Below are 576,716 nucleotides of genomic sequence, written 5' to 3'. Positions count from 1 at the left end.
ACCTCCTTTGTTGATGGACTACATTTTCTAAGGACTCTCCCAATGAATCTCAACCTGGCACCCGCCTTACCAACAATTAATTTTATATGATCATTCCACTTCAAACCGTTCCGCACGCATACTCCCAGATATTTTACATAAGTAACTGCTACCAGTGTTTGTTCCGCTATCATATAATCATACAATACAGGATCCTTATTTCTAAGTATTCGCAACACATTACATTTGTCTATGTTAAGGGTCAGTTGCCACTCCCTGCACCAAGTGCCTATCCGCTGCAGATGTTACTGCATTTCGCTGCAATTTTCTAATGCTGCAACTTCTCTGTATACTACAGCATCATCCGCGAAAAGCCACATGGAACTTCCGACACTGCCTACTAGGTCATTTATATATACGAGTGTGAAAAGCAATGGTCGCATAACACTCCCCGTGGCACGCCAGAGGTTACTTTAACGTCTGTAGACGTCTCTCCATTGACAGCAATATGCTGTGTTCTGTTTGCTAAAAACTCTTCAATCCAGCCACACAGCTGGTCTGATATTCCGTAGGCTCTTACTTTCTTCATCAGGCGACAGTGCGGAACTGTATCGAACGCCTTCCGGAAGTCAAGGAAAATGGCATCTACCTGGGAGCCTGTATCTAATATTTTCTGGGTCTCATGAACAAATAAAGTGAGTTGGGTCTCACACGATCGCTGTTTCCGGAATCCATGTTGATTCCTACAGAGTAGATTCTGGGTTCCCAGAAATGACATGCAACCCTCCACGTAACTAGAGTTGACAAGAGCCGACCGATTGTCGGTGGAACAACATACGACATGCGTGAGGGCACACATGGATGATGGAGCTAAGGAGGGTAGCGGCACCCGCTTCGGCATCGTGTAAGAATGACATTTTCCGTTTCCCCATATGCATTACCTCTGTTTTGAACAGATTATTTGTTTGTTTACTTAGTGCACAATGCGGCGCCAGTTGCACATATGTTAGGTGTGGTATAAAAGAAACACAAATTTTTAAAAAAATTGTATCAGCAGCAGCAGGAACTACGGGAGTAGGATTCGTTATGAATAGGAAGGTAGGACATAGAATAAGTTACAGTGAACAGTTAAGTGATAGAGTTGTTCTCATTAGAATCGACAGCAAACCAACGACGTCAACAATAGTTCACGTCGAAGATGACGTGGCCGTAATAATCGAGTGGTCTAGGGCGGAAACAGTAAAATCCGAAACGACAGACCGAGAGTAATCCAGAAAGTGAAAGCCATGGATCGAGGATCGTCAGCGGCATACAAACGAGGCCACAAGAGCAAACTGAGAGAAGAACTTCGAGAAGGCGAGTAAATAAGCGAAAATAGTGTCAGTGATCAGAAGGCTTCGGAAACGTCAGCGGACGAAGAAGGCGCGCACGCTTTCCTGCTAGCTTACGCAGCGAGAGGGTCTTGCCGACAGACACAAAGTCCACGCAGTCCGCGGTACGGACGCGAACACAAAAAACTGCAAATGGACAACGCTGGTGCGTCCATTTCGATGATCGAGTGCGGCGCGTGTACTAAAAGTGTCACTTCGCTACATGGGAAATGGTATGCTGCCCTAAGCTTTTTGGAATGCATGCTCTTGGAATTTCAGCAGTAAGCTTCTCCGTGAGACACACTGTCTCTCTTAGAGGGTCCTGTACCTCACTCATCTCCTATCCCACCGCCTCAACATCCAGAAGGCCGACATTTTTGCCTCCCTCGACCTGGAGAAAGCCTGTGATCGTGTACGGCATTCAGGTGTACTATTCAAACTCTAGTCCTATGTACTTCCAATTAACAATGTCCGCCTTGTTACATGCTTCTTACCTAAGTGCCCATCCTTTGTTACTATTAACAATTCCGATTCCCTTATCTTCCATTCCGTGCGCAGAGGCTCTGACCACTCTCTTATCATCTAAACTACCGATATGCCCCAACCACCTCCGCAAGGCCACCTCTTTTAGTATGCCGATATCACCGCTTTCCTCGCCGTCTATCCTACACTCCTGAAATGCCGACAATCCTTTCAAATCCAAGTCAATCAGTTTACGTCCTCTACATCTATATCTACGTAATACTTCGCAAGCCATCTAACCGTGTATTTCGGACCGTTCTTCTGATGCTACTAACTGGTTTATCCCTTTCCTGTTCCACTTGCTATGGTACGTGGGCACCCTGATTGTCGGTAAGCCATTTTGTATTATATTTTCTCGAATTTTCACGTCGTGGTCATTTCGCGAGATGTTTGTCGGAGGACGTAATATGTCGTTCGACTCGTCCCGAAAAGAGCCCTCTCGAAATTTCAGTAGCAAACCTCACCGTCATTCACAACAGCTCTCTTGTAGCGTCTGGGCACTGTTTGTTGACCACCACTATAACTATCTCGCGCGGACAAAGCGATCCCTTAGTGAAACGCGCCGTTTCTCTTTGGATGTTCTCTATCTTTTCTAGCAGTCCTACCTCGTAAGGATCCCAGAAGAACGATATTCAAGAATCGGTCGAACAAGCGCCTTGTAAGCCACTTCCTTCTTGGATGGATTACATTTCCTTAAAATTCTTCCTATGAATCTCAGTCGGGGATTGCTTTTCCTACTATTTTCCTATGAATAGTGTAGTTTTACAGTAGTAGATTTATTTGCCTATGTACGCGCAATATGTTAAATTCATTTGCGTTCAGAATCAGCTGCCAGAGCCTGCACTATTCGTTAATCGTCTGCAGGTCATTCTGCAAATTCATACTGTCTTCTGGTGTTGGTAGACAACCGTATAATTTGCAAATGGCCCTAATGAACTTCCGAAGCTTTCTATTAGATCGTTTACATATACTGTAAGCAGTAACGGGTCTAATACACTTTCTTCGGATACTCCGAAATTGCCTTTACATCTGTGGATTTTGTTTCATTAAGAGCAACGTGTTGAGTTTTACATATAGGGAAGTCTTGCATCCAGTCACAAACCTAACCAGTACTCGGTAAGCTCGTATTTTTTTCGCTGAACGGCAGTGCGAGACGGTGCTAAACGCCTTCCTGAAGTCAAGGAACACGGCACCAACCGTTGTGTACGGCGCTATCAATCTCATGGAGGAACAGAGCGTGCTGAATTTCGCAAGATTTGTGTTTGCGGAATCCATGTTAATTTTTATAGAGAAGATTTTCTTTCTCTAAAGCCGTCATGATGCGTTACCTCCTGGAGTAACCAATGACGCTTCGAGATCTACCCTTAGAAATGCCAACATAATCATAGGACGAACCAGCCGCAGCTTCTGCCTCCATAACTTCTACCTCACGGTCTAGAACCGTCCTATCCAATTAACTAACACACAAAATCCCATCTAATAATCATCCAACAGAAAACTCAAAATAGACCAAAACTACTGACTGGCCAAATTTGGGGATTACACCCCTTCACTTTCTTCCACACCTACAAGACTTTGGTCCGACTTATCCTCCCCTATGGAAATGTGGCATGGATATATGTCCCTGTTAAATTCTATCAGTTACTCCAAATCCTTTCTTTCCGCATCTATTTATCTTCCCCATGTGGATCCGCTAGCACTTCATCAAACTCCCATCCCTCTCACCCATCTTGAACACTCCCACGCATCCTACACTATCCGCAATCTAGATTCCAATAGTGTCATTCTTTCCCCTCTGATCACCAACCCTGGTATGCTGCCGCACCCTTACAAACATATCTCTCTGTGCCTACATCTACATATTCTCCGTACCCAATCCCAACGATATCCAGCCGACTTCCTCTCGCAGACAATCAAGTCCACTCCGATATCTATCCATCTTGCCATCTATAATTCTCCATCTATTCCACTTCACTCCTGTACGAGTGCAAACTGTAGACACCTGACTGACGACATACGGAAGTTTGGGTCTGGCTGTGACACGTACTCGGATAGCCTTACGATAACGCGACAGCGCGCGTTCGAGTCCTGGTTCAGCACAAATTGTCATTGTAGTCATTCCGTTACACATCCGCAACTGGGAATACGTTTCGAAAAGTATGTCTCCTAGCCGCATACAGATTCCTAACCCCATATAGATAAATTGTTAAGGTTTTCGTGGCAACTTATTCACAAATTACCTGTTGGCTTCTGTTCGGGTTCTTCGGCTGATGTTTGATTCATGATTTTCCTACTCGTCATCAATCAAACGTCGGCCGGAGAATCAGAAACAGAAGCCAATGTCGATAAAGATAGGCCTGAAAATCTGTAATTGTGAATTTTTAACAGCTATGACAATACCTGTAGAATTCAAAAATGCGTGAGACACATGAAACATAATATTAGTGAGGTCAACTGTTTATGCATCGTTTATGTATTGCATGAACTCCATTGTTTTCGTTTTAAATTTGGCAAGTATTTTCATAGTCATTAAAAATTCACGAGCACAAATTTTCAGAGCTATCTTTATGGGGCTACAAATCTTTATGGGGCCAGGAGAAATTCCTGTATACTTTTTAATACGTTTTAAAAACATATTATATCGAAAAGTTTATTATTTAAATAATTAATTTCTGATTTTTAGTCTTGTGTGTGTCAGATTTTCAATCTATATCAAACATTTTGATGAGATTACAACAGAGACATGTGGTAAATACCAGGGTTATTTCAGTTTCTCTTTACCTGAGACCCCCATGAACCGTGGACTTTGCCGTTGGTGGGGAGGCTTGGTGCCTCAACCTTTTCAGTAGTTGCAGGAGCAAGCGTCTGGATGATTGACTGATCTGACCTTGGTACATCAATTAAAATGGCCTTGCTGTGATGGTACTCCGAACGGCAGAAATCGAGGGGAAACTACAGCTGTAATTTTTCCCGAGGGCGTGCAGTTCTACTATATGGTTAAAAGATGATGGAATCCTCTTGGGTAAGATATTCCAGAGGATCTCCTGGCGGGGACTACCTAGGAGGCTGTCGTTATCAGAAGAAACAAAACTGGCGTTCTACGTATCGGAGCGTGGAATGTCAGGTCCCTTAATAGGGCAAGTAGGTTGGAAAATTTAAAAAGAGAAGTGGATAGGTTAAAGTTAGATATAGTGGGAATTAGTGAAGTTCGGAGGACGGAGGATCAGGACTTCTGGTAGGTGAATACAGAATTATAAATACAAAATCTGCTGAATCCCGTCCTCGTCGCCAAATGTTGAATCCTGCCTAGTCGTCGATTATGGGGTGTCTAGGAAACCTGCTTTCTCGGATCGCTAGACAACATTCAAACAAATCGTATTAACGAGTTTTATTACAAAAAAGTAAATGACAATACTTATCTTTGAATATTACACAGTTGTGTGGCAAGCAAAGGGCTACATGCAAAATAAGCAAGGTTCTCCAGTATAAACAATCGTAATACAAGCGAGTAATAGATTTGACTCTTCTATTCAGGTCGCTAGTCTAGTAGCTTCTGTAGATCTGGGCCTTTTTTTTAATTAAGCACTGTGTAGTGTGGGCTGAAGAGATCATCGTTGATGACTTATTCTTCTAGGATGGGATGTAAGGATAAAAGGAAAACACTTTATTTATTACACATTCAGTTAGGCTTGGTCACGCAATGGGTTCTTTAGCCTGCTGTCTTTTGTGATGTCTATCTCCTGTGGAGGGTGAGATGTGTCTAGGCTGTTATGTGTGACTGCTTCCTCGTGTTATGACAGATCGCCTATGGTGGGTGAAACGTTATTGACTTCGGTACTCGATACTTGTGCCATCTTGCAGGGTTTGCCGTTCCTACCGATTCTAATTGCCGAACTTCGTCCCTAAGGGCATCGATTTTGTCAAAAACTCGTAGAGTCTTGTCATGGACGTCTCTTATATATGGTCTCGTGGAGTGCGGTGCGGATGTCGACGTTTCTTGTACACCATGGAGCTCCTGTGATCCATCGATAGCAAATGTTTCGCAGCGTTTGGAGTTTGTTGGAGACGCACGTAGTTCCCCACGAGGTGGAGCCATATAATATTGTGGGTTCCACCGTTGCCTTATACAAATGGAGTTTAGTCTTAGGGTTGAGATCCTGACTCTTCAGGAACGGAATCAATGACCTGGCCATCTTCTGGGCTGCCGTCTTCTTATCGTCAATATGCTGCGTAAAGTGTAATTTTTTGTCAAGGTAGACACCGAGGTACTTCACCCCAGCGACCATGGGATAAATTGATAAGCTATTTGAAGTCTGTCGTTCAGAACTGGTTTCCTCCGTGTGAACGTAACGGCTGCCGTCTTCGTCGGGTGATCGTTATCTTATTTTGCAGCGCCCAGCGTTCCATTATAGTAAGTTGCCGTTGCATCCTAGCGATTAGCTGGTCCAAGTGTCGTCCAGTTGTCAGAAAGGGCGTATCATCCGCATAAAAACTCGCCGTAACGAGGGGGACTGTTGGGATGTCATTTAAATATAAGTTGAAAAGCAGAGGCGAAAGGACAGAGCCCTGCGGAATTCCTGCGGAGATCAGTTTCATTTCGGAGTTTTTATCGTCGACTCGGACATATAGTTTCCTGTCCTGTAGAAAGCTGTCTACGTGTCTAATGTAACAATCCGCAATAGGGGTAGTGCGATGCAGTTTGACGATAAGGTTGGACCGTCACACCTTATCGTAAGCTTTTTCCATGTCAAGGAATACACCAATCGTGAAGTGCTGCTTGTTGTATCCTTCTTGTATCCGTTCGGTGATCCGTGGAAGTTGAACTTCGGCAGATAACTTGTCCTTGAAACCGGATTGTTCGTGTCGTATAACACACGCTGTAAGCGTGTCATGGAGCCTCTTCAACTGCACTCTCTCGAGCACATTGCCAAGGGTGGGCAAGAGGCTAATTGGCCGGTAACTGTTGGGTTCTGCTAGGTCTTTACCTGGCTTGGGTATTGGAACTACTCGAGCCGTCTTCCATGCCGTAGGTAAATATCCCTGCAGAAGACAGCTGTTGAAAATTCGGGTAAGGAGCACAGTTGGCTTCCTGGGCAGCTGTTTCAAATCGGTTTTGCTTATGGAGTCGTTGCCTGGCGCGTTATTCCGAGTCTTCCGGATAATTTTACGGATCTCTGCTGGTGTGGTGAGTTGTGGGCAGAACTGGGCTGCGGTCAGTCGGGCGCGGCGCTTGTGTTCTCTTCGCATAGAGGCCGATGTTGTCGCGTTGTCGTCCTGGAGAAGGGTCGGACATCGTACAATTGGCTGACATCCTTTCCACAGCCCTCTCTGCTCTCTCGTTCCCGACTGGTGTGCCGACGCTTGACTTTACGCCGCAACATCCCTCCCCCCCACCTCCCCAAAACGATGGACCATCGTAGTATAAGGAGCCTGATAACCGGAGGAGAGGCAGGAGCGTGGATGCTGCGAAGGACTGGAAGCTGTGGCTGCAGAGGACGATAGACCTCCAGTCGTACCCCGCCACCAGCCTTCGCTCTGGCGGAAACGTCCCCCGTCAAACGACCAGAAGGGTACGCGTCCACCTCCTGAGGCCCATAAGAAGATGTAGAAGGGTCGGCTGCTGCGGCGTGGGGCAGGTCCAGCCCCATTGCTAGGACGAGAGGAGGCGGAGGAGGCGAAGGGTCTGTCTCCATTGGGTCGTCCCGCGGTGTCGCGATGACACCCTCATGCGGCTGCTGTGTCCGCGCTGTACGCGGGATCCGTAAAAGGCCTTCCTTCAGCGCCGGATGCTAAGAAGGGTGGAGCAGGTGGAGCAGTGTCCGATCGCGGAGGCCGTGAAACAACTCTCCCGACGATGGTCCATCTCGTGCATGCGAACGATTGGAGGCGAGAAACAGTTGCAATGCTTGATCCCTGGTGTGTGCGGTCCGAAGTTTGGCCATCTGCTGCTTGAAGGTTCTGACAAAACGTTCCGCTTCGCCGTTTCTACATCTACATCTACATCCATACTCCGCAAGCCACCCGACTTTGTGTGGCGGAGGGTACCTTGAGTACCTCTATCGGTTCTCCCTTCTATTCCAGTCTCGTATTGTTCGTGGAAAGAAAGATTGTCGGTATGCCTCTGTGTGGGCTCTAATCTCTCTGATTTTATCCTCATGGTCTCTTCGCGAGATATGCGTAGGAGGGAGCAATATACTGCTTGACTCCTCGGTGAAGGTATGTTCTCGAAACTTCAACAAAAGCCCGTACCGAGCTACTGAGCGTCTCTCCTACAAAGTCCTCCACTGGAGTTTATCTGTCATCTCCGTAACGCTTTCGCGATTACTAAATGATCCTGTAACGAAGCGCGCTGCTCTCCTTTGGATCTTCTCTATCTCTTCTATCAACCCTATCTGGTACGGATCCCACATTGCTGAGCAATATTCAAGCAGTGGGCGAACAAGTATACTGTAACCTACTTCCATTGTTTTCGGATTGCATTTCCTTAGGATTCTTCCAATGAATCTCAGCCTGGCATCTGCTTTACCGACGATCAACTTTATATGATCATTCCATTTTGAACCACTCCTAATACCTACTCCCAGATAATTTATGGAATTAACTGCTTCCAGTTGCTGACCTGCTATATTATAGCTAAATGATAAAGGATTTTTCTTTCTATGTATTAGTAGCCCGTTACACTTGTCTACATTGAGATTCAATTGCCATTCCCTGCACCATGCGTCAATTCGTTGCAGATCCTCCTGCATTTCAGTACAATTTTCCATTGTTACAACCTATATACTACAGCACCATCCGCAAAAAGCCTCAGTGAACTTCCGATGTTATCCACAAGGTCATTTATGTATATTGTGAATAGCACCGGTCCTACGACACTCCCCTGCGGCACACCTGAAATCACTCTTACATCGGAAGACTTCTCTCCATTGAGAATGACATGCTGCGTTCTATTATCTAGGAACTCTTCAATCCAATCACACAATTGGTCTGATAGTCCATATGCTCTTACTTTGCTCATTAAACGACCAGAAGGGTATGTGTCCACCTCCTGTGGCCCATAAGAAAATGTAGAAGTGTCAGCTGCTGCGGCGTTGGCTGGTCCAGCCCCTTCCGTAGGACGAGAGGAGGCGGAGGAGACGGAGGAGGCGAAAGGTCTGTCTCCATGGGGTTGCCCCGAAGTGTCGCGATGACACCCTCTGGCGGCTGCTGTGGCCGCTCTGTCCTCGGGATCCATGAATGGCCTTCCTTCGGCGCCGGATGCTGAGGAGGGTGGAGCAGGTGCAACAGTGTCCGATCACGGAGGCCGTGAAACAACTCTCCCGGGGATGGTCCATCTCGTGCAAGCGAACGATTGGAGGCGAGAAACAATTGCAATGCTTGATCCCTGGTGTATGCGGTCCGAAGTTTGGCCATCTGGGTGCCTATTCTGTATCTTTCCGCCATTGTGTCAATCGTTTCGGTACTCAATAGCACCGAACGGTCTAGTACTCGAATTAGAGTCCCTGCGTTATTCAGTATGCATTTCGGTGGCGATACCGTTCGGAATAGAGAACCGAAGCGCTGTTGACGGTTCGTGTCACGCAAGCCAATCAAAAGCAAGCGGCCGCAGTCCACGCATGCACACTGCACAGCGCACAGCGCCACGAACAGAAAGCGGCTAGCAGACGACACAGGCGCGCTATTCTTCCAAGTACCGAAAATTGCGTTTACGTTGCCATAACGCATGACGCCGCATTCCATCGAGTTGACGTGCCCGTCTTCATCGCCCCTGCCTCCTCCTTAACAGTATCCCGGCGCAGTATATCCATTTCCATGATTCTCAACTGAAATGCATAAAAAATTTTACAGTTTCTCTGACCGCATGTTTCCATGCATGCATAATAGCGATAGCGTATTTGACTGTATTCTGCAGATTGTCGTAAATTCCGCATTATGTCATCTTATTCTCATTCACACTGACATCGTGTTTTGGATTTTACGTTTCGGAAAATGAGTTAGGAATAGTGTTTAGTACCACATTGTACTAATACATCTATAAAAACACCAGAAAAATTGATTATGAGAGTTTCAAATAATAAGAAGATAAACAGAATGTGGTTATAACACGCTCCTAGAGATCCAAATGATTAAGTAGTCCACTTCCCTATATGATGCGTCAACGATTTGGGTCTTAAAAACAAAATTGAAAAAAAAAAACGCATTTTCGAGAGCTCCTGCAGTTCGTAAAAATTTCGTAAAAGTTTATAACATGCTTCTCATGAATGTAAATGTTTCGTACATGGTGCTACAGTCTAAAAATATTACGGCATAGATCTTTCATCTCTGTCTACTGTGGTTGAGCGTTTGATCGCAGATAAATTCTTGTGACAAGCAAGACTATGAAGATGACTGGTGCTAGTTACGCTCCCAGTAATTTAAGTTGTGCTCTTAGATTCCTGTCTAACCACATACTCGGAAATCGCTACATATTCGGAAAAAATGGTGAATGATTTCTGATAAGAAAAAATATAAAGTTCACTGTCGATTATTTCACTCACAGTAATTTAATCTCTAACAATTTCATATTTCGTACTTTAAACACACAGAAATCACGAAATCATTACTGAGGAAGTGCGCTCTTTCATGTAAGTAATAACGAATATTGCAGAAGAATCTTAACTTACACAAATAACAATGTGTTAGAACGTGTTGCATGTGAAGAGTTAAAAAACATTTTTTGCATCCACCACCGTGCGAACCCCTGATCTATCGTATCACATCCCAGCGCGCTAACCACTTGGCCACGCCTAACAACAGACTCGAAATGCTCATTTGTTGTAGTATTGTGTAGAGGAACGTAGGCTGACTTCGTTGCCAAACGGTGCTGCGTAAGTCATAAATGCGTGATAGTTTGGAAGGTTTCCAATATCAGGCTTCACATAATTGCTTTCCATTGTTACTTGAAAGTTGTAAACATGTTTCGATAATTACTAACTAACCCATTTGTGGGAAAAAGTACACAAAGGCACTAGTAACGTCAGTTCACACTCATGTAATATACGTAAGCAGAGCCGATGTCTTGATATTTAATGATATTTAAACTCTTATTTGCATAAAAATAACACGTGTTTTGAGAGAATATTGACCGAAAACTTTTTTTTATGTAATCATTCACAGTAACAACCTAACCTAACCACATTTCTAACAAAGGAAAATAGTCTATTACGAACTCACTTTCCAACAGGATGCGTCCTCTGGTGATTCTTTAGAAACACAATAACTAAATCCAAAGCTAAAACCGCTATATATGTTTAAAATAATAAATTATAGGTGTACATAAAACACAGCTCACCGATCGACAGGGGCAGACCGAAATCCAAAACCTCTCGGTACAATTTTCGTAAAACCGGTGGGAGGACCGTTCGGTAACAAGTCTCAGAAGCTTACTGAATAGGATATTTCGATAAAGAACCGAAAATGACGTCACTACCGAGACTAACCTACTACACCCATCGGTATGAACGTTACAGGACAGGGCCCCTGTTGCTTGAAGATTCTGACAAAACGTTCCGCATCGCCATTTCACAGTGGATGGAACAGGGCACTAGTTAGATTCTGTATGACTTTGCGTTACAGAATGATTCAGGTTCATTTGACGTGACCTGAAGGCCGTTGTCCAACTCTATGACTTCAGGCAAACCTTCGAGGTCAAAAATAGAAGCAAACACCTGAATTGTGGTACGTGACGTTGTCGAGTTCATTGGCACAGCAAGAGTCTGCCACAATCAACCAACGAGTGTTCCAAAAGGGTCCCGCAAAGTCTATGTGCACACTTTGCCATGGTGATTGCCACTTAGGGCAAGCAGAGAATTTTTGTGGCGGAGCGGACGGATTTTCCGCACATACGTGACACTGACGTGAAGTTTTATTTGGATGCCCATACCGTGCCAAGTACAGTGTCGACGCGCTAACCGTTTCGTACGAACACTCCCCCCAAGTGTCCTTGCTGAAGAAACTACAACACTTCTTTTTGCAAAGCTTTAGGGATCCAAACTCGTGACTGTCCACTGTCATTTCGTATAAGAATCACACATCGCTGTATAGCGAGGCTATGCTGAACGTGCCGAGTATCGGCGCATTACAGAGTTCTTTATGTTATGCAATGAGCGAGACCAAGATGTGCGAATGTATTTTATCAGAATGTTCAGATCTGAATCAGCTTCAGTGGCCCGTGCATTTTCCCTGTAGTTCAGAGGGTTAGGATTGAAGGAATTCAGAATCGTGAGAATCTATGTGACAACAAGATGCAGCAGAAGCGTCAAAGTCTGTATCGGGGCCAATTGGAAGATGTGAAAGTGTGTCCGCATTACCATATTGAGCTGTCGGACGATACACAATCTCGTACTGTTATTGAGACAACAACAAATCCCATATTTGCAATTTTTTGACAGTTCGTACAGAAAATGGCTTCGTCGGATGAAACAAGGACTGCAATGACTTGTGATCCGTTATTAAGTAGAATTTGGTGACACACAATAGCCAATGCCTCTTTCTCTATTTGTGAGTAGTTACACTGAGCTTTGGAAAACACTTTTGATGCGAAAGCAATAGGCCTGTCTTTATCACCAAATCCCTGCGACAGCACTGCACCGATTCCGTAAGAGGAACTTACAATACACCTGGTTTTTCAGGATCAAAGTGAACCAAGCATCGATCGCCGAACAATGCATCTTTAAGTGAAACTTCCTGGCAGATTAAAACTGTGTGCCGAACCGCTGCAGAGTGAAAATCTCATTCTGGAATCATCCCCCAGGCTGTGGCTAAGCCATGTCTCCACAATATCCTTGCTTTCAGGAGTGCTAGTTCTGCTAGGTTCGCAGGATAGCTTCTGTAAAGTTTGGAAGGTAGGAGACGAGGTACTGGCAGAAGTAAAGCTGTGAGGACGGGGCGCTAGTCGTGCTTGGTTAGTTGATAGAGCACTCGCCCGCGGAAGGCAAAGGTCTCGAGTTCGTGTCTCGGTCCGGTACACAGTTTTAATCTGCCAGGAAGTTTCATATCAGCGCACACTCCGCTGTAGAGTGAAAATCTCATTCATTGAAAAGATTCTTGGCACTCATCTATCTAAACAAAGGGAACGTTCTTGCGACGCAAGCGATGTAGTGGAGCTTCGATTTGTGTAGCATTCGGTATGAACCGAATACAATATTTCATTTTCCCTAAGACTGACACCAATTCTGTGACATTACGAGGAACTGGCAGGTCACGTATGGCTAACAAATGTGACTGAAGAGGATGTACAGGTTGACTGTTTATGACATGACCAAGATACGCAGGCAAATTTGCAATGTGTTCTTCAGGTGTACGACCTGCTGCGACAATATCGTTCAAATACTTTGAACATTTTGGTACTTGAGCAGTCAGCTGTTCCAAATACCGTTGGAAAATGGCAGTTACGGAAGCACAGCGAAAAGGCAAACGCAAATATTTAAACAAGCCCAAATGAGTGTTCACAACACGCACGGTTTCAGATTCTTCGTCTAGTGGTACTTGAAGATACGCGCCGCGCAAATCAATTTTTGAAAAGTAACGACCAGCACCTAATTTGTCCACTAGATCTTCTGGGAGTGGCAATGAATAACCATTAATCACGGTTTGTGGGTTGGCTGTAGACGTAAAGTGAACACAGAGGTGAATGCGACCTGAAGGTTTGGGGAGCACAAATAGTGGTCTTTCCCATTGTCTAGCTTGTATGTCGCAATTCTTTAAGTTCAGCAGCGACTGTGTCCCGTAATGCAATGGGAACAGTTCTGGCCTGGCAAAATTTCGCCTGAACATTGTCGTCCATAGTAATATGCGCAACAAGATTGGTACCCTTGCCTGCAGCTTCAGAAAAGAGTTCAGGAAATTCTTTCAGCAAGCTAGCTACACTGTTTTTGGCATGGAATGCAGCCACTGACAATACACTGTCCTGAATTTGAAAGCCAAACAAATCAAACGAAGCAAGGCCAAATATGTTCTCACAATCGCGTGACTGTAGCACAGTGAAAGTCATAGGCCGGCCGGAGTGGCCGAGCGGTTCTAGGCGCTACAGTCTGGAACCGTGCGACCGCTACGGTCGCAGGTTCGAACCTGCCTCGGGCATGGGTGTGTGTGATGTCCTTAGGTTAGTTAGGTTTAAGTAGTTCTAAGTTCTATGGGACTGATGACCTTAGAAGTTAAGTCCCATAGTGCTCAGAGCCATTTGAACCATTTGAAAGTCATAGTTCACGTATGCGAGAGACACATGGCAGGCAAAGTACATTTTCCGAGAACGGGAATGTCAATTATAAGCCGTCATATGCGCGCTAGTATTAGACAGGCGTGGGGAGCCTAATAGTTCATAGCGATACGATTCAGCAATGTAACAGAGGCATCCAACTGAAGTTTCACACGTTTTCTACTAAGGTGCATATGATCAAAAAGTTTGTAGGACTGGCGTAGCACCGAAGAAACTGTTTTCTTGCTAGTTTTGCTAATGCCTACAGCAGGGTTAGAATACACTGCACTGATTGCATGGGCCTTGTGACTAGATTTTTGTGAGTGGGCGGAATTCTTATGTTTTTTGCGTTGTACGTCACCTTTCTTGCCACAAACGTAACACTGTGCTTGTCTGGACGGGCAATCTTGGTGTTTGTGCCGTGAATAGCACCGAGGACATCACTTAATTCTATTCACTGATGTAGCTGCCTGTTTAGTGAACTGTTTACACGGCTTGGGACGCGTGTGCTGTTGCTACCCACTGGGCTGCTCGTATGCAAGGGACGACTCAGTCCAACAAATTGGTGGCTGCTCAAATTTATCAACCACTACGGCACCTGAATCATAGTGATCTATAATTAGTACTATGTGATGAAATTATTTATCTGACCGTCTCAAAATCTGTTCTCTAAGTTTGACATCAGTTACATTGTACACTATCACATCACGCAACATAACATCTGAATCTAAAGCACCACAAGCATATTTGAATTTGCACTTCCTCGTCATACCCTGCAAGTCTGTTACCCACTCGCGATGACTTCGTTCTGACCTTTTCTCGCTACGAAAGAATTGATACCTAGCTGCCACCACATTCACTTGTTGGTCATAATACACTCATGCTCATAAATTAAGGATAATTTCAGAATGTGGTGCCACACAACTAATAGCATAGGCACATAGAGAAAACACACGACACAGATCTGCAAGTCCACGATATTGGTGATAAGTTGAGAAAACCGTTCCGAAACACATGTGCTACAAAACGCTACTGTTTCCTGGCATGTACCCTGACATCAATATGGGATATGATCACCATGCAGACGCACACAGGCCGCACAACGGGTTGGCGTACTCTGGATCAGGTGGTCGAGCAGCTGCTGGGGTAAGGCCTCCCGTTCTTGCACCAGTGCCTGTCGGAGCTCCTGAAGTGTCGTAGGGGTTTGAAGACGTGCGGCGATACGTCGACCGAGAGAATCGCAGAAGAGCTCGATGGGATTTAGGTCTGGAGAACAGGCAGGTCACTCCATTCGCCTGATATGTTTCAAGGTACTCCTCCACGATGGCAGCTCGGAGGGGCCGTGCGTTATCATACATCAGGAGAAAGGTGGGACCCACTGCACCCCTGAAAAGGCGGACATACTGGTGCAAAATGACGTCCCGTTACACCTGACCTGCTATAGTTCCTCTGTCAAAGACATGCAGGGGTGTACATGCACCAATCATAATCCCACCCCACACCATCAAACCACGACCTCCGTACAGGTACGTTTCAAGGACATTAAATGGTTGGTATCCGGTTCCCGGTTCACGCCAGATGAAAACCGGCGAGAATAACTGTTCAGACTATACCTGGACTCGTGCTCTTGATACCAGGCTTTACGGGCTCTCTTGTGACCAGTCGTCAGTGGAATGCACCTTGCAGGTCTCCGGGCGAATAAACTATGTCTGTTCAGTCGTCTGTAGACTGTGTGTCTGGAGACAACTGTTTCAGTGCCTGCGGTAAGGTCCCGAGCAGGCCTACCTGCAGCACTCCGTGGCCGTTAACGGGCACTGATGGTGAGATATTGGTCTTCTTGTAGTGTTGTACACTGTGGACGTCCCGTACTGTAGCGCCTGGATATGTTTCCTGTCTGCTGGAATCGTTGCCATAATCTTGAGATCACACTTTGTGGCATACGGATGGCCCGTGCTTCCACCTGCTCTGTTTGACCAGCCTCCAGTCGTCCTAGTATTCTACCCCTCATAACGTCATCAATAAGTGTTCTTTGAGCCATTTTCAACACACGGTGACCATTAGCACGTCTGAATACGTCTGCACGCTTACTCGCTGCATCGTACTCTGATATGCATAAACACACCTCTGCGTATGTGGACTGCTGCCAGCACCACCGTGCGACGACCGCAGGTCAAATGCACCGCATGGTCATACCCCGAGGTGATTTAAACCCGCAAACCGCCCACCAGAGCGTTGTTTCACCATGTATCAGCATCATCTTTAATTTATGAGCATGAGTGTAGTTAGATGGTTCAAATGGCTCTGAGCACTATGCGACTTAACTTCTGAGGTCATCAGTGGCCTAGAACTTAGAACTAATTAAACCTAACTAACCTAAGGAAATCACACACAGCCATGCCCGAGGCAGGATTCGAACCTGCGACCGTAGCGGTCGCTCGGTTCCAGACTGTAGCGTCTTGAACCACACGGCCACTCCAGCCGGCAGTGTAGTTAGAGAACCTACAACCTGATCATAGGAAAGTCCACTTGGTGTGGCGTGAGGGAACAATTCCTGAATGAGGCAAAAGACTGCACTTCCTCCTGCTGACAAAAAGTGATGTCGTTTCGCAGTACCTGATACTTTGTGAGCAATGATGCGGGCTTCGTACTGTTGCAACCAATCGAGCCTTTCCTCTTCTTTTTCGTTAAACTGTTGAAATAGCGGTACGGTACTTGAAGCTACAGTAGTTACATGTTTGTCGCGTGGTCGCGCTGCGTTTGTTGCTTGGTTGGCCAGTAACTGCTGTACCATGTTTAGAAGGGTAGCAATCAGCTGCGTCTGAAACTGAAACATCTGTATCAGCTGCGTTGTATCTATCGCTTGCCGCTGATGCACCTGAGCAGGGGGTGAGAGAGGTGATTTGCTCATTTAGGAATAGACAAGTGAAATACACAGACAATGCAAGCAACAAAAATAAGCACAGAAGCAAAGGAAATTTCTGCAGCGTCCACCTGAAAACTCTGAATAGAGAAAACGTTAGAAGGGACACTATTAAAGCTGGTAAACACAAAATGTTCAAATGTGTGTGCAATCTTATGGGACTTAACTGCTAAGGCCATTAGTCCCTAAGCTTACACACTACTTAACCTAAATTATCCTAAGGACAAACACACACACACACACACACACACCCATGCCCGAGGGAGGACTCGAACCTCCTCCGGGATCAGCCGCACAGTCCATGAGTGCAGCGCCCACGACCGCTCGGCTAACCCCGCGCGGCTGGTAAACACACCCCAGCGAAGAAAAGATAAGGTAGAATTAAGGCGCCAGAAAAACACAAAAGCCCAGGACAAAACAAAACAGAGACAACCTGTGGCAGCTGGCGGCTCTGGGTTCGAAATGTTAACAAGTTGTCGGTGTGTTATTGCTCCTATATCATTGGCACCATGTTCGGTTTTCCACATCCCGCTAGGTGACTACCGGGCTGGACCACACGTTCCGCCTGTTACACGCGTCGCAGACATTTGAAACACGTCCGCACTATTTCGCGATTTCCACTAGACGCCGACAGTTGGGGTACACTGATTCCGTCCTGGAGGGTACGGGGTGGTGGCAGGAAGGGCATCCGGCCATCCTTAACTCTAACCTTGCCAAATCCGTTGTAACCATGCCGACCCTGCGATCATTGCGGGACTATGGCGTAAGCGAAAGAAATATATACCATATTATTCCATCATCGTCTTCAAGTTGTTGTGTCTATAAATCCTGAATATTCGGTTCACTAGACAAACAATCCAACAACTCGTATTAATGAGTTTTATTACAACAAGACAAGTACAAATACTTAACTTTGATCTGAGAATTCTTGTAGTCCTTTATACATTATCATCCACAAGTGCAGTTACAGAGATGTGTCGCAAGTAATGGGTGACATACAAAATAGATAAACACAAGTCATACTTCTGGTCCTAGTGACCGCTACTAACAAAAGTCTGCCGGCCGGTGTGGCCGAGCGATTCTAGGCGCCTCAGTCTGAAACCGTGCATCCGCTACGGTTGCAGGTTCGAATCCTGCCTCGGGCATGGATGTGTGTGATGTCCTTAGGTTAGTTAGGTTTACGTAGTTCTGAGTTCTAGGGGACTGATGACCTCAGATGTTAAGTCCCATAGTGCTCAGAGCCATTTTTGAACAAAAGTCTGTCAACTGAACGACAGTGACTGATGATCTCTAACTGAGCTACGTGCAGGTTGCTAATGAAGAGGCTACGATGCGTCGGCTAACAAAGCGGCTAACGTTGAAGCTGCTATCGCAGTGAGCCGCCATCACTTGGGAGCGGCGTTTATGTCGTCTTCTCCTAGGGGCCACTGATGTCGTGTTGTCGTCCTGGAGGCAAGTCTGTCAGCGTGCGATTGGCTGACCTCTTCTCACAGCCTTCTTTTCTCTGTCGTTTCCCGACCTGGGTTCCGACGCTGACTTAACGCAGTAACAAGACGTAAATCGCTGACGTCAGTCCATTGTAAGATCATGGAACACGTTTTCTGTAAATGTATTATAGGGATAGGGGATCCAGTATTAGAATCGGAATTTAAAAGAGCTTTGGAGGACTTACGGTCAAATAAGGCAGAAGGGATATATAACATTACATCAGAATTTCTAAAATCATTGGGGGAAGTGGCAACAAAACGACTATTCACGTTGGTGTGTAGAATATATGAGTCTGGCGACATACCATCTGACTTTCGGAAAAGCATCATCCACACAATTCCGAAGACGGCAAGAGCTGACAAGTGCGAGAATTATCGCACAATCAGCTTAACAGCTCATGCATCGAAGCTGCTTACAAGATAATATACAGAAGAATGGAAAAGAAAATTGAGAATGCGCTAGGTGACGATCAGTTTGGCTTTAGGAAAAGTAAAGGGACGAGAGAGGCAATTCTGACGTTACCGCTAATAATGGAAGCAAGGCTAAAGAAAAATCAGGACACGTTCATAGTATTTGTCGACCTGGAAAAAGCGTTCGACAATATAAAATAGTGCAAGCTGTTCGAGATTCTGAAAAAAGTAGGGGTAAGCTATAGGGAGAGACGGGTCATATACAATATGTACAACAACCAAGAGGGAATAATAAGAGTGGACGATCAAGAACGAAGTGCTCGTATTAAGAAGGGTGTAAGACAAGGCTGTAGCCTTTCGCCCCTACTCTTCAATCTGTACACCGAGAAAGCAATAATGGAAATAAAAGAAAGGTTGTACTGCAGTCAGCCTCAAATGCTGGTTCTCAAAATTTCATCAGTAGCGATTCACGAAAAGCCTGCTTTCCTCCAGAGACTCCCACCCAAGTTCCTGAAGCATTTCCGTATCACTCGCGCGATGATCAGATCTACCAGTAACAAATGTAGCAGCCCGCCTCTGAATTGCTTCTATGTCCTCCCTCCATCCGACCTGATAGGGATACCAAACGCTCGAGCAGTACTCAAGAATAGGTCGTATTAGTGTTTTATAAGCGGTCTCCTTTACAGATGAACCACATCTTCCCAAAATTCTACCAACGAACCGAAGACGACTATCTGCCTTCCCCACAATTGCCATTACATGCTTGTCCCACTTCAAATCGCTCTGCAATGTTACGTCCAAATATTTAATCGACGTGACTGTGTCATGCGCTACACTACTAATGCAGTATTCAAACATTACGGTTTTCTTTTTCCTATTCATCTGCTTTAATTTATATTTATCTATATTTAGAATTAGCTGCCATTCTTTACACCAGTCACAAATCCTGTCCAAGTAATCTTGTATCCTCCTACAGTCACTCAACGACGACACCTTCCCGTACACCACAGCATCGTCAGCAAACAGCCGCACTTTGCTATCCACCCTATCCAAAAGATCATTTATGAAGATAGAATACAACAGCGGACCTACCACACTTCCCTGGGGCATTGCAGATGAAACCGTCACCTCCGATGAACACTCACCATCGAGGACAAGGTACCGGGTTATAATACTTAAGAAGTCTTCCAGCCACTCAGATATTTGGGAACCAATCCCATTTGCTCGTACCTTAGGAGTCTGCAGTGGGGCACCGAGTCAAACGCTTTCCGGAAGTCAACACTTCACATCTGCGCCTGCCAGCCGAGATCAAGTAATGCACTCTATGCAACATTCTGTGCATCCCGCGTCACTAGTCGAAGAATAGCAGCAGCCAAGCTAGGAAATTACCGTCCCACGCATAGGTAGCCGTTAACACCACAACACAAAAGACAGCGTATGAAGGGGTGCCGCTACCAGAACCCGTGCAGTACTGCTGAATGGCGCCGCATTGTGTTCAGCGATGAAGCGCGGTTCTGCAATACTCACTATGAACATCGTTTGCTAGTATGGTGGCAACCTGGGAAGAAGTCCCTTCTCCTAATGTTCTGTCGAGTCACAGCGGAGCTACTCATGACGTCGTGGCGTGAGGAGGTATCGAGTCCGACTTCAGATCATGGCTGGTAGTGATTGAAATAACTCTGTCACCACCATACGCCACGCCCATCCAGCGTCGTCAGGTGGTACCTGTCATGCGTTAACTCCGTCCCAGCGCCTGCGTACAGGATATCAAGGTCTAGTTATAACAGTTTTTGGCCAACTTAACGTTGTTGTTATAGTAGTAGTTGTTATTGTGGTCTTAAGTCCTGAGACTGGTTTGATGCAGCTCTCCATGCTACCCTATCCTGTGCAAGCTTCTTCATCTCCCAGTACTTACTGCAACCTACATCCTTCTGAATCTGCTTAGTGTACTCTTCTCTTGGTCTCTCTCTACGATTTTTACCCTCCACGCTGCCCTCCAATGCTAAATTTGTGATCCCTTCATGCCTCAGAAAATGTCCTACTATCCGGTCCCTTCTTTTTGTTAAGTTGTGCCACAAACTCCTCTTCTCCCCAATTCTATTCAATAATTCATCATTATTTATGTGATCTACCCATCTAATCTTTAGCATTCTTCTGTAGCACCACATTTCGAAAGCTTCTATCCACTTCTTGTTCAAACTATTTATCGTCCATGTTTGACTTCCATACATGGCTACACTCCATGCAAATACTTTCAGAAACGACTTCCTGACACTTAAATCTATACTTGATGTTAACAAATTCCTCTTCTTCAGAAACGCTTTCTTTGCCATTGCCAGTCTACATTTTATATTTTCTCTAGTTCGACCGTCATCAGTTATTTTGCTCCCCAAATAGCAAAACTCCTTTACTACTTTAAGTGTCTCATTTCATAGTCTAATTCCCTCAGCATCACCCGACTTAATTCGACTACATTTCATTATCCTCGTTTTGCTTTTGTTGATGTTCATCTTATATCCTCCTTTCAAGACACTGTCCATTCCATTCAACTGCTCTTCCAAGTCCTTTGCTGTCTCTGACAGAATTACAATGTCATCGGGGAACCTCAAAGTTTTCATTTCTTCTCCATTGATTTTAATACCTACTCCGAATTTTTCTTTTGTTTCCTTTACTGCTTGCTCAATATACAGATTGAATAACATCGGGGAGAGGCTACAACCCTGTCTCACTTCCTTCCCAACCACTGCTTCCCTTTCATGCCCCTCGACTCTTATAACTGCCATCTGGTTTCTGTACAAACTCTAAATATCCTTTCGCTCCCTGTATTTTACCCCTGCCACCTTCAGAATTTGAAAGAGAGTATTCCAGTCAACATTGTCAAAAGCTTTCTCTAAGTCTACAAATGCTAGAAACATAGGTTTGCCTTTCCTTAATCTTTCTTCTAAGATAAGTCGTAAGGTCAGTATTGCATCACGTGTTCCAATATTTCTACAGAATCCAAACTGATCTTCCCCGAGGTCGGCTTCTATCAGTTTTTCCATTCGTCTGTAAAGAATTCGCGTTAGTATTTTGCAGCTGTGACTTATTAAACCGATAGTTCGGTAATTTTCACATCTGTCAATACCTGCTTTCTTTGGTATTGGAATTATTATATTCTTCTTGAAGTCTGAGGGTATTTCTCCTGTCTCATACATCATGCTCACCAGATGGTAGAGTTTTGTCAGGACTGGCTCTCCCAAGGCCGTCAGTAGTTCTAATGGAATGTTGTCTAGTCCCGGGGCTTTGTTTCGACTCAGGTTTTTCAGTGCTCTGTAGAATTCTTCACGCAGTACCGTATCTCCCATTTCATCTTCATCTACATCCTCTTCCATTTCTATAATATTGGCCTCAAGTACATCGCCCTTGTATAGACCCTCTATATACTCCTTCCACCTTTCTGCTTTCCCTTCTTTGGTTAGAACTGGGTTTCCATCTGAGCTCTTGATATTCATACAAGTGGTTGTCTTTTCTCCAAAGGTCTCTTTAATTTTCCTGTAGGCAGTATCTATCTTACCCCTAGTGAGACAAGCCTCTACATCCTTACATTTGTCCTCTAGCCATCCCTGCTTAGCCATTTTGCACTTCCTGTCGATCTCATTTTTGAGACGTTTGTATTCCTTTTTGCCTGCTTCATTTACTGCATTTTTATATTTTCTCCTTTCATAAATTAAATTCAGTATTTCTTCTGTTACCCAAGGGTTTCTACTAGCCCTCGTCTTTTTACCTACTTGATCCTCTGCTGCCTTCACTACTTCATCCCTCAGAGCTACCCCCTTATTCTACTGTACTTCTTTCCTCATTCCTGTCAATTGTTCCCTTATGCTCTTCCTGAATCTCTGTAAAACCTCTGGTTCTTTCAGTTTATGCAGGTCCCAGCTCCTTAAATTCCCACCTTTTTGCAGTTTCTTCAGTTTTAATCTTCACTTCATAACCAATAGATTGTGGTCAGAGTTCACATCTGCCCCTGGAAATGTCTTACAATTAACGTAGGTGAGGATATACCGACCGTATGACACCCTTCTAAGCCGATTCAGTGCATTCATGCAGGCCAGAGATAAGCGGGCTCCTACTGCCAATTTCTTTGAAATTCCACTGGGTATTAGAATCACTGACACAACATCACACCTCCTCTGATTGTTTCCCTATTTTTGTCGAGCAGTATACATCTACTGAAGAACTTTGGCAGCTCCATAATAAGGCCGTTCAACAGCTGGTGCGGTTGTCTACCAGAATGAAACAGGCTGAGAAGACTAACGAATTACAGGATGACCAGTAGAGGACCGATGGGTATTGCAGGGACTGGCAGTTGATGCTACACGATAAATAAATGTAACGTAGTGCGACTAAGTAGGCGAAGAAATACGCTATGTTACCATTACACAAATCTCTGCAAAGAGTAATTGCCGTGAAATAGCTACCAGTAATCATCCGGCGTGCCCTAAAGTGGAATGACCACACAAAACAAACTGTAGAAATAATAGGTGCCATGCTGAGATTAATTGTAAGAATCTTACTGACATAGATTCATCCAGCAAAGAAGTGGACTACAGAACGTTTGTTCCACCTATTCTTGAGTATTGCTCGTGAGCCTGCAAGCCTTACCAGGTTGGATTGATAGTAGAGCTAGAAAAGATCTAACGAAAAGTACCGTGTTTATTCGACACGAAAGCATTACGTAGATGCGTAACAATCTCCAGTGGCAGTCGCTACAGGAGATGAATTATACATATGGGACATGTTTACTATTGACATTCGTAGAGATAATGTTCCGGGAAGAATCGGGCGAGATATTACTTCCTCCAAAACACGTCTCGCGAAACGGGAGAAAATTCGAGAAATTAGTGCTAACATGGAGATTTACCGACAATCATTCTTACCACACGCCATTCGCGAGTGGAACAAGGAAGTGTGGAATAGATAATAGTACCATAAGAACACTCCGCCACACACTATAAGGTGGCTTGCGGAGAATAGAAATGTGGATGTTCATGTACAGAGGGTGGACAGAAATAAGGAAAGATCAAAAGCCATAACACATTATTGTGCCTCATACGGTATAGGAAAACCGTTGGCATTCAAAACAGCTCCCAGTAGCCTCGGAATGGCTAAATACAGGTGCTGCATAGTTTTCAAAGGGATCTTATACCATTCTTCCTACAAAATAGTTGTTGTTTCTGGTAACTATGATGGAGGCCGACAACGATCACGCAGTCTTCTCTTCAGTTACTATTGTCACCAAGAATAACTATGAAAGTATGACAGGAGCTGAAAAGTTTGTAGGACAAATGTTAGCTGGGACAACGGGGGCCATAATATGTCGTTAGGTCAACTTCATTTTTTAAATGGGATGCTGTAGTTTGGTACTTATTTTCTGATAGCTGCTGTCGAGACGAATCCAATGATGTGTAACAGTAAGGTCTTTGAAGGTCAACGAACGTCCATTTACAGCAGGTGTTCGAAGTAATGACGATTGGTATCAATGCAGTGCTGAAATCTTATTATCATGGATTGAGTGGTATTCCTTATCACTTTGGCACTTATCGAAGCACATGCTTTGACAATTATCTTTCGTATCTCATGCAAATAGTAAACATTCGCCGAATACGGCGTATCCATATAACGTGCCATTGACATGTAAACATCATCGACGCTTTCACAATACAACACTAATAGGAACGGTAAGACTAGTATCGTCGAATCAAGCGAATGTGAATGATGTATTCCTTCGAATAACAGTTCTATATGCGTCTCATTTACTGAGAATGCCAACGAAATTCAGTGAGAGCTAGAGACTTATATGCTCCTGTACTATAACGAAGCAAGTTACGTCTTCAAATAGTAGACCCTTCACAATCAGGTCCTAGTGAAGTTAAATTAATATTGGCAGTACCTTCCTCATTCGTGGATCCTGTAACCTCTAGTCTTTTTTCCCTTTTTGTCGGGCGAAACATCGGAGGCTGTCACTATTTTTGTTCAGGATATGTTATCTGCAGCCAGCTTGTGCAACCGGTCTGAATAAACATCATTGCTGATGACCAAATTGAGTGTGTCTAGCGAGGTTAAGAAGTACATCATGTGCCATGAGGTTTTGAGTAAGGTGACCACATTTACGGAGTTGGCAAATGGTTTAAAGCAACGGTACAAAAAGAATAGTGCTCTTTTCTTTCGACAAAAATTAAGTAATTTGAGATAAATGCCCAATCAGACTCTAGATGCGTTTTCGGACAGATACACAAGTTGATGAACGTCCAACCTTACGAGCTGATTAACAAAGCGGACGCTGAGGCAGTTTTATTGAGAGAAGCTGAGCATAAGGTACTGGATGTAGTCCTAAGGGGGATTTATCTAGAATTTTCTCGCAGAGTGAGAGTGTAAAATCCAAAAAACATAGTAGCAACTCTGTGTGTAGCTACTTATCTACCAGAGATAGATAATAGTACTAAGTTTTGGAATGATCAGAAAACGCTGGTGTCGAAAAAATAACGTTAGCGCTGTGGAATTGTTAGTGGGTTGGTCATAGGACACAGGAGCGTAGATAAAAGAACAATGTAGCTGTAATAGGAAAAAGAAGTTAAACGACAACCGGAATCTTCCTTCCGTCTAGAGGCACTAATGAAATTATAATCAATATGATACAAGGATTTGTTCAATCCACAAGGAATGTTACCTGCTACACCGATCACACAGCATAGAATACCAACAGGCAGTCTAGGAATTGGAATGATCAGAAAATGTTGGTGTCATCTGCCAATATTTAGAAGACAGTATAGGTTACCTATGCATTTACAGCCTTTAGTAAAGCAATTTGTGGGTCAGCAGTTATCAGACGAGATTATAGAACAAAGTGATAGCCCGTGGTTAGTGGGCATAGCAATTTTACCAAAAAAGTCACCGGATGGAACAAAAAAATATTGCTTTTGTTGAACTGTAGATTATTAAATGAAAAAAAAAGAAACGGTAACAGATGCGTACCTGATCCCTCATATTACTAGCACATTAGATCCTTTAGGGCAGAGCATGTTCTTTTCAGCTATACGTTTAAGAAATAGATATCATCACACTAAGGTACACCCTGAGGATAGACGTAAAACATCATTTACCATGTCTTCTGGTCACTACCAATATTGTAGGATGCCTTTTGGGTTGGAAAACGCGCCAGCTACGATTCAGAGTTTATGAGATGGGAGTCCTTAGTGGTTTAAGACCAAACAAATGGATCGTCTATGGAGATGATGTATTGGTATTCTCAAAAAGTATTGAAGAGCATGTTCAGCATTTGGCGAGGGTATTTGATAGGTTGTAAAAGTCTCGACTTACACTTAGTACTAAAAAGTATCATTTTGCACAATCTCAAGTAAACTGTCTGGGGCATTTAAGTAGCCAAGACAGAGTAAAGGCGTATCCACACTTCAAAATTTAAAAGATATATTAACTTCAGATCCAGTTTTGATTTGTCCATGTTTCACAAAAGATTTCATGCAAGTAGTACAGCTTTAGGAGCAGTTCTGGGGAAAATCATTGACGGGAAAGAACACCCAATTATGTATGCATCTCGTTAGCTCAATAATGCCGAGCAAAATTATTTTTCCACTGAAAAGGTGATGTTGGCATCAATATATGCTATTTTCTTTTTTAGATGTCGTTTACACGGATGTAAATTCACAGTGGTTACTCATCATGCAGCTTTAAAATGGTTACTTGTACTAAAAGATCTTTCAAGTCATCTAGCATGATGGGCTTTAAAACTAAATGAATTTATATACGATGTAATCGACAAACTGTGTGTTAAGCACGCAAATACTGACACACTTAGAAGGAAGACTGGGATGTTTCAAGTTTCTGAGTGTGATCTCAAAGATATGAAGAAAGTGCAAGCAAGTGATAAAGAGTGTCAGATGCACTGCAAAGAGCCACTGTTTCCAGAATGAGATTTTCACTCTGCAGCGGAGTGTGCGCCGATATGAAACTTCCTGGCAGATTAAAACTGTGTGTCAGGCCGAGACTCGACATCGGGACCTTTGCCTTTCGCGGGCAAACGCTCTACCATCTGAGCTACCCAAGCACGACTCACGCCCTGTCCTCCAAGCTTTACTTCTGCCAAGTTTGGAAGGTAGGAGACGAGGTAATGGCAGAAGTAAAGCTGTGAGGAGGGGGCGTGAGTCGTGCTTGGGTAGCTCAGATGGTAGAGCGTTTGCCCGCGAAAGGCAAAGGTCCCGATGTCGAGTCTCGGCCTGACACACAGTTTTAATCTACCAGGTAGTTTCAGCCACTTTTTGTCATGCAAGATAGGTTATTGTGTAGATCAGTGTTTTTCAACCTTTTTTAATACGCGTCCCCTTTTCAAGTAAAAATATACAATAGAAGTATGTCAGCGATTTCAAAGGCAATGTATTTAATTTTCTTCTATTGATACTATACTGATCGAGAAATCAAGTGCAATGTGACAAAGATGTCGCAGTGTTCTGCGGGCAGAGGTATAATCATATTCTTTGCCACGGTAGAGGCATGGAGCTAAGAAGGGGTCTGCGAGGGCATAGTCGCTCCTTTTCGGTCACTACAATCAGTTATCCGAGTACGGCCGCAAGTTTGGACGTGATTATTGTCTTCACTCTTCGTTCTGAGTGAGCATAAAATGGACAAGTTTCTTAAAAGATTTGTGCAGCCCTCCACGTCTGGTAAAAGTGGCAGTGGCGGGAGCGAATCAAAGTCGAAAAAGAATAGACTTTATGACGACAGTTATCTGAAGTATGGTTTTACTGTCATAAACAATCAACTTCAATGTGTAAATTGCGGCGAAGTATTGTCATGTGAGAGTATGAAACTATCTGCGTCCCCCCCCCCCCCCCAACTAAACATTCCAAGGAAGCTGATAAACCGTTGGATTTGTTCGAAAGGAAACTGAAAACACTTAACCAGCAGCAAATTACTGTGATTCAGGTATCAAAATTCATCGACAAGCCCTGGCAGCCTCGATTTTAATTTCTGATTTAAATGATTTGCTTAAAAAGGTGATCAGAGTTATAAACTCTATTAATGGTAAAAGCAGTGGAAACTCGACTGTTTAGGATCATTTGTGAAGACATGGGTTCGATTCATCAAAATCTCCTTTATCACACAGAGGTCAGGTAGCTTTCCAAAGGAAAGATATTGACATGTTACTTCATTCACACGAGTCCTGGAACCAATAATTGTAACATGAATCTTGCGTGCAACAATATCACAGAGAATTTGGCAACATCGTTGAGGAGACCCGAGCGGAGGTTCCCTGTAACCGATTTTGTGGGAATCCTGATGTTGGTTCGAAGCTTGTTGCTGAAATGCATTCTAGTAACCGTGGTGCCAAATCTTGCACGTGAGCTGTGTGGGTGTTGTTGCAGTCATTTTGCCGCGCGGGATTAGCCGGGCGGTCTCAGGCGCTGCAGTCATGGACTGTGCGGCTGGTCCCAGCGGAGGTTCGAGTCCTCCCTCGGGCATGGGTGTGTGTATTTGTCCTTAGGATAATTTAGGTTAAGCAGGGTGTAAACTTAGGGACTGATGACCTTAGCATAAGATTTCACACACATTTGATCATTTTGCAGCCACCTTGTATCACATTTAAACGTGAGCATCTTTTAAATCCGCTTTGATAAACTGTTCTCGTTCCGTGTGATATTTTTATCACAGCAGATGATTGCCACGTAACCTAAGTTGTCAGTCCACAAGACTCTGCCACTGCACCGCTCTTTCACCCCGGAAGTTAATGTGGTCCTTTCCCTCTCCCTGCAAACCTCTCAGTGGTAAATACTATATGTACAAGACTTAGTGACTCTCGCCGCCCTAGTTCCACTCCACAAAAGTGGGAAGAGATCATAGATATTGTATTGCTTCTCACTGCTGCAAGTGTTTGCGTGTTTGAACTCTTCAACATGTTTAAATTAAGTTCGTATTCATTATTATAAATAAGTACCAGATCTGAACGTGAGCGATGCAAGGTGCTTTCACAAAACCTTGTCACTTCCGTGTGACATTTATACCATAGCAGATGATCGTCCATGAAACATACGTTACCAGCCATGCTGCAGACCGCTACCACCTGAGCAAGGCTTTGCGAGCCCCCCCCCCCCCCCCCCTCCCCCGAGGGGCTCGCGCGCCACAGGTTGAAAAACACTGGTGTAGATCAACCAAGTGTAGACCAAAAGTTTTAATTCCAGCAGCTTTGTGGACAGAAGTATTACAGCAAGCACGTGATCGTATGTTACGCGATCAGGGGGGGGGGGGGTAAGAGAACAATGGATAGAAGAGTAGCACAGAGGTTCTACTGGAGCACAAGACGTGCTGATGTTCAACAGTATGTGAAGAGCTGTATTCTGTGTGTACAACATGCTCATTTATGCCATTTTAAATGATAGGGGCCAATGTTTTGGGACTATTTCAAAGGAGTCAACGGGGAACAAGTATGTATTAACAATTATCGACCACTTCTCAAGGTATTTTGCAATGGTAGCTATGTCGGATCAGGAAGTGAGCTCAGTAGCTCAAGCTGTGGTAAAGCATTCGATACTTAAATCTGGGGAACCGCAATAGATTATTACGGACCAAGGGCCAAAGTTCATGTGTGATCCCGTTTCCAGTAACATTCACGATGTGCTTTGAGTGCTGGCACCCTCTACTTCAAGATGACAGAGTGTGTTTTTACATGGTTGATGATATAGCGACTCTCCTGTCTTATGTGTTAATTTTGCCATAAAAATGTCACATGTTCTCCAGAGCCTGACAGATAACAGATTGACAAAGCCCTTTTATACCTGGTGTGCACACACGGTACTACCGCCATCTGTATTTGTGGATAGACTTTGTCACCTCAGTGTACGCAGGAAGTTTAACTTGAGACAAATAAATATCTCGAGTATGATGCATTGTGCGAAAAAAATATTCTAGGTAAAAAGTCAATATTAGTGAAGGAGACTTCTGTCTGTGCTACAACTGGCCACTTCTAACCACCCCTAGTGTGTAGGTAGGGTAAATTTATTCTACACCACAAAATACGAATGGTTTAGAGCATTGTTTCTCATTTGTGGTGGATGGCGCCGTAATCGACAAATATCAAGTGTATTTGTTTTTGCAATTAGAAACCATCGCATTTGTTTCTACATTTCGTTTACTATGTAAATGTAAATCCTTGCGATCTAACGTTTGATATTTGTGTTCGAAATTTACTTTACTGTTGCAAACTTGATTGTACACTACGGTTAGCCGTACCTGTGTGCGGTTAAAAACTACATTTAGTGTGATCCAGTGTGGTGAGTCTGTTTGGCTCTCACCATTGGGAAGCTTGATTACGTTGAGTATCCATGGCCGGTGCCCCTGTCTCTATCACTTCATGGACATTTCACCTAATTACGAGGGCTATTCGGAAAGTAAGGAACCATAGGTCGCGAAATGGAAACTACAGTGAAAATCAAAACTTGTTTTATTTGCAACAGCTAGCAACAACTTCCTGCTACTTATCTCCATAGTCGCAGATCCCACTTAGACGTTTGTCGTAGCGTTGTACCAACTTTACAATACCATCGTTATAGAAGGCAGCCGCCAGTGCTTTCCGCCAATTCTCTTCGCTGGCTTACAGTTCGTTGTCTGTGCCAAAATGTTGTCTTCTTAGCCAGCGGTTCATGTGAGTAGAGATGAAACTCAGAGGGAGACAATTACGGGCTGTATTGTGAGTAATCAAACATTTCCAACTGAAAACGATGCAGAGGCATCTTTATTGCCCCTGCAGAATGCGGCTGAGAATTGTCTTGAAGAAGAAAACGCATGACAGTTATGTAATGTTGGCTGCATAGCTTCAGGCCTCGTACTTGGCGGGAGACACTATTGTTCTAGGTATCTTTATGTGCTCCCTGTGTGCTCAGAATTAAAAAGAACGGCGTAATGCGGTCGACGGGCATACTAGACACACTGCCCAAAACACCAGTGTAAAACTTCATCGGAGTTTCACTGTGGTTTCCATTTCGCGACGGATCGTTCCTTACTTTCCGAATAACCCTCGTACAATGGCTGTGGTGCCGCGTGCTCACTGGAAGAGTTGCGGCGGTTGGATGAGAACACAGACCGAAATAAGTCATCTTGATGGAGAGGTTCGAGGGCGACTACCGAAATCAAGTATTCCGATAGTTTAAGATTTCATCACAATCAACACTGAAGGGAACAGAAAACTACGTTAGCATACAAGTAGCTCACTTGCCAGAAATGTCAGTGTCTGACCATATTATTTGTACTGTATAAATACAGCTGAAACACTCAAGTACCGTTTAAAGATCAATATGAGCCGTTTGAACACAAAAGATTACATTTACATCGTAAATGAAATGTAGAGTCAAATGCCTTGGTTCTTAATTCCAAAACCCAGCGCACTTGATATTTATCGGTTACAATACCATCTACAACGAATGAAGAACAATGGTTTGGGTAAACTGTACGAATTTTTTTTGGTGAAGAATCCGAATATGCAGCAATAACAGGGGGTTCCTATTTGAAGATATGAAGTAGACCCCGCCAAATCAAGAAGGGTGGTTGACCAGCTGGAGCACAGACAGATTACTAATATTAACTTTTCACCAAGAACATTTTTTCGTACGATGCCTCGTTTTCGAGGTATTTAGTTCTTTCTGGTCAAAACAAACACACTGTATATCGTGGAAGTGAAATTAGTCTTGGCAGTAGGAGGAAGAAAGGTATCAGAAACCGTGGTATAAGCGAAGATCGTCAGCTGGAAGAAACTGAAGATGCAAATATCAAATATCCATAAAGAAATGAAGTTTCTGGAGTTATACGTCTGAAGATTAACAGTTTTCGAAACTGCATGTAGACTACGGTTAAGCCAGACAGGAAAAATCCTGGATGCATTAGTAACGTGGTTTAAAACGAACTAATATATTAAACTGCTTGAGAAATGCAGTTTCCAGCAACATTCACGACGAGCGTTGAGGGCTTGCAGCCTCTACTTCAAGAGTACAGATTTTGTGTCTATACGGCTGATGACATGGTTCTTCCGTTCGATACAGAAAATCGCCTGCATTACATGTTAATTTTGCAATAAAATGCCACATATTATCCAGAGCATAACAGATAAAAAAGAGTGAAAAACCTGCAAGATATTCCAGAAAGTCGTCCGCTGTTGTCATCGACCACACACATTAGCAGACGTCGAAATCAAACTTGTAAGAAGATAGAAAACTATGACCTAGCGATACAAAGAGTAATATCAGCATCGCAAAAAATTAGCATTGACAACGTCAATACGTGCAATCAGTGACGTGATTTGTGAGACTGCTCATGTGTTCGTTTGAGAGGCACCCACATGCCTTGCTCATACTGTGGCATCAAGCAGTCAGGCCTGCAAGATGAGTGGTCCGCCAAGCGAGTGGATTTATTCTTATTTCTTGCAAAACATCAATGACTGATTATGACCTCTAGTACCCACAATTGAGCTACAAATTATTCTCCTGTTTGAATATCACGCAACGGAAACGGATAACGCACATTAGAAATTTACACACGCTCTGGCAATACCACCTTTTCTTTCTTACTCAACGGCTTTGGTCAATACGTGGCCATCGCACTGAATATGAATGGCGCACACATTATAAATTCTGGATATCATGACTACGCACTATTCGAAAAACAAGGCCATCACCTTTTTCTTTTCACTATCTTTTTTATTTCGATAAATTCTATTATGATTCAGAGATAAACTAAACACACCATTACATTTTATACAACAGTTACACATGAGAAACTCCGTCCAGTGGGCATGGCTTTACATTGGTGATTCTCTATCTTATGGTCTCGTAATTATCTAACGCTACAGTGCACTTTATGGATAGGATGGTGGATCTTTTGCTATATCTCACACTTCGACTCCCACACCCATCATCACGAAAATTTACTCCAGACCGAGCGGTGCAAAAAGGAACATGCACAAGCCACTGCCTCTGAACCTATCTTGCTACTCTCCCATGCAAACCACTCATACTTAAATTACATGAAAAACATCACACTGGCAACATACGTCACAAAGAATTGTCACAACGTTAGAATCACTTCACTTTCAGCTTTCCCACTTCAATTAGTATTCATCCCAGTTTCACACGACACTGCCCCACTTCGTAACTTTTCTTTTCTACTACGAACTCTGGAGGATGTATGCACGTCTTCCTGTGCAATGCAAGCCAAGTGGCGTTGCTGGATAGACGGCTGACTCACCTTGCTTCTCTCTCAGAGTATTAGAGTTTGAATCCAGCGTCACACGGAAACATAACACGCAAAGTAATATTAAGAACATAGTCGTCACACACGCGAGTCCTCAACTGATACCATGGACGAGTACTTCTCTTTATCCTTTGTCTCATACACAGATTGAGACTCACGCAGTACTCACCACGTGGAAGTACTCCTCTCTAATTTCAAGTCCTGCACACGCCATTTCTTAAATATTTCCAACTTATAGTACACACGCCAGTAATTCAGCTCAACTTTAGCACTCGGAAGTATTTCAACTTAGTACTAGCACTCGCAAGTATTCCAACTTAGTACTAGCACTCGCAAGTATTTAAACTTATTGCTACACGTGGTTTCACTGTGACCGTTGGTCACTTCCGAAGATTACTACGATTCCCTTAATATTGCCTGCCTGCCATTTAATTCTCCCCCCCCCCCCCCAAAAGTTCCTGAAATAGAGAAATAATTATTCTAAACTACTCTTAAGTATTTCACATGCATACCATTTTCTCCACTCTTTTGTCTTTACGGAGCACACCTAAGATAGGTCTTACCAACACAAGATCCAGCGCTAGAGTGCTGAAACATGGCCGTTCTTCAGGTCATGTCGCACCTCCCACAAGGTGGGGAGCACCATGCTACCGTATTGGTCAGCCACATTTCAGGCGCTCAAAGCTCAGGTAAATTTCATCTCTTTGGTTCCACCAAAGGTGACCAAAGGACCGTCTCAAAGATGATCATATATTGCACATTCACTATCTGCGGTTAGCAGACGACCATACATTCATTCATTTCCCAGATCTCACCAAATTGGATGTAGGGATTTATTTTGTGGGAGTGCACATGTACCAATTAAACAAATAAATTGTCATTCTTTCCTACACTGGTATCCGGCTTCGGTGTATTAAGTGAAATTGAGTTATTATTACAAAAAATATGTTGTTATGACAAGAATAACGAAGAATGTTGTACCTATTTTCAATGTCGGGCGGTACTGTACCCTTTCACGTTATACTGCACTGCGAAGCTTCACTACGTGCAGCAAAGGATAACAGGTGAGGAAACACACAGTCACCAACATGCTGTCAACTTTCATCCCCATAGTATAGCAGCTATAAAAACGGGATTGAAAACACTACAACTACCCAAAAGCGTTGATTCCATACCCCTTATCTGTAGCGTAGCTCCGATAATCGGTACCAGGATGGGATGTTTTACAGTTTCAATTAAAGAATGATGGCCGTTAACAGCGTCCGACATATTGTTTTGTGACAACTCGAATCAGAATTGTAAACATATTCTCACCGGCTGGTTCTCAGGGATATTCTGAAACCGAAACCACTAATTATGAGTGGTAACAACTAAGGTATATACACTGAAGAGCCAAAGAAACTGGTACACCTGTCTAATATCGTTTAGGGCCCGCGCACTCCGTCTTCAGGCCACGAGTGGCCTACCAGGACCATCCCACCGCCGCGTCATCCTCGGAGGAGGATGCAGATAGGAGGAGCGTGGGGTCAGCACACAGCTCTCCCGTTCGTAAGATGGCATTCTTGACCGAAGCCGCTACTATTCGGTCGAGTAGCTCCTCAACTGGCATCACTAGGCTGAGTGCGCCCCGAAAAATGGCAACAGCGCATGGCGGCCTGGATGGTCACCCATCCAAGTGCCTACCTAGCCCGACAGCGCTTAACATCGGTGAATTCACGGGAACCGGTGTAACCACTGCGGCAAGGCCGTTGCCTTTAGGGCCCCCGCGAGCACGCAGAAGTGTCGCAACAAGATGTGACATGGACTCGACTACCGCCTGAGGTAGTGCTGGAGGGAACTGACACCATGAATCCTGCAGGGTTGTCGATAAATCCGTAAGAGTACGAGGGGCTGGACATCTCTTCAGAACAGCACGTTGCAAGGCATCGCAGATATTCTGAATCATGTTCATGTCTGGGGAGTTTGGTGGCCAGTGGAAACGTTTAAACTCATAAGAGCCACTCTGTAGCATTATGGAGGTTGGGGTGTTCGAATTGTCTTGCTGGAATTGCCCAAGTGCACACTGGACATAAATGGATGCAGGTGAGCAGACTGGATGCTTACTGGATGACCTGTCAGTCATGTCTAGACGTATCGAGCGTCCCATATCACTCCAATTGCACACGCCCCACACCATTACAGAGCCTCCACCTGCTTAAACAGTCCCCTGCTGACACACAGGGTCCACGGATTCGTGAGGTTGTCTCCATACCTGTATATGTCCATCTGCTCGATACAATATGAAACGAGACTGGTGCGACGAGGCAACATGTTTCCAGTCATCAACTGTCCAATGTCGGTGTTGATGGGAACAGACGAGGCGTAAAGCTCTGTATCGTGCAGCCATCAAGGCTACACAAGTGGGCCTTCGCCTCCGAAAGCCCGTATCGATGATGTTTCGTTGAATGGTCCCGCACGCTGAGATTTGTTGATGGTCCAGCATTGAAATCAGCAGCAGTTAGCGGAAGAGTTGCACTTTTGTCACGTTGAACGATTCTCTTCAGTCGTCGTTGGTCCCGTTCTTGCAGGATCTTTTTCCAGCAGCAGCGATGTCGGAAATTCGATGTTTTACCGGATTCCTGACATTCGCGGTACGCTCATGAAATGGTCGTACTGGAAAATCCCCACTTCATCGATGTCTCGGAGATGCTGTGTCCCATCGCTCGGGCACCGACTGTAACACCACGTACACACTTAAATCTTGATAGCCTGCCAGTGTAGCATCCGTAACCGATCTAACAGCTGCACCACACTCTTGTAGTCATATACAGGCGTTGCCGACCGCAGAGCCGTGTTCTGCCTGTTTACACATCTCTGTATTTGAATGCCTGTAGCAGTTTCATTGGTACTTCAGTATAAATTTTCTAATCGCCTATGTTGCATCCGTGTGTTGTAATAGAAAATGGCCAATCTTTCAAAGTTTGCACGATTTCTTCTTTTAAAGAAACAAAAGGTGAGTGACCAACTGGACTGAACTTAAGAGTTATCACAAGTGAATTTCAAGCAAAAACTGTGACCCGTGCGCGGCTCGTGTTCGTGCTGTTATTGCTTCACATCTTGTCTTGGCGTATTCTTATTCGATTTGCTGGCGTCACTTAGTTGCTCGTTTGCCTGCCCTTAAGTGGCAGCAGCAGCGCTTATCGATAAGAGCACTGTCGTGCCATCTTTGGAGCGACCGTTATTACACTACTGGCCACTAAAATTTCTACACCACAAAGATGACGTGCTACAGACACGAAATTTAACCGACAGGAATAGGAAGCTGCGATATGCAAATTATTAGCTTTTCAGGGGATTCACACAGGGTTGGCGCCGGTAGTGACACCTACAACGTGCTGACATGAGGAAAGTTTCCAACCGATGTCTCATACACAAACAGCAGTTGACCGGCGTTGCCTGGTGAAACGTTGTTGTCATGCCTCGTGTAAGGAGGAGAAATGCGTACCATCACGTTTCCGACTTTTATAAAGCTCGGATTGTAGCCTATCGCGATTGCGGTTTATCGTATGGCGACATTGCTGCTCGCGCTGGTCGAGATCCAATGACTGTTAGCAGAATATGGAATCGGTGGGTTCAGGAGGGTAATACGGAACTCTGTGCTGGATCCCAACGGCCTCGTATCACTAGCAGTCGAGATGACAGGCATCTGGCTGTAACGGATCGTGCAGCCACGTCTCGGTCCCTTAGTCAACAGATGGGGACGTTTGCAAGACAACAACCATCTGCACGAACAGTTCGATGACATTTGCAGCAGCATGGACTATCAGCTCGGAGACCATGTCTGCGGTTACCCTTGACGCTGCATCACAGACAGGAGCGCCTGAGATGGTATACTCAACGACGAACGTGGGTGCATGAAGGGCAAAACGTCATTTTTTCGGATGAATCGAGGTTCTGTTTACAGCACCATGATGGTCGCATCCGTGTTTGGCGACATCGCGGTGAACGCACATTGGAAGCGTGTATTCGTCATCGCCATATTGGCGTATAACACGGCGTGATGGTATGGGGTGCCATTGGTTACCGGTCTCGGTCACCTCTTGTTGACATTGACGGCACTTTGAACAGTGGACTGTTTACGGCCCCATCCACAATCATAACCTTATCCTGTGCGCTCTCTGAGTACATACCAACCTGGTTCCAAACTGTACAAAAAAGATCCAGTTTCTTCTACTATAAATCAAGGATGGAAAATAGTTATCTACGGCAGCGGAAGACATTTCGATGGGCCGATCAGAGGGCCTCCCCGATTCGTCTGACAAATAGTTTTCGGGCACTGTCTGTGGCTGACGAAGTCCACGGCCAGGTGAAGTCGCTCTACCTGTTCCAGAGGAAGCCTCCCGGCCCGCATGGCCTGGCCATTCACGAAAGATGGTATTTGGGAGCTCCAGAGTTGGGCGCGTATTGGGGACCCTTAGGGATATAGCTGCCAAAGCGTTGAAGGAATCCAGTGTGCACACTGTGTTCATACCGGGAGGAGCCATTCCAGATGTGGAACGGGTACTTTCAGATCCCACGATAAACACAGGGTGCAGCAAACTGCAGTTGATAGGCCCGCCAGCCGGAGTGGCCGAGCGGTTCTAGGCGCTACTGTCTGGAACCGCGCGATGCTACGGTCGCAGCTTCGAATCCTGCCTCGGGCATGGATGTGTGTGACGTCCTTAAGTTAGTTAGGTTTAAGTAGTTCTAAGTTCTAGGGGACTGATGACCTCAGAAGTTAAGTCCCATAGTGCTCAGAGCCATTTGAACCATTTGTGATGGGCCGCGCGGTCTCCGGCGTTCTGTCATGGACTGCGCTGCCCCTCTCGCCGGAGGTTCGAGTCCTCCCTTGGGCATGGGTGTGTGTGTTTGTAGTCTTAGCGTAAGTTAGTGTAAGTCACTTTAAGTAGTGTGTAGGTCTAGGGACCGATGACCCCAGCAGTTTGGTCCGTTAGGAATTCACACATATTTGAACATTTTTGCACGTGATTGCTCATGTTTTATTACTAACGATGTGTGTCGCTTTGGATTGGAAGACTGCCAATCTTGCTTTTGAGATGAAGGCGGATCTCACCATCTGTAGAATCGTCGACAGAACCAACTATGATCCTTTCATAAACAGCCGAGTGGATGGTCTGAATCAGAGGCTCAGGTGATTCTGCGACCGTGTAGGTTGTAGATTCCTGTAACTGCGCCATAGGAGGGTCGGTTTCCAGGTTCCGCTAAATAGGTGAGTCCACTACACACAGAAAGCCGGTACTTGGGTAGTGGGGGCTGTGTGGAATGGACTGGGCGTTTTTTTGTTTTTAGGTTAGAGGAGCTCTGGAAAGTGCAGAAAGTGCTTCAGATTCAAAGGGTGCAGGTAGAATACAGGAAGAAGGTAGACTTAGCACCAATAAATGTTGTAGCTGTGCCGGCCGAAGTGGCTGTGCGGTTAAAGGCGCTGCAGTCTGGAACCGCAAGACCGCTACGGTCGCAGGTTCGAATTCTGCCTCGGGCATGGATGTTTGTGATGTCCTTAGGTTAGGTAGGTTTAACTAGTTCTAAGTTCTAGGGGACTAATGACCTCAGCAGTTGAGTCCCATAGTGCTCAGAGCCATTTTTTTTGTTGTAGCTGTAAACTGTGGTAGCGGTGTTGGTAAAGAGCCAGTGTTCCAAATGCTCATAGAAAGCACTGAATGTCTAACCGTTATAGGTACAAAAAGTTGGCTAATGCAGGAAATACGTTCAGCCGAAATTTTTACAAAGGACATAATCGTGTTCAGAAAAGATGATTAAATACAGTTTGTGGTGTACAGTTCATTGCTATCGGAAGTAGTTTACCTTGTAGTGAAATTGAAGTAGATAATTCCTATGAGTTTTTGCAGGTAGAAGTTATACTTGATAACAGTAAGAAATTATTAATTGGTTCCTTTTACCGACTCCCCTACTCAGATGATGCATTTGCTCAGCAGTTCAAAGAAAACTTGAGTCTCATCTCACTTAGATACCTCACTCATACAATTATATTCGGTGTTGACTTCAAGTTACTCGTGATAATTTGGGGAAAATACATGTTTAAAGTCAGTGGTAGGTATAAAACGTCGTCCAAAATAGTACTGAATACCTTCTCAGATAATTATTGTGAACAATCAGTTCAGGGGCCCACTCGAAGTGTAAATTGGCTGCGAAAACATTCTTGACCTCTTAGCCACAAATAATCCTGGCCAAATAGAAAGCTTTATGACAGATACAGGGATTAGTGAGCAGAAGGTTGTTGTAGCTAGAACGAATACCGAAACATCCAAACCCACCAAAAATAAACCTTCCTGAGAGACAGTCTCCACTCCTTCCAATCTGACTATATAAGGGCAGACCAGATGCGATTTGAATTGACTCAGAACACTGTTGAAAAAGTAACGAAAAATGGATGTCAAATTTAAAATAACCCAAAATCCCCAAGAATGGTGAAGTTTTACAGAAGCTCGAATTTTATAACGTACGCTATTGGCAAGACGCAATCAATTCCTTCACTGCACGAAAACAGTGGTGACGTTACTGACGACAGTGCCGTTAAAACAGAGATACTAAACACGGTTTCCGAAGTTTCTTTACAACAGACGACGAAGTAAATATGCCAGAATTAGAATCGAGAACAACTGCCAACATGACTAGCTTGGACGTAGATATCCTCCGTGTAGCGGAGCAGCTTAAAACATTTAAGAAAGGCAGAGTCTCTCGTCCAGACTGTATTACAGTCTGGTTCTATTCAGAATATGCTGATACAATAGCTCCACACTTAGCAATCATATACAACCGGCAATGAGTGTTACCGACAGTTGATCTCAAATTGATTCCATGTTTCTAGATTTCGAAAAGGCTATTGACAGCGTTGCTTTTGACAGCGTTGCTCGCAAGCCACTTCTATTCAGATTGCGTGTCTGTAGAATACCGTCTCAGTTTGTGACTGGATACAGGATTTCCTGTCAGATATGGTACAGTTCGTAGAAACTGTCAGGAAGTCATCGATTAAAGCGGAAGTGATATTCGGCTTCCAAAAGGAAGAGTTATAGACCCTCTGTCGTTCCTAATCTATGTAAAAGATTTGGAAGAGTTTTGAGCAGCCCTCTTAGACTGTCTGGAGGTGAGTGTGTGTGTGAAATCTTATGGGACTTAACGGCTGAGGTCATGAGTCCCTTGTCTTGAGGTGATGCTGTCTGATGTAGAAAAGAGCCAAACTTACACAAGATCCAGTTTTTATTTAATTGATGACTAGTTTCGGGCTACCTGTACCCATTTTTAAATCAACCAAAGAGATAAAATCTTATATTCCGTAATAGCATGCAATCTATGTTAAGATCGTACATACACTAATATTAAAGTCAAATTTTTCAATGATTGACTAGACTAACATGTTTGTCCTGCCAATGTTCATTGAGAAAGACGTTTGTCCCGCCTATGTTCATTCAGTTAAATACTCAGTGATAACAGTAACGGACAACTTAAATTAGAACGATGACATAGATAATGTTGTGAGGAAAGCGAACCAAATGCTGCGTTTTTTGGCAGAACACGTAGCAGATGCAATAAATCCACTAAAGAAACTGCCTTCTTTACGCTTGACCTTCCTCTGCTGGAGTATTACTGTCTGGTATGGGATCCTTACCACGTAGGATTGATGGAGAAAATGGAAAAAGTCCAATGAGGGGCACCTCGTTTTGTACTATCGCGAAGTAGGGGAAAGAGTGTCACCGAAATAATATGTGAGTTGGGGTGGCAGTTTTAGTAAACATTGTATTTCACGACATTCAACATCATATTACATACCAGAATATCAGCTTAAACTCGGTGAGTTAATTTTCTATGAAACTTTAACCTTTCTTTTTCTTAAAAATGAGAGAACTGATGTTCATTCTTTCATCTTTTAGCTTCGCTGCTAAAAGATTGTATCATTCTGGATCTTGAATTATGTTTTGAAATAATAATAGCATTTAAATAGTTTACATATTTATTTTGGTGGCAGATCGCATAAGCTTGTAGTCATGTATCAATCGATTCATTTGCAATTTTTTGGCCTTTTGAATCAGTTGTAAGTAGTCCGTTTGGTGATGCTGCGATCACGCGCCATAAGCGCGCTATCTTTTTTTAACGTTTCAACATTTATAAATCGAATCTGCAGTCCAACGAAGTTCTATTATGATTATGATTGTTATTATTGCTAGGCAAATCATTTCTTTGCACCGATAATTATCAATAATACGCTTTTCTGTCACCAATTGCCGGCCCGGGTGGCCGAGCGGTTTTAGGCGCTACAGTCTGGAACCGCGCGACCGCTAGGGTCGCAGGTTCGAATCCTGCCTCGGGCATGGATGTGTGTGATGTCCTTAGGTTACTTAGTTAGGTTTAAGTAGTTCTAAGTTCTAGATGTCTGATTACCTCAGAAGTTAAGTCCCATAGTGCTCAGAGCCATTTGAACCATTTTTTGTCACCAATTTCGCTGCTTGACATCGACGAGTTCTCGGTCTGAAGCTATCACATATGTGAGGAAGAAAATTAACTTATGCGAGTAAAAATCATTTTATGCGATCAGAAAGAACTTAAAGAATAAATACCATCACACCAGTTTTACGATTACATGTTTTGTTTTCTTGCTAGCGTTACGACGTGTCCTTTTTTTGCTAACATTTTACTCTCATGGATGAATTTAAAATTCTGACCATACTGAAGAAATCATGACACATTATACACTTATTAAAACCAAGACATTTCTCGAAGGAGAGATGTCTTTTCACAAAATTGCATACTTTAACTTTCCCCTCCGGATGCGAAACTATTTTGTTGAGTATCATCTACATCAAGAGAAATAAGTAACAGAAACAAAAATGGACGGCATAGAAACTGTGTGAAAAGTTCCAGATTCTTATATGTATATTGTAGGGTTTTCATGTAGATGTAGATGTATGTCACAAAACAAGGCCTCTATCCTAGGAGGTAGAATCAGCACATCAACATCACTGCTGCAGGTGGAAGGCAAGGAGAGTCTGGTCCTCGCGAACCAATTCTGCCACAAAATTTTCCGTATTGGCTTAATCCTACCAAAGCTCACACGACGTACTAAGGCAGAACTTACAGTTTCCACCCAGCGATGTACAATGAGGAGACAAAAGCCATGGGATACCTCCTAATTCGTGTCGGAGCTCCTCTTTCCCTGTGTAGTACACGAATGCTACGTGCCATGCACTCAACAAGTCGTTAGAATTCCCCTGCAGGAATATTGAACTATGCTGCCTCTATAGCCAACCATAATTTAAAAATGTTCCTGGTGCAGGATTTCGTGCGCGAACTGACCTCTCGATTACGTCCCTTAAATATTCGATGGGATACATGTCGGGCAATCTGGGCGGCCAAGTAATTCGCTCGAAATGTCCTTGATGTTATCCAAACCAATCGTGAATAATTGTGGTATGGTGGCACGGTGCATAGCCATCCACAAAAATTCCGTTGCTGGTTGGGAACATGGCTGCAAGTAACCGAACAAAACCATTTCAACCGGCCGGTGTGGCCGAGCAGTTCTAGGCGCTCCAGTCTGGAACCCCGTGACTGATCCGGTCGCAGGTTCGAATCCCGCCTCGGGCATGGGTGTGTGTGATGTCCTGAGGTTAGTTAGGTATAAGTAGTTCTAGGGGACTGATGACCTCAGAAGTTAAGTCCCATAGTGCTCAGAGCCATTTGAACCATTTGAAAACCATTTCAGTGAGTGATCGGTTCAGTTGGACCAGAGGACCCAGTCCATTCCATGTAAACACAGCCCACACCATTATGGAGCCACCACCAGCTTTCACAGTGCCTTGTTTACATCTTAGGTCCATAGCTTGTGGGGTCTGCACCACACTCGAATTCTGCCATAAATTGTTACGAAAGGAAATCGGGACTCATCTCACCAGGTCACGGTTTTCCAGTCGTCTAGGGTCTAACCGGTATGATCACAAGTCCAGGACAGGCGCTGCAGGCCATGTCGTGCTCTTGCCACAGCACATTAACGCCAAATTTCGCTGCAGTGCCCAACGTTCGTAGTAGGTCCTAAAGTTATTTCTGCGGTCATTTCACACATTGTTGCTTGTCTGTTAGCACTGACAACTTACGCGAACGTCGCTGCTCTCGGTCGTTAAGTGAAGGCTCTCTGCCACTGCGTTGTCCGTGGTGAGAGGTAATGCGTGAAATTTGTTATTCTCGGCACGCTCTTGACACTGTTGATCTCCGCATATTGATTTCCCTAACTATTTCCGAAATGGAATGTCCGTCCCATGCATCTAGCTCCAACCACCATTCTGCGGTCAGAGTCTGTTAATTCCCGTTGTGCGGCCATAATCACGTCGGAATCCTTCTCACATGGGCTACTTGAGTACAAACGACAGCTCCGCCGATGCACTACCACTTTATACCATATGTACACGATTCTACCACCGTCGGTACACTCGCATGTCGCTATCCCCACGACTTTTGTCTCCTCAGTGCACCACCCAGCAGACGGATAAGTGACTCCACCTTCTTTGAGACACGCAACTGCCTATGGATGCGCGCACGAATAAGCGGAGTGAAGGGTGTCCACTAGTATACGCCTTTCAATGTGAAATCAAGTAAAAAAATAGTCAAAACTCAGAATTGCTAATTACCTAATGGTGAAAACAGAGAAAAAATCTATTTGTAGCACAGCCAAGTCTATGGATCGCCCCGGGTTCGATTCTCGGCGGGGTCAGGGATTTCCAACTGCCTCGAGATGACTGGGTGTTTGTGTTGACCTCATCATTTCATCATCATCCAGGAAAGTGGTGATTTGGGACCTCTTACGTCATTCATAGGTTGCACAAGTTCGGTGTTACAGAAAAGCCTTTAGCTACTTCATCCAACAATTCTGACATCAGTAACAGAGGGAAGAAAATAAAAGGCAAAAAATAAGTTTTATTCAGAGACATTTACCAATCAACTAGCAGACGTAGTAGCGTATTTAAGCACTGTAGTCGCCGTCATTATTCTCAGACGTGGGTGTGACAGCCGAGTGGAGATCCGCGTCATCAAGCTCTACAGGATGACACTCTGTTTACAGTATAAGCAAGATAATCAGAAGAATTCGCCATGAAACGAAAACCAGCAGATGTTATCGAGTAAAGATAGAGATACAGACCATTGTCTGACGAACGATAACGATAGCGAGCTATGATCCTCCCCCCCCCCCTCTCCCCCATTCTCTGCCCCTCACCGTACTTCCTTCTACATCACATTACATAAATCTTACTACTCAGACAGGATGATGCTTACTGAAAAGTATCTTTTCAAGATGTAACATCGAATGATCCTTCAATGTCTGTGATATTTCAAAAGGAGTGATACAGCGTAGGAGGAGAGTGACGTACGGTCATCTGGTTGAGTGTCAAGGCACATCAGGATCTGGCACGTCAAACCCCAAATGTACGACCTTAGATGATCCGATAGCGACTTCTGGTAGTGTTCAGCTCGCCTACGTGTTACGATGTGACACTTCATAAATCAAAGGCGCGTGATAAATCTGTTATTCGCTTGAGTTGGCGCACGGTTAAAAGTTTCATTTCCTGCCGTCACTACTTCACGGAGATCTTTAAATGTTCTGCTATTATATTTGCTAAATACAGAAATGAATAATTTTACACAACTTTAAGCAAAATATAAAACGTCACATCACTTGAATTCCCAGGGGACAATCGTGGACAGATTAGACTTTTGAACTTACGAGGAGACCACAAGGTATCGAGTTTTTGCAATTTCTTATACACTGCTGGCCACCGTAAATGCAACACCCTGAACGAAGCATCCGAATCAAGTGAAATTTACACCATGGGTTTGCAGCGATGAGATATGCAACTGATTAGAATTTCAGCGCAGACGCACATCACGCGCGCCTGTGGCGCCACCTCATAGCGCCATTTAAGGCTTGGCCATTTCGACGAGTGTACGTTCGGCACGTGTGTTTACCTTGTGGTTGTTTCACAAGACGATCAGTTATGCCTCGTAGACAACAGCGAACATCGTTTGATCAAGTATCCGAGTTCGACAGAGGAAGGATAATGGCTTACCGAGAGTGTGGATTATCATACAGTGAAATCGCTAGTCGTGTTGGACGAAACCAAACAACTGTAATGCGGATATGTGACCGTTGGATGCAGGAGGTTACGACGGACCGACGTGGTCGATCGCATTCACCTCGGTGCACCACTGCACGTGCTGATAGGCAAATTGTGCGCATGGCAGTGACGGATCGCTCAGTGACATCCCGAACCATAGCACAGCACATTGCGTCTGTAACGCATCATCCAGTGTCTGCGCGTACCATTCGACGCCGTTTACAGCAGAGTGGTCTGTCCGCAAGACGTCCATTGCTTCGTCTACCATTGACGCAGAACCACAGACGTCTCCGTCGCCAATGGTCTGATGACAGACGGATGTGGACGGCAGAATGGAATGACGTTGTCTTTACTGACGAGGCACGCTTCTGTCTGCAGCACCACGATGGTCGGATTCGAGTGTGGAGACACCGTGGAGAGAGAATGCTGGACAGCTGCATTATGCACCGCCACACTGGTCTTGCACCGGGTATTATGGTATGGGGCGGTATTGGATATTACTCTCGCACGCCTCTAGTACGCATTGCCGATACTTTAAATAGCCGGCGCTACATATCCGAGGTGCTGGAGCCAGTTGTCCTTCCTTACCTTCAGGGCTCGGCCACAGCCATATTTCAACAGGATAATGCGCGACCACACGTGGCACGCATTGTCCAAAGGTTCTTCGTCAATAACCAGATTGAATTGCTTCCCTGGCCGGCTCGCTCTCCGGATCTTTCGCCGATAGAAAACATGTTGTCCATGGTTGCTCAACGAGTGACCCAGATTACATCTCCAGCTGCCACACCAGATGATCTTTGGCAATGTGTGGAAGCTGCTTGGGCTGCTGTACCCCAGGAACACATCCAACGTCTCTTTGACTCAATGCCGAGACGTGTGGCAGCGGTGATCTCCAACAATGGCGGCTACTCTGGCTACTGATTCTGGCAGGAACCACATGTAACAGACGTCTGTAAACGTAATCATTTGATACTTGGTCAACATGTTATCTACAAAATAAATTTTGTTGTGCTACCTCTTGTCTTTCTTGGTGTTGCATTTACGGTGGCCAGCAGTGTATTTACGGTACGTGAAGTCCAGAACTCAATCAGTCCTCCACAGCAGTTCGATGCAACTCTCAAAAATTGTTGAGAAATCGAATTTGAAGTTTTCCGAGCATTTTTAATTCTTTAAAGTAAGTTCGATTTTATTTTTCCAGTGATAGGGTGGTCTGTGGTAGAATGCTCACCTATGGCGTAGGGGTCTTGGATTCGATTCCTGGATGACGCAGATTTTTAAATAAAGGTTTATGTTTTACGAGCATTTTCATGAGAAAATTAGTAGCGCTTGAGATTAGTATCCTTTGGATCGCTGGTTCGATTCTGATTTCAATCAGAATTTGTTTTCATCTTTTTTCCATTTAATTCGAATACCTACATCATTAAAATATAAAATTCACCAAATATATGTCAGTTAACATATATATATATATATATATATATATATATATATATATATATATATATATATATGATTGTAATTTGTATGAAAAATGCCCGTCTTCTTATTTCTAATGACATACAGCACACAAAAATCCAGTTTTCATTGCAAATATGAATTCTTCATTACCGATCTTTTATAAAAGATTGTTAATTAATATTGTTTGTACTTAAAAATTACAAATCGATGGTTTTTTCATCCATATGTATTTCATGCTTCACAGAAGCGCTCATGAAACATGCATCTTCATTTAAAAATATATTACAGCTGGTAGTCGAACACAGGACATCCGTATTCGCCGGCCGCGGTGGTCTAGCGGTTCTAGGCGCGCAGTCTGGAACCGCGCGACTGCTACGGTCGCAGGTTCGAATCCTGCCTCGGGCATGGATGTGTGTGATGTCCTTAGGTTAGTTAGGTTTAAGTAGTTCTAAGTTCTAGGGGACTGATGACCACAGATGTTAAGTCCCATAGTGCTCAGAACCATTTGATTTGAACATCCGTATTCTACGCGAGCATTCAGCCAGGCCACGTAGTCTGCCGAGCAGATGGCCTTGTTTTATGGTATTAAAGACTCCCGGTAAGCTTCAAAGTCGATTTTCTAAAGAATTTTTGCGAGTTGCCTGAACCGCTTCGAGCGACTGATATTTGAGTTGTGAACTTCATGTACCATGAACATCAAAAAATACAAAAATCCTATCTTCATGTGCTCACCTTGTTAATCATATAATGGAGACACATCCAAATTATCATGGAGGGACCGACGGTATTGATTATAGGAGACCGTTCGGTAATTAGTAAGAAATTGAGCATCGTTGTGTAGAAATTGTTGTATTATTTATAAATATGCGTTTTCCTCATCTGCTTCGTTTATATCGACCTACTTGTAATGCTCTACGCTGGAGGTACATCAACCATAGTAATGTTTGTGCTACGCATATATACTGTTGGTAAATGATATAGCAGTTCTCTGTGTAGGTCAGATTGCCGGCCGGAGTGGCCGAGCGGTTCTAGGAGCTACAGTCTGGAACCGCGCGACGCTGCGGTCGCAGGTGCGAATCCTGCCTCGGGCATGGCTGTGTGTGATGTCCTTAGGTTAGTTAGGTTTAAGTAGTTCTAAGTTCTAGGGGACTGCTGACCTCAGAATTTAAGTCCCATAGTGCTCAGAGCCATTTGAACCATGTTTTGTAGGTCAGACTGTTAGGTAAGATTAGAATTCAAAGATGCATGGCTCGTGTGTGGGTATTGTGTAGGATTTTCTGCAGTAGTTTGATGACATGTTGGCTGTACCCTGCAAATGGCAAAGAAGCGATTGCATAAATGCTACGTCTACGAGTAAAAGGCTGTATTAGATACTTCAGGAAGTGAATAGTGAAATGTGGTGCCAACTTTTGTGATGACTGACTGCTTTTCGTTTTCCTAATTACCTATCACTTCACGTTGTGTTGATTAGAGGTGTTATAATAAGCTACTGAATGTTCTGTTCAGCAAATTTTCGATTATTGTAGAATTTTCTTCGTGCTAGAGCCGTTGTAAGGCCTGTTTTAAGACTGGTAACAATTAACTTGTGGATCTTTAGGATTAATCGATCTGAACACTGTGGATACTTTTCCTGTGAGTAAAGACGGAACATCGTGACGTATGAGACACAGCTTAATATCTCAATATTACCTTGAAGGGCCTGTTTGTACGTGACATCTAGAGATGGTGGTGACGGCTCTCGTCAACACATTAGTCAAACATTTTTCAAGAATATTCCCGCTGAACTTGTTCAAAACACGCACGTTAACGGATTACCTGATTTCGAAGACGTTCCTTGGCGTAAGCAACATGCCTTAGTCGGAGAAAGACCTAACATAAAGATAAAATTTCCAGGAGACGAGGATCTGCTTGTACAGGTAGCGTTGTGGAGTCTGGATTTCAGACAAATACCTGAAAAGAAGAAGCCTGAGCCATGTTCTGCCGTATTTTTTTTAAAAAAAGTGTATTTGCATGTTGACTGTGGTTCTATCTTCAGATTTTAAAACTTCTCACTAAAATAAATCTTGTCAAACATCTAAGCAATGCTCCCTCATTTTTTATTAGAAGGCTGTTGGGGATGGAAACCTAACATTGTTAAATTCTGAGAGGAATTGTCGCCGGCCGCAGTGGCCGTGCGGTTAAAGGCGCTGCAGTCTGGAACCGCAAGACCGCTACGGTCGCAGGTTCGAATCCTGCCTCGGGCATGGACGTTTGTGATGTCCTTAGGTTAGTTAGGTTTAACTAGTTCTAAGTTCTAGAGGACTAATAACCTCAGCAGTTGAGTCCCATAGTGCTCAGAGCCATTTGAACCATTTTTTTTTTTTTTTTTTTTTGAGGAATTGTCGTCTACGTTGATGGCACTTTGGTCAGGCGAAGATTAACTGTTTAATGTTCCCGACCTTTGAAATGTTGCCGTGACATGTGTCAGAATTTCGAAGTTGTAGACAAAACAAATGCAAAGGAAAATTGCTGTTATTAAATGTCATCCTCGTGATGTAGAGAGAGCTTTGCGGTGTACAGACATTTTGCATAAGTGCAATAAGCTGGGTACGTGCCTTATACCCAACTATAATATTTTCCTCTATTTACAGATGTTTTCTATTTCTCTTCCCACAGGGATCTGGCAGCCGTTTTGATTTGATTTAATAAGACGGTAAAAGGTAACATGACATCTATGAAAGTTCCGTTTGAGGTAATCAAGAACTTTACAGAGAATGATAAAGTGATGTTTAAAATTTATAAAGCTAAATAAATGGAGACCAGTCTTTCGAACACAGGGATGTTGGTGTTCTAGGACTTTGAAATTCACAATGCGTTTTATCAGCTGCAATATTTAGCTGGAGAGTTTCTAATTAACAATAACTTTTATTTACTATTAAGACAGTGTATTATCGTGTTCCACAGGAGAGACAGTAGCAAGATATGTCGTTTTCATACTAGTCGAAAATGTGCAAGTGAACAGTAAATAATTAGGCGATACTGCTCGTCGGAATCATGTATTTGTGACATTACCGGGTCGGCTCACAGCTTTAACTTGTTACATTCCATCGAGGTAGTAAGTACTCCACAAAGAGGAAACAACTGTGCATAAGACAATATTATTCTGTTAACTTGCAGGAGACAAAGTCTTCCGAGGAAACATGAGCCGACCGCTGTAGCCGAGCGGTTCTAGGCGCTTCAGTCCGGAACCGCCCTGCTACTACGGTCACAGGTTCGAATCCTGCCTCGGATATGCATGTGTGTGATGTCCTTAGGTTATTTAGGATTAAGTAGTTCTGAGTCTAGGGGACTGATGACCTTAGATGTTAAGTCCCATAGTGCTAGCCATTTGAACCACATAATGTCAACATGGAACTGATAGATAGGTCATAGAGTCTGTACGCCATCTCCTCTAACCTCTGAGATCATATTTATATGCGTCAGCTGCTATACGTAAAATTCTATATTTGGACGGTTATTATGGAAGGTCAGAATGCACAAAAGGTATACAATTGTAAAATGTATAAATAAATGGATAAACATTGATGTTGATTCTCACGAATAACGCATTTTTCTGGTTGATTTTAATGCATAATCTCTTTCTTTCGTATAATTCGTTGGTCAATTCGGACTAAGGTCCACTGGTGATCCAACACATTATGTCAGATTATATCGTTTTTCGAGCAGGATATAGAGAGATTCCCTGTCCTAACGGACGACCTCATTATACGAAGGAGACAGACATTGTATTAAGGCGAACTTGATAAATATATATGTGATGCCCGTTCTTTCGGAATGTCCAAAACAACAGACAGCATATTGTCCTGCAGCCACTATGAATCAAAACGCAAAGGAGTTAGTGACATTAGCTGCCGGCGAGCATTGATTTAAATCAATGGGGAAAGTTGAGAATTTGCGGTGGACTGGGTTTCGAACCCAGGTATCCAGTTTACTAGGTAGATGCGATGACCACTGCGCCATCCGGACACAGCGGTCTTCGCAACTGCTCGGACTACCTTAGCACGCCTCCCGTCGGACCCAAATTCGTATCTCATAGGGAGTCCCATTATCTTCATTACTCGAGTCATTTCGCCGATTCCAGCAAGGGTTCGAGCTTGGTGTGCATTCGCGTTGAAGTGAGCATTGGCCGTCCTCGCCGTCATTATACGAATGTGTGGTGTCTGTTCTTTCAGACATGTCCTTGATTTAAATCAATGCCTATTGGCAGCTAATGCAATTAATTCCTCTGTGTCTTACTAAATATGTTCATGGCATTCAACAACAATTTATATCTATTTACGAATATAGTTTACAAATTAATACCTTCTGTATAGTATGCCGATACATAATAATTGTCCAAAGATAGTATTTTACATATATGAGTAGATACGTGTAAATATGATCTCAGAAGTAACGAAAGACGCGGAGTACAGACTGTGGTCTATCTGTCAGTTCCATGTTGATTCTGTGTAACAGTTATGTCAAACGTGACAAAGAAAAGTTGCTGCCTAAGATGTGCCAGTTGTAAGATACACGGCAACCTGAGTACTGCTTTATGGATAAATATCACAAAGAATTTATCCAGAATGAGATTTTCACTCTGCAGCGGAGAGTGCGCTGATACGAAACTTCCTGGCAGATTAAAACTGTGTGCCGGACCGAGACTAGAACTCGGGACCTTTGCCTTTTGCGGGCAAGTGCTCTACCATATTTTCTTTTTGTATTGTTCATTGTGTTTTGGTCTGGGCGGACGTCACGAGACATCCGTTTAATCGCTAATTCCTTTACTCAGCTTTTTTTTAATTTATTTATTTTTTATTACAGGCCGGGCGGGATTAGCCGAGCGGCCTAAGACGCTGCAGTCATGGACTGTGTAGCTGGTCCCGGTGGAGGTTCGAGTCCTCCCTCGGGCATGGGTGTGTGTGTTTGTCCTTAGGATAATTTAGGTTAAGTAGTGTGTAAGCTTAGGGACTGATGACCTTAGAAGTTAAGTCCCATAGGATTTCACACACATTTGAACCTTTTTTTTTTTATTACAGAGGGCGAGCAGCCGTCACCATCTGAGCACGACTCACGTCCCGTCCTCACAGCTTTACTTCCGCCAGTAGGAGACGAGGTACTGGCGGATGTACAGCTGTGAGGACGGGGCGTGAGTCGTTCTTGGGTAGTTCAGATGGTAGAGCACTTGCCCGCGAAAGGCAAAGTTCCCGAGTTCGAGTCTCGGTCCGGCACACAGTTTTAATCTGCCAGGAAATTTCATCACAAAGAATTTATACCTGACAGGCATGAGACTGGTTTAGGGATACACTAGATACCCGGCCCGACTTCGTACGGGCAGGATTGTTTCTTTCGCCAGATGATTTGTGTGGCATACCGTATTTTATTTGCGGGACTCCGTGTAGAGTTACGAATAAATTTGAGAACAGAGTTAGGAAAAGAATATAATCTCTTTCACATAACTTTCACGATGCAAGCATCAAACAACCGAGCGAGGTGGTGCAGTGGTTAGCACACTGCACTCGCATTCGGGAGGACGACGGTTCAATCCCGTCTCCAGCCATCCTGATTTAGGTTTTCCGTGATTTCCCTAAATCGTTTCAGGCAAATGCCGGGATGGTTCCTTTGAAAGGGCACTGCCGATTTCCTTCCCATTCCTTCCCTAACCCAAGCTTGCGCTCCGTCTCTAATGACCTCGTTGTCGACGGGACGTTAAACACTAACCACCACCACCAAGCATCACACAGCATGAAAGTTGTTGGTGGCGTGAACGTTATGTGTACAATATTGAATTTGCGTTTGGAGTGACATCTCATAGCGCTGATCTGAGCACATCGTGATGTAAGTAATAATATCTTCACTACCCTTATAAATATTGTATGCTTATCATGGGTGTATGCATGGGTGAGTGATTCAGCATATATCGAAGGATGGCTGAGGCGGCGCAAGTAAAAGAAGAAATGAGAAGAAACTCGCATGATGTACATGTTTAGCTCGCGTTACAGCACTCCTCTTGTGAAACTAAGTACGCACTGTGATGCATTGCTGAGAGTCACTGCCGCAATTCTTTATGGCAGACTTGGATGATGAGCTCAGTGTTTTCATTAAAGGTGCTCTTGGCGAATATCCAAACTGTGCTGCTCCGTTTTTCTTTGCTTTGTCCTTGGGTGCTATGAGCAGATCCTCTTAAGGTATAGCTGTGGGCGCCAGCTTCGTAAAAGAAGAAATAAAGAAAGAGGAAATAAAGCGTTAGCGGCGAGAACGTAAAAAAATCCCACACGATCGATTGACTGAACGTAACTGCGAGACGAGGCCAGTCGTGTTGGCGTAACTACCAAGTTAAGCGCTTTGTTAGTAAACGACACTTGTGACATCCTCTGTTCGCGGTGTAGGCTGTATGGCTCGCGGTCTGCAAAAGTGGCTCTGCGCGATCAGTAAATTTCGAAGCAAACGGGTTGAACGTTTTCTTTGTCCTAACGCCATAAATATACGGAATAAAGACTGAACGAGATAAAAGGCTGTGATGAGTTCAATCGAAATTCTTTCACCCCTCTCTGTCCATCACCCGTCCACTTGGTAGAGCAACGACCTGCACTTTCATATATTCTACCTTTAATACGGTACTTATTTTACATTTTACAGGGTTGTTATTGATATTTCTGATAAAAGAAGAAAAAATATATTTACCGGAAATAAATTTTTCTTTATTTAAAATGTTTTCATGAGTTTTTCAGAGTAAATAGTTTATATGTATCACGTCAACGCCCAATCGCAGCATGGCTTTTAACGTAATGTGTACCGCCTTACCAGTACGTATACTGAACTGAAATGGGGGAGGGGGGAGGGGGCTGTGTTCGTGTGTGTGTAAGAAAGAAAACAACAGAAAGAGAAATTTAAGAGAGCCGGGCATGGTGACGGTGCAGAGAAACATGCTGATAGTCTTTTACTTCTGCCAGTCCAGGGCTAGGCCAAGGGCCTGTGATCGCATCTCAGTCATCCCACTCTATTCTTGTTCCTTGGTTTGTAATCTACTGCTAGTTTAGGAAGTCTTCGTGGCGTCATACGGAGTACATTTTGTCTCCATTTTTCTTTAGACTGGATTGCCTTTTGGGTTATTGGCTGGATCCCTAATTCGTCCCTTATTACTTCTTTTCTGATTTTGTCCTCCCTAGTGCACCCTTTCACAGATCTTACAAATTTCATTTGTGATGCTTCTAACTGTCGTAAATCTTTATTCGTAAGCGTCCAGCTTTCTTGCCCCATATGGTAGAGTAGGAATTGCCATAACTGTATAAAAATTCAGCTGTGTCTTTTACTTGTTTTGCTCTTAAGTGTTCTCCCCATTGCGCCATATATGTGCCAGCAAGTATTCGTTTTTTTCTATATATCCACAGCTTGATCGAATTTTATGTCACATCCTAAATACTTGAAATGAGCTTTCAGTTCTACTGGTTTATTATAGAGAACTATTTTTGTTCCTACTATCTGAGTACCTAAAAGGGCAAACATAGTTTTAGTTTTATTTAAAAATTTAGTCAGATTGTAACTTGCACTTACCTCATTTAGTTTATGTAATGCCATTTGCAATTTATCTTCGCTGTCATGTATGATAACTTGATCATCCCCAAGTTACACTGTGTTATCAGTTTTATTGCTCCAAATATTTGTTCAAAAATGGCTCTGAGCACTATGCGACTTAACTTCTGAGGTCATCAGTCGCCTAGAACTTAGAACTAATTAAAGCTAACTAACCTAAGGACATCACACACATCCATGCCCGAGGCAGGATTCGAACCTGCGACCGTACTGGTCGCTCGGCTCCAGACTGTAGCGCCCAGAACCTGCACGGCCACTCCGGCCGGCCACAATATTTGTGCTTCGTAGTCTATTCTTTTCCACTGCCTGATGATGTCATCTATATTCATACTGAATACTTTTCGTGACGAGCTACACCCTTGTCCTACTCCTCGATTTGTTTGTATTGCACGTGTTACCTACCTCCTTACCCATGTGAATTCTAATTCTGGTGTCCATGTTTAGGCTTTTTGGGAGCTATTCAGAGATTCCTCTTTTTTACATTATTGCTCATGGGCTCTCTTTGTGAATTCTGTCAAATGCTTTTTTATAATTCACAAATGCTAAGTGAGTTTCCTTCGAATTATCTGTTTCAGCGCAAAAACATCGTCTGTGATGATTTTCCCTTTCAGAAACTTGCTTGTTCCTCCATTAAAATTACAGCCGAGATATTTCGCGCTCTTTCATTTGTTATTTTGCTGTAGATATGGCAAGCAGTATTCAGAATACCTGTGCCCCTGTAGGCACACGTATTACTTCTTTCTCCTTTCTTGTATACTGAAATGACCTTTGCTATTTTCCATTCTTCCGGTATCTCATATTTTACCCAGCACATGTTATCGAGATTTAGCATTCTTGATTCTAAGAGAATTGCTCAGTTGACTATGTATTCCACCTAGTCCTGGTTATTTTCGATTTTTCATTTTTTTAAAAACTGTCTTCAATTCAGGCAGTTCAGTATAGTCTATTCCTTGTAGTTGTTCTTTTTTATCTCCGTCTTTTATTTCTGCAATGTACCACAGTTCTGTATGATGTGTAATCCTGTCAATTGGTTGTATTACATTTTGATTTACGGTATATCTTTCTTCTTTGTTCAGGTGTCTCATTAATTTCTGTGCCATTTCTTGCCTCGCATGGATATCATGCTGAACTCTGTTTACAAACCCGTCCCACGATGTAATACATGCTGATATTAGTGTCTCTTTTGCTTGATTTCTTTTCCGATGGTATTGCTCTTTAGCTTCTAACTATTTCTTCTGTAAGTATTCGTTATAAGCTTTCTGTTCACTGTTTATGGCTTTTTGTATCTCTTCGTTCCATATTTTTAAACCATTTTTTATTGGTCCTACGTTTTTCACGTAGCACTTCATTTGCTATCTGCCTTATAGCGTTTTTAGTATGACAGTACTGTTGACAAGTCAGCTCCCAAATCCCAAGGCATCTTCCGTACCATGCTGAAAGAAGTTTCCTCTAAGTTTTACTACATTTCTTGGTTGTCGTCTCCTGGAAAGGTTACAGACGTTTTCGAGACTGATGTCTTGTTCTTGACGATTCACTGTGCATTCAGCGAAAGAACGTTTATTCGATTTATGTGATTAGCATTCCTCTTCTTAAGTACTAAAAGCATAGGCAATGTACATTTAAACCTAGGTTACAACTGCTGCACTGTTTCTGGCTGTTGATAAGTTATCTAACAAAATGTGTGTATCTGCTGACGACTGGAAGATTGATGTACAGCCGGCCAAAGTGGCCGTGCGGTTAAAGGCGCTGCAGTCTGGAACCGCAAGACCGCTACGGTCGCAGGTTCGAATCCTGCCTCGGGCATGGATGTTCGTGATGTCCTTAGGTTAGTTAGGTTTAACTAGTTCTAAGTTCTAGGGGACTAATGACCTCAGAAGTTGAGTCCCATAGTGCTCAGAGCCATTTGAACCATTTTTGATTGATGTACTGTCTTGATATCTGCAAAATTACTATTTTTTGAATAATAATACCGCTGCAGACTGTGATCGAAATTTTTTTGTGTATATTACGATAACATTGTCAGCTTTACAGAACGTAAGTGCTCATTCCAGTGTCCCCGAAAAAAATCATTCCTGTTAAGGTTTGACAGTTCGTGTTACCAATGTCCAGAAATGTTTAAACAGATATTGCAAGACAGATGTATGCGACTCATACGTTAAGATGTATGTCATTCATATGTTAGTATACAACAAAGATATAATAAATGTTTCTTTGAAAGGGACTTTACATTCGTTAATTTTAATTCTCATGTCGAAAAGAAATATGACAGCAGTAATTAATTCTAATTTTGTCTGCACAACAACAATTCATTGTTGTCTAGTCTCACCTGAACATAAAATATCGACGTGTAATATGGAATGTACTGAATGACTTTCTGTTGAATAACTAGCTACAAGGCCGTAAGTACTGAAAAAAAAAAGTCAGTGCATTCACAGACATGCATCAGCATTCTGTAGTAGAGCAACCATATAGTTCGTTATCTGCAAATGAATAACGTTGCCTGTAGTTCGACGACTAAATAAATCTACAATTTAATGGAATGCTAGAAAAATATTTAAAAAGTGATGGTTTTTTGTTTAAATAGATGCTCAGCCAACTTGCATTACAAAAGCGTGTATTTTGCGATACATGGGAAACTGAATAATAAAAGGTTGGATAAACAATGGCTGGTGATAGGAACGTCAAGATTACGATTAATAGTAGCTAGTGATAATTAGGGTCACGCAGCCACTTACATTCGATCATATCAGGACATAAACAATTTACCTTCACGACTAATAAAAGATGGAACGTATTAGTGATGCGAACTTCGTTACGAATTGAATGCTCCGGAAATGAATATGGATGTTCTTAGCGTGCTCACGTGTGTACCTGCGCACACAAGGGCTTTTCTATGTTTTAATTATATGTTGTTAGCGTTGTTGTTGTTGTGGTCTTCAGTCCGAAGACTGGTTTGATGCAGCTCTCCATGCTACTCTATCTTGTGCAAACTTCATCTCCGAGTAACCACTGCAACCTGCATCCTTCTGAATCTGTTTAGTGTATTCCAAGCCAAGAGTTTTGCCCCCCCCCCCCCCCGGCCGACATTTACCTCCAATACTAAACTAGCGAGCACTTGATGTCTCAGACTCAGAATGTGTCCGATCAGCCGAATCATTCTTTTAGTCAGGTTGTGCCAACAAATTTCTTGTTTCCCCAATTCTGTTCAGTACCTCCTCATTAGTTACGTGATCGTTCCATCTAATCTTTAGCACTAATCTGTAGCACCACATTTCGAAAGCTTCTATTCTGCTTTTGTCTACACTGTTTATCGTCCATGTTTCACTTCCATACACTTAACACTTTAATATATATTCGATGTTAACAAATTTCTCTTCTTCAGAAATACTTTTCTTGCCATTGCCAGTCTACGTTTTATGTCGTCTCTACTTCTGTCATCATCAACTATTTTGTTGCACAAAGAAAAAAAAACTCATCTACTACTTAGGTGTCTCCTCTAACCTAATTCCCTTAGCATCACCTGATTTGCTTCGACTGCTTCATCCTATAGGCAAGACGAAAAACGGAAAATTCTGTTCTACCACTACTTTCTGATTCATTTGCAGTTTCGTACTGCAGTTAGTACACGACACAGCAAAATTTGAATGCTGTGTCCTGTAACAAGCTGAGAGGTGAATTTTAGTACTTTATCCTTGAACGATACTAAGCAGAGCGTTTCATGATCTTTATGGTACGTAATAATGAATTATCGTATTTCAAGAACAAACGTTTTCATAGTATCATTCTTTCTGTGCACAATTCTGCAACATGTTCCAAATTACCTTGCAAAAAGAGTAGGTCAACGTGAGTAGGATATTTTCTCTGTGCTAAAGAAAAGTAGTGTCGCAGACTAATTCATTCCGACGACTATGATCCGTTGCCGGCAATTTTTATAGTGTGAACGACACTTCATTAAAATATTCCTAAACTTTTTCGTTGCCCGTTTGATCTTTAGTTGCAAAACAAACACCGTCCGTAGAGGCATGAAGGCCCAACAGTGCCGACTAACCGCCGTGTCATAGATAGTCCATAGGCGTCATTGGATCCTGATATGGAGGAGCAAACCAGTCTCCCAGCCCTTTCCAGTTTTCGTGACTGGACTGAAGTTTAGTTAGACGTTTAGCAATTCGTAGGTTGTCGTCTGGCTACTGGGTGTGACTTTGCGCAGCTCCGCCGCAGCCGCCACCTCTTCCCACGCCGCTGTCGAGACCACTTCTGTTGCCAGGAGACCATTTGGGAAAACCCAGCCGCTAGCACACCTGCTCTCTTTCCTCGTAACATTACATACCCAGCCATTTGCTTCTGGACACATGAATGGCTGTTGTCAAATTACCTTTCTGGGCACTGGCCATATCCAACACATCTGAATAGAGTTGGTTAAAGGACACGACCAGCTGTGGCTCTGGCGAAATTAACACACCAGATCATCTACTATTGCAGTGTCGCCAAGCTGAAGATACGTCAAGGACTGCTAGGCACGCTGTAAGAGATAAAGATGTTTACAACGTAATGAGAGTAAACAGGACTATGATGTCTTAAATCTCCTAGCTGAGGCTATCTTGGAAAAAGGTGTAACTACAGCCGCCGGACACCACAGAAGAGACGAGTAAGGTTTATAGAGGAGCCTAGGGAACTAGAACGAAGCCCGCCAGATTTACAATCGCTTTGTCTTGTAACGGAAATGTGAAGAGAGGCGGTAACAAGCATACCTAAGGAGAACGAGAAGAATCAGTGAAAGATCAGTGATACGCTATGACCTGTCGCCTTACTGTCTGGAAGAAGCAATGTGTTGCTGGTCCCGACGCCGTGGCCGATTTGATACGGAACGTGCAGAGAAACTAGATATGAAACTTCTGCAAGGTTCGCAGGAGAGCTTCTGTTAAGTTTGGAATGTAGGAGACGAGGTACTGGCAGAAGTAAAGCTGTGAGGACGGGGCGTGAGTTGTGCTTGGGTATCTCAGTTGGTAGAGCACTTGCCTGCGAAAGGCAAAGGTCCCGAGTTCGAGTCTCGGTCCGGCACAAAGTTTTAATCTGCCAGGAAGTTTCATATCAGCGCACACTCCGCTGCAGAGTGAAAATTTCATTCTAGAAACTAGATACATTACGATCATAGCAAATTGTGTGTGTGTGTGTGTGCCCATCTCAGACTAAAGAAAAGAGAAAGATTGAAGCTATACAAAAGTATTCTACTTAACTATTCTCTGGAAGTCAGAGACCGTAACATAAATAACCATAACAGAAGTATTAGTATGAAGTTTACTGTTATTAACATATGTACAGTAGTTACTGTACAACAATCAAGGTGTTGGTAGTAGTAATACGTTCTTTCTATACTTGTAATAATCGCATAGTTTATTACCATAGTAGTAGTATACTGTATACTGTTGTAATAGTAGGGGATAGTTTAGTAACTTGGAACACATTTAGACTTTCGCCTCTAGGCAGCGAGGTAATATATTTTATTGTTCCATTTTGAAATGACTCCAGTCACTTTATTTTTGCTGCAGTTTTTTTTCTAAAATTACAAATATTATTCTGAAAACGTGAAGTTTTGCCAAAGATGAAGTTGTTCCAAGGTACAACATGATTATGCCCCTAGCAACAAATTTCCTTTTCGAATTTAAAAGTGTTGCGGTTCAGAATATCTTGTGAATACTGTATTTAATGGTCTATGTGTTACTTCATTAATCTGCTGTGGACCAATAATCAGTAAGTGCAATCAAATTAAGAAAAAATTATTATCAAAAACAAATTGCAAGTTTTAAAAAAAATTTGAAATAGAAGGTACAGGCAACTAAAAACGCCATTTTCAAGATAAGCAAAATTAGTAAGACATTAAATACACTCAGCTCATTGCAAAATATCACTCGTTCTGTGGTAGAAGACCTTCCATTCCCGACTGTGCATGTAGACGAAATTTGGCTTAAACATCCATAGGTTGCATAACTATTTTTAAAAATATACTGAATTTTACTAAGCATAAAACTCTGTAGCTGAAGAACTAACAATATCCCCCATGTAGCTTTACTGTGTTATACAGAACATCAATATGTAGAACTCTTAATATCAACAAGCACTGAACAAAACACAACCGCATACCTCACAACAATAAAAGCAGCAAAACATACCGAAACGCATTCGTTCATGTGATTCGAAAATCAGCCACTACACTGAAAAACGGACCAGGAAACATCAGGAGTTCCTGGGTACACTGTCCTCCATGTACAGCACTGTACCCTACTAACAGCAGTGCATGATAAAGATAACCATACAATTAGTGCAAATGGTTTCACAATGGTTCAAATGGCTCTGAGCACCATGGGACTTAAAATCTGAGGCCATCAGTCCCCTAGACTTAGAACTATTCAAACCTTACTAACGTAAAGACATCACACACATCCATGTTCGAGGCAGGATTCGAACCTGCGATCATAGCAGCCGCGTGGGTCTGGACTGAAGCGCCTAGAACCGCTCGGCCACCGCGGTCGGCGCAAGTGGTTTAAGGCAGTGAAAACCATTGGCTCTTTTTCTGTCACAGTAGAGAAACACCCTAGAAAGTGGAAAAAGAAGGCATAGGAAAATTATACATAGAATAGCAAGCCATCTGAATGTTGTAGCGACAGTAGAAGAAACAAATAAAGCTAACAAAACTTGTATGATAAACGCAGTAAACTGAAACTTCCTGGCAGATGAAATCTGTGTGCCAGTCCGGGACTCGAACCCGATTCCTTCGTCTTTCACACCAAGTGCTCTACCAACTGAGCTAGCAAAACACGACTCACGAACCCTCCTCGCAACTATACGTCCGTAATTAGCTCATCTCCTGCCTTCCAAACTTCATGTCAGGCACACAATTTGAATCTACCAGGAAGATACACATCAGCGCACACTGCGCTGCTGAGTGGAAATTTCATTTTGGAAACATTCCCCAGCCCGTGGCTAAGCCATGCCCCCTCAATATCCTGCCTTCCAAAAGTGCTGATCCTGCAAGTTTCGCGGGAGAACTTTTGTGAAAGTTGGAAGGTAGGACGTGAGATACTGCCGGAAGAAAAGCTATGGGTCGGACAGTGAGTCGTGATTGGGTAGTTCAGTTAGTGGAGCATTTGTCCTGGCCCGGCACACAGTTTCAATTTGCGAGGAGGGTTCAGATTGGCGCACATTCCGCTTCTAAGAGAAAATTTCATACCGTAAACGGAGTTCAGCATTCAGAAAAAATAGATTATTATAAAGATTTACTAAAATCGTTCCAGTTCTCTTCTCAAGAATGTGGACTGCAATAAATAAACGAATAAAATTGAGATACATAAATTTTATTCAACGTTTCGTTAGCCATCTCCTTCAGTAAGACAGAAGCAGGCAATCACTCGTGCTCTTCTAATATTTGGCCAAAGCCGACTCAGAAATAGAGAAACTATCCTCAGTGGATGCACGAGAATTTCATCCCCATAAACTCACAGTGCTACAAGAAAGAGAACGGACCCAGTAGTATCTGCTCACAAGATTAGTGATGAATATCGAGCGCGTCATGTCGTATAACAATCAGTGGCAGTACTAAGGAGCATTATGAAATGGGACGATCTCGGAAAAACAGTATTAGGGAAGGCGTATGAAAAACTTAGATTTGTTGAAACGATTCTGCCAAAATGCAATGTTGCTCTAAATGAAATCGCATATGCGACGATGGTGCGACCAGTTCTAGAGTCCTTCTCAAGTAAGCACGCCAAGAGAAATCGAATAAATCCAGAGGCGCACTGCTTGAATCTTAACAGTTCGGCAAATCCTGTGGGAAAGTATGACAGAAGTGCTTGGAAATCCTCCAAACAAAAACGGTGCAAATCTCGCGAAATACTGTTGTGTAAATTTAGAATACTTCTAACAGTTTCCACAATGAACCTCTGTCTCGAAATGTGGCAGAAAATCCAAAGAGATTCTGCATTCAGAAATTTGGTGATTGAAATTTCGTAAAAAGATCGTGTAGCAACGAAAAACGCCTTTGTTTTAATTATTGCCACCCCGACTAGTGTAACATATTCGTGACACTCTCTCCCCTATTTCGCGACAATACAAAACGAACTGCCCTTGTCTGGACTATTGGTCTTATCCGGTAAGGATCCCGTATAGCACAATAACATGCTAGCAGAGGAGGGACAAGCGTAGTGTAGACATCCTCTTTAGGAGACCTACGTTCCTCCAATAAATCTCAGGCTTTAGTTAGCTTTTCCCACGGCATTATGTATCTGATCGTTCCACTTTAAGTTATTCGTGCAGTCGCTAAGTATTTGGCTGAATTCGCAGCTTTTAGATTTGTGTGATTTATCGTATAACCGTTTAGTCCTGATTGGATGACTTCACATTTTATTAGAGTCAAATGTTATATATGTCATTTTGCAGTTGTTTTTGACCAACGGATGACTCTGTCAGACGGTAAATGACGGTAGTACGTGCAAATAATCTAAGAGCTCAGCTCAGATTGTTTCTCAAGTCGTTTATATAGAGTAGGAACAGCAAAGGGCCTATAACACTTCCTTGGAGAACGTCATTATCACTTCTGTAATTACCACGAACTGTCGCATAACTGAAACTATACGCCGTAGGTACGGAAGGTGATTAGAAGATGCTTGTCAGGAACGGCGTCGAAAGCCCACTACAAATATGGAGTCAATTTCAGAACCGCTGTCGATACAATTAGTTAATTCGAGTGAATAAAGAACTAGTTGTGTTTCACAAGAACGATATCTTCAGAACCCGAGTTGACCATGTGTCAATAAATTGTTTTCTTCGACGTAATTCATGATGTTCGAACAAAGTATATGTTTCAGAACCCTACTGCAGATCGACATTAGTGATATGGGTCTGTAATTCAGCGGATTACCTTTATTTTCTTTCTTTAATATTGGTGTAATCTGTGAAATTTTCCAGTCTTGGGGGACGTCTGTTTCGTTGAGCGAGAATTTGTATGTGATTGCTAAATATGGAGTTATTGATCAGCATAATTTGAAAGGAACCTAATTGGTAGACAATCTGGAGGGAACTACTTACCAAGTGATTTAAACTGCTTCCCTGTGCCTATGCTGGTACCAGCGGCAAAACATGATCAGTACCTTCGCTGCGCGATATCGATGGTAGTGTTACCGATGACATTGGTACTAAACTCTATTTTCCGAAGTTCTTTCATCAACGAAGACGAAGTAGATGTTCCAGAATTCGAATAAAGAATTGCTGCCAGAATGAGAAACTTAGTAGATATTTTCGGCATAGGGTACGAGTACACATGCAAATATTTTTATATATTGTACATTTGCATGTAAACACATCAGTATTTCCACAATAAAAACAAGGTCCACGAAGGGTGTATTTTTTTTTTATCCATGCGACTGGTCAGTTTCGAACTTTGTCGTTTTCAAGCCCGTATCTTTAACTTCCAGCTTCACTATACATTTTGCACTTACATTATGATGTAAGCTGAAGCTGGAGCTTATGATACGTTCTTCAAAATGCCTAAAGGTCGACATTAGCCAGTTGAATTCGTATGTTGTTGTTATGGTCTTCAGTCCAAGGACTGGTTTGATGCAGTTCCTCATGCTACTCTGTCCTGTATCCTGTATCATATCCGAGTAACTACTTCAACCTACGTCCCCCTGATTTAATTCAACAACATTCCATTATCCTCGTTTTGCTTTTGTTGATATTAATTTTATACTCTCCTTCCAAGATACGGTCCGTTCTGTTCAATTGCTCTTCGAAGTCCTTTGCTGTCTCTGACAGAATTACAATGTCATCGGCAACCCTCGCAGTTTTTATTTCTTCTGCCTGGACTTTAATTCCTACTCCAAATTTTTCTTTTGTTTCCTTTACTACTTGCTCAATAAACAGATTTATTAACATCGGGTGTAGGTTACAACACTGTCTCAGTCCCTTCGCTTTCGTGCCCCTCGACTCTTACAGCTGCCATCTGATTTCTGTGCAAATTGTAAATACCCTTTCGCTCCCAGCATTTTAGCCCTGCCACCTTTAGAATTTGAAATAAATTATCCCAGTCAGCATTGTCAAAAGCTTTCTCTAAACCTACAATTGCTATAAACGTAGATTTGTCTTCTCTTAACCTATCTTCTACGAGAAGTTGTAGGGTCAGTATTGCCTCGCGTGTTCCTACACTTCTCCCGAATCCAAACTGACCTTCCCGAGGTCCGCTTCTAACAGTTGAATACGTAAAAAAAAGACCAATGACACAGCCCACCTGAACAATGTTTTAATTCTCGAAATATGTTGAGGCTGTGAACCCTCACAAAAATAAAAGTTTAACACATCAGTGTGACGATTGTTTTTCATCTGCGTCGAATAGTCGTTCCACAAGCACGTCACAACTTTACGACCTTATGTTTCCCGCATGGTCGTAATTGCACCACTAAGTGAACTACAGCTGTCGGTATAGACTAACTGTTTTGTATTCACGCTCCCGCACTTCAACACCTGAACTGTTGCCCGGCTGAAAGTTAGTATTAATGGCTTGCTCTTGCCACACATATTTGGAGGTACTGACCTTCCCGAGGTCCGCTTCTAACAGTTGAATACGTAAAAAAAAGACCAATGACACAGCCCACCTGAACAATGTTTTAATTCTCGAAATATGTTGAGGCTGTGAACCCTCACAAAAATAAAAGTTTAACACATCAGTGTGACGATTGTTTTTTATCTGCGTCGAATAGTCGTTCCACAAGCACGTCACAACTTTACGACCTTATGTTTCCCGCATGGTCGTAATTGCACCACTAAGTGAACTACAGCTGTCGGTATAGACTAACTGTTTTGTATTCACGCTCCCGCACTTCAACACCTGAACTGTTGCCCGGCTGAAAGTTAGTATTAATGGCTTGCTCTTGCCACACATATTTGGAGGTACTGACGAACCAAAAACATTGGGAGAAATTTGTTCGTCGCTAGGATGACTATGTTGAGGAACAGGTATGTAGATATGAAGAATAAAGATGTAAAATGCGAAAAATATTTTTTGTATAAAAAGCTTTTTGAGTTTTCGAGGAAAAAGATCGGAGGCACTACTTTTCACCACGCTTTCATAAGTAAGCGCAAAAGAAACTGGTATAGGTGTATGTATTCAAACACAGAGATATATAAACAGAATACGGCGCTGCGGTCGGCAACGCCTATGTAAGACAACGAGTGTCTGGCGCAGTTGTTAGATCGGTTACTGCTGCTGCAATGGCAGGCTATCAAGTTTTAAGTGAGTTTGAACGTGGTGGTATAGTCGGCCCACGAGTGATGGGACACAGTGTCTCCGAGGTAGCGATGAAGTGAGAATTTTCCCGTACCTCCATTTCACGAGTGTACCGTGAATATTAGGAATCCGGTAAAACATCAAATCTCCGACGTCGCTGAGGCCGGAAAAACATCCTGCAAGAACGGGACCAACAACGAATCGTTCAATATGATAGAAGTGCATCCCTTCCACAGATTGCTGTAGATTTGAATGCTGGGCGTGCGAACCATTCAACGAAACATCATCGATATATGCTTTCGGAACCGAAAGCCCACTGGTGTACGCTTGATGACTGCACGACACAATGTTTTACGCCTCGACTGAGCCCGTCAACACCGACACTGCAATTTTGATGACTGGAAACGTGTTGTCTGGTCGGACGAGTCTCGTTTCAAATTGTATCGAGCGGATGGACGTGCACGAGTATGGAGACATCCTTATGAATCCATGAACCCTGCATGTCAGCAGGGGACTGTTCAAACTGGTGGAGACTCTGTAAGGTGTGGTGCCTGTGCAGTTGGAGTGATTTGGGACACCTGACACGTCTAGATACGAATCTGACAGGTGACACGTACGTAAGAATCCCGTCTTATCAGCTACATCCATTCATATCCATTGTGCATTCCGACGGACGTGGGCAATTCCAGCAGGGCAATGCGACACCCCACACGTGCAGAATTTCTACACAGTGGCTCCGGGAACACTCTTCTGAGTTTGAACACTTCCGCTGGGCACCAAACTCCTCAGACACGAACATTATTGAGCGTATCTGGGGTGTCTTGCAATGTGCTGTTCAGAAGAGATTTCCACTCCCTCGTACTCTTACGGATTTATGGACAGCCGTGCAGGATTCATGGTGTCAATTTCATCCACCACTATTTCAAACTTTAGTCGAGTCCATGCCACGTCGTGTTGCGGCACTCCTGCATGCTCATAGGGGCCCTACACTATATTAGGCAGGTGTACAGTTTCTTTGCCTCTTCAGTGTGTATCAACACATGTAACATTTTATCTGTAGAACGTATTTACCAGTGTGTAAGTAGGCTGTTTAGGTTTTTTTATTGGTAACGCCACGTAGCGCTCTATATAAAATCACTGACTGTGCTGTGTGCAGTCTGAGGCTGGTCGGCATTGTTGCAATAGTCGCTATTGTAGTGTTGGGCAGCTGGTTGTTAACAGCGCGTAGCGTTGCGCAGTTGGAGGTGAGCCGCCAGCAGTGGTGGATGTGGGGAAGTGAGATGGCGGATTTTTGAGACCGGATGATCTAGACGTGTGTCCATCAGAAACAGTACATTTGTAAGAATGGATGTCATGAACTGCTATATATATTATGACTTTTGAACACTATTAAGGTAAATAAATTGTTTGTTCACTATCAAAATCTTTCATTTGCTAACTATGCCTATCAGTAGTTAGTGCCTTCAGTAGTTTGAATCTTTTATTTAGCTGGCAGTAGTGGCGCTCGCTGTATTGCAGTAGTTCGAGTAACGAAGATTTTTGTGAGGTAAGTAATTTGTGAAAGGTATAGGTTAATTTTAGTCAGGGGCATTCTTTTGTAGGGATCTTTGAAAGTCAGATTGCGTTGCGCTAAAAAAATATTGTGTGTCAGTTTAGTGTTGATCAGAATAGGTAAAGAGCGAAATGTCTGAGTACGTGCAGTTTTTCTCAGCTGTTTGAAAATAAAATAATGTAAGAGATTTATCAGCACAGTAATTCAATAATTTTTCAAAGGGAACATTTCTAGTGCAGTTGAGAAAAAGCAGTATAGGTATTTGTCTGTAATCATCTTAACATGGAACTGACCACTAACTTCGTAGGACTTGGGTTATGGTTGAAATCGAATAACTGTAGTGCAATCATTCTCTATCAGACGTGAAAAACTAACTATTATAAACTATCTTCCACTCTGATGGATATGCCCTGTTACTCAACTTACATCTTAGGATTATCAGATCAACATAGGGGCAAGTAAATTAGTTGAACTTCACTGTCAGTATTACGATGTCTTCCTAGGTGATGCTCTGACGTCCGAAGTAAAGGAATTGCCATGAAGCTACATTTAATTCTGGTGATTCAGTAACTTTCATTCTTCTACGAATTTCAATTGGAAGCGCGTTTTGTGCGGTTAGGAACTCGAATCCAGCTCGCTGTTTCACATAGTTACGTTGCACTCCGCCACGTTACCCGCTATAATTCGGAGCCCTCTGGCGGCAGAGGATTGCAAGTTGTGTCAGCGAAGCACGAAATTTAACCGAGTAACATGCATGAGATGTAATACCTCAGCCGATATTGAGAACGGAATAAAAATTTGGAATTACTTTTCAACACGACATCTTACTTTGAAATATCTTGTGTGCGTAGTATACAAGAAATTTGTTATTTATGTTGTAGATACACACACTAGATTGAGAAGGTAACACATTAAATGAGTGAATGCATATACCACTTCTACAGCTATACAAGCTGTACGGAAGTCGCTTGCTGGAAAAGAGGCCTCGTTAATAAGTGATTCAAGGCCAAAGACGGCAGCTTCCTGGTATGAGAATGTCAAGAAAGACCTTGTGCAAATGACAAAACGACCAGGAGAGGGGCTCGGAAAGCCTCCTTCAAAACAGCCATTGTGTTTCTTGCAACTTTCCAAAATGAGCGACTGTTAACTGGTGCGAAGTGGATGAAGCAGGCTATAGACGGTGCTAGCAGATGCAGAGTCTTGGTTAAAAAAAAAAAAAAAAAAAAAAAAAAAAAAAAAAAAAAAAAAAAAAAAAAAAAAAAGAAGAAATGGGCAAGCATTAGAATTGTGAATAACCTGTATCATGTGATGTATCAAAGCAATTCGCAAAATACATGACATATGGCGAGAGCTCGTTCATGTTACCAACTGTGGAGTCTCATTGAAAATCTCGTATTGCTATCTTAATTAAGATATTACTGGAGACGGTTACTACTTTTTTCGTCACTGCAAAGTACAGCGGAGATATGTTAATTACGTTAGAATGTATAGATTAATACTGAAATGCAGGTGAGGGAGACGGTATTATAAAAACTGACAACATATACACTACTGGCCATTAAAATTGCTACACCACGAAGATGACGCGAAATTTAACCGACAGGAAGAAGATGCTTTGATATGCAAATGATTAGCTTCTCGGAGCATTCACACAAGGTTGGCGCCGGTGGCGACACCTACAACGTGCTGACATGAGGAAAGTTTCCAACCGATTTCTCATACACAAACAGCAGTTGACCGGCGTTGCCTGGTGAAACGTTGTTGTGATGCCTCGTGTAAGGTGGAGAAATGCGTACCATCACGTTTCCGACTTCGATAAAGATCGGATTGTAGCCTATCGCGGTAGCGGTTTATCGTATCGCAACATCGCTGCTCGCGTTGGTCGAGATCCAATGACTGTTAGCAGAATATGGAATCGGTGGGCTCAGGAGGGTAATACGGAACGCCGTGCTGGATCCCAACGGCCTCGTATCACTAGCAGTCGGGATGGCAGTCATCTTATCCGCACGGCTGTTACGAATCGTGCAGCCACGTCTCGATCCCTGAGTCAACAGATGGGGACGTTTGCAAGACAACAACCATCTGCACGAACAGTTCGACTACGTTTGGAGCAACATGGACTATCAGCTCGGAGACCATGGTTGCAGTTACACGTGACGGTGCATCACAGACAGGAGCGCCTGCGATGGTGTACTCGACGACGAACCTGGGTGCACGAATGGCCAAACGTCATTCTTTCGGATGAATCCAAGTTCTGCTTACAGCATCATGATGGTCGCATCCATGTTTGGTGACATCGCGGTGAACACACGTTGGAAGCATGTATTCGTCATCGCCATACTGGCGTATCACCCGCCGTGATGCTATTGCGTGCCATTTGTCACGCGTCCCGGTCATCTCTTGTTCGCATTGACGGCACTTTGAACAGTGGACGTTACATTTCAGATGTGTTACGACCCGTGGCTCCACCCTTCATTCGATCCCTGCGAAAACTTACATTTCAGCAGTATAATGCGCGACCGCATGTTGCAGGTCCTGTACGGGCCTTTCTGGATACAGAAAATGTTCGACTGCTGCCCTGGCCAGCACATTCTCCACATCACTCACCAATTGAAAACGTCTGGTCAATGGTGGCCGAGCAACTGGCTCGTCACAATACGCCAGTCACTACTCTTGATGAACTGTGGTATCGTGTTGAAGCTGCATGGTCAGCTGTACCTGTAGACGCCATCCAAGCTCTGTTTGAGTCAATGCCCAGGCGTATGAAGGCCGTTATTACGGCCAGAGGTGGTTGTTCTGGGTGCTGATTTCTCAGGATTTATGGACCCAAATTGCGTGAAATAGTAATCACATGTGAGTTATAGTATAATATATTTGTCCAATGAATACCCGTTTGTCATCTGCATTTCTTCTTGGTGTAGCAATTTTAATGGCCAGTAGTGTAGTGCCAGAAAAAAAACGAGTTTTATAAAACCATCTATTAGACAAAATGTTGTAATTCTTAAACTATAACTGACAATTTAATAAATTCCTTGTACAACTTGAGTTAATGTCATTCAGTGTTTTTACAATATCGCAACTTCCTCCGTATTGCGAGTCCCGGGTAACGCGCACCGAAATCGAAGCATAAAAACACAGGCCGTTCACGTCCACGTCCCCTCAAAATGTTCACTTTCCTTTTCCTTCCATATAACAGACGCTTCTCCTCGTGGAATTCGTGTATGATTCATGTACTAATATGATGTAGTCAGTCACCCGGTACTTATTCATTCTTGAAACAGATTCGCAAGGCAATCACTAAATTACAGAATCTACTTTTAATGTATTCTAGAGGGACAGAGAATTCAGGTCATTCCTTAAAAATGCAGACTGTATCTTATCTGCAAGTGCTTGTAATAACGTAAATATTTCGAAGAGTGAGTAATTTGGATGTTCTTATTACTGATAGTTGCACACGGACGCTAGCATAAGAAGTGCACGATAGCTGACGTGAAAAAAATTACGAGCTCGCTTTATAAGCATTGCGGCTGATGAAAGGTTTGCATGAATTTCAAACGTGTCACAGCATGATGAAATATCAAAACTGAGAAAAAAATCGTAAATGGTTCTTATTTATGACCATGTTCATAACATCCCACCAGTTTAACTCTCAAAATGTGACTTCAAGTAATTTTTCGTATGAACATCTGACTTCAACATATGTAAACAGGAAGATGCAACTGCCAACAGTTTTCGAGAGAATGGAGTTTAAAAATTTTAGGCGTGAGTAAACACTTCGTATGATGGCTCGTATTCAAGGAGTCTACAGCCGAGCGAATAAGTGCTTAGTTTATTAAGCAAGAGATCTGTGGATCGGATCACGCTAACTGTGGCCTTCTCTTCCCCTTCATTTTTCCTATTTTTAGGTATATAGATTATGAAAATAATAAATAAATCATTAAATATTGATAATTTGTTTAGTCATAATAAATCTGTTGTTAGAATTACATGGAAATCAGTTAAAGCGATAAGAATAAGAGATTCTTTCCAAAGACCTTCGCTTCTTAAAGTAATCGCTTGCTCGTTCGACTGCGTACTCATTCAGTACTAGCGTCCACGCAACGTATATAAGCACGCGGAAAGTTTTCAAACTCGATTTTCTTGAAGACGGTTGAGAATTGATTCTTCTTTTTTATATATGTTGAAGTGCTAGTCATGCCCTACACATCCTTGTCAATATGAATCAAATCGGTGAGAGGAAGTTCGTGCGTCCCCTTGCGAGATCCTAACCGCCTTACAGGAAAGACCTGGGGGTTGCCGATGCATTCAGGCGCAAAATGTAGGTGAGAAAAGCCTTGTGTTAGCCTTACGTTCCGGTTAGCAATAGATTACTGTACTTCCTAAAGGGTTAATTACTTAGATTGTTCGATGTTATCGTGATTGATGCAGGATACTGTACCTGGACGACAGTTATTTCTTAAATGAAAATATTACCGAAAACTTTCCTATAGTTTCACAGCTTCATCTAACAGGCACAACTACGTCACGTGAAAGAGGCGCCAGGCTTTAAGATTTTAAGTGCTTAGTTAGTAGCATGTCTGTGGACTGATAACCAATGCGTCGGTAGTGGCACTTTAAGTTATCACTCCAGGATGTAAATTTTTGTGTACTAGTTTTTGTAAACTACTGTTGTAAGTAGGCTGTTTAGGTTTTTTTATTGGTAACGCCACCTCAGTATGAAAATCACTGGCTGTGCCGTGTGCAGTCTGTGGCTGCTTTGCATTGTTGTAATACTCGCCATTGTAGTGTTAGGCAGCTGGCTGCGAACAGCGCGTAGCGTTGCGCAGTTGGAGGTGAGCCGCCAGCAGTGGTGGATGTGGGGAGAGAGATGGCGGAGTTTTGAAATTTGTCATGAACTGCTATATTTATATATGATGATATCAAGGTAAATACATTGTTTGTTCTCTATTAATATCTTTCATTTGCTAACTATCCCTATCAGTAGTTAGTGCCTTCCATAGTTTGAATCTTTTATTTAACTGGCAGTAGTGGTGCTCGGTGTATTGCAGTAGTGGGAGTAACCAAGATTTTTGTGAGGTAAGTGATTTGTGAAAAGTACAGGTTAATGTTAGTCAGGGCCATTCTTTTGTAGGGATTTTTTTGAAAGTCAGATCGCGTTGCGCTACAAATATTGTGTGTCAGGTTAAGCACAGTAGTGTACTATTATTGAAAGGGGACGTTTCATATGTCGACCCTTAGCCGAGGATACCTCACTGGAATCTTCTGATTTTTTTCTTGTAGTTTGTGTAATTAGTGTAGCTTTTGTTTATTGCCAGCGCGTAATTATAGAGAGAATTTCCTTTGTAGTTGCAGTCTTTCATTGTTGTACAGTAAAACAGTTGTGGCATGCATGTAGATTTGCACCAAGTATTTCGCAGCTGCAATTAACTAGATATTATTTTCAGTTTTATGTTAATGTGTTCTCTTATTTTTGCTCTTCAAATTGTGCTTTTCTGTGTTATCGTGAAATATTGTGACAATAATGGCGTGTGAAAAACGTAATACTAGGCTCCAAACTAAATTGAGAAATGACAGTGAAGACGAAAGCAGTGTGTTAGCGCCGCAGAGTAATGAATTAACTAATGTTCAAAGTAGTAATTTGGTAATTGCGCATAGGGAAATGGAGCGGGCGGCAAACAATGGTGTAGACAGTGAAACAATTAGAGAACAGGGAAGCATTATCGATCGATCGGTCGGCAACAGCTCGCCTCAGGAATCTGAAATGACAGGAAACAATCTCGCAAATATTGTAGACTCAGGTTTTGGGTCCTCACCGTTTTCTCAAATGAGTCAAGACACATTTTCTGCTTGTCAAAATGTGAATGTTGCCGGTGCAACTTCACTGCCGAATAGCACTGAGGAACATGTTTCAGACACCAGTGCACTGTTATTACAATTAATGCAACAAATGGGACAAAAGCTTCAAAAGTTAGACATAATGGAACAAAATCTTCAAAAGTTAGACACACTGGAACAAAATTTTAAGAAGTTAGACACAACGCTTGAACAAAATCAGAAACAAATGGAACAAAATCAGAGTCAAACACAGCAAAAGCTACAAAAGTTAGACACAATGGAACAACACCAGAGACAAACACAGCAACAGTTAGACGCAATGGAACAAAAGCTTCAAAAGTTAGACTCAGTGGAAAATAAGCTTGAACAAACACGTGAAGACTTAACTACCGAGTTACATAATATTGAATCGAAATGTCAAAAAGTCTGTAATGATGTAAAAACACAAATTTGTGAGCATTTTCAACCTATTTTTTCGCGGCATGAAAATGCATTACAGAATCACGAAGCAGCCATAAAAGAACTGCAATCCATTGTTCATGAAAATCATGAGACCTTGTCGGCTAAAATTGACTCAGTTGCATCTACCGATTCGGTTACGCAACTTGCAAAAACTCAAGAAAACTTAAAGGACACAGTAGATACTCTGAAACTTGGTTCAGAAAAATACACTGAGGAAATAAGTACACTATCGGAGAAAGTAGCCGAACTTTCGGATCAGTTCACTAATTTATCTACGAAGGTAGATGATAATCTGAACGACACAAAACCGGTAGTCTTTAATGACAGAGAAGAGTGCGAACAAATTAGGAAACTGAAACAAAATCTGAATCAACACCAAAGAGAAATCCGGGAAGTACAAGATCAGCTGACACAGGTAATACAAGAATTACGTATTTCAGAGGACACTCGCGCTCCAACACGGGAAGAGGGAAATAGAAATACGGAACAACCACAAAATAATAACACAGGGCACTTCGGAAATTATGAAAGAAATTGGCAATGTGCACCGAATTTTGAGATGGAACCGCCGACACGACGTAACAATGACCGATATGCTACTCGCCGACACGATGATTTTGACTATAAGCTGTTCATTACTACACGTAAATTCAAAACGTTTAAGAATTCTGCCAACGACATTCATCCACAAGCGTGGCTTCATCAATTCTCTCATTGTTTTCCTCCCAACTGGTCGTTAGAACACAGATTAGAATTTATGTGTGGCTATTTAGAGAATGAACCAGCTGTAAGAATGCGTTCGGTCATTCACGATTGTCATAGTGAAGGAGAATTTTACCATGCCTTCCTCTCAGCATATTGGTCTCAAGCCACACAAGACAGAGTAAAACATGGCATCATAATGATGAAACATTTCGAACAATCTGAATTCTCCAGTCTTGTGAAATATTTTGAAGACATGTTGCACAAGAATCAGTACCTGTCAAACCCATACAGCCCCTCAGAACTCATCCGCATTTGCTTAATCAAACTGCCTGAACATTTACGACATATTATTTTGGCAGGACGTTGCAAAGACGACATTGAAGCATTTCAAGGACTCTTACAACAACTGGAAATTGACACTGACAATCGCGGAACGCACGAGCACAACAATTACAGATCACATCCGTCGCAATTCCGCGATGAAAGAAATAATAACTGGACGCGACAAGGCTATTCTCACAACACAAATCGTGACCGAAACAGACACCACCCGTATAACAACCGTTGGCAGAGTAGTAATAATTACAGGGAAAGATCACCTCTCCGCGGTAATGACTATCACAGAGACAATCAGAGAAACAGGCAATATGGGAACCAAAACAATTATTATTACGAGAGACAGAATAACTTTAGACGCAACGGTCTAGCGCGCAGTTACGATTCAGGGAGAAATTCTCCACCACTTAACCGACAAGAAAGAAACTACAGGAACTACCAACATGACGACAGACGATGTGATCGTAACGACAGACCTGAATTGCATCAGAACTGGCGGGATTTAAACAGGGCAGGGCCCTCTCGTCACGGTGAATTTGTAGAAGTTAGGTCTCCTAATCCCAATAACGACGCGCGCCAACAAAGGGACAGACAATGACGCGCTCCGCAGGCAGCTGCGTGCGCCAGCTGGCTCAGAGAAAAATAACATAGACGCTAACCTTGAGAAAAATTCCAGTATTCTTTACCGACGTATACCGCATGATAATTGCATTCAAGTTCAAACTCTGCGTACTAGGAAGAGCAGAGGGTTACACCATATTTCACATGTAAAACCATTTATTGAAAGATAATCCGCTTTTTTTTTAATGCAACATTTTGGTTTACTTGCAAATACATTATGGATTCAAGGTGCTTTCTGAGAGATACCAGGTGACACAGTGGTTAGTTTATTTGACAGCTACACGATTTTATCACGACGCTACTAATGAGTGACAGTTTACAATGTTGCTTTTTCAGTGTTTCTGTTTTATATCTGCACAGTTTTTCTGAATTCTTCTGGAAGGTAAAACAGGTTTTAGTAGTAACTTTTGTTGTATAGCTACAATGAGACAGCCTTTTCCGTGGCACAACAATACGTCACAGCACAGTACTTTCTTCATCACAACAATAAGCGTAATAACTAAGATATCTATACGCAAAGCATTTTACTTTTGTTTATCATGAGGTAAGTACATTGACTTTTGCAGAACTTAGCTTTTGGAGGACGATAACTACGAGACTTACACAGAGACTATCTTACGAGGGCAGTTCAATAAGTAATGCAACACATTTTTTTTCTGAAACAGGGGTTGTTTTATTCAGCATTGAAATACACCAGGTTATTCCCCAATCTTTTAGCTACACAACACTATTTTTCAATGTGATCTCCATTCAATGCTACGGCCTTACGCCACCTTGAAATGAGGGCCTGTATGCCTGCACGGTACCATTCCACTGGTCGATGTCGGAGCCAACGTCGTACTGCATCAATAACTTCTTCATCATCCGTGTAGTGCCTCCCATGGATTGCGTCCTTCATTGGGCCAAACATATGGAAATCCGACGGTGCGAGATCGGGGCTCTAGGGTGCATGAGGAAGAACAGTCCACTGAAGTTTTGTGAGCTCCTCTCGGGTGCGAAGACTTGTGTGAGGTCTTGCGTTGTCTTGAAGAAGGAGAAGTTCGTTCAGATTTTTGTGCCTACGAACACGCTGAAGTCGTTTCTTCAATTTCTGAAGAGTAGTACAATACACTTCAGAGTTGATCGTTTGACTATGGGGAAGGACATCGAACAGAATAACCCCTTCAGCGTCCCAGAAGACTGTAACCATGACTTTACCGGCTGAGGGTATGGCTTTAAACTTTTTCTTGGTAGGGGAGTGGGTGTGGCGCCACTCCATTGATTGCCGTTTTGTTTCAGGTTCGAAGTGATGAACCCATGTTTCATCGCCTGTAACAATCTTTGACAAGAAATTGTCACCCTCAGCCACATGACGAGCAAGCAATTCCGCACAGATGGTTCTCCTTTGCTCTTTATGGTGTTCGGTTAGACAACGAGGGACCCAGCGGGAACAAACCTTTGAATATCCCAACAGGTGAACAATTGTGACAGCACTACCAACAGAGATGTCAAGTTGAGCACTGAGTTGTTTGATGGTGATCCGTCGATCATCTCGAACGTGTGTGTTCGCACGCTCCGCCATTGCAGGAGTCACAGCTGTGCACGGCCGGCCCGCACGCAGGAGATCAGACAGTCTTGCTTGACCTTGCGGCGATGATGACACACGCTTTGCCCAACGACTCACCGTGCTTTTGTCCACTGCCAGATCACCATAGACATTCTGCAAGCGCCTATGAATATCTGAGATGCCCTGGTTTTCCGCCAAAAGAAACTCGATCACTGCCCGTTGTTTGCAACGCACATCCGCTACAGACGCCATTTTAACAGCTCCGTACAGCGCTGCCACCTGTCGGAAGTCAATGAAACTATACGAAACGAAGCGGGAATGTTTGAAAATATTCCACAAGAAATTTCCGGTTTTTTCAACCAAAATTGGCCGAGAAAAAAAATGTGTTGCATTACTTATTGAACTGCCCTCGTACAACATGACGCACAGTTTAGCGCTACAGGACACGTATTTGACTGATTAATTTTGTACTTAAAACATTTATTTTTAAAGATTTTTATATTGCAAAGAAAGTTTTCCGTGATACATTTCATTCCATTGCTGTAATCTGTAACACCTGAGGGTATAATTACATTGATCCTCAGGGGGGTACACGCTTACTTTGTGTACCATGTGTTTGGCACGCACAAGGAGCCCTAGCTAATATGGTATTTGCTTACACAACTTTACACATCGGTACCATATTTCTCTAACACATAATTACACAGCTATCTGATTATTTGACAGAGATAAACATTTTTTTTACTACATCAGTGACACATGTTTACGCAATTACACAGTTGGGTAACTTCACACTTATGAAATTGTATTTTGTCTGTACTTTGTGAACTGTTCATATTTTTGCGGACCCATTGTGATATTATGAGAGCTTTGAATGATATATTTGGTATGTTGTTGTTGTGGTCTTCAGTCCTGAGACTGGTTTGATGCAGCTCTCCATGCTACTCTATCCTGTGCAAGCTTCTTCATCTCCCAGTACCTACTGTAACCTACATCCTTCTGAATCTGCTTAGTGTATGCATCTCTTGGTCTCCCCCTACGATTTTTACCCTCCACGCTGCCCTCCAATACTAAATTGGTGATCCCTTGATGCCTCAGAACATGTCCTACCTACCGATCCCTTCTTCTGGTCAAGTTGTGCCACAAACTCCTCTTCTCCCCAATCCTGTTCAGTACCTCCTCATTAGTTATGTGATCTACCCATCTAATCTTCAGCATTCTTCTGTAGCACCACATTTCGAAAGCTTCTATTCTCTTCTTGTCAAAACTATTTATCGTCCATGTTTCACTTCCATACATGGCTACACTCCATACAAATACTTTCAGAAAAGACTTCCTGACACTTAAATCTATACTCGATGTTAACAAATTTCTCTTCTTCGGAAACGCTTTCCTTGCCATTGCCAGTCTACATTCTATATCCTCTCTACTTCGACCATCATCAGTTATTTTGCTCCCCAAATAGCAAAACTCCTTTACTACTTTAAGTGTCTCATTTCCTAAACTAATACCCTCAACATCACCCGACTTAATTCGACTACATTCCATTATCCTCGTTTTGCTTTTGTTGATGTTCATCTTATATCCTCCCTTCAAGACACCATCCATTCCATTCAACTGCTCTTCCAAGTCCTTTGCTGTCTCTGACAGAATTACAATGTCATCGGCGAACCTCAAAGTTTTTATTTCTTCTCCATGGATTTTAATACCTACTCCGAATTTTTCTTTTGTTTCCTTTACTGCTTGCTCAATATACAGATTGAATAACATCGGGGAGAGGCTACAACCCTGTCTCACTCCTTTCCCAACCACTGCTTCCCTTTCATGCCCCTCGACTCTTATAACTGCCATCTGGTTTCTGTACAAATTGTAAATAGCCTTTCGCTCCCTGTATTTTACCCCTGCCACCTTTAAAATTTGAAAGAGAGTATTCCAGTCAACATTGTCAAAAGCTTTCTCTAAGTCTACAAATGCTAGAAACGTAGGTTTGCCTTTTCTTAATCTTTCTTCTAAGATAAGTCGTAAGGTTAGTATTGCCTCACGTGTCCCAGTATTTCTACGGAATCCAAACTGATCTTCCCCGAGGTCGGCTTCTACTAGTTTTTCCATTCGTCTGTAAAGAATTCGTGTTAGTATTTTGCAGCTGTGGCTTATTAAACTGATTGTTCGGTAATTTTCACATCTGTCAACGCCTGCTTTCTTTGGGATTGGAATTATTATATTCTTCTTGAAGTCTGAGGGTATTTCGCCTGTTTCATACATCTTGCTCACCAGATGGTAGAGTTTTGTCAGGACTGGCTCTCCCAAGGCCGTCAGTAGTTCCAATGGAATGTTGTCTACTCCGGGGGCCTTGTTTCGACTCAGGTCTTTCAGTGCTCTGTCAAACTCTTCACGCAGTATCGTATCTCCCATTTCATCTTCATCTACATCCTCTTCCATTTCCATAATATTGTCCTCAAGTACATCGCCCTTGTATAGACCCTCTATATACTCCTTCCACCTTTCTGCTTTCCCTTCTTTGCTTAGAACTGGGTTTCCATCTGAGCTCTTGATGTTCATACAAGTGGTTCTCTTATCTCCAAAGGTCTCTTTAATTTTCCTGTAGGCAGTATCTATCTTACCCCTAGTAAGATAAGCCTCTACATCCTTAAATTTGTCCTCTAGCCATCCCTGCTTAGCCATTTTGCACTTCCTGTCGATCTCATTTTTGAGACGTTTGTATTCCTTTTTGCCTGCTTCATTTACTGCATTTTTATATTTTCTCCTTTCATCAATTAAATTCAATATTTCTTCTGTTACCCAAGGATTTCTACTAGCCCTCGTCTTTTTACCTACTTGATACTCTGCTGCCTTCACTACTTCATCCCTCAAAGCTACCCATTCTTCTTCCACTGTATTTCTTTCCCCCATTCCTGTCAATTGTTCCCTTATGCTCTCCCTGAAACTCTGTACAACCTCTGGTTCTTTCAGTTTATCCAGGTCCCATCTCCTTAAATTCCCACCTTTTTGCAGTTTCTTCAGTTTTAATCTACAGGTCATAACCAATAGATTGTGGTCAGAGTCCACATCTGCCCCTGGAAATGTCTTACAATTTAAAACCTGGTTCCTAAATCTCTGTCTTACCATTATATAATCAATCTGATACCTTTTAGTATCTCCAGGGTTCTTCCATGTATACAACCTTCTATCATGATTCTTAAACCAAGTGTTAGCTATGATTAAATTGTGCTCTGTGCAAAATTCTACCAGGCGGCTTCCTCTTTCATTTCTTAGCCCCAATCCATATTCACCTACTATGTTTCCTTCTCTCCCTTTTCCTACACTGGAATTCCAGTCACCCATAACTATTAAATTTTCGTCTCCCTTCACAATCTGAATAATTTCTTTTATTTCATCATACATTTCTTCAATTTCTTCGTCATCTGCAGAGCTAGTTGGCATATAAACTTGTACTACTGTAGTAGGTGTGGGCTTCGTATCTATCTTGGCCACAATAATGCGTTCACTAAGCTGTTTGTAGTAGCTTACCCGCGTTCCTATTTTCCTATTCATTATTAAACCTACTCCTGCATTACCCCTATTTGACTTTGTGTTTATAACCCTGTAGTCACCTGACCAGAAGTCTTGTTCCTCCTGCCACCGAACTTCACTAATTCCCACTATATCTAACTTTAACCTATCCATTTCCCTTTTCAAATTTTCTAACCTACCTGCCCGATTAAGGGACCTGACATTCCACGCTCCGATCCGTAGAATGCCAGTTTTCTTTCTCCTGATAACGACATCCTCTTGAGTAGTCCCCGCCCGGAGATCCGAATGGGGGACTATTTTACCTCCGGAATATTTTACCCAAGAGGACGCCATCATCATTTAATCATACAGTAAAGCTGCATGCCCTCGGGAAAAATTACGGCCGTAGTTTCCCCTTGCTTTCAGCCATTCGCAGTACCAGCACAGCAAGGCCGTTTTGGTTATTGTTACAAGGCCAGATCAGTCAATCATCCAGACTGTTGCCCTTGCAGCTACTGAAAAGGCTGCTGCCCCTCTTCAGGAACCACACGTTTGTCTGGCCTCTCAACAGATACACCTCCGTTGTGGTTGTACCTACGGTACGGCTATCTGTATCGATGAGGCACGCAAGCCTCCCCACCAACGGCAAGGTCCATGGTTCATGGGGGGGGATATTTGGTATGGGATCATAATTTTTTTTTTTTTTTAAAGTACGTTTGAGGTAGATAACACTTGGTATGGGATCATAATTTTTAAAGTACGTTTGAGGTAGATAACACTTTTGACATGAGCAGAGAATTTTTTTTAAGTTTTGATATTATTGGAGGAAGCTACGACGATTTTGAGAGTTGACTGAGGTGTTATGATGTTATTTTTACGACGACGATGTGTATTATGCTGTTGAGATATGTTTATGATCAATAAGCTGATGCTATATAAGGAATGTGATTACGTGTTTATATGTATATGAATAATCAATAAAAGTTAGGGACTCTGGTTGGAAACCGAGAATCGTACTTTAAGAGTTATGAAATGTGTGTAAATGCGTGAATGTATCACAATGCCACTGAAAATTTTTTGGACGCTGTTATATTTATAGGATTTTGTTTCTAAAGATTTGTAACCCAAATTCTTGACCTGTGAAATATTTTTATATGAGACTGTCACTGTAGCGGAAACTGGTGTCGTAAATATTTCGGTAAGAAAGTTCAGTGACCACCTGCACGTAATCCGTCGTGGGCACCCAGGTGAACGGCCAGGTGTGTCAGACGCCTGGAGAAAAAGCCATTATTGCGAGCAGCGGCACAGGTAGAAAAAAAAAAGGGAGGCCATTATCCTCGCTATTGACATTCCTTTGTAGAAAGCATCGTAAATACGACACGCTAATAATAACTTGGAAACATTTTTACATCTGCACATCTGATTCTGACAAGCGTCTTTCTACAAGAGTTGTGAGAATTTCTACTAACTTATGAAATGTCACATGACTATTGAATGATATTTTATGCTTTGCCTTTCATAGTTGCTTATTTCATTTGATATCTAGTTTCCAGCGGTGTTGCAGCATGGGTTTTATAAAAAAAAATCATTTGCTAATGTGAACACTTTCTGTCAACAGATCTATTAAATAATTATTTTATGACCCACATTCTTCGAAAAAGGAGCTCTTGGAATGGAAAGAACAATAAGAAGGGACTAATAACAAGAACTGCATGCATAATTTTCTTTTCAACTACTTGGTAATTTTTTTTCATAGAATAAGTTTTTGTGATGCATCACTGTAGTGTTAAGATGTGTCGTAAGTTTTAAACATGGCCATTTTTACTGTAATATTTTTTCTGCTTGAGCTATGTCATGTTTAGGTATAAGTTGCTGCTGTTTGCCAGGCATAGTGTTATTGAATTTGACTTTGTATTATTCTGTCAAGCCAGTTTTACTAATGATTTATTTTTATTGTTTGCTGCACATTGCCTTAGATTAGTTGTAGTATTACAATTGCTTTGCTAATTTCTTAATGCTGCTTGCTTCGCAAATCTGCGTTTTTTTTCATTGCTGTTTATATTAACTGTTTTATGTGATGCTGCATTGCCTCGTCCCTTGGTATATATATCTGAGCTCAGTAGATTTAAGTTAGCTTAAGAGGGGGTAGACTATATAAGAAACTAACTATGATGAATTGGAAGAAATGCATTGAGAAGATATAAGAAACAGATATAGCAAAAATGAGTATTGTACAATGAGCCATATTTATTTTTGAAGGAAATATGGTTAGAATACAGAAAAGAGGTACAGATAGGACTTTTTGGGAATAATGATGAACTACCAGAGATCTCGTTTCAACAGTTCATAGGAAGAAAGGAAATAAAAAGAGCTATAGTAGAATTGGAACGTGGAACGTGCGCACCTTACTGCAGATGGGGAAGCTCGAAAACCTTAAGCAAGAAATGAAGAAAATGAAGTTGGATATACTAGGAGTGTCTGAAATGAGATGGCCTAACTGCGGAGATTTCTGGAGTGATGAGTACAGGATAATTCACACAGGAACGATAGAAGATAGACCTGGAGCAGGTGGGGTTGGAGTAGTTTTGAGTCGAAAATTGGGACAGAGAGTGAAGGGATATATACAATATGGAGGAAGGATAATACTTGTCAGTCTGGATACCAAACCTACAGAGACGGTTGTGATGCAGGTCTATATGCCTACCACAAACCAGGAGGATGAGGAAGTTGAAGCTGTATATGAAGAGTTAAATGGAGCCTTGAGAGGAATCAAAGGAGAAACAAATTTAATAATCATGGGAGACTGGAACACAATAGTAGGAGATAAAGAGGTACAGCCAGCTGTTGGACGCTACGGCCTTGGTAAGAGGAATGATAGAGGAGACCGACTTATAGAATTTTGTAACAGGAATCAACTGATAATATCGAACACGTGGTTTCAACATCACCCCCGTAGAAGATACACCTGGAAGTCACCAGGGGATAGAGAACGATACCAAATTGATTACATTCTAGTCAAAAATAGATTTAGAAATCAACTAAAAGACTCTAGAGCATACGCAAGCCCAGATATTGTGAGTGATCACAACATGGTTGTTGCGGAATGCCGACTCAAGTTCAAATGCATAAGGAAGAAAATAGGAAATGGAAAACTGGATATAGGGAAGCTTGGAAACCGTGAGACGCAGAAGGAGTTCCAAGAAAGGGCTAAGGATCTAATTCAACAGCATCCTATAGAGAATGTAGAACAACATTGGGAAAATATGAGAGATGGCCTAATAAAAGCAGCTGAAGAGATAATTGGAAAACAAAAACCTGAAAAGAGGAAGGAGTGGATAACTGATGAAATAATACTTATGTTTGAGGAAAGAAGGAAGCTCAAAAATAATGAAACGGAAGAAGGGAAAACGGCATACCGAGTGCTTAGGAACAAAATCAACAGGAAGTTGAAGCAAGTAAAAGAAAGATTCCTTGAAGACAGATGCAAAGAAGTTGAAGACCTTCTGAAGAAAGGGAACCTTGAATTAGCATACAAAACAGTGAAACGCTTCTTCTCAGGAGGACAAAGGATTAGATGTAATGCCCTAATAAGAGAGGATAATAAGATGGTGTATAATCATGAAGATATAGCACTTACGTGGAAGGAATACCTAGAGAAATTATATGGAGGCAACGTACAAGATGACATGATTGAAAGTGAGGACGAAGTAGATAAAGATGAACTAGGAGACAGCATACTAAGGTCTGAATTTGATCAGGCAATACAGGCACTTAAGCACGGAAAAGCACCAGGAATTGACTCATTGCCTGCAGAAATCATCAAAGCAGCTGGAACAGAAATAAATTATAAATTGTATAAATTAATCTGCCAAATATATGATACTGGAGAGCTGCCTGAGGACTTCAAAAAGTGTATTATTGTTCCATTACCAAAGAAAATGCCAGCAAAATCGTGTGCACAATACAGAACCCTCAGCCTAACATCACATGCATCAAAAATTTTGACGACCATCCTCCTCAGAAGAATTGAAGGGAATGTGGAATGCATGCTCACAGAAGACCAGTTTGGCTTTAGAAGAGGGAGAGGTACGCGAGAAGCCATTATGGCCCTAAGGCTCATAATAGAAAAAAGAATGGAAAAAGGAAAGGACACCTACATAGCATTTGTTGACCTCGAAAAGGCCTTTGATAAGGTTGAATGGAAAAAACTATTCCAGATATTGAGGGAAACTGGAGCTAAGTACAAGGACAGGAGAACGATATGGAACTTATACAAAGAAGAGGTGGCAATAGTGAGATGTGGGGAACATCAACAACAAGCAAAAATTAAACAGGGTGTCAGACAGGGATGTGCACTCTCCCCTGTCCTCTTTAATATGTACATACAGAAAGCAATGGACGAGGTCAGAGAAAAGTTAGGACAAGCTAATGGAATCAGGATCCAGGGAAAAATAGTTGATATGCTGCGTTTTGCGGATGACATTGCTGTCCTAGCGGAAAATGAGGAAGAATTACAAGTAGTGTTGGAGGAAATGGAAAACATTCTTGCTACACGGTACAACATGAAAATTAATAAGTCAAAAACAAAAATCTTAGTTGCAAGCAAACAAAATAATCAAGCAATTACGAATATAAGGCTGAATGGAGAGAAGCTGAAAGAAATACAAGACTTTGTCTACTTGGGAAGCAGAATAACATCAGATGGTCGTAGTAGGAAAGATGTAATAAGTAGAATAAATCAGGCAAAGACTGCATTCTATAAAAGGAAAGGACTCCTCACATCAAATATGATAAGTCTGGCGTTAAGGAAGCGGTTAATAAAGACCTTTGTTGGGAGTGTGCTTCTCTACGGCAGCGAAACCTGGACACTTGGAGAGGACGAAAGAAGAAGGATTGAAGGATTCGAAATGTGGTGTCTGCGAAGGATGTTAAAAATTCCATGGACGGCCAGGATGACAAATGAAGAAGTCCTGCAGAGAGCGGAGGAAGTTCCAGTTCTTTGGAAGACGGTCAAGAAGAGGAGAGATATATGGATGGGACACATTCTGAGACATGAAAGTCTTCTCCACACTATAATGGAAGGCCTTGTGGAGGGCAAAAGGGCAAGAGGCAGACCTAGAAGAAAGTACATAAGCCAGATAATGCAGGACCTAGGATGCGGAAGTTTCACGGAATTGAAGAGGCTGGCCGACAATCGCACTGAATGGAGAGCTGCTGCAAATCAATCTTAGGATTGGCAACTTAAGAAGAAGAGAAGAGATGAACGAAGGGAGATCTCCAAGAATAAAAAAGGTTTTGTTCGCAAAATACTGCAGTACCAAAAGTTACACTGAAAACGAACCCTGTCCTTTCCATTGTGTTATCCCCCTATGTGTTTGTGTACCCTTGTGTATTTGTTTTCTTCCTGTCTCTGTGTAGTTTCATAGAATTTTTTTTCTAATACTATTCACTGTGATGAGGAATACCGTTATCCTCAAATATAATTGGTATAAATAATATGTTATTTAACTTGTAAATATGCTTAGATATTATTTATTCTGTTTTGTTTTAATGCTCATGTGTGAAGTTGATGTTTCAATAATTATTCTGATCTTTTATGTATTTACTTACGTCATAATTCCTGTAACATTGATGTATATGTTTATTTCTATTGTGTTGTAAAACCTGTACTACAAATGTTATCTGTATTGTTATGTTCTTTAATGATGTATTTTGTACCTTTGTAATTGTACTCTCATGTTATAAAATTGTAATTGACAGCAGTTCATCAAATTAAGTAACTTGTAAGTTCCATTTCACTGCACACGTTTCTGTTGGTCATACTATATGGACAATATGTGACAAGTAGGGACTGTTAGTGTTTGCACATGTGTTAATAATTCAGCAAGGGACTGGATAACAGCATTGCTGGTTCTAAGGACAATTCCAAAACCTTTGTGAGTGGACAAGTGGTGGTTTATGGACTTGCTATATTAGCCGCAAGACTCTTCAATGGTGATTGTGCACCTGCACAGTCACAACAGATGGCTGCTGGCCATCTCTACAAGGACTACAGTGGGTCTGCATCCTTGATGACCCACCAGTAGCATTATCTCTACAAGGACTACAGTGGGTCTACCTCTTTGATGATCCATCAGTACCATTATTTCTACAAGGACTGCAGTGGGTCTGCACCTCTGGTGGCCCAACAATACCGTAATCTCTACCAGGACTGCAGTGGGTCTGCTCTGTGATGACCTACCAAACGATATTCTTCAAAACTTCGATTGACTCTGCGGTGGGTTTGCTCTGTTGTGGCCCATTACCTGTCAGCATGTCAAGAGTCAGCACTGTCTTTCCGTTGGAAGGACAACGCTACTTCTTCAAGACTGCATGGAAATCCACTACTTCGGTGTGCATTTTCTTTTACTGCTCAGACTTTGAGAAAAACACTGCTATTTTACCGTCATGAACGATCAGGACTGTCTTTACGGACTGTGAGAAAATTTGAGCTTTTGACCAACATTGTATCAATAAGTGTGTGCTTTTGATTTCTTTGTTATTGTAATTGTGAAAAAAAATTTTAACAAATATGTATTGGCCAGTGCCCAAAAAAATTTTGTAAAATTTTTTGTGGGTAGCATGGGGGCTATGTAAGTAGGCTGTTTAGGTTTTTTTATTGGTAACGCCACCTCAGTATGAAAATCACTGGCTGTGCCGTGTGCAGTCTGTGGCTGCTTTGCATTGTTGTAATACTCGCCATTGTAGTGTTAGGCAGCTGGCTGCGAACAGTGCGTAGCGTTGCGCAGTTGGAGGTGAGCTGCCAGCAGTGGTGGATGTGGGGAGAGAGATGGCGGAGTTTTGAAATTTGTCATGAACTGCTATATTTATATATGATGATATCAAGGTAAATACATTGTTTGTTCTCTATTAATATCTTTCATTTGCTAACTATCCCTATCAGTAGTTAGTGCCTTCCATAGTTTGAATCTTTTATTTAGCTGGCAGTAGTGGTGCTCGGTGTATTGCAGTAGTGGGAGTAACCAAGATTTTTGTGAGGTAAGTGATTTGTGAAAAGTACAGGTTAATGTTAGTCAGGGCCATTCTTTTGTAGGGATTTTTTTGAAAGTCAGATCGCGTTGCGCTAAAAATATTGTGTGTCAGGTTAAGCACAGTAGTGTACTATTATTGAAAGGGGACGTTTCACTGTGTAAACTACTGTGTACTAGTTTGTGTAAAAGTTTAGGCCAAGGTAAAGTGATTGTGTTCAACGCTAATCTAAACGATCTCTCCAGTTTTATACATATTTCTAAGTTTTTAAAGTGTCTTCTCTTAGTTCCACTCTCGTGCATTTTAATTACTTATAAAACAAACTTGAATATCGATATGTATAATGAAAAACCTTATTCGATATTGTTCTGTTCGTATTACTCACCTCACCTTTCTCTCGAATTTGCGTAGTAGTAATCAAAATACGATTTCATCGTAAAGATTGAGTTACTGATGCTGTTATACGAAGTTTACGTTTAGATTTTCACCATTTTTATGGCAAAAATGTTTGAGTTCATCCATAGCAGTTTTATTTACAGGGCCAAAATAGTAATTTACACTTCATTCAGTAACTCCTTCGTGACACTAAGCTCTGAAAGTCGAGCACTTCAGTTTTACATTGCACAGTCCCGCTGTATTTAGCTGCGATGTGGCTGAATTTGTACACCTGTGTCTGGTTTTCATTTTCATCATTGTTTACTGCAGTACATTCATCAAAAACCGTTGTTTATTCTAAAAACACTCACATAAGATTTTTCAACAAATTTTGTACGTACTTCCACCAGATTTGTTATGTGTAAACTGGTTAGCTAAAGCTCTACAGAATTATTGTCAAAGTAACTTTCTTGCGACGACCATTTACTGGTTGGTATAGTAAGTCCACGTAAGTAAAGAAAGTGGCATTGCGAGTCGTAATTTTATTGATAATTATATCGTTCTGTAGTTGGTCCCTTTAAATGCGAGGAATGCTTGCATAAATTTATGAAAAACTAAAATGTTAGAGTGAAGCCACATGCATAGAACTCAAAATGAATAGCACCTCTTCAATAAAATAATGATTTTAAATTGAAAGGGTCTTTATTTCATATTTTACGAAATATACCACACCGCCTTTAGTATAAATGTTAGACAGTGTCAATGAGACAATCCTTATGGAATTTCTTTGTTAGGAATTAATCCTGCGCCAAAAATCGATTTTGTTGCTCGTGTACAATGATGGACAATAAATTTCTTGGCATGTACAGTTTTTCTAGGCTCCAAGCTTATTCCGTTCATTTTCGAGATAATATGGTATGGAAATCCAAGCCCAGCGAAACATCTTTTCTGGAGATACGTCAAAGATCTGAGACTATATGTTCTCACCTATTAACAGCTTTTTTAAAATAACAATGATATTCTGCTGTCTCGTTCAAAGATTGCGATATGTTTCGTGTGTGTAGCTGGTAAGTGTGGCTTCACTGACTTTCCTTTCGAAAAGGGGATCCGTTCAGACGCAGAGCAAACCAGTACGTCTGAACATTAAGTTCAGAGATGACGATGGTGACAGTGATCTTGAAGAACGAAACACAGATGATCCTTTACAGTACACGCTTATTCAGTGAATTCCATGGAGTGAGGCCTCTGGGATGTGGGAAGAGGTCAAAAAATGTATATTTTGTTTTAAGTGTAATACAATGAATTGACTTACCATTACTAAATATTATTGCAATACAGTGCTCATGTTAACTATAAGGTAATGTAAAACATAAATTTTACGAGTTTCTATGAAGACACTCTCCAATAATGTAGAAATGGTTTTCGAACGAGAAGTTCTTTAATTCACTCTTACTCTCCAACATGTTACTACCAAGGCATTTAATAGGCTTTAGCAAGTTGTTGGATGTACGTATACCATGCGTTCTGCATTAATTTTAACCATCTGAAGTCTTTGTGGAGTTTTTTTATAACCTAATGTTGTATTCATGCTTTTCACTACTTTCATATTTTGAGAAAAAAGATATATTGATGTGTGTGCATGTGTGTGTGTATTGTCGCTCACGTCCTCTGTCATAAATATGTATCTTTTTTCGAAAAATGGTGGAAAACATGGAAAATTGAACTAGGATGAAGAAAACTCCACAAAGACTACAAAGAGGTTAAAATTACCGAAAAAAGGCGTTATATATATTCAGGGTGATCAGAAACAGCCTAGAATGCTTGTAAGAATGTTGCGGGTGGGTTGGCTGAGAAAAAACTGTTAAGAAATAAATTCGAGACGTTGCGCGGTTTCCGAGTTAATTAGCATTGAAGTTACCAGAATGAGATTTTCACCCTTGTAGTGGAGTGTGCGCTGATATCAAACTTCCTGACAGATTAAAACTGTCTCATGTCTCCGCAATATCCTTTCTTCCAGGAGTGCTAGTTCTGCAAAGCTCGCAGGAGAGCTCCTGTGAAGTTTGGAAGGTAGGAGACGAGATACTGGCAGAAGTAAAGCTGTGAGGACTGGGCGTGAGTCGTGCTTGGGTAGCTCAGATGGTAGAGCACTTGCCCGAGTAAGGTAAAGCTCTCGAGTTCGAGTCTCGGCCCGGCACACAGCTTTAATCTGCCAGGAAGTTTCAGCATTGAAGTTAGCCATTCAGGCCGTTGCGTACACACATATTCAGGCGGACCGCCAGATACAATTAATGTCAGTTGTCCGTCCCCATAGCATAGATGACACCGCACGAGACTGCTCGATCTTTGTCTCAGGTTCGATCGTTACTACTGCCCCATATCCAATTTCTGAGTACGCTGTCTATACGTATAAACTGTATGTGGTCGTATTCTCTATCGCAGAATTCGGGGTCCATCACAAGATTCGCCTACACGAGAGAGGAAACCGTCTAAGAACTACGTTCCAACTAGCCGGCACAGCATTCCGCGCTTGTTTGTCCTGAATGCTAATTCTTTGAGTGTCTCTGTCTCATTGACTTCAGATTATTCCAATAACAAGAAAAAAATGCATGTGCTGACAAATCTATTTCTGAACTATCAGTTTTGTAAGTGATGGTTCCAAAATACTAACAGGAATTATTTACAGAAGAACTGATAGAGTCCAACCTCAGCGAAAATCATTTTGAGTTCTAGGGAAATGTGGTAAGACATGAGAATAACTACGTCTTAGGAGATTGGATAAACAAAGGCAGAGGGTCATGGGCGTTACGCTACCAGCTGGCATTGAACTTGGTGAAGACAAACCTCCGAATGTGCCTGTAGTGGAGGAGGAACGCCACAATGTTCAATCTGGGGATGTCCGCTGGATGCTGATGTTGCTGATACTGATCAACAGTAGCTAATTCGGCGCGGAAGACTCGATTCAGAAAGATACTACGTCGTCCCTTGCAACCAGAGAGTGGGGAGACAAGAGAATAGTCATATTCCAGTACAATGTCCCCTGCAACACAAAGAATCATGTCGGTTGGCCGCGCGGTATTAGCCGAGCGGTCTCAGGCGCTGCAGTCATGGACTGTGCGGCTGGTCCCGGCGAAGGTTCGAGTCCTCCCTCGAGCATGGATGTGTGTGTTTGTCCCTTAGGTTAATTTAGGTTAAGTAGTGTGTAAGATTAGGGACTGATGACCTTAGCAGTTAAGTCCCACAAGATTTCACACTCATTTGAACACATTTGAACATGCCGGGTGTTCCTACGGAGCGGGTAGCGATGGACTGTGTCACGGAAAACTTTTGTTATTTCTATTCATAACCTACTTCCTCTCCAGTGTAGAAATAGTGTAACATCAGATAAGTGCGAAGCTCTGTTCGTCACGAAATAATGTAAATTACGTGAAATATTACCAATGTTAACATCCTTCACATAAATTGCTGCAAATCAATTTGTTAACACACTGCTTACGTGTAAAAAGTGTATTACAACATTGATTTTTAGCGATTTATGTGAAGGATGTCAACGCTGGTATCATTTCACTTAATTCGCATCATTTCAAGATGTACAGAACTTCGTACTTGTCTCATGTTACTGTATTTCTACAGTGAAAAGGTTTGCTTTTTACGATGACATTTATACACGTAAGACGATTTTAAAGTCTAACATGTACTAAAGCAAAATCTTTAGCAGTATCGTTGAAAATGACACACAGGGCGAAAATGCAATTGTGAAATAAGCAACCTCTACAGTTGAAGGTGAAAATAGTGTCCTTCAAAACAAAACATTTATATGTCTGTCCTCTTCTCAGTAAACCCCTCAATTACCTCTACAACTCTTTTCTTCGCGATTCTTGTGAGCCACGTCTCGCTGCTACTCGCTAGCGTAACATGATCTGTGATTCCACGAGAAGAGGCAACGCCGCCCTCACGTGGGCAGGGCAGCTACAGTGTGTGGACAAACAGAGCCGAGCTGGCAGAGCAGGAGGAAACCGCGCGTGGTCAGGTTTCTGCAAGGGCGACCACTCCCTCCGTGGGCGGCCGGGAAGTCGCCCAGCCACCGTCCTTGCTCTGGAGCCCCGCCGCCTCACTTTCAGATTACGTGACGGCAAGCGCTCCAGCAGCTCGGTCCGATAAACGTCCCTACTGTCCTTGTGCCTCCAGCGTGTTGCCGGATTAACCCAGACAAGTGCCCAGTGTAGGAGGTTCTGCGCCTTTCTACATCTGCATCTACCTACACCCTCAGTAAGGCAAGAGTGCATGGGTGAGGATACTTTGCACCACTGCTGCGTGTTCCCTTTGCTGTCACACTAGCACACCCAACGAAAGAAGAATGGTTACCAGGACGTCGTCTTAGTTATTTTCAGTTGTCAATCTTCTGACTGATTTGATGCTACCCACCAACTTATCCTACCTTGTACAAATCCTTCCATCTCTATTACACCCATCATTTTCTATAACGTGTTTGGCTTATTCTAGTCTTCGTTCAGCCCTGCTATGTTCCCTCTACTGCTCCTTTCAGCACCACGTTGACTATTCCTGGACGCCATAGCATTCACCCCATTAGCTGGCCAGCTGGTTAAGGCTTCTATAGCAATCAGTCTGTACCTAGAATGAAATCTTCACTCTACAGCGGAGTGTGCGCTGATATGTAACTTCCTGGCAGATTAAAACTGTGTGCCGGACCGAGACTGGAACTCGGGACCTTTGCCTTTCGCGGGCAACTGCTCTTCCAACTCAGCTACCCAAGCACGACTCACGCCCCGTCCTCACAGCTTTAATTCCGCCAGTACCTCGTCTCCTACCTTCCAAACTTCACAGAAGCTCTCCTGCGAACCTTGCAGAACTAGCACTCCTGGAAGAAAGGATGTTGCGGAGACATGACTTAGTCACAGCTTTGGGGATGTTTCTAGAATGAAATTTTCACTCTACAGCGCGGTGTGCGCTGATACGAAACTTCCTGGCAGATTAAAACTGTGTGCCGGACCGAGACTCGAACTCGGGACGGGGTGTGAGTCGTGCTTTGGTAGCTCAGTTGGTAGAGCATTTGCCCGCGAAAGGCAAAGGTCCCGAGTTCGAGTGTCGGTCCGGCACACAGTTTTAATCTGCCAGGAAGTTTCAGTCTGTATCTATTCGCTTTAGTATAAAGGACAGTCAAATGAAAGTGAGAAATTATTATTTTGGCTGGAGCCACAGTGGTAGTAAATTTTTTGAATGATGTTACCACCATTTGACTGTAATAATTTGTATTTTATCGTTATACAATGCAGATTTCGGGTTTAGGCCATTTTCAAGAACAAAAACTTATTTATATGCCAAAAGACATCAGACTCGTATGAGATACAAATCCTTGTCAGAAAAGCGTATCGCGTCATATAGTCCAGATATATCATTAGCAAAGGGTGGAACATCTCTAAAATGTCTAAATATATTGCAGACCTCCATTTCTGAACCCTATAGCCCAAATTTTATATGAAACTTTTAACCAACAAACAACTGGAATGATCTTATTTGTTGCTCAGTCACAATATTGTGGCGCATACCTGTTTATTGGTTAGCAGTTTCATGTAACAGCCATGCTATGTGGCCCAGAAATGAAAGCTTGTATTTAGACGTTTTAGACATACTCTTACTTTTGCTAATGGCAAATCTGGATATATGAGTAGGTATGATTTTCTGACAGAGACTTGTAAGTCATACCAGTCTGATGTCCTTTGGCATATAGAAAACTTTTTGTTCTTGTAAACAGCCTAAGGGCGAAATCTGAATCACATAACAATAAAATAATTATTATTATTGTCAAATGATGGCAGTATCACTCAGGAAATGTGGCAGATGAAAAGAGTAATGAGACGCCCTGTTAAACCCGCAGGACAGGACAGGTAGGTCAAATTGTGGAAAGGCATTGGCCCACCCTTAGCCTTGATCATACACTCCTGGAAATTGAAATAAGAACACCGTGAATTCATTGTCCCAGGAAGGGGAAACTTTATTGACACATTCCTGGGGTCAGATACATCACATGATCACACTGACAGAACCACAGGCACATAGACACAGGCAACAGAGCATGCACAATGTCGGCACTAGTACAGTGTATATCCACCTTTCGCAGCAATGCAGGCTGCTATTCTCCCATGGAGACGATCGTAGAGATGCTGGATGTAGTCCTGTGGAACGGCTTGCCATGCCATTTCCACCTGGCTCCTCAGTTGGACCAGCGTTCGTGCTGGACGTGCAGACCGCGTGAGACGACGCTTCATCCAGTCCCAAACATGCTCAATGGGGACCAGATCCGGAGATCTTGCTGGCCAGGGTAGTTGACTTACACCTTCTAGAGCACGTTGGGTGGCACGGGATACATGCGGACGTGCATTGTCCTGTTGGAACAGCAAGTTCCCTTGCCGGTCTAGGAATGGTAGAACGATGGGTTCGATGACGGTTTGGATGTACCGTGCACTATTCAGTGTCCCCTCGACGATCACCAGTGGTGTACGGCCAGTGTAGGAGATCGCTCCCCACACCATGATGCCGGGTGTTGGCCCTGTGTGCCTCGGTCGTATGCAGTCCTGATTGTGGCGCTCACCTGCACGGCGCCAAACACGCATACGACCATCATTGGCACCAAGGCAGAAGCGACTCTCATCGCTGAAGACGACACGTCTCCATTCGTCCCTCCATTCACGCCTGTCGCGACACCACTGGAGGCGGGCTGCACGATGTTGGGGCGTGAGCGGAAGACGGCCTAACGGTGTGCGGGACCGTAGCCCAGCTTCATGGAGACGGTTGCGAATGGTCCTCGCCGATACCCCAGGAGCAACAGTGTCCCTAATTTGCTGGGAAGTGGCGGTGCGGTCCCCTACGGCACTGCGTAGGATCCTACGGTCTTGGCGTGCATCCGTGCGTCGCTGCGGTCCGGTCCCAGGTCGACGGGCACGTGCACCTTCCGCCGACCACTGGCGACAACATCGATGTACTGTGGAGACCTCACGCCCCACGTGTTGGGCAATTCGGCGGTACGTCCACCCGGCCTCCCGCATGCCCACTATACGCCCTCGCTCAAAGTCCGTCAACTGCACATACGGTTCACGTCCACGCTGTCGCGGCATGCTACCAGTGTTAAAGACTGCGATGGAGCTCCGTATGCCACGGCAAACTGGCTGACACTGACGGTGGCGGTGCACAAATGCTGCGCAGCTAGCTCCATTCGACGGCCAACACCGCGGGTCCTGGTGTGTCCGCTGTGCCGTGCGTGTGATCATTGCTTGTACAGCCCTCTCGCAGTGTCCAGAGCAAGTATGGTGGGTCTGACACACCGGTGTCGATGTGTTCTTTTTTCCATTTCCGGGAGAGTAGCTTCCACTCTCGCAGGCATACGTTTAATCAGGTGCTGGAAGATTTCTTGGGGAATGACAGCCCATTGTTCACCGAGTGCTGCACTGAGGAGAGGTATCGATGTCGGTCGGTGAGGTCTGACACGAAGTCGGAGTTCCAGAACATCCCAAAGGTGTTCGACAGGATTCAGGTCAGGACTCTGTGCAGGTCAGTCCATTACAGGGATGTTATTGTCGAGTAACCACTCCGCCACAGGCCGTGCATTATAAACAGGTGGTCGATCGTGTTGAAAGATGCAATCGCCATCCCCGAATTGTTCTTCAATAGTGAGAAGCAAGAAGGTGCTTAAAACATCAATGTAGACCTGTGCTGTGATAGTGCCACTCAAAACAATGAAAAACACGACCACACCATAACGCCATGGCCTCCGAATTTTCCTGTACCTTCACGTTTCCACTTCACTATCATAATGGAAGCACTGGACATTGGGATGTTTAGGAGTGTTGAAATTTCACGTACAGACGTATGACACAAGTGACACACTATCACCTGACCACGTTCGAAGTCTATAGAGTTCTGCGGAGTCGCCCAACATGCGCAGTCTTTGTTCTTATCAGCAGCTGCAGCTTCACATTTACTGGTGAAGTTGTTTCAGTTACTTGGTGCAGGCAATGGCGTAGTGTTAGAAACTTCTGTCTTTCCCTTCGGAATACACAGACTTGACGACATTTCCCACTAGCCTACGCTAGTTGCCACTTGTTTCGTTTCCCACTCGTTTCATCACCTCCACCTGCTTCTCTGTTTGCTTAATATTCCTTACTAGACGTTTCTCCACACTTCTCTCATCGTTCTTGCAAACTTCCGCACCGTCTCTCCTTTCCTGCCTCCTTTCTGGCTAAACATGTCGAATGCTAATGGTATCTTTTTTCCGTACACCTCCTTGAATGGTGACAACCCTGTGCTATTGTCTACTTTGGAGTTGTTTGCACAAACTAAAAAGGACAAATACGTGTCCCATGTCCCATCCTAATGCTGTGCAATCACGTAATAACTAAGCATCTCTCCACTTTCTGCTGGATGAATTCAGCTATCTTTCCGTTAGGTTATGGATGAAGTGAAAGAGGGTTTTTTTTTTTTCAGCTGACCCTTGGTCCGTTATTATTGCTTTTGGCACCCCGAACTTCAATATCGGCCTGCTAGCCAATGCTTTCACTAATGTGATTACCTGCTTGTCTGGCATTGGCACCATCTCTAAGTAACAAGTAAACTGGTCTATTATCGTCAACACAAAAAGATCACCTGCTAATGTTTCGTTGAATGGGCCCAACACGTCAATCTCAATAAAACTGAATGGTTCTGTTTCTTGTGGCAGTCTCTGAACCAGTACCTGCTTTCAGTTTAAATCTGTCTGCTGCGCACAATCCACACAATTTCTGACGTACTGATCAACATTCTTCCTTCCGTCCTATCAATTTTTCGTGACATTTCCCGATTCGTCACCCTGCTTCCACTTGGCTGGCACCACAACTGGGGTCCTAATTTCGTCTCTCTACAGGTGGTGTATATCTGTTTATTGGTTAGCTGTGCTATAGAGTGCAGGAATGAAAGTCTGCTGTATATTGAAGCCTGTTAGAGAAGTTCTCACTTTTCCTAATGACACATCTAGTCTATATGATTAGAATGATTTTTCAACAATAACATGTGAATTGGGTAAGCATCTGTTATATCTTTACTATTCAAGTGGTAGTAATTGGAATAAAAGTAATACTTCTGTCAGTCGTCCATAGACTTTTGGGCACAATCACAATTAATGCCCTCCAGGAGCTGATGCTCTCTTCTTTAATCTCATCACTGAATTGTTGGCCTACAAAGTCCTCCAAACTGATTGCAGCGATCGTGGTTATTCTGTACAGCCTTTGATGCACCAGAGCTTCACTGCTTGATAGAATCCTGTCTTGTGTTACTGGTGTAGAGACATATGCACTTCTGATACCACTTTCAAGAGGGCAGGATGAGTGGTGGAGCCAACGTCCCCAATGGAAACTCTGTTGGGTTGAGAATGACTTTTATTGACTTCGGCACATGACACGGTAGGGGCACCGCGCGTCTCTATGTTGTCACCGGCCGGCGCTGACGAATAGGCTGCGGCTCCGACCCTGGCTACTGAACTGGCGCCCTGCGATGCTGAAGACAGGCCAGAGGAAGGCGCGCAACCTTTATAGGCTTCAGCGGCGTGCTACTTCCCCCTGTGTCGTGGAGTCCGTACGGCCTCTCGCTTCCCCGAGACAGTATGCAAAGACGGCTGTACCTGGAGTGTGACTTACTGCCCTCAGGCAGGAGATGGATGGCAGTTGGCATTGTCGCACCAACTAGGAACTCAGTGTAGCAGGCAGCAGCAGGATCAGATGGCAGGTTGATGGGCTGTGGCTGTGGCACCCAGTCCAGTGAAGGACTTAGTGCTGGCGGCAGGCGTAGTCCTTTCTTGAACACATAGCTGCGGCCTCTCGACTCTGGTGGCCAGTCGTCTCACTGTCTGCCGTAGCTCTAGTGTCATGGTGGTGCTACTGGTCTTCGGCGGCGAGAAGTGACCCTTGGTTCAAAATCCAAACTTATTTATATGCCTCTACTGCGCACTTGTTTCACTAAAACCCAGCACCTAGTCATGTCACCCACAATGAGAGACCTGCCCTGGCGAGGTGACATCTACATCTACATCTACATCCATACTCCACAAGCCACCTGACGGTATGTGGCGGAGGGTACCTTGAGTACCTCTATCGGTTCTCTCTTCTATTCCAGTCTCGTATTGTTCGTGGAAAGAAGCATTGTTGGTGTGCCTCTGTGTGGGCTCTAATCTCTCTGATTTTATCCTCATGGTCTCTTCTACATCTACATCTACATCCATACTCCGCAAGCCACCTGACGGTGTGTGGCGGAGGGTACCTTGAGTAACTCTATCGGTTCTCCCTTCATTTCCAGTCTCGTATTGTTCGTGGAAAGAAAGATTGTCGGTGTGCCTCTGTGTGGGCTCTAATCTCTCTGATTTTATCCTCATGGTCTCTTCGTGAGATATACGTAGGAGGGAGTAACATATTGCTCGACTCCTCGGTGAAGCTATGTTCTTGAAACTTCAACAAAAGCCCGTACCGAGCTACTGAGCGTCTGTCTTGCAGAGTCTTCCACTGGAGTTTATCTATCATCTCCGTTACGCTTTCGCGATTACTAAATGATCCTGTAACGAAGCCCGCTGCTCTCCGTTGGATCGTCTCTATCTCTTCTATCAACCCTATCTGGTACGGATCCCACCCTGCTGAGCAGTATTCAAGCAGTGGGCGAACAAGCGTACTGTAACCTACTTCCTTTGTTTTCAGATTGCATTTCCTTAGGATTCTTCCAATGAATCTGAGTCTGGCATCTGCCTTACCGACGATCAACTTTATATGATCATTCCATTTTAAATCACTCCTAATGCGTACTCCCAGATAATTTATGGAATTAACTGCTTCCAGTTGCTGACCTGCTATATTGTAGCTAAATGATAAGTGATCTTTCTTTCTATGTATTCGCAGCACATTACACTTGTCTACATTGAGATTCAATTGCATCGCCTCGCTGCCTTCACGGTTATCGCCGTGCTGTGCAGTTTACTGTTGTACTCGACTGTCCTGGCTACACAACCCTCTTGCGTGTCTATTATTGTGACCCACACTGTTGGCAACTAGCTCATGGTCGTTAATGAAATGTTCTGCGGCGGCTTTCATAATACTTCTCAATACTTCTGATAAAGACAAATAATTTTTACTCGGAAACTAAGTAGTGACACTAGACCATAAAAGGTCATTTACCTATGCAAAAACAATCTTTGTACAGCTCTAAACTGTCTGTATACAAACTGCCAATTGGCTTCTGTCTCGGGTTCTTCGGCCGACGTTCATCTAATGATTTTTCTGACGTTTCGCCAGCACGAGTGGCTGGCATTGTCAAAGCTTCACCCTCCATTGCCGGTGGTGAACTGGAGCCGAGCTCGCGGGCGCAGACTATATGTACCTGGCGCGCCAACGTCCGAGGGCTTCTCCGCGGTCATTTCCGGTGCGGTTCTCATCTTGCTACCTGCGACGGTCGTTCGCTGCAGTACGGGAAGCCAGGATCCGTTGACCTTAAGGCTTTCCTCTTTCTTGTTCAAACTGTTCGCGTGTTTTTGTATTTCTACAGCTTCTCTGAACAAGCGCGTGTGATAATGCTTCTCTATAGCCAGAACTTCCGTGTCGGCGAATTTTATTACGTGGTCGGTCTCATGCAGTGCGTGCTCTGCCACGGCCGATTTCTCCACGTGCCCCAACCTGCAATGTCGCTTATGCTCTTTGATCCTGGTGTTGATGGATCGTCCAGTCATTCCGACATAAACTTTTCCGCATGTGCATGGTATACGGTATATTCCCGACATTGCAAGTGGGTCTCTTTTCTCATTCGCCGATCTAAGACACTCTTTCATCTTCCTTGTCGGTTTCAAAATCGTCTTTACGCCATGTTTGCGCAATATACGGCCGATTCTGTCCGTCACTCTGGGAATGTATGGCAGAAAGGCCGTACCCGACATTTATTTTTCTGGTTCCTTACTTCGACGAGTGTTTCGCTCTGTTACACTTCTAATATATTTGTGGAGTACCCATTGCTCCTCAGGACAGTTTCCAGGTGTTGCATTTCTCGTTTGAGGTGTTACGGCTCACATATTCGTCCTGCTCTCGTTACGAGCGTACTAATCATGCCTCTTTTCTGGCTCGGGTGGTGGTTTGACAGTTTGTGCAGGTATCGGTCCGTGTGTGTCGGTTTTCGATACACGCTGTGCCCCAGGGTATCGCCGTCCCTTGTGACCAGCACATCTAGAAATGGCAGTTTCTTGTCCTTTTCTACTTCCATGGTAAATGTTATGTTGGCATGGAGGCTGTTTAAGTGCCTTAGGAAGTCACCGAGCTGTTCTTCACCATGGCTCCACACCACGAAAGTATCATAGACGTACCTGTACCACACCTTAGGTTTGCAAGTCGCCGAGTCCAGTGCGTGTGCTTCGAATTGTTCCATGAAGAAGTTGGCCACCACTGGACTGAGAGGACTACCCATGGCGACGCCTTCCAGCTGTTCGTAGAAATCGCCATTCCACGTGAAATAGCTCGTGGTGAGACATGCATGGAAGAGCTTTCTGATGTCCTGCGGGAAAACGGAACCGATGTGCTCCAGAGCGTCACTGAGTGGCACTTTCGTAAATAACGAAACAACATCAAAGCTGACCAAGATGTCGTTTGATGCAAGTTTCAGTTTCTTCAGCTTCTCAATGAAATGTCCCGAGTTCTTAATGTATGTGTCGGTCTTCCCCACGTGTGGCTGGAGCAGAGAGGCCAAGTGTTTTGCCAGTTTATATGTTGGTGATCCAGGAGCGCTAACGATCGGTCTCAGTGGAACGTTGTTCTTATGGATCTTGGGTAATCCATACAGCCGAGGTGGTAGGGCTTCTCTGTTGCATAGGTTTCTCTGTATGTCCGCCGGCAGAGAAGACGCCTTGATTAATCGATTCGTATTCCGTGTGATACGCTGCGTCGGATCTGCGCTTAGTTTTCGGTACGTCGTCGGATCTAATAGGTCTCGGATCTTTTGCTCATACTCTCCGGTCTTCATTACGACGGTCGCATTCCCCTTATCGGCAGGCAGTACCAATATACTCTTGTCGGCGTTGAGATTCTTAATGGCTTGTACCTCTCCTTTCTTTAGGTTGCAAGCTGGTGGTTTTGCTCGGCGCAGTATCCTGGCTGTTTCCGTGCGTATTTCCTCTGCCCTTTCACAAGGAAGGGTCCGAATGGCTGCTTCGGTGTTGGCAATGATATCCTCCATAGGTATAGTTCTCGGGGTGATAGCGAAATTCCCTCCTTTTTGAAGAACAGACACTTCCTCTTCGGTCAATTGTCGTTCAGTGAGGTTGACCACTGTGTGTGACATGTCGGGAATCGCCTTGTCTGTCTGCTTCCGGCATCTCTCAAACTTTTTCTTCTGTCGCTCGGTGCAGCGCTCGAGTTCGTTCTGCACGCTCCTGTGAGTGATGCTGTCGATCGTGTCCCAGTCGTCTCGATGCATTCTGCTACTTAGTTGATAGAAAATGTCCAGAAGCTCCTGATCCGTTCTTGCCAAGTCTCTCCGTGTTGTATGTATTCGCTCACGAAGAAAAGCTCGTTCCATGCTGTCGTAGATACGATGTGCTTGGGCGGTGGTGAATAGGCGCTTACATGTCAAGAACTTCGGTGTAGCACATTCATCTCGGCACCGTGACAGAAAGGCGAGAGAGGACATTAGTCGCGCTTTCTTCTTCCGTCGTTGGTCAAGGCGTCGGTACAATCTGCAAATCTCCTCCCCGTAGAGGCGTAATACAAAATTGTTAAGGCTTTCGTGGCCACTTGTTGACAAACTGCCAATTGGCTTCTGTCTCGGGTTCTTCGGCCGACGTTCATCTAATGATTTTTCTGACGTTTCGCCAGCACGAGTGGCTGGCATTGTCAAAGCTTCACCCTCCATTGCCGGTGGTGAACTGGAGCCGAGCTCGCGGGCGCAGACTGTATGTACCTGGCGCGCCAACGTCCGAGGGCTTCTCCGCGGTCATTTCCGGTGCGGTTCTCATCTTGCTACCTGCGACGGTCGTTCGCTGCAGTACGGGAAGCCGGGATCCGTCGGCCTTAAGGCTTTCCTCTTTCTTGTTCAAACTGTTCGCGTGTTTTTGTATTTCTACAGCTTCTTTGAACAAGCGCGTGTGATAATGCTTCTCTCCAGCTAGAACTTCCGTGTCGGCGAATTTTATTATGTAGTCGGTCTCATTCAGTGCGTGCTCTGCCACGGCCGATTTCTCCACCTGCCCCAACCTGCAATGTCGCTTATGCTCTTTGATCCTGGTGTTGACGGATCGTCCAGTCATTCCGACATAAACTTTTCCGCATGTGCATGGTATACGGTATATTCCCGACATTGCAAGTGGGTCTCTTTCCAAAATTGCAGGAGTCACAGTTATATGCAACCCCGCTGGCACACTCGAGGTGGACGCTTGTTGCGACGATGACAGATGGCTCGCCCAACGACTCACCGTGCTTTTGTTCAGTGCCAGATCTCCATAGATATTCTGCAAGAGCCTAAGTATATTTACGATGCTCTGGTTTTCCACCATAAGAAATTCAGTGACAGCTCTCTCCTTACAATGAACCTCTGTTACAGACGCCATTTTGAAGGATATGTATAGCGCCACAACTTACCGGAACTACATGAAACTATAGACGCTGTAACTCGAATATTCTACGATATCGCACAATAAATTTCGCATGTCCTCAACTGAAACTGTCCGAGAAAAAATGTTGCATTACTTATTGAACGTCCTTGTAAATTACTGAATGTGCCTGCTCAATTATATCATTATATGAAGCGCTTATTTCAATAGTGGTACAAGGTTCCGCCGCAACGAAAATCGCCTTTGCTTTAATGATGCGCACACCAAATCCTGTATCATGTCAGTGACACTCTATTTCGCGATAATAAACTACTGGCCATTAAAATTGCTACACCACAAAGATGACATGCTACAGACGCGAAATTTAACCGACGGGAAGTAGATGCTGTGATATGTAAATGATTAGCTTTTCAGAGCATTCACACAAGGTTGGCGCCGGTGGCGACACCTACAACGTGCTGACATGAGGAAACTTTCCAACCGATTTCTCATACACAAACAGCAGTTGACCGGCGTTGCCTGGTGAAACGTTGTTGTGATGCCTCGTGTAAGGAGGAGAAATACGTACCATCACGTTTCCGACTTTGATAAAGGTTGAATTGTAGCCTACCGCAATTGCGGTTTATCGTATCGCGACATTGCTGCTCGCGTTGGTCGAGATCCAATGACTGTTAGCAGAATATGGAATCGGTGGGTTCAGGTGGGTAATACGGAACGACGTGCTGGATCCCAACGGCCTCGTATCACTAGCAGTCGAGATAACAGGTATCCTATCCGCATGGCTGTAACGGATCGTGCAGCCACGTCTCCATCCCTGAGTCAACAGATGGGGACGTTTGCAAGACAACAACCATCTGCATGAACAGTTCGACGACGTTTGCAGCAGCATGGACTATCAGCTCGGAGACCGTGGCTGCAGTTACCCTTGACGCTGCATCACAGACAGGAGCGCCTGCGATGGTGTACTCGACGACGAACCTGGGTGTACGAATGGCAAAACGTCATTTTTTCGGATGAATCCAGATTCTGTTTACAGCATCATGATGGTCGCATCCGTGTTTGGCGACATCGCGGTGAACGCACATTGGAAACGTGTATTCGTCATCGCCATACTTGCGTATCACCTGGTGTGATGGTATGGCGTGTCATTGGTTACATGTCTCGGTCACCTCTTGTTCGCATTGACGGCACTTTGAACAGTGGACGTTACATTTCAGATGTATTACCACCCGTGGCTCTACCCTTCATTCGATCCCTGCGAAACCCTACATTTTAGCAGGATGATGCACGACCGCATGTTGCAGGTCCTGTACGGGCCTTTCTGGATACAGAAAATGTTCGACTGCTGCCATGGCCAGCACAATCTCCAGATCTCTCGTCAATTGAAAACGTCTGGTCAATGGTGGCCGAGCAACTGGCCTGTCACAATACGCCAGTCACTATTCTTGATGAACTGTGGTGTCGTGTTGAAGCTGCATGGTCAGCTGTACCTGTACACGCCATCCAAGCTCTGTTTGACTCAATGCCCAGGCGTATGAAGGCCGTTATTACGGCCAGCGTTGGTTGTTCTGGGTACAGATTTCTCAGGATCTATGCACCCAAATTGCGTGAAAATGTAATCACACATCAGTTCTAGTATAATGTGTTTGTCCAATGAATACCCGTTTATCATCTGCATTTCTTCTTGGTGTAGCATTTTTAATGGCCAGTAGTGTACATAACCTGCTGCTATTCATTCAACTTTCCGTTAATTCTACCTCGTAAGGATCCCAGATCGCGCAACAGTATTCCTAAAGAGGACGAACAAAGGTAGTGTAGGCAGTCTCTTTAGTAGATTTGTTACATTTTCTAAGTTTTCTTTTGCCTTCGCCACATTTTCTATATGTTACTTCTAACTTAAATTGTTCGTAATTGTAATTTATAGGTATTTAGTTTGCGGCCTTTAGTTTTGACTTACTTACCGTGTAACCGAATTCTAACGGATTGCTTTTAGCACTCACATGGATGACCTCACACTTTTCATTATTTAGGGCCAACTGCCAATTTTCGCATCATATATCTTTTCTAAATCGTTTTGCAAGTTGTTTTGATCTTCTGATGACTTTACTAGAGGATAAACGACAGCGTCATCTGCAAACAACCTAAGACGGCCAGTCAGATTGTCTCCCAAATCATTTATATAGATAAGGAACAGCAGAGGGCCTGTAACACTACCTTGGGGAACGCCAGAAATCACTTCTGTTTTACTCGATGACTTTCCGTCAGTTACTACGAATTATGACCTCTCTGACAGGAAATCACAAATCCAGTCACATAGCTGATACGATATTCCGTAAGCACTATATTTCACTACAAGCCACTTGTGTAGTACAGCGAGAAATGACTTCTGGAAATCTAGAAATACAGAATCAATTTGAAATCTCTTGTAAATAGCACTGAACATTTCTTGTGAGTAAATAGTTAGTTGTGTTTCATAAGAATCATATTTTCTAAATACGTGTTGACTGTCTGTCAATAGACCGATCTATTCGACGCAGTTCATAATGTTGGAACACAACATGTGTCCCAAAAATCCTACTGCATACCGACGTTAGTGATACGAGCCTGTAATTCAGTGGATTGCTCCTACTACCTTTCTTGAATACTGGTGTGACCTGTGCATATTTATTATCAGATTTTTTTTTGAATAGGTATATTTTTTGTTTATTTTTGGAGGATTTGGGGGTTACAATATTCATTATCGCTATGACAGCTTTGTGTTTCACTAATCTATGTATCCGTTTTGATGCTCGTTATTACCTCAGGATTATACGTTGCCAAGATGTCAAGTGTGTTTTCACAACCATTTACTATTTGCGTGGGCTTGCGAAGTAACTGCTGAAATAATTTTCAGAGAATGCGTTTAGCAGAACTACGGATGATGTTTTATGCATACCTCCAAATTTAAGCATGTATTTTCGCCAACATATCGAGGGTAAATTAAAGTCACTACCAACTATGGCTATAGGAGTCGGGTACGTGTTTGAAGTGAAACTGAACTTTTCTTTGAACCTTTCAGCATTTGTACCATCTGAGCTGGGTTTACTTGCCCGATGAACCGCCATACGATCCAGATGTACAGCAGACATCGCTCTATAACTGCATCTCTGCTCATCATATATTGCAAGAGCGCACAAATACTGCCACTGGATGCTCGGAATATGGAGAAGGATTTGCAACGTAGCGGACAACTTACAGATCTGTGGTAAGCCATGGGCACCTGTAAGACTGGTGTTGCATTAATGTACGTAGTTGGCTGAGATAAAATGTTAGCTCTATTACCTGTCGACGATGCGATGACGATGACGATGCGATGGCTTACCTGGCACCGGCGGAAGATTATAGCGTCGGTTGCATCTCGTAACAATTAAAGCTAGATAAAGGAAACGGTAAATTGGTGGGGCAGTGTTCAAGAAGTCCACTTACTTTGTACAACTGCATTTATTCGATACCACTGGAGAGATGTTCCCTAAAACTAAAATTAGAAGGTTCTTTGGTTTCTTAAGTATGGTATCCTACGGTACCAGGAAAAAGACTCACCTTACTGAAAAGGGAGGTTTGTTGGAAAAGATATTTGTACTGACAACATTATAAGTCTATAATATGTTGTTTTGAAGACGACCAATGCCCGAAACGTGTCAGTAAATTAATAAAATATTAGTTGTCCAGACTAACATACAATTAAATTGTATACTGCCCAGGAGTCTTAAACGTATTTCCTGTTGACTGCCCACGACAGCAATTTGTCGACCTTTCGATTTCTTATGAATGTACACTATAGAAAACTTGCGCCTCAGGAACATGCTGTTGCCAATTACAGAGTGAGTCGGAATTCCTCAGACAAACTTTCGGAGGTCATTCAGGCATTTTCCTTTAAGGGTCCCGTGGTCAAAGGCGGCTCGTTACGGAGTAATAACATAATTATCATTTACTTGATCTGCTACCCCAGTTACCTACCCGTTTGTGAAAATACTTCCGCAGGCGTGAAAAAGCTTGCAGTACGCAATCACCAGAATATACAACATAACAATGATAACGTAACAGCTTCCAGAAGAAACACGTATACTTTTATCACAGTGTGTTCAGTCTACTCTAACAGTGCATGTTACAGCATTCAACAATGCTGAAATCTTCAAAATGATGGAGAACACCAATCAGTCGTCGCCTTCTTTCAGATTTTATTGAAGCAAATCTAAATTTTGGCTTGTAATTAGCCGTGATCAATGCAGTGTTTCAAAGGTTTAATACATGCCCTAGTACGTCAGTCCCTTGTCGTTGAGCCGGCCAGGGTGGCCTAGCGGTTCTAGGCGCTACAGTCCGGAACCGCGCGACCACTACGGTCGCAGGTTCGAATCCTGCCTCAGGCATGGATGTGTGTGATGTCCTTAGGTTAGTTAGGTTTAAGTAGTTCTAAGTTCTAGGGGACTGATGACCTCAGAAGTTAAGTCCGATAGTGCTCAGAGCCATTTGAACCTCGTCGTTGCGGTCTTTGAAAGAACTGTGACAGGAACACGAACAACAGGGGACTAACGAAGTAGGGTATCTATTAAAACTCTGATATACTGCATTGATAATGGCTAGTTACAAGCCGAAACCTAAATGAGCTTCAATAAAACTTGAAAGGAAAGGGCGACTGATTACTGCTCTCCACCATTTCGAAAGTAATGCCTCATTCGAGTGCATTCCACATTCCTAATGGAAAGTAACCTGATGAAATGCTGAAATGTTGGCTTAGTAGGATGTGTTCAAAATGTCGGTCACCGTGATCGTGGCAGAATGTACAGCGACGCCCCTTCGACTGTCTTACACGCTCAATAATCCCATAAATTTTACGTATTACTTCTGTGGATGCAACAACACTAGCAACTGGGTTCACGTGAATATCGGCTGCCTCCAGAAGAAAAGGTCCATTGGTGTCTTGTCTGTTGACTGAGCTGGCCAGGCAACAGAAATACCACGACCAATCTATTGCTGTCCAAACTTTACATCAATGTGACCCTATCTTCGAATTGTGCTGGCGCCCCGTCATATTGAAACCACGGAAGTGGACGAGTTCTCAGCGGCATAGATCTAGGAACGGTGAGAGGACATGTTGAAGGAACGTTTTGTACGCTAGTTTGTTGAGTTTAGCGGAAAGTACCTCTGATCCAGTCACATAATTTTTGACATTATAACCCCATGCACGAAAATTGTAGTTTCCTGTTCACTGATGCAGGCTTCAGTATGCGAATTTGTGAACTCGATTTCGAAAGACCACTGTATGCAATGACTGCACCTTGTTTGGATGATATGAGTATTCTGGAAACAGCTGTTTTGAGTTGTATTTGGAACAGAACACTGATGACACGATTGTCACTAAAAGCTTGTAAAGCTCTGGCAATGTGACGTAGCGCTGGTGCTGAAACACATTCTTGTCCTGACCACTGGGAGATTCCATCCTGTTGTTCCGAAGGGGTGGCCACGTCAGTGGTTGTCGTCTTCCAACCTGGCGCACTTCGAGCGTCGAGTTGCTGTTTTTTCACTGTTTAGTATGCACCAGAATCTTCATATACCATAGATTCAACGAAAGTCCTTCGTAATCAGATATGTGATATTAAATGGAACACTACTAAAGTTTCTGTCAGAGGAGTCGAACGAGGAAGCAAAAGTATCATTAAAAACTGTTCATGAGAGGGATGCAGAAACCGCTATTACAGAAAATAAAGAACAGGAGGAAAAAATAGATACTACCTTATAAGAAGAAAATTTTATTTTTGGGTAACATTTTTCATTAAGTTGTCAAAGATCTGATACATAACTTTCGTGTGACATATGTTCTTTATTTTACACTGCCAGTATTGAAGAAAGCAACGTTCTCCGATATGCTACGTTTTTATCTCTTTTTCTTTTTGAGATTTGCTTCTGACAGTGCATGATGCCTTGGTTGGTCTTTCCCTTACATAACTACTTATTTTTCGGTACTTTCGTGAGAAACTATTGACTTCAAACATCTATAATTGTCGAATTGTTGGTAATACTAACAAAACTTGTTAATACAATCGTTTTCAGTCTTTTTTTGCTGTAACTTACTAATTATGGTAAATATACGCTTTCACAACACATCTGTAACCGCAGAGCTATCTCTACAATCATGAGGATGAGTTTTAACTACAGAAGTTTTCCTTCTCATTTATTTGGCCTACTAATTGTGACACCTGTGACTGCTACAACTCAACAACTCTGATGGGGGGAGGGAGGGGGAGGGGGTGAGCGCCTTAATCATGTAATCTTCACTTGCCTAAAGCACGATCAACACAGAGAGCAATTCGTCTCAGAACTTACCAGTCTTATGATTCCATTCCGGAGAAGCATTATTAGTCTTCTAACAAGGAATGACAAGTCGCGATAGGCACAACAAAAAGATTCACACAATGTAGCTTTCGGCCATTAAGGCCTTTGTCAGCAATAGACAAACACACACACACACACACACTCACGCAAACGCAACTTGCACACACGTCTGCAGTCTCAGACAACTGAAACCACATTACCTGTGTGTTTGTGTACCTATTGCTGACAAAGGCCTTAATGGCCGAAAGCTACATTGTGTGAATCTTTATGTTGTGCCTATGGCGATCCTTCTCTAATATTGTTACATTCCATCCTGGGTTTTCCATTGTTTGAAGGAATGACAAGATTTATTTTAGTGAACAATTTCAAAATCTGACCATAGAACTAAAGAAAAGGTGCAATCACCATTTACTTAAGAAATCGTGTATATATCAAAGAGAAGGGGCTTTTCAAACTATTTATTTTTACTTCAGTGCATCAGGGCATAGAAATTAAGCTTGCCTTTCTTCACTCAGTAGTGCAGAAACAATGTTTAGTTATGATACTGAAATACGTTCCAATTTTGACTGCCACTGGCTAAATAGTGTCCTCATGCTGAAGGCCATACAAATAAACAAAATACGCTTAAGCTGAGTTTAGCGTCGCTGAGGCGCTCTTGTATTACACTGAGTGAACCCATTTACATGCATTGACGAGCCAAGCATTGTGACCACCTGCTTAATAGCTTGTTGGGCAATCTTCGTTACGCAATATATCACAGACTCTGCGTGTCATCGATTCTACAGTTCGTTGGTTGATTTTAGGAGCTATGTGGCACCAGGTGTATACGCACAAGTCGTGGCCACTGATTTGTCGTACGCGGTAATGGTATTCGATAGCAACCAAGATGGGAACCATCGGCTTCACATTAGGCGAATTTTGCGGCCGAGACTTCACTTTCATGGTACTCGAACCCTGTAGCACGATTTTGACTATGGAGAGTTATACTACTGAAAGATGACGCCGTCGTCAGGGAAAACATCAAGACGAAGAGATGCAGGTGGTCCATAGCGGACAGGTCCCATGCAAGCGCAGAACGTCTATCATAGCGTAGTACTACCCCCAGCAGCCTGCGTCTGGGGTGCGGTGCACGTTTCAAGCAGCTGTTCACCTCAATGACTATCCGCCGCCGGTAGCTGAGTGGTCAGCGCGAGAGAATGTCAATCCTAAGGGCCCGGGTTCGATTCCCGGCTGGGCCGGAGATTGTCTCCGCTCATTACTGGATGTTTTGTTGTCCTAATCATCATCATTTCATCCTCGTCGACGCTCAAGTCACCGAAGTGGCGTCAAATCGAAAGACTTGCTCCCGGCGAACGGTCTACCCAACGGGAGGCCCTAGTCACACGACATTTCTACATCTACATCCATACTCCGCATGCCACCTGGCGGTGTGTGGCGGAGGGGACCTTGAGTACCTCTATCGGTTGTCCCTTTTATTCCAGTCTCGTATTGTTCGTGGAAAGAAAGCTTGTCGGTATGTCTCTGTGTGGGCTCTAATCTCTCTGATTTTATCCTCATGGTCTCTTCGCGAGATATACGTAGGAGGGAGCAATATACTGCTTGACTCCACAGTGAAGGTATGTTCTCGAAACTTCGACAAAAGCCCGTACCGAGCTACTGAGCGTCTCTCTTGCAGTCTTCCACTGGAGTTTATCCATCATCTCCGTAACGCTTTCGCGATTACTAAATGACCCTGTAACGAAGCGCGCTGCTCTCCGTTGGATCTTCTCTATCTCTTCTATCAACCCTATCTAGTACGGATCCCACACCTCAACGACGGCGTTTGTAGAGACGACCATCGACCTTGCGTAGCAAAACGTGATTCACCCGACGAGCCGACATGTTTCCAGTGATACACCGTCCAATCTCGATGATCTCGAGCCCACTACAATCAAACCGACGAGGTCGTTGGGCCAATAATTGAACACGCAGGGGTCGTTTGCTGTGGAGCCCCTTGTTCAACAATGTGCGCTGAAGGGTGTGCTCCGAAACACATGTGCATCCATCGGCAGTGTGCTGTTTCGCCAGAGGTGCCATAGATTGCCATCTATCCTACTTTACAGAGCAGACAAGCCTCCAAACCCCACGTTCTGTGAAGAGCCGTGGACGCCCAACCACTTAGCGCCTAGTAGTGGTTGCACTGCCCTTCTAACTCTCTGTAGATGCTCGCTACAGCAGCAAGTGGACATTCCACCAGCTTCGTCGTTTTCGACATTCTCAGAAATTGTTCAAATGGCTCTGAGCACTATGGGACTTAACATCTGAGGTCATCAGCCCCCTAGCGTTAGAACTACTTAAACCTAACTGACCTAAGGACATTACACACATCCATGCCCGAGGCAGGATTCGAACCTGCGACCGTAGCAGCAGCGCGGTTCCGCACTGAAGCGCCTACAACCATTCGCCCACAACGGCCGACCTCGACATACTCGTTCACAGGTTCTGTGTAATAAATAATCTTCCCTTTGGCAAAGTCGCTCATCGCGTTGGATTTCTCCATTTGCAGCGCATATCTTCGCTAGAGCAGTCCCCCATCCGTCTCTGATAGGCTTACATACTTTTCTCATGCGTCACTTTCCCACAACGCCACGAGGAGGCATCCAACTCTGCAGTGGGCAGTGGTCATAATGCTCTAGGATATTAGTGTATCAGCCAGTTCCTTATCGGTTAACCTATCTACACTTCAGTACATTTCTGTTATCCTACTGCTGGAAGAACAAACCTGAGACAGCACCGAGTAGTATTGAATACAAGCTTAAGGGCGAAGAGTAAAGTGGAAATTACTACTTGCAAGATCCCCTCGCTTCTAAACTGATACTGTTATTACTCAGCCGCGAGTCCGTAGAGGGTGGTATATGTGACGTACAGTATGACTGGTCAGCAGGAATTTGCGAGTGTAAGTCGGACCTTCCTCGATCCGCCTTGGTGGGTCGTGTCGTCGGATTTCCTCCTACCTGTGTGCGATGCAGCTCTCGTAAATGTCGTCCCGTGCAGATTCTTCATTGGCGCATTGGATGTCTCTGTCGGTGGAAGCTAATTATCTGAAACTGCTGTCGATCAACTTTGGGGTATCTATTTATTCGAAATTAACATTCAGAATGCCGTAATATCACTTTTATTCCTATTAGATCAATAATGAAACAGTCATGTCACGAACTACTCGTAACCGAGAGCATGGCTACCATCGAACAAGACAGGAAGAGCTCTTAAGGCCGACTGACGACTTTGGCGCGCAGTCCGTATCTCTTACTAGTTTCGTCACAGTTCGTGGATTTCCGATCAAGTTCGTACTTACTAAGATATGCATTTGTTAATGAATGGGTGTGAATTTTAACGGGGCAAAATTATGATAAATAGTTTTAAACATTCAGAGGCTCTTCCTAGTATTCATGTTGTCATAAATGACTTTAATTATTAAATATAAATAACCAAATTCGGTGACTTTGGCACCAAGATGGCGGTACTTCCCGTCGTGTATATTTCCCAGGCTGAAGTTTGTTGCTACGGTCCTGCGCCGAGCCCCTCCCCACTACGCGCGACATATGGTCGCTTCGTCACCTAGCCAGCCAGCATGGGAAATGCTCTCCGATTCATGGCTGGCTACGGACTACAGCACTTCCTAACTATCGTGAATGCATCAATGAGAGACAATAATTTATTAAAACTGGTAAAAATGTCTTCCTCACGTAAGAGGCACCTTACATGCTGTCAGCGGCAAGTACTATGAGTGAATGGAACAAATCTATTCCCAAACAAGACACATGACGTATGCGTTTGTATTGTTTGGCTGTTATTTCCAGGGCAGTTCAGATACGAAGACAAATTAGGATAAGAAATCAAACTAAATGTAATCAGTGTGTAACGAATCACTGTAGACCACAAGTTCTCTATACCAAAATACTCGGAAAATGTCCCTGAACATTCTTCGAAATTTTTTCGATGGAGTTGGGTTCATGTTTTATTTTGGAATCTAAAGCCGTTTTGTTATAACACAATAAATTAAAACGAAGCTATGGTTGACTAATGTTAGGCATAGTAAAGAAGTGTCAGCGATGTGAATGACACTTCTAATTACACAGCTATGAAAGTTACACATTATAAGGAAACATGCTCAGTTCGTGGAAGAGTTAGCTGAGGAAGGTATGTTTCTCCACAGCTAGGCGTACGCGAACCTTGAAACAAGCACCAGCGACTGTGAATGTTCTCTGTCAATTATGTCACTTTTGCTAAGAAAATACAGTAAATTGTAACAAATCTTTTTATTCATATCAAATTTGTACAGGCTCGAGTGTTACAGTTCACAACTGTACTATTCGCACTGCAATATTTAATATAAATTACTTGCTACCATCGTGTAAGATATAAATAAAAAAGTGTCTAATCTACTCTAGCCTAAAATGTTCAACGTGAAACAGTGTGATAAGGAATAAACTACGTCAAAGCAGACAAACATAACAGTTACGTTATGAAAATGGTTAACATTGCGTTGCTGTCTTCATCTTCCAACACGACACATCGAACACCGACGTAATTCGCTAGCAGCCGGTTTGGACGTCGTCTTAAAAGTTATTAGGTGGGAGTATAGCTGCTTGTAGTCACTGCTGTGACATCACTATCCTCGTTAGTGACATCCAAATAGGGAAATAGCATGTAAGAAGGACTTTATATACAAATATGATCACTTTTGAGAATGGATGAACAGATGCTGGGGTGTGGGAAGTTGTAGGTATACTAAGTGGATCGTTTCGTTTTTTATTTTTTTATGTTCCTTGCAAGTAGTTATGTAGTCTTCTGCAGTAATGCAAGGGGAAGGTACTTAAATGTAGAAAATGTCCTGTATAAGACTGGAGGTTGGGTAGGAAAATATGTAACAAAAAACGGTGTGCAAGTTTAAAAGCTTGTTATTAAATGTAAGGACGTGAAAATGTGGGATGTGAAAATTTTAGAAATTGCTGATAACATATCTCAGTTCCTGATAAGGTAAATCGTACAATACACCGAAGTATAATCAAACAATGACAATGCCTGTATTGTAATTATTAAATAACAAATTGCGGTAGTTATAGAAAAGGACCACATAAAAATGTCATTCCTACTGTTTCAGAAGGAACAGAATATATAAAGACGAGATACGAGTAGGTAAACGGAAGAGTACTTCCCTTACGGTTAATGCTATCAACTTTACATTCCGAGACATTGAGACGCCTATGGTTTGAAACAGATTTATAATCTTTTATGGAATTTGTGAGTCTTTGAAAAGAAGTGAACAGTCGTTAAAGTTAGCGCTATCACATTTCGCTAAGAGGCGTGGAAAGTCTTGTAATTATGGATACTGAGAGTGCTGCTCCATTACGCAATGTTTATGTGTCACTGGAGATGAAACTGCGTTTTCATATTTAGCACATCCCTCGCCTCTTTCTTCGAACAGCTTCACTGTATGGAGACTTGACAAGCTAATCATTGTACTGCTCTTTTCAAGAACTGTCGAATATTTCGGAAGAAGTGTATAGTTCCATTAAAAATATATCGATGAATCATCATCTCCATTCATAAAAATGTTATTAACCACATAGAAAATTCTTTCCCTTTTGCATCTTACCACAGTGTGTTAACGTGTTTCGGTACTTCCAACTGTTTATAAATTATTACTTGAAAATATATGTATGGGTATGGGTCGATGCTGCCTTAAATGAATTAGGGTGTCAGTAAATGCCTTGTAAATACAGAAAAATGTACTCGTTTTTATGTTAGAAAGAGTGTCGTATTAATTAGATGGTTTTCCGCGTTAATGGTGGGGGTCTGAAGGTGCGTAAGAACGAAGGGAAGGGACGGCAGCACGTTTACTCGGACAGAGCTTCGACCTCGAGGCGGAAACTCTGGAGTAGACGGGCACCGCCCGGCGACCACTCACGGGCTGTGCGACGGACAACGCGTGGGTGTTGCTCCACTCGTGCGAACCTCGCTCTGTTTGCTACGGGGACGGTGAGATGATTCCGCGGCTGCAGCGCATCCAAAGCTCCAGTCCTATTAGTGCCTGGAAATATGGCCCTGCTTCTCGTCGATCAGAATTACTATATCCGCGAGTGAAAAAAAAAATTGCTGTGGCGCCTGTATATTAAGTGCACAAAGGGTTATGACTGCCATAAAAGCTGGCACAGATGTTCCCATTTATTTCTAGAATTTGTATTCCAAGGACCAGTGATCTGAAGTTCTACATGATAATTTTTGAGCGATGAATTTGCAAGTTGTATTGTCATAATGCAGAGATACCAACGGCCTTTTGGCGAAAAGCAGAGAATTGACAGGCTACGTTGCATACAAATTTGAGTTAATAACAGAGATAGAAGGAAATATATAAAAAACCATAGAACAGAGAATAGTGAATATGGTAACTACATATTCCGAGAAAATGCAGTAATAGAGTGAATCATGCTGCCAAGGAAACAAAATTAGAGCTGGTGGCTGAAGCACGTAACAAATCAGAAGCAGATTATGGCCAGAAAACGAAACTCTCTTCCAAATATTTACTATTAAAAACAGTCTTGATCACAATTTATTTATCAAGGTGACCGGTTTCGAACACTACTGTGGTCATCTTCAGACCATTGAGTAGGAACCTCTTTCTGTTGGAGAATCACTACTAGTCTTCAGACCATTGAGTAGGAACCTCTTTCTGTTCCTACTCAATGGTCTGAAGATGACCACAGTAGTGGTCGAAACCGGTCACCTCGATAAATAAATCGTGATCAAGACTGTTTTTAATAGTAAATATTTGTAAGACATTGATCACTGCCTTTCCCGTAATGTATTCAAAAAGAAACTCTCTTCAGTCAAAGAGAGAGTATGCCGTGAAATATTGTCACAGAAAAGACGATGATGTTTCTGAAACTGTACATGTCTGTGTGCATGGAACAATGTTAAAAATCAAGTAGGCATATAGATTGAGAAAATAAGAGGTAGAAAAAAGGATAATCTAGGTTAGAAGTCTACAAGACAGTTACCAAAGTGAAGGACAGGTTAGGGATTATTTGTGGGGCATCCAAGACAGCTAACGTGACGACGTACTAAAATTCTTGAAGAATATAAAAATCGAAATGTGAAATATTTAATACATATTCTGGTGGATGTAGCTTGTAGCAAGATTTTAGAGATGCATGGAGCTATCCAAGATAAAAGGAGCTGGACGGCGTGGAACCTTTCAAAACACTGACTTGAAAAAAGGAAAAGATTTGCATTTATTTCGTTATATACGAAGAGAAACGCGAAACCGGGAACAGATTCTCTTGTTAGTTTTTTTGCACACCATGATTCTCATATCGGGCATCTGCAAGTGTCGTTATCAGTTCTATTAATGACAGTTCCAGTAGCACCAAAAGTGCACAATTACGTTGCGGCCTTAGGCTATTAATAAGTGCTCAGCAACAACAGGAGTTGTGTTGTGACGGAACTCTTGATAAAAGGTCTAGGACTTAAAGCGGTCGTGTGAATATATATTCTTTTTAAAGCTCTTGTTGTCATTTAATAAAACTGATTCTCCTGTGTTATGGTATAGCACTGCCAAAAGCTAAGTGAACTCTGAGAAAGTAGTTTACATATTCCAAGTTTGCGTTTTCATCAGTACACCATTATCATCTCGATTAAAATAATCGAAGATTTGTACTGCACTATATCCGCCTCAGGTGTAAACCCAGTGAAAATTTGAAGGCCACATGAAAATAAATAAATAAATCTGTAGCAGAGGGCATTGTCAGAGACCGCGGTATCTTCTATCATGGGAGCACCTCAAATACTTGCGAATGAGCAGAAGGAGGCAACGTACAAAATATGTTCTCGGAAACTCTCGAATACTAACGTAACAACTTTGGGCGTTTTGCCTTTGCGAGAGCGGGTATAAGAGCAGTAATAAAGAACAAGTGTCCGACAGACGAGGGCCATATTTCCAGGAGAGCTACTACTGGGGGCGGCGACGCCCTCAGAAGCGGGGGTCGTAGGGCGTCGCGTCGAAGCCGACGTATCGATTGTTCTTGCGGTGGACGAATCCGGTGTCTGGGGCCGTGTTGTAGTAGATGACGCGCCGGATGCCGAACGGGTCGATGTAGCCGAAGCTGCCCGCGCGGCGGTCCTGCGACAGCGTCTCCTCCTCCTGGTACTGACGCGGCAGGTAGTACCTGAAACACGACCAGAACACACGTAACACGTCTGGAGACACTTGTGTTTCTGCATAGGCTGCTGTGCGACAAACAGTTAGCGACTTAAAAGTGTCTACCTTTTCATTTAGTGTGCCATTCCTTCGTTCATCTTGTTACGTAGATCCCATCAAGAAGCAGAACTTTCAAAGATATGAAACGGGTCAAGATCTTTAACATGGGGAAAGAACATCACAGAAATTTAATCTTTATGTTGAAAGTCTCTTCGGGTTTGCTGCCGGACCCTAAAATCAACTCGATTCGATATTTCGGCGATCCAACTGGTCGCCATCTTCAGGAGAAAGCTGCTTCTGCTGAAGAGTCCCGCTGAGAACTGACTTTTTTTTCTTCTTTTCTTTCCTCTTTTCCTTTATTGTAATTTTGATACCTGTACAAACAACAGGTAGGCAGGCAGCAGCAGTCTACGCTGCTCTTCAGCCTTAGAGTAGACAATGAGAAAACAGAAAGAATACTCATAATTGACATAATGGCGGGTAAAAAACAGTAGACATAGAACACAGAACACGGAGCCGTTCACACTCGACGATAATCCACACTACAAACTGTTGACACGGCGCACAAACACTGATGATTTCGATGGCACATGTGAACGATGGAGCGAGACGGCGAACACTAAACACAAAACAAGACGGCACACACGAGAAACGGATGGTGATGATCTCCGGCGCGCGAATGTCCACGTAACGTGTGCGAGTTTGGGGACCAGCCAACAGGGGAAGAAGGGTGAGGGGGAGGGAGAGGGGAGAGCAAAGATGCCAATGGCAGAGGAGACGGGAGGAGGAGTGGAGGGACAGGGGTAGGGGAAGCCCGTGGGAGGAGTGGGGAGAAAGGGAAGAGGGAGGGAAGGGGGAGAGAAGGAAGAGAGGGTGCCCAAAGGAACAAACACAGGAAGAGGGAGGGAGGATCAAAGTTGGTAGGAGAGGTGGACGGAGGGGAGGAGGGCATCATCAGGGAGGGGGAGCTGGCGGAAGCCACCTTGGGATAGGGTGTGGAGAGAGGAGAGATGGAGAGCAGGATGGACATGGAAGGACAGGCTCGGCAGCAGACGGGGGCGGGAGAGGATGGGAGAGACCAGCGGGTGAGGAGAATCGAGTTTGCAGGAGGTGTAGAGGATCTGTATCCGTTCGAGCAAAAGGAGGATGTGGGGGAAGGGAATTAGGTCGTACAGGATCCGCGTGGGGGAGGGGGGATGGATGCGATAGGCGAGGGGAAGAGCATGGCGTTCTAGGATCTGAAGGGATTTGTAAAAGGTTGGGGGAGCGGAGATCCAGGCAGGGTGGGCGTAGCAAAGGATAGGGCGAATGAGGGATTTATAGGTATGGAGGATGGTGGAGGGGTCCAGACCCCAAGTTCGGCCGGAAATGAGTTTGAGGAGACAGAGGCAGGAGCGTGCCTTGGCTTGGATTGTCCGGAGGTGGGGGGTCCAGGAGAGGCGACGGTCGAGGGTGACACCAAGGTACTTAAGGGTGGGGGTGAGGGAGATACGACGGCCATAGATAGGGATGTAGAAATCGAGGAGGCGGAAGGAAGGGGTGGTTTTGCCTACTATGATCGCCTGGAGAACTGACGCCAGGCCGTCAATCGACATCCCATCACAGTTGCTGCCCTCCATGACTGGGCATATGGCGCCGCCCTTAATAGAACACTGCCGGCAACGATAAATCGCACGATATTCGAATACTCGGGCTGGCCGCACCAAAGAACGTTCTGTTTTGATGCAGGATAATACAGGATTCCACGTCCTGCTCAGAGGAAACCCACTGTCTCTGTTAATTAAATTAGCCGCCAACCTTATTTCAATTGCTTCTTTGTAGACGCTGTTCCAAAAATCGGAAGTGTTGGCAACTCTCACAGTTTCGTCAAATTTCATACCGTGTCCCTAATTTCAGCAGTGTCCTGCTACTGCCGATTTTTCCGGCTATTGTAGCCTCGTATGACGGCGATGACACACCTGTCATGAACTGTGCGAATCGAACGGCCGATGTAAGCCTTCCCACATTGGCACGTAATTTTGTATACACCGGGTTTCCTAAGCCCCAAATCATCTTTCGCAGGGCCGAGTAGTGCCCTAATCTTAGAAGGTGTACGGAACACACTCTTAATGTTAAAATTCCTTAGAATTCTTCCTATCTTAAACGATATGCCCCCGCCATAAGGGATAAAGGCCACTGATTTATGTTCCTCTTCATGCACCTCCAGTGGTGGTCCAAACGCCAAGCCCGACGAATCTGCTTCTCAGAGTAACCATTTTCCTTAAAAACAGCTCTCAAATGTGCAAGTTCTTGTGTTAAGCTGTCCACGTTGGAAATGGCATAAGCTCTGCGTACCAAAGTCCTAAAGACACAACTGCGTTGGTGTGATGAATGACAACTCTTAGAATGCAGATACCGATCCGTGTGCGTCGGCTTTCGGTGAACACTATGTCCCAAAGTCCCATCTGGGTTTTTATAAGATTGGTTCAAATGGCTCTGAGCACTATGGGACTTAACATTTATGGTCATCAGTCCCCTAGAACTTAGAACTACTTAAACCTAACTAACCTAAGGACATCACACAACACCCAGTCATCACGAGCACAGAAAATCCCTGACCCCGCTGGGAATCGAACCAGGGAACCCGGGCGCGGGAAGCGAGTACGCTACCGCACGACCATGAGCTGCGGACTTTTTATGACATAACATCTAAAAATGGAAGCACCCCATCACTTTCAACCTCCACGGTAAATTAAATGTGGGGATGAAGACAGCTGAAGTGGTCCAAAAATCTATTGCGAGCATCGCGTCCATGTGGCCAGTCGAAAAAAGTATCATCCACATATCTACAGAAGTACGTTGGTTGCAAAGCCAAAGTGCTCTGTAACATATGCTAAAAAGTCCTCCATAAATAAATTGGCGACTATGGGTGATAAAGGACTACGCATAGTCACTCCGTCATTCTACTCAAAAATGCTGTCATTAAATAAGAAATACGTGGATGTCAGCACATGAGGAGAAAGCTTCACCAACTCTTCATCCAGTTTTTCACTTATCAAACTAAGGGACTCTTCCAGAGGGACTCGTGTAAACACAGATACCACATTAAAAAAAAAAAAATGGCTCTGAGCACTATGGGACTCAACTGCTGTGGTCATCAGTCTCCTAGAACTTAGAACTACTTAATCCTAACTAACCTAAGGACATCACACACATCCATGCCCGAGGCAGGATTCGAACCTGCGACCGTAGCAGCAGCGCGGCTCCGGACTGGAGTGCCTAGAACCGCACGGCCACCGCGGCCGGCTACCACATTAAAATTTGGGGCTTAGGAAACCCGGTGTATACAAAATTACGTGCCAGTTTGAGAAGATTTACATCGGCCGTTCGGTTCGCACAGTTCACAACAGGTGTGTGGAACATCGCCGTCATACGAGACTACAACAGCCGGAAAAATCGGCAGTAGCAGGACACTGCTTAAATGAGGGACACGGTATGAAATTTGACGAAACTATGATAGTTGCCAACACTTCCGGTTTATGGAACAGTGTCTACAAAGAAGCAATTGAAATTAGGTTGGCGGATAATTTAATTGACAGAGACAGTGGGTTTCCTCTTAGCAGGACTTGGAATCCTATATTATCCCGCATCAAAACAGAACGTTCTTCGGTGCGGCCAGCCCGAGTATTCGAATATCGTCTCTGAATGCGATTTATCGTTGCCGCCAGTGTTCTAAGGGCAGCGTCACCTGCACAGTAATGAAGGGCAGCAACTATGATGGGCGGGGCATGCGCCGTGTACGGTACGGTCGCCAATATAGGATGTCGATTGGCAGCCTGACGCCAGTTCTCAGCGAGACTCATCAGCAGAAGCAGCTTTCTCCTGAATATGGCGACCAGTTGGATCGCCGAAATATCGAATCGAGTTGATTTTAGGATCCGGCAGCAAACCCGAAGAGACTTTCAAGACCTATTACGCCGGGAAAGCCTACGATGTCACATTAATCTTTATCTGTCTACTGACTATCAATATACTGCTTAAAGCTCTTCACGCTTGTGTTATCTAAATTTAATCGACTAATTCGTAAGGAAGCTAATACTTTTAAGGAAGTTGCTCTCTCCTCAGTTTTACTACGCTCGTCCGCAAAACATAAGGACGAGATAGATAAAGTAAGATAACATACACTGAAGCGCCAAAGAAACTGGTATAGGCATGGGTATTCAAATACCGAGATATGTAAACAGGCAGAGTACGACGCTGCCGTTCGTAACACCTGTATAAGACAACAAGTGTCTGGCGCAGTTGGTAGATCGGTTACTCGTGCCACAATGGTAGGTTATTAAGATTTATATGACTATGAACTTGGTGCTAAAATCGGCGCACGAGCGATGGAACACAGCATGTCCGAGGTAGCAATGAAGTGGGGATTTTGCCGTACGATTGTACCGTGACAATCAGGAATCCGAAGAAACATCTAATCTCCGACGGAAGGAAAAAGCGCCTGCGGGATCAACGACGAGTAGAGAGAATCATTCAACGTGACGTAACTGCAGCCCCATCCGCAAATTGCTGCCGACTTCAAGGTTGGACCATCAACAAATGTCAACGTGCAAATCATTAAACGAAACATCATTGATATGGGCTTCCGGAACCGGATATGGGCTTCCGGAACCGAAGGCCCACTTGTGTACCCTTGATGACTGCATGACACAAAGCTTTACGCCTCCAGCTTTACGCCTGGCCTGGGACCGTCAACGCCGACATTGGACTATTGATGACTGGAAACATGTTGCCTGGTCGGACGAGTCTCGATAGAAATTGTATCGAGCGGATGGATGAGTATGGGTACGGAAACAACCTCATGAGAACATGTACCCTGCATGTCCGTGGGGGACTGTTCAAGTTGGTGGAGGATCTATAATGGTGTGGGGCGTGTGCAGTTGGTGTGATATAGGACCCCTGATAACGTCTAGATACGACTCTGACAGGTGACACGTACGAAAGCATCCAGCGTGATCACCTGCATCCATTCATGTCCATTTTGCATTCCAACGGAGTTGGGGAATTCCAGCAGGACAATGCGACACCACACACATTCAGAATTGCTGCAGAGTGGCTCCAGGAGCGCTCTTCCGAGTTTAAACACTTCCGCTGGCCACCAGACTCCCCATACATGTACATTACTGAGCGTATCTGGGAAGCCTTGTAACGTGTTGTTCAGAAGAGGTCTCCACCCCTTCGTACTCCTACGGATTTATGGACAGCCCTGCGGTATTTATGTACTACTTCAGACATTAGTCGAGTCCATGCCATGTCGTGGTGCGGCGCTTCTGCCTGCTCCCGGAAGCCCTACGCAATATTTGGCAGGTGTAACAGTTTCTTTGGCTCTTCAGTGTAAATATCATAACACGAACGTCCCTTTCTGAAGCCTTACTGTTCTGAGAATATTGCATCAGCGATAGTTCGTAATCTTTGATTAAGAATTTTCCCACAGATTTTATATTCTGCATTTAGAAGACCTATTCCACCACAATTTCGTGTATACAGGGTGGTCCATTGATAGACACCGGGCCAAATATCTCATGAAATATGCATCAAACGAAAAACTACAAAGAACGAAACTTCTCTAGCTTGAAGGGGGAAACCAGGTGGCGCTATGGTTGGCCCGCTAGATGGCGCTGCCATAGGTCAAACGGGTAGCAACTGCGTTTCTCAAAATAGAAACCACCATTTTTATTACATATTCGTGTAGTACATAAAGAAATATGAACGTTTCAGTTGGACCACTTTTTTCACGTTGTGATAGATGGCGCTGCAATAGTCACAAACATATAAGTACGTGGTATCACGTAACATTCCGCCAGTGCGGACGGTATTTGCTTCGTGATACATTACCCATGTTAGAATGGACCGTTTACCAATTGCAGGAAAGGTCGATATCGTGTTGATGTATGGCTATTGTGATCACAACGCCCAACGGGCGTGTGCTATGTATGCTGCTCGGTATCCTGGAAGACATCTTCCAAGTGTCCGGACCGTTCGCCGTATAGTTACGTTACTTAAGGAAACAGGAAGTGTTCAGCCACATGTGAAACGTCAATCACGACCTGCAACAAATGATGATGCCAAAGGAGGTGTTTTAGCAGCTGTCGCGGCTAGTCCGTACATCAGTAGCAGACAAATTGCGCGAGAATGGGGAATCTCAAAAACGTCGGTGCTGAGAATGCTACATCAACATCGATTGCACCCGTACCATATTTCTATGCACCAGGAACTGCATGGCGACGACTTTGAACGTCGTGTGCAGTTCTGGCTCTGGGCACAAGAGAAATTACGGGAAGATGACAGATTTTTTGCACGCATTCTATTTAGCGTCATTCACCAGCAACGGTAACGTAAACCAGCATAATATGCACTACTGGCCAATGGAAAATCCACGATGGCTGCGACAAGTGGAACATCAGCGACCTTAGCGGGTTAACGTATGGTGTGACATTATGGGAGGAAGAATAATTGACCCCCATTTTATCGATGGCAATCTAAATGTTGCAATGTATGCTGATTTCCTACGTAATGTTCTACCGATGTTACTACGAGATGTTTCACTGCATGACAGAATGGCGATGTACTTCCAACATGATGGATGTCCGGCACATAGCTCGCGTGCTGTTGAAGTGGTATTGAATAGCATATTTCACGACAGGTGGATTGGTCGTCGAAGCACCATACCATGACCCGCACGTTCACTGAATCTGACGTCCCCGGATTTGTTTCTGTGGTGAAAGTTGAAGGATATTTGCTGTCGTGATCCACCGACAATAACTGACAACATGCGTCAGCGCATTGTCAATGCATGTGCGAACATTACGGAAGGCGAACTACTCGCTGTTGAGAGGAATGTCGTTACACGTATTGCCAAATGCATTGAGGTTGACGGGCACCATTTTGAGCATTTATTGCATTAATATGGTATTTACAGGTAATCACTCTGTAACAGCATGCGCTCTCAGAAATGATAAGTTCACAAAGGTACATGTACCACATTGGAACAACTGAAATAAAATGTTCAAACGTACCTACATTTTGTATTTTAATTTAAAAAACCTACCTGTTACCAACTGTTCGTCCAAAATTGTGAGCCATGTGCATGTGACTATTACAGCGCCATCTATCACAAAGCGAAAAAGGTAGTCCAACTAAAACATTCATATTTCTTTACGTACTACACGAATATGTAATAGAAATGGGGGTTCCTATTTTTAAAAAAACGGAGTTGATAGCCTTTTGACCTATGGCAGCGCCTTCTAGCGGACCAATCATAGCGCCATCTGATTTCCCCCTTGAAGCTAGACGAGTTTCGTTCTTTGTAGTTTTTTCGTTTGACGCTTATTTCGTGAGATATTTAGCCCGGTCACGATCATTGGACCCCCCTGCAGACACAGTATTATAAACAAGGAAAAATGTCCTTTGGAAAGACGATGAGAAGTGTTTGATGTTCTTTGCGAGCATGAGAGAAATGGCGATCAGTGCAGAGTCGGTAAGCAGTGGAGTGATAAGAGTGGAACGCGCTGTTACCTGAAGCCGTTCTGCGTGGTGGCGATGCCGTCGTAGAGCGGGAACTGCGTGTGCGCCTGCGCGGGCGGCTGCACAGTGTTCTGGTAGTAGCCGGCCGCCGCGTTGTCGTAGCGGTCCGCCGCCGGCGGCGACGCCGTCTGGTACTGCGGGAAAAGTGTGCCTCAGTTCAGTTCAGTTCAGTTCGTGGCCCACATTCGCTGCGATGTCGAACGTGTCAGTGATTTTACAAGTACGACGATTTTTCTCTGAAAACATGGCTACATGCTGCCCATTAACACAAACGAATTAAAAAAAAAATTATGTTTTAACTAAAGTTCAGTCTTGATCACAACACTTATGTCTCAATAACATAGGTGACCAGTTTCGGTTATATTTATATAACTGTTGTGTGCATAGTTCCGCGTATGCCAGTCCTGCCTGGATATCCGCCCTCCCAAATTCTATAAGTCCCTCCAGATCCTTGAGCGTCATGCACTCCGCCTCGCCTTCCGTATACGCCTCCCGTCCCCCACGCGGATCCTCTATGATCTCATTCCTTTCCCCCATCTGCTCCTCTTCCTCGAACATATCCGCATCCTCTACACCTCCCGCCGTCTTGAACCCCCTCACCCCCTGGTTGCTCCTCTCCTCTCCGATCCCCGCCCCCTGCCACGTCTTCACCGTTGTGTCCCCCCTACCCTCCATCTCTACACCCTACATCTCCTTTCCCAAGGTGGCTTCCATCAACTCCCCCTCCCGGAAGATGCCCTCTCTCCCCCCATTTATCCCTCCTATCAACTCTGATCCTCACTCCCCCTCCTTTCCTCTGTTCTTTTCCCGGGCTCCCTCTCCCCCCCCCCTTCCATCCTCTTTCTTTCCCACCTCCCCTCTCTTTGCCCCCTTCTCACCCCCGCGTCCTTTTACATTTCCCTCCTCTCATTCCCTCTTGCGTCTGCCCTTCTCCCCCTTTATTAGTCCTCTCCCTCCTTGGTTCCCCCCCCCCTTTCGTTTTTTTTCCTCTCCTCCTTCCTTGTTTTTCCCCCTCCTGCAGGTCCCCCCCCCCCCCCCCCCATCTGCCTTTGGCTCGGGAGTGTCATCTTTGTGCTGCCACTTTCGTGCAGTGTTCTCCAGTGAGTGTTCTACAGTGCATGTTTTACAGTGAGTGTTGTGTTTTTTGGGCCTTCTTGCGAATGGCCATCATACTGTCGCTGGGTATGCCTTTTATCTCTTGTGAACAGAAACCAGACTGTCGCCGTGTTTTTTAATTGTGTGTCTACTATGTTACTTGTCTGATTCCTGTGTATTTTATCTACATTGCCAACCCCTTTTGCTTTCTGTTTTAACTTTCCGCATTTTTACGCCATTTTACACTTTACATCACCATTTTATTGCCTGTTTTACCTTGTTTCTTTCTTCTTCCTTTATTTAAAAAGTCTGTAGGCTGTAGAGCAGCGTAGTAAGCTGCTGCCAGCCCGCCCCCTTCGGGGGGAATTGAAAATCAATAAAGAAAAAAAAAAATTCCGCGTAGTCAGCGCGTACACAACTTTCCCAATAGAGCGCGCCCCGCTAAGCAGAACAGCGCAGGCGCAGCTTTGGTCCGTCTCCGCACTACGAGATGTCGCTGTCTTAGAGACGGACCAAATTCTGCTTCCGCCGATCCGCGTATTAATATGTAACGCAGCCAATGAGACTGCTGCTAACGTAGCACTTTTTCTCCTCGCGGATCACACTCGCGCAGTGATACCTGAACGCTCAAGGTATTATAAAGAGTGTACAGACCTCCGATTAGTCAATCTGCATCAGTCTGCATCAGTCTATAGTAAAGTTTCAGTCTGCGCCTAATAAGATTATCATATTCCTGTACATAGCCATGAAGAGAAATGTATAGACACTTTGTCAAGTATCAGTGATATGTGAGAATATGATTAACGTACCAAGGCTAAAGGAACTTCAGATTGTCAATTGTAAACAGCATCCAGAATCAAGTTACGTACTATCTATGCTTTTTATTATTTTAATAAATGTGTGTGAAAATTAATCAAGTTCTGTTTAAAGTTTGTCACCGTCAATCTGCTACTCTAAGCGTGCAAATGGCATTTCTATCGTCTGACCTAACGGCAGAAGATAAACACGCCACAAAAAAATGGTTCAAATGGCTCTGAGCACTATGGGACTTAACATCTGAGGTCATCAGTCCCCTAGAACTTAGAACTATTTAAACCTAACTAACCTAAGGACATCACACACATCCATGCCCGAGGCAGGATTCGAACCTGCGACCGTAGCGGTCGCTCGGTTCCAGACTGAAGCGCCTAGAACCGCACGGCCACACCAGCCGGCAAAAACACGCCACAATAAGACCATGAGACATATTGCTGACACTCGCCTACTTCGTTAGAGCAACAAGTCAAATAATCTGATGGTGTGTGTACCGAAGGTCTTACAGTACGCACACCACAATAACCATCTTCAGACCCATGGCTTCTTTGAAGGATGGTAGGCGGAGCTCTCCTCAGTTGACTTCGTAGCAGCTGGATGGTAGGCAGAGCTCTCCTCAGCTGCTACGAAGTCAACTGAGGAGAGCTCCGCCTACCATCCTTCAAGGAAGCCATGGGTCTGAAGATGGTTATATAAATATAACCAAAACCCGTCACCTATGTTATTGAGACATAATTGTTGTGATCAACGTGCGGTTAAAGGCGCTGCAGTCTGGAACCGCAAGACCGCTACGGTCGCAGGTTCGAATCCTGCCTCGGGCATGGATGTTTGTGATGTCCTTAGGTTAGTTAGGTTTAACTAGTTCTAAGTTCTAGGGGACTAATGACCTCAGCAGTTGAGTCCCATAGTGCTCAGAGCCATTTGAACCATTTTGTTGTGATCAAGACTGAACTTTATTAAAATATAATAATCTATTGATCACTGTATTCCAGAAATGTTTACCAAAAATGTTTAAAAAAAATCTTAATCTATGACAAAATTTGATACATGTCACCAAAATGCATACACACTATCTACCAGCGGAAAAATGGTACTATCGGAGAGCAGGGATGCGAATATGTTCCTGTTTATTTAGATGACTAACTAAAAGTGGGGTACGACTACCTCGTTCTGTCTTCCTCAGCACCTTTAAAAATTTCCCAAAAATGTTGGCATGCAAACATATTCGACGCTTTTTTAGAATGGAGCTCACGTCAAACTTCCACAAGCCACCCTGTTACACGCTCACTCCCACTAGTCCATCGCTTATACCCACCCGAGCCCAGTTGCTCTGTCTCACTCATTCAGCCCAACTCATTGTCACTATCTCTTTGTATCTCTACATCTACATCTACGTGATTACTCTGCTATTCACAATAAAGTGCCTGGCAGAGGGTTCAATGAACCACCTTCATGGTGTCTCTCTACCGTTCCACTCTCGAACGGCACGCGGGAAAAACGAGCACTTAAATTTTTCCGTGCGAGCCCTGATTTCTCTTATTTTATCGTGATGATCATTTCTCCCTATGTAGGTGGGTGCCAACATAATGGTTTCGTAATCGGAGAAGAAAACTGGTGATTGAAATTTCATGAGAAGATCCCGTCGCAAAGAAAAACGCCTTTGTTTTAATGATTGCCACTCTAATTCACGTATCGTGTCTGTGACACTATATCCCCTATTTCGCGATAATACAAAACGAGCTGCCCTTCTTTGTACTTTTTCGATGTCATCCGTCACTCAAACCTGATGCGGATCCCACACCGCACAGCAATACTCCAGAATAGGGCGGACAAGCGTAGTGTCAGCAGTCTCTTTGGTAGACCTGTTGCACCTTCTAAGTGTTCTGCCAATGAATAGCAGTCTTTGGTTTGCTCTACCCACAATATTATCTATGTGATCGTTCCAATTTCGGTTATATGCAATAGTAACCCCTAAGTAATTTGTTGAATTTACAGCCTTCAGATTTGTGTGACTTATCGCGTAATCGAAATTTAGCTGATTTCTTTTAGTACTCTTGTGAATAACTTCGCACTTTGCTTTATTCCGGGCCAGTTGCCACTTTTCGCACCATACAGATATCTTATCTAAATCATTTTGCAAGTCGTTTTGATCATTTGATGACTTTACAAGACGGTAAATGACAGCATCATCTGCAAACAATCTAAGACGGATACTCAGATGGTCTCCTATGTCGTTAATATAGATCAGAAACAATAGAGGGCCTATAACACTTCCTTGTGGAACGCCGGATATTACTTCTGTTTTACTCGATGACTTTCCGTCTGTTACTACGAACTGTGACCTTTCTGACAGGAAATAACGAATCCTGTCGCACAACTGAGGCGATACTCCGTAGGCACGCAGTTTGGTTGGAAGACGGTTGTGAGGAACGGTGTCGAAAGCCTTCTGGAAATCTAAAAGTATGGAATCAATTTGACATCCCCTGTCGATAGCACTTATTACTTCATGAGTATAAAGAGTTAGTTGTGTTTCACAAGAACGATATTTTATGAATCCGGGCTGACTATATGTCAATCAATCGTTTTCTTCGGCGTACTTCATAATTTTCGAATACAGTAAATGTTATAAAACCCTACTGCAAATCGACGTTAGTAATATAGACCTGTAATTCAGCGGATTACTCCTACTTTCCTTTTTGGGTATTGGCGTGACTTGAGCAATTTTCCAGTCTTTAGGTACGGATCTTTCTGTGAGCGAATGGTTGTATATAATTGCTAAATATAAGGCTATTTTATCAGCATACTCTGAGAGGAACCTGACTGGTATACAATCTGTCACTGTCTCCTGCATCACAGCCACAGTCTCCTTCGTTCTTTCCTACAACTTCAGTCCCTTTTCTCCGTAATCGTCTCCCTCTTACCCTTTTTTACCCATAATATCTTATTCCTTTTGTCTTCCTTACTGCTGCTGCTGTCTCTTCTGTCTGTCACTATTTCACTTGCCGTCATTGTCCAGTACTGTGTCTCTCATTATCACTGGTCCTTACCTCTTCGTCTTTCTATTTATTTCTCCTCCCTCCCCATGGCACTGTCTCTTTCACTCATTCCTAGCACTGTCTACTATGTTCCACTGCACTGTATACCTCTCTTTCTCTCACACTGCCATTATCTCCTTCGCTCCTTCTAGAACACAACCACTGTCTACTCTCTTCCAGCATTTATTACTTTTCCAGCTCTTTGCCACTGCCACGAAAGCACGAATACGTTCAAATGGTTCAAATGGCTCTGAGCACTATGGGACTCAACTGCTGAGGTCATTAGTCCCCTAGAACTTAGAACTAGTTAAACCTAACTAACCTAAGGACATCACAAACATCCATGCCCGAGGCAGGAGTCGAACCTGCGACCGTAGCGGTCTTGCGGTTCCAGACTGCAGCGCCTTTAACCGCACGGCCACTTCGGCCGGCTACGAATACGTTCCCATGCCAAAACTTTTGGGAAGTTTTTAAACGGGCATCTTATGCCTCTCGTTTCAGTCAAAATTTTTTAGATAAACAAGTTTATATGCGCATTTTTTGTGCTCCCAGAAGAGCATTTTTCCACTGATTCCCTTCTTTTTCCTGCTGCAACAGAGTATTTAACTCACATGAAAAGAAATGTATTGGTCACTAGATTTAGATATTTTACTTATGTGAAATTGAAATAATTCAAAACTAGCTTCACACTTCAGACCGTACTTTACGTGCAAAAATGTTTTTCAAGTGCTCCAGTACGACAACATGGGGTTTCCAGATGATAACGGAGACACTTTACAGCATATCAGCATATTTCTGTGAGTTACGTCACTTTATTAAGCAGATTTTCGCCTCACACCGGATTTTACATGCGTGTTTTTGGTGTACAAGTAGGCTTTGAACCTCTGCATCTCGAAAACAGATGAAGATATGAAGAATATTTTCCACCTTGTTCGAGACCGGGCTCTTACAAATATATCGAAAAACTTTCGGTCATTTTCTGCAAATAGCCGTCTTGGAATCCGAAGCTGGGTTTTGCTTCACTGGTGAAGGCGCAAATGTAGTAAAAAACCTTTTTGTGGGATTTCTCGAGGGCCCGCCCATGAGCTGGTTGGGCTTCCATAAGGACCATCAGGCCCACCGTAAACCACATCAAATGGAAAAAGAACCAACCGATTTGCTTCATTTTCCTAAGCAGTAAGATTATTACTCTGACCCTGTGCTATGGGATAGTGATACTAAGGCTCTTCTTCAGTTCCGTCTACAAATGGTCCCTAGCCTAAGGGCTATCCAAAACACTTGACGCTGCCTTTTTATCACCAACAGAACCCGTGGTATCAGCAACAGAAAATTCCGTTTTTATGCACGGCGTTTTGGAACGTATTACGAACGCATGTAGTTGCAAGCATATTGATTCAGGAATATAGCGCAACTAACATATAAGGTGGTCTAAGCAGATGATTTTCGTTATCTTAGAACCATGTGAAACAAGCAATGTTCCTATTCTTCACACATAGAACAATTTCGCTCCATAATGGGATTTTGGTAGATGTTGTTACGGTCCTGATCCGAAGATAGTTATGCAGCTCTCCAAGCTAATGCATTCAGTACAAATTCTTCTATTTGTGTGTAACTGTTGCAACCTATTTTCACTTGTATGTGCTTAATGTAGTCGTGCCTTGGTCGGCCTCTGCAGGTTTTACGCCCACACATTTTCCTCCATTACCAATAACGTCTCTAGATGTGTCCTATTAACCAATCTCTTGTTTTGGGCAGGTTGTGCGGTAAAATTCTTTTGTTTGGATCAAATGACAGTACCAGTTTGACTTTTAATTTGATTTTTGATTACCAAGACTGGCTTTGGCCACCAAGCTCCTTTCCCACTAGTTATATGTGTATCATCGTAGGAGTACAAACACTCAACCTTCCATGACTCCTCTGTTATATGTCTATCGTCGTGTACACACACAGACTTGAACTCACTCGACGACAGCCATACGATCACTGGAAGATCCCCTTGGTGGCCAAATCGTGGAAATCAAAAATAAAAATAAAAGCGCAGCTGATCCCGTCATTTGCTGCTAAGTAATACTACGAGTATATCTGCGGAAATTGTACCACTGTGAGCCCTATGCGGGACAAGAAATTAGGTTCCTTTTCTCCCAGGATCTCCTCGTTAGTTACTTCTCCTGTTGCACCGTTCTCCTTTTGTCTGTACAACTTATCCTCCTTTTTTTACTTCCGTACGGGGCTAAATTCGACACAAATATTTCCACGAAAAGACTTCACGATGCATATTTTTATTTGTTTTATTTTGTGACATCAATCTTGTCACGGGTTTGATGCGGCTGGCCTCGACTTGCTTTCTCGTACCTCAAAAAAGCACTCCCACTCAACGACCTCATTTATTTGTTTAAATATATTCCGATCACTGCCTTCCTCCACATTTTTACCCTCTACAGTTACCTCAAGTACCACAGAAATTCTTTCTTGATGCCTTAACACGCGTCCTCTCATCGTCTTTCTCTTGTTGTCGATTCTGCAGAGTACCTCCTCATTTCTCACCATATCAGTCCACCTAACTTTCAACATCATTCTATAGCACAACATGCATAAAGCTTCGATTCTATTCTTTTTTTTACAGTTTTGCCTGATCCAGCTTCATATAATGCTTTTGCAAACGTACAACCCCAGAAATTTTTTCTTCAAATTACGGCCGATGTTCGACACTAACAGTCTTCATTTGGACAGGAATGCCCCCCTTACTGATGCCAGTCTGCATTTTGTGTCCTTGTTTCGTTCGTCATGTGTTAGTTTGCTTGCAAGACAGCAGAATTCAGCCACTCTGTCTAGTTTGTGGTCGCTAATTTTGAAGTTAAGTTTATTGCTAATCTCATTTCTGTCACTTCTCATTACTTTAGTATCACATGCTCTGATTTATTTTTTTCACATAAGTTTTTCTAGCTGTTGATAGCTTAATTTTATAATTTCTTTACTCATGCCAAATTCACTGTTCCGTTTCAATACCTAATCCCCTTATTATTGTCTGATTTAACTGTATTACACTGCATAATCTTTTTGTCCGTGTTCACTTTCAAGACATCATCCATTCCTTTCAATTGATCTTTGAAGTCCACTGCCGTTTCGGTCAAAATTATAATGTCATCAGGAAGCCTCAAACGTTTTAATTCTTCTCCCTGAAATTTAATTCCTTTTACAAATTTCTCTTTGGTTTCTTTCACTGCTTTCTGAATGCAAACATTAAATAACGTGAAGGATAGGCTATGTGCACGTCACATATTCTTCTCAGTTACCGCCTCCCTTTCATGTCTGACTAATGTTACTGCTCTCTGGTTTCTGAACACATCGTAAATACGATTTCAGTCGGTGTATTCGATCCCTGCTACATTCAGAGGTTATTCATTTGTAGTGATTGCTTACTTTTTGTATTTCCATTTTTCTCTTAGCCCAGTTACGCATAACACTGATCAGCCAGAACATTATGATCACCGACCCACTATCGATATAAACACGTACAGGCGATAGCAGCGTCACCTGGTAAGGAATGAGTGGTAGTCAGACACACGCAACGTGCATATAGTACCATTAAGCGTGCTGTCCATGAGTAGAATGGGCAAGGCGTGCGATCTGAATTTGACCGAGGGCAGATTTTTATTGCCGGAAGGCTCGGCACGAGCATTTCCGAAACTGCACGACTCGCCGGGTAATCGAGGAATGCTCTGGTGATGCCTTCAACACTTGGCGCTATCAAGGTGAAACCACGTCCAGACGTTGTGGGGTTGGGGGGGGGGGGGGGGGGCAACACTCATTACAGATGTCGGACGTCATAGGCTGAGCAAACTGGTAAAATAGGACAGACGGCGAACTGTGGCGGAACTACGGCAATCTTTAATGCTGGGCAAAGTGTCTCTGAACACATAGTGCACCAAACACTCCTACTAATGGGCCTCTGCAGCCGACTACCCGTGCATGTGCCAATGTTAACACCACGATATCGGCAAGTACGACTGATTGGGCACGTGACTATTGGCACTGCACGTTGGAGCAGTGGCAGAGTGTTGCACGGTCTGATGAATCCCGACAACTTCATCGTCATGCCGACGGGAGGGCGCGAATCCGTCGCCTTCCAGAGGAACAGCTCGTTGACACCTGTACCGTGGGACAGAAACAAGCTCCATTACGCTGTGGGAAACATTCACGCGGGCATCCATAGGTCCTGAACACGATCGAACACATCTGGAATGTGACTGAACGTGTCTTCAGAGCTCATCACCCCCCCCCCCCTTTTCCCAGAATTTACGGCGGCAATTAAGTGAGTTGTGTGTGCAGATGTGGCACCAACTCCCTCCAAGCGCTCTACCAAGGCGTCAGGGCTACCACGCTACGACGTGTCGTCGCTGTTATCCGTGCGAAATGTGGACATACCAGCTATTAGGTAGGTGGTCGTAATGTTCTGGCTGATCAGTGTATTCTATAGTGTACATTTCAGAACTAGGCAACGGCCTTGCCGCAGTGGATACACCGGTTCCCGTGAGATCACCGTAGTTAAGCGCTGTCGGGCGTGGTCGGCACTTGGATGGGTGAGCATCCAGGCCGCCATGCGCTGTTGCCATTTTTCGGGGTGCACTCAGCCTCGTGATTCCAATTGAGGAGCTACTCGACCGAACAGTAGCGGATTCGGTCAAGAATACCGCGAGAGCAGTGTGCTGACCCCACGCCCCTCCTATCCGCATCCTCCACTGAGGATAACACGCCGGTCGGATGGTCCCGGTAGGCCACTCGACGGAGTGCTTAATAATAACTGCTTAACATCACAAAACTACTGCGGCTTATAGAGCACAGATGTCATATTGCTGCGATGCTATAATGTAAACTGGTGTAATACAAACAATGGTCTACAAGGGGTTACTTGAGCCCTTTTACCTGGTAGTTGCTCGGCAGACCAGAGTACTGCGGCTGGATGGCGTTGGACGAGATGGGCTGGTAGCCGGGGTAGATGACCGACGCCGGCGGACTGAAGCTGAAGGCGGGAGCTGAGTAGCCCAGGGCGGGCCGCCTGAAAAAGGTTAGGAGAAAGGACTCAGCACCAGCAGACCGGGCAAGGCCAAATTATGTACGCGACTGGGATTTTACTACATGCTGTCTCCAGCTTTGAACTGACGCCCTAGTCAAACATCGGCTGATGATTCAAAATGGAAGATGTAGGGTTACCAGTGCCAATGATTTGGTCCTGTTGAAATTAATGAGCAGAATAAAAAAAAAAATGGGACGTGCTCACAAGCATCAAAATAATAAGGCAGCGTCTACGCCAAATCACTGATGACTGTCTTCTGAGACTGTCTTCCCGAGAATACTCCAGAAGGTACTTAAATATTGTGACCTCTCAGGTTTTCTCGGTGCGATTCATTACTGATGTGTTTCCGGGTATACAGCTGAGTTGTGTTGTTTCCATATTTGCGAGTCGTGCTGTTATGTGTACATAACTTGCAGTACCTGAAGAAGACGGCTGGATAGGTCGTCGAAATATTGTCCGCAACCACTCTGCTGCATATCTGCAAGTGCATCATTACGTTTTATTGCTTGGTTGCACCCACATATTGTGACCACTAGAGTGGAGAACGGCATCCACACCTTCTTTGAGTAGCCAATCTAATGTGAGAATAGTGATGAGTTGCTATAGCATCCACTCAGTGCATAGCCACACTGCCTCCCATTGATGAGAACGTATTTTTCTTAGTTCCACTGTTTTGATATGTAAATAAATTTGTAGCTATTAGCATTAAAATATTGATGTGACGAAAAGGATACTCTGTATCAGCTACTGTAATTTTCACCTGGGAGAGAGTTATACTGTGCAACACAAATGTTAAAATGGACATAGTTAATGTTCGAGTGTGCGAGTAGGACAGCAATTGCTCGCCCAATCACAGTGGAGTAGTAGCTGTCGTTGAAGGAAAAAACGGCAGCCAGCCACAATTCTTGATGTATGTTTTATTTCATCATATCTAGTTTAGGACCTGAACCGGTCATCACAAGGCAGCGATGATTTATTGTAGAAATTTCATATCGTTTTGGTCCTATAATATAACAGAATATTCAGAATTTTTTTGTTTACCTTTCCATTTCTTATCTTAGCAGTCCACTTAATTATTTGAACCCTTCTTTAATACTACATCTCAAATGCTTTGAGTGTCTTCTTTCTGACAAAAGATAGCTAACGTCAGTGTTTCGCATGTACTACTTCATAGGGTAATATATTACCTGCAATATATCATTACTTGGGTGAACCTGTGGACTAGTGCTGGTAGCTACTGTGCAAACCATAGCTGATTTTCCTGTTGCTAGGAACAGGGATTATTCTGCAGCCTGAAGATAATGGAATGCTTTTACCTAAATGTGGCTACGTGCTGGTGGTCTAGCTTGACCCTGGTGTTTTTAAGGGCAGGGGGTTTCTGTAGAAAGCCTATTTTTTCTGACTCCTTTTAGAAAAGAGACTTCTCATAGGCTTGGCAGGATGCAGCACATCACAGCAAATACTATGAGCATTAGTAAGAGAGGGCCAATTGAAATGTGTATGTTCTGCTCTAGAGCTAATTGGCCGATATGTCTGCACGTTAAGTTTTGATAGCCCACAAAATGAGGACTCTGCTACCATTCAGTTTAGGAGTTGGACGGGAGTCATGATCCATATGTGGTGACCCTGTGATTTAAAAATTGTTACATGTATGAAATCAGAAGGAGGTTGATCTTATTTGAACAGTAAAGTTATTCTTTTGTTATGGAAAGAAAATAATTGGTAAATGCATTTCCCATTCATGGGTGGCAAGGGCTGTGCCAATTTCCATTTTTCTGTGAGAAATGGTGTAGTGAAGAAGCACTTGCTAGGCAGACAGAGACCTCATGTCAGCCCATAGAGAGATCAGCTTGCTGGATGTAGTGTTTGATAGTGATGAAAGAGGCTTGGTGGGGTCTTAAAGAAGGCAATAAATTTCATTTGTTCCAGTGGAAACTTGCAGCATTTGTGTGTGAGTATCTTTCTCCTTTTTCAACTTTAGACTGTTTTTCCATAGAGGAGATTCTAGAAAAAAGCTGGTAACTGAAGCTACTATTTGCTGTGCTCATTTACGAATTCAGCGGTCAGGTCCTAGAGCTTTTTTTTAAAAAAGTGGGTAGACTGCTATAGAGCTTAGTTATGTTGAAGAAGGGTTGTTTCAACCCTGATTTGTGGGCCGAAGTCAGGCTAGCAGCAGTTATTTAGACTGGGTGTGTATTTGCAAAAGCGCAGACGATTAATCAGGGTCTATCACCAAACATTTTGGAGGTAGTCTACGGAACAATAAGTCGTGTAATTTGTCTAGTGCATGACACAGCAGAAAGAGTGGAGTGGTTCTTCGTCCAACACTATGGCGCAGTCGGCAAGGAAGGTTTCATGCCTGTTACGTTTGACTTGAAGTCTGACCCTCCGCTGCTGGTTGAGGAACACGAGCTTTCGTCGCGCTCGGAGCCCTTCATGAGAGCAGCGCTGCGTGCACTCACCTGACTGGCTCCTGCTGCGGCGTGGAGAGGGGCAGCGGCGCCGGGGTGGGGGGCGCGGTGGCGATGGGCGCGCGGTAGCTGGTGCCGCCCTGCGAGGGCGCAGACTTGCTCTTGGCCAGCGCGCTGCCGATCGGCTCATCGCGTCCCACGTACACCGACTTGGTGCGCACCACGCGGTACCTGCAAAAGTGGGTTTAAAGTCTGAGTGTGCGTCTGGGACAGCGTGAAAACTACACATTGCTTTACTCAACAAGAAACTGTACTTAAGCTGGTGGACTGTAATGTCGCCGCAAAAGGAAACTAATTTGGTTCTCAATAAGATTTGTTAAGGCTACATTTCACGTAATTGAAGCTAAATAAGGCTACATTCTCACGTAACTGTACTTGAATATTTCATCTTCCGACCGTGTGTAACACAAGGGAAGTACAGGTACTGATACAATTCTAGCCATGCCATCTCAAGCAGCTTTGATAAGAGACCCTCGTTGGCTGTATTAATACTTAATGACATTTCTGGCAATGCCAGTGATAATTTGTTTCTTGAAAACTATGGAACACATAACCATGTATTTACGACATATATTTACGACAAGATCGCAATAAATGGCAATTCATATTTACGAAAAAAGGAAAGCTCGGCTTACAAGTTCGAAAAAAAGTTAAATAATTAACTTTTTGGTTGTTTACAGGTATATGTCTACAGTCAAGATAAACATTTAAATCTCTACACCATGGTAATGTAGCACGTCGGCAGAGAAGCCAGATGGTGCAATCCGTCTTTACTTTGTCAATGATCTGCGCAATTTTGCTATGGATCTTCTAGTAGTGTGTCGCAGTACTTTGCCGCAGGCATTTCAGCTTGTAGCAGGACTGTAAACAAACAAAAATTAATTACACGGCATTTTTGATTTGAAGTGATAATTAAAACTTAATGGCCACACAACGTAACTGGATGTTATTTAAGATATCCTACACGCATTTTCAAAGCAATGTGACACTTGGTTTGGCTTGCTCCTGTGGACAGGACGTAAAAATCAGTGTCAACATATACACTCCTGGAAATTGAAATAAGAACACCGTGAATTCATTGTCCCAGGAAGGGGAAACTTTATTGACACATTCCTGGGGTCAGATACATCACATGATCACACTGACAGAACCACAGGCACATAGACACAGGCAACAGAGCATGCACAATGTCGGCACTAGTACAGTGTATATCCACCTTTCGCAGCAATGCAGGCTGCTATTCTCCCATGGAGACGATCGTAGAGATGCTGGATGTAGTCCTGTGGAACGGCTTGCCATGCCATTTCCACCTGGCGCCTCAGTTGGACCAGCGTTCGTGCTGGACGTGCAGACCGCGTGAGACGACGCTTCATCCAGTCCCAAACATGCTCAATGGGGGACAGATCCGGAGATCTTGCTGGCCAGGGTAGTTGACTTACACCTTCTAGAGCACGTTGGGTGGCACGGGATACATGCGGACGTGCATTGTCCTGTTGGAACAGCAAGTTCCCTTGCCGGTCTAGGAATGGTAGAACGATGGGTTCGATGACGGTTTGGATGTACCGTGCACTATTCAGTGTCCCCTCGACGATCACCAGTGGTGTACGGCCAGTGTAGGAGATCGCTCCCCACACCATGATGCCGGGTGTTGGCCCCGTGTGCCTCGGTCGTATGCAGTCCTGATTGTGGCGCTCACCTGCACGGCGCCAAATACGCATACGACCATCATTGGCACCAAGGCAGAAGCGACTCTCATCGCTGAAGACGACACGTCTCCATTCGTCCCTCCATTCACGCCTGTCGCGACACCACTGGGGGCGGGCTGCACGATGTTGGGGCGTGAGCGGAAGACGGCCTAACGGTGTGCGGGACCGTAGCCCAGCTTCATGGAGACGGTTGCGAATGGTCCTCGCCGATACCCCAGGAGCAACAGTGTCCCTAATTTGCTGGGAAGTGGCGGTGCGGTCCCCTACGGCACTGCGTAGGATCCTACGGTCTTGGCGTGCATCCGTGCGTCGCTGCGGTCCGGTCCCAGGTCGACGGGCACGTGCACCTTCCGCCGACCACTGGCGACAACATCGATGTACTGTGGAGACCTCACGCCTCACGTGTTGAGCAATTCGGCGGTACGTCCACCCGGCCTCCCGCATGCCCACTATACGCCCTCGCTCAAAGTCCGTCAACTGCACATACGGTTCACGTCCACGCTGTCGCGGCATGCTACCAGTGTTAAAGACTGCGATGGAGCTCCGTATGCCACGGCAAACTGGCTGACACTGACGGCGGCGGTGCACAAATGCTGCGCAGCTAGCGCCATTCGACGGCCAACACCGCGGTTCCTGGTGTGTCCGCTGTGCCGTGCGTGTGATCATTGCTTGTACAGCCCTCTCGCAGTGTCCGGAGCAAGTATGGTGGGTCTGACAAACCGGTGTCAATGTGTTCTTTTTTCCATTTCCAGGAGTGTAGTACGTATTCAAGTAATAACACTAGTTTTTGATGCTAGGTACTAAGTATGTCAGAATTTCTAGAGATAAGGAACAGGAGAAAAGGAAAAGCAAAGGGATACTATAGACAAATTCTCAGGGAGGCATAGAGCACTGCTATCGAAGCAACTGTCTTCGTGATAAGCTTGGTCCCTGAGATGTCTCCAATGCGTGGATTTTCGAGACATACAGCACTGGACAGGCAGTCCTTCCATCAGCGCACCACTTGTTAATGGAACAGACTGATAATTGTACTTCTTTATTCTCTCCGTTTTGTGCATGACATAATACTCCCTCTAAAAGTGACGTAGTACTCGTTCTGCATACCTGTTAACCATGTACCAGTTCTCCAAAATCCAACTGTTTTATATGCATTCCTTCACTTACAAGGACACCGTCATGTCAGAGTGAGCGCCACACTAGACTGAACTAAAACAAAGATGCGCGTATGATAATAAAATACGTTAAGCTTCTTATTATTTTAAATGTAAAATCTGTGCAATGTACTCATGCTCATCTCAGCTCTGCAACGGCTGCCTCTTCTTGCTGTAATATTACCTGTTAACTGAAGCACAGGTACACGAGAAAGAAAGGTTACACAAGAAAAGTAAGAAATACTGCCTACATGATTTGAAGAAGAAATTATCATTTCTTTTTTCAAAAATATGCCGTGCAACATGGCCACGACAGAATAGCGGTGAAAGTACGTTAATCAGACACACACGTATTCAGCATCGTGAGTTCACCTGTAGGCTTACACAACCAGCCCTTCAGTTATGTAAGCAAATACCAAATGTGATAGAATATCGCCAAACTAATGATCAGATTACACAAAGCCTTACCATGGCATGAGTTTGTAGCCAAGTTTATGGGAACAAGTCGTTACACACGAAACACCGCCATAGCCTGAGCATACTTACGAAGATGTTAACAATTCAATCGGAACAAAGACCGTGAATTGGAACAGTCACGAAACTCGTGCTTGAGTACAGACGACAAGTTTAGATAAAATCTTACTGCTGTAGTTTACTGTATCGCTGGGAACAGTACGTCAGAGAAACGAACGCATTTACCATGAAGTGGCGTGAACTTTAAATGCCGGCCAGGGTGGCCGAGCGGTTCTATGCGCTACAGTCTGGAACCGCGTGACGCTACGGTCGCAGGTTCGAATCCTGCCTCGGGCATGGATGTGTGTGATGTCCTTACGTTGGTTAGGTTTAAGTAGTTCTAAGTTCTAGGGGACTGATGACCTCAGAAGTTAAGTCCCATAGTGCTCAGAGCCATTTAAACCATTTTTGAACTTAAAAACAAAATGGTTCAAAAAATGGCTCTGAGCACTATGGGACTTGACATCTATGGTCATCAGTCCCCTAGAACTTAGAATTACTTAAACCTAACTAACCTAAGGACATCACACAACACCCAGTCATCACGAGGTAGAGAAAATCCCTGACCCCGCCGGGAATCGAACCCGGGAACCCGGGCGTGGGAAGCGAGAACGCTACCGCACGACCACGAGCTGCGGACAAAATGGTTCAAATGGCTCTGAGCACTATGGGACTTAACTTCTAAGGTCATCAGTCCCCTAGAACTTAGAACTACGTAAACCTAATTAACCTAAGGACATCACACGCATCCATGCTCGAGGCAGGATTCGAACCTCCGACCGTAGCGGTCGCGCGGTTGCAGACTGTAGTGCCTAGAACCGCTCGGCCACCCTGGCCAGCTGAACTTTAAATAAGCAAATCACGATCAGATTAACTATGACTCAGCTAAGATGGACTGTTTCAAATGTGATGGATGTGAGGCAACTTCAGAGGTTTAAATACTGAGGTATCCCTACACCACGTCAAGTGTGTGATCTTTTATTTCATCTGTAAATGTATCATATGGCACCATATCCTGATCATCGCAAAATGGGAATACCTGCGCACGTTTGTCGTGCAGCATCCTTTGAGACTGGTAACATCAAGTGTCGAGGGCTCAGGCGTTCTGCTCGTTGGATATCTTGAGGTGACGTCACGTAACATCTGACCATAACAGAGTGTGGAATGGAACACAGAAGCGAGCCACTATCGAGAGGACGGGATGTGAGGACGCATCACGCAGTTAGCTCGACGAAGTGGTCCGTTTTGTTAATCGACATCAGTCGCTCTTAATTGAAATACATAGGTCTAGACTTTTTTTTTAAAAAAAAAGAAATCTTGTTTTCTCATATGTAACTGAGAATATTTTAAAGAACTATACTTTAATATGAATTTCCTTTTAAATACTTTGTATATTTATGTGTGCTTCAATCGACCAGTAGGATCGTTTTGCATATAACTGGTCGAAGCATGCATGGCGGTTCCAACTGGCGTTATTTTTAGATGTTACGATTTCTTGCAGAACAGCAGAATGAAATGTTTTTATTAGAACTTTGTTTTTAATTCCTTAATGTACTGGATAGTAATGTACTTTCTTTTATTTTTATTGTAGTCTGACGATGGCTAACGGTAATTCTATTCAAAAAGCTACACCATCAAGAGAATTAAATAAGAATTATGTATGTCGTGATCACTTTACAGATCGTCGTATTATACCAAATTATGTTCTGTGACTCATGAGTTCTCAAGTGTTACCAGCAGTCCAGGTAGCACAATGAATGTTCGTAGGGCGATAAAAAATGGGTACACAACATACAATGGTCGAGCAGCTCCTCGTAAGTCACAGATTCTTCAGTCAGTTCTAAGTGGCGCTTCAGGTGATGTAAAGAATGATGTCACTGGAAATGACTGGAAACTAGTGATTTATAGCGACGAATCACGCTAACTACGTGCAGAACGTTACCCCTACTGCCATGTACATTGCCAACACTGGAGTACAGAGGAGGTGGTGGTGTCCTGTGGGGTGTTTGTTTCTTGGTTAAATTGTGGTCTCCTTATTGCGCTTAAGAATGCGCTAAATGTGAAATAAAGTGAACAAATTTTACAACACCACGTACTGAATACAGTCGAGGTGCAGTTCGGAGACAGTGATTGTTTATATCAGCATGACAATGCAGCCTGTTACAAAGCGGTACCTGTGAGTCAATGGTTTGTCGACAATGACATTTCTGAAATGGGCGGGGATAACCAGAGTCCCAACGTGAACTCAGTAGAACACTGACTTCCCTCCAGAAGGTAGCGTCCAGCATCCCTGCGTTGCCTTATTTCGGCCCTTGGAGAGAAGAGCCTGCTGATCCTCTAGAGATATTCAGAAACCTGACTGGAAGTGGTTCCAGCAGATTGTAAGCTCATACAACGGTGAAGGGTGGGCACTGTGCTGGCCCTAAGCTATCGCCAGCACACCGGTGGCAAAGATGAAGTGCGAAGATCGATTAGCAGGCACTGGACCAAGCGCGCCTATCACGAGAGGCGCCAGAGACACACCCACAAGCAATACGCTGCCAACGCCCTCTCGGCAGCATGTACCGGGTGATCAAAAAGTCAGTATAAATTTGAAAACTGAATAAATCACGGAATAATGTAGACAGAGAGGTACAAATTGACACACATGCTTGGAATGTCGTGGGGTTTTATTAGAACGCCAAAAATACAAAAGTTCAAAAAATGTCCGACAGATGGCGCTTCATCTGATCAAAATAGCAATAATTAGCATATCAAAGTAAGAAAAAGCAAAGATGATGTTCTTTACAGGAAATGCTCAATATGTCCACCATCATTCCTCAATAATAAATGTAGTCGAGGAATAATGTTGTGAAGAGCACTGTAAAGCATGTCCGGAGTTATGGTGAGGCATTGGCGTCGGATGTTGTCTTTCAGCATCCCTAGAGATGTCGGTCGATCACGATACACTTGCGACTTCTGGTAAACCCAAAGCCAATAATCGCACGGACTGAGGTCTGGGGACCAGGGAGGCCAAGCATGACGAAAGTGGCGACTGAGAACACCATCATCACCAAACGACGCGCGCAAGAGATCTTTCACGGGTCTAGCAATACGGGGTGGAGCGCCATCCTGCATATACATCGTACGTTCCAGCAGGTGTTTATCAGCCAGGCTCGGGATGATGCGATTCTGTAACATATCGGCGTACCTCTCATCCATCACGGTAGCAGTTTTGCTGTCCAGCGCCATCTGTCGGATATTTTGTGAACTTTGTTTTATTTTTTTTTTGTTCTAATAAACCCCCATGTCACTCGAAGCATGTGTGTCAATTTTTACCTCTCTATCTACATTATTCCGTGGTTTATTAAGTTTTCAAATTTATACAGACTTTTTCATCACGCGGTATTTAGGCCGCCGACGCTGACCGGAGGGACTGACTCACTTACTCATGCAGTTTGGCATCTGTCAGTTTACTCGTAGAGCCGGTATAGTTCATCACAGGCTACGACAGTACATACTGGCCAGATTAGTGACTACAGTAACACTACTTTTATTGACGTTACATCAGTCTGCAAGAGGACTGCTACAAAACATGGACTCTATTCAAGTTGAGTAACAGCTTCCTGTTCATGTCAATAAACGTGTGCTTTTGTGTTGTAGAATGATACCTGCCACTCATAACAAATCCTCTCCCTTGCTTCCTTCCAGTACAAGACTTCACAGGCACAACTCACATTAATGTTCCCTAATAGACGTCGAGATACTATCGATCAGACAGTGTATTTCAGGACCTTTTGGACAGTGTCTGGTATTAAAGATTACTCGCTGAAATCAGTGTTACTAGAGCAGCGCTCGGAAGCGTCCCCGGGGTGGCTCACCCCGAGTTGTCGGCGACGTAGTCCCGGAGGCGGAGCACGCCGTCGGCGCCGATCCAGCCGTAGGAGCCGACCACGGAGCCGTCCTGCAGGCGCTTCTCCTTGCGGTACTGGCCGCTCTGCGTCTGGTAGCGGAAGTAGCGCTCGGGGCCCTCGTCCGTCTGGATGTGGAACTGGCCTGCGTCCGCCGCCGGCACCGGAGCGGGCGCTGGAGCTGGAGCTGGAACGGCGCTGTTCCAGGAGGCGGGGCTGCCACTGGCGCTGCTGATGCTGCGGCCGCTCACCGCGCTGCTGCGACCGCCAGCCTCCGGCCGGCCGGCGCTGAAACCTGCCCAAGGAGAGAGCAGCAGCTAGTCACCTTAAGCTAATATACACCACTGGCCATTAAAATGGCTACACCAAGAAGAAATGCAGATGATAAACGGGTATTCATTGACAGATATATTATACTAGAAGTGACATGTGACTACATTGTCACGCAATTTGGGTGCATAGATCCTGAGAAATCAGTACCCAGAACAACCACCTCTGGCCGTACTAACGGCCTTGATACGCCTGGGCATTGAGTCAAACAGAGCTTGGATGGCGTGTACAGGTACAGCCGCCCATGCAGCTTCAACACGATACCACAGTTCATCAAGAGTGCTGACTGGCATATTGTGACCAGCCAGTTCCTCGGCCACCATTGACCAGACGTTTTCAATTGGTGAGAGATGTGGAGAATGTGCTTGCCAGAGTAGCAGTCAAACATTTTCTGTATCCAGCAAGGCCTGTACAGGACCTGCAATATGTGGTCGTGCATTATCCTGCTGAAATATAGGGTTTAGCAGGGATCGAACGAAGGGTAGAGCCACGGGTCGTAACACATCTGAAATGTAATGTCCACTGTTCAAAGTGACGTCAATGCGAACAAGAGGTGACCGAGACGTGTAACCAATGGCACCCCATACCATCACGGCGGGTGACACGCCAGTATGGCGCTGACGAATACACACTTCCAATGTGCGTTCACTGCGATGTCGCCAAACACGGATACGACCATCATGATGCTGTAAACAGAACCTGGATTCATCCGAAAAAATGACGTTTTGCCATTCGTGCAACCAGGTTCGTCATTGAGTACACCATCGCAGGCGCTCCCGTTTGTGATGCAGCGTCATAGTCCGTGCTGCTCCAAACGTCATCGAACTGTTCGTGCAGATAATTGTTGTCGTGCAAACGTCCCCACCTGTTGACTCAAGGATCGAGACGTGGCTGCACGATCCGTTACAGCCATGCGGATAAGCTGCCTGTCATTTCGACTGCTAGTGATACGAGACCGTTGGGATCCAGCACGGCGTTCCGTCTTACCCTCCTGAGCCCACCCATTCCAATTCTGCTAACACTCATTGGATCTCGACCAACGCGAGCAGCAATGTCGCGATACGATAAACCGCAATCGCGATAGGCTACAATCCGACCTTTATCAAAGCCGGAAACGTGATGGTACGCATTTCTCCTGCTTACACGAGGCATCACAACAACGTTTCTGCAGGCAACGCTGGTCGACTGCTGCTTGTGTATGAGAAATCGGTTGGAAACTTTCCTCATGTCAGCACGTTGTAGGAATCGCCACCGGCGCCAACCTTGTGTGAATGCTCCTGAAAGCTAATCATTTGCATATCTCAGCATCTTCTTTCTGCCGGTTAAATTTCGCGTCTGTAGCACGTCATCTTCGTGGTGTAGCAATTTTAATGGCCAGTAGTGTAGATTGCTAAGCGGCTAAACGACGCACGGACCCAGTTGCAGGTAACCTATTTTCACGGCTCCCAAGGGCAACATAAAATTTGATTTTCAGTATTTCAAATAATGAACCCAGATTTCCCGCATTACGCGAGTGGTCGCCTTGACCGCTTTGGCTATCCGTTCACGACCCATGGCCAGACGCAAATTTCAGTGTGTTGTCAACTACGTGTCTACAACCTGTAGAGCCAAAGAAATTGGTACATCTCCCTAATATCGTGTGGGGCCCCCGCGAGCACACAGAAAGACTCGACTAACGTCTGAAAGTGGTTCTAGAGGGAATTGACACCATGAATCCTGTAGGGCTGCCCATAAATCCATAAGAGTACGAGAGTGTGGGATCCGTACCAGGTCGGTTTGACAGAGGAGATAGAGAAGATCCAAAGAAGAGCGGCGCGTTTCGTCACAGGGTTATTTGGTAAGCGTGATAGCGTTACGGAGATGTTTATCAAACTCAGGTGGCAGACTCTGCAAGAGAAGCGCTCTGGTTCGCGGTGTAGCTTGCTGTCCAGGTTCGAGAGGATGCGTTTCTGGATGAGGTATCGAATATATTGCTTCCTCCTATTTATACCTCCCGAGGAGATCACGAATGTAAAATTAAAGAGATTCGAGCGCGCACGGAGGCTTTCCGGCAGTCGTTCTTCCCGCGAACCATGAACCATACTCGACTGGAACAGGAAAGGGAGGTAATGACAGTGGCACGTAAAGTGCCCTCCGCCACACATCGTTGGGTGGCTTGCGGAGTATAAATGTAGATGTAGATGTAGATGAGTGTAGAGATCTCTTCTGAACACCACGTTGCAATGCATTCCAGATATGCTCAATAATGTTCATACCTGGGGAGTTTAGGGGCCAGCGGAAGTGTTTAAATTCAGAAGTGTGTTCTTGGAGCCCCTATGCAACAATTCTGGACATGTGAGGTGTCCCATTGTCCTGCTGGAATTGCCCAAGTCTGTCGGAAATCATAATGGACATGAATGGATGCAGGTGATCAGACAGGATGCTTAAGTATGTGTCACCTGTCAGAGTCGTATCTAGAAGTATCAGGAGTCCCATGCCACTCCAACTGCACACGCCCTACACCATTTCACAACCTCCACCAGTTTGAACAGTCCTCTGCTGACATGCAGGGTCAATGGACTTACGAGATTGTCTCCATACCCGTAAACATTCATCTGCTCGGTACAATTTGAAACGAGAGTCGTTCGAACAGGCAACATGTTTCCAGTCATCAGAATTCCAATGTCAGTGTTGACGGACCCAGGCGAGGAGAAAAGCTTTGTGTTGTGCAGTCAAGTATAAGGGTGGGCCTTCTGCTCCGAAAGCCCATATCGGTGATGTTTCGTTGAATGGTTCGCACGCTCACACTTGTTGATGGCCCAGCATCGAAATCTGCAGGAATTTGCGGAAGGGTTGCACTTCTGTCTCGTGGAGCGATTCTCTTCAGTCGTCGTTGATTCAATTCTTGCAGGGCTTTTATCCGCCCGTAGCGATGTCGGAGAATTGATGTTTTACCGGATTCCTGATATGCATGGTACACTTGTGAAATGGTCGTACGGGAAAATCCCCACTTATCGTTACCTCGGGGATATTGTGTCCCGTCGCTCGTGCGCCAACTATAACATTACTTTCAAACTCACTTAAATCTTGATAACCCGCCACTGTAGCAACTGTAACCGATCTAACAGTTGTGCTAGACGCTTTTTGTCTTATATAGGTGTTGCTAACCGCAGCGCCGTATTCTGCCTGTTTACATATATTTGAGTACGCATGCCTATACCAGTTTCTTTGGGGCTTGAGTGCATCTTATGTATACAGGGTGGTCCATTGATAGTGACCGGGCCAAATATCTCACGAAATAAGCATCAAACGAAAAAACTACAAAGAACGAAACTCTTCTAGCTTGAAGGGGGAAACCAGATGGCGCCGATATTAATATGCGTTTATTACGCAAACATAGGGGAGTTAGCAGTTCGCAAAGTCTACAATTTTTTTAAATTACTATTATTGTAGCCGACAGAGCAAGGAGTCGGACTAGAGCAGGTATCGGCTGCACGCCGTGCGGGCGGCGAGTGTGGGCGACTTACGAGCATCGGCGAGACTGGCGGCGCCTTCCCTGGCGCTCCCGCTGCTGATGACGTCATTGGGCACGGCGACGCTGGAAGTGTCGGACCCCGCGGCGGCGCTGTCGGCGGCCGGAGGCGGCGGGCCCACCGTGCTGGAGCTGGAGCCGGGAGCCGCGTCCGCCTGGGCTGGAGCCTCCGTGCTGGCCGGCGCGGCGGCCGGGCCGCTCTTGTCGCCGTCGCCTTCGCTGCTATCCGTGGCGGCCGCCGCGGCGGCGGCGAGCGCCAGCACCTGCAAACGCGAGCAGAACGCTTCGTCACTTCACAGCCCTCCAGAAGCACGTTTATATCAAGTAGCACTGTTGCTACAATCGTTCTTTGACTCTGCAGCGGAGAGTGTGCTGATTTAAGACGTGTTGGCAAATAAAAACCCCACTGATCAGCCAGAACATTATGTCCACCGGTCTACTATCGATATAAACACGTACTGGCCAAAGCAGCGTCAACTGTTGAGGAATGACTGCTGGTCAGACACACGCACGGTGCATGTAGCATCAGTGAGCATGCTATACGTGTGTACGAAGGGGAAGGCGGGCGACATGTCTAACAGCTAGCAGACTGTAGTGACCCGGAGGCTCGACTCGAGTTTGCAATTGGAACAACTAGCAGTTTCTGTACCTCTCTCAAGCACCGTTTTTAATGACATTCTGATTCCTCATTTTCTTTTCCGGACAACATTTAATGACGCTGTATATGGGATGGTTCAGCTTCCCCTACCGCTACTTTGTCTACTTTTATGCAACCTACAACGCTTTCAAATACCATGTGCAACATTTCACATTCTCTCGCTCAGTACACCAAATTATTAGTCCCACAGAAAAAATAAAAAGGACATTTTTGTAGGAAATTCAGTGTACACTACTAGCCATTAAAATTGCTACTCCAAGAAGAAATGCAGATGATAAACGGGTATTCATTGAGCAAATATGTTATACTAGAACTGACATGTGATTACATTTTCACGCAAGTTGGGTACATAGATCCTGAGAAATCAGTACCCAGAACAATCACCTCTGGCCGTAATAAAGGCATTGATACGCCTGGGCATTGGGTCAAACAGATGGCGTGTACAGGCACATCTCCCCATGCAGCTTCAACACGATACTACAGTTCATCAAGTGTAGTGACTGGCGTATTGTGACGAGCCAGTTGCTTGGCCACCATTGACCAGACGTTTTCAATTGGTGAGAAAACAGGAGAATGTGCTGACCAGGGCAGCAGTCGAACATTTTCTGTATCCAGAAAGGCCCGTACAGGAGCTGCAACATGCGGTCGTGCATTATACTGCTGAAGTGTAGGGTTCGCAGGGATCGAATGAAGGGTAGAGCCACGGGTAATAACACATCTGAAATGTAACATCCACTGTTCAAAGTGACGTCAATGCAACAAGAGGTGACCGAGACGTGTAACCAATGGCACCCCATACCATCACGCCTGGTGATACGCCAGTATGGCGATGACGACTACACGCTTCCAATGTGCGTTCACCGCGATGTCGCCAAACACGGATGCGACCATCATGCTGCTGTAAACAGAACCTGGATTCATCCGAAAAATGACGTTTTGCCATTCGTGCACCCAGGTTCGTCGTCGAGTAGACCATCGCAGGCGCTCCTGTCTGTGATGCAGCGTCAAGGGTAACCGCAGCCATGGTCTCCCAGTTGATAGTCCATGCTGCTGCAAACGTCGTCGAACTGTTCATGCAGTTGGTTGTTGTCTCGCAAACATCCCGATCTGTTGACTCAGGGATCGAGACGTGGCTGCACGATCCGTTACAGCCATGCGGATAAGATGCCTATCATCTCGACTGCTAGTGATACAACGCCGTTGGATCCAGCACGGCGTTCCGTATTACCTTCCTGAACCCACAGATTCCATATTCTGCTAACAGTCATTGGAACTCGACCAACGCGAGCAGCAATGTCGCGATACGATAAACCGCAATCGCGATAGGCTACAATCCGACCTCTATCGAAGTCGGAAACGTGATGGTACGCATTTCTCCTCCTTACACGAGGCACCACAACAACGTTTCACCAGGCAACGCCGGTCAACTGCTGTTTGTGTATGAGAAATCGGATGGAAACTTTCCTCATGTCAACAAGTTGTAAGTGTTGCCACCGGCTCCAACCTTGTGTGAATGCTCTGAAAAGCTAATCATTTGCATATCGCAGCATCTTCTTCGCCTAAAGCACATTCGAAAACTGTGGCCTCCAGCGAAAACGTATTCTAGTATAAAATTTAACTACTTTAAAATTACTACAAAAAGGTTCTGTTCACTTTTTTTCTAGGAATAAATGTTAGTGCATAATGAGTGAGAGAATATGGAAATCTCGCTTTTGGCTTGAGAGGGTGTTGTGGGCTGCATAATACCGATCGCCAGGGCCAGTTGAATCATTATGTACGATTACACATGTGTGATTATGAACAACTGCCCCTGCACCTTCTGTGCGCGAAGACTGCAACGCCCGGCTATGTAGTAAAGAGATAGCAACCAGATTGAACGTATTGCTTAGGTCGTAAAGTGGCTGTCAACTGAGGCAGCGCTTTTCGGAACAAAGGGATGCAAGTCGGCCCAACGCTCAAGAAGAGAATGCGTCTCTACACACGAGACAAGTTGTTTCTCGCGAGCTATGCTGGCAGAGTTGAAGTGCTGAGAGCAGGCACTCAGTCGTGCCTGTGTAGAGCGTAGCCTGTGGTAGAAACTTTGCTGTTCCAGTCTAGTAAGAGCGCGCCTACGTAACTGTGGTCGACGTGGCCGACTGCCGTGTGGAGCACCTGAGATCAATTTCTGTTACTGCCAGGGAGGACTGAATCGGGAATGCACTCAGGCTCGTGATACCAGTGTTGAGGAGCTGCTTGAAGAGGAAGTAGCCGCTCGACCGTCTGCGAAGTCTGCCATGGTCGAGAGAGTTGTGTGCTGAAGACAAGAACCTCCAAAACTGATTCACATGATACCACTGGCCGAAGGTGATAAGGTAGTCGGTCGGTCTCGATTGGCCAGTCTGAGGCCAGAACGGCAGAGCATTATTATCAGCAGCGCGGGATTAGCCGAGCGGTCTGTGGCGCTGCAGTCATGGACTGCGCGGCTGGTCCCGGCGGAGATTCGAGTCTTCCCTCGGGCATGGGTGTGTGTGTTTGTCCTTAGGATAATTTAGGTTAAGTAGTGTGTAAGCTTAGGGACTGGTGACCTTAGCAGTTAAGTCCCATAAGATTTCACACACATTTGAACATTATCATCATATTATACTGCAGTAAGAGTGAGATGAAACAAATGCAGAAGCGAAATGCTATATTCGTAACAGATCAGTGTAGCCCATTTGAAAGTTTATGATACACGTTTAGGAAAAAATGGAATGTTCGAAAAAAAGGGCGGCGTTACTACTACAGAAGCCTGATGGGTAAGTATAGAACAGGGGTTCCCAAAATTTTTGTCTGAAGGAACACTTCGATGATCCTGGTACTTTGATGAAACCCGTTGTTTTATAGTTTAATAATTTAAAAAATTACAAAAAGTTGTTTATGCTTTTGAATTTTCTCATTCTGGGAATATCGAAGGAGCGATCTGTTTTTCTTGCTAAATACATTCAGCATCCTAGATAGCATAAATATTCCTTTGTTAAAGACAACCGGTTTCAAAAGATTTTGCTGTTGTCTTCAGGTCTTAAACAACTTTTTGTATTGAAATGTGTTCATTTTACGTTGGACCTTACGCCACATTGTCATGTGGATAAAAATCAGCACATTATAAAAGTTCTTTTGTAATTAAAATGTTAAAAAAAATAAAGCACCTTGTGCAAATGGGCATATCCATCTATATATCGCTTACAGATGCTTGTTACATCACAAAAACACAGTACACTGTAGCACATCTGTTTACATAAGGTGGACATTTTCTAAACAGTGGAAATCAACATTAAACGGCAGTTGTATCTTATACGCCGTTTAACGTGGATTTTCGCTGCTTAGAATAAGTCCAGCTTATGTAGACAGATCTGCTACTGTGTACTGAGTTTTGTGATATAACAAGCATCTGTCAGGGTTATATAGATGGACATGCCTATTTCCAAAAGATACTTTACATTTTTAAATATTTTGATTATGACAGGCCTTTTATAATTCGCAAAATGGTTCAATTGGCTCTGAGCACTATGGGACTTAACATCTGAGGTCATCAGTCCCCTAGAACTTAGAACTAACTAACTAACTAACCCATAGACATCCACACATCCATGCCCGAGGCAGGATTCGAACCTGCGACCATAGCGGTCGCGCGGTTCCAGACTGTAGCGCCTAGAACCGCTCGGCCACCCCGGTCGGCTATAATTTCCAGATTTTTATCCATATAACAACTTGGCGTGAGGTCCAGCGTAAAATTAACGCGTTTCACTACAAAAAAGATTTTTAAGACCTAAAATGACAGCAAAGTGTGTCGAAACTGAGCTGTGGCGCCATTAAGTTAGTAGACTGTTCTGTCTGGCGCCACTGGTTCAAATGGCTCTGAGGACTTTGGGACTTAACATCTGAGGTCATCACAGCCCTAGAACTTAGAACTGCTTAAGATGAGCTAATCTAAGGACATCACACACATCCATGCCCGAGGCAGGATTCGAACCTGCAACCGCTGCATCCACGTGGTTCCGGACTGGAGGGCCTAGAACGGCTCGGCCACAGCGACCGGCGGCGCCACTGGCTCAAGGATAGTATCGACTGACCCTCTTGCGGCCGCGTTGCCAATATCTGTGTGGGTTGTGTCCTCAGATGGTCTTTGTTTGTCGATATATATACGGGTTCGCTGGCCCGGGAAGGGAAGCACCAAGTTTGGGGATTGGCGGTAGCGTCGCGCAGGAGGCGGTCACGAGGTCCGAGCGGCCGAAGCCACGAGCTACGCAAGGAGGGCCTGTGCAGAACGAAGATAAGGGAGTACTTCACCGGGGTCAGGGTCTACTACAAGCAGCAGGCCGACATCCCCTCCGTTGGTTGACAACATTCGGGTTGGACGACTGACTACTCTTGGCCTGGCTGCCCCCTTCTACCTGGCTGTCATCAGCACCCTTCAGCAACCGCCGCGATGCACCGTGAACCCATGGAGATGCTTGCTGCTAAAGGGGAGTAACATTCTGTAATCCTCGTGGTAATTGGTGTAATTGTCTACCCGACCTCCTAATTATTTTCTGGTTTGTATCAGACCGTCAGAGTCTTACTCGGCCGGCACTTTGGTCGTAAGTACGAGGGGCGTTCAGAAAGTAAGCTCCGATCGGTCGCGAAATGGAAACGACTATGAAAATCCGATAAAGCTTTGCACAGATGTGTTGGGTAGTGTCTCTAGTATAACCCCAGTTAGCATCACGTCGCTCTTCTCATTTCTGAGCTGGCAGTGAGTGCGTAAAGATGTCTAGAAAATAGTGTCTGCCGCCAAGTACGAGGGCCTGGTGAGAAATTTCGCCTGAAGCTATGCAGCTAACATTACATAATTGTCGTGCTGTTTCTTCTTCAAGACAATTCTCAGCCGCATTCTGCAGGGGCAATGAAGATGCTCCTTCATCGTTTTCAAATGGAAATGTTAGATTACCCACAATACAGTCCGCAATTGTCTCCCCCTGAGTTTCATCTCTGGTCACATGAACCGCTGTCTTTGAAGACAACATTTTGACACAGACAACGAGGTGTAGGCCAGCGTGGAGAATTGGCGGAAAGCACTGGCGTCTGCCTTCTATGATGAGGCTATTGAAAAGTTGGTACAACGCTATAACAAAAGTCTAAGTCAGAACGGCGACTACGTAGAGAAGTAGCTGAGAGGTGTAGCTAATTGTTACAAGTAAAACATTTCTGATGTTCACTGTGGTTTCAATTTGGCAATCAATCGGAGCTTACTTTCTGAACAGGCCTCGTATAGACCGTAGTATTGTCATTTGAAAACTTGTTCTGATATTATATTGCCCTTCCTTTCTAGTTCATCATACCAGATCATAAATGTTTTAATGAATCGTCTCCTGATCGGAAATACAGTCGGAACAGTTGTACCAAAGCACAGTTTGCCATTAAACAAACAGGGGTAAGATTTAGAAGTTTATTTATTTATTTACAGGTGAAGTTCAGTAGGACCAAATTGTGGAGCAAATCTACAAGGTCATGGAACATGTCAGTACATGAAATTACAACATAAAAGTAATAACACATGAGTTTGAGATAATCTGAACTACCTTTTGTACTACGCTGTGCGTTCATGTCTTTGAAGGACCGGTTCATTGTTGGTGTATTTTTAACTGGATCTTGTAGTTCCGCCGAGTGAGTTCTCTTGTAATAAGTGCTCATACATAATCTATTAAAACGTTCCTTCAGAGCAGCCTTCATAACTGAGAAGCAATTTAACTTTTGACATATTAACAGCCTACTGTCACCAGGGCTTTATTTAGTCAGAATAAGTTATCAAAAGGGACGGGCTGGGATCCAATCGCACCGTGTTGCTGATTGAAGTGAAAAGGTTGCTCGCTTTGAAGAAAGCCTTCTCATTGTCATAACTGTTTCCAAATTTGTTTAACATTTAAGCGTAGATGCCCATCGTAACCCGAAACCTTTCGACATACAGTTTCGAAATAAAAAGAAATTTACATCATTTGTTTGAGTAATTGAAACACTATTGTCATCAATATTACTTTTTTTTCATGTGTTGCAGAAGGGCATTTAATAAGAGAAACTGTGTCCAGCGCGGTAGTAAACACCGCTGTTTCACCCGATAACTGGCGTTCTGCAGGTCCGGGTCCTTGTAGTTATTGTCACGTTGTTCTTGTCTTGATTTCTCTTATTCATTTCACAAATTTGTTAATTTGTACAGAAAACAAATTTATTATTATATATTGTTAAAACAGCAGGCAGTGTTAAAAGAAAGTTGCATTGGTGGGTCCTCCCTTCCACTTTTCCTTAATACCAATAAATACCACGTATCAGAAGCCGGTTGTCTTATATAAAGGAATATTTATGCGATCTAGGCTGTTGAATTTTTTATATTGAGTATTCGGTGATAACTTCAATTTTTGATCATAACTAAAACTAAACTCCGTCCGAACAGGCCTTGGAAGGCCCAACGATACCGACCGGCCGCCGTGTCATCCTCAACAACAGCCGTCACGGGATGCGGATATGGAGGGGTATGTGGTCAGCACACCGCTCTCCCGGCTGTTCGTCATTTTACGAGACCAGAGCCACTACTTCTCAATCAAGTAGCTTTTGCCTCACAAGGGCTGAGTGCATCCCGCTTGCCAACAGCGCTTGACAGACCATCCAAGTGCTAACCCAGCCCGACAGCGCTTAACTTCGATGATCTGACGGGAACCGGTGTTACCACTGCGGCAAGGCTGTTGGCTAAACAAAGAAATCATAATAAATTTTTTTAAAAAATAATGATTTCGTCAAAATATCGAAAAAAGTCGTGTTATTAACACTATTCCGCGGAGAACTTACTCACACCAGTGTTCCATGGAATGTAGTTTGGAAAACCCTTCACACCTATGTGAAGGAAGACTGTGTAACATATCTCCGTTGTGTCTCTACACAAGTAATTGATGAGACTATAAAGGGTACTGTTTCACAGTCTGATGATCGGGAATATTCTGCCACGACCTCTCCTTCTACTTTCAGCCAAATCCTATCAAATAAAAAAAATAAAAAATAAAAAATAATTCCAGTACCGGATTTCGAAATGGCTACCTTCATTTTCTGCGCCGCACCATTATCATGCGTTATTTATCTCCACTACAGAAGCGTAACGCATGCAGGCAGAGAAATAGGAAATTCATTTATTTGCGGTTTTGGCCAGATTTGAATTATATGTTAGCATTGGATGAGCACTAGATTTCGACTACATTTTTCATGCCCCTGATCGCGTTGAAAATGTGTCAATAGCAATTTCGCAACTGACACAGGTACTGTCTTGCACAATGGTGGTGGCGCATAGTGCGTGGCGCATAGGGTAGGACATGGCTTCAAATGGCTCTGAGCACTATGCGACTTAACCTCTGAGGTCATCAGTCCCCTAGAACTTAGAACTACTTAAACCTAACTAACCTAAGGACATCACACACATCCATGCCAGAGGCAGGATTCGAACCTCCGACCGTAGCGGTAGCTCGGCTCCAGACTGTAGCGCCTAGAACCGCACGGCCACTCCGGCCGGCCAGGGTAGGACATGATTCTACAGCTAGTGAATAGCGGCAAAGAACTTGGCGTGGAGAGTACCGCTCTGGTTCCATGCAGGTAACGGAACTACGAGCGAGCAGCAAAAACCGCCGGACCACGTTCGCGGACGCCAAGGTCGTGGCCGACGACTCGACAGAGCAGCCCGGCTGCTTTGTGTGGGCCATGGAAGGGGAGGAGCGGCGGCCCGCCTGCTTTCACACACTGCCCCTCATTCCTTTTCCTTTTGTTAGCACTTCAGTAGGCCACTTGCAGCGGCTTGCTGCGCAAAAAAGCCCTAGGAGAGTGCTAAATCACTCCTGTTTCGAACGTCGTTTCTTGTAGTCCCATTCCGCCAGACATTCACACTGATAGCTTTTACCTTGATCCAGTGTTGCGCGGAGCTGTAGTGTAGTTTGTAAAGCAAGAATCCGCCTGAGCCGTAATGAGAATTTGTTTATTTATTGCATGACTGGATTCAAAGCATTACAGCTTCGTCCTCAAGTTCGAACAATTAACTAGAAACAATCAGACATACAGATACACCTACATAGTTCGTTTGTTGGCCTCCGTGTTGTGCTTCGCTGGCTGTTCGTAGCTCCCTTGCGCATGGGAGGACGAGAACCTGACTTTCCAAACAGACAGGTCCGACCGATATGCATGTTTGCATCCAATTAATTGTCAGAGGCTGAGAATGGAGCTTTAGCGGTCTGAAACCATTCACGCAATTAATAAATAAATTCTCATTACAATTGAAGCCGATTCTTACTTTACCTATATGTTATCAGTTGCGTATATCTTACACATCGAGTCCCTTGTAGTATTATGCTTATCCATTACGGATATTTTAGAACCGTGACTGTATATTAATGTAAATAAATTATACACAACTGCAACCAGTCACTTTTTTCATTAACAATACTTTATTACATTAACCGGTTTTCGAACCCTTTCAGGTTCATCTTCAGATGATTTCGGGAGAATCCGGGAAGCTACATCATTATTGGTAGTAGCATAATGCTGGGTGCTGGTTCTATGGCAGAAAGATGGGTCACACTTTAATGTATCGCCATGACTATAGATTATCTGTCGATATGGGTGTGAATTTAGTTTTTACTTACTGCGACAGCATAGGCGGCTTTTTTCGTATCTGTCTGCATCCATTTTGAAGTCCAGAACACTTTCACACAAACTATATTAGTTCACACTTTAACAGTGACACTTCACCAGCATCCAGCATGCGCTTTACAACTGTTGCTTATAACAAAGATCTTGACACAGAGATATGGCATAGGCCTACTTTGTACAGAGATGAAATTTGTTGTTCTTTACATGTGTTAAGGTTGATATAAGGGCAAGTTTTTTCATCAGAATGGTGATAACATGAGAGCACTAGAGAAATTAATAATAAATTACTACAAGAATAAATTTCGGTGATCTGTTATGTTATTTCTATTTGTATGTTACAGGCAGTTTTTTTTTATTTATATATATAACATGGACAAAATTCTTTAGCTGTTGACTAATTTTATTCTAATATTAGAGTGATCTGGGATATTGGTAAAGGCAGCTTATGTTTGTTCCAGCTAGAATTAATATGTATAAAGTACTGATTTATGTTAGCAATGGAGGGCTTTAACATTTAGAGATATGGTACATGTCTTATTCTGTGGTAGTATATTACATTGACACCAGTGTGGTTAGGATGTAAGGAGGGGCGGGGGGGGGGGGGTCATTGGGAGGGGGGGGTTGGGGAGCTGGTGTATGTTTTATTGGGTGGTTACTTGTTTTGAACTAGTAGATCTTCAAAGTTCTGAAGGAAAAATTTGTTTCTCAGTTCAGTTTGATCATTAAGTAGGCAGTCAGGTGCTGTATTTGTGTAGACAAATATTTCAATTTCTTCAAGAAGGTCAAGTATTGTGCCTTTGTTGGCAAAATGTAGGATTCGGAGATTCTGTTCTATGTTGTTTGCAGAATGATTGTGTTGGGCAAGATGTGAGGCAAAGCTGGACTTGTTCAGGTTGTTAAGACGGAGTGCATCCATGTGTTCTTTATATCTTGTTGTGAAGCTTCTACCAGTTTGTCCAATGTAGAAGCTTGGACATGAGTTGCAAGTGAGCTTGTACACACCTGACTTTTGATATTTTTGTATAGTGGTTTTGGTGGTGTGTATGATTTGATTTTGTACTTTGTTGGTGGTGAAGAAACTTATTTTTATGTTGTATGTCTTGAAGAGGTTGGCAATTTGGTGAGAAATCTTCCCTAGGAAAGGCAGGCTAACAAATGTGGTTTTCTTGTTTGTGGGTGGTTGTTCAGCAGTTGGTTGATTTAGTTTTGCTGTATGGATTAGTTTATCTACTATTGCAGGGTTGTACCCATTGGTGGAGGCAATTGATTTAATAATTTCTGTTTCTTTTTGTCTTTCATTTGTGTCCATTGGGATTTTCAGCATGCGATTAACCATTGTTCTGAAGAATGCTTTTTTATGTTGGTCTGGATGGCAAGAGGATTTGTGTATGGTAACATTGGTGGTTGTTGGCTTTCTGAAAATTTGAAATTTATGCTTCTGATTTTTATTTGAGATTGTTAGATCAAGATAGTTAATGCCTTCTGGTGTTTCATGTTCTACTGTGAATTGGATTTTATTGTGTATTTTATTAAGTTCTTTGGCTAGATTATTTATTTCTTCTGTTGCTCCATTGAACAGAATGAGTGTGTCATCAACATAGCGTTTGTAATAAAGCAGCTTATCTTTTAGTTGTGTATGGGACCTGAAAAAGTTATTTTCAAGGTTATTGATATATATGTCTGCTAGCAAGCCTGCAAGACTACTACCCATTGCCAGTCCGTCTTCCTGAATGTAAAACTTGTTGTTGAACAGGAAGTAGTTGTGTGACAATATGAGTTCTATGAACTCATAGAGATCCTGGAACTCATATTGTCACACAACTACCTCCTGTTCAACAACAAGTTTTACATTCAGGAAGACGGACTGGCAATGGGTAGTAGTCTTGCAGGCTTGCTAGCAGACATATATATCAATAACCTTGAAAATAACTTTTTCAGGTCCCATACACAACTAAAAGATAAGCTGCTTTATTACAAACGCTATGTTGATGACACACTCATTCTGTTCAATGGAGCAACAGAAGAAATAAATAATCTAGCCAAAGAACTTAATAAAATACACAATAAAATCCAATTCACAGTAGAACATGAAACACCAGAAGGCATTAACTATCTTGATCTAACAATCTCAAATAAAAATCAGAAGCATAAATTTCAAATTTTCAGAAAGCCAACAACCACCAATGTTACCATACACAAATCCTCTTGCCATCCAGACCAACATAAAAAAGCATTCTTCAGAACAATGGTTAATCGCATGCTGAAAATCCCAATGGACACAAATGAAAGACAAAAAGAAACAGAAATTATTAAATCAATTGCCTCCACCAATGGGTACAACCCTGCAATAGTAGATAAACTAATCCATACAGCAAAACTAAATCAACCAACTGCTGAACAACCACCCACAAACAAGAAAACCACATTTGTTAGCCTGCCTTTCCTAGGGAAGATTTCTCACCAAATTGCCAACCTCTTCAAGACATACAACATAAAAATAAGTTTCTTCACCACCAACAAAGTACAAAATCAAATCATACACACCACCAAAACCACTATACAAAAATATCAAAAGTCAGGTGTGTACAAGCTCACTTGCAACTCATGTCCAAGCTTCTACATTGGACAAACTGGTAGAAGCTTCACAACAAGATATAAAGAACACATGGATGCACTCCGTCTTAACAACCTGAACAAGTCCAGCTTTGCCTCACATCTTGCCCAACACAATCATTCTGCAAACAACATAGAACAGAATCTCCGAATCCTACATTTTGCCAACAAAGGCACAATACTTGACCTTCTCGAAGAAATTGAAATATTTGTCTACACAAATACAGCACCTGACTGCCTACTTAATGATCAAACTGAACTGAGAAACAAATTTTTCCTTCAGAACTTTGAAGATCTACTAGTTCAAAACAAGTAACCACCCAATAAAACATACACCAGCTCCCCAACCCCCCCCTCCCAATGACCCCCCCCCCCGCCTCTCCTTACATCCTAACCACACTGGTGTCAATGTAATATACTACCACAGAATAAGACATGTACCATATCTCTAAATGTTAAAGCCCTCCATTGCTAACATAAATCAGTACTTTATACATATTAATTCTAGCTGGAACAAACATAAGCTGCCTTTACCAATATCCCAGATCACTCTAATATTAGAATAAAATTAGTCAACAGCTAAAGAATTTTGTCCATGTTATATATATAAATAAAAAAAAACTGCCTGTAACATACAAATAGAAATAACATAACAGATCACCGAAATTTATTCTTGTAGTAATTTATTATTAATTTCTCTAGTGCTCTCATGTTATCACCATTCTGATGAAAAAACTTGCCCTTATATCAACCTTAACACATGTAAAGAACAACAAATTTCATCTCTGTACAAAGTAGGCCTATGCCATATCTCTGTGTCAAGATCTTTGTTATAAGCAACAGTTGTAAAGCGCATGCTGGATGCTGGTGAAGTGTCACTGTTAAAGTGTGAACTAATATAGTTTGTGTGAAAGTGTTCTGGACTTCAAAATGGATGCAGACAGATACGAAAAAAGCCGCCTATGCTGTCGCAGTAAGTAAAAACTAAATTCACACCCATATCGACAGATAATCTATAGTCATGGCGATACATTAAAGTGTGACCCATCTTTCTGCCATAGAACCAGCACCCAGCATTATGCTACTACCAATAATGATGTAGCTTCCCGGATTCTCCCGAAATCATCTGAAGATGAACCTGAAAGGGTTCGAAAACCGGTTAATGTAATAAAGTATTATTAATGAAAAAAGTGACTGGTTGCAGTTGTGTATAATTTATTTACCTTGTAGTATTGTTTTTTAAATTATTTGATACTGAATATGATTCTCCATTTGCTCTCAGAGTACATAATAAGAAAAAAAGATTTCATTTCGCTTCAATTAGTACTGGTATGGGACACAGCGTTCGTGTAGAATGTGCCGCAGCAAATGAGAACACAGCCAACGGCCTTCTCGCAGTTGTAACAGCCGGTTCCTGTCAGATCACCTGGCAAGCGGGGTGCACTCAGCCCTTATGAGGCAAACTGAGGAGCTATACTACTGGCCATTAAAATTGCTGCACCACGTAGATGACGTGCTACAGACGCGAAATTTAACCGACAGGAAGAAGATGCTGTGATATGCAAATGATTAGCTTTTCAGAGCATTCACACAAGGTTGGCGCCGTTGGCGACACCTACAACGTGCTGACATGAGGAAAGTTTCCAACCCACTTCTCATACACAAACAGCAGTTGCCCGGCGTTGCCTGGTGAAACGTTGTTGTGATGCCTCGTGTAAGGAGGAGAAATGCGTACCATCACCTTTCCGACTTTGATAATAGTCGTATTGTAGCCTATCGCGATAGCGGTTTATCGTATCGCGACATTGCTGCTCGCGTTGGTCGAGATCCAATGACTGTTAGCAGAATATGGAATCGGTGGGTTCAGGAGGGTAATACGCAACGCCGTGCTGGATCCCAACGGTCTCGTATCACTAGCAGTCGAGATGACAGGCAGCTTATCCGCATGGCTGTAACGGATCGTGCAACCACGTCTCGATCCCTGAGTCAACAGATGGGGAAGTTTGCAAGACAACAACCATCTGCACGAACAGTTCCGCCGACGTTTGCAACAGCATGGACTATCAGCTCGGAGACCATGGCTGTGGTTACCCTTGACGCTGCATCACAGACAGGAGCGACTGCGATGGTGTACTAAACGACGAACCTGGTTGCACGAATGGCAAAACGTCATTTTTTTTTGGATGAATCCAGCTTCTGTTTATAGCATCATGATGGTTGCATCCGTGTTTGGCGACATCGCGGTTAACGCACATTGGAAGCGTGTATTGGTCTTCACCACACTGGCGTATCACCTGGCGTGATGGTATGGGGTGCCATTGGTTACACGTCTCGGTCACCTCTTGTTCGCATTGACGTCACTTTGAATAGTGGACATTTCAGATGTGTTACGACCCGCGGCTCTACCCTTCATTCGATCCCTGCGAAACCCTACATTGCAGCAAGATAATGCACGACCGCATGTTGCAGGTCCTGTACGGGCCTTTCTGGATACAGAAAATGTTCGACTGCTGCCCCGGCCAGCACATTCTCCAGCTCTCACCAATTGAAAACGTCTGGTCAATGGTGGCCGAGGAACTGGCTCGTCACAATACGGCAGTCACTGCTCCTGGTGAACTGTGGTATCGTGTTGAAGCTGCATGGGCAGCTGTACCTATTCGCCATCCATGCTCTTTGTGACTCAATGCCCAGGCGTATCAAGGTCGTTATTACGGCCAGAGGTAGTTGTTCTGTGTTCTCAGGATCTGTGCACCCAAATTGCGTGAAAATGTAATCATGTGTTAGTTATAGTATAATATATTTGTCCAATAAATACCCGTTTATCATCTGCATTTCTTCTTAGTGTAGCAATTTTAATGGCCAGTAGTGTACTTGACTGAGAAGTAGCTGCTCTGATCTCGTGAATTGACATACGGCCGGGACAGCGGTGTACTGATCACATGCCCCCCCCCCCCCCCCCCCACATCCCCATCCACTACGCCTTTGGGCTGAGGACGATACGGCGGCCGGTCGTTGCTGTTGGACTTTCATGGTCTGTTTGGGGGGGGGGGGGGTTGAATTTTAGATGAGAACACGTGCCGCTGATGTCTAATGCAGGGGTTGGACAATTATATGGAAACGCCAAAAACACATTACCAGCCCCAATTACGATGTAGGAAAATCGTTGGCCATCGAAATAGCTCCCAGTTGTCTCGGTATGGATAAATACAGGTCCTGCATGGTATACAAGGGAATCTTACACCATTTTTCAAGCAAAATAGTGGTACGTCCAGGTAACGATGATTGAGTCATTGAGATGGATAGCGATCACGCACCTTTCTCTCCAAATTAGACTACAAAGGCTCAATAATATTGAGATCCGGTGACAATGGTGTCCAGGCGAGATGCGAAAATACATCCACGTGTGTGGTACTTGAGATTAGCACCCCGCAGTAGTGCCTTCAATTTTGATTCGGCGATCTTGGTTCAAGTTTCCTGTGGCTTCTCTGGAAGGAAATTAGACAAATATTTCTATCAATAAACTACAGGCGCAACATCCAATCCTTTCCGCGATGAGCTATCACTTCGTCCATTACGATATAGTCGCTGTCGAGATATCGAAATTCAATCTCCGTTCCATCCTTCCTGAAAGTCTGCAAGCTTGCCTGCTTCTCACCTAGAACAGCTGACATGTTAGACAGCCTCCAATACGCAGTGAAACTCTGTGATGTGCACTGCGTGTCGGATCCCACGCGCGACATGGCGTAGGTTTCGGTGAAACGGACACCGCCTCTCAATAAGGACAGGCGTTGCGGTCCTGCTGCCCAAATCCAGAGAACTGGTCCGGACTGGACAGCGAGCCCAGATAATGACGTCACACTTCAGCCGCTCGCTGCAAAAGGAGCCAACTGCACCCTCGCGGGAAGAAAACACCCACTACATTGGACTAGTCATGCCTGTTACAAAGTAACTCATCAAAGTATCTTGACGAGTTACTACTCAAAGTATTCAGATGGCCTGATGACGCTTTCTAAGTCGAACCCGTGAACGATAGCTATTTTTCTGATTCAGAAAATATTTTTCTTATGAAACTCAAGTCTTTATTCACATCAAGTAACGTGTGCTATCGACCGTGGAGAAAAGTAGATTCCATAGTTCTAGATTTCCAGATCCCTTTAACACCGTTCCTCACAAGTGTCTTCCAATCGAAATATGTGTGTATGGAGAATCGTCTCAGTTGTGCCACTGGGTTCGTGATTTACTGTCAGAAAAATCACAGTTCATAGTAACTGACATAAGGTCATACTAAAACAGAAGTGATACTTGGGTTTCCCCAAAGGAGTGTTATTGGTCCTCTGCTGTTCATAATTTATATAAACGATGCAGGAGTTGATATAAGCAGTCCTCTTAGATTGTTCACAGGTGATTCTGTCGTTTATCGTCTACCAAACCCATCAGAAGAACAATATGAATTACAAAACGATCTACACAAGATATATCTGTGATGTGAAAAGTGTAAATTGCCGTTAACAATGAAAAGTGCGACGTTCTCCATATAAGGAATACATGATAAATAATACACGTCGAAATGTTACCGTTTCAAATAAATACCTAGGATTACGGTTATGAAAAACAACCACACAGAAAATGTTTTGGGGAAGGCGACCCAAAGACTATGTTTTCTTGCCAGAACAATTAAGAAGATGCAACTGATCTACTGAAGACACCATCTACGTTCTGCTTTTCCGTCCTCTTCTAGAGCTATGTTGCATGGCATGAGATTCTTAGCACATAATATTGACAAACGACATCGAAGAAGCTAAAGGAAATACAGCTCGTTTCGTAATATCGCGAAACAGGACTGTCACAGATATGGTAAGCGACCTGGGGTAGCAATCACTAAAACATTTTTAGTTGTGGTCAGATCTTAACTCGAAATTTTAATCACCAACTGTGTCCTCCTCTCACGTACATAGGGAGAAACAACCATCGTGATAAAAAAGAAGAGGAACAAAGGTCGCACGGAAGGATTTAGTTTCGGGACTGGAGCGGTTCCAAAATAGTGTGAAAGTGGTTCTATGAACCAAGCACGTAAGTGTGAATTTTAGAGCAGTCATGGAGTTGTAGCTGTAGACATGAGGATGAAATAATAAGAAGGAAAAAAAAAGGATTTACAATACGGTCTCCTCAGGCACCATGGCTAGTTTCCGTAATATCGAGTCACCTTTTTTTAAGGTATTTTTTCCAATTTTTGCGGTTTTAGTAATCAGAATAATACATTCGATTCTAAAGCATATTTATATCATGAAATGCACGCAGAAGACGCAAACTATACTATCAATAAAATATTTAGTGATATATCAGTAGGGGATGTGAAATGGAATGAACACGTGAAATGAATGGTAGGAAAATGTAAGATCTGTCGTGGGGTTCGAGGGAAGTGCAGTGTATCTATAAATACATCGTATACAAGACGCTAATGCAACCAGTTCTCGAGTAGTATTCAGACGAATGGAGCGCTTAGTAAGTAGACAGACCGCGGTGAGGTATGTGCCGCTAGAATTACAACAGGCGGGCACAGCCCGTAGGAAAGTGTGGCAAAGATCCTAATGGAACTTCTTTGTAAGAAAGCGGATGTTGTTTTCGCGAATGCTGAGATTTAGGGAAACGTGAATTTAGGGAAACGTCAGCTGACGAATATTTTGCGACAGTTGTTTCTTCGCATACCATTCATAGGAAGAAAGACCAGGCCGCGTTAACGATGCCTGCTGCTGACGCGAATTGGGTAAGACAGACAGTTCGTAATATTGGTACGAAACGTAGCACTCGGCAATGGTGTGCCCTAAACACGATGTAATCAAAAGTTTGAGGACGCCTCTATATAACTGACAACTAAACGTGAATATAGTTGAATCGGCCTAAGCTGATCCTTAACAGTTGTAATCGGCTGGAGGCGGCAGCTTCACGGGCGTACAACTAACCAGTAACGTCACGCGATTTTCAAATGTTTCAATGGCAACGCCACAGAGTTGTCACAGCTCTGTCGACGCCTATTGTTTTCGCCTGCAGCCGTTAGCACTTCGCAGTTGAAAGCTGCCAACAGCATTGCGATCTGTCAGAGATCTTCTTACGCCGTCTCGACTACAGAACCCGCTAGTGAAAAGAGGAAGCTGGGAGTATTGCGTTGTCAGTACAGTTCAGTTCTTCTTGAGCCGCCCAAGTAGACTGTTGTGAATTTGAAGCAGAAACGAGAAGAAGCAAGAACATCTAAATCAAGACCAGGCAGACCTGTACACTGACAGACAAGGACCGTCTAGTATTGTGGAGGATGGTTGTGAGAAAATCACATGAAATCAGCAGTAGGAATCGCTCGTAAGTTCCAATGTGGTGCCAGCAGTTCGGGTAGGACAGTGACTGTGGATAGGGAGTTAAAAAGGGAATGGGATATAACAGCGGAGCAGCTCCTTATACAAGCAAGGGGTAGCGTAAAGAGTAACAGCACTACACGGTGGATGACTGGAAACGAGATCTCTGGAGTGATAAATCACGGTACACCTTGTGTCAGCCCCAAGGAGGACTCTCGGTTCGATGAATGTGTGGAGAACCTTACCTGCGATAACGTTTAATATATACAGCGAACTACACTACTGGCCATTAAAATTGCTGCACCAAGAAGAAATGCAAATGATAAACGGGTATTCATTGTACAAATATATTATACTAGAACTGACATGTGATTACATTTTCACTCAATTTGGGTGCATAGATCCTGAGAAATCAGTACCCAGAACAACCACACCTGGCCGTAATAACGGCCTTGATACGCCTGGGCATTGAGTCAAACAGAGCTTGGATGGAGTGTACAGGTACAGCTGTCCGTGCAGCTTCAACACGATATCACAGTTCATCAAGAGTAGTGACTGGCGTATTGTGACGAGCCAGTTGCTCGGCCACCATTGACCAGACGTTTTCAGTTGGTGAGAGATATGGAGAATGTGCTGCCCAGGGCAGCAGTCGAACATTTTCTGTATCCAGAAAGGCCCGCACAGGACCTGCAACATGCGGTCGTGCATTATCTTGCTGCAATGTAGGGCTTCGCAGGGATCGAATGAAGGGTAGAGCCACGGGTCGTAACACATCTGAAATGTAACGTCCACTGTTCAAAGTGACGTCAATGCGAACAAGAGGTGACCGAGACGTGTAACCAATGGCACCCCATACCATCACGCCGGGTGATACGCCAGTATGGCGATGACGAATACACGCTTCCAATATGCGTTCACCGCGATGTCGCCAAACACGGATGCGACCATCATGATGCTGTAAACAGAACCTGGATTCATCCGAAAAAATGTCGTTTTTGCCATTCGTGCACCTAGGTTCGTCGTTGAGTACACCATCGCAGGCGCTCCTGTCTGTGATGCAGCGTCAAGGTTAACCGCAGCAACGGTCTCCGAGCTGATAGTCCATGCTGTTGCAAACGTCGTCGAACAGTTCGTGCAGGTGGTTGTTGTCTTGCAAACGTCCCCATCTGTTGACTCAGGGATCGAGACGTGGCTGCACGATCCGTTAGAGCCATGCGGATAAGATGCCTGTCATCTCGACTGCTAGTGATACGAGACCGTTGGGATCCAGCACGGCGTTCCGTATTACTCTCCTGACCCACCAATTCCATATTCTGGTAACAATCATTGGATCTCGACCAATGCGAGCAGCAATGTCGCGATACGATAAACCGCAATCGCGATAGGCTACAATCCGACCTTTATCCAAGTCGGAAACTTGATGGTACGCATTTCTCCTCCTTACACGAGGCATCATAACAACGTTGCACCAGGCAACGCCGGTCAACTGTTGTTTATATATGAGAAATCGGTTGGAAACTTTCCTCATGTCAGCTCGTTGTAGGTGTCGTCACCGGCGCCAACCTTGTGCGAATGCTCTGAAATGCTAATCATTTGCATATCACAGCATATTCTTCCTGCCGGTTCAATTTCGCGTCTGTAGCACGTCATCTTCGTGGTGTAGCAATTTTAGTGGCCAGTAGTGTATTGTGGTGTTACCTTTTTTATTATCTTCTTCTCATTATCTATTGAAACAACATCGCCTTGTAATGTAATTTTAATTTTTCACCAAAAGCACATTCAACACAGCGGGAAAATACACGTCTTTCGTATCAAGACAAGAGAGAGAGAGAGAGAGACATCCATTCCTTCTTAAAAAACAAAAAAGCTACGCAAAAGAAAAAAAAAGAACAAAATTATTTATAAAATCGGTCGCTGGCGCAGCGCTCTTCTGCGTGCGCGATCGTAAAATATAACTTTGTATTGGCGGAGGCGCGGAAGTCAAAGTACCATTACAGTATGCAGGAGATGATCTTACGTTATGTGACGTTTTTCGCTCAAGTGTGGTGCCGTTATTGTGTTTAAGAAAACGGTATACGCGAAATGATAAGAACGCATTTTATGGTACTGTGTTCTGCATACGGCAGAGGAACGTTAGGAGACGATGATCGTTTCTATCAACATAACAATCCATCTTATGATAAAGCAGCATATATGATGATGATGATGATGATGATGTTTGCTTTGTGGGCGCTCTACTGCTCGCACACATTCCCAATATATACACAGTCCAATCTAGCTACTTACATGAATGATGATGTGATGATGAGCACAACACAAACACCCAGTGCAGAGAAAATCCCCAACCTGGCCGGAAATCGAAGCCGGGACCCCGTGATCCAGAAGTAGTAACGCTACCCACTGGACCACGACTTACGGACAGCATATATGCGAGTATGGTTTGTGGACTGTTACGATCCAGAAGTGATCTGGCCTCCCCAGTGTCCCGACTTGAACCCAGCGGAACACTCCTGAGAGAGAAAGTCGATTTCACTTTAGATCCCAGCCTCCATCATCACTATCTTGTTTGGTTTAGATTTTTGAGGAAGAATGTGTTGCGATTCCTCCACAGGCACCGGAAACCTCGTTGAAAGTGTCCCCAGTCGTGTCAAAGCATCATAACGGTGGAGGGAGTACAGACATTATGTTAGTTGCCACTGGTACGTGTCTGGATAGCTTTGATCAGACAGTGTGTGTGTGTGTGTGTGTGTGTGTGTGTGTGTGTGTGTGTGTGTGTGTGTCTGTTAGAGATGGGAAAACTCGTTCATCCTTGGGACCTAGTTCACTGGTGATGATTGTTCCTTTTTGGGAACCGTTCATTTTTACTTGTACGCCGTTCATTTGTGCTTGGTATATGGTTCTTATGAAAAACTGAAAACTAGTAGTGTAGGTGACTGAAGGATGGAGGGCACCAAGAGGGGGCCCTTGCCTCCCCCCTGAAGTATAGAGTTTTTATTCATTACAGAATTCTCACACACTTTTAAAAGAAATTTCTGTGATTCTGCAGAACCTCTCGTTTAGCCAACTGTAGCCTTGTGTGACTGATTGCAAAGACATAATATAGGGTGGCGCACGGAAAACTGGCCTCGAGTACAGACTACTCGCCAATTACGGACAATGTGTTGCCCGTTACGAGCAGATACAACAAACCGACAAACATGTAATAATTAGGCAGTGAAGAAATAACAAGCTAATGCAAGCAACAACTGCGAAACAATCTATGACGATGTGTAGAGAGCTGGAGAAGAGAACATGAAAATCTCACGCGACGTGCATGGGATATAGCTCATGTAGTCTTGTAAACCTGTTGGTGGCTGTTTCCCAACTTAATAGACCACAAGTGTCTCGTGTAAAATTCTTCCTTTCGACTTCCACTACATATCTATGCTACGTTGTAAACAATAATTGTTTACACCCTATATATACTTCACGTTGTCTCGGAGTTCGTAGGCAAAGTAGACTTCATGGAAGCATAAAATAGAATGTGGTTTTCTTATACTTGCATCACACGCTTAGTAAAAATTAGGTTTTTATGCTGCATTATTAAAGTTAATGCAGCAATAATAATAATAATAATAATAAAGTTCGCAATAATAAAGTTTTTGGTTTGAAAGCTCCTTCTGAACAAATGTTTTTGAGATAATAAATAAATACGATTTTATGGCAATCTATGTCGTTTCAAATGAAGAGGCACCGCTTTTCCTACTGTGCCAAAATGACCCAAAACCCACTTTTTTTTCTTTTCTTTTTTTCCGAAGAAACCAAACTAGCAGGTAATGAAAAGTGGGAACAACCAAACTTAAAAATAATTAGAGCCTTCCTAAACGTAATGTTTTCTATATGAAAGATACACGAAAATCGTTTTATATGAATTTTCTTACACTGACAATTAAGCAAATTATTGAAAGTCAGCTGCTAAATCAAGTCGATGAAACCATAAAATATATGAATAACAAAAAAACTTGCCTTGTTATAAGTATGTCTTCTGCTGTTCATCGATATAATGAAGTGAGCTGATATGCCCTTTTGTTACCTGAAAAGACGTATCTATTGCATACAACGTAATTTTTATGTAATTTACGTAACTATAAAATACTTTTTGATTACCGGTCGTGGACGCTAAATAGCCAGAACCAAGTGCAAGAACAGTTTGAAACACAAGTAAAATAGGCGAGCGCAGTGAACGAAACGAACAACTGGATACTCAACTAACTAGGAGCAGTGGGCAGTGGAACTGAGACAGGTGGTCATGCGAAGAACGACGAGTGCGGCCGAGGGAGACCGAGACTGAGACGAGCACGCGATCGGGGCTGGAACGATAACTGCCGAAGTGACCGCCGCGACCGTAGTGAACTATGAACCGATCGTTCTTTGTTCCTGGGAACTATAAGTAGACCGCCGCGACCGAAGTGAACTATGAACCGATCGTTCCTCGTTCCCGGGAACTATAAGTACACCGCCGCGACCGAAGTGAACTATGAACCGATAGTTCCTTGGAATTCGTTCCTCGGTCCTTTCGTTCATCTTGGTGAACCGTTCCTTTGCACCCATTCGTTCGCGAACTACCCATCTCTAGTGTGTGTGTGTGTGTGTGTGTGTGTATGTGTGTATGTGTAGGTGTACACTTTACACAGTTTCCTCTCCAAACGGAGTATTCGTTATGTTCTGTTCAGGAGCAATGCAGGCTGACGAGGAAAGAAGATGAGGCGGCAACCTGGCCCCCATAGCGGCGCACATTGTGTGTTAATGCGGCGACCTTGGGCGGAACCAGCGAGAGGCCGCGAATTGGACGCGCCCGTCAGCCTCCCGGCCCGGTGTGGGCGCGCCGCTGCCCCCGTGTCGCGCTGCCGGTGAAGGGCCCAAGCAGCAGACACCTGTCACGCGGCGTTGCTCCGCGGGAGGGAGAGGGAAGAGGGAACGGGGGGAGAGGAGGGAGTAAAGTCATTTGCCAGCGTTCGCAGTGAGAGTCCGCGAGATGGTTTGTCGTTTCTACAAGAACCTACACTTTCTTCTCTAGTCATTTTATTAAACATTTTCTCATTGAAATAAGTCGCCTGGTGCGCAACAGAGTGTATTGTTTAAAGCCGCGCCTAGGAGAGTCTGCCAATACTGGCGATTCCTGGAATAGGGGCAGATGATTCATCATAACTACTAAAGTTGTAAAACCACCTTAGGCTACCGTAGACTATCGTTAGTGAGCGTAGACTATGGGAGTTTTCCACGTAGCATTGGTCAGTTAAGATAGCCACGTTACCTGTACGTTAAGCGTGTTGCGCACGTATCGGGCGTTACTTAAAAAAAAAAAGGTTCAAATGGCTCTGAGCACTATGGGACTTAACATCTCTGGTCACCAGTCCCTTAGAACTTAGAACTACTTAAACGTAACTAGCCTAAGGACATCACACACATCCATGCCCGAGGCAGGATTCGAACCTGCGACCGTAGCGGTCACGCGGTTCCAGACTGAAGCGCCTAGAACCGCACGGCCACACCAGCCGGCGCGTTACTTCATTTCGATCACTCTGTTTGCACATGCAATCAGTGTCTTACTGCATTCTTCTAGAAATTGGAAGCGGTGAACCGTCTAGAAACTGACTGAACGTATGTAAAGTATCACGTAACCTAAGGAACTTTTTTGTTGCTTTATGATGTTGTTGTTGTGGTCTTCAGTCTAGAAACGTGTTTGATGCAGCTCTCCATGCTAAAACTCCTGATAACAACATCCTCCTGAGTAGTCCCCGCCCGGAGATCCGTATGGGGGACTATTTTACCTCCGGAATATTTTACCCAAGAGGACGCCATCATCGCCGGCCAGGATGGCCGAGCGGTTCTAGGCGCTTCAGTCTGGAACCGCGCGACCGCTACGGTCGCAGGTTCGAATCCTGCCTCGGGCATGGATGTGTGTGATGTCCTTAGGTTAGTTAGGGTTAAGTAGTTCTATGTTCTAGGGGACTGATGACCTCAGCAGTTAAGTCCCATAGTGGTCAGAGTCAATTGAACCAAGGACGCCATCATCATTTAACCATAAAGTAAAGTTGCATACCCTCGGGAAAAACTACGGCTGTAGTTTCCCCTTGCTTTCAGCAGTTCGCAGTACCAGCACAGCAAGGCCGTTTTGATTAGTCTTACAAGGCCAGATCAGTCAATCATCCAGACTGTTGCCCCTGCAACTACTGAAAAGGCTGCTGCCCCTCTTCAGGAACCACACGTTTGTCCCAACAGATACCCCTCCGTTGTGGTTGCACCTGCGGTACGGCTATCTGTATCGCTGAGGCACGCAAGCTTCCCCACCAACGGCAAGGTCCATGGTTCATGGGGGGGGGCTTATAAATATAAAGTATTTATAGCAAGATTGAAACTGTCTATCAAACATTGCTTCAATACATCGTCGAGGTTATACAGAACATGTTTCTCTTATTCATAAACAACTTTCACACTTATCAATAAGAACGGTAGACTTTTGCCTTCAATCATGATGAAGAACGTTCTATTGAGTACAAAATAACAGAATAATTGTATAGATTTTTTATATTTATGCATGTAGATTGTAGTTGCATCAGAATCAATTGCTTTCGTTACATAAAAGCGTAGAAGTTATGCTATCATCTAATTTCCTTTACTTATAAAATGCAATTTGTATTTTGTTAAGACATAAAATACACGATGGACTAACAGAAAACGATGCGAGGCTCCAATTATGTAAAAAAAAGACAAACATAGAACAAAGTGAAATCGTCGGATCCCAGTTTCTCTCTCACACATTCAGTTATGTTCCTTTCCCTTCCAATGCTACCAATAAATCCAGTAATCCTACCATTTACTACACCATTTGTGTACTGTACCAAACCTATCGAACTGTAGTTTTGGTTGAGCACAACTCTAATAACAACGATTTCTCGCATGCGCTTAATTCATGGCGGATTCCCAACTCACCTACGTCGAATATGACTGAATCAATACCAGTATGTGATTTATACGGTGAGGGAGAAGTGAATCATCTACGGTTCTCGTGTAACAGATACAAGACACAATAAATATCCTTTATTGGTGCATTGCTTAACGCAGAGATTCCTCTTCCAAAGTCGGCTGCAGGGTTGTTATAAACCCGAAAGGGTGCTCTAATATTAGATATGATGTTGAAAAACGTAAAAATTTCTGACCTAACTATCTAGAGGCACTGTGTACATGATATGCGCAATTATGTATGACACGTTTTATTTTATTATTATTATTATTATTGTTGTTGTTGTTGCGGTTGGTTGTTTTGGGGAAGGAGACCAGACAGCGAGGTCATCGGTCTCATCGGTTTAGGGAAGAATGGGGAAGGAAGTCGGCCGTGCCCTTTCAAAGGAACCATCCCGGCATTTGCCTGGAGCGATTTAGGGAAATCACGGAAAACCTAAATCAGGATGGCCGAACGCGGGATTGAACCGTCGTCCTCCCGAATGCGTATTATTATTGTTATTATAATGGTATATATGCATTCGGCTCCAGTAATTCACTGCCTAGTTCATTCGCTTGAACAGTGACTCGTAATGATGTTCGCGATAAGCTGCCATCATTTTACGCGGTGCGAAAAACTGTTTCGAGGAGCGTAGTAGCAGCCTGCTGGATAATGCAATGGGTCTTCGTCGCCTTGTTTTATGAAAATATCGCAACAGCACCCCTTTGCTGCCTCGACCGGACTGTCGTGAGGCCAATGATCTCTCTGGATTAACTCGAAATCTTTCCGCCAGCAGTATCTGCAGTGTAAAGGCTGAGTGTAGCTTCTGTAGTAACGAGACATCGTCTACCGGTCTGTAAGCACTACTTGTTTAGCAATTTACAAACAATATTTGTTTCCTTTAAATGACAGTGTTTTGATTTTGGATGACAGCATGGAATTATTATCTGCAACAGTACCTTTGTTGAGGCTCTTTTCGGCGATGTGCAAATTCGTGGTTTCACTATACCATATGCGAATGTATAGTGCGCACAGAAACTATACTAGATAAATGGGACCTTATGATCCGATTATGATGACATGAAAGACTTTTCATCTCTGGCGCATGTAATGGGGTACCTGTGCACAGAGGATAGGGTGAAGTAGACATAAGGTTGTGTATGGTAGCCACGTAATTTGTCTTGCCGCAACCACCCTAACTTGCCATATGAAGCACTGATATGGTCATATCGATGGATGCTGCAGATGCATTCATACCCTGGGCGGCTGGTCCCGGCGGAGGTTCGAGTCCTCCCTTGGGCATGGGTGTGTGTGTTTGTCCTTAGGATAATTTAGGTTAAGCAGTGTGTAAGCTTAGGGACTGATGACCTTAGCAGTTAAGTCCCATAAGACTTCACACACATTTGAACATTTTTTTGCATTCATACCGTTTTGTGTTTCCACTAATTGTGCCATGTTGAATTACATCACAATAGTTTGGTAGAACGAATGCTTGAACGAGTTTACGTTTCACATCCTATGGAAATACGTATCGAAACTTTCATAAGGAAGAGAAGCAAGCGGGATTCTTATGATTTTGCAATAGTTTCTGTACCCAGTAGAGATGCACATCCAACGTTACATCCAAGTTCTCAACTGTTTTCTGATATGGTGTTTGAACATCGTCGTGCTGAATAGGAAACAGTTCGTCATGGAATTCTGAAATCATTAATTTCTGATTAGATACTAATAGTACTTGAGAGTTCGTTACATTTTATGTAAGCCCCAGGTTTTCAGTCCATGTTACTGCTAAAGACAGATCATCGTTCATCTGGGAAATCGCAGTATTTATATCTTCAGATCAGGCACTTAGCTAAAGCTGAAGGTCATCGGTATAGTACAGAACAGACGAAATGTGATTCACATACAAGGGAAACAAAATCGGGCCTAAGACTGATCCTGTTGCACTCCTCAGGAAACACATTTCCAGGACGATTTTGCATTCCCACAAACAACAAAACAACCCTGTACACCTTCTAAGCTGCTTAATCAATGTTTAAAATCCCTTACAAGTGGGGAAAAATTCGAACGTCTTCTACAGGCAAGACTGAGACCAGAAATCGTGATTAATTTTCTTGCAGATAAGGCACAAGTTGGAGCTAGTCTCCTCCCATCAATTAAACGGAGTGACTCTCTTCGAAGGAAAAAAGACTGTCAGTTGCAGACTCTGCTTCTTGCACAAGTATCAAGGTAAACGAAATATGTCATCGTTGTTCCTCGAGGAAACCAGAGATCACGTGATAATGTTATGTGGAATCTACGAGTTTAGGTTTCCATCCCTACCGTCCCTGGCGCACTCTGCTCGTACACGTAGTCCACCAACAACTCAGTACTGTTCAGCGGGTAGCGTGCCTTTCAGGGACAGCGACGCTGAGGTGCTAACGTCTTTAGATGCATGACGATCGTTGCATCAGTAACTGTTTCGTAGGGATTGAATTCTGCGTTTTCAGGACGCGTTATAGTCGTCATGCGCTATTAATATTATGGTTTCAACATGACTCTCAACCTCTGTGATTTTTTTTTCTACGTTTGGCTTTCCAGTTCAAATGGCTCTGAGCACTATGGGACTTAACTTCTGAGGTCATCATTCCCCTAGAACTTAGAACTAATTAAACCTAACTAACCTAAGGACAACACAGACATCCATGCCCGAGGCAGGATTCGAACCTGCGACCGTAGCGGTCGCGCGGTTTCACCCTGTAGTGCCTAGAACCGCTCGGCCACCCCGGCTGGCTTTCCGGCGTAATGTAAAGTTGTTCAAAAGAAAATGATCAATTAAGAACTACTGTAATGTTTCAAAGAAGGAAAGGAGTTCGTACAAGTCTTATGTATCCATAGTTAGTTAGTTAGTTACGTGTTCCATGGATAATTCGCACGATAAATCGTAATGATGTGGAACGAGTCATTTTACAATCACAGAATAAATTAATTTTTAAATTTAGCTACATGCTGACCATATAGAAGCGGTTTTTTAGTTATACAAAATGTAGTTTACCAACTCCTACCCACCACCTTTTAACATTACAATAATATCTTTTTTCTACTGAATGGCAGGATCTGTCAAGGAGAAATTCTTTCAGTTTGTTTTCAAATTGTACTTTGTTTTCTCTCAAACATTTTAATCGCTACGTATCTGTTCAAAATTTCTCGTGGCAACATTATGCACCTCTTTTTGTGCCAAAGACAACCTTAATGTAGAATAATTTACGTTATTTTTTCTTCTGGAATTGTAGTTGCGTACATAATTGTTATCTTTGAACTATAGTGGGTTACTGACAACAAATGTCACGAGGGAATGAACATAGTTGGAGCAGTAGTCAGGATCCCCAAATCTTTAAAAAGATGTCCTCAAGAAGATCGTGGGTGATCACGAGCTATTATTCTTAAAGCACGTTTTCGAGCAATGAAGAATTTCTTTTTGAAAGATGAGTTGCTCTAGAACATTATTCCTATGAAATTATTGAATGAAAATATGCGAAATATGTCAACTTACTCCCCAAGATTTGCAATGACTGCAAATGCAAATGTGGCAGAAAACAGTTGCTTCAGGATTTCCAAAATGTCCTTTTACCAGATTAGATTCTCAGCAATAAACGCCTTAAAATTTTTAAGTTTCTGTCCTATTTATTATTTCCTCACCAAATGTTACACTTTTCACTGGTTCATAAATAAATATGTTGAGTCTTTCTGAAATAAAGAGAAAACCAGTCAGAACTTTCAAGAACATTTTTTACTATTTATTCTGTTGCTGTATGTGTACTTGGATTGTTTACAATACTAGGGTCATCCACAAAAAGAACTAATTCTGCTTGTTGCTATTAGATGGAAGATCGTTTATATAAAAGGTACCTCAGATTGAGCTTTGAGGAACCCCACGGTTGATTTCTCTGATTCCTCCCGAGTCGGAAAAATCTCCCCTGATTGCATTTGTTGAATTACTAAGTATAACTTCCTGCTTTCTTTTGATTAAGTGTGATATTAACCATTCGTTGGCTATACCATTAATTCCATAAAATCTCACTTTATCTAGGAGAATATTGTGATTCACGCAATCTAGTAGAACGTGACTACCAGAATCTCTCATGGTTCACGGTAAGAAAGGCCTGAATGTAAAAATTATCGAGCACTAATTTGCTGCATCGCTCAGCTTCACTTTTATCGTTCCCAACTCGCCACCGCTTAACATTCGCATCGCATAGTCAAGTTACCAGCTCGATGCACATTGTGCGAGGCGCCATATTCGCGAAAGCCTCGCAACTAGAGCTCACGCACTCAGGTGAGTAGCAAGCATCTGTAATCAGATCGTAGCATTTACCGCTCGTAGGACGTTAATTGCCTTCTGTGATCCACTCGATTGCAAAAAAAACCGCCTGCCCCCAATTTACAGCTACCCGCGGAGATTCTGACGCAGACAAGTCAGCTACCACACCGGCATGCTCCATGTGTAGCTTCTTACCGATCAGATTTCTTTCTCCCGCTTAGCCGTATGGCGCCTTTCCAGTGTGATGGTACTTGAATTACGTAACCATTACGGCACCTCATTTCAACCTGTCGATACCAGCAATATTCTACTGTGTTTCTGTAAAATAGTTAACTTATTTATGTGACAACATTCAGATTTGATTTCATTAATGTAGAGGTACTTCGATTCATCGATATGTATATATTGCAGTGGTATTACTCTTATGTGTATTCTTTCTTTTGTCACTATGATCTTTGACGTACTTGTAACTCTGATTTTTGGGTGCGTAAGCGGTTATTAGAGAGTCAACTTTTGGTCGTCGTGTTAAAAAGACGCAAATTGTAGTCAGTTTATGAAATGTGAACTTTAACAGTGAGGAAGATATTTTCAAGAGTGTTTTATATTGTGAAGCGATGTTATGGAACGAGTTACGTGATATTGCAACAAAAGTAATAAAAAAGAAGTGTAACTTAAATTTGGAGTGCTGATTACTTTTTTACATCACCATTGTCCTAACTTGCAAAATTTTTAATCTTCAAGAATGGTTTATGAAACACATCTATAAAACTTTTGAATATCGCAGAATAACACCTAGGCCTCTTTGCATCCGAGCTTGGAATCATCACTACCTAGATTTTCGACGATTGAGCCATGAGTTCACAACGAGACCTGCGTGGGAAACACGAAAAGATGAGTGCCTAGTTTATCCATTATTTCAAGAAATGACTTTATTAACTGTGCTCTAATGACACTTGCCACATAATATAAGTTTGTTGTTGCCCGAAAATGCAATATTTAGCAGCGTGAGCAACACTACAATCATAATTAATTTTTGACCTTTGTTGTGGTAGGGTTGTTAGACCAGTTACCATAAAATATTCATTTTGAGACGTTTTTACCTTTTAAATTAATTTGTGTCAACCATACTAATACGAGGATGCTATATTTCTCTCTGATTTCAAAGCATATTTTTTTTTACTTAGTCACAAGTAAACTTTTTGCATAACACACTCCTATATTTGAGTCATATGTCAACTCTTCCCGCGGTTGTGACTGTGGTACGGTCCCTCCTCTTCCCCTACACCCTTGATTAGTCTGTTGATCACCTGATTGCTTGGCTCACGCCTATAAATAGATTGTATAGCTTGATTCTGAGACTACAGAGTATGCAATCTCTTTCCTTGTGTTCCCCTACTTGAACGAACCTGCGTTCAGGTTGTCTGCCACCACGAAATCATCTTCACTTTCCGCCATGTGGATGGCTCGTTTCGCTTTGTCTTTCTCTGATGGGAGAGCTAGATCGTTGTTGCTGTTACTGGAGTTTTGCCATTTAACGTGGAATACAAGATAGAGTGCGATGGGGTATTAATGATGTTCGTAAAGTATTTCTGGAGCTGACTTTACACACAAGAGGGAAAAATAATATGGTCACCCAGTGATGGAACTCATATGCCAAGGATCATTATTTTGATGCTTAACCAACCAAGACGATGAATATTACACGCATATAAGTGGTAAAAATACGCAGAATGAAAATAGTCCACTGAGCAGTGGCTGGGTGGGTCGTGAGTCGTGCGGGGGTAGCTCAGTCGGTAGAGCACTCTTCTGTGAAAAACAAACGTCCATGTTCGAGTCCCGGTCTGTTGTCGCTGCCAAAGGTGGTCCCTCCGTGTACTACAGTTCGAGACGTATATACGCCAAAAGCACCTACAAATTTAATAATGTATGCTTTGTGTGTTCTTAACTGTGTATGCACAACAAGTAACATTTCGTTACTTGCTGTCCTTATTGGTTTTGCAATTGTAATAGACAGTAATGTACATTAAGGTGCTATGTCTATACCGTTCACAGTAAACGATTCACATAGAATACAACTACTAGGTTAAATGAGAACCATCGCCGATGTCTAATTAGTGCCTGGTGCTAGAAAAGTTCTTTGAGAAAAAAAAGAAAACAATCACCCCATTTACGGGTCAAATACGTTATTACGAGGGGCATTCAATAAGCAATGCAGCATATTGTTCTATCGGCCAATTTTTGTTGAAAAATGCGGAATTTGTCGTGGGACATTGTGGCATGGCTTCTGTAACAGAGGTGCGTCCCAAACAGAGAGCTGCCGTTGAGTTTCCTTTGGGGGAAACCAGAGCATTACAGATACTCACAGGCGCTTGGAGAATATCTACGGAGACCTGGCAGTAAACAAAAGCACGGCGAGTCGTTGGGCAAGGGGTTTGTCATCATCGCAAGACGATCGCGGAAACGTGTCCGATTTTCCGCGTGCCGGCCACCCGCAATAGCTATGCCACCATCAGCAAGAATCGACTTCAGCCTGTTCGCCGCCAGAGAAACGCAAATCAAATTCTCCTTCTCTGAAGGTCTGACCCAAGTCTGCGCACCCGAGATGAGCTAAAAGAACTTCATTCGACTGTTCTTCCTCATTCACCCTACAGCCCAGATATCGAAACTTCCATCTGTCTGGACCAATGAATGATGCACTCCGCGGGAAGCTGTATGTGGATGATGGGGAGGTTACTAAAGGAGCAAGATATTGGCTCCGACGTTGGCTCCGATGTCGATCAGTAGAGTAGTGCCATGCAGGTGTGCCGTGTGCTCCTGCAATTTGATTGTTCCGGTGTATTGTGTTCGATTTTTTTTTTTTTTTGAATCGCTTTGCGGTGCACGGGTTGGTGCGCCCTCTTGGATTCCGTAGGGTAAGCCGAAAAGGCAGTCTCGTGCAGAGGGAGAGACGAGCGGGCCTGGGCGGAGCGACGCCGGAAGATCGCGGAAATCGCGTCGGCAAGTGGTGTGAGTGTGGCAGTTGCATTGGGGCCGGCCGAGTAGCGGAACTGGAGGTGCTGCAGTGACTCGCTGTCGTTCGTTCTGTTTACGAGTTCAACCTTCCTCACGCTGTGGCTACGGGCTGGTGTTATTCTGGCCATCACCTTATTAGCGCATTTGGATTAAAATTGTTACAGGTGAGCCGTTAGTTTGGTGCATCTTCATCTGGTGGAGTTACAGCGAGACTTGTTTCTGTCGTATTCTGGCTTGCGCTGCTGAGCAGTGAGTGTTACCACGTCGCGTGTCGAAATACTGACTTGTGCCCTGGTTGATTTACGTATGAACTGGAGTGCCTATGTGGGCGTGTTTGCTTAAATTGTTGATGAAGTGTTTCACAATACCCTTACTTGAGTGTCTTTAAATTGCATTTCTGTTTGTTACTGAACTTATGTCAGTTAAGGGACGCCCAAATTGTCACGCTAGTCAAGTAAAGTTTAGTGTACTGTGACACCACTGTTTACCTGTTGGATTAAAATTAATTCAATCTTAACCACAGCTAGGAATAATTCAAGGCTAATTGTAAGGGCCGTGTGTGTTTGTTTATTTGTCCTTTTCTCTTTCTCACTACTGTTGAGTGTTAAACTGTTTTGGAAACCCCACTGACGTCATTTCACGGTGTGGTTTTAGAAAGAGTTCTGTGGGTACTGTTGTGGGCAGATATTGCTATACGTCTGTGATATTATTTCCTGTAAGCCATTGTGCCCATTAGATTACGTAAGGCTTAAATACGGTGATCATTTTGGTAATTTTCTGTGTTTCGTAATAACATTTTACAAACATTAAAAATTTGGGAAAGGTTTGTTGTTGTTGTGGTCTTCAGTCCTGAGACTGGTTTGATGCAGCTCTCCATGCTACTCTATCCTGTGCAAGCTTCTTCATCTCCCAGTACCTACTGCAACCTACATCCTTCTGAATCTGCTTAGTGTATGCATCTCTTGGTGTCCCCCTACGATTTTTACCCTCCACGCTGCCCTCCAATACTAAATTGGTGATCCCTTGATGCCTCAGAACATGTCCTACCAACCGATCCCTTCTTCTTGTCAAGTTGTGCCACAAACTCCTCTTCTCCCCAATTCTGTTCAATACCTCCTTATTAGTTACGTGATCTACCCATCTAATCTTCAGCATTCTTCTATAGCACCACATTTCGAAAGCTTCTATTCTATTCGTGTCTAAACTATTTATCGTCCATGTTTCACCTCCATACATGGCTACACTCCATACAAATACTTTCAGAAAAGACTTCCTGACACTTAAATCTATACTCGATGTTAACAAATTTCTCTTCTTCAGAAACGCTTTCCTTGCCATTGCGGGTCTACATTTTATATCCTCTCTACTTCGACCATCATCAGTAATTTTACTCCCTAAATAGCAAAACTCCTTTACTACTTTAAGTGTCTCATTTCCTAATCTAATCCCCTCAGCATCACCCGATTTAATTTGACTACATTCCATTACCCTCGTTTTGCTTTTGTTGATGTTCATCTTATACCCTCCTTTCATAACACTGTCCATTCCATTCAACTGCTCTTCCAAGTCCTTTGCTGTCTCTGACAGAATTACAATGTCATTGGCGAACCTCAAAGTTTTTATTTCTTCTCCATGGATTTTAATACCTACTCCGAATTTTTCTTTTGTTTCCTTTACTGCTTGCTCAATATACAGATTGAATAACATCGGGGAGAGGCTACAACCCTGTCTTACTCCCTTCCCAACCACTGTTTCCCTTTCATGTCCCTCGACTCTTATAACTGCCATCTGGTTTCTGTACAAATTGTAAATAGCCTTTCGCTCCCTGTATTTTACCCCTGCCACCTTTAGAATTTGCCGGCCGCGGTGGCCGTGCGGTTCTGGCGCTGCAGTCCGGAACCGCGGGACTGCTACGGTCGCAGGTTCGAATCCTGCCTCGGGCATGGGTGTGTGTGATGTCCTTAGGTTAGTTAGGTTTAAGTAGTTTAAGTTCTAGGGGACTTATGATCTCAGATGTTGAGTCCCATAGTGCTCAGAGCCATTTTTGAACCTTTAGAATTTGATAGAGAGTATTCCAGTCAACATTGTCAAAAGCTTTCTCTAAGTCTACAAATGCTAGAAACGTAGGTTTGCCTTTCCTTAATCTTTCTTCTAAGATAAGTCGTAAGGTCAGTATTGCCTCACGTGTCCCAGTATTTCTACGGAATCCAAACTGATCTTCCCCGAGGTCGGCTTCTACTAGTTTTTCCATTCGTCTGTAAAGAATTCGTGTTAGTATTTTGCAGCTGTGACTTATTAAACTGATAGTTCGGTAATTCTCACATCTGTCAACACCTGCTTTCTTTGGGATTGGAATTATTATATTCTTCTTGAAGTCTGAGGGTATTTCGCCTGTTTCATACATCTTGCTCACCGGATGGTAGAGTTTTGTCAGGACTGGCTCTCCCAAGGCCGTCAGTAGTTCCAATGGAATGTTGTCTACTCCGGGGGCCTTGTTTCGACTCAGGTCTTTCAGTGCTCTGTCAAACTCTTCACGCAGTATCGTATCTCCCATTTTATCTTCATCTACATCCTCTTCCATTTCCATAATATTGTCCTCAAGTACATCGCCCTTGTATAGACCCTCTATATACTCCTTCCACCTTTCTGCTTTCCCTTCTTTGCTTAGAACTGGGTTTCCATCTGAGGTCTTGATGTTCCTACAAGTGGTTCTCTTATCTCCAAAGGTCTCTTTAATTTTCCTGTAGGCAGTATCTATCTTATTCTAGTAAGATAAGCCTCTACATCCTTACATTTGTCCTCTAGCCATCCCTGCTTAGCCATTTTGCACTTCCTGTCGATCTCATTTTTGAGACGTTTGTATTCCTTTTTGCCTGCTTCATTTACTGCATTTTTAATATTTTCTCCTTTCATCAATTAAATTCAATATTTCTTCTGTTACCCAAGGATTTCTACTAGCCCTCGTCTTTTTACCTACTTGATCCTCTGCTGCCTTCACTACTTCATCCCTCAAAGCTACCCATTCTTCTTCTACTGTATTTCTTTCCCCCATTCCTGTCAATTGTTCCCTTATGCTCTCCCTGAAACTCTGTACAACCTCTGGTTCTTTCAGTTTATCCAGGTCCCATCTCCTTAAATTCCCACCTTTTTGCAGTTTCTTCAGTTTTAATCTACAGGTCATAACCAATAGATTGTGGTCAGAGTCCACATCTGCCCCTGGAAATGTCTTACAATTTAAAACCTGGTTCCTAAATCTCTGTCTTACCATTATATAATCAATCTGATACCTTTTAGTATCTCCGGGGTTCTTCCATGTATACAACCTTCTATCATGATTCTTAAACCAAGTGTTAGCTATGATTAAATTGTGCTCTGTGCAAAATTCTACCAGGCGGCTTCCTCTTTCATTTCTTAGCCCCAATCCATATTCACCTACTACGTTTCCTTCTCTCCCTTTTCCTACACTCGAATTCTAGTCACCCATAACTATTAAATTTTCTTCTCCCTTCACAATCTGAATAATTTCTTTTATTTCATCATACATTTCTTCAATTTCTTCGTCATCTGCAGAGCTAGTTGGCATATAAACTTGTACTACTGTAGTTGGTGTGGGCTTCGTATCTATCTTGGCCACAATAATGCGTTCACTAAGCTGTTTGTAGCAGCTTACCCGCGTTCCTATTTTCCTATTCATTATTAAACCTACTCCTGCATTACCCCTATTTGACTTTGTGTTTATAACCCTGTAGTCACCTGACCAGAAGTCTTGTTCCTCCTGCCACCGAACTTCACTAATTCCCACTATATCTAACTTTAACCTATCCATTTCCCTTTTCAAATTTTCTAACCTACCTGCCCGATTAAGGGACCTGACATTCCACACTCCGATCCGTAGAACGCCAGTTTTCTTTCTCCTGATAACGACATCCTCTTGAGTAGTCCCCGCCCGGAGATCCGAATGGGGGACTATTTTACCTCCGGAATATTTTACCCAAGAGGACGCCATCATCATTTAATCATACAGTAAAGCTGCATGCCCTCGGGAAAAATTACGGCCGTAGTTTCCCCTTGCTTTCAGCCGTTCGCAGTACCAGCACAGCAAGGCCGTTTTGGTTATTGTTACAAGGCCAGATCAGTCAATCATCCAGACTGTTGCCCTTGCAACTACTGAAAAGGCTGCTGCCCCTCTTCAGGAACCACACGTTTGTCTGGCCTCTCAACAGATACCCCTCCGTTGTAGTTGTACCTACGGTACGGCTATCTGTATCGATGAGGCACGCAAGCCTCCCCACCAACGGCAAGGTCCATGGTTCATGGGGGGGGGGGGGGGGGGGGAAAGGTTTAAATCTCATATTTGCAAATTGTTTGATGTTAGATAACTTGTTGATGCTTCCTGTTAAATCAGCTGATGTATATTTAAATTGAACAAGTTATATGTCAATATATTGATACCAGTACCTTGCATGGATTTTCTTGCGTAATAAATTAAATTTTCTATTCTATCCTCAATTTGTTGCTCAGCCTTCCACTCCAGCAGCCCCTGTATCCTGCTGCCAACCATATCAGCAGGTATACACGCCCTTCCAGCAAGGTGGCGTAAGGTCGTCTCGTTCGATTGAGATAATGTTGAAGAACAGGGTTTTGTAGCCAAAATAATGGGGAATAATATGAGGTATTGGTACCCTGAAAAAATCAACCTGGTATCAGAAAAAAATGTGTTGGATTACTTACTGAACGCCCTCGTAAAATCAGATTACCTCTGTTGATTAACAACGTATCAAAAATGCTGTCGTAAGGACTTTTAACTTTCCTGCGCTCGTGCAGAGAAAAACAGCGTAACCTCCATAAATAGATGGTGTAGACATTAGACTTGCCTCGGCCTCATGAGAACGCTCCAAACGGCTGAAGGACGTGGAACAGCTGGCTCTGCCAGAAGAACGGTAATAACGGGTCGAAATCTCAGCCCATGTGAAGGCCACTCGGCATAACACGCAACGGTTGGAGCACGCGGTTACCTTAGAGTGCGTGGGGGAGAAGCGTCCACTGGGCGAACTGTCGTTGCTGTGTCGTTTCCTGATGCTCACAAGTAACTGACTTTCTTATGTCACCAGGGCAAAACCAAACACGGCATTCGAGGAAGTAGTATCTCCGAGGTACATAGAAATTAGTCCTTATGAACCAGAAATAGGGCAGCACGTCTTCTGGTGTTGAGAGTAAACGAAAGAAATTTACTATGTAATGGGCCGGTGTCCATGTATTCCTTACGTAATCACAAAATGTACGCATCTATGTAATTCGATAAGGCAAACCATTTGCGCTCATCCCATCTCAGATCCTGGCAGCGGAAGAAATAGTCGTCCTCAACATTTGGCAAGCAGCAAGTGGATTAAGCATAGTGGCAAGAAGTTCCTAGTCAACAGACTAACTTCATCGTCTTGGACTGGATTCCATACCTATCGGCGGTGTCTCCTGGAGAGATACCTGTGGCACTGTTTTTCAGCCGTCACCTGTCCCTGTCTGGGGTAGTTCTATTTTTGTACTCTGAGAACCACTGTAAGGTGCATGGTAGAGCGTACTTCCCATTGTACCTCTCATTAGGGCTTCGTATTATTCCATCTGCGTACTGTCCATAGGGTACATGATTAAATGCCTCTGTGCACGATTTAATTTCACTGTTCTTGTCTTCGCTTTCCCTACGGGACAGACACGTAGAAGGGTCGTGCTACATTTCTAGGTTCGTCTCTTAATGCTGGTTCTTGAAACTTTCTAAATAGGTTTTTCGCGGGATAATTTCCGACTATCTTCAGCACCTCCAAGACACTCTCCCATGAGTGAAACAAAACTTTGACCATCAGTGCTGTCCTTCTTTGCATACGTCCAATATCCTCTATTAGTCCTGTTTGGTTCGAGACCCACACATTTGACCAGTATTCTAGGATGGGTCCGTCCTGTCATGTACGTTAGCTTAGGCGATTCGGCAACCCCTCAGACATTAAAGCATCACGGAGTTGCATATGTACAAGGCGTTGATTCCCCGGACTGCGTCCATCAGAACAAGGGCGACAGATGACAGGACGAGCGCCAGGGACCTATTTGCTGCGCGGTGTCACGGATGCAGAACCGGAGCGGCAACGAATTGCTCCGCGCCTCGGCTATATAGGACGGTGCAAACCAACAAGTTGGCATTTCGCTCCACCGAAGCTCTGGGTCAATTCATGCGCCGGTTCTTAGTAGCCCATCAGTCAGAACCCGGTAGGAAGCGACCGCAGCGGAACCTACGACTTCCAGCGATGTTCCGAGACGTACCTGTCGAACAACTACACAGAAAGCTCAGCCTCCATCGTTAGGGATTATCAGTGATATAGTCTTCACGCCCCACCACGTTTACTCACTGTATGTTCCGGGCGTATGCCTGTTAGAGTCTGAGAAGTTTTATCATTTTTACTGAGAAGAGCTTTTCCTTTGTCATTAAATCTCTATACTGTGGTCGCAATAAACCCTTGTTTTTGTTTGCCTGTGTCTTATTATTGCTTATCAAGCACGTTAGTGCAATTCTCACAACAGAATAACGATAAGAAAGTGAAATACAAAGATAAGTTCGCTATATAAATATAAAAAACACAGAATTACGACCCCGGCGTTTCGAACTGGGCCGGTCCCAGAGGAGAATGACATCCACAGCAAATTACGACTGAAAGCTGGATAACGGCCTCGTTTACAAAGACAATTTCTTAATGCAAAGAAAAACCACAATATCAAACAGAAGCCCCAGTTTTCGAATCGGGCTGGTTCCATGGGAGGACAAGAGCCACACAACATATAGGTCATATCTGGATGCCGACGTTTTTTAAACAATTCACGAGCAAATATATACATATATATATATATATATATATATATATATATATATATATATATATATATATATATATGATGAAGTAAGGCAGTTTTACTTCTAGGGAGCGGTAGTCCCTCACAACCCATATTTTTTACGAGACTGCCTGTGCGGCAGAGTACTTGGTACACACCATTATGACGCGGTTCAGTTCCGCCACCGCCGTTCTGTCCTGAACAGACATTCAAAATCGATGATTCTGAGCCTGTATAGCCGGGATGGGTAATATCCATATCCCTACCTCATGCAGATGAGAGAGGTCACATGACGTCTACTGAGCTTCACCGAGGTGAAATGTGAGCGCGAAGAGACATTCGGATGTATGGTCGACAGGTGGCAATTGTGATTTGCTTCAGTTGCATGTCATCCACATACATATGATCCCATGAATACATCTCTTCTTCTTATAAGGTTTCTGAAATTTTATTTCCCTTTTAGTTCAAATGGTTCAAATGGCTCTGAGCACAATGGGACTTAACTTCTAAGGTCATCAGTCCCCTATAACTTAGAACTACTTAAACCTAACTAACCTAAGGACATCACACACATCAATGCCCGAGGCAGGATTCGAACCTGCGACCGTAGCGGTCACGCGGTTCCAGACTGTAGCTCCTAGAACCGCTCGGCCACCCCGGCCAGCATTTCCCTTTTAGTCTTTCTAATGGTGCGCCTCCGTTGATAAGTAGTCTGCATGTGTGGGTACTATGCTGAGGACTCGGATTCGGTTCCCGAATTTTCCTAGGTCGGAGGACTGGAACTGGATGTTGAGAACTGAAGAGATACTTGAGTGAGAAGTAGCGGGTACAAAGTGTGGGAGTGCGCTGCGCTAGGCACGCCCCTCATAGCACATCCGAATGACGACACTGGCAGAGGAGGACGCGGCGGTCGGCCGGTGTTACAAGGGGAGGCCACGACGCTTAGAACGCGGATTTACTGCAAACTTCGTACACTCGTAGTACTCCATGAGGACAACAAAATGTGTAAGCAATAGCGCGTACTTCTCAAGCGTTATTGATAAAATCGCAAAATAATTTCGGTCGTCGAATATATATATGTGCCCGGTCATTTTAACCATGAAGCGGCTGCGGCCGAGTGGTGCCGGCACGGTAGCTCAGCGTGTTCGGTCAGAGCGTTAGCTTCCCCTTATAACAAAAAAACTGAGCGAACAGATGAACGAACAGACTGCACGGGTGGCATCGGACGTCCGCCCTGAACAAATTCAACGAACAATACAGAACAAAATGTTTTTTTTTTAAGTGTTTGGCGTTCAAGCCACTGGATCGCTGGATCGAGTTCCGTTCGTTAGTTTTTTTTATTTTCAACACAGTAATTTTCTTTACTATTTATATTACAATTGATATAATGGGAAAATACGTGTAATCGGGTGAACTTTTATTAAATTTACAATGTTATTTGGCAGTCTACTATTTTTATTATCACAAATAATATAATATTCTTAACTATCGACTAGTAAACGACCAAACGCATAAAGTGTTACTGAAAATGTATGCTTGTCCGTGTCTTCAAAACTGTTCGTATTTAATGAAAGAGAACGAGAAATTGTTTCTCGGAAAACGCTATTAAAATACACTAGATACTGCATAACCAAGTATCAGCGCCGATTTTCAAGGAAATACTGCGTTATGCATGCTTTGCTTCCAAAATATCGTCTGAAAGAGAGGTTTTTGAAAATGTTAACGAAGTTTGTTTTTCCACGGAAAACGTCAAGGGACCTTACGTATGCGGAAACATAGCATTTATTCAATGCAATTGGTCCCGTTTAACTTTATGTTTGCCATGTTTTTACGAAAAATACCATCCTGCAAATTGAACTCTTAATGTCGAAAGCGCCGATTAATCGCACGTCTTTCGAAAGCCGTCTGTGCCGGTCAAAACTTGGAGGTAACAAGTGGTTTGAGGCTCCTTCCAGGTATAAGGGATTTCTCAAATCACGGACACGCATACATTTTCAGTATCACTTTATGCATTTGGTCGTTTACTAGTCGATAGTTATGAATATTACATTATTTATGATAATAAAAATTAGTAGACTGGCAAATAACAGTGTAAATTTAATAAAAGTTCATCCGATTACACGTATTTTCCCTATTACATCCATTGTAATATAAATAATAAAGAAAATGACTGTGTTGAAAATAAAAAGAAACTGATGAATGGAACTCGATCCAGCGATCCAGCGGCTGAACGCCAAACACATTTTTTAAAAAAATAACATTTTACTCTATATTGTTCGTTGAATTTGTTCAGGGGGACGTCCGATGATACTCGTGCAGTTTGTTCGTTCACCTGTTCGTTCAGTTCTTATATTATACAAGGTAGCCAACCCTCCGACCGAACAAGCTGAGCTACCAGGCCGCAGCCGCTTCATGGTTAAAATGGCCGCGCACAAATATATATTCGACGACCGAAATCATCTTGCGATTTTATCAATAACGCTTGAGAAGTACACATTTTGTTGTCCTCCTGGAGTACTACGAGTGTACGAAGTTTGCAGTAAATCCGCATGCCAAACGTCGTGGCCTCCCCTTGTTAGTGTTTCTAATGCCTCTATATTTAGTATTTTAGCTAACAACATCCTTCTGCAGGAAAGATATTCAAATGGTTCCACTTTTTTGATCTCTGGTTCGCCCAAAGTGGTAACAAATCGGCAATAACAAAGCTTCGATCGTTAAACGAGTTGAGCTCAGTTCTCCGTCTTGTTGCGGACCGTATCTGGTCTGCTGCCGGTCTTATCTCCATCTCCACTGGAGACCTTCGTACGGGGAACGGGAGAAACCGTGCAGGGCGAGTCCATTTTCTCCGCTCCGCTCGGCGCCGCACGCCGTCACGTTTCGCCGAGGCGCGGGCAGTGGCGGCGGCTGCAGATCTGACCGCTAACGAGGCGCCGCCTGGTGGCAGCCACTTTCATCAGTGACGTCACGGCGCCGGTCGTTTCTGCGGCTGCGGAGAAACTGAGTCAGGGCTGACACGGTCCACTGGCCACACGAAAAGGACGACCTCACGAAAAGTGGCGACCGCGGCCAATCGAGTACTTCGAAAGACCGTAAGCTAAGCTCACCGGACAAAGGAGGAAAGGAGGAAGGAACGGAGACTAGGGTTTAACGTCCCGTCGACAGAGAGGAGCAAAAGCACGGATTGTTTCAAGGATGAGGTAGGAAATCGATCGTGCACTTGCAAAGGAACCATCCCGGTATTTGCCTGGAGTGATTTAGGGAAATCACGGAAAACCTAAACCTGGATGGCTGCGCGTAGATTCGAACCGTCGTCCTCCTGAATACGAGTCCAGTGTGCTGACCACTGCGCCATCTTTTTCGGTACCAGACAAAGAGTAAAGAGTTTGTCGCCATTCTCCTGCAACGGTTAAACATCCCTCGATTACTGACCTATCCGGATTTGACTCCCACTGAGCTGTGGCACTGATTGTACAGATCTCTCCAATGGATAGTAGTCATGAAGGACAGCGTGGAGAAAGACGATGCGAACACGTTCCAGGCGATAATTTCACGACAGCTCACCTCTAAACCAACGTCCGCGTGCTTTTATAAGGACAAGTTCAAATGGCTCCGAGCATTATGGAACTTAACATCTGAGGTCATCAGTCCCCTCTCCGTCTTCAGGCCACGAGTGGCCTTCCGGGACCATCCGACCGCCGTGTCATCCTCAGTGCAGGATGCGGATAGGAGGGGCGTGGGGTCAGCACACAGCTCTCCCGGTCGTTATGATGGTATTTTTGACCGTAGCCGCTACTATTCGGTCGAGTAGCTCCTCAATTGGCATCACGAGGCTGAGTGCACCCCGAAAAATGGCAACAGCGCATGGCGGCCTCGATGGTCACCCATCCAAGTGCCGACCACGACCGACAGCGCTTAACTTCGGTGATCTCACGGGAACCGGAGTACCCACTGCGGCAAGGCCGTTGCCTTCATCAGCCCCCTAGAACTTTGAACTACTTAAACCTTACTAACCTAAGGACATCACACACATCCATGCCCGAGGCAGGATTCGAACCTGAGACCGTAGCAGTCGCGCAGTTACATACTGAAGCGCCTAGAACCGCTCGGCCACATCGGCCAGCTATAAGGACAAATAAGCCGTCTGACGATGAATGTATAAATTTAAAATGTGCAACAACGCTTTCCCATAAACTAAACAAATAAAACCTAATTCGGCTAGTTGGTACTATAAACTACCAACGTTCTAAGTTACAAGTTTGCTGCATATACATGCCTCCGTGATCAAGCCACAATTGCACCCACAGCCAGCCAAAATTACTTGTGTACGTTGGATGATAAAGATTTTTATGAATAAAACAATCGACATCGCTCACTGTATTATCTCATTTTTAACGACGTTTCTACTGGCATTATCAAATCTGTAATTATAAGGGGCAGTCAAAAAGTTTCCGTTTGAGGGCGTTTCTGCAGCTTATATGCAACGTAACACGACTCCGATGTGGGTATGTAAGCACCTACATGTCGGTAAACGATAAGTGTGACAATGATTTCTTTCCGTCGTGCGTGCGATAAATGCGGAAACGTGAACTACGGCGACGTTATTAACAAAAAGTCCAAAAAGGACCAACGTGTTGTGTTGTTATTCTTTTCTTGGTTTTCCTTGCACCAGAAGACATCCATTGGAGACTGAAGAGCGTATATGGGACAGCATGTCTCTCGGAAACCACCGTTGTGGAATGGTGCGAGCTGGTCGCGGTCCGACGCCGGTCTGTGAGACCGTACTCGTCGACGCCAACGTAGTGGGGGACACTCCAGCACCAGTCCTGTAGTCCTGCTCTCTCACCACGTGATTAGCAAGCCTGCGGCCTTGAAGGGTCGACGGTTCTTGTCGGACGATGATGTGCAGCAGGCAGTTTTGGACATCTTCACGCAGTTGGTGACGATGATGATGATGTTGGTTTGTGCGGCGCTCAACATCGCGGTCATCAGCGCAAGTACAGGTTCCAATCTTTTCATTTCCAGTCTCGCCAGTACCCGAATGATGATGAGATGATGATCAGATGATGAGGATGAAACAGGCACTCACTTCCAGGGCGGAGAAAATCCCTGACCCTCACGCAGCAATATACGGTGCTTTACCGAATGGGTACTTTAAGATGGAGCGTTGGTAAGATGATTGCCTCAATGCTCATGGAGATTTTATCTAAATGTCCAACATGATCTGTACTGTACGACCTTCGGACGGAAACTTTTTGATCGCCACTTATAGGATTAAGGTAATATAAGAACGAGAGTTCTTTGTTATACATTATCAGGTTAAAAAGGACGAAAAATTAAGAAAAAGGAAATAAAACATGTTCCTCCACCAGGACACAGAACTTGTGCCACAAATCTAACAAAATTAGATCAAACACAAATTAACTTAATGGTTCCATCTGAGTGGCTAGCCGACCGGGGTGGCCGAGCGGTTCTAGGCGCTATAGTCTGGAACCGCGCTACCGCTACGGTCGCAGGTTCGAATCCTGCCTCGGGCATGGATGTGTGTGATGTCCTTAGGTTAGTTAGGTTTAACTAGTTCTAAGTTATAGGGGACTGATGACCACAGCATTTAAGTCCCATAGTGCTCAGAGCCATTTGAGCCATTTTTTGAGTGGCTAATTTTGCGCATGTGTAAGTGAACTCACTTAAATGGTATTTAATAATTTGCCATCTGAAAAGCTAATTTAAATCATGTTTTATATTGTGGCTCTGGATAATGGTAATTGTAAAGAATGAATATCATTTTCTAAGAAAAAACAAAAAGTACCACATGTTGTCGCTAACGCTTGTATCTTTGTAAAGAATATTTGAGCCAAGTTGACAACTGACGCCGAGCGGTTCTACGCGCTACAGTCTAGAGCCGCGCGACCGCTACGGTCGCAGGTTCGAATCCTGCGTCGGGCATGGATGTGTGTGATGTCCTTAGGTTAGTTAGGTTTATGTAGTTCTAAGTTATAGGGGACTGATGACCTTAGATGTTAAGTCCCATAGTGCTGAGAGCCATTTGAACCATTTTAAGTATATGTAGTATTGATTGGTACTAAATTATGGTTTGGAAATTTTATATTTTTCTGAGTGAACATTTATAAATTTTTTAACTTGTAACTTTTCGTCCTCTCTACCTTGATAACGAATAACAAACAGCTCCGGTTATTATGTTCCTTTAACAGTAGTAATAAATAAAGCATTATACTAAGCGCTCTAGACGATTTTGTTCGGAAAATAGCCGCAACGATCGCAGAACCATTCAGGAAATCTATTTCCTTTATTATTCAAGCTGAATGAAGGTAAAATATTTTTTATTGTAAGGCGGCGATATATTCCTCTTCAGTTTCTTCTAGACGATCGACTTTTCGACCCCTGTGCGCGGATGTTTTTAATTATGTTGTTTCATTCATTATTAGCTGAACAATGTCAACGAGCGTCGCGTTGACTTGGAGTTTTCACGCGCTTATGCTGAAGAAACAGGATTATTGGGTAAAATTATTCACTCTACTATTGATGGACCATACTCAGTGGATAGCAAAAGAGGCAGAGCAAAACGGACGCACCTGATTACCTCGACACTGCGGATCTATGAAGTGGCGTGTGGCTGTGGCAGAAATGAGAGGGTTAAGAAGGTATTAAAGTGCACAAACGCTACTCGCGGTTAAAATTGTCTGTGAAATACGGGATGTGGTAGCGGAACATCAGGAGGATTGCGGCCATTACAGTGATTTCAACAACGTACGTATGCTGCCCAAGGAAGCGAATGTTTATAGAAGGGAAGCCCGAGAAGCGACTGAGATTTCCAAGAATGAATGTAACTTCAATGGAGAAGACGGCTACAGGTTTTCTGCTTCGTGGACGTACCCGCCTTCAAGCAAATAATTACGCAGCCATGGTACGCGAGGAATTCAAACATCACGACAATATTTTCTATAAACATTCCCCATCTCTTGCTGTGCCTCTTTCGCTTTCTATCCAAAGCCGTCACGATCGCCCTCCAGTGGTAGACGGAAGATTTTACCCAATAATTCCACTTCTTCAGCATAAGCGCGGACAAACTCCCTTTAATATGTGAACGCGACAGTGGTTTTTCAAAGCATTCAACTAATCGTGGACACGGAAAAATCCTTAGGAAGATGTGAGCAGTCGGTTCAAAACGTCGATCGTGCATAAGAAATTGAAGAGGATCACGATGCGGTCTAACAACCGAGAAGATTTTACTTTCAATGACGCAAAACCAAGCAGACTTCCAAATGGATGATGAAGTGTTGACCTAGTTTTTAGCTGAAGTGAGTCAGCTCTCCTGCATTGAACTAGCGCTGTGTTTTCTCAACTGTAGGTGAAAAGCAATTTAAAGAGGCACTTGCATATGCTTGTACGTGATTGTGCTTTGACGAGGCACTATCTTCATCGTACGGCCAGTGAGACGCGGTGACTGACGTACCGTCAGATGAGGTGCATTACATTTGCAGCGTAAACTCCTCCCTGAGTTACTCCACGCAGTGACGCAACGCCCTCTCACGCCCACGCCGCCGCATGCGTGGGACGGGTCTCCGTGCCGGCCCGTTACCTCAGCTGGCCGCGCGGCAGATCTTTAAGCCGCAGGCACGCGCCGGGAGAATACAGTGGCTGACGTCACGCCGAGGAAATTTGCGCGCCGGTTGCCCGCAAGGACGCCAGAGCCGACGTCGAGTTGCGCGCCGTGGGGACTCGCCGTTGCAAAAGTGCAGCCGGCGATCCGCGGTCGTGACTGCCCGCACCGCACCCAGCCACCGGCGTTAGTGTGCCACTGAATCATCCTACGCTGCAGCCAATAGCCAACAACGAACAGCGTACTTTGATATCTACATCTGCGCTATCTGCTCAGAAGTATCCAGACATCCCTTAGAAATTGGAAAGTGACCACTAGCTGTGACGAGAGGCGGACTAGGCAGTATAAAAACAGAATGAGATTTTCACTCTGCAGCGGAGTGTGCGCTTATATGAAACTTCCTGGCAGATTAAAACTGTGTGCCCGACCGAGACTCGAACTCGGGACCTTTGCCTTTCGCGGGCAACTGCTCTTCCAACTCAGCTACCCAAGCACGACTCACGCCCCGTCCTCACAGCTTTAATTCCGCCAGTACCTCGTCTCCTACCTTCCAAACTTCACAGAAGCTCTCCTGCGAACCTTACAGAACTAGCACTCCTGGAAGAAAGGATGTTGCGGAGACATGACTTAGTCACAGCTTTGGGGATGTTTCTAGAATGAGCTACCGAAGCACGATGGTAGAGCACTTGCCCGCGAAAGGCAAAGGTCCCGAGTTCGAGTCTCGGTCGGGCACACAGTTTTAATCTGCCAGACAGTTTCATATCAGCGCACACTCCGCTGCAGAGTGAAAATTTCATTCTGGAAACATCCCCCAGGCTGTGGCTAAGCCATGTCTCCGCAGTATCCTTTCTTTCAGGAGTGCTAGTCCTGCAAGGTTCGCAGGAGAGCTTCTGTAAAGTTTGGAAGGTAGGAGACGAGGTACAGGCAGAAGTAAGGCTGTGAGGACCGGGCGTGAGTCGTGCTTCGGTAGCTCTGATGGTAGAGCACTTGCTCGCGAAAGGCAAAGGTCCCGAGTTCGAGTCTCGGTCGGGCACACAGTTTTAATCTGCCAGGAAGTTTCAGTATAAAAACAGTCTGTTGTCAGTAGAGCACTAGCATCAGCAGAAGGGTGTGATGTACCTTTTGCATTTCCTGCTTTTATGTTTACGTTTTCTTCAAAGGCAGAAAGAAAAGGTGAAGCGGTAGCCGAGCGTAGAGCCTGCGCCTACCGTCATGTATTTTCGATTTTCAAATGTTAAAAAACATAAGAGTACTGAAAGACCTAAGTCGAAACAAGGCCCCTGGAGTAGACAACACTCCATCAGAACTACTGACAGGCTCGGGAGAGCCAGTCCTGACAAAACTCTACCATCTGGTGAGCAAAATGTATGATACAGGCGAAATACCCTCAGACTTCAAGAAGAATATAATAATTCCAATCCCAAAGAAAGCAGGCGTTGATAGATGTGAAAATTACCGAACTATCAGTTTAATAACTCACGGCTGCAAAATACTAACGCGAAATCTTTACAGACGAATGGAAAAGCTGGTAGAAGCCGACCTTGGGGAAGATCAGTTTGGAGTCCGTAGAAATATGGGAACACGTGAGGTAATACTGACCTAATGATTTGTTTTGAAGTTAGATTAAGGAAAGGCAAACCTACGTTTCTAGCATTTGTAGATTTAGAGAAAGCTTATGACAATATTGACTGGAATACTCTCTTTCAAATTCTGGAGGTGGCAGGGGTAAAATGCAGCGAGCGAAAGGCTATTTACAATTTGTACAGACACCAGATGGCAGTTATAAGAGTCGAGGGGCATGAAAGGGAAGCAGTGGTTGGGAAGGGAGTGAGACAGGGTTGTAGCCTCTCCCCGATGTTGTTCAATCTGTATATTGAGCAAGCAGTAAAGGAAACAAAAGAAAAATTCGGAGTAGGTATTAAAATCAATGGAGAAGAAATAAAAACTTTGAGGTTCGCCAATGACATTGTAATTCGGTGAGAGACAGCAAAGGACTTGGAAGAGCAGTTGAATGGAATGGACAGTGTCTTGAAAGGAGGGTATAAGATGAACATCAACAAAAGGAAAACGAGGATAATGGAATGTAGTCGAATTAAGTCGGGTGATGCTGAGGGAATTAGGTTAGAAAATGAGACACTTAAAGTAGTAAAGGACTTTTGCAATTTGGGGAGAAAAATAAGTGATGACGGTCGAAGTAGAGAGGGTATAAAATGTAGACTGGCAATGGCAAGGAAAGCGTTTCTGAAGAGAGATATTTGTTAACATCGAGTATTGATTTAAGTGTTCCCGGCGGGGTCAGGGATTTTCTCTGCCTCGTGATGGCTGGGTGTTGTGTGCTGTCCTTAGGTTAGTTAGGTTTAAGTAGTTCTAAGTTCTAGGGGACTTATGACCACAGCAGTTGAGTCCCATAGTGCTCAGAGCCATTTGAACCAGCCATTTAAGTGTCAGGAAGTCGTTTCTGAAAGTATTTGTATGGAGTGTAGCCATGTATGGAGGTGAAACATGGACGATAAATAGTTTAGACACGAATAGAATAGAAGCTTTCGAAATGTGGTGCTATAGAAGAATGCTGAAGATTAGATGGGTAGATCACATAACTAATGAGGAGGTACTGAATAGGATTGGGGAGAAGAGGAGTTTGTGGCACAACTTGACAAGAAGAAGGGATCGGTAGGTAGGACATGTTCTGAGGCATCAAGGGATCACCAATTTAGTGTTGGAGGGCAGCGTGGAGGGTAAAAATCGTAGAGGGAAACCAAGAGATGAATACACTAAGCAGATTCAGAGGGATGTAGGCTGCAGTACGTACTGGGAGATGAAGACGCTTGCACAGGATAGAGTAGCGTGGAGAGCTGCATCAAACCAGTCTCAGGACTGAAGACCACAACAACAACAACAAAAAAACATAAGATGTTTTTCCTGTTACTCGGTAAGAGGAAGGACTCGCTCTATGTTAATGAACGATGGTAGACGCACGTTATTTTAGAGCGTAATCGGCGGTACCCATTTTGGTTGTAAGAATAAGTAAAAAGTCTGTATTTCTGATGTGCGTAGAAGAAAGAATATAGTATTGTTTCACCAGTGAAAAATTATTTGACTCGTGATTCCAAGTAGTAATGCAGTATATAAAAACCCGAGAAGCCCACCTGTGTACTTCGGAGCTATCACGATGATCCGATTACAACAATATAAAGGACACGAATCAAGATTTTGTAGGTGGATACGGCGATCGGACGTAGTATTATTAACTGGTAAGCATAAATGTACACCAAGAGAAAGACTATTTCGTTTATGTGGAACTAATATGAAAAGATGTTTTACCCATCCACAGGCTTAGCTCAGTCTATTGAGCTTGTCCGACACGCTGGAATTTTTCACAGTGATCAAAATTCCAATTTCAGATCATGTCTTTATTATTTTCGTATCTCCCATTAATTAATTTCATTATTTCCGTATATTTAAACTTTATTTTTTTATTATATTACAATGGGCCCTTCAGGAGAGCACAGTGACCTCGAACACAGTCTCTACATGTCACTCAGTAAGAAATCCGTCAGTGACATTTCAGCCCTTTTACAGCTGTTCGAGTCGAATGTTGGTGATACGATTATGAAGTGGAAAAGCGAAGGAACAACCATAGCTAAACGAAGATGACGCAGACGTCATGCCATGGCGGACAGGGGCCGTCGAGAATTGCAGACGGTGTACGTAAATACTTGTACGAAATCATCGGAAAGAACCACTTGTGAGCTCCAAAGTGCTGCCAACAGTCGAGCTAGCACAACGGATGTTCGTAAAGAATTGAAAAGAATAAGGTACAATGGTCAAGAAGCTGCTCGTAAGTCATACTTTTCATTAATCGTTGCTAAGCGACGCATGAAGTGATATAAACAGCGACATCACCGGACGGTGGGTGGCTGGTAACGAGCGATCCAGAGTGATGAATCACGCTACACCATGTGGCAGTCTGGTGGAAAGGTTTGGTTTTGGGGAATGTCCGGAGAACATTACCTGCTATCTTATGGGTTTGTTTCAATAGTCGTACAGGTCCATTACCTCCACTTTTCTTCCTATAATGCTTCTGAAATTAATGATCCAAACAAACACAAAGAAAGGTTCATCTCTAGTAAGAAGCCGTATGCTTCAATATTTCTGGTATCTCAACTGCAGAGTTTTCAGCGCTCATTTAACTTTAGGACTCTGTATCTCAAAATGAACAAAAATGGACTTGTACCACTATTGAAAGCCGGCTGCTGGTGGCCGAGCGGTTCTGGCGCTATAGTCTGGAACCGCGCGACCGCTACGGTCGCAGGTTCGAATCCTGCCTTGGGCATGGATGTGTGTGTTGTCCTTAGGTTAGTTAGGTTTAAGTAGTTCTGAGTTCTAGGGGACTTATGACCTCAGCAGTTGAGTCCCATAGTGCTCAGAGCCATTTGAACCATTTTTGAACCACTATTGAAATAAGGCCTTCATATGTACTGCGAACGGTGAAGTACGGGATTATTTTTGTGTTTTGAATGTGGTCCTCTTAATGCTCTTACGAATTTATGAATGCGGAAGTACAGGATGATTATTATTAAAGTTAAACTTTCAAAACACTGTAGAAATAACAACCGCTGGTCAGAATGACGTCAAACTGCAACGGAATACTACCGGGGAAAATGTATGGCAGAAAAAAATAGTGTGCAAATTGATCAATATATGGCGCTGTATTTATCAGAATGCGTAAATGTAAACACCTGCCATGCGCGCGAACCATTGAAGTTGGTATAAACACGCCGGGTACACGGCTTTTCCTCCCTTCGCGTCTGCGACATTCACCATGACTGTCTCAATGCAGGATTGCACTCTGCTTGTAAAACTGTATTACGAGAATGATGACTGTGAACACGTCGCTCTGCAGATCTTCAGGAAACTGAAGGTTTTGAAAGAAGGCGTTGGGCCGATGACTGCCGTGGGTCTGGATAGAATAATTCGGAAATTCGAAAAGACTGGTTCGTTTTGTGTGCAACCTGGTAGAGGGAGGAAACGAATTGATTCGACGTCAGTGGAAGCAGTGGCCACAGCAATACAGACGAGTAGTGGTGTGCAAACGCGTAGTGCACAGAGAATTTCCCGAACATTGGACATAACAATGAGCACAGTGTGTAAGATCCTGCGAAACATCTTTCTTTGCTATCCATTCAAAATTATCCATGTGCACGAGTTGCTTCCAGTTGACATTGCCAGCAACAGAGACCTTTGCTTTAGAATTTCTTGCTCGCAGGGAAGTGAACAATGATTGGTCGTGGAAGATTTTGTGGACAGGCGAAGCCCAGTTCCATCTAACAGGATATGTCAATACGCAGAATTGTCCAATATGGGCAATGGAAAATCCACACGCAAATCAACCAGTACCACATCATCCTGAAGAGGTCACTGTGTGGTTTATGGTATCATTTATCATAGAGCCATATTTTTTCGAAGAGACGGGTGCTTCCTGTCCTGTTACCTGTACCGTCACTGGCAAGCGCTATGAGTGTCTTTTGCAAACCCCGTCATTCCAGCTCTCCAACAGTATGACTGTGTGGATGGGATCATTTTTATGAAAGATGGCACGCTTCCGCCCATTGAAAATCCAGCTAAGCAGTTGCTGAAGCGCCATTTCGGAAATTCTAGAATTATCAGCCGCCATTTCCCTACAGCCTGGCCGTCCCGATCACCTGGTCTTAATCCGTGTGACTTCTGACTGTGAGGCTATCTGAAAGATGATGTGTTTCATTGTTCCGATTGCAAACTTAGCTGCACTGAAGGCAACACATTCTGAACATGAATCCCGAAACACTTCGATCGGTTGTGGAATATGCTGTTTCTCAATTTCAACTTGTTGGAGAAAATGGTGGACAGCATATTGAACACGTTTTGCGTCAGTCACACGAAAATTAATAATTAGATTTCATTTTGATTGATGCTTTTTATGCGGTTTTTCACCTCAGGACAATTAGAAAACCGATGTTATTGGTGCTTTTTATGCGTTTTTGGCCTCAGGACAATTAAAAACCGATTTTTCCCGTCCAATGTGATATGACCTTGCCGTGGTGGATGGGCTTACTTAACTAACACTATCACATTCTACACCCACGCACACTGAGTAGTACAGTTTGTTTAGCGTCAAACGTACACCTTAGGCATTGATGTATGATTCATTTGCAGTCTACCACTATTAAATTATGAAGCTTACAGCGCCATCTATTGCTACATCTTGTTATTTTTTTTCTTCTGGCATACGTTTTTCCCCTTCTCCGATAATATTCCGTTGCAATTTGACGTCATTCCGACCAGTGGCGCTATTTCTACACCGGTTTGGAAGTTTAACTTTAATTATACTTTACTTTACTTTTTCGTGTCCGGAAACTACAATTTGTTTGCCCAATATTGGGCAATGTCCAATGCTTCTTCTTTAGCCAGCCATAGATCGTCGAGGGTGCATCTGTGCGGGCAGGCTGGGCATTGTAGATGTTCCATGTCCTGTCGAGTGCCGCAGTCGCATTTGTCGTCATTTTCGTCCAACAAACCCCATTTGATCAGATTAGATTTCACAGGAGCCACCCCAGTTCTGATGCGGTTAAGCATTCTCCAGGTTTTCCAATCACCAGAAACGCCGCTTGGTGGGTCCTCTCTTAGTGGATAGTAGATGGGGGGCTCATCTAAGGCGCAGCTTAGGAAACGGCGTCTGGATTTGAGTCTGCTGGGGCCACACTCTAGGCCAAATACTGAGTGACGAGCATCAAAGGTTTGTTTTAGCTTCTCGGTATGTTCGTGGTCTTTCCTACGTGAGTCATGGTTTGTGAAACCTGCGGCCCTGTAAAGATTTTCTGTGGGGGATAGGTTTCATGCAGCCTGTCACTATCCTGCATGTTTCATTCAGGCTAATATCTACCTTTTTTGCGTGGGCGGATCTGCACCATACCGGGCAGGCATATTCGGCAGTTGAGAAGCACAAAGCTTGGGCTGAAGTTCTGACCACGGTAGGTTTGGCACCCCATTTGCTGTTGGACAGCTTTCTTATTAGGGAATTTCGTGCTTCTACTTTTTTGCGTGTTTTTTCGCAATGATATTTGTATGTCAATGTTATGTCCAGCACGACGCCAAGGTAGGTGGAAGTATCTGTGTGTTCTAGTAATGTCCCATCCCAGGTAACATTGAGCCTGTACTTTGCCTGCCTCGAGTTCAGATGGAATGCACTCACTTGAGTTTTGGAAGGATTGGGTTTTAGAGAATTCTTTTTGTAGTAGGTTGACATTATAGAAAGGGCGGTTTCTAGTTTCTCCTCGATGGCTTTAAACCTGTTGCCTTGAACTGTTATTGCCAGGTCGTCTGCATATACAAAAGTTTTGGTTTTGTCTGGAGTTGGTTGGTCATTTGTATGTATGTTGAATAGGATTGGCGCCAACACGCTCCCTTGGGCGAGCCCATTTTTCTGATTCCGCCATCGACTCTTTTTCCCCTCAAGCATTACGAAGAACTGTCTATTTTGGAGCAGGGATTTGATTATCTTGACTAGGTGGTAGTCTTTCAGGGTCTCGTAGATTTTATGCAGTAGTGTCCGGTGATGTGCTGTATCATAGGCGGAACTTAGGTTGACTAGTGCCAGCCCGGTGATTAGTTTATTCTCAAACCCATCCTCGATATGTTCAGTCAATGCTAGAATTTGACTGGTACAGGACTTTCCAGGTCTAAAACCTGCTTGGTGTGGAATTAGCTTCGAGTCAACGATCTTCTCTATCCTGTTGAGGATCAATCTTTCATAGAGCTTAAACAGATGGCAGAGAAGGGTTATGGGTCGATAGCTCTTCGGAGACTCTGGGTCCTTCCCGGGTTTAAGGAGAGCCACCACTTTTGACTTCCTCCACAGTTTCACTTTAATTATAATCACCCTGTATATGAATATATTTAAGAGCGTTGTGTACGACGTACAGTAGAGGAACAATTCGTAAATGATTACTGAGTGAACATTACAACGCAACTTCTCAGAAAGCAGCATCTGTGAGGCAATCTTGCTGGCTGCACTAGCTGTTCCCACCTTCCACCGTATGAAGATACGTAGTCGAACATTGTGATCGTGCTGATGGTCCATGCGGAGGCGTAGTGTTGAATGGGCGAACTGATCTCCAAATATCTGAAAACAGTGCACACACCGGTCAATGTAATTCTTCCACCGAACTCATTCTCCATGCGCATCTTTCCACGAGTGCATTCGGCCCTGACTTCAGTTTTATATGGGACAATGGGCGACCACATCGAATTGCGCAGCCTGCGGAGCTCTTGCGACGAGAAGATATTTAGCGAATAGACTAGCCTGCCTGTTCCCCCCGACTTACACTATGTGATCATATCAGTGTGTATATTTCTTGAAAAACATTTGGTTGATCGTTAAACAAGTTGTTTTACCGTCCGTTATTGTCCTACGGTCCGCCCCTGGTAGCTGAGTGATCAGCGCGACGGAATGTCATACCTAACGGCCCGGATTCGATTCCCGGCTGGGTCGGAAATTTTCTCCGCTGAGGGACTGGAAGTGGCGTCAACTCGAAAGACTTGCAGCAGTCGAACGGTCTACTCGACGGGAGGCCTTAGCCACACGGCGTTTCATTGTCCTACGGCATCTTAACCATTGATTCCACATTTCATTTATTTTATTTAATATACATTTCGATAAAAAGTTTAATTTGCAAAGATTTGATGAATATTTGTTTGTTTTAAGATTTGGACTTAAAAATGATTGTGCACACCCGCACAATGGTGACTTCAAACGAGCGATGTAAAGGCTTAGGACGTGAATGTTGCTCGTTGTGAGAGGTATTACCACTGAAAGCTCCCAGCTGACGTAAAATGAGAAACTGGGTGCAACCTACCAGGTATCATCATCATTATGGTCAACCTGTTTGGTATTCAACTTCTTAGATCTATCGCTTCCTGGGTTGACCTTCATCCCTTACCCATTTGGGTATATATTGAAAAACTTCTTTAGGATATTTTCCTTATTGTATTTAATGTACATGTTGCTTCCATGTCTGCTTATGTGTGTCGATGTTCTCTGGGAATACTTTAAGCTCATTTGTAATATCTTAGTTTCTGATTCTGTCTCCTGGTTCATATCCTTTAACTGACGTGAGGCATTTCATTTCTGATGCCCCAACTTATGTGTTTCTTCTTTGGTAGCCAAGCATCATATCTGTAAAGTAGCACTGGAATAGCTAGTGTTTTATAGAATTTCAGCTTAGTTTTTTTTAGTTGTCTTCTTGTTTCCTGTTCTTTTTATTGTTTTACAGGCACCCTGGAATTTTGCTGTTTTATTCATTATACCTTTAACATGATAAAAAGAAATGCTGCAGCTAAGGTAGCTCAAATAATCTACTTGCTCGATCATTTTGTTTTCTATCGTTGTTTGTGTTGTTCTCCTCGGAATGCCATTACTTTTAGTTTTCGATGGATATTTTTAAGTTATAATTTTATACAGTTTGGTTTAATTTCAAAATATTTCTAGTAGTTCAACAGCATATCAAAAATATATCTCATTAGCCACTAGTGCAAATTATCTGATTAGGTAGATTTAGGAAGAGAAAACTGCTGTGTGCTATATGCCAAGTAGGAATGTTTATTGTAGAGCTGGACAGTAAATAGTAGGTATAAAAAACTGCCCTTTGCTGTACAGATTTATGTAAGCATTTTCTCAAAATAAATAAATAAATAAATAAATTCATAGTAAATCAACTAAATAAGAACTGCAACAAAACGCAAACAGCGGCTATTTAACGTAACTGAGGAAGGAACAGTTTTGTTTCAAGACTTATATTTCCTTTTGATTTACAATGCTAAATTTAATTGCGTAAGGACAAATAGCGCTAAGCAGTACGGCGACAGTTTATTGTTAACGTTTCAATTTCTGTAATTTTCTTGTCTTTTGTTCCACATAGTTGATGACTCTCCTTCTTGATGAGTTCCGCGGAACACTATCGATTAACGAATAAAGGACAATTTGGGATAATGTTTTTCGTTCTGTTTTTAAGACTCGTACTAACGCAATTGTATTCTGTAACTTATTCGCACTAGCTGTGAGCGTGACGTAACATTGGTCTGTAGCTATAATTTCCGCTGGCGATAATCTTCGAACTGTTCTCGTTCGATTTGAAGGCTTATCCACACACGCAAGGTTATGCAATGGGCATCTTACACTGTGAATGGCCAGGTTTCTCCCCGCAAATGACTCCCTATGTTAAGTATCCTGGTAAATCACGTAGCTGAGGAACTGCATCAGCTTTACTCGTGTCGAAGTGAATACTGAACATCAACGACTCCTGGAGTTCCAGTACCTGGGCATTGCCCCACTCTTGTCACGTCTGTACTTGGAGTGGCTAATTAAACGGAAATGGATTCTTTGTTTCATTGTAGCGATGCTGAGTGATTCTATTAGATCTCAGAAATTTTCTCCAGTGCATAAACAGAGATATATTGAAGGTAGGCTGTTTCGACAAGTGTTGAAAGTGCAATAGCCATTTACGTATGTACCTGTGACCTTTCTACGTTCTATGCTCATTTATTCTTTCCTCACAGACGACCCGGTAGCCTGTGTATAAAAATTTGATGATTCTACTGTGAACAATAAAATAAAGTTGTTACGATGAGGAATGCCACTGAAATGAACGAGTATTTTTAACGAACGGACTGAAAGAACGTAACCTGAGGCTGTTTGGCTATCCCAGAATCCGGTGTGATATCTGTTTCTGTGATCTCCGAAGGTGAATGGATTCGACAGCCTGTGACGATAGAGTCAGTGGCTAGGCATTTGGGAAATGTGTTTGTGAATATGTAGGTCGTGGTCACGATGTCTCAACCGTTCCAGCCAGAGACATTTGAGGAGCGTACCAGGCGTCGGATCGGCAGTAATTGTTTTCGCCGTGAGGAGGTGACGATAGCCGCTAACGATGGTTGCCACACAGCGCAGTAGTTTCCCAATGAGCGGCGCAATGGAGCATTTGTGGAACGGCTGAGGGGCCCTGTTACGCCCGGTTTCTTCATCATGTTTGGGTGCACCATTTGTAACGCTTAATGGCACGGAAAGAGTGATTGAGACTGCTAGCACGAGAAGTGAATTCATCGAATGTGGACAGGTACCGTTGCCGGCCGTTGTGGCCGTGCGGTTCTAGGCGCTTCAGTCTGGAACCGCGTGACTGCTACGGTCGCAGGTTCGAATCCTGCCTCGGGCATGGATGTGTGTGATGTCCTTAGGTTAGTTAGGTTTAAGTAGTTCTAAGTTCTAGGGGACTGATGACCACAGATGTTAAGTCCCCTAGTGCTCGGAGCCATTTGAACCATTTTTGAACAGGTACCGTTCCCACATGTAATCAGCTTTTTTTTTATTTCTCCTTAGATCTGCCAGATACATTTTACAAAGAACAGATAAGATTAATATAGATCACAATAAACGTTTGGAACTTACAATGTGGAAACAAATTATATCAGTTAATACATTACAATTATGTCGGGAAACTACGTTATCACATTAAAAGGAACAAAAATCACATAATCAGGGTCAAATTAAATGGTGAAACCAGCAAGTGCCATACCCTAAAAAATGGTCTTCCGCAAGGATCAGTCTTAGCTCCCTGGCTCTTCAACATCTATATAGCAGATTTGCCTGATCTGCACTCACGTAAATTTGCCTACGCAGATGATTTAAATTACAGCGCAAAGTAACTCGTCTGAAAACCTGGAATCAACACTAAATGAAGATCTAGTTACACTGAAAAAATACTATAACACATGGCATCTAAAAATCAATGTGACAAAAACAGTAAGCACAGTAATGCATCTAAACAACAAGGAAGCGAGAAGGGAACTGCGCCTGGTTATAAATGGTAAAGCTGTCAGCCACGAGAATTTTCCAAAATATCTTGGTATTAAGCTAGATCGCAGCATGACTTTCAGGCAACACTTAACTGATACTGCCCAAAAGCTAAAGACGAGAAATAACCTGCTCAACAGGCTGGCAGGCACCCCTTGAGGTTGTGATGCTGCCACTCTACGAACTGCTGCACTGGCAGTGGTGTATAGCGCTGCAGAAAACTGTGCTTCAGCCTGGAGCAGAAGCCCGCACGCCAAAAAAGTGGATGTACAACTAAATGCCACTCTGAGAACCGTCACCGCCACTCTCAGGCCAACCCCCGTTGAGTGGCTTCCGGTGCTGGAAAACATCGCTCCTGCTTTCATACATAGAGAGAAAGCAACCCAGGACATAGTAGAAAAAATTGAAGCAAACCCAAGGCTATCCATACATGCCGACATGGGAGGACCCACGAGACTCCAGTCCAGGAAACCTATCGTCTGGAGCAGACCGTTGGGCACAGAGGGTCTCGATGCTGAATAGAAGAATGCATGGCAGGGTCTGAGAAGAGGCGTCGTGGAAAACCATCACCTAATCCACGACCCAACCAAAAGGGTTGAAGGCTTCAATCTCAACAGGAAACACTGGTAGGCTATAAACAGGTTTCGCACGGTAGTTGGACGATGCAGACAGAAAACAACCAAATGGGGCTACACAGACGATTCGTGTTGTGACTGTGGCGAGGTACAAATAATGGACCATCTTCTGGTTTGTAACATTTATGGTTTCAGAGACGGCTCTCTGATGTCGCTCCACAAGTTAACGGACAGTGCCAGGAAATGGCTCCATAATCTTAATGTTACTGTGTAATTAATTGTCTTCATGTAATCAGCTAAATAATCATAAATGCTACCACTTAAAACTTCCGACCTATTAAGCGGTGGTCGATGTATAAAATTTTCTTCTAAGGTTTCCTCTCCGACTGCGGGAGACATCTTCAGAGGCAAATGGCGAATTACAACCAGAACTCTAGGACGCGCTGAATATATAGGCAATGTAGAAGGCATCAAAATCTGTCACGTGACGTCGGCTACGAGACTATCGCTAGTATTGCCAACGCTTTCTATTGAAAGTATTCGATCGTCATTCTTACGTTGCAATGTTGATATCCAAATTTTATCTAATTTAACACCTTCTTCTTTTCTGTTAGAATTGTTGTGGTGTTTATAAATATCAATAGCCTCTTTACACCTACGCGCATGATAAAGTGATGTTTTCGATATGATACTCGTCTCAGTGAATTTTATTTCATGATCATCCTCTTGGTAAAGATGTTTCGCTACGGTCGATTTATTCGTATGTTCTAGGCGGCAATTCCTCTTGTGTTCAACGAGACGGGTGTTAACACTTATTTTTGTGGTGCCAATATAAACCACTCCACAACTACAAGGAATTTATATATACCCGGTGTAGACAAAGAATGTCGTAACCTTCTGACGACCTCAAACATTCTTTTACCTTCCTAGTGTGTCTGAAGGTAGTTTCCACACCGTACTTGCTCAACACTTTCCCAATAAGATGGGCAAAAGACTTAAAGACATAAGATTCCTTGTGGGGTGTATACAGGGTGTTACAAAAAGGTACGGCCAAACTTTCAGGAAACATTCCTCACACACAAATAAAGAAAATATGTTATGTGGACATGTGTCCGGAAACGCTTACTTTCCATGTTAGAGCTCATTTTATTACTTCTCTTCAAATCACATTAATCATGGAATGGAAACACACAGCAACAGAACGTACCAGCGTGATTTCAAAATACTTTGTTACAGGAAATGTTCAAAATGTCCTCCGTTAGCGAGGATACATGCATCCACCCTCCGTCGCATGGAATCCCTGATGCGCTGATGCAGCCCTGGAGAATGGCGTATTGTATCACAGCCGTCCACAATACGAGCACGAAGAGTCTCTACATTTGGTACCGGGGTTGCATAGACAAGAGCTTTCAAATGCCCCCATAAATGAAAGTCAAAAGGGTTGAGGTCAGGAGAGCGTGGAGGCCATGGAATTAGTCAGCCTCTACCAATCCATCGGTCACCAAATCTTTTGTTGAGAAGCGTACAAACACTTCGACTGAAATGTGCAGGAGCTCCATCGTGCATGAACCACATGTTGTGTCGTACTTGTAAAGGCACATGTTCTAGCAGCACAGGTAGAGTATCCCGTATGAAATCATGGTAACGTGCTCCATTGAGCGTAGGTGGAAGAAACTAAAATGAGCTCTAACATGGAAATTAAGCGTTTCCGGACACATGTCCACATAACATCTTTTCTTTATTTGTGTGTGAGGAATGTTTCCTGAAAGTTTGGCCGTACGTTTTTGTAACACCCTGTATAAAATTTCCCCCGAAAATCTCGTAGCCAGCGCCACGTGATAGACTGTGGTGCCCTCTACACTGCCTACATATTCAGTACTTACTCGGGTTCTGGTAGCAGTTCCCCATTTTACCTCTGAAGATTTATCCCGCAATCGCAGAGGAAACGTTAGGAGAAACTTTTCTACATCGACCACGGCTTAATAGCCGGAAGTTTTAAGAGATATTATTTCCAACCGTGAAAGCTTACACTGTTCAATCATAAATGTTATTTTTTCTCCATTACACTATCTCTGTAAAAATACAGTTTCACGCATTATGCCTTGACATTAAGTTTCGTTGACTAAGGGAAACACTTCTGAAATATTCTTATACACTGAACTGCACCAAAATTACACTCGAGAATCTCAGGCATGTGGGAAACTTTGATTAATACGAGGGTGCATCAAAAAGTAATGACTGATGTAGCATAAAAAATTAATAGCCAACATACAGCGTAATTCATCTTACATCAATTCATGTATTAATTCTTATATGTAATTCTTATGCTTATTTTTCAGGACGATTTAGTTCAGTCCCTTCTATGATACTTGTCGTAGAAACCTTCGAAACAACACGAGCTTCATGGCAGGGCAGGTTTGTCACAGCGATATTATTTAGAGTGAATCTGACTCGGGGAAAAAACGTCCTTAACATTGATGAAGATTTCACGCGTTGACAATAATTTCGCGGCAAGCCAAGCGTAACGAATCACTTTACTGAAATCTGGCGCTTGCGACTGATTGTAAATCAAGATACACTACAGGAATTTCATCGAAACAATTTCAAGTAATTTTCTCATTCATTTACTGTTCTTTGTTTTTTGTTTCATTCACCGGGCGTATAATTAGCCGACGAATAAGGACGACGTTATTTCGACATACACTGCAAAACATTCATGTAGTAATCTTCTACGACGTTGGTAGATAAATGAGAAAGAAAATTAAAACTGACAATCAGGTTACGAACACAGGGCGTAATAGTGTTAAGCCGCGACGCAAGCTACTGTACCATTGCTTCGGTTGAACGATTTACTCGCTAAAAGGCCCATAAAGTGCCTCGAAAACTTTGTCGTTTTGTTTGAAACCGTCTAGAATCTATGGATAAGCTGAGAAACGTTTTCGCTTATTTTGACCCCTCTTCCACCTAGAAAAGTTTCTGGGAAATCGGATTATGGAACTTGCCGTGTCCTCATCGTTAGTTTTAGTATTAAAACGATAGGGATAATATTTCAACATTGGTGAAAGCGCGAACGATGTAATGGTACTTGAATTACGTAACCATTACGGCACCTAACCTAAACCTCTCGATAACAACAATATTCTACTATGTTTCTGTAAAAATAGTTAACATACGAGGTGTGGCTAGAAAAAAACCTGACTATTACTGGTGAAACAATAAAACGAATGCAATAAGGCTGAAAGTCGCGTGGCCTGTCACGTGACTCTCGCTCCGCCTACTGCTCGAGTTTCATCTGCTTCCTGCACTCAGTCTGCCCGTAGCGTCTGTTTTAAGTAGTGGACGTTTTGTCTGTGCGTCGGAAAATGTTTAGTGTACAGAAAGAACAGCGTGTTAACATCAAATTTTGTTTCAAACTAGGAAAATCTGCAAGTGAAACGTTTGTAATGTTACAACAAGTGTACGGCGATGATTGTTTATCGCGAACACGAGTGTTTGAGTGGTTTAAACGATTTAAAGATGACCGCGAAGACACCAGTGATGACACTCGCACTGGCAGACCACTGTCAGCAAAAACTGATGCAAACATTGAAAAAATCGGTAAACTTGTTCGACAAGATCGCCGTTTAACAATCAGAGCAGTGTCTGAGTTAACAGGAGTTGACAAGGAAAGTGTTAGGCAGATTCTTCATGAAAGTTTCAACACGAACAAAGTGTGTTCAAAAATGGTTCCAAAGTGTCTCACAATTGAACAGAAGGAACGCCGAAGAATGATTTGTTCTGACATCCTGGAAAACATTGAAAGTGATCCCACCTTCTTACAAAATGTTATTACTTGTGATGAATCGTGGTTTTTTACTTACGATCCCGAAACTAAACGCCAATCGATGCATTGGAAAACTCCTGGTTCTCCACGACAAAAAAAAGCACGAATGTGAAAATCGAAATTCAAGGCAATGATGATTGTTTTTTTTTGACATCAAAGGGATTGTGCACATTGATTGGGTACCAGAGGGACAAACAGTGAATCAGCATTACTACATTAGCGTCCTGGCTACCCTACGTGAGCGAGTACGAAGAAAACGGAACGATTTGTGAAGAAAAAAGTCATGGATCCTTCACCAAGACAATGCCCCAGCTCACAGTGCGTTGTCAGTGAAGACGTTTTTGGCAAAACACAACATTCCCATCTTAGATCATCCACCCTACTCACCTGATTTGGCCCCCTGTGACTTTTTTCTTTTCCCTAAAGTCAAGTCAGCTTTGAAAGGAACTAGATTTGAGACTGTTGAAGCAGTAAAAGAAAAAGCGACGGAAGTAATGTATGGACTTACCGAAAATGATCTGCAGCATTGCTATGGACAGTGGAAAATTCGTATGGAGCGGTGTAGAGACCGAGGAGGAGAGTACATTGAAGGAGATAACATGAAATTGTAAATAATTGTAAATAAATGTTTTTTCCAGCATCAGTCAGGTTTTTTTCTAGCCGCACCTCGTATTTCTGTGACAACATTCAGATTTGATTTCATTAATGTAGAGGTACTTAGATACATCAATATGTATATATAGCAAAGATATTATTCTTATGTGTATTCTTTCTTTTGTCACTATGCTCTTTGACGTACTTGTAACTCTGATTTTTGGGCGCGTAAGCGGTTATTAGAGAGTCAACTTTTGGTCGTCATGTTGAAAAGACGCAAATTGTAGTCAGTTTATGAAATATGAACTTTAACAGTGAGGAAGATATTTTCAAGCATGTTTTATATTGTGAAGTGATGTTTTGGAACGAGTTACGTGATACTGCAACAAAAGTAATAAAAAAGGAGTGTAACTTAAATTCGGAGTGCTGATTACTTTTTTACATCACCATTGTCCTAACTTTCAAAAGTTTAATCTTCAAGAATGGTTTATGAAACACATCTATAAAGCTTTTGAATATCGCAGAATAACACCTAGGCCTCTTTGCATCCGAGCTTGGAATCATCACTACCTAGATTTTCGACGATTGAGCCATGAGTTCACAACGAGACCAGCGTGGGAAACACGAAAAGATGAGTGCCCAGTTTATCCATTATTTCAAGAGATGACTTTATTCACTGTGCTCTAATGATACCGGGCACATTATATAACTTTGTTGTTGCCCGAAAATGCAATATTTAGCAGCGTGAGCAACACTACAATCGTTATTAATTTTTTACCTTTGTTGTGGTAGGGTTGTTAGAACGGCTAGGCATGTAGGAGGAGATAAAATTTACGATGTCAGGATCAGCTGAGTCCATGAACAGCCGAGTGGCAGGCTTTGAGCCGAAGGACGCTCAGGCCGTGCCGGATCTGCGCAGAGCGTGGGATAGGCCGCCGGGCCGCCGGTCACCTGTATATACAGCACACCACAGCACACTACGTGGGCCGCGTAGAGTCAGAGCCAGTAGAGGCCGCTGACGTCCGATCTAGAGCGAGTTCTGGCGGTGACAGCCGGTCTTGCTGACGACCTGCATTGTATTTGAAGCTCCCGACCTTTGTGCAAATTTTATTTCGAAAATTGGACGATGATTCAATAGGAGGGAAGATTATACACTACTGCCCATTAAAATCGCTACATCAAGAAGAAATGCAGATTATAAACTGGCATTCATTGGAGAAATATATTATACTACAAGTGACATGTGCTTGCATTACCACGCAGTTTGGGTGCATAGATCCTGAGAAATCAGTACCCGGAACAACCACCTCTGGCCGTAAGAACGGCCTTGATACGCTTGGGCATTGAGCCAAATAGAGCTTGGGTGGCGTGTACAGGTACAGCTGCCCATGCAGCTTCAACACGATACCACAGTTCATCAAGAGTAGTGACTGGCGTATTGTGACGAGCCAGTTGCTCGGCCACCATTGACCAGACGTTTTCAGTTGGTGAGAGATCTGGAGAATGTGTTGGCCAGGGCAGCAGTCGAACATTTTCTGTATCCAGAAACGCCCATGCAGGACCTGCAACATGCGGTCGTGTATTATCCTGCTGAAATATAGGGTTTCGCAGGGACCGAATGAGGGGTAGAGCCACGGGTCGTAACATACCTGAAATGTAACGTCCACTGTTCAAAGCGACATCAGTACAAACGAGAGGTAACCGAGACGTGTAACCAATGACACGCCATACCATCACACCGGGTGATACGCAAGTATGGCGATGACGAATACACACTTCCAATGTGCGTTCACCGCGATGTCGCCAAACACGGACGCGACCATCATGATGCTGTAAAGAGAATCTGGATTAATCCGAAAAAATGACGTTTTGCCATTCGTACACCCAGGTTCGTCGTCGAGTACACCATCGCAGGCGCTCCTGTCTGTGATGCAGCGTCAAGGGTAACTGCAGCCACGGTCACCGAGCTGATAGTCCATGCTGCTCCAAACGTCGTCGAACTGTTCGTGAAGATGGTTGTTGTCTTGCAAACGTCCCCATCTGTTGACTCAGGGATCGAGACGTGGCTGCACGATCCGTTACAGCCATGCGGATAGGATACCTGTTATCTCGACTGCTAGTGATACGAGGCCGTTGGGATCCAGCACGTCGTTCCGTATTACCCTACTGAACCCACCGATTCCATATTCTGCTAACAGTCATTGGATCTCGAACAACGCGAGCAGCAATGTCGCGATACGATAAACCGCAATTGCTGTAGGCTACAATTCAACCTTTATCAAAGTCGGAAACGTGATGGTACGTATTTCTCCTCCTTGCACGAGGCATCACAACAACGTTTCACCAGGCAACGCCGGTGAACTGCTGTTTATGTATGAGAAATCAGTTGGAAACTTTCCTCATGTCAGCACGTTTTAGGTGTCGCCACCGGCGCCAACCTTATGTGAATGCTCTGAAAAGCTAATCATTTGCATATCACAGCATCTTCTTCCTGTCGGTTAAGTTTCGCGTTTGTAGCACGCCATCTTTGTAGTGTAGCAATTTTAAAGGCCAGTAGTGTACCTTCGAAGGGTCTTTGATTGTTTCTCTTGGGGGGTGGCTATTTACTCTGACCAGGAATCTGCAACGAATTTCAGCGTCGAATCGAGCTGTCTTAGCATCTGTCCTCGCCCTATGTCTGTCACCGTGTGGTCGGAAACTGCCTCTCGGCATTCCAAGTGCGCAGTCAGGCTTTGAAAATCTCTGCTTGCATCAAATAGAGAGGCTATAGTAGCCATTATCTATTGATCTACAGGGGTGGACAAACGGAAAGACGGAACGCGTTACCGCGCCTGATACTGTATGAGAAAACAGTTGACTTTCGAAACAGCGTCCAGTCGTCTCAAATTGGTAACTACCGGCCCTGTACGGTTTTCAATCGAATCTTGTACCATTCTTCGTGCAAAGTAGTGGCAAGTTGGGGCAGCGATGATGGAGATGGATAGCGATCATCTAACCTTCTTTCCGAAGTAGAGTAATACTGAGATCTGGTGACAGTGATGCCAGGAAAGATGCTTCAGTTCATCTTGGTGCTCAAAACACCAGTCCTGGACGATGCGATACATTTCAGTTGGATCTTTGAAAGACTGTAAGCTACCAATAGCTCATTTACTCCGGCTGCGGTGACCGAGCGGTTCTAGGCGCTTCACTCGTATACCGCACGAGTGCTACGGTCGCAGGTTCGAATCCTGCCTCGGGAACGGGTGTGTGTGATGTCCTTAAACTAGTTAGGTTTAAGTAGTTCTAAGTTCTAGGGGACTGATGACCTCAGATGTTGAGTCCCATAGTGCTCAGAGCCATTTGAACCATTTTGAGCTCCTTTACTTCTCCTGGCCACGCACAGTGTATGTGAGATGCTTAAAGTTGAGGCACACCCTTAAAAATGCAGTTGCGTAATTTACGTTTTCCAATCGAGAGGTGAACATAAACACAGTAGCATAAAAATTTGGAACGCATACCCAGTGGTACTGCTTTCCTCGTAGCTATTCTTGTCATAATTTTATAAGCTTTACCACAAGATGGAAGTTCCCGATCGCCTTTCATTTACTTCTTCTCTACAGTGCATTTATTACACTTGTATATTTAGCATCCGGCCCCTGGTGGCCGAGCGGTTCTAGGCGCTTCAGTCTGGAACCGCGCGAGTGCTACGGTCGCAGGTTCGAATCGTGCCTCGAGCATGGATGTGTGTGATGTGCTTAGGTTCTACATCAACATCTACATTCATACTCCGCAAGCCACCTGACGGTGTGTGGCGGAGGGTACCCTGAGTACCTCTATCGGTTCTCCCTTCTATTCCAGTCTCGTATCGTTCGTGGAAAGAAGGATTGTCGGTATGCTTCTGTGTGGGCTCTAATCTCTCTGATTTTATCCTCATGGTCTCTTCGCGAGATATACGTAGGAGGGAGCAATATACTGCTTGACTCTTCGGTGAAGGTATGTTCTCGAAACTTTAACAAAAGCCCGTACCGAGCTACTGAGCGTCTCTCCCGCAGAGTCTTCCACTGGAGTTTATCTATCATCTCCGTAACGCTTTCGCGATTACTAAATGATCCTGTAACGAAGCGCGCTGCTCTCCGTTGGATCTTCTCTATCTCTTCTATCAACCCTATCTGGTACGGATCCCACACTGCTGAGCAGTATTCAAGCAGTGAGCGAACAAGCGCACTGTAACCTACTTCCTTTGTTTTCGGATTGCATTTCCTTAGGATTCTTCCAATGAATCTGTCTGGCATCTGCTTTAGCGACGATCAACTTTATATGATAATTCCATTTTAAATCACTCCTAATGCGTACTCCCAGATAATTTATGGAATTAACTGCTTCCAGTTGCTGACCTGCTATTTTGTAGCTAAATGGTAAGGGATCTATCTTTCTATGTATTCGCAGCACATTACACTTGTCTACATTGAGATTCAATTGCCATTCCCTGCACCATGCGTCAATTCGCTGCACATCCTCCTGCATTTCAGTACAATTTTCCATTGTTACATCCTCTCGATACACCACAGCATCATCTGCAAAAAGCCTCAGTTAACTTCCGATGTCATCCACAAGATCATTTATGTATATTGTGAATAGCAACGGTCCTATGACACTACCCTGCGGCACACCTGAAATCACTCTTACTTCGGAAGACTTCTCTCCATTGAGAATGACATGCTGCGTTCTGTTATCTAGGAACTCTTCAATCCAATCACACAATTGGTCTGATAGTCCATATGCTCTTACTTTGTTCATTAAACGACTTTGGGGAACTGTATCGAACGCCTTGCGGAAGTCAAGAAACACAGCATCTAGCTGTGAACCCGTGTCAATGGCCCTCTGAGTCTCGTGGACGAATAGCGCGAGCTGGGTTTCGCACGACCGCCTTTTTCGAAACCCATGCTGGTTCCTACAGAGTAGATTTTTAGTCCGCAGAAAAGTCATTATACTCGAACATAATACGTGTTCCAAAATTCTACAACTGATCGACGTTAGAGATATAGGTCTATAGTTCTGCACATCTGTTCGACGTCCCTTCTTGAAAACGGGGAGGACCTGTGCCCTTTTCCAATCCTTTGGAACGCTACGCTCTTCTAGAGTCCTACGGTACACCGCTGCAAGAAGGGGGGCAAGTTCCTTCTCGTACTCTGTGTAAAATCGAACTGGTATCCCATGAGGTCCAGCGGCCTTTCCTCTTTTGAGCGATTTTAATTTTTTCTCTATCCCTCTGTCGTCTATTTCGATATCTACCATTTTGTCATCTGTGCGACAATCTAGAGAAGGAACTACAGTGCAGTCTTCCTCTGTGAAACAGCTTTGGAAAAAGACATTTAGTATTTCGGCCTTTAGTCTGTCATCCTCTCTTTCAGTAAGATTTTGGTCACAGAGTGTCTGTACATTTTGTTTTGATCCACCTACCGCTTTGACATAAGACCAAAATTTCTTAGGATTTTCTGCCAAGTCAGTACATAGAACTTTACTTTCGAAGTCATTGAACGCCTCTCGCATAGCCCTCCTCACATTACATTTCGCTTCGCGTTATTTTTGTTTGTCTGCAAGGCTTAGGCTATGTTTATGTTTGCTGTGAAGTTCCCTTTGCTTCCGCAGCAGTTTTCTAACTCGGTTGTTGTACCACGGTGGCTCTTTTCCATCTCTTACGATCTTGCTTGGCACATACTCATCTAACGCATAGTGTACGATGGTTTTGAACTTTGTCCACTGATCCTCAACACTATCTATACTTGAGACAAAACTTTTGTGTTGAGCCGTCAGGTACTCTGTAATCTGCTTTTTGTCACTTTTGCTAAACAGAAAAATCTTCCTACCTTTTTTAATATTTCTATTTACGGCTGAAATCATCGATGCCGTAACCACTTTATGATCGCTGATTCCCTGTTCTGCGTTAACTATTTCAAATAGTTCGGGTCTGTTTGTCTCCAGAAGGTCTAATATGTTATCGCCACGAGTCGGTTCTCTGTTTAACTGCTCAAGGTAGTTTTCAGATAAAGCACTTTAAAAAATTTCACTGGATTCTTTGTCCCTGCCACCCGTTATGAACTTTTGAGCCTCCCAGTCGATATCCGGCAAATTAAAATCTCCACCCAGAACTATAACATGGTGCGGAAATCTACTCGAAATATTTTCCAATTATCCTTCAGGTGCTCAGCCACAACAGCTGCTCAGCCAGGGGGCCTATAGAGACATACAATTACCATGTCTGAGCCTGCTTTAACCGTGACCTTCACCCAAGTCATTTCACATTTCGGATCTCCGTCAATTTCCTTCGATACTATTGCACTTCTTATCGCTGTAAACACGCCTCCCCCTTCACTGTCCAGCCTGTCTCTGCGGTATACATTCCAATCTGAGTTTAGGATTTCATTACTGTTTACATATGGTTTCAGCCAACTTTCTGTCCCTAGTACTATATGGGCGTTGTGACCGTTTATTAATGAGAGCAGTTCTGGGACCTTTCTATAGACGCTCTTGCAGTTTACTATTAGCACATTAATATTGTTATTCCCTGTTGCATTTTGCCTACTCCTACCTTGCCGCGTCTCAGGAGGCGTCTTGTCGGGCCTAGGTAGGGAATTCTCTAACCTACAAAACCCCCATGTGCACTCCACACGTACTCCGCTACCCTTGTAGCCGCGTGTAGTGCACGCCTGACCTATTCAGGGGGACCATACATTTCTCCACCCGATAGCGGAGGTCGAGAAATTTGCACCCCAGAACTCCGCAGAATCGTCTGAGCCTCTGGTTTAAGCCTTCCACTCGGCTCCAAACCAGAGGACCGCGATCGGTTCTGGGAACGATACTACAAATAGTTAGCTCTGATTCCACCCCGCGAGCGAGGCTTTCCGCCTTCACCAATTCCTCCAACCGCCTGTACGAACTGAGGATGACCTCTGAACCCAGACGGCAGGAGTCATTGGTGCCGACATGAGCAACAATTTGCAGTCGGGTGCACCCAGTGCTCTCTATCGCCGCCGGTAGGGCCTCCTCCACATCTCGGATGAGACCACCCGGCAAGCAGACAGAGTGAACACTGGCCTTCTTCCCCGACCTTTCCCTAAGGGGCTCCATCACCCGCCTAACGTTGGAGCTCCCAATAACTAATAAACCCTGCTCGGACCTTGCTGAAGGAGCAGCCACATGTCCACTCACAGGCAGAGCGGGCAATGCCACACGGCCAGCCTCCACATTTACCCTCCGCCTCGTGCGCCGCGAACGCCGCTGAACGCGCCACTCCCCTTGGGGAGAGGGTGGCCCAACCGCGCCCGGTACCCGCGAAGATGTCTCGACAGCAGGGACAGTGGGTGAAGCATGTAACACCTGGGGTGTACCTTGCGACGCACCAGACTCCCCACTGCCGCTACACTCCGAGGCAGCAGCCTGAAGACGGCTGACCGCGGCCATCAACACGTTCAGCTGTTCGCGAACAGTGGCCAGCTCCTCCTGCGTCCGTACACAGCAGTCACACATCCTATCCATCCTAAGGAATCTATTTACTGAAGAGAGTTAATCAACTTTTAAGTAGACTGCTAATTCATTAAAGGCGGATGATTATTGACTAAACTGTGATTGCTAGCCACTTCTTGTAGAAAGCAATGAAAATAGCACTACCTGTCTCTGGACTGTATTGAAAACAAACACTAGCACTACTGGCACTATGGTTGACTAAAGGGACTCTGACTGCATTCAAAACAAACACGAAATCTATGGAACACTATTAATAGCACTCGACAATTAAAGCTTCCTAAAAGCAAAAACACACGGAATAAGAAGTAACAAGTAAGAAAAATACAGTTAATACTCAAATTAAGGTAGCTCGATGAACTGCAGACGTGAAGCAGACGGCGGTTAGTTAGGTTTAAGTAGTTAGGTTTAAGTAGTTCTAGGGGACTGATGACCTCAGATGTTGAGTCCCATAGTGCTCAGAGCCATTTGAACCATTTTGAGCTCTTTTACTTCTCCTGGCCACGCACAGTGTATGTGAGGTGCTTAAAGTTGAGGCACACCCTTAAAAATGCAGTTGCGTAATTTACGTTTTCCAATCGAGAGGTGAACATAAACACAGTAGCATAAAAATTTGGAACGCATACCCAGTGGTACTGCTTTCCTCGTAGCTATTCTTGTCATAATTTTATAAGCTTTACCACAAGATGGAAGTTCCTGATCGTCAGCTGCCTTTCATTTACTTCTTCTCTACAGTGCATTTATTACACTTGTATATTTAGCAGCCGGCCGCTGGTGGCCGAGCGGTTCTAGGCCCTTCAGTCTGGAACCGCGCGACCGCTGCGGTCGCAGGTTCGAATCCTGCCTCGGGCATGGATGTGTGTGAAGTACTTTGGTTAGTTAGGTTTAAGTAGTTCTAAGTTCTAGGGCACTGATGACCTCAGATGTTAAGTCCCATAGTGCTCAGAGCGATTTGAACCATATATTTAGCAATAAAAGAGGGGGATGTGATTTTGTACCATTTTATTGACACTGCAACTGCTTCCATTTAAGAAATCAGAAAAGCAATGTGCTGATTGTTATAAGCCCTTTGAGGACAGATGTTTTAGCCATTCTAGGACAACATTTTCAAATTTTTGCTTACAACAGGAAATAAAACAATTTCAGTAAGTGACGTTACTTAGTTGTGTAAAGAAATTGTATGTGTGCGCACTGAACTGTTACAACATTATGACAAGTCAGTTCATAAAGTTTTGTGCGGAAAACTGCCTTACTTTGTTGCGTCACGCATTCCACTAGTTGTCAGTACGTCGCCGGACGGAATTGTCTTCAGATATCCGCACACAGGCTACGAAATACCTGACTACCAGCAGTTAGCTTGTGAGCTCTCTATCAGCTCGACAAAATCACACACCCAAATGTGTTGTGTAGGGACCATATTTCGCGAATAATTGCTATGCTCCTGATATTTATAGTCGCATGCATGTGGTTCAACTAGAACATTTTTAACAAAAAAATTCTCAGTACCGCGAAGCAAGACTCGTAATGACACTACTGCACTGTAGGAATACAGGTATCTGAGATACGCTTTAACGTGATGTAGGAAAACAAACTGTTAAATGATTTGGCCAAGCAAATCCTCTCGAACGGTCGCTGGACTGCAGACAAATGCCGAGAAGGGCATGTCAAAGGAACCACCCCTTTTCCTTCTTTCCGTCTTTACAGGGACAGCACAGTCCAGAATGGAAACTCATAATATGCAAAGATCAGCACATTCCTCAAACTGGGGAACTATCAAGAATGGTGTTCCACAAGGGTCAGTCTTGGGTCCTTTGTTGTTCTTAATATATATTAATGACTTGCCATTCTATATTCATGAAGAGGCAAAGTTAGTTCTCTTTGCTGATGATACAAGTATAGTAATCACACCTGACAAACAAGAATTAACTGATGAAATTGTCAATACTGTCTTTCAGAAAATTACTAAGTGGTTCCTTGTAAACGGACTCTCACTGAATTTTGATAAGACACAGTACATACAGTTCCGTACAGTGAATGGTATGACGCCATTAATAAATATAGATCTTAATCAGAAGCATATAGCTAAGGTAGAATATTCCAAATTTTTAGGTGTGTCCATTGATGAGAGATTAAATTGGAAGAAACACAATGATGATCTGCTGAAACGTTTGAGTTCAGCTACTTATGCAATAAGGGTCATTGCAAATTTTGGTGATAAACATCTTAGTAAATTAGCTTACTATGCCTATTTTCACTCATTGCTTTCATATGGCATCATATTTTGGGGTAATTCATCACTGAGGAATAAAGTATTTATTGCACAAAGGCGTGTAATCAGAATAATAGCTGGAGTCCACCCAAGATCATCCTGCAGACATTTATTTAAGGATCTAGGGATATTCACAGCAGCTTCTCAGTATATATACTCTCTTATGAAATTTCTTATTAACAACCAAACCCAATTCAAAAGTAATAGCAGTGTGCATAACTACAATACTAGGAGAAAGGATGATCTTCACTATTCAAGATTAAATCTAACTTTGGCACAGAAAGGGGTGAATTATACTGCCACTAAAGTCTTTGGTCACTTACCAAATACGCTCCTGGAAATTGAAATAAGAACACCGTGAATTCATTGTCCCAGGAAGGGGAAACTTTATTGACACATTCCTGGGGTCAGATACATCACATGATCACACTGACAGAACCACAGGCACATAGACACAGGCAACAGAGCATGCACAATGTCGGCACTAGTACAGTGTATATCCACCTTTCGCAGCAATGCAGGCTGCTATTCTCCCATGGAGACGATCGTAGAGATGCTGGATGTAGTCCTGTGGAACGGCTTGCCATGCCATTTCCACCTGGCGCCTCAGTTGGACCAGCGTTCGTGCTGGACGTGCAGACCGCGTGAGACGACGCTTCATCCAGTCCCAAACATGCTCAATGGGGGACAGATCCGGAGATCTTGCTGGCCAGGGTAGTTGACTTACACCTTCTAGAGCACGTTGGGTGGCACGGGATACATGCGGACGTGCATTGTCCTGTTGGAACAGCAAGTTCCCTTGCCGGTCTAGGAATGGTAGAACGATGGGTTCGATGACGGTTTGGATGTACCGTGCACTATTCAGTGTCCCCTCGACGATCACCAGTGGTGTACGGCCAGTGTAGGAGATCGCTCCCCACACCATGATGCCGGGTGTTGGCCCTGTGTGCCTCGGTCGTATGCAGTCCTGATTGTGGCGCTCACCTGCACGGCGCCAAACACGCATACTGCCATCATTGGCACCAAGGCAGAAGCGACTCTCATCGCTGAAGACGAAACGTCTCCATTCGTCCCTCCATTCACGCCTGTCGCGACACCACTGGAGGCGGGCTGCACGATGTTGGGGCGTGAGCGGAAGACGGCCTAACGGTGTGTGGGACCGTAGCCCAGCTTCATGGAGACGGTTGCGAATGGTCCTCGCCGATACCCCAGGAGCAACAGTGTCCCTAATTTGCTGGGAAGTGGTGGTGCGGTCCCCTACGGCACTGCGTAGGATCCTACGGTCTTAGCGTGCATCCGTGCGTCGCTGCGGTCCGGTCCCAGGTCGACGGGCACGTGCACCTTCCGCCGACCACTGGCGACGACATCGATGTACTGTGGAGACCTCACGCCCACGTGTTGAGCAATTCGGCGGTACGTCCACCCGGTGTCCCGCATGCCCACTATACGCCCTCGCTCAAAGTCCGTCAACTGCACATACGGTTCACGTCCACGCTGTCGCGGCATGCTACCAGTGTTAAAGACTGCGATGGAGCTCCGTATGCCACGGCAAACTGGCTGACACTGACGGCGGCGGTGCACAAATGCTGCGCAGCTAGCGCCATTCTACGACCAACACCGCGGTTCCTGGTGTGTCCGCTGTGCCGTGCGTGTGATCATTGCTTGTACAGCCCTCTCGCAGTGTCCGGAGCAAGTATGGTGGGTCTGATACACCGGTGTCAATGTGTTCTTTTTTCCATTTCCAGGAGTGTAGTATCAAACGTCTGGCAGATAACCATCAAGTATTTAAGAAGAAATTAAAAGAACTTCTGAATGACAACTCCTTCTACTCCATAGAGGAATTTTTAGATATAAATTAAGAAAAAAGAAAAAAAAAAACAAAAAAATTATAAAAAAATAAAAAAAACACAAAAATAAAAAGTTGTTATATTAACTTAAGTATGTTGTTAAATTAACTTAATTATGTCATGTATTGGAAAATTTGACTCGTTCCACATCGTTACGAAATATCGTATTCATGATCTATGGAACTAGTATTAATCTAATCTAATCTAATCTAATCACCGCTGTTTGAGGTGATGAGAGAAATAGTCTCAAAGACATTAATGCGAGGGGTGCTCAATAAGTAATGCAACATTTTTTTTTCTGAAAGCAGGAAGGTTTTATTCAGTATTCCTATACACCGTATTATTCCCACTCTTTTGACTACAAAATCCTATTTTCCAACGTAGTCTCCATTCAACACGACGACCTTACGCCGCCTTACTGGGAGGCCAGTACGCCCGCATGGTAATAACCGACTCATCGTCCACCTACTGCCTCCCACAGAGTGCATCCTTCGTGCACCAAACAGGAAGAAGTCGGAAGGTGCGAGATTCTTCTGTAGGGTGGATGAGAAAGAACAGTACAATGAAGGTTTGTGAGTTCCTCTCGGGCGCACACTTTTGTGAAGCTACGAGTTGTCATGGAGAAGGAGAAGTTCGTTTGCATCCGTCGCCCAACGACTCATCGTGCTTTTGTTCACTGCCAGGTTTCCGTAAACACTCTGCAAGTGCCTGTGAATATCTACTATGCTCTGGTTTTCCGCCAAAAGAAGCTGAATAACAGATCCCTGCTTCGAACGCGGCTTCTTAACAGACCCAATTTTGAAGACTACTGTAACCCATCGGAATTCCATATAACGATAGTGGCTGAAGCGGGTATATTCCACGACGTCCCATAACAAATTCCGTATTGTTTGAACCGAAATTGGCCTTGGAAAAAATTGTGTTCCATTACTTATTGAACGCACCTCGTATCATCACCTATAGATGTTGGTATGGAATTGTGGCAACAGAGAATGATGAAATAACTGTAGCGATGCGTATAAGATACAGTGTACTGGTGCGAAAGCGATCCGGATACCCGACCGGCCACCAGAATGTACGTAGACAAACTTCCTGCAGACGGAACCACCGGCAGGGTCACGTATACTGCACAGTATTTACTCCATAATAAGTCTAGTTTGGTAACCATACATCGAAATTGGTTAATTATTTTGGTGAAAAATTGGTTCTGTTATAACAAATAAAGACTCCAAAGTCAAGAAACGATTTTGGGAGAATTCGGTTGTTTCCGCCACTTTAAATTGTAACAGCGATATGCGATGTAACGGGTGAACCCTAATTTATCACTGGAGTGCCCCTGTTGTATATGTGCTCCTACCACCACATTAGAGCACATGCAGTCATGGCATTTTGCTCAGTTTTATTATACACTACGACAGCAGGGCTCCAAGCGAACGTAAGCTACACCTTTGAATACGATATGGGAGCAGTGCAAATCGTATCGTTTATATTGATTTGTAACGTAATTTTTACAATAGGGAGTGTCTGTAGAGGAACAGAAATCTGCAATAATTAAAAAATTACGGCACAGTTGCCGTTTTTTATTTTCTCAATGGCCCAGGAAGATATTAAACAGTGCATTACAGGACAGTTTATTTACAGTTCTGTTGTAATGTAAAAAATGTCGTTATCCTTTAAGAGGAAAAAATGACTATTAAACAGCAGGAGATCTCACATATTGCAGAAAGGCTCCTATATCTACCCAACAATATGAAGTGCTGTTCGCAACACTTCCAACCAAATCAGTAATGTGGAACGTAGGAAACATGTATGAAATACAATACCTATATTACTCAACGTAACAAATAAGCCACTACATTTGCAGCGGGAGAGAAAACCATACAGACGGCATAATAAAACGCCAAAAAGAACAAAACTATTTCCAAAGATAGGAGAAATCAGTTCTGCAATCATTGCTACCTCTGGGCCACAAACGGCAAGAATCTTCAACAAAGTCGTAATTACACTTAGAGAAGCATTCGTGTATTAGAAAGAGTAGAGTAAGGTGTAGGAATCTGTGAATCATTAGAACCCACACAAAATTGTTACGTTTCAAGAAAAGTGCCTGTTATAGTTATAAGAGACAGCAACAGAAATATATGCTTCTCATGTGTTTATAATCTCTTCATTTCAAAAGAGTAAGCTGCAGTTATTCCATATTCTAAAGTATTTCTACATGAATAAGTCGTAGCTTATGCCACTGAATCAGAGAGATTCGGCGCTTTCACATTCATTTCACGATCATTCATGTCGATAATTTACTGATGCTTCAAACGCAAAAATATAATAGCTATTTCTTTAATGAAGTAGAAATAAAAAACAAACCTTAATATTATGGCAGGCTTTCTCGCCGATGGGGCCAGAGGTGAGACGACATTAGCTTTTGGTTCAAATGGCTCTGAGCACTATGGGACTCAACTGCTGAGGTCATTAGTCCCCTAGAACTTAGAACTAGTTAAACCTAACTAACCTAAGGACATCACACACATCCATGCCCGAGGCAGGATTCGAAACTGCGACCGCAGCAGCCGTATGGTTCCGGACTGAAGCGTCTACAACCGCTCGGCCACTGATCTGAGTATCACGATTGTTTATATTTAGGTTATGCTACAACCATGTTGGCTCCATTGTTTCCCTAACTCTTCCTACGAATATGTTCACTTAGTTTTCTTAGACGGAGACACAATCATTTCTCTTTTTTTGCTAAACTAAATAAACGTTTGTTCTACCGATGTGTATTAAATCTACGACTACATCTACATCCCGCAAGCCACTATACGGTGTACGATGAAAGACACTTAGTGTACCTCCAGTTCATTTACTTCATTCCACAGTCTTATATTATTCGACTGGCGAAACGTGCACTCAATATAAGCCCGAAGTTACTGTTATGGTCATTACGCGATATGCAAACTGTAGGAAACGTGTTCCGTCTCTCTTGTCTAAATATGCTTTCTAGAAATTTTGCGTTTCTTGCAAAGTATCACACCGCGCTTCTGAGCAATTCAATGAGGATCTGCAGTTTAAGGAAGAAATCAGTGACGAATCGAGTCTGTCTTGCTGTCTCTGTCTGTCTGTCTGTCTGTCTCTCTCTCGCGTATATGGATATCGCATTAAACTGCGTAAGGGTGTTAGTCAGTTGCCAGGCGATCATCTGCTAGCATTTATGTAGTTACCCATGACGCTAGTGCGATCATTTCTAGAGTGTTGGTGCAGCGGTTAGTGTCCTTATCAGGTATCATAACAACAGACACCAAACGAATACAGCGACGCGGTGGTTGTGTTATAACAATTCGGTATAGCCCATACCAAAGCATAATACTCGAATGGGAATGTTTGGAAAAAAGATGCCGTTCTCACGAAGCCCTGTTTGGTAAATTCCGCCATCCTATATGGTACATAGGGACCCATGAAGGTAAGATAAAGGAGATTAGGACACACGGAGAAGCATGTAGGTGCTCACTTCTCCTTCTCTCAATATAATAATAAATATGACAGAACATCGATGAAATTTGTATGAAGAACCCCGAGCCATGCACTGTACAGTAGATTTAGAGGAAAATTTTCGTACTGACACAGCCCGCCACCTCACAGCTAAGATGTCAGCCATCAGTCTTATGGACAAACGGTCGTCATCAGCCAGGTGATTTACACTGAGCAGCCAAAACATTATGACCACTACCCACGGCGACGTTGGATGCCAACTGGTGGCGTTTCGGGTACGTGGCGCGGTAACGAAAGCATGTAAGTGCGGCAGACACAGACGGCGGATGACCCTAGCTAAGGAATGCAAATGGGGAAAGATATTGAGATAAGCGACTTTCACGAAAGACATAATTATTAGGCAGACCTGTGAACGAGTATCTCGAAAACGGCGAAGTTGGTCGAATGTTCACATGCTACTGTCATGATCATCTATGGTAAGAGGTAGAACGACAGTGAAACTACCACTCGGCGCTAAATGGTTGGACGCCCATGACACTTCACAGAACGTGGGGTTCGGAGGCTTGTCTGGTCTGTAAAGTAGGATCTCTGCCGAAACAGCACAATGCTGCTGCACACACAAGGGTTTCGGAGCACACCGTTCATCGTACACTGTTGAACATGGAGCTCCGCAGGAGATTACACACACGTATTCACTTCCCGACCCAACGACATCGTCAGCTACGGCTGCAGTGGGCACGGGACCATCGGGACTCCACCGTTGATCAATGGAAACGTGTCGGCTCTTCGAGCGAATCACATTTTTGCTAAACTAGGTCGACGGTCGCCTCCACAAACACCGTCATCGTAGTGAAAAGCGGCTCGAAACGTGCAGCGCTGGTGGGAGCGGTATTACGCTATGGGAGACATTGTCCTACGCCTGCGTGAGTCCTGTGGTAGTAATTGAAGACACGCCCACAGTTGCGACCCACTTGTATCCCTTCGTGCTTGATGTCTTCCCCGACGGCGGTGTCACCTTTGAGCAGTATAATCGTCCATCTCTCGGAGCCAGAATCGCGCTACATTAGTTTGAGGAGAAGTATAGTGAAATCACGCCTGATGTAAATCCTATGGAACCCATCTTCGTCGCTATCTGGCGCCAACACCGCTTCCGCAAATCAACGGGCCGTTATTTAAGCGATTTACATGGGTCAAATGGTTCTGAGCACTATGGGACTTAACTTCTGAGGTCATCGGTCCCCTAGAACTTAGAACCACTTAAACCTAACTAACCTAAGGACATCACACACATCCATGCCCGAAGCAGGATTCGAACCTGCGACCGTAGCGGTCGCGCGGTTCCAGACTGTTGCGCCTAGCACCGCTCGGCCACTGCGGCCGGCTTACACGACGTGTGCGTAGACATCAAACGCCACAAACCACCACAAACCTACCAACAAACTGTCGGATCCCTGATACGCAGAGTCAGTAATGTATATCGTTCCAAAGTCAGACAAACAAGCTATTAAGCCGGTGTTCATGATGTTTCGGCTCACCAGTGTGTGTGTGTGTGTGTGTGTGTGTGTGTGTGTGTGTGTGTGTGTGTGTGTGTGTGTGTGTGTGTGTTTGTGTTAGTTCACCAGTTACGTACTATGTTCCGAGCAGTTTTGACAAGGAATGAAACGTCCAGGAATGTATGTGCGAATCGTTAAGCTATGCCGAATGATAACTTACCAAACATTGTGATTCATTTCTGTCTTCAGCAGATTGGCTACTGCGTGAAGTACACTACTGGCCATTAAAATTGCTACATCACGAAGATGACATGCTACAGACGCGAAATTTAGCCGACAGGAAGAAGACGCTGTGATATTCACATGATTAGCATTTCAGAGCATTCACACATGGTTGGCGCCGGTGGTGACACCTACAACGTGCTGACATGAGGAAAGTTTCCAACCGATTCCTCATACACAAACAGCAATTGACCGGCGTTGCCTGGTGACACGTTGTTGTGATGCCTCGTGTAAGGAGGAGAAATGCGTACCATCACGTTTCCGACTTTGAAAAACGTCGGATTGTAGCCTATCGCGATTGTGGTTTATCGTATCGCGACATTGCTGCTCGCGTTGTTCGAGATCCAATGACTGTTAGCAGAATATGGAATCGGTGGGTTCAGGAGGGTAATACGGAACGCCGTGCTGGATCCCAACGGCCTCGTATCACTAGCAGTCGAGATGACAGGCATCTTATCCACATGACTGTAACGTATCGTGCAGCCACGTTTCGATCCCTGAGTCAACAGATGGGGGGACGTTTGCAAGACAACAACCGTCTGCACGAACAGTTCGACGACGTTTGCAGCAGCATGGACTATCAGCTCGGAGACCGTGGCTGCGGTTACCCTTGACGCTGCATCACAGACAGGAGCGCCTGCGATGGTGTACTCAACGACGAACCTGGGTGCTCGAATGGCAAAACGTCATTTTTTCGGATGAATCCAAGTTCTATTTACAGCATCATGATGGTCGCGTCCGTGTTTGGCGACATCGCGGTGAACGCACATTGGAAGAGTGTATTCGTCATCGCCATACTGGCGTATCACCCGGCGTGATGGTATGGGGTGCCATTGGTTACACGTCTCGTTCACCTGTTGTTCGCATTAATGGCACTTTGAACAGTGGACGTTACATTTCAGATGTGTTACGACCCGTGACTCTACCCTTCATTCGATCCCTGCGAAACCCGACATTTCAGCAGGATAATGCACGATCGTATGTTGCAGGTCCTGTACGGGCCTTTCTGGATACAGAAAATGTTCGACTGCTGCCCTGGCGAGCACATTCTCCCGATCTCTCACCAATTGAAAACGTCTGGTCAATGGTGGCCGAGCAATTAGCTCGTCACAATACGCCAGTCACTGCTCTTGATGAACTGTGGTATCGTGTTGAAGCTGCATGCGCAGCTGTACCTGTACACGTCATCCAAGCTCTGTTTTACTCAATGCCCAGGCGAATCAAGGCCGTTATTACGGCCTGAGGTGGTTGTTCTGGGTACTGATTTCTCAGGATCTATGCACCCAAATTGCGTGAAAATCTAATCATATTTCAGTTCTAGTATAATATATTTGTCCAATAAATACCCGTTTATCATCTGCATTTCTCCTTGATGTAGCAATTGTAATGGCCAGTAGTGTAATAAATAAACGTAGGAGATTGACTGATTGTTTGGTTGCTCAAAGGTTAACTTTCTACGCAAAGAGTAACTAATACTGAGCAACAAGTAAGACTGAAGCCGCTTGTTTTATTACGTTTTAATGCAATAAACACAGGTAGGAGACTGACAGATTGTTTGGTTGCTTAAAGGTTAACTTTCTATGCAAGGAGCAACTAATACTGGGCAACAAGTGGGACTGATACCGCTTCTTTCATTACGTTTTATGGGAACAGTAAAGCTGCGTACATCCAGGTGGAACTGCTGATAAGTCACAGCTGATTTGTAATTTCCTTTCGGCGACAATGCAGACGCGCATAGCGCTCTGTGCGTACGGCAGGCGCGCACTTTCTCGCCGTTTGCTAAGACCGTTACGTCACAAGTCTTACAAAAGTCAAGGTACCGTCTTAGGAGAACCACTCGCCGTCATATGCATCTTCCGAGCTCGCGCTTCAGTCGTCCCGTACGGTCGCAGTTCCAAAAGAGCCCCGTTATTACGAAACACTGAAACAAAGAACGGCAGCGAATGCTTATAGCCAGTGCCTCGCGAATCACCTTATCAGCGTTACTGCTCCTAGTTGGGCATTGCAACAGCTGATCGAGAAAGCTACCGTGATGCACATCCGAAGTCCTGATCTCGCTGTGTGATTCTGACTCTATTACTGTTGCTGTTAATTTTAATTAAATGAACAGTGGTTATGTAACCCCCAGCAAATTCACAGTGACTCGGAATAGGGATAAATACTTCATATCCTGCTTCTTTCATGGTAGCCGTGGTATCTATTCTTAGCAATACTGAAACATGAAATGAATGGGAAGTTGAATAATAAAGTCCATGTATTTACTTTTTATCAAATAGCGTTTTTACTTCGCTTCAGTTAGACCAACTATTTCATGCTTAACAACTTGTTAATTTTCATATTAATAGACGATTATTATTTATTGTACAAAATATTTTTGTATTTATATTGCAAACAGTATGTTACTACGTCATTGACATCCATTTGCAGTAGAATTTTGGAACAAGTACTATGTTCGAACATTACGAAATACCTCGAATAAAACGATCTTTTGACTTATAACCTGCACGGATTCAGTAAATATCGTTCCTATGAAACACAATAGGCTCTTTATTCACATGAAGTAATGAATGCTATTGAGAGGCTACCTCAATCTGATTCCATATTTGTAGATTTGCAAACAGCTTTTGGCACAGTTCCTCACAAGCGCCTTCTAGCTAAGTTACGTGCCTGCGCAGTATCGTCTTAGATGTGCGACTGGATTCGTGATTTCCCTTCAGGGAGGTAGTGATTTACGGGAAGCCATCGAGTGAAACAGAAGTGGTGCTATCTGGGGTTCCCCGAAAAAGTGTTATTGGCCATCTGCTGATGTCAGTATGTACAAACGATTAGGAGGCGATCTAAGCTACCATCTTAGATTGCAGAATGATGCTGCCGTTTATTGTCTGGTAAAGTCGAGATTGCAGAATGATGCTGTCATTTGTCGTCTAGTAAAGTCGTCAAAACGTCAGTAGAAACTATAAAAAATGATTTACACAAGGTATAAGCAAGGCGGAAATTAAATGATCCATTTTCACAAAGGCTGCCATGTGCCCCCTCCCTCTTCATTGCAACAAGATGGTTGAACAAGTAACAGAATGGCAAAGAGGTCTTGGCCTCCCACTAACGAAAACTGTGGAGTCATCCGCATGAGTACGAAAAGAAATCCGTTAAGTTTCGCTTACTCGATGAATCACACAAATTTAAAAGCTGTCATTTCAGCTAAATACCTAGGAATTACAATTACGAAAACTTAAGTGGAAGGATCATATAGATAATGATGTGCGAAAGGCAAGTGAAAGACTGCATTTTATTGGCATTTACTTAGAAAATACGACAGGTCTCCTTAAGAGACTGTCTATACTACGGTTGTCCATCCTCTTCAGGAGTACTGTTGAGCCGTATGGGATCTTTATTAGATAGAATTGACGGTGACATCGGAAAAGTTCAAAGAAGGGCAGCTCGTTTTGTATTATCGCGAAATAGAGGAGAGAATGCCACGGATATGATACGTGAGGTGAGGTGACAATAATTAAAACAAGGGTGTTTTTCATTGCGTCGAGATCTTAAAAACGAAATTTCAGCCTGCAACGTTCTCCTTCGAATGCGAAAATATTTTGTTTGACACCCCACCTACATAGCGAGAAATTATCGTGTAATAAATGTCCATAGGATGCTCAACCGTAGTCTCACAGACGGTGTAATGGAATAGCTCTCTCAGGTCAGTACTGGTTGTCCAGCAGATGAAAGGCAATGCTGCCTTGGCATCAGTAGTGGTCGTTAGCGACTCTGGCGTTCATCAGGATATCAAAAGCAGTACCGTGAATGGGTAGCGACATCTACTGTCAGCTATGAGCACCGTATTAAGAAGGTAGATTGCGGTTTAAAGTCACAACGGAGACTTCAGTACTAAACGCTACAAGAGAGGCGATGTGTATCATGGAGAAGTTTACTATCTGAATTCCGAAAGCGCATGGTCGAAGAAGAGTCGAGTAACATATTATTTTCTCCCCATAAACGTCTCGTGAAATGAGCGCTACGAGAAAGTGTGAGAAATCAGAGAAGATGCAGAGGTTAGTCGACTGACGTCCTTTCCATTTACGACCGAAACAGTGAGGGTGGGGGAAGCGGGAGGAATATAGAAGTGTCTCGTGAAATACAAAGACAGATGCAGAAGAGAGTGTCATTAGAAACAGAGAAGGTTAGATGAGAATGAAAGAAGAAATTTATTTCGATGGAATGAGATGCGAAATGTGTTTGCAGATCCTCTAAGTTAGAATAACTGATAGAATGAATATTTATTAACGTGTTTCGTCTTTACGGCAAGATTTAGTCATTATGGGAAATGATCTAAAGAGCGCTGGCGCCTGCTGGTGAGTGAGCTTAGTACGCGGACCCTCCGTTCCGGCAGATCTGCCCGTTCTTGCGCCACGCAGTCTTCTTACGACAGTACTCCGCTCTGCCTCGTTGACTCGGCGTCTACATCCGCGTTCCACACGAGGACTTCGCACAGATTTTTTACACATGGCTTTTCTTATGTTCATAGGGAAGTTCATTCCTTCTCTGACTGTAGAATTGCACAGCAGCAAAGACAGTATTAAAAAAACTGGTAAGTTACCACAGAACATTTTCTCAGGTACGTCAGTGGAACCAGATATGCATGAGATGCAGACAAGCGGTTGACGAGGCACTAGTGAGACTATGGCTGCGATAAACAGAGGCAAGAAGATCCTAGAGTTAAATCCGCCTTAATGGAAGATAGGGAAAAGGGTAGACGTCGTGAGGATGTTAATGGGACAGATTTGGACAGATTAAGAGGATGTAGATGTTGCGGAGAAGTTGAGCTTCTGTGTTCATCAGTGGGCGGTGGTCATACGCCTGTTTTTTTGTGTTTATCTTTCAAGGGAAAAGATAAATATTCCAGAAATTGCTAAAAAATAAACATTTGTACAACTAAAGGTGGGTCCAGCCTTTAGCTCTTGCTTAATTACAGCAAACAGTTTGTGCATAAAAATGACATAATCACGCAAATAATTGATTGACGTGGCAATAATTTACCGAATCTCTATGTATAAAACGCAGTGTCCCCACTGACCCACTCACTCACTGCCTCATCATCGCCCAACTCAAACTACTAAGGACAGAAACATGAAATTTGCAGAGGATGTTGCTCTGTAATGAAGATATCCTTTACGGACAGAGTTTTTGATTATCCATCCCTAAGGGGGCGAAACAGAGGATGAAAGGCTTTGTGAAAATATGTCGCTATTAAGGAAATTTTCAAACAAGAACTACAAAAATTGGTATTTGGTTTATCGCTCAGAAATTAAAATAATACGTATTTAAGCATTTTTTAAAATTCGACTCTTAAGAGGTGAAACAAGTGGTGAGAGGCTTTTTGAAATAAATAATTGTTAAAGAGCTGCTCACTATTTTTGTATCGACATCTATGAAAACTTGTATTTGACTTTTCGGTCCCAAATAAAAAAATACGTGTTCTAGTATTGTTTTGCAAATGTTTTTGAAGCTCAATCTACGAAAATTTATATTTGGCTTCTCTGTTGGAAGAAAAAAAAATTACGCGTCTCAATGTTTTTGGAGATTCAACCCCCAAGGGGATGAAATAGGGGATGAAAATTTTTAAGAAATTATTTCGTTATGTTAAAAAATTTTTTAAAAATGTATGAAAATTGGTATGACATAATAAACTACAATTCAGACAGAGTGTACACGATAACAGTTTACAAGGTTCCACAATGGTGTAGATGAAGTCGAGACAAACAATTTGATATAGGACACTTGCGGTCTGTCGGGCCGGGAAAGAGCCTCAAATTGACCTACAGTAGCCACTAAGCCATGAGCGTGGCGCGAGATTTTGTCTTAAGTCGTCCATGGGTATCAAACGCACCTTATTCTTGCACTTATAAATGTAAAATTGACGTCTTTGTAAATTGTACATGAAAATACTGTTAGTTTAACAGCAGAAAATTAACAATTAAATTGCTTTTTTGTCTGGCCTTCTTCCCACTTAACTACTGTTCTTGTGGTTAAGTTTAGAGAGAATTATAAAGTTTTTTCCTAACATTTACAAGAGATTTTTTTTTTCTTTCATAATGTTCACGGGAAAGTTTAAATTAATAATTATAATGAAATAGCAGACTGAACCAGTAGCGTAAGAGAGCCACAGGACACTGAAAATGTCGCGCGGCGTATATATTATACTGCACCTCACGTTGCTATTTTACCCCAATTTGAGATCATTCCCCGGCTTACGTTGTATTGGAGTGGTCACACTCAAGGCGATACGTTCATAATAGGGATTTTAATTTAATTGTCATATTTGTAATCAGCTACCTCTTGTTGCGTGTTGGCTGATGAATCAGGGGGACAACCTACATAAAGGCAGATGCAAAAAATGGCTCTGAGCACTATGGGACTTAACATCTATGGTCATCAGTCCCCTAGAACTTAGAAATACTTAAACCTAACTAACCTAAGGACATCACATAACACCCAGTCATCACGAGGCAGAGAAAATCCCTGACCCCGCCAGGAATCGGACCCGGGAACTCGGGCGCGGGAAGCGAGAACGCTACCGCACGACCACGAGCTGCGGACAAAGGCAGATGCACTAAGGCTTTTCTCACGCAAGTGAAAAAACTGTTGCACACTGTGCGCCATAATATTAGCTCCTTAGAGCGAACTCTTTCACTTTTTTGGTCAGATTTTGCAACAAGTACTGGCTCCTTTGTTGCGATAATACACTGACGAATAAAAAAATCGCAAAACCAAAAAATAATTAATGTAGAGTAATGAAATTTCTGGAATATATTTGTATAGCCAACATATTTAAGTGATAAACATTAAAGAGCACTGTTCAACGTAAGCGCGAGGTAAGCCATTGCAAATGTGAAATGCCGGTACATTAATAACCGGTGTAGCCCCAGAAAGTTGCATGTAAGCATGCAGTCGTGCATACATTGTGTCGTAAAGCATCTGGATGTCAGTTTGTAGGATGGACTTCCATGCCGGTTGCACCTGGTCGGTCAATACTGGGACGGTTTGCGTTGTTTGTGGATGACGCTGGAGCTGCCCTCCGATTATGTCCCATAGGGACTCGATTGGTGTTCGAGCAGTCCAAGGCAACATGACGATACTGTGTAGAGAATGTTGGGTTACAACAGTTGTATGTGGGCGAGCGTCTTCCTGTTGGAAAACACCCATTGGAGCGCTGATCATGAATGGCAGCACAACAGGTCGAATCACACTTCCACCATTCTGTGAAGTTTGTGGTGTGCCGCTTTCAGTTCAGCATATTGTGGCTACGTGTGTTCTGTATACTGGTATTAGGGCAGCCCTCGGTCTCACTGGAGATCTGCCCACCATCCTCGCAGATACAAATACCAGTGTTACAATAGTGGTGAAATTTTGTGAACTATCAGGCCTCATCCCTAAACTGATGGGGAAGGGTGGCAGACTTTATGTTATAAACTGCTACGCATATGGGAAGAGCTTTCGTCCCCACCCATGTCATTTGCATGCTGACTTTTCGTCAGGGCGCTGATGACCATAATGTCGAGCGCCTCCTCAATCCAAACTATCATCATCATCGAATCACAAGATTGACGTACAAATCTGTAGCCAGGATGCGTGGGATAACCACGAGTGCGCCCATAGTATCATACGAAATCGCACCCCATACCAAAAATGCATGTTTAGGTCCTGTGTGTCTAGCACGCAGAGAGGTTGGTTGCAGACCATCAACTGGTCTCCCTCTAACCAATACACGGTCATTACTGGCACCGATACAGAGCCAGTTTTTGTCGGAAAACACGAAAGACCTACACCCTGTCCTCCAATGTTCTCTCGCTTGACACGACTTAAGTCGCAAATGGCGGTCGCTTGGGGTCAGTGGAATGTGCGCTACAGGAGGTCTGGCTCGGAGCTGTCCTTCAACTAACCGATTTGCAACCGTTCGTTGTGTCACCGTGCTGCCAACAGCTGCTCAAACAGCTGCTGAAGATGCAGTACGACACGCAATAGCCATATGCCGAACACGTTCGTCTCCCCTTTCGATACTGCCACGTCGCCGTCCGGAGACCAGCGCTACCAACAGTCATGTCCAGTGGCTGCATTCCTGGCAGGTCTTTCTGCAGTATCACAGAAGGAACATCCAGCTTCTCGTAGCCTTATTATACGACCTCGTTCAAACTCAGTGAGGTGTTGTTAATGGTGTCTTTGTCGCCTTAATGGCATCCTTGACTACCATCAACGCAGCACGTCCAATCTCAAAGGTAACTAACACCCACGACCGTTACGGTGTGTATTTAAAGGACACCAGATTTTGACCCTCATGTTGGAGCTACTAACGCCACTCCTATGCTGCTGGTGCGAAATCCGAATAGAAATCATCTTCCAGATGTACGTAGAAACACACCTGCCAACTTTCGTTATGTGGCACAACTCCTTCTTGGTGTGGCGATTTATTTTCTGTCGGCATAGATTTAAGCACTCTGGTATCATACTGTCCCTTCCAGTGTCCAAATGATTGATATGCTGCTTGCTGATACGGCCCACCTCAAATAATGACAGCCATCATAGTTGGGAACGAAAGAATGAGATAAAAAGCGCATCCAGAGTTCAGCGGGGTACACACTATGAATGTGAATGATTCTGAAAGCGTTGGACAATAAAATATGGAAGAAGATGGGGCTTCAACATTTTCTTCGTTTTTGTTCCCTCTCACTCTGTTTCTTGCAGCGCGCGTGTATGAAGTCGCACTTACATGAAACACTCGTGTTACGTAAAATACAGCATTCCAGTGGCACTAGCAGTTACCGCAGCTTAATTTGTGCCATTCACAATTCGCGAATTTCATGAATGAATTGATTGAGAGAATAAGGACATATTACGTCGTAAGAAAAGCGGCAAGCCAGCACCTGGCAATGACAGGGAACAGCCGTGCCGTGCCGAAAGCTCGTATAATTTTTAACGATCTGTCGTTGCTGTAAAACGTTCCGCCCTGCCGTTCACTTCCGTCTATACGACACACGTACTGTCACAGCCTGCGCAACGACGGGACAGTGTCGCCAACTGTACTTTAAACTTCTGAACTACTAGCGGCTTTTTATATCCTATTTACACCATTTTTATACAAATCACAAAAAATCGCAATATTGGTATACAACAATGTAAGTGTAAAGGTATGTCAGATGACGGAAGAGTCCAAAGTAGTTACTGAAAGATAAAGTTTTACAGCATCTTTTAGCGGTTTGTATCAAAATACCTTATGAAAGCTGTGGTGGACAGCTTAGAGATACACTATATGATCGAAGGTATCCGGACACCCCCAAAAAATACGTTTTTCATATTAGGTGCATTATGCTGCCACCTACTGCCAGGTACTCCATATCAGTGACCTCAGTAGTCATTAGATATGGTGAGAGAGCAGAATGGGGCGCTACGTGGAACTCATGGACTTCGAACTATGTCAGGAACTCATGGACTTCGAACTATGTCAGGTGATTGGGTGTCATTTGTGTCATACGTCTGTACGCGAGATTTACATACTCCTAAACATCCTAGGTCCGCTGTTTCCGATGTGATAGTGAAGTGGAAAGGTGAAGAAACACGTACAGCACAATAGCATACGCACCGACCTCGTCTGTTGACTGACAGAGAGCGCCGACAGTTGGAGAGGGTCGTAATGTGTAATAGGCAGACATCTATCCAGAACATCAAACAGGAATTCCAAACTGCATCAGGATCCACTGCAAATACTATGAAAATTAGGCGGGACGTGAAACAACTTGGATTTCATGGTCGAGCGGCTGCCCATGAACCAAACCTAGCTCTGGTAAGTGCCAAACGACGCCTCGCTTGGTCTAAGGAGCGTAAACATTGGATTGAACAGTGTATAAACGTTTTGTGGAGTGACGAATCACGGTACGCAATGTGTCGGGCCGATGGCAGGGTGTGGGTATGGCGAATGCCCGGTGAACGTCATCTGCCAGCGTGTTTTTCATGGAGGGGGCTTGCACCCCTCATTCTTTTGGGTGGCACATTCACAGTACAGGTCTCCATTGATGCTTTAAGCACCTTCTTGCTTCCCACTGTTGAGGAGTAATTCGAGGATGGTAATTGCGTCTTTCAACAAGGCCGAGCAGCTGTTGATAATGCACGGCCTGTGGAGGAGTGGTTACACCACAATTACATCCCTGTAATGGACTGTCCTGCACAGAGTCCTGACCTGAATGCTACAGAACTCCTTTGGGATGTTTTGGAACGCCGACTTTATGCCAGGCCTCACCGACCGACATCGATACCGCTCCTCAGTGCAGCACTCTGTGAAGAATGGGCTGCCATTCCCCAAGAACCCTTCCAGCACCTGACTGAACGTATGCCTGCGAGAGTGGAAGTTGTCATCAAGGCTAAGGGGTGCGCCAACACCATATTGCATTCCAGCATTACCGATGGAGGGTACATGTAAGTCATTTTCAGCCAGGTGTCCGGATTCTTTTGACCACATAGTGTATGGCGGAAATTCGAGCTACTGTGTTAACAGGTAATTTTAGGTGGCCAATGACTGCACTGTGGCAGATGACGCATTTTTTAGCCCTGAATTTAAACTCATGTCTCAATCTAACCACAACCTCGCGATGGGAAATGTATCAGCGATAATGGCCGACAACAGTCTGCGGCAGAAGTAAAATCACGATCGCTTTGTTGACGGCAATTGAAGCTAACCTCTACGAGAAAACTCAAGACAGAAAAATTTCAGTTTCAGCGCTAAAAGAAAACTGTAATTTTTCGCTATCACTGGTTACCTGAAATTATCCTCATACTCGCTAAACGAGCTGTCACTTTACCAAACAATGCGAAGTCCTGGTTGGCAATTGGTTGCCAATTATAGGCGACACAGGCATATTCCTAACGAAAAAAGTAAGATAGGAAGAAAAATTAGAGCAAATACGAAAAAGTCAATACGATGATGAAAATAACGTGGCAAAGTATTAGAAATAAAAATTACCTTTAAGCCAATTAACTGAATAAAGATAAAGATCAAAGTGTTTTGATCAGATATAGAAATTAAAAAGAATTCACTGCATTTGACGAGATTTGAACCTATGAACTTCTACACATAAGATTTATTAGTGAAACACTATACCACGCCGCCTCATCGCTGTCGATTCTTACATTTATGACTCTTGTGACACAGTCGCAGCGATGAATTGCAGCGTTTAAAAATTAGGTATCATGCACTATCATGTCAATCTCACGTAATGTAAGCCGATCTATGCTGTTATAATAAATTTATATGTGACACTGAATCGCGTCTTGTGCGGAAGGATCCAGTAGTGTTTGATTAACGCTATGTATGAAATAAATATTCCGCTAGCGTCATTATGTGTCTGTGTGTGTGGTTTTTTGTGTGATTATCATGTGTGGCGAAATACGAAATAAAAGGGCCAGATTTAGGATTCGGCATCCAAACACATCAAGAAAGAAAGGAATTGGAAGTGAACTGATGGTTGTGGCAGTGTGGAAACGGCGAACGGTTCGGGCGTGAGGTTGAGCGCTCTGATTGGAGCAAATCAGCTCCAGCGCGTGAAGTGTCAACTATCAAGTAATTTTAATCGTTTTATAGTCTCTTCTGTGAAAGCCTCGTTACTTCTGAAATCTAAATCCACCACAGTCAAGCGTTGGTTTCTCTCTACAACTTTTACGAGGGTTGCCCAGAAAGTAATGTACCGCAATTTTTTTCTCAGCCGGAAACAATGCTACGAATGTAAAACATTACGTATGTATTATTTGAAGTCCCCTGAGTGGGCGCGCCAAGTTTTCGTCCCTTGCGACAGATAGCGTAGCTGCAGGACAGTTTCAAAATGTCGTCTGTAGCTGATGTATGTTACAAGTAACGTGCGGTCATAGGATTTCTCACTGCAGAGAAAGAAAATGTGGGGAATATTCACAAATGTTTGTGCAAAGTCTATGGAGCATCTCCTGGTGACAGAAGTACAGTTAGTTGCTGCTCACGGAGGGTGAGGTCATCAAAAGGCGGTTCGGCGGAGCTCCATTATTTGCAGCGGTCGGGGCTGTCACACCTGACATGTTGCAGCGAGCTGATGTCGTCATTCGCGAGGACAGACGCATTACGACTCGGCAAGTGGCGCTGCATATGTCAATCAGCGAAGGAAATGTGGTTGCAACTATCCGCACTCCTGGAGAATCATAAGTGTGTGTAAGATGGGTGCCACGGTGTCTAACGGTGGATCAAAAATCGCACAGAAAAAACATTTGTTTTGATCTGTTGCAACGTTTTGAAGCTGTCCCGGATTGTGACAGGTGATGAAAACTGGGTGCACCATTTTGAGCCCGAAACAAAACGACAGTAGATGGAATGGCGCCATTCTCACTTCCCAGAGAAGAAAAAATTCAAAGCAACTGCTTCCGCCGGTAAGGTGATTATCACCGTGTTCTGGGATTGTGACGGTGTGATTCTCATTGATGTGATACCAAGAGGCAGTACCATTAATTCAGAAGCATGTGTCAACACATTAACAAAACTCAAGACACACTTCCGGCGACTTCGGCGCCACAGCAACCCAGGAGATGTTTTGCTGCAACACGGTAACGCTCGGACCCACACAAGTCTGAGGACTGCTGAACACATCGCAAAACAGGGCTGTACAGTGCTATCCCATCCGCCATACAGCCCTTACCTAGCCCCTTCGGGCTTCCATTTGTTTGGGCCATTAAAGGATACCATTCGTGGAACACATTTTGAGGACAGTGAGGAGGTGATCCACACAGTGAAGCGCTGGCTCCGCCACCAGGACAAGGATTAGTACCGACGGGGCATACACGCCATTGTTTCGCGCTGGAGGAAGACCACAGAACGGGAGGGAGATTGCCTGGAAAAATAGGGTGTGTAGATAAAACACCTTTCTTTCGTGTGTGTAATCCTCATTATATTCAATAAAGAAGTGTTGAAGGAAAGAATGCGTTGCATTACTTTCAGGGCAACCCTCATACTTTCCATATTTCCCTACGTCACTAAAATAATTATTCTTTAATGCCTCAGGCTGGTCCGCCTCCGTAGCACAGCGACGGCGTTACCACCCATCACGCAAGGGGGCCCGGGTTCGATTCCCGGGACTGGGTGTATGTACATCATCTTTTTCATCATCATTGACACGCAAGTCGCCGAAGTGGTATCAACTAAAAGACTTGCAATATGGCGACCGGAACCCCGATAAATGCCATACGATCGTTTCATTTTCAGTGCCTCAGGGTGCGACCTACCAACTTCTCTCAGTCAAATTGCGCCATAAGCTTCTTTCCTGCACGGTTCGGTTTCGAGCTCTTCATTATTTAGCCTATCTACTCATCTACTCTTTAGCACTCACTTTTCAAAAGCTTCTGCTCTATACTTGTCTCTGCTATTTATCGACCACCTTTCACTTCCATGCAACGTAACCCTCCACAAAGATATTTTCAGAAAAGATTTCATATTATGTATTAAATTACGTCTCTTTTTCAGTAACGCTATTCTTGGTATTTCCGGATATTATACCCTCTCTTCACTCATCGGCAGTTATCTTGCTGCCCAATTAGCGAAATGCTTCTTTAACTTCTAATGACTCACTTCATAACGAATTTCCCGCATCTACAAATGACTTAGTCTGCTATATCCCGTTACTCTTGTTTCACTTTTATTGGTATTCCCTCTTCTTTTCAAAGAGCTATGCTTTCAGTTCAAATGATCTTTCAACTCGTTTGTTGTTTCTGACGGAATTAAAGTGTCATCACGAAGTTTCAAAATATTTATTTCTTCTTCCTGATTTTAAAATTCTCTTTCCAATTTTAGTGCGGGTTAGACCTAGAAACACACTGAAGAGCCAAAGAAACTGGTGCATCTGCCCAATATCGTGTAGGATCCACTGCGAGCACGCAGAAATGCCGCAACACGACGTGGCATGGACCCGACTAATGTCTGAAGTAGTGCTGGAGGGACTGACACCGTGAATCCTGCAGGGCTGTCCATCAATCCGTAACAATACAAGGGCGTGGAGATCTCTTCTGAACAACACCTTGCAAGACACCAGAGATATATAATGCTCATGTCTGGGGAGTTCGGTGGGCAGCGGAAGTGTTCAAATTCAGAAGGGTGTTCATGGAGCCACTCTGTACGAATTGTGGACTTGTGGGGTGTCGCATTGCCCTGCTGGAATTGCCCAAGTCCGTCGGAATGCACAATGGACATGAATGGATGCTTACGTACGTGTCATCTGTCAGAGACGTATCAGGGATCCCATAGCACTCCAACAGCATACGCCCCACACCATTACAGAGCCTCCACCAGCTTGAACAGCCCCTTACTGAAATGCAGAATCCGTGGATTCATAAAGTTGTCTCCATACCAGCACACGCCCATCCGCTCGATACAATTTGAAACGCGACTCGTCCGACCACCACGAGTACCAGCATTGAAATCTGCATCAATTTGCGGAAGGGTTGCACTTCTGTCACGTTCAACGATTCTCTTCAATTGTTGTTGGTCCCGTTCTTGCACGGTCTTTTTACGGCCGCAGCGATGTCAGAGATTTGATGTTTTACCGGATTCCTGATGTTCATGGTACTTCGTGAAATGGTCGTACGAGAAAATCCCCTCTTCATCGCTACCTCGGAGATGCTGTGTCCCATCCCTCGTGTGCCATCTATAACACCACGTTCAAACTCATTTAAATCTTGATAGCCTGCCATTGTAGCGGCAGTAACCGAACTAACAACTGCACCAGACACTTATTGTCTTATACTGGTGTTGCCGACCGCACCACCGTATTCTGCCTGTTTGCATATCCCTGTATTTGAATATGCATGCCTGTACCAGTTTCTTGGGCGCTTCAGTGTAAATGTAAGCTGATCGATTTGTTAGACGACGGCTGTCACCGACAGTAGTTAGGAAAGTCTCAATTCGTCTCTAAACTGTAGTCAACAAACGGCTTACTGCACTTTGCAACACTAGTAAGCGCAAAAATAACATATGAGATTGGGCAGCCTATAGTGCACAGAGGACGGCTGTTCCATGGTCACGCGGCAAACGCTAGCCCGCGCTCTGGATGGTACACGTCAATGGTCGGAGCTAGTTTCTTTGCTGTGAGCTGACAAATGTAATATTAGCACAAACAGAATTATGAAATTTGTTGTAAATTATGCGCCACAGCTGAACAGGAATAAGTTTGTTAAAAGTTTATTTTGGCCCAACTAAAGAGGTTTTAACTTACCATAGTCTGTCCGATTTCCTGTCCAAGTATATAAAATACCTGAGAAACAGCAAAGTTAAGTTTCATAACAAAGTGAAAATTTTATTTTTCTATAACTCTTCCTGCATAGATGAAATTTTATTTAATAAATATCAGCAAATATGGGGTAAAATAACAGCACACTGCCTATTGCTAAATTTAATTGTTTTCCAATACTGTACGTACTCATCTGTAATGGGGAAGTTGTCACGAAGTATACAGATAAAGTATGTTAATTTTCTGTGAACTGGCCATTTAACGTCGCGTGGTACGCACTGCAATAATATTATAGCAAAGCAAGTAATCAACTATATTAATATGAATCGCTCTGGTGGACTAAGATGTGTCAGTACATCTGTACCTTCCTTTGACATGAACGTTTGTCTCTCTGTCAGCATACACGTTTCCTCACAGCACTCGCCCGCAAATATTCATTGACGTGTATCATTTGATTGGCCCATCTCATTAAATTGTCACAAAAATATTCTTGGCATAAATAATAATATTCTTGTGATAGGATCAGAGTTGGCAAAAATGGTGTTTTTCATGGACAATCATCCATCGAACATAACACCCCTTTATAGTAGAGCTCACTAAGACAATTAAGTAATTCTATTGCGAATCAAACGATCAATCTTGCAAGTTGTACTCTATGTTATATGTGGCTGGATCCCGGTTCGCCTTTGTTATTTTTTACGCCTCTGAATGTGGACCTGTTAAATACAGGTATCGCAAGGAAACCTAAAAATCGTCAGAAATGACTGGAGTCACAAAGCGAACCGATCACACATGCCTCCCGTTTGTCTAACGACATCACCGATTTATAATGATCACAAATAATCACTCACTGAAAAACTTATTCTGCCAGTCAGTCGAATGAGGACGGGAGGACGGGAAATGTTAAAAGAATGCCTAAGTAGAAAATACCAAGAACAGATTTTTTTCGGTAAGATGGTATCTATGAAAATTTCTTAACTGCTGACACAGCACTGCCATACCAACTGTGAAAATAAAATATTAGATTGCTATATAAGTTCTAGTATTTTTGTTTGTATGTTGGTATTCTGGTTTTGTGGGTTTATTGTCATTTTTATAAATGGAGACAATGCATGGAGCTGAGGCCGCTAGAAAATTGAGTGCTAAGTGGGAAAATAGGAAAATTTGTGGCACATTCTTCTGTGACAGCAGCGGAGGCAGCTAAAAACATTTTCAAGGTTTATGGGGATAATGGCACTGTACAGAGAACGGCAAGATAATGGTTTTCTCATTTTAAGGAGAATCGTTTTGACATTAGTGACCTCTACATTCAGGAAGACCTTTGGGATTTGATGAAGATCTTTTAAAAGCATTAATACAATGATCCATGTCAGTGCGCTCGAGAACTAGAAAATGTGATGAACTGTGATCATTCCAACATTGTACGAAATTTGCATGCAGTGGGGAACGTTTAAAAAGCCGCGTGTATGCACCAAGCCAAAATCGCAGAAAATCAACTGGTGGCCATGTCTGCATGTGCTTGCTCGTGATCAGTTGGCTCGTAAACAATACCGACCATTCCTGTCCTGAATCGTTACTGGTGACGAGAAATTGTGTCTTTATGCTAACATGAGGAAAAGAAAGGAGTGGTTGAGCCCAAACGAAACAGCAACTTCCCATGAAAGACGTATGGGCATCGACAAAACAAAACGTTATGCATCTGATGGTACAGCGACGGTGTGGTCTACTGCGAATTTCTTCCTCGAGGTGTAAACATAACTGACGACATTTATTGTCAGCAACTGAGATGCTACTGCCCGCCCGCATTCTGCTAGACTGTCAAATACAAGCCTAAACAGGAGTTTTGTTGGCAAATCATTCCTCGCCTACCTATTTCACCTGATCTTGCGTTCTCAGATTTTCCTCTTTTCTGCTCTCTGTCTAACAACCTTCCAGGGACTTTCTTTATGGATCAAAATTCGTTCCGAACATGACTGGAAGTGTTCTTTGGCTCAAAGCCATTTTAATGTCAGTAACAGTCACGGTAAAGCCTAACCTTAAATGTTCGCATTTAAAGTCAAAGCCACTTGATTTCTACAGTCGCAGAATCGAAAATTTACCCCAGCATTGGCAGACTATTGTAAATGGTGAAGGAGAATGCATTATTGATGACTAAAGTCTCTGTTCCCTGTGTCTGTTGTGTTTGAACTTGTTGGATAACGCTGTGATTGGATTGGATTGTTTGGGGGAGGAGACCAAACAGCGTGGTCATCGGTCTCATCAGATTAGGAAAGGACGAGGAAGGAAATCGCCGGTGCCCTTTCAAAGGAACCATCCCGGCATTTGCCTGGAGCGATTTAGGGAAATAATGGAAAACCTAAATCAGGATGGCCGGACACAGGATTAAACCGTCGTCCTCGCGAATGCGAGACCAGTGTGCCAACCACTGCGCCACCTCGCTCGGTAAAAAACGCTGCGGATTTATGCACCAACCTAATAATAGATATTCTTCTTGTTCCCAGCGTTGCACTGGGTTCGCGGGTTTCGCTTTGTGGATGAACATTCGCAACAGCTTTCGATGAAATTCGTCTTCCGACATAGATGGCAGATACTTAGAGACCTGTATTTTGACAGGTCTCCAACGCTCTTTTCGTTAGTGCAAAGGGAAGAAATAAATTCAGGTTAGCATGTGTGAAACCCTGGTCAGAAATAAAAATAAATAAGAACAAAACAATAAAAATTATCTCCGCTTCACGCCTGAAAATAATATAGAATATATAGGCACAGATGATAACCGATTTAGGCAAGCTTAATTTGGGATACCTGAACTATACATGATAGGGGATTACTCTTAGTATCACATCGCTATTAAGACGGAAGACACAAAACTTTTCAGAAGAAAACTTTAAAAATGAAGTCAAAAAACGTTTAAGTCTTTTCTGTGTCATTTCTCTATTACAAGCAACACAAATTACACTGAGACCCCAAAGAACTTTATATGCGTATTCCAATACAGAGATATGTAAACAGGCAGAATACGGCGCTGCGGTCGATGGTTCAAATGGCTCTGAGCACTATGCGACTTAACTTCTGAGGTCATCAGTCGCCTAGAACTTAGAACTAATTAAACCTAACTAATCTAAGGACATCACACACATCCATGCCCGAGGCAGGATTCGAACCTGCGACCGTAGCGGTCGCTCGGTTCCAGACTGTAGCGCCGAGAACCGCACGGCCACTCCGGCCGGCCGCTGCGGTCGGCAACACCTATATAAGACAGCAAGTGTCTGGCGCAGTTGTTAGATCGGTTACTGCTGCTACAGTGTCAGATTATCAATATTTAAGTGAGTTTGGTCTTGGTGCTACTGTCGGTGCACTAGCGATCGGACACAGCATCTCCGAGGTAACGATGAAGTGGGGATTTTCCCGTATTACGATTTCACGAGTGTACCGTAAATATCAAGGATCCGGTAAAACATCAACTCTCCGACATCGCTGCGGCTGGCAAAATATCCTGCAAGAACGGTACCAGCAACGACAGAAGAGAATCGTTGAACGTGACAGAAGTGAAACCCTTTCGCAAAATTGCTGGATCGTCAAGAATGCGGAGGCGAAGACCCACTCGTGTACCCTTGATGACTGCACGATACAAAGCTTAACGCCTCGCCTGGGCCCATCAACACTGACATTGGACTGTTGATGAATGGAGGCATGTTACCTGGTCAGACGAGTCTCGTTTCAAATTGTATCAAGCGGATAGACGTGTACGGGTATGGAGACAATCTCATGATTCCATTGGCCCTGCATGTCAACAGGGGAGTGTTCAAGCTGGTGAAGGCTCTGTAATGGAGTGAGGCGTGTGCAGTTGGAGTGATATGGGACCCCGACAGGTGACACGTAGGTTATCATCTTATCTGATCACCTACATCCATTCGTGTCCATTGTACATTTCGACGACTTGTGCAATTCCAGCAGGACAATGCGACACCTCACACGTCCAGAATTGTTACAGAGTGGTTCCACGAACACTCTTCTGAGTTTAAACACTTCCGCTGGTCACAAAACTCCTCGGACATGAACATTATTGAGCATATCTGTGATTCCTTGCAATGTGCTGTTTAGAAGAGGCCTCCAACCCCTCGTCCTCTTACGGATTTATGGCTAGCCCTGCAGGATTCATGGTGTCAGTTTCCTCCTGCACTACTTCAGATATTAGTCGAGTCCATGTCACGTCGTGTTGCGGCACTTCTGCGTGCTCACGGGGCCCTACACGAGATTAGACAGGTGTGCCAATTTCTCTGGCTCTTCAGTGTATATGCCCGCTGTTCCATGTTGGCGTTAAACTCACTGCTGTCTTCCAGCGCTCATTCTCAACTGAGCGGTTGCGCTGCAAAGTAGTTATACGAATTTTACGATGTCAGTGCCATATTCGTCTTTTGCTCTGTCCACATTCCTTGACATTTCGTTGCGAGGTACGAGAAAATAACGGCTACAAGAATGCAGTTAACTATACTGGGTCCCTTTCACTGATGTGATTGACCGCTGTAGGCCAAACGCACAGATGACAAGAATTCCTCAGTGTATTACAAATGGTTGCGACAGTTTTACATTCCGGACAGGTCGAACTACCGCCAGCGCCAACCAGTAGCCAGCGCTGAGGGGGTTTCGCAAACTGTGCGCCCGATTTCTGTCACACAGGCCCATTGTGTCGTCAGTCAACCGTGATTAAGAGCTAGTCTTGATACCACTTCACTCAGCAGCATTGTGCTGTCGTTGCGTTACTAGTAAAACCAATTCCTGATTAATTTTATAACTAGCTTTCTACCTAACAGCTCCACGATGTGAAGAAATCTATGTAGTGATTTAGAAATAACAGATCAGCCGTGGCCGAAGTCACTTACGTATCTGTGATGGTGGTCGAGCCGGAGATAGAAGATCAAATCAGGTGGTGAAACTTCTCTTTGCAAGCATTTTTGACTTTTAATGAAAGCGAGAGAAGGTGGTTTAATTCCTAAACCTACTCTCTGTGTATCATGGAGTTAGGTCATCTGACACTGTGGCTAGAGACCCGTCCGTTGGATGTGGGCATAAAGTTCGGAAACACATTGTGTATTATTCGAGAGGAGGCTATATGCCCACGTTACACTCCGGCCTCTTTCACTCGTAACAACAGCTACACAACGCTTCACCCTAGAAACGTTCAGCACCTTATCTACCGGAAGATGAGATGGTTACAAACTTGAGACACTGGTGCTAAGAATAATTTCTTGTCAGGTTTCCAGTCAAGAAAACCTGGCCGGCCGGAGTGGCCGAGCGGTTCTAGGCGCTACACTTTGGAACCGCGTGACCGCTACGGTAGCAGGTTCGAATCCTGCCTCGGGCATGGATGTGTGTGATGTCCTTAGGTTAGTTATGTTTAAGTAGTTCTAAGTCCTAGGGGACTCATGACCTCAGAAGTTAAGTCCCATGGTGCTCAAAACCATTTTTTGAAGAACACCTGTCAGTTTACCTGGTTTACAGCAGCAAAGAAGAGTTGTTTTACCTCGATGTTTGACTACATCTCACAAAAAGGCAGAAAAAGGACGACAAAATTTGATTTCTGGTTAATGACTAGGTAAAGCACTTCAATGCTTACTTTAATACCTCTTTTTTGTTTATGATTGCTAGCGACTATTCTGTTGCGGCGAATTACTCTGCAGCGACGTGTAAACACGTGAATACATGTCTTATATATGTGAAACAATCTACATACCCCTTTGGAGAATATCCTTTCGGCTGCGTCATTTTGTAATTAAAACCACATTTGAAACAGACATTTTGGCTGACTTTGTGATGGTCCTCATCAGCGCGACTAAGCTTCTTAACCAACGTAAGACTGCACAACGCACAACAGTACGTTTGTAGCTTCCATACTGATGGAAGAGCTGTTAACATTTCCACTGGGTGAATTACGTTCAGGATGGGCAAAGTAGGCCGCGAAAACATTTAATTCATCCTTAGATACTTACAGTACTGGCCATTAAAACTGCTACACCAAGAAGAAATGCACATGATAAACGGGTATTCATTGGACAAATATACTAGAAATGACATGTGATTACATTTTCACGCAATTTGGGTGCATAGATCCTGAGAAATCAGTACCCAGAAAAACCACCTCTGGCCGTAGTAACGGCCTTGATACGCCTGGGCATTGAGTCAAACAGAGCTTGGATGGCGTGTACATGTACAGCTGCCCATGCAGCTTCAACACGATGCCACAGTTCATCAGGAGCAGTAAGTGGCGTATTGTGACGAGCCAGTTGCTCGGCCACCATTGACCACACGTTTTCAATTGGTGAGAGATCTGGAGAATGTACTGGCCATGGCAGCAGTCGAACATTTTCTGTATCCAGAAAGTCCCGTACAGGACCTGCAACATGCAGGCGTGGATTATCCTGCTGAGATGTAGGGTTTCGAAAGGATCAATTGAAAGGTAGAGCCACGGGTCGTAACACAACTGAAATGTAACAACCACTGTTCAAAGTGCCGTCAATGCGAACAAGAGGTGACCCAGACGTGTAACCAATGGCACCCCATACCATCACGCCAGGTGATACGCCAGTATGGGGATGACGAATACACGCTTCCAATGTGCGTTCACCGCGATGTCGCCAGACATAGATGCGACCATCATGATGATGCAAACAGAACCTGGGTTCATCCGAAAAAATGACGTTTTGCCATTCGTGCACCCAGGTTCGTCGTTGAGTACACCATCACAGGCGCTCCTGTCTGTGATGCAGCGTCAAGCGTAACCGCAGCCATGGCCTTCGAGCTGATTATGCTGCTGCAAACGTCGTCGAACTGTTCGTGCAGATGGTTATCGTCTTGCAAACGTCCCCATCTGTTGACTCAGGGATGGAGACGTGGCTGCACGATCCGTTACAGCCATGCGGATAGGATACCTGTTATCTCGAGTGCTAGTGATACGAGGCCGTTGGGATCCAGCACGTCGTTCCGTATTACCCTCCTGAACCCACCGATTCCATATTCTGCTAACAGTCATTGTATCTCGACCAACGCGAGCAGCACTGTCGCGATACGGTAAACCGCAATCGCTATAGGTTACTATCCGACCTTTATCAAAGTCGGAAACGTGATGGTATGCATGTCTCCTCCTTACACGAGGCATGACAACAACGTCTCACGAGGTAACAGCGGGCAACTGCTGTTTGTGTATGAGAAATCGGTTGGAATCTTTCCCCATGTCAGCACGTTGTAGGTGCTGAAAAGCTGATCATTTGCATATCACAGCATCTTCTTCCTGTCGGTTAAATTTCGCGTCTGTAGCACGTCATCTTCGTGGTATAGCAATTTTAATGGCCAGTAGTGTATTTATTTATCGTAGTCCACTTTGCTGACTCCTGCTCATGTGCTACATCAATCATTGGTATGACTGTTGTACAGAACTGTGCGAAGTGTGTCTTGTTAAATGTTAGGGTAAGCCTATTTTCAGAGAACCACTCAACAATTCTTCGGAAAATATCATTTGCCAGCTCTTCTGTTGCTTCCTCTCTAATGGGATTTATTATAACTCTGCTTAAAGTATCGTATTGTTCGTTCAGTGTTAAGTGTAAGGTCATTCATATATACAGGGTGTCCCAGGTATCTTGTCCACCCAAAATATCTCTGGAACAATAACAGCTATTGGAAAACCACTTTCACCGGTATCAATGTAGGGCTGGGGCCCATGAATGTACATATTTGGAAACATTCTAAAACGAAAGCATATGTGTTTTTTAATACAAACTTATGTTTTTTAAATGGAAATCCTATAGTTTTTCTTCTGCAATCCATAGCATGATAAAGCACATACATAATGGCGTTGATTGCATCGCAATATTCCCATTACATCCCGAGATGTTAAGACGCGAAGTTGACGCTTGAAACACCCGACATGCGCTGCTAGCGCACGTCCTGAGGCTCAGGCGTGAACCCCATGCTGCCCGTAATCGCGATGTGATTGACATGCGTAATCACACTTCCATACTTATCAAGAGGTCCGAAACGAGTAATACGGTCTGCTGCCATCCTGCATTAACGTCGTACATTCCGGCAGGTATTTATCCCATAGACTAGGGGTGATGCGGTTCTGTAACATATCTGTGTACCGCAACGTTAGTCACAAAGTTAACTTCGCTTATCGTTAATCCGTTACTAAAAATGTAATGCCGTCTACGTTAAAACTTTACTTTACTGTAGATCTGGCGCAAGTGACAGTTAATCATTCACTTGTAATAGTAAAATTCATGTTGATGGTTTTAGTGAAACGAGCAAGTGGACTAAAAGTTTTATCGTTGTTTCGGACCTCTTGATAAGTATGGAGGTGTGATTACACATCTCAATCACATCGCGATTACGGGCAGCATGGGGTTCACGCCTGATCCTCAGGACGTGCGCTAGCAGCGCATGTCGGGTGTTTCAAGCGTCAACTTCGCTTCTCCATATCTCGGGATGTAATGGGAATATTGCGATGCAATCAACGCCGCTGTGTATGTGCTTTGTCATGCTATGGATTGCAGAAGAAAAACTATAGGATTTCCATTTAAAAAAACACTTAAGTTTGTGTTAAAAAACACACATGCTTTCGTTTTAGAATGTTTCCAAATATGTTCATTCATGGGCCCCAGCCCTACATTGATACCGGTGAAAGTCGTTTTCCAATAGCTGTTATTGTTCCAGAGATATTTTGGGTGGACAAGATAGCTGGGACTCCCTGTATAAGGAATAAAAGCAATAGGAGTGGACCTTTGAACACTACTGCGCTCTTTCTGTATTTTTTTCCCAGTTACTAAAATTTTCTACCTTTCCGACATTGTCTGAATTATTCAGCACAACTTTTGGCATTCGGTTTGTTTAATTTTAGTCATACCAGCTGTGCTTAAAGCCTTCAGTTCGATAAAGCTTGACTTTTTCAAAGAGAGTAATATGATTTGCACAATCAAAAGCATTGGAAAGATCACAAAAAATATCACCTGGCGCTGTATTATTATAACCAAAAACGATCGGTGCATCAGTTCAGTGCACATTGTTGTTATTTATGCCTTTAGTAAAAGTGCTGGAAGTTTTTCATTGTACACTGTATTGACGAATGGGCAGCGCGTACTACGTACTTGGGGTCGACAGGTTGGGGGGAGCGCCTGGTTTGAATAAGGCCCACGCACCACCCAGCTGGCGCACAGTGGCCGTGGCGCGTCGCTTCCGCGTGCCCGCGGCGGCCATAAACAAACGCACGGAAGGCCGGCGACGCGGCCCGCCGCCCACGCGCTGTCCCACCGCCCCCCTCCCTTCACCCTCACTCGCCCCCCCCCCCCCCCCAGATCTCACCAGCTACAGCGATCCACCGTCCCAGCACTTTCACTGCACGGACTGGCCCCGATCTGCGCTGATAAACGGACCGATGCGTGCTTGCACGGGAACGGCCGCAGCCAGCGATTCAGAGAGGTACTCACTAGGTTACCGCTAGACGACGCGGTTCATGCGGTGAGCGGATTAGGGTTCGGTTGGAACTGTCGCACAGTGACGGAACGTCAATCAAATGGTTCAAATGGCTCTGAGCACTATGGGACTTAACATCTGAGGTCATCAGTCCCTAGAACTACTTAAACCTAACTAAGGACATCACACACATCCATGCCCGAGGCAGGATTCGAACCTGCGACCGTAGCGGTCACGTGATTCCAGACTGAAGCGCCTAGAACCGCTCGGCCAGAACGGCCGGCCATTAACTTGTATTTTTCTACATTTTGAGCTAGCTGCCATTCATCACATCAGTTACAAATTTTATCTTCCGTGCCGGAGAAGTAACATCGTTGATCACGAAGGATCAGTAAGTCTAGTTTTCCAATATGATAACCACTTTAACGAAACACAAACTCCGCCCCAGAGTATGTATTCTGTTCTTTCTCATCGGCCATTTCCTGCTTCTGCCTGCAGCCTTTCCGTAAGGGGCTGGCTCCTGGTAGAACTTACAGACCTTTTTCTACATCTACATCTACCTTTATACTCCGCAAGCCACCCAACGTGCCACTGTTATTACCTCCCTTTTCTGTTCCAGTCGCGTATGGTTCGCGGGAAGAACGACTGTCTGAAAGCCTCCGTGCGCGCTCGAATCTCTCTAATTTTACATTCGTGATCTCCTCGGGAGGTATAAGTAGGGGGAAGCAATATATTCGATACCTCATCCAGAAACGCACCCTCTCGAAACCTGGCGAGCAAGCTACACCGCGATGCAGAGCGCCTCTCTTGCAGAGTCTGCCACTTGAGTTTATTAAACATCTCCGTAACGCTATCACGGTTACCAAATAATCCTGTGACGAAACGCGCCGCTCTTCTTTGGATCTTCTCTACCTCCTCCGTCAACCCAATCTGGTACGGATCCCACACTGATGAGCAATACTCAAGTATAGGTCGAACGAGTATTTTGTAAGCCACCTCCTTTGTTGATGGACTATATTTTCTAAGCACTCTCCCAATGAATCTCAACCTGGTACCCGCCTTACCAACAATTAATTTTATATGATCATTCCACTTCAAATCGTTCCGCACGCATACTCCCAGATATTTTACAGAAGTAACTGCTACCAGTGTTTGCTCCGCTATCATATAATCATACAATAAAGGATCCTTCTTTCTATGTATTCGCAATACATTACATTTGTCTATGTTAAGGGACAGTTGCCACTCCCTGCACCAAGTGCCTATCCGCTGCAGATCTTCCTGCATTTCGCTACAATTTTCTAATGCTGCAACTTCTCTGTATACTACAGCATCATCCGCGAATAGCCGCATGGAACTTCCGACACTATCTACTAGGTCATTTATATATATTTCTGTTGGAAATACCAGCCGCCATCGGGAAATTACTCTCCATGAACCGAGCCATGAAGGCTCCAACCGGAACCTAGTTAGGAGAATTAGGGAAAGCGCGGCCCATCTTATTTAGGCAGAACGAAAACACCGTTCCACCTGCAGCCGGAAACTGACTGACTACAACAGCGGACGGAACTAGCGCTTCACCAGGAAGTTTTATATGATTGCTATAGACGGCGCTGTCGAGCGCACCAGTGCGCGCGCGCGAACACACACACACACACACACACACACACACACACACACACACACACACACAGCAAGAGCGAGAGTTGCCTTTATTCAAGATACGGACAGCTACACTACTGGCCATTAAAATTGCTACACCACGAAGATCACGTGCTACAGACGCGAAATTTAACCGACAGGAAGAGTATGCTACGATATGCAAATGACTAGCTTTTCAGAGCATTCACACAAGGTTGTTGACGCCGTTGGTGACACCTGCAACGTGCTGACACGAGTAAACTTTCCAACCGATTTCTCATACACAAACAGCAGTTGACCGGCGTTGCCTGGCAAAACGTTGTTGTCATGCCTCGTGTAAGGAGGAGAAATGCGTACCATCACGTTTCCGACTTACCTAAAGGTCGAATTGTAGCCTATCGCGATTATGGTTTACCTTATCGCGACATTGCTGCTCGCGTTGGTCTAGATCCAATGAATCTTAGCAGAATATGGAATCGGTGGGTTCAGGAGGGTAATACGGAACGCCGTGCTGGATCCCAACGGCCTAATATCGCTAGCAGTCGAGATGACAGGCATCTTAACCGCATGGCTGTAACGGATTTTGCAGCCACGTCTCGATCCCTGAGTCAACAGATGGGGACGTTTGCAAGACAACAACCATCTGCACGAACAGTTCGACGACGTTTGCAGCAGCATGGACTATCAGCTCGGAGACCACGGCTGCGGTTACCCTTGACGCGGCTGCGATGGTGTACTCAACGACGAACCTGGGTGCACGAATGGGAAAACGTCATTTTTTCGTATGAATCCAGGTTCTGTTTATAGCATCATGATGGCGACATCGCGGTGAACGCACATTGGAAGCGTGTATTCCTCATTTCCATACCGGCGTATCACAGGGCGTGATGGTATAGGTGCCACTGGCTACACGTCTCGATCACCTCTTCTTCGCTTTGACGGCTCTTTGAACAGTGGACGTTACATTTCAGATGTGTTACGATCCGTGGCTCTACCCTTCATTGGATCCTGCGAAACCCTACATTTCAGCAGGAGAATCCAAGACCTCATATTGAAGGTCCCGTACGGGCCTCTCTGGATACAGAAAATGTTCGACTGCTGCCCTGGCCAGCACATTCTCCAGATCTCTCACCAACTGAAAACGTCTGGTCATTGGTGGCCGAGCACCTGGCTCGTCACAATACGCCAGTCACTACTCTTGAGGATCTGAGGTATCGTGTTGAAGCTGCATGGGCAGCTGTACCTGTACACGCCATCCAAGCTCTGTTTGACTCAATGCCCAGGCGTATCAAGGTCGTTATTAAGGCCAGAGGTGGTTGTTCTGGGTACTGATTTCTCAGGATGTATGCACCCAAATTGCGTGAAAATGTAATCACATGTCAGTTCTAGTATAATATATTTGTCCAATGAATACCCGTTTATCATCTGCATTTCTTCTTCGTGTAGCAATTATAATGGCCAATAGTGTATTTCAAAATTACAAGGGACGATCAAAATGTTTCCGTCTGAGGACGTTGCTGCAGCGTATACGCAACCTGGCGCGACTCCAATGCGGTTATACAGAGTGTTACAAAAAATTACGGCCAAACGTTCAGGAAACATTCCTCACACACAAATACAGAAAAGATGTTATGTGGACATGTGTCCGGAAACGCTTAATTTCCATGTTAGAGCTCATTTTAGTTTCGTCAGTATGTACTGCCTCGATTCACCGCCATGATTTCATACGGGATACTCTACCTGTGCTGCTAGAACATGTGCCTTTACGACACAACATGTGGTTCATGCACGATGGAGCTCCTGCACATTTCAGTCGAAGTGTTCGTACGCTTCTCAACAACAGATTCGGTGACCGATGGATTGGTAGAGGCGGACCAATTCCATGGCCTCCACGCTCTCCTGACGTCAACCCTCTTGACTTTCATTTATGGGGGCGTTTGAAAGTTCTTGTCTACTCAACTCCGGTACCAAATGTAGAGACTATTCGTGCTCGTATTGTGGACGGCGGTGATACAATACGCCATTCTCCAGGGCTGCATCAGCGCATCAGGGATTCCATGCGACGTAGGGTGGATGCATGTATCCTCGCTAACAGAGGACATTTTGAACATTACCTGTGACAAAGTGTTTGAAGTCACGCTGGTACGTTCTGTTGCTGTGTGCTTCCATTCCATGATTAATGTGATTTGAAGAGAAGTAATAAAATGAGCTCTGACATGGAAGGTAAGCGTTTCCGGACACATGTCCACATAACATATTTTCTTTCTTTGTATGTGAGGAATGTTTCCTGAAAGTTTGGCCGTACCTCTTTGTAACACCCTGTATAAGCATCGACATGAAGGCAAGTGGTTAGTGTCGTTTCCGAATGGAAACTTTTCAATCGCTTCCTCCTCGTACGTAACACAAAAAGAATAAAGTGACGATTGCTGTATGAAATAAATGTTGGCATCTGTTGTACACAGGTATTCATTTTGAAATATTTGGGTATTTAGAGTGAGTAGATGATAAACTGAATCACAGCGGAGACAGTTTAGCTAGGTAGCGTCTTAAGTTCAAATGTTCAAATGTGTGTGAGATCTTATGGGACGTTACTGCTAAGGTCATCAGTCCCTAAGCTTACACACTACTTAACCCAAATTATCCTAAGGACAAACATACACACCCACGCCCTAGGGAGGACTCGAACCTCCGCCGAGACCAGCCGCATAGGCGTCTTAAGTATTAATTTCATATATTTACTATCAGCCAATAGTTTAGTTAGATATTCGACTCGCTTGGTGGGTTATGTGGTATAGCGCTTGTTCCGTGACTCAGATTTTCCGATTGTGACCCAAGTAACACACATTTTATTGCAAATTTAAAAGCAAGTTGATCACATGCTACATACTATTTATATGAAACTAGGCCTTTTCTAGGGCGTTTCTGCTACATTTTCTTTTCTCTGAAAGTTGTCTATTATACACATACACTTTTTAATTTTTATTTACACTACTGGCCATTAAAATTGCTACACCAAGAATAAAAGCAGATGATGAACCGGTATTCATTGGAGAAGTATATTATACACTCCTGGAAATTGAAATAAGAACACCGTGAATTCATTGTCCCAGGAAGGGGAAACTTTATTGACACATTCCTGGGGTCAGATACATCACATGATCACACTGACAGAACCACAGGCACATAGACACAGGCAACAGAGCATGCACAATGTCGGCACTAGTACAGTGTATATCCACCTTTCGTAGCAATGCAGGCTGCTATTCTCCCATGGAGACGATCGTAGAGATGCTGGATGTAGTCCTGTGGAACGGCTTGCCATGCCATTTCCACCTGGCGCCTCAGTTGGACCAGCGTTCGTGCTGGACGTGCAGACCGCGTGAGACGACGCTTCATCCAGTCCGAAACATGTTCAATGGGGGACAGATTCGGAGATCTTGCTGGCCAGGGTAGTTGACTTACACCTTCTAGAGCACGTTGGGTGGCACGGGATACATGCGGACGTGCATTGTCCTGTTGGAACAGCAAGTTCCCTTGCCGGTCTAGGAATGGTAGAACGATGGGTTCGATGACGGTTTGGATGTACCGTGCACTATTCAGTGTCCCCTCGACGATCACCAGTGGTGTACGGCCAGTGTAGGAGATCGCTCCCCACACCATGATGCCGGGTGTTGGCCCTGTGTGCCTCGGTCGTATGCAGTCCTGATTGTGGCGCTCACCTGCACGGCGCCAAACACGCATACGACCATCATTGGCACCAAGGCAGAAGCGACTCTCATCGCTGAAGACGACACGTCTCCATTCGTCCCTCCATTCACGCCTGTCGCGACACCACTGGAGGCGGGCTGCACGATGTTGGGGCGTGAGCGGAAGACGGCCTAACGGTGTGCGGGACCGTAGCCCAGCTTCATGGAGACGGTTGCGAATGGTCCTCGCCGATACCCCAGGAGCAACAGTGTCCCTAATTTGCTGGGAAGTGGCGGTGCGGTCCCATACGGCACTGCGTAGGATCCTACGGTCTTGGCGTGCATCCGTGCGTCGCTGCGGTCCGGTCCCAGGTCGACGGGCACGTGCACCTTCCACCGACCACTGGCGACAACATCGATGTACTGTGGAGACCTCACGCCCCACGTGTTGAGCAATTCGGCGGTACGTCCACCCGGCCTCCCGCATGCCCACTATACGCCCTCGCTCAAAGTCCGTCAACTGCACATACGGTTCACGTCCACGCTGTCGCGGCATGCTACCAGTGTTAAAGACTGCGATGGAGCTCCGTATGCCACGGCAAACTGGCTGACACTGACGGCGGCGGTGCACAAATGCTGCGCAGCTAGCGCCATTCGACGGCCAACACCGCGGTTCCTGGTGTGTCCGCTGTGCCGTGCGTGTGATCATTGCTTGTACAGCCCTCTCGCAGTGTCCGGAGCAAGTATGGTGGGTCTGACACACCGGTGTCAATGTGTTCTTTTTTCCATTTCCAGGAGTGTACTAGAACTGACCTGTGATTACATTTTCACGCAATTTGAATGCATAGATCCTGAGAAATCAGTAGCCAGAATAATCACCTCTGGCCGTAATAACGGCCTTGATACACCTGCGCATTGACTCAAACAGAGCTTGGATGACGTGTTCAGATACAGCTGCCCATGCAGCTTTAACACGATACCACAGTTCATTGAGAGTAGTGACTGGCGTATTGTGACGAGCCAGGTGCTTGGCCACCATTGACCACACGTCTTCAATTGGTGGGAGATCTGGAGAATGTGCTGGCCAGGCAGCAGTCGAACATTTACTGTAGCCAGAAAGACCCAACAGGACCTGCAACATGCAGGCGTGCATTATCCTGCTGAAATGTAGGGTTTCGCAGGGATGGAATGAAAGGTAGAGCCACGAGTCGTAATACATCTGAAATGTATCGTCCACTGTTCAAAGTGCCGTCAATGCGAAGAAGAGGTGACCGAGACGTACAACCAATGGCAGCCCATACCATCACGCCGGGAGATACGCCAATATGGCGGTGAGGAGTATACGCTTCCAATGTGCGTTCACCGCGATGTCGCCAAACACGGATGCGACCATCATAATCCTGTTAACAGAATCTGGATGAATCCGAAAAAATGACGTTTTGCCATTCGTGGACCCAGGCTCGTCGTTGACTACACCATCGCAGGCGCTCCTGTCTGTGATGCAGCGTCAAGGGTAACCGCAGCCATGATCCCCGAGCTGATAGTCCATGCTGCTGCAAACGTCGTCGAACTGTTCGTGGAGATTTTTGTTGCCTTGCAAACATCCCCATCTGTTGACTCAGGGATCGAGACGTGGCTGCACGATCCGTTACAGCCATGCGGATAAGATGCCTGTCATCTCGAGTGCTAGTGATACGAAGCCGTTGGGATTCAGCACGGCGTTCCATATTACCCTCCTGAACCCACCGATTCCATATTCTGCTAACAGTCACTGGATCTCGACCAACACGAGCAGCTGTGTCGCTACACGATAAACCGCAATCGTGATAGGCTACAATCCGACCTTTATCAATGTCGGAAAGGTGATGGTACGCATTTCTCCTTCGTACACGAGGCATCACAACAACGTTTCAGCAAAAAAATGGTTCAAATGGCTCTGAGCACTATGGGACTTAACATCTATGGTCAGCAGTCCCCTAGAACTTAGAACTACTTAAACCCAACTAACCGAAGGACATCACACAACACCCAGTCATCACAAGGCAGAGAAAGTACCTGACCCCGCCGGGAATCGGACCCGGGAACCCGGGCGTGGGAAGCGAGAACGCTACCGCACGACCACGAGCCAACGTTTCAGCAGGCAACGCCGGTCAACTGCTGTTTGTGTATGAGAAAACGATTGGAAACTTTCCTCGTGTCAGCACGTTGTAGGTGTCACCAACGGCGTCAACCTTGTGTGAATGCTCTGAAAAGCTAATGATTTGCATATCACAGTGTCTTCTTCAAGTCGGTTAAATTTCGAGTCTGTAGCACGTCATCTTCGTGGTGTAGCAATTTTAATGGCCAGTAGTGTATTTTTAGTGGATGTTCTTTTGTGTAGTAACCACACGAAGACGGGCCTCGAACTTAACTTTCTAGAGCGTGCCTTCTCATTTGAAAGATCGTCTAGGACTGCAGTATCTAGTCCTATTTGTATATGTTACAGCCTTTAACGCGAGACGATCAATTTTTCCGGCGATAACTGCTCGAGATTAACAGCTGAAAGCTATTTGGTAGTTTCTTAGCACATTATATACAACTATTCCACAATACGCTCATTTCTCTTGACAACAAAAAATGTGACGGACGGTTGTTCAAGGCCCTTCACTGCTGTCGCGGTGTTGCGTCTCTGTGGTATCCTGTATCTTTGATGGTAACAGCCTTCACTTTCTGATTTCCAGTGCCGTGAAAGGAGCAAGACAAGCACGCGTGCTGGTATCACGTCAGCCCAGCAATGCTTTCCGTAATGTGAGGCGAGGGAACAGCAGCGACCGAGGACTGGCTGGCGCCGGGCTCCCGTTCCAGCCCCGGCGCGGTCAACAACCGGCTCTGCTCCAGAAACTGAGTGAGGTGTCTGCACTCGGCCGGTCAGTGCGGCCACAGGCGTGTCGCAACCGAGCCCGCCTCTGCGGTCTTCACTTTCTATACGAGCTGTCCGGCATGTGGTGGCCCAGTATCGTACTAGCTGCAGCGGCGTATTCCAGAGATATTCGGCTAACGACTGTAGGCAAAGACAAACTGCAACTTTGCTTCAAGAGGCTGGCGTCGGTTTCTAGTTTTTCACTCCAGTTTAAACTGTTATTGGAAACCACTGCGCAGTTACGTAATACACTGCCCGACAAGAATGTGAGGTACCGAAAACGGGAGAAGGAAACGAAATGAATCTTCACGGATTAAGGGGATGTGTGATGTTATTTCAGTGATGACAATATTAAGTATGGAAAGATCTTGGGAATGTGAGCCCACTTATCAGTATAACTTGCACTCTCTCTGGCCTGAATGCATTCATTGACTAGTTTGAGCAGAGTGACATAAAGCTTATGTATCCTCTCTTGACGCAAGCTGGCCTAAACTGTTGTAACTGATCTTTGATATTCCGTATACTGGCAAAGGGACGAGACGATCTGTTGTGTACATAGTTCCACGTAGTCAGCGCGTACACAACTTTCCCACTAGAGCGCACCCCGCTAAGCACACTACGAGATGGCGCTGCCTTAGAGATGGACCAAATTCTGCTTCCGCCGATCCGCATATTAATATGTAACGCAGCCAGTCAGATTGCTGCTAACGTAGAACCTTTTCTCCTCGCGGATCACACTCGCGCAGTGATACCTGAACGCACGAGGTATTATAACGAGTGTACAGACCTCCGATCAGTCAGTCTGCATTTGTCTGCATTAGTCTGTACCAGTCTGCATTTCTCTGTACCAGTCTATAGTCAAGTTTCAGTCTGCACCTAAGAAGATTATCATATTCCTGTACATAGCCATGAAGATAAATGTATAGACACTTTGTCAAGTATCAGATATATGCGAGAATAAGATTAACGTACCAAGACCAAAGAAACTTCTGATTGTCAATTGTAAATAGCATCCAGAGTAAAGTTAAGTAAGGTTTATGCTTGTTATTATTTTAATAAATGTGTGTGAAAATTAATCTAAAGTTCTGTTTAAAGTTGGTCACCGTCAATATGCTACTCTAAGCGTGCAAGTGGCATTTCTATCGTCTGACCTAACGGCAGAAGATAAACACGCCACAATAAGACCACGAGACATATTGCTGACGCTCGCCTACTTCATTAGAGCCACAAGTCAAATAACCTGATGGTGTGTGTACCGAAGGTCTTACAGTACGCACACCACACGATCCTACACGTGCCCTATCAGGGACAGGTCTGGGTGTCTTGCTGGCCACGGGAATTCCTTAACAATTTTCCGTCCGCACATCTCCTACAAATTTATTCGCTTGGCGCCGGCAGCGCTAATTCGGATTACTTGGCTTGTCGCCGGCCGCTTGTCACCTTTCCGTTGATGATAAACTTCAAACACATTGACTTTCGCGATTTAATTTTTCCGGAAATCCTCTATTTTGTCGTATCGTTCTACAAACTCGAATTTTCTTTTCAAGTAACTTCTCTGCAAGTTCTACACTGTTATAATAATTATCCATGTAGAGGTGATGCCACTTCCCATAAGAAGGTTTCAATAGTTCCATCACTTTTTTTGCTAAAGGTTGTCCAGCGCCGGAATATATCTTGAATGAGGGAACATATCCCGTACTCGAATCACACAGCACCCGTGCTCTAATCACACAGCACCCGAATGAGTATACCATATTTAGTAATTTTCGACGGATTGTAAACTTTAAAATTTAACTGTTCACGCCACGGTATCATTCCTTGATCAATTGAGTTGTTTTGACTTGGATTAAACGTTTCTTTAAACTTTTTGGAAACATAATCAATTGCGAATTGCACATGGAAAAGCCGGTCGGCATTATACGGTTTCTTGTTGCTGTCGGAAAAATATAAAAATGATAATACTTTTCTGAATCGCTTTTGCGAAATATCTGTGTGTCTATCAACGGATTCATTGACCAATAATCATCGATCCCTTTTTTTTTTTTTTTTTTTTTTTTTTTTTTACAATTCCCATTAGGATAGCAAGCCCAAACCATTTTCTATGTTCGGGTCTCGTAACCTCGACAAATTAGGCATGGTTTTAAATCCAGTTTCCTTCTATTGCAATGTTGACTGTAATACTTGTTGGTTTCGTTGCCAATATATTCAAATAGATCGTTCCCAATATATAATTCTACGATATCCACGACACTCTGTGTATCTTTGGGAAATATGTGTGGACCCGAAGATCCTTCAAATTTATTATTGGTGCTCAGTAAAGCATAGTCTGTCTTCTTCGTCTGATTCATCCGAATCAGTTGGCAACCGTAGCGTTCGCCGAATTCTTCTTGGACGTATTTCACTATCTTCCGACGATTCTGCTTCACTTTCATTATTTTGATATCCAATGTCTTCTTCCCAATCGGCCAAGTCGTCAAGAACGTCAGACAAGACGTCCGCGCATTCATCGTAAATAATCGTATCGTCTCTTTCGTCTGCCATGATGAAAGTGCACAAGTACTTATAAAAACAAAAAACTTGTTGACGTGTGTAACTTATTGTTACCTAAACAAAACACCAACAGACTGAAAAAGATACTAAAGTGCTGTCGCTGGCCACTGCGCGATACTATGCTCACGACACCACTGTGGTGTCGCCGGACGGCAAAGTGTTAATATCACACAGTTCGTGCAGAAACGTGCCACGTGTTAACGGACACTGTCCCCTTCAAAAGTGGCGTCACTATACTGTCACGTGAGAGATCACAGGATGTCTGTGACGTACCAACGTCAAATCAGAGTTCACTCGATCACTCATAGTTGAGACCTGAAGGAAGTCATAGCCGACGACTTCCCACAGCGCGACACACGGAGTAACACTGCTCTCCCTCTCTAAAACGCTGGAAGATCGTGACCTCTCCAAACCGCTGGAAGATCGGTACCTCTCCCCATGTCGCTGCGTACTCGCGACGATGGTCATCCGGGGCAGTGCAGAAACGCATTTCATCGCTGAACACTACGCAGCACCGTTCTTAGCAGTACATACTTCCCAGGCACAGTACCACTTCAGATGTATCAGACTGTTGTTTATGGCAGCCTACAGGTGCGACAGTAATTCCCTAGTCTGGCTGCTGCTAGTATCCGACCTGTGGTGGGGAATGACGCAGAATGCTGCGGAGAGTCCATTACTTATTCTTGGATGGCAGGAACAGATGTGATTTGGTTGCTGGTTGGTGCACAGTTCGACGATCCTGACTTGTCAGAAGTGGTCGACTGAAACTTTCACACGAATGTGCCTGTCCTCACGTTCTCATGCAGTCCAACATGGGGCTACTACCACATCTGCAACCCCTCCGTTCCCAAAAAGAGACCTGGATATTGCACGATTAGACCAGCATGCCACATGAAAACTCACAATGAGACTCCTCCCTACTCTGCAATGGGCTGATAACACTGACTCACACGAGTACGTGGGATATCCGAATCTTTCACAGTGATCATTCAACACATGGCACCGTTCATGCCCGTTATGTACTTTACAAGTTCTCGTAACGGCACTAAACACGAACAACACTAATTCACTCTGGTGGCTGTTTCACCTGTTACAGAAAAATGTAACTCTAATAAGTTTACGTAGCAGTCGATGGTGCGTAAGGGTACTACGTTACAATGACAGCTCACTACTTCTTCTGAGTACTCCACTTTTTTTGTCAAGCGGCGTGTATTTCAATATATTTTAAAAACGAAAGTCGATGAGAGTCACATAGGGAATGACCACAGCAACGCGTATTAATGAAAGGACGATCATATGGGATATCAAACAAAACTTGTGAATGGATTGATTTCTTGGATGGGCGGATACCACATATTACCTTCGATGGACAGTCATCGACAGGTGCAGAAGTAGCTTCAGGCGTGCCACGAGGAAGTGTATTGGGCTCTTGTTGTTCGTGTTACATATTAACGACGTGGCAGACATTTTGAAGATGATGCAGTAATCTATTATGTAATAATTTCAGAAAAAAAGCTGCACGAATATTCACTCAAAACTTGACGAGATTTCAAAATGGTGCAAAGACTGACAACTCGCTTTAAATGTTCATAAACGTAAAATTGTGTACTTTGCAAAAAGAAAATAAAGTCGTGTCCTACGAATACAGTATCAGCGAGTCGTAACAGACATCAGTCGACTCATACAAATTGTTGGATACAACAATCTGCAGGGATATGAAATGTAACTGTCACACAGGATCACAGGCATAGCAGGAGGTAGACTTTGGTTCAGTGGAGGGGTCCTAGGAAAAGGTAATCAGTCTATAAATGAAACCACTCACAAAACAGTCACGCTAACAACCCTAGAATGTTGCTCAGATATCTGGTGCCCACGCCGAATATTGTAAACTCGATGTGAGGAACAGCCTGTGTTAGAAGTAACTGCAAAACAGATCCATCCTTATGAACCACTGATGGAGAATTTGCGGACAATGCATAGAATTAACGCTTTAGAAGTTTTAGGCCAAAGCCGTGAAACTTCAGGTGGGGTTGTTAATAATTCTTTTATTCAAAAACATCGATTACGAGAGAGCGTTCACTAACTATTTTAAACAAAATCATGATTTGTGAGATCCTGAATTTATTTCAAAAGTTTATGTGCACAAAATCTGAAGAAAGAAATGACATGACATGACATAAAATTATAGTACTTGACGTGCAATTAAACCTTGACAAAAAATTGAGATAATATGATTAACAGTTGACAGAGTTAAGTAGTGGGGAGAGGGGATATAGTAAACTCATTTCCCTTTCATAAATAATTTGCCGTAACATACATACCTATCAATAACAGTGATTGCATGGCTACAAAAGGAAACTGAGGTTATCCATGCAACTGTGTCTGTACTGTCGTGGAAAGGCTGAACCATAAATGCTGCGGAATCCCTAAATTCCATTAGATATAACGTACCAGTGCTGCAAGCTACCCTCACCATACTCGTCCATGTAGCGTGAACAGACTACTGACGGCATGACAGCTAGCATCAGCTGCGCACCATTGAGTTCTCTGTCATGAACTCGAACATTGGACTCTGCCAGTACCCATTGCTGGGGAGGGTTGACTTCGAAGTCTGCTATCCTACATCCAAAAGTGAAGCCCCGAAGCTAAGCTGACAACAGCTGGAAGTAAAGTCCCTGAGATCCAGAAATTAAGTGTCTTGTGATCAGAGGGTAATTTAGAGAAAAGCCTCTCTGCATTTTGCGCCAAGAGAATTTCGTCAACCATTTTTAACAAGCTACCTTTATTTTGCCAGCGGCATAGATGTTTTCTTAAAAAATCCCACAAGGGACTGGGAAAACGTCAAATCCAGTCAGCGTGTTGTTTTCGACCCTCCCTTCTCAAAGAAGGCAACTTAAATGCTAGGTAATCCTAACGTCACAGTACAGCCACCAGTCAGTGATATTTTCAGCTGCCATAGATTCTTATGACCATGGGAAAAGAATTAAGAAAAAAAGATAGGTTCGTTCCCTGACAACAGCCTGTCAGATACGTGAAAGGTACAATTATTTGGAGTCCTATTTTGGTGTATTTTAGTATGGCTAAGAGATGTTTATCTCGCAGAATCGTCTTTCAGTGCACCAAACAGGACAGAGACTGCAAAAAATACCGTTCCCTAGCTATTCCTCAACCTTTTATTGGGTTCTTCCACCTTAGTCTCTACATCTACATCTACATCTACATCCATACTCCGCAAGCCAGCTGACGGTGTGTGGCGGAGGGTACCCTGAGTACCTCTATCGGTTCTCCCTTCTGTTCCAGTCTCGTATCGTTCGTGGAAAGAAGGATTGTCGGTATGCTTCTGTGTGGACTCTAATCTCTCTGATTTTATCCTCGTGGTCTCTTCGCGAGGTATACGTAGGAGGGAACAATATACTGCTCGACTCTTCGGTGAAGGTATGTTCTCGAAACTTTAACAAAAGCCTGTATCGAGCTACTGAGCGTCTCTCCCGCAGTCTTCCACTGGAGTTTATCTATCATCTCCGTAACGCTTTCGCGATTACTAAATGATCCTGTAACGAAGCGCGCTGCTCTCCGTTGGATCTTCTCTATCTCTTCTATCAACCCTATCTGGTGCGAATCCCACACTGCTGAGCAGTATTCAAGCAGTGAGCGAACAAGGGTACTGTAACCTACGTCCTTTGTTTTCGGATTGCATTTCCTTAGAATTCTTCCAATGAATCTCAGTCTGGCATCTGCTTTACCGACGATCAACTTTATATGATCATTCCATTTTAAATCACTCCTAATGCGTACTCCCAGATAATTTATGGAATTAACTGGTTCCAGTTGCTGACCTGCTATTTTGTAGCTAAATGATAAGGGATCTATCTTTCTATGTATTCGCAGCACATTACACTTGTCTACATTGAGATTCAATTGCCATTCCCTGCACCATGCGTCAATTCGCTGCAGATCCTCCTGCATTTCAATACAATTTTCCATTGTTACAACCTCTCGATGCACCACAGCATCATCTGCAAAAAGCCTCAGTTAACTTCCGATGTCATCCACAAGGTCATTTATGTATATTGTGAATAGCAACGGTCCTATGACACTACCTTGCGGCACACCTGAAATCACTCTTACTTCGGAAGACTTCTCTCCATTGAGAATGACATGCCGTGTTCTGTTATCTAGGAACTCTTCAATCCAATCACACAATTGGTCTGATAGTCCATAAGCTCTTACTTTGTTCATTAAACGACTGTGGGGAACTGTATCGAATGCCTTGCGGAAGTCAAGAAACACAGCATCTACCTGTGAACCCGTGTCAATGGCCCTCTGAGTCTCGTGGACGAATAGCGCGAGCTGGGTTTCGCACGACCGTCGTTTTCGAAACCCATATTATTCCAGTCACTGGCTCTAGTCAGTGGGTGATACTGCCATGATATCTGCTCCTCTACTTTCGTTTCAATGATATGTGCATCCCTCATTTGCTTTTACCTGAGAGGCCCCTTGCCAATTCTCAGAACACCTTGACCCTTATCTGCAGGATTCTGTTTGCTTGTGTTTCTCCTTAAATGTTCTGTTCCCGGCACACCACTGCTTGAAATTATCTGAAAGAATTTATTATAACAGTATGCACTAGGTTAACTCTAGTGCAGTAAAGAAAGGGAAATATAATCGACCATAACAATCACTGTTATCACTTTATCCAAGACAAAAAAGGGTAATTACGTTAAACTGAATCTAGGTATCGAAATGAATGAAAAGTGATAAGTAAAAACGGCTTCATGCCTTTCAATAGAATTATTGGGGGACATTGAGCGTATACAAGGAGTGATATGGCTATTTGACTCACAGAGATGCTGAGAAACCTGAACTGACAAACACATGAAAACAGACGCCCAGACGTATCACTTCTGTAGCGACTGCAAAGAAAAGGTTAGACTGATTACAGTATGTACAAAGGACTTTGAGCAACCATCGTTCCCAACCTCACTACGAAAATTGTACGGAAAGAGTTGAGTGAACACTGTATGCAAAGTAGGAGAATGTAAAGTGAGTTGGTAGTGGTAGTGAGTAGTGAGATGGAGGAAAATGGGGTGAGGAGGCAAAGATGAAATGAAGCGGGGGTGGGGGGGGGGTGGGGGGGAGAGATAGAGTGAGAGTCAGGAAAGCAAAAAAAGGAAGAAAACATTCTTAGACCAGAGGAAAAACACAAGCGGTATGTTTCATTTCAATAAAACGAAACGTGTTTGATGACAAAAATAGGCATTTTATTGTAGTTGCAAAGTAAGCAAGCGGACAAAGACAGAGTTAAAATACATTCAATAATGATTACGTTGTCGTCGGCATACAAGAACATTCAGTTAACATTCCACTATTGTTAACACAATTGTTATTATTTACTTCGAGCAGTGATACAGTCGATGAACCTGTGATGTAATTACAACGGTATTGTCTAATAAACAATAAAAGTACGAAATAATATTAAATAAAAGTGTAAGTTTGGAACTAGTTATGACAAAACTAAATTTAAAATAGATGTCACAGATGGCACCTATTTTAAACAATAACGAGTTCCCTCGCTTCCATAACGGAAGTACAGTAGATTCCGCAGCAAGAATTAGGCCATCTCATCTTCTCCTTGACACCACACCGAGTCATACGTTACATTGTGGTAGTTTCTCCGAATTTGCAGAAGCGGTACGTAACTGTGCCACTAGACCACAGGTCGCCTTCGATTTGGCATTGACATTCCTACGCAGAAGTCGTAAGCGCGCTCGGAATTGGCGACCTCTCCGGAGAGCAGAGTCAGTTGGCGATGCTCCTGGCCGGCCTTGGACGCCGCTGTGCCGGCCTTGCGGGTCGTACGCCACTGGCGTCTCATCTCGGTTACCAGTGACGTAACCCGACCGCCGAGGTGGGCGCTCCCTGGACCGGATTCCTGGCTGCCCTACGACGGCGAAGAGTGTCTAATTAAGGTGAAGAGGCTGTACTGATAAAAATGTAATATTAAATGCAGCAAAGCTAGAGAGCTTATACACGATTAACGCACGGGTCTATTTTTTGGGGCGAAATTAAATTTCAGTCCTTATCCGCCACCAAACAGTGGAGTATAGAAATATTCGCATGTCAGTGCCAGGAGTCATTTTCTACAGTACTCTGTTCGACTGGAGCTGGTAATTCGGCTCTATCGAGCACTTTGTCAATGATAGTAAAACTGCAGACAGGCCGAAAAACAGGTGTTCCTCAAGAATCAATGTCGGCACCAACATAAATTTCCCTCAATGCCAGGCCATAAAATCTTATGTCTGTTCACGTAATTCGTCAAGCTGTATATGACTGGATCAGCAGAACTTTACTTAAGAGGATTCATAAATATGTACAAGCAATACCTCAGTAAAGAGTCTTGGAGTTCATGCTTATAGGACACACTGACACACATCGTACCGTTATACCGAATAATTGGCAACCAACGCTGTACAGTAGCAATAAAGCCATGAGATGTTCAATTGACTCTTTTATTAGCACATGTTACGTGTTTCGGGATCACACCCATCTTCAGACATCACAAACTTCAACTCCTTCCTAACCAGGCTGTACGCCAATTATTAACATAAAAATGATAGCAGGCCTTAGACGGGATTTTATGTCCTGTCTATTACCGTTATACCGGAATCCCTTTCCCTTGTTCAGTTAAAGATTTTGGTGTAAAACACAACTGACATTTAATCTGGGCTAAAAATTTGTATTTTTTCTTTAATACATTTTATGTATTTAAAATTATAAACCTTTAAAAAAACATCAGACTAAATAGCACTGCCGAGGAGCAAAACCAATGCATACATATACGCCTGGCAACGGTACTTTTTAACAGTTAACACTAGTTACAAGCTCTATAATTTAAATTGCAACCAACTGGTTGCTGTTTAAATTGTAAACCTTATAACTGTACTACAGTCACAGTTATCAATATGTCAGCCCTTCGACAAAATATCTATTAATAGTAGCGTTTGATACTGTTGAGCCCGGCAGTTAGCGGCACAAATCTGTTTTGACAGACAAATGTTTATATCCTATCTGTAGGGATACGAAATATAAACTGTAAATTTCGTCAAAGTTATATTAATGCTACTGCGGAATAAATGTTTCATGACAGGGATGTAATTACCTACACTGAGACACGCAGTACTAAAAGATGAATCTTTCACTAGGCCACAGAACTGTCATCTGTTTTGAAACTTTATTGTATTGGTTAAAAACAGTCTTGGTTGCAATTTTTTTAGTTTTTTATTTTTCAACTACGCGTTTCGCCTTATTTAGGCATCTTCAGGTTATCTTAATTTAGTATTTCTTAGAAGAATGCTTTAGTCAGTGTAGCCTAAGGGCATCGTCGAATATATCAGGCCAACATCGCCTTCGCTAAACTCAGTAAAAACTTTTCTAGATGGACGCGAGTGACACCAAGATCTGCATTACACATTCCTGTTCACAGGAGCAAGTAACAGAATAATATGGGGGCTCAGGTAGTAAGCATTGTTTAGAAACTTCTTGACAGAGAGGCGAACCCGAAAACTTTCCACTGACGGACGATGCTCTACCAGACTGACCAATGCAGCGAAGAGTCACACATTTTCTGAAACTCCCTGGCAGATTAAAACTGTGTGCCCGACCGAGACTCGAACTCGGGACCTTTGCCTTTCGCAGGAGAGCTTCTGTAAAGTTTGGAAGGTAGGAGACGAGATACTGGCAGAAGTAAAGCTGTGAGCACCGGGCGTGAGTCGTGCTTCGGTAGCTCGGATGGTAGAGCAGTTACCCGCGAAAGGCAAAGGTCCCGAGTTCGAGTCTCGGTCGGGCACACAGTTTTAATCTGCCAGGGAGTTTCATATCAGCGCACACTCCGCTGCAGAGTGAAAATCTCATTCTGGCCACAGATTATCTGCCGGCACGAACGCTCTGCTGCATAGAGAAAGATTCGTTCTGGAAACAACCATCAGGCTTTGAATAATCCATTTCTCCGCAATATCATTTCAACTTGGAGAGCTAGTCAGGGCAAGGTTCCACGTTCAAGCCCCAGCCCTGCATAAAGGTTCTGTCTGTCTGGAAGTTTCAACACGTTTTGCGAATAATTATAAAGCTTGGATTGGAAACTGTTAACGAATAAATGTGATTGTGATGGTGCACTTAAGACACGCAAGGAAAAGAAAAAGAAAAACAATGGGTCAAAGAAAAATTTCAGTGGATAGAATACTAAAACAAACAAAATGAAACAAAAAAACGCTGTCATACAATAAGAGAGACGAGGAATAAAATTACAACCAACAATTGATTAAAATAGAAATGGAAATGGCGGATCAGTTAAAGACTAACATAACACTTTTAGAGCATGGCAGAATAATTACAAGATTTACTGAATATCAATTTACTCCACGTATCAAGAGATACACAGGAACAGGAGGCGGATATTGATGGAGGGCAAGAAGAAATAAAGTAAACATAAAGACCACTGAGGAAAATGTGTGGACCTGAGAGAGAGGCAGAGGATTCGTGGTTTAAACATAACGATGAAGTACAGCAAATTGTAAAAATTTATAAAATCTTAGAAAATATTCTGGTTAGAGGGTAATAATAGGATGCCCAGAAGAATAATGAAAGGAAGGGCGCCGGCCGGAGTGGCCGAGCGGTTCTAGGCGCTACAGTGTGGAACTGCGCGACCGCTACGGTTGCAGGATCGAATCCTGCCTCGGGCATCGATGTGTGTGATGTCCTTAGGTTAGTTAGGTTTAAGTAGTTCTACGTTCTAGGGGACTGATGACCTCAGAAGTTAAGTCCCATAGTGCTCAGAGGCATTTGAACCATTTGACATCCGAGGATGGAGAAGAAAAGCCGAGAACAGGTACGCTGTAAAGGAAACCAAGGCCCATCAACGGATACTGTGAAGAAAAAGAAGTTGAATCAGTGGCAGTTGTACAGTCCCACACAATTTCAAATCCGTGGCTGTTTCCTAAACAAATAGCCAGGATTTTCATTAGTGTGACTAACAGTGAGAGAAGAAACGTCCCCTTTGAAAATTAAGAATGACTGTGCTGGTAAACTTCTATGTTATTTGATTTTCAAACAACTGAGCAAAGCTCACCGTAATCAGACAGTTTTCTCTTTACTTATTCTGATCATCACTAAACAGACACACAACATTTTTAGCGCAACGCAATCTGACTTTCAATAATCCCTACAAAAGAATGGCCCTGACTAACAATAACCTACACCTTTCATGAATAACTTACCTCACAAAAATCTTCGTTAGTCGAACTACTGCAATACAGCGAGCGCCAATACTGCCAGCTAAATAAAAGATTCTAACTACTGAAGGCACTAGCTACAGATAGGCATAGTTAGTAAATGAAAGATTTTGATAGAGAACAAACAATGTACACTACTGGCCCTTAAAATTGCTACACCAAGAAGAAATGCAGATGATAAGCGGGTATTCATTGGACAAATATATTATACTAGAACTTACATGTGATTACATTTCTACGCAATTTGTGCCTGCAAAATGCGTTCGTGCATAATCCTGCTGGAATGTAGGGTTTCACAGGGATCGAATGAAGGGTAGAGCCACGGGTCGTAACACATCTGAAATGTAACATCCACTGTTCAAAGTGCCGTCAATGCGAACAAGAGGTAAACGAGACGTGTAACCAATGGCACCCCATACCAACGCGCCGGGTGATACGTCAGTATGGCGATGACGAATACACGCTTCCAATATACGTTCACCGCGATGCCGCCAAACACGGATGCGACCATCATGATGCTGTAAACAGAACCTGCATTCATCCGAAAAAATGACGTTTTGCCATTCGTGCACCCAGGTTCGTCGTCGAGTGCACCATCGCAGGCGCTCCTGTCTGTGATGCAGCGTCAAGGGTAACCGCAGCCATGGTATCCGAGCTGATAGTCCATGCTGCTGCAAACGTCGTCGAACTGTTCGTGCAGATGGTTGTTGTCTTACAAACGTCCCCATCTGTTGACTCAGGGATCGAGACGTGGCTGCACGATCCGTTACAGCCGTTCGGATAAGATGCCTGTCATCTCGACTGCTAGTGATACGAGGCCGTTGGGATCCAGCACGGTGTTCCGTATTACCCTCCTGAACCCACCGATTCCATATTTTGCTAACAGTCATTGGATCTCGACCAACGCGAGCAGCAATGTCGCGATACGATAAACCGCAATCGCGGTAGGCTACAATCCGACCTTTATCGAAGTCGGAAACCTGATGGTACGCATTTCTCCTACTTACACGAGGCATCACAACAACGTTTCACTAGGCAACGCCGGTCAACTGCTGTTTGTGTATGAGAAATCGATTGGAAACTTTCCTCATGTCAGCACGTTGTAGGTGTCGCCACCGCCGCCTACGTTGTGCGAATGCTAATGCTCTGAAAAGCTAATCATTTGCATATCACAGCATCTTCTTCCTGTCGGTTAAAGTTCGCGTCTGTAGCACATCTTCGTGGTGTAGCAATTTTAATGGCCAATAGTACATGTACCTTAATAATCCCAATTATCTTGTCCACCCAAAATATCTCTGGAACAATAACAGCTATTGGAAAACGACTTTCACCGGTATCAATGTAGGGCTGGGGCCCATATTTTTTCTTCAGCAATCCATAGCATGACAAAGCACATACACAATGGCGTTGATTGCATCGCAATATTCCCATTACATCCCGAGATATTGAGACGCGAAGTTGACGCTTGAAACACCCGACATGCGCTACTAGCGCACGTCCTGAGGCTCAGGCGTGAACCCCATGCTGCCCGTAATTGCGATGTGATTGACATGCGTAATCACACTTCCATACTTATCAAGAGGTCCGAAACGAATAATACGGTCTGCTGCCATCCTGCATTAACGTCGTACATTCCAGCAGGTATTTATCCCATAGGCTAGGGGTGATACGGTTCTGTAACATATCTGTGTACCGCAACGTTAGTCACAAAGTTAACTTCGCTTATCGTTAATCCGTTACTAAAAAGGTAATGCCGTTCAACGTTAAAACTTTACTTTACTGTAGACATAGCGCAAGTGACAGTTAATCATTCACTTGTAATAGTAAAATTGATGTTGATGGTTTTAGTGAAACGAGCAAGTGGACTATAAGTTTTACCGTTGTTTAGGTAAAATTGTTTTGATTTGGGAAGTTCACGTAGGACATAGAAGATGAATGTAAACATGTTTAACCAATTAGTTTTATTATCACATAATTATCAATGTTATATTTATCTAATGCGTTAAATGAGAAATTGTTGCAAACAAATGTTTCTTAACATCACTAGGTAAAGTAGCTCTTTGTAGAAACTTCCACTGTGATACCAGCGCTACATACTAAACATAGCGTTCACATCTCATGCTCAAAGTGATGCCCATTGGCTTGCATACATATGGTCACTCTGCGGATGAAGGATGCCCTACTTCGTGCTACTGTTTCCTCTTTGATGGCTGTACAAGCATCAATAATGCGTTGCTTCATGTCCTCTGGTGTTGTTGGTTCATGTTGGTAAACAGCATCCTTCACTGCTCCCCAAAGAAAATAATCCAGCGGTGTAAGGTCCGGAGATCTGGCAGGCCATCTAACTGGGCCACCTCGTCCAATCCACCTACCAGGGAACTTACGGTTCAGAAGTCGTCGTGCTCGTAAGGCGTTATGTGCAGGGCATCCGTCATGCTGATACCACATGACCATTCTCCGGTTCAGAGGTACGGTGTCCAAGAGAACAGGAAGATTGTGTCGTATAAATCTGGAGTACTGTCTGCCATTTTGGATGCCATTTATAAAGAAAGGTCCGATAATGGTATCTCCAATAATCCCACACCAAACATTAGCTTTCCACGGACGTTGATGCTCTACCTGTCGGAGCCATTTTGGATTGTCTGCGGACCAATAATGCATATTCCTCATATTGACAATTCCTTTGTTGGAGAATGATGCCTCGTCGGTAAAGAGAACATCTGCAAAAAAATTTGGATTAGTCAGCAGTTTTTGCTGAGCCCACCGACAAAATGTTACCCTATTGCGGAAGTCATTTCCATGAAGATCCTGGTGTAAATGAACATGGTAAGGATGAAATTTATGACGTTTAAGAATACGCTGTGCACTTGATTTCGACACACCAACTTCACGTTCAATTTGACGTGTGCTGATTTGAGGAATCACAGCTATGGTAGCGAGCACAGCAACTTCAGCACGTTCATCTGTGCGTGTTCTAGGATGATGTCAAGGTCTTGGATTTAAGCTTCCCGTTTCACGTAGTCGAGATGTGAGACGAGCAAACATCCGGCGCGAAGGCGATGGCTTGTCAGGGAATCGTCTTCTGAGCCGGCCGCGGTGGTCTAGCGGTTCTAGGCGCTCAGTCAGGAACCGCGCGACTGCTACGGTCGCAGGTTCGAATCCTGCCTCGGGCATGGATGTGTGTGATGTCCTTAGGTTAGTTAGGTTTAAGTAGTTCTAAGTTCTAGGGGACTTATGACCACAGATGTTGAGTCCCATAGTGTTCAGAGCCATTTGAATCGTCTTCTGTACAGTCGTTCTGCCTGAACAGCATTTCGTCCACCTACAACAGGGTACAGTACAGGTATGTAGAGTAGGGTCGAAAACAGACATATTAACTTAATAATCATAATGTTCGCTAACAGTACTATCAACAAACAGGCAATCTCATAACGTATTTCCCGTCAACGTACATTCTCCATAGATCAGCAGCATTTCTACCATATCTTCATGTGTGTACATTATACTGTACAGTATAAGTTAAACACAACGTTTATTCACAATGTGTACTACCTCCGTGCCGTCACTAGATTACTCTGATGCACGACTACACTGGCAAGCGCTTTACTGCACGCCAAAGCAACAACAAATGGGATGCTCGGAGGGTGGTGGAGTACAGGAGTTTGCATGGGTCGCAAATCATAAGCAAGGCGAAGTGGTAACTGTGGCAGTAGTGGGAACTACGTTGGACACTTGACTAGGTAGAGCCAGGCCCTGCGCGACAGGCATAATGGGTCATATAACGCATTAGATAAACCTTATTTTGGGTGTGCAGGATAAATAAGACAACCTGACGGGTGTACACCGATCGGTACTGGTTCATATTGTGTACGTAGATACGTAAAACGTGCAAGAGGGAAACCATTATGTGCTTATGAGAGTTGATGGCAGCAGACCGTATTATTCGTTTCGGACCTCTTGATAAGTATGGAGGTGTGATTACACATGTCAATCACATCGCGATTACGGGCAGCATGGGGTTCACGCCTGAGCCTCAGGACGTGCGCTAGCAGCGCATGTCGGGTGTTTCAAGTGTCAACTTCGCGTCTCAATATCTCGGGATGTAATGGGAATATTACGATGCAATCAACGCCATTGTGTATGTGCTTTGTCATGCTATGGATTGCTGAAGAAAAAATATAGGAGGTCCATTTAAAAAAACATAAGTTTGTGTTAAAAAACACATATGCTTTCGTTTTAGAATGTTTCCAAATATGTACATTCATGGGCCCCAGCCCTACATTGATACCGGTGAAAGTCGTTTTCCAATAGCTGTTATTGTTCCAGAGATATTTTGGGTGGGCAAGATAGTTAGAACACCCTATCTATATATATACGAGGGCTATTCCGAAAGTAAGGTCCGATAGGTCGCGAAATGGAAACCACGGTAAATATCAAAAATGTTTTATTTGCAACAGTTAGATACACCTTGCAGCTACTTATCTCCATAGTCGCCGACCCGACTTAGACGTGTATCGTAACGTTGTACCAACTTTCCCATACCCTCGCTATAGAAGGCAGCCGCCAGTGCTCTCCGCCAATTCTCTACGCTGGCCTACGGCTCGTTGTCTTGTGCCGAAATGTTGTCTTCATAACCAGCGGTTCATGTGACCTGAGCTGAAACTCAGAGGGAGACAATTACGGGCTGTATTGTGGGTAATCTCACATTTCCATTTGAAAACGATGCAGGAGCATCTTCATTGCCCCTGCAGAATGCGGCTGAGAATTGTCTTGAAGACGAAACAGCACGACAGTTATGTAATGTTAGCTGCATAGCTTCAGGGGAAATTTCTCACCAGGCCCCCGTACTTGGCGGCAGACACTATTTTCTAGACATCTTTACGCACTCACTGCGAGCTCAGAAATAAGAAGAGCGACGTGATGCTAACTGGGGTTATACTAGAGACACTACCCAACACATCTGTGCAAAGCTTTATCGGATTTTCATAGTCGTTTCCATTTCGTGACCGATCGGACCTTACTTTCGGAATAGCCCTCGTATATATATATATATATATATATATATATATATATATATATATATATATATATTCATGACATCCATCATTACAAATTTCCTTTTTTTGGCGGACAGGCGTCCAGATCGTCCGCTTATAGTAACCTCTCAAAACTCTGGCATCTCTCTCTCCATATCCACCGCTGCTGGCGGCTCACCTCCAACTGCCCAACGCTACGCACTGCTCACATCCAACTGCCCAACACTACAATAGCGAATATTCCAACAATGCCAACCAGCCACAGACTGCACACAGCACAGTCAGTGATTTTCATACAGAGCGCTACGTGGCGTTACCAACACAAAAACCTAAACAGCCTATTTACAGAGAATCTCACGCCGTTCAGGATTGTTGTTCAGAAAAACATTCCTCCTCTCTTCTTCTCCTCCCCGCCCCCCCTCCCTCTAGATGTATCTTGGTATCTTGATGCTGACGATAAGCCTAGGGCATAAACGACTGTATGAGTACGAGTTCTCGTCACAGCATGCTTTGCACAGTTGTAAAGCCACGCTACGTTCCGCCAATTGATCTGCAAGCGCCGGAGCCCTAAATACGCTGGTGAGCACGCAGCTCTGCACCTGGAGCCCTCAAGCGCTGGAGGCTGGGAGGCGGCGACGTGGGCAGCAGGCGGAGGCGAGAACGGGACGCCGGGCGTTGGTCAGTGAGCGAGCCGGCGGGTTTCGCAAGCGAGCGCCTCGGTCACGCAACACCGAGATTGCTCCGCTACCCGCTGGATGCCGTCACTCTGCTTCTGTCTTACTGTATCGTGCACCCAGAACGTCGACCTGATATACCGCCAAGAGTTGAAAATAAACTGCTGAGAAAAAGTTTTGCCTCAGGATCACACCTTGCACAGGCTTTTTTTATTATTTTCTTGTTTAAAAAGAGCAAACCTACTCTACACTACGTGCAGTCGCTTGTGTAATGAAAATACACTACTGGCCATTAAAAATGCTACACCACGAAGATGACGTGCTACAGACGCGAAATTTAACCGACAGGAAGAAGATGCTGTGATATGCAAATGATTAGCTTTTCAGAGCATTTACACAAGGCAGGCACCGGTGGCGACACCTACAACGTGCTGACATGAGAAAAGTGTCCAACCGATTTCTCATACACAAACAGCAGTTGACCGCCGTTGCCTGGTGAAACGTTGTCGTGATGCCTCGTGTAAGGAGGGGAAATGCGTACCATCACGTTTCCGACTTTGATAAAGGTCGGATTGTAGCCTATCGCGATTGTGGTTTATCGTATCGCGACATTGCTGCTCGCGTTGTTCGAGATCCAATGACTGTTAGCAGAATATGGAATCGGTGGGTTAAGGAGGGTAATACGGAACGCCGTGCTGGATCCCAACGGCCTCGTATCACTAGCAGTCGAGATGACAGGCATGTTATCCACATGACTGTAACGTATCGTGCAGCCACGTTTCGATCCCTGAGTCAACAGATGGGGACGTTTGCAAGACAACAACCGTCTGCACGAACAGTTCGACGACGTTTGCAGCAGCATGGACTATCAGCTCGGAGACCGTGGCTGCGGTTACCCTTGACGCTGCATCACAGACAGGAGCGCCTGCGATGGTGTACTCAACGACGAACCTGGCTGCACGAATGACAAAACGTTATTGTTCCGGATGAATCCGGGTTCTGTTTACATCATCACGATGGTCGCATCCGTGTTTGGCGACATCGCGGTGAACGCACATTGGAAGCGTGTATTCGTCATCGGCATACTGGCCTACCACCAGCCGTGATGGTATGGGGTGCCATTGGTTACACGTCTCGGTTACCTCTTGTTCGCATTGACGGCACTTTGAACAGTGGACGTTACATTTCAGATGTTTTACAACCCGTAGCTGTACCCTTCATTCGATCCCTGCGAAACCCTACGTTTCAGATGGATAATGCACGACCGCGTGTTGTAGGTCCTGTACGGGCCTTTCTGGGTGCAGAAAATGTTCGACTGCTGCCTTGGCCAGCACATTCTACAGATCTCTCACCAACTGAAAACGTCTGGTCAATGGTGCCCGAGGAACTGGCTCGTCACAATACGCCAGTCACTACTCTTGATTAACTGTGGTATCGTTTTGAAGCTGCATGGGCAGCTGTACCTGTACACGCCATCCAAGCTCTGTTTGACTCAATGCCCAAGCGAATCAAGGCCGCTATTACGGCCAGAGGTGGTTGTTCTGGGTACTGATTTCTCAGGATGTATGCACCCAAATTGCGTGAAAATGTAATCACATGTCAGTTCTAGTACAATATTTTTTTCCAATGAATACCCGTTTATCATCTGCATTTCTTCTTGGTGTAGCAATTTTAGTGGCCAGTAGTGTAGAAGTTAACATGCATTTTCAGTGCATTTCAGCAGAGTGCTGTTTGACCCCAACCGTGAACAGGATAATGGTGTTTCGGCTGCACTACTCGATCTGTAATAATAAGCAGCCTCACGAGAAATCACACTAAAGCCGTGGGACGTTGCCTCCTTGCTTGATAACGGCCACAGTCCGGCAAGGAAGTGAGTCTCCAAATTTATTCAGGAATGCCAGGGGTGGCCAAGAACTCTCTTCGTGTATGATGCTCGTGTACGCATACCAGTCTGTCTGGGCCTAGTGTACACTTGCACGCTACCCCCGCTACCACGTCACGCTGCCTCAGCAAAAGAAGAGTTGGAAAAAAAAAGGTTCAAATGGCTGTAAGCACTATGGGACTTAACGTCTGAGGTCATCAGTCCCCTAGACTTAGAACTACTTAAACCTAACCTAAGGACATCACACACATTCAAGCCCGAGGCAGGATTCGAACTTGCTACCGTAAGAGCAGCGCGGTTTCGGACTGGAGCGCCTAGAACCGCTCGGCCACAGCGGCCGGCAATAGTTGGAAACGGAGGGGGGAAGGGGGAGACTGCGAAGCACTGCATGCGACCTGCGACTTTGTATCATATTTCATATTTCTCAACAACACTGGTCACGAAGAAAACAAGTTTTTTGTATCATTTACTCTTTTTGACGCGGTGAAGACATAATAAAATTCATATCTAACACAAACTGTCGGCGTACTGAGACATGCAGACAGTTTCGTATATTTTTGTCACTCAGGTTGCCTTATAATTGTTCTTATTTAGTTTCATAGTCGAAAAAGGTCTTTTACACACGTTGTTGACCTCCTTGCCATGTGCCACTGAAGACAGTCTGCATCAACTCTATTTAAAATACAAGGTAATTTTTTTGTTGTTGTAAGGTTCTATGGAACCAAACTGCTGAGTTCATCGGTCCCTAGGATTACACACTATTTAAACTAACTTATGCTAAGGACAACAAACATATCCATTCCCTAGGGAGAACTCGAATCCCAGAGGGAGGAAGCCGCTCGATCCGTGACAAGGCGCATTAGACCGCACGGCTACTCCGAGCGGCAAAATGCAAGGCCTGCAATCCATTGCGGATCTTCTAATTTTTGTTCTTGCTTTCCTTTTTACTTCAGAAATTCAACGATAGCAGGCCTTAAATCGAATACTCGTTCCAGGCATGTCCTTCGACTTAATCAATATACTTTGCAGTATTATACACTCCTGGAAATGGAAAAAAGAACACATTGACACCGGTGTGTCAGACCCACCATACTTGCTCCGGACACTGCGAGAGGGCTGTACAAGCAATGATCACACGCACGGCACAGCGGACACACCAGGAACCGCGGTGTTGGCCGTCGAATGGCGCTAGCTGCGCAGCATTTGTGCACCGCCGCCGTCAGTGTCAGCCAGTTTGCCGTGGCATACGGAGCTCCATCGCAGTCTTTAACACTGGTAGCATGCCGCGACAGCGTGGACGTGAACCGTATGTGCAGTTGACGGACTTTGAGCGAGGGCGTATAGTGGGCATGCGGGAGGCCGGGTGGACGTACCGCCGAATTGCTCAACACGTGGGGCGTGAGGTCTCCACAGTACAACGATGTTGTCGCCAGTGGTCGGCGGAAGGTGCACGTGCCCGTCGACTTGGGACCGGACCGCAGCGACGCACGGATGCACGCCAAGACCGTAGGATCCTACGCAGTGCCGTAGGGGACCGCACCGCCACTTCCCAGCAAATTAGGGACACTGTTGCTGCTGGGGTATCGGCGAGGACCATTCGTAACCGTCTCCATGAAGCTGGGCTACGGTCCCGCACACCGTTAGGCCGTCTTCCGCTCACGCCCCAACATCGTGCAGCCCGCCTCCAGTGGTGTCGCGACAGGCGTGAATGGAGGGACGAATGGAGACGTGTCGTCTTCAGCGATGAGAGTCGCTTCTGCCTTGGTGCCAATGATGGTCGTATGCGTGTTTGGCGCCGTGCAGGTGAGCGCCACAATCAGGACTGCATACGACCGAGGCACACAGGGCCACCACCCGGCATCATGGTGTGGGGAGCGATCTCCTACACTAGCCGTACACCACTGGTGATCGTCGAGGGGACACTGAATAGTGCACGGTACAGCCAAACCGTCATCGAACCCATCGTTCTACCATTCCTAGACCGGCAAGGGAACTTGCTGTTCCAACAGGACAATGCACGTCCGCATGTATCCCGTGCCACCCAACGTGCTCTAGAAGGTGTAAGTCAACTACCCTGGCCAGCAAGATCTCCGGATCTGTCCCCCATTGAGCATGTTTGGGACTGGATGAAGCGTCGTCTCACGCGGTCTGCACGTCCAGCACGAACGCTGGTCCAACTGAGGCGCCAGGTGCAAATGGCATGGGAAGCCGTTCCACAGGACTACATCCAGCATCTCTACGATCGTCTCCATGGGAGAATAGCAGCCTGCATTGCTACGAAAGGTGGATATACACTGTACTAGTGCCGACATTGTGCATGCTCTGTTGCCTGTGTCTATGTACCTGTGGTTCTGTCAGTGTGATCATGTGATGTACCTGACCCCAGGAATGTGTCAATAAAGTTTCCCCTTCCTGGGACAATGAATTCACGGTGTTCTTATTTCAATTTCCAGGAGTGTATAACGTATACAGGTTGTACTGTAAGTAAGACAGTCTTTCTATTGGTTTCACAAATCGTCCATAGGCCAAGGGCTTTGCAAAACACTTGACCTTACCGTTCTACTACCAATACAACCCGAGGTATGAGCCCCGGGAAAATCCCGCTTTTATGCGCGGCGTTTTACCGGTCGGTACGCATGAGACAGCAAGCGTATGTATGTTCCAAAACGCCACGAATAAAAACAGGATTTTCCGGTGGTCATACCTCGGGTCCAGTTGGTGATAAAAATTAAAGATCATGTGTTTTGGATAATCCATGGGCTAGGGACGATTTGTATACCCGACAGAAGAACCATCTTAGAGTCAGTATTCTATAGTACATGGTTAGACACTGGACTCGCATTCGGGAGGACGACGGTTCAATCCCGCGTCCGGCCATCCTGATTTAGGTTTTCCGTGATTTCCCTAAATCGCGCCAGGCAAATGCCGGGATGGCTCCTTTCAAAGGGCACGGCCGACTTCCTTCCCCGTCCTTCCCTAATCCGATGAGACCGATGACCTCGCTGTCTGGTCTCCTTCCCCAAAACAACCAACCAACCAACTATAGTACATGGTCAAAGTATGAATATCACACTGTTCCTCCTGTTTAAGCAAATGGAAAAAATCGGTTGGTTCTCCTTGCATTTCATGTGGTGTACGGTGGGCTTGATGGGACTTCAGGTGGCACCATTACTTCATGGGCGGTTCCTCGGAAAAACCTAAAAGAGAGCTTTTTTTTACTATATTTTAGCCGTCACCAGCGGATCGAAACCGAGCTGAGAACTCCAAGACGGCCAAGCACAGCAAATGCTTGAAATTTTTACGATACATTCATATAATTCCGATATTGAACAGCCTTGAAAATTTTCTTGCTATATTTATCCGTTTCGAAGAGATAGAGGTTAAAAGTTACCGCACTTCTGTACATAAAATATAGTATGAAGAAAAATCTAAAAAATTAATAACAGCAGAAAATTGCTCAAATTTTAACGGTATATTCTCTAGGCATTTATCTAGAACAGCTATCTCCTCGTTTTCAAAACTCTTTAACCATTATAAAGAAACGTTCCTATAACTTATTTTTTTTGGGGTACCAAAACCCAGCCGCGGATTACGAGACTACTATCCACAGCAAATGACTGTAATTTTTACGATGTATTCCTAAGATCTCGATCTCGCATAACCTTGAAAATTTTCGTCATATTTCTATCTGTTTCCGAGTTGGAGGCGAAAAGGTAGTTTATAAAGTGACGTAGCTCGGAGAAATATTCTGTAAAGTGTCTCCATTATCAGCTGGAAACTCCATGTTGTAGTACTGAAGCACATGCAAAATCGTCTTGCACGTAAAATAAGGACTGAGGTATAAAATTAGTTTTTCGTTATTTTAATTGCACATAAGTAAATTATCTAATTTTTACTGACTAACACATTTATTTTCATATGAGTTACATGAACTGCTGCAGCAGGGAAAAGAAAGGAACCAGTGGAAAAATGCTGCTCTCGGAGCACAAAAAATGCGAATACGTCTTGTCTACTTAAAAAGACAGTGACTGAAACGTGGGTTTCCAGCTGTCTCGTTCTACCTTCTTCAGTGCCTTTAAAATTTTTCCCAACAATTGCGGCATGCGAACATACTCGCACTTTTTACGCTGAGAGAGAAGAAGACAGTGGCAGTGGCAAAGAGATGGAAAAGTAGTAAATACTGGAAGATAGTAGACTGAGATTGTATTATAAGGAGAAAATTACTGTGTGTGTGTGTGTGTGTGTGTGTGTGTGTGTGTGTGTGTGTGTGTGTGAGAGAGAGAGAGAGAGAGAGAGAGAGAGAGAAAGAGAGAGAGGGAGAGAGATATAGAGTGGCAGTGGAACATAATTGACAACGACAGAGCAGTGCTACGAAAAGAGTGACTGAGACAGTGTCATGAGGGTAAGGAATAAAGAGAAAGAGAAAGAGGAAATGGTGAAAGCCAGTGATAATGAGAGACAGAGACTACGACAATGAGAACGAGGAAGAGAGAGATAGCGACAGTAAGAAGAGGCAGCAACAGTAGGATGCAAGAAATGGAAATAAGAAATAAGAGAGAGAGCAAGAGGGAGACAGTGACATTGAGAGGAGACTGTAGTAGTAGGACAGATGGAAGGGAGCTGTGGTTGTGAAGCAGAAATAGGGACAGAGACACACAAAGTGATAATGAAAATGATTTCAGCTCAGTGAGAGAGTGAGAAATGGCAGACGGGACGAACTACTTACAGCAGTGAACCAGTGTGTGTGATTGAGTTACAAAATCGTTCAAATGGCTGTGAGCACTCTGGACCTTAACATCTGAGGTCATCAGTCCCCTGGAACTTAGAACTACTTAAACTTAACTAACCCAAGGACATCACACACATCCATACCCGAGTCAGGATTCGAACCTGCGACCGTAGCGGTCGCGCGGTTCCAGACTGAAGCGCCTAGAACGGCTCGGCCATAGCGACCGGCTGAGTGACTTACAGTTAGGGGAACTAGCGGGAGATTGAGGTGAGTTGCATGTCAAAAAAGCGAGTATATGTTCGTATGCCAAAATATTTTGGGAAAAATTTTAAAGGTGCTGAGGAAGGCAGACTGAGGCAGCTTTTAAATAAACAGGAACATGTTCGCATGTTTTGTGCCTCGGCAGGAGAATTTTTCCGCTGGTGTTATAAAGAGAAACAGTCCTATCACAGTTCCTTGAGGAGTCCTGAGATGACCTGTACATCTGCCAATTAAGTTCTGTTGAGAGCGACGTGTTGACTATCAATGGAGACCTGCAGAGTTCCAGGGAATACAGCCCCGGCAGCTCATTACAGCTAAAAGAGACGATGGGTCAAATGGCTCTGAGCACTATGGGACTTAACATCTGTGGTCATCAGTCCCCTAGAACTTAGAACCACTTAAACCTAACTAACCTAAGGACATCACACACATCCACGCCCGAGGCAGGATTCGAACCTGCGACCGTAGCAGTCGCGCGGTTCCGGACTGAGCGCCTAGAACCGCTAGACCACCGCGGCCGGCGCTAAAAGAGACGGTCGTGACAAAGCACATACTGCAGCCGGTTCCTGATGGCTGGTATGCCGCAACAGGTGAAACGCGTGCGTCTGCCGAGGGCTGAGGCGGGTCCAGAGCGCTGGCCGCGGCTCGTCCTCCCACCTGCACGTTGCGTCAGCGTGGTGCCCTGTGGTGCGCTCCTCCACGCGGCCCACTCGAGTTGCGTGTAGCCTCTCCTCTGCCCACCTCGCCTATCCTCGCAAATCGCGCGTTGCGTCAGACGTAGCTCCTGCCCGCAAAGGTGAGCCGGCCCGTCCGGGAGCTCCTCCAGATGCGCCCACTGCTGTTCCGCGCTGGATCTTCGTTACGCTCCAGCCAACGGCCACTGTCAAGGTGCCTCGCCGAGCGTTCCTGGATCGTGTCTCAAGGCACGTACACACTGGGCCAACGAATGACAGCCAACCGCTCGGTTGGTCGAGATTTTCTTGGTATGTACGGGCGGCAAATAGGACCCTTCGAGGCGTTGGCCTCGGTTGCAGTTCAGTGTGGTGGTGGTAATGTAGATGCTTGCACCGCTAGGAAGCAAGGGAGAGGATGTTGTTATGGGTGGTTGGTATCCTCTCTCTACAACACAAATGCTCACGTGGAATAGTATGGTTCTTTATTTGCGTGAACTTGAAGTAATTACTTATCTTGAATAGAGTCCATGGTGGTGGTGGTGGTTAGTGTTTAACGTCCCGTCGACAACGAGGTCATTAGGGACGGAGCGCAAGCTCGGGTTAGGGAAGGATGGGAAGGAAATCGGCCGTGCCCTTTCAAGGGAACCATCCCGGCATTTGCCTGAAACGATTTAGGGAAATCACGGAAAACCTAAATCAGGATGGCCGGAGACGGGATTGAAAAGTCGTCCTCCCGAATGCGAGTCCAGTGTGCTAACCACTTAGAGTCCATGTGTTGTGGTCAAAGCTCATAGATAATAGTCCTCAAGCAGACAGTACAGGTAATCTTCCTATTACAAACTTTAGTCACGCTGCTAGTCCCGCTCTGCACCTGTAGTGGCAACGCCAACGCGGTCAGCGGCGGCGGCCTAAATACTTGCTGTCCTCAGGGCGTTGGCGGTGTGTTGCTTGTCGGTGTGTCTCTGACCTCTCTCGTGATAGGTGCGGTTGCTCCAGTGCCTGCTATCGATTTTCGCGTTACATCTCTGCCTACCTGTGTGCTGGCAACAGCTTACGCCAGCAGGTAGTGTCAAAGCATTGGCAGTTGCTTGGAGTTTGGGTCCCCCTCGTAGTGTGGACCCCAGGTCGAATGTTCGTTGGTTCAGTACCGATTTGTTGTGCCTCTGGAACAGTTGTGTATTTAAGTTTTTCAGAGCAGCCACAAGTCGCAATTAGCATGTTTTATTGACCAGAGTCGTTCTGTAATTCAATAAGAGCGTATCATAACTCTGGAATTCACAGTTTACAGTACAGTAGTTGGCTGTTAAATTGAAGAACGAAAGTAAGCCTTGCGTCAGCCATGTTTACTCGAGTAACTAGGTGCAACTAAGAACAAAACACTGACTATCTGGCGACTGTCATCTGACAAAACAAAACAACGCAATATAACGCTTGTGTGGCGATTGTCGGAACTACAAACTATTACTCTACCAAAGATGAGACAACTCCGTCAATTACTTTGCCAGTTATGGACTTCCAAAAGGTGGATACATTTTTTTGGACCCCTCCGTATTTGGCCAATGAGTACTCACTGATCATCTGCATTTCTTCTTGGTGTAACAATTTTAATGGCCAGTAGTGTATCTCACTTGTCATTCATCAACGGATGTTGTTCCAACATGATGGAGTTCCACCTCACTTTGGACTTAGGGTTCGTGAACATCTCAATCAGACATTCCTTGAAATTTAGATAGGTAGAGGAGGTACTGTTTCGTAGCCGCCACGTTCACCTGATCTAACCCCACTTGATTTCTTCATTTAGGGCCATGTGAAAAGTCACACTTGTGTACAAGACCCCGTCGAAACTGAAGGCTGGCAAGTACTCTCACCGCCAGTGACACATTTCAAACGACACCAGGAATATACGAAGGCGTACTGAGAAGTTATTCCTCCGAATTTTTGATGTGAAAACTCTTAAAGATTTTTAAGTAAAGCATACGTTGTTAACATTCTACATTTTTATTTTTCACGTCTATATATTTGCAATCCTCTGCCGCTGGAGAGCTCAGAATTGTAGCGTTTACATGGCGGTGTGTAACGTAACTATGTCGGTTCGTAGAAACACTGTTGGAATTGAGCTTCGAACTCGAAGAGTTCGTCCACTCATGGAGCACTCTCTTCTTGAGCATGACAATGTCCTACTACACGCGAATATTGCGACACCTGCAACAATCCGACACCTTGGGTTCACGTCATCGATCATCCTCCATAGAGCCCAGAATTAGCCCCATTCGACTTTCACCTGTTTCCAAAGCCTAAAGAATACCTTCAAGGACTTCACTTTTATAGTCACGAGTCGGCGTAAGCAGAGGTGAGGTTGTGGTCCGTCAACAAAGTCATACATTCTACAGTGACGGTAACAACAAACGTATCTCTCATTGTGAGAGATCCGTTCGTCGCGAGGGTGACTGTGTTGAGAAATATATATGTAAACATGAAGAATAAAGATGTAAAATGTTAGTAACGTTTGTTTTATTTAAGAAGCTTTAAGAATTTGCACACAAAAAAATCAGAGCACTACTTTTCAGCACGCCCTCGTTGAACTTGTACGACAGAACTTTGTGCGACGATGCCATGCCTTGCATTGACGATGGGGTAGGCCATTTTGAACAACTGTTGTAAATTCAGCAGCTTGTGGATTTAAAATGGCTCTGAGAACTATGGGACTCAACTGCTGAGGTCATTAGTCCCCTAGAACTTAGAACTAGTTAAACCTAACTAACCTAAGGACATCACAAACATCCATGCTCGAGGCAGGATTCGAACCTGCGACCGTAGCCGTCTTGCGGTTCCAGACTGCAGCGCCTTTAACCGCACGGCCACTTCGGCCGGCAGCAGCTTGTGGAACTCATGCAGGTAAATGGAATTCATTATTAGAGAGTAGAACGGTAGAGAGACAGCTTGAAGGTGGTTCATTTAACCCTCTGCCAGGGTTGTGAATAGCATAGTCATCACGTAGATTTAGATGTAGATGGTGTTGTACTATGCGCTTGGGTTCTGGTTTCTCTGACATACAAATTTGTCTGCTGTTACTAGTCCATCAACAGGGAAACTATCTGACGGTATTTAGGAGTATTCAGCGGGAATTCTGTGCACCATGATTAGGGTTCGGTCCTTAGTTGAGACCTACGCGAGGGTAAGGCACAACCTGTACCCTGTATAAGTGGTCCTATTGAAAGAGCGCACTGTTCGCTTTGCAGCGCTCTAGATGGTGCGATTGGTACTAGACTGACATGTGGCCCAGCATCAAGACGTAAGAGACGCCAGTAAAGTGGTGTGTGTGTGTGTGTACAGGGTGAGTCACCTAACATTACCGCTGGATATATTTCGCAAACCACATCAAATACTGACGAATCGATTCCACAGACCGAACGTGAGGAGAGGGGCTAGTGTAATTGGTTAATACAAACCATAAAAAAATGCACGGAAGTATGTTTTTTAACACAAACCTACGTTTTTTTAAATGGAACCCCGTTAGTTGTGTTAGCACATCTGAACACGCCGGCCGCGGTGGTCTAGCGGTTCTGGCGCTGCAGTCCGGAACCGCGGGACTACTACGGTCGCAGGTTCGAATCCTGCCTCGGGCATGGGTGTGTGTGATGTCCTTAGGTTCGTTAGGTTTAAGTAGTTCTAAGTTCTAGGGGACTTATGACCTAAGCTGTTGAGTCCCATAGTGCTCAGAGCCATTTTTTTGAACATCTGAACATATAAACAAATACGTAATCAGTGCCGTTTGTTGCATTGTAAAATGTTAATTACATCCGGAGATATTGTAACCTAAAGTTGACGCTTGAGTACCACTGCTCCGCTGTTCTATCGTGTGTATCGGAGAGCACCGAATTACGTAGGGATCCAAAGGGAACGGTGATGGACCTTAGGTACAGAAGAGACTGGAACAGCACATTACGTCCGCATGCTAACACATTTTTTTGGTCTTTTTCACTGACGCACATGTACATTACCATGAGGGGTGAGGTACACGTACACACGTGGTTTCCGTTTTCAATTACGGAGTGGAATAGAGTGTGTCCCGACATGTCAGGCCAATAGACGTTCAATGTGGTGGCTATCATTTGCTGCACACAATTGCAATCTCTGGCGTAATGAATGTCGTACACGCCGCAGTACATCTGGTGTAATGTCGCCGCAGGCTGCCACAATACGTTGTTTCATATCCTCTGGGGTTGTAGGCACATCACGGTACACATTCTCCTTTAACGTACCCCACAGAAAGAAGTCCAGAGGTGTAATATCAGGAGAACGGGCTGGCCAATTTATGCGTCCTCCACGTCCTATGAAACGCCCGTCGAACATCCTGTCAAGGGTCAGCCTAGTGTTAATTGCGGAATGTGCAGGTGCACCATCATGCTGATACCACATACGTCCACGCGTTTCCAGTGGGACACACTCTATTCCACTTCGTAATTGAAAACGGAAAGCACGTGTGTACGTTTACCTCATCCCTCATGGTAATGTACATGTACGTCAGTGAAAAAGACCAATAAAAAGGTGTTAGCATGCGGACGTAATGTGCTGTTCCAGTCTCTTCTGTACCTAAGGTCCATCACCGTTCCCTTTGGATCCCTACGTAATTCGGTGCTCTCCGATACACACGATCGAAGAGCGGAGGAGTGGCACTCAAGCGTCAACTTTAGGTTACAATATCTCCAGATGTAATTAACATTTTACAATGCAACAAACGGCACTGATTACGTATTTGTTTATATGTTCAGATGTGCTAACAAAACTAACGGGGTTCCATTTAGAAAAACGTAGGTTTGTGTTAAAAAACACACTTCCGTGCATTTTTTTATGGTTTGTATTAACCAATTACACTCGCCCCTCTCCTCACGTTCGGTCTGTGGAATCGATTCGTCAGTATTTGATGTGGTTTACGAAATATATCCAGCGGTAACGTTAGGTGACTCACCCTGTATATGTGTGTGTGTGTGTGTGTAGCAGTCTTTAAGGAATTTGCACACTAAGATTGGCCGGCTTGGAGATGTGACAGAAAGGCGGAAAACAGCTACGTCCCCATGACCACACCCTGAATGAAGTTGGCCTATTTATTGGCGCATCACCACAGACTGCACGGAAACAGTTTCCACTCGTGACATGGCATAAGAACGGCGATCATAAAGAGATCCTAACCGAAAGGGACTGGAGACGATTGTCACGCCCTATCAATGCCAATCAGTTCCAAACCCGAATGGAATTGCTGCTGTCAGTCAAAGCAGGCTCATTACAATTAGTTCCAGAGAGAACACTGCGAAGGGATCTACATGAAATGAACAGTTCGAGTTGGGTGCATCGCAGAAGGCGTAGAAAGCCGCACATATTCAATGAGCCAAATACTACAGATACTGGGAAGTATCTGACAGGAGGTTTATAATATCGATTTTGCCTCTTTTCAAATGAGGCAAACCATCGACTGCAGTGACGGTTCACAGTGTATGGTGTAGTTCAATTCGGAAGTGTTTCTGTGTATTTTGACTGCAGATATGAGGTGTAGGCCGTATTTTAATGTGTTGTAGTGTGGAATGTTCTGATAGTAAACTAGCGATCTTAATCTCTTTTTCTGGTTAAAAATAGTCAAAAATGTATCTTGAATATCTTTAACTAATAATCCCTATTTTTTAATCATATTCACTGATAATAGTATCGTACCCCATAAGTGCAATGTCCACATTGTAGTTAATTAAAGTAGGAGGAATTTCTGCCCTGAAAACAAGTAAAACAATTTCTTTACCCTCACTTAACGGAAACAAGGTGCACGATATGCATCCATGGAGACGAACCCAATGTTTAGCAGTACCTCATATTTTTCTTAATCTATTATCTGATGCATCTGAAAGTGAGCTGGGCAGCTTGAAGTTAAAGGTAGAATATTAAATCTTTCGCTTTATTACAGTTTCTTGTACAGAAGGAAGTTTATTTACATAGCTAACAATGTTCTCAAATGCTACTGTCCCTTATGAAATGCAGACTTGTCAAAGCGATCAGCATGGCCCGTTGCCTTTATGGGAGCAGAGGAAACGATCTTGTGTGCTTGTGTGTGATCCAACATGCTGCAACAGAGGTAAGCATTGCTGGGTGGCAAAGAACAAGAGAGCAAGTGGCTATGACACTTTCCCACAAATTCGCAATGCTGATAAACTTAAAATTTAGCTAACGGAGTTACACGGGACAAGAGCAGAGCGAGAGAAAAATTGATGTGAATTACAGTCGTTGAAACAAGAGAACGAACACTCTGTTCAACTTAAAACAGGGCACTGAAAAGAAATTAGCTTACGACCCATGTCGTAAAGACTATAGCAGAACGGAAAGGATTTAGTACAAAGAACTGGGGCTGCTAACCAATTATGATCACGAACTAACTAACGGTACACCAGCAAGCAGCTGTATCGCGTTCACCACCATTGCTGCATGGTAAAGCTGGAAAGCATGTCCGCGCCAGCCATCAGCGTACCCAAAGCGCGCAGTCCCATCTTCAGCCTTCCCCTGTCCGCTCTACATCCGCGAGACGACACCCTTTCCCGCTCACCTTCCGGCCCAATCGGCTCGCGTGCAAAGCACGACCTCTGGATTCCTTCTTCGGCCGTTTTAACGGACATATTATATTGAAAGATCTCGAAACTGCTGCTGTGAATTGCCAGTACCATCGGAAACACCTCCGTGAATTCGGCGAAAAAGATCGCTCCACCTGTGTGCCTCGTGTCACGCACACCAAAACAGAGAGGGCTGGTGTCCTCCGCCAGCATCTCTGTCCTTTTTCTTCGATTTCTCCCCCTGCTATCGTCCTGTACATTCCAACAGTTCAGCCCTCCGTTTGTAAGACTGGAGAGCAGAAAATTCTCCTTAGGCCACAGTTAAACTGAGAGAATCAATTTCATGCAAGACACGGAGTGTCCATGAAATAGAGACTGCTGATCATAAAAAGGAAGTCAGGATTTAATAAAACACGTAACCCGCAGATCATTTCTTATAGGACTGGTCCGAGTAGAAAATGATAAAGATAGCAAACGAGAATGATATAATACCATATGTGGTTGGTAGACTGCTCCGTAATGAAAGATGTACACAAAAGGACGTCTTCCATCTTGACTGCAGTCAATCGTTTAGGATAGCATCAACATGAACCACGATGCTTATTTCTACATTATCTGCGATCAAGTGCTGCCATTGCTTCTACATCTTGATGTGGACACTCCCGTTTTCCAGAACGACAACAGCCGTATTCAATGGTCGGCTATATAGGATATTCGTTTGAGCAACACTCTGTCACACTATCGCATCTCAGCCCCCATTTTTGATGTAAACTACACAGATAACTGGAGGACTGGTACTCCAACCGGCGCTAATGTGCCTATTGCTTACTCTCCGTCGACAAGTTACTCAAGGATACCTCAGTCCATACGTTAGGTATTATTTTTCCTCTGCTACAGTCGCAGAGTACCAGAAGTAGACGTAAGTAAGAACTGAGAGCAAGTGTGACAGTGAATGAATGAAAGAGGAGTGGAGAGGAGAGGGAGTTGATTTTAATTTGCTTGCTTGTAATCACTAAATTCTTATGGCACTATGTCCTATGGTAGTTTCTAATTTAGAATATAAGGCTTACAGTACCCAATGGTGTTAGCCACATGTTGAACGGAGTAGACACCTGTTCAGCACGTAACTGTTTTTATAATAAAACGTGCACTAACCATAGACGTTTCTTTTATAGCTTAAATTGTGCCTCCTTAACTGCTACAAAGGTGCCATATTAACCTACAAGAATTACAAGTTTGCAGCTTTTATGATACCAATTACAGACACGTGGCCGTAACCTTCAAAGCTTACACACCGGTTTCTGCCTTTGGCGATAACTCAGTGGCATAGCACCAATGGCCGTAGAGCTGTTGTTTTCCTGTGGTCCTTAAATTCCATCCACGGAAAGCAATAAAATGCTGATTCGCTCATTATTGTGGGTCAGTGACCGAGCAGCTATTGTTTCTTTCCGTAACGTAAAGGGCATCTGCAGTCAATGTTTATAAATCGTGTTCGTAATTTTAGCATGCCTGTATTGGGCAGGTTGCTTAAAAAAAGTAAAAGTCAAAGACCAAGGCTGCGCAAGGAATCCATACATGAGTTGGTTCTCGCTGTGAGAAGGACGTGTATCGTGTAACAAGAAGAAACCGCGGCCCGTTATATTCTCGAGGCTAAGCGCGGTCAGTGGCTGTCAACGCATTTTCTTCCTCGCATTAGGGCCGAGGAAGTGGGCTGCTTCTGTCAACCTGGTGAGAGCTACAGCCATATTGTTCTACTCAGGGGTAACACCTTCTGCGCAGTTGACATTAATCTCCCATTTTCGTAGAACCTCATGCCGTTGTCAGTTATTTCTAGCACTTTCCTATTTATTATTTTGTTTTAATTGATTCCAATAAGTATAAACCTGGTTTCATCATTGTTTCTATTGTACTCACTCACTTCAGTTTGCATCCAGCCGAAAGAGAAAGGCAAAAATGTGATTACTAGAAATTATAGGTGAAGAAAGAAGACAAGTAACAGGAGGGGTGGTTTCCATTTATAAACTGCGTTAGTTATATGCGGTGTTGTTAATAAGCTCACGAACAATATTTGTCACCCCCTTCAAAGCGCACACTGTTGGCGATGGAGCGCCGTGAATGCTATATAAGTGGTACCAGAAGGTCATGAGACACTCCACCGTCAATGTAAGTCATGGTAGTGAAGTGGCATGTGTCACGGACGTTCAATATGTAATGCAAAACTTTTTTTTTAAAAAAAAAGCTGATTGGTTTTATACGTGGTTCCACTACATCATATTATTCCCCTCTACTTTGGCTACAAGACCCTATTTTTCACATATCTCCTTTCAGTGCGACGGCCTTAGGCCCCTTACTGGGATGGCCTGCATGTCTGCATGGTACCAGTCTACTGGTCGACATCAGAGCCAACATCTTGCTGCATAAATAACCTCCCTATCATCCACGCATTGCTTCCAACAGAGTGCATCCTTCATTGGGCCCAATATATGGAAATCGGAAGATGCGAGATCCAGGCTCTAAGATGAATGAGGAAGAACAGTGTAATGAAGTTTTGTGAGCTCCTGTCGGGTCCGCAGACAAGTATGAGGCCCTGTGTTGTCATCGGGAAGGAGACATTCGTTTGCACTTTGGTGGCGACGAACATGCTGAAGTAATTTCTTCGATTTTCTGAGGGTAAGCACAATACACTTCCGAGTCAATCGTCGCACCATGAAGGAGGACATCAAACACAGGACAACGTCTTCAGATTTCCAGAAGACAGTCACCATAGCTTTACCACGTAAGGATGCGGCTTAAAAAAAAAAAAAAAAAAAAAAATGGTTCAAATGGCTCTGAGCAATATGGGACTAAAAATCTATGGTCATCAGTCCCCTAGAACTTAGAACTACTTAAACCTAACCAACCTAAGCACATCACGCAACACCTAGACATCACGAGGCAGAGAAAACCCCTGACCCCGGCGGGAATCGAACCCGCGAACCCGTGCGTGGGAAGCGAGAACGCTACCGCACGACCACGAGCTGCGGACAAGGATGCGGCTTCTTCGGAGGAGAGGTGATGTGGCGCCGCTCCACGGATTGCCGTTTCGTTCCTGGTTCGAAGTGATGAACTCGTGTTTCATCGCCTTGTGCGATGTTCAACAAAAAAACTGTCACGATCAGCCTCGTAACGCGCGAGCAATTCCACACATATGGTCGTTCGTCGCTATTTGTGGTCTTCTGTTAGGTGGCGAAAAACTAACTTAAACTTTGTGTTCTGCCTTACGGCAGGTCTTGTCATGGGGCAAGCCTCGTCAGAGCGGTCCACCGCATGAGTGTCTAGGGAAGTGATTCCAGTGGAGGTTTCCCGTTGCCGCGAAGAACAAAGCAGGTGGGTTCCCAACTGGTGGACGGGTGTGTCGACACTACCAGCAGAGACGTCCAGCTGAGCAGCAATGAGTTTTTTGTGATAAGATGATCACTTTGAATGAGAGTGTCCACGCGTTCCAACATTGCAGGATTCACAGCTGTGTGCGGCTGGCCACGACCTTGCGATGATGACAGACGCCTCGCCCAGTGACTCACTGTGCTTGAGTTCACTGCTAGGACTCCGCAGACATTCTGCAAGCGCCTATCAATATCTGCGATGCTCTGGTTTTAGGCCAAAAGTAGCTCAGTGACAACTGTCTGCCTGAAACGAACCTGCCTTACAGATGCCATTTTGAAGTCTATGTCTTGAGCCACCAACTACTGAAACTTCATGAAACTATAAGGGCTGAAACAGGAATATTGCACGACGTCCCACAACAGATTATTCATTTTGTCAGGCGAAATTGGCAGAGAAAAAGAATGCGTCGCATTATTTATTGAACGCTCTTTGTATGTGCCAGTCTGTTGCATGTGAAAGAGTGCAGTTAGATGGGTTGACAAGGAGATGTGCCACAATGGCAAAAAGAAGCTATCGTGTTTGGATGTGCCTATCATCACACACAATGTAGTTGCTCAGTTTTTTGACATATGAATTCGAAGGTTCCAGCCTGTCTACCATCCGCAATCGTGTGACGTGGTGTTAAAACTGCGATTATAAAAATATGCTAGACGACAGAGAATGACCCGCCAGGGTAGCCGACTCGGGTAGGCACGCCGGCCCTGGATCGAATCCGCGCGGCGGATTAACGACGAGGGCCGATGTGCCGGCCAGACTGGATGTGGTTTTTCGGCGGTTTTCCACATCCCGCTAGGTGAATGCCGGGCTGGTCCCCATGTTCCGCCTCAGTTACATGGCTCGCAGACATCTGACCACATTCGCACTATTCCATGAATTACACTCGACGCAGACAGTTGGGGTACACTAATTCCGTCCTGGGTGGTACGGGGTGGCGGCAGGAAGGGCATCCGGCCACCCCTTAAACATTAACATGCCAAATCCGATTAACGATGGCAGACCCTGCGCAGCTGTGGGACAAGGCTCAAGCGATAGAAATAGCTAGACGACAGAGAATGGATGCGAGTGTCTCCTCTTGTCCATGACAATCGTTTTCAAACCCGAGAGGAATTGCTGGTCTGTCCTAGGCAGTTTCCGAGCGATTAATGCAAAGGGAACTGCACGAAAATGGACATTTGGATTTGGTTACTTCGAACAAGTCGTTGCTCATAGCGGCATATAAAACTACACGTTTTCAAAGGTCCAAACAACTCAAAATTTGACCAATAGTTGACAGGAGTCATGTAAAGTGGTCCGATGAGTCCCGATTTTTCCGCTATTCAAATGATGCAAGGCGTCGAGCGCACAGGCGATCCATTGGGGTCTGTAACCCACAAGGTGTGGAGGATGTGGGTCACACCAGAGCTGGTTCTGTGGTGTTTTGGTAGATATTTTTCATACTGTGACTGGGCCCACACATTGAAGTTACCGGGGCCGTACTCCTGCATGTCTGTTTCATCCTTCTCGTCGACCAAAAGTTACGCTTTCCTCATCTTCAGGATGAAGTTGCTGCGGATACTCCCATCTTCCAAGATGACAACAGCCGTTTTCACGGGGCTAAAAGCATAACGTTCCTGGTTTGATGAACATTCAGGCGTCTTATCGCTCGTCAACTAGTCCGCTAAATCACCTATTGATAATCTAATAGAAAATGTCCGGGATTATATGAAACAGCCAGTGAAATGTGGCAATCGGAAGGTCTTTGGGATCTAATCAGCAACGAGTTGCTATAGCAGGGTATGACACACCTCAAGAAGCTTGCAGACACTGGTCCTCACCGAAATGGTGCCACAATCAAAGCTAGAGGCTATGCTAGCGGTATCAGCATGATGTATTACCTAGGGGTTTTAATATTTTTTGTGGGATCTAAAATTTAAAAACCTCTCTCACACCGGCCTGATTTAGCTTCACTGATCAGGATACTAAAAAACATGAGTATATTAAGGGAATTTTCATTCACAAAGGAAGCTTATCACATTCTATCCTGATTAAATTGAGCTTAACTTAAATTCCATAAGGCAGTGAAGCAATTTCGAAGTCTCGGTGCGACGAAAATTGTCAGTCGATCTCCTGAAAACATTTGTAATAATTATTAACTTTCGGTGATCACATGGGGAAGAACGGAGATCTGCTGATAAGACCGTGTTAGCCTATTTATTGAAAGTAATAAGCTGGATATCTTGAGCATACAAAACGGCAGGTTCGTCCAGTGTAAATCAGACGTTCTCCACTGATCCCGTACAACACAGCGTAGTAAGCAGACATTGTCAATAATAATCAGTTAAATAATACGCGAACACACTTACTTTAGTTTAGTTCATGTATTACATTCATTCTCATACAGAATCTCATCAAGATGGCGACTAGCTCAACAATACATACATATACATCTTCGTTCTTTCAAGGCTAATCGGCAAGATATCCTTAATTCTTTTCATAAGAGAAAACATAGATAGCAGAGAAGCTATTCCATGGAGTAAATGGACGCTCCAAGGAATAATAGGGCTTGAAACTACTTTGTATTGATAATCATTGTATATTAAAGTTTAGGAATCGGTAAGATAAGAAGAGATATTTCGAGATATGTAATGAGTTATATAATTTATAAAATTTCTGAAAATATCGCGGAGAGACCGCTGCAAGAGACATTACAGGGTGTTCAAATTTTTGTGCTCAAGATAGACAGAGAGGGGGAACAGTATCAAACCAGTCGAATGGCGGATGAATTGTACTGGGAAAAAACTTGTTCCCCGTCCGGGGTCGCTGCAATTAGGCACTCACGGAGGTGAGTGTGAGAGACCTGCGCCGGAAGAGAAAGGCCGTCCTGTGGCTGTCTGGAGTGAGGGCCTGCCGCCATGGGGCACTCAGCTAACTCCGGGCACCAGCAGGGCGGGGCTTTGCTCTGATGACGTCACGGCGCCACGCCGGGTGAAGGGTGTACGCCGGCCGGCACGCGTGCGGTCTGCGTAACAGGTATTTCTGACCGATCAAATGTCACAGCGGGCCGCTTACGTCTCAGCGAGCAGCTGCCGCTTCCTCCCTATCGCGGCTGCGATGCCCGAGTTTGTGGGTGTCTGGCGCGCCGCCGTGGCAAGCGTGACGCAGCTGACTGGCTTAGCGACTTGCTGGCTCACAGGATGACTTACCGCACCAACTGGCTTTTATTCTCCTTTATACCACTTTGATGGAAATGGAAGAGGATGTAGATGAAGATGAAATTGGAGATACGATACTGCGTGGAGAGTTTGACAGAGCACTGAAAGACCTGAGTCGAAACAAGGCCCCGGGAGTAGACAACATTCCATTAGAACTACTGACAGCCTTGGGAGAGCCAGTCCTGACAAAACTCTACCATCTGGTGAGCAAGATGTATGAGACAGGCGAAATACCCTCAGACTTCAAGAAGAATATAATAATTCCAATCCCAAAGAAAGCAGGTGTTGACAGATGTGAGAATTACCGAACAATCAGTTTAATAAGTCACAGCTGCAAAATACTAACACGAATTCTTTACAGACGAATGGAAAAACTAGTAGAAGCCGACCTCGGGGAAGTTCAGTTTGGATTCCGTAGAAATATTGGAATACGTGGAGCAATACTGACCCTACGACTTGTCTTAGAAGCTAGATTGAGGAAAGGCAAACCTACGTTTCTAGCATTTGTAGACTTAGAGAAAGCTTTTGAAAATGTTGACTGGAATACTCTCTTTCAAATTCTAAAGGTGGCAGGGGTAAAATACAGGGAGCGAAAGGCAATTTACAATTTGTACAGAAAGCAGATGGCAGTTATAAGAGTCGAGGGGCATGAAAGGGAAGCAGTAGTTGGAAAACGAGTGAGACAGGGTTGTAGCCTATCCCCGATGTTATTCACTCTGTATATTGAGCAAGCAGTGAAGGAAACAAAAGAAAAATTTGGAGTAGGTATTAAAATCCATGGAGAAGAAATAAAATTTGTGTGGTTCGCCAGTGACATTGTAATTCTATCAAAGACAGCAAAGGACTTGGAAGAGCAGTTGAAAGGAATGAACAGTGTTATGAAAGGAGGGTATAAGATGAACATCAACAAAAGCAAAACGAGGATAATGGAATGTAGTCGAATTAAGTCGGGTGATGCTGAGGGAATTAGATTAGGAAATGAGACACTTAAAGTAGTAAAGGAGTTTTGGTACTTGGGGAGCAAAATAACTGATGATGGTCGAAGTAGAGAGGATATAAAATGTAGACTGGCAATGGCGAGGAAAGCGTTTCTGAAGAAGAGAAATTTGTTAACATCGAGTATAGATTTAAGTGTCAGGAAGTCGTTTCTGAAAGTATTTGTATGGAGCTTAGCCATGTATGGAAGTGAAACATGGACGATAACTAGTTTGGACAAGAAGAGAATAGAAGCTTTCGAAATGTGGTGCTACAGAAGAATGCTGAAGATTAGATGGGTAGATCATATAACTAATGAGGAGGTATTGAATAGCATTGGGGAGAAAAGAAGTTTGTGGCACAACTTGACTAGAAGAAGGGATCGGTTGGTAGGACATGTTCTGAGGCATCAAGGGATCACCAATTTAGTATTGGAGGGCAGCGTGGAGGGTAAAAATCGTAGAAGGAGACCAAGAGATGAATACACTAAACAGATTCAGAAGGATGTAGGTTGCAGTAGGTACTGGGAGATGAAGAAGCTTGCACAGGATAGAGTAGCATGGAGAGCTGCATCAAACCAGTCTCAGGACTGAAGACCACAACAACAACCACATTGATTGAGAAACTGATAACGATGCTATTCTCATATCATCGTAAGACAATCCCTTTTGATGACCTAACTGCCTATGAGAAACAGGTTAAGAGGTCAAGTGCGCAGAGCTGCCGTTCACTTCTACAGCTCTCTGTGCGCGGAAGGGAAGCAGTACCACCTCGAAACGTATCTTAGACCTTTAAAGGCATAACCTCTAAGCCAAAAAGTTTCGAGATTGAGGTAATAAAAAATAAAGAAAAGTTAAAATTGTCGTCCCCCAACATGAGTCCAGTACACAGAACGTTCACATAATAATGTCAGCCTGTCAGTAAAGTCCTTTTTTGGTATACTGTTCAGATCAAACGACACGTTCTCACCTTCTGCGGTCTTCGTGAACCATCAGCGACCTATCCTGCACTGTGTGGTTTTGTCAGTTAGTTAGTTACTTTCATATTCTAATGACCATTTTGCGTGATAAATAGTAATGATGTGAAACGAGTCATTTTACTTTCACATTGCAATTTAATTTGTAAAATATGTCTGCACGTTCAACATTTGTACCGTTTTTTATGTAAAAAATTATACAGAAGTGAGTTAGTAAATCCTACACACCACCTTTTACACATTGCAAATACACAAATTTCTCTGCACAATAAAAGGCGTTGTCAAGGAGAAAGTTTTCCAGCTTGCTTTCAAATTTAACTTTGCTGTCTGTGAAACATTTATATTGCTGAAAACTTTTTGTTTCAGCATTATGTACCCCTTTTTGTTTTGAACGAAATCTTAATGTAGAGTAATCAACCTCATTTTTCTTTCTGGTATCGTAATTATGTACATCATTACACATTTAAACTGCAGCTGATTATTTATAACAAACTTCATGAGACAATAGATACACTGTGAAGCAGTTGGAATGGCCAACTCCTTGAACAGATGTCTACAAGGTGATCGTGGTGAACATGACATATTATTCTTACAACACGGTTTTCAGCGTGGAAGACTTTCTCTCTCTTAAAGGTGAGTTACCCCAGAATTTCATTCGACATATATTCAACTTACTGATTTGTCTCTCCCCAAGGTGGAAACGTGGCCGAACTAAGTTGTTTTAGGAATTCCAAAATATGCGTTTTCTAGTTTAAATTCTCATCGGTAAAGACTCCTAAGAGTTTTACGGTTTCCATCCTACTTATTATTTCTTCACCATGTGTTACACTTATCACTGGTGTAGTGTCCCTAGATGTGTAGAACCGAATATGCTTAAGGACATTTTTGCCATATGCTTGGGTTGATTTCAATACTAGCGTCACCTGAAAAAAGAACTGATTCTGTATGTTTTATAATAGACGGAAGACAGTTTACATTTATGAGGAACAATAGTGGACCTGAGACTGAGCCTTGGGGAACCCCATACGTGATTTTTTTTTTCCCAGTCGGAATAATGACCCCAGACTACAATGGTTGTACTACTTTCCGCATATTTTGGTTACGTATGACATTACCCATTGGTCGGTTATACCATCATTCTCATAAAACTTCAATATATCTAGGAAGATGCTGTGATTCACACAGTCAAATCTCTTAGACAAGTCTCAGAAAATACCAACCGACGATATGTTTTTATTTCTATTGTAGTAGGTTCGTATTTATAACACCAAGTCTCGTCACCAGTGCTGACTTTTTCCAGCAGACACTTGCCCTCATTTTACATTTCAGTCAAGTCGCGGCTGCCGTCGACACCTAGTTGTTTTTGTTCGAGATTGAAGGTGTGCAGAACAAACTTTCCAAACACTCGCATTCCCTTCAGAATACGGTGGAGAATGCGTTAAACACTTGATTTAGAGATGTTTCTCCATTACGATTTGTGACACAGAACGTCGAGAAACTGCGACCGCACGTCCTCTGTTTACTGCCTGCCTGCTCACAATTGACAGGTCGAGTGGATAGCTGCAGTTAACTGTTGTCAGTTCACGCCGTCACCGTAGTTAGTGCGCTGACGTCTCATATACACCAAGTATAAGATCAGTTCAAAAATGGTTCAAATGGCTCTGAGCACTATGGGACTTAACATCTGAGGTCATCAGTCCCCTAGAACTTAGAACTACTTAAACCTAACTAGTCTAAGGACATCACACACATCCATGCCCGAGGCAGGTTTAGAACCTGCGACCGTAGCATCATCGGGGTTCCGGACTGAAGCGCCTAGAATCGCTCGGCCACACCGGCCGTCTTACCAGTAAGAGGACTAATATCTTGATGGACCTTGTAGAAGTTTGTAAGATCTAATAGAGTCGTAATAACAGATATGAGAAGTCAAAGGAAATCAAGAAAATCAGAGGACTAGGAATAAAATGACAAGACAAGAGAGGAAACTACAAGACAAACTGGAAATGCTAAGGCAAGACAAAACAGGAAAAGATATGGCAAGGCAGATCAGGATATTACAACACAAATCAAGAAATGGCAAGACTATGAAATGAAAAGAACAGAGTAGAATAGAGAAGAGGAGAAGGATAAATAGTGAGTAGTAACAATGAATCTTTGAGTATTTTACCTCATAAATACTCCAGCACCATTCGGCCTTAGCTGCCAGCACATAATTGGCATGCATGTTTTAATATACCCAACTAGGCAGCAAGCGAAGAAAATTAGATGTGCTCATTATAAATGTACCATGATATACTTAGGATGTGAGTGGTAGAGGTATCGGTAACGTTGTTGTGAGCTGTGTGTGACACGCGGTGTGCAGAACACAGGATTAGGGAACGCGTCGAGGCGGAGCCTTTCTCCGTTATGCCTGGCGCCTGAAGGCCGTCGAAACAAAATCACTCTGCTCACGTTTCCGATGCTATCGATGAGCGGCAAATCGTCCAGCGAGAATACGTGCAGCAACAGGACGCAATCCAATGCGGCTCCCAGCGATACGTGCTCCAATAAACTTATCTCAGTGCCTGTACCTCAAGTAGATCACGAGTTCTTGGTACATTCTACTGAAACAATTGTCTCCATTACTTAATATAGTTTTAGAAACTATGCATACATCAGCCGAACATCACGGTCGGTAGTAAAAACAATAACAGTCGAATGTTGTCGCTTTTTTACACCTTTATCATGATGAAAAGAAATTTCGCATTCCAGGTAATCAAAATGATTTACTTACGCGATTACTTTTCTAATATTATTTTTGGTCGCATCCGTTGTTTTCGCCGGAATGCCACTACTTTTTCCGATATAAATTTTAAAATTGGACTTTTGACCGATTCTGAATTCTTTAAAAAATTCTTAGTACTTTACTTCTGAAGCGAGTGTTACAATCCGGCCGTAAGTATACATTAATGTTTTTGTTTGATAACCCTCATCTAGTTTTATTCCTTTGTTGTTTTTTTGTTTTCTCAGTTCAGTTTTCAATCACGTTACTTACGAGTGTACCTAAATTGAATAAAACTGGGGAAGTCTACAACCTTTTTTAACTCCTTGGTTCTTACGTATAATGTTCCCAGTCATTATTACAAATTTAGTTTCATTGCATAAGACATTTATGGCTCTGAGCACAATGGGACTTAACATCTGAGGTCATCAGTCACCTAGAACTTAGAGCTACGTAAACCTAACTAACCTACGGAAATCACACACATCCATGCCCGAGACAGGATTCGAACCAGCGACCGTAGCGGTCGCGCGGTTCCAGACTGAAGCGCCTAGAACCGCTCGGCCATAAGACACTTAAGGCCCACATCAAGTGTTGTGGAATTCAGTTTTCTTGTAAAACTGGTGAGTTTTGTCCTGCTTAATCTGTCAAACTCCTTCACACGGTCGATAAAAGCCATGTTTGCCTCAGTATTAAATTCTATTATACAATTTCAGTGTGTCTGTGGAACAATAAAAATAACTTTAAACAAGACATAAATGCCATGAAACAATAGCTGATCCATTGCTTGGATAGCAGACAAGGAGGGCAGAACCCAAATACTGACACCAGAAAAAAAATTTTTCAGATAAGTTAAAGGATGTAAGCTACAAGACAGATTAAGAAATGACGATACTAGAAATGAGTTTAAAGTATTTACGTTAACACAAAAAATTGGCTCATATAAGCAAAAATAGAAGGAACTTGTAAATATATTTCAGCAAGATAGATACAGTAAAAAGGTTTTGCAACATGTCTCACGTCGAGTAATCTGTTTTACTTGGTAACAAACTTTCTATAGCCAAGATCGCATAAATATTTCTTTATTTCCGGCAACAGGTTTCGACAGACTTTGCTATCATATTCTGGTCTACAAAAATTTTTGTTACAAAGTATGTTCTTTGTGAGCTGAAATGAGAATACAGTGTCATATTAGTGTATAAAATCTAGCAATTAAACAAATCTTCGTCAAAAATAAAACATTTAGAATCACAAAGCACCTTTCGCATGTGGCCATGTATGTATATGTAGCGCTCACAGAAGATTGTTATGACTTAAAAATCACAATATACAGTAAATACACATTAGCACGTTTTTTTACGTTAGACTGACATGTTCCATTCGTTCATGATCGACCTTAGGTTGTGCATAAGGTACAGCTACTGTGGAGAGTAGACGAGTAGCGTTGTATTGAGAGTTTGTGCCTGTTGTTATACGCTAGTTGCTTTTCTTCTGCGACCACTTCTGTGATGATCCGTAACTGGTCCTGTCGACAGAAACTTGATCTTGTTCTAGAGACATCACTTTAACACACAGCGACATTCTATGCGCCTAGCACCTGTTTCACTCCCTGCTCCATTGGAGTAACTCTACGGAGCCTCTAATCGTAGGTTATTGTTGTCCGAACGACTGGAAACGAGTGATTCGGAATGACGAATCACGCTATACTGTCTGGCAATCCAATGGGAGGGTTTGGGTTTGGCGAATGTTGGAAGTGCGTTACCTGCCGTCGCGTGTAGTGGCAACAGGTAAATTCAAAGGAGGTGTTTTCGAGGTTAGTCTGTGGTTGCATTATAGCGCTTAAGTTAAATGTGGATGGATATGAATGCATTATACAGAACTGTGTACTACGTACAGTAGAGTAACAGTTCCGAGGCAGTCGTTATTCGTATCAGCAGGACAGTGCACCCTGTCATGTTGCAGCGTCTGTGAGGCAACGGTTTGTGGATAATACCATTCCTGAAATGGGCTGGCCTGCCCAGAGACTGGATCTAAATCGAATGGGATGACTTTGGGATGAGATATAATGTCGTGTTCGCTCTAGATCCCAGCATTTCTGGTTTCTTTTCCTGAGTAAGAATGGGCGACCTTGCTCCACAGACATTTAGATACTTCATTGAAATTGTCCGCAGAAGACTTCAAGCCATCTTAAAAGTGGAGCGTGGACAAACACCTCATTGATATCCGCTAATACATAACCGAAAATATTTGATCAGAGAGTATACTCTGCCAACCACTGGCAGGTAGCAGAAGGTATGTGACCCTGCACAACACGTTAGGATTATTTCCTATCCAAATCACGTATGCAGAGAGGGAAGAAGAGCTGCTTAAATGCGTCTGTGCGCTGTAATTAGGTCTATTTTAATGGTCTTTGCGGGAGTGACACGAAGCGAGCCGAAGAATATCGCTATATTTTTCACATAATAGTGGCTTTTGGAACGTTTTAAGTAGCGTTTCGCGGTATAGTCGGCGTCTACCTTCTAGTGTCTGTTAATACAAGGTCTTCGGCATCTCCGTGACGCTCCTCCTTGAGTCAAACATTCCTGTGACCATTCATACTGCCCTTCTTTGAGTACGTTCAGTGTCCCTTTTTAGTACTACATGGTATGTATCCCACATACTTATCAGTTTCCAAAGTTAAGAAAACAGTTTGTGAAGCCTTCTCCTTTGAAATGTGATTGCAACCTTTTACCGTATCTCGCCACTGAAATACACTACTGGCCATTAAAATTGCTACACCAAGAAGAAAAGCAGATGATAAACGAGTATTCATTGGACAGATATATTATACTAGAACTGATATGTGATTACATTTTCACTCATTTTGGGTGGATAGATCCTGAGAAATCAGTACCCAGAACAACCACCTCTGGCCGTAATGACGGCCTTGATACGCCTGGGCATTGAGTCAAACAGAGCTTGGATGGCGTGTACAGGTGCAGCTGCACATGCAGCTTCAACACGATCAAGAGTAATGACTGACGTATTGTGACGAGCCAATTGCTAGGTCACCATTGACCAGACGTTTCCAATTGGTGAGAGATCTGGAGAATGTGCTGACCAGGGCAGCAGTCGAACATTTTCTGTATCCAGAACGGCCCGCACAGGAACTGCAACATGCGGTCGTGCATTATCTTGCTGAAATGTAGGATTTCGCAGGGATCGAATGAAGGGTAGTGCCACACGTCGTAACACATCTGAAATGTAACGTCCACTGTTCAAAGTGCCGTCAATACGAACGAGAGGTGACCGAGACGTGTAGCCAATGACACCCCATACCATCACACCGGGTGATACGCCAGTATGGCGATGACGAATACACGCTTCCAATGTGCGCTCACCGCGATGTCGCCAAACACGGATGCGACCATCATGATGATGTAAACAGAACCTAGATGAATCCGAAAAAATGACGTTTTGCCATTCGTGCTCCCAGGTTCGTCGTTAAGTACACCATCGCAGGCGCTCCTGTCTGTGATGCACCGTCAAGGGTAACCGCAGCCACGGTCTCCGAGCTGATAGTCCATGCTGCTGAAAACATCGTCGAACTGTTCGTGCAGATGATTGTTGTCTTGCAAACGTCCCCATCTGTTTACTCATTGATCGAGACGTGGCTGCACGATCCCTTACAGCCATGCGGATAAGATGCTTGTCATCTCGACTGCTAGTGACACGAGGCCGTTGGGATCCAGCACGGCGTTCCGTATTACCCTCCTGAACCCACCGATTTCATATTCTGTTGACAGTCATTGGATCTCGACCAACGCGAGCAGAAATGTCGCGATACGATAAACCGCACTCGCAATAGTCTACAATCCGACCTTTATGAAAGTCGGAAACGTGATGATACGCATTTGTCCTCCTTACACGAGGCATCATAACAACGTTTCATCAGGCAACGCCGGTCAACTGTTGTTTCTGTATGAGAAATCGGTTAGAAACTTTCCTCATGTCAGCACGTTGTATGTGTCACCACCGGCGCCAACCTTGTGTGAATGCTCTGAAAAGCTAATCATTTGCATATCACAGCAAATTCTTCCTGTCGGTTAAAATTCGCGTCTGTAGCAGGTTATCTTCGTGGTGTAGCAATTTTAATTGCCAGTACTGTACGTCTGCCACTGTAATTTAATGCTACTACCGTTGCCGTACTCCTTCTGTGAGTGGAGGGCAAAGTGTGCTGGCCAGCAGTGCAGAATGCTGGACGCGTTCCCTGGGGTGAGACGCGGGAGAACCTCTGCTGACCGCCTCATGTGACCGTGGCGGGACGCTGTGATGTCGTCAGCACGTTTGGCGGCCGCGGGTCCGGCCGACGCAGCGCAGGGAACGCGTCCCGAATCTCGACGACCGGGAAGCCACAGGCCGGACGTTACCTGGTTCCCGAAGCAGTGCTGACTCACTGCGCCAAAGCTAAGCGCTTCCTTACGCGTTTGTCAATAGCAGAAGCTGAATAAGGAGTAGTATCACAAAGCAAGTTTCAGTGGGGTTGTAAACCGAAAGAAAATATATTTAAATTTGGTTTGAGGTTTCCGCATTAGGAAGAAGACACTTTCTTGTTTACCTAGACATGTTTCGGTTATTTTTTTACATATAAATTTTAAGTTAAAATACATGCAAGTTGGTATTATGGTAATGGGATGAAATAAAAATTCCATTTATAGGTAGGAACCTGATCTTCATATAGATGACGTGTTCAAGAATGTTAATCAAGTAACTGTTTCGAACGTTTAGTCTTTGGATAACTGTTGGATTTTGTAGTTAATAGCAAGACGTTTACCCGCACGCTTCATGTGTAAAGAAAACTGGAGTTGCTATCACGACTTTCGTATTTATCTTCGAGTGGTGGTATTCTCGGGATAGGCTTCACAAAACTATCTCAACAATAACACATGCATTAATAGCACATTTTATTGTTGATCTTGCTGTCTACCTTGCGTATTATCTCTGTTAATTTTATCATCAACTGATAAGTAAGTTTTAAAGTACAATATGGTTGAGGCCTTCGTGGCCACTTGTTACGAATTGCCTCTTCGCTTTCATTCCGCGGCCTTCGGACGACGTTAATTGACTGATATTTTTCTGATCGCCTTAATTAGTAGCTGACGTTATCAAATATTCACCTTTGGAACTATTGGTGCTTGAGACATTTTCTCACTCTGTTAAGATTATTTAAGCGACTATTGTTATTGTACTGTTAACACTTCTGTTAAACTGCTTCGTTAATTACGTTTCTCCTTTATTCTAAGATTTTTGTGTCTGCATGCGCAAATATTTCCAAAATAAAGTGCCTGATTGTTAATTTAGAAACGTGTTAGTTGACCTGGAATTGGTATGTGAATATGAGAAAATAATTTTAGCCGGCCCCTGTGGCCGAGCGGTTCTAGGCGCTTCAGTCCGGAACTGCGCGACTGCTACGGTCGCAGGTTCAAATCCTGCCTCGGGCATGGATGTGTGTGATGTCCTTAGGTTAGTTAGGTTTAAGAAATTCTAAGTTCTAGAGTACTGATGGCCTCAGATGTTAAGTCCCATAGTGCTCAAAGCCATTTGAACCATTTTTTGAAAATAATTTTAAAGAATTTTCAAACATCATCCCATTTACTTTTGTCGTCTGTTGTACTGCGCGCGCTCGCGCGCGCGCGCGCGCGTGCGCGCGCGCGCGCGCGCGCGCGCGTGTGTGTGTGTGTGTGTGTGTGTGTGTGAGTGTGCGTGTGTGTGTGTGTGTGTGTTTGAGACAGAGAGAAAGAGAGAGAGAGAGACTGAGAGAGAGAGAGAGCTAGCTTCAGTTGCGTTTTGTATTGTTTGTAGCAAATTTTTCTCAAAAAGTGCGAGAGGAAAGAAGACGATTGGACTATGAAGTAGAACTATCCACCGGGAAATTGTAGGTAAAGTAACTTTCCTACTTTTCTCCATTATCACTGAGTTTCAGTCCTGAGTTTTACTTATGTACGAAACGATCAGTGGTCAAAAAGTCTTCTGTCTGTGGGCAGGCAATCAGTCTATCGGCAGCTATGTCTGGGAGTACCCAACAAAGCTCCACTCATCACCTTTGAGACCAACACGGAAAAAAATACCTCAGTAAAGGGATGAATCTTTTAAAGAGGAACACTCTTAGCCATCGGCCTATCGCATAAAACACCCACCCAATGCCCACAAGGAACCATGTGAAGGCGGTTCCTCTGACGCGTCTGTCATACGTTTTGTCCAATGAGTTGTATTTGAGGTGGCCACAATAACCCATTGTCTAGTTCAGGCTACCTTACGCTTTCAGCTAGTGCGAGAGGTCTTAAAGTATAAGGGGCGATCAAAAAGTTTCCTTTTGAGGGCATTGTGGCAACGTTTGTGCAGCATAGAGCGTCTTCGATGCGGATATATTAACACTGATGTGTAGACAAGGGATTAGTGTGGCATTTGTTTTATTCCGACGTGCATGCAGCAAATTACGAAGCGCGAACTATGACGATGTTATTAGCAGATGGGTCCAAACAGAACCAACATGCTGTTATTCTTTTCTTGCCTGCTGAAGTACGAGAACCGGTAGACTCTCATTGGAGAATGGAGAATGTGCATGGGGCAGCATGACTGCTGGAATCCGGGAAATCTGCCACAACAGGTGCTGATGCTTCGTGATAATGACGTCCCCATATCGAAAATGTCGTAGCGCAACGGTTACGCCAACTCAAAGGGGAGACATTTGAGCACGAGCCCTACAGTCCTTATCTCTCCGCATGCGATTATCATGCCTTTGGTACCTTAGGAAAGGCCGTGAAGTGTCGACGATTGCTGTCGGACTAAGATGTGCAACAGACAGTTACGGACCTGTTCACGCAGGAGGCCTCGACGTTTTACCAAACGGGTACCCTCAACCTGCTGGATCGGTGGGATAATTGCCTCAGTGCTGACGGCCGTTTTGCTTGATTGGCATGCCGATTGTGGACTGAACGGCCTTCGAAAAAGAAACTTTTAGTTTGCCCCTTATAATTTGCACATTATTGTAGCAGGCTAAGTAACTTCTATTAAATACTGCACTGCACTTCAAAGTGACATAGGCACACGGCACTTTTTCTCAAATTAGTTACGGGTCTCTGTAAACAACGGAAGGAACGTACTGTCAATCGTTCGGTTGATCGACGATAGAGATCCACTCCTTGCTCAGGGAACCATTCGGACATTCGAGAATCGCTGTGTGAACATCATCATCGGAAAATCTCTCCAAACCCACCCCCCAACCAGACGCTCAGATGCTGTTTCAGGTTGCCGAAAAGATGGAAATCGTATGGTGCAATATCTGGACTTTCAGATTAGAATCATTCACGTCTGTGCAATCTTGGTCACCTCAGGCACTAACTACATCCTTACTTTGCAGGGCATTCATGTAGACTACATAGATTTTGTAACTGACTACATAATGCCTGAAACTGTTTATTTTTATTTAACTATCTTACTATTGTATAATTTCAGCGTTAGGCCATTTTCAAGTACCCTGTTAAGGGATCTTTAGTACATAATTTTCAGTTAAAGTTAAAAGCTGCGGCTAAATATACCATAAGTTACACTAGATTTAGTAACTTGCTGGATATGTTCTTTATCTCTTGGACGATATAACATCTGTCACGATAAGTATTGTCGATTTAGAGAAATACAGGGTGATTCAAAAAGAATACCACAACTTTAAAAATGTGTATTTAATGAAAGAAACATAATATAACCTTCTGTTATACATCATTACAAAGAGTATTTAAAAAGGTTTTTTTTCACTCAAAAACAAGTTCAGAGATGTTCAATATGGCCCCCTCCAGACACTCGAGCAATATCAACCCGATACTCCAACTCGTTCCACACTCTCTGTAGCATATCAGGCGTAACAGTTTGGATAGCTGCTGTTATTTCTCGTTTCAAATCATCAATGGTGGCTGGGAGAGGTGGCCGAAACATCATATCCTTAACATACCCCCATAAGAAAAAATCGCAGGGGGTAAGATCAGGGCTTCTTGGAGGCCAGTGATGAAGTGCTCTGTCACGGGCTGCCTGGCGGCCGATCCATCGCCTCGGGTAGTTGACGTTCAGGTAGTTACGGACAGATAAGTGCCAATGTGGTGGCGCTCCATCCTGCTGAAATATGAATTGTTGTGCTTCTTGTTCGAGCTGAGGGAACAGCCAATTCTCTAACATCTCCAGATACTGTAGTCCAGTTACAGTAGCACCTTCGAAGAAAAAGGGACCAAAAACTTTATTGGCTGAAATGGCACAGAAAACGTTCACCTTAGGCGAATCACGTTCATACTGAGTTGTTTCCCGCGGATTCTCAGTGCCCCATATACAGACATTGTGACGGTTGACTTTCCCGTTAGTGTGGAAAGTTGCTTCATCACTAAACACAATCTTTGAAACGAAAGATTCATCTGTTTCCATTTGAGCCTAGTCAACACCGCCTCAAGTGAACAAATGTACAACTAAATGAAACTTTATAGCTCCCTTAATTCGCCGACAGATAGTGCTTAGCTCTGCCTTTTGTCGTTGCAGAGTTTTAAATTCCTAAAGTTGTGGTATTCTTTTTGAATCACCCTGTATATTGTTACAAGAGTTTATACCAACGGGACACTGCATATTTCACTACAGCAGAACGCGACGTTGCATACGGTCCGTACACCGCCGGAATTGTTGGGGAATCTGTGAGCACCTTAGACGATTTACCTACAATATATTGGTACTGTCCAGCGTACTTCAACATTGGATAGCGTTTCCCGTTGTCCCCCACCCCCTATTTCAGCCGCACTGAGCATTGCATCACCAGTACAGCAGCAGAGCTGTGTACACAGGAAACACGGAACACGTGCTCTCTTCTGACAACGCGCCACTCTTGTTTTTTTTTTTTTTTAATTTTTATTTTTTGGAACTTTGTGGTAAGTTCCTATGGGACCAAACTGCTTAGGTCATCGTTCCCTAAGCTTACACGCAACTTGATCTAACTTAAACTAACTTACGCTAAGGACAAGACGCACACCCATGCCCGAGGGAGGACTCGAACCTCCGAGGGGGGGAGCCGCGCGAACCGTGACAAGCCGTCCTACACCGCGCGGCTACTTCACGCAGCCCACTCTTGTTGCGAAATGGTTTTGGCGTGGAACAATATGTGTAACTTACCTTCGGAAGGCCCTTCGTATCTAAGGCGACCATGATACTTGTGAAGGCGAAATTATTCTTATTGTGTTTGACGAGTCACCAAAGAGTGCACTTCTTACCCCTGTTGCTTTCCTGGCTCGATCTGATAGTGCTTTCGGTGGCGGAGTTAACTGTGTACTCGTATATAAAAAGTTCACGTGTTGCAAGTGCATATTACAGTATATACCGTATGCGTGAATGATGTGCCAAAGAATCGGACGTTTCGTAATGATTGTCCTACAATATTAGAGACAAGGTTCCCAGGTTTTATGTGCATTTAGGGACACTCTGGACAAGGAAGTGGCAGCCAAAAATGCGCTTTATGAGACTCAATGAAATTCTTGTCCTATAGCAGTTGTCAAGTTGACGCCGAAATTGAGTCCACACTATGTCCAAGAAAGGTTTTTTTTCTCTTCAATGTGGGAATCTATATGCACCTAACAGCTACTGGTGATATCTTTACCGTTTTTGTATCAGATATTCAAGTGGTTCAAGTGGCTCTGAACACTATGGGACTTAACATCTGTGGTCACCAGTCCCCTAGAACTTAGAACCACTTAAACCTAACTAACCTAAGGACATCACATACATCCATGCCCGATGCAGGATTCGAACCTGCGACCGTAGCGGTCACGCGGTTCCAGACTGAAGCGCCTAGAACCGCACGGCCACAACGGCCGGCGTATCAGATATTCTTAGGTATGCAGCCGTGTTGTCCGCCGACGTGCTTTGTCGATACCGAGTGACACAGTAATGAAATTTGACATTGTCAAATAGGAACAGGCGACATTTTTGTAAAATCCTTTTCAAGTCCATAATGTCTCGATCGCATTTGTTGGATTTGTAGACGTTTACCAGTTTCGACTCTAATCAGTCATCAGGACCAGTATCTTGTTTCCAGAGAAAGACGCAATTATCTAGGGCCCATTGTGGCCACTGAAAATCATCTGACTTGATTTTAAGACACCATAAAAAGCGTGTCCCAGCTTTCACCGCATACCATTTATCAGAAAGCTCACGAGAAAACCACTGCTTTGAAATGCGTTGCTCTTACTGCATTCGCAGAAATGAATTTAGGGATGTGTAATTTTGTCACATTGGAGCCTTACTTTATTTAAAATCTCAGTTATAGACATTATGAAAAGTTACGAAGAGGGAACCAAAGTTGTTGCCATGGTGAGGGTCATAATGAAGAAGAAATCGGGTCGTTCGGCCAGACAGTGTGACCAGAGTGCCGGGGAAAGCGACCTTGGCTTATTGGACACGTAACCGCTTATTACAGGGGCCGCTAAACGCTCGTGTTGCGTGCGGAGGTGGCAAGTATAGACGGTGCCGTTTCACCGATTATGTTGGCTCCCGGTGTTAGTGCAGCTCAGGACAATAAAATTTTCAAGCGTCTATTTCATTTACAACATTCCGAACTTCACTGGTTAATCTTCAAACTGTTTGTAACTTGTATTTACACAAGCCATATTAATAAAAGATGATATTTTAGAAATAGGTCTCAGGCACTAACTACATCGTTACTTTGCAGGGCATTCATGTAGACTACATAGATTTTGTAACTGACTACATAATGCCTGAAACTGTTTATTTTTATTTAACTATCTTACTATTGTATAATTTCAGCGTTAGGCCATTTTCAAGTACCCTGTTAAGGGAGCTTTAGTACATAATTTTCAGTTAAAGTTAAAAGCTGCGGCTAAATATGCCATAAGTTACACTAGATTTAGTAACTTACTGGATATGTTCTTTATCTTCTGGAACCGCAAGACCGCTTCGGTCGCAGGTTCGAATCCTGCCTCGGGCATGGATGTTTGTGATGTCCTTAGGTTAGTTAGGTTTAAGTAGTTCTAAGTTCTAGGGGATTAATGACCTCAGCAGTTGAGTCCCATAGTGCTCAGAGCCATTTGAACCATTTTCTTTATCTCTTGGACGATATAACATCTGTCACGATAAATATTGTCGATTTAGAGAAATATATTGTTACAAGAGTTTATACCAACGGGACACTGCATATTTACAAACGTGGTGCATTCATGTGTCATAGGTTTTCCTTGTTCAACTAAAACCATCCACATAGGACTAAGAGTACCCAGTCCTATATGTCCTGGTGCTTTCATAACATTAATAATGTACGCTAATCGTACCGGAAGTTGGAGTATTTTAAAGCTGAATGGTAAGTTAGCTGTAATGAGTAGAATTTGTGGTATGAATAATGACGCCCTTTTCTTTACCGGTTGATATCTCAGCTTCTATGATGTTTCGAAGCTTTTTGAGAGGGCATATCTGGAACACTGAGAAAATTTAGGAATTCTGTTGGTAAGTTTATGTTTTCAAATCGATTCGTCATTATATCAATGAACTTATTATTATTTTTCTTCCCCTGATGTAGTTGTTATTTAACTTTTTTTTTTAATGGTGCAAATGGATCTGAGCACTATGGGACTTAACTTCTGAGGTCATCAGTCCCCTAGACCTTAGAACTACTTAAACCTAACTAACCTAAGGACATCACACACATCCATGCCCGAGGCAGGATTCGAACCTGCGACCGTAGCGGTCGCGCGGTTCCAGACTGAACGCCTAGAACCGCTCGATAACTCCGGTCGGCTATTTCACCTCTCTTCTAGGTTCATCGATTAAGACGGAGCGCGATATGTGTCATTTCCAAGTTCTAAAACATATGACAACATTCAACAATATTCATACATTGATGGAGAAAGAGACAGAATATTTCCTGTTGATCATACTGATATGATGAGATGACCACCATCTCGATAGCCACAACAGCTATCACCGCATAACCAGTTAACATCATCTTCGATTAAGGTAATTTTGAAAACACCGCTCGCAGAATCGCGGTCTGAGAGGAGTGGGGGTGGGAGGAAGGGGGAATCTTGGTGCTCGGTCCCTGTTCGAGTCAGGAACATGGGTTAAAAAGTTTTTGCTTTAGCCCGGACCTTCAGCTATTTGTACAACCATTCTTACTGTAGCTGTTTTACTATATATTCCTAGCGGTCTAAGGCGCTGCAGTCATGGACTGTGTGGCTGGGCCTGGCGGAGGTTCGAGTCCTACCTCGGGCATGGGTGTGTGTGTTTGTCCTTAGGATAATTTAGGTTAAGTAGTGTGTAAGCCTAGGGACTGATGACCTTAGCTGTTAAGTTCCATAAGATTTAACACACATTTTTACTATATATTAAGCAAGGTTTGAATGACGAACTGGAGCTGGCGCCCAGGCTAATGGTGCGAATCAATTAATTCCCATTGCAAAAGACTTAAACAAGTTGAAATTAATGATCAATTAATGGCAGCGTTTGTACGTCCACAGTTCAGATTTTACATGGAAAAACAGTTACCCTCGTTCGGATTTCAGGTCAGCTTTAAACAATTCTGGACTGGAGCGAGACTGTTGGTTGAAGTTTGGTTCACAGGTGTATCGGGCTTTGATCTAACATCAATTACAACCGTTTCAAAAAATCATGCGTCGTTTTGATTTTACGTGCAAAAGTACGTTTTTCTGAAAGGTTTTTGAAGCGCGCCACTTCTGTATTTTAAACTTGCAGGCATCGCTTCAAACTTTGCAAGAAGGTAGATAAATGCGTAAAGTCAAAACTAAATTTGTTCATCCAATAATTTTATCCGTCATCGACATACAATCGTTTAAATTCGACCTAAATGTAGTGCGTAAAATTCGTTCTTACGTAAGCTGAATGCGCGGAAACGTTTAAAGTCAAACAAATAAATTAAAAAGTTGCATTCTTACGATAAAATTGAAAATTCTCTTTAAAAAATACAGCTTCGTTCGGATTTTACACGCGAAAAAAGTACTTTGAGATTGTTCACGCGCGCCGCTTCTGTGTTTCAAACTTCTGCAAAACGGTTCAAATTTTATAAGAAGATAGAAAAACTCGTGTAATTAATGGTCGTCCTATTTTTTGAAAGCTTTACCCCGTTTCCACGTTATAATCAGCATGGTTCTAAAGAGATTAAAATAACCTAAACCGGATTAGTCATCATCTGAGTCAACAAAAATTACATCGGTTGCCAAGCTATGGCGGTCTAATGTGAAAATTATGCTAGAGTAAAAGTAGGGAACCAGAATGAAAAATGTTGCTGTCATAGCACAAAAAAGGTAAGTATCTCCTGGCAAGAGCTAGGGATGTAAAACACGGAACTAGCTATCGACTTATCTGCAGCTTCAAAGGAAATTAAATAAAAGCGTCTTGATAAATTCGCCTTTTCATTACGAGTTAACCCTAATTTCCCAGCCTAGTGAGCTCTGTTACCTGCAAGGTGTTGTCACACCTACATCTTGCAATTTATAAGCTGAAGTCCCTGATACGAAGCCCAAAAGCCAGAAGATGCGGCAGCCGTGGTAAACAATATCAATGAAGCGCCAAAGTAACTGGTATAGGCATGCATATTCAAATACAGAGATATACTAAACAGGCAGCATACGGCGCTGCGGTTGGCAACGCCTACACAGGGTGTTACAAAAAGGTACGGCCAAACTTTCAGGAAACATTCCTCACACACAAATAAAGAAAAGATGTTATGTGGACATGTGTCCGGAAACGCTTAATTTCCAAGTTAGAGCTCATTTTAGTTTCATCAGTATGTACTGTACTTCCTCGATTCACCGCCTGTTGGCCCAATTGAAGGAAGGTAGTGTTGACTTCGGTGCTTGTGTTGACATGCGACTCATTGCTCTACAGTACTAGCATCACGCGCATCAGTACGTAGCATCAACAGGTTAGTGTTCATCACGAACATGGTTTTGCGGTCAGTGCAATGTTTACAAATGCGGAGTTGGCAGATGCCCATTAGACGTATGGATTAGCACGGGGCAATAGCCGTGGCGCGGTACGTTTGTATCGAGACAGATTTCCAGAACGAAGGTGTCCCGACAGGAAGACGTTCGAAGCAATTGATCGGCGTCTTAGGGAGCACGGAACATTCCAGCCTATGACTCGCGACTGGGCAAGACCTAGAACGACGAGGACGCTTGCAATGGACGAGGCAATTCTTCGTGCAGTTGACGATAACCCTAATTTCAGTGTCAGAGAAGTTGCTGCTGTACGAGGTAACGCTGACCACGCCACTGTATGGAGAGTGCTACGGGAGAACCAGTTGTTTCCGTACCATGTACAGCGTGTGCAGGCACTATCAGCAACTGATTGGCCTCCACGGGTACACTTTTGCGAATGGTTCATCCAACAATGTATCAATCCTCATTTCAGTGCAAATGTTCTCTTTACGGATGAGGCTTCATTCCAACGTGATCAAATTGTAAATTTTCACAATCAACATGTGTGGGCTGACGAGAATCCGCACGCAATTGTGCAATCGCGGCATCAACACAGATTTTCTGTGAACGTTTGGGCAGGCATTGTTGGTGATGCCTTGATTGGGCCCCATGTTCTTCCACCTACGCTCAATGGAGCACGTTCTCATGATTTCATACGGGATACTCTACCTGTGCTGCTAGAACATGTGCCTTTACAAGTACGACACAACATGTGGTTCGTGCACGATGGAGCTCCTGCACATTTCAGTCGAAGTGTTCGTACGCTTCTCAACAACAGATTCGATGACCGATGGATTGGTAGAGGCGGACCAATTCCATGGCCTCCACGCTCTCCTTACCTCAACCCTCTTGACTTTCATTTATGGGGGCATTTGAAAGCTCTTGTCTAGGCAACCCCGGTACCAAGTGTAGAGACTCTTTGTGCTCGTATTGTGGACGGCTGTGATACAATACGCCATTCTCCAGGGCTGCATCAGCGTATCAGGGATTCCATGGGACGGAGGGTGGATGCATGTATCCTCGCTAACGGAGGACATTTTGAACATTTCCTGTAACAAAGTGTTTGAAGTCAGGCTGGTACTTTCTGTTGCTGTGTGTTTCCATTCCATGATCAATGTGATTTGAAGAGAAGTAATAAAATGAGCTCTAACATGGAAAGTAAGCGTTTCCGGACACATGTCCACATAACATATTTTATTTCTTTGTATGTGAGGAATGTTTCCTGAAAGTTTGGCCGTACCTTTTTGTAACACCCTGTAAAAGACAACAAGTGTCTGGCGCAGTTGTTAGATCGGTTACTGCTGCTACAATGACAGGTTATCAAGATTTAAGTGAGTTTGAACGTGGTTTTATAGTCAGCGCACGAACGGTGGGACACAGTATCTCCGAGGTAGCGATGAGGTGCGATTTTACCGTACGACCATTTCATGAGTGTACTGTGAATATCAGGAATCCGGTAAAACAACAAATAACCGACATCGCTGCGGTCGGAAAAATATCCTGCAAGAACCTGACCAACGACGACTGAAGAGAATCGCTCAATGTGAAAGAAGTCCAACCCTTCCGCAAACTGCTGCAGATTTCAATGCTGGGCTATCAATAAGTGTCAGCGGTGAACTATGCAACGAAATATGGGCTTTCAGAGCCGAAGAGCCACTCGTGTACCCCTGAGGACTTTACGACACGAAGCTTTTCGCCTCGCCTGGGCCCGTCAGTATTGACATTGGACCATGAATGGAAACGAGTTGCCTGGTCGGACGAGTCTCGTTTCAAATTGTATCGAGCGGATGGACGTGTACGGGTATGGAAACAACCTCATGAATCCTTGGACCCTGCGTGCCAGCATGGGACTGTTCAAGTTCGTGGAGGCTCTGTAATGGTGTGGAGCATGTGTAGTCTGACTATTCTGACCGGTGACACGTACGTAAGCATCCTGTCTGATAACCTGCACCCGTTCATGTCCACTGTGCATGCCAACAGACTTGGGCAATTCCAGCCCCCCCAATCCACACAAGTCCAGAATTTCTAGAGAGTGGCTCGAAGAACACTCTTCAGAGTTTAAACACTTGCGCTGGCCACCAAATTTCCCAGACATGAACGTTATTGAGCATATGTGGGAATAACTAAAAACGTTTCTCTGTTGGGATAAAATTTCCGGTGGTGGATTTGTTCCTGAGTGCTCACTAGAACAGTTTTTTTTATTTTTGGGTGGGAAGGGATGTTTTACTCTAGGGGATCATTTCTCCTCCAAATCCACCCCCTGTTACATGTATTGTAAGGGGTGTAAGAGGAAATAGATACAAACTGAAGTACCTGAGGGAGGGGTGCACCCGTGATAGGAAATGAAATGAAATGTTCGTTCGTTGTGTCCTTGATGGCCAGGTGTCCCCACCTAGGGCAATTTTTTTTAAACCCCACTGCATGGCAGTCAGACACTCTGACCGCTCAGACACCTTTAATAGGAAATATCCCAGAGTGGATGCATGCATCCTGATCTTAAATGACACGTTGAGTCACCGTCTACGACATGACAGGTGCCATGTTTGATGACATGATGACACCTGTTATGATTTATCAAGTTGGTTTACTTGACACGATGTACCGGGTGAACAAAAAGTCAGTATAAATTTGAAAACTGAATAAATCACGAAATAATGTAGATAGAGAGGTACAAATTTACACACATGCTTGGAATGACATGGGGTTTTATTAGAACCAAAAAATACAAACGTTCAAAAAAGTCTGACAGATGGCGCTTCATCTGATCAGAATAGCAATCATTAGCATAACAAAGTAAGACAAAGCAAAGATGATGTTCTTTACAGGAAATGCTCAATATGTCCACCATCATTCCTCAACAATAGCTCTAGTCGAGGAATAATGTTGTGATCAGCACTGTAAAGCATGTCCGGAGTTATGGTGAGGCATTGGCGTTGGATGTTGTCTTTCAGCATTTCTAGAGATCTTGGTCGATCACGATACACTTGCGACTTCAGGTAACCGAAAAGCCAATAATCGCACGGACTGAGGTCTGGGGACCTGGGAGGCCAAGCATGACGAAAGTGGCAGCTGAGCACACGATCATCATCAAACGACGCGCGGAAGAGATTTTTCACGCGTCTAGCAATATGGGGTGGATCGCCATCCTGCATAAACATCGTACGTTCCAGCAGGTGTTTATCAGCCAGGCTGGGGATGATGCGATTCTGTAACGTATCGGCATATCTATCACCCGTCACGGTAGCAGTTTTGCTGTCCAGCGGCATCTGTCAGACATTCTGTGAATTTTTTTTTTGTTCTAATAAAACCCCATGTCATTCCAAACATGTGTGTCAGTTTTTACCTCTCTATCTACATTATTTCGTGGTTTATGAAGTTTTCAAATTTATACTGACGTTTTGATCACCCTGTATTATATTACATGTCATGGGTATTGACACTAACAAGTTCAAATGGTTCAAATGGCTCTAAGAACTATGAGACTTAACATCTGAGGTCATGAGTCTCCTAGACTTAGAACTAGTTAAACCTAAATAACCTAAGGACATCACATACATCCATGCCCGAGGCAGGATTCTAACCTGCGACCGTAGCAGCCGCGTGGTTCCGGACTGAAGCGCCTAGAACCGCTCTACAACAGCGGACGGCTACTAACAAGTAAAAAGGTGCTAATATGTCGAGATATTTTGATTTAAATGTCTTTAAAGCTACCAGATGGGTGATAAGCTAGTTTCCTTGTTTTACAGCACTAGCTCTGCCCGGGACATATCCGCCTTTTTTTGAGCGATGATAGAACCATTTTTCATTTCTGTCTTTATGTTCAGCTGCACCGCGCCTGTGCTTTCAGCGAGACAACGCCGACGAGCACTTAGGTGATTCAGGGAATCGTGGCAGGTGGAAACAAAGAGACGGTTTCGTGTAAGAAGCTCGGAGGCACACATTTGACGAATGCATCCATTTATGGTCTTTGTGGCGAAGCGGTTCCCGGTATAGAGGAGCGGAGTGGAGTGGGGGTGGAGTGTAGTGGAATATGGCCATGTTTGGCTCGCGGCCCGGTCACGCCACTGCGGGCGCGCTCCGTGAGCGGAATACCGCCGCGCCGCCGCCGGCTGACCCAGTGGCCGCGCGGGCCGCAAGCCTTCCGGCAACAGCGCGGGCGGCGGCCACGCCCACTACACGCACGTGCTCCGTGGCAGGCGCCCGGCCACGTGAACAGCGTTAAGCCGTCGGCGCACGGCCCGTTGAGCGTGCCGAGTTTCTGACGTCTTAGCGTGGAATAGCACGTTCGGGAGTCTTTCCGAACGTGCAGAGCAATATCTGGCATGTCAGATATTCTGAGCGTGCGTCTGAGCGTTTACCAATGAGATGGCACAACGCCACCTACGTCACACGCACGCCGTCTCCCTTCAGTACAGAGTTGTGAGGCGCCATATTGGCATTCATTTCAAGCCTATATGTATATATGCCCTTTCTGAGCACCAGAAAATTGACAATCACTGGATAACCCGTTGTTAACTGTGTGATTCGTTCCAATAAAATAATGAGAAACATCATATTCGTGCCAAAAGAATTATTGTAACTTGCGTATTATGAGAGTATGCTATTTGAAGGTAGCGACACACTGAATATCCACCCAAAACGCATTGTTCTTGCTACAATTTGTTATAATTAAATTTCAATTAGTAACATATCTACGATTATGGTTTTCAGGAAGCGCTAACATGATTACAACTGAGACCTGTAGTGTTGGTTTAGCGCAATGAGTTGCGTTACTGACATGTATAGAGCAATTGGTTGGGGCAGTGGTTCGCGTTTTAGCAGTTCCAAATTTTTTTTCCTGACCTTCGGGTTTTTATTAGGTTCCGATACTTTATGGTTAGTTTGATATAAGTATATACACTCCTGGAAATTGAAATAAGAACACCGTGAATTCATTGTCCCAGGAAGGGGAAACTTTATTGACACATTCCTGGAGTCAGATACATCACATGATCACACTGACAGAACCACAGGCACATAGACACAGGCAACAGAGCATGCACAATGTCGGCACTAGTACAGTGTATATCCACCTTTCGCAGCAATGCAGGCTGCTATTCTCCCATCGAGACGATCGTAGAGATGCTGGATGTAGTCCTGTGGAACGGCTTGCCATGCCATTTCCACCTGGCGCCTCAGTTGGACCAGCGTTCGTGCTGGACGTGCAGACCGCGTGAGACGACGCTTCATCCAGTCCCAAACATGCTCAATGGGGGACAGATCCGGAGATCTTGCTGGCCAGGGTAGTTGACTTACACCTTCTAGAGCACGTTGGGTGGCACGGGATACATGCGGACGTGCATTGTCCTGTTGGAACAGCAAGTTCCCTTGCCGGTCTAGGAATGGTAGAACGATGGGTTCGATGACGGTTTGGATGTACCGTGCACTATTCAGTGTCCCCTCGACGATCACCAGTGGTGTACGGCCAGTGTAGGAGATCGCTCCCCACACCATGATGCCGGGTGTTGGCCCTGTGTGCCTCGGTCGTATGCAGTCCTGATTGTGGCGCTCACCTGCACGGCGCCAAACACGCATACGACCATCATTGGCACCAAGGCAGAAGCGACTCTCATCGCTGAAGACGACACGTCTCCGTTCGTCCCTCCATTCACGCCTGTCGCGACACCACTGGAGGTGGGCTGCACGACGTTGGGGCGTGAGCGGAAGACGGCCTAACGGTGTGCGGGACCGTAGCCCAGCTTCATGGAGACGGTTGCGAATGGTCCTCGCCGATACCCCAGGAGCAACAGTGTCCCTAATTTGCTGGGAAGTGGCGGTGCGGTCCCCTACGGCACTGCGTAGGATCCTACGGTCTTGGCGTGCATCCGTGCGTCGCTGCGGTCCGGTGTCCGGTCCCAGGTCGACGGGCACGTGCACCTTCCGCCGACCACTGGCGACAACATCGATGTACTGTGGAGACCTCACGCCCCACGTGTTGAGCAATTCGGCGGTACGTCCACCCGGCCTCCCGCATGCCCACTATACGCCCTCGCTCAAAGTCCGTCAACTGCACATACGGTTCACGTCCACGCTGTCGCGGCATGCTACCAGTGTTAAAGACTGCGATGGAGCTCCGTATGCCACGGCAAACTGGCTGACACTGACGGCGGCGGTGCACAAATGCTGCGCAGCTAGCGCCATTCGACGGCCAACACCGCGGTTCCTGGTGTGTCCGCTGTGCCGTGCGTGTGATCATTGCTTGTACAGCCCTCTCGCAGTGTCCGGAGCAAGTATGGTGGGTCTGACACACCGGTGTCAATGTGTTCTTTTTTCCATTTCCAGGAGTGTATTATAATATTTGATGTTATGTAAATATAATTTCACCTTTTTTTTTTTTTTTTTTTTTTTTTTTTTTTTTTTTTTTTTTGAGGGGTGACTTTGTTCGATTGGCTTAATCTACGGGACAGCTTGCGCTACTTGTATAAAGATATTTTGCTCCTTTTTGTTTCACGCTTCGTAGCTCACATGTTGCAAAGATTGTGCTACTGGGTAGAAACAGTGATCAAATAAGACTGACCTTGGGGCTTTACTAAAATGTGGAAATGATGAAATAATGTTCATCTCACGCGGAGACGTATTCCAAATTTGTACCGCACTGTTTGTAATGGAACTTTTATAAGCCTGTGTCCTTACTGATTGGACATGCTACTTTCCTTTTCGTGGACGATGGAGGAAATGTGCGTTTTAATAGAGCTAATGCGGGAATTTTATGCGCGCCCGTTGAGTAAATAGTGTGATCTACGAACTAGAAACATCCCTCAACTGCCGCTGGAGTGCATTGCGATCGCGTGTACCACGTTGGGGCCCAAGTGCCGTCTGCACAAGTCGCATCGTTGCTGAGCGTTCAGCAGCACTTTTAACTTGGCACGCTCAACGTTGACATTCGACAGCAGGGTCCATGTGCCCACGGCTTTAGCGTTTCCTCTACAGTGGTCGCACGAAAGGAGCAGCCAGCCGTGGATACAAGGAGAGTGTTGTAGGGGGTAGGGGTGGTTCGTAGTTCTACCAGGCGGAGCTCATGGTTTCCAAACTGGTGAGCACTCCGTCCTCTACCGGTCAGAAATATGCTGACTGCCGTACCTTTCCTAAGAATCTGTATGTTCATGTTTATAGAGACGGTTGCGGGACTCGGCTGTTCGATACTGGATGTCAAATTCAAACCTTTCAGCCGTCTAGTTTCAAAGCTTATTTTATTTGGCAATCAGTTTCAGCGTTTTACTATGCCATCTTCAGGCCCATGGACAACACACACACCCATGCCCGAGGGAGGACTCGAACCTCCGACGGGGGGAGCCACACGGAGCGTGCAAGACGCCTCAGACCACGCGGCTACCCCGCACGGCTCTTACAACAGAGACGGTAAAGTTGCGAAAGTGAGTAATCTTGTTATCAGATTTCCTCGTCAGGTAATAGTCACAAAGTTAAGTCCACTACGACGCCTTACATCCACCTGACGCTGTGTACGCACCTGCCACATTCCCTGAGCGTGACTTCCGCAGTCTTGCGATTAACAACATAACGCACCGCCTCTGCGTGGCCGTGGGGCAGGGGCTGCCCGCTCATGCATATACATGGACTTCGCGTGTTTGTTTTCCATAACAATCGCTTCCGTTGCCGCCTCATACTTACTGCCTTACACATCGATACAGTTAGCCTCCCAAGTTCATTCTCTCAAAAATAATACTCCCTGGAACACCTAATGAAAATCACAGTTTCATTTCTACCGGATCAAGCGAAGACGTTTCGGTCATTGAACTCGCGACCGAGGGAATGGGTGTTCACTCTCCGTTCGACTTCGAACATCCGCTCTTGACACCTGAAGGTAACTTTACCTCGCAAACATGTGAGAATAGTCCATCAAATAGTAATGATCTAAAATTATGTCGTAGAACCTGCAGCCATGGCGGAGGGTACTTCATACCAATATAGTCGGTTATCTACCATGGCCCATTTCCGCACTGGGCGAGGGGGAAGCGACTTTTTGCATGCCCCCGCTCTAATCTTTTATCCTCATGACGCTACCAGAGCATTACGACGACGTCAGCAGAATGGTCACACTGTCTCTAATTTGATCCAAAACCGTTTCCCCAGAACTAAATCGACTCTCTTCCAAAATTCCCACTAAACTTCGCCAATCATTTACAACTTGTATACCGTCCCATTACGTTTATAACAGCGCGTAACTGATTTCGCTCAATACCTTTGCCATATCCAAATGATAAAGACTGCAAACGCCGGAACAACAGAATACGACGAACTAGCGTCTTATATGTAATTTCCATTCCGAAAACTCCAAACAGACCTAATTCTTCCATTCGCCATCCTGATGCTGATTTTACGAGATCATTTCTGTGGTGTCACCGCCAGACACCACACTTGCTAGGTGGTAGCTTTAAATCGGCCGCGGTCCATTAGTACATGTTGGACCCGCGTGTCGCCACTGTCAGTGATCGCAGACCGAGCGCCACCACACGGCAGGTCTCGAGAGACGGACTAGCACTCGCCCCAGTTGTACGGACGACGTAGCTAGCGATGCACACTGACGAAGACTCGCTCATTTGCAGAGCAGATAGTTAGAATAGCCTTCAGCTAAGTCAATGGCTATGACCTAGCAAGGCGCCATTAGCATTACATTGCTTGTATCTAAAGAGTCTCACTTGTATCGTCAAGAGCGATGTACCACAAGGATGGATTAAAGTTAAGTATCCCAGGAGCTTCGTACTTTTCTTTATAGCATTCATTACGTATCCTGTTTCAGACCTATCTACTAGCCTGCGTGAGTTAACGCGTGCCTTTCGGCTACTTCCGAGTGGCGTGGCTGTCTTGTTACGCCACAACAATTTCATTTCACATCGCATCAGTACTATCCCTAAATTTGATCCTCTGGGCCGGCCGGTGTGGCCGTGCGGTTCTAGGCGCTTCAGTCTGGAACCGCGTGACCGCTACGGTCGCAGGTTCGAATCCTGCCTCGGGCATGGATGTGTGTGATGTCCTTAGGTTAGTTAGGTTTAAGTAGTTCTAAGTATAGGGGACTGATGACCACAGATGTTAAGTCCCATAGTGCTCAGAGCCATTTCAACCATTTTTGAACCATTTGATCCTCTGCACAACTTAAGGACCAGATACACTCCAAAGAAACTGGTACATCTGCCTAAAATCGGGTATGGACCCCGCGAGCTCGCAGAAATGTCGCAGCACAACGTGCCATGGACTCGACTAATGTCTCAAGTAGTGCTCGAGGGAACTGACACCATGAATCCTGCAGGGCTGTCCATAAATCCGTAAGAGTACGAGGGGGTGGAGATCTCTTCTGAACAGCACGTTGCAAGGCATGCCAGATATGATCAACAGTGTTCATGTCTGGGGAGTTTGGTAGGCAGCGAAAATGTTTAAGGTCAGAAGAGTGTTCCTGACCCACCTGTAACAATTCTGGATGTATGGGGCGTCGCATGGTCCTGCTGGAATTGCCCAAGTCCGTCGAAATGCACAGTGGACATGAATGGATGCAGGTGGCCAGACAGGATGCTCACGTACGTGCCACCTGTTAGAGTCGTATCTAGACGTATCAGGAGTCCCATGCCACTGCAACTGGATACGCCTCACACAATTACAGAGCCTCCTCCAGCTTGAGCAGTCCCTTGCTGATATGCAGGCTCCACAGATTCATGAGGTTGTCTCCATAACCGTACACGTCCATCAGCTCGATACAATTTAAAACGACACCCGTTCGACCAGACAACATGTTTCTAACCATCAGCAGTCCAATGTCGGCGTTGCCGGGCCCAGGCGACACGCAAAGCTTTGTGTCGTGCGGTCATCAAGGGCACACAAGTGGGTCTTCGGTTCCGAAGAACATTCGACTTTTGGCTACGAAAGCCCATATCGATGATGTTTCGTGAATTGTTCGCACGCTGACACTTGTTGATAGCCCAGCATTGAAATCTGCAGCAATTTGCGGAACGGTTCCCCTTCTGTGACGTTGAACGATTCTCTTCAGTCGTCGTTGGTGCCGTTCTTGCAAGATTTTTTTCCGGTCGTAGCGATGTGTGAGATTCGAAGTTTTACCGGAATCCTGATTTTCACAGAACACTCGTGAAACTGTCGTACGGGCAAATCCCCACTTCATCGCTACCTCGGAGATGCTGTGTTCAATCGGTCGCGAGCCGACTGTAACACCACGTTCAAACTCATTTAACACTTGATAACCTGCCATTGTAGCGGTAGTAACCGATCTAACAACTTCGCCAGATACTTGTTGTCTTATATAGGCGTTGTCGACGGCAGTGCCGTATGCGGCCTGTTTACATATCTCTGAAGACGCATGCCTGTACCAGTTTCTTTGCGCTCCAGTGTATATAACGTACAGCCCGCATCTCGTGATCGTGCGGTAGCGTTCTCGCTTCCCACGCCCGGGTTCCCGGGTTCGATTCCCGGCGGGGTCAGGGATTTTCTCTGCCTCGTGATGGCTGGGTGTTGTGTGATGTCCTTAGGTTAGTTAGGTTTAAGTAGTTCTAAGTTCTAGGGGACTGATGACCATTGATGTTAAGTCCCATAGTGCTCAGAGCCATTTGAACCATTTTGTATATAACGTACAATGCATATTAAAAACTCAATGGAAATAAATTAAATGCGGGACAATGTTGCCAGAGGCAGTCGTGGACAGAAATTTGAACGTCACATGATGTGAGCTCACTGTGACTATAGCGTCAAGTCCGCAGCTCGTGGTCGTGCGGTAGCGTTCTCGCTTCCCGCGCCCGGGTTCAAATGGTTCAAATGGCTCTGAGCACTATGGGACTCAACTGCTGAGGTCATTAGTCCCCTAGAACTTAGAACTAGTTAAACCTAACTAACCTAAGGACATCACACACATCCATGCCCGAGGCAGGATTCGAACCTGCGACCGTAGCGGTCGCGCGGTGCCAGACTGTAGCGCCTTTAACCGCGTGGCCACACCGGCCGGCTCGCCCGGGTTCGATTCCCGGCGGGGTCAGGGATTTCCTCTGCCGCGTGATGACTGGGTGTTGTGTGATGTCCTTAGGTTAGTTACGTTTAATTACTTCTAAGTTCTAGGGGACTGATGACCATAGATGTTAAGTCCCATAGTGCTCAGAGCCATTTCAACTATAGTGTCAAGTTGGGCTGGCCCCGCAACACGAGGCATAAAAGCTATGACGCTCTTGTAGGTACATAAAAACACGCGCGCATTGGAATGCAACATTGCATAAAAATTTCAAAGAAATAGGTGAAGAACTTTCGGAGTTTTAAGATTATGAAGAAACAAATATGATATTTTCGTTAGTAAAATATCCCCTTTATATATCACAGCACAGGCCTATATTGATGTTTTAAGCACCTTCTTGCTCCCCACTGTTGAAAAGCAATTCGGGGATGTTGATTGCATATTTCAACACGATCGAGCACCTCTTTATAATGCACGGCCTGTGGCGGGGTGGTTACGCGACAGTAACATCCCTGTAATGGACTGGCCTGCACAGAGTCCTGACCTGAATCCTACAAAACACCTTTGGGACGTTTTGGAACGCCGACCTCGTACCAGGCCTCACCGACCGATATCGATACCTCTCCTGAGTGCAGCACTCGGTGAAGAATGGGCTGCCATTGCCCAAGAAACCTTCCAGCACCTGATTGAACGTATGCCTGCGAGAGTGGAAGCTGTCATCAAGGCTAAAGGTGGGCCAACACCATACTGATTTCCGGCATTACCGATGGAGGGTGCCACGAACTTTTAAGTCATTTTCAGCCTGGTGTCCGGATACTTTTGATCACATAGTGTAGTAGTTATTTTGCTTCGAAGATGTAGTACCTCCATATTAAGCAGTATACTCCTGTAGAATTTGGACATATCTGAAGAACTGTCAGCAACAAGGTGTCTATCATTTTGTCAGAATTCAGACTTCAGATAACAGGCACTGTATTATATTATACGGCAGCATACGAACACAGAAAACTGACATACGGAACCTACATCCCCTGTCGGCTGTAGGACGCTGCTTTTTGCTTAATCACTGCCGCGCCAGAATGACAATAGTAACGAGGGGTGGTAATTACGTACATGATATGTTATTAGAGTGCTGAGCCTCTGACGAGCACTGGGAAAACCGGGCTGCATTTACAGTCTCCATTGTTCTTTTTCTTATACGACGAGTATCTTTTCCCTTTCTGCTCGGCAGAACCAGTCGAAGATTGCACATGTAGGAAATGGGGCGCTAAACCTTGAGAGTGAACTTATTGTCGGGTCCTTTCACAGTCGGCGTATACCGGCGCAGCCCCACCAACCCACTGTATCAGGTGCGCGCCTTGGAGCGAAAGCGAGGTCACTCACTAGTGGCTTGGCTGCCTTAGGATATTTTAGGTTCTGTAAGTACGTTCTTAAAGAAAAAGAGCAGTAATAGCTCCTCTCCGTCCGATCTGTGTTCGAAGAAAAGAAAAGTGGGGCGCCAAGAAAAACATGTGGAACTATAAATCAGTGCATGAAGAAAGAAAGATTAGAGTTTAAGCTTCTTGGAAATTCACGTTGTAAAAGCAAGGCTTCAGCTAGGTTGATCAAGAGGTAAATTTAGCATGTCCTTGTAGAGTTAATCGAGAAGGCAGTGAAATGAAGCGGATTTTGAAACATCCCAATTCCTAAGTAAAGAACAACAATTCTAAGAAATACCAGTTCCCTGTATTAACCACCATGTTCCTCTATACTGCTCCCGGGAGGTGCTAACATACTATCTCGTCACAAAAGAAATGAAAGGCCAGCATGGCTAAGAAACTATTTTATTCTATATATACTATGTTCTCAAAAGTATCCGGACACCTGCCTGAAAATGACTTGTTTGTGGTGCCCTCCATCAGTAATGCTGGAATTCATTATGGTGTTGGCCGACCTTTAGCCTTGATGACAGCTTCCACACTCGCAGGCATACGTTCAGTCAGGTGCTGGAAGGTTTCTCGGAGAATGGCAACCCATTCTTCACGGATCTGCACTGAGGAGAGGTATCGATGTCGGTCGGTGAGGCCTAGCACGAAGTTGGCGCTCCAAAACATCCCAAAGGTGTTATGTACGATTCAGGTCGGAACTCTGTGCAGGCCAGTCCATTACAAGGATGTTATTGTCGTGTAACCACTCCGCCACAGGCCGTGCATTACGAACAGGTGCTCGATAGTGTTGAAAGATGCAACCGTCATTCCCGAATTGCTGTTCAACAGTGAGAAGCAAGAAGCTGCTTAAAACATCAATGTAGGCCTGTGCTGTGATAGTGCCTCGCAAAACAACAAGGGGTGCGATTCCCCTCCGTGAAAAACACGACCACACCATCGCCTCCGAATTTTACTGTTGACACTTCACACGTTAGCAGAAGACGTTCACTGTGCATTCGCCATACCCACACGCTGCCATCGGATCGCCACAATGTGTACCGTGATTCCTCACTCCACACAACGTTTTTCCATTGTTCAATCGTCCAATGTTTACGCTCTTCACACCAAGCGAGGCGTGGTTTGGCATTTACCGGAGTGACGTGTGGCTTACGAGCAGCCGCTCGACCACGAAATCCAAGTATTCTCACTTCCCGCCTAACAGTCATAGTACTTGTAGTGCACCCTGATGCAGTTTGGAATTCCTGTGTGATGGTTTGCATACATGTCTGCCTATTACACATTACGACCATCTTCAACTGTTCACGGTCTCTGTCAGTCAACAGACGAGGTCGGGCTGTACGCTTTTGTGCTGTATGTGTCCCTTCACGTTTCCACTTCACTGTCACATCGGAAATAGTGGACCTAGGGATGTTTAGGAGTGTGGAAATCTCGTGTGTGTGTGTGTGTGTGTGTGTGTGTGTGTGTATGTGTGTCGGAAATAGTGGACCTAGGGATGTTTAGGAGTGTGGAAATCTCGTGTGTGTGTGTGTGTGTGTGTGTGTGTGTGTATGTGTGTCGGAAATAGTGGACCTAGGGATGTTTAGGAGTGTGGAAATCTCGTGTGTGTGTGTGTGTGTGTGTGTGTGTGTGTATGTGTGTCGGAAATAGTGGACCTAGGGATGTTTAGGAGTGTGGAAATCTCGTGTGTGTGTGTGTGTGTGTGTGTGTGTGTGTGTGTGTGTGTGTGTACGTGCGTGAGCGAGTGTGTATGTGTGTAGCCGTTCATTTCCATTTATTAGAAATATGTGTATTAACGTAAGATGTCATTGTATTTATTTATGTGTTATTCAACATATCACTGAAATTTATTTTAAATTTTGTCAGAAGCTGTAGAAACGATAGATCGAAGTCTCGAAAGGATACGCAGCACTGTAAGTTTGGGCTGACTGTATTGGTGTACTCAAAGGTCAACAAATAAGTAAAAAAAGCAAAACTGTTCTACACATGTACTACCCTCGAATACACTAACTCTCTTGACTAAATTCAGTATAGCTTTATTTTATGCCAAGACGCATATTAGGATTTAGGCCATCTTTAAGTGCCATAATAAAGATTTTCTGGACAGCATTCTGGATGCTGAAACTGTGTTTTGTTCTGTACTTTGTGGCTCCTTTCCCGGCTCTATATTCGTAGCACACACACTCTATCTCCACTAGTGTATCAGCGAGTATGTGTGCTATGCATATAAAGGTGGTAGAAGTAGCCACAAACTGTAGAATAAAAGGCACCTGCAAAATTCGAAAAACAGTCCACAAGCTCGCTTTATTGATGAAAACATATATGTATTTCACCTCTTGAAATGGATGAAATCCCGGAACGCATCTTTGCACAAATAAATTTATATCAAGAATTTATGACTTTGAAAACTCATATTGATTTATTCACTTAACTTCCATAGATCTTTTCGGTGTAATTTTACACCAACATACATTACGTTTTTTACCTTTTACCTAAAAAGGTTCAATGTGGCTTCCATTGTCTATGCAGCAGACAGCCTGTCAGAAGTCGATTTCTTGCCGCACCATGTCAGGCGTGAATTGTTGAACTGCGAGGTAGCGTCCAGCTCTGAACTTTAGTAGAGAAGCCAGTAAAGGTGGAACAAACAGGGTATCCTTGACGCGCACCCAAAAGAAGTCAAGAAGTGTCAGGTCCGTTGAATGTGGGGGCAATGCAATTGGTGCACCTCGGCCCTTCCACTTACCTGGAAAGTGGACATTTAGGAAAACCTACAGCTGTGTTTCTTAACTTTACCACTTAAGTGAAAAGTCGACTCACCATTAAAGATAATTCTTCTAATGAAATCTTCATCCAACCGATGTAACATTTCTACATAAAAGGCCTCAGCAACCTTTTAGTTCTTACACCATTGTAACCTTGTTTGGTTTGAGATGCAATCGTTTTCTTAACACATACCAAGAGTCACATGTGGAGTGTCCACCTCTCTATAAGCTTTCCATGTCGATTTTGTAGGACTATTCACAAAGATTTGTTTTAGTTGCTATACGACGTCGTCATAGGATTTGTTATGTCTTACCGAATAGTAGGCCAACTTGGAGGACCGTTACCATACGCTGTACAACGACTGTGACAATGTTAGACAAAAGCCTGTCACGATCAGCCACTTAACCTGCAAGCAATACCGCATATGTTCCTTCTTTGTTCTTTATGGTCTTCTGTTAGGCGGCGAGCAACCGAGCGGGAACACATCTTTGAGTAACTCAACCGGTAGATGCGAATGTCAGCACTGCTGACAGAGATGTCCAGTTGTGCAGTGGGGTGTTTGATTGTGATCCGTCGATCATTAAACGAGAGTATCCGCACGTTCCAACATTGCTATGTGCGGCCGGCCGGCACGTGGGGATGGGGCAAGTTTGGGCGACCTTGTTTCGATGATGACGGACGCCTTGCCCAACGACTCATCGTGCTTTTGTTCACGGCCAGGTCTCCATAGATATTGGCATGCACCTGTGGATATCTGAAATGCTCTGTTTTTTTGCCAAAGGAATCAATGAAGCTCTCTGCTTGGAACCGAATTCCGTCACAGAAGCCATTGTCAAGTCTACGTACAGCGCGTAAAAAGACTGAAGCGGGAATATTCCATGATGTCCCACACCGTATACCGTATTTTTCCAACCGAAACTGGCGGAGAAAAAAGTTTTATATTAGGTACTAAACGCCACTCCTATAACGTCGGTATCAGTTTCGGTTCTAAACAATAAAAAGTAAGATTTCACAGGGACGCAATTATAATACTAACTTTTAACTTTTCGAATCAGGAACACACTGACGCACTCCAAGGAGAACTAGTCCACCGAGACTTAGCAGCAGCTGGCAGATTAACGGGAGCGTCGAGGCTAATAATACCTTGCACCACCATTCGCAATTATAGATGGTTCTTGTACTCTGATGCTGTTTCACTTTTTTTCCGAACAAACCCGGCATATAAGGAGCTAATTCGTACGAGGACGTTAACTCACTACACTGTCCTAGCAAACGTAGTCATCCGTCAAGTATACGTAAGATTTTCAGCTTCAGTGACCACTTGTAAATTACCGGATAAAGTGGCGCAGTGGTAAGACAACGGATTCGTGTCCGGAGGACGATTGTTCAAATCCCGAAGCACACAACCAAATTTCTTTTCGTGATTCCGCTAAATGGCTTAAGGAGAATTCAGTCCGAGCTTGTACTTAGGCTGTAATGGTCTTGTCCTCGACGGAACGTTAAATCGTTATCTTCCTTCCTTATTTCAAAATGGTTCAAATGGCTGTGAGCACTATGGGACTTAACATCAATGGTCATCAGTCCCCTAGAACTTAGAACTACTTAAACCTAAGTAACCTAAGGACATCACACAACACCCAGTCATCACGAGGCAGAGAAAATCCCTGACCCCACCGGGAATCGAACCCGGGAATCTGGGTGCGGGAAGCCAGAACGCTACCGCTCGATCAGGAGCTGCGGACACAGAGAAAGCGGTCTCATCCATTAAATCTCTGGGAGTATGTCTACTGAGCGATTTAAAATGGATCGACGATCGAAGAAAAGGCAGATGCAGTCCTGAGATTCACTGGAGGAAGTGAGCTGATAGAGACTCCAAGAAAAGCAGCGCGTTTCCTCGGAAATTGGTTTAGTAAGCGCCATAGCGTCACGGAGATGCTTATTCAACTCGAGCAGCACACGCTACAAGAGAGGCGTTGTTCATGAAAGCGTGATATACTGTTACATTTTCCGACAGTTTATGTTCCCACAATCGAAGCATTACACATTGAGGTGTCAAAAGTCATGGCATAGCAACATGCACTTATGAAGATGGCGGCAGTATCGCGTACGCAAGGTATAAAAAGACAGGGCATTGGCGAAGCTGTCATTTGTACTCTGGTGATTCATGTGGAAAGGTTTCCGACGTGATTATGGTCACACCAAGGGAATTAACAGACTCTGAACGTGGAATGGTAGTTGGAGATAGACGCATGGGACATTCCCATTTCGAAAATCTTTACGGAATTCAATATTCCGAGATCCACAGCATCAGGCATTACCTCTCACGACGGGCAACGCAGTGGCTGATAGCCTTCACTTCGCAACCGGGAGCAGTTGCGTTTGCGTTGAGTTTTCAGTGCTAACAGTCAAGCAACACTGCGCGAAATAACAGTAGAAATCAACGTGGGACGTACGACTAACGTATCCGTTAGGAAAGTGCGGCGAAATGTGGCGTTAATGGGCTACAGCAGCAGGTAGCCGGCGCGAGTGCCTTCGCTAACAGCACGACACCGCCTGCAGCGCCTCTCGCCAGCTCGTGCCCGTATCGTTGGACCCTAGACGGCTGGAAAACCGTGGCCTTCTCAGATGAGTCCCGATTTCAGTTAGTGTCAGCTGATGACATGGTTCGAGTGTGGTGTAGATAGCACGAAGCAATGGACCGATGTTGTCAAAAAGGCACTGTGAAAGCTGGTGGTGGCTTCTTAATGGCGTAGACTGTGTTGACATGGGAAAGTCTGGGTCCTCTGGTCCAACTGAACCGACCGTTGACTGGAAATGGCTATATTTGGCTACTTTGTTTGCAGACATTCAGCAATGTAGTTTCTGTGGATGATAATGCACCATGTCACCGGGCCACAATTGTTTGCAATTGGTTTGGAGAACATTCTGAACATTTAGAGCGAATGGATTAGCCACCCAGATAGCCCGACATGAAACCCATCGTGCATTTATGGGACGTAATCGAGAGGTCAGTTCGTGCACAAAATCCTGCACCGGCAACACTTTCGCAATTATGGAGAGCTATAGAGGCAACATGGCTACATATTTCTGCAGGGGTCACGCGGAGTGGCCGCGCGATTAGAGGCGCCATGTCACTGACTGCGCAGCCACTCCCGTCGGAGGTTCGAGTCCTCCCTCGGGAATAGGTATGCGAGTGTGTGTTGTTCTTAGCATAAGTTAGTTTAAGTAGTGTGTAAGTCTAGGGACCGATGACATCAGCAGTTTGGTCCCTTACGAATTCACAACAATTTATTATTTTACATTTCCGCAGGGGACTTCCAATGACTTGTTGCGTCTATGCCACGTACAGATATTTCACTATGCCGGGCAAAAGGAGGTCCGACATGGTATTAGGAGTTATCCCATGACTTTGGTCACTTCGCTGTACATATCGGGAAAAGGCATAATATTTAAAATTAAAGAGATTCAAGCTCGCACGGGGGACTACAAACAATCGTTCTTTGTCCTTCCATGTAACACTCTCGATTGTAATGAGGAAGTCGGAAACCTTCGTCAATACACAAGGTCATCTGTGCCAGATATAACACGGTAGACAGCCGAATACAGATGTAGATGCAGTAGCATCGTCCTTATGTGTCGTCACTAACAGAAGAGAGGGCTTGCTGTGCAGAAAGCTACTTCTCCTCTTACACAAATATGTGATCTGACAGAAATTGCCTGTAAGATACGATAGTATTGGAACAATAGCAACTGAATATTCTTTCACATCTATCGACCACTCCCGATAAAAATGCTGGATTAGTAACGTCGCGCGGAAATTGAGTCGCAGCACTTAAGTCTGACTAAACAGCATGGGAGAACGCGGCAAGAGAACGTTTGAAGCTGTAACAGACCCAGGGGAAAGGCAGCAGCTGTTAGTGTCTGCTGAGGGCTGGCGGTGGTAGTCGTGGCCGAACACGGCTCTCGCATCCGCTACAGGCGACACTACTTTCAGCGACCTTGAGAAATCGCATTTCTCCAGGAAGGACACACACACACACACACACACACACACACACACACACACAGACACTCACACACGCCCGCATGCTTGCTCGTACACACACACGAAGGGTGGGGAGGTAGGGGGGAAGAATGTCCCATACGCACAGCTGTGTCCATGCTGGATGAACGTCGGGAAAAATAATTTAATATCTTCTTGCTCACCACCTGCTGTTTGTTGGAGATCCGAGCAGCTGATTTTTTTTATTGCTCTGCTTCGGCCTTTCGTGTTATTATAACAGGTTGAGCCACTCGCTTACTTGAGGTTTCCAAGCAGTTGCGAAAAAATGGAAATGTGTCCTTCATGCCCGTAGCTACTCACAACAATCGCGTAATTGCAGCTGCTAGGGATTTCAGCGACAACTTTATCGCCAGAAATAATTTGGCTCCTCTCAGCAACGTCACACTAGTCCACAGGACGGATTACGTATGCTTTGCGAATAGTGCCGACTGTAAATGCGAAGGTGGAGTCAAAATCATCAGGGCAATCAAAAAAGAGATTGTAGTAATACTTATAGTTACTTCGACTGTATTAGTTCTTACAAACTTCTACATGGTCCCTCAAGATATTAATCCCCTTATGGGTAAGCCGGCTGGTGTGACCGAGCGGTTCTAGGCGCTTCAGTCTGGAACCGAGCTGCTGCTACGGTCGCAGGTTCGAATCCTGCCTCGGGCAGGTTAGTTAGGTTTAAGTAGTTCTAAGTCTAGGGGACTGATGACCTCAAATGTTAAGTCCCATAGTGCTTAGAGCCATTTGAACCATTTGATCTGGTAATGCTTTCATTAACTAGCGGAAATTAGAGACACGCAGGCTAATCTTGTGGTAAACGGATTGTCAGATCACAGTGCACAGTCAGTAATATTACGTAATTTAACTCGATGTGCAGTTCAGAAACAAAGAAGCCGGTCAGTGTGATTAATGAAAAAATAAAGGAAACTTGAAAAATGTTGGTTTCGATGTTCACGGTGGGTTTAATACTAGCTCTAAACTCAACAGCTTTGTTAATGAGTTTGTGGCCATTTATGAAATCAATTTTCCTAAAAAGTTAATTAAATGCAATAATGGGAATCATTAAAGAAGCTTTGCACTTCCAAAAGCCATTAAGAAATTTAAAAGAAATTCTTGGATCACTACAGAAGGTGACAAAAATAGGGAAATACGAAATACACAAGACATTACCATGCTTAATACGGTGTAGGAAAACAGTTGATATTCAAAATAGCTTCCAAACGTCTCAGCTTGTCTGCAGTTCACAAATAGGACAGTAAACTGAAATCAGTATTCAATGCTGTTAAAAGAGAGACAGAGAAATAACTCATAGAAGATCACGTTATTTATGTTAAAAAGAAGGAGAGCGTCATAAAAACAGTTCTCTGGATTATCAATTAACGATTCTATCTTCAACATAGAAATGGATGATATATGCATCTTTAAAACTATATAAAAATCTACGCATGGAAATAAAATATATGACAGACAGCAGAAGTGTTTTCAAACACACATCACAGATTTTTCTCTTTAACAACTTCTGGACCGCAGAGTAATTCTCGAACTGAAATAAATAGTCATTTCTACAGAAAAAACAGTACGTTCCTGGCATTTAGCCGTACAAATATTTTTTCGTCTTTTTGTTCAGTTGTAAATGTTTCGTTTGACAATTCAATATCATAACGTTTATCGTGAATATTATCGATGGAACGAGTAAATAACTAAAAACGCCACTGAATACGATACGCTTAAAACTTTCTACTCCAGTCAATATTTTAAGAGATCTAATCTGACTTACATTTTATGTTACTAACAGACGTATGAGGGATTAGTGTTCTATGTTGATCGGCATCGAAGCTAGATTTGTCACTTCCTGAATACTGAATTCAGTGACACAGTAAATATCAATTGTATTTTGTTCCTTGTAAAATTGGACTATCGATCGATAGCCTTGCTTAACGGAAAAGCTGAAGCACACAGAAATTGTTAATCACACAAAAAGTAATTGGTTATAACGCTAACGTAACAGAATTGGTTGGTTGCGGCGATTGAGACTGCGACATTTGATTTTGAGAATAATTAAGAATTGTTCCTTCTCTTGTTTCGAAATATTCCATGCAGTAAACGACCACAAGTTTCCAGTTGTTTTTCCACCGCCCTCCTGCGGACAGGTCATTAACGAAAGTTGGCATCGCTTGTTTCCATCACGTTTTGAGTTAAGGGAGGGAAATTTCCTTCCCAATGATTCCACACATGTATTATTTCCACACCGAGCTAGGTAACCATTTTGTGTTACTGTACATTAATGAGGTTCAAATGGTTCAAATGGCTCTGAGCACTATGGGACTTAACATCTGAGGTCATCAGTCCCCTAGAACTTAAAGCTACGTAAACCTAACTAACCTAAGGATATCACACACATCCATGCCCGAGGCAGGATTCGAACCTGCGACCGTAACGGTCGCGAGGTTCCGGACTGAAGCGCCTAGAACCGCTCGGTCACGGCGGCCGGGCACTTGATTGAAGCTCAGTAAAATATCAAACTGGTGAAAGTACTGACTAGCTCTTAATGTAAAAGAGAAAAAAAGGGACGGCGTAGGTGAGTATTTCACGAAACTTTAAAGACTGGGAGCCTTTGACTACGGGATTCGCTCTGGTAGCACTCAGCGACTACGGCCGGACGACTTGCGTGGCGCAGTGGTAGCAAATTATATAAGCACACTTTCCTCGTGAATCAGTCGGCCTGTTAGCGAAAACCGCACCAAAATCGCTACAGTAGGGATTAGTCTTCATATACAGGCAGAAAAATGCGTCAGTGGACGTAATAATATCTACGGAAAATATTTGCGGGAACTTTAATTTAGTAATTGTATAGATGACTCACAATTACTGCGTCAATCCATTCTGATATCTGGCAGTAACAGTCTATATAGATATGTACCGGAACGACCACATTTAGCTACAAATAAATTACACTGAAGCGCCAAAGAAACTGGAATAGGTGTACGTCTTAAATACAGAGATATGTAAACAGCTAGAACACGGCGCTGCGGTCGGCAACGCCTATATAAGACAACAAGCGTCTGACGCAGTTGTTAGATCAGTTAATACCGCTACAATGGCAGGTTATCAAGGTTTATGTGAGTTTGAACGTGGTATTATAGTCGGCGGTAATATGGGAATGTAATACGACGTCAATTTATATGTAATTTACTATTTGCAAGTGAACTGCAAGTATCAGATTTAAAGCACAGTTTTTCTCGTGTGATCGATTTCTGTGGCTGATATCTTGCCAGCGTGCTTTCCACGTGACACCATGAATCCCGCAGGCCAGCCCATAAATCCGTAAGAGTACGAGGGGGTGGAGGTCTTTTCTGAACAGCACGTCGCAAGGCATCCCAGATATGTTCAATAATGTTTATGTCTAGGAAGTTTGGTGGCCAGCGGAAATGTTTACTCAGAAGAGTGTTCCTGGAAGTGTGAGGTGTAGCATTGTCCTGCTGGAATTGCACAAGTCCGTCGGAATGCACAATGAACGTGCGGTTCTAGGCGCTACAGTCTGGAACCGAGCGACCGCTACGGTCGCAGGTTCGAATCCTGCCTCGGGCATGGATGTGTGTGATGTCCTTAGGTTAGTTAGGTTTAATTAGTTCTACGTTCTAGGCGACTGATGACCTCAGAAGTTAAGTCGCGTAGTGCTCAGAGCCATTTGAACCATTTTTTGCACGATGGACATGAACGGATGAAGGTCATGAGACAGGATGCTTATATACGTGTTCACTGTCAGAGCCGTATCTAGACGTATCAGGGGTCCCACATCACTCCAGCTCCACACATTCCACACCATTACAGTGCCTTCACCAGCTTCAACAGTCCCCTGCTGAGATACAGGGTACACGTCCATCCGCTCGATACAACTGAAACGAGACTTGTCCGACCAGGCAACATATTTCCAGTCATCAACAGTCCAATGTCGATGCTGACGCGCCCAGGCGAGGTCTAAGGCTGTGTGTCGTGCAGTCATCATAGGTAAATGACTGGGCTTTCGGCTCCGAAAGCCTATATCGATGATGTTTCGTCGAATGGTTCGCACACTGACACTTGTTAATGTTCCAACACTGAAATCTGCAGCAAACTGCGAAAAGGTTGTCACGTTCAACGATTCTCTTCAGTCGTCGTTGGTCCCGTTCTTGTAGAATCGGTTTTCGGCCACAGCGATGTCGGAGATTTGATGTTTTACCGGATTCCCGATATTCACGGTACACTCGTGAAGTGGTCGTACGGGAAAATTCCCACTTCATCGCTACCTCGGAGATACTGTGTCCCATCGCTCGTGAGCCGAGTATAAGCAACACCGACTCAAAGGAAGGCCTCGGCGCTTGTTGGAGACGTCACGTCAGCTAGGCACGGCGAACGCCAGGTCTGTTGCAGGCAGAAACGCCTGGGCGTGCTTGTTACTACAAATCTCTTATTTTTGGACAAATGTTTGGTATTCTTTTGGATTCTGCAGTTTTATTTAGATGAAAGATTTTCTCACTATCGTAAAGCTACAAATGAAGATCATAGTTCTGTATTACTGAATCCTGTCGAAACAAACGTAGATCAATATGGGAAGACGCTTTGCCCCATTGCAAGCTTCAGAAATCTTACATTCAAGTAACTATATTTACTTGATCCATTTTGTTATCGAAACTTACCCCAACCCCCTTACAATGAACTCGTTTCTTTTATTTATTTATTTAATTTCGTTTGACATCGTCACTCGAAATGTGAACTAATTTACATGTGTAGATGTCCAGCTGTTGCCAGTCATTAGATTACAGTCGTTTTCAACGAAAGTAATTCTAAACAGGAAAGAAAATAGCTTCATACATCGAAAAAACTGCTGAGCTTAAACTTTTTTAAACATGCACATTAGAAAAGATAAATATTTCCCTCTTACAACTGAAAGGAGAAACTTTATAAGATAAAAAAATTTATTTGATAAAACAAGTATCTCTCTCTTGTCTCTTCTTCTGTCCCCCCACCCCCTCCCCCAACGTGTACAATTGCAAGATACTTCATTAACATTCAGTGCTCCTCACCCAATAGTCAACCAAGAGACCTAAAGAAGAGCACCAATATGTTCACAGTTTCTTGTAAAAACAACCCAGTACAAACGTAACTTCCTCAGATTTACAAATAAGGTAAAGAAGCACGAATTATGTTGCTGCCGGACCATGAAGTTGTTTTTGTATGTCATTCCTTCAAACAGGCGGAAATTTAAGTTCAGGAGTACACTATTTGTTAAGAAGTTTAATGAACTGTACAATTAACTGATTGCAGAAGTCTCTCAGAACAGTGTGTGTTGGTCAACTACCGCCAATAGTTTCACATTTTCCTGTGTCAGGGAGGGAGACACCACCATTATGAGAGTGCTTGCAACAGACCTGGCGTTCGCCGTGCCTAGCTGACGAGACGTCACGAACAAGCGCCGAGGGCATCCTTTGAGTCGGTGTTGGTATAAGACCACATTCAAACTCACTTAAATCTTGATAACGTACCATTGTAGCGGCAGTAACCGATCTAACAACTGCGCCAGGTACTTGTTGTCCTATACAGGTCGCAGCGCCGTATTCTGCCTGTTTCATGTCGCTGTAATTGGATACGCATGCCTATACCAGTTTTTTGGCGCTTCAGTGTATAACACAAACTTTGAAAAGCATCCTTCTGCTACACCCTTCGCGGTAATTCGCAGACTTTTGGACGTATATGTTGCTCTTGAGGAGCGCGCTGCCTGTGGATTGTGCTACCGCGGGCAGCGGGTGAGTGGTGGCGAGCGTCGGCCGGATGCCTCTGAAAGCGAGAGTGGTGCCGGCAGCTCGGCCCGCTTGCCCTCGATCAGCCAGAACTGGACCACTCGCGCTTTCGGCCGGCGCTCAACCTGCCCGGCCAGTAACGGACTCAGCCAGTGTGTAAGTGCCGGCCGCTGCTGCTCCTGCTGCTCTCGATACACAACGACTCGCCAGTTCCCCCGGTCTTCTCGTTCGGTTTACGGTGACGGGTAGCAGAGCAACCGCTTGCAACAGCTGCCCCGCAAGAAACTGCTTTACCGCCTGGCAGGAAATTAGTACATTCTGGAGCAGGACCTCTGTATGACTAACGTGAACTTTCTTGTGATGAAATATTGAATCAGAGCTCCAGTTACGTCTCCGACACAGTTTTGGCTTCAAATGGCTCTGAGCACTATGGGACTTAACATCTCAGGTCATCAGTCCCCTAGAACTTAGAACTACTTAAACCTAACTAACCTAAGGACATCACACACATCCATGCCCGAGGCAGGATTCGAAGCTGCGACCGTAGCGGTCGCGCGGTTCCAGACTGTAGCGCCAGAACCGCTCGGCCACCAGCGGCCGGCGACACAGTTTTGGTTATAAGTTACTTGCGAACACCCTATTTTCAGAAAAAAAACTTCTCTGGTGTGTGTTACATTAGCAACCACTAATTTCTGAGAAAAACGAATTATTTCCAAGTTCACTGCACATTCATATCCACAACTGGCCATTAAAATTGCGACACCACGAAGATGACGTGCTACAGACGCGAAATTTAACCGACAGGAAGAATATGCTGTGATATGCAGATGATTGGCTTTTCAGAGCATTCACGGAAGGCTGGCGCTGTTGATGACACCTACAACGTGCTGACATGAGGAACGTTTCCAACCGATTTCTCATACAAAAACAGTTGACCGGCGTTGTTGTGATGCCTCGTGTAAGGAGAAGAAATGCGTACCATCACGTTCCCGACTTTGATAAAGGTTAGATTGTAGTCTATCGCGACTGCGGCTTATCGTATCGCGACATTACTGCTCGCGTTGGTCGACATCCAGTGACTGTTAGCAGAATATGGATCTGTGGGTTGAGGAGGGTAATACGGAACGCCGTGCTGGATCCTAACGGCCTCGTATCACTAGCAATGGAGATGACAGGCATCTTATCGTCATGACTGTAACGGATCGTGCAGCCAAGTCTCGGTCCCTGAGTCAACAGATGCGGACGTTTGCAAGACAACAACCATCTGCACGAACAGTTCGACGACGTTTGCAGCAGCATGGACTATCAACTCGTAGACCATGACTGCGGTTACCCTTGACGCTGCATCACAGACAGGAGCGCCTGCGATGATGTACTCAACCACGAACCTGGGTGAACGTGTGGCAAAACGTCATTTTTTCGGATGAATCCATGTTCTGTGTACAGCAGCATGGTGGTCGCATCCGTGTTTGGCGACATCGCGGTGAACGCACGTTGGAAGCGTGTATTCGTCATCGCCATACTGGCGTATCACCCGGCGTGATGGTATGGAGTGCCATTGGTTACACTTCTCGGTCACCTCTTGTTCGCATTGACGGCACTTTGAACAGTGGACGTTACATTTCAGATGTGTTACGTGGCGTGTCTCTACCCTTCGTTCGATCCCTGCGAAACCCTACATTTCAGCAGGATAATGGACGACCGCATGTTGGAGGTCCTCTACGGGCCTTTCGGGATACAGAAAATGTTCGACTGCTGACCTGGCCAGCACATTCTCCAGATCTCTCACCAATTGGAAACGTCTGGTCAATGGTGGGCGAGCAACTGGCCCGTCACAATACATCAGTCACTACTCTTGATGAACTGTAGTATCGTGTTGAAGCTGCATGGGCAGCTGTACCTGTACACGACATTCAAGCTCTGTTTGACTCAATGCTCAGGCGTATCAAGGTCGTTATTACGGCCAGATTTGGTTGTTCTGGGTACTGATTTCTCAGGATCTATGCACCCAAATAGCGTGAAAATGTAATCACATGTCAGTTCTAGTATAATATATTTGTCCAATGAATACCCGTTTATCATGTGCATTTCTTCTTGGTGTAGCAATTTTAGTGCCCAATAGTGTAAATTCACTGGAAGTTTGCACATACGACCTGTGCACCTCTACATCTCCGTAACGACCGTTCGCGTCGGTTTGTGTGTGTGTGTGTGTGTGTGTGTGTGTGTGTGTGTGTGTGTGTGTGTCAGTAAGAGAGAGAGTGAGAGAGAGAGAGAGAGAGTCTGAAGGAGCAGACACTGCTGCAAACGATCTGCTGTTGGTTGGTTCGTTGATCCTGGTGGAGGGAACCAAACATCGAGGTTATCGGTCCCAGTGGATTAGGGAAGGAAGTCGGCCGTGCCCTTTCAAAGGAAACATCCCAGCATTCGCCTGAAGCGATTTAGGTAAATCACGGAAAACCTAAATCAGGATGGCCGGACGCTGATCTGAACCGACGCCCTCCCAAATGGACAAATATATTATACTAGAACTGACATGTGATTACATTTTCACGCTATTTGGGTGCATAGATCCTGAGAAATCAGTACCCAGAACAACCACCTCTGGCCGTAATAACGACATACGGCTCTCTGAGGTACAGGAGATGTTATCGCAAACTGCGAATACTATTAGACATCAGCTGTGTAATTTACTAACGACACATGAAAGTTGGTGCCAGTTTGGGACTCGAACCCGGATTCCACGCTTAACACGAGCGGTTGCTGTAACCACAGCGGCTACGCACACACGCCTCCCGGACCCATCCAAATGTCCGCCTGTCAGCGTGTCATTCGTCACATACATCCATGTCTGAAGGACACTGGATAATACTATAGAGGCATTGTAAACTACAGAAGCTGTCAAATTGTGCTGCATGGCTAGACAGACCGCGACAGTAATAATAATATCGTCTCTCCCTGTGCGGGAATCACAGAAAGTGTGCAGGTACAGGACGTAGATACGGCGACATATGGAGGTTCGGATCGACCTAGGAGGCGTGCACTGATAGCCGAAGGGGTTAAACGGACAGCTCGTGCTAAGCGGGAAATGCGAGTTCGAGTCATGGACCGGTACAAATATTCAAAAATCAAATGTGTGTGAAATCTTATGGGACTTAACTGCTAAGGTCATCAGTCCCTAAGCTTAGACACTACTTAACCTAAACTATCCTAAGGACAAACACACACCCATGCCCGAGGGCGGACTCGAACCTCCGCCGGGACCAGCCGCACAGTCCATGACTACAGCGTCCAAGGCCGCTCGGCTAATCCCGCGCGGCTACAAATATTCATATGTCACTAACACACTGTGCAACTGACATTCGAAATTCGTGAATACATCTCTTCCGAATCCATACGGAGTTTTCTCGTGTAAGCAAACCCATACTGTGGTGACCCTTAGCTACTAGTGGAAATGCCAGTCGCCCCCCATTCCCCCACCATGCCACATCAGCTAATATTATCTCTCTGCTGTTTTAGTGTAAACATGTTTAAAAAGTCACACATTATTTAAAAACCGGACATGTGCGAGTAGGACTCACGCTCTGACTGTTCCGTACGAACTTAAATGTGTATACAGATAGTTCATCTGTATGCTCTGATACGTGAGTTTGTGAGTATCAAAATATGTGATAAAAATGGCCACATCTGTTCACTTAGAAGACTCAATTGTTTTTACATCACCGAGAGACCACACACCTTAGTATGTGACAAATTTCAGCTTGATACCTCTTCCCCTTCATGAGGAAAAGGAGTCCAAAGAGACGAACATGCAGACAGACAACAAACTGATCCTACACTGAGTTGGCAAAAGTCATGGGAAACCTCCTAATATCGTCTCGACCTTCTTTTGTCTGCCGTAGTGCTGCATCTCGTCGTGGCATTTGAGAGTTGGCAATACTCTCTTAGGATTTAAAGGTTGGCTACAGTGCGCATACACAAGCTCTGGAATCTAAGATACTGTTGTCGCGCTTCGCAGCGCACTGATTAAGTAGTGGCAGTTAGGAGGCAGTGTAGGGGCCCGCCTGCTGCGGTGCGCACGTGTGTTGGGCGAGGGGTCGTCGCCGAGCTGCCGTACTGCCGTGTCCGCCAGCAGCGACACAGGATTTCGTACTGAGTTGATATTTTTTATAATTTGCAGAGCGCTTATTAATGTAAAGAAAAGGGTTTGTGTATGTGCGTAGCAGCAGACGGTAATTTTGATAATGATAGGAGTTGAATGCTTAAGGGAAACCATTGTTAGATTAAGTATTGATTTTTGTCACTGATTTCTTTTGTAATTGTCAGGGAATTGTTTCACTATGCATTTAACTGAGAAGTATTTCAGTCTGTCTCAAGAGTTTGATTAATTTGTAATATTGCTTTAATGCCACTAGAGGCAGATTTACATACGAAGCGATTGTTCAAAGGGTTTCTAGCGTTATGTTAATTGAACGAGAAAGAATCACTTTCAGAATATAGTTTATTACTTGTTTGGATTATCATTTATCGAGTTTAGATTTGACCAAACCCTTTATCATGAATTATATGTAGTTGTAGTAAGCAGCAACAGCAGGAGCCGCCATACAGAACATGCATTGCACTCAGCACGAATAATAGGTTTTTTTTATGTTTTTGTTAAATAATGGAATCCAGCAAATCAAGCAGTGGCAGCAGAAAGACCAAGTAAGTTATCTGTTGCGCACAGGACCAATTAAAAAATAATAATAAAGTTTAGGCGATCTGTGTAATAGTACAGTTAACAAGAGTACAAGCACGAGATTTTCAGTAGAAAACACGAGGTAAGAAGATATAGAGCTTGCAACTTTCACATTGATTCAACAAGTCGTTGAAAGTCCTCTGCAGAAATATGGAGCCACGATGCCTGTACAGCCGTCCATAACTGCGAAAGTGCACGAAGTGAACCGGCCGAGCGGTTCTAGGCGCTTCAGTCCGGAACCGCGCTGCTGCTACGGTCGCAGGTTCGAATCCTGCCTCGGGCATGGATGTGTGTGATGTCCTTAGGTTAGTAAGGTTTAAACAGATCTAAGTCTAGGTGACTGATGACCTCCCATAGTGCTCAGAGCCATTTTAACCATTTGAACGAAGTGACCTCTCCATTGTGTACCATAAATGTTCGATGGGATTCGTGTCGGACGATCTGGGTGGCCTCCGTCAAATTCTCCAGATTGTACTTCAAACCTGTCAGGTACAGTTATAATCTGGTGACATATTTAAGAACATAAGGTCCATGAATGGGTGCAAGTGCTCTCCAAGTGCCCGAACATAACCATTTCCAGTCAATGATCTGGATCAGATGACCCAGTCCATTCTACGTAAACACAGCCTACTCCATTGCGGAGACAGCACCAGCTTGCCTAGTGTCTTGTTGACAGCTTCGTTCCATGACTTCGTGGAGTCTCCGCCACACTCAAAGCCTACCATCAGCTCTTATCGGCCAAAATTGGGACTCGTCTGACCACGTCACCGATTGCCAGTCGTCTAGGGTCCAACTGATGGCTCACGAACCCAGATGAGGCACTGTGGGTGATGTGCTGTCAGCAAAGGCAGTAGGTCATTTGCTGACATAGCCCATTAACGTCAAATTTCAGCGCACAGTCCAAGCGGAAACGTTTGTCGTACGTCCCACATTGATTTCCGCGGCTGTTTCAAGCAGTGATGCTTATCTATTGGCACTGACAACTCTACGTCAACGCCGCTTCTCTCGCTCGTTAAGTGAAGGCCGTCGGCCTCTGCGTCGTCCCTGGTGGGAGGTGATTCCTGAAATTTGGTATTCTAGGCACACTATTGACGCTCTAGATCTCAGAATATTGAATTATCTAACGATTTTCGAAATGGAATGTCCCACGCTTGTAGCTCCAACTACCATTCTGCATTAATAGTCTGTTAAATCCCGCCGTGCAGCTACGATCACGTCGGAAACTTTTTCGCATGACTCACCTGAGTACAAATGATACCTCCGCCAATGCGCTGCCCCTTTACACCTTGTGTACGCGACAGTATCACCATCGGTAGACGTGCATAGTGCTATCCCATGATTTTTGTCACCTCAGTGCGCAATGCTTACGTTTTTACCGATTGTCGGATAACAATGCGCATCACAAATTAAATGTGCCATTGTACAGGCTTTCTTACAACATTTAAAGTAAAACATAATCTATATGTGTTTGGTAACTACTATCCATATGCTGTATAATAAAGGATACATTTTATTGCCGGCCGGGGTGGCCGAGCGGTTCTAGGCGCTACGGTCGCAGGTTCGAATCCTGTCTCGGGCATGGATGTATGTGATGTTCTTAGGTTAGTTAGGTTTAATTAGTAGTTCTAAGTTCTAGGCGACTGATGACATCAGAAGTTAAGTCCCATAGTGCTCAGAGCCATTTGAAGCATTCGTTTCCTGAAGACGCTGCTTGGACGAAATGACACTTTGGCAACAACTTGCCTTTACAGTCGTGGGTCGTGGGCACAGGATAAGAATAAGAACTGTAGGACAATTCTGATACTTCCACCGGTTAATCCTTACACCGTCTCTCTTCCTTTTTTATCAGGTTCTGCACCCCTGTGCCTGCGCCCTTACGAGCTACTTGGTACGGCCAAGGCTACGAGTGTCGCGTTGCTCAGCTGTCGAAGCCAAAGAAACTGAGAGGAAGCTCCTAAGCTGCGTAGTCCGAGTCCTGGCACTCATTTAAGAGACCTACGCTCCCTGCTGTGCAGAATCGCTCCTCCGCGAGACAAGCAAACTATTAGAGGAGCCATAGAGCGACCGCTGGCGTCAGCGCAGTAGCACAGGCGCGCTACTTTGTGACGCGGTTGGCTCAGCAAACACCGGCTGATGCATAAGTCATGCAGCGCAGCGGCCCTCGGCTGAGCCGTTGCGGCCTTGCTGTGGGCGTGGCAAGACTCACTCGTCCCCAGGAGCCTCGCCACGCACGCCTTCCGGGAACCTGACACCACAGCCAGCGTAATCTGTAATCAGCAGTGCCTAGTCTATTTCTCTGCCCGTCTTCTCGCAGCAGGGAATTTCGGATTTATTTAAAAGTTACTGTTCTGCTAAGTCACATTCTCCCTCTGTCCCTTCTGGCCGGCCGCGGGGGCTGAGCGGTTCTAGGCACTACAATCTGGAACCGCGCGACTGCTACTGTCGCAGGTTCGAATCCTGCCTCGGGCATGCATGTGTGTGATGTCCTTAGGTTAGTTAGGTTTGAGTAATTCTAAGTTCTAGGGGACTGATGACGTCACATGTTAAGTCCCATAGTGCTTAGAGACACTTGAACCATTCGAACCCTCTGTCCGACTGACTTGAATTAAAAGAACCGAGCTATATGATGGGTCGGATATCAAACAGTCCCATCCTGGAAAAAAAAGTACAAATTGCTTTAGAGAACTGTATGCCCTTAGCTTTCATACAATTTTCGGTTTAGATCGCAAACAGTTTTACTTTATTGTTATAAAAATGACTGTTTTCAGGTATTGCGCATCATCAGATCATCTCGGCTTAAAAACAATGTACGAAGGAAGAGAAAGCAGAAATGTTAGTGAGATATCAGAACTGTTCTACATGTACCCGTATTGTAGATAAGAAAACATTGCTGCAGTTACTGTTTTGCTAAGTTACACTACTGGCCATTAAAATTGCTACACCAACAAGAAATGCAGATGATAAACGGGTATTCATTAGACAAATATACTAGAACTGAAATGTCATTACATTTTCACGCAGTTTGGGTGCACAGATCCTGAGAAATCAGTACGCAGAACAACTACCTCTGACCGTAATAACGGCATCGATACGCCCGGGCATTGAGTCAAACAGAGCTTGGATGGCGTGTACAGGTACAGCTGCCCATGCAGCTTCAACAAGATACCACAGTTCATCAAGAGTAGTGACTGGCGTATTGTGACGAGCCAGTTGCTCCGCCACCATTGACCAGACGGTTTAAATTGGTGAGAGATCTGGAGAATGTGCTGGCCAGGGTAGCAGTCGAACAATTTCTGTATCCAGAAAGGCCCGTAGAGGACCTCCAACATGCGGTCGTGCATTATCCTGCTGAAATGTAGGGTTTCGCAGGGATCGAATTACGGGTACAGCCACGGGTCGTAACACGTCTGAAATGTAACGTCCACTGTTCAAAGTGCCGTCAGTGCGAACAAGAGGTGACCGAGACGTGTAACCAATGGCACCCCATAACATCACGCAGGGTGATACGCCAGTATGGCGATGACGAATACACGCTTCCAATGTGCGTTCACCTCGATGTCGCCAAACACGGATACGACCATCATGATGCTGTAAACAGAACCTGGATTCATCCGAAAAAATGACGTTTTGCCATTCGTGCACCCAGGTTCGTCGTCGAGTACACCATCACAAGATCTCCTGTCTGTGATGCAGCGTCAAGGGTAACCGCAGCCATGGTCTCCGAGCTGATAGTCCATGCTGCTGCAAACGTCGTCGAAAGTTTCGTGCAGATGGTTGTTGTCTTGCAAACGTCCCCATCTGTTGACTCAGGGATCGAGACGTGGCTGCACGATCCGTTACAGCATTGCGGATAAGATGCCTGTCATCTCGACTACTAGTGATACGAGGCCGTTGGGATCCACTACGGCGTTCCGTATTACCCTACTGAACCCATCGATTCCATATTCTGCTAAAAGTCATTGGATCTCCACCAACGCGAGCAGCAATGTTGCGGTAAGATAAACCGCAATCGCGATTGGGTACAATCCGACCTTTATCAAAGTCGGAAACGTGATGGTACGAATTTCTCCTCCTTACACGAGGCATCACAACAACGTTTCACCAGGCAACGCCGGTCAATTGCTGTTTTGTAGGTATCGCCACCGGCGCCAACCTTTTGTGAATGCTCTGAAAAGCTAATCATTTGCATATCACAGCATCTTCTTCCTGTCGGTTAAAGTTCGCGCCTGTAGCACGTCATCTTCGTGGCGTACCAATTTTAATGGCCAGTGCTGTACATTTTCCGTGTCGAGTAGCGTTTCTACTCTCTCTTTGTTAGTGTTTACTGTACTTACACAAACATTCAACTGAAGACGTTTGACTGAATGACTGGTGTGCATTTTCCTTGTGTATCCAATTATTATGTAATATAAATGGGTTGTATTCGGCCGGAAATTGGCAGAGGCGAAATCGATATCTTCATCATCAGCCCCGCCCGTGGCGCTGCTGGAACTCGCGCAAGTGGCGAGTCTCTATGGCACTGGCACCAGCTCGCATCTTTGCGGTTGTGGTACTCTTGCCCTGGTTGTGTCCTGTTCGGACAACACAGGCGAGTCGTGGCGCCCTGAAAATATTCTAAGTTCGGAGGAAGCAGTGGCCGTACTGACCGCTCGGCCAGCCGGGACCCGGCAGGAAACACGTTGCGCCGAACGTTAGCCGGACGAGAGGGGTAGCTCCAGCGCGTGGTCCGTCTAACACGTGGCTGGGAATTCCTTGGTGACGCTGTGCGCCGGGAGGGCCAAAGATGGCGGACTTTGCGAAACCTTAATGGCAGACATCTCACAGTTCGTATAGAAATGAATAGTAGCCAGATGAATCATGATACCTCAAAAAAAAAAAAAAAAAATTCCATGTACATTACTATTATTTGCACGACGATTCTGATGGTGTAATCAGATTTTCAATCTCTTTAAAGTTTAGTAACTGACGGTAAATTATACAAGTAACACCCAGCAACGAATTCCCGAAATATAAATGCTTTATCCGATTTTGCCGATCGCCGAGTCTTTAGAAAGCTGTTAGTGTAAACCTAAATTGGTATGAATTGCAGGCGTGTAACTTGAATAATACACGAGTTATTGGAGGTCAAAGTGGCCGATCACTATCGATCGCGTCAGGCCATAAGTACTCCACAGTTCCACGAAAAAACGGTATCAGCATGCTTATAAATATATATATTCATCTATGTATTTGTTTATATGCGATATATACTATTCATGAAAAAGTTAGTTATATATTTACTGTGTTACAGAAAGCACAGAGACATTGGGATACTGGCCTACCTTTTGTTCTATTCCTTCGATATATGTTTATTTAATTTGTTTATGTATCTAATGATGTGTGTTAGAGCGTGTTTATGGTCCCTCCATAGCAATATTTATTTAATTTCAAGTTATTTAAATGTAAATTTAGCATTTCGAAAGTGTTTTATGTTTGTGAGTCTACGTTAGCTTGGAGACGTGGAGGGAGCGCTCTAGCCAATCACAGCACTCGTTACTAAGGGAGGCGACTACCGAAATGAATGGGAGTTTGGGGAGACAGTCGCACTGGACACGTGGGGTACTGGACGCGACGGCGGGACAGACGCACAGTCACGAGAGGGACTTGGAGAGTGTGGAGCGGTTTGTGCGTGGTCGTGGCAGATAGACATATTTCGTAGTGCCGACTTGTGCACTTGTGAGATATCCGTGGCTTCTACAGTGAAGACGTAGCGTGCGTTTAGAAGTGAATATCTCGCGAGCTATGTTGTTGTTCATAACAAATTACGTGCTGTAGGAATCTATTGTTTCCCTGTTATTCAACTTATATTTTATTTAATTGCTGGACCATCGACACCAATATGTGTTTTACAGAAATATACCGCATTCTCAAAAGTACTTCTACTATCGTACTCATCATTTAAAGTCGTTAAGATAGTACCTGCAGATTTTATTTAATGGCAATCTGTCATTTATAAATTTCTATATTAATTCAAAATTGCCTAGTGATAGGAAGCTTTGAGCATTCGATTCATGTGTGTATTCATATTGTAAGATGGCAAGAACTATGCACCTTACATGAAGTCATTAAAGATCACCTATCTCACGTTGAGCGAACAGTAGGGTTGAACATAAATGACTGACAAAGCAGAATGCATCTTGTAGAGGGTATAGTATGGACGTATTGGAATAATTAATGTTGGGTGGTGGTTTTAAAGTAATTCACACGACATGAAAACTTTGTGGAAATGCGTCGGTTTACTGGAGGCTAGTTTATCCCAGGGAAGTATTCAGAGTTAACTGTGGCCGGCTTGGGAGCGGCGAAGGGATGCGACAATAGGCAGCTTAGGGCAGCTCAAGCTCTGAGAAAGCGGTAACGGGGCACGGCATCCAGCTGCCTTAAGATGAGTGACAGTGAGTGGGTGGTTGACCCCATGCTGGTGTGGAAGCAGACGGAGAACTTGTACGCCTGTTGATAAATGTCCGTCGTCCCGTTTTCAGTGAAACATGCGAGAAAGCCGCGCAAAGCTAAGGTTGAGCAGTCAACAGAGGCCAAAATATGCGTGTTTGTGACTATAGCAACTTCACACTGAATTCACGGTCTGCAGAGTCTGAAGTAAATCAGGTGAAGAGCGACAGAATGAAATACGCCGGCCTCTGATGGGAACGTAGGACCAAGGAATTTGAAGTACTCTCCTGGGAGTCAGAATTCCGAAAAAATTGGTGTTTTGTGCAGACACTAACCTTGATGGGTGGCCTGGGAGGAGCTAAATAGCAGAAGTTGAGAGGAAGGGAAATTTTGTGGGAATTTGTTCACTTCGCAGAGCAGGCATTGGTCGGCACTGGGAAGCGACGCATAATTAACGCGACTTGCGCTGCAATTGGCGTAAGTGATTTTGCTGGAGGGGAAACCGAGGCGAAGAACGGACTGGGAGAAGTCTCCGTAGAGGTCTTCCATTCCCAGCTTACCTAGAGTGCGGACGTGGCATTCTTTACTCAGCTTGCCTGAGAGAGAGTGAGCACCTCTGCAGTTAAGGACTTAGCAAATGGAACGATTGAGCTTGGAGATAGAAAGTTTTGGTTCAGCTATGTACTGAGCAAGATAGTTAAGAGTGAATAGACGAGCGCAGGCTTGCAACACCACGAGGCCGGCCGACGTCTGCACAACGACGTCGCCCTGCCACGCTGAATTGGGTGATATTGCACCCGCTCCGGCTTGAGTTAGGCACTGATTAATTTGTTGAATCACGTCGGCAAAGTTTCCACGAGGGTGTCATGGGCTGTGTATTGTGGAATTCTTCTCCCACTTCACATTACACCTGGGTCAGTCGATAGCAATTAATTTTGATTTATCGCGCTTTACTCCACGTAAACGCAATTTATTACTGCTGCCTGTTAGGAGAGTCATGTAATGTGATGACTGAAGGTCGGGAGTTAAAATAAATTTGTGCTAATCGACTGCATCTGTTTTCAATCAAGAAGTTAAAATCCCAAGTCACTTTCTTAATTAATTTTATGTTCAACATTTGCATCTGGTGTTCAATAGCTGAATATAACATCAATGTGCACCCCTTTTTAATTAAAAGTGATAAATTCTGAATCAATTAATGTCAACACTGCCACCGCAGTTCAATCAGGAGTCACGGGGCCTTATTACTTTCTTTGCGTTATCCGATATTGCGGCAGTTTTGCACTCTCTGTTGATCTGTTAGTCAATTAGGTGGGGTGAACACACGCCAAAACCAGATAAGTGATGGGGGGGGGGGGTGTTACAATATTTTAATATTTTATACTGTAGACCAAGCAGTATTTAGCTTGTAATACGGCAACTACGTATTCCAGCCCCTAGACAACGAAACCAGGGCCACACCATCAACTCATTTTTCTTTTTTTGTAAGCCCGCAAGTGTCGGCAAAGATCGGTCCAGTGCCGGAAGCAGTGGGAGACGAGCGACGAGTGTGCGCTGGAAGTCGCTCACTGTACCGCCGAAGGACGTCGACATTCTAAACACGGCGAGTTGCCCGCTGCAGAGCGGATCCAACCGCGCCGCGCAGCGTTCACGGCCGGCTGTGTGCGCAGAACCCGCCCAGCCCGGGCGGCCACAGGAAGCTGCGATTGGAGCTGCCGCGCGCACCCACTGCCCTGGCGCCGCACACAGTGCACACGGACCGCGCCGGACGCGGGAAAGCGGGAAACGCGGCCCCAGCGTGCTTCCCGTCCGCTGGGCGTGCTCGCTGCTCCGCCGATGGGTCGTAACCGTGGCGGGAACACAAACGGCCAGTGCGGAATCGATGACACAGAGCAAACGCAGCCGTCAGTAGAGGCCGTTTCATACAAACGACCACACTGTTACCTCCTGTTCCAATGACAGTCTGTGAGATTCGTATTTGCCACAAGCTGCCCGACAAATAAAAGTGAAGGACCCGGAAGGAATGGTCGGATGTCGATGAAACTCTCTACAAGTACACACCATCGGCAGATACGTAAATGATTAAGAGTTACAGTTGTCCGTGAGAAGTATAACGGCCACCAGACTGCAGTACTGTTGTTAGACTTTACTCTTTTTACCAGGTCTGGCAGGGTAGACAAGATATGTTGACGGCCTCACATTCTGAGATATTAGCTACAGTCCCCGGCGTTGCTCGGTATGTTTAATATCTGCCACATAAGGCAATCGGCCATGTGCCTTACTGGTACACAGTGAATGCAAACCACTTGGGAAGCTGCAGTCGCTTTAAAGCGAAGGGCATATTTCAATCACTAGGTGTCAATGGAATGAGAGGAACGAATACGTCTTCACCTGCATGAAACGATGATTTGTTGCGCCACCTGTTGTTGCTTTCTGAGATACGTATCTCACTGTGTTCTTGTAGAGTATTTTCTTATTCTTTCCGCTCAGTTTTCACAGTTTCAAGTAGGGCTGCTCGAACAGTTCACGTCACAGTTCGGGAAATCTCGGGTTCTGTTCGATCAGTCCGCGATGTAGTGAATTTTGTTGGTACTATACCAACGGTCTGCCTTAGCGCTTGTATGTCACTGCGGGTATTAATAATAAAAGTAACTGTGGAACACTGACTAAAACTTTCAACGTAGGTTATAACACCGGACGTCAATATGTATGTCGATATAACGAGGATGATTTTATCTGGTGTCCTCGTTTTTAGCACTTGAAAATGGGATATGTTGCCACGAAACTTGTAGTGACAATAATCACACGATTTACTACTGGCCTGAAATGTTGTCAGTATTGCTCGAGTAGCTGTCGTGTGATGGCTTCACGTCAGTTATGAAGTTGGTGAATGCCTGATCAGTCGTGAGACAAGCCACACACTGCCGATTGAGTTTACACTTCCACAAAAATGAGCACACGAAGTGCTTATGGCGTCACTCACTCACGATACTCCGTTAATGCTAGCCATTGCTTTACTTTCTGTCCAGTTTATCGTCTTAATAAATTGTTCACAATCATCTTTTTCTTGCGGGATCTTGATTTCTGCAACTTTTTATTTTATTTCGCCCTACTCTACACTCTCCTCATTGCCACCAGCACACTAATGTTCGCTTCAACGCTGCTATCCTGGTACTTCTTAACTACAAGTGTGCAAAAAAAAATAAAAATAAAATAAAATAAAATAAAATAAAATAAAAATTAAAAACTGCTGATAGCGTTCAGTTATGAGCGCAAATGAGGCTGCTACAGCTGCGCGTACGATTCGACCGTAACTTGATACGATCTGTATCAGCAGACAACGGCAACAAGCTTCCTCGACGCGCAGTTTGAAGTCATGATCGGATAGATTTCGGAATGTATCCTTAGACTGCCGCGTAAAAGACAGGTCCGAATGCGCAAAGAAACGAGCTTCAGTTTTTCACTGATACTAAAGTGGAATAAACAGGGCATACGCATCCAGTGAATACCCTGACATTTTAATTATGCTCCGCAAATTCCGACACTGATGACAATGAAGCAGTCACGACTTCAGTTATCAAATAGCATGGTCGAAGAACTCCGTCTTCTATTACGTTCTAATATAATGAACAACGACTTCGAGAAACAGATAGTTTGAGAAGGCGCTGCGGTAATAGCCTAAGACCACCAAGAAGTGAGGATAAGGAAGAGGCTGACTTACAGATAATACACCATGATCCTCAGTATCAAAATAGGAAAATCTGCTTCAGTGATTGATATCAGCTTTACATTTGTGTGGCGAATAGTACTCAGTGACAGATTTCACACGTACTACCTGTCACTGACACAGGAGCTGCATGAGAACGATTCCAGTCACAGGTATACTTTCTGCAAATGGGTCGTGAATTATTTCAATCTGGATGCCTTGTAAGACATTCTATTCTCTGATGAATTCACTTTCGCAAATTATGGTGCAGTGAAAAGCCATAACATGCCTTACTGGGCCACAGAAAATTGTAGACGGTTGCGTCATGTCTATCGTCAATGGAGGTGGTTATTAACGTGTGGCGTGGGAACCTTTGAGATGAAATCACTGATCCATACAACTCCGTACTCTGACTGGTGAGACTTATTGAGCTTGTGTCGTCGATAGGGTAGATGCTCTTCTTGAAAACGTCAGTCGAGACCTAATGGTCGTATGTGAATGCAGCACGGTGGTTACCCAGCCCATTCTGCATATGGTGTGCAAGAACTGAACAAAAGATTTCAGGGAAAATGTTGCATGTGGTGTGCAAGAACTGAACTAAAGATTTCATGGAAAATGGTTAAGACCACGTGGTCCTCATAAGTGGCCCGCAGTCCTGCCAGAATTAACACCAGCGAACTACGTTCTCTGGGGGCATCTTGTTGTGTCGACATTTGGTGCCGACACAGTGTTTTGAGGGGGCCGAAATGCACGCTATAAGCGCACGAAGGATGGCGTGAAGTCTGAAACAGGAGACGTAATAAATGCTATAAAGAAAAGTACGTAGCTGCGGAAATACTTAACTTTAATCCATCCTTGTGGTACATTGCTCTTGACGATACAAGTGAGACTCTTAAGATACATGCAGTGTTACAAATGGCGCCTTGCTAGGTCGTAGCCATGGTCTTAGCTGAAGGCTATTCTAACTGTCTGCTCTGCAAATGAGCGAGGCTTCGTCAGTGTGCATCGCTAGCGACGTCGTCCGTACAACTGGGGCGAGTGCTAGTCAGTCTCTCGAGACCTGCCGTGTGGTGGCGCTCGGTCTGCGATCCTGACAGTGGCGACACGCGGGTCCGACATGTACTAATGGACCGCGGCCGATTTAAGCTACCACCTAGCAAGTGTGGTGTCTGGCGGTGACACCACACATCTAAAGAATTTCATGTTGCCGGGCTCACAGCTTCAGACGACCTCAAACAGCGGATCGGGGAAGCTCGTCACTCCGTGACACCAGCAACTTTGTCTCGTCCGCAGTTTGCTTAGAAGGCGCATTGCTTTGTGCGGTTAGTAAAGTGGACACCAGGTAGAACGCCTCACTTAATGAACATTTCGCCGCCAAAACATCTATCTGAACAGAGACAATTATCTGCAGCATGTTGCATCCACCACCATAACTTCGAACACTTTTAGTTCTCTAACAGAAGTTGTCAGAAATTTGATTTAAATTGATTTACCACAGCTGGTTTAAATTCGTCAGCGACATGACAGAAAAAAAAATAATATTCTGCTTAAAACTATAACTCGTTACTCTATCTCTATCGAAAATAGCAAAATAAACTATTTTAATAACTATAGAGAAAGATCAAGACAAGAAAAACATCAAAACAAATTGACAAACGATTTAGAAAAGATATTTGTGTGGTGCAAAAACTGGCAACTGAACCTAAATAACGAAAAGTGTGAGGTCATCCACATGAGTGCTAAAAGGAATCCGATAAACTTCGGTTACACAATAAATCAGTCAAATCTAAAGGCCGTAATTTCAGCTAAATACCTAGGAAATACAATTACGGACAACGTAAATTGGAAAGAAAACATAGAAAATGTTGTGGGAAGGCAAACCAAAGACTGCGTTTCATTGGCAGGACACTTAGGAAATATAACAGCTCTACTAGACTGCCTACACTACTCTTGTCCGTCCTCTTTTAGAGTACTGCTGCGCGGTGTGGGATCCTTACCAGGTAGGGTTAACAGAGAACATCGAGAAATTTCAAAGAAGGGCAGCACGTTTTGCATTATCGCGAAATACAGGAGAGAGTGTCACCGAAATGATATAGGATTCGGGGTGGATATCATTAAAAGAAAGGCGTTTTCCGTTGCGGCGGAATATTCTCACGAAATTTTATTCACCCACTTTCTCCTCCGGATGCGAAAATATTTTGTTGACGCCGACTACGTAGGGAGAAACGATCATCATAATAAAATAATTGAAATCAGAGCTAGCACGGAAAGTTATAGATGTTCGTTCTTTCTGCGCGCTGTTCTATATTGAAATAATAGAGAATTATCGTGAAGGTGCCGCCCGAAGTGGCCGTACGGTTCTAGGCGCTGCAGTCTGGAACCGCGAGACCGTTACGCTCGCAGGTTCGAATCCTGCCTCGGGCATGGATGTGTGTGATGTCCTTAGATTAGTTAGGTTTAACTAGTTCTAAGTTCTAGGGGACTAATGACCTGAGAAGTTGAGTCCCATAGTACTCCGAGCTATTTGAACCATTTTTTATCGAGAAGGTGTGCCGATAAACCCTCTGCCAGGCGCTTAAGTGTGATCTGCAGAGTAGCCGTGTAGATGTAGATGTACCGGTACATATAGATGTAGAAAGAGAAACGTTTCTTACGTTGAGCTGTCTAAATAAACATTTCTTTAACTTCTCATTTTGAAAATCGACATATCTGAAACGCGTTTATGTTCTCATTTTGAAAATCGACATATCTGAAACACGCTTATGTTAACACCAGCTCCAACCTCTCCTTTCCTCATCATCTACAACACTGCATTCTACACGCACTGATCGTAATTATCTAAATCGATACTCTTTATGTCAGAACATTCACAGATCACGACGGACTGATGCAAAACAGCATCAAGAAACTGTAAGTGACTTTTTTACCGTCACGCGTTCCAGTTGAAATACGAGCTGTAGAAAAGTGAGTGTACCCGATGTGTTATTAGTCAGCTGTAATCAGCTATGGCATCATAACACAACTATACGAAACGTTAGGTATAACGTTCTTTCAACCCGAAACTTCCTAGCAGATTAAAACTGTGTGCCGGACCGAGACTCTAACTCGGGACCTTTGCCTTTCGCGGGCAAGTGCTCTACCATTTTTTTTGATCGTTTTGTTTGATCGTTGCGGACGTCCGATGACATCCGGTCAAGTTCGTATGTTGATCCACTCTGTTTTTTTTATTACAGAGGCCAACCAGGTCTCTCGCCGAACACGCTGAGCTACCGTGCCGGCACCATCTGAGCTATCCAAGCACGACTCATGGCCCGTCCTCACAGCTTTACTTCTGCCAGTACCTCGTCTCCTACCTTCCAAACTTTACAGAAGCTCTCCTGCGAACCTTGAAGAACTTTCAGGAGTGCTAGCTCTGCAAGGTTCGCAGGAGAGCTTCTGTAAAGTTCGGAAGGCAGGAGACGAGGTACTGGCAGAACTAAAGCTGTGAGGACGGGGCGTGAGTCGTGCTTGGGTAGCTCAGATGTTAGAGCACTTGCTGTGAAAGGCAAAGGTCCCGAGTTCGAGTCTCAGTCCGGCACACAGTTTTAATCTGCCAGGAAGTTTCATATCAGCGCACTCTCTGCTGCAGAGTGAAAATCTCATTCTTTCAACCTGTCGTTTTTCTATTGTAGATTTTTATGTTTTTATTATGTGTTGATGTTTTCCCTAATTTACTGCAGTGGAATGTGAAGGCAATTAGAATGAGTTGTCCCTATCCCGCCCGTAGAAACAGTCGTGGATCCATGCTTCGGTTCTTAGGGCGGGAGGGAATGGGGGGGGGGGGAGGGGGGCGGAGGGTGGGGTTGGAGAGCGGGAGAGAGGGATCACAGTTTCTTACTATACTGAGCGACACAAAGCTTGTAATTGTCTCCCGTTGCGAATCAGAAGTTTAAAATTTGTCTCAGAGGATCTTACAACCTTCCTCTTTAATGGTGAAAAAGCATGGCACCCTGTGACGTCACACCTCGGGGTCGGAGACGGTCCAATCAGTGAAGCCCCGACACGTGCAAAAGAAAGGCGAGAGCTCACGAAGTTCATGTGCGATGTAAGGTGGATGAATGGTGTCACATTGGCACCAGTTTTCGGTACAGTTCTGCCCTACACCCCATGGACGCGTCACACGTTGGGAAGGTCGTTACAGCCCCTACTAGCCACTTTTCAGTCCTTCTTTCCACGCCTCTCTGATGGACATCAGAATCACGACACCCATCGTCGTAATCAGGCAGTTTTGTTATGGGAGGCCGAGGGAAACATTTCAGATACGCCGCCGCTCATAATCGACACGGGTGGCATGAAGGTCGTCAATGGAAACAAATGGCTCTAAGCACTATGGGGCTTAACATCCGAGGTCATCAGTCCCCTAGACTTAGAATTACTTAAACCTAACTAACCTAAGGACATCACACACATCCATGCCCGAGGCAGGATTCGAACCTGCGACCGTAGCAGCCATCCGGTTCCGGACTGAAGCGCCTAGAAACGCTCGGCCACAGCGACCGGCCTCAATGGAAACATCCATTTCCTTGCTGCGGTGATTCCCAAATATTTCTCTGTCGAAAACGGCAGTTCCCAGAGCGATGAGCAACAGGGTAACGTTCCCGATAACTTCCGACGTTCCTGACACCACTCCCCCCCTCCCCCCCCCCCCCCTCCTGGGTCGTTTAAGCTCTTCTCTAAGGATATCGTGGGGCTCCAGCACCATTGAACGGAATCGCACCCGTTTCGACAGTAGCGTGATACGAAGTAGCAAAGAGTTTTTATGCATTTTCAGCTCTCCTGATTTGCGCCATCCTTAATCATGATCACGAGAGTTGCGCGGGGTGTGGGTGGGAGGAAGGATACGACATTGGCATAAGCGTGAATGAACCGGCAAACACAGTTAAGGGGTTTCGAAAAATTACACTTTAATTGGGTTGCGTAGTGTGTAACTCTGCCTTCCTCTCCTCCTAGAGTAGAATTTTCATCATCCAACCCCCACCCCCCTCCCCCCCCTGTGCCATTTTAAGTGCCAAAAATGCTTAGATTCTGAATAGTAACAATAATGACCATAAAATGTATAAAATTTTTTAATGTGATCGTAATAATTTTCTTACGATAGTGGTAGGTAAATCGCTTTATCATAGCTTGCAAGAAATCGCAATTCTGAAGAAAAACATGACAGTAAGCATCCACCAGGAAATTGGGTAATTCCGCACATTATGCAGCTGATTTAAGAACTGTGACAGCAACAAACTCTCAGATCTTGTCAACGTTATGAACTTAAGTGTGCACTCACCATTATCAATTTTTCACCACGATTGTGGAATCTATGCTTATGCGAGCGTGTAAATGGCATAAATGTTCTGTGTATTAGTTGTCTCCGCATCCCTTCGGGAAAGTTATTATTTCATTCATGGAAGGTCTTTCCCTCCCTGTCTTTCTCTGTTGAATTTTCCGTGGTTGCCGTTTACACCTGTGGACTCTCGGGTTGTCTCCGATATATTGCTGGCGACAGGTAGGTAAATCTGTGTGTATGAGCATCTTCCCGGCTAGAATGTTTCCTGCAGTCGTCCGGTCAGGTCTCAAGTTAATCCACGTAGGAAAACCATCAGGAAAGTAACTGAAAAGTGTCATGTGTTACACATTGTCTGCAATTTTCTAGATTGCCTCTCTATTTTCGAGGCTCTTACAGGAGGACTGCGCCAATTCGTCATCATCGATTGCATCCAAATTTATGGAACTGTAGGCTTTGGCAAGAAATTAAAGTGACGAAAGTGGGAGCTTCAGATAGCAAAGCGTTCATGTAAAAAAAAAAAAAAAAAGTAGAATTTTTGGAGCGTGTCGGGTGAGGTATGAGCCATTTATGTTGGCGTAGTTTTCAGCCAGTGGTTGGCGCACCGGAAGGAGTTCCCAGTGGTAATACAGGGGTCGTGGGATCCATTCTCAATATCAATAATTTTTTTTACTTTGATTGTTTAAGTTACTCATACTGATACTAATCCTAAATGCTGCATGTATTGAATTTCTGAAAATTTTAATAAAACGCTTGAAAAGGGAAGGCAAAGGAAAATTTGAGATAAGCAATAAATTTCCAGCAAGGGATTGTAGTTACTGCATCCACGACGACTCTGCAAATAAATTTCCAGGAAGGGCTTGTAAGGCATGTACAAGTTCGTACATACAATTAGATCCTTTTATTATTCTACAGTTGACGGTTTACACGTTCTTTCACCATCTTCGTAAAACAGGGGAAGCAGCAGTTTTCACTACATCTTGCACACTTTATAAACGCCACATTTTTGCCATGACATGGTAGTTTTACAGTTTCTATAGAAAAACAAACTTGGTTGACATTCACCAAAGGTTCTCAAAATTGTTCAAATGACTGTGAGCACTGTGGTACTTAACTTCTGAGGTCATCAGTCCCCTAGAACTTAAATCTACTTAAACCTAACCAACCTAAGGACATCACACACATCCATGCCCGAGGCAGGATTCGAACCAGCGACCGTAGCGGTCGCGGGGTTCCAGACTGTAGCACCTAGAACCGCTCGGCCACTCCGGCCGGCATCAAAGGTTCTCTCTCGTCACACAGTTTGCAGCAAAGTTCGCTTAACGCTGCTCGAAGATTATAAAGAAACTAACGAAATTCGATGTCCTTTACACTTTGTTCGCAGCTCGTGGTCTAGTGACTTTGACGGCACGGTAGCTCAGCATGTTCGATCAGAGAGCTGGCTGGTCTCTGTAATAAAAAAAAAAAACTGAGTCAATGGACCAACAAACGAACTTCAACGGATGTCATGAGACGTCCGCTACGACCAAATACAACGATCAGAAAGAAAAAGAAAGTGGCTAGCATTGCTGCCTCTATATGACGGGGTCCCGGGTTCGACTACCGGCCGGGTTGGGGATGTTCTCTGCCCGGGGACTGGGTGTTAGTGTTGTTCTCATCATTTTATCATTATCATCATCATCATCATCATTCGTGACAGTGGCTAGATTGGACTGTGTAAAAATTGGGGCTTTGTATGGGCGCAGTTGAGCGCCCAACAAACCAAACATCATCCTTTACGCTTTAACAACAGTCCTTTCTTCGAAAGTTATTTACTGAGTCCTAGTTGAAGCTGTAAGTACAATCACTTCTTGAAAATTTATTTGCTACCCTGAATTTCACTTTGCCTTTCTCTGCATGGATTTTCTACAGATATTAAGAAATTCAATATATTAAGCATTGCAGTGTATTAGCAGTGTAAGCAACGTAAAAACTGAAAGTTAAAAGAAAGAATATCGCTGCGGGGAATGGAAACCAACTATCCTCGGATTACCGTTCTGTACTGTTTCCGCTGCTCCAGCCACTGGCTAAAAACTAAGCTGACATAAATGGCTCACGCCTCATCCGGGCGGCGCAAAAAAAAAAAAAAAGTTAATATACACTCCTAGAAATGGAAAAAAGAACACATTGACACTGGTGTGTCAGACCCACCATACTTGCTCCGGACACTGCGAGAGGGCTGTACAAGCAATGATCACACGCAAGGCACAGCGGACACACCAGGACCCGCGGTGTTAGCCGTCGAATGGCGCTAGCTGCGCAGCATTTGTGCACCGCCGCCGTCAGTGTCAGCCAGTTTGCCGTGGCATACGGAGCTCCATCGCAGTCTTTAACACTGGTAGCATGCCGCGACAGCGTGGACGTGAACCGTATGTGCAGTTGACGGACTTTGAGCGAGGGCGTATAGTGGGCATGCAGGAGGCCGGGTGGACGTACCGCCGAATTGCTCAACACGTGGGGCGTGAGGTCTCCACAGTACATCGATGTTGTCGCCAGTGGTCGGCGGAAGGTGCACGTGCCCGTCGACCTGGGACCGGACCGCAGCGACGCACGGATGCACGCCAAGACCGTAGGATCCTACGCAGTGCCGTAGGGGACCGCACCGCCACTTCCCAGCAAATTAGGGACACTGTTGCTCCTGGGGTATCGGCGAGGACCATTCGCAACCGTCTCCATGAAGCTGGGCTACGGTCCCGCACACCGTTAGGCCGTCTTCCGCTCACGCCCCAACATCGTGCAGCCCGCCTCCAGTGGTGTCGCGACAGGCGTGAATGGAGGGACGAATGGAGACGTGTCGTCTTCAGCGATGAGAGTCGCTTCTGCCTTGGTGCCAATGATGGTCGTATGCGTGTTTGGCGCCGTGCAGGTGAGCGCCACAATCAGGACTGCATACGACCGAGGCACACAGGGCCAACACCCGGCATCATGGTGTGGGGAGCGATCTCCTACGCTGGCCGTACACCACTGGTGATCGTCGAGGGGACACTGAATAGTGCACGGTACATCCAAACCGTCATCGAACCCATCGTTCTACCATTCCTAGACCGGCAAGGGAACTTGCTGTTCCAACAGGACAATGCACGTCCGCATGTATCCCGTGCCACCCAACGTGCTCTAGAAGGTGTAAGTCAACTACCCTGGCCAGCAAGATCTCCGGATCTGTCCCCCATTGAGCATGTTTGGGACTGGATGAAGCGTCGTCTCACGCGGTCTGCACGTCCAGGACGAACGCTGGTCCAACTGAGGCGCCAGGTGGAAATGGCATGGCAAGCCGTTCCACAGGACTACATCCAGCATCTCTACGATCGTCTCGATGGGAGAATAGCAGCCTGCATTGCTGCGAAAGGTGGATATACACTGTACTAGTGCCGACATTGTGCATGCTCTGTTACCTGTGTCTATGTGCCTGTGGTTCTGTCAGTGTGATCATGTGATGTATCTGACCCCAGGAATGTGTCAATAAAGTTTCCCCTTCCTGGGACAATGAATTCACAGTGTTCTTATTTCAATTTCCAGGAGTGTATATACTTCTGTCAGCCTTTTCATCTGGCCAAGCCCTGCGCGCAGAATTAATTTGGACGAAACAGGTGATGAGGAGTGGTCCACTCGTTAGTTTTGATGCTGCTTTATTTTCTGAGGTTTAGCTGATAAATTTGAAATTTGATGTGTGCATAGATATAAACACTTTTAGTTTTCCCAATAATGCTCTACTGCCGCCCTTCCCTCCCCTTGGATCCAGCGGTATGTAGAATTGTCGGCATGATTCTACTGCTGACGCCTTCAAAAGGGATAAAGATTAAAAAGGCAAAGTGCCAGCTGTGTAACTAGCAATTGCTTTGTAGGAGGCAACACTTTAGCGTAATTGCTGACCTTGAAGAAGTTGATCTGTACGTTACATTTTTTTCTGTTGTGCATGCCTACAGGCGGAGTGTTGCGCAGCAATATGGCGTGTTAACCATTCCTCCCAACTACCTTTTTGTTTAGGTTATAAGAGTATTTATTTGGACCACTTTCTTACTGTTGCGAGAAAGATAAACTGAGATTAAAGGAAATGGGAACAGAGGTATATACTATATAAAGAAAATGGTAGAAAACCTGAACGTCTCAATGTGAAAATTCACGTGTGGTGACAGTATTTTCTGCCCAGTTGAGATGCTCCTCCAAGACTATACTCCTTTAACGTTTGCTGATACGGTATGGGTGTACCGTTGAGAAGAAGAGGAGACAAACATTAGCGGAACTAAGGTTCAAATGGCTCTAAGCACTATGGGATTTAATATTCGAGGTCATCAGTCCCCTAGACTTAGAACTACTTAAACCTAACTAACCTAAGAACCTCACACACATCCATGCCCTAGGCAGGATTCGAACCTGCGACCGTAGCAACAGCGCGGTTCCAGACTGAAGCTCCTAGATCCGCTCGGCCACAGCGGCCGGCGGAATTAAGGGCTAATTAATTTATAAGATACTAAAATTACATGGAACTTCTTCGTACCATTTAGTTTAAATCCCAAGTTTTCCATCCATCTCAACAGTGAGGAGAATCATCAGTCATCAGGACCATGGCAGTATTTAGATCATCAGTTCTGGCACGTTAGTAAAGCCGGAGGTCATCGGCATAGAATTGACATTTACAGACAAACAGAATGACTATGTGATGTCATTGATTTAAAGGAGATGTCTCATATATACGTATTTACCTTCAAAGGCGTCGATGTAGCACTGAATCAAACGCTGTGAGCCAGCATCGAAAACAGCTTACAAACTGCTCTTGAATTCGTTGTTGAGTCGCTGATAATCGATTAATAATTATGTTTCGACGAAGGCAACGTGTATGATCGTTAATGTATAGCTAAACAAAACCAAATCAAACTTGTTGGAAAAATATGACATTTGGAAAGGAATTTTTCTTTCTTCAAAAGGCGACTCACCGGAAGGAAACTATCTTAACGTTTATTAAGGAACTGCCGCCTGGAGTAACGCAGAACAATCATTTAAAACTAATGGTCATGCACTGCGTGCTAAGAGAAAAATTAATCCATAATGAAACTCGATAATAAATGACGGTTACTTAACTAAGACTTTGGGTAGTCTTTATCAGAATTTGTAGTTCTTAAAGATATTAAAAAGAAAAATCAAGTTATTGAGTTAACCTGCTCATTTGCGAAAAAATACGGTCCCACAATCCCATGTGATGAAACACCACACCATACTGTCAATTTACTAGCGTGTAAATGGCGCTCATGAACGTCATTAGGACTTGTGTTTGCCCAATAACGGTAGTTCTGTTTATTCACATAACCCGTGAGATGAAAATGTGCCTCATATGACGTCCACAACTTGTTTGGAAAGTCGACGTCATTGTTTATTTTTGTTATCATTTGTTGACAGAATTCTAATCGTAACCGGTAGTCGTTGTCCTTCAATTGTTGCACCATCTGTAGTTTACACGGATGAAATTTTAAATCGGGCCTTGCAACCACTGCTGCTTGCTTACAAATTGAACGCCGTGGGCTCCGTAAGACAGACTCGCGTACATCAATGTTCGCTGGAAAACGCACACTTCCTGGTCCTTATGTTGGTTTCTTCTCTAGGGCAGATACACTCTCTTCAAATTTATTAATCCAACATTTTATCTCGTGTTTTGACGGAATGGCATAATGACTCCTAAATTACAAAAACGTCGCAACTCCCTCTGCGCCGCTACCAAACTATCATTGTTTTTATAAAACATTTTTATGGTTACCGCACACTGTTGTCCGTTCCACTGACCCATGACTGCTGAAATGGCGGACTATTTACTCACTAACTGTCACGAACCCGCAGTGCTACCACCTGCCCATGGCTGCCACTACTCATTTATACATTCCCGTTATTCTGCGTCACCCTGTATTTCATAATATTATTTCCTTTTTTTTTTTTGCCTTATTTTTACTCTCATAAGTGATAATGTAGTGATGTGCAATAAGAAAAGGATGACTCGTTTGCAAACATCGAGTTGGCGATAAAATAGTTGCGAAATATTCAAAGACTGCATTTAATATAGCAAAGCTTCATAAAGGTGGTGAACGCGAAGTCACTGGGAATAAATAAAGGGCCTTTGCTCTTTTATCTTCTTCCTGTAGAATTATCTCTTGTTCGGAACCTCTTGAACTATTTAGGCCTAAGCTATGGAACCAGTTTCTGCTTGCTACATAAATGATATTTATATTTATATATTTGTGTCGATTACGTCATTAATTCAAACCACTACCTCGTCTCCTTAGCATTTACACAGTTTACGTTGTAATTTACATGTGTTTCAGCAAAAAGTAGACGAGGATGGCGACGGATTCTTCGGACACTAACGATCGGACAAAATTTACGTCCTTTCGTCCTACTTTTCAGTTAAGTGGCCGAACGCTCCTGAGATGCTTTATCCGATCATTTCCCGGCTGTATGCAATGTATTGCAATCAAAATTACCCAGGTCTGATCGGTTTCCGTTTGCGAACAACGACATCTGCCATCCTACTTAATGGCCTAATACCAGGCAGGTCTATGGATAAAGAACACGAGGGTGGAATTCTACAAGGTAAACGGTGTAATAAAAACAGAGAACTTACCTGTGGCGTACCACATTGTGTGCATCTGGTTCAAAAATGGTTCAAATGGCTCTGAGCACTATGGGACTTAACTTCTAAGGTCATCAGTCCCCTAGAACTTAGAACTACTTAAACCTAACTAACCTAAGGACATCACACAACACCCAGTCACCACGAGGCAGAGAAAATCCCTGACCCCGACGGGAATCGAATCCGGGAACCCGGGCGCGGGAAGCGAGAACGCTACCGCACGACCACGAGCTGCGGACTGTGTGCATCTGGGTCAAATTATCCATCCTCAGTGTGGGTTGTCTCTATGCCGCGGCTATCCTATTGTTCTGTTGAACAATTTGCAAATTATTAAATTACCGCCGCACCTTTGAGAAACCTTTAGCTTGTTTTAACTCTCATTGTGGGACAAGAAGGGAATAGCACAGCAGGAGTACGGCGTTAGCTATCGACTACACACAGCAAGAGCTTATCGATGCTGCATTGTGTATCCTATCGCGGGTGGGGCCTTACAGGAGTACCTGAAACTTTCACTGACGTCATCGCACCAGGTGTTCTGCACACTGCTTTACTCCACCTATGTGAGAGAATGTTTTTCTACTGAAATTCAACAGTTGTCTTAAAAGTACGAATACCTGTTCATTGTTTACATACCTAGTTAAAAAATGTTTGTAATGCAGACAGCGAGGTCTAAAGGAGGTTTTAAGGTCGTCGTGTTACGAATATTCTGATTTGTCACCATGCAGAATTTCATCATGACATATTTGACATTGCTGCCAAAATTGTGTGACGTAAAAACGTCAGTGCAATGCAGTAGTCATCTGTAACTGTAGTTCAAGCTGCCTGTCAATTTACGGAACAGAGAGCAGCACAAGGTGATAAGACATCGAAAAAGTCCAGAACGACACCTCGTTTTGTATTATAGCGAAATAGGATAGACCGTGTCACGGGTATGATGCGCGAATTTGGGTGGTATTCCGTAAAACAAAGGCGCTCAATGTTGCGGCGAGAGGTTTTCACGACATTTCAGTCTCCAACTTTCTTCCCTCGAATGCTAATATTTTTCGTTTGAACCTACCTGCGTAGGGAGAAATGATCAACGGAAAAAATAAGAGGAATGAGAGCTCGCACTGAATGACTTTCCCGCACCCTATTCGAGAGTGAAACGGTAGAGAAATAGTGGGTAAGTGGTTAGATGAACCCGTCTGGCAGGCACTTATACGTGAATTGCAGAGTAGTCATGTAAACGTAGATGAAGAAAATCATGCGGATTTTTTTTTCCAAGATGGCTCTTCTCACTTACTTACTCCCGCAGAACTCGCACACTGACGTGAAGCTAGGTAGCTACTCACCTGTAACAAACAGAAATAACACCTGTAGACGTTACGTATTTATTGAGTTCTTAGTTTACTGATACTTCTACTTTTAACAACTTACATAGCATACAGAAAACATAGTCGTTAATAGAAGCTGATAAATGAATCGGATAATGTGTTCGGAGTTTATACTCTGTGTGGAAACCATTACATTATCTTCGAGGAATATTTATTAAGTTCCATTTACACTCCAGAACAATAGTCTTTCAATAGTTCTGCTGCATTTAATTAACTAGCAGCTACTATAAATTTACCTTCAGAGGAAAATAATTTTGAGATATATAAGGGTTAATACAGTTTTACGGCAAAAAAAAAAAAAAAGCATACCCTTTAACACTAATGCAACACTTCTATGATGTGGATCTGTGGTACTAATGCAATCATATTTTTTTAGATGCAGTTTTAAACTCGCGAATGATGTGAGTGACGCCGATAACAAAGTAACTGCACGGTGCGCATTTGGTGACACATAGGTTTTGGTCGTGTGTTCATGAGGAATATGACCGGCTTCTTGGGACAGGATTTGAGAGCGAGACCGGTATGTTCATAACCCGTCTAAGAAGATATTGTCATTTTCAGACATGGTGCAGCCTCGACCTTGCCGGGTAACTTAACACAGATAAATTCCACAAGCTGTGACATTGTTGCGGATAAAAACAGTGACCCGTATATACAATAATATTTATATATATTTGACGAGGCTGGTGCTGATTCTGCATTTAACATTTGACGATACCACTTTGACTGCAGTACATTAGGACTTTGTTTTTATAAAACAGATCTGATGACTGTCATAATAGACCGAAACCGGTAATCTGTTAACAAAAAGTTTGTGACTATAGACGTAAATTAAAGGAAACAGATAAATTCTTCTGTCGTTCCTGTGCTAAGATCGTGCGTACGATAACAAACGGTACGGTAAGCTGAGAGCAGCCAGTGCGGCAGAGTCTCCGAAAACAACTGGCGAAGAAACGCCAACGGTTTTCCAGGTGGTACATGAGCTCATTGTTAGAGAGGAGACCTGTTGTGCGGCCGTCTCCATGAAGGATGAGCCTCCGAGTCCGACGCTGTTTCCTTGTGCCATTAAGGTCATTGTTACCGCAACAAACCACTTTGCAGTAGGCAGGTAAAGTCTCCGTGCGAAGTAAAACTCTGTTACTCTGGTTCATGAGGCTCAAAAAATTCCTCTGCTTTTTTCTCATTGTGGTTTGTGCATTGAAAGTCATTAAGAATTAATGTCGTTTTCACCAGGATTCCCAAGCTTATAAATTCTTTTGTACGACTGTCTCAAATAATAGATTCTGTTTATGTTGTCCCTACCAATCCTACAGCTCCGCAATTGGTGCACGATTACAATATTGCTGTCTAGGCTTGCAAGTGTGGTCGAACCGATGCCTTTTGATCCTAAGCATTTCTAATTCAATACAAGTGACATTGATCAACTACCTGTCACCTCACTTGTCAATAAAATAATCTTGTCCTTGAGGGAATTGCATTTTTTCAGCCTGTCTATTGCTTTTTGAATTAGATTGTAGCTCGTCGCCACAGCACTTTTTTTTTGAGACAGTAATATAAGCAAATTTCGTCGCAAGCAACTGTTATAATATGAGAAGCGTTTCTGCTTCAGTTCTAGATAACAACAACAATGGAAAAATGAGTCATAACCGTATTTTTCAAGAGCAACGGTAGTATCATGGAACAAATAGTGAACATTAATGTAAAGTCTTCAATTTACAGCGTAGTTCCTATAAGAAAATGTGTATCGTTTTGCAGATTTTTCAATAGGCAGATCATTTATGAGATATTTTGTAAAGGAATGAGTAACTAGAGAGAATGTCCAGAGTATTTAATTTTCGTACACTTCTTTTGTGGTATTAGTATAAGCTGACACATTTCAATAAAGCCTTTTGGAACCTGCTTTTGACTGTACGGGGAAGCTATTAAAAACATAGACCCATTAAGTTGGTGCCAGGACAATGCAGTGTACCGGTACGCGAAGGAGAACGGTTGCCCAAAACTTACTTCAAGCTCGATAGGCATTTTTTCTTGTTTCGCTCGATACTGAAGATCATCTTTCTGTGAGAATAAGGTCTATATTTTCTCTCGCCACCATATATCTCAATTATGGCTCTGGCTGTAGCGATAATACACTGCAACTTAAAGCATTGTCGAAATCAGATGTCCAAAAAAAGTTAAGGAGTGGCTTACTTGTTAGCGTATTAAACTTCAAGAGGAGATTTGGCAGCGTGAAAAAAGTGACGAGGAAAGTTGCCCGTTAGATCGTTAGCGCTGAAGTGTTCTACTTCAGCGCCCTTGAAAACTACTTTCTCACTTCTTATCGGAGATGTGAGCACAACTGTTACTTGTTCCTCTATGTGAGCGTTCATTCAGCTTCATGGCCGTAAGCGGACGTCACTCAACTAATCTGATTTCCGCTATAGGCACAGATAATTGACACCAGCTGAATGAATTCGTAATTGTCTTTTAGGAGTTTCTGTGTCTCTTTACAATTACAATTTTCATTGCATATACCAAATTCTGCAATATCACTGAGTTCCGTTATGAGAAAGTCTCTAACCCAACTGAAGAAGGAAATGCTCCGCTACAAAAGAGTCTGATATTAACTTTCTCCCCATAGTAAGTATTTTCGAAGAAAGTGACTATGACGTGATTGCGGAGCTGTCGGAGGAATCAAATAGCATGCACAGAAATGATTTAACACGGAACTAATTCAACACCGAAAATGGTTTAAACGGGATTTGAAGTCCGTTCCTAATGAAGACTAGTTCAAAGTATTAAGTGTTGCGCACAGTACCAGATAAGTGGTATCAACTGTACAACACACAGTTCATACCGAAAATCTGCATCTAACGTGTTGATCTACCTATATTTTTGCTTTTTATGGAGAAGGACTGTAGTTTCATGGACTAATTTTATGGACTAATAATAGAATCTAACGATGAAAAAAGCTTTATTTAATGAAGGTAGCACTGTCTTTTGGTTTTTAGTATGATTATTTCTAATTCTACAGGGAAAAACCGCGTCACCAGTGATATTTTTAAAAGTAGTTAAAAATTTATGTTTAGTGATTTTAATGATACATATTGCATATAATACACTTCTGGAAATGGAAAAAAGAACACATTGACACCGGTGTGTCAGACCCACCATACTTGCTCCGGACACTGCGAGAGGGCTGTACAAGCAATGATCACACGCACGGCACAGCGGACACACCAGGAACCGCGGTGTTGGCCGTCGAATGGCGCTAGCTGCGCAGCATTTGTGCACCGCCGCCGTCAGTGTCAGCCAGTTTGCCGTGGCATACGGAGCTCCATCGCAGTCTTTAACACTGGTAGCATGCCGCGACAGCGTGGACGTGAACCGTATGTGCAGTTGACGGACTTTGAGCGAGGGCGTATAGTGGGCATGCGGGAGGCCGGGTGGACGTACCGCCGAATTGCTCAACACGTGGGGCGTGAGGTCTCCACAGTACATCGATGTTGTCGCCAGTGGTCGGCGGAAGGTGCACGTGCCCGTCGACCTGGGACCGGACCGCAGCGACGCACGGATGCACGCCAAGACCGTAGGATCCTACGCAGTGCCGTAGGGGACCGCACCGCCACTTCCCAGCAAATTAGGGACACTGTTGCTCCTGGGGTATCGGCGAGGACCATTCGCAACCGTCTCCATGAAGCTGGGCTACGGTCCCGCACACCGTTAGGCCGTCTTCCGCTCACGCCCCAACATCGTGCAGCCCGCCTCCAGTGGTGTCGCGACAGGCGTGAATGGAGGGACGAATGGAGACGTGTCGTCTTCAGCGATGAGAGTCGCTTCTGCCTTGGTGCCAATGATGGTCGTATGCGTGTTTGGCGCCGTGCAGGTGAGCGCCACAATCAGGACTGCATACGACCGAGGCTCACAGGGCCAACAGCCGGCATCATGGTGTGGGGAGCGATCTCCTACACTGGCCGTACACCACTGGTGATCGTCGTGGGGACACTGAATAGTGCACGGTACATCCAAACCGTCATCGAACCCATCGTTCTACCATTCCTAGACCGGCAAGGGAACTTGCTGTTCCAACAGGACAATGCACGTCCGCATGTATCCCGTGCCACCCAACATGCTCTAGAAGATGTAAGTCAACTACCCTGGCCAGCAAGATCTCCGGATCTGTCCCCCATTGAGCATGTTTGGGACTGGATGAAGCGTCGTCTCACGCGGTCTGCACGTCCAGGACGAACGCTGGTCCAACTGAGGCGCCAGGTGGAAATGGCATGGCAAGCCGTTCCACAGGACTACATCCAGCATCTCTACGATCGTCTCCATGGGAGAATAGCAGCCTGCATTGCTGCGAAAGGTGGATATACACTGTACTAGTGCCGACATTGTGCATGCTCTGTTGCCTGTGTCTATGTGCCTGTGGTTCTGTCAGTGTGATCATGTGATGTATCTGACCCCAGGAATGTGTCAATAAAGTTTCCCCTTCCTGGGACAATGAATTCACGGTGTTCTTATTTCAATTTCCAGGAGTGTATTTTAATTAGTAATACAAAGTCGAAGTGTCGATGACGTGAGTACTTTCCGGAGAGAGTCAGACAACTTATTACCTCCTTCCACATAAATTTCTCGAAGTGACCACGACGAGAAAATCTGAGAAATTAGAGCTGATACAGAGACTTACCAACAGTTGTTTTTCGCAAGTGCAGAAGGAAAGGGAGGCTTTGTCAGTGGTTCAAGGGTATCCTCCGCCACACGCCGTCACGTGACTTGCAGAGTATTGACTTGGATGCAGACCCACAGTACAATGCTGTTCATATCCAGATCTTCAGTAGTGAATCACACAAGCGGACAATTTGATTTCTGTGAGAATTAAATTCATTTTGTTTAAAGTACCGTCGATAAAGAAAAAATAAATATTGAAATGGTGAAACCGCAAATATTACCTTAAAACTAATCCATTTGTATCGCTTTGGATCCAGTGATAAGAATGCAAACAATTGTGTCCTCGAAATGAACACATTACTTCAGTAATTGGCATACGCATCAGTATATCATTTCAGCTCATCGTCACATCTGGACTTAGAATGGCCGATGAGGTTTCCTCCTCATTGTTCACTTGATGTACTCCTCCTCGAGATGGTTTCTGCTGTTGTTGTTGCTGTTCTTCTTGTACGTATCAGTTCGAAACCTCTTCGACCTTATTTCATTTAGTTGTCAGGCATACTGCTCCATACTTCGTCATTGACATCTGTATGTTGTAAAGCCGAGCGAGGTAGCCGCGCGGTCTTCGGCGCCCGGTCACGGTTCGCGCGGCTTCCCCCCGTCGGAGGTTGGAGTCCTCCCTCGGGCATGGGTGTGTGTGTGTGTGTTGTCCTTAGCGTACGTTAGTTTCAGTTAGATTAAGTAGTGTGTAGCCTTAGGGACCGATGATCTCGGCAGTTTGTTCCCATAAGATCTTACCACAAATTTCCAAAATTTCCTATTGTGAAAATCATTCTGCAGTGCTCTTGATATTGTTGGGACTAGAATTAAGTAACTTCCATCCTTCTATATCTTGACAGGTTTCTCCTTTTTATATGGTGTAAATGACACTGAAAGTTTACATATCCAGGCGTCCCTATTTCTCCGCAATCGCAGAGAGATGTTGCCAGTGTCCCGATTCTATTTAGGTGGATGGTGTAAGGACGATGCCCAGTAATGAAATGCGCTGTTTTTCGTGCCATCCAGGCATGCTTGTACTCTATCTTTGACACTTGGCAGGAAGCTGCACACACACACGTACATCCTATCGTTCGAGTCACCCTGCCATTCATCTGCTCTCCAGACAGAAGCCAGATGTTGTTAATTTTATTTACCCCTGTAATCAGCTGCACTCGGTTGACTTAACCTGGCGTCGATTCCCGCTATTACCCGTACAGATTCAACAGTGTTGTACCAAAGCCCCAGTAAGCCTGACAAGTACGCCCCTCATCATTCGTCTGAGAACGGATCTACAGATCTTGAACCGCAGCAATAAACACGTAAATATTCCTCGATCTGCAAGAGCTGTAACGAATCTGCAAGTGAGACACTAGCGTCGTTTAGTCAACACTGACAAGGGAACCGCCCGAACGTCCCCTCACCGATCTAATTCATACTGGCAGGATGTGTGGGGCACGACTAGGACTTCAACATACGTAAACAGTGAAACCCAACTATGAGCCTTTTTCTAGAAAATCGAGATGACAATTTTAGGCCTGCTTATGTGGTTTGTATGGTCGCTCGTCTTCAAAGGGTCTGAGGGTGAGCGAGGAAGCGGGTCCTTAATAAACAAAGGTCTCTCCATTTAAAATCGCTGCCGGTTCATTTTCCCCATTCCCACATAATTCTAACACAACATTCATTATGACTGTAGAAATTATCAATTTTTAATGGTTCCTTTATTATTTGCATGCTCCTTACTCCGAGGAAGTGAGAAATAAGTTTTTGGCAACGAAATTGGGAATAATTACACGAGAACCTTTCAATGAAATCAGCATAGTCATTCTTTTTATATTATTATAACTACATGCGTGAGAAATACGAGTGTAATGTGTACACTATGGAGCACGGCACGAATTAGGATGATACTGATAGTAGAAACATGGGGAACTACGCAGAAGCGCCAAAGAAACTGGTAAAGAAACTAGTATGCACATACAAATACAGGGATATGTAAACAGGCAGAGTACGTCGCTGCGGTCTGTAACGCCTATAGAAGACAACAAGCGTCTGGCGCAGTTGTTAGATCGGTACTTCTGCTACAATGACAAGTTATCAAGATTTAAGTGAGTTTGAACATGGAGTTATAGTCGGCGCACGAGCGATGGCACACAGCACCTCCGAGGTAGCGATAAACTGGGGGTATTCCCGTACGACAATTTCACGGGTGTAGCGTGAGTATCAGGAATCCTGTGAAACTTCAAATCTCCGGAAAATGGTCCTGCAAGAATGGGACCAACGACGACTGAAGAGAATCGTTCAACTTGACAGAAGCGCAATCCATCCCCAAATTGCTGCGGATTTCAGTGCTGGGCCATCAACGAGTGACAGCGTGCGAACCATTCAACGAAACATCATCGTTACAGACTTTCGGAGCCGATGGCCCACTCGTTTACTCTTGATGACTGCACGAAACTAAGCTTTACGGCTCGCTTGGGCCCGTCAACACCGGCTTTGGACTGTTGATGACAGGAAAGATGTTGCCTGAGCGGACTAGTCTCGTTTCAAATTGTATCGAGCAGATGGATATGTACAGGTAAGGAGACAACCTCATGAATCAATAGACCCTGCATGTCAGCAGCGGAGTGTTCAAGCTGGTAATGGTGTGGGGCGTGTGCAATTGGAGTGATATGGGACCCCTGATACGTCTAGATACGACTCTGACAGGTGACACGTATATCACCATTCTGTCTGACCACATGTGTACATTCAGACGGACCTGAGAAATTCCAGAAGGACAATGCGGCACCCTGTACTTCCAGAATTGCTACAGAGTGGCTCCAGGAACACTCTTATGAGTTTAAACACTTCCGCTGGCCACCGAAGCATTATTGAGCATATCTGGGAAGGGCTGCAACGTGCTGTTCAGAAGAGATCTCCACCCCCTCGTTCTCTTACGTATTTATGGACAACCCTGCAGGATTCGTGGTGTCAATTCTCTCCACCATTACTTCAGACATTAGTCCATGCCACGTCGCGCTGCGCCATTATGTGCGTGCTCGCGCGGGCCCTACTAAATATTAGCAGGTGTACCAGTTTCTTTGTCTCTTCAGTGTATAACTACTGCGACCTTCAACGCCTGTAATGAACGCATATGTGCCTGCTGCAAACAAACTTGGCTTACTTTCATAAATGGTTCGCGGTCCTCACGCAATTCCGCGGCGTACCACGCGCATGGAAGGACATCACCGAGTATTGGTGCAGACCGTTGATGAAGTACGATTCACTGAATTTTTATGCGGTTATCTCCTTTCCTGCTCGATGATGTATGTGGAATGTTGTAGTCGTGTTACAAGGTCCTTTACATATCTGTAAACATAAATGTCGCAAGGCTGCAGTAGGGTCCATTTATGGTGAATTAGTTCATCACCGAAAGTTGTCAGACGCTTACCATTGTGGAAAGTTTCGTCATAGAAAAGCAGGTTCGTTTGCCCTCCCCATGAATTGAGGAGCAAAAGCATGGCTTCAAGGCGTGATCTAGAAAACTTTCGTATTGTACTGCTGTGAGTCTGCCGCACTTTTAAGATATTATCGTAACGTTTTTGTATTTGCGTACACACGCAACTGATGTTTTCACCCTCGGTCCAAATGAACCAGTAATGTCTCGCGAGCCTTTCTTCTGGATAAACAGTATGACAATAATAAAATAATCATTAAATACTGATAGTTTGCAGAGTCGTAATAAAATCTGTTGTTAGAAGTACATGGGAATGAAAAAAAGTACCGACAGCGACATTCGATCCATAGAACTTGCTCTTATGGAAGAGACACTTGTTTGCTCGGTTACTGACTCTTTCAAAACGAGCGACCATACAAAAGTACGTAGGCATGCCTTGAATTTTCTGCCTCGAATTTCTCGGAAACATATGTTGAAATCCTAGTCGTTGTCTGCTTGTCGTAATGTTGCTGTATAGTCCCGTTTGTCATTGTCATTACTGTCGTCGACTGTCTGGTGTTTCTGTAATTGCGCTTTTATTTTACTTCAAGAGTGTGTTTACGTGCTACCTTCGTAATTTTGTGCTATTATGATTTTTTCCGATTATATTTCTTTGGAATTTTATAACCGTTGTTGGCTGCATGGTCCTTGTAAACCAAAGCCAAAGTAAAGACGAAAAATAAATCCTGCTCGTGCCCTACACACTCTGTCAACACGAATCAAACTGGTGTGAAGTAGTTCGTTCGGTCAGCTTGTGAGCTGCTTTGACCACTTTAAGGGCTCTCAGAGCCCACCTCCTGAGACTCTGGCCGCGTGTTACGCCATTGGCCGTGACACGGTGAGCTGCGTTGACGCAACGTCCGGCGCAGGCGGCGATGCTACGTATGTCTCGACGGCCACCGCATACTGAGTGGAGTGACAGCTTCGCTGAGTCAGCTGCTCGCGCCACCGACAGGAACCCCGCTTCAAGTCCAGCAACCACCATCTGACACACTCGGCAGTGTTTACTTTGGCACCAACGTTGGTAACAGGCAGGAGTGGTAAATAAATGCGTTTATAAAGAAAGAGGGGCATGGTTATGTGGAGGACCCCTTGTAGAGAAGTGTCAGCACATTCGTCCTGGAGACCCAAAACCAAAGAAGGTACTGATATTTGACGCTGGAGTCTGGGGCGAAATCGACGTTTTAACTCATCCCAGAGTGTTCCACTGAGTTCACGTCGGGACCTTGGGCAGACCGGTCCATTACAGGAATGATGTTGTCCTTAAATCAGATGCTCCTTTATGACAGGGTGGATTGTCGAGCTGATACTTGTGTCCGAACTGTTCCTCTGATGTACGAGGTGCGACAATAAAGTAATGAGACTGATTTTGCAACATGTGGCAATCCTGCAGGCTTGTGTGGGCACAGTATCTTTGACCCTGGTCCATAAGCTGCTTCTAGTCCAAGCGGCAGCGGGACTGCTACGGTCGCAGGTTCGAATCCTGCCTCGGGCATGGGTGTGTGTGATGTCCTTAGGTTAGTTAGGTTTAAGTAGTTCTAAGTTCTAGGGGACTTATGACCTAAGATGTTGAGTCCCATAGTGCTCAGAGCCATTTGAACCATTTTTTTCCAAGCGGCACATCGATGCAACTGCTCAGTCGTGAGTTGTGCTGCAATACGTTAACATGTGTTTGGGTCTCTCGTCACGCAAATGGAACCGCATAATATTGCGCAACGGTATGAAATTTCTTTTTGTATTAAATTGGGTGAAAACTCGACGACGACTTGCGGTAAGCTTCAGAAGGCATTTGGAGTGGAGGTTATGTCAAGAGCTCAAGAAGTTTTTCGTTGGCCTAAAATGTTTAGTGAAGGCAGACTGCAGTGGACGACCATCAAACTCACGGACGGATGTCAACTTGGCCAGGGTGCAGGAACTTGTACGATCTGATCGAAGACTATCCGTGATAATGATTGCAGAAGAAATGAACTTTGAAGGAGACAACACTAAACTTGACTAAAACGGTAATCAACATTTCTTCCACATCAGTCTCAGTACTTTATTGTCGCACCTCGTATGTTCTACACAATACTGTAAACTGTGTCCATATCTTCACATACAGTGTTTTCCAAAGCGGAATAGGCGGAGCACACATTAATCACAAAAAACATCACCATACTCTAACAGTACCTCGTCCATACTTCACTGTTGGCACTACACATGATCGCAGGTAAGGTTCTTGAGGCTTTCGCCAAACCCAAATCATTCCATGGGATTGCCACAGGGTATGGAGTGATTAATGACTCGAAATCACTCGTTTCTAGTCATCCAACAACCAGTTGCGTCGCACTTCACACCACCTCAAGCGTCGCCCAACATTGATTACAGAAATTTGTGGCCTGTGATGATGATGTTTGGTTTGGGGGCGCTCAACTGCGCGGTCATCAGCACCTGTACAAAGTCCCAATTTTTACACAGTCCAATTTTTACTCAGTCCGATCTAGCCACTGTCACGATTGATGATGACAATGATGAAATGATGAGGACAACACAAACACCCAGTCCCCGGGCAGAGAAAATCCTCAACCCCGTTGGGAATCGAACCCGGGACCTCGTGATCCAGAGGCTGCTACGCTAGCCACTAGACCACGAGCTGCGGACTGTGTGGCTTGTGAGGAGCTGCTCGACCGCTGTACCGCATTGTTTTCAACTAACTACCTCCAGTTAGCGTGCTAGATGGACTGGCGGTAGCAGTTTGGGACTAACGAGTGACTCCGTATGCGATTCTTTTACAACCACCCACCTCAATATTCAACATATGTTAAAACATGACTGAATTCCTCAGCAACCGTATGTGTCTAACACTAGTAGTCAGTGGTGAGATAGGCGTGTTCCATGCGGAAGGCAGGTAGTAACTAACCTGGAAGATGGAGAAGGCAAAGAGAATAAAAGTTGATTGTGGAAGGATGCACTGTATTAAATTTGCTGATGACGCTGTAATAGCAGTAGATTCACCTAAAAAAAATGCTGCAAACACTATCAGACACTCTTAAAGGGGAAAAAAAGCAAAGGAATGGAATGGTATTATGGAAAAATATGGACGAAATTGAAACCAATATAAAAATTGATGACGCCAGAATTTGATCAAATAAAAAAAATATTATCTAGGTAGTATAATCTCAGAGGATAATAGACGCTTAATTGAAGTGAAGAGAAGTATTGCACTGGCAAAACAAGTATTTATTGTTAAGAAAAACATTCTGATCAGCAAACATATGAATACAAATGTCAGAAAAACCTTTGCAAAATCATTTTTATGGAGTACACTGTTCAATGGAAGTGAAAGTCTGATTCTATGTAAACTGGAAACGAAGCTTACGAAATGTGGATGCAACGAAAAATGCCAAGAGCGAGTTCGATAGAAAGAAAAACGAAAATGGAAGTCTTGAGGGAAGTCAACGAAGAGAGAAAATATTAAAGGAAACGGAGAACATACAAGTAAAATTCGTTGGATATATCATGAGACTTATTCATTACATACATTCTTGAAAGGAATGTGCTGGGAAAGAAAAGATGAGGTTGGTCTAGGAAGAAGTATTTGGAAGGCACAGAGAAGAGAATAGAATGTGACAATTACATCAAACTGAATCGAATAGCCAATGGTTGTCTCGACAACCTTAAGAATATAAATGTACACATGCCTTCAGAAGGTAAAATGTTTAGTACTGTAAGCCAGATCAGGTATTTAAATATCCTCGAGCTTTTGGACTAGTGCTCCTTGGCCATTGTCATCGTTTGAGAATGGGCAAAGAGCACTCGTCTGAAAACGCGAGAATATTTAACAGCTTCAGCCTACTGGAAACTCAAGAAAACATTATTAGTTCATATCGCTGTTTAGTCATACATTCGTACAGTTAATACTGCTAACACGCACACTATCCTAGCTTTCAGAACTGCCAGTTCTTTTTCCCGGAAAACATGAGGGATAGGTTGAGGAAGGTTAAAAGGAAAGGGCATGCTACTCAGGCGTAGAATGAGAGGGACCATCAACAGGTGGGGTCTGAGTGACCTGTTCTTCCTTTCTAACGTTCCTCAACCTACCCCTCTCTCTTAAGGGAAGTCAACGAAGAGAGAAGATATTAAAGGAAACGCAGAGTAGACAAGTAAAATTTTTTGGACATGTCATCAGACAACACGTTCATCACAAACATTCTCGAAACGAATGTGCTGGGAAAGAAGAGATCAGGTGGTCTAGGAAGAAGTATTTGGAAGACACAGAGAAGAGGATAGGATGTGACAATTACATCAAACTAAATCGAATAGCCAATGGTTGTCCCGACAACTTTAAGAATGTGAATGTACACATGCCTTCAGGAGGTGAAATGTTTAGTACTGTAAGCCAGAGCCGGCCGGTGTGGCCGTGCGGTTAAAGGCGCTTCAGTCTGGAACCGCGTGACCTCTACGGTCGCAGGTTCGAATCCTGCCTCGGGCATGGATGTGTGTGATGTCCTTAGGTTAGTTAGGTTTAATTAGTTCTAAGTTCTAGGCGACTGATGACCTCAGAAGTTAAGTCGCATAGTGCTCAGAGCCATTTGAACCATTTTTTTTGTAAGCCAGATCAGGTATTTAAATATCCTCAAGCTTTTGGACTAGTGCACCTTGGCCACAGTCAATCATCGATTGAGAATGGCCAATGAGTACTCGTCCGAAAACGAAAGGATATTTAACCCCTTCAACCTACCGGAAACCCAAGAAAACATTATTAGTTCACATCGCTGTTTGGTCATACATTCGTACATTTAATACTGCCAACACCCACACTTAAAAGTGACGATACTACCCTAGCTTTCAGAACTACTAGTTCTTTTTTTCCGGAAAACATGAGGGGTAGGTTGAGGAAGGTTAAAAGGGAAGGACATACTACTCAGGCGTAGAATGTTTCAAATAGTTCAAATGTATCTGAGCACTATGGGACTTAACATCTGAGGTCACCAGTCCCTAGAACATAGAACTACTTAAACCTAACTAACCTAATGACATCACAAACATCCATGTCCGGGCAGGATTCGAACCTGCGACCGTAGGAGCAGCGTGGTTCCGGACTGAAGCACCTAGAACCGCTCGGCCACAGCGGCCGGCGCGTAGAAAGAGAGGGACCCTCAACAGGTAGGGTGTGAGTGACCTGTTCTACCTTTTTAACCTTCCTCAACCTATCTCTCTTCCCTGTAAAAAGGAATTAATAGTCCTACAACCTGGACCGATACCTCAGCAGTTTGGTCCTACAGGAACTTACCACCACCACCTGAAAGCTGTCATAATATAATTACTTTTAATTTTATGCGTGCCTCTCAGCGAAATTAAGTATTTTGTCTCCTGAAAGTAAATACTAGGCAGCAATTGTCTCTCATAATTTCATTACTCTGTAATTCTATTTCATCGATACCGAACCAGTCTAATCACCGGGACTACACCTTTCTTGTACGACGCTCTCCCTTGCAAAGTAAGCCAGTCACGAATCTGCATGCTCCGTCCTCACTTTTAGCACCGAGCGAGGACACAGCGCCTAGGAGTATGTAGGACGCGCCGCGCGTAGCGGCGGGCAGACAATGAGAGCTGGTTAGCGCCTGCGGCCTAGGAGCGGCCAGAAGCAGCAGGGGAGGTGAGGACTCACCAGGCAGCTGCAGCAGCAGTAGCGGGCGAGCAGCGAGGCGGCCGGCGGGTGTTTGAGCATCGCGGGCAGCCGGCGACACCAGCCGCTGCTCCCAGAGGCAGCAGAAGCTGCTGAGCTGACTGACGGCGAGAGACTGCACTCTGCCCCGGAGAGTGTACGGAGCGCCCCGCCCCTGGGAAGACTGCGCGCGCATTCCTGACACGCTTCGGGCGCGCCGAGGCGCTTTCTTCCCGTGCACTGGCGCCAGAGGCAGCACCAGTGTCTGCAGTCTTCCAGGAGCCCCGCGAAATTCACTCACTCGCCGAAATATAATGACAACTGCCTACCGCCTGATGATGTTACGGACACCTGATATGGTAAGGAAAATACGCTGAAGAGCCACAGAAACAAAATTGCTACACCAAGAAGAAATGCAGATGATAAACGGGTATTCATTGGACAAATATACTATACTACAACTGACATATTACATTTTCACGCAATTTGGGTGCATAGACCCTGAGAAATCAGTATCCAGAACAACCACCTCTGGCGGTAATAACGGCCTTAATACGCCTGGGCATTGAGTCAAACAGAGCTTGGATGGCGTGTACAGGTACAGCTGCCCATGCAGCTTCAACACGATACCACAGTTCATCAAGAGTAGTCACTGGCGTATTGTGACAAGCGAGTAGCTCGACCACCATTGACTAGACGTTTTCAGTTGGTGAGAAATCTGGAGAATGTGCTGGCCAGGGCAGCAGTCGAACATTTTCTGTATCCAGAAAGGCCCGTACAGGACCTGCAACATGCGGTCGTGCATTATCCTGCTGAAATGTAGGGTTTCGTAGGGATCGAATGAAGGATAGAGCCACGGGTCGTAACACATCTGAAACGTAACGTCCACTGCTGAAAGTTCCGTCAATGCGAACAAGAGGTGACCGAGACGTGTAACCAATGGCACCCAGTACCATCACGCCTAGTGATACGCCAGTATGGCGATGACGAATACACACTTCCAATGTGCGTTCACCGCGATGTCACCAAACACGGATGCGATCATCATGATGCTGTAAACAGAACCTGGATTCATTCGAAAAAAATGTTTTGCCATTCGTGCACCCAGGTTCGTCGTTGAGTACACCATCGCAGGCGCTCCTGTCTGTGATGCAGCGTCAAGGGTTACCGCAGCCATGGACTCCGAGCTGATAGTGTGTGCTGCTGCAAACGTCCTCGAACTGTTTGTGCAGATGGTTGTTGTCCTGCAAACGTCCCCATCTGTTGACCCAGGGATCGAGACGTGGCTGCACGATCCGTCACAGCCATGCGGATGAGATGATTGTCATCTCGACTGCTAGTGATACGAGGCCGTTGGGATCCAGCATGGCGTTCCATATTTCCCTCCTGAACCCACCGATTCCATATTCTGCTAACAGTCATTGGATCTCGACCAACTCGACCAGCAATGTTGCGATACGATAAACCGCAATCGCGATAGGCTACAATCCGACCTTTATCAAAGTCGGAAACGTGATGGTACGCATTTCTCCTCCTTACACGAGGCATCACAGCAACGTTTCGCCAGGCAACGCCGGTCAATTGCTGTTTGTGTATGAGAAATGCGTTGTTAACTTTCCTCGTGTGAGCAGGTTGTAGTGTCGCCACCGGCGCCAACCTTGTGTGAATGCTCTGAAAAGCTAATCATTTGCATATCACAGCATCTTCTTCCTGTCTGTTAAATTTCGCGTCTGTAGCACGTAATCTTCGAGGTGTAGCATTTTTTTATGGTCAGTAGTGTAATATCGTGTAGGGCACCCGCGAGTACGCAGAAGTGCCGCAACACGACGTGACGGACTCGACTAATGTCTGAAGTAGTGCTGGATGGAGCTGACACCATGAATCCTGCAGGGCATCCACAATTCCGTAAAAGGGGGGGGGGGTGGAGATCTCTTCTAAATAGCACACTCCAATTCATCCCAGATATGCTCAATAATGTTCATGTCTGGGGAGTTTGGTGGCCAGCGGAAGCGTTTCGACTCAGAAGAGTGTTCCTGAAGCCACTCTAAGGCAATTCTGGACGTGCTGGGTGTCGCATAGCCCTGCTGGAATTGCCGAAGTCCGTAGGAATGGACAACGGCATGAATGAAAGCAGGTGATCAGACAGGATGCATACGTATGTGTTACCTGTCAGAGTCGTATCTAGACGTATCAGGGGTCCGATATCACTCCAACTGCATACGCCCCACACCAGCTTGAACAGTTCCCTGCTGATATGCAGGGTCCATGGATTCATCAGTTTGTCTCCATAACCGTAGACGTCCATCCCCTCGATAAAATGTGAAACGAGACTCGTCAGACTAGGCAACGTGTTTCCAGTCATCAACAGTCCAATGTCGGTGTTGAGGCGAGTCTCAAATGTTCATTGTGTGAATTCCTAAGTGACCAAACAGCTGAGGTCATCGGTCCCTAGACTTACACACTACTTAAACTAACTTATGCTAAGAACAACACACACACCCATGCCTGAGGGAGGACTCGAACCTCCGCCGGGAGGCCAGGCAAGGCGTAAAAGTTTGTGTCCTGCAGTCATCAAGGGTACACGAGTGGGCCTTCGGCTCCGAAAGTCTATATCGATGATGTTTCTTTGAATAGTTCGCACGCTGTCACTTGTTGATGGCCCAGCGTCGTTTGGTCCCGTGCTTGCAGGACCTTTTTGCAGCCTCAGGGATGTCGGAGATTTGATGTTTTACCGGATTACTGATACAGTACACTCGTGAATTGGTGGTACGGGAAAATTCCCACTTCATCACTACTTGGGAGCTGCTGTGTCCTATTGCTCGTGCGCCGACTATATAACACCACGTTCAAAGCCACTTAAATCTTGATAACCTGTCATTGTAGCAGCAAAAACCGATCTAACAACTGCGCCAGACACTTGTTGTCTTATACAGGCATTCCCGACCGCAGCGCCGTATTCTGCCTGTTTCATATCTATATATTTGAATACGCTTGCCTATACCAGTTTCTTTGGCGGTTCAGCGAATTACCGACGATACGGGCAGTCGACTGATATGAGCGACTTTGAGAAAACGCGGATTGTTATGGCAAGGGACCTGGGAACGGGCGTCAGGGGACGGCGAAGCTGGTGGGCCGTCCGCCTGCTGCTGTAGTGACTTTCTACGGAAAGTGAGAGAAGGGCAGCAAAACCAGGAGTAGGCGCTACGTGTTCGACGTCCTCGCTTCATCACTGAACGTGGAAGTCGGAGGTTTGCCCGCATTGTAAAACAGAATAGGCAGTGATTTGTGGCAAATATGACGACAAAGTACAATGGTGGTGCAGGTACAAGAGTTTCGGAGCACACATCCAGCGCGCATTGTTGAATAAGGGGCATAAGAGCAGACGAGGCCAAGTGTTCACCAACGACTTCGACAGCTAAGATTTTTTTGGCCTCGGGAACATCGACACTGGACCGTGAATCAGTGTAAACGTGTCCCCTGGTCAGAAGAATCACATCCCTTATTACAACTGGTCAATGGTCGTGTCCTGATACACCGTCATCCAGGATAACAACTACTGGATAGGAACCCATATACTGAGAGTATCCGTTTGCGTGCTACAAGAATAAACTTGCAAAACCATTTGCCTCTTATCCTGTGCATACAATATTTAAATCAACTGTTGTGGGGGTAGAGACCAGCGCTAATGGACACATGAAACGAAGAGTATTTAAATCTCTATTTGGACACTCGTCCCCTCCACCTCAAATGATGCTCTACATTGAGGAGGATGGAACAGAGACAATACCTCTTCGGATATGAGTCCCCATTTAAACTCCTATTTCCCCAGTGCAATCTACGTGGCCAAGGAATTTTTAAGAGGAATTTAAACCGTCATGTAGAAGGTGTGCAAAAAGTGGTCCGGATTTCATTTATAAGACTGATGCGAAACTGACCATTGTTAATGAACATGAAAACTGCCCCTAGCAGAAAATGCTGGAAACGGTAATTTCGATGCACCAATCGGTTGGTGTCACGAGTCTGTGGATGCGCATCTCTCACATGCTCCTCCCCGAATACTTCGATGTGTCATTACGTTTGAGTGAGTGAGAGGAGCAGATGTGTTTAGCGAACAGCCGAAAGCAATACAAAATCATGTTCACGAGATAACAGTGCGTGTTCGCTGTCGAGTGTTTCGCGGAGAAATATTCGTGGAGAACTGCGAAACTGTTTGATCAGGAGTTAAAAATTGGAAGTGTTTTTCCACAACTTCCAGCAAAATCTCCAATGTAGAACGCAGTGGCAAAGCGGCACGAAACGGTCTCTGTAGCTACTAAAAAAATAACTATCTACAAATTCTTCGAACACCAGAAAACATCGCTCGGCCGAAGTAACGCCTGCAGCAAAGTCCGACGAAATCTCAACGTCGTATTTCTTCTCAAGTGAGAATTAAACAATCGTCGTTTCGAAACATTGTCAAAAATGACTTGCACCTATATCCTTACAAATTTACTATTGTGCATGAGTTAAAGCGTCCATAAGAACTTTTGCGTGTTGAGTTCTGCCGGTGAGTGAACTGAAATCAGAACTTATAAATAACCAGTTTTTAGTTTTTTCACATGAGGCCTAGTTCAGACTCTCAGGATGTGAGAACTCACACTACAATCTCCATTATGTATCAGAAAATCCCGATCAGTACTTTGTAGCCGGCCGCTGTGACCGAGCGGTTCTAGGCGCTTCAGTCCGGAACCACGCTGCTGCTACGGTCGCAGGTTCGAATCCTGCCTCGGGCATGGATATGTGTGATGTCCTTAGTTTAGTTAGGTTCAAGTTGTTCTAAGTCTAGGGGACTGATGACCTTAATCCCATAGTGCTCAGAGCCATTTGAGCCATTTTTGAACTTTGAAGAGCCGTTGCATAATCTGTGTCCAGCAACTGGACACAGTTACAGGACGTTTCCGTACGAGTGTGCAAAAGTTTAACAGGACATAGAGAATGCTCCACTGAACAATTTGAGGTGGGGAACCTAGGGTCGGAGAGGTAATAGGAATAAAATCTCATTACTGTGTACTTTTTTATTTACATTACTTACAGTTAACCGTAATTAACATCACTGACACAATGAACGTACCGTTTGTACTATACCTTACAGAATGAGCTAAAACTAACGATCATCAACCTCAAATGCAAGCATGACGTCGGAAAACAAGATTCTGACGCATCCTGGCAAATAGCCCTGTTGTGTTTCGAATCACGTCACAGGCAGCTACAATTCTGGCTACTAATTCCACCTCCCCATTGACTGGGGTCTCACACACAGGTGACTTTAGATATCCCCAAAGGAAATAATCAAGGGGAATCAGGTCAGGTGACCTCGCAGGCCATGGAATAGGACCTCCACTTCTACGCCACCGACCAGGAAATACAGCATTGAAAATGGTTCAAATGGCTCTGAGCACTATGGAACTTAACATCTGAGGTCATCAGTCCCCTAGAACTTAGAATTACTTATACCTTTCCATTAGAACTACTGACAACCTTGGGAGAGCCAGTCCTGATAAAACTCTACCGTCTGGTGAGCAAGATGTATGAGACAGGCGAAATACCCTCAGACTTCAAGAAGAATATAATAATCCCAATCCCAAAGAAATCAAGTGTTGACAGATGTGAAAATTACCGAACTATCAGTTTAATAAGTCACAGCTGCAAAATACTACCGCGAATTCTTTACAGACGAATGGAAAAACTGATAGAAGCCGACCTCGGGGAAGATCAGTATGGAATCCGTAGAAATGTTGGAACACGTGAGGCAATACTGACACTACGACTTATCTTAGAAGAAAGATTAAGGAAAGGCAAACCTACGTTTCTAGCATTTGTAGACTTAGAGAAAGCTTTTGACAATATTGATTTGAATATTCTCTTTCAAATTCTGAAGGTGGCAGGGATAAAATACAGGGAGCGAAAGGCTATTTACAATTTGTACAGAAACCAGATGGCAGTTATAAGAGTCGAGGGGTATGAAAGGGAAGCAGTGGTTGGGAAGGGAGTGAGACAGGGTTGTAGCCTATCCGCGATGTTATTCAATCTGTATATTGAGCAAGCAATAAAGGAAACAAAAGAAAAATTCGGAGTAGGTATTAAAATCCATGGAGAAGAAATAAAAACTTTGAGGTTCGCCGATGACATTGTAATTCTGTCAGAGACAGCAAAGGACTTGGAAGAGCAGTTGAACGGAATGGACGGTGTCTTGAAAGGAGGGTATAAGATGAACATCAACAAAAGCAAAACGAGGATAATGGTATGTAGTCGAATTAAGTCGGGTGATGCTGAGGGAATTAGATTAGGAAATGAGACACTTAAAGTAGTAAAGGAGTTTTGCTATTTGGGGAGCAAAATAACTGATGATGGTCGAAGTAGAGAGGATATCAAATGTAGACTGGCAATGGCAAGGAAAGCGTTTCTTAAGAAGAGCAATTTGTTAACATCGAGTATTGATTTAAGTGTGAGGAAGTCGTTTCTGAAAGTATTTGTATGGAGTATAGCCATGTATGGAAGTGAAACGTGGAAGATAAATAGCTTAGACAAGAAGAGAATAGAAGCTTTCGAAATGTGGTGCTACAGAAGAATGCTGAAGATTAGATGGGTTGACCACATAACTAATGAGGAGGTATTGAATAGAATTGGGGAGAAGAGGAGCTTGTGGCACAACTTGACTAGAAGAAGGGATCGGTTGGTAGGACATGTTCTGAGACATCGAAGGATCACCAATTTAGTATTGGAGGGCAGCGTGGAGGGTAAAAATCGTAGAGGGAGACCAAGAGATGAATGCACTAAACAGATTCAGAAGGATGTAGGTTGCAGTAGGTACTGGGAGATGAAGAAGCTTGCACAGGATAGAGTAGCATGGAGAGCTGCATCAAACTAGTCTCTGGACTGAAGACCACAACAACAACAACAACTAAGCTAAGGACATCACACACATCCATGCCCGAGGCAGGATTCGAACCAGCGACCGTAGCAGTCACGCGGTTCTGGACTGAAGCGCCTGGAACCCCTCGGCCACAGAGGTCGGCCACTGAGATTGTTGCAGACATCCCCACTGCAGTGAGGAGGTGCACCTTAATGTTGCAGCCACATTCTCTCACGAACATTCGAGGGTACGTTCTCCAATAACTCAAGTAGAACTCTTTACACGAACCTCAAGGACAGGTGGCCATTCAGGCTTCCTAGTCATCACGCTCTTCTTCCTTGTTTCCTTGCAGCAAATAAAGAATATACATGTAAATAAACAGCACAGTACGTATAAACTTGTGCGCATGTTAGTTGTAAATAAGTTGGAAAACAGTAAGCTAGACAAAGTGGTACACAAGTTTTCTTCCATACCTCCTTAAGCTGGCTTCTCCGACCCCAGGTTCACTGCCTCAAATTGTTCAGCTGAGCATTTTCTATGTCCCGTTACATTTTTACACGGTCTTACGGAAACACCCTGTATATGTATCAACTCACACGTATCGATATTTTTAGCCAGACAGAACAACAGCATAGACCACCTGGACAACGTCGTCACAAGTGCACGAGTAGATACGTGAGGTGAGGACAATCAGCTGGGGTAGTACAGTCCACAGGCAACCTAGGTCGCTTCATCTCTAACCCTGTGAGTGTTACCTGTATGATAAATCGAAAAGTCGCACACTGGAAGAGTTACAGCAGAACACTGAATACGCTACTGCTGCTAACCCTCGCCGGCCGGTGTGGCCGTGCGGTTTAGACGCTTCAGTCTGGAACCGCGTGACCGCTACGGTCGCAGGTTCGAATCCTGCCTCGGGCATGGATGTGTGTGATGTCCTTAGGTTAGTTAGATTTAATTAGTTCTAAGTTCTAGGCGACTGCTGACCTCAGAAGTTAAGTCGCATAGTGTTCAGAACCATTTGAACCATTTTGCTAATCCTCAAGGCTGAGCTGCTTCGCGTGTTTACAGTTTGATGAGCACAGCGCTACATCGATGTAAACACTGGCCGATAACAGCATTTCCTGTGATCTTCATTAACAAGTCATATGATACAGTCCGCCACGATTTCCTCTCTTGCGACAACCTCGTCATCTCCGAGTAGCACTTGCAACCTACGTCCTCAGAAATTTGCTGGATTTATGCCAACCTGTCTTCTTCTGTAGTTTATACTCTCTACAGTTCCCTCTAGTACTACTGAGGTGATTCCCTAATGCCTAATCCTATCATCCAAACCCTCCTTTTTTTAGTATTTTCCATACACTTCTTTCCTCTGCTATTCTGCGAAGAACCTCATTCCTCACCTTACTAGTCCAACTAATTTTCAATATTCTTCTGTAGTATCACATTTCAAATGCTTCTATTCTTTTTTGTTCCAGTTTTCCCACAGTGCATTTTTCACCACCATACAGTGCTGTGCCCCAAACGTACATCCCCAGAGATTTCTGCTCCGGATTGAGGCCTATGTTTGACACCAGTAGGTTTCTCTTGGCCAGGAATGCCTTTTTTGCCAGTGCTAGCCTGCTTTTTATGTCCTCCCTGCTCCGTCCATCATCCGTTATTGTGCTTGCTTGGTAGCATAATTCTTCGTGACAACCAGTTCTGATGTCAGATTTCTCGCTATTCTCATTTTTGTAACTTCTCATCAGTTTCGTCTTTTTTCGATTTACTCTCAACCCACATTCTGTACTTATTACACTGTTCACTCCATTCCACACATCCTGTAATTCTTATTCACTTCCACTGAGGATAGGATTGTTATCAGCGAATCATATGATCGATATCCTTTCACATTGAATTTTAATCTCGCTTTTATTTTCGTCTTTACATCTTCTATGTAGAGATTGTACAGTATATACGAAAGACTACATCCCTCTCTTGCATCCATTTTAATCCAAGCACTCCTGTTCCCTCTTGGCTCTTGTACCTATTGCATATTACATTGTCTTTCGCTATAACTTGCCCCTGTTTTTCTCATAATGTCGAACAACTTGCACCATTTGACATTGTCAGCAACTTGGATGCATGAGCTGTTAAGCTGATTGTGCAATACTTCTCGCACTTGTCGCTCCTTGCTATCTTGGGAACTGTATGGATGATTTTTTGTCCTGAAGTCAGGTGGTGTATCGCCAGTCTCATACATTCTATAAACCAATGTGAATAATCATTTCGTTGCCACTTCCCCCAATGACTTCACAAATTCTGATGGAGTGCTACTTATACCTTGTGCCTTACTTGATCTCAAGTCATCCAAAGCTCGTTCCATAAAAACATGGGAGAACTGCCGGATGTCATTAACGTCCTGCCACGATATTTCGGCGCAGAGTCTTCTGGTCATGTTCAAGTGAGTACCATTGTAGTAGTACTGGCGAGTACGCTTTTTTTTTTTTTACTTTATTGTTATTTTAATACCTGTACAAATCAGGTAGGCTGGCAGCGGCACACTACGCCGCTCTTCAGCCATAGTGTGCACAATAGTATAAGAACGGAGAATGATAATGAACACAGTGACGGGCAAAAGAGAGAGGTCACAGAGACACAAAAAACACGGAGTCGTCCACACGTGACGATAACAACACTGAAAACACGTTGGCACGGCGCACAGAACACTGATGAATCCGACGGCACAAGTGAACATAGTAGTGGGACGGCGGACACCAAAAACACTAAACGACGTCACACACACGAGACACAGAAGGCGATGATCTCCGGCGCGCGAATGTTCACTATGCGTGTGCGAGTCCGGGGACCTGCCAAGAGAGGAGGAGGAGGAAGGGGAGTGGGAGAGCGAGAGGGGAGAGCAGAGATGCCACGGGCAGGGGAGATAGGGGGGAGGGAGGAAGGGGGAGAGGAAGCCCGGGGGAAGAGGAGGGAGGGAGGGGATGGGGAAAAGGAAAAAAGAAGGGAAGAGAAGAGAAGGGAGGGAGGGTGCCGAAAGGAAAGGAGACCGGAAGTGGGGGGCGGGGCAGGGTCAAAGTTGATAGGAGGGGTAGATGGAGGGGACGAGGACATCATCAGGGAGAGGGAGCTGGCGGAAGCCACCTTGGGAGAGGGTAAGGAGGGTGGAGAGATGGAGACCGGGCGGGACGTGGGAATACAGGCGCGGCAGCGGGCGGGGGTGGGAGAGGATCGGGGATACGAGCGGGTGAGGAGGATCAAGTTTACGGGAGGTGTACAGGATCCGTATCCTTCGAGTACGCGCTGAGCTCCGCTATTTAAAGCCTTCTGAGGTGTCATTGCGCATGCGCTGCTCAGCGTGCGCGTTCATAACGGCTCCGTGCGCTGCGCCTCGCGCCCTCCACGGTGAAAGCTTGGCTTATCGATATCAGGTCCATTTTCATCTTTATGCAGATAACTACGTCGACTATGAAGTTTCTCTATAACTGGATTCCAAGCAGAGTTTAGCTGATAACCGTTATCTCGATTGATGAGAGTCTCGTTGTCAGAAAATCTCATTTCCACAGATTCATTGATAATCGAGCTCCAAAAGTTTGATGCACGGTCCAAAATTTTTGTGTCGTTGTAATTCATGGAGTGGTCTGTGGAAATACAATGTTCGGCGATTGCGGACTTGGTGGGTTGGAGAAGGCGAGTATGCCGTTGGTGTTCCACAATGCGTTCCTGCACAGTTCGTGTTGTTTGCCCTATATATGATTTGCCGCATTCGCATGGAATCTTGTAAACACCTGATTTTCGCAGGCCCAGGTCGTCTTTAACGGATTCCACCAGTGATGAAATTTTGGAAGGAGGGCGAAAGATGACTCTTACTTGATACTTTCTCAATATTCTGCCTATCTGTGAAGAAATATTCCCAATAAATGGTAGATAAGCAGTCGACTTGAAGGGCTCTTCCTCTTTCTTGTTCCGTCGTTTGTAGGTCTGCATCACTCTGTTCACTTGCCTAGTTGAAAAGCCATTCTTAAGAAATACTTTTTGCAGGTGTTCCAGTTCCGTTTGAAGACTGTCGGCGTCAGAGATGGTATTTGCACGGTGGATCAAGGTTTTGAGAACGCCCATTGTTTGTACTGGGTGGAGGCAACTAGTAGCTTGTAGATACAGGCCTGTATGAGTGGGCTTTCTGTACACCGAGTGACCAAGTGTGCCATCACTCTTACGTCGCACCAAGACGTCTAAAAATGGCAAGCGACCATATTTCTCTATCTCCATGGTAAACTTTGTTTTAAACATCACATCCAAAGCTTTTTAAAATTCTGCTTCAAATCTAGATCCACTCTCTGTTCCCTGTTCACTTTTTTTCCTCTTCCACCACGTCATAAGACAAACCTTCACCCTCATAGAGGCATTTGTATATTCTTTCCATCTATTCGCTCACGCTCTGAATTTAACAGTGGAATTCCCATAGCACTCAGTGCTAGTAGCCTTGCTTTTAATTTCATCAAAGGATGTTTAACTTTTCTGTATTTTGAATCAGTCCTTTCGTCAACCATTTTTTCCGGTTTCTTTACATTTTTGGTACAGCCATTTCACTTGGTCTTCCTACACTTCACATTCATTTAGTTCCTAAGTGACGCATATTTCTGTGTTCCTGAATTTCCCTAAACGTTTTTGTGCTTCCTTCTCTCGTCGATCAACTGAAGTATTTCTTCAGTTACCCAGAGTTTCTTCGCAGTTATCTTCCTTGTACCCATGCTTTTCTTCCCAACTTCTGTGATTGCCCTTATTAGAGATATCCATTCCTCTTCCACTATATCGCCTGCTGAGTTATTCATTTTCGCTCTGCCTTAAGCCTCAAAGAACTTCAAGCGTATCTCTTCATTAGTAATTCCATATCTCACTCTTTGCGCATTGATTCTTTCGGACTAGTCTCTTAAACTTCAGCCTACTCTCCTTCATTCTGAACTGTGATCCGATCCTTTATCAGCTACAGGGTACGCCTTAAATCCAATATCTGAGCTCGGTATCTCTGTCTGACTTTGAAGTAATTTAACTGGAATCTTCCCGTATCTCGCACTCTTTTCCAAGTTTACCTCCTCCTCTTGTGATTCTTGAATAGAGTATTCGCTGTTACCAGCTGAAATTTATTACCGAACTCAATTAAAGTTTTTCCTCTCTCATTCCTACTACCAAGGCCATACTCTCCCGTAAACCTTTCTTCTACTCCTTCTCCTACAACAGCGTTCCAATCCCATATGACTATAAGATTTTCGTCTCTGTTTTCGTACTGAATTACCCGTTCAGGGTCCTCAAATATTTCTTTATCTTTTCATCGTCTGAGCTATTGTCGGTGTTGATTCGCTGTCTGTTCTGACCGACACAATCGCTGATCTGTTCACAGTAACTTACTCTCTGCTTTACCTTCCTATTCATAACGAGTCCTTCCACTTTCTGCTGCTGTTGACATTACGCTACACAAGACTGACTAGAAATCCTTTTCTTCTTTCCATTTCACTTCACTGACTCCCATTGTATCTAGATTGAGCCTTAGTATTTCCCTTTTCAGATTTTCTAGCTTCCCTACCACGTTCAGTTTCTGACATACCATGCCCCGACGCGTAGGACGTTGCCTTTCGTTGGTTACTCAATCTTTTTCTCCTACTCATTTCCTCCTAGGCAATCCTCTTCCGGAGACCCGTTTGGGGGAGGAGGGGGGGGAGGGGGGGTTGCTGGTCTGGACTCTTTTGTCTATAGAGAGATCATCACAAAGCGTTTCAAATGACAGGCCACATGTGGTTTTAATACATATTACGTGCCTTTAATGCAGTGATTTCCATTGGTTCTGCATCCTCAAGCATTTGATCACTGCTGATTCATCCTCACACCAAGAGCAAGAGAATGCCCTGAACCTTTGTCCGCTCCTTCGCCTTCTTTGACAAGGCCGTTGGCAGAACGAGGGTGACGTCTTACGATGGCAGTCTACGCATTCATTGCTGATGATTTTCATTCAGAATTTAACCGGAGGCGAGGCTCGAACACGGAAGCTAGGGACGTTTTGACTGCTAGTAGACCGTGGGTGCATAAAGCGCCAGTCTTACTGTAACTATTTTTCCTACCGTGTGTAACCGAAACCTTGTCTTGATATTGGTGTGAGGTGCTTAAGTCAAATGAAAAAATTTACTAACAGGAAAAGAATTAAGACTACGTTCTTGTCTCCAGAAAGATAACACAACAATATGCATAGTCTCTGCTCATTACACAGGGTGTATCAAAGAGAATCATCCGATTTTAAAAAAAATCGTAACTATTATGATATTTGAGATATGTGGGTGAAAAATGTACTGTAGGAAAGAACAGACTCTCGAGTTTTACAAGGCTCCCGCTAGGTAGCAGCAGTGTGCGCCCATTTCAGTTCTAGTAAAAATGGTAGTTGGACAACAGAAAGCGTTTTGTGTTCTACGTTTTGCGCAGTGCGGATCAGTAACAACGGTTGAGCGTGACTTTCGTACTAGGTATGGTTTGGATCCTCCTACAGCACAGAACATTAGACGATGGCATGAACAATTCCCAGAAACAGGTTGTTTGTGTAAAGGCAAATCGCCAGGTCGTCCCGGAGTGTCTGACACAGACGTCAAACGCATCCGCCATAGTTTCGCAAGGAGTCCAGAGAAATCCGTTTGCTTGCAACTCGACAGCTCAACATGCCCCCGATGTCCGTCTGGCGTGTGTTGCGTCGACGTTTACACAAGATATCATACAAAATTCAGCTACTGCGCCGGCCAGTGTGGCCGAGCGGTTCTAGGCACTTCAGTCTGGAACCAAGCGACCGCTACGGTCGCAGGTTCGAATCCTGCCTCGGGCATGGATGTGTGTGATGTCCTTAGGTTAGGTTTAAGTAGTTCTAAGTTCTAGGGGACTGATGACCTCAGATGTTAAGTCCCATAGTGCTCAGAGCCATTTGAACCATTCAGCTACTGCAAGTTCTTTGCGAAGATGACAAACAACAAGTTGCGGAGTTCTGTAATTTCGTTCTTGGGAAGTTTTCTTCCACTCTTAGTCTTTAGTGACGAGGCAACATTCCATTTAAATCGAAAGGTGAACCATCATAATTTGAGAATATGGGCTACAGAACAAAATGGTTCAAAAGGCTCTAAGCACTATGGGACTTGACGTCTGAGGTCACCAGTCCCCTAGACTTAGAACTACTTAAACCTAACTAACCAAAGGACATCACACACATTCATGCCCGAGGCAGGATTCGAACCTGCGACTGTAGCAGCAGCGCGGTTCCAAACTGAAGCGCCTAGAACCGCTCGGCCACAGCGGCCGGCGCTACAGAACAACCGCACTAAATTGTACAACATGAGAGGAACTCTCCAAAACTTAATGTGTTTTGTGCAGTTTCATGGGAAAAGGTGTTACAGGAAGCATATACCTCGATATGCTTGAGAACTTTCTTTTCCCACGGATGGAGACTGATTCGAACGACTTCATTTACCAACAGGATGGGGCATCGCCACACTGGCATCTGGAAGTGCAGGAATTTTTAAATGAAAGGATTACTGAACGATGGACCGGTCGCACAGGAACAAATGATTCAGGCTTATGTTACTGACCTCCAAAGTCACCAGACCTGACTGTATGTGACTGTTTCTTGTGGGGGGTTTATAAAATACTTTGTTCATGTTCTTCCGTTGCCAACAACAATGAATGAACTGAGACATCGCATAACAGCAGCTGTAGAAGCTGCAACTCAAGACAGGCTCGTTGCAGAGTGGCACCAATCTGAATACCGCATTGACGTTTGCCTGTATCTCAAGGGGGCATACTGAATACCTATGAAAAGGTATGAAAAAAATACTTTTAAGTTTCCCGTTCATCAAAAAACAAAATTAATTGTATATCTTTATCAGTTTCAGAAATATAGACGAGCCAAATCGGATTATTCTTTTTGATACACCTTGTGTTTGGAATACCGCTCGAGTGGGGCGTAGACGGCCTCTTTTTACATTAGTGGCATGTGTGCTCCCGTTTCTCTTGTGCTCCCACGAAACCGGACCAGTGCGTGGCGCAGGTGCGTTCGCAGGCATTTTAGATCTCAGCCAGCAGAGCCGCACATTGTGCAACGCATTATACCGTCTGAGGGTCACTCGAATTTACTGTCGCAACAGCTGGTATCCAGACAGTAACAGGTGGGCCAGTCACTGAGTTTTTTTATGCGGTCAGGCATTAAAAGAGAACATGCTGCATTTAACGATCAGGAGGCGTATCTTACACAATTTGTGCAAATAATTCCCTTGCGAAAATAATTTATGAGATTCTAGAAGGGTTATTAACATCAGTATCCTTGTGAGCGGTAGACATTGGTGAATTATAGCGTTGCGGGTGCACTCAACACAGTCCGTCGGTAAGCAGCTTATGAAACGTCGACTCAGTATGCTGCTGATGGTCTTCCGTTTCTCGGATAAGAAACTCAGCCTCGGTCCTTTCTGATTTTAGACAGGGTGAGGGTATTCTGCCACCGGAATACTACTGGACCGCACAGAACGTAAAATTATGCATTGAGGTTAAAAAAAGGTCAGGGGTGTTTTTTTCGACAGAGTGAGTTTTCACCGAGAACGGAGTTTACCAATCCAGGAGTGTACAGATCTGCAAGTCTGGGCATTCCGTCAAGGATTGTGTGATGTGTCAGTCAGGCAGACAGTCAGTCAAGACTGTCAGACTGTGCGTTGTCACTGCGAAGTGTAAACGTTACAGCCGGCCGGTGTGGCCGAGCGGTTCTAGGCGCTTCAGTCGGGAACCGCGCGACCGCTATTGTCGCAGGTTCGAATCCTGCCTCGGGCATGGATGTGTGTGATGTCCTCAGGTTAGTTAGGTTTAAGTAGTTCTAAGTTCTAGGGGCCTGATGACCTCTGATGTTAAGTCCCGCCGGCCGAAGTGGCCGTGCGGTTAAAGGCGCTGCAGTCTGGAACCGCAAGACCGCTACGGTCGCAGGTTCGAATCCTGCCTCGGGCATGGATGTTTGTGATGTCCTTAGGTTAGTTAGGTTTAACTAGTTCTAAGTTCTAGGGGACTAATAACCTCAGCAGTTGAGTCCCATAGTGCTCAGAGCCATTTGAACCATTTTTTTGTTAAGTCCCATAGTGCTCAGAGCCATTTGAACCATTTTTTGTAAACGTTATACCTCATCTACATAGATACTCCGCAGTCTACTGGCCCGTGGCGGGGAGTGCCCGTACCATTTCCTTTCCTATTCTACTCGCAAACAGAGCCAGGGAAAAAAGACTATCTATATGACTTGTAATGTTATGTGAGCCTCACTGCCCCTTTTTTAAAACTAATTTGTGTCCGATTTTATTTTGAGAAGCTCAGTAATGTATGTAAATACCGTAAATGTAAATTTGATTCAAAAAGTAGTTGAAGTGAAGTGAAGCGCAGCTGAACAGCAACAAACTCTTTAGCGCGCAATGCCCGCAACGACAGTAGTTCTGAATCTTTGATTATGGACTTAAAAAAAAGACAATTGATTTATTTAAAAAAAAGAGAACTGTTAATCTGTATCTTGTGGAAAGAGGACGTGTAGCTAGGAGCTAGGCCGCCGCTCAGAACGTATTGTTACAATTAATGAAAATTTATATTTTAGTGATAAAACCGAGTAAAGTATGCGTAAGAGTTGCCAAACATTTATGTATACAAATTTTCTGGAAGTGAAGAATAGAAATATCTTGTTTTCGGAAAAGGAGGTGAACTTCATTGTCGTCGCCGTCTATCAATCGACAGAATTGTAAGTGTACAAAGTTCACTAAAATACAGGAAAAGAAATGCATTGTCTATAGTTTTCATTCAATAAGTAACAACCTCTCATAATTTCTTAATTACAGTAACTGGATTATGTTCTTGTACAATAGTATGGTGCTGAACTCCAGTTGCCAAGTTTGAAGGAAGTTTTTGTGTGCTAAGCAATCTCCTTTTCTCACGAGAAGCAGATTGCTGTTTGATCTTATTTACTTACAACAGTGGTCCCTTAGGTATGTAAAGCTACGAAAACTTGGGCTCAAAGATATCCGCAATACGACCAAGTAACTAACAGAGCCGTATTTTAAACCTTAAAGAACAATAACTTCCTCCAAATTGCAATACGTCAACAACTGGTGCAGAAGCTGATCATTCACGGAGGCAGCAACCAAAATTCAGATACCAGTTGCGACTTGAAGTAAAAATCTCAATGAAAAATCAATCTCTCTCTCACTCTCTCTCTCCAAACACATATATAAATATTCACAAAAAAAAGTCATTTTATAGACTCCTTATGAGCCCTAATGCGTCATAATACGAGATGTACGTTTTTTCTCTGCGGCCTCCCGGCGTTCGCTTTCGTCACCTGCTTCCTGCCACTTTCCGAATGGGCTGGCTTCGGGCACAGGTTTGTGTTAATTTTGACATCAGCTCGTTCACGAAGGATTCAACTCCCGAGCTGAACTATCGCTGCAAATTTCCCGAACTTCGCCGACAACTTGCCGGTAGCATACGTTTGTACACTGATGGTTCCAAGTCCGCCCACGGTGTTGGCAGTGCGTTTGTCGTCGGGGATGATAAGTTTCAATAGCGGCTTCTCGACCAGTGCACAATATTCACCGCAGAACTTTTTGCCCTCTATCAGGCTGTTTACTACGTCTGGAGGCACCAGCTCACTCGCTGAGTGATCTGCTCAGACTCCGTCAGTGGCCTTTAGAGTCTAGGTGATCCAGATCCAGTCCACCCCATCGTTCGACGGATGCAGGACTACCTCCATTTGTTCCTGGATGGGGGAGCCTAAGTGATGTTCATGTGGGTTCCTGGCCATGTTGGTGTGCCTGGGAATGACGCTGCTCATGCTGCAGTCCATCTCGGTCGGCCCGCCTCTACTCTGTTCCCTCGCAAGACATTCATACTTTTCTCCATTGGCGTATGACGTCACTTTGGCATGACCACTGATGCTCCCTTCATGGGAACAAACTCAGAGAAGTCAAACCTCTCCCAAGAGCCCGGTCGACTTCCTCCGGGCCGTCTCGCCGTCAGCTCAGTTGCGAATAGGGTTGGTTGGTTGGTTGTTTGGGGGAAGAGACCTAACAGCGAGGTTATCGGTCTCATAGGGTTAGGGAAGGATGGGGAAGGAAGTCGGCCGTGCCCTTTCAAAGGAACCATCCCGGCATTTGCCTGGAGCGATTTAGGGAAATCACGGAAAACCTAAATCAGGATGGTCGGACGCGGGATTGAACCGTCGTCCTTCCGAATGCGAGTCCAGTGTGCTAACCACTGCGCCACCTCGCTCGGTGCGAATAGGGCAGTGCCGCTTTAGTCACCTCCACTTCTTGAGTGGCGACCCTGCACCCAGCTGTCCTTTCTGTAGCCAGCCATTAACAGTCAGACATTTCCTGATCCTCTGCCCCTATTTCAGCTACTTACGTCTCAGGGTGGGGCTGCCGCCCGCCTTGCCACATATTTTAGCGGATGACGTGCGAGCTGGGGCTCGCGTTTTAAGCTCTTTTAAAAAGCAGTAATATGACAAAAGAGATTTGATTTCCACCTGGTGACTCCGGTGTCTTGTCGACGTCTTTTGGATACTCTTCCGCAACGTCTTGACGTTTTAGATTTGTTTTTTCTTCCTTTCTGTAATTGACCTCGAAACGGTTTTTTGCCCTCGCGGTCCCAGCATTCTATGGTTCTATACTGGGCGTCCTAAGCCCCCCCCCTCCCCCCAAAAAAATTCTTATCTTCATGGCCTTTACGCGCATTTTACATTGTACGCAGTAGAATCGTTCTGCAGTCATCTTCAAATGACGGGTCTCTAAATTTTCTCAGTAGTGTCGCTCGCAAAGAATGTCTCCTTCTCTCCAGTGATTCCCATTTGAGTTCCCGAAGCATTTACGTAACACTTGAGTGTTGTTCAAACCTACCGGTAACAAATCTAGCAACCCGCCTCTGAACCGCTTCAGTGTTTTCCTTTGATCCGTCCTGATACGGATCCCAAACACTCGAGCAGTACTCAAGAATAGGTCGCACTAGCGTCCTGTATGTGGTCTCCTTTACAGGTGAATTCTCGCAATAAACCGAAGACGACCATTCGCCTTCCCTCCCACAAGCCTCACATTCTGGTTCCATTTCATATCGTTTTACAACACCACGCCCTGATGTTTAAACGACGTGACTATGTCAAGCAGCACACCACCAATACTGTATCCGAACATTACGGGTATATTCTTGCTAGTCATCCGCAGTAACTTTCATTTTTCTATACTTAGAGCTAGCTGTCACTCATGACACCAACCAAAAATTTGGTATAAGCAATCCTGTATCCTCCAACAGCCATTCAACTTCGACACCTTACTGAACACCACAGCATCATCATCAAACAACAGCAGATTGCTTCCCACCCTGTCCACCAGATCATTTATGTACACAGAGAATCAAAGCGGTCCTATCCCACTTCCCTAGGGCCTTCTGACCCTTGTCTCTGATGAACACTCGCCGTCGGGAAGAACATACTGGGTTTTATAACTTATGAAGTCTTCGAGCCACACACATGTCTATGAATCTGTTCCACACGATCATACCTTCTTTAACAGCCTGCAGTGGGGCACTGTGTCAAACGCTTTCCGGAAATCTATAAATATGGAATCTGCCTGTTGCCCGTCATCCATAGTTCGTAGTATATTGTGTGAAAAAAGGGCAAGCTGAGTTCCAGCCGAGCGATGGTTTCTAAAACCATGCTGATTCTTAGATACAAGATTCTCGGTCTCGAGAAAATTTATTGTATTCGAACTGCGAATGTGTCCAAGGACGATATGGAACCACTAACTCCAATCATGGCTCTGGTGTCTGTAAAAAATGGTTGTATCGTCACTCGACGTATTTTTCCGTCAGTGACGTTTGTGAGTGACCTGACAAGATGCCTGAAGGTCGCTCAGTGCATTACGCTTTAGGCTACAGCGATCCACACTTTCTGTTTTCCATCTTGCTGACCAGATGCTGTCGATCGTCAGTACCAAAGCGTAATGGGGGACTGCGTAAATAAAAGTCATTAGTGTGTGGTGAATAACGGCACAAATTGTGATAGACTGACATATGATTGTAAAATGTAAACTTTCATTGCCGAAAATGTTACAATTAATAAAATGTTGCGGGCTATTATGCCATGGTCGAATGGATTTCACCTTAAAACCCAACGTATTTGATAGGAGTCAAGTACTGGCAGACACTACCGGATATCATGAAAGGTTATACAGAGAGGCCATAGAGATTGTAAAACACTCCTGGAATTTCAATAGTAAAGTGGAGGACGTGAAATTAAATGACATCTGGATTCCGACGCTGAAGAAGATGTGTACCAGTCTTCCACCAGGAGGTGATAGCAACAGCGAACGAAGGCAGTCGACAACGGCCAATTGCGCTCGCGCATTCAAAACGTGACGTCACGCCACTGCGCTGAACCGGAATTTTGCCTTTGTCGTTAGCGATCCAGGGTGTGAATCGGACACTCAAGGAAGCTACGATACCCCCAGAAAAGTCCTCTACAGATGGGGACGGAACATTGGGTTTTAAGATTAAACCCATTCGATAACAGAATAATAGCCAGAAACATTTTATTTGTTGAGACTGACGGATCCTTTGTGAAGTGCGTTTTCCTTAGTACCTTTTCGTGATACTAAAATTAGTCTCAAGTAATGTGATTGTTAGTAGCTGTCTCCTTCGGTTTGTTCTTAGGCCATCACAATATGTCAACACGAAAGCGAATTATCGATTTATGCACTGAAACTGATCAAGTAGAGAATGGTGTCACTCCTAAAAAAAATTCCAATAACAACGGTCAGGCCGCAAATTATAACACGTCACTTTAAGGAATGAACTGCAGAAACTAACGTGAATACGTACGGTATAGCAGAAGCTCCAGTGGCATCATGAACGACACCTGTCAAGAACGGCAGAAGTGCTCCTACGTCGCCCGAACAACAAATTTTATCGACTCGGACCGTTGAGGTTACATCATCATATTCAGTGGAGTCAACAGACTCCGAGTGTGATTGACACAATGCCTGTATGGCTAACATGAAGAGCATGACGGAAATCATTAGTCTCCTCTATGAACCTCGAGATTAATTGTACTGAGACACTGACACCTATTCAGCGCGACTGCCTGACAAGCAGATATATGACACATAATCTATATTTATCATGTTTGCCGTTTGTGGTATATTTCTTTAATTAGATGGTTAAAACTATGATGATAGTGCTATAGTTAATATAAAGACCAGGGGGGGAAAGAGGGGTGGGGCGGGGAGGGGGGTTGTTGTTGTGGTCTTCAGTCCTGAGACTGGTTTGATGCAGCTCTCCATGCTACTCTATCCTGTGCAAGCTTCTTCATCTCCCAGTACCTACTGCAACCTACATCCTTCTGAATCTGCATAGTGTATTCATCTCTTGGTCTCCCCCTAAGATTTTTATCCTCCACGCTGCCCTCCAATACTAAATTGGTGATCCCTTGATGCCTCAGAACATGCCCTACCAACCGATCCCTTCTTCTGGTCAAGTTGTGCCACAAACTCCTCTTCTCCCCAATCCTATTCAGTACCTCCTCATTAGTTATGTGATCTACCCATCTAATCTTCAGTATTCTTCTGTAGCACCACATTTCGAAAGCTTCTATTCTCTTCTTGTCCAAACTATTTACCGTCCATGTTTCACTTCCATACATGGCTACAATCCATACAAATACTTTCAGAAATGACTTCCTGACACTTAAATCTATACTCGATGTTAACAAATTTCTCTTCTTCAGAAACGCTTTCCTTGCCATTGCCAGTCTACATTTTATATCCTCTCTACTTCGACCATCATCAGTTATTTTGCTCCCCAATTAGCAAAACTCCTTTACTACTTTAAGTGTCTCATTTCCTAATCTAATACCCTCAACATCACCCGACTTAATTCGACTACATTCCATTATCCTCGTTTTGCTTTTGTTGATGTTCATCTTATATCCTCCCTTCAAGACACCATCCATTCCGTTCAACTGCTCTTCCAAGTCCTTTGCTGTCTCTGACAGAATTACAATGTCATCGGCGAACCTCAAAGTTTTTATTTCTTCTCCATGGATTTTTATACCTACTCCGAATTTTTCTTTTGTTTCCTTTACTGCTTGCTCAATATACAGATTGAATAACATCGGGGAGAGGCTACAACCCTGTCTTACTCCCTTCCCAACCACTGCTTCCCTTTCATGTCCCTCGACTCTTATAACTGCCATCTGGTTTCTGTACAAATTGTAAATAGCCTTTCGCTCCCTGTATTTTACCCCTGCCACCTTCAGAATTTGAAAGAGAGTATTCCAGTCAACATTGTCAAAAGCTTTCTCTAAGTCTACAAATGCTAGAAACGTAGGTTTGCCTTTCCTTAATCTTTCTTCTAAGATAAGTCGTAAGGTCAGTATTGCCTCACGTGTTCCAGTATTTCTACGGAATCCAAACTGATCTTCCCCTAGGTCGGCTTCTACTAGTTTTTCCATTCGTCTGTAAAGAATTCGTGTTAGTATTTTGCAGCTGTGGCTTATTAAACTGATTGTTCGGTAATTCTCACATCTGTCAACACCTGCTTTCTTTGGGATTGGAATTATTATATTCTTCTTGAAGTCTGAGGGTATTTCGCCTGTTTCATACATCTTGCTCACCAGATGGTAGAGTTTTGTCAGGGCTGGCTCTCCCAAGGCCGTCAGTAGTTCCAATGGAATGTTGTCTACTCCGGGGGCCTTGTTTCGACTCAGATCTTTCAGTGCTCTGTCAAACTCTTCACGCAGTATCGTATCTCCCATTTCATCTTCATCTACATCCTCTTCCATTTCCATAATATTGTCCTCAAGTACATCGCCCTTGTATAGACCCTCTATATACTCCTTCCACCTTTCTGCTTTCCCTTCTTTGCTTAGAACTGGGTTGCCATCTGAGCTCTTGATGTTCATACAAGTGGTTCTCTTATCTCCAAAGGTCTCTTTAATTTTCCTGTAGGCAGTATCTATCTTACCCCTAGAGAGATAAGCCTCTACATCCTTACATTTGTCCTCTAGCCATCCCTGCTTAGCCATTTTACACTTCCTGTCGATCTCATTTTTGAGACGTTTGTATTCCTTTTTGCCTGCTTCATTTACTGCATTTTTATATTTTCTCCTTTCATCAATTAAATTCAATATTTCTTCTGTTACCCAAGGATTTCTACTAGCCCTCGTCTTTTTACCTACTTGATCCTCTGCTGCCTTCACTACTTCATCCCTCAAAGCTACCCATTCTTCTTCTACTGTAATTCTTTCCCCCATTCCTGTCAATTGTTCCCTTATGCTCTCCCTGAAACTCTGTACAACCTCTGGTTCTTTCAGTTTATCCAGGTCCCATCTCCTTAAATTCCCACCTTTTTGCAGTTTCTTCAGTTTTAATCTACAGGTCATAACCAATAGATTGTGGTCAAAGTCCACATCTGCCCCTGGAAATGTCTTACAATTTAAAACCTGGTTCCTAAATCTCTGTCTTACCATTATATAATCTATCTGATACCTTTTAGTATCTCCAGGGTTCTTCCATGTATACAACCTTCTATCATGATTCTTAAACCAAGTGTTAGCTATGATTAAGTTGTGCTCTGTGCAAAATTCTACCAGGCGGCTTCCTCTTTCATTTCTTAGCCCCAATCCATATTCACCTACTACGTTTCCTTCTCTCCCTTTTCCTACACTCGAATTCCAGTCTCCCATGACTATTAAATTTTCGTCTCCCTTCACTATCTGAATAATTTCTTTTATTTCATCATACATTTCTTCAATTTCTTCGTCATCTGCAGAGCTAGTTGGCATATAAACTTGTACTACTGTAGTAGGTGTGGGCTTCGTATCTATCTTGGCCACAATAATGCGTTCACTAAGCTGTTTGTAGTAGCTTACCCGCGTTCCTATTTTCCTATTCATTATTAAACCTACTCCTGCATTACCCCTATTTGACTTTGTGTTTATAACCCTGTAGTCACCTGACCAGAAGTCTTGTTCCTCCTGCCACCGAACTTCACTAATTCCCACTATATCTAACTTTAACCTATCCATTTCCCTTTTCAAATTTTCTAACCTACCTGCCCGATTAAGGGACCTGACATTCCACGCTCCGATCCATAGAACGCCAGTTTTCTTTCTCCTGATAACGACATCCTCTTGAGTAGTCCCCTCCCGGAGATCCGAATGGGGGACTATTTTACCTCCGGAATATTTTACCCAAGAGGACGCCATCATCATTTAATCATACAGTAAAGCTGCATGCCCTCGGGAAAAATTACGGCCGTAGTTTCCCCTTGCTTTCAGCCGTTCGCAGTACCTGCACAGCAAGGCCGTTTTGGTTTTTGTTACAAGGCCCGATCAGTCAATCATCCAGACTGTTGCCCTTGCAACTACTGAAAAGGCTGCTGCCCCTCTTCAGGAACCACACGTTTGTCTGGCCTCTCAACAGAAACCCCTCCGTTGTGGTTGTACCTACGGTACGGAGGGGGGTATGTACCCGATATAGATCACATCAGACAGTGAAACATTTCACAAGAGAGTGATGTTATTTAGGTTGCTACTTCTGTTTCAATTACTTCCCTTCCTTTTTCTCTTTTACATACTGTTCGGCCAATATAATTTAGAGTATAATTAAAAATACAGTAAGTACAGATTATTGCTTCTGTACGGTAGAGTCCACAGTGTGCTTTGGATGCCCAGATGGAACGCATAATAGCAATAAAAATACACAAGAAATGAATAAAGTGAAAATGAGTGTTTTATGAATGCATTTCAGTCAACAGTGTTATTCTCACATTACATCGAAACACTGGAATTGGATGTTTTCTCTGTCAACACGAAAAAGCAGACACGAAGGGATAATAAGCATCATCGTTTTGGCCACAGACGGGCCAATCGAAGTCGACCGACCGCCGTGTCATCCTCTGCGAATGGTGTCACGCAACATGGAGAGGCCGTTGTCGGTTTAGAAGACCTGGTGCTGCCACTACACGGTCAAGCAGCTCCTCAACCGGCATCACGAGGCTTAGTGCACCCCCTTCCTTTCCCCCTGCCGAGGTAAAATCTCTGGCAGTACCGACCTTTGCCTTTCGCAGGCGAGTACTCTGCCAGCCTTTTCTTTAAACACGTAACTCTTCCTTTTTTTTCTAGACCTCTTCCACTTCAGGCGCTGGCCACAAACACACACACTACTCCCAAAACCTATCTAACCTACAACATCTAGTGCCAGCGCCACTTTCATCCTAAAAGGCAACTAGGACGGACGTCTGCCACCACTTCAGGCTCCGTCCACGAACAAAATTGAAATACACCTCCGATCATTTTGTAAAAAAAAAAGAGGTTGTGAAAAGAAAGGGTACAATATTATTTTTATTTTATTTTTTAATTTTTTAGTCTTCTTCTGGGGTTGTCCACAGCAGTGGGCTGTTCAGGTCATCTTCTCGTTCGTAGGGGATCATACACTTTATAATTACCGTTGATGTCTCTAATCAGTCCATCCTGTGCTGTACCTTATATCTTTTCTCATACCCTGTACATTCCAATGTTCAGGAGGGTGGCTGGCCGGGGTGGCCGAGCGGTTCTAGGCGCTACAGTCTGGAACCGCAACGGTCGCAGGTTCGAATCTTGCATCGGGCATGGATGTGTGTGATGTCCTTAGGTTAGTTAGGTTTAAGTAGTTCTAAGTTCTAGGGTACTGATGACCTCAGAAGTTAAGTCCCATAGTGCTCCGAGCCATTTGAACCATTTGGAGGGTGTGTAAACAACGACTCCAGTTCGTTCACAAAGAACGAATGACCGAGAGATGTAAAGGTAATATTCGGAGTACCACAGCGAAATGTGATAAGACCATTGCTGTTCACAATGTATATTAATGATCTAGTAGAAAGCGGCGGATACGCTTTAAGGCTATTCGCAGATGATGCTGTTGTTTATACCAAAGCAGCAACGCCAGAAGATGGTAAAAATTTGCAGAACGACCTGCAGAGAATTGATGAATGGTGCAGACTCTGTCAGTTGACCCCGAACGTAAATAAATGTAATATATTGCGCATACATAGGAAAAGAAATCAACTACTGTACAGCTACACTATTGATAACAAACAGCTGGAGACAACGTCTGCCGTAAAATATCTAGGCGTAACTATCCAGAGCGACCTTAAGCGGAATGACCATATAAAACAGATAGTGGGAAAAGCAGAAACCGGACTCAGATTCATCGGAAGAATCTTACGGAAATGTAACTCATCCAAGAAAGAAGTGGCTTATAAGGCGCTTGTTCGCCCGATTCTTGAGTATTGTTCATCTATCTGGGATCCCAGTCAGGTAGGACTGATAGAGGAGATAGAGAAGATCCAACGAAGAGCGGCGCGTTTACTCACGGGACCGTTTAGATGGCGAGAGAGCGATACGGAGATGCTAAACAAACTCCACTGGCAGAAGTTACAAGAGAGACGTTGTGCATCACTGAGAGATTTACTATAGAAATTTCGGGACAGCACTTTTCAGGAGGAGTCAGACAACATATAACTTCCCCCCTCATACATCTCGCGTACTGACCACGAGCCAATACAGAGGCTTACCGAAAATCATTCTTTCCACGCACTATTCGCGAGTGGTACCAAAAGTACCCTCCACCACACACCATTAAGTGGCTCGCGGAGTACGATGTAGATGTAGATACGACGCGTTGCACCGTGAAACCATCTAATTTCTCGTTAAATACTTGTAGTTCCAAAGATATAACAGCTCTGCAACGCCGACACTAAAAAATTATAACAACACTATACCTTTAACGCATACCGTGGCATTATATCAAGAAGCAGGGTAGTAACTGACGCCGGGGTGGATCAGTTCGGTGGGCTCTTCGGACTGAGGCGTCCGTCGCAGCAACAATGCCAACATGCGACGTGTGAGGAGCCAGCAGTCAGCAGCTGTACTGCAAACAAAATAGTGCATGTCGGTGTCGACAGCGGCGCATCTGGGGCAGAGAGGATCCTCGGCAAGATGTATAGCGGACAAACGTTGTCGAGTGGGTAATTTTTCAGTCGTTACCACATACCACAGCGCCCTTTCCGCGGTGGGAAGGAGAGGTGAGCGTATGCTACTCCATAACCGCTTCCAGCCAACCGCCGGATGTCGGCGTTCAACCACATTATCAGGCGGTGTGAGTTAAAAGTAGTGGTAGACGTTCTTGGTTCTGTAAACCCGCGTGGTCGATAGGACATTCAACACACAGCTCATGCCGACCAGGCAGGTGTGAATGTGACGCAGTGGCGGCGCGATATGTCCAACAGGAGTCGGCGGCTGGGGTGATCGTGGCGCCAGCTCCTCAACTAGTGTACCATCGAGGGTGTCCCTGCCCGAAACACGTAGACGATGCATCGTTCACAAAAAGAGAGCTCGCGACCTACACTGCTGGCCACCGTAAATGCAACACCCTGAAGGAAGCATCCGAATCACGTGAAATTTACACCATGGGTTTGCAGCGATGAGATATGCAACTGATTAGAATTTCAGCGCAGACGCACATCACGCGCGCCTGTGGCGCCACCTCATAGCGCCATTTAAGGCTTGGCGATTTCGACGAGTGTACGTTCGGCACGTGTGTTTACCTTGTGGTTGTTTCACAAGACGATCAGTTATGCTTCGTAGACAACAGCGAACATCTTTTGATCAAGTATCCGAGTTCGACAGAGGAAGGATAGTGGCTTACCGAGATTGTGGATTATCATACAGAGAAATCGCTAGTCGTGTTGGACGAAACCAAACAACTGTAATGCGGATATGTGACCGTTGGATGCAGGAGGGTACGACGGACCGACGTGGTCGATCGCATTCACCACGGTGCACCACTGCGCGTGCTAATAGGCAAATTGTGCGCATGGCAGTGACGGATCGCTCAGTGACATCCCGAACCATAGCACAGCACATTGCGTCTGTAACGCATCATCCAGTGTCTGCGCGTACCATTCGACGCCGTTTACAGCAGAGTGGTCTGTCCGCAAGACATCCATTGCTTCGTCTACCACTGACGCAGAACCACAGACGTCTCCGTCGCCAATGGTGTGATGACAGACGGGTGTGGACGGCAGAATGGAATGACGTTGTCTTTACTGACGAGGCACGCTTCTGTCTGCAGCACCACGATGGTCGGATTCGAGTGTGGAGACACCGTGGAGAGAGGATGCTGGACAGCTGCATTATGCACCGCCACACTGGTCTTGCACCGGGTATTATGGTATGAGGCGGTATTGGATATTACTCTCGCACGCCTCTAGTACGCATTGCCGGTACTTTAAATAGCCGGCGCTACATATCCGAGGTGCTGGAGCCAGTTGTCCTTCCTTACCTTCAGGGCTCGGCCACAGCCATATTTCAACAGGATATTGCGCGACCAAACGTGGCACGCATTGTCCAAAGATTCTTCGTCAATAACCAGATTGAATTGCTTCCCTGGCCGGCTCGCTCTCCGGATCTTTCGCCGATAGAAAACATGTGGTCCATGGTTGCTCAACGATTGACCCAGATTACATCCCCAGCTGCCACACCAGATGATCTTTGGCAACGTGTGGAAGCTGCTTGGGCTGCTGTACCCCAGGAGCACATCCAACGTCTCTTTGACTCAATGCCGAGACGTGTGGCAGCGGTGATCTCCAACAATGGCGGCTACTCTGGCTACTGATTCTGGCAGGAACCACATGTCACAGACGTCTGTAAACGTAATCATTTGATACTTGGTCAACATTTTATCAACAAAATAAATCTTGTTGTGCTACCTCTTGTCTTTCTTGATGTTGCATTTACGGTGGCCAGCAGTGTATTTTGCACGTTTATCATTCCAATGCCGTCCGCATTTGTGGGCGACGTCAATGCCTCATAATGTTTCTTGAGCACAGTACTACCGGTTACGGTTAGCGATCCAGGATGTGATTCGGACATTCAAGGAAGCTACGATACCCCTTGAAAATGTCCTCCGCAGATGGGGACAAAACATTGGGTTTTAAGGTTAAACCCATTCGATAACGGCATAACAAATGGTTCAAATGCCTCTGAGCACTATGGGACTTAACATCTTAGGTCATCAGTCCCCTAGAACTTAGAACTACTTAAACCTAACTAACCTAAGGACATCACGCACATCCATGCCCGAGGCAGGATTCGAACCTGCGACCGCAGCAGTCTCGCGGTTACGGCATAACAGCCCGAAACATTTTATTAATTGAGTCTTTGTGAAGAGCGTTTCCTTGGTACCTTTTCGTGATAGTAAAATTTGTCTCAAGTGATGTCATTGTTAGCAGCTGTCTCCTTTGGTTTGTTCCTAGGCCATAACAATACGTCAACACGAAAGCGAATTATCGATTTATGCACTGAAATTGATCAAGTAGAGAATGGTGTCTCTCATAAAAAAAGTCGCAAGAACATCTGTTAAGATGTGAATGGGGTATGCCGCAAATTATAACATGGAATTTACGGAATGACTGAAGAAACTAACGTGAATACGTACTGTGTAGCAGAAGCTCCAGTGGCATCATCAACGACATCTGTAAAGAGCGGCAGGAGTGTCCCTACGTCGCCAGAACAACAAATTTTATCGACTTTGACCGTTGAGGTTACATCATCATATTATTTAAGCGCCGCACTATGCAGATAAAATTTTGATATGGAACCCATTCCCGGACATAAACCGTTTGGATGTGAAATAATTTTTTAAAAAGGACCATTTTCAAATCTTCCGCTTCACGGTACGCACAGAAATTGAGAAGAGAGGCACAATCGTCAGCCCCTGTTGAAATTACGATCCCTCGCATCATTTCCGTCCGACTACAAAAACCGCTGTTAAAAACTGGTACGTTCAGAGCTACTAGGGTTGACTGTGGTGTTCGGCGGTCGCACCGCACCGTCAGTTCTGTAGAGGACTTCCTCCGTCACGTAAGAGAGAACCCCACGCAGTGTACTCGCAACATTGGCCATGCTATGGCACCATGTGGAGAAGAGAGTTCAGAGCTCATTGTCTCCACTGCGTGCGTACCTTGAAGCGAGAGATCTGATCGTGAGACCTATTTTACATTCATACGGTACATTTACGGACATCGGTTCCTTATCAAAACCTTATCTATTAAGCGTACCCTAGAAAACCAGTAACAGGAATTGTGAAACATCCTGTATCCTATCAGCGTCTGACTCATCTCCCCGTCTCGCAAGACAGCGCGCTGCGTGTTGCAGATTCTTATGACTTCGTCTCTGCTATACGTTAATACTTATTTTTCCTTCTTTTTACAAATACAGAATGGAAACAAACGCAGAAAATCGTACTTGCCCGCATCTCGTGGTCGTGCGGTAGCGTTCTCGCTTCCCACGCCCGGGTTCCCGGGTTCGATTCCCGGCGGGGTCAGGGATTTTCTCTGCCTCGTGATGGCTGGGTGTTGTATGCTGTCCTTAGGTTAGTTAGGTTTAAGTAGTTCTAAGTTCTAGGGGACTGATGACCATAGAGGTTAAGTCCCATAGTGCTCAGAGACATTTTGAAATCGTATTGGATGACTGATGAGGTATTGAGGGGACACGGTAATAGGGGAAGGAGAAAGTGCAGCTCCTACAGGTGCTGTGCTGTATAGCCAACTTCTTTAGCAAATTACTAACGAAAGAGCGGGCCGCTACACGGTGTCCGGAGTTAAGCGCTCATGTTTACGCAGCCTGTAGAGCCGGCGCGGACTTTCCCAGCCCTGAGCAGCGGTCCCACAGTCCGAACCATGCTCTGCTTTTGTTTCGCTGTGGATAGGGGGGGGGGGGGGGGGGTACGCCGCAGGAAAGCGAGCGGCGAAAGTGGAAGCGGGGCTGGCTGCGGCCGGCGGGAGCAGACAACCGAGGGCCGAGGGTCCGCTGTTCGTGTCCAGGCTGTCAACTCGTAAACCTCCGTAACAGTTCTCTGCCGGCTTTGAATCAACTGCCACGTCTATCAAAACCCACTCACACAGTCGGCATGAAAGGCAAGTCAAGGAATTACATACGTGCGGAAACTGTAGTGATGCGAGTATTTAATTCGTCATCGCGAAGCTTGAAGCTTGACGTCTGATATATATATATATATATATATATGCTATTGTCATATTTCTCGAGTTCTGTGGCTTCAGTGGACAAGCGTCCGCGGTCACTCTTCTCCGCGGGCCGCTATGGCCGAGCGGTTCTAAGCGCTTAGTCCAGAACCGCGCTGCTGCTACAGTCGTAGGTTCGAATCCTGCCTCGGGCATGGATGTGTGTGATGTCCTTAGGTTAGTAAGGTTTAAGTAGTTCTAAGCCTAGGGGGCTGATGACCTCATATGTTAAGTCCCATAGTGCTCAGAGCCATTTTCCGCTCTCCTCCACAGCGAGAATTTGCGTGTCAGCGAATTTTTTTTATGTGGTCGGTGATCATCCAGCGCGTGCTCTGACAAGGCCGATTTCTCCAACTGTTCCTGCTACGGATCCTGCTGTGTCCCCAAGGAAGTGTTACGGGCCCTCTATTGTTCCTGATCTATATTAACGACATAGGAGACAATCTGAGTAGCCGTCTGAGATTGTTTTCAGATGATGCTGTCATTTACCGTCTTACAAAGTCATCAGATGATCAAAACGACTTGCAAAATGATTTAGATAAGATATCTGTATGGGGCGAAAAGTGGCAATTGACCCTGAATAACGAAAAGTGTGAAGTTATTCACATGAGTACTAAAAGAAATCAGCTAAATTTCGATCACGCGATAAGTCACACAAATCTGAGGGCTGTAAATTCAACTAAATACTTAGGGATTACAATTACAAATAACCTAAACTGGAACGATCACATAGATAATATTGTGGGTAGAGCAAACCAAAGACTACGATTCATTGGCAGAACACTTGGAAGGTGCAACAGGTCTACCAAAGAGACTGCTTACACCACGCTTGTCCGCCCTGTTCTGGAGTACTGCTGTGCGGTGTGGGATCCGCATCAGGTGGGGCTGACGGATGACATCGAGTACAATGAAGGGCAGCTTGTTTTGTATTATCGCGAAATAGGGGAGATAGTGTCACAGACATGGTACGTGAATTACAGTGGCAATCATTAAAACAAAGGCGTTTTTCGTTGCGACGGGACCTCTCATGAATTTTTAATCACCAGTTTTCTCCTCCGATTGCGAAACCATTCTGTTGGCACCCACCTACATAGGGAGAAACGATCATCACGATAAAATAAGAGAAATCAGGGCTCGCGCGGAAAAATTTAAGTGCTCGTTTTTCCCGCGTGCCGTTCGAGAGTGGAACGGTAGAGAGACATCATGAAGGTGGTTCATTGAACCCTCTGCCAGGCTCTTTATTGTAAATAGCAGAATAATCACGTAGATGTAGATGGAACGTCCAGTCATTCCCTCATAGACTTTCCCACATGTACAGGGTATATGGTATTTTCCTGACATTACAGTTAGGTCCCTTTTGTACTTTGGCGGTTTGAAACTCTCTCTGGTCTTCGTGGTCGATTTTTAAATAGTCTTTACGCTGTGTTTGCGTAGATAGCCGATTCTGTCCATCTCCTTGGGGACGCTTGGCAGACAGGCCGTTACTGATATGTCTTCATATGATGATTCACTCCAACACATTAGATTTCATGACATTTTTTATGCAGCTGGTAGAACACCCATTGCTTCTTGGAACACTTTCCAGGAATGCTTTCTAGCTTATCAGTCGTTCCTCTTTCGTGGTTTAGGTGACGATGTGACAGTCTGTGCAGGTATGAGTCCGCGTGTGTCCGTTTTCGACTCACGCTGTTTTCCAGGTTCTCACCATTCCTCGTAACCAGCTCATCTAGAAAGGGTAGCTGTTGGTCCTCTTCTACCTCCATGGTAAATTTTATGTTGGCATGGAGACTGTTCAAATGTCTTAAGAAGTCACGAAGCTGTTCCTCACCATGGCTCCACACACAAAAAAAAGTGTTATAAGCATGGATCCACAAACAGGCAAGTTGACTGTGATCCGAATGTAGACCTTACACCACTTTTATTTTTTCTCCCTTAAGGTTGCCAAATTCAGCCTTCGTTAGAACAGCTACGTAGCAAAATCAAAATATTTTTTTGGAATAAAACTTTCATCCATTATAGATGTGGAACACTCGTACTGTGATGAACAAAGGTTATCAGAAATGACTGCAACCAGTCACCTTTTGTGATTATTCAATTTTTATTTTACCATGACTTGTTTCAGTCGCTTAAAGACTCGCCATCAGATGGTATACAACTTTAAGTGTTTTCTTTGGTGATATTGTGGGCCTCGTTGTGTACAGTTATTAACATCAACACAAGTCACTACGAGAAAAACAGTTCATGCTTTCCAGTTATATTGATTACACAAATTTACGGAAACTTTGAAGCAGGCAATACTTTTTTCTAAATACAGAAGCGTAGTTACTTTAGAGTGGCCCCGAATACAACGCTGAAGCTTGACGAAATGGTGGGTCACAAGATCTGGCCTCTCCTTGACAGAGATTAAATATCCAGTTAGCACAAATCAATCGATATTTTGAGTAGGAGTGTAGGTGTTACAGTTCATGGTGTGATACAAGCCCGTATCTAGAAAGCTCAAAACGATACAAGGTTGGAAATTGAAGGAAGTTGAGGTTTTCTCAGTTTACTGTACCGCGATAGATTAGAATGTCGGCCACCGACGGTATTTTCAAGTGGTTATGACTCTAGAGTCGTGGGAGCATATGGACGTTTTAAATAGGATAGGAAGTCGTGCATGAGACTTGCAACCACATAGTATCTGGATGGACTGGTGAGACACGTGAGTCAAGAGACCTGTCGCGGTAATCGAAAGCAAAAGTGCAGTTGGTGCTACTATTTGATTCCGGTAATTACTGCAGCTGCGCATCCTGCAGCTTCATGATTCACTTGCTGCACAAAAAATTAAAATATATCAGCATAAAGTACATCCGTGATCATAAAATTGGGCACGAATGTGTAGAGGGCAATATTCCAAAACGAAGATACAAAAATCGCCGATACAGGATCCAAAATAAATGCGTAGTACAGCCGCGGGCGTAGGCACCTTAAGGCCGCTTGAAAAATTCTGACGAACCTGAACAAGGAATATACGAGGGTTTCGTTGCCGATGGAGAGTTCAGTGGAGATGGACACACTTCGTACGTGAGGCCGGGAACAGAAAAATGAACTTTGGCAGGGAGCACCAACGTAAAAAAAAAAAAAAATTACCAAATTTTCTGCTCGCGACTCTCAGTTAGCTGAAATAACTGTGGCAGTGGGTCGCCTGCTCATGTGCATACAGCAGTTTGTAGAAGCATCCGCACCGAATGAGTAAATAAAATTTCAGTTCTTAGGGAAAGTAACACAGCCAAACGGTATAAATAAAAAAACAGACAAAAGTAGAGCCGAAAAAGTGGAAATGGCTCATCAACTAACGAAGGACATTTACGACAACAAATCACTCTCAGTAATAAAAATCCAACTCAACTACACCGTCATAGCTTCAGCAGTTTGGTCCCATAGGAACTTACCACAAATTTCGAAATTTTTCGCTTTTTTGGGGTAGCCTCAGAATTTCTACACGGGAAAAATACATAAGAACAGGTTAAGTGGATGGTCATGTGTAGAGTGAGAATGTGGTTCAAACTTTTTTGAAATGCCACAAAACACCAGAGCAGCATTTTAAAATAAGCTTTACCACCTACTCAGGTTAGATAGGACCATACTATTATGTATTTGTCCCATGTAGAAATTCTGAAGGTGTCTCAAAATGGCGAAATGCGCCAATAAAGCTTCTGCTGTCATCACGATGTACACTGTTTTCTTCCACTGAAAACTCATCTCGGCTGATGCACCATGACCATAGAGTGGGAGATTTTATACTAATTCATGCGCTTCGCAGATAACCGTAATCGAAGAAAGGAGAAGGAAATTTACAGTTTAATGTTCAATGGACGACTTTGTCGTTGGAAACAAAACAGAAGCTACGACTGGAGAAGGACAGAACAGGAAATTTGGCGTGTGCATTTCGTAAGAAAACCGCATCATTCGCCTAAATTTGTCTAGTAAAAGCACGGAAAATCAAATCTGGACGGCTGCATTGTAATTTGAACGCTACTTCTACCGAATATATGAACTCCTCACATACAGCATACACTGATCAGCCAGAACATTATGACCAGCGACCTACTATCGACATAAAACCGTTCAGGTGATAGCAGCGTCACTTGGCGAGGAATGACTGCTAATCAGTGAGCGTGCTGGGGAAGGTACGCAAACTATCTGAGTTTGACCGAGGGCAGACTGTGATGGCCCGGAGGCGCGGCGCGACTTGTCTGGTGTTCGAATAGTGCCGTGGTGTCTTCAGCGCGTGGCGAAACCAAGATGAAACCACTTCATCTACATCTACATCTACATTCATACTCCGCAAGCCACCCAACGGTGTGTGGCGGAGGGCACTTTACGTGCCACTGTCATTACCTCCCTTTCCTGTTCCAGTCGCGTATGGTTCGCGGGAAGAACGACTGTCTGAAAGCCTCCGTGCGCGCTCTAATCTCTCTAATTTTACATTCGTGATCTCCTCGGGAGGTATAAGTAGGGGGAAGCAATATACTCGATACCTCATCCAGAAACGCACCCTCTCGAAACCTGGCGAGCAAGCTACACCGCGATGCAGAGCGCCTCTCTTCCAGAGTCTGCCACTTGAGTTTGCTAAACATCTCCGTAACGCTATCACGGTTACCAAATAACCCTGTGACGAAACGCGCCGCTCTTCTTTGGATCTTCTCTATCTCCTCCGTCAACCCGATCTGGTACGGATCCCACACTGATGAGCAATACTCAAGTATAGGTCGAACGAGTGTTTTGTAAGCCACCTCCTTTGTTGATGGACTACATTTTCTAAGCACTCTCCCAATGAATCCCAACCTGGCACCCGCCTTACCAACAATTAATTTTATATGATCATTCCACTTCAAATCGTTCCGCACGCATACTCCCAGATATTTTACAGAAGTAACTGCTACCAGTGTTTGTTCCGCTATCATATAATCATACAATAAAGGATCCTTCTTTCTATGTATTCGCAATACATTACATTTGTCTATGTTAAGGGACAGTTGCCACTCCCTGCACCAAGTGCCTATCCGCTGCAGATCTTCCTGCATTTCGCTACAATTTTCTAATGCTGCAACTTCTCTGTATACTACAGCATCATCCACGAAAAGCCGCATGGAACTTCCGACACTATCTACTAGGTCATTTATATATATTGTGAAAAGCAATGGTCCCATAACACTCCCCTGTGGCACGCCAGAGGTTATTTTAACGTCTGTAGATGTCTCTCCATTGATAACAACGTGCTGTGTTCTGTTTGCTAAAAACCCTTCAATCCAGCCACACAGCTGGTCTGATATTCCGTAGGCTCTTGTTTATCAGGCGACAGTGCGGAACTGTATCGAACGCCTTCCGGAAGTCAAGAAAAATAGCATCTACCTGGGAGCCTGTATCTAAGATTTTCTGGGTCTCATGAACAAATAACGCGAGTTGGGTCTCACACGATCGCTGTTTCCGGAATCCATGTTGATTCCTACTTCCAGACATCTTAGGATTGGACGGCCACCCCTAGCTTCAGATGTCGGATGTCGTAGACTGGGTAGACTAGTAAAACAGGACTGGCAGCGAACTGTGGCGAAACTAACATCAGACTTTAATGCTGGGCAGAGTATAAGAGTCTCTGAACACACAGTGCACCGAACACCCCTAAAGATTGGCCTCCGCAGCCGACGACCCATGCATGTGCTAATGTTAAGACCACTACATCGGCAACTACGACTGAAATGGGAAAGTGACCGTCAGCACTGGCTATTGGTGCAGTGGCAAAGCGTTGCATGTTCTGATGAATCCCGATATCTTCTTCAGCATGCCGATGGGAGGGGGAAAAGACGACGTCTTCCAGGGGAATATCTCCTTGACACCTGTGCTGCAGGACGGAGACAAGCTGACGGTGGCTCCATTTGCTCTATGGAACATTCACGTCAGCATCCATGGGTCCAGCAGAGCTCGTGCAAGACACCCTGACGGCCGAGGAGTATCGTGCACTGGTTGCAAACCACGTAAACCCCTTCATGGCGATCACATTTCCCGACGGCAGTGGCATTTTTCAACATGATAATGCGCCATGCCACAAGGCCGAGAGTGTGATGGAGTGGTTCGAGGAACACAGTGGCGAGTTCCAGCTGATGACCTGGCGTCCACAACTCGCCAGATTTGAACCCGATCTAACACATCTGGGATTGAACGTGGCGTCAGAGCTCTTCGTCCCCTTTCCCCGGATTTAAAGGAATTAGGTGAGTTGTGTGAGCAGACACGGTGTCAGCTCCCTCCAGCGGCCTACCAAGGCCTTATTGCTTCCCTGCCACGACGAAGCGTCACTGCTGTTATCCACGCCAAAAGTGGCCATACCGCCTATTAGGTAAATGGTCATAACGTTCTCGCTGTTCAGTGTGTATGGGCGCCTCGTGGCCACACCCGCAGTTTCAACCGTCCTGACACTCTTCCCAGCTCTTCCAAACTCAACAGAGTTTCTGATGTTTATCTTATCGCAGGAGCCCTGGGAGAAGCTTGGGATAGGAACTGGCATGGCATTAGCCTTTAAATTTTTGCAGAATGAAATTTTCGCTATCTATAGCTGCGTGTACACTGTACTGAAGCTTCCCTTGAACTAAAATTATGTCGGGCGAGACTCGAACCTGCACCTCCACCTCTTGTAAGCGAAGCTGTTACCAACTGTGCTGTCTTCGCATGCCTAGAAGCTACGGTACAAGTCCTATTTCTCTTTGATCCTAGGCAATGGTGTTTCTTTTTCTTCCCAGATACAAAAAGTTCAGTTACTGCCCAACAAAGAGAGTAGCCTTGTCTCTTCTTCCGCATCAGTAGCGTCGAATCAACGAGAGGATGCGATTGGCAGTTCCGGTCATGTTCACCTGATGTCCGCGTTCCGCTGCGCTCGCTGGAGCGAGCGGATCAACGGCCACGGGCAGAGACAGCTGTCCCAGGCCCGTCAGAGCGGGAAGGTGGCAGGCGCGTCACCGACGGGGCTGTGCGCTCACTCAGATCGACACCTGTCGCAACACGTCACTAGAGGTCAATGCGCTTGGGAGCTATAATTCACTTTTTTTCCTCGCCACCTGGCACCTTAGAGAAATCCCTTCTTGACACTTCAAATAAATAATTTTTAACTCGAACGTTTGAGGAGTTTTTATTCCAAATTGCATATTTCGGATGGTGTCAAACTATTAACAAAAGTGAAACAAGTGAATGAGAAGTAACGTCCAAACTTTATACAAAGATAGGATGCAGTTCCACCACGTTATATATATACCCGATGCGCACAGATTGTATCTCAGCGTACATAGCTTTCACCGTGGAGCTCAAAAGAGAGCTCTGTTGAACAACTTAGTACACATAATATTTCGCACAAGGATCGCCTCAGCTCCGAGATTTACCATCTGCCTATGGCGGTCAGAAGGAACGGCTATTCTGTACGTGATACTGAGTCAATTTTGTCGAGGAAACCGAGACGCGGCACCGTTCAAACAAACCAGATGGAACAATACATAGCGTTCTTCCATTTTGCGCTGAAACAATTAGTAAGATAGGTAGAGTCCTAAACAGCCAATGGTGATGATCATGAGGTCCCATACTCCGGGGGGCGTAGGGGACGATGCGGGAGGTGGTTTTACATTGCTTTCCTCTGACCGTAATGTGGATGAATGATGAAGATGGTGATGAGGACAACACAACAACACCCAGTCATCTTGAGGCAAAGAAAATCCCTGACCCCGCCGGGAATCGAACCCGGAAGCCCGAGAACGCTACCGCAAGACCACGGGCTGCGGACAAACAGGCAATGAATCAGACCAATATTCCGACCATCCAGGTAAACTAAAGAAATTTTGAGCCCCGTTAAAGATAATCTCGGGCTGAGAGAGTCAAGAATTTATATTATTTGAAAGACAAAAGATACTCCGTATCGACTGTTGCCGATAGCTGTGTTAAGAATCAGCCGTGGCTAAGCATGTCAAACAATCACAAAATTTGGTTTGAAGAATCGAGAGTACTTGCTCACGCATTAAACTGTTGGGATTATGTCATCAAGGAAGCAGTTGAAATGAGTGTACAAACAACACCGGATATGCACTAAGAAATGCATGGGAGCGTGTCGCTGATAAATAGAGACCACAGAGGAAGTTATCTCGCAATTTACAGCCTGCCGCGAGTAATGGAGCTGCAAGCAACGCTGGACAGAGGGCACAAACATAATCTACAGACGCAGAGGGCACCACCCTCGTGACATCACATACTTGAAGCCGGGGCCCCGCAGCAAATTAGTGACGTCACACCAGTCGCCTTGTTTGATATACATCACGAACGCTCTGCTACTGGAGCCTGACGAGAAATCAGTATCTCAATGAAGAGGCACCCAATAAAGTCGTTAACTGTGTCGTACATTATCGAGAGTGTGAATCTATTCAAATGCGCAGCTATGAAGTATTAAAGTGATCTCAACTAGTAACTCGCTTCCTGCTGTAAACGCTGCAACTGTTTCAAGATATTTTCTTTTATGTACATGAATTTGGGTTCCACTGTGTGTTTTTACTGTAGTAGTTTTATTTCTGTCATTTGGCTTTTGATTTCCTATCAGCCCAACTCGAAAAGCTCTCTGGGGGAACAGTATAAGAAAGATTAGGAAACCGAACGAACATAGTAAAATACGATCTCAGCATTTTCGGCAAGAGAACATACCCTGAACATTAGTTTCGTCAGTCCGTATTAAACAAAATTCTGGTTTACGAAAGCAACGTTTTCACGTCACATACTTCTCTTTTTGGTCATCCGAAAGGAATAACAAAAATAAAGTCTTCAAATATTTATTTACGACCAGAAGAAAATCTGAAAAAGATTTCATCATAGGATTTTTCTCACGAAAGAACTGTAACATTTACTATTTAAAATAATTTTTGCGTGCACACAACAGAAATTAAGAGCAGTAACAATCGTAAACATTAGCCTGCTAATGTTTTGGGGCATCTAACATGGCGGCGCCGGCTTCAAAGCAACGTATATCGCTTAAGTCTGTAGCGCTATCTGCACTTAGTATATCTCCATGACACCTTCTCAGTACGCGCCATTTACGTGTTGTCATCATGACGTAAAACAGCCAATCAGATGCCGTTCTCGCCAGATTCACGACAGACATAGCCCCTGACAACGATAATGGAGGCAGGCATCGAAAGCTAGGGATGTTATCCGAATTTGACCCGTCAAGTAAGCTAAGAACTATTATATAACGACTCCGTTGTGAAAGGCTTCGTGGCCATATCACTAAACAATTTTTAGTTGCGTATGACATATTTGGGAGAGTTTCACTTTTTTAAATCAATTTTTTCTCTGGTTTTGTGTGTGTCAGAAAGACTTCCTGTCACGTATCAACCTCTTGACACAAGCCCTATTATTGTGTCTTCTTGTCAGTTTCGCAGACATTCTTTTCCTCGTCAATTCTGCGGAGGACCTTCTCATTTCTTATCGGTGCAGCTAATTATCGCCATCGTTATAAACCACTGCCTCTGAACCGCTTCCATTCATATCTGTTTCTGTTTTTCTAGATCCAGAGAATCACTTCCGCGCAGTGGTGTGCTCCAGACGTACATTCTCAGAAATTTCCTCCTCAAATTAAGGCCGATATTTGATACTGATAGATTCTCTTGGTCAGGTTGCTCTTTTTTCTCGTGCTAGTTAGCTTTTATGTCATCCTTGTTTCACCCGGCATGTGATTTTAGTTTCTAGGTTTGCGAAATCCCTTCACTTCGTTACTTCGTGATTTACAATTTTAATTTCTAGTTTTATCGCTAATCTCATTTCTGCTACCCCTCATTCGCCTGCTTCGGTTTAATGTCAGTCCATGCTCTATGCTCGCAAGACTTCACTCCAGTCAATATATCCTGTAATCCTTCCTCACTCTCACTGAGGGCAGCGGTGTCGTCAGCGAAAATTGTTATTGATGTCTTTGGACCCTGAATTTTAATCGCACTTCTAAAAGAAATAAAGTCCCGTGTCAATGAAATATCATGTACTGGAGCAAAGAACTAACTACTGGCAGGGCTTTATTGTTTGTGGGAGGCAAAAGCAACAAACATGAGGTGGTGCTACGGTATTTTACATCTATCTTGATTTTATTTTTGGATGTAAGTTACCACTGTACATATTTCTCCTCTGTCTACAATATACGATGAGTCTAGTAGTAGAAACATGTGACATAGAATATAAAAACTACTTAGGCAATCTATACAAAAATTATTTATTCAAAGTGCAAGAAGATTTATGTCTTTATAAACGGTTTTGAAATGTACAGGCCTTCTTCACGACCGTACTGACTGGCTATATGGTAAAAAGTCACATTCGTTGCCGTCAGCAGCTCCTTAAACATTTTCAGTGTTTAGAAAATATATTTAATGTCGTAGTGTAGTAGACAATGGAATAAAATTCATGACAATTTAAAGCTGTGTGGTGGTGGAGGACTATTTATCTTTAGTAAGTGTGAGAAAACGTCAATTTCAGGAACTGTAAACACTCTTGTGGTTTGCCCTAGAGTTTCGACATCTCAGAAACTCTCTCCTATTTTTCCAAAGTTTCCAGGAACTAGCCTAGTTAAGCTAGAACCTGCGGAACAAAGGACAAGTTGAAACATAGCTTAAACACTGCATAGGGACTGCTTCTAGATTGAAATTTAAGCACGACATGCTGTGTTGTCCAACATGAACGGTATCTCCGTAAGATTTTATGTTAACTATGCTACAAATATAACTTCATTCTTATCCACCATCTATCAGAGATCATTGGACCAGCGGAAGGTTCCACGGGACTGGAAGAAGGCCCAGGTCATAGCAATCTATAAAAACGGTAGAAAATCGGATGCACGTAATTACCGGCCGATTTCACTGACATAGATTTGTTGTATAATGATGGAACATATTTTGTGTTCATACATAATGACCTTTCTAGACTCTGAGAACCTCATCTGCCGAAACGGTTTGAGGAAACAGCGGTCATGCGAGACACAGCTGGCCCTCTTTGTGCATGATATACAACAGGCTCAACATACCGGCTCCCAGGTCGATGCCGTATTTCTCGACTTTCGAAAGTCGTTCGACTCAGTTTCACACTGTCGTATGCTCCAAAAAGTTCGCGCTTACGGCCTATCTGATGACATATGCGGTTGGATAGATACTTTTCTAACAAACAGGGAGCAATATGAGGTCCTAAAGGGGGTGACTTCAACAGAAACACCTGAAGTGCTCCAGGGCAGTATAATAGGTCCGCTGCTTTTTCGGTTTGCGATTTACATAAACGATCTGGTTGATGGAATTGACAGCGGCATTAGACTTTGCCGATGATGTTGTAGTCTACAGGAAAGTAGTATCACACGAAAGATGTGAACAAATCAATGAGGATTTGCAGAAAATAAATGCGTGGTGAAATGACTGGCAGTTATCTCTCAATATTAGTAAATGCAACCTACTGCGTGTAACAAGGCGAAAATCCCCATTAATGTACGAGTACAAAATAAATACCCAGTCTTTGGAAGCGGTAACATCCGTCAAGTATCTGGTTGTGACAAATGGTTCAAATGGCTCTGAGCACTATGGGACTTAACTTCTGAGGTCATCAGTACCCTAGAACTTAGAACTACTTAAACGTAACTAACCTAAGGACATCACACACATCCATTCCCGAGGCAGGATTCGAACCTGCGACCGTAGCGGTCGCGCGGTTCCAGGCTGTAGCGCCTAGAACCGCTCGGCCACTGCGGCCGGCCTGGGTGTGACTACTAGAAATGGTCTCAAATGGAATGAGCAGATTACACAAATAACGGGCAAGGTGAACTCTATATTGCGGTTGATTGGTAGAATCCTGAAGCGATGCAGTCCTTCAACGAAGGAAATTGCTTACAATACGTTAGTTCGTCCAGTCTTAGAGTATTGATGGTTTGTATGGGACCCTTACCAGTTGGGTCTGATTCAAGAGATTGAGAAGGTCCAAAGAAGAGCGGCAAGATTCGTGACTGGTACATTTAGCCATCGCGAGAGCGTTACAAAACTCATAGAAATTTTGCGGTATGACACACTTGCCGATAGACGACGCTCTAAACGGAAGGGACTGCTCACTAAATCCGAAATCCGATCTTCGCCGAGTATGTAGAGCATATATTATTACCACCAACTTTCAAATTGCGCAAGCATCACCATTCAAAGATAAGGGAAATTAGAGCTCGTTCTGAGGCGTTCAGACAGCCGTTTCTCCCTCGCGGGATGCGCGAGTGGAACAGACGGTGGGGGAAATATGCCTTTGGCGCGAATTGTGCCCTCCGCCACACACCACTTGGTGGCTAGCGGAGTATGTATGTAGATGTTCATGTAGATGAAACGTCATGAAAGCTTCGGCATTGAAGACCAGGCACTATATTTTAAACCATAATGAAATTTCAGCCAATGTGTTGCTAAAACGAGTTGGGCCGGTCTTCTGTGTTACTCTAATACCTGGATGAGACTCATATACCCTCTCCTTTACATGGCACCTACATTACACTGAAACATTTCATGCAAAATATTGAGCGCATGCAACAACGAATCAATCGAGCCATGGAGTAACGCAGCCCACCGTACTGTCGGAATTTCTCCCAAACTGTCAACACGCGACGTGACGAAAGCTGCAGCCGGCGTGTTTACATGCCCGCCACCGGAGAAAGCCTTCTGCCACGTTCTCTCGAGGAGTCGTCTTCTCCACAGGTGCAGCACTCCAAGCGTCCTACTTCCGGTGTGCTTATAAGTGTGACGTAAGGGCACCAGTGCAAGTGGTCCGACAACACGGATCAAGGGCGTGGGGCAGCTGACGCAACACCGTTACCAGAGCTCGGACACTACCGTCAGCTCCACGGCGGAGCCGAGCCATCAAAGGACATACCTGGCCGTTTTGGGAATACGCACCTGCTTCTACATGCTATAGTGTATCTTGCCAGGTACCGTAGGAGATAGTTCCAGCTCTATTGACAGCTTTCTAAAGTTTATAACTATTATCTAACTTCACGATAGAATAATATCTTTTGATATGTAACTCGCATTCACAGATACCGAAGTAAGTACATAGTCATTCTACCAATCTGATGTCCGCCCCCAGCAGCTGAGTGGTCAGTGGGACAGAATGTCAATCCTCGGGGCCCGGGTTCGATTCCTGGCTGGCTCGGAGATTTTCTCCGCTCAAGGACAGGGTGTTGTCCTAATCATCATCATTTCATCCCCATCGATGCGCAAGTCGTTGAAGTGGCGCCAAATCGAAAGACTTGCACCCGGCGAACGGTCTACCCGACGAGAAGCCCTAGTCACACGACATTTTTTACCAATCTGATGTAAATAATTATCGAGGAATAGATACTTCAAGTCGCATACAAAGTTCTATCAGTCTTTCTTCAAAGAGCACAAGAGCAACTGGAAGACAAAATCGGTGAATATGAAGCTGGCTTTCGCCCCAGTAGATCCTGCACAGAACAAATTTTCAATCTAAAGACCGTGCTAAAATACAAAGCAGTCAGAAACAGCACAATAATTTGCACGCTTGTTGATTTTAAAAAGGCATATGACACATTTGACCAACAAGCAATTTTTGATATCCTTGAAGAACAAGAGTTAGATCCAAATATCCGTAACCTCATCAAAGAAACATTGATCGACACTACCTCCAAGGTGAAATTCATGGGTGAAATATCCGAGCCCTTCCTGATCAAAACTGGCGCCCGACAATGTGATGGTCTATCTCAACTCCTACTCACCCTTGTGCCGGACAAGGTCATCCGTGAATAGGAAAAGGAATTGAAGAATAAAAACTGCTGCAAACGTATACAGATGGGGCGAGTTAAGGATGACACAAGAATTTCGTGTTTAGCTTTTGCTGACTACTTAACCTTACTAGCGGATGATGAGATAACAGCAGTCGAACAGGTTGAAACCCTTAAAGAGTGTGAGAAAGTTGGTCTGCAGATATCTTTCCTAAAGTCTGAGTTCATCGCCACAAGAACTGACATCCAAAACTTGATTATAAAATACGGTCATATCAGTGGCGTCCCTTTTTTAAAATACTTAGGTGAAATCCTTGAATCTACAGGCGACAGAAAATAGCACAAAACATTCGCCTCCAAAAACTAAAGAGAGCCTGTAGAAGAACCTACAAGGTGTACACAAAAAATTCTTGTCCAAAAACATTAAAATTAGGCACTATAATATAGTATTAAAACGTGAAGTCCTGTATGCCAGTGAAACCCTGACAGTACACATAGAAGGTAACCTAGAAAACTTATTAACGGGAAAACGTAAAATCATTAGAAAGATACTAGGGACAAAGGAAACAGAAAAGAGCTATAGACTACTATCTTGTCAGACAACTGAGAAATTGTCCAGCCTTGCAGCAGACAATAGAAAAAGGCTGTTAAAATTTTATCGGCACGTCTCTAGGCTTCCGAAAGCAAGAATTACACACAAATTTCTTAAATACATAGGACTTTATATCCTGGATAAAAAAGGTAAAAAAAGACCTAAAAAAAGCTCAGATAAATTATTTAGAAATTTTGGACACAAAAGTATTGAAGCAGAAAGTTGACAGCTGGGAAATTAAGTCAGAGAACGAAGCTCCGAAGAAATCAGGAACAAAATGGACAGAGGAAAGGAAGAGAGCCCATGCATAAAAAATTAGAGCAGTGTGGAAAGACAGGAAAAAGAATCAGGAAGTTTTGAAAGATCCAACAGGGTCTAATCGTAGATAATAAATAAATACATAGTCATTCTCCATGCGTTGGTCCATCTTTGGAACTTGGAAAGCAATACAACAGCGATTTGGAGTGGCACAGTTTCGAATAGTTCTTCGTAGATCTCAGTAGTAGTAGAGTCCAAGCAGGTACCGTAAATTACGAGACGGTGGTGTATGGGCACGGTGCTGGCATCTCGTAGCGTCCCTTGTGTGTTACACAGGATTCATATCAGGCAACTTTGGTGGCCAAGACGTCAACGTGAGTCCACTATCATGCCCCGCACACCATTGTAGCATGATCCTAGCCTTGTGACAAGGACAGCTATCTTGCTGGAAGATGCCAGCGTTTTTGGAGAAGTCATTAATCGTGAAGGAATGTAGGTGATGCACAATAATATTCACACAGTCCACAGCTGTTGTCGTGTCACAGGTCCCACGAAAACCCAGATGAATTTTCCCCGTAATATATCATCCCGACCAATCTGTGTCCTTGGTGCAAATCGAGCAGTCATCCACCTGTTTACAACGTGATTCATCGTCAGACAGGTGGTAAGTTTCTATTGATCCACGATCCAATCACTACGGTATCGTGCCCACTGCAGTCATAATTGACAATATTGTTGGGTCAACATGAGAACACGTAGTGGTTCTCTACAACAACGTGCGCTCAACGGTGTGCTGGGAAACACCTATGAATTCACCAGCATTATAGTCGGCCACCAGATCTGCCACAAATCGCACCCTATCCTACTTCATAGAGCGCGCAGGCTTCTGATCTCAATGTTCTGTGAAGAGGCTTTGACGATCAACACCTTGCTGCCTACTCGAGGTTTCACTGTATTCCGGTCACTTTCCAAACGCACTCATCAAAGCAGTAGGGGAACAGCCGACCAGCTACGCCATTTCTGACTGGCGCGTTCCCAGTTGCCGACCCACAACAGTCCAAGGTTTATCAGTCTTTTATATCTGTGAATTTCCCCATTCGTGGCCCGTATCGTTTGGTTCTGGGATTCGGTTATTACAGAATCTGTTTACACACGTTTGACGGAAGACGTTCAAATGGCTCTGAGCACTATGCGACTTAACTTCTGAGGTCATCAGTCGCCTAGAACTTAGAACTAATTAAACCTAACTAACCTAAGGACATCACACACATCCATGCCCGAGGCAGGATGCGAACCTGCGACCGTAGCGGTCGCTCGGTTCCAGACTGTAGCGCCTAGAACCGCACGGCCACTCCGGCCGGCACGGAAGACGTGAGTGGGGATTTCAACTGAATACGACCTGAACCTAACAAACGAGTGTTTCTAAGAAACAGCTGAAAGCTGTATATTCTGTAGCAGCATTAAACGCCAAATATAGACACGCCAAATAAAGACAGGTTTAGTAAAATATATTGCTCATGACGTTCTTATAGTTCAGCTTCACCTTATTCATAATAAATGTCAGCCATAATACTGTAATAAAAAGACCAACGACTAATAAACTTGTGTCTAGACCGTCATTTGTCATTTATTGGGCCTATAAAATTAATCTGGAAAGACTTCATTCCAAAATTACTTCTCCAACATGCCAATTGTAAATATCTGTTGTAAATATTTCTTACAAGTTTTTGTTTCCCTGATTTTTCGTATTTATAACCCCAATTATTTCTGTTATTATTAGTCGTGTGTTTCTCTTAGCACTTCTTCTCTACGTTCATCAGACTTTTAAATAACTCAACAGACTATATCGTTTATGTTGTTTTCAGAGTTCACGGTTATTTTTTTGATTACTGTTTGTAAGGTCAGAACTGCTCTCTTTATACCTTTTCGTTCGCTGTAGTCAATACCGTCACATAGAACTTCAAATTTTCATTAGCATCTTCTCTATTTGCTTGTAGTGTACAACCTAAAAGTAAGAGATGTTTAGTCGATCTCGTTGCAAAACCCACATTTGTTTTGTTCTGTAAACATGATTATATACATATCTATGAGATGCAATAGTGCAGTAAACTCATTCTGTTGTGTAAGGGTTACAGTAAACTTTTCATGAACTTACAACATGGATGCTGGCTTCACTTTTGGATACTAACACATAAACCATGTAAATATATAGGTCAGTATAGTGATTTATGATTACTACTAGAGGAATATCAACAAAAATTTAGCTCTGATTTCATAGATTATTCACTCGGTATATGCATAGAACTTTGATAATGCGGAAAGGGCTCGACAAGGAGCCAAACACACCACAACTGGAAAAACAGTTAGGAATAGGAAAACTAGTAGTATCGTAGCTACGAAGGTCATTAGAGATCTGTCATTACCCAGGGCGCAAATTTACTTATTTAATTACTGTTTATTTAGCCTGACCAAGGAAGGGCGTTAATGCTGTCTCTTACATTGGATCACGTACAAATCATACCAAAAAATATTACAAAAACATTCTCAATTACTGTGCATATTTCTGGTTCAGCTACGTACATGTGAGACATTATGAGCACAGTTGTAATTAAAAACACAAATAATAACACAGTAAAAACAATAATAATAACAAATTATTACTAACGGACATTAAGGGTAACAATAACATCGATTAACACATTTCAAGCTGTGTTTATTATCTTCAGAAACAGAAGTAATAGCGAAAGAGGAGAAGATTAAAGGGACAGCGATAATAGCCGTTAAAAAAGAAAACAGATGTTCAACAAAGGGCTCCGTGACAAGGAAGAGAGAAAAGCGGTGAGGAAGTAGGTGTTGACGAGAGTGAGCTGCAGACAAGTGTAGCAATTGTGATAGAAGGTGGACCGCTATTTTTTGAAGATTTGGAAGGAATTTAATTTCTGTGATATAATGAGGAAGATCATTCCTAAGTCGAGTTCCATATACAGGAAATGATTTTGAGCGAATGGTGGTGCCATGTAATGATATAGGGAAGATTTTACTTTGTTGTGAACGAGTATTTCCGCTATGCTGTTTAGATAGTAGTGTAACTGCTGCAGATAAGTAAGAGGAAGTGAAATAGTTGAGAAGACATTAAAGCAAACTCAGAGCATGATCGTCTCCACGGTAATCGGTACGTAGCCGTGGTAATTGTTCGTAGGGGGAAGTGATATGGCCGAAATAGCGAACGTGTGAAGTGTATCGGACTCAGTCAACGCCAGTTTCAGTAGACACAAATTCCCTTACAGAAGTCCTTGAAGAATAGGATCACCGTAATCAAGTGCGGGGAGTATTAGCGATTCCACGAGTTTCTACACTCTATGGGGAAAAAACGCCTTTGGCAAGGATAGTAAACAGGAGACATGTCGATACCAAGGCATGAAGCCTTTGCGAATCTCATTCCGTGCATTTGGTTGGACAGTAACGATGCCTCACAGTCAAGAGGCCGGTTCTAGGCGCTACGGTCGCAGGTTAGAATCCTTGCTCGGGCATGGATATGTGTGATGTCCTTAGGTTAGTTAGGTTTAAGTAGTTCCAAGTTCTAGGGGACTGGTGACCTCAGAAGTTAAGTCCCATAGTGCTCAGAGACATTTGAACCATTTTTGAACAGTCAAGAGCGTGAAAAATACACGCTGATATGAGCATTTCAGACAATATGTGTAACTGGGCTCAAATAAGCCAGTTGGAGTAATTGGCGAATTGCTAGACATTTGAATAGGAGAGCGGCCATTGTTTGGTGATGTTGGCAGGAACGGGTGAACCGTGGCCGAACACACGGTGAAGAATGAATGGTCGGCCTAGAGAGGCGACAATATGTGAGGGCCGAGCAATCATCAGAGAGACACTCATAGCCCTGGATTCATCATTGTCTTCTATTTGACGTGCAACTGATGCTTCATTAAGCACAAGGACCTTTAACAGTCGGCTCACAGAAAGAGGGCCGAGCTCATGGCGTCCCTTTCGCCGACTCTGTACACTAAGAAGCCCGTTTGAAGTGTTTTCTGGGAGATTCGGCCTGGAAAATCATTAACTGAAGTAGAACTGTCCTCAGTGACGAGTCCCGCTTCGAACTGAGTTCCAGTGAGCAGCGAGACACCCCAAAAGCGATAGGATACCAACCTGTCACCGGTCATATGGTCCGAAACCAGGAGTGTTGGTCCGGGTCCCATTTCATTTCATACCAGAAACCCTTTGGTTGCCATCGGCGACATCCTTGCAGCCCAGCGGTACGTCGACGTACTCTAAGCCCCGTTTTGTTGCCCTTCGTGGCAAGCCATCATGGGCATACATTTCAGCAAGGTAATGCCCGTCCGCACACGCCTGAAGTTTCTACTGCTTGCCAAACCATACCTCGGCTAGCACGGTCGCCGACTGTCTCCCAGAGTGAGGCTGTTTGGAGCACTGCGGGCAGGGCCCTCCAACCAGATCGGGATTTTGACGACCTAACGCGCCAGCTGGACAGAATTTGCCATGATACCACTCATTAGGATATCCAGGAACTTTGTCAATGCAAAGTCGAATAACTGCTTGCACAAGGGACAGAGGTGAACCAACGCGGTATTGACTTGCTCAGTTTGTGAGGCTGTGACTTACTCAATGTCTTGCAAGTATTTCTCTTGGATAAATCATCCAATTTTTCTGAAATCGTAATCATTTGTTTGTCTGTATGTTACAGTCGAAACCCGTTTTTAGTTAGGACGCATTCTTACTAATTAAAACTAGTTTTTACTGAGCCACTTCGTCAAAATGCGGTTTGCCTAGTTAAAGCTATTTTTAACTGACTTTCGTGCGCCCCTGGTAGCTGAGTGGTCAGCGCGACAGAATGTTAATCCTAAGGGCCCGGTTTCGACTCCCGGCTGCGTCGTAGATTTTCTCCGCTCAGGGACTGGGTATTGTGTTGTTCTAATCATCATCATTTCATCCAAATCGACGCGAAAGTCGTCGAAGTGGCGTCAAATTGAAAGACTTGCACCCGGCGAACGGTCTACCCGAGGGGAGGCCCTAGCCACACGACATTTACATTTAACTGACTTTCACTTTTGACGAGCAGTAAATACTAGTTGTAACTAAGGCTATCAGTATCAACTAGTTTCAACACACGCCATTGTAGAAATCAGTGACAATGTAATTATACCGATTCCTGTTATCGACAGAGCAAAATCAGATCTCCCCAATGTTATTGGAGTTGTTCTTCAGAAAGAAGAACAGGGTTTGCACAAGATTGGAACGAAATACGGGAAGCTCGAAAAATTGTATTGCAGGTATGGATTTCTGAATTGATTTCAAAAATTAAGGACAAATGTCAGACATATTCATTACTTCATTGATTTAATGCTCTGAAAATGTTGCTAATGTTCAAATGTGTGTGAAATGGGACTTAACTGCTAATGGCATGAGTCCCTAAGCGTACACACTACGTAACTTAAAGTATCCTAAGGACAAACACACACACACCCATGCCCGAGGAAGGACTCGAACCCCCGCCGGGACCAGCCGCACAGTCCATGACTGCAGCGCCCTAGACCACTCGGCTAATCCCGTGCGGCAAATGTTGCTAACTATGCAAGTAATTAATTAATACTTTAAGTTTTAATACTTACATTGTAATATATTTTATATTTTTTAAGTACCTAATCGCCTCTCAAACAAGCTACTTAAAAGTTCTCTTCCAGATCTTAATTCGACGTGTCCAAGGACAAATTCTTGCTGCTGGAAGACGTTTCAGAGACAGAGGTATCATTAAGAACTGCTGCCAAGATGGCAGCCTTAGGATCAGCACGAGGAGTTGTTCGCTGTGCGTGTAAGAAGGCATGTATTTCAAAAAGGTGCTTCTGTAGGAAAAAAGGACACCTTTGTAACTCAAAATGTCACGACAGTTTGCCTCGCAATAACAAATAATCAAAATGTAATTATTAATTTTTTTAGTACGTTTCTCTTTTATTAAGACTGTAGCAACTTTTGTCAAATGTATGAGCAATTAATATACTTTTACTTTATGATTATTTTGTTTCCCTTTTCTTAACTAATACTGTTAATATGACTCTGTAATGTTCCTTTAAATGTTCCTTCAGTGTATGGTTATTTTTGTATTGCTGTAGTTAATGACTTAGATGTATGATCAATATTCTCAATAAATATTGCATTGCACGATACTAAAAAGCTGTTTTTTTATTTCAATCAACACGTAGTTGCTCTTAATTTTAATATTTGCCCCTAAATAAATTTAGTGAAAACTAGTTCTGTCTAGTTTAGTTAGAATGCGTTCTTACTAGTTGAAACTAGTTGATACTGATAGCCTTAGTTACGACTAGAATTTACTGCTGGTCAAAAGCGAAAGTCAGTTAAAACTAGTTTTAACTAGGCAAAACTCGTTTTGACGAAGTGGCTCAGTATAAACTAGTTTTAACTAGTAAGAACGTGTTCTAACTAAAAACGGGTTTTGACTGTAACATATACATGTACATCACATTTACTAATTTCTGTCCGTCAGTCTAATTAATGAGCTACATTTCTCTGCAAGTTCTTTGCGGAAGGAGAAAAAGTTGTTTCTTTGCCATGGATGAATCGGTCACGGCATTTTGACGGAAACAGATCAGCATTCAACTGAAGTGAACAAGAGCAGTGTATAACAGCTAAATTGCAAAAAAGAACCATGTGAGTTCTAAATCTTGTTCTTCGGAATACGAACCCAGCACTTTTGGCACTGCGCAGCGTGAATCAGCAAAACCAGCCGAGCGAAAGGGACAAATCAGAGTGAATCGTAAACGGAATTTGCCTACGCTTTCGGACGGAAAAAAGCCAATGCCACAGATGAACTAGAGTTCTGTGCGCAACGTATTACGAAGCGCAGGCAAATGTTAGTGCTTACAGTAACCATATTATGTTTGCCAAGCAATGGAAGAAAATGAGGAATGCAAAGAGTAGAGGCCGTGAACTACTGGGATACATGAACGGCCTTATAGCAGGCACTACGGCCTCGGCGTTAAGCGACTCCTGCACGGAAGTCTTGAGCAATACTGCTGTTGCTGCACCAACAGAGGCGCGCGACGATAATTTGTCTGCCGGGAGCGGCGGCAATAAACATATGACATCATCGGGAGCGGCTGGAACGAATGGGAGCGTTTAGCGCAACTTGCGCCCCATTACACTGTGTGTGTAGAAGCGACTCACCGATACAATGGTTGTTGGGCTCGTGAAAATTGTGCATGTACGACATAGTACGTGGGGAACCCGTTCTATGACCACCTTAAATACGTCAATTAATTTTTAAGCATAATAGCCAAAGAAACTAGTAGCAGATTCACGAGGAACATTTTCCGGAATCACATACTAGACATATGTTCAAGAACTAAAGCAGTGAACCAAAACAAATTGTCAGTATTAATTAGAGGGAGGATTTTCCTCAGTGCGATAAATGCACAGTCGTTCCCACATTGTTTGCCTTCCTTCTCTAGATGTAAAATACCAGAAATTAAACAGTAAGATCAACCATGACCATAAACATTTACATACTTCAGACCGGTTATAAAATTAATGCAACTCATACGAAGTGTAGTGCGAAATATTTATTTATTTATGCTTATTTAGCGTGGCCAGATGTAAGTGGGCTGGTTAGGTTTTTATGTTGGTAACGCCACTTAGCGCTCTGTATGAAAATCACTGACTGTGCTGTGTGCAGTCTGTGGCTGGTTGGCATTGTTGGAATATTCGCTATTTTAGTGCTGGGCAGTTGGATGGGAACAGAGCGTAGCGTTGTGCATTTGGAGGTGAGCCGCCAGCAGTGGTGGATGTGGGGAGAGAGATGCCAGGATTTTGAAACGGACTATCTGGACGTGTGTCCCCCAGTAAAAGGAAATCTGTAAAGATGGATGGCATGAATTTATATATATATATATATATATATATATATATATATATATATATGTATGATGACTTTTGAACATTATTAAGGTAAATACATTATTCTCTATCAAAATATTTCATTTGCTAACTATTCCTATCAGTAGTTAGTGCCTTCAGTAGTTAGAATCTTTTATTTAGCTGACAGTATTGGCGATCGCTGTGTTGCACTAGTTCCAGTGACGAAGATTTTTATGAGGTAAGTGATTCATGAAGGGTATAGGTTATTGATAGTCAGGGCCATTCTTTTGTAGGGATTATCGAAAGTCAGATTGCGTTGCGCTAAAAATATTGTGTGTCAGTTTAGTGATGATCAGAATAAGCAAAGAGAGAAATGTCTGAGTACGTTCAGTTTTACTCAGCTGTTTGAAAATCAAATAACGTAAGAGGTTTACTAGCACAGTCATTCATAATTTTTCTAAGGGGACGTTTGACAGATTATGGCCTTAAGGCCCTATCTTACATCTGACCAGAATCAACACATACAAAAAATATTATACCAAAAATCACAATAACACTAATTTGCATTATTAATAAAACTAATAATTGGCATTAAAATGATAATAATAACAATAATAAAAACAGTAACACTGACTGATAATGGTGATCGAATAGTGGAGGAATTAAAAATGATATTAATTTTTTACTACATAAAACTTAATAATAATAGTTTGCATTATTAATAAAAGTAATAATATTCAATAATAATAATATCATTAAATACTGATAATAATAGTAATAATAATAATAATGGAGGGATTAAGAATGATATTGATTAGTGCAGCACTTTTGAAGCCTTCTTTAGTATTAGAAGAGGTGGAATGAAAGTGACAGTGGGTGCTATGAAAAAAGAGAATGTCGATAAAGAACTTTGTAGACAAGTGGAGGGAAATATGGTAGGGGAGGGGGAGCTGACCGGAGTGAGCTGCTAGAAGAGACAGCCATTGTGATAAAAGGTGGACCATTACCTGTCTCTTGAACTTTGAAAGTGTTTTAATTTCTCTAATATTCTGAGGAAGGTTGTTACAAAATCGGTTCCTGATACAGAAAATGATTTAGAGAACGTGTCAGTGTTGTGCAGTGGAACAGAGAGGATTTTACTTTGTTGGGAACGAAGTATTTCTACCGGGCTGTTCAGATGGTAGTGTAAGCGTTGAATATAAATCGGAAGGAGTGCGATAATTAATATGATTATACAGAAAACACATTGTATAATAATCTCTACTCTTATCGGCACGCAGCCAAGATAATTGTTCACAGGCAGGAGTGATATGGTCCAAACAGCTTACACCACAAAGTTATTGCGCACAAGCATTTATCGCCAGTTCCCGTCGACGTGAGCACTCAAACGAAAGCCTTTGGAGCATAATCAAGAATGGGGTCTATTAGTGACTCTACGGGTTTCTTTTAAAGTTCGAGAAGAAATAATTTTTTATATTTTTGTAGTGAATGGAGTGATAATTACATCTTCATACAGACTGCAGGTGTGAGGTCAAATCAGTCTAGGTGATGGTCCAGAAGCATCCCCAAATTCTTTGCAGAAGAAGAAAAGGCGATTTCTATGCTGTTTAAGATTAAGAGTGCAAGAGGTTCTCTGAAATGAAGAATATCAAGTCTTTTCTGGCCGACTAAGATTGCCTGCGTTTTAGATGGGTTAAGCTTCAAACCCACGTTTCTGTAGTCAGGATCACGGACGCAGTTCAGCAACGTCAGTCATTATCTACAAGCCATTGTCATGTTGTGCATTTAAAGAGACATTTACGCGGTTCCACTGGAAACTTTCGTACTGAAGTCAGAAAACTATAAATTAAAATAGCAGACTACACGTTATATTTTTGAGGTTAAAAGCTTAAATGTGCAACATGATAATGGATGTAAGAGATTTTCAATACCATACTAGACTGAAACACAGTTTAGGCGATAGGGCTGACTTTGAAACGCTTATATAGTGAAAGACTTTGACGGTCAGTCCCGTCTGCGCCTAGCCCTAAGCGAAGGCAGCAAACTGTCCCTAAGTATGCGTCATGATGAATTCTTGACCATTTAAGTGTTACAGAAGGAAAACAATTAATGACGACTTAATTTTACATCAATAGCGACACCATACAATAAAATGCCCTTATGAAAGTATCCGTGTCGTCTCTGGTAGGTTAGTGCAGATATTTTCTAAAACAAGGCAATGACTTCATATCATGGGTTCTTAAAGCAAAGTGCGCTTGCCATTCATTTGCAGTTTGCGGTACTTGTTAGGAAAACATAGTGAATTGTTACCTGTGTGACGAAGACATTTCTCTGACCATTGTATAATTCAAAATGTGGTTTTTTATATTCGGCCCCCCCATGAACCATGGACCTTGTCGTTGGTGGGGAGGCTTGCGTGCCTCAACGATACAAATGGCCGTACCGTAGGTGCAACCACAACGGAGGGGTGTCTGTTGAGAGGCCAGACAAACGTGTGGTTCCTGAAGAGGGGTAGCAGCATTTTCAGTACTTGCAGGGGCAACAGTCTGGATGATTGACTGATCTGGCCTTGTAACACTAACCAAAATGGCCTTGCTGTGCTGATACTGCGAAAGGCTGAAAGCAAGGGGAAAGTACAGCCGTAATTTTTCCCGAGGGCATGCAGCTTTACTGTATGGTTAAATGATGATGGCGTCCTCTTGGGCAAAATATTCCGGAGGTAAAATAGCTCCCCATTCGGATCTCCGGGCGGGGACTACTCAGGAGGACGTTGTTATCAGGAGAAAGAAAACTGGCGTTCAATGGGTCGGAGCGTGGAATGTCAGATCCCTTAATCAGGCAGGTAGGTTAGAAAATTTAAAAAGGGAAATGGATAGGTTAAAGTTAGATATAGTGGGAATTAGTGAAGTTCGGTGGCAGGAGAAACAAGACTTCTCGTCAGGTGAATACAGGGTTATAAATACAAAATCAAATAGGGGTAATGCAGGAGTAGGTTTAATAATGAATAAAAAAATAGAAATGCGGGCCAAGATATATACGAAGCCCACGCCTACCACAGTAGTACAAGTTTATATGCCGACTAGCTCCGCAGATGATGAAGAGATTGATGAAATATATGATGAGATAAAAGAAACTATTCAGATAGTGAAGGGAGACGAAAATTTAATAGTCATGGGTGACTGGAATTCGATAGTAGGAAAAGGAAGAGAAGGAAACGTAGTAGGTGAATATGGAATGGGGGTAAGGAATGAAAGAGGAAGCAAAAATGGTTCAAATGGTTCTGAGCACTATGAGACTTAACATCTGAGGTCATCAGTCACCTAGAACTGAGAACTACTTAATTAACCTAAGGACATCACACACATTCGTGCCCGAGGCAGGATTCGAACCTGCGACCGTAGCGGTCGCGCGGGTCCAGACTGAAGCGCTTAGAACCACTCGACCTCCCCGGCCGGCGAAAGAGGAAGCCACCTGGTAGAATTTTGCACAGAGCACAACTTAATCATAGCTAACACTTGGTTCAAGAATCATAAAATAAGGTTATATACATGGAAGAATCCTGGAGATACTGATAGCTTTCAGATAGGTTTATAATGGTAAGACAGACATTTAGGAACCAGGTTTTAAATTCTAAGACATTTCCAGGGACAGATGTGGACTCTGACCACAATATATTGGTTATGCACTGTAGATTAAAACTAAAGAAACTGCAAGAAGGTGGGAATTTAAGATGGGAACTGGATAGACTGACAGAACCAGCGGTTGCATAGTGTTTCAGGGAGAGCATTAGGGAACGATTGACAAGAATGGGGGAAAGTAATACTGTAGAAGAAGAATGGGTTGCTTTGAGAGATGAAATTGTGAAGGTAGCAGAGGATCAAGTAGGTAAAAAAACGAGGGCTAATACAAATCCTTGGGTAACAGATGAGATACTGAATGTAATTGACGAAAGGAGAAAATACAAAATGCAGTAAATGAAGCAGGCAAAAAGAAATACAATCGTCTCAAAAATGAGATCGACAGGAACTGCAAAATAGATAAGCAGGGATGGCTGGAGGACAAATTTAAGGATGTAGAGGCGTATATCACTAGGGGTAAGATAGATACTGCCTACAGGAAAATTAAGGAGACCTCTGGAGAAAAGAGAACCACTTGCATGAATTTCATGAGCTCAGATAGAAACCCAGCTCTAAGCAGAGAAGGGAAAGCAGAAAGGTGGAGGGAGTATATAGAGGGTCTATACAAGGGCGATGTTCATATGGCTCTGAGCACTATGGGACTTAACTGCTGAGGTCATCAGTCCCCTAGAACTTAGAACTACTTAAACCTAACTAACCTAAGGATATCACACATCCATGCCTGAGGCAGGATTCGAACCTGCGACCGTAGCAGTCACACGGTTCCGGACTGAAGCCCCTAGAACCGCTCAGCCACCGCAGCCAGCCGCGATGTTCTTGAGGACAATATTATGGAAACGGAAGAGGATGTAGATGAAGATAAAATGGGAGATACGATACTGCATGACGAGTTTGACAGAGCACTGAAAGACCTAAGTCGAAACAAGGTCCCGGGAGTAGACAACATTCCATTAGAACTACTGATAGGCTTTGGAGAGCCAGCCCTGACAAAACTCTACCATCTGGTGGGCAAGATGTATGAGCCAGGCGAAATACCTTCCAATCCCAAAGAAAACAGGTGTTGACAGATGTGAAAATTACCGAACAATCAATTTAATAAGTCACAGCTGCAAAATACTAACGCGAATTCTTTACAGAGGAATGGAAAAACTGGTAGAAGCCGACCTCGGGGAAGATCAGTTTGGATTCAGTAGAAATGTTGGAACACGTGAGGCAATACTGACCCTACGACTTATCTTAGAAAATTGATTAAGGAAAGGCAAACCTACGTTTCTAGCATTTGTAGACTTAGAGAAAGCTTTTGACAATGTTGACTGGAATACTCTCTTTCAAATTCTGAAGGTGGCAGGGGTAAAATACGGGAAGCGAAAGGCCATTTACAATTTGTACCGAAACCAGATGGCAGTTATAAGAGTCGTCGGGCACGAAAGGGAAGCAGTGGTTGGGATGGGAGTGAGACAGCGTTGTAGCCTGTCCCCGATGCTATTCAAAAATGGCTCTGAGCACTATGGGACTTAACTTCTGCGGTCATCAGTCCCCTAGAACGTAGAACTACTTAAACCTAAGGACATCAAACACATCCATTCCCGAGGCAGGATTCGAACCTGCGACCGTATCGGTCGTGCGGTTCCAGACTGTAGCGCCTAGAACCGCTCGGCCACCCCGGCCGGCCGATGCTATTCAATCTGTATATTGAGCAAGTAGTAAAGGAAACAAAAGAAAAGTTCGGAGTAGGTATTAAAATCTATGGAGAATAAATAAAAACTTTTAGTTCGCCGATGACATTGTAATTCTGTCAGAGATAGCAAAGGACTTGGAAGAGCAGTTGAACGGAATGGACAGTGTCTTGAAAGGAGGGTATAAGATGAACATCAACAAAAGCAAAACGAGTATAATGGAATGTAATTAAGTCGGGTGATGATGAGGGAATTAGATTAGGAAATGAGACACTTAAAGTAGGTTTCCGGGTTCGATTCCCGGCGGGGTCAGGGATTTTCTGTGCCTCGTGATGGCTGGGTGTTGTGTGATGTCCTTAGGTTAGTTAGGTTTAAGTAGTTCTAAGTTCTAGGGGACTGATGACCATAGATGTTAAGTCCCATAGTGCTCAGAGCCATTTGAACCATTTTTGAACTTAAAGTAGTAAAGGAGTTTTGCTATTTGGGGAGCAAAGTAACTGATGATGGTCGAATTAGAGATGATATAAAATGAAGACCGGCAATGGCAAGGAAAGCGTTTCTGAAGAAGAGAAATTTGTTAACATCGAGTATAGATATAAGTGTCAGGAAGTCGCTCCTGAAAGTATTTGTGTGGAGTGTAGCCATGTATGGAAGTGAAACATGGACGATACACAGTTTAGACAAGAAGAGAATAGAATCTTTCGAAATGTGGTGCTACAGAAGGATGCTGAAGATTAGGTGGGTAGATCACATAACTAATGAGGAGGTACTGAACAGAATTGAGGAGAAGAGAAATTTGTGGCACAACTTGACTAGAAGAAGGGATCGATTAGTGGGACATATTCTGTGGCATCAAGGGATCACCAATTTAGTACTGGAGGGCAGCGTGGAGGGTAAAAATCGTAGGGGGAGACCAAGAGATGAATACACTAAACAGATTCAGAAGGATGTAGGTTGCAGTAGGTACTAGGAGATGAAGAAGCTTGCACAGGGTAGAGTAGCATGGAGAGCTGCATCAAACCAGTCTCTGGACTGAACACCGCAACAACAAAAACAACAACATATTCGGCAAGGAGCTGCTCGTCTTGTGGTGAGGTATTTTGTACTAACAACCCTCTGAAGTTTTTTTATTTTCGTGAGTGGACCGAGATGAAATTGTCAGCTGAATGTAATAGTATCCACGCTGCACTTTCCTTATAGTGGTATTACTGTTGTTGTGGGAAAACCCCTCTTGTAATAAATTTATGAAAATTTTACCTTTCAGCCATATGCAGTTTCTGAAAGCGAAGTATGTAAGTTGTGACCCGAAAGGTTACATTTAGTGAAAGTACTGTAGGAGAGGGACACGAGTAATGAAACTGGAGCTTTAAATAAGTTAAATAACCTAGAGAAAAGGAACAGACTCTAAGAAAGGAGATGAAAAGGTGCGATATCTACGGGCATAAAATGTATTGAAGTTAAATGCCTCATGAGGTACCTGGAATGATGCGCTAAGAGTACGCAGTATCGACGCTTTAAGTATGCATCGCATGCTCTGAAGATGATCTGTTTAAAAATTCTGTAAGCGTTGGTAGAATTTTACAGCCACATTTGTACCTGCGACTACAAAACCCACGTTGCCAAACCCAAGTTCTCATATTGCATCACGTTCAGGAGATGGGAGATAAGCTAAACAGATAAGCACTATTCGGGACTTCCGTGAGAAGGCGTTTAAATTACCTCTTGTTTGTTGAGAGTTTTCCGTCCATCTTTCCCTCTCTCTCTGTCTTTCTCTATCTTCTCTCTTCCTTAGCACAGATGCTGCAAGAGATTAGTGTTTCCAACGAGCCTCATGCGATATGCAAGATTTCAAGATGTAGCCAGCACTTTAGTCGCGCAATTTGCACTTCCCACAATAAGCACAGAATCACGTGATGTGGAAATCTTGTACTTAGTACGTATTGATGACCTTTTACTGTTTAGTCGCCTTGCGACTTACTTGTCAGAGTTTCAGTACTCTGGTAAACATGATGCAGCTGATAAGAATTACTTAATCACATGGACAGCTCAGACAAGTTTCGTCTGAACATACTATCGACGTTAAAGAAGGCTCTTGCCATCATAAATACATTATTGACATCTTTATATTTTCTGCTGTCGTCAAAAAGGCTGGAGACTTCAACGAGAGAAGAGACGACGAACACTATCAGTCACCGTGTAAACTGATCGGTTACAGTGAATGCATTGCATATATGGAAATTGTCGACAAGGCGATCATTCAACATTGTATTTTCTTAACAGTGCAGTTGCAGATTCTTTCTTTATGCACAGAATTGACATGACACCAAATTTCTTACACAGAGTGACCGATGTGGATCAAATGTTAATGCAACATACATCTACGTAGGTAAGGTGACTGTATTTGGGGTCATTGGCCTCTCGCTATACGATATCATTTCAGAAGAGATGGAGCGGTAGAGTGTAGAGCTCTTTGAGTGTGAGGCACATATTGGAAATCGTGAGTCTGGCACGGTTACAGAAGAGGAGATTTTAAATTCACTTTTGCTTTGGATGATAAGATACCGTTCCTAAACGCGATACACTTCTCAAGATGTGTTTACAGTCTGAGAACAGTAGGTTGTATTGCAAAGATGAAGCGATCTGCTTCGAAGGACTATGAATGAAATCGAGAGGCAAAGATACGAGCTGAATCGAAGATTAAAGCGATCAACGCAAAGACACGAACGTAAATTAAGATAAATTCTTCAATCAGTTTGAACAATTTGATGAAATTATTTAAAATTTCATCTGTACAAGCCGTGTGCTGTTTAGTAGCTTAAGGCGTCAAATAATGAGCAAGGAGACACTCTGCCATTCGAATACAAGTGCTCCGTGAAGAAAAAGAAAAAATCGTCAAGAGTGATGAGGCAAGTTCAATAAACAGAGTTTCTGCTACTGGACCAACGTGAATCCTATTAAAAGTTTCAAATAAACCTCTCCATTCAGAGCGCGTAGCAGCGTGGTATGCTATTGGGTCTGTGAGCGTCAGCGAAACGTGTATTTTAGATAATAGTTTTATTACGCAGTAACCATTGAAACTTACTTTCACACTCCCAGCACTTTCGAGGGTTCACAAATGAGGAGGTCACGAGTTGCAACAGAGAGATCAGCATGATTTTCAGTGAAAACGATACGTTGCACACTTGATGCCATGTTTATTTTCAAGTCCGGTAACCGAACTGCACTTCACGAATGCATTTCCATTCTCAGGCTTGACTATCCTAAATATGTCCATTTGACCTGTTATACCATACACCTAATAATGACTTGACAGCAAAAAAACTATGCAGCAACGAAGAAGACAAAATTCAAAGAGATATTTTAATCCAAGTTAGGAAAGGCAGTGCGACTGATTATTGTCGTTATATCTGCACATGCAGACTGTCCCACTTATCGTGAACACAATAAAAGGAAAGTAATGATGATGCAGTTCTTAATTAAGGGTTGGTTATACTGTTTAAAACATATCATTTTAAACCAAAGCAGTATCAAGCGTTTCTGTTAAATTTTCATATCGTGTACGCTGACCTCTTAAGCCCACTCTACACTAAAACGGACACAAACAAATTGCATATTTCCAAACAATGTGTAGGGGATTCGGTAGTGCGCGCCATCATTGACTTGTAACTACGAATAACCATTTACACTGGCGCGAAAGGAAGAGAACGTGAAGAAGCGAACACAGAAGCATACGCTGAGCATTGCTAATCTGACTCTAATATTGGTGCGGTAAAGTTGCTTAACCTATAATCCATACAGTGCATCATAGTCACAGTACAACAGAAATGTACAGTTTGGTGCAGGAAAGAAAGAATTTAGGTGTCTTAATTTTTACGTAAACTTGAAATGCACTTAATACTGAACTGCAGGTACAGACTCCCTTAGCATTAACCCAAAATTTTGCAAACGTGTCGAAGTTTATCGCTGGCTTCTCATTAGAAGTAAGTAGTGAATTTTAAAGCAGAATACTAATTACCGACGACCAACCCAACCTGAACTATGGCTAGCATTTGCACTCTCGTTATTAACAACTGAAATATTTATTTTAGTGATGGTTTCATATTTTAATAGCTCCTTTAAATCAGATAGGTTCTGGTGCCTGCTTTGTCATGTACGAAACGCTTTAAAGATTTTGTTAAAGAACGTGTAAGTAAAATAATTACAATAAAATAAGATTAATAAAATGAGAAATATGATTACGACCTGTCACATAGGTCACCACATAAAATCTGCTGTATGGTTGTTTGCGGACACATAGCGTATTACCGGGTAAATCATTTTTAGTTATCATCAAAACTCTCTTAACATATATGTGACACATTGGCCACCTAACTACACATACGATGAACGTAACCAACTACAATGATCCCGTCTTTTGTATACTTTTAATTTTAATCAGCATTGTGACTACATATTCCCACTTGTTTTCTTTGAAGGAAATTCACTACTCTTTTTCTTTTTAATAAAAAGAAAGACGAAGTGATTGTGGTGCAAACATCCAATGAATATCTTCTTTGGAAATTGGAAATTTGTGGCAAGTTTCTATGGGATAAAACTCCTGAGGTCATCGGTCCCTAGGCTTACCACTACGCAATCTAACTTCGACTAGCTTATGCCAAAGACAACACGCACACCCATACACGAGGGAGGACTCGAACGTCCGACGGGGGGAGCCGCGAGAACCGTACCAAGGCGCCCAGACGGCGCGGCTGTCTTGTCTTCTTTCTTAGGTCCCTAGTAGAGCATTTGAGCACTTCGGCAGTTTTCCACCAATCATATTCCTTTTGTTTTGGCATTTGTGCGGTCGATCTCTTGGACCCCAGAAGCACGTATGATACCTACACTCTTCTATCAGCAACATTACATGCTCGCCGGCCGGCGTGGCCGAGCGGTTCTAGGCGCTACAGTCTGGAACCGCGCGACCGCTACGGTCGCAGGTTCGAATCCTGCCTCGGGCATGGATGTGTGTGATATCCTTAGGTTAGTTAGGTTTAAGTAGTTCTAAGTTCTAGGGGACTGATGACCTCAGAAGTTAAGTCCCATAGTGCTCAGAGCCATTTGAACCACTTTTGAACATGCTCAATCTCCCCACCCCCGTCACGGCCCTGGGAGGGGGGAGGGGGATGGTGAAGAAGAGGCGATGGTGATAGGAAGGGCATTCGGCCAACATCTAACATTAACAATGCCAGGAACGGTAATTACCACGCAGACAGGCAAAAGAACAAGTAACATTACATCCTCCTCGGATCAATCCATCACTCACGCAACTCATTCGACAACAACAGAAGCAGACGACGAAGCAGGCGAAAGTGTTGACAGAAAATCCTAGGAAGTTCTGGTCTTACGTTAAATCAGTAAGTGGCTCGAAACAGCATATCCAGACACTCCGGGATGATGATGGCATTGAAACAGAGGACGACACGCGTAAAGCTGAAATGCTAAACACCTTTTTCCAAAGCTGTTTCACAGAGGAAGACCGTACTGCAGTTCCTTCTCTAAATCCTCGCACAAACGAAAAAATGGCTGACATCGAAATAAGTGTCCAAGGAATAGAAAAGCAACTGAAATCACTCAACAGAGGAAAGTCCACTGGACCTGACGGGATACCAATTCGATTCTACACAGAGTACGCGAAAGAACTTGCCCCCCTTCTAACAGCCGTGTACCGCAAGTCTCTAGAGGAACGGAGGGTTCCAAATGATTGGAAAAGAGCACAGGTAGTCCCAGTCTTCAAGAAGGGTCGTCGAGCAGATGCGCAAAACTATAGACCTATATCTCTGACGTCGATCTGTTGTAGAATTTTAGAACAATTTTTTTGCTCGAGTATCATGTCGTTTTTGGAAACCCAGAATCTACTATGTAGGAATCAACATGGATTCCGGAAACAGCGATCGTGTGAGACCCAACTCGCGTTATTTGTTCATGAGACCCAGAAAATATTAGATACAGGCTCCCAGGTAGATGCTATTTTTCTTGACTTCCGGAAGGCGTTCGATACAGTTCCGCACTGTCGCCTGATAAACAAAGTAAGAGCCTACGGAATATCAGACCAGCTGTGTGGCTGGATTGAAGAGTTTTTAGCAAACAGAACACAGCATGTTGTTATCAATGGAGAGACATCTACAGACGTTAAAATAACCTCTGGCGTGCCACAGGGGAGTGTTATGGGACCATTGCTTTTCACAATATATATAAATGACCTAGTAGATAGTGTCGGAAGTTCCATGCGGCTTTTCGCGGATGATGCTGTAGTATACAGAGAAGTTGCAGCATTAGAAAATTGTAGCGAAATGCAGGAAGATCTGCAGCGGATAGGCACTTGGTGCAGGGAGTGGCAACTGTCCCTTAACATAGACAAATGTAATGTATTGCGAATACATAGAAAGAAGGATCCTTTATTGTATGATTATATGATAGCGGAACAAACACTGGTAGCAGTTACTTCTGTAAAATATCTGGGAGTATGCGTGCGGAACGATTTGAAGTGGAATGATCATATAAAATTAATTGTTGGTAAGGCGGGTGCCATGTTGAGATTCATTGGGCGAGTGCTTAGAAAATGTAGTCCATCAACAAAGGAGGTGGCTTACAAAACACTCGTTCGACCTATACTTGAGTATTGCTCATGAGTGTGGGATCCGTACCAGATCGGGTTGACGGAGGAGATAGAGAAGATCCAAAGAAGAGCGGCGCGTTTCGTCACAGGGTTATTTGGTAACCGTGATAGCGTTACGGAGATGTTTAGCAAACTCAAGTGGCATCGCGGTGTAGCTTGCTCGCCAGGTTTCGAGAGGGTGCGTTTCTGGATGAGGTATCGAGTATATTGCTTCCCCCTACTTATACCTCCCGAGGAGATCACGAATGTAAAATTAGAGAGATTAGAGCGCGCACGGAGGCTTTCAGACAGTCGTTCTTCCCGCGAACCATACGCGACTGGAACAGGAAAGGGAGGTAATGACAGTGGCACGTAAAGTGCCCTCCGCCACACACCGTTGGGTGGCTTGCGGAGTATGAATGTAGATGTAGATGTAGATGAAGTGTTCCGTATTGCCAGCGCCGAGGCGGGAAGAACGACAACTCTATATGGTGGTCGCTGAAAAATCGACAACTGGGCGAACACGAGCGAACTACTGCGAAAGCGAACCACCCAATGCAAAATGCCGTTTGCGCTCGAGCGCGTAGTGTTTGCACCCGACTGAATTCTTGTTCGGTGCGGCGACGTTCGCTTGTTTTCACTCCGTGTGAAGGGGGGCTTTTCCATACTAGTAGCGCGCCTCCGTATTAGAGGAGCGACCTTTCTGGAGAACGGCGGTTCAAACCCCGTCCGGCCATTCACATTTAGGCTTTCAGCGATTTTCCTGAACGGCTTAATGCAACCGCTAGGACTGTTCCTTTGAAAATGGCAAGGCCGATTTCCTTCCCCTTCCCTTGCCAAGCAGAGCTTGTGCTCCGTCTCGAATGATCTCATCACTGGGAGCACGTTAAAATGTAATCTTCCTTCTTCCTAGTTCGTACGATGTCTATTATCATGCCTGCTTGCTCATTCCACTAATTCTGCTGCTGACACTGCCTTCTCCTCGGACAGAAACCAGACGGAAAGTTGACGGCCGACAGCTAGCGGAGCGAAGAATGCATACAGCGGCGAAAGCGTCTCCGGCCGAGACCGCAGAGCTCCGGAGGCCGGGCAGGCGAGAAACCCGATCCCCCGGCTGCGCCGCTGCCTTCGGATCCGATACTTCCACGTTGCTGGAGCTTTGTTCCGAGCACAGCGGCCTTTTGCTTCCCCGTCAACACGTGCCACTGGAACGGCCGGAATGCGACGTGCGGTATCCGGCCATCGAAAGGAAACTCGTCGGTAGCTGCATCTGTTTGATTTCTTTTTTTGTCCTTGGAAGGAAGACACCGTGTTTTGGTGTTTAGCCCCGTCGACACGAAGTCCTTGGAGCACAATCTCGTAGAGAGGTAGGACGGGAAGAAAATCAGCCGTGTACTTTTCAAAGAAATAATTCCAGCATTCACTTTAATACATGTAGGGAAACAGAGCTCTACGTGTCTGCACGCAAATTTAAATCTCGAATGCAACTATCTGGTTCGTTTTTGATCCTCATCTTTGCGAGAAGCGCTGTTTGAAGTATTGCTTTTAAGTTAATAGAAATTTGAACCGTTTTTTAATGGTATTCCGTTGAAATTTTCAGCGTGATGGAGAAAACATACGTCTGTAAACATTTTCGTGGAGTCCTGTTAGTATTCAATCTGTGCAAACCTAGTAAAGAAAAACGTGTAGCATCGCGGGGAGCCGGCCGAAGTGGCCGTGCGGTTAAAGGCGCTGCAGTCTGCAACCGCAAGACCGCTACGGTCGCAGGTTCGAATCCTGCCTCGGGCATGGATGTTTGTGATGTCCTTAGGTTAGTTAGGTTTAACTAGTTCTAAGTTCTAGGGGACTAATGACCTCAGCAGTTGAGTCCCATAGTGCTCAGAGCCATTTGAATCATTTTGAACCATCGCGAGGAAAAAGAAGAAGGACCGCGCTTCTTGTGCCTGGAGCTTGAGAACTCACACACTCTTGTCTGGTGTTTTGAACACAACATGTAACTTTCGCTCTGTATGTTAAATTACTGCCGGCCAGTGTGGCCGAGCGGTTCTAGGCGCTTCAGTCCGGAACCGCGCGACCGCTACGGTCGCAGGTTCGAATCCTGCCTCGGGCATGAATATGTGTGATGTCCGTAGGTTAGTTAGGTTTAAGTACGAGGGCTATTCCGAAAGTAAGGTCCGATCGGTCACGAAATGGAAACGACTATGAAAATCCGATAAAGCTTTGCACAGATGTGTTGGGTAGTGTCTCTAGTATAACCCCAGTTAGCATCACGTCGCTCTTCTCATTTCTGAGCTCGCAGTGAGTGCGTAAAGATGTCTAGAAAATAGTGTCTGCCGCCAAGTACGGGGGCCTGGTGAGAAATTTCCCCTGAAGCTATGCAGCTAACATTACATAACTGTCGTGCTGTTTCGTCTTCAAGACAATTCTCAGCCGCATTCTGCAGGGGCAATGAAGATGCTCCTGCATCGTTTTCAAATGGAAATGTGAGAGTACCCACAATACAGCCCGTAATTGTCTCCCTCTGAGTTTCAGCTCTGGTCACATGAACCGCTGGTTATGAAGACAACATTTCAGCACAAGACAACGAGCCGTAGGCCAGCGTAGAGAATTGGCGGAGAGCACTGGCGGCTGCCTTCTATAGCGAGGGTATGGGAAAGTTGGTACAACGCTACGATACACGTCTAAGTCGGGTCGGCGACTATGGAGATAAGTAGCTGCAAGGTGTATCTAACTGTTGCAAATAAAACATTTTTGATTTTTACCGTGGTTTCCATTTCGCGACCTATCGGACCTTACTTTCGGAATAGCCCTCGTAGTTCTTATATCTAGGGGACTGATGACCTCAGATATTAACTCCCATAGTGCTCAGAGCCATTTGTATTTTGTTAAATTACTTGAATAATTATTGTAATATCTGATATATTGCCGTGTCCGTCATTTCAGTTCCATCATCGATCCGAATTTTCCTAATGCGAGCAGTATTCGTTGTGCTTTTAGATTTTCATTTCAAGCTTCAAATAAGAGAGGTTGGTGATGAACTGTTGGACCACGTACGACCGAACGCTAATCGCTTTCTCTCGTTACTTATTTCTTTAATTGAAGCTAAAGCGGCCCTGAGGTATTTTGTACCGATCAGTCTTCAATAACTTACATGATTTTTATTTATTTATTTTTTTTGTAACAATTGTAGTAAGTCGAATGGTCAGCCGCCGACTGACAACCGCGTTAATCAAAAGCATAAGATGGTTCAAATGGCTCTGAGCACTATGGGACTTCACATATGTGGTCATCAGTCCCCTAGATCTTAGAACTACTTATACCTAATTAACCTACTGACATCACACACATCAATGCCCGAGGCAGGATTCGAACCTGCAACCGTAGCGGTCGCCCGGTTCCAGACTGTAGCGCCTAGAACCGCTCGGCCAACCAAGCCGGCCCTCGGACTTCAGTATTAAAATCAAATAAGACGACACATGGTAGGACACAGGACTCAAATGCTTGAGTACGGCTGTTCAAATCTCCGTAGTGTTCTGCTTGAGGAGATACTAGGATGGTTCCTTTAAGAAAGATACATTCGATTTCCTTTTCCATTCTGGCCCAGTTCGAGCTTGTAGTCCGACTAATTATTTCCACGTCGCTGACGAGACGCCAAATCCTAATACTGGTTCCTGTCACTGTTAGATGCTGGAAATATTATTTAATTTGGTTTAAATAAAAATCATCGTTGAATATACTAATGTCATTGTACAAGACGAATACTAGGCTTATTGAAAGAAACCTAAAACATAAAAATAAGGACGTACTTGTAAATAAACCTGTGATGGAGTACAGCTCTTAATGAGATTATTCGCAAATGTTCCGAGTTCAACCTCAAAACTCACCTCACGGAGTAACGCAATGGGGATACAAGAGATAGCTTAGTGGTGGCCCACTCCTCAGAGTCACAAGTTAAAGAGTTGGCTGGTCGCTTGCGGCTTTTTGTCAGCAGGGAGGCATCAGTTCTCTCCAAGACATCAAAACAAGACAACTCAACTTATGCCTACGTCAGAAATTTAAACTAAAAGTCCCAAAATCACTCACGTCGGCTTGTGAAACATATATGCGGGTCCAGAAGCTGTTAGCACAGCTTTTAGGCGGATCTTAATGTACAAGTACAGCAACTGTTCTGAAATTCCGGATACATCTAACGTAATGAGAAACTGCCTTAGCAGATAAAAGCCAAGGGCAGCAGTGGCTAATATTCGACTACACCTCTTGAACAATGTGCTAATAGAGATGTTTAATCACGCGTGTTGTCATTTTGACCCTGGAGAGCACCAGATAACAACGCCACCCATTCTAGTACAGTCGTTAAGGGTTGCGATGGAGACAGGATAAGAGTAATAGGTTGGTCAGAAGGAACAGTCTGTGAAGGGAGCACATGACAGCGCGTTATGTATGTTGCCTTGATAAGTGGCATGCGAGGACAAGACTGTGCCGTTCCTTTGTAAAATTAGTGGGCCCGTGCAGGCCATCCTGTGTTCTAAAGGGTGCCGATTTCTCACGCTGACGTGGTTATTTCTTTTGATAGTCACATCACAAGTCCTAAGTTCTAGACCTTGTAAGAGGTCCATGATTAAGGGATTTGTTGCTAGCGCACTCAAGCAGATGTAATTTCGATGGATTGCTCGCGCTGCCTGCGATATGTAAGTTATAAGAGAATCTCAGACCAAAGAGCAGAGTTGTATGCAGTAGGAACTGTGTAGCAGTAGGAGTAAGTAGTAGCTAGCAGTCGTGTGTATGGAGTTGGCTGGCCCGGTCGTGGGGAGCGATGGCGGTGCCTGAGTGTTGTAGCATAAGGTAAAAGCAGTCTCGCGCATATGTAGTATTGTTATATCAAGCCCCATGTAAATGCTTTTAAAAAGAAATCTCTTAATAATAATCTTTCTTGTAAAAATTAACTTTTTACAATCATTCATTTCAATTTAAAGAATTTACTAATTTCTCGAATCATTGGTCATCCCGATTATTGTAAAGGAAAATCAGTTATTTCTTTTTATACGTGACAAATCTATCGGCCAGCATTGCACTCGGCTATGCCAGAAAAATTTCTTATAGGAGCAGATATATATGCGTTATCCGGCGACCTTATTGAGGTAAGAATTTTCTATTTATTCAGAATGATCTTTCAGGGCCATGACGCAGCACTGCTGACGTCCAAAATTTACCAGTTTAAATTCACAGTCAGTTATTGAAAGGTTTTAAGTGAGCCACAATTTTTTATTGAGAGATTAGTCACATTTTATTATTGATAGGTTACGCAATTTATTTATTGGGAGGTTACACTAAATGTCAATATTATAGTTATATTTTTTACTGTTGGGAGGTTTCGGAACTTTTCTGTTGGGATGTTACACTAAATATTAATATTATTCATATTATTTTACTGTTGGAAGGTTACAACCTTATCTATACTGACGCAACAAAAGTCACCGCGTAATACCGTGTCGCATCTCCTTTTGCCTGGCATAGTGCAGCAACCCGACGTGGCATGGACTCAAATGTGTGTGAAATCTTATGGGACTTAACTGCTAAGGTCATCAGTCCCTAAGCTTACACACTACTTAACCTAAATTATCCTAAGGACAAATACACACACCCATGCCCGAGGGAAGACTTGAACTCCCGACGGGGCCAGCCGGATGGACTCAACAATTCGTTGGAAGTGCCCTGCAAAAATATTGATCCATGCATCCTCTACAGCCGTCATTAATTGCGAAGTGTTGCCAGTGAAGGATTTTGTGTATTAACTGTCCACTCGATTGTCCTGTAAATGTTCGATAGGATTCATGTCGGACGATCTGGGTAGCCAAAACATTCTCCCGAATTATACAGAATGTTTTTCAAACCAGTCGCGAACTGTTGTGGCCCGGTGACATAGCGCATTGTCATCCATAAAAATTCCATCTTTCTTTTTTTTCTTTTTTTTTGCGGGGGGTGGGGGACATGAAGATCACAAGTGGCTGCAAATCGTCTCCAAGTAGCCGAACATAACCATTTACTGTCAATGATCGGTTCAGTTGGACCAGATAAATGCCCACACCATTAAGGAGCCGCATCAGCCAGCACAGTGCCTTGTTGTCAACTAGGGTCCATGGTTTCATGATGTGTGTGCCACAGTCGAACCCTACAATCACCTCTTACCAACTGAAATCGGGACTCGTCTGACGAGGCCACGGTTTCCGGTCGTCTAGGGCCCAACCGATGTGGTTACGATCACAGGAGAGCCGCTGCAGGCGATATCGTGCTGTTAGCAGAAGAACTCGCGGCTGTCGTCAGCTGCCATTGCCCGTTAACGCCGATTTTCGCCGCACTGTCCTAGCGGATACGTTCATCGTACATCTCCCATTAGTCTCTACGGTTATTTCACTCTGTGTTGTTTGTCTGTTAGCACTGACAGCTCTACGCTAACGCCACTGCTCTCTGCCGTTAAGTGAGGCCCGTCGGCCACTCCATTGTCCGTGAAATTTCGTATTCTCGGCACATTATTGGCACTACGCATCTCGGAATATTGAACTCCGTAACGATTTCAGATATGGAATGTACCATGCGTCTAGCTCCAACTACCATTCCGGGTTCAAAGTCTGTTAATCCCTTCGAGCGGCCGTAATCACATCGGAAACCTTTTCACATGAAGTTAGCCGAATAGCAATGACAACTTCATCAATGCCCGTTTGTAACGCGATGCCAGTACCGTCTGTATATATGTACATATCCCTATCCCATGACTTTTGTCTCCTCAATGTATATCACGTCTGATTAATAAATGTGTAAGGCGCATAAATTTTTGGTCACACGTTAAAATCCAACCAAGTAATGTGGAGCGCGTGGCAGAATCAAATTTATGAGACCACATACCTTCCCTTTCTTTACGTCCATAACGTAATAATGAAAGAATAATTTACCAGATGATAGGCAGTGAGGTTATTACACACGGATCACTCGGCCTTTTCGAAAGAACCATCCAAGTACAGGGTGAGCACAAAGTCTTGACCTGAATATAAAAATTTATAACAGAATAACCGTTTGACATAATAAGTTACATTTGATGCCGTTACATAGGTTAGTGTTACTAGTAGTTGTGACCAATAGGTGGTGATAGTGCTCCACAACACCGACGCGGTCTGTTAGGTCATGTTAGTTGCTGGCGAAATGGCATCGAAGCCGGAGAAAGCGCAATGTGTGCTTTGGTTTCACGAAACGAAATCGCCCGTCAGCGTTCAGCGAAATTTCTGGCTTCTCATGGAAGCAGCCCTCCTGACGTTAAATCAGTAAAGCGATAGTATGCAAAGTTTAACGAAACATGCAGCGCTGAAGATCGTCCTCGAAGTGGCAGGCCTCGTGTGAGTGATGCAACTGTTGATCGTGTACGGCAATCGTTTCAACGGAGTCCGTGTAAATCAACTCGTCAAGCATCACGTGAACTTCAAATACCTTAAGAAAGTGTGGCGAAGAGTCTTCATCAAAGGCATAGGTTGCATGCTTACAAAGTGCAAATCGTGCAGGCCTTGCCGCCGAATGATTTCCTGCACGTGTTGAATTTGCAACTGAGATTCTCAACAGGATTGATAGCGCTAGCAATAAGTTAAATTGATATAATTACCGATGAATCCACCTTTCATGTCAATGGAATGGTAAATAGGCATAGGCAGGCCGTTGTGGCCGAGCGGTTCTAGGCGCTTCAGCCCGGAACAGCGCTGCTGCTACGCTCCTAGTATCGTATCCTGCCTCGGGCATGGATGTGTGTGCTGTCCTTAGGTTAGTTAGGTTTAAGTAGTTCTAAGTCTAGGGGACTGGTGACCCCAGATGTTTAGTGCTCAGAGCCATTTGAACCATTTGAAATAGGCATAATGTCCGTATATGGGGTTCAGAGTCTCCACATGCTACTGTAAAGTTACAGCGAGACAGCGAAAACGTGAATGTTTGGTGTGTCCTCATGCATATCAACAGCTAACATTTACTTAGACGTTTTGCAACTGTTCATTGCCCCACAGTTAGAAGAATATCAGCCATGGATAATTTTCCAGCAAGATGGAGCACCCGCCCCCCCCCCCACCCCCTCCCCCCACTGGGCTTTGATAGTGCGTAATTTCCTGGACGAAACGATTAGGATCGTTGAATTGGAAGGAACGGTCCAACACCCTGGTCACCCCACTCTCCAAACATTACACCCCTTTCTTTCTGGGGATATGTCAAAGACAGAGTCTTCGTCACACCAGTTGCTGACGTCGACGAAATGAAGGCTAGTATACAAGCTGCTGTGGGTACTGTGACAAAACACATGTTACTAAACAGCTGGCGGGAACTCGAATACCGCCTCGACGTTCTCCGAGCTACCAAGGGAGCACATGTTGAGGTTTACTAACGTAAATGGTCTTTAAAAAAACTAATAACACTAACCTATGTAACGGCATCAAATGTAAATTATTGCCGGCCGCGGTGGTCTAGCGGTTCTGGCGCTGCAGTCCGGAACCGCGGGACTGCTACGGTCGCAGGTTCGAATCCTGCCTCGGGCATGGGTGTGTGTGATGTCCTTAGGTTAGTTAGGTTTAAGTAGTTCTAAGTTCTAGGGGACTTATGACCTAAGATGTTGAGTCCCATAGTGCTCAGAGCCATTTGAACCATTTTTGTAAATTATTATATCAAACGGTTATTCTGTAATAAATTGTTATTATCAGGGAAAGACTTTGTGTTCACCCTGTATTTCCCAGAAGTATTTTAGGAAAATTAAATCAGAGATAGACAAGGGCGTAGCTGAACGGCTGTACCGCAGGATCGGTGTTACAATTTCACTCACACCAACCTGGTTCACGTTTTCAGCAGGTGTTTTAAACGAGTGGTGGCCGGGTTCGCTCAACAACGACACGACTGAGTTATTTTCTGGCCCTTGTCGAAATAAACTAGCTTCCCGTCTCTAACGATTGTTGGGTCTCTGTCTCTCCTTCCTTTGAGTAAAAGCCGAAGAAAAAGTTATTAATAAATAATTTTAGAAATCGACATCCGACTTGCAATGGGGCTACACGATAATTTGCTTATGATGTACATGTCTTTCATCTCGGTACAACCTAAGCCTTTTTCTCGGCTATAAAGGTTAGGTGGGACGAAATATCTTCGTACAGAAAAGCTCCAGCTTCAGTTAGTCTCACATCTCTGTGCAGATTAAATTGTGCTGTTTAGGAAAATTTCGGCTGCACACGTAGCTCACTTGCGAGCTATTTCTACGAATAGTTCTGTCGTGAATACTGATATGTTTGGCGTCTCCGCAGACTCTTCTTTTGTCAGTCTATCGAACGCTATTAAATATAATGTACACTTTTCCATTAAAGACAAACTTAGTTGCTTCGGTGTCTTGATAGACAAAATACTGACGATGCAGCAAATATTGTCGGTTGCTGAAAGCTTCGCTTTGTTCAATTGTTTTTGGATATATTAGGGTGTTTATGTTCCGTGGGTCATCTTTTATAATGAAAGTGCTGTTTCCTAAGAGACTGGTTACTGTTATTTATACGACTATTTACGGCTGAAATGTCTCCGAATGCTCATTTTTAATTTGGTGCAATCTTCATAAGTCTAGAAAGAGTCAGTGACCTCGTAGCGGAGTGTAATCTGCTTGGAAATGTCCCTATTTACTAAAACTGCGAACCGGGCCGACACTAGAACGCAGACACATATCTACTGGCTGAGCTATGCAGACGGGACTGAGCGCCGCTTCAATCTACTGACGTCTTCCAATAATTCCCGGTGGCTCAACATTACCCGGTGACACCAGAAGACTCGTCCCAGCAGATGTTTAATAACCCAGAAGATTTAACTTCAGTGTCAATGATGACGAACAGTTGCAGAAATTTTTCCTATTTTTTTTATTTAATAGAGGCTCTTCTACGCATCTTGTCGACCATCACATCTGTGGAAAAAATATTGCCGGTAACGGCTCGGCCACAGTCGAGGAGCCGTTTTCAGAACACGTCTTTCACACTGCAGAGGAGCGTAAGTAGTTCTGATTCTGATATAGACTGTCATTATGACTGTGCAAGACTGAGATCCGAATCTGTTTCTGTGCAATTTTAATCGGTATCGAAATTTCACTATCGTAATTCATTACTGCAAGAAACTAGCTGAAGTACGATTTTTCGGCTGCTTCAGTGTCAAACACTAAAACAAATGTACTCTGCTGCGAGGACGACTTCATTATTATTATGTTGGCATTAATCACGTGCATTAACGCAAGACATAACACGCCGGCAGTTGAAACAAGCGAAAAGAGATATTAAGCGGCACGGATTGTACCCTGGAACTCTATTTGTGCCCTTCACACAAAATTACGAACGCAGTCATTCCGATTTTTCGGGCCCCCATTGGGAGTAGGCCCAGGTAATTTTATTTTCCTGAATAGTTTTTTGACGACTGACCTTGCCACCACTGTTTAATGTTGCGAGCCACGTGCTTGCCCTTTTTTTGAAATTTAACCTCAGAATTATTATTTTTCATTTGGCTCTTGATAATCTTACGTAAATCCATATTTCCGTAAGCAGGGTACAGAGGTTTTAGCGAATTCGGAATGAATTTTCACTCTGCAGCGGAGTGTGCGGTGTTGTGAACCTAGCTGGTAGAGTAAAACTGTGTGTTCGAACGGGACACGGTTCCTTCTCTTCTCGAGTGAGCTATCCAGGAACTATTCACGACCCGCTGTCATAGAATAGTGAACTCGAGCTGTAACTGGATACTTCCGCTGCTAAGAACACAGCCCGCGAAACGCAAGGGTCGAAACCGGCCTGGTAATACGTTTTACTCTGTCACTGCGACTGTACCTACTAACAGACGTTTGGTACATTTTGCATGGCATTCGTACAAATATTTTAAATTTTTTGCCATGTGTAGTTGCAGTCACTAAAACATGAAAAGAAAAAAGTACTGATGGGATGTTTCATATGATCTCTGGCAATAATGTAACACATTGATTTGGTTCTTATTAGAAGTAAAAATGGTCTCCATCTTATATCTGTCCGACCGAAGGACGACCTCACACTGGTCTGTATATGAAGATAGTAACTGTTCTCGAAAGGACAGATACCACTGATGACCGTGCAGCTTGTCTAGAATAACTGATAGTTAACTGAAACCCTCAGCTGCCGACAGGTGTTGTTGATATACCTCGATGGGGACAACTATTCATCTGTATCCTCGGTGGCTCAGATGGCAATGCAGCTTTCAGCCGCCACCCGAAGTACAGAACTCGTTTCGCAAATTATTTAGGTTCATTATTTGCGGATCCTCCTGCTCACTGGGGCGTTCCGGGTATGAGACGCTGAAAATGAAGAATCCTGGAGCATATTGATCCTCTACGGACGGAATAGGGGGGAACCCCTCCCAACAGACGAGAAGACGACTCGGACGCTCGGCTACGGCAGTTGTAGGATCTTTCTTTGTAATGAAACAAAAATAAATCCATAATACAAAAAAAGTTATAAAAATTAAAGAAATAAATAAATAAAACAACATCGACAAACCCACTACATCCTCTTCCTGATCCTTCGATCCTCGAACTCGAACACGTTGCTTGGGCGTGGCGGCGGGATGGCCAGGCTTCGGGTGTCGACCCCTGCCCTACCCGTCGTCCTGCTCCTGCAGCGGTTCATTAGATTAAAAAAAAATGGCTAGAGCGTCTGCCATGTAAGCAGGAGATCCCGGGTTCGAGTCCCGTTCGGGGCAGAGATTTTCAGCTGTCCCCTGCTCCTGCAGAGGTTCATTAGATTAAAAAAAAAAAGGGGCTAGAGCGTCTGCCATGTAAGCAGGAGATCCCGGGTTCGAGTCCCGTTCGGGGCAGAGATTTTCAGCTGTCCCCATCGAGGTAGCTGAGGGTTTCAATTAATTATCATTCATATTGGTCTGGTGCAAGGAAAGAAAGTCAGAATGTTTTGTTTATGTCTAATTGATAAGGTCACTAGATAGTGTAAGAAATCAGGAAGACAAGGAGAAGGGAAGAAACCAGCTGTTCCATTTTGAAAGGCGCCAACAAGGCGTACAGCTTAAATTATTTAGAGAAAACGCAGAAAATGTATGTATGGATGGATGGACTGGAATATGTGTTTGATGCGTTTTCTAGTTCAATGTTTGAGTCCAGTGAGAGTAAAACGTTAAGAATAAACAGTGCTTGTAGCTGAAGTCTACTCCAATAGGTTGATGGAACGGCAAATAGCGTTTAGTGTCCCGTCGACGATGAGGTCACTGTAGACGGAACATGCCATCGGATAGCGAGGCGGAAGGAAATTAACACGTTCATTGCAGTGGATCCATCCCGGCAATTTCCTTAAGCGATATAACTGAATCATACGGGGATTTCAGCCCCCAGGTTGCTGAACCGCTGCCTCAACGTCCGTGGAAACTTGGCGCGTAGCAGCGTGGCGAACATGCGAGGACAGATCGGTTCCCCACAGTAGCCTGACACAGTGACTACTGAACACATTGATTAGTCTTCGTATTTTGCCGTCACCATCCAAAACAACAACAACAACAATAATAATAATAATAATAATTTGATTGTGTCCCAACAACCGAGCTCAAAAATTACAACGCAGGAAACTTTTTCCTTTGGCCTTCATGTGAATCACTTCATGCGCAGTCTCTGAACTGGTTTCACCTACATATCACGAAATGAAACTGCGTTTATGTCCACAAACATCACATGAATGATGCTAGCTCAGTATTACGAGGAACAAACGACATATGTGTATTTAATTAAGTATGCATCCATTATACATGTCTATGCACTGTTTTCGTCCAGTTCTTCATCTACAGGATATATTACTATTATACTACTGGCCATTAAAATTACTACACCAAGAAGAAATGCAGATTATAAACGGGGGTATTCATTGGACAAATATATTATACTAGAACTGACAAGTGATTACATTTTCACGCAATTTGCGTGCATCGATACTGAGACATCAGTACCCAGACCAGCCACCTCTGGCCGTAATAACAGCCTTGATACGGTTGGGCATTGAGTCAAACAGAGCTTGGACGGCGTGTACAGTTACAGCTGCCCATGCAGCTTCAACACGATACAACAGTTCAGCAACAGTAGTGACTGGCGTATTGTGACGAGCCAGTTGCTCGGCCACCATTGATCAGACGTTTGCAATTGGTGAGAGATCTGGAGAATGTGCTGGCCAGGGCAGCAGTCGAACATTTTCTGTATCCAGAAAGGCCAGCACAAGGACCTGCAACATGCGGTAGGGCATTATCCTGATGAAATGTAGGGTTTCGCAGGGATCGAATGAAGGGTAGAGCCACGGACCGTAACACATCTGAAATGCAACGTCCACTGTTCAAAGTGCCGTCAATGCGAACAAGAAGTGACCGAGACGTGTAACCAATGGAACCCCATACCATCACGCCGGGTGATACGCCAGTATGGCGATGACGAATACACGCTTCTAATGTGCGTTCACCACGATCTCGCCAAACACGGATGCGGCCATCATGATGCTGTAAACAGAACCTGGATTCATACGAAAAAATGACGTTTTGCCATTCGTGCAGCCAGGTTCGTCGTTGAGTACACCATCGCAGGCGCTCCTGTCTGTGATGCAGCGTCAAGGGTAACCGCAGCCATGGTCTCCGAGCTGATAGTCCATGCTGTTGCAAACGTCGTCGAACTTATCGTGCAGATGGTTGTTGTCTTTCAAATGTCCCCATCTGTTGACTCAGGGATCGGGACGTGGCTGCACGATCCGTTACAGCCATGCGGAGAAGATGCCTGTTATCTCGACTGTTAGTGTAGTGATACGAGGCCGTTGGGATCCAGCACGGCGTTCCGTATTACCCTCCTGAACCCACAGATTCCATATTCTGTTAACAGTCATTGGATCTCGACCAACGCGAGCAGCAATGTCGCGATACGATAAACCGCAATCGCGATAGGCTACAATCCGACATTTATCAAAGTCGTAATCGTGGTGGTAAGCATTTCTCCTCCTGACACGAGGCATCACAACAACGTTTCACCAGGCAACGCCGGTCAACTGCTGTTTGTGTATGAGAAATCGGTTGGAAACTTTCCTCACGTCAGCACGTTGTAGATGTCGCCACCGGCGCCAACCTAGTGTGAATGCTCTGAAAAGCTAATCATTTCCATATCACAGCATCTTCTTCCTGTCGGTTAAATTTGTCGTCTGTAGCACCTCATCTTCGTGGTGTAGCAATTTTAATGGCCAGTAGTGTAACTGCAGTAGCTGACACTGCTGAAATTATGGGGAAATATGAGGGGCGCTCAATAAGGAACGCAGCACTTTTTTTTTTCTCCGTCAGTTTCGGTTGAAAATATGCGAAATTGGTTATGGAACATTTTGGAATATTGTCGCTTCAGTTCCTGAAATTCCGATACTTGTAGCCGTTATACACAACCTTCAAATTAGCGTCTGTTTCTGAGGTGCGTTCCTAGCAGAGATATGTCATTGAGTTTCTTTTGGTGGAAAACCAGAGCAGCGCAGATATTTAGGGGCGCCTGCAGAATGTCTGCGGAGGTCTGGCAGTGCACAAAAGCACGGCGAGTCGTTGAGCGAGGCAACTGTCATCATCACAGCAATGTCACGCGAACTGCCGCGTGCGGCCGGCCGCACACAGCTGACTCCTGCATTGTTGGAATGTGCGGACACTCTCATTCGAGGTGATCGACGGATCACCATCAAACACCTCGCTGCGCAGCTGGACGTCTCTGTCGATAGTGCTGACACACTTGTCCACCTTTTGGGGTATTCAAAGGTATGTGCCCACCGGGTTCCTCGACGCCAAGCAGAAGACAAAGAGCAACGAAGGATCATCTATGGGCCGGCCTTTGTGGCAGAGGGGTTCTAGGCGTTTCAGTCTAGAACTGCGCGACCGCTACAGTCGCAGGTTCGAATCCTACCTCGGGCATGGATGTGTGTGATATCATTAGGTTAGTTAGTTTTAAGTAGTTCTAAGTTCTAGGGGACTGATCACCTCAGATGTTATCTCCCATAATGCTGGAGGGTTATTTGAACCAACTTTTTGATCATCTATGCAGAATTGCTGGCACTGGCGGAGGAGGTTACTGATGCAGTAAGACGTTGGCTCCGACGTCCAGGAAGTAGAGTGGTACCATGCGAAAGTATAGGTCCTCCCAGTAAGGTGGCGTATGGCTGATAGCATTGAATAGTGATTATGATGAAAAACACGGTTTTGTAGCCAAAAGAGTGGGCAATAATGTTTTTACTGGAATACTGAATAAATCCAACCTGATTTCAGAAAAAAAGTCTTGCATTACTTACTGAACGCCCTCCGTTGGTCGGCAAACGGGCCGTTTGCGAGAGAAATGCGAATATGGAGTAACGTTCCACCACTGACTTAAATGTGAGATACAGTTGCAATTTGCAAAAATGGTTCAAATGGCTCTGAGCACTATGGGACTTGACATCTGAGGTCATTAATCCCCTAGAACTTAGAACAAATTAAACCTAACTAACCTAACGACATCGCACACGTCCATGCCCGAGGCAGGATTCGAACCTGCGACCGTAGCGATCGCGCGGTTCCAGACTGAAGCCCTTAGAACTGCTCGGCCACATCGGCCGGCTTGAAATTTGCAGAAAATATTTAAAATTAAAAAGATTTTTGGTTAAGTCCCCATCTAAGTGGGCTCAAATTTCACCAAAGTTTCATGTTTTATGAATATGGTAGTGCAAGGTTTTGTACATTTTGTTGCTGATGTAAGACTTCATCCAACTTATCGATATGGTTCAAGATGGATAGACCGAATAGGGCCTGTACCTCGGCATTTAAGGTTATGTGTCCTCAGTCCTCTGGATTTCTCCGTCTGGAGTCATCTCAGAAGTAAAGTGTACAGCACTCCCGGTTATAGACTTGAAGAGTTGGAATGGCGAGTTCTGAAATCTTTTCAAGACTTACGATTTGATGCGGAGTGCTTAAATGAAACGGTAACTCACTGCTGACACAAATACTGAATTGCATCCAAATGTGAGGATGCCACGTGCAATACCTCCTTTATTAGATACGGCAGTACGGTAAATTGCAACAAGTAACGTGCCGAAGTAGTTCTGCATTTCTTGTTAAGATGGGACACGGTTGAAACTTCCGTCCAGCTAGGTGGAGGCTTAATCGAAGAGTTTGCATTTCAACTATTTTCGTACTGACCAGCATAACAACTCATACCGAAGTCCGTGCCCGCTAGTAGCCACACATTAGCATTTATCTCTCGAATGGCTCGTTTTTGGAGCCATGCTTAGTGGAAAATTTTTGTTAGTGTTGTGGTGTACTTTCAACCATATGAGTTTTGGAATTAATTCTGATACATCCGGTACACACGGTGTTTAGAATTCCTACTACAGGTATTGTATAGGGGGCTTAGTAGATAAAGTTTTGATAAGAAATCCATGTCCGGAAATGTACCTTATGGATTTAATATACGATTCACGGTAGGATCACTTTCAAATTTCCCACTTGTAACAGACCTGGGTTGTTTCTCTTTTCCAAATTGAATCGATCAGTACCAGTCTTTCTGAATTTACCCGCCCGATACCTCTTTTGGTCGAATTGCGCGATTCTTGGTTTTTGCCAGAGAGCTTGGTTTATTGACGCACTTTTCGATTATCGGTATTTCTTTAGCGTTTCTGAAGTTAATAACAGCATTCGATATGCTCAGAATATAAGGATATGCTCAGAATATAAGTCATCCTGGAACATACATAATTAAAATGCAGAAACAAATACAACTGAAGGTATGAAAGTCAATAAAAATTGTATTTCACAATATCACATGACTTTGTTTTTTGTAACAGACGATTCACGTCACAGTTTTTAAATCGTTCTAACAGCTTTGAAATTCATCTATGTGTTTGGTATTGAATTTGGCGCCATGAGAAGAGAACGGTTGAAGACAGTTATGGTGAGCCACTTAAGTTACTACCAGTTTGTTAAATAGTCCGTTTTGAGTCGTGGTATAACAGACACAAGTGAATTTTGCTGGCCGGCCGCGGTGGCCAAGCGGTTCTAGGCGCTTCAGTCCGGAACCGCGCGACTGCTACGGTTGCTGGTTCGAATCCTGCCTCGGACATGGATGTGTGTTATGTCCTTAGGTTGGTTAGGTTTAAGTAGTTCTAAGTTCTAGGGGACTGATGACCTCAGATGTTAAGTCCCATAGTGCTCAGAGCCATTTGAACCATTTTTTGAATTTTGCTTGTAAATAATGTCGAAATGAGACTTGAAGTGAATGTCGAATGTGCACGCAGTATTTTCGAACGCAATATACAACCACGAAGGCATCACCGTTATTAAGACGATGACAGAAAATGTCTCCTACACACAACGCTGCCGAAGATAAGAATCATCGATTTTTCGTATAATCTTTATCTCACTCAAAGTTACTAAAGCTACGAAATCAGTCATGATTCACTATAATTGCAAGCTAACGTTCTGTTTCATGATAGTGACAGCGTTCATAAGAAAGGTGATTATATGCTTGACAGTGCACACACACACACACACACGAGACAATGACTTACGTGGTCCACAGAAGGCCATGGCGCTGACAGTGTTTCGAGTATTCGTAATCGTGTCTTCTACGTGACGGAGGACGTCATCTTTAGAGTGGAGAGTAGAGCGCGCGCATCCGTGGAGCACCACAGTCAACCATCCTAGTAGCGAACGCACCAGTTTCTCGCAGGCGTTGTTGTAGTCGGACGTGACGCCATTATTACATCAGGGACTGGCTATTATACCCTCTTCTCAGTTTGCGTGCCTACCGTGAAGCGGTTTGTATCCAAATGGAATATTTCTGGCCATCATAACTTTATCTACGAAGTTCCGTCTACAACTCCTAGAAGACTTTACTAGGAATTCTCACATATATCCTGTATATTGAAAGGCATAACACTTGGTAGGTATGTGATTGTCAGACGACAAATATACGTGTCACTGTCCTTGGAGCACGGGATGACACTTCGCAGAACGCATGGTGTTTTACAAAGTGTGCTGTTTACCGACTGTTGTACACACGTATGTATGTGAACTTTAAAGGCTTTTAATAATAGGGAAAATAAATAACGGTGCACACTAAATGTGTTCTACCTCGAAAAACACATATCCATATGAAATTTTTGCTTCAAATGAGCGTTCTCGACACATCCTTGGAAACTGACCAGTCCTCCTGGGACACCATGTATAAACAGGGAAAAATGAGATCTCTAGACAGTGGATGTAGAGCACCGATACAGCGCATCCAGCATCCTGGCAGCGAATGTTATTTGTACTCTTACAAGAAGGTATACCTAGTGGAGGTATCTCCATCGGCGCTAGAATGGACTGAACATCTTCGCATCGATATACAGGGATTTTCTCCTAAGAGTCGTCTGAAGCATTTTGTCTGGTGCTTCCGTAGATATTTGCAATTTCATTTTTGCAATTTGTAGCTCCAGTCAGCCCAAACGAATACTGTTCACTGCGTCTTTCATGCGGCGTCCAGTGTCGTAGGAAAGCGTCGGTTTGGTACCCTTTACAAACAAAATTATTTTTGTTGAAAGGGTATTTTATGTGCTCATTCAAGACAGCGGTACCATACTAGTCTAGTGCGGTATTTGTTTTATCGCTATTATGTAACAGGGATAGTAAAACACGAAGTATAGCCAGTACTCTAGCAGCGACAACATTGCCTTGGCCCGTGCTGACTCCTACCGCCATAGAGCAGTGCTACTCAATCGCTGCTGCAATAGTCGTTATTATTCGTTTTTTACTGTCGCTGTTAACTCATATCGATAAAACAAATGTTGCATGTTGTTTGCAAGGAGAAAGACACCAACGCTTTCCGTCGACTCTGGACGTCGTATAAAAGACGTGATGAGCTCTGTTTATTTGGGCTGACTCGAGCTACACATTTGAAAAACAAATTGCAAATATCTGCGGGAACACCATAGAATAAGCGCCTGACGGCTCTTAGGAGAGACTTGCGGTACAATTTCTTTTATATCTATGTTGTTTACGAAAAAAGTTGATTATTTATATTTTTATATAGTTTCTGTTCATTACGTCTGTAACCCTAGTTGCATATAATGTTGCATGTATACGCTTTAAAATGTAAATGGCGTGTGACTAGGGACTCCCGTCGGGTAGACCGTTCGCCGGGTGCAAGTCTTTCGATTTTACGCCACTTCGGCGTCTTGCGCGTCGATGGGGATGAAATGATGATGATGAGAACAACACAGCACCCAGTCCCTGAGCGGAGAAAATCTCCCAGCCGGGAATCTAACCCGGACTTTGACATTCTCTCGCGCTGACTACTCAGCTACCGGCGGCGAACATGTATACGCTGAATAAATAGATAAAATGTCGATTCAAAACAGCTAGAGTCGACCAAATCTCCAGTCGTCTTTTTCTTTGAGCAACCACTTTCAGTCCTAAATTACACCATCTCCAGGCTCCCTGACAGCTGTGTGGAAAGGATCAACATGGGGGCCAGCATTCAGTGACAGATAACCGTAGATTTCTTCTTAAGACAGCAATCCATTCGACTGGAAAGTAGTGATCGAAGGGATCGCTGTGTCCAGAAGAAATCCCCGGATACCCGTCACTGAATGCTGGCCCCTATTTCGACTGGACCGGAGGTGGGGTCCTTCCCACACGTCGTTCAGAGAGCCTGAAGATGGTGTAATGTAGCACTGAAACTGATTGCTCAAATAAAATAACGACTGGAAATTTAGACGGTTGAAGATGTTTTGATTCGACATTTTGTACTGAACAGATAGTGTCGGAAGTTCCATGGGGCTTTTCGCGGATGATGCTGTAGTATACAGAGAAGTTGCAGCATTAGAAAATTGTAGCGAAATTCAGGAAGATCTGCAGCGGATAGGCACTTGGTGCAGGGAGTGGCAACTGACCCTTAACATAGACAAATGTAATGTATTCCGAATACATAGAAAGAAGGATCCTTTATTGTATGATTATATGATAGCGGAAAACACTGGTAGCAGTTACTTCTGTAAAATATGTGGGAGTATGCGTGCGGAACGGTTTGAAGTGGAATGATCATACAAAATTGATTGTTGCTAAAGCGCGTGCCAGGTTGAGATTCATTGGGAGAGTCCTTAGAAAATGTAGTCCATCAACAAAGGAGGTGGCTTACAAAACACTCGTTCGACCTATACTTGAGTATTGCTCATGAGTGTGGGATCCGTACCAGATCGGGTTGACGGAGGAGATAGAGAAGATCAAAAGAAGAGCGGCGCGTTTCGTCACAGGATTATTTGGTAAGCGTGATAGCGTTACGGAGATGTTTAGCAAACTCAAGTGGCAGACTCTGCAAGAGAGGCGCTCTGCGTCGCGGTGTAGCTTGCTGTCCAGGTTTCGAGAGGGTGCGTTTCTGGATGAGGTATCGAATATATTGCTTCCCCCTACTTATACCTCCCGAGGAGATCACGAATGTAAAATTAGAGAGATTCGAGCGCAGACGGAGGCTTTCCGGCAGTCGTTCTTCCCGCGAACCATACGCGTCTGGAACAGGAAAGGGAGGTAATGACAGTGGCACGTAAAGTGCGCTCCGCCACACACCTTTCAGTGGCTTGCGGAGTATAAATGTAGATGTAGATGAACAGCCGAAGCCCCGCAACTATCTGTATAAAGTTCGACTTGTTGTTGTTGTTGTGGTCTTCAGTCCTGACACTAGTTTGATGCAGCTCTCCATGCTACTCTATCATGTGCAAGCTTCTTCATCTCCCAGTACCTACTGCAACCTACATCCTTCTGAATCTGTTTAGTGTATTCATCTCTTGGTCTCCCTCTACGATTTTTACACTCCACTCTGCCCTCCAATACTAAATTGGTGATTCCTTGATGCCTCAGAACATGTCCTACCAACCGATCCCTTCTTCTAGTTAAGTTGTGCCACAAACTTCTCTTCTCCCCAATCCTATTCAATACCTCCTCATTAGTTATATGATCTACCCATCTAATCTTCAGCATTCTTCTGTAGCACCACATTTCGAAAGCTTCTATTCTCTTCTTGTCCAAACTAGTTATCGTCCATGTTTCACTTCCATACATGGCTACGCTCCATACAAATACTTTCAGAAACGACTTCCTGACACTTAAATCAATACTCGATGTTAACAAATTTCTCTTCTTTAGAAACGCTTTCCTTGCCATTGCCAGTCTACATTTGATATCCTCTCTACTTCGACCATCATCCGTTATTTTGCTCCCCAAATAGCAAAACGCCTTTACTACTGTAAGTGTCTAATTTCCTAATCTAATTCCCTCAGCATCACCCGACTTAATTCGACTACATTCCATTATCCTCGTTTTGCTTTTGTTGATGTTCATCTTATATTCTCCTTTCATGACACAGTCCATTCCGTTCAACTGCTCTTCCAAGTCCTTTGCTGTCTCTGACAGAATTACAATGTCATCGGCGAACCTCGAAGTTTTTATTTATTCTCCATGGATTTTAATACCTACTCCGACTTTTTTTTTTGGTTTCCTTCACTGCTTACTAAATATTCAGATTGAATAACATCGGGGATAGGCTACAACCCTGTCTCACTCCCTTCCCAACCACTGCTTCCCTTTCGTGCCCCTCGACTCTTATAACTGTCATGTGGTTTCTGTACAAATTGTAAATAGTCTTTCGCTCCCTGTATTTTACCCCTGCCAACTTCAGAATTTGAAAGAGAGTATTCCAGTCAACATTGTCAAAAGCTTTCTCTAAGTGTACAAATGCTAGAAACATAGGTTTGCCTTTCCTTAATCTAGCTTCTAAGATAAGTTCGACTTACAGAGAAATAAAGAAATAAATGTTGCACCCTGTGTGTGATCGACTTACCGACAACGTGGCGACCAGCAGGCCTCGGGCGAACACGGAGCGATTCGTCATGATCGACGACAGTCGGTTCGATTCGATTCGAGTGGAGGCGGTGCGGCGGGTCGGGACGTCGGACAGCGGAGCGCAGCGCGGGGCGCACAGGGCAGTTGGGGCTAGCGGGCGAGCAGGCAGCCGATCAGCTGACGGCCGCGCGTCTACTGACGCGTCTGGCGGGCAGCGGCTGGCGGTTGGCGGCGGCGCGGGTCCGCAGGCGTGGCCGCCGCTTCCAGGGTGGGGGAGCCGGCGCTGCCCGGCCACGCAAAAGGCGCGCCGCCGTCCCTGAGTCACTTGCAGGGGCGCTCCGCCCGCGCGCGTCACTGCCGCGCGTCCCGGAACGCGGGCACGGCCCGGTACCTCCTCGTGCTAGGCGCCGGAAGCGTCGCCCTTTCCTAGCACAGCTTTCCTGCTGCTATTTTGCGCTTCACATTTCCCTGTTCGGACCTGGAACGGTGACGCGCAATTCGATGAATGTACGTAAGTGGAATGCGGTTTCGTCTCCCATTTATTCCGGCTTTTTTGACATATCATTACCCGGCCGCACCTGTGTACTCGCCCTTCAGCTACGGTGATAAGCCCGAGCCAGCTATCGGTATTCTAGAGAAGGAAGGTTCTGTCCTGCGTCGAGAAATGTGCTGCGAGTACATAGAAAGATAGATCTCTTATCATTTAGCTACAAAATAGCAGGTCAGCAACTGGAACCAGTTAATTCCATAAATTATCTGGGAGTACGCATAGGGAGTGATTTAAAATGGAATGATCATATAAAGTTGATACCAGATAGGGTTGATAGAAGAGATAGAGAAGATCCAACGGAGAGCAGCGCGCTTCGTTACAGGATAATTTAGTAATCGCGAAAGCGTTACGGTGATGATAGATAAACTCCAGTGGAAGACTCTGCAGGAGAGACGCTCAGTAGCTCGGTACGGGCTTTTGTTAAAGTTTCGAGAACATGCCTTCACCGAAGAGTCAAGCAGTATATTGCTCCCTCCTACGTATATATCGCGGAGAGACCATGAGGACAAAATCAGAGAGATTAGAGCCCACACAGAAGCATACCGACAATCCTTCTTTCCACGAACAATACGAGACTGGAATAGAATGGAGAATCGATAGAGGTACTCAAGGTACTCTCCGCCACACACCGTCAGGTGGCTTGCGGAGTATGGATGTAGATGTAGATGTAGAGAAAATGGCCAGTTCTTCCTTCACTCCTGCTGAATGTGGGAAATGTATTCGCATTTGCGAATGTGAACCACCTTCGGTTGTTCATTACAATGACGACAGTGAAATTCTGTGCCGGACCGGTACTCTAACCCAGATTACACGCTTTATGTAAGCGGTCGCCTTAACCACTTCGGCTATCCGTGCGCGAATGACGACCAGACCCAAACTTCCACAATCGTCGTCCTTGCGTCACAATCTACAATTGTACGTCACATATAGCCTCTTCCGGGAAGGACATACACTACTGGCCATTAAAATTGCTACACCAAGAAGAAATGCAGATGATTAACGGGTATTCATGGGACAAATATATTATACTAGAACTGACATGTTCAAAATGGCTCTGAGCACTATGGGACTTAACATCGGTGGTCATAAGTCCCCTAGAACTTAGAACTACTTAAACCTAACTAACCTAAGGACATCACACACATCCATGCCCGAGGCAGGATTCAAACCTGCGACCGTAGCGGTCGCGCGGTTCCAGACTGAAGCACCTAGATCAGCTCGGCCACACAGCCCAGCTGAACTGACATGTGATTACATTTTTACGCAGTTTGGATAAATAGATCCTGAGAAATCAGTACCTAGAACAACCACCTCTGGCCGTAATAATGCCCTTGATACGCCTGGGCATTGACTCAAACAGAGCTTGTATGCCGTGTTCACGTACAGCTGCCCATGCAGCTTCAACACGATACCACAGTTCATAAAGAGTAGTGACTGGCGTATTGTGACGAACCAGTTCCTCGGCCACCATTGACCAGACGTTTTCAATTGGTGAGAGATCTGGAGAATGTTCTGGCCACGGCAGCAGTCGAACATTTTCTGTATCCAGAAAGGCCCGTACAGGATCTGCAACACACGGTTGTGCATTATCCTGCTGAAATGTACGGTTTCTCAGGGATCGAATGAAGGGTAGAACTACGGGTCGTAACACATCTGAAATGTAACGTCCACTGTTCAAAGTGCCGTCAATGCGAACAAGAGGTGACCGAGACGTGTAACCAATGACACCCCATACCATCACGCCGGGTGATACGCCAGTATGGTGATGACGAATACACGCTTCCAATGTGCGTTCACCGCAATGTCGCCAGATACGGATGCGGCCATCATGATGCTGTAAACAGAACCTGGATTCATACGAAAAAATGACGTTTTGCCATTCGTGCAGCCAGGTTCGTCGTTGAGTACACCATCGCAGGCGCTCCTGTCTGTGATGCAGCGTCAAGGGTAACCGCAGCCATGGTCTCCGAGCTGATAGTCCATGCTGCTGCAAACGTCGTCGAACTGTTCGTGCAGATGGTTGTTGTCTTGCAAACGTCCCCATCTGTTGACTCAGAGATCGAGAAGTGGCTGCACAAACGGTTAAGCCATGCGGATAAGATCCCTGTCGTCTCGACTGCTAGTGATACGAGGCCGTTGGGACCCAGCACGGCGTTCCGTACTACCCTCCTGAAACCACCGATTCCATATTCTGCTAACAGTCATTGGATCTCGACCAACGCGAGCAGCAATGTCGCAATACGATAAACTGCAATCGCGATAGGCTACAGTTCGATCTTTATCAAAATCGGAATCGTCACGGTACGCATTTTTCCTCCTTACGAGTGACATCACAACAACGTTTCACCAGGCAATGCCGGTCAACTGCTGTTTGTGTATGAGAAATCGGTTGGAAACTTTCCTCATGTCAGCACTTTGTAGGTGTCGCGACTGGCGCCAACCTTGTGTGAATGCTCTGAAAAGCTACTCATTTGAATATCACAGCATCTTCTTCCTGTCGCTTAAATTTCGCTTCTGTAGCACGTCATCTTCGTGGTGTAGCAATTTTAATGGCCAGTAGTGTATTTATTGAGAGTCAAGGACCGGTACTGGAGAATAAGCAAGAAATAGCAGTGCCTGCGCTATTAAGAAGTGCGATGCAACGTTCCTGTTTCGTATTCTGCTGAATGGCAGGTACTTTGGGCCGACCATGCTCTTTCAAAGATGAATGATTTCCTCACGATTGGATGATGTTTTCCGGCACCTGCCGGAAATAACTTTGGAAAGCTATATATATGACATATTGTCATACGTGTCCTCAAAGGCGAGGGCGTAGCGGCAGACGGGGCACTTGGCCCTTTTGCAGTCTCGGTACAGACTTCTTATTGAATATAGAATTTCCACGAATCTTTAGTAGTTATTGTCTGTGACTATCATAAACCGTAGATTTAATATTTCCGACGTCGACGACAAATACTGCAGCTTTAGTCACTCCCATGTATCTTGATGAAATTAAAAGCATGGCGGTAACATTAGAAGTACAATAGAAATTCCACTATTAAATGCAGAGGAGACAGCTGACAGGTGGAAAGAATACATTCAAATCATCTGTGAGGGGCAGGGTTTGTCTGATGACGTGATAGAAGAAGAAACAGAAGTTGGCAGGGAAGAGATAGGGAGGGATACAATATTACAAGCAGAGCTATGGTAGACTTAGAATCAAATAATGCAGAATCGATGGATAACATTCCTACGGAATTTTTAAAACCATTGGCAGAAGTAGCAACAAAATGACTATTCACGTTGCTGTGTAGAATGTATGAGACTGGAGGTGTACCATCAGACTTTCGGAAAGTATCATCCACACCATTCCGAAGATTGCGAGAGCCGACAAGTGCGAGAATTATACCACGGTCAACAATACAGAACTGAACTTAATTCACCTTTTAAGTTCAGCGCTATATTGTTTTACAATACGTAGTGAACTAGTACGAACAGTCACGTGGCTGTGGTAATGGATGATTTGATAATAAGCTTTGGCTCGAAACTAGTCATCAAGTAATAAAAAAAAATTACAATTTCGACGGTTCTCTGCAATTTATTGCATAATTTGGTAAACCATAAAGTTGCTGACGTCATGCCTCCCAGAAAGCTGGAAATTACCGAGCCAGTTGGCGCAGTGGTTAGCACACTGGTCTCTGATTCGGGAGAACAACGGTTCAAACCCGCGTCCGGCCATCCTGATTTAGGATATCTGTGATTTCCCTAAATGAATTCGGGCAAATGTCGGGATGGTTCCTTTGAAAGGACACGGTCGATTTCCTTGCCCAGCCTTCCCTAATCCGATGGGACTGATGATCTCACTGTTTGGTCCCCTCCCCCAAACCAATCAACCAACAAACCAACCATTGCTGGAAATTAGTAAACAGACATTGTTGTTATGAAGCTATATTTGACGCATTTCGGGCATACCCTGTCCTCAGAAGACCTGCCAAATGATATACAAAAGTTGCGAGAGCATAGACATACCATACGCTAAAGATTAAAAGTGAAAACATTTCACGTTATTTAAAAGAAAATAAAAATAATTCACAGTTGGGTCATTATACCAAAAACCAAACGCCTACATAGAAGTATAGCGACACGTGAGGACATTCTCAACACCGGTGCACAACTGATGGTGAGCCGCCGTTACAAAACTTTGCCACCTATACATGCCACCAAGTAGCGTAGTTGTGGAGTTAGGCGCGATCAGTATTCAGATTTTGTAATTACTTACGTTATTACAATGAAAATGTAATGCAGGAGATGTAATGAGAATTCTCACAACGAAGCCGATCGGTGTAGACAGTGATTCCGTTACGGATGAGTGAATTGCTCTAAAGAGGAGTACATAATTGGTCAAAAAACCTCTTATCTTTCTCTCTCTCATATATACGCTGAGAGTGACAGAAACTTCTCATTAATGAGTTATTCCACCTGCAGCAAGGGAAAAAGTAATGCTTGGTTCGCACCTAAGAAATGACTCTCCCACTAAGGTTTTTTTTCCACAGGTAAGGACTGTTGTTTTTGAGCCAGAAGCATAGCTGAGTCCAATTTAAAATATGTAGGCAACTGTTTTATCTCTTGTGTTATATATCTGTGTCATCTTGAATAATAATCGCTTGGCTGCTCTTGTAAATAGTTTATTTAACTACGGGTCTAGTAGCGTAGAAGCAACGTTAACACGTTAGATCTATAAAATTAGGAAAAAAGACATTCGCTACAACTGTGGTCGAAATATGGTTATAATCAGTATTGAGAAATAGAGAAAATTACTAACATGGTGAATCATGGACAGGACCGAACACTTCTTGTCTATGAATAAACGGCGCAATTAGTGTATCGCCAGATAAGCGGGAAGTATGGGACCACTGTTCCCAATCGTGCCCAATTAAAAAACAAAAAAGCTGTAAGAATGATCCAGAAATATCCTCCCAACTTAACGCGATGAAATACACGTAATAGACTAGGAGACCCGGCCATGAATCTGAAACGGAGACAGTAGGCTGAATATAACTGGCTAACCGTAAGACATGGGGGCACAATCCACCTACAGTGCTTAAAAATTAATGAAAATGTGGAAATTTTGACAGGAACCCACTTAGTAATAAACAAAATATAAAAAAGATACACTGAAGCGCCAAAGAAATTGGTGAAGGCATGCGTATTAAAATACAAAGGTATGTAAACAGGCATAATACGGCGCTGCGGTCGGCAACACCTACGTAAGACAACAAGTGTCTGGCGCAATTTCTAGATCGGTTGCTACTGATACAATGGTCGATTATCAAGATTTAAAATGGCTCTGAGCACTATGGGACTTAACTTCTGAGGTCATCCGTCCCCTAGAACTTAGAACTACTTAAACCTAACTAACCTAAGGACATCACAAACATCCATGCCCGAGGCAGGATTCGAACCTGCGACCGTAGCGGTCGCGCGGTTCCAGACTGTAGCGCCTAGAACCGCTCGGCCACCTCGGCCGGCTATCAAGATTTAAGTGAGTTTGAACGTCGAGCAGCAGTCGACGCAAGAGTGATGTGACACAGCATCTCCTAGGTAGCGATGAAGTGGGGATTTTCCCGTACGACTATTTTACGAGTGTACCGTGAATATTAGGAATCCGATAAAACATCAAATCTCCGACATCGCTGTGGCCGGGAAAAGATCCTGCAAGAACGGGACCAACGACGACTAAGAGAGTCGTTGAACGTGACAGAAGTGCAACCGTTCCGCAAATTGCTGCAGATCGCAATGCTGGGCCTTCAGCGTGCGACCCATTCAACGACACATCATCGATACTGGCTTTCGGAGCCAAAGGCCCACTCGCGTACCCTTGATTAGTGCACGACACAAAGCTTTATGCCTCGCCTGGGCCCTTCAACACCGACCATGGACTGTTGATGACTGGAAACATGTTGCCTGGTCGGACTAGTCTCGTTTCAAATTGTATCGAGCGGATGGGTATGGAGATAACCTCATGAATCCATGAACCCTGCATGTCAGCAAGGGACTATTCAAGCTGCCGGAGGCTGTGTAATGGTGTGGGGCGTGAGCAGTTTGAGTGATATGGGGCCCGTGATACGTCTAAATACGCATCCTGTCTGATCACCTGTATCCATTGATGTCCATTGAACCGTGCGTGGCTCATGTTCCTACCATCTATCATGTAACATCTTGTTTTACCATATGGCCGCCTCATCATTTTAAATTTCAATTACTGGTGTCACTGAATCACTGTCTTACCTGCCGGAGAGTGGCAGCAGCAGCGTGTATCGATATCTTCCCTGCCGTATTATCTTTGTTAGACGGCTATTCGGCTATTACTTCCCGGTCGTGGTGTGTCGTGGAGAGAGATCGCACCTGGCGCGGTTGGAATTGGAACGCGTCAGAAGTGCAGTCGGGACGTAGCTGCAGTCAGGGACGTAGCGCTAGGGAGGCGCGGACAGCCAGTACTCGCCGACCGCTCGCGACACAGGATGAACTGTTTGAAGGACGGAGATGGCAGCGGGATCGACCGTTGGACGGTCGTTCAGTTGGTTGCCTCTTTGGGCCACGTGTGTTTGGTCTTTGACTATTTCTGGGTCTAGTCACCGTGTCATCTTGCTGGACGTGACCCGGTTCCTTCTTGTACGGAGACGTCGTGGCCAGTGGGCAAGAGTCACCTCTGCATGATTGGGTCCGAGCCAGTGTGCCCGGATCGCCATGTCTACTAGTTCCCGACGGACAGCGGACGCACATGGTTTGAGTGCCAACGACCTTGGTTGGTTGTTGGTCGGTCGTCTGGTCAGACGACGTGTGTTTCGCCACCGACCGTCCTTCGAGTTTGCGTGTGTGTCTGCCGCTGATTTGTTCTAGTCGTTCATCAGTGATTCGTTTTGCGAGTGTTCGAGTTTCTTGTGACAGTGTTTCGTGCAACACAGTGTACCCTGTGTCATTTCGACTGAGCAATGCTTTCAAGGCTGTAATGCTGTCTGCGTGGTGGCCGGGGTGGCCCAGCGGTTCTAGGGCTACAGTCTGGAACCGCGTGACCGCTAAGGTCGCAGGTTCGAATCCTGCCTCGGGCATGAATGTGTGTGATGTCGTTAGGTTAGTTAGGTTTAAGTAGTTCTACGTTCTAGGGGACTGATGACCTCAGAAGTTAAGTCCCATAGTGCTCAGAGCCATTTGAACCATTTTTTGCTGTCTGCGTACTGAAGTAGTCAGTTGGTCGGCTGCGACAGAGCAGCGAGTGAGTGTTTTCTCACCGTGTTGATGCTGTCCACCACGGCGTGTAGTTCCACAGACCACTGCGATGTTCATGTATGTCAGTAGTTATTGTGCTTTGGGTTATTAACAAACCAATATTTGAAGACGAGTGTTACTGGTCTCTTCGCCTCGCTGGCGTTTTGGTTGTAGTGTTTTTGGTCTGGTGACCGAAATCAGGTAGTTGGTTGGTTCGTCGGCTGTCTGTCGGTTGGGTTGCCTTCTGATTTAGAGATTGTTGGTCAGGGTGCCTGTCTCGCCTAGACGGGCCTTAGTGTTACAATTCCAGGCCGACTCTTGGAAACTTCTGAGCGCCTTTCCGTGTCTGTGACATAGTAACTTAGTAACTTCCTTGTTTGAGTTTTTGTTATTTGGTTGATGTGTGGCCTTCAGCCGAGTTTTTATTTACCCTAAACTGATGTTCCTAAGATTGTTGTTCCTTATATGGGGCTTTCAGTCGAATTTTACAACAAATCTTTTAAGGCCTTAAGCCGTTAAATTATTGTGTTGATGTGTGGCCTTAAGCTGAGTATTAATATCTCTTAAAGTAATGTCCTTGTCTTGCCCTTAAGGCATGAGATTGTTATTCTTTATTTTATATGACATGTTTTAAGATAAGGCCTTCTGCTTTTTGATTGAAACTTCTGTTATTACTTAAAATGTGACCTCCAGCCTGGTTTCATTAAAATTAAATTGCTAAGGTCTTCAGCCGATTAGATCGAAGATTTAGAAATTACTTTTCGGTGAAACCTCCAAAAGAACCTTTTATTTCAATTTTGCCTAGGCCTCGTGTTTTGGATTTTGAATGTGGCCTTCAGCCGATATAAAGTTAATCAAGGAGGTCGATTAAGGTTTTGAGTGTTTTGCGTCCTTGTTGTAATACTGTGTGATGATAAATAAAGTTAGTATGTTGAATGCAACGGACTGGAACTCACTTTGGCCCCTTTCCACAAACTAATCCGCTCTATGCTGCTAGCCCAGGCGTTCCCCCCATTGTGCATTCTGACGGACTTGGGCAATTCCAGCAGGACAATGCGACACTCAGCACGTCCAGAATGGCTACAGAGTGGCTCGGGGAACACTCTTCCGAGTTTAAACACTTCCACTGGTCGCAAAGCTTCCCAGACATGAACATTATTGAGCCTTGCAACGTACTGTTCAGAAGAGATCTCCAACCCCTCGTACTCTTACGGATTTATGGACAGCCCTGCATTGTGATTTTGTACAGTTTTTTGAAAGTACGAAATGGAAAGGGACTGTCTATAGCAGGCTGAGATTTGGCTGCTGTCCGGGAACAGATAGAGGCTGCGTTGACCATAGCTGTCAGGATTCACCTGCCGATCTAAGCTGCAATGACAAGCGGGCACCAGAGACGAATGCTACTGCACCTTTGGTACCGTTGTAATTCCCGTTGTCCGTGTGTCTTTCGAAGCGCCACACGTGACTGGTCTGACTTCACTCAAATGTGAGTGACGGGCAGTGGTGGGTTTGCGTATCTCTGAGCAGAGGGCGAACATGGGAACTGGTTGCAGAGTTGCCCCCTTATGACTTAGTAAGGGGTACGAGATGTCACCCCATGTTGATAACACATCCGAGCCCACTCGCGATGCCTCGTCTGTTGAGCGAGTGGCCGATTTTCCTACCAAGTCCGGCTATTGGTACGGAAGGTGAATGGTCGAATTCAGTTTGCTGGGTGAATTTATGGAAAGTGTGGCTCACCTGTAAAGGAGACCGCATATAGGATGCTAGTGCGACCTATTTTTGAGTAGTCCTCGAGAGTTTGGGGTCCACACCAGGTAGGATTTGAAGCAATTCAAATTCGGGCTTCTAAATTTTTTACCAGTAGATTTCAACAAAATTCAAGTAGAAAGAATATTATTCGGGAACTCAAATGGGAATCCCCCGAGAAAGGGCGACTTTCATTTCGAGGAACACTACTGAGAAAATTTTGAGAATCGGCATTTGAAGCAGTAAAAAGATTCTACTGCCGCAAACATACATTTCGCGTGTGGACCAGGAATATAAAAATGGTTCAAATGGCTCTGAGCACTATGGGACTTCTAAGGTCATCGGTCCCCTAGAACTTAGAACTATTTAAACCTAACTACCCTAAGGACATCACACACATCCATGCCCGAGGCAGGATTCGAACCTGCGACCGTAGCGGCCACGCGGTTCCAGACTGTAGCGCCTTTAACCACTTGGCCACACGGGCCGGCCAGGAAGATAACACGAGAAATAAGGGATCATATGGAGGCATATAGAAACCCATTTTTCCCTCGCTCTGTTTGGTAGTGGAACAGGAAAGGAAATGACTGGTACTGGTACGGGGTTTCCCTCCACCACGCACCATATAGTAGCTTGAGGATTGGTTGGTTGGTTGGTTTATTTGTGGAAGGGGCCCAAACAGTGAGGTCATCGTTTCCATCGGAGTAGAGAAGGATGGGGAAGGAAGTCGGCCGTGCCCCGTTTCAAAGGAAAATCTAAATGAGGTTGACCGGACGCGGGTTTGAACCGTCTTCCTCCGGAATGCGAGTCCAGCGTCCTGACCACTGCGCCGCCTCGCTCGGTTGGCTTGGGAAGTATATACACTCCTGGAAATTGAAATAAGAACACCGTGAATTCATTGTCCCAGGAAGGGGAAACTTTATTGACACATTCCTGGGGTCAGATACATCACATGATCACACTGACAGAACCACAGGCACATAGACACAGGCAACAGAGCATGCACAATGTCGGCACTAGTACAGTGTATATCCACCTTTCGCAGCAATGCAGGCTGCTATTCTCCCATGGAGACGATCGTAGAGATGCTGGATGTAGTCCTGTGGAACGGCTTGCCATGCCATTTCCACCTGGCGCCTCAGTTGGACCAGCGTTCGTGCTGGACGTGCAGACCGCGTGAGACGACGCTTCATCCAGTCCCAAACATGCTCAATGGGGGACAGATCCGGAGATCTTGCTGGCCAGGGTAGTTGACTTACACCTTCTAGAGCACGTTGGGTGGCACGGGATACATGCGGACGTGCATTGTCCTGTTGGAACAGCAAGTTCCCTTGCCGGTCTAGGAATGGTAGAACGATGGGTTCGATGACGGTTTGGATGTACCGTGCACTATTCAGTGTCCCCTCGACGATCACCAGTGGTGTACGGCCAGTGTAGGAGATCGCTCCCCCTACCATGATGCCGGGTGTTGGCCCTGTGTGCCTCGGTCGTATGCAGTCCTGATTGTGGCGCTCACCTGCACGGCGCCAAACACGCATACGACCATCATTGGCACCAAGGCAGAAGCGACTCTCATCGCTGAAGACGACACGTCTCCATTCGTCCCTCCATTCACGCCTGTCGCGACACCACTGGAGGCGGGCTGCACGATGTTGGGGCGTGAGCGGAAGACGGCCTAACGGTGTGCGGGACCGTAGCCCAGCTTCATGGAGACGGTTGCGAATGGTCCTCGCCGATACCCCAGGAGCAACAGTGTCCCTAATTTGCTGGGAAGTGGCGGTGCGGTCCCCTACGGCACTGCGTAGGATCCTACGGTCTTGGCGTGCATCCGTGCGTCGCTGCGGTCCGGTCCCAGGTCGACGGGCACGTGCACCTTCCGCCGACCACTGGCGACAACATCGATGTACTGTGGAGACCTCACGCCCCACGTGTTGAGCAATTCGGCGGTACGTCCACCCGGCCTCCCTCATGCCCACTATACGCCCTGGCTCAAAGTCCGTCAACTGCACATACGGTTCACGTCCACGCTGTCGCGGCATGCTACCAGTGTTAAAGACTGCGATGGAGCTCCGTATGCCACGGCAAACTGGCTGACACTGACGGCGGCGGTGCACAAATGCTGCGCAGCTAGCGCCATTCGACGGCCAACACCGCGGTTCCTGGTGTGTCCGCTGTGCCGTGCGTGTGATCATTGCTTGTACAGCCCTCTCGCAGTGTCCGGAGCAAGTATGGGTGGTCTGACACACCGGTGTCAATGTGTTCTTTTTTCCATTTCCGGGAGTGTATATAGATGTAGATGCAGTTATAATCACAGAGGATTGGTATTTTGGTACCGGGAGCTCCAATGATAGACTGGTAATTGAGGCCTCTCATAAACACAGCAAGCAGATTGAAACAGGAGGCCAGCGTGTACCAGGTATACTTGCCGCAAGGCCTCATTCGAAATGTGGAGGAGGGTCTGAACGCACTGGTTGCAACCGTCGGCAAATCTTTGTTTATTTCGCTTCGAATGACGCTTGCCGTTTTGGTTTTGAGACCATCTTTGCTTCCTTTAGGCAGTTGACTGAGTTTGTTGAGCATTGTACGCAGAGTCCACAGTGCTCTTGTTTGGAGCCGAGTTGACAGTCTAAACCAAAGGCCGAAACGGTTCTGCGACGACCCAGTATGCAAATTTCTTGACATCTACTAGACAGTGGAATATTCTCAGGGCTCCATTGAGTAGGTCAGTAGTGCACTACACATAGGACGAGGATACCGAGGTAGAAGAGTATATATGGCGGACTCCTCACTGAGGTCACTAATGTTCAGCCTGCCTAGGACGAAGGTAGGTCAACCATATTACTGTTATCGAACGTTCACCCCTGCAGATCTGAAACAGAAACGACTAAGACGATATCAGTAAACTGCAGTATCATCCATGATAAGGTCCCAGAATTACTGTCGTATATTAAGAACAATAAGGCCAAGATAGTATTAGCAACTGAAAGTTGGCTGAATTCGAAAACAAACTGCAACGATATCCTCATTCCAGGTTCGAATATACACTCCAGAAAAGAGAAAAAGACACACACGAAGCGATTATCTGAAGGAGACGAAAATCGTCATATGTGATATATATGTATAGGCAAACAAATGATTACAGTTTCGGGAAAATGGCATGATTTATTCATTTGAAAGAGCTTCAGAAACTGAGTAAACCAATAACGTGTTGGTCCATCTTTAGCCTCTATGAAAGCTGTTATCCGGCTTGGATGATTTATTCAAGAGAAGGAGCTCCACAAACTGAGCATGTCTTTCGACTTGTAAGGACACCTTTGGTTGTCATTTCCGGCACCTTTATAGCTCAGCGGCACGTCGGCGCGCTCCGTTTTGTTGCCCTCTGCTGCAAGTTATCCTGGTCCTCGTGAGGACATCCAAAGACTCTGTCAGTCAATGCCTAGCTGAATGCATAAGGCCAGAGGTGGACTTTGTCTTGAATAAATCATCGAATTTTTGTGAAATTGTGATCATTTGTCTGTCCGTACATGTACATCACGTCTACCGATTTCCCACCCATTCGGATAATTCCTTCGTTGTGCGTCTTTTTTTTTCAGTGTACTGCTTTTTTCCCACGTATGTATTGCGAAATGAACACAACAAGAGAATACGAGAAATTAAAGCCAATACGAAGTTTTACCGACAGTCATTCTTCTCATGCACCAATGGAACGGGAAAGGGAGTATAAGTTCGTCATACCGGAAGCACCACCCGCCACACATCGTAATGTTTAATATACTCACACCGATTTATACGGATTGGACAAAAATATGGAAACATAGCGAGAAACGCATGCTTGAATATACGAGGGCTGGAACTTAAATAGTGGCAACTATTGATTCACAACCGATACAAAAGAGTTATATGTTTGCACCTGTTATTGTCCTTCAAAGTAGTCACCAGCGTTGTGTAGAACCCGTTGCCAGCTATGTGGAAGGCGTAGTATACCATTAGCAGAGCCTGTTCTGTCGATGGTGCGAATGGAGCGGTCTACTGCCTGTCGAATCTCTGGAACAGTTCTGAAGCGAATGTCGCGAAGTGGTTCCTTCATCTTTGGAATCAAATCAAAGTCACAAGGACTTAAATCTGGGGAGTATGGTGGATGGTACAGTACTTCCCAGTCCCATCGACCGAACAAAGCAGCCACAGCTTGCGCTGTATGCGTCCGCGCATTGTCGTGCAAAATGATGGGTGGGTTGCACAGAAACTGTCGCCGCTTGTTTCGCAAAGCTGGTCGCAGGTGATGATCCAAAAACGAACAGTAATACTGTGCGTTGACGGTCTGCCTGGGAGGAACTTAATGCGTTAGGATAACACCATCACAGTCGTACACGAGAATCACCATAACTTTTACCATACTGGGTCTCTGACGCACTTTCGACTTCCGCGGCGACCCATAATGACGGCATTCGTTGGGCTGGCGTTTCAGTTTTGGCTACATGGCATTCGCTTCAGAACTGTTCCAGAGATTCGACAGGCAGTAGACCGCTCCATTAGCATCACCAACAGAACAGGCTATGCTAACGGTATACTACGCCTTCAACATCGCTGGCAACGGGTTCTATACAACGCTGGTGACTACTTTGAAGGACAGTAATGGGTGCAAACATGTAACTATTTTGTATCGGTTGTGAATAAATAGTTGCACTACTTCGACATCTACATCTACATTTATACTCCGCAAGCCACCCAACGGTGTGTGGCGGAAGGCACTTTACGTGCTACTGTCATTACCTCCCTTTCCTGTTACAGTCGCGTATTGTTCGCGGGAAGAACGACTGACGGAAAGCCTCAGTACGCGCTCGAATCTAATTTTACATTCGTGATCTCCTCGGGAGGTATAAGTAGGGGGAAGCAATATATTCGATACCTCATCCAGAAACGCACCCTCTCGAAACCTGGCGAGCAAGCTACACCGCGATGCAGAGCGCCTCTCTTGCAGAGTCTGCCACTTGAGTTTATTAAACATCTCCGTAACGCTATCACGGTTACCAAATAACCCTGTGACGAAACGCGCCGCTCTTCTTTGGATCTTCTCTGTCTCCTCCGTCAAACCGACCTGGTACGGATCCCACAATGATGATCAATACTCAAGTACAGGTCGAACGAGTGTTTTGTAAGCCACCTCTTTTGTTGATGGACTACATTTTCTAAGGACTCTCTCAATGAATCTCAACCTGGCACCCGCCTTACCAACAATTAATTTTATATGATCATTCCACTTCAAATCGTTCCGCACGCATACTCCCAGATATTTTACAGAAGTAACTGCTACCAGTGTTTGTTCCGCTATCATATAATCGTACAATAAAGGATCCTTCTTTCTATGTATTCGGAATACATTACATTTGTCTATGTTAAGGGTCAGTTGCCACTCCCTGCACCAAGTGACTATCCGCTGCACATCTTCCTGCATTTCACTGCAGTTTTCTAATGCTGCAACTTCTCTGTATACTACAGCATCATCCGCGAAAAGCCGCATGGAACTTCCGACACTATCTACTAGGTCATTTATATATATTGTGAAAAGGTATGGTCCCATAACACTCCCCTGTGGCACGCCAGAGGTTACTTTAACGTCTGTAGAAGTCTCTCCATTGAGAACAACATGCTGTGTTCTGTTTGCTAAAAACCAATCCAGCCACACAGCTGGTCTGATATTCCGTAGGCTCTTACTTATCAGGCGACAGTGCGGAACTGTATCGAACGCCTTCCGGAAGTCAAGGAAAATGGCATCTACCTGTGAGCCTGTATTTAATATTTTCTGGGTCTCATGAACAAATAAAGCGAGTTGGGTCTCACATGATCGCTGTTTCCAGAATCCATGTTGATTCCTACAGAGTAGATTCTGGGTTTCTAGAAATGACATGATACGCGAGCAAAAACCCTTGTAAATACAGATGTTAGCCAAGCCGGAGGCTACGCTGTTGTACTGGATCACGTACGGCACCCGCGCACTGTCCTTAATACGTTGCATTTGTCAGTCTTATTCAAATCAGTGTTCTGTTGCGATTGCATTATATCGGAGCTAAGTGAATTCGAACGGGGATAAATTGCTGGTGCTCGTGTGGTGTGTGCTTCTGTAGCCAAAGGAGGCGTAGTGTTTGGTGTTTCAAGAGACATCGTATCGAAGATTTATGCTACGTACAAGGAAAGCCGGGAAGTTACAACGCGGACGGAAGTGTGTGTTGAGTGATCGTGAGAGACGCTCATTGCATAGGACTGTGACAAAAATAAGGGGACAACAACTGCGGAAGTCGCTGCTGAACTGAATGTCACACTTGCGAACACTGTAGAAAAAGGAAAAAAATAGCGAAAGGAGCTCCACAAGCAGGGAATGGCAGGGCGAGCTGAAAACCAAAACCATTCATCAGCGATATGGAGGATTGGAAGAATGCCTTTTGGTCAGATGAGTCTTTCTTCACACAGTTTCCAACTGCTGGTCGAGTTAACGTCCCAAGGTGGTAACGTGGTCCCGATAGTTACTCTGCAGGGTCGCATTGCTGCCAAGTATTATGTGACCATTGTGGCTGATGAGGTCCATCCTAGCCGGCCGCGGTGGGCGAGCGGTTCTAGGCGCTTCATTCCGGAACTGCTACGTTCGCAGGTTCGAATCCTGCCTCGGGCATGGATGTGTCTGATGTCCTTCGGTTAGTTAGGTTTAGGTACTTATAAGTTCTAGAGGACTGATGAAGTACCATAGTGCTCAGAGCCATTTGAACCATTTTTGAGGTCCATCCATTGATACAATGTTTGTCCCCCTGTGGTGATGCTGTTTTCTTTAATTTTCTATAATTTCTACATGACTATTTAAATACACTGTCAAGTAAAATATCTAATGAATTAGTCACGTATCACTTTTCCTTTTTATGTATAGACCCCTGTAAAAATTATGTCTTTGTCCTGCTCGCTTTCTCGCAGGTGGTGGGAAGAGGCTTGTGTTATGTTATGCTATTTTATGTGTTGGGCAGAGAGTGGTATGTGTTATGTTGTTTCTGTACTATTTTCTGGCAAAGTTGTATTTGGAATGATGAAGTATGAGTATTGAAGAATCAATTTAAACATATAGGGCCTTCTATTCTAGAATAATATAATGAACCCAACAATTTTTTGTACCATGTAAGGATAATTGTTACTGCGAGAGTAATTGTACCAATATCTTAAAAAAGTGATAATGGATGATGTCCGAAAGTTAATAAAATTAGTCACAAATATTCAATTTAAATCAAGATTGAAATTGTAATTACAATCTCTTTGGTTCTGCTTTTTAAGGAATCGTAAAGCACTTATACAAGAGAATACACTGTGCAAAAGGTAAGGTTTGTGGCAACATTGGAATACTCAGTTATATTATTGTTCAAAGAGAGACCGTATTACTAAGTATAAGCGCCTTATCATTATAATCAGTCCATGTGCACGCATTCAACAATGCTATGTTCATGTTATTGATTAATTTCATTAAATATAAATTTATGTGCTGATATGTGAGGGGATGTGCCAATTAGCACGCAAAATGAGTGAACGCTTCAGACGGTCCATGAGAAGCCAAAATGGCGAGGGCACTGTGGAGATGTGGTCAATGATGATGGTATGAGTGGCGAAAGGCCGCAAGTTTCGAGAACGGAATATTCTACCGGAACGGTTAGCACTGAATTTAGAAAACTGTGGACAACAATATTCGGTCTGAGTATGAGTAATTTATATCTGTTTAACTGAGGCGATCTTCACTCAGTCAATAGTGATTGATTCATGTGACGACGTTTAAAGTTATTTGTAACTGAATAAAAATTTTTGTCTGTGGAAGGAATTTATAGCACACCACTAGAACCAAACAACACTATTTGAAGAACTACTAACACTTCCAGTATAGGTACAGAATAGCACGTGCGTTTATGACTGACCCTAGAGTTGCATTTCCACCTGTGCTTGCCCAAGACGCAAGTCCGAGGCACACATGTAAGTGCATGCCTATCTCTCTATGCATGAGCTATTTCATTCGCACATAGAGAGAAGCACGCACGCTGTTCCAGTCTTCAACACACAGTTGCAGGTTAAATGTGCCTGTGTGACTGGCCAGTAGGCGATGGGCATGTTTATCAGAGCCAGCCTAGGGTGCTGGCGATGTGCACCAGCGACGTTATAGCATAAACATACCCTCTAAAGGCAGACCAAGACCATCTAACATTAGTTATGAGACGTACTGTACGGAATAAATTATTTGATAGATTCCTAACACTTACAATTAACAGTTCAAGACAATGTAAGTATGGGTATTTTATTTATACCGCAAAACTTATAGAATCATATTAATGAATTACAAATGCGAAAAAACCATATATTAAGAAAGAAAAAAGACCATCAAATTAGCATGTTTGATAAGTCCTTCAGTTTGTATTATGAACACTTATTTTTTTCATAGGTTTTCTTCAGGCAATTTTCAGCAGTCGATGTATGTTTCAAGAAAATCATGACAGTGAACTGCATTTACTGCATTGTATTAGCACTACTTGTTTCGGCTGCAAGCCATCATCCGGTGCGAAAATCACTTAAAACATTTCATTTGTTATGAATATTGCAACATAATATTTTATATCCACATGAAACACGTAATAACATTCATAGCATTTACAAGTGTAGCAAAGGTCCCATTCTTATGGGATGGCATGTGAATGTCATTCATATATCATCTGATATGAATAGGACGTTTCCTGTACTCGTAAATACTTTGAACGAGAGTTTTTATTGTGTGTTTCATCTGCATTACATTCGAATACCATCACAGTTAGCCTGCAATCCAGTGTCCAAGAATCCTCTGACGATATTTATTTTTAATGCAAAATGTCGCCTGATCAGAACGTTGTAAGAGAGAATGAGAGAGTAAGAAAAATTATCTTAAAACTACTAATTTACTTGTTCTCAGTCAATATTGCTAAAGTCGAAGTAGGATTGATTTACAATTTATTTCATCAAAAAATGTTAAAAGCTATACGTATACAATGTTCAGATTTTTCTAAATCATCAGTGTAATAATATGTATATTTATAAACGCTGTATCTGTGCAGAAGGCACCCAAATGCTAAGACGGTAAATTGAGATGCAGATCACTTTCCAAAGCCTGAGGAACTCACGAAAGTAACAGACACTGGATAGCATCGAATTTTGATCCTATTGCTATAGAGAACTAACCACAGAAAGCAATCACAAATTGCAAAACACTCGCAAATAGTGAGCTATGCAGTGCAGAGACATCGCAAAAGCGAAATGCGACACTTACTCCACAACAGCTAAGACGAGCACCAGGATGAAGCAGGGCTCAAAACGAGTCTCCAACGGCTGGACATGAACCGCCGCCATGTGTTCGCCCCAAAAGCGACAACTGTCTACTTTCACGCAGTTCTCAAAATTGCCCTAGGAGGGGAGGGCATTGGAAGGCTTGCCACAGTAACAACTGCAAATCTCCCTCTCTCATCATGCACGAAGGGAAAGCTTGGAGAATTTTCTCCTACTGCACTCGTTATATTCTCTGTCAACAAACTATAAGTTGGCAGTGTATTGGCCTCTGTCTTACGATTGGCGGAATGATGGCTGGGCATGAACACACGTCAAAAAAAGTTTTGCATCACCTCGGTTCCCAAGTTCCGGAACCTGTACAGATAATTGGAATAGAGATCAACATAAACGTCATTTCCGCCCATTTTATTGCTCATGTAAACTACACATTGCATGTTGTACCACCATACGTAGAGACCTTCAGAGGAGGTGGTCCAGATTGCTGTACACTCCGGTACCTCTAATACCCAGCAGCACGCCCTCTTGCATTGATGCATGCCTGTATTGGTCATGGCATACTATCCACAAGTTCATCAAGGCACTGTTGGTATAGATCGTTCCACTCCTCAACGGCGATTCGGCGTAGATCCCTCAGATTGGTTGGTGGGTCACGTCGTCCATTAACAGCCCCTTTCAACGTATCCCAGGTATGTTCGACAGAGTCCATGTCTGGAGAACATGCTGGCCACTCTAGTCGAGCGATGTCGTTATCCTGAAGGAAGTTATTCACAAGATGTGCACGACGGGGGCGAGAATTGTCGTCCGTGAAAACGAATGTCTCGCGAGTATCCTGCCGATATGGTTGCACTATCGGTTGGAGGATGGCATTCACGTATCGTACAGCCGTTACGGCGCCTTCCATGCCCACCAGCGGCGTACGTCAGCTCCACATAATGCCACCCCAAAACCGCAGGAACCTCCACTTTGCTGCACTCGCTGGATAGTGCTTCTAAGGCGTTTAGCCTGACTGGGTTGCCTCCAAACACGACCCCGACGATTGTCTGGTTGAAGGCATATGAGACACTCATCGGTGAAGAGAACGTGATGGCAATCGTGAGCGGTCCATTCGGCACGTTGTTGGGCCTATCTGTACCGCATTGCATGCTGTCGTGGCTGCAAAGATGACCTCGCAATGAACGTCGGGAGTGAAGCTGCACATCATGCAGCCTATTACACACAGTTTGATTCGTAACACGACGTCCTGTGCCTGCTCGAAAAGCATTATTCAACATGGTGGCGTTGCTATCAGGGTTCGTCCAAGCCATAATACATAGGTAGCGGTCATCCACAGCAGTAGTAGCCATTGGGCGGCCTGTCTCCCTGTATCTGGTTCAAATGGCTCTGAGCACTATGGGACTTAACATCTGTGGTCATCAGTCCCCTAGAACTTAGAACTACTTAAACCTAACTAACCTAACGACATCACACACATCCATGCCCGAGGCAGGATTCGAACCTGCGACCGTAGCGGTCACGCGGTTCCAGACTGAAGCGCCTAAAACCGCACGGCCACACCGGCTGGCTCCCTGTATCTCCTCCATGACCAAACAACATGGCTTTGGTTCATTCCGAAACGCCTGGACACTTCCCTTGTTGAGAGCGCTTCGTGGCACAAAGTAACAATGCGGACGCAATCAAACCGCGGTAATGACCGTCTAGGTGTAGTGGAACTACAGACACCACGTGCCGTGTACCTCCTTCCTGGTGGAATGACTGGAACTGATCGGCGGTCTGACTCCTCCGTCTAATATGCGCTGCTCATGCATGGTTGTTTACAACTTTTCTTTATTCCACAAATTCCACAAAACAGTAACAAAAATGGCTAGCTTACAATGAAATGACATAAATAAGGTGACAGATAATTGCAGTCATAAATTAGAGCGTCGATAGAATGAGGAATGATATTTAGTCTTTAGCATCTACATCCATACTCCACAAGCGGAGGGTAACTTCAGTACCTCCATCGGTTCTCCCTTCGATTCATTCTTGTATTGTTCGCGGAAAGAAAGATTGTCAGTATGCCTCTGTGTGGACTCTATTCGGATTTTATCCTCATGGTCTTTTCGCGAGATATACGTAGGAGGGAGCTCCTCGGTGAAGGTATGTTCTCGACATTTCAACAAAAGCCTGTACCGAGCTACTGAGCGTCTCTCTTTCAGAGTCTTCCACTGGAGTTTATCTATCATATCGATAACGCTTTCGCGATTACTAAATGATCCTGTAACGAAGCGCGCTGCTCTCCGTTGGATCTTCTCTATCTCTTCTGTCAACCCTGTCTGTTACGGATCCCACACTGCTGAGCAGTGTTCAAGCAATGGGCGAATAAGACTACTTTAACCTACTTTCTTTGTTTTCGGACTGCATTTCCTTAGGATTCTCCCAATGAATCTCAGTTTGGCATCTGCTTTACCGACGATTAATTTTATATGGTTATTCCATTTCAAATCACTCCTAATGCCTACTCCCAGATAATTTATGGAATTAACTGCTTCCAGTTGCTGACCTGCTATTTTGTAGCTAAATGATAAGGGATCTATCTTTCTATGTATTCGCAGCACATTACACTTGTCTACATTGAGATTCAATTGCCATTCTCTGCACCACGCGTCAGTTCGTTGCAGATCCTCCTGCATTTCGGTACAATTTTCCATTGTTACAACCTCTCGATATACTACAGCATCATCTTCAAAAAGCCTCAGTGAACTTCCGATGTTACCCACAAGTTCATTTATATATATTGTGAATAGCAACGGTCGTGCGCCACTCCCCTGCGGCACACCTGAAATCATTCCTACTTCGGAAGACTTCTCTCCATTGAGAACGACATGCTGCGTTCTGTTATCTTTGAACTCTCCAATCACACATTTGGTCTGATAGTCCATATCCTCTTACTTTGTTAATTAAACGACTGTGGGAAACTGTATCAAACGCCTTGCGGAAGTCAAGAAACACGGCATTTACCAGGGAACCCGTGCCTATGGCCCTCTGCGTCTCGTGGACGAATAGCGCGTGTGGGTTTGACACGATCGTCTTTTTTGAAATCCATGCTGGTTCCTACAGAGTAGATGTCTAGTCTCTTGAAAAGTCATTATACTCGAACATAATGCGTGTTCCAAAATTCTACAACTGATCGACGTTAGAGATATAGGTCTATAGTTCTGCACATCTGTTCGACGTCCCTTCTTGAAAACCCTGCAGCCTGAGGTTCCTCATCATCATTTCCCAGACACGAATTAATCATCCAGTGTATCCTTGATGTGTGTTCCTTCCAGGGTAAATTACGTGGACAGAGGAGCAGTCCCGAACAGCGACATCGCAAAGTCCTTCACTGGCTTGTTATTTTTTGTCAGTTTCAGCTTTCTAAACGCATCCTTAGGGAGTTAAAGGTCTTCCTTTATAACAGGCATCAGATGTTTGCCGTTATCTTTGAGCTGGTTTAGTGACATCTATGAACAGTCAAAGGGACCGTGTCTGTTATACAATATCCACAGTCAACGTCTATTTTCAGGAGATCTGGGAGCCGGGGCGACGCAAAACTTTTTTTGATGTGTGTAAATGCAGCTCGCTTCCCATCCTGTTTATGGAAACATAGCGGTGACTCTGTTCTCTGCTTCCGGTTTTGGGATAACCTGTAGGCTTTCCCTGAAATCTTGTGGGAGCTCACGTGGATCGTGCTGCTTTGAAAGGCGCTTTTGAAGTACTCTGGCCTAAGAGGTACCCAAAGTGACTTACTCGCGCATCCACTGCCTGTGGGAGTTCCTGGTGGGAAATCTCCCGGATTTCCACCATTGTTTGCCCACCGCTATACCTTGCAGGTGGGTTTTCTCGCCGCATTTCAACAACTGGCAGAAGCAGAATTTAAAATTCCAGAATTCACAGGTCCTGCCGTTCCATTCAGAAAGTTTACCAGAGTAAAACATAAGATGATTACGTATATATATTCGCTTAGCGAGATGTGACTATGTGACTGGCCGAGCTGTTCTAGGCGCTTCAGTCTGGAACCGCGCGACCGCTACGGTCGCAGGTTTGAATCCTGCCTCGGGCATGGATGTGTGTTATGTCCTTAGGTTAGTTAGGTTTAAGTAGTTCTAAGCTCTAGGGGACTGATGATCTCAGATGTTAAGTCTCATACTGCTCAGAGCCATTTTAATCAAGATGTGACAAACCAGTATCGTCACAAGGATGGGGTCCCGTTGAGACCTATTGTTAGTGCTATCAGGTCTCCTACATATCGGTTGACAAAATACTTAACCTAGTTATTAGCACCTATAGTCTGCCACTGTAACCATCATATTAATAACTCAAAAATGTTTGTTGACATCATAAAGCAGATGAGGATAGGTCCGAATGACATCATGATCAGCCTAGATGTAGTCTCTTTGTTTACAAAGATACCGGGGGAAGATACGTTAAAACTGTTGGCTGTTCATTTCTCTCCTGAAATACTGAAGTTATTTCGACACACTTTGACGACCACCTATTTTTTATATGTTGGAAAATATTATGAAATGACTGACGGAACAGCCATGGGTTCGCCACCCCATAGCTAACTTTTTCATGGAGGGTTTAGAAGAACGAGCGTTGAACAGTGCTCCCTTACGTACATCCTGCTTCTTCAGGTATGTTGACGATACATTTTTAATCTGGCCACGTGGCAATGAAGCACTGCAGCAGTTTGTTAAACATTTGAATGGGATACATCAGAACATCAGATTTACAGTGGAGGTGGAGAAGGATGGGAAGTTACCCTTCATAGATGTGCTGGTGGAGCGAAAATCAGACGGACGCCTCGGACATTCTGTGTACAGAAAATCGACGCATACAGATTTATATCTAAATGCGCGTAGTTTTCACCACCCAGCTCAGAAGAGAGCTATGCTGAATACCTTGGTACACAGAGCAAGTACAACACTCCTGGAAATGGAAAAAAGAACACATTGACACCGGTGTGTCAGACCCACCATACTTGCTCCGGACACTGCGAAAGGGCTGTACAAGCAATGATCACACGCACGGCACAGCGGACACACCAGGAACCGCGGTGTTGGCCGTCGAATGGCGCTAGCTGCGCAGCATTTGTGCACTGCCGCCGTCAGTGTCAGCCAGTTTGCCGTGGCATACGGAGCTCCATCGCAGTCTTTAACACTGGTAGCATACCGCGACAGCGTGGACGTGATCCGTATGTGCAGTTGACGGACTTTGAGCGAGGGCGTATAGTGGGCATGCGGGAGGCCGGGTGGACGTACCGCCGAATTGCTCAACACGTGGGGCGTGAGGTCTCCACAGTACATCGATGTTGTCGCCAGTGGTCGGCGGAAGGTGCACGTGCCCGTCGACCTGGGACCGGACCGCAGCGATGCACGGATGCACGCCAAGACCGTAGGATCCTACGCAGTGCCGCAGGGGACCGCACCGCCACTTCCCAGCATATTAGGGACACTGTTGCTCCTGGGGTATCGGCGAGGACCATTCGCAACCGTCTCCATGAAGCTGGGCTACGGTCCCGCACACCGTTAGGCCGTCTTCCGCTCACGCCCCAACATCGTGCAGCCCGCCTCCAGTGGTGTCGCGACAGGCGTGAATGGAGGGACGAATGGAGACGTGTCGTCTTCAGCGATGAGAGTCGCTTCTGCCTTGGTGCCAATGATGGTCGTATGCGTGTTTGGCGCCGTGCAGGTGAGCGCCACAATCAGGACTGCATACGACCGAGGCACGCAGGGCCAGCACCCGGCATCATGGTGTGGGGAGCGATCTCCTACACTGGCCGTACACCACTGGTGATCGTCGAGGGGACACTGAATAGTGCACGGTACATCCAAACCGTCATCGAACCCATCGTTCTACCATTCCTAGACCGGCAAGGGAACTTGCTGTTCCAACAGGACAATGCACGTCCGCATGTATCCCGTGCCACCCAACGTGCTCTAGAAGGTGTAAGTCAACTACCCTGGCCAGCAAGATCTCCGGATCTGTCCCCCATTGAGCATGTTTGGGACTGGATGAAGCGTCGTCTCACGCGGTCTGCACGTCCAGCACGAACGCTGGTCCAACTGAGGCGCCAGGTGGAAATGGCATGGCAAGCCGTTCCACAGGACTACATCCAGCATCTCTACGATCGTCTCCATGGGAGAATAGCAGCCTGCATTGCTGCGAAAGGTGGATATACACTGTACTAGTGCCGACATTGTGCATGCTCTGTTGCCTGTGTCTATGCGCCTGTGGTTCTGTCAATGTGATCATGTGATGTATCTGACCCCAGGAATGTGTCAATAAAGTTTCCCCTTCCTGGGACAATGAATTCACGGTGTTCTTATTTCAATTTCCAGGAGTGTATTTCGGACAAGGACCATCTCGGCTTCGAGGTTAACCATCTGACGAAGGTATTAAGAAAAAATGGATATTCTGATCGTGATATCAGATCTACTCTGGCGAAGAAACCTAGGAAGGACGCTGTTCGAACAGATCAAGAGGACCAACACATCGCGCGGCTACCATTCTGCGGTGCAACGACCAGCAAGATCGGCAGAGTCCTGACCCGGCAGGGAATCAGACCAGTCTACCGGCCACCCAGGAAGATTAAGGAGATGTTGCGACCCGTAAAAGATAATCTCGGCCTGAGAGTACCGGGAATTTACAGCATTCCTTGTGAGTGTGGCAAAAATTATGTGGGCCAGTCTATAAGAACTGTGGCCGATCGCTGTGTGGAACATCAGCGTCACCTGAAATACAGGTATGTAGAAAAATCAGCGGTGGCTGAGCACAGTTTGTTAAATAAACATAAGATTTTATTCGATGAAACAATACTTCCTCACGCTTCAAACTATTGGGACTCTGTCATCAGGGAAGCAGTTGAAATTAGACTCTGTGACACTAATTTCAACAGAGACTCCGGATATGCACTCAGCAATGCATGGAAGCACGCAATTGATAAAGAAAGAGCGCAGAGGGAGACTTCTTAAATTCCTCGCAGTTCTCCGCCTGTTGCGATGGATGGCGCTGCAAGCAAAGCTGGATAAAGTGCGACGTTTTCACCGTGACGTCATTCAGCCAATGAGAAGCCGTCCACTGCTTATAAAAGCGGAAGCCTCACCGGTCTATGACAGTCAGTTTTACCCCTGACGAAGATGACGGAGGTAGTCATCGAAAGCTTGGGATTTTATCCAAATTTGACGCGGCAGGTAAACAGAGAACTTTTTATGCAGTATCGTCACAAGTTTATGGATTATCATTTCTGCTAGAGACTGAAGACAAGTGCTGCTAAGATTTCTAAATGTTCTCCAAAGAGGGTAAGGTGATCCCCATTCATAAAACTCTGATTCCTTGAGCATAGAAGGTAAGAGCCTCGTCACCTGTAGAGTCCATGGGATCAGCTACACTGAGCTTGTGTTTTAGACAGCTCTGAGAATTTTCAGCGGTTTTTTTCACAGTATATCTTTCAGGAGTAAACAAGTAACTATTGCTGTCCAACATATTTGGGCCCATTTCATTGTTCCTCACCCTCTACTAGGTTGCCACTTGTTCCGACTTCGTAGGGATCGTCTTTACTTTTCTGTAATTGTCCCGTGTCCCATATGAGTATCGCGAGACACGCTCATTTTGGTTTACTTTTACAGTTTTACTTCTTATATTACATACTGCTAAATTTGTCATATCATATTAAGTTTATCATCTTATTGTTGTTATCCAAAGCCATTAAGGGTAAAATACACAAGGGAGCAACAAAACAACGGATTTAGAACTGTTTCGCCATCTTATTTTCATAATAGTGTCGACGAGGCAGCTATATATATGCAATGACCAAGTGAAGGAAAATTTGTTAGTGTAATACGTTCTTCTATGACTGTCATCTGCACATCATGGAGTTAAGCATAACTATAGTTAGTTTCTACTGATTAAGGTCTTAAGCTAGGAAGTACAACTTTCAAAGACCCTAAGTTAAGTCCAAAACTTGATTGTGGACAAACAAAATGTGAGTCGCTATCACAAAAGTGTTGTCTCCACATTCGACAGAACACGTAGAAAATGAATTAAAAGATGGAACATTTTATCTGCTATGAGTTTCTGAATTATGTGGGTGGAAGGGAAATTAGTAAGTTTCTATGACGATACAAATGAAACAGTTTTTGCTGTTTTCGGAAAACTTGAGTTTATTTTTGATTAACCCAGTTTGGAAGTTTCTAGTACACAAAATTTAGACGCAGAAAATGTAGTAATTATCTATGGAAAACATCATTCAGTTCTTCTAAATTTTAAATCTTTAAAAATTAATATAAATGAAACTAATAGTTGCTGTCATAATATTAATAATATGGACAAAAATGCTTGCAATATGATTAAATTCGGCGTCGACAGTCTAGTACTGAAAGTCTACAACGACTTCTTATCTAGTAAGATGAGTCATGAACGCAAACATATGTTTAAGTTTGTTGAATAAGAATATTTAACAATTTTAAGTGCTTATTCCCCTGTGATAGTTGTCCCTGTTGCCGGCTCTTGAGCGTTTACTAAGACACTGGACAGCTATTCGATCGTAGTCTTTCTCTTAAGGGGAAAAGAGGCCAACTCTTTAAAATGGACTTCCGTTAAAGGTGTGGATGAAGAAAATGAATAGTGATTTCTCTTTTATATGTGCAATTCATACATTACTCTAATTTAACTCATTATATCAACACTTTTACAACTTGAAAACCGAAAATCGCGACATACAAATCTTTATGATCTTTTACAGTACTTGAGTAAAAAATGTTGGATCTAGACTGAAAGATACTTTTTCTGTTTTAACGTGAATCAAAATTTAGAGATATTTAGCTAATGAGACCAGGACAAATTTAGGAAAGATGCTGCTAACATTTATCAGAGAAGCCTAAACTAGTTTCAGAAACTCACCTTTTAAGAAATTCACTGTTGTGAGCATGGTAGCTTTATGGATGTTGAAAATGACCATAGTATAGAAATAAACAGTGACGAATTGTACAATGAATTCGCATCGTTAGGAAGTGTCACTGAAACGTTTAGAATTTCAAATTTACCAACAGACCAAAAGTGGATTCATTTCCTTAGTAAAGCTACAGCCCCAAACTTATTAAAGGTAGCGAAATTTTTTTCTATTTTTGTTATCAATGCATAATTGGAACAGGTGTTTTCTCTGATGAAAAACTTGTGGACTGACGAGTGAATCTAACTTAAGGATAAATCTGTGGAAAAGTGAATTTATTATAAAAATAAACTAAAATATGAGCTGCGCAGAGTTACATTAACATGTCGTACATGAGAAGAGACTTCTAAAGGCTGCTGCTAAAGGCTCAGACAGAAAATACGTCCATAAGTTTCAGCCCCAGCCACACCGATTTTCACCAATGTATAAGCTAAACACGGTTAACTTTTAAATATTTTAACTTTCAAGTATGATGTTCGCAGTTTAATTTTGGTATGAGGATTAAAACTAACGAGCGTTAGTAAGGTCTGTGCATGTGATGTATTAAAGTTTGATATACCCCGACTTTTGATTCGCCAAAGCTGGCAGCGGTACAGACTACTGATAGCGAAGGAAAATAAAAAATACAAAGATTCTGTTTCAGAGGCGACAAAGATAGTTCTGAAGTTTCGAATCCTGATAAGAGTTGACCCAGTTTGAAGTTCCAGTTGACTGGATGGGAATGTAACATAACCCCAGAAGTTTTCCAGGCTCTTGTCAAACAGAACGCTTATTTCCTGTTTATCGTTTACAGTGAGTAGTTACAGGGAATGTGAATGTGCTAATTTCTGAATATGCGTATGTGTGTGTCTTTGCCTGGGGCTTGGGTATAGTCTTATTTTACCAAAAGCATTTAATTAGATTTCTTAGATTCTTTTTTGTTTACCTCCAGCCTCCCAACTCTGAAGAAGAGTCGTTGGATGTTTCACGTGATTCCCAAGTGAGGAGGTATTTCCTGTACTGTTTGGTGACTTAAGGAGGCAATCACATGGTTTTGCAGAACCCATACAAAAGTGGAAGCAGCTGTTTGAATTATAAGCACGATTGCAATTTTCTTTCATTTGCTCTCGTCGGCGCAAACTATTTATGACTCAAAACGGCTTGAAAAGAAATCAGGACGGCTTTGGCAAGTGAAGAGTCCCAGAATTAGTTCTCGTCTTTGGCGGAAGTACGAAAGGAGGCTTTTTATTTTGTTCAGCGCTGTCTTTGTTGTTTCCGTTGTGTCTTAAAAACCGGCGGAGTTAACCATCCACAAGAAGGGAAATGCACGACAGTACTTTCCAAAATCCATGTTTCTCGTTAGACCACTCGGCAAAAGTGCTAGCGCAAAGGTACATTTGAATGCGTGCGAAAAACTGACTCACTGTGAGATCTAGCGTAACATACTACCAAACGGACACAACCACGGGTAGGCGCACATTGTTGCACGTGTCTCGAGGTCTGTGATGGGGAGGACTCGGACACCAACGCTCAATAGCGCGCGTGCACAAATCAGAGACATGTGTGACTTTATACCGGTGCATGCGCTTGCTTGTCTTTTCGTGTAGGCACCTAGCGCGCACGGGAAGATTGACAGATGTAAACGCACTTTAAGACAGAGAGTGGGTCAACGTTTTCTGTTGCAGGTCACACGTTGTTCCGACTGCCATTGGGGCAGCAGTGCCGTACAAAATTAGTTAGGGACACAATTCTTCACTCGCATGAAGTACAAGGTATATTGTCTTTAACACAGATAGGCCAACGAATTAGGATCAGCAGTTCCGCTTCCTTCAGGGTTATACGGCTTCCTGCTACTGGATACCACGCGGAATCGTGAATACTAGATTGTGGAATGAATTGGAGAGCATCTTCCGGGGAACAGCTGCAGTCAAGTGCGACGCAAGGTGGGGATAACCTGGCCAGTAGGAGCGCAACTCACGTCGCATTAGTGACGGAACAGAGCGACGCCCACGGCCGCGACCTTGGAGGGGAGCAACCGTAATAACTCAGTCCGCCACTGCGATGCGGTCTGCGCTGTCAAGAGCGCCTTCAGACCCTCCGGCGCTACGGCTTACGAAACGCTAGCCGTCATTCAGCGCCCGGCCGAGAGTCCTACGCCGTCATCACACGGGATGAGGCAGCCAACGCTGACGTGGACGCGCGCCATCCACACACGGGACGAGCTAGTTAACGCGATTTACACTCTCAGCGCTCTCCAGTTGCAGTCTGCGGCATCTGGTGCGGGATCTGGCGCGTAAATCACAGTTTCCTTACGAATATGGATGCCCCTGAAATTGCTGCGTTAACCCTGTTAGCGATTGTATAAGAAGACTCTCGACTCGTTGATGACTTGAACAGCGGATAATGCTCTACAACTATCTGACATACATACTAGTAGAAGTTATTCGTTACGTAGCCCAATCAAATCTTCATCCCATTTTCAGTTTTAAACCGAATGTAGTTCTAGTGTCTAATGTCAGTCTACACTTGCTCAATATCTGTATTCTTGATGTTGCGTCGCCGTTGAATACCACCGCTCCTACGGATTTCAAGAAGGAGAGTTTCCTAATTTTATTCGAGTGGAAGAGGAGATTTTTCCGAAGCTGCGCACCATCACTGAAAAAGATATGGTCTCGCGGTAGCGTTCTCGCTTTCCGAGCACGAGTCCCGGGATCGATTTCCTGCAGGTTCCGGGATTTTCGCCTGCCCCGAGATGAATGGGTGTTATTGTGTCGTCTTCATCATCATCCTTCATCCCCATTATGGTCGGAGGAAGGCAACGGCAAACCACCTCCATTAAGACGTTGCCTAGTACGGCAGTGCGTGTCTCACGCGTCGTTCCCCTACGCTCTGTCAAGTAGCATGGGACTTCATTTCCAGTCCACTGTATGTGTTACTTGTATTAAATCAATAAAAAGACTCAGAATCTTATAGAAAAGAGATGAAGGAAGAAATATTTTTCTAGGGTGTAGAAACGAATCGGCTACTTTTCATTACACAGCTCACGACCCTAACAATTCAGCTACAACTTCTAGCGACAGAGATTACATTTATACACATTAGGTAAAGACTGTGTAACACCATAACTCTGCTGATTTATTTTGCTTTTGTTTTATTTAATGTTACATCGTTGAGCTTCTGTAAATGTTGTTTGATTGAATCAATAACACAGAACTGTATACTCCTTTCTCTGTAAGAACTTTGATGTCGTGATTTGTTTCTATGCAAAGTAGTATATCTGTCATTTAAATTCTTTGTTCCATTTGGAGGGAACAAAACTTACTATATATAATTGTAATTTCTGTGTGAATAATTTTTTGTAGAAATGTCAATATGTGCAAATGTTCTGTTTATTTAATGTATTTGGTTGCTGTTATGTAAACTGCTGATCCTCACTTAGGGTTCATAGTTAGTGTGTATGTAAAAGGTGTAATGGTTCCCCTCAGGAACGGAACTGTGTAGCGCGCGCAAATTCTGGTTGGCCTAGGTAGAAAAGGTGGAACAAGAGTCAGTCGGGGACGAGCTACGAGTCGGGGACGAGCTACTAAACTGTGCACTGCCATGTAAAAGATGCATATTGTGCTGGTTCCGAAAGAGGCTTCTCTGCTACTTTCCAATGCCTCGGATGGATGGATAAATAGCTGGAACGATTCTGGATTTGGTATTCATCATCGCCACCAAGAAGGGCCAGAGTCCAGCAATTCTGTCTGCGAATCCACCTACCAACATGCAGTTGCCACCACGTTGCGCAATTACTGTAACGTAATACTATAATGATGTACAGTGAAGGATCAGCTTAATGGATGTGCTAATGTGCTCAAATATAAGGTAATTTATATCTGAATTTATGTACCTACCTTGATTTTTCTCCTCATCATAACACCTCTCAGGTTCCTCTCCGTTTGAACTAAAGTGATTACCGAGTGTCCCTACTGAAATAACAATAAATCCCAGTGTTTTGCTAATCGATGCCTCTTGAACATAGTGAAAAGAAAGTTAAAGTTAATGTAGCTTGCTGAAAATAATTTTCCTAGTAAAACTGCTTATTAATGTGCTGATACCAACTTCAGAATTAAAAGTTCTTAAGATTGAGGCTTATAAAGTTTTGCTTGGTGAAGATCACATTACTGCCTGTTGTAAATCGCAGAAGGTGAGTCAGTATCTTACATGTATGTTAGTTTTGTGTCTCACTGTAGTTGTGAAACGTTATATACTCATGTTTACTAAGTGTTTGTCTCTCTTGTGTATTATAAGTGCATATTAACAGTATAACAGGATCCACAGTTTCTCTAGTGTGTTAATGTTCGGTAACAAGTAACGGAAAGACCACTAATTATGAAAACCATAATTTCTTTATTCAAATGATAGTGAGAAGCAACCTGTTAGTGGATTCCAATTAACTTTCATTTTTAATAGTAAAGTATTTAACTGAAAGAGGCTTAACCTGTATCCAATTAAGTATTCTGCAGTGAATAGTAATAATAACGTTATAAAGACCATTCAGTTTGTATAAGTCCTGAAAGTAATAGTGTGTTTCGGTATCTGTTATAATTTTGCAAATAGTTTGTGCTGCTCCAGTTGTTAGCTTCAATCTTAACGTAAACATATGTATGTGTCAGAGTTCATTGCACTCGCGCGTGGCCAAGTATAGGTTGTGTTTATCCATTAAAGTTACTAATAACTATTTTCTTGAACGAGAATGTTAATCATTCTCTTGCCTAGTTAGGCTGGCAACCGTTTTCTTTATCAGTTAAACAGTGCAGATAGGCAAAAATTTGTTTGTTACTGTTCAAATATTTACGTAATTCTGACTTTCATTTCGGATAAGCCACCTCCGTTAGGTACGACACGGTCAACATAACAAAATTCCTCTCAGAGGGTAACACTGCTCTGTTGCTATATACCATAACTGCTTTAACAAAATAGTTTTATTTCACAACATGTTTCCAGTTTTAAGGTTATGGTACAGCAGTAGCAGACAGTAGTGTTATACGTGGCTTTTCCGTGACAGGACTGATTTGTTCTGTTAAGGCATCGTACGTGCTAAGCCAAACTTGGTATTTGATTGAATAAGCTACGTAAATACGCTGTTGTAGTGTTATAACTGTACCTAAAAATGATTTGATATATAATTATAACAGATCGTATCAAAACGACGCACTTTTGATAGGTCATCATTATGCCGTAACATTGAACGGTATACTTTCGTAGCACGTAAGTTATCACGGTAACAACATTAAATACAGCAAGCCTTTACCTCCCGACATGTAATTTCTCTAATTTTGTTATAACAAATCGTAGCTAAATAACGCTTTTTCAAGACAGCCTCAGTTTACTGATGCTTTGTAACAGCATGTATTCATGCCATGTGATGTGTGATGAAAGAAACCCGCCAAATACGTAGTTTGATTCAATACAATATGGCGGCTTCAAAGTTCTGCTGGTGACGTAAGACGATGTCGCGTCTCATTGGCCACGTTCTTCTCCACGAGGCAAAAATTTGACCAGAAAGATTGTTTATTTGAGGCTCCGCAGTGTGGTGGCACGCGAAATTCCACGCTGTGGCGTACTAGCATCTCGTCTAAGAGCGTTTGCACGTTCCGAGAGAACCGCTTTAGATTCTGGCTCTGGAGCGACGATCCGCTACATGAGGGTGCAGAGGTTAGGCTGGGCGAAACTTCAAGATCCTCAGAAGAAACCCGACAGTGCCCAGGTTTTATGACATTTGACACCGAAAACTGCTCGTGCAGAAATCAAGGGTGTTACAGGACCACTGATCCTTACAGTACGTACACTACTGGCCATTAAAATTGCTACACCACGAAGATGACGTGTTACAGACGCGAACTTTAACCGACAGGAAGAAGATGCTGTGACACGCAAATTATAAGCTTTTCAGAGCATTCACACAGGGCTGGCGCCAATGGTGACACCTACAACGTACTGACATGAGGAAAGTTTCCAACCGATTTCTCATACACAAACAGCAGTTGACCGGCGTTCCTGGTGCAACGTTGTTGTGATGCCTCGTGTACGGAGGACAAATGCGTACCATCACGTTTCCGACTTTGATAAAGATCTGATGCTTTGGAACAGCATGTATTCGTGCCATGTGAGGTGTGATGAAAGAAACCCGCCAAATACGTAGTTTGACTCAATACAATATGGCGGCTTCAAAGTTCTGCTGGTGACGTAAGACGATGTCGCGTCTCATTGGCCACGTTCTTCTCCACGAAGCAAAAATTTGACCAGAAAGATTGTTTATTTGAGGCTCCGCAGTGTGGTGGCACGCGAAATTCCACGCTGTGGCGTACCAGCATCTCGTCTAAGAGCGTTTGCACGTTCCGAGAGAACCGCTTTAGATTCTGGCTCTGGAGCGACGATCCGCTACATAAGGGTGCAGAGGTTAGGCGGTTTATCGTATTGCGACATTGATGCTCGCTTTGGTCGAGATCCGATGACTGTTAGCAGAATATGGAATCGGTGGGTTCAGAAGGGTAATACGGAACGCCGTGCTGGATCCCAACGGCCTCGTATCACCAGCAGTCGAGATGACAGGCATCTTACCCACATCGCTGTAACGGATCGTGCAGCCACGTCTCGATCCCTGAGTCGACAGATGGGGACGTTTGCAAGACAAACAACCATCTGCACGAACAGTTCGACGACGTTTTCAGCAGCATGCACTATCAGCTCGTAGACCATGGTTGCGGTTACCCTTGACGCTGCATCACAGACAGGAGCGCCTACGATGGTGTACTCAACGACGAACCTGGTTGCACGAATGGCAAAACGTCATTTTTTCGGATGAATCCAAGTTCTGTTTACAGCATCATGATGGTCGTATCCGTGTTTGGCGACATTGCGGTGAACGCACGTTGGAAGCGTGTATGCGTCGTCGCCATACTGGCGTATCACCTGACGTGTTGGTATGGGGTGCCATTGGTTACACGTCTCGGTCACCTCTCGTTTGTACTGAAGTAGCTTTGAACAGTGGACGTTACATTTCAGATACGTTACGACCCGTGGCTCTACCCCTCATTCGGTCCCTGCGAAACCCTACATTTCAGCAGGATAATGCACGACCGCATGTTGCAGGTCCTCTACGGGCCTTTCTGGATACAGAAAATATTCGACTGGTGCCCTGGCCAGCACATTCTCCAGATCTCTCACCAACTGAAAACGTCTGGTCAATGGTGGCCGAGCAACTGGCTCGATACAATACGCCAGTCACTATTCTTGATGAAATGTGGTATCGTGTTGAAGATGCATGGGCAGCTGTACCTGTACACGCCATCCAAGCATTGTTGACTCAATGCCCAGACATATCAAGGCCATTATTACGGCCAGAGGTGGTTGTTCTGGGTACTGATTTCTCAGGATCTATGTACCCAAATTGCGTGAAAATGTAATCAAAGAAATGGTTCAAATGGCTCTGAGCACTATGGGACTCAACTGCTGAGGTCATTAGTCCCCTAGAACTTAGAACTAGTTAAACCTAACTAACCTAAGGAGATCACAAACATCCATGCCCGAGGCAGGATTCGAACCTGCGACCGTAGCGGTCTTGCGGTTCCAGACTGCAGCGCCTTTAACCTCACGGCCACTTCGGCCGGCAAAATGTAATCACATGTCAGTTCTAGTATAATATTTTGTCCAATGAATACCTGTTTATAATCTGCATTTCTTCTTGGTGTAGCCATTTTAATGGCCAGTAGTGGGTAAATGAGTCAGTGGAAGTATCATGACGCTGTTCGCAGACGATGGTGTTGCACTGAGACACTTCGCAAAGCTAGAAAACTGTAGCGAAATGCTGGAAAACAAGCAGACGATCAACGCTTCCTGCAAGGATTAGCAGCTGGCCGCGGACAGAAATAAATGAGCGTGTTTCTCATAAACAGGCGGATGCGCCTATTATCGTATCGTCGCACGATTGCAGAACAACCGCTGGAAGGAGTCACATTAGAGTTTCACAGTTTTGGAACGCTGATTAAATGACATTGTAAGAGGTAGATTACCGGTAATGTGAGTAGAATTAGTAGGGAAAGAAACACAAATGAATGTGTAAGAGAGAAAGTGGGTGCTGACGTCTTCTCTTTGTTTTTTGTATGTTTCGTTGTTTGTTTTGCACATAACTAGAATTGCACATCATTCATTGTTAGTCCACTGTGTCTTTCATTTACTTACAGTAAGTTTATACTACTGAAAATAAGTTCAAATGGCTCTGAGCACTATGGGACTCAACTGCTGAGGTCATTAGTCCCCTAGAACTTAGAACTAGTTAAACCTAACTAACCTAAGGACATCACAAACAGCCATGCCCGAGGCAGGATTCGAACCTGCGACCGTAGCGGTCTTGCGGTTCCAGACTGCAGCGCCTTTAACCGCACGGCCACTTCGGCCGGCAAATAATTTGTGTGTGTAACTTTTGCGCTTTTATACAATCAATGTAACTACTTTTGATGCAAGTATAGATTACTTGCAAAAATATTAAAAAAACTTAATTATTGTTGTTGTTTTGTCCACAGCAGAACTTTTTTCATAGTGACCAAAATCTTGTTATTGATAAATGCGGAACATGTTTTATGTAAGTTTTACAAAGTATTGAAGTGGTGTTTGATTCATTTTTGTTTTGAGTTTTTTATACCTTTTACTTTTTGTTGATAAAATTAGGTTTTCTAGCGCTAAGCAATAAATATGTATTGTTTCTTTGATTTGTATTGCAACATCCCCGTGTTTGATATTACAAATCTACGATTTTCGAATAAAACCTGAATTAAACACTGAAAGTTTCAATTTTGCTACAAATACTGCTTATTTTTGAGAGACAGCAGGAGGATAGCTATGTAGAACAAAAATTTTCCATACCTTACCCGGCCCTTTATATATCTTCGTTCAGTTTCCAGACGGTTCACCACCTCTGGTTTTTACGGGACTCTAGTACGACGCCGATCAGATGCATAAAGAAAGAGACTGTTATGAGGTAATGCCCGATTAGTATCCATACATCTAATGTACAGGTAATGGGGGTACGAACTTAAATGACCAAAAGTACCATAGCTTACACTGACTTCTGGTGCCCTATGGTAGTTTTACAACTGTAAGTCACATCCAATAAACGTGTGGCAATATGCGTATGTAGGGATTTGAAGTAGAAGGTATTCATAAAAAGAATTATAGCTAAGACGAATGCCACTCATATTCATTGGAAGATTTCTCAGAAAGTGCAGTCCACATGCAAAGCGGTGCGAAAATCATGCTCGACTGGCACCTGAATATTGCACGTCAGTCTTGAACCTGTTGCAGATAGGGTTCATAGAAGTAGAGGATAAGTTTCAAAGAAGAGCTGCACTTTTTTTTTCACAGCCTCATTTAGTAAACGCGAAAGTGTCACGGCGATGATCATACAACTTTAGTGGCAGACGCCACGAAAGCATTGTGTATCACGGTGTGGTTTGCCGTCAATTTTCCGAGAGCATACGTTCGACAACTACATCTACGTCGATACTCTGAAAATCACATTGAAGTGAATGGCAGAGGGTTCATCGAACCACCTTCACAATAATTCTGTTTTATTCCAATCTCGAACAGAGCGCGGAAAAAACGAACACCTACACTACTGGCCATTGAAATTGCTACATCAAGAAGAAATGCAGATGATAAACGGGTATTCATTGAACAAATATATTATACTACAACTGACATGTGATTACATTTTCACGCAATTTGGGTACATAGATCCTGAGAAATCAGTACCCAGAACAACCACCTCTGGCCTTGATACGCCTGGGTATTGAGTCAAACAGAGCTTGGAAGGCGTGTACAGGAACAGCTGCCCATGCAGCTTCAACACGATACCACAGTTCATCAAAAGTAATGGTTCAAATGGCTCTGAGCACTATGGGACTTAACATCTGTGGTCATCAGTCCCCTAGAACTTAGAACTACTTAAACCTAACTAACCTAAGGACATCACACACATCCATGCCCGAGGCGTCCGAAACAAGGATTACAAGCCACAACCACGCTCGAACACTCACGCCCGCCCCTAGCATTACAAGGCCCACAAGAAATCAGGTAATGTGTGCAACCAGAACACGCACTACACCTCCAGCCATGATGTGAGGCTTTAGTATAGGCCTGATCCCGTTTGGTTTGCATTGGAATGTTCCACATGCCGTAATAAGGACGTCGCGCAGTGTTTTAAGGTTTGGACAAGGGTCATTTACCAGCTGGGATATTTTATGCGCGGTACCCCATGTATCTGTCGCTGTCAAATATCGGCGAATCCGAATATGCCTAAAGAAAAGTCAAAGGCGTCGTGGGGAGATAATAACAAAAATTAACACTACAACTAAAACTGCTTGTCTCTTCATAAGTTTAGCGTAGATACCTGGAGTGCAGAGCATGTATTAGTAAATACTAAATTACGGACACTCCAACCACGTGTACGCCAAATGAAATTAATACAGCTAAACCCAAAACAAACCAAGGAATCCCAATGCGGTGACAGTTTCAACCGAGTGTACAAAATATAACCCACTAACACATAGCGGGCTATAGCAAAATCATATGAACAAGAAATTTAAATCTCAAAACGCGCGGGTCAAAACTACATCAAAATTACCATAAAATAGTTCACCAAATATCCAGTTATAAATCTGCCGGCTGGTCCCGGTGGAGGTTCGAGTCCTCCCTTGGGCATGGGTGTGTGTGTTTGTCCTTAGGATAATTTAGGTTAAGTAGTGTGTAAGCTTATGGACAGATGACCTTAGCAGTTAAGCCCCATAAGATTTCACACACATTTGAACATTTATAAATCTGCCTTTAGTCACTGCTTATTCGGTGCAGAGGCAATACGCAAAACTCCACAGACAATATCTGGCGGAATAATAGGGCTGTCGAATACGACCTCCGCTCGGCCGTACACAGTGCTGCCTGAAACGGACTAAGTGACAGTACTGAGAGGAGGTAAAACAACAAATACACACAGTGATCACAGGTTTTCAAGGTAAGAACCCCAGCGATACAACTCATACACAGGCGCGAATAACCTGAATTACGATTCAACACTACTTTGAACGGACCGTGACAACGACCCGCGCAGTAACTCGCCTGAATATGAATTCAAAGTTCAACAGCAGACAGCAAACTGGACTTAAACCAGCTTCAGGGTAAACGCACTTTCAGACACAGAGACCAGAAAACATGTTCAAATAAAACGACGTAAGCACAGGAGAATCACCTTAAAACATTTTCAATACTCCACGTCTGACACCACAAATTCTCCAATTGGCAGTTAAGTGAACTATGTTCGTACAGCAACAGCCGTCAACTGCGTCCAGGCGGCTAGTCTACCCGGATCGTCCATAACACGCCGCAAGCACTGTCGGCGCCGGCCAAATTGACGACCACGTCGCGAGGCACTTGCTAGGCTCGTACTCCGCCCACCTCTCTCCAGCGACTCCTTTTTCTCTCCGTCAGAGCGCGCCACCTCCTGCTCGAATCGCAACCAACGATCAAGACAGAGGACAAGGGCCGATATCCAGAGAGCCGCCTCGGCCCAGTGTGTTTTCCCAGTCCTTATCAAGATTTCTTTGCCAGCCATCACACTTGGTACTTAGTACATTTTTCGATGTTTCGTGGCTTTCGAAAAAGTTCTATCTGAGCTCCTTTTTCCACAAATTTGTTTCAGTAATGCTGTAATACACTGAAGCGCCAAAGAAAGTGGCGTAGGCAAGCGTCTTCAAATATAGAGATATGTAAATAGGCAGAATACGACGCTGCGGTCGGCATCGCCTGTATAAGACAACAAGTGTCTGTCGCAGTTGTGAGATCGGTTACTGCTGCTACATTGGCAGCTTATCAAGATTTAATCGAGTTTCAACGTGGTGTTATAGTCGGTGCACGAGCAATGGGACACAGCATCTCCGACGTAGCGATGAAATGGGGTTTTCCCGTACGACTATTTCACGAGGTACCGTGAAAATCAGGAAACCGGCAAAACATCAAATCTCCGACATCGTTGCAGCCGGAAAAAGATCCTGCAAGAACGAAACCAACCATGACTGAACAGAATCGTTCAACGTGACAGATGTGCAACCCTTCCGCAAATTGATGCAGATTTCAATTCTGGACCATCAACTAGACCCAGCGTGCGAACCATTCAACGAAACATCATCGAAGTGGGCTTTCGGATCCGAAGGCCCATTCGTGTGACCTTGATAACTGCACGACACAATTGTCAATGACTGGAAGCATGTTGCCTGGTCAGACGAGTCTCGTTTCAAATTGTATCGAACGGATGGACATACGGGTATGGAGACAACATCATGAATCCATGGACGCTGTGTGTCAGCATGGGACTGTTCAAGCTGGTAGAGGCTCTGTAATGATGTGGGGCGTGTGCAGTTGCAATGATACGGGACCCATGTTGTCTAGACACGATCCTGATAGGTGACACATACGTAAGCATACTGTCTGATCACCTGTATCCATTCATACCCATAGTGCATTTCTACGGACTTGGGCAATTCCAGCAGGACAATGCGACACCCCACACGTCCCGAATAGGTACAGAGTGACTCCAGTAACACTCTTTTGAGTTTAAGCACTTCCGCTGGCCACCAAACTCCCCAGACATGAACATTATCGAGCATATTTGGGATGCCTTACAACGTGGTATTCAGAAGAGATCTCCACAGTCTCGTACTCTTACGGATTTATGGTCAGCCCTGCAGTATTCATGGTGACAGTTCCCACCAGCACTACTTCTGACATCAGTCGAGTCCATACGACGCCGTGTTGCGGCACTTCTGAATCTCGGGGGAGCCCTACACGATATTAAGTAGGTGTACCAGTTTTTTTGGCTCTGCAGTGCATCATTCCCAACCATCACGAGTGAATCTGACAGATGTAACTGTCATTCCTTGGTGAGCTGAACCACGTGGGGACTCGTATACAGGTTGCTAGTAGGTTTGGTGATATTGTTAAGAATATCTTGAATCCGATATATCGATATTTAGAAAAACTACAATTGTCTCTATATATCAAACAATAATATTGATATATCGACCGAAATGTATTGACGCACTGGCCTATAAAAATATCGGAATCACATTGTGAAGAACCGCCGGTTGTACAGTTGTATATTTATGTATTGATTTATTGTTACATACTCTGCACATCAGTAAGGTAACAGCCTGGCTATTTCCCTTAGACAAAGAACTGAAAGGAAAACGATGCATGTTCGCGCTTGACGATAACCACTTTGCTATCAATGGTAACTCCATATAAGTGGTACAGTAAAATGTGTCCGATGTGTCCATCATTCGGTTTCGTCGAATATCGGATTTGTCCGAAATACTTCTTTTAAACTTACCCACTTTTTTCATTTCTGCGGACGCCAGCGATCTGGTACTTGTAGTGTCAAAATTCAATGATGAGGCTAAACGTTGCAGTTTCTGTTCGTAGCGCCGAGCGCCGATAACGTCAGTACTTCCCATCACACGTCTCCGCCCAACACAATGACCAATCTTGTTTTTTAGATTTTTGTACATCATTTTCAGCAAGTACTTTTGAAGAGTGCGGATGTGAAGAAACAGTACACTAGCTGCGTTAAAAAAAGATTTAACGCAACTGTTGTGCTATTTCTTTACACTGGAAATCTTATTATTCAGTTCACACCACCATCACTCCACGACACTCGGACTTCTTTCTTTGTGCCTCCTATACTTGCTTCACAAAGTCAAATGGAAATGCTCGGCGTGATGAAAACTCAAAAAGTAGCAATACTCATTCGCACAGTGAAAGTAAAATTATGTTTTACTACAATTTCAAAAGAACATCCTCAAATATTTACCGAAAATTGTGAGAAAAATATAATAAAAAATAAAAATATCGACACTCGTTAATGCCAATCTCATATCCATATATCTATATGTCAGGGAAAGATGTCACCGATATATATCGACATTACTTGAAAAAGTATCGATACACTGATATTTTACCAACTGCCCTAGTTGCTAGCCAGTCCAATACTTGGAGCGTACACTCGTTTCTCCTGCCTTTTTTCGTTAGCTGTATCCCACAATAAAATCAGTCATTTCTCAAAAAATACTTTAGCCGATTGGGATTGTAAAGATCCTAAAGTTAGCTAGTCCCTCCTGTCGCCACATAGGATGATTTGTTTGACTTATTGTAAAAAGAATTCCTTTCGTTCAGTGAGTATATGGCTTGAGGGCTATAACTCGAAAAGACTAACGTGTGGATCAGTAATACCAATAAATATTATGCTGATATCACCTCTTTTACTGAAAGCTTAATGATAATTTTCGCCTTTCTTAAGTGATTCTAATAAATTAGTACGAAGCATGAACCACAGAAGAGGCAACTGCCGACGTATTCATTTCTCTGCAGCTCAGTGTTAGCTTGTATTGGCTGAAAATTGTATACAAAGAAGAAAATACGCTCTCTCCTGAAATAAGTTTATAATGCTATTAATTCCGCTGGAGGCAGCTTGTTTTCAATAACCAGTGCTCGTACGAGGGCTATTCGGAAAGTAAGGAACGATAGGTCGCGAAATGGAAACCACAGTGAAAATCAAAACTGTTTTATTTGCAACAGTTAGCCACAACTTCCAGCTACTTATCTCCATAGTCGCTGATCCGACTAAGACGTTTGTCGTAGCGTTGTACCAACTTTCCAATACCCTCGTTATAGAAGGCAGCCGCCAGTGCTTTACGCCAGTTCTCTACGCTGGCCTACAGCTCGTTGTCTGTGCCAAAATGTTGTCTTCATAGCCAGCGGTTCATGTGAGCAGAGATGAAACTCAGAGGGAGACAATTACGGGCTGTATTGTGGGTAATCAAACATTTGCAATTGAAAACGATGCAGGAGCATCTTCATTGCTCCTGCAGAATGCGGCTGAGAATTGTCTTGAAGAAGAAAATGCACGACAGTTATGTAAGGTTAGTTGCATAGCTTCAGGTGAAATTTCTCACCAGGCCCTCGTACTTGGCGGGAGACACTGTTGTTCTAGGTATCTTTATGTGCTCCCTGTGTGCGCAGAACTAAAAAGAACGACGTAACGCGATCGACGCGCATACTAGAGACACTGCCCAACACACCTGTGCAAAACTTCATCGGATTTTCACTGTGGTTTCCATTTCGCGACCAATAGTTCCTTACTTTCCGAATAACCCTCGTATCAGCTACCGACGTGAATTAAGGATAAATTAGTACACGTTGATTGAATGTAAAAGTTATAAAATTATAAAATTATTGTAGGAAGAAAATAAGTAAGGATGAGCTTAGGATTAATTCCAACTATTATTCAATGAAGAAGAATGATGGTTCACCAACAGTAGATCCATATGTCCTCAAAGGGTCACGTTGAAAGAGAAAAGAGTTATTCTCAAAAACAGAAAATCTGGCCCGTATGCCTTCAAGTCCAGTAACAATATTTAGTGAATAAGAAAGTAAAATGCAAAACGACTGGTATCTGCAGAAAAGTAGATATTAATCGTCAGTAAATCAAAGACGCGTGCTAGGCAAAAGTCTAATCTTGCTCACAATGAAAACACATCTGCAAAGCTGAAAAATCATGTAGTGTAGAAATGTGTCAATGCAATTCTTGCGAGAATCGCTGCGAGCATACATCCTGAATACTGCTGCTCACGAATGCCCATCTCAGCAATAACGTGATAATGTTTGAATTTAGCAAACAGGCCGATGTTAACTGCCGCGGCAAACCACGCAAAGGAACAGAGCGACAGCAAATGCTTGTCACAAGCAAATGCCCTACTCGAACTGAAACTAATCTCCTGGGCACCTGACTCGTCCTGCAGGACTCGACACTCAAAGTACAAGTTACAGATATGTTTTAACATGCAACTAAATATGTGACTTCTTTAGCAGACAAGAATGTTTGTCTTACAGCCCTGCGAATGATACACAACTCTCGTATTAGTACATAATATGAAAAATGTTACTAATAGACGGCATTCAATGTGTAGTTTCCCATTCAACACTAGGTGCGTTAGATACAGAAAGTGATAGTACACTATGAGCGTACTACCGAATTTAAGCTGTGTTTAAATAACTCCACTATTGCTGTGTCTTTTTGACTGGTGCTTGCTGTTCTTACCAACACGAGTTGGATTTATTTTGGAGCATGTGGAACTGACTATAAAGACTCCACATGCTGGACGGTTTTCAACCATTTTTCAGTTCCTTCCATTATGTGCAAATGGGTGTTTTCTTAGACTGATGTGCTTTATTGTAATTATAAGCCGGCCGTAGTGGCCGAGCGGTTCTAGGCGCTTCAGTCCGGAACCACGCTGCCACTACGGTCGCAGGTTCGAATCCTGCCTCGGGCATGGATGTGTGTGACGTCTTCAGGTTAGCCAGGTTTAAGTAGTAATAAGTCTAAGGGACTGATGGTCTCAGATGTTAAGTCCCGTAGTGCTTAGAGCCATTTGAACCATTTTGTAATTATAAGCCCAAGGGACTATCGTGGTGTACAAGTACACTGCTGGCCACCGTAAATGCAACACAAAGAAAGGCAAGACGTAGCACAACAAAATTTATTTTGTAGATAACATGTTGACCAAGTATCAAATGATTACGTTTACAGATGTCTGTGACATGTGGTTCCTGCCAGAATCAGTAGCCAGAGTAGCCGCCATTGTTGGAGATCACCGTTGCCACACGTCTCGGCATTGAGTCAAAGAGACGTTGGATGTGTTCCTGGGGTACAGCAGCCCAAGCAGCTTCCACACGTTGCCAAAGATCATCTGGTGTGGCAGCTGGGGATGTAATCTAGGTCACTCGTTGAGCAACCATGGACCACATGTTTTCTATCGGCGAAAGATCCGGAGAGCGAGCCGGCCAGGGAAGCAATTCAATCTGGTTATTGACGAAGAACCTTTGGACAATGCGTGCCACGTGTGGTCGCGCATTATCCTGTTGAAATATGGCTGTGGCCGAGCCCTGAAGGTAAGGAAGGACAACTGGCTCCAGCACCTCGGATATGTAGCGCCGGCTATTTTAAGTACCGGCAATGCGTACTAGAGGCGTGCGAGAGTAATATCCAATACCGCCCCATACCATAATACCCGGTGCAAGACCAGTGTGGCGGTGCATAATGCAGCTGTCCAGCATCCTCTCTCCACGGTGTCTCCACACTCGAAACCGACCATCGTGGTGCTGCAGACAGAAGCGTGCCTCGTCAGTAAAGACAACTTCATTCCATTCTGCCGTCCACATCCGTCTGTCATCACACCATTGGCGACGGAGACGTCTGTGGTTCTGCGTCAATGGTAGACGATGCAATGGACGTCTTGCGGACATACCACTCAGCTGTAAACGGCGTCGAATGGTACGCGCAGACACTGGATGATGCGTTACAGACGCAATGTGCTGTGCTACGGTTCGGGATGTCACTGAGCGATCCGTCACTGCCATGCGCACAATTTGCCTATCAGCACGTGCAGTGGTGCACCGAGGTGAATGCGATCGACCACGTCGGTCCGTCGTACCCTCCTGCATCCAACGGTCACATATTCGCATTACAGTTGTTTGGTTTCGTCCAACACGACTAACGATTTCTCTGCATGATAATTCACAATCTCGGTGAGCCACTATCCTTCCTCTGTCGAACTCGGATACTTCATCAAACGATGTCCGCTGTTGTCTACGAGGCATAACTGATCGTCTTGTGAAACAACCACAAGGTAAACACACGTGCCGAACGTACACTCGTCGAAATCGCCAAGCCTTAAATGGCGCTATGAGGTGGCGCCACAGGCGCGCGTGATGTGCGTCTGCGCTGAAATTCTAATCAGTTGCATATCTCATCGCTGCAAACCCATGGTGTAAATTTCACTTGATTCGGATGCTTCCTTCAGGGTGTTGCATTTACGGTGGCCAGCAGTGTACGTTCACAGAGACACACACACAATCTTTTTATCATGTCTCCCTTCACTAGCAAGTAATTGTATTCGCTTCTTAAATCCACACTTCGAAATAAGTCAGCCATGTTAATTTCACAATAGACACTGACACATTCTCCACTAAAATTCTAAAGCTGACAGCGATGAAGTACAGAGAGAGTAATGGTATTTACAACTTGCACTCAAAGTACACTGCTTTTATAAAGAGTCGAAGAACGTAAGTGAACGTGAGTAATTAAATAAAGGGCATGAGAATTAATTTAATCTATATATTGAGCAAGCTGAGAATGAAATAAAGAAGACATTTCTAAAGAAAATTATAAATAAGTGAAAGAAAGTTAAGACTTTGTGGTTCTGCGATGACACAGTTATTTTGTCAGAAACGCCTAAACACTTGGAGGAACCGTTGAATTGAATGGATATGTAATCAGATGAACATCACCAAAAGTGAAACAAGGGGAATGGAATGTAGTCGAGTTAAATCAGATGACAGTAAGGAAATTACACTAGTAAATACAGCAGGAGATGAGTTAACTTACTCGTGCAGTAAATTAGGAGGCGATGGATGAAATATAATGGGCATAAAATACACATTGGCAACAGCAAGAAAAGTATTTCTGAAAATGAGAAATTTGTTAACATTGAATATAAGCTGAAATGTTAGGAAGTGGTATTTAAGGTTCAAATGGCTCTGAGCACTATGGGACTTAGCTTCTGAGGTCATCAGTCCCCTAGAACTCAGAACTAATTAAACCTAACTAACCTAAGGACTTCACACACATCCATGCCCGAGGCAGGATTCGAACCTGCGACCGTAGCGGTCGCGCGGTTCCAGACTGTGGCGCCTAGAACCGCTCGGCGGTATTTAAGGTATTCGTGTGAAGTGTAGCCTTGTACGGAAGTAAAACGAGGAATTGTGAAGTAAGACGAGAAAAATATTTTGAAATATTATGATGCTGCCGAAGAATGTTAAAAATTGATGGTGTGCGTAGAATAGCTGATAAGAGGGTAGTGACTCTAATTACAGTAAAAAGGAATTTCTGGAAAAAATTGACTAAAAGAAAGGATGACTTGACAGAACACATCTTGTGGTATCGACGAATAGGTCTTGAATGTAGTGTGGGGCGAGGTGGGGTTGGCGGGGATAAGTGTGAAATTGTAGAGGGAAACCAATGCTTGATAGCAGAAAATGGGTTCAAATGGACGTAGGTTGTAGTGGTTATTCGGAGACGATGAGGCTTGCACAGGATAGACTGACGTGGAGAGTTGCATCAAACCAGTGTTCAGGCTGAGTTCCACAACAACGACACTAGCCAATACTGGGGGATCATCTCACTACGACATATAAGTTGATTGCAAGGCATATTTTTGCGAATGTACTTGTAGAATCAATTATCATATGAGTATCAAGCCAATGTTCATCCCAGATCCTATTAAACGGAAACTTAAAATTAATCACACGCACGAGAAACACAGGAGTAAGGCAAGTGCGAGGATGAACCATGGACAATTTATTTGCATTTTTAATGGTATTTAACTTACCTAATTTGGACAGCGTAATTCTTTCCGGCTATTGCACTCAAAGACTATGAAAAATAATACGACACAGTAGTACATTCACACTTAATCCAAGAACTGAAAAATTAGGATTTAGTGCTTTAATAACGACAATTTTTTTTAAAAAAAATGCATGCACAGGGCGAAAACACAAATTAAAAATGCCCTTTTGAGACGCTGTATTCCAAAGCGAATGAAGCTTTATTGAGACCGTTGTATCTTGTACTCAAAGGACTATATATATTTGATCTTATGGAAGTAGTTTAGGCTTACGCTGATAACATTAGCATGGTTCTAAGCCGAAAGATTGATACGACTTTGGTTCAATAGATAGCAACCATCAGGGGCGTGACGGAGCGAATCTTAGACGAACATATCAAGTCTAGTCATGCTACGACGCAAACAAGCAAATCATAAAATAACAATGGAGACAGGATACTCCGTCTAATGCCGAAGACCGTAACTCCCCTTCTGGGTACGTTGAAGAGAGAACAACAGCTAAGATGTTCGACAATGTTCCTTGGTGCATTACCTGTTCCCACCTCTCGCCAAATGCGGACACGTCCAGCATTGTCGAACATGATCGTATTGGTAGCCCACATGTAATTGTCGGGAAGACATAACGTTCCATGGGTCTTTGAACACGTTACACTCACCGGTAACGTTATTGTGACACTGTACTCCCTCCCTATGTGGGCCTTTTCAGGTTTGCATTCGGCCCCGACTTCATGCTTAAGAATGACAACACCTGACTGCATCGAACTGCGCAGGTGGACGACCTCTTGGAACGAGAAGATATTCGCATAATGGACTGGCCTGTCCTTTCTTCCGACGTAACTCCTATCCAGCATGTGTGGGATGCGTTGGGGAGACGAACTGAAGCACTTAAACATGCATCAACGACCATCAACAGTTATCAACCGCGCTGGTGGCGGACTGGAACGCGCTAATACAATAACTCCTTACCTACCTTGTGGCTTGCATGACAGCACGTTGCAGAGCATACATTGCATCCACAGTCATTACTCACCGTATTAAGAAACACGTCCTGCCTTCTGCAAAGACCAGGGGCTGCCTTGAATTCCGGTAACTTCAGTGAAGCTACTGTCTTTGAATAAAACTATCACTTCCGTTCGTCTGATTGCGTATTCCTTTCAGTTACCTACTGTGCTATATATATTGTAGCACTTCATTCTGTGTATAGTCCAAGTTTCATCGAGCTGTGTTACATGGCGGTAATACAAAGTGACAATTATTGAACTATATGAAATGAAATCGTCATAACTTCTGAACGGTTTGCGTTAGGACGTTCAAACTGCACGCTTGGCCGCGGGTCATGATGGGAATTAGTATGCGCATGCGCACGCGGCTTGTTGTTCTCGGCCACTTAGACGAACAAATCGAGTCTCGTCATGCTACGACGCAATGAAGCGAATCATAAAATAACAGTGGAGACAGGATACTCCATCTAACGCCGAAGACCGTCCGCCCCCGGTAGCTGATTGGTCAGCGCGACAGAATGTCAATCCTAAGGGCCTGGGTTCGATTCCCAGCTGGGTTGGTGATTTTCTCCGCTCAGGGGATGGGTTCGTCAATAAGCGATATTGTCTCATTTGGGGGACTGAAAATCCGCATTTCGCGATCGAGAAGTCTCTTACCCTCAACGGGTGACAGTGTGGTGTGCGATGTCCAGTCACGGAATAATCGGTGCGATATTCCTTGATGGCACAGTGATTAGCGAACGGTACCTGAAGGTTTTGGAAGATGAATTCTTCTCCATTATGCAAAGCGACTCTGATTGCGACAAGATACGGTTCATGCGAGACGAAGCTCGAATCCATCGAAGCAAGAGAGTGTTTGATGTCCTGGAAGAGCAGTTTGAGGACCGCATCCTGGCTCTGGGATACCCAGAGGCCACTGGGATGGGGCCCGATTGGCCACCATATTCTCCGGATCTGAACCCATGTGACTCCTTTTTGCAGGGCTATATTAAAGACAAAGTGTACATGGATAACCGCAAAACCATTGCTGAGCTGTAAACAGCCATTCTGGAAGTCATCGACAGCATCGATGTACCGACACTTCAGCGGGTCATGCAGAATTTCGCTATTCGTCTGCGCCACATCACCGCCAATGCGGCAGGAATATCGAATATGTCGTAACTTAAATTTGAATATCTATAGTGACGTTTACAACTTGAATAAAGTGTGTGCACGCCATGGTTTGTAATTAATTTACGTTTTTTCCAAAATTGTTCAATAATTGTCACCCTGTATAGCATAAGGAAGTTAATTTCGGCTCTGAGCACTATGGGACTTAACATCTGTGGTCATCAGTCCCCTAGAACTTAGAACTACTTAAACCTAACTAACCTCAGGACATCACACACATCCATGCCCGAGGCAGGATTCGAACCTGCGACCGTAGCAGCCGCGCGGTTCCGGACTGAGCGCCTAGAACCGCTAGACCACCGCTAGTTACTTTCGGGCGAAAGATTTGCACACCATTGTGCACGTACTGTTAGATAAACATTACGTAGTAACCCGTCAGTGTACAGCTAAACAGACCAGCAGAACCGCTCACAGTGTAAACACATCTCAATACTAATTTTAGGAAGTGAACGCTATATAATAGCATAAGGCTGTTCACACTTACATCGCAAATATAAGATTAAAATATTCAAAATACGAAATTGTTTATGAGATTATACTTTTCTCAAACTAAGAACTAGTAAAGACAAAAATGTGTAATTACTCGTGAAGGTAAAATAAACACACACGAGAAGCGGTTGGATGACTCCCGCTACTGACCGGAGATGAGAGTTTCTAAGTGATGGACGACGGTCGCAGTTGTTCAGCAAACAGCCAGTACGAAAGATCTGATAGAGCTTCTCTTAGTCAACAACGAGAAGGCAGGAAAAGATGTCGCAAAATTGTTTACAAGAAACTTCCTGGCAGATTAAAACTGTGTGCCCGACCGAGACTCGAACTCGGGACCTTTGCCTTTCGCGGGCAAGTGCTCTACCACTGAGCTACCGAAGCACGACTCACGCCCGGTACCCACAGCTTTACTTCTGCCAGTATCTCGTCTCCTACCTTCCAAACTTTACAGAAGTTCTCCTGCGAAACTTGCAGAACTAGCACTCCTGAAAGAAAGGATATAGCGGAGACATGGCTTAGCCACAGCCTGGGGGATGTTTCCAGAATGTTTACAAGAGTTTGCATAACTTCTGACTGGGCGGGCACATAAAATAAAAGCCTTCCTGCATCACTGCCGTCAATAAGAAAACAGATTACATAATCAACAGCAGAACGTATTCTCAGATTTAACTGTTCTTTAAATGCTGATGTAATCAGGTTCCACCTTTTTTTCATGCTGTATGCTGGGTCAATATGCAGACGAGAGGGAGTAGATGAAGATAGATTGAGAGAGGTGTTACTGGGCAAAGAATTTGACAAAACAGTGAAAAAACTAAGTCGAAACAGGGCCCCAGGAGTAGATGACATTCCCTCAGAATTACTGAGCTCCTAGGGAGATCCAGCCATGACAAAATTATTCCACCTGGTGCTTCATAGACGTCAGAGAGGCGAAATAATCTGAAAATTTAACAACAATGTAATAATCTCAGTTTCAAAGAAAGCAGGTGTTGTCAGGTTTGAATATTACTGAACCATCAGCTTAATAAGTAACGCTTGCAAAATACTGAGGTACATTATATACAGAGGAATGGAAAAAGTGGAAGAAACCGACCTCGGGAATGATCAGTTTGGGTTCCTGAGAAATGTAGAAACGTACGAGGAATTATAAAGATAGCAGGCATAAAAAGCAGGATGCAAAAGCTTATTCACAACTTGTACAGAAACCAGACTGCAGTTATAAGATTCGAAAGACGTGAAAGGAAGGCAGTGGCTGAGCAGGGAGTGTGAGAGGGCAGTAGCCTATCCCCGATGTCTTTCAATCCATAACTGAGGAAGCAGTAAAGCAAACCATAGAAATATAGTTAAAGTATTGAGGAGAAGAAAAAGGAATTTTGATGTTCGCCGATGATATTGTATTTCTGTTAGGAATAGCAAAGGACTAGAAAGAGCAGTTGAATGGAATGAATACCGTCTTGGAAAGGGATTATGAGGTGAACATCAACAAATGTAAAGCAAGGGTAATGGAACGCGGCCACATTAAATCAGGCGGTGCTGAGGGAATTAGATTACTAATTGAGACACTAAAAGCAATGGATGAATTTTGATACTTGGGCGGCAAAATACACTCCTGGAAATTGAAATAAGAACACCGTGAATTCATTATCCCAGGAAGGGGAAACTTTATTGACACATTCCTGGGGTCAGATACATCACATGATCACACTGACAGAACCACAGGCACATAGACACAGGCAACAAAGCATGCACAATGTCGGCACTAGTACAGTGTATATCCACCTTTCGCAGCAATGCAGGCTGCTATTCTCCCATGGAGACGATCGTAGAGATGCTGGATGTAGTCCTGTGGAACGGCTTGCCATGCCATTTCCACCTGGCGCCTCAGTTGGACCAGCGTTCGTGCTGGACGTGCAGACCGCGTGAGACGACGCTTCATCCAGTCCCAAACATGCTCAATGGGGGACAGATCCGGAGATCTTGCTGGCCAGGGTAGTTGACTTACACCTTCTAGAGCACGTTGGGTGGCACGGGATACATGCGGACGTGCATTGTCCTGTTGGAACAGCAAGTTCCCTTGCCGGTCTAGGAATGGTAGAACGATGGGTTCGATGACGGTTTGGATGTACCGTGCACTATTCAGTGTCCCCTCGACGATCACCAGTGGTGTACGGCCAGTGTAGGAGATCGCTCCCCACACCATGATGCCGGGTGTTGGCCCTGTGTGCCTCGGTCGTATGCAGTCCTGATTGTGGCGCTCACCTGCACGGCGCCAAACACGCATACGACCATCATTGGCACAAAGGCAGAAGCGACTCTCATCGCTGAAGACGACACGTCTCCATTCGTCCCTCCATTCACGCCTGTCGCGACACCACTGGAGGCGGGCTGCACGATGTTGGGGCGTGAGCGGAAGACGGCCTAACGGTGTGCGGGACCGTAGCCCAGCTTCATGGAGACGGTTGCGAATGGTCCTCGCCGATACCCCAGGAGCAACAGTGTCCCTAATTTGCTGGGAAGTGGCGGTGCGGTCCCCTACGGCACTGCGTAGGATCCTACGGTCTTGGCGTGCATCCGTGCGTCGCTGCGGTCCGGTCCCAGGTCGACGGGCACGTGCACCTTCCGCCGACCACTGGCGACAACATCGATGTACTGTGGAGACCTCACGCCCCACGTGTTGAGCAATTCGGCGGTACGTCCACCCGGCCTCCCGCATGCCCACTATACGCCCTCGCTCAAAGTCCGTCAACTGCACATACGGTTCACGTCCACGCTGTCGCGGCATGCTACCAGTGTTAAAGACTGCGATGGAGCTCCGTATGCCACGGCAAACTGGCTGACACTGACGGCGGCGGTGCACAAATGCTGCGCAGCTAGCGCCATTCGACGGCCAACACCGCGGTTCCTGGTGTGTCCGCTGTGCCGTGCGTGTGATCATTGCTTGTACAGCCCACTCGCAGTGTCCGGAGCAAGTATGGTGGGTCTGACACACCGGTGTCAATGTGTTCTTTTTTCCATTTCCAGGAGTGTAACTGATGAAGGCCTATATAGAGAGGATGTAAAGTATAGTCTGGCTGTAGCACGAAATGTATTTTTGATAAAGAGAAATTTGTTACCACTGAGTATGAATTTAACCGATAGGAAGTCTTTTTCGAAGGCATTTGGCTGGCGTGTATCCATGAACAGACGTGAAACGCGGGCGACAAGCAGTTCAGACAAGAAGAGAAAAAAGCTTTTGAAATGTGGTAATACAATATAATGCTGAAAATTAGATGGGTAGATTGCGTGACTGATGAGGAGATGCTGAATAGAACTGGGGAGACAAGAAATTTGTGGTACAACTTGACTAAAGAAAGGATATCCTCTGGTCTGCAGGGAATCGTTAGTATGGTAATGGAGGAAAGTTTGGGGGGGGGGGGTTAAAATTGTGGAGGGAGACCAAGGGATGAAGACAATAAGCAGATTCAAATGGATGTATGTTGTATAATAGCGTGGAGAGCTGCATCTAACCAGTCTTCGGGCTGAGGACCACAACAACAACAGTATGTAATGAGCGCTTTTTACCCCACCACGATATTATAGCCTTTGATCTCCCGTGGCCGTTAACGGACTCATGCGGTGACATTACAGTAAACAAGAATAGTGGTGTTGATTGGCGACTCCATAGTGTCCTGTGCACTACGACCAGATAGTGGGTATACTTGAAAGGAGAGACAGCATTGGTCGTATATTCTTGTTTATTATCGCAAAATCGATTTTCGGTCACTTAGTGACCATCTTCAGTGCTGTAATATATAACTTAAATTAGTAAGCACTGGTGTCAATAAGCTTACGGCGATCACATAGTCATCGCCGTAAGCTTATTGACACCAGTGCTTACTAATTTAAGTTATATATTACAGCACTGAAGATGGTCATAAGTGACCGAAAATCGATTTTGCGATAATAAACAAGAATATACGACCATTGCTGTCTCTCCTTTCAAGTATAAGAATAGTGGTGACTACGCATCGTCAAATGGTTCAAATGTTCAAATGTGTGTGAAATCCTATGGGACTTAACTGCTAAGGTCATCAGTCCTTAAGCTTACACACTACTTAACCTAAATTATCCTAAGGACAAACACACACACCAATGCCCAAGGGAGGACTCGAACCTCCGCCGGGACCAGCCGCACAGTCCATGACTGCAGTGCCCTAGACCGCTCTGCTAATCCCGCGCGGCGTTCAAATGGTTGAAATGGCTGTGAGCACTATGGGACTTAACATCTGAGGTCATCAGTCCCCTAGTACTTAGAAGTACTTAAACCTAACCAACCTAAGGACATCACACACATGCATGCCCGAGGCAGGATTCAAACCTGCGCCGCAGCGGTCGCGCGGTTCCAGACTGAATCGCCTAGGACCGCTCGGTCACATCGGCCGGCCAATACGCATCGTATTGTGAATGATTTCAAGATTGTTCTGCATATGCTATCAAGTGGTTCAGCGTGTTCTCATGAAATATCACGATAAAAACACACCATAAGTCGGTCGAAGCGCCCTCACTCTCAGGTACGAAAATATTGTGGTCGACTAGTACTATGAAAAGGTGACATTATTATGACAGAATACAAAGATTAACATATTGTTGACTCCCACTTACATAGTGAGAAATGACTGTCATGAGGGAATAAGGGGAATCAGAAGTCTCTCTGAAAGAGTTAAGTGTTCGCTTTTCCCATGTGTTATTCGAAACTGGAACGGTTGAGAAACACGAGTAGTCTGAAAATGTTTCGTGAACGCTCTGCCAAGCCCTTGGACGTGAACTGCTGAGTTATGACGTGCATACAGGTGATTTCCTATGTCAGTACATTCAATTAGGTTGGTGTATAAGTTCATAACATTCTTGTATAAGTTTAATAAACACCACGGAGACACATAACAGAGACTTTAGTTATCAATACTATATTCCCCTTCAGTTCTAACAACAGCCTGCCAATGCTGGAGTAACTTTTCGATTCCGCGACTGAAAAATCACGTGATTTTGAGGTGAAGAACTCGTCTAGCAATGTTCGGAGCGCATATTCGCCCGGAAAGGAACTTGGAGGTTGTTCGATAAACAGCGGTCAAGGTGAAAATCTGAGGCCTCAAGATCAGGTAAGGGGGTGCGAAGTGAATTCCAAAACCAACTCCTGTACAGTGTTTCTAATCAGTCTAGCAGAATGCGAGCGGGTGTTATCGTGAAGTAGCATCATATCACGCAACACTTCCTGGTTGTTGTTATTGGACTGCAGGTGCAAGACGCCTCAGTTGTTGACAATAAATGTCAGCAGTGATGCCGGCCGAAGTGGCCGCGCGGTTCTGGCGCTGCAGTCTGGAACCGCGAGACCGCTACGGTCGCAGGTTCGAATCCTGCCTCGGGCATGGATGTGTGTCATGTCCTTAGGTTAGTTAGGTTTAACTAGTTCTCAGTTCTAGGGGACCAATGACCTCAGCAGTTGAGTCCCATAGTGCTCAGAGCCATTTTTTTTTTCAGCAGTGATGGTTACACCTCGGCAAGCAATTCGTAGTACACAACACTATCGCTGCTCCACCAGGTTCATAACATTATCTTTTGTGGATGAGCCCAGATCTTTCTACGGGGAGTTGCTGCTTTATTTGATGACTAGCGAGCGGACGCACATTTGGCCACTCGCTGACTTTTGGGATTTTGGGCTAGAGGGTGCGCTACCCACACAGCCAATTTTTAAGCCTTCCTCACGCATGCAAATGTCACACGATGGTGGAATGATCACAGCTCATCAGATTTGCCAGGTCTCGAGTTCACTGACGTGGTTCATTGTGGATTAATGCGTTTAAAGGATCTTCATCAGACCTCGAAGGTCTTCCTAAACGTGGAGCGTCACTAATGTCAAAATGGTCCTCTTTGAAACGAGAAAACCATTTTCTTGTCGTGCTCTGTCCAATAGGGTTATTCCGACACAGGGCGCAAATATTTCTGGCTGTCTCTGCTGCTGTCATCCCTCTGTCGAACTCAAACAGAGGAATTTGTCGTATATGTTCCGATTTCTCCAGTTGGCACTCCGTTTTCTAGCGTCCACAATTTCACTCATTGTATCCAAATGACACAATGACAATGGATATACTCAAATAGCAAGACTAAATAACAAATAAAAAATAACAGTCGATAAACAAAGGCATAGCGACCGGAATACCAGCATGCAAAACAAAAACGCTACCAACTTACGCATCAGCTAAATACTACTGGAGGTATAGTGTATTTTACTATTGACGACAGTGACGTAGGGTCGATTTTATCGTGTTTGACGCTACAATAAACATGTTTCCTCGTAGGCTGCTGTAAATAGCTTTATTATATCTGAAGATGATCAGTGATAGAAATCGATAGCAAATAAAGAATATCAGGTTACCTTCCAATCAGAAAGCTGTTGCATTCAGCGACTGTTATATTAACCTGTAAGTTATAGATTTCGGCGATCAGTCGTCGTTTTTAAATTTTATTGGCAGATCTAGATTTCAGCTAGAAGCTAGCCATTCCCAATGCTAAGAATACAAGAAGTACAAAGTTAGAAGATGTCATAAAAAGTTACGATTAATGATTTAACTCGTATGGTTTGTATATTACATACCACTATTATTTATGCTCAATGCATGTAATGCCTGTTGGTCGGGCTTCATCCACAGGTCATTGAATACTACTGTTTGCGAGAGGCGGGCTCTATGGAGGACACATCGGTTGGTTACATGGCGCCGTCTATGTGAACTACGTATATAAACTCCAAGGGAAGTAAACCACTTCAAATTTGCATAAGAATTACATAAAATGAAACATAAGTAAAATTCTTACATTGACGTCCGACTTATTTCTTATTTGCCATCAAGTAATAAAATTTCCATGTTCACTCCGTTATTCCAGAATGAGATTTTCACTCTGCAGCGGAGTGTGCGCTGATATGAAACTTCCTGGCAGATTAAAACTGTGTGCCCGACCGAGACTCGAACTCGGGACCTTTGCCTTTCGCGGGCAAGTGCTCTACCAACTGAGCTACAGAAGCACGACTTACGGCCGGTACTCACAGCTTTACTTCTGCCAGTACCTCGTCTCCTACCTTCCAATCTTTACAGAAGCTCTCCTGCGAACCTTGCAGAACTAGCACTCCTGAAAGAAAGGATATTGCGGAGACATGGCTTAGCCACAGCCTGGGGGATGTTTCCAGAAAGAGATTTTCACTCTTTCAGGAGTGCTAGTTCTGCGAGGTTCGCAGGAGAGCTTCTGTAAAGTTTGGAAGGTAGGAGACGAGGTACTGGCAGAATTGTAGCTGTGAGTACCGGGCGTGAGTCTTGCTTCGGTAGCTCAGTTGGGGTTGAGTTGGCCTTTGGCTGTGCTGCGGTGAGGACGCGCTGTTTGTGTTCCTGCCGCGGAGCGAGCGCTTGTGTTGTTTACATCCTACTCGGCCGTTTCGCGCGTGCCGTACTCAGCATATAGATCACCATGGCGCACCAATACAGAAAATCGACGCTCAAATTTATGTTCCGCAACGAATTTGCACGGACCAAAGCACTCGAAGTCGAACGATTTCTACGAGAAGAAGTTAAAATCCCGGCGACCGACATTCTCGGCATTCACTTGTCCATTGTGAGTAGTATCGTATATGTCAAGATCATCAACGACGCAACATGTGAACGGATCCTTCGGAACACGAAACAGGGCCTCCGTTTCTGCCATGCTGATGGCAATGTGGGGACTGTACACGTCGATTATTCTGGCATGGGACTTCGCACGATCAGAATTTTCGAACTTCCTTTCGAATTACCTGCGGAGGACGTCGTGACAGCGCTGCGCCCCTACGGCACGGTCCATGATCATATTGCGGAAAAATGGACGCAATTCCAGACATATCCTGTGCTGAATGGAGTCCGCCAGGTCCAAATAGAACTTAAAAGACATGTACCTTCATATCTGACTATCGGTGGCTGCCGTGCCATCGTCATCTACGATGGGCAACCAAAGACCTGCTCTGGTTGTGGGAAGGAGGGACACCTTAGATCAGAATGTCTCCAACGTCGAATCACGCAACTGCCGCCGGCTGACGCAGACCCGCCATCGCAGCCGACGCTGCTTCCCGTGACTTATGCAGCAGCCCTCACGACAGCTACCACTTCACCACGACAGCCAACATCTACTGTTGGGTCGCGGCTCCATCCTCCAATACAGGGCGATGACGACACACCCGTTCCACAAGCTACGGATTCACTTCCGATGGCGCCGCCCCGGTCGACGGATAACAACATACATGACGATAGCATGGCCGTAGACTCGCTTATTGTGCCTACAGCTGCCTTTGTGCCGGAACGTCGGGAATCTTTGCCGTCGTCTGACGCAGAAGGACACTCCAGGAAGCAACGCTCCCCGAAGCGACGGAAGCGGAGGCGTAGAGCAACTTCCGAACGGGATGCGACGCAGCCTCCAGAGGACGAAGACTCCACCTTCAATGACGACGCTACCACAGAGGCAGCCGCCATTTGCTGCAGTGTGGCACCACCGAACGGAACTGAGGACAAACCACATATACCTACAGTGGCAACATCGGATGCCGATATGCAGGACAGATGCTGCCCACCACCTTCTGGAGTGCAAGCACCCATGCCGAGTCCTGAGGACGCTAGGGAAGCAGATCTTGCATTGAGTTCCCCGACGTGGGCGGATGACCACGACGACGACGGAACCATGCACATTACGCCAACAGGGCCCACGCCATTGGCGCCGGCTCTCTAGAAAGGACGGCAGGTGCGGTTTGTGGGGATGCGGAGGTGTCAATAGAGTCAGAAGCGCCATAGGCAATTCCAGTCTTAATGGATAACTTAACACCTGCGGTTCGGCAACAAGCATATCGTATCGCCACGCTCAACCTCAACACGATACGAACGGCAGTGAAGATCCAGTTGCTGCGTGAGATGCTTCGTTCTTCGGATGTTGACATTGCCCTGTTGCAAGAAGTGTATATAGCGGCCCTCCCCGTTTTCTACGGTTACGTGACACATATGTCACCGGCGGACCGGAATGGCAGCGGTACGGCAATACTAGTGCGCGACGGAATTGCCATCGAAGAAGTGACTGACCTTCCGTCAGGAAGGGGGCTGGCGATCACAGCACTGGGCACACGCATCATTAACATCTACTCTCCATCAGGAACTGACCAACGCCGCGAACGATCGCTGTTCTACTCGGAGGATATCGCCCCCCTCTTCATCAGCCGCTACGATCAATATATCTTCGGCGGCGACTTTAACTGTGTGCTCCACCCCAAAGACCAAGTCCCACACTTCTCGACTTGTCAAGAACTTCGGCTCCTGGCTCGTGATCTGCTTCTCACTGACACGTGGGAGACAGTGCACGGTGACCGTCCCGGGCCGACATACCTTACTAGTCACTCGGCCAGTCGCCTAGACCGCATTTATGTCTCACGAGCTCTAGCGCCGGGAGTATTGGACGCCGAACGTTGGCCGCTTGCCTTCTCCGATCATAGCGCTTTCATATGCACACTCACTCTACAACAGCAGCGAATATGGCGCAGCCGAGGACCCTGGAAGCTGAATGTGGCACATCTTCAAGACCCGGAATGCCGTCGAATTATCGCCAAAACATGGTTGGATTGCGAACGTCGTCTTCCCCGATATCCTTCGACTCTAGCATGGTGGGTGGACTGTGCAAAACCAGCGTTTCGGCGTGTGCTAACTCAATTCGGTAAAGATATCGCAGCTTGGCATCGTCACACATTGGACTTCTATTACACGATGCTTCGCGAACTCGACGGCCAACCACCATCTCCAAACCGACAAATGGAAAGCCGCCGAATTAAAGGTCAAATATTGTCTCTTACGAGGAAACGTTTGGAGGGGGTCGTCGTGCGATCGCGACGTCACGACCGAGCGGAAGGAGAAAACCCGTCTATGCATCACATCGTGCTCGACAGCCGCCGACGCCGACAGCAGCTGATCACGGACCTCGTATTGCCAGGTGGTAGGGTCGTACTGACTCAGGCCGCGATTACAGAAGCCTTTGCAGATCACTATCGCCAGTTTTACGACGAGGTGAATACAGAGGAAGAGGAAGCGGACGATCACGACATACTGCAGCACGTGTCGCACACCCTCGACAATGCAGCAGCGGCGACGCTGTTAGGTGGAATTACACGGGACGACATCGAGGACGCGCTTAACAAGGGAGCACTCAACAAATTTCCCGGGCCAGACGGACTGCCGCTCGAGTTTTATCGGACTTTCCGCGATCTCATGATGCCCCGATGGATCAGCATGTACCAAGAACTGATGACCCCCGGTTCCCACGTGCCACCTGCATTCGTGGAAGGTCTCCTTATATCGATACACAAGCCTTCCAGAGGTCGGACGGTCGAGGACTACAGGCCCATTACAATGCTCAACTCGGACTATAAAATCTTCGGCCGACTACTTGCCAGCCGCATAAAGCAGGTTCTGCCCCTACTCCTCTCAATGGAGCAAACGACACAGGGCGGAGTGACCAACATGCAAACGGCAACCAGCGAATGCAGGGATTTAATAACCATCGCCACATGCTGTCGCCTTCGAGCTGCTCTGATCACCATTGATTTCGACCACGCCTTTGACAGAGTTCACCACAAGTTCCTTCTGTCCGTTATGGCCCGCATGGGCTTCCCGCCTGACTTTCTCGACATCTTTCAGCGCCTTTTCCGTGGAGCTGCATCCCGTGTACTGGTGAATGGACGGATTGCGGGTCCCTTTCCGATCCGACGGTCAGTTCGCCAAGGATGCCCACTCTCCATGATCCTTTACGCGATCGCACTCGAACCACTTGTCGGAGGGTTGAAAAACCGGCTCTCGGGAATGTCATTGAGGGATCACACCTTTCACTGCAGGATATATGCTGATGACCTTCTATTACTTGTCCGATCTGGTGACGAGGTACGATCGGTGTTACAATGGATCAATCGCTATGGATTGGCAGCGGGCAGCCTCATGAATGTGGCCAAGTCGGCAGCGATGCCGATTGGGAGAGGTCTACAGGAGGACGCTTTAGCCCCACTCCCACTAGTTAACAAGATCCGGTTCTTGGGCATAACATTTACACAGGATGTGCGCCGCACGGCAGCAATGAAATATGCACGATTATTACAGGCCATACGCACAGAAGTTCGCCGGAACTTACTTCGACGGATGGACCTCCTACAGCGTGTGGAATACCTCAACCTTCACGTGGCGACTAAGATGATCCACATGGCCCAGGTCCTACCGATATCGACAGCGATGGCACACAGATTGCAAGCAGCGTTTGGATATTACCTTACCGCCGGACACCTATTCAAAGTCCGCTACGAAACACTCGCCCTTCCTCCGCGTGATGGCGGACTGGGTCTTATAAATGTACGAGCAAGAGCTACCGCTTTATACTTGTGCACAATGATGAAATTGTGGACCCACAAAGATGCTTCCCTTACGGGACGTCTGTTAGAGGAATTGCTGCCGGCGTCTCTTCTGCCACCTGTCACGGTTGCGCACATTACACCTTCACTCTCGCACCTCTCGGCATTTATTCTTGAATATAGCTACGTGCACCCAGACCTTCCCAACACTCGCACTCCCAAGGCGAGAGACGTTTACAGACTGCTGCTAAGGTCCATACTTAGGAATGTGATTGAGAGGAAGAGCCCTACGACCCTATGGCCGGCAGTGTGGAGAGCGGTCCAGAAGCCGTTCCTCCCCACGCGGGTAAGAGCCGCGTGGTACCAGGTGGTGAACGGGAAGTTTGTAACACGACAACGGCTGCACGCTATTGGGATGACGGATTCCCCCCTTTGCCCACGTTGCCACCTCGTGGATACTGACGAACACCGTTTAACATGTGGATCGGCGTTAGAGGTATGGCGGCTAGTGCAGAAGATCCTCGCCTGCTACCTACGTATCGCGCCTCGCACAATTGAGCCACGGCTCTTCCTTTGTCCAGAGGATACTTATTTCCCACCTGCGAAGACTCACGCTCTCACATGGTTTAAAGGCATGTCCATAGCCTACCTCTTTCGCGATGATGAGAAGATGGTGCTTGATTACTGGCAATTTCTCCAGGACAGTCATAGCACACTTGAGTGTACACCCCGATACCGACAGCTATTTGCGAACTATTTGCGCAGTGTCTTCGACAACCCCCCTCACAGTTGGGGAGTACCGGGCAGAGGATGACCGCCGACATGGGGCTCCACACGCCGCGAAATGTTGTAACAATTTGGAACATGGAATCTGTACGCCGAGGGGCCGTGCACATGGAATGGCGTGCGGGATTTGGTTACATTTTTCTTTCGTTATTATCTATCATCACACTATTTGCTTCAAATTCTTTTTCATAGTTTAGAAGAAACTTGTTCTGTTGTTGCTACGGCTGTAATTTTCTAATTTTGTTTGTTGTAACTGAAAGACGCCTTAACAACAAAAAAAAGAAAAAAAAAGAAAAAGGCGTTGGGTTAGTAAGCGAAAGGTAAAGAATTCAAATCTTGTGTGATGCTAAATATTTTCTTTATTTAAAAAAAAAACAAAATAAATAAAAAAAAGTGGCTAGGATACCTGGCTTTCACCCAGGAGGCCCGGGTTCGGGAAAAAAAATAAAAATAAAAAAAAAATGGTCAGCGTGACGGATTGTCAATCCTCTGGGCCCGGGTTCGACTCCCGGCTGGGTCGGAAAATTTTTCTCCAACCAGGGACCAGGTGTTTGTGCTGTCCTCATCATAACAAAAAAAAAAAAAATAAAAATAAAAATAAAATAAAAAATAAAAAAAATAAAATAAAAATAAAAAAAGATGGATAGAGCGTCTGCGATGTAAGTAGGAGAACCCGGGTTCGAATCCCGGTCGGGGCACAAATTTTCAACATGTCCCCAATGAAGTACATCAACGCCTGTTTGCAGCTGGGGTGTCCATTTAATTATCATTTTATTTCTAGCAAAGCTGCATGGTCATCCACGGTAACTGTTCTTTCGGGAACAGTTACTACCGTCATATACAGACCAATTGTAAAAAAAAAAAAAAAAAAAAAAAAAAAAAAAAAAAAAGTTGGTAGAGCATTTGCCCGCGAAAGGCAAAGGTCCCGAGTTCGAGTCTCGGTCGGGCACACAGTTTTAATCTGCCAGGAAGTTTCATTCACTCCGTTATTATTATTAAAACATTTAAATTACGTCAGGTGGGTAAAACATTTTTAAAATTAAAAACATTGAAAAAATTAAAAAAAAGTTTAAAAATGTTTTACCCACCTTACATAATTTAAATGTTTTAATAATAATAACGGACTCACAAGGAGTGAAAATGAAAATTTTATTTCTTGATGGCAAATATGAAATAAGTCGGACGACAATGTAAGAATTTTAGTTATGTTTCATTTTATGTAATTCTGATGCAAATTTGTGGTGGTTTACTTCCCTTGAAGTTTATATACGTAGCTCACATACAGGGTGTTACAAAAAGGTACGGCCAAACTTTCAGGAAACATTCCTCACACACAAAAAAAAAGAAAATATGTTATGTGGACATGTGTGCGGAAGCGCTTACTTTCCATGTTAGAGCTCATTTTATTACTTCTCTTCAAATCAAATTAATCATGGAATGGAAACACACAGCAACAGAACGTACCAGCGTGACTTCAAACACTTTGTTACAGGAAATGTTCAAAATCGTTAGCGAGGATACAACCGATGTGTCCTCCATAGAGCCCGCTTTCCGTAAACAGTAGTATTTAATGAACTGTGGATGAAGCCCGACCAACAGGCATTACACACATTGAGCATAAATAATAGTGCATTGAGGATGGCTAGCTTCTAGCTATAAAATTTAAAAAGGACGACTGATCGCTGAAATCTGTAATTTACAAGTCAAATAAAGAATAGCTGTCAACGATATTGAAATACGCTTTTTATCAAATACGAGGAAGCACGAAAGTTCTTATTATCATTCGAGGTGCACTGCTAGGATGAGATACGGGTGTAACTAAATCACTTAACGACTTGCCGGTTTAAAGGTGCGATGTGAATACGAAATGGATCACGGAGGGCGTGCTCACAGTACGACAGCAGGGGGCGTCGGAGTTAGCGCCGGTTGGTGGCGTGAGGCGAGCACAGGCTAGCGGGCAGCCGCGCCCGGCGTGACTTACCACGAGGACGGCGAGCCGGCAGCGGTGTATGGCGGTGTAGGAGCGCATGCTGCCGTTCTGCTGGACACACTGTGGCTGCCAGCCAGAGGTGCGCCGGCCTCGCCTGCAAAGTGTCGCAAGGCGCCCGGTCCAGGTTTCTCCCGATGGCGGGGCGGCTCCACACCCACTGCGTCCCGGGGTCCTCTGCCGCTGGCGGCCTGTGCTCCCAGAGCGCGGTCAGTCATGAGTGACCTATGCTATACTTGCTGTCGAGCTTCATATTATTTTTTTTAAAAAAATTCTTTATTTCCATAACAATACTAATTATACATGTTAACCCACCTCCTAACATGATCAGTGGGTCATAAAGTGATACATCAATTGGATTACAATGCAGCTTAACTATTATTGTTATGTTAGTGAGCTACAGTTTAAACTACTACAATGTGTTAGTTTTCTACAACATGTAACCTCCCCCTCACTTATCGACCTTAATGACGGTGAAAAATTAAACCGCGTGCACCTAATGGAAATTTGGGAAAAGCAATTTACCGAAGTTAATTTGTCAGTAAAGAGGGAGGAAAGGGTTACATCTCAATGAAAGGAAAAATGCAAATGAAATTGGTGGAAATTAATTTTGAAAAGGGTAAAGTTAATAAAGAAAGTAAATGTGCGGTCGTTACGTTAACAATTAACTGGCATTAATTAGATAGTTGAGATTTGGGGAAAATTACGGTCGCCAGTTCTATGGACAACTACTATAGTAACTGAAAAAGAAAGGTTATTACACATATAATTAGCACTAGAAGCGTGGCAACTGAAGGTTGACACGTGTAGTGTGAAAACTGAAAGTTTCTCAGAAGTAATAAATTTCGCTACACTCTGACTTAATTTAGCAAAAGAATTAATAAAACCGGAAAATTGAAAGTTAATTTAGTGACTGAAATTAATAGTGAACTTTGTTTCTGAAGCACTACGAAATTCAATAAAATAAGGTTAGTCTTGGGCTACCTCAACAATCATTTCAAAAGCTACTTGAATCTACGCAATTTAGAAATAAGAGATTTAACTTTGAACTTGAATTAAATGATTCTGAACAATTAACAATAGTAAAATTTAGTACGTACCAAGCTGAGCTGCAGTCACAGGTAAGCTAAAATATGGTAACAAAACTCGCACTCTTAATTTGTGCTTGTGTAATCTAAATATTGTAGCCAACTATGAATACTTTAACTGAACTTTGAAATTAAAGCAGTGAAATGGAATGATATTACTTTAATGCTAAGTTGCTGTAATTTTGTGATGCAACAATTTTAAAAGCTGAGGTCTGCCATACAGTTCTAGAACTTTACGTGCTTTTAGTCTTCCTGGTTGGTTGGTTAATTGAAGGTTTGGAGTCGTCGGTCGAGGAGGTGGCGACAGTCACTCATTGTCGGCTGTCGCTGTTGCAGAAGCTGGATGTTGGCGCGCCTTCTTCACGACACGGTCACCAGGCGAAACGGGCTCTTGATGTGCGCCAGTTAATGCTTCCCGTCCGCGACACCGTGTCAGAAACTATCATAGCAAGTCGAGCGCAATTACATGCTGCCAAACCCCGAAAGCGCGGCAACTCGCGGGAGCGTCACACAACACACCTGCTCCACCGCCCTACTGCCGCCAGACTCTCTCTGCCTGCGCTCCACGCGGCAGGGTTAACACTAACAAAGATCCTAAACACTTTGGTTCTCCACATGACCTATCGATGTAATCGTTCTATAGCATAGTTTTCCCTAGGCAAGACCCAGCGTAAAAATACAAATAATATTTACAAAACAAACCAATTATACATCGACATATATATATATATATATATATATATATATATATATATATATATATATATATATAGCAAGGAAATAGGAGGATATGCAATTCCGGAGTTACACAAACAATGGGCAGTTTGATTTAACCTACTTGTTAATTAACTAATCTAGAATGACTACTACCTGCAGCGTCACAGGTGTGCCAGTAAAGTAGTAAAGTACAAACCCACTTAGAATAGCCAGGCTCTACGAGCTAAACCCGAGGAGCATGCCCCTGGCACTGGGCTGGCCAAAGTTAGTATTCGCTGCAGTTTCCTAAATTAATGTCCTAAATGTAAGTCCTACAAAAAACTAACTTAGCCTACGTCATATCCTGTGCTTTTGTCATAATCGGTGGTATTGACCCCCTCCCCCCCTAGTCCCGTACGTGGCGGTTTCCAACTACGATGGAAGTCGGCCATTCCACGCACAGGCGGTATGGGAATGGGATCTGGTCTCAGTCGGTTGATCTATGAGTTGGTACCTATTCTTGGTCCCTCAGGTATTCTGCTAACACTTTCCGTGATACCTCATCTGCCAGTGCATTAAAAGCGTGAAAAGTGTCTTCTTGTCTGAGTAGTTGGTATGTGTCGTTGTTCGGAAGTCGGTCTCGGAGTGTTGTCGCGACATCATTGAAGAGAGGGCATATAGTGTCCCCAGTGCTATATTACGAAAAGACTTAAAAACAGTATTTATAAAGAAGAGACATTTAAAAATTGAATAATATACTTTTATCATGTAGCCGTAAAATAATAATTTCTCTATTCGATTGCAAAGAAATAATTTATGACAAAATGATCTAAAGAGACGACAAGATACGCTCTTTTGTTAATTTTTTAGTCGACTTCACTTCCTCTTTTGCCTTGGTTGTGTGTAGACGGACATCTTTCGAGTGCTGGCAAATGTAAGCATATTTGTATGAGTTAAACAGATAATACATTGACTTAATATTATTGTGCACGTTTAATTTGTAAGAGGTGATCCCGATTTCATGTCCGCCTTCCTTGAATTAACCTGCATTCAAGTAATTTACAGTTCAACAATCGCAGCGGCCGATGCAGCCAACGACGCCATTACGTGGCGATATTAACTTATGAAAAATTAGCGGAAGCGAAAAACTCGCCCGCTATTAACATAATATTAATTTTTCTCCACAGCCGCACGACGTTGCAGAAATATGTAGCTTTTAAGATTCTTATTTGCAGTACCATAGCCGAGAGCCAGAGCCAGGACTCCGACTACGTGGCAATGGTTAACGGAGGTAAAAAATACTCTCGCGCGTGTGTGGGCCGCAATTGTAATTAATAACTAAAGATCTTTTGCTTTATAGTGAACTGACTAGCAGAGGAAATTAAAATGAAGGGTTCATTCCAATGTTCGACTTGTATGATCATGTCTTAAGCTTCTGCGAGTCTAACATTCATTAACGTAACAAATAATTTGAGATTAATATTGTTAAAAAGGAGAACTTCAGGAAAGCATTTAACCGTAAACCAAAATTAAATGAAATATCATTTTTATTAAGGCCCACCACGTAAGTCGGCAACAATCAAGAAATAATAATAACAATAATAATATATTAAATTACGACAGCCGACGGACGCGAGAGGCACTCGAAAACCACATGGTCGGGAGTTCCCTCTGCCACGCCACAGTCACACTCGGGGGTTGCCCTTTTCCCAAACCGACATAAATATGTCGGATAGGGTCCATGACCAGTGAGAAAGTGAATAAGTCCTCGTGTAGGTTCGAAATACTTCATACCCCCACGCTCTTTTACGTCTGGTAAGAACTGAAAGGTTCTTCTCGCAGTTTCTTCTTCCTCCCAAGCCCTCTGCCAAAGTTCCTCCCCTCTGTTTCGTATTTCCCTCTTATCCTCCACCCTCACACCCATGATCTCTATTATTTTCTCCCTGTTCCCCTTTTTGGCCCAGTACCACACCGCTTGCTCACGTATCTTGATATCTAGCGGGCCGAGCCCCATTATGACTAACAGAGCTACCCCCGGAGATGTTCTGTAGGCCCCCACAGATCTCAAAGTCATGCTTCTCACTGTCATGGCGGGCACGACCCTCGTGAGCCTTTGCGCCCAGACTCCCGAGCCGTAACCCACTACTGAAGTTAGAATACTATTGTGATAAAGTTTTATGAGATGAGGAGGGAGATAAAATCTTTTATGTCCAATGGAGATGAGGTTGTTTAGTAGTTGGAGAGCTCTCTGGGTTACGGTGTCTATGTGTTTCCCGAAGTTCCATCTCTCGTCAATTATGACTCCCAAGTATCGCGTCTTCCGTCGCCGAAGAACTGGTGAGCCATCGATTCTAACAGTAGGATTCCTGATTAGCTGACCTTTTAGAAGAAAGTATGTAGACTTACTCGGAGATATTGTCATTTTTGTATTTTGGCACCATTGGTACAGTTTCTCTATGGCCCTTTCGATCTTTGGTTCGATGTCTTCTCGGCTGCGACCGCCGACCAGCAGGAGGAGGTCATCTGCGTAGGCTATCACCTCTAGCACTTCTTCACTTTGCTGTAGTCTGTCTAGTAACGGTTCCGTGTGGATGTTCCAGAAAAGGGGTCCCAAAACGGAGCCTTCATATTATTTTGTCTAAAGTTCGTTTTGCCTTTTGTAGGTACCGCAGGTAAACATCTGTACATTCTATCAATGGCCGTTCTCTCGGTAATTTCTAAGAACGTTTGCCGCGGGTTCCAGACGATAGATATACAAGGTGTTTATAAATGAATATCGGGGATTTAACGCTTTATAATATTTATTATGTTAAACTTACAGTTACAAATGATATTGTAAGACGTGTATATTTCTATTGTCTATTGTCAAATCACAGTTTATGAAAGATGTTTATACTTTATTAATAGGATTAAGTAGGAATAATTAATATTTGTCATGTTGGAAATAATTGTGGTAGCAGGGAAAGTCTGCACCAACGTATTGTTGACAAGAGAGACAGCAAATTGATATAATTTTAAAAAGGGCGGGAGAGACCGCGTATGGATACATTTTAAGAAAAGAGCGGGAAAGACCGCGCATTCATACATTTTGTAATGGTAGCAGGGATTGTCTGCACCAGAAAGCATTGTTGGCAGGAGAGACCGCACTTTAGCGTTCGTAGGAAGTCAGTAGTAAGCGAGATGTGAAGCGAGTTGGTAGCAGGTCTGAAGCGAGAGGTTGAGACGAGTAGTGTGCCTGCCAGTCACCAGCTATGATTTGCAAGTGATTATAAACGGATGTACAGAGACATCAACTAACTATTATCATAAGAGGAACTAATATTATTGAATTATTTTCTTTGCTAAACTCAAGACTACTGAAGGTATGTTTGTGCAATGCTAGTTGTAAGATTATTGTAAAAAGTAAGTCCCAATTTAACGTTTGTAAAATCATTTCATTACCAACAGTAAATATTTGAAGCGTTTTCAGGATATAATTAATTTTTGACAGCAATGTTGCATTTATAATTATAATCCATGCCAAAAACCATCAACGTAAAACTTTGCAAAATTTTACTGTTGTCAAGAAAAAGTTTAACTATGAATTACGTAACTTCAGTCAAATTAATTAAAGAATAACGTCAGCTTTGCTATTAAAGAATACCGTCAGCTTTGGTAATAAATACAGCCACTTATTATGAAAGCCCACCAGCAGCTAATAGAGTATAGTAAAACAGAGTAAGGATACTCATGTCGCAGTTCGATGTAGCAGTCAGATGGCGATCCAGTAACAGTAAAAAACGTAAGTAACAGTTTTGGGTTATTGCAGATAACGACTGAGGGTCAAAAGACGACGACACATTCTATGTTTCGCCGAAATAATCCGAAAACCACTTTTAAAAAACAGCAATTAAATTTGTATGCGAATATTGAGAAAGATTTCATTTGTTATTATTAAGCAAGAGATAGAAATCCTAAGGGAAGGTTACATAGGTTACTGTAAAAGGGAAGGTTATCATTAACAAAACAGATATAGAGAAGACGGTTATTGCGTAATAAGAAAAGAGTTATAGAGGAGACGGGAAGGTTTCAATATGTCAAATGAAAGAGCAACTCAAACAGTTTTACCAAGAACCTTACAAATGTTCAATGTGAGCACCATTTGCCACACGGCACACATCAAGCCTATAGCCGCGTTCTTCCCAAACGTTGATCAGAGATTCTAGCAACAGCTGTTTCAATTCGGTTTCTTAATTCAGGGAGGTCTGCTGGTAGCGGAGGCACATACACACGATCTTTGTTGAAGCCCCAAAATAAAAAAAATCGCATGGCGTTAGGTCGGGTGAATGTGGAGGCCATGCAAGGCTAGTCGTGTCATTGGACCCCTTGCGGCCTATCCAGCGCTTGGGTACAGTGAAGTTCAACCAGTCGCGTACTTCGCTATGCCAGTGAGGTGGCGCACCATCTTGCAGGAAAATGAAGTTCTCTGGCTCATATTCCAACTGAGCGAAGAGCCATTGCTCTAGTGTATCAAGGTAAGAAGTGTCAGTTACAGTAGGTTCACCAAAAAAGAAAGGCCCATAAATATTCCGCCGGGATACGGCGCAAATGGTGCTCGCATTGAACATTTATAAGATTTTTGGTAAAACTGTTTGAGTTGCTCTTTCATTTGACATATCATTTATAACTGTAAGGTTAATGTTATAAATATTATAAAGCGTTAGAACGCGATATTCATTTATAAACACCCTGTATAACTCAGATTCTAAATAGATCCCACGACTAAAATGGTAGGCGTTATGAGCGGTGTTGACAGGTCACTACAGCAATGACAAAAGAAGACCGTTGACTAGAATACTTGTAATTACGAAAGAAATGACTTACCTCACTCCTCGTCGACGTTGTGGTCATGAGAAAGTCCATTTGATGTGTATGCTAGGGGGAGCATTCCCTTTCGCCGTAACCTTGGTTAGACTCTGCCTATGTCACGCAAAAATATGTGTCGAGTGTCACATGCGTCAACTTTCCCCTGAAACAGAAAGTTATGGAAATTAAGATACTGAAACAAGTGGAGTTGGTCTCTTCCTCCAGTATACCTTTCTCTTTTAACAGAAGATTTCAGTGACTTTCTCAGTCGCTCGATATTCTGGCGTGTGCACACTGGGATCATCGGAAGACACGAACTCTACACAATGATTCAAGAACTCCTTGTTAAATCCTTCTGCTTTCAGTGTCTTGTAGGACTGAAAGCCGTCTATAATCACTTTGTTACCGGACATTATAAAGTGCTTCATCGAACTGGCTACAGTCACCTTTCCTCTGGAGAACACTCTTACTTCTTGCTATGTGCGACTAGTCCACTTCAACAACATTACCTTGTCGACGGATCGGTACACAGTTGTTCGTCACTATTACACAACACTCTTCTCTGCAAAATCCGAAATAGTCGCTAACGGTATTGGTAGATAAGTGATATTCCAATGCTGTTGCCCGCAGGGTGTAGTCTCTAATCCAGCAAGATTCAAGAATTATGCTGTTCTGGATTCATAATTTTGAATAGTCAAACCATTTATTCTTCCTGATAGTCGTTCATCTACCATAGTTCCCACAATGAAACTGTAAAGGTATTTCAGTATCAGAACTCTTCTTTTGTACTTTTATAGACTTCGCCCCACCGCAGTCTACACAGCCCCTCCTTCCATCATCTGGTATTTGTCCATATTTCCGACAAAAATTCAATTTTCTACCTCACATAAGCATGGAATTAGATTCTCCGACGTGAGTCTATCGACCGAAGAAACGACTACTACCGCAGACATCCCACGAAACCACCGACATCAATCGTATAGGTTTCCCGAGCATCTCACAAATAACTTTCATAACGTCCGCCACCACAGTCGCGCGATCGATTTAGAATCGGCCGTTTGATATCTATCGTTTGGAGCCCGCGGCTTCGATAGGCAAATATTCTTGGAAATTACGGTTCTTTCTATCGTAGGCTGTCCTTACTATCAGTGGTACCTTTAACTTTAAATACGTCGGCTCCGTAAGCGCCACCCTACGTCACAGGTTCATACATTGATCATAATTATGGGGGCACCTGTTAGGGACATTAATAAGAGGTGTGCTCAACCGCCTTTTCAAGTCCTGAACTCTGCTGCAGACATTTTCAATGAGGTGTCTCAATTTTTGATGTTGCTGGTTAACAGTCATGCAATAATTTTTAAATGAACAGCCATTTGGCTGTATTGTTGCTTATTCAGTTACGACCCAGATTTCAGCCTTTTATGCCATTTTCAAGTGACTGAGTTTATGTTATTAACACGTATTGCAGAATATCAAGTTCATCATCATTATGACCAATTTTGAGTTTGATGTCCTGCAATATGTCTTAATGATGTTAACTCAGTCACTTGAAAATGGCATAAAAGGCCGAAAACTGGGTCGTAATTTAATAAACAACAATAGCCAAATGGCGTGTGTTCATTAAAGAAATATAAGGTGTCTGAATGTCTGTGGAGCAATGGAAGCCCGTACTTCCTCAGGAGCCGAAACCAAAGAAGGCAGTGATGTTCGACGCTAGAGTTTGGAGCGAAGTCGACCTTCTAACTCATCCCGAAGGTGTTACATCGGTTCTTCTTCTTCTTCTCTTCAAGTATTAGGCGAAATTTCCTGTGACGGTACCTAACGTTGCCGGGATCTTCCTCTATTGGTTCCAGAATAAGACTCAGTCACCAGTTGCAAATGTATTTTCATATACACTCACGCTCATAAATTAAGGATAATGCTGATACATAGTGAAACAACGCTCTGGTGGATGGTTTGCGGGCTTAAATCACCTCGGGGTATGACCATGCAGTGCATTTGACCTGCGGTCATCGCACGTTGGCGCTGGCAGCAGTCCACATACGCAGAGGTGTGTTGGTGCATGTCAGAGTACGGTACAGACGTTTTCAGACGTGCTAATGGTGACTGTGTGTTGAAAATGGCTCAAAGAACACATATTGATGACGTTTTCAGACGTGCTAATGGTGACTGTGTGTTGAAAATGGCTCAAAGAACACATATTGATGACGTTTTCAGACGTGCTAATGGTGACTGTGTGTTGAAAATGGCTCAAAGAACACATATTGATGACGTTTTCAGACGTGCTAATGGTGACTGTGTGTTGAAAATGGCTCAAAGAACACATATTGATGACGTTATGAGGGATAAAATACTAGGGCGACTGGAGGCTGGTCAAACACAGAAGGACGTATCATGGGCCCTCAGTGTGCCACAAAGTGTGATCTGAAGATTATGGCAACGATTCCAGCAGACAGGAAACATGTCCACGCGCTATAGTACGGGACGTCCACAGTGTACATCACCACAAGAAGACCGATATCTCGGCATCAGTGTCCGCAGACGGCCACAGAGTACTGCAGGTAGCCTTGCTCGGGACCTTACCGCAGCCACTGGACCAGTTGTCTCCAGACACACAGTCTGCAGACGCCTGAACAGACGTGGTTTATTCGCCCGGAGACCGGCAAGAGCGACTGGAGGCTGGTCAAACACAGCAGGTCGTAGCACGGGCCCTCTGTGGCAACAATTCCAGCAGACAGGAAACGTGTCCAGGCGCTACAATACCGGACGTTCACAGTGTACAGCACCACAAGAAGACGGATCTCTCACCATCAGTGCCCGCAGACGGCCACAGAGTACTGCAGGTAGCCTTGCTCGGGACCTTACCGCAGCTACTGGAACAGTTGTCTCCAGACACACAGTCGACAGACGCCTGAACAGGCATGGTTTATTCGCCCGGAGACCTGCAAGGTGCATTCTACTGACTCCTGGTCACAGGAGAGCCCGTAAAGCCTGGTGTCAAGAGCACAGTACTTGGTCATTGGAACAGTGGACCCAGGCTACGTTCACGGGCGAGTCCAGGTGTAGTCTGAACAGTGATTCTCGCCGGGTTTTCATCTCGCGTGAACCGGGAAGGGGTTGCCCTTAATGCCCTTGAGAGGGACCTGTATGGAGGTCGTGGTTTGGGACTATGATTGGTGCACGTACACCCTTGCAGGTCTTTGACAGAGGAACTGTAACAGGTCAGGTGTATCGGGACATCATTTTGCACCAGTTTTGTGTAATACCACGTTGTGTGGCACCACATTTTGCAATTATCCTTAATTTGTGAGTATGAGTGTATTTGCAACTAATGAATGAATTTTATTCTGAAAAATATATGCTACATTTCCTGAAAATTACAGCCAGAAATAAAATAATAGGGCAGACCAAGAGCAGACCAGTCCATTTCAGGGATGCAGTGGGTCACACCTTCCTCCTGATGGATGATAACACACGGCCCCACCGAGCTGCCATCGTGGAGGAGTACCGTGAAAAAGAAGATATCAGGCGAATGGAGTGGCCTGCCTGTTCTCGAGACCCAGACCCCATCGAGTACGTCTGGGATGCTCTCGGTCGACGTATCGCTGCATGTCTTCAAACCCCTACGACACTTCAGGATCTTCGACAGGCACTGGTGCAAGAATGGGAGGCTATACCCCAGCAGCTGCTCTGCCACCTGATCCAGAGTATGCCAACCCGCTGTGCGGCCTGTGTACGTGCGCATGGTGATCATACCCCATATTGGTGTCGGGGTACACGCGCAGGAAACAGTGGCGTTTTGTAGCACATGTGTTTCGGGATGGTTTTCTTAACTTATCACCAATACCGTGGACTTACAGATCTGTCGTGTGTGTTCGCTATGGGTCTATGCTATTAGCGCCAGTTTTGTGTAATACCACGTTGTGTGGCACCACATTCTGCAATTATCCTTAATTTATGAGTATGAGTGTATTTGCAACTAATGAATGAATTTTACTCTGAAAAAATATATGCTACATTTCCTGAAAATTACAGCCAGAAATAAAATAATAGGGCAGACCAAGAGCAGACCAGTCCATTTCAGGGATGCAGTGGGTCACACCTTCCTCCTGATGGATGATAACACACGGCCCCACCGAGCTGCCATCGTGGAGGAGTACCGTGAAAAAGAAGATATCAGGCGAATGGAGTGGCCTGCCTGTTCTCGAGACCCAGACCCCATCGAGTACGTCTGGGATGCTCTCGGTCGACGTATCGCTGCATGTCTTCAAACCCCTACGACACTTCAGGATCTTCGACAGGCACTGGTGCAAGAATGGGAGGCTATACCCCAGCAGCTGCTCTGCCACCTGATCCAGAGTATGCCAACCCGCTGTGCGGCCTGTGTACGTGCGCATGGTGATCATACCCCATATTGGTGTCGGGGTACACGCGCAGGAAACAGTGGCGTTTTGTAGCACATGTGTTTCGGGATGGTTTTCTTAACTTATCACCAATACCGTGGACTTACAGATCTGTCGTGTGTGTTCGCTATGGGTCTATGCTATTAGCGCCAGTTTTGTGTAATACCACGTTGTGTGGCACCACATTCTGCAATTATCCTTAATTTATGAGTATGAGTGTATTTGCAACTAATGAATGAATTTTACTCTGAAAAAATATATGCTACATTTCCTGAAAATTACAGCCAGAAATAAAATAATAGGGCAGATCAAGAACAGACCAGTCCATTTCAGAAATGATATCGTCCACAAAGCATTGTTTTACAGGTTTTGTTTTATGACAGGGTGTATCGTGATGTTGACAGAAGCGATCGTCGTCTTCAGACAGTTGCTCTACTGTACACAATACCCAACTCCGTAAAATGTGTCATATCCATCAGCACTTAACTGTTTGTTAAACGGAAACACCTGAAAACCACGAAAAACACCTCCATACCGTAATCTCACCTTCTCTGTGCGTCACTGTTCACTCTACACACGCTCGCAGGTAACGCTCTCCAGTAAATCGGCAAACCCAAACCCTTCCCTCAGATTGCCACAGTGTGTAGCGTGATTCGTCACTCGTTTCCAATCATCCACTGTGCAGTGGCGTCGTTCTTTACACGACCACAAATGTGGCTAAGCACTGACTACAGAAATCTGCTCCGCGGTTATACGCCGTTCTGTTTGACTCCCTACGCGCAGCCATTGTGCTTGCTGGACTCCTGGTAACACAATGGAGCTCACGAGTGATTCCTTCCAGTCATTATACGATTTTTTACAACAACCACCCGCAGTGCTCGGCGGCCTCTGTCTACCAAGCACACGAGGAGTGCCATTTTTGTGTATAGCTCTTGTTGTTCCTTTGCGTTTTCACTTCACAATCACGTCACCATCAGTCGACGTCGGTAGCTTTAGAACGCCAGAAATGTCCTTGATGGATTAGTTCGAAGTCACTGAGCTCTCCTGATCCATTCTGCTGCTACGGCCTCTCTAGGGACAATATTCCCTCCCCACCCCCACCCCCCCCCCTCCCTCCCTCACAAAACCACCTCTTCTTGTAATGGCGGGACCGCATATTGTGATATGTAGTTCTCAGTTCTGCATTACATGGAGCTGTCCGAATATTTTTGAGCAGATGGTGTGAACAAGCAGACGGAGAGCTTTTTTTCACAGTATCGCTTGCCTAGCGAGTTCGAGTGTGCAGCTGCTGCCGCTATCACTTCACTGCCTAGCCAGTTAATATACACTGCAGAGACAAACAAACTGGTACACCTTCCTAATATCGTGTAGGGCCCCTGCGAGCACGCAGAAGTGCCGCAACACGACGAGGCATGGACTCGACTAAAGTCTCAAGTAGTGCTGGGGCGAACTGACACCATGAATCCTGCAAGGTTGTCCACAAGTCCGTAAGAGTACGATGGAGTGGAAATCTCTTCTAAACAGCATGTTGCGAGGCATCCCAGATATGCTAAATAATATTCATATCTGGGGAGTTTGGTGGCCAGTGGAAGCCTTTAAACTCAGAAGAGTGTTCCTGGAACCCTCTACAGGGATTCTGGACGTGTGAGGCGTCGCATTGTCATGTTGGAATTGCCCAAGTCCGTCGGAATGCACAGTGGACGTGAACGGATGCTTATGTACGTGTCACCTGTCAGAGTATCAGAGTAGTATCTAGACGTAGCAGTGGTCCAATATCACTCCAATTACACGCGCCCCACATAATTACAGAGCCTCCACCAGCTTGAACAGTCCCCTGCTGACATGTAGGGTCCATGGATTCACGAGGTTGTCTCCGTACCCGTACTCGTCCTTCCTCTCGATACAATTTTAAACGAGACTCGTCCGACCAAGCAACATGTTTCCAGCCATCAACAGTCCACTACTGGTGTTGACGGTCCGCGAGGCATATGGCTTTGTGTCGTCAAGTCATCAAGGATACACGAGTGGACCTTCGTCTCGGAAAGCCCATATCGATGATGTTTTGTTGATGGTTCGAACGCTGAAACTTGTTCATGGTCCAGCATTGAAATCTGCAGCAATTTGTGGAAGGGTTACACTTCTGTCACGTTGAACGATTGTCTTCCGTCGTCGTTGGTCCCGTTCTTTCAGGATATTTTCCGATCGCAGCGATGTCTGAGATTTGATGTTTTACCGGATTCCTGATATTCAAGGTACACTCGTGAAACCGTCGTACAGGAAAATCCCCGTTTCATCGCTACCTCTGACATGTTGTGTCCCATTGCTCGTGAGCCGACTATAACATCACCTTCAAACTCACTGAAGTCTTGATAACCTGCTATCGTAGCAGCAGTAACTGATGTAACAACTGTGCCAGACACTTGGCTTATTTAGACGCTGCCGACCGTATCACGCCATTCTGCCTGTTTACATACCTCTCTATTTGAATACGCATGCCTATACCAGTTTCTCTGGCGCCTCATTGTATCTCGATACTTCAGGAACATGGACGAGCGCGAACCAATGAGAGCGCGAGCTGCTAAAATTTAATTATAGACGCTGGGAATGAGGAAGTTTCACATCTACTTCTGGCATTTGCTTCTGGATCCTGAATTGGTGGGATATAGACGTTTTAGCGCACGTTGATGGCTGATTCCGAGCATCAACATGCTGCTGGTATAACTGGGCGAGGTTGCTGCCTCCTGTAGACTTCACCGATACATTACATTTCTTGCAGTTCAAGTATATTTTCAGCTTCTTTCGCCACATATTTATTGATTAGCACAGAAGACTTCTGGTTAATTTTTTATGTGGATATGGTGTTTGTTCTTTCGGAATTATATTAATACCTTCAGCTGCTGACGGTAGTTATATCAACGGGGACAGGTGAAAATGTGTGCCCCGACCGGGACTCGAGCCCGGGATCTCCTGCTTGCATGGCAGCCGCCTGTCAGCTTATGCCTTCCTTGGAACTGGAATTATTACATACTCCTTGAAATCCGAAGATATTTCGCCTATCTCAAGTATCTTGCATACCAGGTGAAATAATTCTGAAGTGGTATATTCTCTCACGGTTCTCAATAATTCAGAAGAAATTTCGCCTACGCCAGATGCCTCGTTTCTAATCAGGTGTTCCAGTGCTCTGTCAAACTCTTCTCGTATCGCTACATCCTACATATCATCACCATAAGCTTCCTCGTCTCAAGTAGTGCTGGGGCGAACTGACACCATGAATCCTGCAAGGTTGTCCACAAGTCCGTAAGAGTACGATGGAATGGAAATCTCTTCTAAACAGCATGTTTGTCTTCAATTTCGATTCTTCGTACAGCCCTCCTCTATCTAGTTCTAAGTAACGTGTTCAAATGATTTTGCGCATTCATCAAATCCAATCTAACTGACTCATTCCGCTGTAAGAGGTAAAAGTAAGAACAGTATTATGTGTTACTCAATAGCTGTGTAGTGATGGAAACAATATGCAGTCACAGAAATGTAATAATAGACAAGTCTGCAATGGGGGACCACATACGGAAGATTTAAAGACAAGAGAGAGAATCAATATTACCTACTACGGGCAAAGTGGGACTTCGTGTGTTAAAGTACCCATTACTTGCCAGAAGCTGCGCAGGCTCATCTAGTTCTTTGTACTTAATTTTTTTAGCGTATAATTATTCAACAACAAATCCACTGTACCAAAAAATTTTCACCGGAACTTTGCGTAGAGGGTCCACCTTTTTTTTCATTTTAACTCTTAGCCACTTTCTCAATAAACGCATATGTGATTTGGGTGTCAAAAAATTTAGTAAATTACCGTTCATTTCCTTCAGTTCTTGTTGTAAAGCGAGCGAAATGTTATCTACAATAAGAACAGAAACCAGACTACAGTTATAAGGGGGAAATAACATTAAAGGAAGCAGCGTTTGAGAAGGTAGTGAGGCAGGGATATAGACTACACCAGATGTTATTCCATCTTTATAGAGCAAGCAGTAAATGAAACCATGCAGAGATTTTGAAAGAGGGTTTCAGGTTCAGGAGTGAGGATGGTATTCTACTTCTATCACATAACGGAAAGAACTCGGAAGATCGAATGAGTGGGGTGGATAGTGTCTTGAAAAGAGATTGCCCGCATCTCGTGGTCGTGCGGTAGCGTTCTCGCTTCCCACGCCCGGGTTCCCGGGTTCGATTCCCGGCGGGGTTAGGGATTTTCTCTGCCTCGTGATGGCTGGGTGTTGTGTGCTGTCCTTAGGTTAGTTAGGTTTAAGTAGTTCTAAGTTCTAGGGGACTTATGACCACAGCAGTTGAGTCCCATAGTGCTCAGAGCCATTTGAACCATTTTTTGAAAAGAGATTATAAGATGAATATCAATAAAAGTAAAAAAAGGGTAATGGAATGTAGCCGAATATAATCAGGGAATACTAAGGGAATTAAAGTAGGAATTCAGACGCTAAAAACAGCAGATGAATTTTGTTATCTGGGCAGAAAACAACCTTATTTCTTGTATGTTTGACTGTTGTTAGGCAGCTACGACTGTTTATGACAATGAAAGATAAATTAAAACAGTCACATGTGTCAGCCACTTTTTGTTTATTTCCATGACACATCTCGATGACTTACAACCTCATATTCAGATGGATCAGTGGATTACATCACGTTGCATACGGCGAACAAAACTGAGATTTAATCCCCTGGTCCACTACATCCAGCAAACAAAAATGTGATGTAATCCACAGATCCACATGAAATGAGCGTGTAAGCCAACGAAACGCGTCGTGGGAGTATACAAAAAGTGACTGTCACATGTGATTGTTTTAATTTATCTTTTACTATCATAAACAGTAGCAGTTACCTATCCACAGTGAAACGTGGACGAAATAAAGTTAGGTTACAATAGCTAGGCAGATACGAAGAGGCTTTCACACGATATACTAGCGGGGCGAGGGATCCATCAAGCCGGTTTTCGAACTGATTACCCGAAAAACAACAGCAACAACAACAACATGAAGAGCTACTAGCTCAAAGGCGTCGGCGACCTTGAAAAGCACGTGTCTGACTTCCATTAGTCACAGTGGCGGTGCCTGCGAAGCGCCGCAACCTTGCCCCAGTGAGTGCAGCATTCCAGAGGGTCCTCTCGCTACGTGTTGGGCTGTGCTGGCACGGGCCCACTGACCGCCGACCTCTGTTGTTATTCTGCTGTAGGTGGCGGCATCTGGGTCACCGGACCAGCCCGGCAAGGGCACTCACTAGGTCTGCGTATACGCAACAGCGAATAATTCGCGCCTTCTGCTAGTTGTTCAGTAATGATAAAATGTTTAATTATTGAAACCGGCATGTTTGTTACTACGCGATAGTGTATTATTGAAGTGATATGTGGATGCTTGCAAATACTTAAAGTACTTCCCCACATTGATCTTCGCGGTATTAGCACAGCAGTCAACACCGGTATTCATACCCTCATGATCGTCTATTTTCTTGCGTTGTTGTTGCTGTCTTCAATTCGAAGACATTTTCGATGCTACTTTCCACACTAGGTTACGCTTTGCAAGCCTCGCAACTGCCAGAACCTAATTCCATTTGAATCAGCCTACTGTATTCAAGTCTTGGCCTTCCTCTATAATTTTTGCTCCCGCGTTTCCTTTTATTAACAAAGCGATGACTCCTTGATGCTCAGAATGTCTCTTATCAACCGACCCCTTATTTCAGTCTAGCTGTGCCATAAATTTCTTTTTTCGCAAACTCGATTCAGCGTCTCCTTATTAGTTATTCTATCTATCTGTCCATCAAATTTTCGGTATCCTTCAGTTAACCACATTTTAAAAACGTCTATTATTTTCTTCTCTGAACTGTTTATCAACCACGTTTCACTTGCATGTGTACTCTACACTCCAGGCAATTGTCTTCCTAACAATTAAATTTATGCTCCATGTTAACAATTTACTCTTTTGCAGAATCACTGTTCTTGCTGTTTCAAGTCTGCAGTTTATATCCTACCTACTTCAGCCGTCATCAGTTATTTTCCTACCCAAATTGCAAAACTTTCAGTGTTCTATTTCCTAACCTAATAGGCTCAGCACCGCTTAATTTATTACCTTCAATTACTCTTGTTGTACTTTTGTTGATTTTAATCTTATAACTTGTGTTCTAGACACTATTAGTTCGAGTCAAGTCCTGTTCCAAGTCATTTTCCGCCTCTCAGAGAACCGTAGAGCCGAAGGCAAATCACAAAGTTTGTATTCCTTCTTGTTGATCTTAATTCTTCAGAAATCTCTTTCGTTTCCTTAACTGCTTGTTCAGTGTGCATACGGCTCTTCTCAACTATTGCCTCGCTTTCATGGCATTTGACTCTCATAACTGCAGTCTGGTTTCTTTACAATTTTTGGTCACATTTAAAAAAGATACTATTTATTTATAACGAACAAAAATCAAATGGTTCAAATGGCTCTGAGCACTATGGGACTTAACAGCTATGGTCATCAGTCCCCTAGAACTTAGAACTACTTAAACCTAACTAACCTAAGGACAACACACAATACCCAGTCATCACGAGGCAGAGAAAACCCCTGACCCCGCCGGAAACGAACCCGGGACCCCGTGCTCGGGAAGCGAGAACGCTACCGCGAGACCACGAGCTGCGGACTTATAACGAACATAGCACTCTAATTCTGAATTACGGAAATTCTAAGACAAAACTAAATAATTAATTAGATATAAGAACTGCGTGCAAAGGACGTACCCCTGTAACGATGTTATGAGGATTTCGTAAGCCTCTATTCGTATAAAGAAGTTTGTGCAATGAAAGTAGATATATAACTATATCTTGAGTATTTATTAAGCCTCTAATATTTAGTATAAACTAATTTTGCTTCTGTTATAGTTCGTAGCCTTCTAGGTATTGTATTCAAAACTTCAGCTGAAACTCTAGGCCCTATTTATGCCCAGGATGTTCCCATGTTGTTAATTTAACGACGAGCACTTTTTATTCACGGTTTACTTGAATAAAGGCAACAAATTTTCTATTGGACTGAAGCCTCGAGACTGAGAAGGTACACTGAAAATCAATACTTTAAGATGTGTACATACTCATGCATATCACGCTGCAATAAAAAGTTATTTGCAGTGAGAGCTTCTTTTAAAATCATTACTTTTCTTTGTGTTTATATAAACGTCTGAATTCAAAATCTCGTCAACAACAATTAGTTATCAAACTTCTGTGCAGCTAATAATGAACTAACTGTGACATTACGATTGAACACAAGCGAAGATTTATGTACTGCGAAATAGGGTGGAACGAAATCGTTAAATTAAGGTAAAAATTGTCATTGGAATGTTAATAAAATTGTGAACTTGTAATGTAACGGTAAAAAATTTGCTTAATATACACGTGTGCGACCTAATACTGGAAGTTCGAATAGGGTGTAAGTTCCGAACTATAACGCTTTAGTTAGAGACAGAGAACAAGCCGTGACTGAAGAAGACTAGGGAAACAAAGGGTATCCTAAATCGAGATGGATGGACCGGGTTTTGAATCCTGATCCTACCCTGTGAGAGTGCAGTGTATTTACCTCTGTGACACTTCGCTCGATGCCCGAATCCAAAGTTGTACATGAATAGCAGTTTAAGCTGAAAGGCTGAACTTTATCCGAATTCACGCCGCTTAATAAAACTTACAGTTGAAGGTACAGAATAACACAAGCATTTTTATCTCCAAGAACACTAAATTCTTTTGTTTCTCAGTCATCGCGGTCGAGCTTAATTTCATTTAAGCATGCATACAGATGGCGGTAGTATCGCGTACACAAGGTATAAAAGGACAGTGCATTGATGGAGCTGTCATTTTAATTTAGCCGATTCATGTGAAAAGATTTCCGACGTGATGATAGCCGCAAGACGATAATTAAAAGACTTTGGACATGGAATGGTAGCTGGTGCTAGTACTCAATATTCCGAGATCCACAGTGCATAAGAATGGGCCGAGATTACCAAATACCAGGCCTTACCTCTCACCATGGGCAACGATCGAGAGCATCGTCTGCCTAGAGTTTTCATTGCTCTCAGACAAGTAACACTGCGTGAAATAACTGCAGAAATACGAGGGCAGTTCAATAAGTAATGCAACACATTTTTTTTATCGGCCAATTTTGGTTGAAAAAACCGGAAATTTCTTGTGGAATATTTTCAAACATTCCCTCTTCGTCTCGTATAGTTTCATTGACTTCCGACAGGTGGCAGCGCTGTACGGAGCTGTTAAAATGGCGTCTGTAACGGATGTGCGTTGCAAACAACGGGCAGTGATCGAGTTTCTTTTGGCGGAAAACCAGGGCATCTCAGATATTCATAGGCGCTTGCAGAATGTCTACGGTGATCTGGCAGTGGACAAAAGCACGGTGAGTCGTTGGGCAAAGCGTGTGTCATCATCGCCGCAAGGTCAAGCAAGACTGTCTGATCTCCCGCGTGCGGGCCGGCCGTGCACAGCTGTGACTCCTGCAATGGCGGAGCGTGCGAACACACTCGTTCGAGATGATCGACGGATCACCATCAAACAACTCAGTGCTCAACTTGACATCTCTGTTGGTAGTGCTGTCACAATTGTTCACCAGTTGGGATATTCAAAGGTTTGTTCCCACTGGGTCCCTCGTTGTCTAACCGAACACCATAAAGAGCAAAGGAGAACCATCTGTGCGGAATTGCTTGCTCGTCATGTGGCTGAGGGTGACAATTTCTTGTCAAAGATTGTTACAGGCGATGAAACATGGGTTCATCACTTCGAACCTGAAACAAAACGGCAATCAATGGAGTGGCGCCACACCCACTCCCCTACCAAGAAAAAGTTTAAAGCCATACCCTCAGCCGGTAAAGTCATGGTTACAGTCTTCTGGGACGCTGAAGGGGTTATTCTGTTCGATGTCCTTCCCCATGGTCAAACGATCAACTCTGAAGTGTATTGTGCTACTCTTCAGAAATTGGAGAAACGACTTCAGCGTGTTCGTAGGCACAAAAATCAGAACGAGCTTCTCCTTCTTCATGACAACGCAAGACCTCACACAAGTCTTCGCACCCGAGAGGAGCTCACAAAACTTCAGTGGACTGTTCTTCCTCATGCACCCTACAGCCCCGATCTCGCACCGTCGGATTTCCATATGTTTGGCCCAATGAAGGACGCAATCCGTGGGACGCACTACGCGGATGATGAAGAAGTTATTGATGCAGTACGACGTTGGCTCCGACATCGACCAGTGGAATGGTACCGTGCAGGCATACAGGCCCTCATTTCAAGGTGGCGTAAGGCCGTAGCATTGAATGGAGATTACGCTGAAAAATAGTGTTGTGTAGCTAAAAGATTGGGGAATAACCTGGTGTAATTCAATGCTGAATAAAACAACCCCTGTTTCAGAAAAAAAATGTGTTGCATTACTTATTGAACTGCCCTCGTAAATGTGGGACAAACGATGAATGCATCCTTTGGAACAGTGCAGCGAAATTTGGTGTTAATGGGCTATGGCAGCAGATGACCGATGCGAATGTCTTTACTATGAACACGACTTCGCCTGCAGTTCCTCTCTTGGGCTCGTGACCATATCGGTTGAATTCTAGTCGAACTGAAAACCGTGGCCTGGTCAGATGAGTCTCGATTTGATTTGGTAACAATTGACGATAGGGTTCGAGTCGGGCGCAGACCCTACAAAGTCAGTAAGGCACTGTACGAGATGATGGTGGCTCCATAATGATGTGCGCTGTATTTACATAGAATGGACGGGTTCCTCTGGTCAGACTAAACCATTGACTAGAAATGATTATGTTCGGCTACTCTGAGACCATTTACTGCTATTCATAGACTTCGTATTCCCGAGCAACGACGGAATTTTTATGGATGACAATGCGACATGTCAGCAGGCCACAAGTCTTCGCGGTTGGTTTAAAGAACATTCTGGACAGTTCGACCGAACCGCTCAATAGCCTGACGTAAATCCCATCAAACATTTATGGGACATAATCGAGAAGTCAGTACGTGCACAAAATCCTGTAGGGGCAACACTTGCGCCATTATGGACGGATACAGAGGCACATGGGTCAATATTTATGTTGGGGATTTCCAAAGACTTACTGAGTCCGTGCCACGTCCAGATTCTGCACTACACCGTGCAAAATGAGGTCCGATGCGATATCAGGATGTATGCCATGACTTTTGTCACCACACTGTAATGCAACGATTAGCTTGCTAACGCGTTATAGAGTACAGTTTTGACAATTCTACAGTGATTTACAACTTTATCTCTTACTTCCGATCCAATACCCTAGCTCTTGTTTCTTCTTTAGCCAGTTCTCTGCAAAAGGTCATCTTTCGGTTATAGCCACCACGATCGCTGTGATACTGTTAAAACCGATTTAACCTAAGATTCCTTCTTTTCTGTTCTCTTAAGTATATTCTAGAAGGTATGTTTGATAAACATTTACTATGATCACACGCAGTTACACTACTGGCCATTAAAATTGCTACACCAAGAAGAAATGCATATGATAAACGGGTACTCATTGGACAAGTATATTATACTAGAACTGACATGTAATTACATTTTCACACAATTTGGGTGCATAGATCCTGAGAAATCAGTTCCCAGAACAACCACCTCTCGCCGTAATAACGGCCGTGATGCGCCTGGGCATTGAGTCAAACAGAGCTTGGATGGCGTGTACAGGTACAGCTGCCAATGCAGTTTCAACACGATACCACAGTTCATCAAGAGTAGTGACTGGCGTATTGTGACGAGCCAGTTGCTCCGCCACCATTGACCAGACGTTTTCAACTGGTTAGAGATCTGGAGAATGTGTTGGGCAGGGCACCAGTCGAACATTTTCTGTATCCAGAAAGGCCCGTACAGGACCTGCAACATGCAGTCGTCCATTATCCCGCGGAAATGTAGGGTTTCGCAGGGATCGAATGTAGGGTAGAGCCACGGGTCGTAAAACATCTGAAATGTAACGTCCACTGTCCAAAGTGCCGTCAATGCGAACAAGAGGTGACCGAGACGTGTAACCAACGGCACCCCATACCATCACGCCGCGTGATACGCCAGTATGGCGATGACGAATACACGCTTCCAATGTGCGTTCACCGCGATGTCGCCAAACACGGATGCGTCCATCATGATGCTGTAAAAATAACCGAAAAAATCCGAAAAAATGACGTTTTGCCACTCGTGCACCCAGGTTCGTCGTTGAGTACACCATCGTAGGCGCTCCTGTCTGTGATGGAGCGTCAAGAGTAACCGCAGCCGTGGTCTTCGAGCTGATAGTCCATGCTACTGCAACCGTCGTCGAAGTGTCGTGCAGATGGTTGTTGTCTTGCAAACGTCCACATCTGTTGACTCAGGGCCATGCGGATAAGATGACTGTCATCTCGACTGCTTGTGATACGAGGCCGTTGGGATCCAGCACGGCGTACCGTATTACCCTCCTGAACCCACCGATTCCATATTCTGCCAACAGTCATTGGATCTCGACCAACGCGAGCAGCAATGTCGTGGTACGATAAACCGCAATCGCGATAGGCTACAATCCGACCTTTATCAAAGTCGGAAACGTGATGGTACGCATTTCTCCTCCTTAAACGAGGCATGACAACAACGTTTCACCAGGCAACGCCGGTCGACTGCTGTTTTTGTATGAGAATTCGGTTGGAAACTTTCCTCATGTTAGCAAGTTATAGGTGTCGCCACCAGCGCCAACCTTGTGTGAATGCCCTGAAAAGCTAATAATTTGCATGTCACAGCATCTTCTTCCTGTCGGTTAAATTTGGCGTCTGTAGCACGTCATCTTCGTGGTTAGCAATTTTAATTGCCAGTAGTGTCAATATATTTCTACATTTTCTCATTAATCGAGGAAGTCATAAATACAATTCGTAAGGCTAAATGTAAATTAGCAAGAGATTCTGTATGTATATTGCGGAAAAATATGGTCGTAATTTTATAAATCTTTGTCACATATGAGGCAACAGTTTGTTTCAGATAATATAATTTTGTGTTCTAATGTTGGTGTTCCTGTATATGTTAAAAGTTTATTTTTATAGCATGCTCTAAAACAGATTATAGATGATCACAAGATTTAGTAAATAAACGAGTGACATTAAAACTTATTGACTAGTCACCTGCTCGGTTTACGTTTAAAACTTATTCCTGTGACCATGATGCTAAGCTTCAAAATATGTTATCAACCGCAGTCCACGACCTCGGATTGGAAAGAGATCTTGAGGATACATACCAAGAAGTTTTAATTTTAATTTTATTTGTACATACACGAAATCTCGAGGGTAGAATTCAGACCCACTATGTGCGAGTTTATGTTGCCTGTCGTTCTTTCTAGAGCCTAAATTTGTTTCTTACAATAATAAGTGGACGGTCTTGGATATTATTCTTGATGTACTCTGAATAAACATGAAAAATTTACTGAACCACCGTGCCTCTCGAGAAAATATTTCAGCCTCATACACTAACTTACATACAGTTATGCAGAATAGTAATTTCCCTGTGTTGACACTGGTTATATTTTACAAGTTGAAATTAACTCATAAAAGTTTTATGTCTAAATATATGTCCGTCTCCATAGCTGAGTGGTTAGCGCGGTAGAGTGCTATGCGAGGGTCACGGTTTCAATTCCCAACTGGGTCGGAGATTTTCTCCTCTGAGGGAGTGGGTGTTGTGTTGTCTCCATCATCATGTCATCCTCATCGACACGCAAGTCGTCGAAGTTTTGTCAATTAAAAAGACTTGTGCCAGACGACCGGTCTATTTGACCGGAGGCTCTAGCCGCACGAGGTTTCAGTTCATCTAAATATATGTATCTAAGTGTGAAATTTCAGCAGTGGATCGTTCAGCAACCCTTAGCTTCTCTCCCGTAGTGTCCGCCGCTGGAGTTTGAAGGCTATCTCAGTGACTCTGTTGCCCTTAGTAAACGTTCAAGTGACTGCTGTTCTTTCGATCATCTGTTGATCGACCCTGGAAAGGATCCTAGTCCGATGAGCATTAATGGATAACTCTTCCATAAATCTCAGTATAGAAACTGCATTTGCCCTAGCGAGTTTGTGTGTTCTTCTCATAATGAGATCACTTCCGGCGCATTTTGTCACTTTCAAATCGGTGATCCAGTGTCGTGGGATGGAACGGTATTATATCTTTCCGCCAATGTTACATTTGTTTCTATTTATTACTAAGGGTCAGCCACTGCACTAAGCGTCGAACCTCACTAAATCTTCCTACAGGGTGTTTCAAAAATGACCGGTATATTTGAAACGGCAATACAAACTAAACGAGCAGCGATAGAAATACACCGTTTGTTGCAATATGCTTGGGACAACAGTACATTTTCAGGCAGACAAACTTTCGAAATTACAGTAGTTACAATTGTCAACAACAGATGGCGCTGCGGTCTGGGAAACTCTATAGTACGATATTTTCCACATATCCACCATGCGTAGCAATAATATGGCGTAGTCTCTGAATGAAATTACCCGAAACCTTTGACAACGTGTCTGGCGGAATGGCTTCACATGCAGATGAGATGTACTGCTTCAGCTGTTCAATTGTTTCTGGATTCTGGCGGTACACCTGGTCTTTCAAGTGTCCCCACAGAAAGAAGTCACAGGGGTTCATGTCTGGCGAATAGGGAGGCCAATCCACGCCGCCTCCTGTATGTTTCGGATAGCCCAAAGCAATCACACGATCATCGAAATATTCATTCAGGAAATTAAAGACGTCGGCCGTGCGATGTGGCCGGGCACCATCTTGCATAAACCACGAGGTGTTCGCAGTGTCGTCTAAGGCAGTTTGTACCGCCACAAATTCACGAAGAATGTCCAGATAGCGTGATGCAGTAATCGTTTCGGATCTGAAAAATGGGCCAATGATTCCTTTGGAAGAAATGGCGGCCCAGACCAGTACTTTTTGAGGATGCAGGGACGATGGGACTGCAACATGGGGCTTTTCGGTTCCCCATATGCGCCAGTTCTGTTTATTGACGAAGCCGTCCAGGTAAAAATAAGCTTCGTCAGTAAACAAAATGCTGCCCACATGCATATCGCCGTCATCAATCCTGTGCACTATATCGTTAGCGAATGTCTCGTGCAGCAATGGTAGCGGCACTGAGGGGTTACTGCGTTTGAATTTTGTATGGATAGAGGTGTAAACTCTGGCGCATGAGACGATACGTGGACGTTGGCGTCATTTGGACCGCAGCTGCAACACGGCGAACGGAAACCCGAGGCCGCTGTTGGATCACCTGCTGCACTAGCAGCGCGTTGCCCTCTGTGGTTGCCGTACGCGGTCGCCCTACCTTTCCAGCACGTTCATCCGTCACGTTCCCAGTCCGTTGAAATTTTTCAAACAGATCCTTTATTGTATCGCTTTTCGGTCCTTTGGTTACATTAAACCTCCGTTGAAAACTTCGTCTTGTTGCAACAACACTGTGTTCTAGGCGGTGGAATTCCAACACCAGAAAAATCATCTGTTCTAAGGAATAAACCATGTTGTCCACAGCACACTTGCACGTTGTGAACAGCACACGCTTACAGCAGAAAGACGACGTACAGAATGGCGCACCCACAGACTGCGTTGTCTTCTATATCTTTCACATCACTTGCAGCGCCATCTGTTGTTGAAAATTGTAACTACTGTAATTTCGAAAGTTTGTCCGCCTGAAAATGTACTGTTGTCCCAAGCATATTGCAACAAACGGTGTATTTCTATCGCTGCTCGTTTAGTTTTTATTGCCGTTTCAAATATACCGGTCATTTTTGAAACACCCTGTACATTTCAGTACAATCCTTTGGCGTTGCAATATACCATATACAACAGTATCATCAGGGAACCACCTCACGGATCTTCTGACATTACCTGTAAGATGAGTGTAAGGGAACTGGACACATAACTAAGAAGACAACAGTTTTTAGTGTCTCTCGAAACTGGCGTGAAGAGTGGTTGGAAAGTTCAAAATATTGACCAGTCGTGGAAGTTCGAGCCAAAGATTTTGGAGCCATAGCTGCTCTTCGTACACAGGTGGGTGGCATGCACCACAGGTTAGCAGATCAAGAACACCCGTTGCTCTTTCGTAGGAAGGGAGGTAACAGTCCATCAGGCCGTGCGTACCTAAAAAACAACACTATTTTCTGACCAAAACTGAGCGCATGAATCAACGTTTAACGTTTGTATGTCTTATACTGTTTTAATTCAAGACAAATAGGCAAAGAGGGACTTTCTCCCACCATATACTCGGGGAAAGTTACTTGTTTCCCCAAGATCGGTAGTACTTTATAAATTGTATTGAAGGGAATTATAATACGTACAGAGAGGTACCGAGCCAAGCTGACTGGCACAACATTCGTTCTTCTAGCTGGCCGATAAATGACGCGGCTCAGACGCGACGCATGTTCACCAAGATTCGAGGCTGGCGGATGCAGGAGAGGTTGGCCTCTGATAGTTCACCGCACTGGTGGCTTCTGGTGCGGTTTATCTTGCGACTGTGGCGGTGGTCCTCTCACCTAGTAAACAATTCTTGGCCCAGCCGTGTCTACAACAGTACATTAGAATAGGGATAGTGCTTCACTGAAGCTAGTCGAAAAAATGTAAGCGGGCGTTCACTAAGTAATGCAACACATATTTTCCTCGGACAATTTCGACTGAAAAAATGCGGAAATTAATATGGCATATCGCGGAATATTCTCCATTCAGCCCCTATAGTTTCATGAAGTTTCGATAGGTGGCAGGGCTATGCTAGAGTTCAAAATGGCACCTATAAAGAAAGTATGAAACTTCCTGGTATATTAAAACTATGTGCCAGACCGAGACTCGAACTCGGGACCTTTGCCTTTCGCGGGCAACTGGCCTACCATTTGAGCTACCCAAGCACGACTTTCGCCCCCTCCTCACAGCTTTACTTCTGCCTGTACCTCTTCTCCTACCCTCGAAAGTTCACAGAATCTTCTCTGCGAACCTTGCAGAACTAGGACCCCTGGAAGAAAGGATAATGAGGAGGCATGGCTTAGCCACAGCCCGGGGGATCTTTCCAGAATGAAATTTTCACTCTGAAGCGGAGTGTGCGCTGATATGAAACTTCCTGGCAAATTAAAACTGTGTGTCAGACCGGGACTCGAACTCGGAACCTTTGCCTTTCGGCAAAGGACGGGGCGTGAGTTGTGCTTGGGTAGCTCCGATGGTAGAGCAATGGCTGCGAAAGGCAAAGGTCCCGAATTCAAGTCTCGGTCTGGCACACAGTTTTAATGTGCCAGGAAGTTTCATATCAGAGCACACTCCGCTGCAGAGTGAAAATGTCATTCTGGAAAGAAAGTATGTTCGAAGCAGAGAGCTGTAATTGAGTTTCTCTTGGATGAAAATCAAAACATCGCAGACATTCATAGCCGCTTGCAGAATGTTTACAGAGACGCGGCAGTTAACAAAAGCATGGTGAGTTGTTGGGCGAGGCATCTGTCATCATCGCAGCATGGTCTTACAAACGTGTCCGATCTCCCGCGTGCCAGCCGGCCGCACACAGCTTAGACTCCTGCTTGCTGGAACGTGCGGACACCCTCATTCGAGGTGATCGACGGATCACAATCAAACAAGTCGCTGCAGGACTGGAGGTCTCTGTTGGCAGTGTTGATGCTCACACACTCGTCCACCGCTGGGTTCCTCGCTGCCTAACAGAAGACCACAAAGAGCAACGAATGACCATCTGTGCGGAATTGCTTGCACGTTACGAGCCTGATCGTGATATTTTTTTGTCGGACATCGTCACAGGCGATGAGACATGGTTTCTTCACTTCGTACCAGAAACAAAACTGCTGTTCATGGAGCGGCGTCATTTCATCTCTCTTCGGAAGAAAAAGTTCAAAGCTCCCCGCTCAGTCAATAAAGTCACGGTGACGATTTTTATTCTGTTTGATGCCCTCCCTCATGGCGCAACGATCAACTCTGAAGTGTACGGTGCTACCCTCAGTAAACTGAAGAAACGACTTCATCGTGTTCGTCGCCACAAAAATGCAAACGAACTTCCCTTTCTCCATGACAACTCAAGGCCTCACACATGTCTGCGTACCTGAGAGGGGCTCACAAAACTTTAGTGGTCATCCACCCTACAGCTTGCACCTTCCGATTTCCATCTGGCTAAGTGAAGGATGCATTCTGCGAGAAGCAGTACGTGCATGATGGCGAGGTTGTTGATGCGGCAAGACGGTGGCTCCGACGTCGACCCATTACAGTGGTAACATGCAGACAAGCAGTCCCTCCCAGTGAGGTGGCGTAAGGCTGTAGCACTTAACGGAGATTATGTTGAAAAACAGTGTTTTGTAGCCAAAAGAGTGGAGAATAATATAGCTCATTGGAATCCAGAGCAAAACCAACTTGCTCTCAGTAAAAAAAAGTGTTGCATTACTTATTGAACACCTCTCGTATTTCAGGCTGAGCTAGCTTTAACAAACATAGTGTTTCGCTGAATCGACACTGTTTTTTTCCTTCGTGGTGGAAACCTGGTGACGATCTTGGAATTCTTCTAGTCCCTGTTGTTGTTGTTGTTGTTGGTGTTGTTGTTTCTATGATTTATGCGGTGTGGTGGGTACGTCCGTTATGGAAAATGCACAGATCTGAAGGTATAGCTGGATGCTGAATGTGTTTGAGCAGTAGAAAATAGATCTCGGTCCACTAGTTCCGGCAGACAGCGGAATCGCAATGCAGCGCGTCATACATTTCCATCATAGCATTTATACATGCCGTAAACACAACGGCGTTACAGACATTCCTTTAGGGTACCTCCGAAATTACTTTCAAATCTGCCGATTGGTCCCCATAGGTTGTTACTCTTGTCGCAGGCCGTTGTGGCCGAGAGGTTCTAGGCGCTTCAGTCCGAAACCGCGCTGCTGCTACGGTCGCAGGTTCGAATCCTGCCTCGAGAATGGATGTGCGTGATGTCATTAGGTTAGTTAGGCTTAAGTAGTTATAAGTCTAGGGGACTGATGACCTCAGATGTTAAGTCCCATAGTGCATAGGACCATTTGAACCATTTTACTCCTGTCATAATAAAATGCTAGGAAGTCGAACATTATTTTTGGTTGTTCAAGGAAATTCTTACCTTGCCCCAGATTAAGCACCAAGAGTGACAATCACCCAGATGTTATATGGTGAGGAACAGTACACAGCTGGGTGAAAGCGTTGATGTCACAACGCACGTAAACATTATTGTTAACGGGATGACACCTCTCTGCTCTATACCACGCCACATCGCCCCCTCCACCCCTCTATACACCGAACGACTTAGCGTGTGGTCATAACGCTGAAGACTGCATGAAATCCCTCCCCCAGTCTGTGGCTAAGCCATGTCTCCGCAATATCCTTTGTTTCAGGAGTGCTAGTTCTGCAAGGTTCGCAGGAGAGCTTCTGTAAAGTTTGGAAGGTAGGAGACGAGGTACTGTCAGAAGTAAACCTGTGAGGACGGGGCGTGAGTCGTGCTTGGGTAGCTCAGTTGGTAGAGCACTTGCTCGCGAAAGGCAAAGATACCGAGTTCGAGTCTCGGTCCGGCACACAGTTTTAATCTGCCAGGAAGTTTCACTGCATGAAATGTTCTAATTTGTTTTCTGGTGAGCTTACCTATGCATTTATAGAAACGTTAGGCTTCAGTCGCTTTAAAGGGGTAAGAAGTACCCCAGTCCATTAGTTTAGAAGCTAGGTTACAATATTTTGAAATACGATGTTGAGGATGCAGGCCTTGGTACACTTATTTCGCTTAGAGCTTTTCCCCTGCTTGCTAACCTTCGCTGTGTCACCGCCTCCGACCACGCCGTCTGACACAGTTGGCGCGTGTGTAATACACACACACACACACACACACACATACACACACACACACAAACAGAGCAGAGCGCGGCACATGTCCGGCCGGCTCTGCTGTGATTCACGCTGCTGGGAGTCCACGGGTCGAGGCTGGACATGTAGGTTTCCACGACAGCTCACATACGTTACGGCGCACTGTTGGACACTAACTGGCGGTATTTTTGGTCTGGCCAGCTGTTCCGCAATCACGTGTAGCTGCAACGCTTAGTCATGCCTGCTGCAGCTGCTTTAGGACAGAATAGTTGCGATTTAAAGTTTTAAATTTAATTTAGCACAATAAACATAAGATGGCCCGAACGAGTTGTTTCCAAATCAGAACAAATTTTTCAAAAGAAAAGAGCTGAGCCGGAAGTACAGCTTTTCAACGGAAATTTCTTGTTGCTCGGTCAGAAATAGTTTACAATGACGATCCGAAAGAAACTAATGAACAGGCCTCTCGCATCTGCTAAGATATTTCTGTAAGTTACGAGAAGGAGGGTCACTCCAAAAGAAATGAACACTATTTTTTTTTAAATCCATCTTCTATTCTACTTGTTTGAAAGTTTTACAGTATGTAGATACATCCTTTAGGAACAATATTTTTATTTCTCCACATAATTTGCATCCCTCTCAACTGCTTTACGCCATCTTGGAACCAGCGCCTGTATACCCGCACGGTAAAATTCTGGACCAACCTGTTGGAGCCACTGTTTGGCAGCGTGCACAAGGGAGTCATCATCTTCAAACCTTGTTCCACAAGGAGAGTCTTTCAGTTTCCCAAAGAGCTGATAGTCACAAGGAGCCAGGTCAGGACTGTAAGGCGGGTGTTTCAGTGTTGTCCGTCCGAGTTTTGTGATCGCTTCCATGGTTTTTTGACTGTCATGTGGTCGTGCATTGTCGTGCAACAGCCAAACATCCTGCTTTTGCCGATGTGGTCGAATATGACTCAGTCGAGCTTGAAGTTTCTTCAGTGTCGTCACATATGCATCAGAATTTATGGTGGTTCTACTTGGCATGATGTCCACAAGCAAGAGTCCTTCGGAATCGAAAAGAACCGAAGCCATAACTTTCCCAGCAAAAGGTGTGGTCTTGAATTATTTTTTCTTGGGTGAATTTGCATGATGCCACTCCACTGATCTTTTCGTCTCTGGTGAAAAATGATGGAGCCATGTTTCATCACCTGTCACAATTCTTCCAAGAAGTTCATCTCCACCATTCTCGTACTGTTCTAAAAGTTCGCTCCATACCGTTTTTCTTGTTTCTTTGTGAGCCACTGTCCACATCCTGGGAACCCACCTGGCACAAACCTTTTTTAACGCCAGCACTTTCAATATTCTGGAAACACTTCCTTCCCTTATCCCAACGTAGCGTGTCAATTCGTTCATTGTGATGCGTCTGTCAGCAGTCACCAATTCGTTAGCTCTCTGCACATTGTTTGGAGTGTGTGCAGTACGAGGCCTGCCGCTGCGAGGACAATCCTCAATATTGCCGTGCCCGCTTTCAGCACGTAACCTGCTTGCCTACTGACTAACTGTACTGCGATCGACAGCAGCATCTCCATATACCTTTTTCAACCTCTTGTGGATGTTTCACACTGTCTCGTTTTCACAGCACAGGAATTCTATGACAGCACGTTGCTTCCGACGAACGTCAAGTGTAGCAGCCATCTTGAAGACATGCTGTGACGGCGCCACTCACGGGAACAGGTTGAATTAAGTTTAAAAACAAGCGGGAAGGATCTATCTACACACTGTAAAACTTTCACACATGCAGAATGAAAACTGTATTTTTACAAAACTAATGTGCATTTCTTTTGGAGTGACTCTCGTAGAACGAAAACCATAAATGTGAAATTCTCATACTCCGTTGCGTTTACATTGTAGTTAATGGTGACTAGCTTTGAATGTATTTGTTCATTTTGAAACAATTACTTGAGTCGTTCTCACATGATTAATAAACCAATCTTGTAGTATTATGTCAATACATTTCGAGGTGTTCTCAAAAGCTCACATTTGAACATTCTGTAAATATACTATGAAATCATTTTGCTATTCACATGAGAGCGACTCAGTTAATAATTTCACAGTGAATAAATACGTTCGAAGCTAATCACCATGACCTCAAATACGAATTCAACAAAGACAAAAAAAATTAAGCAGTAATAATCCAAAATCATAAAGCTTAGGATGGGATATGAATAACAAGACCAGCATAGGCATCTGAACAGGATCATAAAGCAAATATTTCCACCAATTCTGACATACGCAGATGAACGACGAGTTCCTCCAAATCCACACCGCGAATTTCGGAGGTAAGTGAAATAATTCTCTAGACTGAATATGATAGAAAGGTAAGAAAATAACCAAATTTTATGATAAATAAGACAAGAGTAGACGATAATGTGAACGAAACGGAGAAGGACATACACTTCCAGACTGAAAGTATGCAGACACTTATTAGTGAACATTAATAGGGGGCGTGTCCGCCCTCAGTCTCTTTGACAACTTTGCTGGCGACACTTTCAATGAACTATGTGAATGTCTGTGGAGGAGTGGTAGCTCATTCTTCGTCAACATTCATATCCAGAGAAAGTGGCAATATTGGACGCAGGTGTCTGGAGCTATGACGACGTTCTAATGCATCCCAAAGGTGATCCGTTACATTCAGGTCAGGACACTGGGAAGGCCAGTCCATTTCTAGAATCTTACTGTCCACAGATCGTTGCCTGACGGACGCTGCTTTATGACAGGGTGGACTGACATGCTGAAACAAAAAGAAAATCATCATCTACGAACAACTCCTCTATTGTACACGGTACGGAATGCTGTACATCCTTTCACATTTAGCGTTTTCTTAAGCACAACCATGACAAGCCCCCCCCCCTCCCCCATACCGTAAAGCCACCTCCTGTATATTTTACCGTTGCCACTACACATGATGGCGGGTAATGTGCCCTTTCCTAAGCCGTGCTCCTTTTTTTTGGAAATATTCCAATCAGAGAAATTCCTAGCTATTGAAGACATTGAACTCTCCCGATAACAGCTCAGTATTTTATTCTACAGACACATTTTGCAATTCCTTCATAAGCCACACATTTTCTTTGGAAATAGGTGTATCAATTTTTCCTTTGGCAACGACAAGTAGTGCACGACATCATTCTCATTCAGTGGCAATGGCAGTTTCATTATTGTACACCATGCAGGTAGAAAGAGACATATAATTTGGTTATCCACATGCAGGCAAATCCTTACACAAACAATGCCTTACAGTTTAAGCCATTTCACCAAATGTCTCATGCGATATAATCTAGGCAATTGTACACATGCATGAAGCAGATGGAATATTCTCTCACCCCTGTTTGTTTCAATAAGAATGATTTGTATACATCACATTAAAAATGCTGAGGTAACGTAGCTCATAATACATTATCTACAACAAGAGTGCTACAGTCGGAATGATCTGTGTACGTCACGCTATGATGTTCTCTTTATCATCAAGTATGTATTGTTTATCATCTGTTGCCGACAATGTCAATTTACAGTGCTGTAGAGTGGGTACTGTATGTCACTTGGAGCGAAATATATACTGAGCAAACGAGTTATCAACCTCATTTAATTCACATCCTCCAAATCATTAGTGCTCAATTCCTTAGATGATGAGCATTTCACATCTTTCGCGCTACACATTATATGTTGTGTTCAAAATTCAAGAGCGTTCATTTTTTTCTCTCAGTCCTCTGAGTTCCGTAATAATGTACCCTGATAATTCATCTTCCATTACATCCGCTTCCTTTTTCTTGACGCGTGGGATGTTGTAAACGTTATTGTTGAGATAACCCAAATTATCAAACCATCTATGTACATCACTTTAGATAACAAACATGATAAATATCTGAGATATTTAAACGATATATTAAGCTCTGAGTGTCTATGTAACACATTTTAACGCTTTTACGTCATAATTCTTCAACATATACCCATATTGTAAATCTACACGAAGAATATTAGAAGTATCGAAATAGCCATTACTGCTGCTATGGGTTTATTAAAAACAATAACTGTGCTTAATTGAATTGCAAGTATATTCTCTGTAAATACAACAATGCACTTGAATTTCAGTTTGTCAATCAGAGCAGCAGCCTCATACATACATTTCCAACTTGTTATTTGCTACGTATTACTCATTTTTTCGACATTCTGCTTAGTTTGCCAATGACAACTCATAGGTTTGAAAAATTCTTTTCCAACTTGTTTTTTTTTTTTCATTTATACTTTCAGCATTAATATCTACATAGGGTTTCATCCAAGGAGCTTAATGGAACCATCACATCCGGCGAAATTTGCTCCGAGTATGATTATTGTTTGGAGTACTTTAACTTTTTGTAGTGAATCAACAAATTTTTATCGCATGATATGAAATCGGCTTCCATGGAACTCCAACCTTGCTGATAATTCATGTTTCTTGTATGTCCATCCTCCTGACGGGAGGTCTTTAGGACGAGGGCAGTTTACTACTGTGAGAAAATAAAACGCCTACAGCCGTCCTTAAAATTTTATTTATTTTGTGGCAACCAGTTTTGGTGCTTCAATCTGCCATCTTCAGGCTGTAGTTGATGCAGAAGGGGTTGACACTGGGAAGGCGTTGACACTGGCAGTTGATGGCAAGAGAGCTGAACAAAATAAATAATATCATAAAGACGGCTGTAGGCGTTTTATTTTCTCACAATTGCTGATACTTGGTGGTGGAAGCATTTTATCTGGGAATAATGGAAGATCGGAAAAAAGTTCATGGATATTTTCCAGATAAGATCAGTTTTAAAAAGTGTCTTATCTGAATCAACTGGTATGCTCTTTACATAAAAATAGTTCATAGAGGCGTGCAAAATCAGAGAATGGTAGGAACTGCCCATATGCAGAGACTATGAACATCGACGTATGAAACACAAAGTTCATCATTATTTTCATTATAATCAGCCATGAACCTATTGTTTCCAACAGCGTGTGTACGTGAACTGAAAACTGTACCACTCCTGGTGCCATGCTCAGCAAATTATAAATTGCAATTTTACATTACTATTTACATTACTATTGTTCAGAAAAGCTTCCCAAGCTAAACCAGATGCAGTCACATAATGAGTTGGATGGTGCTCGTACATTTTGAGATATAGTGCATGGAAATTTTCAGAGATATTGACCAATGGCAAAATTTCAATTTTAAAATATACCTTGGAGTAATGTACTAATGCGTTGCATGCATATAAACACTACACCTTGTACATCCTTGGGAATTCGTATTATTTGGTAGATGTTTCACTGGTCAGCAAGCCATTGATAATATCAACTGATTGCAACTGTTCATCCAACAAAACGGAATCGTCAGTTATATACTCATGTGTAAACACCCTTTTCTTGTTACTCAAACTAAACTATACACTCTCACAGAAGTACTTTCTTCTCATTTTCAACTTATCAGGATTTAAATACAAGATACATATTTCTAGACAGCGTGCCACGAAACTAATGGAATCTATAAACAAAATTTTCTCTATGAGACAAATATTCATCTTCTTGATAAACAAAATTTTCTCTTTGAGACAAATATTCGTCTTCTTGTTTTGCAATAAGTAATTTTTTATGTATTCAGCAGTCAGACACAGCTCTTTGCTAAGTCATTCTGTAAGGTGACTGTTTTTGGCCTCCGTAGGTGATCAACTAATGTAATTAATTTGGTCGATTAGATTAACGTATTTATATCATTTGAGATCGAATTTTTCGTGGGGTTATCGGCTTATTAATCATACTTGTTTGATACTGGACAACTTCACACCAACTACTGTAATATCGCTTGCCTTACAAAAGTAATTTGCACGCTGTCTAGGATAGCGATAGAGGCTGAGGAAGTGACGGACTTCGGGCACGTCGTGGGTGAGGTTTGGAGTTTTTGCTCAGCAGAGCGAAGAGCACAATTTTTACAGCCCACTGCAAAGCCGTCTTGTGGCGGTCCAGCGAGTGCAATCTCATGTTGTGAGGAGCGCGAGTGAAAGTTGCAAGGAGACAGCAAAGAGCCGTCTCCCAAGAAATGGCTGAAGTTTTTTTCCGCCCATCGGAATGCATCTCCTGCCACCTCGCAGGTGCCCAGGAATTAAGAATACTTCCCTCGAAGAACGCAGAGCTCTTTCCTGCTGCTGTTTCCAGGTGTCCCTGTAATGAAGGCCATATTTGGCTGAGTCGAGAGCCCACATTAGTGAACCGTGGCAGAAGGTGTCAGGGTTTCCTTGATGGTGTCAAGCCACACTCACCACTGTGCAATTTATTGTTTGTTTGAGACATTGCTGGCAAATAGTCCAGTGATAACTTTCAACCTTAGTTTGAGAAAATGCTGATTGTGCCACGTGAAGCAGTATCATTTTGTTTCTCTGCGAGCAGTTGGACTAATATGTGCTCCTCTGTTGGAGCTTTAGGCATTCCAAAGTACTCACTTACGACTGCGCGCTTGAGTCAAGTGTCTACTCCTGGGAAGCGGGCAAGCAGTTTGTCTTGACTCGTGAACGGGCTCTGTACTTGAGTAACTTCGAATGTAGGAGTTTGCGAATGCAGCTACTTGTCTACTGTGTAGTTAAATTCACATCCGCACATCCTACTTCGTCTCCACGCCATCTGCACTCTTCCGCAGATCCTCATGGCAGACGTGCTCTTTACTCGACTGTTTATGGTGATATACGTGTCATAGCTTGACAAATAGGGAACCGTGATGATAAATGTGTTCAGTTCCACTAGATTGTTCTCTGAGCTCACTGTTACCGGCACCAGTAAGGGTAGGTGTTTTTAGTAACAAGGAAACTAGACGGTGTCAACCATTTAAGTGTTTTTATTGTGAAAAAGGGTGGGCGGGACGATTTTTGTATAGAATATGTGGTGACAGTGTAACCAGTGGGACCAACTGAATACTGTAATTTTACAGATTCTATTTTGCAGCTGCTTGATTGTTTTGTAATAAATATCTTAATAGCATCCTACTATTCTTATTTAACTAGGTCTAGTCTTTTCCCTACTTATCCTGGATAGGTTACCGAAGAACATTAATCAGTTAGGATCAACCAAATATTTTTCGTGCAACATCTGAGGTGGGCCAACCATGGAAGGACTAGTCAGATATCAGCATCAACATAACAATCCTGAGACACCTAGTGTCATACAATGGTGATCCTACCAGGATCTTGCAAAAACAGGAATCGTCCGATCAGGTTTATGTCTTAATTCTATCAACCCAATTTCGTTAATATCAGCTCAATGCGCAACAAATTGCTCAGTTTTATAAAAATTAAATTTGTGGAACTTTCAGTTTCTGGCGGTATGCCACATAACGTGAAAAAAATAATATTGAAGAAGTTCGCAAAATTAACAAAACTGACGTCATAATGAAATAAATATTATCGTAGAAAAATCGAAAAGACTACGTAATCAACTAATATAATCGCTGATTGTTATTGTAATCTCCATTTCTTTTGATAAAGGATCGCACACACTTCCCTTTTGTTTCTTAGTAGTGTAAGAAGCCATTTTGAGGCGAGGCACGAAAACGTGTAAGTTTCGTGTAATATTTAGTCTAAATATAATCAAATATTACTTAAAAGTCTCGCAAATGTTTAACTGTAGCAAATCCTATACTCATGAAGTGAGTGACATAAATAATTCATCCAAATTTTATAGGGGAACACTGGTGAAGAGGTCAACGCCATTGTTCTAAATGGAAGCGGCCAGAGTGGTAATAAATATTTTAATATTTGCTAACTTTGACAAATAATAAAAATAAATATAAATATAGGAGATTTCTCTTGATTAGTGGTTCTTCTTTTGAAACAGTGACAACAGTCAGTTTATTGTAATATTGAACAACATTCATTTAATATGATTTCGGTAATTTTTTAAAATCCCCACTTAACGGAAATTGCGAGAATCTCCTCAGTATTGCAATATCACCAAAGTGAATGAAATTAGTAATACTGCAGTGGTGTCTTTTGTTATAAAAACAGCGTGCCAGGCAAACTAGCATCGAGAAGTACCATAACTGAGTGCATGGCGATATAATTTTCCAGTTGTGAAGCAGTCAGAATAATCTTAACTCCAACAATACGTAACAAATAAACACCAACAACACATACGTAAAAAGAACCATCACAAATTGTCTTGGACAGTTTTGCAGTAAACTCTTAACTTCAAATAGCAGAATAAGTAATGTACATATACTCTGCTATGCCATATTTCATTTTCAGAATTTTTTGTGAGTTTTGGCCTCACTTTATTTTTTCACATCGTTTTGTGACTATTTGTGTTACGATAGGACTTCGTTCTAGGATAATGTAATGTATTGAGAACCAATAGACACAGTCCGATGACTTAGTAGATTCATTTAGCGTAAAGAAATTTTTGATGATTTTGTGAATTATTTTCACATGTGTATGTGCAAAGAACAAACTATGTGGTTCATGTTAAGTATTAGTAAGGCTCGTGAAGAGAATGAACACAGTAGCACAATACACAAAGTGGCAAAAAACAGAGTAGAAAGGGAAGCTGTAGTGGAGGATATAGACAGACAGCATGATCTTGAGAGCAAGCTTATGATAAGATAATGAATTATCCAACAGGTAGTGAGAAACAAAGACGAAAGTATGTAGAATCTGTAGTTATTATTTAGCGTATGTGGTTTTCAAGTACAAATGGTTTCATGTTTAAATACATACAGACAGATAAAGATAAAATCAACATACATTATAACACATAAATAATGTCTCGTCTTATGGACATTCAGTTAAGGATAAAGTAGGCATACACAGGTTGTTACAATAAGGTATCCTGTCATAGGTAAGATAAAATTATCATATAGAAATTGTTGCTATAAGGTCATTCAGCAATCACATATATGGAATCTATAGAGTCTCTTTAAAGTTCTATGTCTAGGTTTTCCATCCACTCGACGGCTGCAGGGGAGTCTGCATAAAGTTCTCGAATGGATCCTTTAAACGCGCGTTTAGGGCATTCCTGAATGATGTGCTGGACCGTTTGCTCTGGATGTCCACAATCGCACTGAGGTCAATCTCGTATGCCCCATCTACAGACCGTCTCGCCACTTCTGCCATGACCAGTTCTGAGTCTATTGAGTATAACCCAAGTTCTTCTTGGCAGGTCTGTACCAGGTAGGTTTCCACTAGGTGATATTTCATTGCAGTTCTTGGATAGCCCGGTCTGAGACCATTCATTTTTCCATGAATCCATAGCATCGTAAGACGTAGCCATAAGGTTTTG

At 44.3% G+C, this 576,716-nt stretch overlaps 1 protein-coding gene, 1 non-coding gene and 1 pseudogene across 2 annotated transcripts; 1 reads left to right on the top strand and 2 right to left on the bottom strand.

The window, feature by feature from the left end:
* Positions 1–41,489: 41,489 nt before the first annotated feature.
* Positions 41,490–41,573, top strand: Trnas-gga (transfer RNA serine (anticodon GGA)). Its single transcript is given in 2 exon segments — positions 41,490–41,529; positions 41,539–41,573. It is a non-coding gene; the product is annotated as a tRNA-Ser (tRNA).
* A 71,364-nt stretch (positions 41,574–112,937) lies between these two features.
* LOC126202967 (uncharacterized) lies at positions 112,938–473,466 on the bottom strand. Its single transcript, XM_049937109.1, has 7 exons — positions 473,280–473,466; positions 148,041–148,308; positions 144,175–144,499; positions 136,936–137,115; positions 134,323–134,455; positions 124,448–124,590; positions 112,938–116,861 (listed from the first exon to the last, which is right to left on the bottom strand). Exons 1-7 carry the CDS (start codon positions 473,328–473,330, stop codon positions 116,666–116,668), a joined length of 1,296 nt encoding a protein of 431 aa, XP_049793066.1. The 5' UTR covers positions 473,331–473,466; the 3' UTR covers positions 112,938–116,665.
* Positions 191,347–191,464, bottom strand: LOC126204859 (5S ribosomal RNA; annotated as a pseudogene).
* Positions 473,467–576,716: the final 103,250 nt, after the last annotated feature.

This window comes from Schistocerca nitens, chromosome 9 (genome assembly GCF_023898315.1).
Source record: "Schistocerca nitens isolate TAMUIC-IGC-003100 chromosome 9, iqSchNite1.1, whole genome shotgun sequence".
In the NCBI taxonomy this organism is placed as follows: Eukaryota; Metazoa; Arthropoda; class Insecta; order Orthoptera; family Acrididae; genus Schistocerca; species Schistocerca nitens.
The sequence above is the reverse complement of the archived record's forward strand: the minus strand, read 5'-3'. Positions and strand labels throughout refer to the sequence as shown.

What these genes read in the sequence shown, in the direction of transcription:
- LOC126202967 (XM_049937109.1), bottom strand. Translation starts at nt 473,330, where the DNA reads ATGACGAATCGCTCCGTGTTCGCCCGAGGCCTGCTGGTCGCCACGTTG. An exon ending in CCGCAGCAGGAGCCAGTCAG is followed by an intron (nt 134,456 to 136,935) that starts GTGAGTGCACGC and finishes AACCTTTTTCAG; the next exon opens with GCGGCCCGCCCTGGGCTACT. An exon ending in GTCTGCCGAGCAACTACCAG is followed by an intron (nt 124,591 to 134,322) that starts GTAAAAGGGCTC and finishes CTTTTCCCGCAG; the next exon opens with TACCAGACGGCGTCGCCGCC.